We start from the raw sequence: 576,716 nt of genomic DNA on the forward strand, positions 1-576,716 counted from the left end.
ACAGATATAGGCATGGCATGCCCTTCTAAAGTCATGTAAAACACCGCAAGGTGACTCCAAGTGGAGTCTCCCTTTTTTTTCCAAAAATTGTGCCCCACACACACCCACCCATTCAGTGGCAGCACTTGTGCCCTAGTTGTACACTTCACAGCTAGATTTGCATCAAGCACATTCAAAAATACGCCATAATTAACCGTCCCCAGGATGACACCAGGGTAGGTAGCAAAGTCTTTCCTGATCCCAGCTCTGTTCATCTTGGCTTCTTTTAAAAACACAGCAAGCAAGGGTTACTCCAAACGGAGTCTCCCTTTTTTCCAAAAATTGGGCCACACAGACACCCACCCCATCAGTGGCAGCACTTGGGCCCTAGTTGCAAACAGGATGTTTAGATTTGCATCAAGCACATTCAAAAATACGCCATAATTAACCGTCCCCAGCATGACACCGGGGTAGGTAGATAAAGTCTTTGCTGAACCATGACTTGTTCATCTTGGCTTCTTTTAAAAACAATGTAAGCAAGGGTTACTCCAAGCGGAGTCTCCCTTTTTTTCCAAAAATTGTGCCCCACACACACCCACCCATTCAGTGGCAGCACTTGTGCCCTAGTTGTACACTTCACAGCTAGATTTGCATCAAGCACATTCAAAAATACGCCATAATTAACCGTCCCCAGGATGACACCAGGGTAGGTAGCAAAGTCTTTCCTGATCCCAGCTCTGTTCATCTTGGCTTCTTTTAAAAACACAGCAAGCAAGGGTTACTCCAAGCGGAGTCTCCCTTTTTTCCAAAAATTGGGCCACACAGACACCCACCCCATCAGTGGCAGCACTTGGGCCCTAGTTGCAAACAGGATGTTTAGATTTGCATCAAGCACATTCAAAAATACGCCATAATTAACCGTCCCCAGCATGACACCGGGGTAGGTAGATAAAGTCTTTGCTGAACCATGACTTGTTCATCTTGGCTTCTTTTAAAAACAATGTAAGCAAGGGTTACTCCAAGCGGAGTCTCCCTTTTTTTCCAAAAATTGTGCCCCACACACACCCACCCATTCAGTGGCAGCACTTGTGCCCTAGTTGTACACTTCACAGCTAGATTTGCATCAAGCACATTCAAAAATACGCCATAATTAACCATCCCCAGGATGACACCAGGGTAGGTAGCAAAGTCTTTCCTGATCCCAGCTCTGTTCATCTTGGCTTCTTTTAAAAACACAACAAGCAAGGGTTACTCCAAGCGGAGTCTCCCTTTTTTCCAAAAATTGGGCCACACAGACACCCACCCCATCAGTGGCAGCACTTGGGCCCTAGTTGCAAACAGGATGTTTAGATTTGCATCAAGCACATTCAAAAATACGCCATAATTAACCGTCCCCAGCATGACACCGGGGTAGGTAGATAAAGTCTTTCCTGAACCATGACTTGTCCATCTTGGCTTCTTTTAAAAACAATGTAAGCAAGGGTTACTCCAAGCGGAGTCTCCCTTTTTTTCCAAAAATTGTGCCCCACACACACCCACCCATTCAGTGGCAGCACTTGTGCCCTAGTTGTACACTTCACAGCTAGATTTGCATCAAGCACATTCCAAATCCACAAGCATTTACTCTCCCCAGGATGACACAGGGGTAGTAAATTCCTGGTGGATCCATGACTTATTCATTTTGATGAACGTCAGTCTGTCCACATTGTCACTGGACAGACGCGTGCGCTTATCTGTCAACACACACCCAGCAGCACTGAAGACACGTTCAGAGACAACGCTGGCAGCTGGACACGACAAAATCTCCAAGGCGTAAGTTGAGAGCTCTGGCCATTTTTCGAGGTTTGAAGCCCAAAAGGAGCAAGGCTCCATTTGCAAAGTCATGGCATCGATGTTCATTTGGAGATACTCCTGTATCATCCTCTCCAGCCGTTGACTATGTGTCAGACTTGTTGTCTCTGGTGGCCTTGCAAAGGAGGGTCTAAAAAAATTATGAAAAGATTCCATAAAATTGCTGTTACCAGCACCAGATACGGTCCTACTGGTACGTGTAGACTGTTGAAGATGACGAGACCGTCCCATGTTTGTCAAGTTACAACTGGGAGATTCACTCCCTGCACCTGCACGGTTGTTTGGTGGAAAAGCGGATCTAAGATCGAGTAACAGCTTCTGCTGATACTCTTGCATACGTGCGTCCCTTTCTATGGCTGGAATTATGTCACAAAATTTGGACTTGTACCGGGGATCTAATAGTGTGGCAAGCCAGTAGTCATCATCACTTCTAATTTTGACAATACGAGGGTCATGTTGGAGGTAGTGCAACAAGAAGGCACTCATGTGTCTTGCGCAGCCATGCGGACCAAGTCCACGCTGTGTTTGTGGCATAGAGGTGCTAACCGTTCTTTCTTCCTCTGACATCTCCCCCCACCTCTTTCAACTGAAATTTGACCAAGGTCTCCCTCATCTGCTGAGTCTTCCATGTCCATGGACAGTTCGTCCTCCATTTCTTCATGTCCTCCTGCACCTTCCTCAACATCTCGCCTGCTACCATGCGCCCTTGTTGATCCCTGTCCCCCATGCTGCCATGCCTGGCGCCTTGGTGATGATGAACGTCTGGACCTTGGTGATGTTGTTGTGTCTTGCGCATATGAATCCTCCTGTAGTTCATCCTCTTCCTGTTGTCCCACCCCCTGACTCCGAATAGTGTTTAGCGTGTGTTCCAGCATGTAAATGACTGGAATCGTCATGCTGATAATGGCATTGTCAGCGCTAAACATATTCGTCGCAATGTCGAAACTGTGCAGAAGGGTGCATAGGTCCTTGATCTGAGACCACTCCATCAGGGTGATCTGCCCCACCTCTGCATCTCGTTGGCCCAGGCTATACGTCATGACGTATTGCACCAGGGCACGGCGGTGCTGCCACAGTCGCTGTAACATGTGGAGAGTTGAATTCCAGCGTGTCGCCACATCGCATTTCAGGCGATGAACCGGCAGGCCGAAAGACTTCTGGAGCGATGCAAGTCGCTCAGCTGCGGCGCTTGAACGGCGGAAGTGAGCAGACAGTTTTCGTGCCCTGTTCAGAAGGCCATCTAGGCCGGGATACTGTGTTAAAAATTGCTGCACGACAAGGTTCAACACGTGAGCCATACAAGGTACGTGTGTCACCTTGCCCAGGCGAAGGGCCGCACCCAGGTTTGCAGCATTGTCGCACACAGCCTTACCAGGCTGCAGGTTGAGTGGAGACAACCATTTATTAAACTCAGACCGCAGAGCTGACCACAACTCCTCAGCTGTGTGACTCTTATTCCCAAGACATGTCAAGCTAAAGACCGCCTGATGCCGTTGCGCTCTGCTGCCAGCATAGTAATGAGGAGTGCGTGATTCCTTCTGCGCAGTGAGAACGCTGGTGGCCTGACCATGCAGGCTTGGGGCGGAGGTGGAGGACCCAGATGAGGTGGAGGATGCTGAAGCAGTGGCGGAACTTGGACAGACAGAGGATTGACACACAAGTCGTGGGGACGGCAAGACTTGTGCAGCAGACCCTTCACCATCTATCACCATAGTTACCCAGTGCCCAGTGAGCGACATGTAACGTCCCTGTCCATGCTTACTGGTCCAAGTATCGGTGGTGAAATGCACCCGTTCACACACAGAGTTTCTCAATGAAGCGGTGATGTTGTGTGCGACATGCTGGTGTAGCGCGGGCACACCTTTCTTAGAAAAGTAGTGGCGACTAGGCATCTGGTACTGGGGCACAGCGACAGACATAAGGTCTCTAAAATGCTGTGTGTCCACTAGGCGGAAAGGCAGCATTTCTGTAGCCAACAGCTTACAGAGGGATAGAGTCAACCTCTTAGCTTTGTCATGGGTCGCAGGAAATGGCCTTTTATTTGTCCACATCTGAGGGACAGAGATCTGGCTGCTGTGTGTAGACGGTGTTGAGTAGGGTGTCCCTGGAAAAATGCAGGTTTGTGAGGAAAGTGCAGGCGGAGACATGATGTTGCCTTCATCCAAAGTTGGTGCTATCGATGTCTGAGAGAGCTGTACACACTGACTTGTTTCCCCTTCCAAAACAACTGACGACCTACCAAGCAAACTGCCTGTTGCGGTTACAGTGGTGGAAGTTGTGGGTTGAAAAACAGGTGTGACAGCTGTCCCCACAGTCCTAGAAGATGAAGAGCGCGCGGATGCACTGGAAGGGGCAGGCGGTGGATGGTTCGCTCCGCTAGGCCGCATTGCAGCACGGTGAGCTTCCCACCGGGACCTATGATATTTATTCATGTGACGATTCATGGAAGAAGTTGTCAAACTGCTGAGGTTTTGACCTCTACTAAGAGAATCATGACAAAGTTTACAGATCACATAATTTGGGCGATCTTTTTCTATGTCAAAAAAGGACCAGGCTAGGCAAGGCTTAGAGGCCATGCGACCTGTTGATCCACCCCGAATAATGCTCATAGGCAGAGTGGTGGCTGAGGATGCAGTTGTAGACGTGCTACCAGTGCTCCGACTCTGTCCAGGAAGGCGCAAGGTAACTTCGTCGTCGGTTGCATCCTCCTCCACCGCCTCTGTTGACCTCCTCGAGTGCCTGACTGGGGGTTGACAGTAGGTGGGATCTAGAACTTCATCATCAATTGTTGTGTTTGCACTCCCCTCCCCCTCAGACCGAGCCTCTTCTTGCCCTGACCGAATATTTAAGTTGTCATCCCAATCGGGTATCTGCGTCTCATCTTCATCAGTATGTTCCTCATTGTCTATAACCACAGGTGTTACAGTTTGTGACAAAGGGTCAACATTATGCTCAGAAACTTGGTCCTCACGGCCTGAATCAGAGTCACAAAGGTTCTGGGCATCACTGCAGACCATTTCCTGTTCTGTACTCACTGTAGCTTGGGAGCAGACCTCTGATTCCCAGGCTATAGTGTGACTGAACAGCTCTGCAGACTCAGCCATCTCAGTTCCACCATACTGTGCAGGGCTGATGGAGACTTCAGAGCTGGGAGAAAGCAAGTTTGATTGGGATGACAACTCAGAGGACTGGTGTTTTTTTGGATGCGGTACTTGAAGTGGCTGAGAGGGCACTTGTTGGACCACTTGAGATCCATTCAAGCATTTTCCTTTTTTGCCCATCATCTACCTTTGTTCCTGTTGTTCGTGTCCGTAAAAAAGGGAGCACATCGGATTGTCCACGGTAAGTAGTAGACATCTTACTTTTGCTGGTAGATGGTCTATCTTCAGCAGATGATAATGGAGCTTTGCCACCTTCCCCACGGACAAAACCTTTTTTGCCTTTTCCACCACGCCTCTTCCCCTTTCCACCAGCATCTGTCATTTTGCCACTCATGTTGATTGCGACAAGATTGTGGACTGAAAATGTGGTAGTAAAAATTGAGAGGTGGTGTAGATTGCAGTGGTGGTCTAGCTTTATTAACAGCAGAATAATAAAGAATAAATATCCCTGACAATGCAACTACGGCCCTTAAACTGGCAGCAAAAATTGCTAGTATAATGGCTTAGTTATAATGAGTTGGAGTGTGCAATGCAGGTAGAGGTGCTGCAAATGTCTTTGCACTAGTGTGACTATAGCAAAGTCCAATAGCCACGTATAGGATGCCACTAGGTACACTGAGTGTTTGCTAGTATAATGGCTTAGTTATAATGAGTTGGAGTGTGCAATGCAGGTAGAGGTGCTGCAAATGTCTTTGCACTAGTGGGACTATAGCAAAGTCCAATAGCCACGTATAGGATGCCACTAGGTACACTGAGTGTTTGCTAGTATAATGGCTTAGTTATAATGAGTTGGAGTGTGCAATGCAGGCAGACGCGCTCTGCAAATGTCTTTGCACTAGTGTGACTATAGCAAAGTCCAATAGCCACGTATAGGATGCCACTAGGTACACTGAGTGTTTGCTAGTATAATGGCTTAGTTATAATGAGTTGGAGTGTGCAATGCAGGCAGACGCGCTCTGCAAATGTCTTTGCACTAGTGTGACTATAGCAAAGTCCAATAGCCACGTATAGGATGCCACTAGGTACACTGAGTGTTTGCTAGTATAATGGCTTAGTTATAATGAGTTGGAGTGTGCAATGCAGGCAGACGCGCTCTGCAAATGTCTTTGCACTAGTGTGACTATAGCAAAGTCCAATAGCCACGTATAGGATGCCACTAGGTACACTGAGTGTTTGCTAGTATAATGGCTTAGTTATAATGAGTTGGAGTGTGCAATGCAGGCATAGGTGCTGCAAATGTCTTTGCACTAGTGGGACTATAGCAAAGTCCAATAGCCACGTATAGGATGCCACTAGGTACACTGAGTGTTTGCTAGTATAATGGCTTAGTTATAATGAGTTGGAGTGTGCAATGCAGGCAGACGCGCTCTGCAAATGTCTTTGCACTAGTGTGACTATAGCAAAGTCCAATAGCCACGTATAGGATGCCACTAGGTACACTGAGTGTTTGCTAGTATAATGGCTTAGTTATAATGAGTTGGAGTGTGCAATGCAGGTAGAGGTGCTGCAAATGTCTTTGCACTAGTGGGACTATAGCAAAGTCCAATAGCCACGTATAGGATGCCACTAGGTACACTGAGTGTTTGCTAGTATAATGGCTTAGTTATAATGAGTTGGAGTGTGCAATGCAGGCAGACGCGCTCTGCAAATGTCTTTGCACTAGTGTGACTATAGCAAAGTCCAATAGCCACGTATAGGATGCCACTAGGTACACTGAGTGTTTGCTAGTATAATGGCTTAGTTATAATGAGTTGGAGTGTGCAATGCAGGCAGACGCGCTCTGCAAATGTCTTTGCACTAGTGTGACTATAGCAAAGTCCAATAGCCACGTATAGGATGCCACTAGGTACACTGAGTGTTTGCTAGTATAATGGCTTAGTTATAATGAGTTGGAGTGTGCAATGCAGGCAGACGCGCTCTGCAAATGTCTTTGCACTAGTGTGACTATAGCAAAGTCCAATAGCCACGTATAGGATGCCACTAGGTACACTGAGTGTTTGCTAGTATAATGGCTTAGTTATAATGAGTTGGAGTGTGCAATGCAGGCAGACGCGCTCTGCAAATGTCTTTGCACTAGTGTGACTATAGCAAAGTCCAATAGCCACGTATAGGATGCCACTAGGTACACTGAGTGTTTGCTAGTATAATGGCTTAGTTATAATGAGTTGGAGTGTGCAATGCAGGTAGAGGTGCTGCAAATGTCTTTGCACTAGTGGGACTATAGCAAAGTCCAATAGCCACGTATAGGATGCCACTAGGTACACTGAGTGTTTGCTAGTATAATGGCTTAGTTATAATGAGTTGGAGTGTGCAATGCAGGCAGACGCGCTCTGCAAATGTCTTTGCACTAGTGTGACTATAGCAAAGTCCAATAGCCACGTTTAGGATGCCACTAGGTACACTGAGTGTTTGCTAGTATAATGGCTTAGTTATAATGAGTTGGAGTGTGCAATGCAGGTAGAGGTGCTGCAAATGTCTTTGCACTAGTGGGACTATAGCAAAGTCCAATAGCCACGTATAGGATGCCACTAGGTACACTGAGTGTTTGCTAGTATAATGGCTTAGTTATAATGAGTTGGAGTGTGCAATGCAGGCAGACGCGCTCTGCAAATGTCTTTGCACTAGTGTGACTATAGCAAAGTCCAATAGCCACGTATAGGATGCCACTAGGTACACTGAGTGTTTGCTAGTATAATGGCTTAGTTATAATGAGTTGGAGTGTGCAATGCAGGCAGACGCGCTCTGCAAATGTCTTTGCACTAGTGTGACTATAGCAAAGTCCAATAGCCACGTATAGGATGCCACTAGGTACACTGAGTGTTTGCTAGTATAATGGCTTAGTTATAATGAGTTGGAGTGTGCAATGCAGGCAGACGCGCTCTGCAAATGTCTTTGCACTAGTGTGACTATAGCAAAGTCCAATAGCCACGTATAGGATGCCACTAGGTACACTGAGTGTTTGCTAGTATAATGGCTTAGTTATAATGAGTTGGAGTGTGCAATGCAGGTAGAGGTGCTGCAAATGTCTTTGCACTAGTGGGACTATAGCAAAGTCCAATAGCCACGTATAGGATGCCACTAGGTACACTGAGTGTTTGCTAGTATAATGGCTTAGTTATAATGAGTTGGAGTGTGCAATGCAGGCAGACGCGCTCTGCAAATGTCTTTGCACTAGTGTGACTATAGCAAAGTCCAATAGCCACGTCTAGGATGCCACTAGGTACACTGAGTGTTTGCTAGTATAATGGCTTAGTTATAATGAGTTGGAGTGTGCAGAGGACAGGAGGGTACAGTGCCAGGATTGTGGGGTCTGGGTAGAGGAATGGAAGCCTGCCTTTCTATTCCCTCCTAATAGGGAAATGCAGGGAGGAAATCCCTGACCTTGGCTACACAGACGCTGTCGCTGTTTTCAGGACCTGTCACCTTAACTCTGACCCTGCCGGTTTGAGCCCTTAAAAGGACTGCTAGAAAGTGCTCTCCCTAAGCTGTCCAGCGCTGTGTATGGAGCGCATACAGCTGTATCAGCGATAGGACAAAGGACGGAGCTGCGACAGTGATGTCTGACACCAAAGACGCAGAAGAGATAATGGCGTCCTGGAGGAAAATGTCCGGTTTTATAATGCAGGGACATGTGACATGGACATCCTATCACACATGCCGTTGCTTCTCTGGCTAAAAGTCCACTTAGCTGTGTGTGTGTCTGGGATTGGCTGACATGCTGGCCCGCCCCACTACACGCGCGCGCTTAGGGAAGGAAGACAAGGAAAAAAAAAAAAAAATATATAGAAACAGCAGTGATCTGAAGGCGCTGTTCACGCACACTATACACTGAAATGTCATAATAGTGTGATTCACAGAGTGACTTACACTATTACAGCGGAAACCAAGCTAGGATTTAGCTGTTTTTTTGCTGCTAGAACCGTTCTCGAACGTTTCTAGAACTATCGAGCTTTTGTAAAAAGCTCGAGTTCTAGTTCGATCTAGAACAGCCCCCAAAATCACTCGAGCCCCGAACTGGAGAACCGCGAACCGCGCTCAACTCTAGTTAATAGCACTTCTCCGCTGCATCTAGGGGACATCATCGGGGCTGTCGGCAAGCTGTATCTGTGCTGGAGGCTGAGATCGGGTCAAAGGTTGTAGTGCAGCAAGGATCTTGGCGAGGTCTCCGTCCATGCGACGGACCTGGGCTGCCAGTTCTTCCACTGTGCTGCTTGGGGCTGCAGGTATTGGAGAGGTTGGTGGGGCAGGGGCCACCACAACGGGGGCCGTCTCGACGGGCCACGGGGCTGGCTCCAGGACTTCGGAAGCTGGGGGCTGTAGTGCTTTAATGGCCCGTTCCTTTAACACAGCAAAGTCCACATCGGGGTGTTCTAGGGCCCACAGCCGGAGTTGTTTGCGGTCCTCAGGGGATCTCATCCCCTGCACAAATTGCTCTACTAACATCTTATTGCTATCCGCTTCATTGATAGGGTTCACCCGCTTTAGCGTGCGGAGGGCGATCTGCAGACGTAGAGCATAGTCCCGAATGCTATCCACAGCCCGTTGCCGGCACTGGTAAAACTGCATCCTCAGCTCAGCTTCAGTCCGGGTCTCAAAGGCAGTCTGTAGCTTCTCAAAGATGGTGACTACCGAGAGCCGGTCCCCCTCGGCCCAGGTCTCCGCCTCCTGCTCAGCCGCGCCGGTTAACTGGCCCAGCACTACCGCCGCACGTTGCTTATCGGTCAGGGGGTACAATTCTAGCAACGGGTTAAGTTTTTTCCGGAAGACCTGTAAAGCATCAGGTTTCCCGTCATACTGCGGTAGCCAGGTAGCTCCGGGCGCATAGGGCAAGGAGAACGGCATCACCTGAGCGAGCGCGGGGGCCGCGGCACCTCCCGCCAGCGCGACCGGGGCTTGGGCAGGCCCATTCCCATCCGCGGGTGCCACTGCGGCTGCGACCACCGCTCCTCCAGCGGCTCCGTCGGGCGCAGACATCTTGTTTCCATCCCCCTTAGCTTCTCTTTAGCCACTCCTCTATCGGGGCGGGGTTTTGGCCTTCGCGCCTCTGCTACTCGAGAAGACGCTCGAGAGGGGACTTTTCGCGCCAAAGATGGCGGCTTCTGAAATTTTTCTGCCGGACACCTCCGGCGGTAACAAGGCGCACCTCTACCCAACGGCAGAGCGGTAAGATCCTGTTCGTGACGCCAAGTTGTCGCGGGTGGGGAGGAGGGTGTCAGCACTGCGCTCACCCCTCTGCTCGGGTCCGGCTGCTGCTGCTCAGTGGTGGCTCGAGCTGTGGGCCGGATCCCGGGGGCTCTCGAGCGGCGCTCCTCGCCCGTGAGTGAAAGGGGATTGGGTTTTTGGATATAGTCTATTGTCCGTGACGCCACCCACGGTTGTGGTGATTTGTGGACACCACCGCTGCTCTGTATGGGGATCCCGGGAGTGATGGTGTGGAGAAGCAAGTTGTTGTGTTGCCCCTCCATGGGTAGGGGTTGGTGATCCCGGGGCCCAGTGATGAGGTGGGAGATGCAGGGCCTGGTGGGCGCAGGGACGCGGGGGCAGCGCAGTGCCTTGCGGCACTGTGGTACTCACTCAGCCTGAGATGGTGACACAGTTCTCGGTAAACCACACGGCTGGAAAGACGGTTCCCACGGACGGCTGCACTTGCTCTCCCCAGAAGGTGACGGTGATGGTCCCTCTGTCCTGCACCTATGTTGTTGTTGGTTGCGATGGGTTCCCACCGGTAACCCGCTCCCCGCCTTCAAGCTGGACCGGCGGAGCTCTACTCTTTGCCCGCAGGCGCTGGCCCTCAGAAACTGATGCCCTGGCGGTGGCGGTGTCTCTGCTTTAATGGTTGGGCTGTTGCCTTCAATCGGGACTTGGTTGTTTGGAGACAGTCGTCCCCTTCACTGACGGATTTGGCAAATTATGGCGACTCCTAGCCTTGCCGGGATCCGAAAGGCCCCTGCCCTGGTGCTGACTGTTCCTTGTACACTGCTCCAAACCGCCGGGTTACCACCCGTCCGCGGTCCTTCCAGTGACCTCCGAGCAGTCACCCCTGCGGACTATCACCGCCGTCTGCTGACCTTGCTGTCACAGTCCGGGGTACACACCCGGACTCCCTTCAGGCTTTACAAACTGTTTCTTTTCTGCCACACTCTTACTGTCCTCCTTTACCACTTCACTGTTTACTCAAGCTCTCCCTGAGCTAGACTTCACTTCACTACTTGTTTACTCCTTCACCTCCTGAACTGAACTGCCTGATTTTCCCGCCTCCAGAGCTGTGAACTCCTCGGTGGGCGGAGCCAACCACCTGGCCCACCCCCTGGTGTGAACATCAGCCTCTGGAGGAAGGCAACAAGGATTTTTGGGGTTAGCTGATGTGCCTAACTGGAGTGTAGGGTGTGGTGGTGTAATGACCTGTGACCCCTGGCTTGCCCAGGGCGTCACAATGTTGCCTCTTGCAAATCATGTTATCACGCCCACAGGGGTGTGATAACATGCGGTGAGGGGAATCAAATGCCCCATTGACTAGTCAAAAGCCTAATTACCATAAGAATAACAGAGCTTTTATGTATGTTTTTAAACATGTATTTACAGTAAGTGACATTATACAGGGCTGGTTAGGCAGGGAATTTAGCAATACATATACGAATGCTGCTAATTTTGAGGAGAGGGAAGACATAACACTTTCTCCTTAATAAAGAATATTCTTGTACTGTAAATATATTTCAAATAGGGGTCTTCTTTTATTGGGTCTCATATTTTTATATGTCTGTTAAGCCCACTTCACATGTCCGTGAAAAACACACTGGTTTTGCACAGACCGTGTTGAAGGTGCATATGGCCATCCGTCTGCCATGATTGTGGCACACTTGTGTTCTCCGTGTGCTATCTGTGATAGCACACGGAGAGCAGGTACGTTTTACTCACCTGTCCACGGCGCTGTTACTTCCTGGTCCGCGGTGCAGTGAATATTTATGAGCATCATGAGCGGGCCCAGAAGCAAGTGACAGCAGCGCCGAAGACAGCATGACTGGAGCCAGGCGAGTATAGAAAATAATTTTATTTCAAAGACACGTGTTTTCTCCGGTACGTGTCACACTGATGTCACACGGATCACATCAGTGTGTGATCCATGTGACATCAGTGCTGCTGGAGAAAAACGGACTTGTCTCCTTGCGGAACACACTTACACGTGTGAAAAAACGGGATGTGTGCGCAAACCTATTGATTTTAATGGGTCTGTGTATGTCCATGTTTCCGGTGCGTATTAAAACAGACGTCATGCATACCGGAATCACTGACGTGTGAAGGGGGCCTTTGTAGAGATGGGGAGAATCAAGTGTCCAGAGAGAATGCGTCTCAATTGCTGCTAATGTTGAATGTGCAGTTTTGATCCTCCCATCCTTAATATATACAGATGTCTCATCATTCTATGTTCTACATGATTGGATGAAAAAGTTCTTGGATTTGTTTCCTCTCCGCTCTTAGTACGATATCTACTTACCTGTTTAGAATTCACAGCGTCGCTGCCATCTCGCTTGCTGGCAGGAGTTTTCCGCACTGGTTTCTGCTGCGGTTGATCTACTTGACTTTTTAATTCGGTGATTTCTGTGAGAGCTGCTTTATGTGCACTTGAGATGCTCTTCATCTGTTCTGTCAAAACAAAGCAATGCATTATTGATTTACCACATCGCGGACAGAACAAGATACCGAGCTCAGCACGAAGGGTTAACGTGTACTACCTGTCTGCTTCTGGATCTCGTTCTCCTGCTGTAATAATCTCTGTTTTGCGACTGAAAGCTCCTCCGTTGCGTTTCTCTGGACGCTTCTAGACTCGGCTAGCTCCTCTTCTGTATCTCTCAGCTGGACTTCCAAATCCTAGGGGGAAAAAATGTTTTTTTTTTTATTATTTCAATTTAAAGGGAACCTGTCATTGTCGTGCGGTGTTTTACGTTGCACTCGTTGAGTGTCATGGCAGCGCGGACTCTGTTCACACTGCAGAGTACGACTAACTGCATGGGATTCTTTAGTTGCACGTGCGTTGGCTAGTTCTGGTTTCTCTGCTTTCCAGCACAGCGGGAGTTAATTTCTGCTGGCCTGTGATTAGCTGTTGGGAGCTCAGGCTGCTGATCACCATCTCCAGCATTTATGAGGTTGAGATTCTGGGGCTGTTTGCCGGATATAGCTTATGCTTCCTGGTTCCTGTCACTATCTAATTGTATAGTGATCTACAAGTTGTGGTTCTGTGTGGTATGTGAGTTCTCCAGTTGTGAAGTTATTTCCTACCCCTTTAGCGCTACTCCCCAGTTCACATACTGTCCTGCCTTTGTGTTTCAGTACAGTGTGCATGAGTTTTCGTTTACCCCTGTCTGTGATTATTTGTGGGGTTTTGGTTACTGGGTTTCCAGCCTGCTCCCTGGGTGGGAGGAAGAAGTATCAGGGCATGGAAACACAGCTCTGGTGTATAGTAGAACTATAAATACTAGTATACTATAGTCTTTGGCTGTGTACACAGGAAGCATTTTTGCTGGTTTTTTTTTTTAATGCAAATTAAAAGTTGCTTTATACAGCAACAGCAAAAGCTATAAAACTTCAGAAATCTCACATACACTTGATTTTTCTTTTTCCTGACTGAATTTTAGACTAGCAGCATTTTTAAAATTTGTATTATTTCAACTCTCTGTGCTTTTGCAGCATTTTTCATCCATAGAAAGCAATATGAAAGTGAAAAAATACTACAAAAAACACAAGAAATGTTTTTCATGGCTTTTTTAAGCATTTTGGGGATTAAAACTAACTTTATTATTAAACATGTAATGTAAACAAAGCACACATGTAATCCGTACCCCAAAAACACTGAGAAAAGTGTCAAAAACGCCAAGATCCGCCACCAAAACAGAAGTTTTGAATGTAGCGTTTTTACTGCCAAAAGAGCAAGTTTTGGCTGCAGAAAAAAACAAAAACACAACAAAAACTCTGCATGTAATTATAGCCTTATTTTTCCAGGAGCCACCGGCTTTCAGTCATAGACGCTTCAACAGAGAAAATTCAGTCACCGTTCACAGCATCGCTCACTATATTGAGAGCTGCAGAGTAAGCTGCCAATCAAAATATCACTGTGTTCTTACCATTGTCACTCACTGTGTGTTGAATGGTGACTTACAGTCATGGCCGAAAGTTTTGACACCTTTGAAATTGTTCCAGAAAATGAAGTATTTTTCCAAGAAAATCACAGCAATTACACATGTTTTTTATACATATGTTAAGTTCCTCTCTCTGTTCTCTATGGTAAGTATTATAGAAACAATTCACTTTGTTGAAGGACCTGTGTGAGGACCCATTTGACCTGGTATCCAGCTTTGTTGGCTGAGGCCCCGCCCCTCCTGGTCACATGGTATGACCTCACACAGGTCCTTCAACAAAGTGAATTGTTTGTATAATAGTTTCCATAGGAAACAGAGAGAGGGAGGAACAACAGACAGGGGGCGGGAATCCATATGAATACCCACCCATATATTATCTGTTGTGTTGCAAATGCCAATCAAGTAGCTGATGATTTTTTAAAGTTTACTTTCTTGGATTTGAAAACCTAAACATCCGAGCTGACCACTAATGGTATGTAGAGGATCAGCCTGATAGTGCCAGTATAGCATTGGCTTTGGCTTATATATGAAAATCCTGGTGATTGGTTCCTTTTAAGTTGTGGGTGCCAACAATTTTGTTCGGCCCATTTTGGGAGTTTTGAGTGAAACTATGTTCAATTTGCCTTTTTTTTCTCTTTTGTGTTGTTTCAATACATACAAAATAAATACATATGTGTATGACAAAACGTGTAATTGCAATAATATCTCGGGAGAAAGACTTCATTTTCTGGAGCAATTTCAATGGTGCCAATACTTTCGCACAGGACTGTAGCTGCTTCATGCATGGCTATATGATTGAAAGTTGGCGGCTCCTGTGAGGAATACATTTTAATTTTCTCCTGGTAGCCGCACTTTCAATAAAATGGCCAGGAGGCGTAGATTAAGCCCATATATGCATGTCAATAGTGTTTGGGGATATGGCGGGTTGTCTTCCAATAGGTTTTCTTGGATTCATTATAAATTTCAGCAGATTGTCAAATCCTGATGGTGTGCGGAAGCAGGGAGCTGGATGTCAGACACAGTCAGACTCCCAACAAAGGCAGACATGATTATTTGTCATAGCTGTCTTCCTGATTGCTGTGTTCATAAAGCTAAACAATCATTGTGTATGCAGATTAGGAAGTACATTCCTCCTCTGACTACAGTGATCAGGAGATTGCTGAGTGTAAGGAGAGTGCAGCAACTGCGGGGTTCCTAGGGGACCCACTCAGCTCTGTTATTCAGCCAGAAGGCTGAAATCAGGAATTAAAATAATGTATTAATATGTTCAAGTACACTGAAATGCCTTTTAAGACTTTAGGGGAGTGCAGGGAGTCACTGTTTGAAATAAATGAAAAAAAAAAAGAAAGAGGAAAAAAAATACTGTAATTTGAAATCCAGTGGAAAAAAAAAAGTCCATTATATAGAAAGGATTTCTATGGAAATGGGATCACAATTTAAAATTATTATTAGTCATTATTAGTCATCCTCTGTGATTGTGAAGAATACAAACAAATGTGAGTAGACACTTATTTGCTATTTTCTATCATTAAAGAAGTGGTCCATTTACCAAAACTGATTTTTTTTTCTTCTATATCTTGCAATTATGGGCCTCTCCACACATCTATTATGTTATTTTAGCAATATTACCTTTTATCATGCCACAGCAGCACATTCTCATTGCTGGCTGGGGTTAATCTCTCTCCTGACTTCCTGGGTTCAGTTCCTACAACTTCCATGATCCTTTGCAGAGGCCTGTATCTCACACCCAAGCTCCAAGCTCTGCACTATACACAAACACACACTGTGCTCTGAACTTTACACACACACTGTGCTCTACACTCTACACACACACACACTTTGCTCTACACACGCTGTGCTCTGCTCTCACACACTGTGCACACATTTAGCTCTGCTCATCCTCTCACCCTCGTGCGATAACATACTCACCCAACATGACTCCTCCTCTCCCTCTCCTCTTTATCCTGGTGCCGACTCGCACACAGCTACAGGATGGGTAAGTAAACCCTCCTTTCCTTCTCATGCTGGGCTGTGACGTGCGGTGATCACCGTCCACAGCCCAGTCACTCAGGATCAGAGGCAGCTGCAGCTGCTGATGTAACGTCAACTTTCATAGCCTGGGAGTTGACGTGACATCAGCGGATGCCAGAGGCCGCAGCACCCGGGGGTCATGTCATCGGCACTGAGCAAGCAGAATAGCGCCACTCAGTGCCAGAACTGGAAATAGAAGGTAATGGAAAAGAGATTTAAAATAGGGATTTAAATTGATAGTGAAAAATTAAAAAATGGGTGAACCACCCCTTTAAAATCATCAAGAAAAGGAATATAAAATCAAGCTGCAGATATCGCAAAAAAAACCCCCACTAAAATTATTTGAATACCCAAACGAGAAATTTTTGGCAGCTGTGAAATGAACATGTATAAATAATATGCCTGGTCAGGAAGGGTAAAAGTGTAATGAGGCGAGCAGCTCTGACTGTTTTTTGACTGAAAAGGACATGGAGACTGACATTACACAGGATGGTGCTGCCACCTCGTGGACAAGTGCTGAAATTGCTCGAGGGGCGGACACTGTAAAATCTGATCCCCTCCCACAGACACTGTTTGTACAGGAAAAAAGTGCGGGGAAAAAGGACACTGAGCCACTGGAGCTGTATCAGAGCAGACCTGCCTCGGACTGTCATCATCGCTGAAGTGTGAGGGATTGCCAGAACTGCTGCAGATGTGATACTGGATTCAAGGGATCTCCGGACCGTCTCCTTCCTCCATACCAAGAGACTATATGCTAGTCCTCTGTTGAGAGGGCTGAAGATCTTCCCATCTCTATCCCTTGGAGTCGCCGCTGTTTACCCGGAGTCCAGGCCTGCTACGTGGGAGCCCTCCCTCCTTGTGTTTTGGACTGGTAATGTAACCCATAGGGCAAGTCAGGGACAAAATTCTTGTTTACCATTGCTGTTTTTGTGTGTTCTGTGCCGTGTGTCCGAAGTTAGAGACCCGGATAGCAAACTCTGATTATGTGTGCTGCTAAGCCAGCTGCGTGTGTCATTAAAATGTTTACCAGTAAAGAAATGTACCCTTGCATAAAATCTGAGCGTGGGGATTTTGTTGGCGCAGATTATGGGAACTCATCCGCGGTCAGACCTGCGGCCACTTCATCTGGCGCAGTCGGCAGGATCTGTGACCAGCAAAATCCCCTCCCGGTGGTAGCTTATAGTCAGACAGCTCCTCCGGCGTCTATTGTAAATCAAGTGAGAAAGTTTAATGGACGGAATTACCCTGTACCTGAATGGGCGGAACAACTTAGGATAGTGGGGGAAATGTATAATGTTGATCCTAAGACCTTAGCAGAAATGGCTATGCTGACGCTGGAGGGGGAGGCATGGACGACGGTCAGACTGGAGACGGTTAGGGGCTAGCGTACATTAGATGACTTGGTGCGGGTGCTAGAGAACACCTATGGGCCGACCAGATACCTGGGAACACTGCGCTACATGTTCTTCCAGCGTATACAGCTCGAGTGGGAGGACATTCCCCGATATGCGAACGCCCTCCAAGTACTGCTGGAACAAGCCTGCAAAAATGGAGAAAATCTAGCTGGTACATCCTCCCGCGACCTGGTGCTGAGGGACCAATTCGTAATAGGACTGAGAGATCCATATCTCAACCACTCATTACAAAAGCTGAAGGGAAAAGCGCAATAGGACATATAAGAGTAATAAGGGAAGAAGTTCCACATCTACTTTGTTCCTGATCTGGTCAGGAAGGGGGAGCGGGAATGGCCTGGACATGAACTGGTAAGTTCTAGCGTCAGCAAGGAGGAATGGTTGGACAGTGCTAGTAATGTCTCCATTTTTTACCTGCACCATGTCTTTCATTTTATGAGAAAGCTGTTTGGCTTCCAGTATTTCCAACTCCTTAGCCTCCAGATCGTCCTTCAGCTGTTGGAGTTCCTGTAGTGCGGCGGCCTCCTTCGCCTGACTACCCTTCCTCTGCTCCTGCTCCTTCTGCTGAAGCTGTTTTATCATTTCTGTCACAGACTGCTGCAGAGCTTTTCTCAAGTTTTCCTTCTCTTTGACGTAGCTGGTGTGCAGTTTGCTTGTCTTCACTGTATAGTCTTCTGTTAATTTGCGGTTCTGCGTCTTTAGATTCTCTATTTCTTTGCTTAGCACCTGGATTTCCTTTTTTAGCTTCTCGTTCAGTTTTTCCGCAGACTTCTCTTGGTCATTGGAGGCACGTTCCTTTCTCAGAGCATCGGCCTCCTCTGTGAGCTGCTGCAGATGGTGTTCATAATCAGTCTTCATGGAGAGCATTTCCTTGGACAAGGCGGCCATCCTTTCAGCTTGCTCACACTGGGTCTTCAGCTCCCTTTCTTCTGACTGCTTTTTGTAGATCACAAGATCGGCTAAGCTTTGTTCTTTCATCACATTATTTTTCTCCAGAGCCTCCTCAAGGTTTTGTATCTGTAGTCTGAGGATCCTTTCCTCCTCTACCAGTTTCTCATATTGGAGAAGTTTTTCTTTTTTATCGCTCGAAATGAGGTCAATCTCATGCTGATGGGCTTCTTTTAGAGTGAGAATATTCACTTCATATTCATCAATCTTGAGATTCAAAGAATAAATGACCTAAAGAAAGAGAACAGAGGACAAAGACTGAATTAATTTATTATTAAGATAACTTAGGCACAACTACATCCTTCTGCTGTCAGTATAACATGCAAAATCCAATACCTCTTCTTATCGACTCATTGTTCCTACATGTAGATTGCCCTCTGTCAGCCCAGCCCAGCATTGTTACTAACAAGTGCATCTCAATAAATTAGAATATACTCAAAAAGTTAATTTTTTTCAGTAATTCAATACAAAAAGGGAAACGCATATATTATATAGAGTCATTACACACAGAGAGATCTACAGGGTGGGCTGTAAGTATGGCTACACCCTGATAAAAACGGTAAGGTGATATCAGCAACCACTTACATTTTATCAGGGTGTATCCATACTAATGGTCCACCCAGGGTTTATCCATACTAATAGCCCACCCAGGTTGTATCCATACTTATGGCCCACCTAGGGTGTATCCATACTTATGGCCCACCCTGCATTTCAAGTGTTTATTATGGCTTATAGCCAATAAAAACCCAAAAGTCATTATCTCAGAAAAGTAGAATAATTACCACAAAACACCTGCAAAGGCTTGCTAAGCAATTATAATGGTCCCCTAGTCTTTTTCAGTTGACTACACAATCATGGTGAAGATTGCTGACTTGATAGATGTCCAGAAGGCAGTAGTGATGAGCGAGCATGCTTGTCACTACTCGGTACTCGCACGAGTATCGCTGTACTCGGGCTGCTCGGCGGGGACCGAGTAATCTCGCGATACTCGTGCTTTACTCGTGGTCTTCATTTCTGCATGTTGGCGCTCTTTTGAGAGCCAGCCCTCATGCAGGGATTGGCTGGCAGACCACTGCAATGCCACAGCCCTGTTAGTTGTGGAATTGCAGTGATTGGCCGGCCTGCACAGCGTGACCGAGCCTTTATATCGGCCGGCGCGCTGTGCTCTGCTCACAACTATCCAGACAGTCAGTGCAGGGAGAGTGTCGCTGATTCAGGGAAAGCTTTGCGGCCCTTTATAGTTAGTTCCGGAGCAGGGCTGCAAACAGTGTGACCAGAAGTCCTTCTCAGGACTATTCTAGTTGTATACAGGCAGGCAGGGTATAGCCAGGTCGGAGTACAGTAGCAGAGTCCTTCTCAGGACTATTGTTGCTATATACAGGCAGGGTATAGCCAGGTCGGAATACAGGCTAGTGACCAAAAGAGTCCTTGTCAGGACTATTGTAGCAGTATACAGGCAGGCAGGCAGGGTAGTGGTGACCGTATACCAGCCTTCATCATATCTGGGGCTGGTGTACACAGTGTAAAACAGTCCAGATAGTGTCAGACTTCTCAGTAATTGTCGCTCCTAAAAACCAGTTAGGTTCTTATTGCGTCCGTGCTTGCATTTAAAAACAGCACGTGTGTGGCAGTCGGTGGCAGCGTACAGGTGCGCGTTTTGCACAAACTATTATATAACGCACAAGTCTAGTGTATAATACACGTCAGTCAGCAGTGTCTGATAGTGTCAGACTTCTCAGTAATTGTCGCTCCTAAAAACCAGTTAGGTTCTTATTGCGTCCGTGCTTGCATTTAAAAACAGCACGTGTGTGGCAGTCGGTGGCAGGGTACAGGTGCGCGTTTTGCACAAACTATTATATAACGCACAAGTCTAGTGTATAATACACGTCAGTCAGCAGTGTCTGATAGTGTCAGACTTCTCAGTAATTGTCGCTCCTAAAAACCAGTTAGGTTCTTATTGCGTCCGTGCTTGCATTTAAAAACAGCACGTGTGTGGCAGTCGGTGGCAGCGTACAGGTGCGCGTTTTGCACAAACTATTATATAACGCACAAGTCTAGTGTATAATACACGTCAGTCAGCAGTGTCTGATAGTGTCAGACTTCTCAGTAATTGTCGCTCCTAAAAACCAGTTAGGTTCTTTTTGCGTCCGTGCTTGCATTTAAAAACAGCACGTGTGTGGCAGTCGGTGGCAGGGTACAGGTGCGCGTTTTGCACAAACTATTATATAACGCACAAGTCTAGTGTATAATACACGTCAGTCAGCAGTGTCTGATAGTGTCAGACTTCTCAGTAATTGTCGCTCCTAAAAACCAGTTAGGTTCTTATTGCGTCCGTGCTTGCATTTAAAAACAGCACGTGTGTGGCAGTCGGTGGCAGGGTACAGGTGCGCGTTTTGCACAAACTATTATATAACGCACAAGTCTAGTGTATAATACACGTCAGTCAGCAGTGTCTGATAGTGTCAGACTTCTCAGTAATTGTCGCTCCTAAAAACCAGTTAGGTTCTTATTGCGTCCGTGCTTGCATTTAAAAACAGCACGTGTGTGGCAGTCGGTGGCAGCGTACAGGTGCGCGTTTTGCACAAACTATTATATAACGCACAAGTCTAGTGTATAATACACGTCAGTCAGCAGTGTCTGATAGTGTCAGACTTCTCAGTAATTGTCGCTCCTAAAAACCAGTTAGGTTCTTATTGCGTCCGTGCTTGCATTTAAAAACAGCACGTGTGTGGCAGTCGGTGGCAGCGTACAGGTGCGCGTTTTGCACAAACTATTATATAACGCACAAGTCTAGTGTATAATACACGTCAGTCAGCAGTGTCTGATAGTGTCAGACTTCTCAGTAATTGTCGCTCCTAAAAACCAGTTAGGTTCTTATTGCGTCCGTGCTTGCATTTAAAAACAGCACGTGTGTGGCAGTCGGTGGCAGCGTACAGGTGCGCGTTTTGCACAAACTATTATATAACGCACAAGTCTAGTGTATAATACACGTCAGTCAGCAGTGTCTGATAGTGTCAGACTTCTCAGTAATTGTCGCTCCTAAAAACCAGTTAGGTTCTTATTGCGTCCGTGCTTGCATTTAAAAACAGCACGTGTGTGGCAGTCGGTGGCAGGGTACAGGTGCGCGTTTTGCACAAACTATTATATAACGCACAAGTCTAGTGTATAATACACGTCAGTCAGCAGTGTCTGATAGTGTCAGACTTCTCAGTAATTGTCGCTCCTAAAAACCAGTTAGGTTCTTATTGCGTCCGTGCTTGCATTTAAAAACAGCACGTGTGTGGCAGTCGGTGGCAGGGTACAGGTGCGCGTTTTGCACAAACTATTATATAACGCACAAGTCTAGTGTATAATACACGTCAGTCAGCAGTGTCTGATAGTGTCAGACTTCTCAGTAATTGTCGCTCCTAAAAACCAGTTAGGTTCTTATTGCGTCCGTGCTTGCATTTAAAAACAGCATGTGTGTGGCAGTCGGTGGCAGCGTCAGGCTCCATATTGTCCCTGGATAGAGACATGCATGATGGCCTGTAAACATGAAGTGCCCATTGTAAGTAAGTGGGTCTATTGTAGTATAGCCCTTAGGCAGGGCAGCCAAAAATTGGGAGGCTCCACGTTGTCCCTGGATAGAGACGTGCATGAGGGCCTGTAAACCTGAAGTGCCCATTGGAAGGAAGTGGGTCTATTGTAGTATAGCCCTTAGGCAGGGCAGCCAAAAATTGGGAGGCTCCACGTTGTCCCTGGGTAGAGACGTGCATGAGGGCCTCAAAACATTGTTCCCATTGCAAAGGAGCGGGTCTCCTGTCGTTGTAATGTCCATTCTGCAAAGAATGGGCGAAAAAATTTACCACTGGGGGTATACCTGAAACAAAGGCCTAAGTATTGCAATTTGTAACGGTCATCATCATGGTGGCGCATGAGGAGAAGGAGGAGCAGTCCAGCGATTATCCAAAGTCCAGAAGTGTGTACCCATGGGTGAGTGGAGGTACATGGCAAACTTTAAATTCCGCTCTCATTTGCTGGTGGTGTGGTGAAGTCTGGCCCAATCCAACCCTTGTTCATCTTGATCAGAGTCAGCCTGTCAGCATTTTCAGTTGACAGGCGGGTGCGTTTATCTGTAATGATTCCACCTGCGGCACTAAAAACACGCTCTGACAAAACGCTAGCAGCAGGGCAGGCCAGGCCTTCCAAGGCGTAGAGAGCCAATTCATGCCACGTGTCCAGCTTGGATACCCAATAATTGTAAGGCACAGAGGAATGTCGGAGTACAGTTGTTCGATCTGCAAGGTACTCCTTCAGCATCTGGGCAAACTTAGGATTTCTTGTGGCACTACCCCGCACCTCAGGGGCTGTGGTACGTGAGGGGCTGAGAAAACTGTCCCACATCTTAAAGACTGTTCCCCTACCTCTGGCGGATTGGACTTGTGCCTCTCTCGGCTGTACGCCTCGGTTGTCCACTGATTCATGACCTATGCCGCTAGCGTTTTGTGAGGGGAATGCTTTGCCTACTTCCGTGACTATGGCCTTCTGGAACTGCTGCATTTTGCCTGACCTCTCCGCCTCGGGAATAAGAGACATAAAGTTCTCCTTTTAGCGTGGGTCTAACAGTGTTACCAACCAGTAATGATTGTCGGCCAAGATGTTCTTAACGCGAGGGTCACGAGACAGGCAGCTTACCATAAAGTCAGCCATGTGTGCCAGACTCTTAACAGCCATCACTTCAGTATCCTGACCAACACGATGACTGAACATGCTGTCCTCCTCCTCCTCCTCCTCATCATCTACCCTGTCCTCTGGCCAGCCACGCTGAACCGAGGATATGACTGCATGTCATATCCTCAATTTGGCCAGAGAGTTGCTCCATGTCTTCATCCTCCTCCTCGTCATAGTCCTCCACTGCACGTTGTGATGAGACGAGGCTGGGCTGTGTGTTATCATCACCCACACCCACTACTGTTTCTTGCTCAAACTCATCGCGCTCCGCCTGCAATGCATCATGATTGTTTTTTGAGCAGAGACCATTTTAGAAGGCAGAGAAGCGGTATGGTGACGCTAATAATGTCGTCATCGCCGCTCACCATCTTGGTGGAGTCCTCAAAGTTTTGGCGGATGGTGCATAGGTCGGACATCCATCTCCACTCCTCAGGTGTTATGTGTGGAGTTTGACCCATTTCCCGACGGCTTAGGTGATGCAGGTACTCAACAACTGCCCTCTTCTGCTCACATATCCTGACCAACTTGTGCAGAGTTGAATTCCAACGCGTGGGGACATCACACACCAGTCTGTGTGCCGGAAGATGCAAACGGCGTCTTAAGCCGGCAAGGCCGGCTGAAGCAGTAGGTGACTTTCGAAAATGTGCAGACAGGCGGCGAACTTGTACCAGCAGATCAGACAGCTCTGAGTATGACTTTAGAAACCGCTGAACCACGAGGTTGAGCACATGGGCCACGCATGGAACATGTGTCAGCTGGCCTCGCCTCAAAGCCGCCACCAGGTTCCGGCCATTGTCACACACGACCTTTCCTGGCTTTAGGTTCAGAGTTGTGAGCCAGTGATCTGCCTGCTGTTTCAGAGCTGTCCACACCTCTTCTGCATTGTGGGGTTTGTCACCTATGCAGATTAGCTTCAGCACTGCCTGTTGCCGCTTCGCCGAGGCAGTGCTGCAGTGCTTCTGTGTCGCCCTGGACAAGCCAGGGGCCACAGAGCACAACACTTAAACACCCCACACTCCCTGCAGGCATATCATAGTCAAAACACAAAATCCTTGTTGCCTTCCCCAGGGGCTGTTGTCCACACCAGGGTGTGGAGCCAGGCGGTTGGTCTCCACCCACCGAGGAGGAGGGAAAACACAGGCAGTGAGAGTTAAGCTAAGGAAGTGGAAGGAGGAAAGTAGTAGAGAGGAGAAAAGTGACAGCAAAGAGCCTGAAGTTGGTCCGGGTGTGTGGCCTGGACAGGACAGCAAGGTTGGCAGGATGTGGTGACCGTCTGCAGTGGAGGCCGATTGGAGTCTGCCGTAAGGACCGTGGACGGGTGGTGACCCGGCCGTACCGGACCGGTATACAAAGAGAAGCCAGCACCATTGGCAGAGGACTTTCGGATCCCGGCAAGGCTTGGTGTCGCCGTGAATTTGCCAAATCCGTTAGTGAAGGGGACCTCAGGGTTTCTAAACAGCCAAGTCCAGATAGAAGGCAACCGTACAACCGTGAAGGGGAGACACAGCCACCGCCAAGGGCAACCGTCTCCCAGTGCCATCGCCTGTGGGCAAAAGGGGCTCCTCCGGCCCATATCCAGGTCAGGGAGCGGGTTACCGTTGGGAAACCATCACTACCAACACTTAACTTAGGTGCAGGGAGAGACAGTCATCACTAACCTGCAGGGAGGAACAACCGCAGCCGTCCGAGTGACCCGTCCATCCAGCCACTTGTTTTACCGTGAACTGTGTCATCATCATTGGGCTGAGTGAGTACCTCCGTGCCGTGCGGCACAGCGCTGCCCCTGCGACCCTGCACTTCATCAGGCCCCGCAACCCGCCTGTCATCCATCTCTACCCCATCACCAGGCCCCGGGACAACCAACCCCCCTACCCACGGAGGGGAGAAATAACAACAAAGCTGCTCCCTGTCACAGGCTCCCGGGATCCCCGTCCAGAGCAGCGGTGGTGTGCACACAATCACCACAACCGTGGGTGGCGTCACGGACAATATCCCCAAAACCCAAACCACCCCTTTTCACTCACGGGCGAGTAGCGCCGCTCGAGTCCCCGGGATCCGGCCATCGCTCGAGCCAACGAGCAGCAGCAGCCGTAGAGCTGCGTCAGCCGGACCCGAGCAGTGGGAGAGCGCACCGTCCCCTCCTCCGCCCGCGACACTTCCAGCTTGGGACTGGTGTGGAGGGTAAAGTGGATCAGGATGCGCAGGAGGAGGAGGAGGCTGAGGAGCATGACATTCCGGAGCTGTAGAGTGTGTGTGAAACCCTGACTGAGGTAGGGCCTGCAAAACTTGGTGTGTGAAGGACGTGTTCCGTCCCTCGCTCAGACTGGGTCCCAGCTTGCACAATATTAACCCAGTGTGACGTCAACGAGATGTAGCGGCCTTGCCCACATGCACTTGTCCACGTGTCTGTGGTTAGGTGGACTTTGGCTGAAACAGCGTTGTTCAGGGCACGTGTGATGTTTTGTGACACGTGGTTAGTTATGCAATGCGGGGACGGCACACCGGGAGAAATAGTGGCGGCTGTGGACCGAGTAACGTGGGACAGCTGCCACCATCAGGTCGCGGAATGCTTCTGTCTCAACCAGCCTAAAAGGCAACATTTCCAGCGCAAGCAGTCGCGAAATGTTAGCATTTAGAACTGTGGCATGTGGGGTGTTGGCAGTGTATTTGCGCCTGCGTTCAAAGGTTTGCTGAATGGATAACTGAACGTTGCGCTGGGACAAGGACGTGCTTGATGATGGTGTTCTTTCTGCGTAGGCAACTGCAGGTGCAGGAGTGGAGGAGGCTTGTTCGCAGGCAGCATGGACAGGGGATTGGCTCGCATGCACAACCAGCGAAGACGTAGCAGTGACATCAGCAAGCACTGCTCCTCGACTCTGTTGTACTTCCCACAAAGTCGGGTGCTTGGCTGACATGTGCCTGATCATGCTGGTGGTGGTCAGGCTGCTAGTTTTGGTACCCCTGCTGATGCTGGCATGGCAGGTGTTGCAAATGGCCTTTTTAGAATCATCTGGAGCCAACTTAAAAAACTGCCAGTGTCAGAGTTCCGGGTTTTCCAGTTTTCTTTTGAAAGAGCTTGCCCTTTGTTAACATGGAGTTTTCTGTTCTGTTGCCCTACTTCCTGTCCATCTGTTTAAAAGCCGCCCCTAAAGCTTAGTCCAGTGCCTGAGTATACTGCTTCCTGTGTGCTCCTGCCCTGCTGCTTTTGGTTCCTGATTGTTATTCGGATCCTCTTGGAAAACAACCGACACCGACTCTGGACTTCATCTGGTATCATCTAGCTGTGCCTGGACTCCGTTTGCCGTCTTTGGTCGGCACTTCTGCCCGGTTCCTTCCGTTTAATACCACTCTGGACTCAAATCACGTACGGACATTTTTGGACTTACCTATTGCCCTTTTGTGTCCCGGCTGCTGCGCATTTAGGGCTTCTGGGGTGATTGCCAGACAGTCCCTGTATAGGGGTTCGCTCTTGGTGGTCTCCCTGGGGGAGTCCGGTGCGCGGTCCCGGGAATTCCCTTTCGCTCAGTCCCTGGAAGGTATTTCCTGTATTTATGTTCTACTGTGTTTTTGTTCCGTTTATGTACATATTTGCTGGTTGCATATTATAAACGTCTTGCACCAAGAACTCGTCTCTGGTTGTCATTGCCCTAACGCAATCGAAATCCTCAATACATACAATAGTATTACAGCCAGACTCGGGAAGACCTAACATTTGTACAGGCACCTTGTGTCGTGTTGTTCCGGGGAACAGTTGCCTGACGTCTGCCTGGGGCCACCACTCTGCTTCTTACTGCCTGTTGTGATGCTACGCCTCCCTCCCCCTGTGCACTGCTGTCCTCGCTCTGCATATCCTCCTGCCAGGTTGGGTCAGTTACTGGATCATCCACCACGTCGTCTTCCTCTTCCGCACCCTGCTCCTCCTCCTGACTTCCTGACAATTGTGTCTCATCATCGTCCACCCCTTGTTGAGACACGTTGCCAACTTCGTGAGAACGTGGCTGCTCAAATATTTGGGCATCTGTACATACAATCTCGTCATGGCCCACTTCAACAGGAGCTGGCGAGAGGCCAGAATTTGTGAATGGAAACGTGAACGAACAGCTCTTCCGAGTGTCCAAGTGTGGGATCAGTAATGTCCGTGGACGTGTACTCGGCCTGGTGGTAGGAAGGAGGATCAGGTTCTGAAATGTGCGGTGCAGTATCACGGCTACTGACACTTGACCGTGTGGAAGACAGAGTGTTTGTGGTGGTGCCAATCTGACTGGAAGCATTATCCGCTATCCAACTAACAACCTGTTGACACTGGTCTTGGTTCAAGAGCGGTGTACTGCTGCGGTCCCCAAGAATTTGGGACAGGACGTGCGAGCGACTAGATGTGGCCCTTTGTTGTGGCGAAATTAGAGCTTGCACACAACCTCGGTCTCTGCCTGCACCACCATCACGTCCACTTCCTTGTTCGTTGACAACGCCCTTGCGCATTTTGCAATGCTGTGCTGATGTGTATTCACTAGACTTGTGCGTTATATCCAAGTTTTTGCAAAACTCACACAAATGCAGCGGAAAGCTGCCACCAACAGGCACACACGTGCGGTTTTTAAATGCAAGCACGGAGGCACTAAGAACCTAACAGGTCTCTATCCAGGGACAACGTGGAGCCTCCCAATTTTTGGCTGCCCTGCCTAAGGGCTATACTACAATAGACCCACTTCCTTACAATGGGCACTTCAGGTTTACAGGCCCTCATGCACGTCTCTATCCAGGGACAACGTGGAGCCTCCCAATTTTTGGCTGCCCTGCCTAAGGGCTATACTACAATAGACCCACTTCCTTACAATGGGCACTTCAGGTTTACAGGCCATCATGCACGTCTCTATCCAGGGACAACGTGGAGCCTCCCAATTTTTGGCTGCCCTGCCTAAGGGCTATACTACAATAGACCCACTTCCTTACAATGGGCACTTCAGGTTTACAGGCCCTCATGCACGTCTCTATCCAGGGACAACGTGGAGCCTCCCAATTTTTGGCTGCCCTGCCTAAGGGCTATACTACAATAGACCCACTTCCTTACAATGGGCACTTCAGGTTTACAGGCCATCATGCACGTCTGTATGCAGGGGCATTGGTGAACCTCACAATTTTGGACTGCCCTGGCAAAGGAAAATACTACAAAGACTCACTTCCTCAAAATGGGCACATTAGACTCAAGAGGCCTTCATGTACGTCTCTTCTCAGGGACATCGGAGTGCCACACAATGTTTTCACGTAAAATCTTTCATGTATTAATCTCAAAAAGTAACATACACCAGCTCTATCTCACTATTGGGTATGTGCCCTTAACATTTCCGCCATGAAAAATCATTTTGGGGTCATTTTGGAAGGTTTTCTGGTGAGTCCGTAAAAATGGCGTAAAACGCGGACAAAATTGTTCACAGCTGTGACTTTTGAGTGATAAATGCTTCAAGGGGTCTTCCCCATGCTGTTGCCATGTCATTTGAGCACTCTTCTGAGACTTTTGTGCCATTTTTAGGGTTTCTCCATGCTGCCGGGGGGTCATTTCACAAAAATACTCGGGTCTCCCATAGGATAACATTGGGCTCGTTGCTCGGGCCGAGTACACGAGTATCTTGGGAGGCTCGGCCCGAGCTTCGAGCACCCGAGCTTTTTAGTACTCGCTCATCACTAGAAGGCAGTCATTGACACACTCTACAGGGAGGGTAACCTACAAAAGGTCATTGCTAAAGATGCTGGCTGTTCAAAGAGTGCTGTATCCAAGCATGTTAATGGAGAGTGGAGTGGAAGGAAAAACTGTGGTAGAAAAAGGTGCACAACCAACTGGCGTAACCATATCCTTGATAGGATTGTTAAGAAAAGGCCATTCAAAAGTTTAGGGAAGATTCACAAGGCGTAGACTGCTGCTGGAGTCAGCACTTCAAGAGCCACCACACACAGACATATCCAGGACATGGGCTACAACTGTCGCATTCCTTGTGTCAAGCTACTCATGACCCGAAGACAACTCCAGAAGTGCCTTACGTGGGCCAAGGAGGAAAAGAACTGGACTATTGCTCAGTTGTCCAAGGTGTTGTTTTTAGATGAAAGTTAATTTTGCATTTCATTTGGAAATCGCGGTCCCAGAGTCTGGAGGAAGAGTGGAGAGTTGACAATCCAAGCTGCTTGAGGTCTAGTGTGACATTTCCACAATCAGTGATGGTTTGGACAGCCATGTCATCTGCTGGTGTAGGTCCACTGTGTTTTAGCAAGACCAAAGTCAGCGCAGCCGTCTACCAGGAAATTTTAGAGCACTTCTTGCTTCCCTCTTCCAACAAGCTTTTTGGTGATCAAGAAGATTTTATTTTCCAGCAGGACTTGGCACCTGTCTACACTCTCAAAAGTACCAATACCTGGTTTAATAACCACAGTATCACTGTGCTTGATTGGCCAGCAAACTCGCCTGACCTAAACCCCATAGAGAATCTATGGGGTATTGTCAAGAGGAAGATGAGAGACACCAGAGCCAACAATGCAGACGAGCTGAAGGCTGCTATCAAAGCAACCTGGGCTTCCACAACACCTGAGCAGTGCCACAGGCTGATCCCCTCTATGTCAAGCCGCATTGATGCAGTAATTCATGCAAAAGGAGCCCGACCAAGTATTGAGGCATTTACTGTACAGACCATTCAGTAGGCGCCAACATTTCTGAGTTCAAAATATTTTTTTCAGTTGGTCTTATATAATATTCTAATTTTCTGAGATAATGACTGTTGGGTTTTCATTGGCTGTAAGCCATAATCATCAACATTAACAGAAATGAACACTTGAAATAGATCCCTCTGGGTGTAATGAAGCTATATAATATATAGGAATGGATCACTCTGTGTGTAATTACTCTATATAATATGTGTTTCCCTTTTTGTATTGAATTACTGAAATAAAACTTTTTGATGATAGTCTAATTTATTAAGATGAACTTGTACTTGTAGACCAAATTGTCCATTTGCACTTTTAATAAATGGCCCCAATTTATCCAAAATAATGCACTCTGTACCAACTCTATCTCCAAAACTCAATATTTGTCAAATGCACCTTGCTGATAAATTTGGGGGAAATTTAAATGAACACTTTAACACTTTAAATGAAATGTATAATCCACATTTTTTTAACTATATATATATATATATATATATAGTTAAAATATATATATATATATATATATATATATATATATATATATATATATATATATATATATATATGCTATATATAGCAGCAATGGACTGACTAAGATCAGGCCTTTTATATTGAGGCATGTAATGAGCATGTGCAAAGGTCAGAAGAAGGGAGGGAGAGTTGTGAAATCCTCCTAAAATAGCCCTATTGGCCAGTGGAAAATTACAAGATTACAAATTTTGCTTTGTGTTAATACAGATCATAATATACAGCGTGTCCACCCATATCCGGTCCACCGCCATTAACTTGAGAACAGCGGCAGCTATAGGCATAGAAGTGGTGTCTAGGTATAGAAAAGAAGCCATGCGCTACGCAATGAAACCACTTATAGCACCATCTGGTGGAAAACAACGGAGTTAGTATTTTTATCTCAAAAACGGAATGAGATAGAGAAAAAAAGTGAATTACAAAATTGTAGGGCATCATCAATTCAATACGAATCGACACCTTGCATACAGAAATGCTGTGATATGAAACCAATGACCCCCTCCCCCCAAAACATTGAATGCTGGTCACGTATATGGTGCTCATTTAACTTTGATGCTCAAAGTGGCCACCATTGCTGCAATGTACATCTGGGCTCTGGACAGCATACTGTATCTTGCTGCATGTTGTGCAATATGGTAGGTGACACGTTTTCACAAGCATCTGTGATACGTCGTCGTAGGTTCTGCAATGTTGGTGGAGGGGTCGCATACACCTGCTGTTTGATGTGACCTCACAGAAAGAAGTCCAATGGGGTCAGGTCAGGTGAGTGTGGAGGCCACCCCACCCAGCCACCATACCCAATAACTTATAGGAAGGTCTCCATGAGGTATCGCTTCACGTCCGCAGCCTTGTGAGTTTTACACGTTCTAATCATAGCATTTCTGTATGCAAGGTGTCGATTCGTATTGAATTGATGATGCCCTACAACTTTGTAATCACATTTTTTCTCTATCTCGTTTCGTTTTTAAATAAAAGGCTAACTCCTTTGTTTTCCACCAGGTGGTGCTATGGGTGGTTTCATTGCGTAGCGCATGGCTACTTTACTATACCTAGGCACCACTTCTATGCCTATAGCTGCCGCCGTTCTCAACTTAATGGTGGTGGACAGGATATGGGTGAACACACTGTATATACAGTATATATAAAGCCAAATATCAGTAATCTGTAGCTGCTGGATAAGAGCAATGAGCACCGCCTCCTTCCCCCAGGCATCCTTGGCTCTTCTTATGATTAGCCAGCCTGGCATGACATCACATATGCGTCATGCCGTAAAGATGACTTTGTGCCAGGCTGGGATGGCAGGACTAGGAGGCAGTTCTAATGGCTCCATCCTACGACTACAGATCTGGCCACCGGACCAGGTCCTGTGAATCAATGTGCACCAATTCTATTCTTATCCAATGCCGTAATATGCTTGGATCAATCCTTGACTATGAAAGAAGTATCCAGACTTAGTAATTTCTATCTCTGTGCCCTAGCACTGGCAGTTTAGAGTTGGCTTTGTACCAGGCAGCATCTCGCCAGTTTATGTACGTCTCTTTTTAGCATACGTCTAGCCATGTATTTAGTACGAGCTATGTTTATGGAGTGTTAGATGTTTACAATTCAGAGTTGTAATCAGTCTTTATAATAAATATCTATCTACAGTGGGGAAAATAAGTATTTGATACACTGCCGATATTGCAAGTTTTCCCACCTACAGAGAATGGAGAGGTCTGTAATTTTTATTGTAGGTACACTGCAACTGTGTCGGATAGAAAAAAGTAATCCAGGAAATAATATTATATTATTTTTAAATAATTAATTTGCATTTTATTGCATGAAATAACTATTTGATCACCTACTAACCAGCAAGAATTCTGGCTCTCGCAGACTTGTTATTTTTTCTTTAAGAAGCTCCTACTCTGCACTCATTACCTGTATTAATTGCACCTGTTTGAACTTGTTACCTGTATGAAAGACACCTGTCCACACACTCAATCACACTCCAACCTCTCCGCCATGGCCAAGATCAAAAAGCTGTCTAACAACACCAGGGACAAAATTGTAGACCTGCACAAGGCTGGAATTGGCTACAGGACAATAGGCAAGCAGCTTGGCGTGAAGGCAACAACTGTTGTCACAAATAATACAAAATGTAAGAAACACAAGATAACTGTCAATCGGTCTACGGTTCCATGCAAGATCTCAACTCATGGGCTAAGGAGGATTCTGAGAAAGGTCAGGAATCAGCCCAGAACTGCACGGGAGGACCTGTTCAATGATCTGAAGAGAGCTGGGACCACAGTCTCAGAGATTACAGTTAAGGTCCAGTCACACTAGGCAACTTACCAGCGATCCCAACAACGATAGGGATCGCTGGTAAGTTGCTAGGAGGTTGCTGGTGAGATGTCACACTGCGACGCTCCAGCGATCCCACCAGCAACCTGACCTGGCAGGGATCGCTGGAGCGTCGCTACACGAGTTGCTGGTGAGCTCACCAGCAACCAGTGACCAGCCCCCAGCGCCGCGTGGAAGATGCTGCGCTTGGTAACTAAGGTAAATATCGGGTAACCAACCCGATATTTACCTTGGTTACCAGTGCACGCAGCTACACGTGCAGAGAGCAGGGAGCAGCGCACACTGAGCGCTGGCTCCCTGCTCTCCTAGTTACAGCACACATCGGGTTAATTACCCGATGTGTGCTGCAGCTAAATGTGCACAGAGCAGGGAGCAGCGCACACTGAGCGCTGGCTCCTTGCTCTCCTAGTTACAGCACACATTGGGTTAATTACCCGATGTGTGCTGCAGCTAAATGTGCACAGAGCAGGGAGCAGCGCACAATGCTTAGCGCTGGCTCCCTGCTCTCCTAGTTACAGCACACATCGGGTTAATTAACCCGATGTGTCCTGCAGCTACATGTGCACAGAGCAGGAGCCGGCAGCACAGGCAGTAAGAGCGGCGGAGGCTGGTAACAAAGGTAAATATCGGGTAACCAAGGACAGGGCTTCTTGGTTACCCGATGTTTACATTGGTTACCAGCCTCCGCAGAAGCCGGCTCCTGCTGCCTGCACATTTAGTTGTTGCTGTCTTGCTGTCACACACAGCGATCTGTGCTTCACAGCGGGACAGCAACAACTAAAAAATGGCCCAGGACATTCAGCAACAACCAACGACCTCACAGCAGGGGCCAGGTTGTTGCTGGATGTCACACTCAGCAACATCGCTAGCAACGTCACAAAAGTTGTTCGTTAGTAGCGATGTTGCTAGCGATGTTGCTTAGTGTGACGGGGCCTTTAGGAACATACTACACCGTCATGGATTAAAAGCCTGCAGGCCACACAAGGTCCCACTGCTCATGCCAGCACAAGTCCAGGCCCATTAGTTAATCAATGACTATCTTAATGATCCAGAGGCAGCATGGGAGAAGGTCATGTGGTCAGATGAGAACAAAATAGAACTTTTTAGTATCAAGTCCACTCGCCGTGTATGGAGGAAGTAGAAGGAGGAGCACAACCTCAAAATACTGTCCAAACTGTGAAACATGGGGGTGGAAACATGATACTTTCTGGGTGCTTTTCTGCAAAGAGGACAGGACGACTGCACCATATTGAAGAGAGGATGGTCGGGTTGATGGATCTCAAGAATTTGGCCAACAACCTCCTTCCCTCAGTAAGAACATTGGAGATGGGTCGAGGCTGGGTCTTCCAGCATGATAATGACCCGAAACACACAGCCAGAGCAACAAATGGCTCCATAAGAAACATTTCAAGGTCCTGCAGTGGCCCAGCCAGTCTCCAGACCTGAACTCAATAGAAAATCTTTGGAGGGAGCTGAAACTCAATGTTGACAGTCCCGAAACCTGAAAAATCTGGAGAAGATCTGTATGGAGGAGTGGGCCAAAATCCCTGCTGCAGTGTTTGTAAACCTAGCCAAGAACTACATGAAATGTTTGACCTCTGTAATCGCAAACAAAGGATTCTATACCAAATATTAAGTTCTGTTTTTCTATTGTATCAAATAATTATTTCATTATTTCATACAATAAAATGCAAATTAATTATTTAACAATCATACAGTGTGATTTTCTGGGTTTTTTATATTCTGTCTGTCACAGTTGAAGTTACCTACAATAAAAATTACAGACCTGTCCATTCTTTGTAGATAGGAAAACTTGAATCGGCAGAGTATCAAATACTTATTTTCCCCACTGTATATTTAACACACATCACATTGGATGCTTCACAGTGTGCACATGATTTATATATACCGTATAACCATGAAGACACATATATCTGTGGCAGCTATGGGGGGTACTTTCAATCAAGGAAATTTGTAGTTTTTTTATTTTATCTGCACTAACACAATAAAGTAAAGAAAAATATGTCGCACATAGCAAATATTATTTAACCCCTTCCTATGTGCCTGACCAGTTTTTTTGTTTAATATATAAACAACTGATGTCAATGATGATGATGTCTTGTCATTCCCTATGGCAGATGAAATGCTGAGAAATCATGATCTGTGTTTACATTTTATATTTCTTAACCGAGATCCCCGGGCAGTTATCATGGACATGAATGCAGAGACATACAGAGAGCATAGATGGCAACACATGGTCTTGTCAGTAGTGTAAAAAGCAAAAATAAATAAATGCATAATAGAATGTACAAAATATAACTAAATAATGAAATAAATGAGTAGATAATATAAATAAAAATGGAAAAAAATTGCATAATAGAATTTAAAAATATAAATAAATACTGAAATATAGTAGACAATATTTATTATATTTATATTTATTATATTTATTTCTGCACACGTAACCAACGTAAACATCGGGTAACTAAGAGAAGCGCTTTCCTTGGTTACCCGATATTTATCTTGGTTACGAGTGTCTGGAGCTCTCAGGCGGGGGAGACAGAGGAGAGGGAGGGGAGAGAGGGAGGGGGAGAGAGAGACTGATCACGCGAGGCTAGTTTCTGGGCATGCTCAGTAGAGCAAGCAGGATCCTGTCAGCATGCCAGCGTTCACATGCGTTTGCGTGCTGTTTAGTCAGGATCCAGCAATTTGCAGTATTTGGACGCAGCTCAAAAATGCTACAAGTAGCGTTTTTGAAAAATGTTAAAAAACTGCAAGTCGCTGGATCCTCACTATAACGCACACAAACGCATGTGAACGCATGTTGACGCGAATCCATTGCAAATGCATTGAAATGAAAACGCATTTGCACTGGATCCGCTTCTGCGTTAAAAAAACGTTCATGACGGATGTTAAAAAAACGTAGTGTGAAAGCAGCCTTATATTCCTCCTTTCATATGCAGGTGGTCAAATCTTTGTGTCAGAGAGTCTCTTCTGGAGCAGATAGTATGGAGGCAGACAGAGGAACAGAAAATATCAGAAATAGCATACAGATCTGTAAGGTGAATATAACTTTTAAGTTATTTCCGGAAAAAAACCCATCATGTTTAGACAACCCCTTTAAGATACATTTTTAGACATGCAGACGAGGAGAATTCTTTACAGCGGGGAGACGCTCGAGTACTTGTCGTGGACATGTCATAACTAAATAACTAGTTATTGTTTACAGGATAATATTTCAGTGAGTTATATACTGAGCCGTGTGTTTTGGCTGCTGAATGCCGGTAACAGCTGCTCTCCTAATACAACATGGAGCGTTTAAATAGAACTTGGCTCGGAATGTTGACTCTTGCAAGTTTAGATATTGAGGAAGGAACTCCTCATACCTAGGGGAAGTTCACAAAGAAATCTACTACTTAAGTACATAGGAGGGTGACCCGCCACAGCTGATATTAGGTTCTCAGTGTAATGCAGTCACTACTTACGGGTTGTACAAACAGAAGAGTAGTCAGGAAAGCCATGGTCTGGTAATAGGAGGACACGTATGGATAAAAAGAGTACATAGAGGTGTAGTCACATCACAATTCAGGGGTCAGAATTCCAGGAAGGCCAGTAATACATTCAGGGAGTGAACTGAAATGTGGGCAGGTAACGGTCTAAGGTCTAAAGCCAGGAGGTCGCAGAGAGGGTCAAACAACAGTCCGGGGTCAAAAAACAAAGATCAGAACACATGTAGAAACACAGGCCAACAGCACAACTACAGAACCAGAAAGTCCAACTAGCAAGTTTCTGGGAGAGCAGTCTCAGTAAAGAAGCAGATCAATTACCAGAAAGATGAAACACCTGAGCAACTAATATTCCTGCCAACTCAGTGGCCCAGGAAAACACATCAGAGCATCTCCTAGTGTGAAAGATGCTCTGCACAGAGGAATCATGACACTGCCAGCTCAGTAGTCCAGAAAAACACAGTAGCGCATCTCCTAGTGTACAAGATGATTTGCACAAAGGAACGTGACACTAAGATAGTGTTACCCCACCCTTGAACTTATGGGGTCCAAAGGTCTTTCACTAATAGGGTCTCACATCACAGTCAGTAAAAATAAGGACAAATTGTAGGCATTATAACATTTCTGGATTGTGTTCTGGCTTTATATCTGCTCTTTATTACATAAAACATATCTGCAGAGTACAAAAGTTACAAATTCAGCCATACAAACAAGCCCTTTATATCTGTGTGTTTCCGCTGAGAACATAAAAACTACATAAAACAAAAAAAATTACAGAGTTGTAATAAAATTGGCTTTGTTAGGGTTCAAAACTTCTTCACAATATGAATATAAAATTTGGAATATTAGTCATAGTCATGCAGTAGTCATCAGATATCATTTATAGTTTAAAATACCCATAATTCATTGAGAAGATACCAAGAGGGAGTAAAGATGACATCAATGTAAAATAGGGGTGCTGTGTGAAATCTAAGGGTTAACACATTTTCGTTTGCTTCACATGTGTTTCTTCTATATGTGTGCTACTTTATGCTTTTGCTGCCTAAAGTCTGAATCTAAAATGTGCACATCACAATAAGAACAAGGAAAAGAAATGCATGAACATGTGTGTCCAAATTTTCGACTAGTACTGTCTCATAGTATACGTATATGTATACACTATATGGACAGTAGTACTGGGGCATTATGCATCACACTTAGGAACTTTTATGACATCAAAATATAAACAGTAGACATTAATATGGGGCTGCTTGACCCTTTCTAGCTTCCACTCTTCTGGGAAGGATTTCTGCAAGAATTTTGGTGGCTGTGGGAATTTTTTCCAATTCATCAAAAAGAGCATTTGTGAGGTCAGGCACTGATGTTGGAGGAGAGAGCCGGGCACACAAATTTGGTTTTAGTTCATCCCACAGGTATTGGATGAGGACTAAGGGCAGTCAAAATCTTCCACAGTACACTCACCCAACAATATGCTCAACCTCTGCATACGCCTTACCACAAATCCTACTCCATTCCCTGCTGGAGCAAAATTTGTGCTGTCACTCATCCTAAATTTGACGAGCAGCGGTCGCTATGCCCCATCTCACCCTACCTTCACCCACTTTGTCGGAGCATGTCAAAAATGGCCTGAGAACGCCAAAAGTTACATGAAGCTTTGAGTTATGCCAAAATGATTTGACCTTTTTAGAGCTTTTCATGCCAGAATACTGGCATAAAAGCTTCAATGACATAACAACTATGCCCACACACTCACATAGATTACATACAAAACAGGAGAAACACAACATCTTGCACAACAGGTCCCTGTTCAGATCCAGAATTGCCCTTGCCTTACCATGGGGGTTGGCACCCTAAGAATATGAAATGGCTCCCCAACTCAATGTTCACTAACCCTGAGTGTCCTTAACTGGACCCTAAGTCTAGTCAATGTGCAACACAAAAACAGGGATAAAAGAAAAATGAAATACACTAGAGGATGAGGGACAAGCCTAGGAATGTGTTCACATTGTAACCCAGGACAGACAGAAGAAAATAAGAACACAGAAACAAAGTGAATATGGGAAATTTCCAAAACACTCAAACTAAGAGAAAAAGAAAGGAATGCCGGTAACGGAATCACTCACAGATCTTCTGCAGGGAAAACTGTGATTTAACATTTCAGGATAAACCCCTAGCTGAAGAGCTGGAAGTGCAACCACCTATCTACCTGAAAATATAGCCAGCAAAGAAAGCTGGTGCAAGGTGAGTATAAATAGCCCTACCCAAGATGCCATAGTACAGAACCAAATAGGGAAAAGGAGATACCTTAAGTAGAAGCCTACTCAAGAAAGGAAAGAAAAGACAAAAGAACCATCAACAATTGGGCAGAGACCAAAATAGACTGTGGCTCAGCAGGGAGGGAACCCAACTATGCAGCAAGAGGTCACTGGATTGATTCCCAAAACTGAGACATGACAAATTAATTGGGCCCACTGTCTTTATGGAGCTTGCTTTGTGCACTGTGGCGCAGTCAGAAGGACCTTCCCCAAACTGATCTCTGAAAGTTGGAAGTCTACAACTGTCCAAAATGTCTTACTATGCTGAAGCATCGAACTATTCTCTACATTAAGGGGCCAACACCTAAAGAACAAGGACAAAGCATTACTGAACATCTCCTCAACTAAACTTTACAGTTGGCACAATGAAGTCAGGCAGATACCAGATGTTCTCCTGGCAGACTTATCTTAAAAGATGTCCTCATATGTTTTTCTATATGGTGAAAATTCAGACCCTGTGCTTCACTCCCATGGTGCTCTAATCCTGACAAGGAAATAGAGCACCAATGCCTGGGATATCTTAACAAATTAACTATTTTATAGCATTCAATGAGGTCCAGTGGATGGACTGGATCTTCATTGGCACCTAATGTAATCCTTAGATTCCATTCCCATTGTAGATGATCAATGTGGATACGGGGAGTCATTCATATCTATCAGAGACAATGGGCTACATTCGCTTGATTCTGAAACTTGGATTATGTGTCAAGGGCCGTGCTATCCCACCAATCAGACTATGCGGCATTCAACTGCACTTGGTGAGGAAGCTATTTAACGTTAGAAGAAAGTGATGGAAGCAGTTTAGCAAATAGAAATCTGATAAAAGTTTCGCTTCTAACATAGTAATCATCTGCATTGTTCCCAGGAACGAGCCATACCCCACAAAGAGCTGTCGGCACTCGGCACTCGGCACCTGCATATCCTGCTCTAAATGATGTTTTAGTATAAAGAAATACAGAGGCATAGTAATACATAAAGTCTTCTTTTATATGGCATTTTTATATTTCCCCATAATACACATCTATGAATAAAATAAAACAAATGCAGAGAACTTTGTATTTTGTAACTGCTTTATAAAAGGTTTCTTTCTGACATATGAAGTGTATTCCTGAGCTTTATTCATATATTAGAAATACCAGTGCTCCGTTATTTACCCACCTACATATGAAATAGCTTAGAAAAAAAAGGTAAAAGATCAAAGGAATTTTACATTTCTTTGTACTCACAGATCGAAATAAATCAACAGAAATACATATTTAAAATATATTGCGCATTCTGAAAACCAAGAGGACATTTTGCTTCAACCACAACTATCATTATAACATACTTCGCATTTTTTCATAAAAAAGTGTTTTCAACATCTATCCAATGTCATGTACTACACGGTCAGCATGGTTATAGAGATAGAAAATGTAACAATAAAGCACAAGTAATATTTATATTAACGTACATTTATGCTATTGACTACACTGCCAATCTCAATAATGTTTTGTATATACAGCTCCAATGCAGACTTAGGTTAGTTAGGTCCATATGTATTTGGACAGAGACATTTTTCGCATTTTTGTTCTGTACATTGCCACAATAGATTTGGAACAAAACAATTCAGATGCAGGTGAAGTTCAGACTTTCAGCTTTAATTCTGTGTTGAACAAAATGATTGTATAAAAATGTGAGGAGCTAAAGAATTTTTTCAACTCGATCCCTTCATTTCTGGGGCTCGAACATAATTGGACAAATTAAATGTTTGGAAATAAAATGTTACTTTCTAATACTTGGTTGAAAACCCTTTGTTGGCAATGACTGCCTGAAGTCTTGAGCTCACGGACATCACCAGACATTGTGTTTCCTCCTTGTTAAAGCTCTGTCGGCCTTTACCGCAGCAGTTTTCAGTTGCTGTTTGTTTGTGGACCTTTCCGTCTGAAGTTTAGTCCTTAACACGTGAAATGCGTCTCTATCGGGCTGAGATCAGGTGATGACTTGGCCATTCAAGAATATTCCACTTCTTTGCTTTAATGAACTCCTGGGTTGCTATGGCTATATGTTTTGGATTATTGTCCATATGTATGATGAGACGCCAACCAATCAGTTTGGCTGTATTTGAGCACACATTGTGTCTCTGAAAACCCCAAAATTCTTCTGGCTGCTTCTGTCCTGTGTCATATCATCAATATACACTATAGACCCAGTGCCACTGTCAGCCATGCATGCTCGGCCATCACACTGTATCGCCGTGTATTACAGATGTTGTGGTATGCTTTGGATCATGAGCTGTACCATGACTTTGCCATACTTTTTTCTTTCCATCATTCTGGTAGAGGTTGATCTTTATTTCATCTGTCCAAGAATGTTCTTCCAGAACTCTGCTAATTTTTAAGATATTTTTTTTAGCAAAGTCCAATCTAGCCTTCTTATTCTTGAGACTTATTAGGGGCTTGAACCGTGTAGTGAACCCTCTGTATTCTTTATGGTAGATTTCGATATTGATACGCCTACATCCTGGAGAGTGTTGTTCACTTCGTTGGATGTTATGAAGGGGTTTCTCTTCACCATTTATTCTGCAATAATTCATCACTGTTGTCTTCCATGGGTGTCCAGGTCGTTTTGCATTGTTGAGGTCACCAGTGCTTCCTTTCTTTCTCAGGATTAACCAAACTGTAGATTTAGCCACTCTTGATAATGTAGCAATTTCTCTGATCTTTTTTTTCTGTTTTCACAGATGAAGGATAGTTTGTTTCATCTGCATGGAGAACCCCTTTGACCGCATGTTTACTTCTCAGCAAAAACTTCAAAATGCAAGCACCACACCTCAAATCAAGTCCAGGTGTTTTATGTGCTTAATTGAGAATGAAATAATAAATTAATTGCCCACACCTGCCAATGAAACAACCTTTGAGTCAATTGTCCAATTACTTTAGGACCGTTTAAAACCAGGCTGGCATATGTAAAGGAACTGAAACTCTTAAACCCTTCTTCAAATTTTAATGTGAATACCCTCAAATGGAAACTAAAAGTCAGGACTTTATGGCCATGCCCATTATATAACTATAGCTTGAATATGTTTCAGTAAACAGGTAAAAAAAACAAAATTTGCGTCAGTGTCCAAATTGTCATGACCCAGGTCTGCATCAGCCGCTGTGGTTTGATTATTTCACCCAGTTCCGGCCTGGTCATTTCAGGGGTTAACTCCTCCCTGCCTCACCCCAGTTCAGTGCCAGTGATCATTTATGCTCTGCAGCGTGTGTTACTGGCTCTGGTGAGTTACCTGATCTGTCCTGCCTCCCAGATACCTTGTTCTGTCCCGTACTCTCCTTTTTCACCGGTCTGTCCTGGTCCCTGACTACCCGCTCCTGTCTATTTTGTACCCTTCTCTGTCTGTCTTATCCCGATCCCGACCTGTTTGTCCTCCTCACTTGTTTAAACTTGGATTTCCTAAAATCTGACCTGTATCGTCGTTCCTAACTTCGGCTCCATCTCTCCCCTCTGTTGCATATGTGACTTCCCGCCTTCCAACCCTCAGCTATCACCTGACCACGATTTGATTATCCCTGTGCTGTTGACGAGACCTCCTGTTGCTGACCTGGTTTACTGACTACTCTTCTGACCTCTGGTGGTTTGCCTGCTAACTGCACTCTGAAGCTTACACTGCTTGTAGCTTCAGCGTCTGCCTTAGTACAGTTTTACACAAATATATATGGACCTAACCGTATATGTTATCCTGGCACCAGACTACAAACAACCATGGAGTAGTGTCATTCTTCAATCCTTTCTTCCATAGGTCTGCTATTTGTTACTAGCATACATTCGGTATGTAGGTGAGTAGGCAGGCAAGATAGAAGAGGACAGATGGAACAGAGTGTGAATACAGAGCCAGACTACACAGGAATTGTTTGTAGTCTGTCACTATAGAAACACATGAGCTGTACACAAAGCATTAAAATATTAAAGATGTTAAGAATATTTCTAGAGTTGCTTCTTCTTTAGTCTCATGAAAAATAAAATTTTTAATTGATGTACATAGTCTTTAAAGAGAACATCTACCACTCCTGTCCTGTCTTATTAAATACATAAAATAAAAATTTGCAAGAAATGTTTCGAACAGCTATGTGTTGTTCCTCTTGAAAATATACAACTATTCATTTTGATAAAAGAAACACCAGTACTTACAGCTTTGAATGAGACTGTTTAGAGATGCAAATAACATCTTCAGAGAGGAAGAGAATAGAAACGTAAGTACCACTTTTTGAAAAAGTCAATTCTAAGAATCAATATCAACTGTTTAAAGAGCCTTGCCACATTACATTTGAGTAGAAACCAAACCAGAAGCTCCTTTTTCAGACATGTAGGCTTTTTTTTTTCATGGTTGTCTCAGTGTAAAGTAGACAAGTTGGATTGGCTGGGGGAGGGTTCTGCTGTTTTGGCATGTCAGGAGCTCTTCAAATGTGATATGGCATCTATTGTAGACAAGATTGCGCTCCTTCCCTTCTGAGTCTTGTCATGTGCCCAAACAGTAGCTTTCCACCACTTATGGGTTATTGGCATACTCAAGGGGAATTGTAAAACAAATTGAACATCCATTTCCCCCCATTACCTTTGCAAAAATAAAAAATTGGTATTTAAAGCAACATTTTTATGGAAAAAATGTGATTTTTGTTTTTATTTTCACGGCTCAACCTTCTACAATTCGGTGAAGTACCTGGGGGTTTATGGTGCTCACCACACATCTAGATAAATTCCTTGAGAGATGTAATTTCCAAAAGGGTTTCTCTTGGAGGCTCACAATCTAAGGTGCCTATCTGTATGTTTTTGTAGTGTGGGAGGAAATCGGAGAACCCGCAGGAAACCCACGCAAACAAGGGGAGAACGTACAAACTCCATTCATATGTTGTCCTTGATGGGATTTAAATCCAGGACCCCAGTGCTGCAAGACTGCAGTGCTAACCACTGAGCCACCGTGCTACCCATTAGGGGCTTTGCAAACATGAAATGGTATACAAAACACCAACAATCAGCCTAGGTAAGATATGAATAAACTGGGAATTATACGTAATAAGGTGGTCTCCAAACATAGGGAAAAGGTACCACCACCCACTTTTTCATAAATAAAGATGGATATTCTGATCTATATCAGTATAAACAACCAACTCACAAAAAGATCAGATAGCGAGATTAATGTAAAAAAATCTTTATTTATCAATGAATATAAAAGAACAAGAAGGGGTGCAATAACAGAGAGGATACACAAGGTGGCATACCAGAGCAGCTGGGAGCAGACGGGTGTGCAAAGTCAATTGAAAACCACGGAATAGCCTTACTGAAGAGTGAGGGGGACGCCAGCCAGTGTCATTGAATGTATTCAGGCACGATCCCAAATTAGGAAAAGTATAAGAGGCATCAACCAGTGGCAATCAGTTATTTATCAATAAGCACACATACTTACAGCTGGTAATGGCGCCAAGTCCCATCCGACGCGCGTTTCAGCGTCAGCCTTCGTCAGGGAGGGGGGGGCGTCTTCCCTGACGAAGGCTGACGCTGAAACGCGCGTCGGATGGGACTTGGCGCCATTACCAGCTGTAAGTATGTGTGCTTATTGATAAATAACTGATTGCCACTGGTTGATGCCTCTTATACTTTTCCTAATTTGGGATCGTGCCTGAATACATTCAATGACACTGGCTGGCGTCCCCCTCACTCTTCAGTAAGGCTATTCCGTGGTTTTCAATTGACATTGCACACCCGTCTGCTCCCAGCTGCTCTGGTATGCCACCTTGTGTATCCTCTCTGTTATTGCACCCCTTCTTGTTCTTTTATATTCATTGATAAATAAAGATTTTTTTACATTAATCTCGCTATCTGATCTTTTTGTGAGTTGGTTGTTTAAACATGAAATGGTGTCTACTATAGATTACGGCCAATTTTGTATTCCAGTTGGTGTTCCTTCCATTCCGAGCCCTACTGTGCGCCCAAACATCAAAATAGGAGGACAAGAAGTAATAGTACCATAACACGTGTCCCTAGCTCATAATACTATGGTATGGCCTTAACTTCTTCGTGCTTAATATGTGTGCCCAAACAGTAGTTTTCCACCACATATAGCGTATCAGTGTACTCAGAAGAAATTGCACAACAAATTATATGGTGCATTTGACCTGTTACCCTTGTAAAAATAATTTGGGGCTAAAGAAACATTTTTGTGGGGAAAATATGATTTTTTTTACTTTCATGCCTCAACATTCTAAAATTCTATCTAGCCATTTTTTAGTTCAAAAGTCAAATGGCGCTCGTTCCCTTCCGAGCCCAAACAATAGTTTTCAGCCACATATGGGATATCGGTGTACTCAGGAGAAATTGCACGACAAAATGTACATTGCAATTTCTCCTGTTACCCTTGTGAAAATGCTAAATTTGGGACAAAAGTAACATATTTTGTGGGACAAAAAGCTAAGTTTTCATTTTTTTCCTTTCATATTGATTTGGTTCCTGTGAAGCACCTGAAGGGTTAATAAATTTCTTGGATGTGGTTTTGAGCAGTATGAAAGGCGCAGTTTTTGGAATGATGTTGCTGTGGGTTATTTTCTGTCACCTAGGCCTTTTATGGTTCATTGTTCTCACTGAGAGCAATCAACCAATTTTTAACTGGCTAAGGCCCGTTTCACACGTCAATGAAAAACACAGACGTTCTTCACTGACGTGTAAAACACGCACATGTCCCTCCATGTGCCGTGATTCACGGCACACGTGGGTTGTCTAAGTGCAATCCGGGCTCCGTTCTCCGTGGTCCGTGATTGCACATAGAGATTAACTCAACTGTGCCCGCTCCCGCTCTCCATGGTGCTGAACGCTCCCGCGGTGCAGCATCCGGCCGGCGCTGACCCCCGCAGCAGCTGCTTCCGGGTTGGCTGTGTCGTGCATTCATGAATATGCACGACAGTAATGAGCCGGCTCAGAAGCAGCAGGCAGAACAGGCTGCACAGAGTAAAAATGATCTTTATTTTATATGCACGTTTTTTCTGGCATGTGTTTCACGGATCACACCACTGCGTGGTCCGTGGAACATCAGTGATGCCAGAAAAAAATGGACATGTCTCCGTGCGGCAATCACGGACACGCGGGTACGACGCACGGAGACACGGTCAGTGAAAAATCACTGATGTGTGAGCAGACCCATTCATTATAATGGTTCTGTGTATGTCAGTGATTCTGGTACGTAGAAAAAACAAGCACAAACGTACCAGAATCACTGACGTGTGAAACGGGCCTAACACAGTACCAAAACTTTATTCTTTTAACTAAGCCTCTCAAAATGAAGTGTCAAATGTAATGTGGTCCCTAAAAATATGGTTTTGTAAATTTTGTTGGAAAAATTAGAAATTTCTGATTAACTTTGAACCCTTCTCACTTCATAACAAAAAAATAGGATTCCAGTATGGTGCTAATGTAAAGTAGACATGTGGGAAATGTTATTTATTAAATATTTTATGTGACATAACGCTGTGATTTAAGGGCATAAAAATTCAAAGTTTGAAAATTGCAAAATTTTTGCCAAGTTTCCAACATTTTACCTAATAAATGCAAAAAATATCATTCTAAATTTACCACTATTATGAAGTATAAAATGGAATGAAAATAAATCTCAGAATCAATTGACGCGTTCCAGAGTTGTGACACTGGTCAGAACTGAAAAAAATTGGCCCGGTCAGATTGGAAGGTGAAAACAGGCTCAGGGGTGAAGGGGTTAATGCTTATAAAACTCTCCACAGATTTCAATGGGCAGTTTGTGATTTCAAGTTGGATAAGAGTAGCGTGCGCTGATGTATTAATATATGTGCATATTTCATAAGGCTCCATAATGCAGACAGTATAAATATGGATGTGGGCAGTAAAAGATCCATTTTATTCACATGATACTAAGCCGTGTAAAGTAAAACTAAAGAGGACAATATTGTGGTGCAAATAGTTTAATGATGAGAATGATAATGCACATGGGAAGGAAAACACAGACTGCATGCGAAATAGCAAACACTTGGTAAAACTGAGATGGAAAGGGACTTAAAGGGTTTGTGTGATACCGATAACACCCTGTATAAATATCTATTTTTAAAGGGGTATTTCCATCTCCAAGATCCTATCCCAATATATAGCAGGTATAATAATAATAATAACAATAATAATATTAGCTAATACCTCCAATTAGAAATGAAGTATGGTTCTTCTGATTCACTATGTCGCTTTCCTTAATGTTTAGGGCACAGCAGGACCTTAGGTATCCATGGTTACGACCACACATAAAGTCACAGTTTATAGTTATTTAGCTGCTAGTGGTTAATATAACCATGGATATCCAAGGTCCTGCAATGCCCTGTACATGAGGTAAGTGACATGGTAAATCAAGAGAACTATTCTACATTTCTAGGTGGAGGTATTTGCTAATATTATTATTATTATTATTATTACACCTACTACATACTGGGATATTATATTTTAGATGGGAATACCCCTTTAAGCCCTAACCACTTTTGTAATTTTCTTTATTATAAAATTGTTTTTCCTTTCCTTACTTCCTGTTATGTTTCATTTTGTTGGGGGGATGGGTCTCAAATAGGATATCATTGGAGGATACCCCTGTAGTCACTTCTTTACAACTTCTACCACCCGTTAACAGGACATCATCAGGGGCAGCACTGCGGTCACTTACCATATGTTCTGTTAGCACCATCTAGAGATGAGTGAGTACCAAACTATTTGTACTCACTATACTCATAACGAGTACTGTCTAATACTCGCGTATTCATTCTGAATCGCGTGTGCAATGCAAGTCAATGGGGAAAAACTTGCAACGTAACGAGTAACCGGAATGCCGTACTATTTGTGTGAGTAGCGAATAATTCGGAATTCAGGTTACTCGTTACATTGCGAGTTTGTCCTCATTGACTTCCATTGCACATGCTATTCGGAACGAATATGCAAGTATTAGACAGTATTCATTATGAGTATAGTGAGTACAAATAGTTAGGTACTTGCTCAACTCTAGCGCCATCCCTAATGAGATCCTTATGAGGTAGTGCTGATGGACAAGTGACTATAGCTCCAGTGGCAGCCTCCGCTTGCATTTTCAGTTGCCTTCTGACACCACCTCTTTTCTTAAAATGATACGTCATCAGGGAGCAGTGACAGAAGCAGGGTAAGTAACATGAGCACCGCCTCACAGCATCTGCACCACCCTCAAACAAAGCATCATCAGGCAGCCGTGATAGAAGCAAGAAGACTGATACTACTCCTGTGCCCTGATGACTCTTTGTTTGAGGGTCGTGACAGAAGCTGTGAGGCTGCACTAGTGTCACTCACTGCTTCTATCATCAGCGCCTGATGACGTCTCATTTCAGGGAAAGAGAGGAACAAGGTTTATGGCATAATATGGGTACTCAGGGAGGATTCCAACCCGTCATTAGATACAAGACATACAAAAAAACACAATAAACAAAGACAAAATGAAATGAGTATATGTTCTCTCCCATGGAATTGCACATTAAAGAAAAACACAATATACTCAAATAAACAATTCTCACAGTGACAGTGGTTCCGCCGTGTACTATCAATATTATTTAAACTGGAATGGTCTCACCAAATCCGCATGAGTCAGGGTATAGACAGTCTCTGCCAGTGCCACGGTCCAGGGTCCCTAAAAAACTGACGCCCAAAGACTCCCATCCTTACAAGGATGGTCCATAGCTTAATGAACTCGACTGAACCCCTATTGTGACGCTATTGGTGTCCCGACATGTTTCGTCCAACAGGACTCTTCAGGGGACATGACACCAAGTGAGGGGTAAGGTATTGGACGACCCTTTAAGAATTCAATTTACGATACCTTTATCTGTAACACCTAATGTCAGGCAGCTGCTGCCAAGGCAAAAAAAGAATATGGGATGTATTAAAAGAGACATAGAGGCGCAATGCTTTAGGCATCAATGTATAAGAAAGACATAAAGCTGTAGGAGAAGGCAGCTAATGTAAGACATGGTATAGGTGAACTAGAGTACTCAGAAATGGGCACCAAAATTAGGAATAAGTATACAAAAAATATCTGAAACGGGACCTAATATTATGCATGATGCAAATACTTGTTTGAAATAGAATACGGCTGTATATTGTCACGGGTGTGTCACGGGTGACAGACAGTCATGTGGTTCCTGGCAGTAGAAAGTTACAGCGTTTGGCTGTGCAATATGCTCCCTGACTTTTTATTGTTTCTGCTATTAGTATTAATTGTACTAGGCACCTTTCCTGCTGGATTTTCATCTGATCCCCTTTAGGACCCAAGGGAGTTAAACATCTGTCCCGCTGCTGATTATCAGTATTCCCCTTGTGTTTAAATACTCCCTTCTTCTCTGAGTGATAGTATTCAGTTCATTTAGCTCTGGTTGCAAGCAGGTGGCTTGTACTCATCTGTAGTATCATTGCTGAAGCTTTGCTGAATTCCTGCCTCAGTCATCTGAGGATAAGTAGTTCATGCACTTTTCCCCTTTGTGTCCTCCTTTTTGTCTCATCCCTTAGCATTCAGTAGGGTTGATGAAGAGCTCATCCCACCCGTTCCCTATTTAAGGTCCAGCACTAGGGATACCTAGGGTCAGGTATTCGGCTTGGCACATAGATGCAGAACCTACGTAGGGTGGTGAGGGACCCCAGGGACTAACAGTAGGTTTTATCAGGGGTCACCATCACCCCCTTCCCTACACGCAGGGGTCCCCTTTCCTTACCGCTCGCTTGGTACTTCCCTGTACCTAGCGTGACAATTGTGTATATTATAAATATTATAATCATTTATTTGTGAACCAACTCCATTTTCCAAACACATTTCGTACCATCTGCATCTAGGACAAGTTACATGAATCATATTGTAGTCAATGAGAGGAGTAATATAATACACATATTTACATAGTTATACAAAGCTGCCTTCCAGCCATGACGTCTTCTAGGCTCATTTCTGAAACCGAGATCTCATGCAGATACACTGACACATATTTATTGTAACTGGTAATGAACACTCCAGGGCTGAATAAAACTGCAGATAAGTCGATGTTTGTCAGGAGCATTGTAAAAGATAAATCATGGAGGGCAACCTACTATGTCCCAGCGAGCGAACAGAGAATTAATTACAGGATAATATAACATTCTTTATTAATCCCCTGTAAATCAGTATTTATGAAAATTCATGATCACACAATGGAAATCGCTAGGACTCTGTTCACAATAGTGTCACAGCTTCTAATGGATCCTTTTGGTCCGCCTTTATCAATAGTTGCTCTCTGGCACTGGGAGGGTCAGTTCTGATATAGTCCTGGTATGTGTAGAGCTTGCTCCAAATGCTGGGACCTGGGCTGGCCTCTATCCACAATTGCCTCTTTTGCAACATAGAAGCGGTTATATATACAGGTTACAGGTATGTGTGCTCCATTATGGTTCTGCTTTTAACTTTATCTAGGAGGCCGCATGGCACATGAAATACAGAATATAGAGTAGGACCCCCCTATTGAGATTTGCCGTGACGTTGGCAGGGGTGGCTCAAAGAATTGATCAATTATTTGCTAAAAATCTCATTTATATTACAGTACAGTTGGAATAAATCTGTGAATTTGCACTTTTTATATGATGCATGCCATTTTCAGATCGTGCTGGCTCCCCTCTTTCTCTGTTTGGTCGTAGTTATGCTACAAATTCTGGTGGCCGGTCACCACCATGCTATGCACGCCTGATCTTGGTTTGCAATGTATTCCTCCTGTTGGTAGCTGTACACATTCAGTTGCCTCACCCTTTCCACAGGCATTGCTAATTAAGCACCATACTTGGATCTGGTCCGCCTTTATCAATGGTTGCTGTTTGGCACTGGGAGGATCAGTTCTGATATAGTCCTGGTATGTGTAGAGCTTGCTCCACATGCTGGGACCTGGGCTGGCCTCTATCCACAATTGCCTCTTTTGCAACATAGAAGCGGCTATATACAGGTTACAGGTATGTGTGCTCCATTATGGTTCTGCTTTTAACTTTATCTAGGAGGCCGCATGGCACATGAAATACATAATATAGAGTAGGACCCCCCTATTGAGATTTGCCGTGACGTTGGCATGGGTGGCTCAAAGAATTGATCAATTATTTGCTAAAAATCTCATTTATATTACAGTACAGTTGGAATAAATCTGTGAATTTGCACTTTTTATATGATGCATGCCATTTTCAGATCGTGCTGGCTCCCCTCTCTCTAATGGATCCTTTTGCAAGGACACATAGACGAATTCTCATGGACCACAATGAATTAAATGGAAGCTATCGTCAGAAAATGTTGTATTGTTCAGATTTTGTATTACATGGATTGCCTTATTAAATACAGACTTGGCAATCTTGACATTTTCACAGTGGCCACCGGTATTTAAGGAAGAGTTTTCAGTAAGGCTTCTTATCATCAGAGGCAGGATTACAATAACAGGTACCCCACGTCTATACACAGGATCCCATTCACAATAGCTGACCCTGTCTTAAAGGGGACCTGTTACCTGATAAAATCTGGCCAGTTTTTGCTCTTACTTTATTCCTGCTGCTCCCCTCAGTTTGCTGGATTTTTTTTTAAATCTTTTTGTTATTTTTTTAAATCTGCTATACGGTTACATAGATAGGGCTTTTTATTTGGTTCTAATTTTTACAGCCTTTACCAAGGTGGTGTGGCTCTTAGGGTAATAATAGACAGCTGCCTAAAGACACGCCCTAGAGGATCTTGTCAGCACCGCCTCCTTGGAAAATAACATAAAAATTAGCATTAAATATAAAAGGGACCATATGGGAAATAACAAAATTAAAAAGAATACTCAGGGGAACAGGAGGAATAAAATAAAAGCAAAGACCGGATCATTTTTGATGTGGTGACAGGTCATCTATAGCAATGACCTTTAGATGCTTTAAGACAAAAAATTGGGTTGGAATTAGGCATGAGCGAATGTATTCGCCACTATTCGGTATCCGACGGATAACAGGCTACTCGAGACATTTGGTATCCGACGAATAAAACAACATCCGCTCCGATACTTTCATTTTCATTTCTCACTTCCTGGCGCCTGTTTTCCAGCCAATGAACACATCTGACGTTGCTTGCCTTCACAGTAACGCCGCAGCCTTCTTTGTTGTGGTGTTTCTGCGATTGGCTTGGCCGCACAGCGTCATAGGGGCTATATATGTCAGCGGACATTTTGTGAACACGCAGTCATTAGGGAGCTGGCGGGAGCTGTCAGTGTAGATAGACTGTCCGTTGTTCTCTCTCTGTCTATCTGTCTCTCCCTCTCACCCCTCTCTCATACTCATCGATCACTGACCGATCACCGGCGCGGCGCTGCACAGCTGTCACACTGCTCCGGCGGCTTCTGCTTCTGAAAATGCTGGCCGCTCATTATTCCATCTCGTATTCACTGCTTCCCCCGCCCACCGGTGCCTATGCTTGGTTGCATTCAGACGAGCCCCCACACTGAGTGACAGCTGTCTCACTGCAACCAATCATAGCCGCCAGTGAGCGAGTCTATGTAGTGCAGTAAAATAAATAATTAAAAAAAAACGGCGTGCGGTCCCCTCCAATTTTGATACCAGCCAAGATAAAGCCACACGGCTGAAGGCTGGTATTCTCAGGATGGGGAACCTCACATTATAGGGAGCCTATCAGCCTAAATATATCAGCCAGCAGCTGCCCGTAATTGCCGCATCCATTAGATGCGACAGTCCCGGGACTCTGCCCGGCTCATCCCGAATTGCCCTGGTGCGGTGGTAATCGGGGTAATGAAGAGTTAATGACAGCCCATAGCTGCCACTAAGTCCTAGGTAAATCATGGCAGGCGTCTGAGACACCCCCTATGATTGACCTGTAAGTTTAAGAAAATAAACACATACACCCGAAATAATAAATAAAAAATAATAAAAGATAAAAAAACACCCTCTTTCACCACTTTATTAATTCCCAAATACCCCTCTAGGTCCGACGTAATCCACACGAGGTCCTGTGATGCTTGCAGCTCTGCTACATGGAGCTGACGGGAGTGGCTGTGGAACACCGTCGCTCTCTGTCAGCTCCACGCAGCAACTGAAGTGAGCAGCGCGATCAGGGATGACGTCACTCAGGTTACCCACGGGTAACCTGAGTGATGGCACCGTTGATCGCGCGGCTCACTTCAGTCACTCAGGGGATTTGTGGTTACTGGTGAGTCCTTCACTTGTGATCGCAAATCAGGTTGCACCACAGACAAAGCCGCGCGATGACAATGAAGTCGGGGGAAGTTCATCCAAGTTCATTCTGATCGCGGAGCTCTGTCTCACAGCCATTCTCTATGGGGATGTAGCAGAGCCGAGTGGGACCGCATTCAAAATGCATCCAAAACACAGCATTTTGGATGCTTTTTGAAACGCACATGCAGTGTAAAGCATGAGGAAGGGAATGTGAATGAGCAGAGCTGAAGTGTAAAGCATGACAAAAGGGAACATGAATGAGCAGAGCTGCATTGCAAAGCATTACAAAAGGGAACGTGAATGAGCAGAGCTGCAGTGTAAATCATGGGAAAGGAAACATGAATGAGCAGAGCTGCAGTGTAAATCATGTGAAAGGAAACATGAATGAGCAGAGCTGCAGTGTAAAGCATGGTACAGGAAACGTCAACGAGCAGAGCTGCAGTGTAAAGCACTGGAAAGGAAACGTGAATGAGCAGAGCTGCAGTGTAAAGCATGGGAAAGGAAACGTGAATGAGCAGAGCTGCAGTGTAAAGCATGGCAAAAGGGAATGTGAATGAGCAGAGCTGCAGTGTAAAGCACGGGAAGCGACATGTGAATGAGCACACCTGCAGTGTAAAGCATGGGAAAGGAAACGTGAATGAGCAGAGCTGCAGTGTAAAGCATGGGAAAAGAAATGTGAATGAGCAGAGCTGCAGTGTAAAGCATGGTAAAGGAAACGTGAATGAGCAGAGCTGCAGTGTAAAGCATGGGAAAGTAAACGTCAACGAGCAGCACTGCAGTGTAAAGCATGGAAAAGGAAACGTGAATGAGCAGAGCTGCAGTGTAAAGCATGGAAAAGGAAACGTGAATGAGCAGAGCTGCAGTGTAAAGCATGGAAAAGGAAACGTGAATGAGCAGAGCTGCAGTGTAAAGCATGGGAAAAGAAACGTGAATGAGCAGAGCTGCAGTGTAAAGCACAGGAAAAGAAACGTGAATGAGCTCACCTGCAGTGTAAGGCATGGGAAAGGAAACGTCAATGAGCAGAGCTACAGTGTAAAGCATGGGAAAGGAAACGTCAATGAGCAGAGCTGCAGTGTAAAGCATGGGAAAGGAAATGTCAATGAGCAGAGCTGCAGTGTAAAGCATTGGAAAGGAAACGTGACTGAGCAGAGCTGCAGTGTAAAGCATGACAAAAGGGAATGTGAATGAGCAGAGCTGCAGTGTAAAGCATGACAAAATGGAACGTGAATGAGCAGAGCTGCAGTGTAAAGCGTGACAAAAAGGGAACGTGAATGAGGAGAGAGAGAGAGACCAGGCATGACTCCAGATGATTTCCAACCTTCTACAGGCTGTGCCCTTACTGTTTCTTCTCAATTTCCCCTCTTTTCCTATATTTTTGGTTCCCAGCCGGGTACAAATAGGCAGCTGGAGGTTGCGGGCAGCCTGTGCCTGCCTGCTGTACCTGGCTAGCATACAAAAATATGGCGAAGCCCATGTCATTTTTTTTTTCTTCGTTTTTTGGAAAAAAAAACTTTAAAAAAGGGCTTCCCTGGTTTTTCCATTGCCAGTGAAGGTAACACTGAGTAGTAGGGGTTAGCAGCCAGTAGCTGCTTGGGTTTAGCAATAGAAAGCGCTGCGGGAGCCCACACACTTTTTTTTCTTTACCCCTAACCCTTGGGTTAGGAATTTTTTTTATTTTGTAATGATTTTAAAAAAAATTGACATGGGCTTTGCCATATTTTGTATGCTAGCCAGGTACAGCAGGCAGGTACGGCTGCCCCCAACCCCCAGCTGCCTATTCGTACCCAGCTGGGAACCAAACATATAGAGAAGCCCTTTTTTTAATTATTTCCTGAATTTCATAAAATAATTTTAAACAAAAACAACGCGGGCTTCGCCCAATTTTTTTGTCCAGCCAGGAACAACTAGGCAGCTGGGGACTGGAATTCGCAGTACAGGGTGGCCCAAGCTTTCTGAGCCTCCCACTGCGAATTGCAGTCTGCAGCCGCCCCAGAAAATGGCGTGCTCATAGAAGCGCCATCTTCTGGTGTTGTATCCAACTCTTCCAGTTGCCCTGGTGCCGGGTGGCTCGCTGGGTAGTAATGGGGTTAGGGCTAGCTGTGTATTATCAGCTGGCCCTAAGCCCGAAATTCATGGTGTCATGCCAGTACTAGACATGGCCACCATGAATTTCTAGTAAAGATAAAAAAAAACACAAGACGGAGAAAAATATTTTTATTAGAAATAAAACACAAAACAATTAGTGACTCCATCTTCATTGAAATAAAGAACCCCCTCCTCCGCCGTAGTCCTGGGTCAAGGGTCCCACGATGTCCAATCTGGATTCAATATCATCTGATCAGTTTGCTGGAAGGCAAATCGATCAGATGATGTGTCAGGTTCAAGGATGTGAATCACATGACACATCAGCTGATTGTGTAAAAACCGATTATACAATCAGCTGATGCATCAGGAGAGAAAACAAACTGCACACTGTTGTGTAGACTCCCGTCACATCGCTCCAGGAGCTGCCGGTAATCAGCTAATGCTGTCACCTGATAATCAGGTGATGCCATCAGGTGACCGCATCAGCTGATCACCGGCAGGTCCTGCAGCGATCAGACGTCTCCCGGGAGTCTGCACAGAAATGAGTATGCTATTTTTTTTTGTTTTTTTTTTCACTTTTGATTTTGCTTTGCAGTGAATGTACAGGCAGAGAGAAGCTACCGCACATACGCTGCACAGTGAAAGTGCATGTCTCCCGTCCCATCACTCCAGGAGACACCGGTAATCAGCTGATGCGGTCACCTGGTGATCAGGTGATGCAGTCAGGTGATCGCATCAGCTGATCAGCGTCAGGTCCTGGAGTGTTTTGACGTCTCCCGTGAGTCTGCACAAAAGTGAGGATGCATATATTTGTTTTCTCTCTCTCGCTCGCCCCTGCTCTCGCCCCTGCTCTCACCCCCACTCTCTCTCCCGCTCTCGCCCCTGCCTCGCCCCCGCTCTCTCTCCCGCTCTCGCCCCTGCTCTCTCTCCCGCTCTCACCTCTGCTCTCACTCCCGCTCTCTCTCCTGCTCCCATTCTTTCTCCCGCTTCCGTTCTCTCTCTTGCTCCCGCTCCTGCTTGGTACAACGTGAAATTATTCGGGTTTCCCATAGAATTACATTGGGGGTCGAATATTCGCGAATAGTCGAATAGCGGCGGTATTCTGAAGAGTCCTGCTGTATTCTTTAACTTTTTTAGCTGCTTGGACACTTCCTTATGAGCTTATTTTTGGAGTATGTCATATTTTAAGCATACTCAAATAAGCCCCAAAATCCTACTAGGGCTTACTTACGGGGTATGTCTTATTTTCTGGGAAACAGGGTATGTATTTATTCATTCATTCATTCATTCATTCAAGTATTAGCACTTTAGTATGCATGTTTATACATTAATATTTATTCACGTGGATAAATGTTTTTCTTGTATGTATTTTGTTATCCAATCATGTTTTTGTCTTTCTCATCATATTTTCTTGTGCATAATTTTTTTTAGAATGTCTTTATTCTTGATGAATCTGTGTTCATTCTAATAAAATTTCATATTTTATTGTCACCATTGTAGGTTATGTAGGTTATAGATATCTATCACCCTTTTGACAAAATGGTTTTCATATAAGTATACATGCATTTATTATCCAAATTGGCGCCTCTTCCCTATTTCTTGGGTTTTGTTGGTGTGGTGAACATTATTGTAGACTTAAATTTATATATATATTAAACACAAAAACTTAATTTCAATGATAGTTCATTTTCTCATGACATATTTCATGGGTGTGTCACGAGTGAGAGACAGTCATGTGGTTTTTGGCTATAGAAGATCACAGCATTTTGCTGCGCAAAATGCTCCCTGACTTTCCATTGTTCCTGCTGTCAGTATACATTGGTATAGGTAGCTTTCCTGCTAGAATAATCTCTCCCCCTTTTGAACCCAGCAGGAGCTCGCCTTCCACCCAGCTGTAGATCATCAGTATTCTCTTGATGCTTAAGTACGGTACTCCCTTCTTCCCTGGAATGGTGCTGGTGATATTATTCAGTTCATTCTAGCTCTGATTGCAAGCAGGTGGCTTGTACTCCTTCATTGTATCGTTACTGAAGCTTGCTGAACTCCTGCCTGTGTCATCTGTGATAAATAGTTCATGCTTTTCCCTGTTATGTCCCCCTTGTGTCTCCCTTTAGTGATAACTGGGGTTGGTGAAGATCTCATCCCACCCATTCCCTATCTAGGGCCCAGCACTAGGGATACCTAAGGTCAGGTAGCCAGCTCAGTGCATAGGTACAGAACCTATCTAGGGTGGTGAGGGACCCGAAGGACCAGCAGTAGGTTTTGTCAGGGGTCACCATTTCCCCCTTCCCTAGACACGGGGTTTCCCTTACCTTACCTTTTGCCACTTGCTTGGTACTTCCCCGTACCTAGAGTGACACATGTTCACTTTGACGTGAAGTGGGTCCATCAAGGACATAATAGGACAGAATACTCACCACAAAGCAGTATAAATAGACTATTCAAAAATAATGCCTTGGTAAAAGCATATTAGGGTCCTTATATTATTATTATTATTATTAATTATTATTATTATATAGCACCTGTACTAATATTCTGCGTTAAATACTACAGAACTACTAAGAATTGGGTTCATCGCTCTGTATACTGCCTGGTCCACAACTCAAAGCTAATCTCCATGTGCAGTCCCTCGAGCAATGTACCAGGCATTTCCCCGGGGTAAGGGCATGATATTATAGCTGCTCTGAATAGCATTGACCATTATGATCCATCATCCTTATTAGTTGCACACACTCTGTATACATAAGTCAAAAACAGCATTAATTCTGAGCACCATTTCCATTACAAATGACACAGAAAAATTCTCAATAAGCACTTTAGCTTCAAAGGTCATAAAAGGTCAGACTACCTCTGCTTAATGTCAGCGTATAAGGAATTTCTGATTTACAATGCAGAAGAGTCAGCGCTCCTTTCTTCTGCACTGATATCGGTGTGGGATGGGTCGGCCTTCAGCGGTTTTATAACATATCAAACTTCAAAAGAGACTTCTCTCCTCTTCAGATCTGCAATGTTACAAAACTGCCCAAACCCAAGGACGCCGTATATTATACTGTCGTTACTTTAAAGATACATTATTTGTGCTCTGAATGAAAATCAATATGTGATCCTGTGCCTGAAAGCTTTCAAGAGGTAATTGTGTCTTATATTAAGGAAGTATTTTATGATTATGCTTTGTACAGGCACAGTGTCCTTCCTGTGTCTTTGTCTATCTGCAGAACTTCGCATTTCGAAATGGAAATAAAATCGGCTAAAGCGGGGGCACTAAATCTACAATGTAGAGCACGGAGAGTAATTTGGTGCAGCGCTACTAAAGGAAACCGTGAGCACGTTTTTACATATGGAAGTGTAATGCCGTTACCGGTGTCACTGTCCTGCACCCCTCTCTTGGCAGGGATGCCGGCACACTCACCCGCCCAGACGCTTAGTGGTGGCTTCTGTGCGCTCAGTCCCTGTTGCACAGGTCCCCTGGGAGCACCCTTAGGGCATGCGCACCTATTCTTAATGAGCCAGCGCGCCCTAACCCAGAAGTGCCTCTCAGCCTATGGCTGAGAGGCACTAGGTATTTAAGGCATCTCCCCCCTATGGGAGGTGCCTGGGCAACGTGATCTAATCTTAGAGATGCGTTATGTGTTGTAAGGTCCCTTACCCCTGTGCAGTTGCTGTATTACTGTATCGCTAATAACTGTCTTTATTCCAGTACCTGCCATACCCGCTACTGCACTGTTCCACACTAGCCGCTGTACCAAGCGTTCTTCCTTACCTGCTGCACTTGCTGTTCCTTTCGTGGCTGCTGTACCAGCCCTACCTGCTGCACCTGTCAGTACCTGCCATCCCGGCTACGTCTGCAGTATCAGCCGAATTTTCCATAGTTGCTGGTTCCTGCCATCCAGGTTGCATCAGTGGTTCCAGCTGCACCTGACCATCAGAGATTATGCGTATCCCTACCCTGACACCTAGAGCTAGCTGTCGCAGTACTGTGTCTCCATGAGTAACACCTGGTGGCTATCAACAGCCCAGTCCATCCTCACCATTAGAAGCTGTCGTGAAAACATAGTGTGCACCTAGTGTCGCCCCTCAACTGAACCGGTTCTGCAGCCCAGTGGGTTCACTCCCACTCACACCCGCAAGTATACCGCCCCGGGGCTCAGCCAGCTGCCGAGCCGCTCGGATCTGTGCTCGTCGGTGGGTAGCTCAAGCTCCTCACAGACCCGGGGGTCACGTCGCTCTGAAAGGGGGGGTTTGGTGCTACACGTAGGGAATTCGGTAGAGAGGTCCACGGCCAGGGCCGCGGTTGTTTGTAGGGGTTTTGAGTTCGTGACACCACCCACGGATAGTGGTGAATGGATGGACACCACCGCTGCCGTTGACTAGGCTCCCGGGGACGGTGTTGCACAGCTTGGTGTTGACCCCCTGCATGGGTAGGGGGGGATGATGGTCCCGGGGGCCCGAGGGAGGTGCTGATGCGGGGGAATGGATGCATGCTGGGGTGTCAGTGCGGTGCACGGCCCGAAGGCACTGTTGTACTCACTATTACAAACACGCTGGAGTCTCTGGTAAACCAAACGAGATGGTGAACGGTGCCCGCAGCTGGCTGCAGTTTTCCCCTTATTAAGTTGGTGGTTTCCGCCTTTCTCCTGCACCTTACTTATGTAGAAAACGTTGACTCTGATGCCTAAGCAACGGTAGTCTGCTACCCGGCTTGGTATGTGCCGGGCAAGCCATTTTTGCCTGCAGACGCTGGCCCCTCGGGTCTCTATGCCTGGGCGGTGGCTTTACCCTAATGGTTGTGTGGCGCCCTGTGTAAGCCAGGACGTCACAAGCACTATACCAACACACCCAACACTCCCGGTCAGGCACACCGAAGTCAGACAAAAACCCTTGTTGCCTTCCTCCAGGGGCTGATGTCCACACCAGGGGGTGGGGCAGGCAGTTGGTCCCGCCCACCGAGGAGTTCACAGTCCTGGAGGCGGGAAAAGCAGGCAGTTTAAGTTTGGAAGTGAAAGTGGAAGGAGGATAGTAGCAGTTGAGTAGCCAAAAGTTGGTCCGGGTGTGTGGCCCGGACGGATCAGCAAGGTTGGCAGACGGTGGTGACCGTCTGCAGGAGAGGCCTATTGGAGCTAGCCGTAAGGACCGTGGACGGGCGGTGGCCCGGTGGTACCGGACCGGTACGCAAAGAGAAGCCAGCACCATCCGGCAGGAGCTTACGGAACCCAGCAAGGCTAGGAGTCGCTGTGAATTTGTCAAATCCGTTAGCGAAGGGAACCTCCTGGGTTTCCCAGCAGCCAAGTCCCGTCAGAAGGAAACAGTCCAACCGAGAGAGGGAAACACAGTCACCGCCAAGGCTAAAGTTCCCAGGGCCAGAGCCTGCGGGCAAAAAGGGCTCCTTCAGCAACCTTCAAGCTGGGGAGTGGGTTACCGGTGGGAACCTATTGGAACCGTTACACTACACAGGTGCAGGGAAAGGCAGTCACCATCAACCTGCCAGGAGGAGAAACACCGCAGCTGTCTGTGGGACCCGTCCATCCAGCCGTTTGTTTTACCGGAGACTCTGTGTACATCATTGGCTGAGTGAGTACCACCGTGCCGTGCGGCACAGCGCTGCCCCCGCGACCCTGCACCTCACCAGGCCCCGTAACCCACCTGCAATCCATCCCTACCCCATCTCTGGGCCCCGGGACAACCAACCCCCTACCCACGGAGGGGAGAACCAACATCCAAGCTGTTCCCTGTCATCGCTCCCGGGATCCCCATCCAGAGCAGCGGTGGTGTCACCAATCTCACCACAACCGTGGGTGGCGTCACGGACAATATCAAATCCCCACAATCAATTCCACCTTTTCACTCACGGGCGAGGAACGCCGCTCGAGTCCCCGGGATCTGGCCCACCGCTCGAGCCACCACCGAGCAGCAGCAGCAGCCGGACCCGAGCAGTGGGAGAGCGCAGCGTCCCCTCCTCCGCCCGCGACAACTTGGCATCACGAACAGGATCTTACCGCTCTGCCGTCTGGTAGAGGTGCGCCTTGTGACCGCCGGAGTTGTCCGGCCGAAAATTTGGAGAAGCCGCCATCTTGGGCGCGAAAAATTCCCACTCGAGCGTCTCCTCGAGCAGTGGAGGCGCGAAGGCTAAAACCCTGCCCCTGTAGAGGAGGAGCCGGAAAGAGACTAAGGGGGACTGATGGCATCTGGCCGCATGTAGCGCACGGCTGTAAAGGCAGGGACGCCAGGACTCTGCAGCGATACTGGGTTCCTGGAAAGCCTTATTGCCGAGATGCATAGTCCAACACCCAACGAGGAAGCCCCCGCGCCCGGCACGGCGGCGTGGCTGAGGGACCGGACCACCCCGCTGAGTGACCGTCTGCAGACCCACATGCAGCTCCTCCTGGAGGAGTGGGAGACCGACATGGCGGACGTGGTGGCTGCTATGCGGAGACGGGAGGTGGAGGAGGATTTGGAGGAACGGGTAAGAGACCCACGCCCCTGTATTCCTGAGGGATCGGCCACTGCGGCTGAGGGACCCGGCCTGCACCCGCTCACCCTTCCTTCTCCCCCGCTACCCGTGTTAGCTACTGCTGCTCCGCCACTAGGCCTGCTACCCGTCCAACCGGTAGCGACACCCTGCCAATCCGTCCCGGCGGACCAACAGGCTGCAGACGCTCAGGGCTGCCCTGAGCCGCTCCTGTGGGAGCCGCCGAGACCGCGGCCCCTTAATGAAGATGTATCGGAGGCCCCGGCCAGGATGGCACCAGGCGCTGTGCCCGAGCCTGGGACTGTAATGTGGATGAAGGCCAGAATAATTGAGTTCAACCAACGCCAGCAGAACCAGATATGCCTTATGATGGAGCAGTGGACCAATGAGGTGGAGATGCTGATTGCGACTGCCCCAATGTACGGGATGGGAACAGATGTGATGGAGCCGATAGGTGACCCACGTCACTATGTCCTACCAGGACCGGCTACTGCGGCTGAGGGGCCCGGCCCAATCTTGACCCACGCAAGGACTGAACCCGCTCGGGTAACTTGTGCTGGACTGGGGTCAATGGGTGCTGCCTGTTTGCTTAGGGGCAGCATCAGGGCCAGGTTGCTTGGGTGGGAGAGAGCGGAAGCCGAAACCGTTTAGTAACGTTTAAGAATATGCCTCCCGATGTGGGAAGAAGTTAATATAATTGTAACCTGTTTAACTGTTTATCTTTTTCAGTTGTGAAAATAAAACCGGTGATGGATGGGCAGCCCGCGGACGGTCTGCATTTTACTAAGGGGGAATGTGGCGCCCTGGGCAAGCCAGGACGTCACAAGCACTACACCAACACACCCCACACTCCCGGTCAGGCACACCGAAGTCAGACAAAAACCCTTGTTGCCTTCCTTCAGGGGCTGATGTCCACACCAGGGGGTGGGGCAGGCGGTTGGTCCCGCCCACCAAGGAGTTCACAGTCCTGGAGGCGGGAAAAGCAGGCAGTTGAAGTTTGGAAGTGAAAGTGGAAGGAGGGAAGTAGCAGTTGAGTAGCCAAAAGTTGGTCCGGGTGTGTGGCCCGGACGGAGCAGCAAGGTTGGCAGACGGTGGTGACCATCTCCAGGAGAGGCCTATTGGAGCTAGCCGTAAGGACCGTGGACGGGCGGTGGCCCGGCGGTACCGGACCAGTACGCAAAGAGAAGCCAGCACCATCCGGCAGGGGCTTACGGACCCCGGCAAGGCTAGGAGTCGCTGTGAATTTGTCAAATCCGTTAGCGAAGGGAACCTCCTGGGTTTCCCAGCAGCCAAGTCCCGTCAGAAGGTAACAGTCCAACCGAGAGAGGGAAACACAGTCACCGCCAAGGCTAAAGTTCCCAGGGCCAGAGCCTGCGGGCAAAAAGGGCTCCTTCAGCAACCTTCAAGCTGGGGAGCGGGTTACCGGTGGTAACCCATTGGAACCGTTACACTACACAGGTGCAGGGAAAGGCAGTCACCATCAACCTACCGGGAGGAGAAACACCGCAGCCGTCTGTGGGACCCGTGCATCCAGCCGTTTGTTTTACCGGAGACCCTGTGTACATCATTGGCTGAGTGTGTACCACCGTGCTGTGCGGCACAGCGCTGCCCCCGCGACCCTGCACCTCACCAGGCCCCGTAACCCACCTGCAATCCATCCCTACCCCATCACCGGGCCCCGGGACAACCAACCCCCCTACCCACGGAGGGGAGAACTAACATCCAAGCTGCTCCCTGTCATCGCTCCCGGGATCCCCGTCCAGAGCAGCGGTGGTGTCACCAATCTCACCACAACCGTGGGTGGCGTCACGGACAATCTCAAATCCCCACAATCAATCCCCACCCTTTTCACTCACGGGCGAGGAACGCCGCTCGAGTCCCCGGGATCCGGCCCACCGCTCGAGGCACCACCAAGCAGCAGCCGCAGTAGCAGCGGCCGGACCCGAGCAGTGGGAGAGCGCAGCGTCCCCTCCACCGCCCGCGACAGTTGGGCTGTTGTCTTCAATTGGCTCTTAGGTGGGACAGGTCCTTAAGTCCAGTCCTCAATCAGTTGATTTGACTCAGCCCGGTTGTTTCTGGGCCTCGTACTGGGTCTGAGTACCCCTCATGGTGCTCCAGTTTCCAATCGGTTCCACCGCCCGTCCCTGGTCCCACCGGCTGTAATCCCAGCTCCTGCAGGCGGCCACCACCATCTGCCTCCTTGCCAAAGGTGATTGGGCTCCAACCTAGACACCTGGTATAGACTATGGCAGACCTAGGCACAGGTCTACCCTTGAACTTCACTCCACTCCACTTCACTGTCAAGACTAGACTTCACACTGTTTTTTCCCGCCTCAGGGCCTGTGAACTCCTCGGTGGGCGGAGCCAACCACCCGTCTCCATCCACCTGGTGTGAACATCAAACCCGGAGGGTGGTGACAAGGTTTTGTAGTTTGGCTGCTGTCACCTTTTTAAGGGGGGGCGTGTGTGTGTATGGGACTACCCGTGACAACCTGGCAAGTCCAGGGCGTCACACAAGCATTACAGGAAGCAGTGGTATGGAAGTGTAGAGTAGAGTAGGGATAAAGGTTTGTAGGTCTGGACCTGGTCCAAAGGCCATTTGCAGGCCAGGGCCATGCAAACCTCATCCTACCTTCCATTAGCCCCAGTAATTCTGCTGATTAGCAGACACACTGTGACATCCTTGATGTGTCATGCTGCAATGATGAAGCCATGTCAAATCTACTAATCGGAAGAGGTGCCAAGGCTGCCCGTAGGTAGATGAATGTTCACAGGTCTCTGGTCTGATGGCTTCTGGACCTGGGTCCTGCAAATCGTTTAGCTCAAATTTCCTTTTTTCAGAGATTTGATGTGCCAGTTGTGGGAAAATTGTACAAGCCATAAGGAAATCAGGCTGGATATGCACAGGGGGTGGTCTAGGCACTTAGACCACTTCTTCCTACTATAATGATATGCCCCCGATGCACTACCAGCCTGATTTGCATTTGATTTCTCCTGACTAGTACATTTCTACAAAAAGGTATTATTTTTACCTGGGGGACAAGAGCCTTTACAGCTATATCACTACTTCCATATGTAAAACATGCTGACAGGTCCCTATAATGCAGACAACATTGTGGCAGATTTTTTAATTCTATAAGTTCACCTCCTGGGCTACGATACTTCCAGAATACATAGCGTTAACTTCAATGGTATATATGTTCTTTGATCAGAAGGAAAACAAGTCAACATAACTGGGGCAGCCTGGAATAGAGAGAACTGGAAGCACAGAAATCACAAATCTGTATTACGTACGGCATACATCGAGTTCTTGACAAGAATGAATACTGAGGTTATAATCATGTCATACATAGAAATCATTATGTTTGTGGGGGCGAAAACCAGAACCAAAGGGTTGCAGAGGATAAAATCCCATTCAGCCCTCAATACCTGATTCTGCCGGCTCCCCTGCTGCAAACGTGAGCAGCCAGGAAAGTGACTGACAGGGGCTTATTACACAATAATCCAGATATAACCATCTCACAAAACACACAAATTGCTCCTATTATGAGAAATCTATAAAGTGCAATATAGGCCTATTTTGTAGACTGAAAACGGGCAAATAAGCATTTATAAAAACGCTTATTCCCAATCATCAGCTTATGTAAAACGATCAGCCAACGAACAAGTAAAAAGCTCCTTCCCCAACTGATTGGTTCATTTATGTGGGCCATTAAAATAACCGTTGTCCCCTTTTTTATGGGCAATGTGCTTCTGACAGCGATGATCCAATGTCAGCTATAATAATTCACATAGACCATAAAATTATCATTGCTGATAGTGTGGCGCCCTGGCCTAGCCAGGTCGTCACAGGTAACACACAAACACCCCCACCCCCACTAGACAGTAACATTAGCCAAACACAAAACCCTTGTTGCCTCCCTCCAGGGTTTGATGTCCACACCAGGTGGGGGCGGAGGCAAGTGGTTGGCCCCACCCACCGAGGAGTTCACAGGCCTGGAGGCGGGAAAAGTGACAGAACAGTTGAGGAGGTTGAAGTGTGAGGAGTAAACACTTGGGTGTCTGGGTTTGTGGCCCAGGCACTGACAACAAGGTTGGCAGACGGTGGTGGCCGTCTGCAGGAGAGGTGAATCGACGCGGAACCGTAGGACCGTGGTCGGGCGTTGGCCCACCGGTACCGACCGGGGAGCTAAGTGAAGCCAGCACACACAGGCAGGGCCATTGGAACCCGACCAGGCTTGGAGCCGCCGACAACAGTCAAATCCGAGTGTGACAGGAACCCCAGGGGTTCCCTAACAGCCAAAGACCCGATTGAAGGCAACCGCCCATACCGTGAGGGTATACAGCTACCGCCTAAGGCTAGAGACCCAAGGGCCTGCGCCTGCGGGCAAACGGGCTCCTCCGGCATCCATACACCGGCTAGCGGACTACCGTTGGGAATCCATCGTAGTCAAACAAGTACACAAAGGTGCAGGGAAAGACAGCCGCCATCACCTGTCCGGGGAGAGAGACACTGCAGCCGGCTGCAGGACCCGTCCATCCAGCCATTTGGTTTACCGAGGACTGTGTGCATCTCTTGCTGAGTGAGTACACCCGTGCCATCCGGCACCGTGCCGTGCGGTCCCTACAACCCTGCACCTCACCAACCCTGCCTCCCCGTCTCACCACCGGGCCCCTGGACCACCGACCCCTAACCACAGAGGTGGGAAACAACATCCTAGCTGCTCCCTGCCATCGCTCCCGGGATCCCCGTCACCAGCAGCGGTGGTGCCTATCTTCACCACAAACCGTGGGTGGCGTCACGGACTAAATCCCCCAAACCAACCACCCTTTTCGCTCACAAGCGAGGAGCGCCGCTCGAGTCCCCGGATCCGGCCCACCGCTCGAGCCACCGAGCAGCAGCAGCCGCAGCAGCGCCAGACCCGAGTGTTAGCGAGCGCAGCGCAGTATTGTCCTCCTCCGCCCGCGACAATAGCACATCGCCCAGTGTACACGGGATGTGCTGCCAACAATATGCATGATATATGGGGACAGAATGACAGTATGAAAGAGTTATCAGGTATTTTGGTTTTATTTTGGCTATGGTGCTAAGACGTTAACCAGCAGGTAATTAGTTGACGACTATGTGGCGCCCCTGAGTGTCAGGTGCCACAAGGTGCTACAACTAACCCCGGATTCCTGGAAGACCAGTGCTGGTAAACACCACAACACACACACAAACCACGCCCTTTTCACCAGAGTGGATGACAAGCTAGAGATGGAACTGATGGATGGCCACCTATTGGTCGGCACTCATCCAATCCACTAGTCAGAAACCTGGGAGGAGGAGGGGCTAGTCAGTGGAGTGGACGGACGACGGACATCTTGTCAGATGGATAGGGAAAAGTCAGACAGCCAGTCAGAAGTTAACGTGCTGACAGGAAGTGTGAAGTGACTACTGAGTAAAAGGGAGTACAGTTGCTAGGGAGATTATGGAGCAAGTACTCACTGGACCGCGCATTGACGGGGTACAGAGCCCTAGTTCAGGAAGACGCTTCAGGCTCACCTGATAACAATCTGTCCGATGAGGGGACCATCAAGGACCTTACTGACGTTAGTGCCTGGGGCACAGCAGCAGAGAGGGAACCCGGGAACGGGAAAAGAGGTCCGACCCAAGAGAGATTCAAGCTGTCTGCCATATGGGCCAGGACGGAGACAACCGGAAGGGGACCCGAAAATGCTCCAAGCCACGGGGACCCACCAACTACTACAGGGTGCATGGAAGTAAAGCTCACCAGTTTACTACATCGGCACTGGAACAAAGGGAATACCGGATTGGTAAAGACCAGCACAAACTGGGTAGCAGCAACTCCAAACCTGTGAGTAAAGCACAAGTTAAAATGCAGCCCCTGTGTTGTCGGAATTCTTCCTACACCTTTGCACCTATAGACTACAACCACCATCATCCTCCACTGGGACCTAGCTGTACTTGAGAGCCATTACACCTAAGCTGCTTAATACCACCAGCCCAGCAGTGAGAGACTTTGCAGCGGCGGCTTTCCCCATATAGCCGCATACCGCAAATGGCGTCACGAAAAAATATTTTATTTTTATTTTTCCCTTGTACAAATACCCTTTTAAGCGGCCCCCAGGGTCACGGAACCGGGCAACGGCCACCCAGTGAACTATCCTAGTAATATACAGCCCGGGACCGAGTACCCCAAAACCCTGGGGTGCGTCAACTACCTGACTGTTCTGCCCTGCAACAATGTATTCCATCTAGGCGATATATCGGCAATGACACCAAGTTGACAAAGGAAAGCAGAAAATAGGAAATTGCTATGTTGATGTGTCGTCACCAGAAGCAGGAGAATCCCCATCAAGAATGGTCCATAACTTCTCGGAGCTGGAACAAATTGTCGCTGGGCAGAACAGGCAGGTAGTTATTAGCTGCTCATAATTCCTTAGCCCCATAACCAAAAATAAATAAATTCCGTAAAACCCCTTTAACAATCATCCTTTATAGAGATGGGGTATCATGTATACACTTCTCAGCACGTGACATGGGTTGAGAAGGGCTGATTTATCTCCTTCCACTCAATCCAGCACTCATTCTCTGTTATAGGCTATAAAGTGAGCATAAGTCACATCCCCAACATAGAACATGCTGCCACCACTCATCAAACACTCATGATGAATGTCTGACAATCAAAAGGGTCACATACTCCCTCTGTAAGATTATGGATTCTTTAGCGCATACAAGGATCAAACCTATTAAAGTTTTAAGCTTTAGTATAAAAAATACAGTGCTTGCAATAAAAAGATATAAAAGATAAAGATATTAATGACACTATACAAATATGCAGAACAGTTATAAAATAAAAAGGGAGAAATAACAGAAATACCTAAACATTCCTTTCTAAATTATTTTCTGTTTCCTAGAGGGATTGAGAAATTAATTATGGAACACAATATTCAAAAATATTACAAAATAACAGTTGCACTCAAGTAAAGGGAAGGAGAAAAACAAGAATGTAGATGGTGAATATTGGAATATGAATACGCATTACTGCTAAGAAAACATGAAAAAAAATGTGACATTTTTTTGGAAAAAATATGAGTTACTTAGCAAATTAAGGTGGCCAAATTCATGGAACACAATCAGCATCGGCCGACCCCCACATGTGAACAACTTCCTATTGTGTCACCCAACGTTTTATATGCCTGGTCCTAGGCTCATGTTTCCAGGACTGGCTAGATTTAATATTGCAATTGCTAGTTTGTGTAGTTTGTGACTGGACAGTGGGCTAATCTAAACTAATCTAGGGACAATCACCTTGTATTTAAATATTTTTGTGCCTCCAAACACCTTCCTCCACATAGTAACTAGGGAATCCAGTCTGGCTTCGCTGACCAGCTGCCCACACTGAAGATTAGACTCACCAGGCCAAGGTGTCACAATTGACACCAAATCCCTCCTATGGGTTTGAGTTTCTATAAAAAGAGTAATTAGGCGTTATGTCCTTTGGGCAGAGATGGTTTTGTAGATGCAAACAAACTAGTTATTTTACTAATGATACAGTTTCCCTTACAGTGAGGAACTGATTCGCAGGACTCTAGTCTATCAACCAGGTGAGCAATCTTGACCACTGGATGGAAGCTTTGTGAATCTCCTTACTTTCCGGCATTTCCAGCTCTTATCTCAGTAGCCTGGCTGGCAGAACTTGTGTGTATATGACTCCGCAATGATGATGTCGTGCCAAAACAAGAAAAAACAGAAATATCAGGAGTTAAAGGGGTGGTTCACCCATTATTTTTATTTTCTGTCGAAGTTCTACTTACAATTCTAGGTATTTTCTCCATTGGCTTGTATTTCCATTTCTGGCACTGAGCGGCGCTATGCTGCACGCTCAGTGCCTGTCACATGACCCCCTGGTGCTGTGGCCGCCGGCATCCTCTGACGTACCGGCATTTCCGGGCTCTCAAACAAGACGGTACGTCACAGGATGCCGGCGCCACTCAGATTGAGTGACAGGGCTGTGGGCGGTGACTACCGCACGTCACAGCTCAGCATCGAGGGGAGGATCCGGAGGACGTCAGTGTGGAGCCGGAAGCGTCCTGCAGATGGTGAGGCACGGGGCGCCAGTGTGCAGTACAGGGGGGGGTTCTTCAGCTGAATCCCCCCTGCACGTAAGTATGTGATCACACTGTCCACCCGCCCGCTCTGCTGCGATGTCAGGAGAGCGGCCGGTGTCGGGCAGTGTGATCTTCTGCTCCTCCCAGCAGCAAGACACTGACAGGCATGTCACCGCTGTGCTCTGCCATCTGTCCTGCTGCATGGGACCAACTGTCTGCACTCTGTCACCTGCACCACAAGTCACAGAGTGGAGACAGTTGGTGACAGAGCACCTCTGCCCCCCCCTCTTCTTTCCCCACTCTCTTCTCCCCCCTCTCTCTCTCTTCTCCCCCCTCTCTCTCTCTTCCCCCCCTCCCTCTCTTCTCCCCCTCCTCTCTCTCTTCCCCCCCCTCTCTCTTCTCCCCCCTCTCTTCTCCCCCCCTCTCTCTTCTCCCCCCACTCTCTCTTCTCCCCCCCTCTCTCTCTCTTCTCCCCCCCTCGCTCTCTTCTCCCCCCCTCTCTCTTCTCCCCCCCTCTCTCTCTTCTCCCCCCCTCGCTCTCTTCTCCCCCCCTCGCTCTCTTCTCCCCCTCTCTCTCTCTTCTCCCCCCCTCTCTCTCTTCTCCCCCCCTCTCTCTCTTCTCCCCCCCCCTCTCTCTCTTCTCCCCCCTCTCTCTCTTCTCCCCCCTCTCTCTCTTCTCCCCCCTCTCTCTCTTCTCCCCCCCTCTCTCTCTTCACCCCCCTCTCTCTCTTCTCCCCCCCTCTCTCTCTTCTCTCCCCCCTCTCTCTTCTCCCCCCTCTCTCTTCTCCCCCCTCTCTCTCTTCTCCCCCCCTCTCTCTCTTCTCCCCCTCTCTCTCTTCTCCCCCCTCTCTCTCTTCTCCCCCCTCTCTCTCTTCTCCCCCCTCTCTCTCTTCTCCCCCCTCTCTCTCTTCTCCCCCCTCTCTCTCTTCTCCCCCCCTCGCTCTCTTCTCCCCCCCTCGCTCTCTTCTCCCCCCTCTCTCTTCTCACCACCTCTCTCTCTCTTCTCACCCCCTCTCTCTCTCTTCTCCCCCCCTCTCTCTCTTCCCCCCCTCTCTCTCTTCTCCCCCCCCTCTCTCTCTTCTCCCCCCCTCTCTTCTCCCCCCCGCTCGCTCTCTTCTCCCCCCCGCTCGCTCTCTTCTCCCCCCCCCCGCTCGCTCTCTTTCCCTCGCTCTCTCCCGGCATGGTCAGTACAGAAATCTCTCCATCGTGGAGGGGTGAGAGGGAGTAATAAACATGGAGTCCCTACTGTGTCTGTGTATTTATTTCTAATAAAGTATTTTTCTCTGTGTGATGTCTTTTTATTTTTTTAAAACCCTTTGTTGGAGATTCTTAATGGCCAGGTTAAACTTGGCCTGACATTAAGAATCTCGGGCTTTATACCAGCTGGTAAAACATAGCTGGTATTAACCCCTTATTACCCAACGTGCCACCTGCCACCAGGGCCACTGGAAGAGTTGGATACAGCGCCTGAAGATGGCGCTTCTATGAAAGCGCCATTTTCTGGGGCAGCTGTGGACTGCAATTCGCAGTGGGGGGCCCAGAAAGTTTGGGCACCCTGCACTGTGGATTCCAATCCCCAGCTGCCTAGTTGTACCTGGCTGGACGCAAAAATTTGGTGAAGCCCACATCATTTTTTTATTTTTTTTTAATTATTTCATGAAATTCATGAAAAAAAAAGGGCATCTCTATATTTTTGGTTCCCAGCCGGGTACAACTAGGCAGCTGGGGGTTGGGGGCAGCCCGTAGCTGCCTGCTGTACCTGGCTAGCATACAAAAATATGGCGAAGCCCACGTCATTTTCTTAAAAACGTTTAAAAAAAAAATGCTTCCCTGCATTTCTATTGCCAGTGAAAGTAACACCAAGCAGTGGGGGCTAGCAGCCAGTAGCTGCTTTGGTTACCCTTAGCAATAGAAAATGCAGCGGGAGCCCACAAACAATGTGATTTTTTTGTTTTTTTATTTTTAATGAATTATTTTTAAAAAAAATCGGCATGGGCTTCGCCCATCGAGCACCAGAGCATTTTACTGCTCATTCATCCCAAGTAATCAGATGACTCCAGTGTCGGCCGATTACTTGTTCTGTGTCCCCCTGCATCCATCGCAGCGTGTACGGGCTGTGAGGTCAGCGGAGTGGAGACAGTGACATGCTCTGCTCTGACACATAGTGTGCTGCATGTCACTATCTTTCTCCACTCTGGGACTTGTTGTGCAGGTGACCGGATGCTACATGTCACTAACTGTCTCCACTATGGGACTTGTTGTGCAGGTGAGAGTGTATACAGTTGGTACTATGCAGCAGAAATCACAGAGTGGGGCAGTTAGTGACATGTATCATCCGGTCACCTGCACAACAAGTCCCAGAGTGGATACAGTGACATGCAGCACACTATGTGTCAGAGCAGAGCATGTCACCAACTTGCTCTGCTCTGTCACCTGCGGTGCTGCATGTCACGTTTTTGCCGCGATTTGGTGCCTTTTTTGCTGCGTTTTTGCTCACTGCGTTTTTAATCAGTGCACAATGCCATTAAAGATTGTTGATGAAAAAAAAAAAAAAGGTCTGATGTCATTTCCTTATTCAAAATGTTCATTGTATGCAGGAGAGCAGACAGCAGCTGCAGAACTACAAGGCTCAGCATCCTCCATTCACTAGTGTATGCAGGAGAGCAGACAGCAGCTGCAGAACTACAAGGCTCAGCATCCTCCATCCAGGACTGTATGCAGTTTTTTACCCAAAAAGAAAAAAAAAATGAAGTGGGCTTCGCCATATTTTTGTATGCTAGCCGGGTACAGCAGGCAGGTACGGGCTGCCCCCAACCCCCAGCTGCCTAATTGTACCCGGCTGGGAACCAAAAATATAAAGAAGCCCTTTTTTTTTAAATTATTTCATGAATTTCATGAAATAATTTTAAAAAAAAATGACGTGAGCTTCGCCTAATTTTAGTGTCCAGCCGGGTACAACTAGGCAGCTGGGGATTGGAATCCACAGTGAAGGGTGCCCAAGCTTTCTGGGCACCCCCACTGCGAATTGCAGTCCGCAGCCACCCCAGAAAATGGCGCTTTCATAGAAGCGCCATCTTCTGGAGCTGTATCCAACTCTTCCAGCTGCCCTGATGCCGGGTGGCTAGCTGGGTAATAATGGAGTTAGGGCTAGCTGTATATTATCAGCTAGCCCTAAGCCCGAAATTCATGGTGTCACGCCAATATTAGACATGGCCACCATGAATTTCTAGTAATGATAAAAAAAAAACACAACACACAGAAAAATATTTTTATTAGAAATAAAACACAACATAATTAGTGACTCCATCTTTATTGAAATAAACCCCCCTCCGCAGTAATCCTGGGTTAGGGTCCCGCGCCGTCCAATCAGGATCCAATATCATCTGATCGGTTTGCTGGAAGGCAAAGCGATCAGATGATGTGTCAGGTTAAACTACGTGAATCACATCACACATCAGCTGATTGTATAAAAGCCGATTATACAATCAGCTGAAGCATCAGTGCAAAAAAAATAAATAAATAAATACTCACGTCTGTGCTGATTACCGGTAGCTCCTGCAGCGGAGTCTGATCCTGGCCCATCACTGCAGGAGCTGCCGGTAATCAGCTGATGAAGTCCCCTGACGGCAGGATCAGCTGATAGGCGGCCGGGCGCGAAAAAGCCGGCGAGACTACGATCAGCTGATGCGTCAGGTGACTGCATCAGGTGATCCACCGCCAGGTCCTGCAAGCTTCGTACGTGCCCCGGGGAGACTGCACACAGCCAAAGCGGCGGGACCGAGACAGGGGCTGGAAGCAGGCATGGCACCCGGACCCTGCAGACAGGTGAGTATGACATACACACACACACATACACACTGTATATATACACACACACACTGTATATACACACATACACTGTATATTCACACACACACACATACACACTGTATATATACACACACACTGTATATATGCACACACACTGTATATACACACATACACTGTATATACACACACACACATACACACTGTATATATACACACACACACTGTATATACGCACACACACTGTATATACACATACACTGTATATACGCGCACACACTTTCTTCCCCTGGCTGTGTAGAGCTGCTGCTGTCTCTGTATGATTGATCTCAGTGCATCCACAGGGAAGAGGCAGGGAGGAGGGTTTGGGTGGGAGCAGAGTGGGTGTATTAGACACAATGGGTGTGTTAGATAAGCCAGACACCGCCCTAGAGCCACAAAGAATTCTGGGACTTGTAGGAACTGAACACAGGAAGTCAGAGGAGAGATTAACCCCATCAGAGCTGGAGCCAGCAATGACCGTGTGCTGCTAGTGCACAATAAAAGGTAATTTTGCTGAAAAAACATAATAGATGTGTTGAGGGGCACATATTAGCAAGATTTATCAGAAAAAAAAAATCAGTTTTGGTAACTGGACAACTTCTTTAAGAGTAGATTAATTTTCCCCCCATCCAGCGGTCACAGATTATTGACCTGGCTGATGGACTGGAGTCCTGTGAATCGATTCTCCTATCTGTAGTCTTGTCCCCATGCAGTTGGTATTGGTCCTTGTAGATGGACCATAAACAAGCACCGGCCAAACTTTATATAGTTTATAGTTTGTATATAGTTTATCAGGAGATATTTCAGTTTCTAAATGTAATTTATGACTTCATAAGTGGTTCATGACAGCAATATATCTTGTGCTTTATGACAGCCTTAGTATATTAAAGTATACGGAGTGCTTTGTCTCTCGGTCTCTATTTATGTTCTTATTTATGTTTCTATTGACTTTTACAGCTACAAATATAGAAATCAATGGGACTTCCCAAGTGTATTACTGCATTGAATAACATCAGTCCCATAATAAGGAAATTCCTAGCAGGCAACAAATATGGATAATTAATTTTAAAAAATGTGACTAAGGACTTAAGGGAAAATTATATGGAGGATTGCAGCTATAGAAGTGCAGGAAGGTAGAGTTGAAGCCAAGCACTTAGATATGAATGCATTGAATCACAGGACCCTGGTCCAGCGCCCATGTTAGTAGTCTGTGGCCTCCGGATGGGAGCCCCGTGAACCACTCCCTATTTCCTCAAATCCCTGACATCTCTTTTGATTAGGAGGCATGACATCATGCATGCTTCTGTAGCGCCCCTGAAGCCATCAGGAGCTACAAGGTATTGCATCCTGTTCAGGATGCAGGGCCTACCCCCAGGTACCCAGAAGACCAGTGCAGCAAAACACATTTTAATCCCTATTTTTCCCCCATTCCCAAAGACTGGTGACAGACTAGGGTTGGACCCAATGGATGGCCACCTAGAGATGGAGACGATCCAGTCCACTAGACGACAACCAGGTGGGAGGGGTAAGACAGTCAGTCAGTTAGAGTAAGTAAGTCGAAGAGAGAGGAGTTGGACGTGAGCACTGACAGAAGCGTGTAACGGTGACCTTAGGGCCCAAAGGTGTGGTTGACAGTGGAGTACGATGGAGTACTCCTGAAACCATAGCACCGACAGGGTACAGAATCCTAGGTCAGGCAAACGCTCCAGGCAGACCTGATAACATCTGCTAAGTGAGGGGACCATCTAGCATCTCACTGACCCTAAAGTTTGGGACACAGTAGCAACGGGAGAAATGGGGAACAGTATCCGAGAAACCGACCCCACAGGGTTCAAGCTAGCTGTTATATGGAATGAGACTGAGAGACTTCCAGGAGGGGACCCCCAGACGCTTCAAGCCACGGAGACCCACCAACTAGAGACAGGTGCAGGGGAAAGAAGTCACCAGGTCACCACACCGGCACTGGGACTAATGGGACCAGTGGTCAGGACCAGCCTTCCTTTTGTAACCAGCATTGCAACCCCTTGTGTGGCCTACCTTCTTTCCGCGCCCAACATCATCATGTATCCCCTGGGGTCTGGCCCTACTTGCGGAGGGTCCAACATCCAGGCTGCCACTAACACCAGCCCCAGTAGTGAGAACTGTGCAGCGGCGGCTCCACTAAATAGCGGCAACCCGCAAGTGGCTCATGACAAAAACTTTTATTTCAAATCCTCTGTAAATATTCCCCCTTTAAAAAGCGACGGCAGGGTCACGGAACCGGGCAACGGCCACCCAGTGACATCTCCCCAGCAATACATCGCCTGGGACCGAGTACCCCATAGCCCTGGGGCGACACACTTCACACCGCAACAATGATGTCGGATAAGGACTACAAATATAAAAATGCGCTGGGGATTCCACAGGTAGGAGGAAGGTCACAGGGCTCCTATCTGGCCACTAACATGGCCATTAAACCAGGGTCTTACAATTCAATTCGCTCATCTCTACAAGTCCTTTTTTTTTACTTTTTTGGGCCTTTCGCTGCATGACAACCCACGGGCACCCTATGATTATACTGTAAGGAACACCAAAAAGAAACAGAGTAGCTTTTTTGTCTACCAACTTAAATACTGCAGTGATTATTGCCCTCAGAATCTAAGCAGCTAATTTCTGAAACTACGATGGTGGCAGTCAATCAGCACCACCTCCACTACTTGTGATCACACATGATTGCAGTGCTAGCTGCTGATTTAGGGTATCCTCACACTTGTGTATATTGCAATCACATGCTATCAAAAGTTTTATTGCATAGCTCTCGGTCCATTGTTATACAATACAAAAGAAAGAAAAGAAAAGAACCAGTTCACCAATATCAGGTATTTGGAGGAACCACTGTGTCTGCATGGAAAAAGCTCAGCCAAAGCCAACAAAATCCAGAAATAAGAAAATATATCCATCGGACAGACCAGGTAAAAGAAACTTCTTTATTTGAAATTCTTTAAAAATTCAATAAGCAGTAATGGCAGACTTGGCACCGACAGATAATAAAGAGTAGCAATCCAACACGTTTCGGCAATGGATTATGTCTTAGTCATGGTGTCTATGACTAAGACATCCATTGTCAAAATCGGTTGGATTGCTGATCATTATTATCTGTCGGTGCCATGTCTGCCATTGTTGCTTATTGATTTTTTAAAGAATTTGAAATAAAGAAGTTTGTTTTACCTGGTCTGTCCGCTAGATATATTTCTACTTTTTGAATGATATACAATGGTGCAGTGTCGACTAACGCATTTTTTCTGATGCAAAGTTGACATGATAAACAATTGCTGCATGATGCAATTGGCAACTTATCTCAGATGCACCCATACAAGTCTATGGGTGCCTACAAATCATCAGACTGTACACGGATGTCTTCTGATGTATGCCAAAGCAAGCTAAGGTGAAAATAAAAGTACAATAGGATGATATGTGATAAAAGAGGGGTGAGGTGATTGAATAAATCTCCTCATCTGGGGTGGTCGTGTGAGACACAACCCCTATGTAGGCATAAAGGCTGCTGCAGATCCACGGGTGTAGAGAACCAAGCCGGAATATAAAGAGGTAGAAAGTGGTTCCTCAGCACTGTTATGTAACCAAGTGATAGGTTAGATGAAGTTAACAGGTTTGTTTATCTACGCGTTTCGAGGCAATCTGTTGTTATGGTTTTATCCTGAAGAAGAAGCCAGATCACCTCGAAACGCATAGATAAATAAACCTGCTAATTTCGTCCGACTAATCGCTTGGTTACATGGCAGCGCAGAGGAACCACTTTCTACATCATTGTAATCTGATATACGACACACAATGGAGAACATGCAGAAATAAATTCTCCATATTCTCCTCACCTGTGCTCTGATTCTCCCATGTGAGAGGATCGAATCACAGGAAAATGATACTCAGCTCATGCTCCCCGCAGGTGTTGAGCTTAGTATGATTTGCGTAATGCATCCGATTCTTTCACATGAGAGAATGATTGCCAGTGTGACAGAACCCTTACATTGGATGCCGCCAAGGAGTTAGTGACACTTTATGTTACGAACCGGCGCCGCCATAGCCGTAAGCAGCCTGCTGCGGTTCCTGTTGCGCCCAGGCGCCGGCTTCCATTCTTGGCCGTGCCTCGGGTCGTCCAGTTGGCTGCTTCTTCCACCACGTCTAAGTGTGGAGAGGCGGCTAGTGCACATGCGTGCGCTGATTTGCCCCAGCCAGAGTCTAAGTCCTCAGTTCAGGCTACTGAGCATGCTCCCACAATTAATCCTAACAGCCTCTTTGCACAGGTACTTGGACTTCGTGCTGTGTCTAAGTTCTGGGATGTGCCTACTGAGCATGCTCAGGCTGATAGTCTGATTTCTGAGTCTGTTGTTCAGGCTACTGAGCATGCTCAGGCACTTAGTGCATTAGAGGCTAGGTCCGGTAAGGACCTCATTGAGCATGTCCGTGAAGTGGCAGACCCTGATAGGACAGAGGGTGTGAGGTGTCCTGATGACGTGGCCACTCCGGACTGGCTTGCAGAGGCCCGCCCCTATGATTTGGCACCTCACGATTGGTCATCAGACGATGACTGGTGAAGTGTTTGGGGCGTGGCTGCCATGAGGTCATCTATGACGTGGCAATTCCGGATAGGCCACTGGTGACGTTGCTGATGGCATGGCGCTCTGATATTAGACCTTGGTGGTTCCACCCCGGGTTTGGGGAGGACCCAGGTTATAAAAGGGGCTGGAGACAACATGGAGGTGCGCAGTCTTCACTCATATTCATTTAGAGGTCATGGTGGCATAAGCCTTGTTGGAAGCGGTAGGTAGGGCTAGGCGAACGGTGCCTGTCATGCCAAGATTTGTGGCTCAGCCCATGAGGGTCAGGCGCCGTGCTTCCTTGCTACCGTTTCTTTTGTGCTATAGCAGTCCAGTGGCGTTAACTGGGCTGCGGCTGCTGCGTCACCTGTCCGGTTGTGCCTCCTACGCACACGGACAGCATACCTGCTGCGTCACCTGTCTGAAGAGTGCTCTCTACGCACACGGACAACACACCTGTTGTGCCACCTATCCGGTTGTGCCTCCTCCGCGCACGGACAGCATACCCAGGACCCCTGTGGAGTTAACAGGGTGTTCCAGGATTGGGTGTGTGAACCTATTATCTTCCTTGCCTTCCCAGTCAACGCTACTGGTATGATCCCTTGGCTTGACGTGTCCTATACACACGTGGCCATTCGCGTAGTGACCAGAAACACTAATCGAAGGACCGCTTGGCCTGTTGTGTCTGACACACGTGGCCGACAGGGCGCTGTCGCAGCGGTCTTCTCGGTCAACGCTACCTGGTCATCATCCGGCCTGACGTGTTCCCTGCACACGTGGTCGGGGTTGCGCTAATTCCACCGAAACGCTAACTGGGTTGTCGTCCGGTCTGACGTGTCACTGCACACGTGACCGGTTCCCTGGGTTATCTCAGAGCCATCCAGCTCTATAGTCTCCGCCTAACCCACAAGGTGCCAGCAGCTCCATTACCATCTGGATCACGGTGGGCCCCGACTGGCGATTGGGATATATACCCCCTGGTCCTAATCTGCCGGTCCCCCCGTAACACTTTATAATGATTGTCATTCTTAGCTGATTGGATTCTTGCATTCATCCTGACTGCAAGATCCGGATTATCCTGGATTCTAAAGAACTAAACAGCTAAGAATTGCCTGGTCTGGAAGCTCACATTTTATTACTTATTTAGATAGGTTCTAAGGGGAAAACTTTTCTCCTTGCGGAGACTGACACACCAATCTGGCTGCAAGTGAGGAGACTTATAGCTGCAATGCTCCTCTGGGAAATATGCAAATTGTCTCTTCAGGGTGGAAGTAGACAAACTCTAGTGCCATCTATTGGAGGGAGCAACCCTAAAAGTCAAAAGTGGATCTTTAACGAGCCTTGTCATATGACTTATGCCAGATCAGAACCTCACTATGGAGACATGGGCAATCACCCAGAAACACTGTGTATGGAAATTGAGGTTCTGATGGCATAAATCCTGTCATATGACAAGGCTCATTAAATGGTCACTTTTGACTTTTAGGATTGCTACCTCCAATAGGTGGTACTAGAGATTGTCTACTTCCTCCCTGAAGAGACAATTTGCATTACTTTATTAGAGAATTTTGAGTTTATAAAGGGAACTTTTCAAATTAGTTATAGTAGATAGCAGCTAGTGTCTGTCACTCTGGAGGACCAAGCATATTGGAATGTTACAAACCATTGATTTCATTGTGCCCCATGTAATGCTTCATTTTACCACTCTGGAGGACCTGGCATATCCAAATGCTACAAACCATTGATTTCTTTGGGCCCCATGTAATACTTCATTTTACCACTAAGGAGGACCTGGTATATCCAAATGCTACAAATCATTGATTTCATTAGGCCCCATGTAGTGCTTTTACCACTTTGGAGGGCCTGGCATATCCGAATGTTACAAACCATTGATTTCATTGGGCCTCATGTAATGCTTCATTTTACCACTCTGAAGGACCTGGCATATCTGAATGTTACAAACCATTGATTTCATTGGGCCCCATGTAATGCTTCATTTTACCAGTGGTGGCGCTGCAGGAGAATGTGACACACTTGTTTGTAGTGCAACATAAGCTGATCTCTGGAGATGACTGCACCAGAACACCGTGCGATTGGTTCTTCTAATGAAAGGATTGTCTAAAGGCCGCGTCACACGCAGCGATATCGCTAGCAAGCGCACCCGCCCCCGTCGTTTGTGTGTCACAGGCAAATTGCTGCCTGTGGCACACAATATCGTTCGGAGCCGTCACACGGACTTACCTGCCTAGCGACGTCGCTGTGGCCGGCGAACCACCTCATTTCTAAGGGGCGGTTCGTGCGGCGTCACAGCGGCGTCACTAAGCGGCCGCCCAATAGAAGCGGAGGGGCGGAGATGAGCGGCTGTAACATCCCACCCACCTCTTTCCTTCCTGATTGCCGGCGGCCGCAGGTAAACTGTAGTTCATCATTCCCGGGGAAACACAAGTAGCGATGTGTGCTGCCTCGGGAACGACAAACAACCTGCGTCCTCAACAATCAACAATTTTTTGAAAATGAACAATGTGTCAACGATGGACGATTTGGTGAGTATTTTCCATCGTTAATGGTCATTCCTTGCTGTCACACGCAACGATGTCGCTAACGATGTCGGATGTGCGTCACGAAATCCGTGACCCCGGCGATATATCATTAGATACGTCGTTGCGTGTGACGGGGCCTTAAGAGTTATTTATGTTCACATGACATCTCTCACATGTGGATGAAACCACCGAGCTTTGCAAGAGGAAGATGCTTCAGGACATGATAATATTATATTCCTGAAGCATCTCTTTGGGGCATTTTTTAAATTTTATTTTTTTGCGGCATTTTTTCAATTGCCTTTTGCACGGGCGTTTTCCAATCTTTTTTCGCTCTATTCAACAATGAAGAAACTGCTATTAAAAATAGTGGAAAGGCGCTCAAAAGACACCCGCATGTTTTCTGACCCTTCCATTGACTTGCATTATATAGACCATTCTTTCAGTGGTTGAGTCTTGAAGTGGTCAGATTACTTCTTTTCGCCATTTTTGAAACCTGAAGGGGTTAAAAGATGCTCAAAAGCCTGAACATATGCACATCAAGTCGTTGTTCCTTAGACATACATATGCTTATTCTGCTAAGTGTTTTCGCAGTGCTTTTTTTGCCAAGTTTCAGTGTGTACCCGCCTGAAAAAGACATTGTGTGCACACACCCTAATGCAGCCAACCCATGCAAATCATTGTAGCGTTCTATGAACATTTTTGCTATGTTCGCTAGAATCAGACGCTCCGTCCTCTATTTAAATTCATATTTGGAAAAACAAATCTACATATTATACCTCATCCAGCAGTAATTTGGAATATAAAAAATACATGAAGGGGCTCTGTCCACCGAGGAGGAATAATAGGATAATTGCTCATTGTGACTCAGCTGTTTGTCATTCTGTGCACTTCTATCTTCAGAGATAAATTTATAGTTCTGTCAAAACAGTGTTTTACAATCAAGTTCATTTTCAATACAATGACAAGTAACATTTTCGCATTAGTATTCTATATATATCACACACAGATAAATTGGGAATTTGTCTGCATTTTGCAGATCTTTTCCAAGGAATGCACAGGTGACCGTGAAAAGTCCTGCGCTAGAAACAACTAGGGAGGGAGGATTGGATCATGGCAAAGAGAATAAATTGTTAAAGAGCATCTGTCAGGGCAAACTGACGTCCCATCCTAAACATATCACCTGCCCTAACAATACGGATATGTACACATGGTGCGTATTTACAGCAGATTTTTCTGCACCAAAATTAGTATTAGAAGGAAAAACGCTGTGTAAAATAAGTTTTTCATGCATTTTATGCCTTTTTACTTGTTTTTTTTACCCATTCATTTGAATGGGTGAAAAATGAGGCAAAGACAGGAAAATATTTGACATGCTGCAATTGATGGAGCTCGGTAGGTGTAGAGCCAGCGTCCCTGAAGAGACACCAACTAAGCGCATCGGCCGGGTCACGTCCTCACCCACACCCTCCCAGCCGTCCATGTGTGCTGCTGCCTCCTTCTCCCCCAGTGGACTGTGCATGCTGCACAGGCTCCCCGGGAATGTGCTTAGGTTGTGCGTGCTTAGGGCATGACATTTCCCTAAAATATGTATTTAAGGCACCCTCCCATTAGAGGAGGTGCCTACGCAACACCTTCAGCAAGTCAGTGTCTCATTTGTCTAGCTAGTTGTCAGGTTCCGTTGTCTCTGTTTCCGTCATCTGTACCTGACTCTGCCTTCCCATACCTATCTGTCCCTGCCATGCCCACCATTCCTGTTCGTACCTGCCTGCCTATTTACCTCAGCCTTTTTGCCTGTACCTGCCTGCTGTTGCGTCATTACTTGAGTCCGTCTCCTGCCTTAGGATTCAGCTGCCACAGTCCTAGTCACAGCCCTGGGAGTGGTACCTAGCATCTGCCTTGCTGTGGGCGCTTAGTTAAGCCCCTTCCTCTATTATTATAAAGGGTAAGCCCAGGTCCCCCTGTGGCCCAGTGGGTCCACTTATTCTGCTCACTACCCTTACACCGGCTACAAGAATTACAGCAGGCCAAATGACCACAGGTGCACTGGGAGCATAGTTTGCAATCCCCATAAAAGTTTTTTTTCTAGACATAAAACCAATGGATTTTTGGAAAAATGGTACCATCATTCTTCAACAAGATGTCCTACATGTGCTTGGTTGAGTCTGTCATTTATTCCTGTCAGACTCTAATGAAATGGCAGAATCTGCTGTCACGTTTATTAAAGCACCACTCCAATGTTTTGGGTTTTTTTAGCACTGGAGATATTCACCCTTCATAATTTTTCGGCTTTGCTCCGGTCCAACAGCGCCATCTTGTGCCTGTAACTTCTGACTGTCCATAAGTTAAAAGTTATGTCACAAGCTCTCTCTTCCAAAACAAGTCTATGAGAGTTAGAACAAGACTCTCATAGAGTTGTATTGAGTTATGATCTCCGGCACGCTACATGAAACACTAGAGCTGCTGGCTGGTCACAAATCACCGGAGATGGACTGGAGAGCTGGCAACATGTGAGTATAAGACAGGGGACTTAGATTAAAAGTACCACTCCAGCGCTAAAAAAACTGAAGAGTTGGAGTGATGCTTTAAGATGATGCATCACAGCTGCACCTTGGCTGAATGATACGTGAGCATTGCATAAATTCTTCAAAAAGAGAGGATAATGTCACATTCAACCATGATTTCCTAATAATTCATACATTGTTAGATATCTCTTAGACCTAATAATGCTGATGTAGTTACTTTGAAAATGCTTTTTGAAAGTTTTCCCAACAAATATTGATTTTTTTGTTTTTTCCTAACACAAGAAATGTTTTGATTTTTTTGTGACTTGTACGTTGCATTTGTGGAAATTTCCAATTTCTAAGGCAGACAAAATATGCTGCAAATATAGCAATGTCATAGTGCAATGTGTCACGTGTGGTAGGGAAAAAGTTGGCGTATAGCCATAGCCTAAGAATCCATGCAGACAGCAAAGCCAAGCATGTACCCTACACAGCGCCAGTCATGGAGTCTGTATAATCCTATATTACAATCTCGTATAATGCCACTATGCCATGCTAAGGTGATTCTGTGAATAACTATACCCTCCATTGCAGTAGAACTGCATATTTGGCGCCCCTGAGGTGTCAGTCGCCAGAGGGTACTGTGGCTCAATTAAGCTGCAGTATTCATCTCGGATAGTGAGGGGGTCAATCACCGGTGTTTCCACATTTACACTTTAAATACAGTTTAGGTGCCTTTTCACTGGGGACTGGACTAGGGTAGATAAGGGGGTGGCCATCACGAAGCATGGGATTTTCCCGGTCACTATGACAACTACCTGGGGGGCGGGTACCACTTTGGGTAGAAGTAGGAGCAACCTTCACACAATAGTCAGTTAAGTCAAGCCGGGACTTCATTTCTGGCGACACAACACCACTCTTCTTCTTTTCTTCTTTCACGGGGCCTGAGGCTTGGAGTGGGATGTTCAGCCTGGGTTCCTCACTCCTGAAGTGGCAACTCTTAGAAAGGACACTTTCAATATACCGGTGGCCACCTCTGACTTAACCGGAGTTGGCTGGAGCCCAACACAGCGGTGACCGATACCTCTCGGCAAGCTAAAGAACTGAGTAAACCACCTGGAACTGCAGAGACTGTGTCAGCCTTTTGATTGCCAGCGCCGCCGCCCCGCGCTTCGGCGCCGACGGCCATTACACTACCTCATCCTCCTCCCCGGGGCCCGCTCCACCTGTGGGGAGCAGAAACTAGTCTGATCTTGGTCTGATTTATATGGTTGTCTGAATGCACCCTAAGAGAAATAGTAACAGCAGTAACTTCTGGCCAATCAGAGCTGTGGTCAAGAGATGGTGGAGACGGACCAAAGCAGCATCGGGAACAATAGAAGATGGCCACCTTAAGTATTTTACTACACACAGGGAACATGCGTTATTGATACTTGTCCAATGATGAAATTAAAACAAAAACTTGAAAGTTTTAAATTCAACCAACCCTTGCAATGTAATGTTAAAGGGGTTATCCAGTTCTTTCAAAACTAATAGCCTATCCTAAGATTGGATGTGCTGGCACCCCCAATGATTAGCCTTCTGAAGGGGCCACAATGCTTAGTTATACTTATACAGAAAGGCACAGCACAGCACTGTACTCCTACTTTAGCGACTGCGCTAACTATGGCAATTTGTGTCCCATTCACTTGATGAGAGCAAAATGCCACTGGGGTACATTTTGGGGAAATGATTTGGGTTCTCTTTGTAAAAAAGTAATACATTTTTGTCACGGGTGACTAGGGGACACAGGGGGACCTATGCTGGCCCTAAGACTGGGGCCCCTGCGCTCACCCTCACCCCTGAGGTACCTTTACTGGTAGGGAGGTCTGGGCCCCTTACCTAGCCCTGTCTGCTATCCAGCCCTGACTCGCGTACCCCCAACCCAGGGGTGGGCTGGACAAAAAGTAATAAACTTCCCACAAGACAAAGACAAGGGGGTAAAACTAAAACTCATGCACACTGCAAATTTTCCACAGAGGGGAAACAAAAAGACACCAGAGGGGATAAACCAAAGGGAAAGGAGAAAGTCACACCAGGGAAGTTTCATACACCACAGACAACAAATCACTGGTCACCAAATGGAAAATCGCCACAGAGGCCGGGATATTGCAACAGCAAAGCAGATGCTATCTTCGGCAATAATTCTGAAAACTCCCCGGACATAAGTAGGAGACCAGCTGAAGGTGGTGATTAGCAACCTGATTATCTGAGAAGCCACACACTGCTCCAAGAGGCATTAACTCCTAAAGTGCCTTAAGAAGAGGTGATAAAACAACTGACGCCCCGCAGAACAGAGCTCAACAATAGAAGCCAGGTTGCTTGTTGGATTCTGAAGTGTGTACCGAGTCCAACCTGGTAGTAGTAAACTGCGGGTGCTGATCCAGTTGGCGCATGATAGGTTGTCTGTCGGACTCAGTGGTGTGGACACAGTCTTACATGGTAGTAGTGACCGTGCATGACTGTTTTAATTAATATCTACCAGGAGCACTCTAACTACGTATTACCAGCCGGCTAAAACAGGTTTGATGATAAGTCCAAAATGACACTCTATTTGTAGATGTGGTGTGAATATCAGGAGCTTTCCTGGTGTATATGACAAACCTAGCTCTGAAGGTGATTATTATTATTATTATTATTATTATAATTATAATGGGCTGTTTCCGCTTGTATGTGTGCAGGGTGACCAGTGACCACCATCCATACCTTCCATAATGGTTGTCTGCAGTTAGAAGACAGAAGACAAACTCCAGAGATCAAACTATAGATCTATAAAAAAAAAAATTCTTAGCATGTTCAGAAAAGAGCGTGGAACGTGTACATTTTATGTTTTTCGTAGAAATGTGATCTAAGATGTTTCTGATGACCGGCATGGTGTTTTAACTATTATTATTATTATTATTATTATTATCGTTTCGACCTAAACCTCCGGAGTATTTGGTGATTCCAGATTAAAAATAAGGCTGGGGTCAACAACCATATATTATCTCATGCGAGAGAATTGGTCCAATTATGCTAATGACACTCGGCTCAAACTCTGAGTGTAATTTACTGTTTTTCTCAGATGAAAGAATTAGAGAACAGCTAACGAGAAGATGAGAAATGTTATTTCTCCATCTTCTCCGTTGCCTGTGTCAGTGTATATCAGATGCCATATGAGTACAGGCCAATGTTTTGCACGCACCCATAGACTTATCTGGGAGCGTGCCTTTAGATTTGCGCTGCCACTCCCAGCGTGCTTGTCAGGTTCAGGAAAGTAAAAAGCGAATGGAAAGGGGAGGGAAACCCTATGTCTAGGGAAAAGGAAGATAGTGATCCGTGTCCGAACCTACAGCTCGTCCCTGGGGTCCCTCACCATCCTAGATAGGTTCCGCACCTATGTGCCAAGCGACATACCTGACACTAGGTATCCCTAGTGCTGGATCCTAAATAGGGAATGGATGGGATGAGCTCTTCATCAACCCCACTAAACACTAGAGAAGATACAAGAAGGACACACGGGGGAAAATGCATGAACTACTTATCTATAGATGACTCAGGTAGAAGTTCAGCAACGCAACAGCAACGATACAATAGATGAGTACAAGCCACCTGCTTGGAACCAGAGCTTGAACGAACAGAATAATATCACCAGCACAAGTCCAGGGAAGATGGGAATTCTGATAATCAGCTGGAAAGAAGGAGATCTACGCTGGGTCCTAAAGGGGAACAGATGAAAATCCAGCAGGAAAGCTACCTAGTACAATGAATACTAACAGCAGGAACAATGGAAAGTTAGGGAGCATTTTGCCCAGTCAAACGCTGTGACCTTCTATTGCCACAAACCACATGATTGTCTGTCACCTATGACACACCCGTGACAATGCTGTGATTTTTCTTTCATGCTGCATCGGCACTAGAAAACAAATCACTCATGTATACAGTCATGGCCGAAAGTGTTGGCATCCTTGAAATTGTTCCAGAAAATGAGGTATTTCACGTAGAAAATTATTGTAATTACACGTTGTGTTATACACATGTTTATTTCCTTTCTGTTGAAACCAATACAAAAAAAAAAAGCAAATTGGACATAATTTTACAAAAAAAACTCCTAAAATGGGCCAGACAAAATTGTTGGCACCCTTAACTTAATATTTGGTTGTACTCCCTTTGGAATAAATATCTGCAATCAATCACTTCCTATAACCATCAACAAGCTTCTTACACCTCTCAACTGGAATTTTGGACTCTTCTTTTGCAAACTGCTCCAGGTCTCTCATATTTGAAGGCGCCTTCTTCCAACAGCAATTTTAAGATCTCTCCACAGGTGTCAATGGGATTTAGATCTGATCTCATTGCTGCCACTTCAAATCTCTCCAGCGCTTTATTTCCACCCATTTCCGGGGGCTTCTTGAAGTATGTTTGGGGTCATTGTCCTGCTGGTAGACCCATGACATAGGACACAAACCCAACTTCCTGATACTGGGCACTATATTTTGACCAAAAATCCTTTGGAAATCTTCAGATTTCATGATGGCTTGCACACAATCAAGGCACCCAGTGCCAGAGGAAGCAAAACAAATCCAAAACATCTTTGAGCCTCCACCATATTTGACTGTAGGTACTGTGTTCTTTTCTTTGTAGGCCCCATTCCATTTTTGGTAAACTAATGAATGATGTGATTTATCAAAAAGCTCTATCTTCGTGTCATTTGTCCATGAGATGCCTTCCCAGAAGGATTTTGGCTTACTCACGCACATTTTGGCAAACTGCAGTCTAGCTTTTTCATGTCTCTCTGTCAGCAATGAGGTCCTCCTGGGTCTCCTGGTATAATGTTTCATTTCATTCAAATGTTGACGTATATTTTGTGCTGACATTTATGTCCCCTGATCCTACAGAACAGCTTGAATTTCTTTGGAACTTGATTGGGGCTGCTTATCCACCATCCGGACTATCCTGTCTTGCAAACTTTCATCAATTTTTCTCTGCCATCCACGTCCAGGGAGATTAGCAACAGGACCATGGGTTGTTAAGTTCATGTTTATGTTGCACATTGTGGACAAAGGAACATTAACTTCTCTCAAGATGGACTTGTAACCTTGAAATTATTGATATTTTTCATCAATTTTCGTTCTCAAGTTTTCAGACAGTTCTCTTCTCCTCTTTCTGTGCTCCATGCTTAGTGTGGCACACACAGAGACATAATGCTAAGATTAAGCCAACTTCTCCCCTTTTTATCAGGTTTAAGGTGTGATTTTCATATTGCCCACACCTGTTACTTGAATATGAAAGAGCATCATGCTTGAAACGAAACAAGGTTGTTTACCCACAATTTTGGAAAGGTGGCAACAATTTTGTCCAGGCCATTTCTAGGGTTTTGTGTGAAATTATGTCCAATTTGCCTTTTTTTTTTGTCTTTTTTGTGTTGTTCTAATACACACAAAGGAAATAAACATCTGTATAGCAAAACGTGTAATTTCAATAATTTTCTGCGAGAAATATTACATTTTCTGGAACTATTTCAAGGGTGTCAACACTTTCGGCCATGACTGTATACGTCAATGTGATTGAGAGACCCTCAACTCTATATGAAATGCAAAACATTATGAAATCCATCAATCTTCTTGCAGATATTGAATCGGTTGACGTATGACCGGAGATGTTCAGCCCTCGGATTTATTGTACCAGCCCGATTAATATTCAGCGAAACGTAGACTTAAAGTCCATTAAAAAATATTAAAGTGTTTTGATACAAATTTTTCTGTTTATATTGAATCATTTTCTTGAATCTCATATCTGTACAGTGACATTTCTATATCAGCACACGTCTATTTAATCCATTCTTCGATCATGTAAATTAAATATAATGACTTTGGCAGGCTATTATTTTATCGCCTACGGTATATTCTACTGCACTGCCACTGCACCATTTTAAATACGGATAATACATTTGCACCAAGTATTTTTACCCCCCGAAAATTCACATTAAAGACATTTACACCCTTGAGAATCTAATAAAGGACAAATTACAAGACGAAAACAAGTTTCATGGGCAATGTACCTCTTGGTAAATTACCTATATGATATGAATTACTATTCTGGAAAACGAGAGACGTAGACGTCTTCAAGGACGTTAAATGAAGTATTCATGCGTCTTCGAGTGTATTCAATAAGCATACTAAGTAACGATAATCACAAAATACAAGTGGATGGAGAAGGGGTTTGACATACGAGCGTGGCGGCATATCGTACCCCCGTCTGATGTCTTTCTAATGGAGGTGGTATGACGGATGGGATGCTTTGGTGTCTTACCTTAGTTAGTTGAGCAATTTTCTTACACATCTTAACATGCAGTTCTTGAGTGTATTCCGGCGATAGCAGAGGGCTCGGTTTGGATCCATTATACATGCCATGCTGATTTTTTCCCGAGGCCATTCTTCTGTTCTTGCCTCTTTTTAACACAAATCAGCAAGTGGATTTCGGACTACGCACACATTGACGAGGGGTTTTGTATACAGTAATAGTGGCTGCAGAGGAGAGGCAGCCAAGGCCCCCCTTGCACACGCGTCTCCTGTAACTGCAGATGTCCTGATCCTTCAGAAAGCAGCCAGGCTGGAGAAGCTGCAGCATGTGCTGTATATCTGAGGCTTCCTTATTGGACTAAAAGCTGACAGGGAGATGCCGGGAATTCTTTTTAGCATGCATTTCAGGAGACTGGCAGACAGAAGCGTGAACAGAGCTGGAGACAGGAATATCCTCACCCAAAACACATCGAATATTCACCGCACATCCAGCGTCGGAGACTCTTTCCCATAATGGATCATTGACACCGTACCAGGAAAATTTTAAAGCACGATTTTCTCAAATTTGTATAAATATTTTTTTAGCATTGAATAGATTTTATTTTATTAAGCTTTGTGATTTGATATACAGAACGGCTCCAAACCATTTTCATTTTTATTGCATACTAATTTAATTGCTACCTTCGCGATGTGACGACACATTTTTTTTCCATTCTGCAAAGATATATTTAGAACTGCGGGTTTCAATTAAATTTCTTTTTCTTGTGTCTACCATAGGCAACAAATAACTTGCTTAAATATTTTCTCAAAGTAGGATTATTACCATAATCCCTAGTGAAGGGTGAGTTTATTCAAGTGGAATTGAATTTTAATTCTTATTTTTTGTGATTCTCTTAATAGGCCGCCATTTTGCTTAAAGTGAACCTGTCAGGTGCAATATGCACCCAGAACCAGGAGCAGTTATGGGTGCATATTGCTAATCCCTGCCTAACCGTCACTGTATACACTAGCATAGATAAAGGGATCACTATATAAAGTATTTCTAAAGATCCCATATGATATGCTAATGAGGCCAGCAACTAGTCACTAGGGCGTTAATTCCCTTGGCTAGTCGGCCCCCTTAGGGTGGGTTCACACATAGCGACAGCGACAACGACGTCGCTGTTATGTCACTATTTTCTGTGACGTAACAGCGACCTAGTAAGTCGCTGTTATGATCGCTGCTTAGCTGTCAAACACAGCGACGCAGCAGCGATCACAATGTCGCTACATGTGCAGAGAGCAGGGAGCCGACACTAGCAGCGTGAGAGCGGCGGAGGCTGGTAACGAAGGTAAATATTGGGTAACCACATTGCTTACCCGATGTTTCCCCTGGTTACAGCTTACCACAGCTGCCAGATGCCGGCTCCTGCTCTCTGCTCGTTTCATTTAGTCGCTCTCTCGCTGTCACACACAGCGATGTGTGCTTATCAGCGGGAGAGCAACAATAAAAAAACGAACCAGCACTGTGAGTAACGAGCAGCAATCTCACAGCAGGGGCCAGATCACTGCTCAGTGTCACACACAGCGAGATCGGTAATGAGGTCACTGGTGCGTCACTAAAACCGTGACTCAGCAGCGATCTCAGCAGCGATCTCGCTGTATGTGAAGCACCCCTTAGCATCTAAGCACACCCCTGTGGATATACTAACATGCTAATGAATGTGCAGTGTCAGAGGATGGTCGGGCTCACCTCTCTGCTTCCATCTCATCCAATTCCTGGATTTTGTCTCAGTGCGCATGATCCCGAATTTTCGGTCATGTGTACTATGAAGCCAGGTGTACGTATGCATCCTGGCTTCAAAATCATGTAGTGCGCATGACCGAAAGTCTGGGATCATGTGCACTGAGCCGAAATCCAGGAGTCGGAAGTGATGACAGCAGAGAGGTGAGAGCGACCATCCTCTGATGCTACACATTTATTAGCATGTTAGTACGCCCACTGGGGGCGTGTTTACATGCTAAGGGGCCGACTAGCCAAGGGAACTAACACCCTTGCAACTAGTCACTGGCCTTATTAGCATATCATATAGAATCTTTAGAAATCCTTTTTCTAAAGATCCCTTTATTAATGCTACTATATACTGGGACAGTTAGGCAGGGATTAGCAATATGCACGCAGAACTGCTCGTGGTTCTGGGTGCATATTGCACCTGATTGGTTCCCTTTAACTATAGTTAAACCTGGCAAAATGTTTTGAAAAACAGAAAACAAAAAAAAACTAAATACTCACCTCACAGTTGTCTCTCCAGTCATCCAGTCTTCAGTGCCTCTTAATTCTGCTCCCAGGTGTTGAGACCCTAAGTTACTTCATGGTAGGCTGGGACTTTCAGCCATGTCCAGTCCCTGCGCATGTGTGTTGCAAGGTCACGATAACATGCCACTTGACCTGTACTTCCAGCCATGATCAGGCCGAAGATGACCCTGCGTATATGTGTTGCAAGGCAGCCACATGGACACGCGGTCTGTGTGAAAACATGGACGTGTGCACAAACCCATTGAATTTAATGGGTCTATGTGTGTCCGTGTGTCTGGTACGTGTGGAAATGGACACCACATGTATCAGAAACACGGATGTGTGAAGGAGGCCTATAGCAGGTTCCTACTCGTCCATGCAAATGGAGGTTTTTAAACCCAGAGAGGGGTTTCAGTTCAGAGTAGGTTCCCAGAATTATTAGATATGACTTGACGTGGCTACTGGGCAGATATAGAAATGGCCATTTTTGTATGCTAATTATCTCAATTTTTTCTTAAATTTCCTTTAGCAGTAATGCATGTCTATATTCTTACAGTAATGGTTTACATGCTTTAGCTCTTCAGAGGGCAACTGTCTTTTTTTGTTATTATATGTCATGTTATGAACCTACATGTTAGGGAGTGCTTTCAGTCTTTTTGACTCCACAAACAGGCTTTTAAATAAACGTCAATCAGTATTTACCAATTGACAGTCGTTTACTGCCACCAGATGGGTCCTCTAAAAGGACTCTTAGTTTGAGCTGGTATCAGGTGTTTTTATTGCAGTCTCTTGGGGCTACTTGTGTCTGAATATGCTAGTCTAGGTTCACATAGTGTTTTCCACGATGATCAGTAGCTTCATTGCAGCATACGTCAGATGGCCTAAATCCCATTTTGTGGGGGTTTGGACGTAAGCCTTGAGAAAGCCACTGAACCTAGGGGCAAATGCTATATAAACCCAGCCTTGGATAGCTGGCAGATAAATGGTTTTCAGCTCATAGTCATCCTTCTAGACTCAGTTGAGCATTGATATGTGATGACAGCGGTTTTCTGCCAGGAGATGCAGGTGAGTTCACTGACTTTACTGAGGTCACCTGAGGTCTGGTTGCCTGAGATTACAGGTGGAGGACCATGAGAACCTCCAGCAATGACAAATAACCCAAGTGACATAACCACTGATTGCGTGGCACAGCCACTGCCTGAAGCTCACCGTGGTGCTGTTGTGTTCTATGGCCGCACGTTGTGCATTCAGATGTAGCAGAGCTAGAATCATTGTGGGATCTGTTGTGGATTATGTCGGCCTTGGGTGTTTTGGGCGTTAATAAATTGGGTGTTATTAAATTGGTGAGAGGGTTGTTTTTGTATTTATTTATAAAAAAAAAAAGGATTTTTTGGGTGTTTGTGTTTATTTCTTTTCACTTACAGAATAGTAATGGGGAGGGGGTTTCAGAGACGCATCCCATTACTAATCTAGGGCTTAGCGGAAGCTGTGAGCTGCCGTTAACCCCTTATTATCTTGATTGCCACCGTACCAGGGCAATCGGGAAGAGTCAGGTAAAGTTCTGGGATTGTCATATCTAATGGATGTGGCAATCCTGGGTGGCTGCAAACTGCTATTTTTAGGATGAGGGAGCCAATAAGCATGGGTCTCCCCAGCCTAAGAATACCAGCCCCCAGCTGTTGAGCTTGATCATGGCTATAAAATTTCAAGTTTTATTACCAGATAGTTTTGCCGAATAACTACTCTACAACTTTCTCCTTGGATTGCTGTGTCCACCTGATGGTTGCAGTTTCCTCTGCTAAGTCATACGGCTATTCTGCTCTAACTGTTTTTCAATTTTCTTTTTCTTATAACTCAATAGGACCAATGGAGAGAAACATACCTCATTTATTATTCTTTTTTTTATAGTATTAGACACTTTACAGACGGCGGCAGGGACAACAAGCACAGATAAATCTGGTTAAACAAAACAAAACTGAGGATATAATAATCGTACAATGTGTGTACAATAAAGACACAATTAAACAAAATTACCTTTTAGGAAATATAAAAGTATCAATCTGTACAATACCCAAATTCATGTATTAATTGCATTTATAGAGGATCGTAGTCAGAAAGGAGGTTGGATCCAGCATCAAAATCCATGGTTAAAAAATTCAAGTTTATTTAGAAAATATGTATAAAAAATACATGCAGAAGGATGGAGCAAAGTGCATGAAACACCTTACGCATTTCTGACGTGGAATATTAAAAGCAGTCCTTAGTCATAGGTGTTTATGCAGAGAGAGAAAGCATGTTATATACTAAAGGAAGGGATTCATAGTGAGGTTGGGGAACGCCTTTCGAACTACGGCATCTAGAGGGAGGGGAGAACATCACAGCTGACAAGATTAGTAAGCTTGTGCAGGTAACATATAATAAGACAACAAGAGTTTCATATAAAAAAAATCTATATAAAAATATACATATTCCCATGCAAGATAGACAAGTTTATTTGATAGAAAAGCTAGATAGGCTTATAAGAGATACGGTAGTATGTTATCGCATATATTGGAAAAATATGTATATATTAAGGTACTAGTGTTTTAAATATCGTCATTATATATGGTGAATAAATATATGCATATATATATATGTAGTCACATCATGCATAATCGTGTGTTAGACGTGTTGAGAGTGTGTGTATATATATATATATATATATATATATATATATACTACAAATGTGATAATAATTATCATGCACTATAAATATATGTCTGCACTGTATGATACATGGTCATGTTTATATATATAATGTTTGTTACTATATGTGATGATTGGGGTTATCTAATAAGTTTATCTATTTATTTATTATTTTATATTATTTTATAGGATGTATCTTAAGTCTGAACGGTAGTTTAAGCCATTGGGGAAGTGTACATTTAATTTTAAGATCCATTTCGCTTCCGTATATAAAGGTTTCTGAAACCAGTCTCCGCCTCGATGAGAACGGTTGACCCTTTCAATGTCGATGATCTCAAGACATGTAAAATCTCCATTGTGTGCTTCATAGAAATGTCGGGTGAGACCTGACATGGCTCTAGGTTTAGTAATTTGACCTGAGGTTGTATTGGTTGAAATATATTTTTTATATGAAACTCTTGTTGTCTTATTATATGTTACCTGCACAAGCTTAGTAATCTTGTCAGCTGTGATGTTCTCCCCTCCCTCTAGATGCCGTAGTTCGAAAGGCATTCCCCAACCTCACTATGAATCCTATCCTTTAGTATATAACATGCATAAACACCTATGACTAAGAACTGCTTTTAATATTCCCCGTCCGAAACGCGTAAGGTGTTTCATGCACTTTGCCCCATCCTTCTGCATATATTTTTTATACATATTTTCTAAATAAACTTGAATTTTTTAACCATGGATTTTGATGCTGGATCCAACCTCCTTTCTGACTATGATTGACTACAGCTTGGCCTAACTGATGGATCACGAGCACACCTAGTCCTGTTGCACAGAGCTATATGGTAAGCTGGAGTTTCTTTACATTTATATTTATAGAGGATGCAGTGAAAGGGCTGATTGATCACCTGCGACTGTCTAATGAAGTCAGCTATTAGATTTCCATTCTGACTCGTCAAGTGGAAACCCATGTAAAGGACTACCCCTCTAGGATGCTCATATTTCATTATAAAGCATAAGGAAAGAGGTGGTCGAAATGAGACAATGCCTTTAAATCCAGCAGGTAGCACTTGAGCCTGAGTTTCGTATGTGGTCATTAATATATTTTGTACTGTGATGTGTTTTGCATTAAAATATCAATAGCTATCAATAGTTGGTAATAGGTAAAAGAAACTCAAGGATCATCCATTAGTCTAAATCTGCAGACTGTCAACAATACCGCCCATTCATTCTGCTAAATCCCCTGTGTCACCATGCAGTAGATACTGGCATTTTGCCAGTTCAGAGGAAATCTGTCAATGCTGGGCAGAACTCTGCCAACTAAGTAATTTGGAGTTTCAGAAAAAAAAGCACTTAAGACTATTACTATTCGTATACATTTATTTTTTTTTACTTCATTTTATTGAATTTTAATAATTGGACATGACACACACTGCATTAATCTACTTGGCCATAGGATGGCGTTTCACTTTTTTAAGTGAAAAAAAAGTTTTTTACTTTGGATTCCCAGGTTTTGCCCAAATTTGTTTGTGTGCACACATTTCAGAGATCATGACTCTGACTCATCAAGACCAGCCTTGACAAATAGGTTCGCCTAATGGAAACATGGCATCTAACAGGCGGATCCTTTTCAGCCCCGTGCTGACTGGGTGGGCTGCTGAAGTCCCATTGGCACAGTACAAGAGGACCTTTCTATCACTCGTTCTAATACCTGCACGGATCTGTTTACAGGACACTAGAAACTATAAGGTGGCCTGGAATTAGTGAATTTTCACGGTGTGGTAACATCCCCTGATGAACCCCAGACAAAGTGGGGGAAACGCGTCGGGACTCTTCTGGGAGTTCACTCTCCAGCAAGATAAGTTTACCCTAACTGGGACTTAATCAATTACGGGCCCACAATTAATCTGTTGGTTGGTTGTACTAACCAGAAGTCTTAAATAACTATTCTAGACCCCTTTTTTTCATTTATCCCTAAATGGGAGTCTGTGTATAAGTTGTCCCGATTGGGAACCGTTTACATGACCAACAACAATACCTTTAGTAATCACTCTTGTACTGACTACGCACAATTTGTGACTGAACTACTCTGACTTCAGCACTACCTGCACCCCTTTGGGCTATGGGTCATTTATTGGCACACAGTCAAGTATAGGGGTCATTAGGGATAGCCGACGCTGAGCGGGGGCGCCCAAATCATTATGGTGTATTAACCTCCGCGGCTAGGAAGGAGTGAGATTAGGGATTTGCAGCCTAGCCCCTTGCCTAATACCTTATTGATATCCCTAAATCAATGAACAAACCTACACCGGGCTATACCTCACACTAGACTAATAACCCTTTCAGAGTGTATTTACCTCTGCACGACTTTGGTGTGTGCTCACTGACCGATATAGCTATATATGATACTATGAAATATGGCTTGATTAAACTATTTTAACTTTGGTAAATAAAAATTGTTTTTTAGAGAAGTAATTTTTCGGTCTATTAGCAGATTTTTTTCTCTATTTGGTTTATTATTTATGGTGTTGATTCAAGTTCTTCCTCTTTTATTGCCCCTCATAGCCCATGATGGATAACGCTGGCATCACAATCAGCCATAGCATCGTCCTATCTGTTCTCCCTTGCACAAGAATCCTCGCCCATGCCGTAACTCTTTGCATGCACTGGAATTGTCAGAAATAAAACATTTTCTTGTGAGGGGCGGTGACATTTCTGGTGATGTTGTGACCATTCAGCGCACAGAAAGACAAACAGCTCCCTTATCAGCAAGCATGTTACCAAATCCTCCAGAATCTGGAATGAGGATGATCAAATGATGAAATATGCTAAATATATTGCATAGTGAACACAATGATGCACACATCCCATTTAAAGAGAACCTGTAAGGTAAAAAGTACAGATGAGCGATGTTCGAATTGAACCGTTCGCCAATTTCAAATTCGAGTTGTTTTGGGTGGTGTTCGAGTCATTCGACTCCTACATACAGTCCTGGATGGAGTATGCTGAGCCTTGTAGTTCTGCAGCTGCTGTAGGCTGTCTGTCTGTATGGAGGAGAGCAGACAGCAGCTGCAGAATTACAAGGCTCAGCATCCTCCATCCAGGACTGTATGCTGGAGGGAGAGACGGGGGAGCAGTACTACAAGGCTCAGCATGCTCCATTCACTAGTGTATGCAGGAGAGCAGACAGCAGCTGCAGAACTACAAGGCTCGGCATACTCTATCCAGGACTGTATGCAGGAGTTTTTTGCCCACCAAAAAAATGACGTGGGCTTCTCCATATTTTTGTATGCTAGCCAGGTACAGCAGGCAGCTAAGGCTGCCCCCAACCCCCAGCTGCCTATTTGTACCCGGCTGGGAACTAAAAATATAGGAAAGCTCTTTTTTTAATTATTTCATGAATTTCATGAAATAATTAAAAAAAAACGACATGGGCTTCGCCCCATTTTTGTGTCCAGCCAGGTACAACTAGGCAGCTGGAGATTGGACTCCTCAGCACAGGTTGGCCCAAGCTTTCTGGGCCCCTCTGCTGAAAATTGCAGTCTGCAGTCGCCCCAGAAAATGGCGCTTTCATAGAAGCGCCATCATCTGGCACTGTATCCAACTCTTCCAGAGCCCCTGATGCCGGGTGGCTTGCTGGGTAATAAAGGGTTAATACTAGCTTTTTTTACTAGCTAGTATTAAGCCAGATATTCTTAATTTCAGGCAAGTTTGACCCGGCCATTAAGAATCTCCAATAAAGGGTTAAAAAAAAGACACCACACAGGAAAAAAATACTTTATTAGAAATAAATGCACAGACACACTTAGAGACTACATGTTTATTACTCCCTCTCACCCCTCCACGATCCTGGTCTTCTGTCTTCTTTCTCCTTCAACCCATGCAGCTTTGCTACATCAGACAGCACTGCATGGGAGGAAGACGCTTCTGCTCCCGTGCAGTCTAATCACTCAGTGAGTGAGCAGATGCTGCAGGTTGTAAGCGGTGACGTCACCGCTGCCACCGTTGCAATAGTAATCTGACAGGCGGGTTACTATAGCAACGGTGATCTCCGATCACCTGATTCCCGGCGCCGCTATTCACCGGTTGTGGCATCCAGTCCCTATATGTGGGCTGACTCTGTAAAGAGCGCCGACATGCAGGAACGGGGAGCCAAGCATGTGCCCAAGCATCTCGCCGTTACACGGAGATGCTCAAACGAGCACCGCGTACCAGAGAGATGCACTGACAGGACCTAGCATGACGTCTAGCCATGTGACCAGTCTGTAGCAAATGAGATAATACACACATGACTGGTCACATGCTATGACGTCACGGAAGGTCCTATCATCAGTGCTGGTTACCAGGAGGGCACAGCGATGATCGTAAGGAGAAGCGGCGGGAGACAGAGTGCAGGATGCGTCGCGGAGACCTGTAAGTATAATGGCAATGTTTATTAGCTGTATATGTATATGTATAATGTGTTTGTATGTGTTTGTGTTTTCCTGCCATTGTTTTCAATGAGGTTCAAAGGTGTTCGTCGAACATTCGACGAACACACCCGCCGTTCGACGAACCGAACCAAACTCGAACACTAGGGGGGTGGCTCATCACTAGTAGAAAGCCTTAATAACATGCTGATATGGGGGCCAATCTGTAGGTTAATGGTGTTCTGAAGCTGTCCGGCGCTGACATCGAGAGCACCGCTGCCAGGAAGAAATTAACTTTATTCCTCCGGGCAAGTTAGCAGCGGAGAGACCTCAGTCATTATTTTGTGCATATTGAGCGGCGGCTTTAATTGCACCCCTGACATTGACATCTGACTCTTATGCTATCCGGCTGTCAGTCGGTGCCAGAGGCGCGGACAGTCACCGTTCACTATACAAAGAGCGGTGACTGAAGCCACACCAGCACCATTCCTTACGACTGAAAGCCTGAGGTTGCCAGGAGAAATAAAGTTAATTTACTACTGACAGCGGGGCTCTCGATGCTGGCACCGGGCAGCTTCAGAATGCTACTAACCTGCAAATTAACCACATATTTGCAGGTTAACAGCATTTTGTTACCTGACAGGTTCCCTTTAACATGTCTCTGAGCCCAACATATCCCAGGGTGTCAAGCATACCTCAAAAAATGTTCATCTTATGTTTGGCTTTGCCATTCATCACTCTTAGGCACCAATGTTAAAAAAAGGATTTACGTTTTTACTGGATAACTATGATAGATAACTCTAATGGATGACATAAATCCAGCTGTCACTGATAGGCTCCTATATTAAAAAAAGTACATGTTTAACATATCCAACTAGATGGCACATAATTATATTTAATCAGTATAATGAAAAATCGTAAACATTCAAACCATTAACAGTTTTGCATTGATTATTGCTTTGTGCAGTGTAAATAATTGGCCTTGCTAGCTGACCTGCAAAAACTGACAAAACCCTATCAGAGCACTGTTCCTACCTATACCGGTTCCTTCTGTTCTCCTCTTTCTTTCTCTCAGTTTTCTGGAAGCAATTGTACACAGTGGATCAGAGTGTGGAGAGAGGGGGAAAGCGTCTACATTCCGGGGAGGGCAGAGAAAACCGGATGTAGATAGGAAGGAAAGTATATAAAAGGGAAATCCCTCTAGAAGTTAATCAAGAAAAGCTTGCAATTTTCATATCGCTGTTCTGAAAATGAATGAAGGAAAGAATATAGCAGCCTAAAATTTCATACAGGTTTTTTAACAACAGATGACCACTAACATATGTAATCATCATTTTTTCCATGTCAAAGATGTTTGGATTTTGATATTAAACTGCCCCAATGTGTTTAAAATGATGCATGGTTTTAAAAAAAAATCCATGTATTTATCTTAAAAAATACTTTCTATGCTTAGGTGAAGGCAGAAAATACTTTAGGTTTCAGTCATAGGGGCGGCACTTTTGCTGGGATCAGTCACTGTCACTCAAATTCAGAAATGATTCTTTTTTTTAACTTAGTTACGCCTCCAATATTGTAATTGATTACACCATAGCTCCTTCACCATCACTTCTCTGCTGAGCTCCGCCCATTACGGTCACATGATCGTGATATGAGCTCAAGTCTTTCACCACCATTTCTTCAATGCTGAGCTCCAGAGCTCAACAGTGGAGAAGAGGTGGTTAAGGACCTGTGCTGATTTGGGATCAGGAGATCTCAATGCTTGATTGACTGCAGGTCCTCTGTGGTGCCCACGCGACTGTTATCTTGTATTGAAGTGGATTTACTTTCATTTTATGCAGAAGGGGTTAAGGATTTTTTCCCTTCTGGATGAGATTACTTATAGCCTTAATTGCAGTTGTAAATTCTTATCATCACCTTCTGCTATATTTACCCACTCCTGGTTTCAATACATGCCAGTTATAGATCTTCTATATTGTCCACTTTGAAGTAGCCTGTCTCTGGAGAAGCTGAGGTGTTCGTTACAGGTGCAGCTGTTAAGTTTCCTGCTAGAGAAGCCATGGAGTCCTATTTGTTGCATGTTTCCCCACCCATTTGTCTTACCTTCCTTGTGTTATTTTATTTCAGTAGCACTGGCCTACACACTAGTCAGGGTGAGTTCAGGACCAGCGAAAGCGTAGGCACGTGACAGGACATGGGTGGAACGACCTGTCTAGGGATGTTAGAGAGTGCAGAGATAAGACTCAGGTGAATGTTAAGGTACTGTCACACTAAGCGACGCTCCAGCGATCCCACCAGCGATCTGACCTGGCAGGGATCGCTGGAGCGTCGCTACATAGTCGCTGGTGAGCTGTCAAACAGGCAGATCTCCACAGAAATCAGAGATCAGGCACCAGCGACCTGTGTAACGACGCTGTGCTTTGTAACTATGGTACACATCGGGTTACTAAGCAAAGCGCTTTGCTTATAGTTACTCGATGTGTACCTTGGGTACGTGTGCAGGGAGCAGAGAGCTGGCTTCTAAAAGCTGCGGACGCTGGTAACCAAGGTAAATATCGGGTAACCAAGCAGAGCGTTTTGCTTGGTTACCCGATATTTACCTTGGTTACCAGCGTCCGCAGAAGCCGGCTCCCTGCTCCCTGCACATTCAGATCATTGCTCTCTCGCTGTCACACACAGCGATGTGTGCATCACAGCGGGAGAGCAACAACCAAAAAATGGTCCAGGACATTCAGCAACGACCAGCGACCTCACAGCAGGGGCTGTATGTCACACACAGTGACATCGCTAGCAAGATCGCTGTTGCGTCACAAAAAATGTGACTCGGCAGCGATGTTGCTAGCGATGTCGCTTAGTGAGACGCGGCCTTTAGAAGGTGACCCTTGCTTCCCTCTCCCTATCACCAAGGCCTTCCGTTGTACTCCATGCCTGGTTTTCGTATTGCGTTTAGCCTCATGCCGGGTGTTCTCTCACACCCAGCATGACACCTGTGAGATGAATCACATACCTTGACAAATGGGAGTAAACAAAGGTTTGAAGAAGTCCTCTGCCTTCACTTCTTGATGAAAAAAGCTCAACATTGGAGAAGTGGTTGTGCAGGACCTGTGCTGATGTCATTATCAAGTGACCTTAATGGGAGGAGCTCAGCAGAGAAGTGACGGTGAAGGACCTGTGGTGTAATCGATTACAATGCGGCGGGCGTGACTAAGTTAAAAAATGAATCCTGCCTGAACCTGAGTAACAGTGACTGATCCCAGGAAAAGCACCGCCCCTATGACTGAAACCTAAGGTATTTACTGCATTCACCTAAGCATATAAAGTATTTTTTTAAGACAAGTACATGGATTATTATTTTTTTTTTTTTTAAAACCATGTTAGTGATGCACATTGCACCATTTAAAACACTTTGGAGGAAGTTTCATATTAAAAGAAATGATATGGCTGATTCCCTCTAATACAATTCAAGAAAGGTAACAGTTAACACATCTGTATATACTCTATGCTACATTATGTATTGCTGAAAGCTTCTTTTTAATGAAAAATAGAGAGCAGCATTACAGTTTTTCTCTAGCTAATTGAAGGTTTTGTAACTTGTTCTGACTTCTCTCTCATTTTTCCAGTCATTTTTGAACTGAGATGATTGGATAGCGGTACGTTTTGATGCTGCTGGATCTGAGGAAGTGATGATAATTTTGAAGGAATGATATATTCTAAATTAGGTTATTGAAAATGAAGGGACAGTACTTCTAAGAAATGTTTCTGGCTGTTAAAAGAAGGCAAAAAATGAGAGCAGAAATCTTTTTATTTTTCTGTAATTCTTACTGGATTGTATTATTCACCTTGAGTCAGTTAGCCCTTTTAAAAGCGCGATTGATTATTACTTAAAAAAAAAATGTTTCTACAGTGTTTTTTGACTGTTTTTACCTATTTTATTTGGTACACGGTTATTGTCATGTTCACCAGCCATTTTTATTACTATAGTTAGATAGCTGTAACTTTCTTAAACAATATACAGTGGGTATGGAAAATATTCTGACCCCTTTACATTTTTCACTCTTTGTTTCATTGCAAACATTTGGTAAATTCAAAAAAGTTCATTTTTTTTCTCATTAATGTACACTCTGCACCCCATCTTGACAGAAAAAAGAGAAATGTAGAAATTTTTGCAAATTTATTAAACAAGAAAAACTGAAATATCACATGGTCATAAGTATTCAGACCTTTTGCTCAGTATTGAGTAGAAGCACCTTTTGCGCTAGTACAGCCATGAGTCTTCTTGGGAATGATGCAACAAGGTTTTCACACCTGGATTTGGGGATCCTCTGCCATTTTTCCTTGCAGATCCTCTCCAGTTCCGTCAGGTTGGATGATGAACTTTGTGGATGCCATTTTCAGGGCTCTCCAGAGATGCTCAATTGGGTTTAGGTCAAGGCTCTGGCTGGGCCAGTCAAGAATGATCACAGAGTTGTTCTGAAGCTACTCCTTTGTTATTTTAGCTGTGTGCTTAGGGTCATTGTCTTGTTGAAAGGTGAGCTCTGGCCCAAGTCTGAGGTCCAGAGCACTCTGGAAGAGGTTTTCTTCCAGGATATCTCTGTACTTGGCCGCATTCATCTTTCCTTCAAATAAAACCAGTCGTCCTGTCCCTGCAGCTGAAAAACACCCCCATAGCATGATGCTGCCACCACCATATTTCACTGTTGGGATTGTATTGGACAGATGATGAGCAGTGCCTAGTTTTCTCTACACATACCGCTTAGAATTATCCCCAAAAACCAAAAAAGTTCTATCTTCCTGTTATCAGACCAGAGAATCTTATTTTTTATAGTCTGGGAGTCCTTCATGATTTTTTTTACAAACTTTATGCAGGCTTTCATTTGTTTTTCACTGAGGAGAAGCTTCTGTCAGGCCACTCTGCCATAATGGCCTGACTGGTGGAGGCTGCAGTGATAGATGACTTTGTGGAACTTTCTCTCATCTCCCTACTGCATCTCTGGAGCTCAGCCACAGTGATCTTGGGGTTCTTCTTTACCTCTCTCACCAAGGCTCTTCTCCCACATTTGCTCAGTTTGGCTGGATGGCCAGATCTAGGACGAGTTCTGGTGGTCCCAAACCTCTTCCATTTAAGGATTATGGAGGCCATTGTGCTCTTAGGAACCTTGAGTACTGCAGAAATTCTTATGTAACCTTGACCAGATCTGTGCCTTGCCACAATTTTGTCTCTGAGCTCCTTGGGTAGTTCCTTTGACCTCATGATTTTCATTTGGTCTGACGTGCACTGTGAGATGTGAGGTCTTATATAGACAGGTGTGCGCCTTTACAAATCAAATCCTTTTAGTTTAATTAAACCAGCTGACTCCATTGAAGGATTAGAACCATCTCAAGGAGGATCACGAGGAAAAGTACAGCATGTGACTTAAATATGAGTGTCTGAGCAAAGAGTTTTTCTTGTTCAATAAATTTGCAAACATTTCTACATTTTATTTTTTTTTCTGGCAAGATGGGGTGCAGAGTTAATGGGGTGCAGAGTTAGTGCAGAATCAATGAGAAAAAATAGCTTTTTTGAATTTACCAAATGGCTGCAGTGAAGCAAAGTGAAAAATTTAAAGGGGTCTGAATACTTTTCGTAGCCACTGTGTATATATATATATATATATATATATATATATATGTGTCACTATAGCTGTAACTTTCATATTCTTGTATACAGCGCATTGTAAAAATATGTGAATAAGCCTGACGTACACCGATTTAGTCAATAACTCCAACTGGGGGGTGCTCAAAAATCCCTGCGGAAAAAACAGCATCTTGTTCCTTATAGGATGGTTTTGCCAATTAAATCAGTAGAAAGCTTATTCAAAGAGTATTTGAAGCAGTTTTTGAAACAGAATCCGATCCAAAAGCTATAAAATTAAATCCAGTACTGCTATGTGCACACTGACTGTTTTTGCTGAGATTTTCAGAGCAGAAACTGAGCATTAATACAAAGAATTTACAAAATTTTGAGATTTGAAATATGATTTGGATGGTTTCTGCTCAGTTTACTCTCATTTTCTGTGACAAAATCTCTTGAAAACTTCAGTGTGCACATACCCTAAGAACATAATTCAAGGATTTTCTCATTCTTTTGCTCCAGTGTGTTTTCTGCAATTCATCTCATAAGGATGGTTTTATGTAGTGTACCTGCTCAGACAGCACATCCTGCTGTCAGAAGTGTGTCGCGTACGCATGTTACCTCTGGGGGATCTGGGATCAGGAGATCACAATGCTTGATTGACCGCAGGTCTTCTGTGGAGCCCACTTGACTGTTATCTTGTATTGAAGTGGATTTACTTTTATGTGATGCAGAAGGGGTTAAGGATTCTTCCCTTCTGGATGAAATTACTCATAGTCTTAAGCTGGTGTCACACTAAACGACAGCGACAACGACGTCGCTGTTACGTCACCATTTTCGGTGACGTAACAGCGACCTTGTAAGTCGCTGTTATGATCGCTGCTTAGCTGTCAAACACAGCAGAAGCAGCGATCATAAGGTCGCTGTGCTACATGTTCAGAGAGCAGGGAGCCGCGCTTAGCGCTGGCTCCTTGCTCTCCTGCAGCACACATCGGGTTAATTAACCCGATGTGTGCTGCAGCTACATGTCACAGTTCAGAGAGCAGGGAGCCGCGCTTAGCGCTGGCTCCTTGCTCTCCTGCAGCACACATCGGGTTAATTAACCCGATGTGTGCTGCAGCTACATGTCACAATGCAGAGAGCAGGGAGCCGCGCGCACTGCTTAGCGCTGGCTCCTTGCTCTCCTTGCTACAGTATGCATCGGGTTAATTACCCGATGCATACTGCAGCCACATGTCACAGTGCAGGAGCCGGCGCTGGCAGCAAGAGCGGAGGCTGGTAACCAGCGTAAACATCGGGTAACCAGGGAAAGGTCTTCCTTTGGTTACCCGATGTTTACGCTGGTTACAGCTTACCGCAGCTGCCAGTGCCGGCTCCTGATCGCTTCATTTCGTCGCTCTCTCGCTGTCACACACAGCGATGTGTGTGTCACAGCGGGAGAGTGACGACCAAAAAATGAAGCTGGACATTCAGCAACGACCGGCGACCTCACAGCAGGGGCCAGGTCGTTGCTGGATGTCACACACAGCGACAGAAAATGCGACAGAAAATGGTGACGTAGCAGCGACGTCGTTGTCGTCGTCGTTATGTGTGACACCAGCTTTAATTACAGCTGCTTATCATCACTCCGTTCTGCTATATTTACCCACTCCTGGTTTTACTTCACGCCAGTTACAGATCTTTTATACTGTCCACTTTGAAGGAGCCTGTCTCTGGAGAAACTGAGGTGTACATTTTAGTTGCAGCTGTTGAGTTTTCTGCTCGAGAAGCTATGGTGTGCTATTTGTTATGTTTTTCCCAACCCATTGGTCTTACTTTTCTCATGTAATTTTATTGCAGTAGTGAGACAAGCATCTTGCTGGCCAACACACTTGTCAGGGTGAGGTCAGGGCCAGCAAGAGCCTAGGCACCGAACGGTGCACGTGTGGAAGGATCCATCTAAGGATGTTAAGGAGTGCAGGGATAAGACTCTGGTGAGAGTTAGAAGGTGACATCTGCTTCCCTCTTTCTATCACTAGGACCTTCCTTTGTACTTCGTCCTTATTTTTCCCTTTGTGTTGAGCCTCTTGCTGGGTGCCCTCTTGCACACAGTGTGACACCTGTAAGGTGAATCATATACCTTGACAAATGGGAGAAAATGAAGGTTTGAAGAAGTCCTCCGCCATCATTGCTTGATGAGAAAAAGAAGGATAAAGGGATGATGTGGGCAGACAACTGTATCTAATGGCCAATGGGACCTTTTTTTATTGCTTAAAGGGAACCAATCAATAGGATTTTCGTATATAGCCTAAAGCCAGTGCTATACTGGCACTATCAGGCTGATTCTCTACACACCTTTAGTGGTCAACTCGGATGTATAGGTTTGGAAATCCAAGAAAGTAAAGTTTATAAAATCATCAGCTTCTTGAGTGACAGCAGTTGAGGATCAGATAATGTCTTGGGGGGTTTTCATAGTTAACCCCTTCCTCTGTTAGAATTAGCAAAACTAGCAGGACCTGTGATGAGGTCATAACCATGTGACCAGAAGGGGTGGGACCTCAGCCAACAAAGCTGATATCAGTAAGCAACATTTTTCTGTTGGCTGAGGCCCTGCCCCTTCTGGTCACATGGGTATGACCTCACCACAGGTCCTGCTAGGTGGAATGTATAATACGTATGTTAATTCGAACAGAGGGAGGGAATAACTATTAACTATGCATACCCCCAGATATCTGATCCGCAGCTGCTGTCACTCACGAAGCTGATGATTTTATAAACTTTATTTTCTTGGATTTCAAAACCTATACATCCGAGCTTACCACTAAAGGTATGTATAGAATCAGCCTGATAGTGCCAGTATAGCACTGGCTTTAGGTTATATAGGAAAATCCTGGTGATTGGTTCCCTTTAAGACAAGTGAGTGTGCATTTTCTGCTGGGCGGTAGGATGTAGTGAGTACTGGGAGGGGCAGAGTGACTGCTGATAAATGAGGAGATGAATAAATAAGTGGTGGAGGTTCATTGGAATAGTGAAGTTTTTACTTGCACCAATCTCATACTTCCATCCATTTATTGTGCTTTTAAAATGCCCATAGAAAAAAAGATCATATTTTTCCCCATAAAATCTAATTGCAGTCTCACTCAGCCTACTGCAAACCTATGTCTGAAAGAATTATATAGAAGCACTGGCCTAATTAAAATATTAAAAATGAGACATTTTCAGAACAGAGGTACTATAAGCAATCACTGTGCAAGTGCAATGATATATTGTGCTAATTGCATCATTATGTAAGAACTCCAGACACAGAGTATGTAACATTTCCCATAAATTATCCAATACAATCGGACAGCACGTACTGTGGCTAATCAAGTCATCAGCAGTTAATTGGTATGAACAGAAGTATCAGACTAAACCAACTTTGCCAACTTTTGGTAAAAAATAAAATACCGTACATGATTTAGCTACGGTACTTTTAAGGTGTCACTTGTACACTATAGCCTCAATGAGGATATTAGGCTAGGTGCACATACAGCGGGGGTTTTTTTGTATTTTTTTCATGCATTTTTCCTTGCAGATTTTAATCAATACTGCTGGAAAAAAAAAACATTCCAGCAATGTCCATGAGAATCGTGACTTGATGTGCACTTGCTGCTTCTTTTTTCCTTGTAGATTTTATTGCCGAAAAAAGAAGCAGCATGTCAATTGTTTCAGCGCTTTTTTCTGTGTTTCTATAATCCCCTGCAATGCTTTATCACTATAGTGGATTATATTGCATCACTTTGCCTCACACACCGTGCATACAGCATAGTGTGTGAGGCTCTCCATAGCTCAGTAACCTGGGGTCTTCATGGTGATGACCCAGGGTTGCTATAGCAGCAATTTGGTCCCTGTGATTGCATTACAGGGACCCATTCGCCAGGGAAAGGTAAGCGATCCCTCTCCGTAGCTCCTGAATGCTGCGATCGCAGTATTGAGGGGGTTAAACTTCCGGGAGCAGCGCAGGGACAGCTCTGAGCAGTGAGAGCCAGGACTCAGCTGTAACGTCAACCGGCAGCGATCGTACGGTCACAGCTTTTGAACCCATGCCCGTCACATGAGGTAAGAGACATATATCAGGAGAACTATACTACATTTCTAATTGGAGGTATTTGATAATATTATTATTAGAGCTGCTTGGACTGGTAAAAAAACGGGACCAGCGGATCACTGCTCAATTAAAAAAAAACCCGATCTGCTCCGGAATCCTGTGCCCATATCCGGGACCAGAATCTGGAGATTAAAAACGTTTGTGGAAGGTATAGGGAGGCAGGAGTATGCGCGATATACTCACCTAGGCTTTGTCATGGCGGCAAACTCCTTCCGGGTCACGCTTTTCCGTTCCGGAGCCGACAATTCAATATTCACTGTGTTGCCCACCCACCGGCGTGTGTAGTTGGTTAGACGCGCCCCCACCCTGAGTGGCAACGTGTCAGCTGGCTGCAACCAATCACAGGCACCAGGACAGCTGGTGGACGGGGAAAGCAGTGCAAGTGTCTGCGGGTCAGTATGGTGAGCATGCATGTAGACAGAAACACATGCGGCCTTCTCCTGTCAGAAAGGTGTGAGGCTGTACCGGTGATGCAATGTCAGACTCGTACAAGTCTAGCATGACATCACCAGGCATGGCCTGCCACTCTCTGAACATGAGCATGCATGTACCTAGAAACACATGCACGCTCCTGTCAGAGTGTGCAGCTGTGCCGGTGATGCGATGTCAGACTCATGCGAATCCCTCACAAGTGTGACTCCGGCCTAAGAGAAACTACATGCGGCTTTTTATTTAAATAAATAATTGAAAAAACAAAAATGATGGGCGGTCACCCCTAATTTTGATACCCAGCCAAGATAAAGCCAGCTGAAGGCTGGTATTCTCAGGCCGCCACTACGCGGATCGGGACTTTTACAGTCCGGGTTCGCTCAGCCCTAATTATTATTATTATTACACCTACTACATATTGGGATAGGATCTTGGAGATGGGAATACCCCTTTAATTTCCTTTTCAGTAGTTTGTTTCTTAAATGCCTGTCATACCGATCCAACATCGCAAACTAATAACATGATGTGCATAGGAATATTTCAAGTTACAATAATGGTCATCCCCAAGACAGGGCCGGTGCCACTGAGCTCTCATTGTAGTATTGATGCCCGATTTATTGTAACTGTGATGAGCCAATAGCAGGTAAAATACTCTTATGGGACTAATAAAAAAAAAAATAAAAAATGTTTCTTTTCTTTTTAAAGGGAACCTGTAAGGTGCAATATGCACCCAGAACCACAAACAGTTCTGGGTGCATATTTCTAATCCCTACCTAACTGTCCCTGTATCTAGTAGCATAGATAAAGAGATATTTAGAAAAAGTATTTCTAAAGATCCTTTATGATATGCTAATGAGCGTTCATTAGCATATCATAAAGGATCTTTAGAAATACTTTTTCTAAAGATCTCTTTATCTATGCTACTACAGTCATATGAAAAAGTTTGGGCACCCCTATTAATGTTAACCTTTTTTCTTAATAACAATTTGGGTTTTTGCAACAGCTATTTCAGTTTCATATATCTAATAACTGATGGACTGAATAATATTTCTGGATTGAAATGAGGTTTATTGTACTAACAGAAAATGTGCAATCCGCATTTAAACAAAATTTGACCGGTGCAAAAGTATGGGCACCCTTATCAATTTCTTGATTTGAACACTCCTAACTACTTTTTACTGACTTACTAAAGCACTAAATTGGTTTTGTAACCTCATTGAGCTTTGAACTTCATACGCAGGTGTATCCAATCATGAGAAAAGGTATTTAAGGTGGCCACTTGCAAGTTGTTCTCCTATTTGAATCTCCTATGAAGAGTGACATCATGGGCTCCTCAAAACAACTCTCAAATGATCTGAAAACAAATATTATTCAACATAGTTGTTCAGGGGAAGGATACAAAAAGTTGTCTCAGAGATTTAAACTGTCAGTTTCCACTGTGAGGAACATAGTAAGGAAATGGAAGAACACAGGTACAGTTCTTGTTAAGCCCAGAAGTGGCAGGCCAAGAAAAATATCAGAAAGGCAGAGAAGAAGAATGGTGAGAACAGTCAAGGACAATCCACAGACCACTTCCAAAGACCTGCAGCATCATCTTGCTGCAGATGGTGTCAATGTGCATCAGTCAACAATACAGCGCACGTTGCACAAGGAGAAGCTGTATGGGAGAGTGATGCGAAAGAAGCCGTTTCTGCAAGCACGCCACAAACCGAGTCGCCTGAGGTATGCAAAAGCACATTTGGACAAGCCAGTTACATTTTGGAAGAAGGTCCTGTGGACTGATGAAAGAAAGATTGAGTTGTTTTGTCATACAAAAAGGCGTTATGCATGGAGGCAAAAAACATGGCATTCCAAGAAAAGCACTTGCTACCCACAGTAAAATTTGGTGGAGGTTCCATCATGCTTTGGGGCTCTTTGGCTAATGCCGGCACCGGGAATCTTGTTAAAGTTGAGGGTCGCATGGATTCAACTCAGTATCGGCAGAGTCTTTCAATAATGTGCAAGAATCAGTGACGAAGTTGAAGTTACACAGGAGATGGATATTTCAGCAAGACAATGATTCAAAACACCGCTCCAAATGTACTCAGGCATTCATGCAGAGGAACAAATACAATGTTCTGGAATGGCCATCCCAGTCCCCAGACCTGAATATCATTGAAAATCTGTGGGATGATTTGAAGCGTGCTGTCCATGCTCGGCGACAATCAAACTTAACTGAACTCGAATTGTTTTGTAAACAGGAATGGTCAAATATACCTTCATCCAGGATCCAGGAACTCATTAAAAGCTACAGGAAGCAACTAGGGGCTGTAAATGATAGAGGATCTACAAAATATTAATGTCACTTTTATGTTGAGGTGCCCATACTTTTGCACCGGTCAAATTTTGTTTAAATGCGGATTGCACATTTTCTGTTAGTACAATAAACCTCATTTCAATCCAGAAATATTACTCAGTCCATCAGTTATTAGATATATGAAACTGAAATAGCTGTTGCAAAAACCCAAATTGTTATAAAGAAAAAAGGTTAACATTAATAGGGGTGCCCAAACTTTTTCATATGACTGTAAATACGGGGACGGTTAGGCAGGGATTAGCAATATACACTCACAACTGCTTGTGGTTCTGGGTGCATATAGCACCTAACAGGTTCCCTTTAAATATGAAAACAAAAAACATAAGTGCAAAACAGTTGCCTTTCATAGCTTATCAAATACAAAAAAACATAATTTAGAAATATAATTGGTATTACCTTCTCCATGAAAATTGAATTATTTAGTTTAATTACCCTGCATGATTAACAGCATGAAGATAAAAAAGGTAAAATGCCAGAATTGCTATTTCTGATCACTTTGCGTCCCCAAATATGGAATAAAAAGTTATCAAAAATATCATAAGTAATAAAAAATGATACCAATAAAATCTACAGTTAGCTCTTCAAAGAAAAATAACTTCTCACGCTGTTCGATCGACAGAAAAATAAAAAGGTAATGAGTATGGAGATGCAAACTAAATCTTTATTTTCTTTCATTTTTGTTAATAAAACATAAAATAACAATATAACTGGCATTGACACAATTGTGCTAGCTGAAGAATAAAAATGTAATTTTTACTACACAGCGAATGCAGTAAAAAAAAACCAGAAACACTAAAAAGATGGAATTGTTTTTGAATAAATGTCCATGTTATACATAGACTTACTGGATCCGACAGAGCATCTCATTATGACAGATGTTGGAAGGCTCCCAATTGGGGGATCCCCTGCTGACGACCATAGGCATATGGACAGTGGTTCTGCGGTCAGACAACCCATTTAATTTTTCTGCTACTTCTTTTTTACTCCTCTCGTTTTTTCTTCATATTTATATACAGTGTTAAACATAAATGAGTACACCTTAACAAAGGTGTCAGAAAGCCTAGTTTCCTTTCAGAAAGAACACTTTCTATGAGATACCATACCACAAAATACTCCCACAAATGTGAGCCGTTGATTGGAAACAATATTTGTTATTTCCACACCCAAAAAAGTAATTTTCCTAAGATATTTCTTCAAAATCATGTGGCAAAAATGAGTACACCTCAATGAAAGTCCTAGGAGCAAAGCTAAACTTTAGAGTATAAAATCCTAAGTAGGAGGAATTCAGCCACAAGTAAGTTTAATTATTCATTAATCAGGAGACCAACAACAGTTGACAATAGGAGGGCATTATTTGACAAAGAAAATCCTTTCTATTTCATGATGTTAGTAATGGCACCACATGGAAGAGAACTGTCACAAGATCTGAGAAAGAGAATAAAATATGTACAAAAGAAAAATGAAGGCTACAAGAAGATCAGCAAAACTTTAGTCATGATCAATCAGAATTCTGTAACAAAATTGATTCCAAAATGTACAAAGCTCGAACTGCAACTCTCTCACAAAGACATCCATGCTGAGTACGGGAGTTAGCACTCAAACAGAAACGTGTTTTGATGAAGATGGTTGAAAAAAACCAACATGCAAGATCACTGCAGTTATCTAAAGAAGTAAAAACCCAAACCAGGGCGAGTTTTTCCTGTTACACAATATGGCATAAACTGCAGAGGAATAACATGCATGGGTGTAGTCTACAAAGAAAACCTATCCTAAAGCTCAGGCACACGAAAAAAAAAAACGCCTACGATTGTAAGGGCCCATGCTTAAAAATATGAAGATTACTGGGACTCTGAACTCTGGAGTGATGAGACCAAGATAAATGTTTTTGGAACTGATGGTTTCAAAACTGTATAGCATTGCAAAGGTGAGGAGTACAAACAAAAATGCATGGTGCCTACAGTGACACTTGGTGGTGGCAGGGTCCTTATGTGGGACTGTATGAGTGCTCCTGGTGTCGGGCAGCTAAATTTCACTGATGTCATAAAATCACAGATGTCCTGCACTATAATGAAAAAGACGATGCTCCCATCACTCCGTGCCCATGGTAGACGTGCACTTTTCCAACATGCTAGTGATCCAAAATTCACATTTTGTTGCATTTTTTTTTACAAAAAAACAGGGTGAAAGTGATTCATTCGCCAAGTATGTCTCCTGATCTGATCCCATGGAACAACTTATGGTGAATTTTGAAGAGACAAGTTGTCTTCACTCTCCATCCAGCATCCAGACTCTAAAAGAGGTTATTCTTGAAGAACGGAAAAAGATAGATATTATAATATATTTTTGATGTGGGGTGTATTAATTTTTGCATCAACTAATTTGAGTAAAACTTGAGATTTTGTGATGAAAGTTATATTACTATCCTTACTTTCATGCTATGGGTTCAAAAATCTTCTATGGAACTCAATCTTGTCAAAATGTTTGAAATTGTTCTTGTATTCAGTGAGATATTAATTCAAATCTTACTTTTCAAAGGAGGTGTACTCATTTATGCAGAGCATTTATTTATATATATATATATATATATATATATATATACATATATATATATATATATATATATAAGTCAAGTCATACTGATGTCGATATGAATATGCTGCCCAGATCACAACATATTGGTCACTAATTGAAAAAGCTTGTAAATGAAACGTATGTCACAGTCCTGGGGTCTTGACCTATATGTTCTCCACTTGATATGCTGTATGTAGTGTACTTAGGTACATAGTTACATAGGTGGAAAAAAGCCCTCGGTCCATCTACTTCAACCTTCCTCCACCAATTATACATTTTGTGATTAAGTAATTTATAACCAACAAAGTTGTGTGCACTGTGGAAATCATCCAGCCCTATTTTAAAACCTGTTATAGTATCTGCCATTACTACCTCTTGTGGTCGGCATTCCACAATCTGGCTGCTCTAACTGTAAAGAACCCTTTCCTATTTAGCTGCCATAACCTATTTTCTCGCAGGGAATGCCCCTGGTCCATAGTATTGTCTTTGGAAGAAATAAGTCATGTGCCAGTCCTTTATATTGAAAAAAGGTCAGTGGAGCCTCTGTTAGGAGTCTCAACACAGAAAATAGCCAGATATCCCTCCGGGAAGGACCTAGCCAAGGAGTGGCTCTTTTTAGGAGACCACCATAACCACCATATTAAGTGGCCCTTTTAGTCAATATCCAACTCTTTGACGAGTTTAAAGATATGACAAGGGAAATACCAAGGCCAGGTATCCATACACAGACAGCTGTTTCGGGATATTGCCCCTCATCAGTGTGGAGTAGGATTCTGGCTAGGTGGGAGCAATGCCTAGTGGACCAACAAGACAAAACAATCACTGATCTCGGGGAGACCAGCCAGAGAAAACACTACCGGCAGCCAGCAAAAGCGCTCAACACAGTGAAATCCTAGGTGCATTGCCCCCTGGGAAGTATGCAAATCAAAAAAGGTCCGTGGAGCCTCTGTTAGGAGTCTCAACACAGAAATTAGCCAGATATCCCTCCGGGAAGGACCTAGCTAAAGAGTGGCTCTTGATTTGCATACTTCCCAGGGGGCAATGCACCTATTATTTCACTGTGTTGCGCACCTTTGCTGGCTGCCGGTAGTGTTTTCTCTGGCTGGTCTCCCCGAGATCAGTGATTGTTTTGTCTAGTTGGTCTACTAGGCATTGCTCCCACCTAGCCAGAATCCTACTCCACACTGATGAGGGGCAATACCCCGAAACAGCTGTCTGTGTATGGATACCTGGCCTTGGTATTTCCCTTGTCATATCTTTAAACTCGTGAAAGAGTTGGATATTGACTAAAAGGGCCACTTAATATAGTGGTTATGGTGGTCTCCTAAAAAGAGCCACTCCTTGGCTAGGTCCTTCCTGGAGGGATATCTGGCTATTTTCTGTGTTGAGACTCCTAACAGTGGCTCCACTGACCTTTTTTGATTTGCATACTTCTCAGCAGGGGGCAATGCACCTAGGATTTCACTGTGTTGAGGGCCTTTGCTGGCTGCTGGTAGTGTTTTCTCTGGCTGGTCTCCCCGAGATCAGTGATTGTTTTGTCTTGTTAGTCCTTTATATTTACCACACATGTATTTATACATATAAATGAGATCTCCTCTGAGATTTGTTTAGCTTAGAAAAAAGATGTCTAACTTTTTCAACCTGTCATCATATGCGAGGCCTTCCATTCCTTGTAGTAGTCTAGTTAACCACCTTTAAACTGACTGTAACTTCTGAATATCCTTTTTAAAATGTGGAGCCCAAAACTGGATCCCATATTCTAGATGTGGCCTTGCAAGTGATTTATAGAGGGGTAACAATACATTGGGATCACGGGATCTAATCTCTATTTTTATATGCCCTAAAATCTTGTTTGCTTTTACAGTTGCTGCCTGACATTGAGTGCTGCTGCTCAGCTTATTTGTAATGAGAATACCCAAGTCCTTCTCCTGTTCTGTAGTCCCGAGTTTACTTCCACTTAATGTATACACAACCGTAGGAATACTCCGTCCTAGGTGCATTACTTTACATTTATCAACATTAAATCTCTTTTGCCAAGTGCCTGCCCATTCTGACACCTTATCCAGATCTTTTTGTAATATTGTACTATCAAGGTCAGTTTTAAATAATCCTACATAGTTTGGTGTCATCAGCAAAGACTGACACTTTACTATCAACCCCATCCACAAGGTCATTAATGAATCAGTCCTAGCATAGATCCCTGCGGTCCCCACTGCTGACTATAGCCCATTTAGAAAAATGTACCATTTATGACAACACTTTGTTTCCTATCTTTTAGCCATTTCCTTATCCAGTTGCATATAGTTTCCCCTAGTCCCTGCCTCTGGAGCTTCAGTATAAGGCTATTATGTGGTACAGTATCAAATGCCTTTGCACAGTCCAAATAAATCATATCAGCGGCATTAACAATATCCAGATTTGCATTTACCTCCTCATAGAACGCCAACAGGTTGGTTTTACATGAGTTATCTTTCATGAATCCATGCTGTCTGTCAGTTATTATATTATTTTCTGCAATATATTTTTGCATGTCATCCCTTAAAGGCGACTATAAGCTGCGGCTACCACCAGGGGACTCTTATATACAGTATTGAAACATGAGCCCAGACCGCTGTGCAGAACATAAAAATCACTTTATAATACTCACCTAAACGGGCGGTGCAGTGCAGACCGGATGGATGGGTGTCTTCCACCATCTCCTCAACGCCGGCCTGTGTGCATGATGTATGACGAGTCAAGCACCCAGGATTAAGAAGAAGGATGACAAAGATGGCTGAAAGAGGAGACACTGGACCCAGAGAACGGAGACACCCATCCGACCGGTCTGCATCGCACCGCCCATTTAGGTGAGTATTATAAAGTGATTTTTACGTTCTACACAGCGGCCGGGGGTCTTATATACAACATGTTAGAATGGTGGTGGCCGCAGTTTATAGTTGCCAAATCTCGTAACAGGTTCCCTTTAAAATGCCGTTAAAAACTTTGCATACTACTGATGTCAGACTTACTGGACAGTAGTTGCCTGTATCCACTTTCTTACCTCTCTTAAATATCGGTACCACATCAGCAATCCACCAATCCTGAGGCACCAACCCTGTTACAAGTAAGTCTAAGAAGATGAGATACAGCAGTCTGTCAATTACTGAGCTCGTTTCCCTCAATATTCGTGGATGAATGCCATCTGGCCCTGGGGATTTGTCAATGTTTAATTTATTCAGATGCAGGCATACTTCTTATGTTAAATTAATTAAATCAGGTGGTGAACTTTGATTTTTGACTGATCCCTGGAACACTTGGTGAACACTGATGGGAAGTGCCTGTTTAATATCTCAGTCTTTTTTGTGCTCTATAATTAACTTATTATATTTTAAGGGGCTGATACTATCCTTTGTTTATGGGATATATGTTAATGTTCTTGGCGATTTTTGTTTCAGTAGCTAATTTTGCTTCCTTGATTTCTTTTTTACATTTCCTATTGATATCTTTATACTACTTAAATGCTATTTCTAAAAACAAAAAAGTGAGCCGGAGTATGAGATGGTATACATGGAACTTGTGAGACCATGTTCACACTGGCCATGAGACTAAGAGAAACCAAGGAAAAAAATTGTGAAAACATACCCTGCTGTAACTAAATAAAAGCATAGTGCATATAAACATAGGGTACTTAGTAAACACTGTTTTTGATCAAAAAAAGCATAAAGCTATCCCACCAAACATCAAGGTGTACCCAGTTGGGATAGTACCTACACTCTCTAATATTAAAACCTTACCATGGGTCTAAAATAGGCCTCAATGTGGCTAAGGGCTGAGAGCGACCGGGTCCCAACAGGACACACACAGTCAGGGGGATTCACAGAATGAAATGTCCAGCTCGCTGAGAAGGGGGCCACTCCCTGTTTGTACTGAATACAAAAAAACTACATAAAAACAAAACTTACTTAAATGCTATTTCTGTAGTCTCAGCCTTAAAGATTTTAAATGCCCTTTGTTTTATTATACTTTGAACTGTTTTATTTATCCATAGCAGTTTCTTTTTATTCCTGAAAATTTTATTACCAGGAGGGTATACCTTCTTTACAGAACTCTAGTAGTATATCCTTAAACTTACCCCATTTATGTTCAGTATCCCCAGTTACCATGACATTGTCCCAATCTCCACAATTAAGATTTTCCCTTAATTTGCTGAAATCAGCTTTCCTAAAATTCCAGGTTTTAGCATTCCCCCTTTCAAATATACTATTGAATATTACTTTGAAGCCTACCATATTATGATCGCTGGTGCCCAAATGCTCTCGGATCTGTAGATCTGAAATTGTATCCGGTCTATTTGACAGGACCAGATCTAGCGAACCCTGGTCGGTTCATCTATCATCTCAGAGAAGTCATTGTCTTGTATTGTAGATAAGAACTTACAGCTCTTAGCACAACCAGAAGACTCTATGTCCCACTGACTGTCTAGATCAGGGGTCTCAAACTCGGCTGGGTTTATGGGCCGCACAGAGGAAAAAAATAATTTGGGGGGCCGCATTCTTTGCAGGACAAAGTGACATTTTTATTGGTACCATATATATTTTTTTACTCACCTTTGGATCACTGATTTTGAACATTTTTCACTTGTTTATCATAATAAATGTGCACATTCTTTGTTTAAATATAAAAAAAAAATTTGATGGTAAAAAAAAATGTCATGCCTTTTTTTTTTTTAAATTTTATCCCTTTCTTGTAACTAATAGTGTTACAATTATCACTATATAGAAATTTTGGCCAACATCTTTTAGTAATGTTCCCCATCTTGCTGTAATGTGCCCATGCTTGCTCCCTTGTAGTATTGTGCCCCATCCTAGTCCCCATCCTACAGTAATGTGCTCATCCTTGTCCCCATCCTATAATAATGTCCCCAGCCTTGTCCCCATCTTATCGTAATGTGCACATCCTGTGGTAATGTGTCTAGCCTTGTCCCCATCTTATAGTAATGTTCCCGATCTTTGTCCCCTTGTAGCAATCTCCCTATCCTGTAGTACTGTCCCCACCATATAGTTGTCCCATTCTATAGTAATGTGTCCATCCTACAGTAATGTCCCTATCCTATAGTAATGTGCCAACCTTGTCCCCATCCTATAGTACTGTCCCCATCTTATCATAATGTGCCCATCCTATAGTAATGTGTCCATTCTTGTCCCCATCCTATAGTAATGTCCCCAGCCTTATCCCTATCCTATAGTAATGTTTCTCATCCTTGTGCCCTTGTAGTAATGTCCCTATCCTGTAGTACTGTGCCCATCCTAGTCCCCATCCTATAGTAATGTCCCCATCCAATAGTATTATGCCAATCTTTGTAATGTCCCCATCCTTTAGTAATGTGCCCACCTTGTCCCCATCCTGTAGTCATGTGCCCACCTTGAACCTATTCTATAATCATGTGCCCACCTTGTCCCTATTCTATAGTAAGGTCCCCATCCTGTAGTAATGGGTGGGGGGGGCAGTGGCGGCGGCTGAAAGGGGGCAGGGGCGCTATAACTTACCGATCGCTTCCCTCACCTTCCACAGACGCCGGAGTGAAGCTGAGGGGGCGGTCTCCAGCCTCAGATCCACAGTGATTGGAGAGATCGGTCACAAAGCCGGTCTCTCCAATCAGAGCTGGGGGCGGGTGAAACTGAGGTCACCCAGCTCCAGCCAATGATCGGTGCTACAGCTGCACTGATATGGCTGGATTTCAATGTTTTATGTTTTAGCCATTTTCAATGGTTGAAACATTACAGTGGCTGTGATTGGCTGACGAATGCCACTCAGCCAATCACAGCCTCCGTAGGTCCGGGCAGGAGAAACCACCCCTCCTGAAGTCCCCTCCTCCCCGAATCTAAGGTATTTGCAATGCAAAGCGATCGCAGCCACCGGGGCCGCGATCTCACCATGACATACTGGGTACGTCATGGGTCCTTAAGTACCAGGGAGCCATGACTTAGCCAGTAAGTCATAGGTCGCTAAGGGGTTAATGTGCCATCCTTCACACACACACACACACACACACGTATATACACACACGTATATACACACACATACGTATATACATACACACACACATACGTATATACATACACACACACACACACACACACACAAAACACCATTCTTCTCACCTGTCCCGCGCTCCCTCAGCTACCTCATCTCCGCTTCGTGCGGCCCCCAGCCCGTGCCCCTGTTCACTATCGCGGCTAGTGCAGGGGCCGCACCCACTGTCAGTGATTTATGTCAGATGATTGTTTTGCCAGTGCTGCGTGTGCAGAGCCCTTGACTCAGAGTGCACACCGGCAAAACATTAATCTAACAAAGTGCAGACAGTGACTGCGGCCCCTGCACCGCCCGCGATAGTGAACAGGGGCACAGGCTGGGGGCCGCATGAAGCAGCCTGAGTGGCCGCATGCGGCCCGCGGGCCGCGTGTTTGAGACCCCTGGTCTAGATAGTTAAAATCCCCCATAACAAGGACCCAATTATTATCATTATTATTATTATCATTATTATTATTATTATTATTATTATTATTATTAACTGCCATTTCAATTTGTTGCAGCATTTCACCCTCTGTCTGTTCAGGTATATATGGAGGCTTATAGCAAACTCCAATTAGCAGCTTCTATTATTCCCCTCCTCATGTTTATTTACCCATACTGACTTTATATTGTTGCAGTTCTCCCCAATGTCATCATTCAACACAAACTTTAGGTTAGATTTGATAAATATACACACCCCACCACCTTTTGTCTTTCCTGTCCTTTCTGAATGGAGTATGACCCTCCACATTTGTCACTCAGTCATGGCTCTCATCCAGCCAGGTTTCTGTAATGCCCAATTCATTCATTTTGTTTGCAAGTCTTCTTGCATTTGCCAGTAAACATTTAATACTATTAACACATTCTATACTCCTTGCCTCCTTACTTTCCTTGCATATCCCAGCCCCCCCCCCTAAACCTCTATTGACCCCTACTGTCTCACTGTCTCTATCTGCTCTATCTATCCCCTTATTTGCACTACTACCCTTCCTCCCCAAATCCTAGTTTAAAAGCTCCTCCATCCATCTGACCATTTCCTCCCCCAGCACAGCTACACCCTCCCCATTCAGGTACAGCATGTCTCTTCCGTACATCCTGTAGCCAACTGAGAAGTCGGCCCAGTTCTCCATGAACCCAAACACTTCCTTCCTGCAACAATTTCTAAGCCACGTATTTATCTCCCTAAGCTCCCTCTATCTTTCTAGTGACGTTCGTGGCACCGGTAGTATTTCTGAAAACACCACCTTGGAGGTCCTGGACTTCAGCTTCTCTCCTAGTTCCCTGTAATCATTTTAAAGAACCTGCCTCTAACTTTGTCATTAATACCAATATGCACCATGACCGCTGGGTTTTCCCCAGCCTCACCAAGCAATCTGTCTATCCGATCCGCAATATGCCGAATCCGAGCACCCGGCAGACAACACACTATTCAGCATTCACAGTCTCAGCGACAGATGACCCTGTCTGTCCGCCTAATTATAGAGTCCCCTACCACCAACATCTGTCTGGCCTTTACTGTACTCCTATTTCCCTCCTTCTTATGTGACGCCCTGGGCAAGCCAGGGGTCACAGGTCATCACACCACCACACCCTACATCCCAGTTAGGAACACCAAAGCTACTAAAATCCTTGTTGCCTTCCTCCAGGGGTTGATGTTCACACCAGGGGGTGGGCCAGGCGGTTGGCTCCGCCCACCGAGGAGTTCACAGCCCTGGAGGTGGGAGAAACCAGGCAGAACAGTGAGGGAAGTGGAGGAGTAAACAGTGGAGTGGTAGAGGAGCTAAGTGAAGTGAAAGTGAAGTAGTAGTGGAGCAAAGAAGAAAAGAGTAAAAGTGAGAGTAGAAAAGCCTGAAGTTGGTCCAGCTGTGTGCAGGACAGAGTCAGCAAGGTCAGCAACGGCGGTGACAGTCTGGAGGGGGACTGCTCGGAGGTTGCTGGAAGGACCGCGGACGGGTAGTGGCCCGGCGGTCTGGAGCAGTATACGAAGAACAGTCAGCACCAGGGCAGGGGCCTCTTGGACCCCGGCAAGGCTACGAGTCGCCGTAAATTTGCCAAATCCGTCAGTGAAGGGGACGTCTGTCTCCAAACAACCAAGTCCCGATTGAAGGCAACAGTCCGACCGTTACAGAGAGACACCGCCACCTCCAGGGCACCAGTTTCTCAGGGCCAGCGCCTGCGGGCAAAGTAGGGCTCCTCCGGCCCATATCCAAGCCGGGGAGCGGGTTACCGGTGGGAACCCATCGCTACCAACACAGAAACATTAGGTGCAGGACAAAGGGACATCACCGTCACCTACTGGGAGAGCAAGTGCAGCCGTCCGTGGGAACCGTCTTTCCAGCCGTGTGGTTTACCGAAAAACTGTATCAACGTCTCAGGCTGAGTGAGTACCACAGTGCCGCAAGGCACAGCGCTGCCCCCGCGTCCCTGCACCCCACCAAGCCCTGCATCACCCACCTCATCACTGGGCCCCGGGATCACCAACCCCTGCCCACGGAGGGGCGACACAACAACTGGCTGCTCCTTACCATCCTTCCCGGGATCCCCATACAGAGCAGCGGTGGTGTCAACAAATCACCACAACCGTGGGTGGCGTCACGGACAATAACCAACCCCTATACCCAAAACCCCCCTTTCACTCACGGGCGAGGAGCGCCGCTAGAGTCCCCGGGATCCGGCCCATCGCTCGAGCCACCGAGCAGCAGCAGGCCGCAGCAGCCGCGGCAGCCGGACCCGAGCAGCAGTGGGAGAGCGCGGCGTCCCGTCCTCCGCCCGCGACAACTTGGCGTCACGAACAGGATCTTACCGCTCTGCCGTTGGGTAGAGGTGCGCCTTGTAACTGCCGGAGGTATCCGGCTGAAAAATTTCGGAAGTCGCCATCTTTGGCGCGAAAAGTTCCCGCTCGAGCGTCTTCTCGAGTAGCAGAGGCGCGAAGGCCAAAACTCCGCCCCAATAGAGGAGTGGCCGGAAAGAAGCTAAGGGGGACGCGATGGCGGCTGGCTGCATGTGAGAGCAGCTATAAAAGCAGGGACGTCAGGACTCTGCGGACATCTTGTTCCTGGGAGAAGCCGCCAGCAGCATGTGGATGCCGTCCCGCAACACCGTAGCCCCCGCGCCTGGAACCGCGGCGTGGGTGGAGATCCGGACCGCGCAGCTGTACCAACGGCTGCAGGTTAAGATGCAGCTCCTCATGGAGGAGTGGGAGACAGACATGGTGGACGTTATAGCAGCCGTGCGGAGACGCGAGGAGGAAGGGAGGGTGAGTGACCCACGCCCCGTTGCCCTGGAAGGGCCGGTCATCGCGGCTGCGGGACCCGGTCCAAGCCCTCTCCCCCCGCTGCCTCCCTCGCCACCCGTCTCGGAGGCCGTGACCCCGCCACTAGGCCTGCTACCACCGCAACCGGTAGCATTACCCAGCATGCCCGCCCAGGTGAGCCGACCTGCAGCCGGAGCTCGTAGTCGACCGGAGATGCTGCCTTGGAAGGCTCCGAAAACCGCACCGGAGTCGTCTCCGGAGCAAGTCCCCGAGCCGGAGCCGATGACCCGCTCCAAGCCGGAGGCCCAGCTGCGGAAAGCCTCTGTGCCCATCCCCCACACCTCGGCTGAGGTAGCGCCGGGTTGTCGCTGCAAGGTGGCGCCCAAGGCCAAGACACCGCGGGACTTGTCGCCCAGATCCCTGACAGTGGGCAACGTCCAGAATGTCCCGCGGGGCCCGACCCGTGCGCCGGAGCTCGCAGCAGCACCGTATTGGGACAGGGAGCCGGTACCGCTGGGCCTGGAGATCGGTGAGAGAGAGAGGAAAAAGGTGAAGCTGGTGGCCCGAGCAATTAGAGAAAAGGAGAACCTCCGGCAAGCAACATTCCGTGTCCGGGGACCGCTGTATGAAGGACAGGTGAGGCGGTTTGATGTCCGCCGGGGCTATGGGTTTATATACGAACCGGGCCTTGAGGCCGAAGTGTTTATAGCCCGGTGGGATGTGAATGCCCACCTGCCCGAGGAGCACCCCAGCCGTAACCTGATGCCGGGTGACATAGTGCAGTATACCCGGCACTGTGGAGAGAGGGGGTGGTTCGCCCTAGATGCCAAACTGCAGGGCAGTCAGGAGAGCCGACTGAGTCCTGCACCCTCTCCCTCAGATGAAGCTGAAAGTCCGGAGTAGGACAGAGGATGCCCGCTGCAGCAGTCCCCGTTGGGACCACCTGTTTGTATGTTTGAAAAAGAATGATAAGCAAAAATGATTACCGAAGTTTCATCAGATTGTCTACAACCGTGATTGAGAGAAAACCGGCCGTTGCCGGCACCGTTGTCCCCGTGGGGACCGTTTGAAAGTTTTGCATGGAGAACTTTCCATGGACAAGCCCATGAACTTGCAGGGCAACCACAAACGTTAGTGGCTTGTAAATAAGTTGTTTACCGTTACCGTTTCCGCAGTTGCCGCCTCCGGAGAGGCAGGTTGGAGGGAGGGCCCTCAGCAGAGCAGGCTGGGGCCCAGCCACCACAGGAACCGGTGGCTACCCTCTGGAGGGGAAGGACAGATCCCGCTCGGGTGACTTGTGCTGGACTTGGGACAAGGGGTGCTGCCTGGGTTCTAGGGGCAGCATCAGGGCCAGGTTGCTTGGGTGGGAGAGAGCGGAAACCGTAACCGTGAACCGTTTTGCAACGTTTAAGTAAAAGTGCCTCCCGTTATGGGAAGAAGTAATAAAAATGTATATATGTTACCGTTTTACTTTTATATATTTGCAGAAAATAAAACCGGTGTTGGACGGGCAGCCCGCGGACGGTCTGCATTTTGCTAAGGGGGAATGTGACGCCCTGGGCAAGCCAGGGGTCACAGGTCATCACACCACCACACCCTACATCCCAGTTAGGACCACCAAAGCTACTAAAATCCTTGTTGCCTTCCTCCAGGGGCTGATGTTCACACCAGGGGGTGGGCCAGGCAGTTGGCTCCGCCCACCAAGGAGTTCACAGCCCTGGAGGCGGGAGAAACCAGGCAGAACAGTGAGGGAAGTGGAGGAGTAAACAGTGGAGTGGTAAAGGAGCTAAGTGAAATGAAAGTGAAGTAGTAGTGGAGCAAAGAAGAAAAGAGTAAAAGTGAGAGTAGAAAAGCCTGAAGTTGGTCCAGCTGTGTGCAGGACAGAGTCAGCAAGGTCAGCAACGGCGGTGACAGTCTGGAGGGGGACTGCTCGGAGGTTGCTGGAAGGACCGCGGACGGGTAGTGGCCCGGCGGTCTGGAGCAGTATACAAAGAACAGTCAGCACCAGGGCAGGGGCCTCTCGGACCCCGGCAAGGCTACGAGTCGCCGTAAATTTGCCAAATCCGTCAGTGAAGGGGACATCTGTCTCCAAACAACCAAGTCCCGATTGAAGGCAACAGTCCGAACGTTACAGAGAGACACCGCCACCGCCAGGGCACCAGTTTCTCAGGGCCAGCGCCTGCGGGAAAAGTAGGGCTCCTCCGGCCCATATCCAAGCCGGGGAGCGGGTTACCGGTGGGAACCCATCGCTACCAACACAGAAACAATAGGTGCAGGACAAAGGGACATCACCGTCACCTACTGGGAGAGCAAGTGTAGCCGTCCGTGGGAACCGTCTTTCCAGCCGTGTGGTTTACCGAAAAACTGTGTCAACGTCTCAGGCTGAGTGAGTACCACAGTGCCGCAAGGCACAGCGCTGCCCCCGCGTCCCTGCACCCCACCAAGCCCTGCATCACCCACCTCATCACTGGGCCCCGGGATCACCAACCCCTTCCCACGGAGGGGCGACACAACAACTGGCTGCTCCTTACCATCCTTCCCGGGATCCCCATACAGAGCAGCGGTGGTGTCAACAAATCACCACAACCGTGGGTGGCGTCACGGACAATAACCAACCCCTATACCCAAAACCCCCCTTTCACTCACGGGCGAGGAGCGCCGCTAGAGTCCCCGGGATCCGGCCCATCGCTCGAGCCACCGAGTAGCAGCAGGCCGCAGCAGCCGCGGCAGCCGGACCCGAGCAGCAGTGGGAGAGCGCGGCGTCCCCTCCTCCGCCCGCGCCACCTACAACAGTCGTTTTCCTGATTGCTAGAAGCCATGTCCTGCTGTAGTGATCCTAGTCCTGGACCTTCATTCCTAATATCATCCAAACAGGCATATTTACTAGGTTGTGCCAGATCAGGACTAGGCTCCTTGACACTTTTCCCCCTACCCCTTCTTCTAAGGGGCACTTTGCACTACGACATCGCAAGTGCGATGTCGGTGGGGTCAAATTGAAAGTGACGCACATCCGGCGTCACAGGCGATATCGTAGTGTGTAAAGCCTTTTTGATATGATTAACGAGCGCAAAATCGTCGTAATCGTATCATCGGTGTAGCCTCGGTCATTTCCATAATTTGGAAAGGACCGATGTTACGATGTTGTTCCTCGTTCCTGCGGCAGCACACATCGCTGTGTGTGAAGCCGCAGGAGCGAGGAACATCTCCTACCTGCGTCCTGCGGCTCACGCCAGCTATGCGGATGGAAAGAGGTGGGCGGGATGTTTATGTCCCGCTCATCTCCGCCCCTCCGCTTCTATAGGCCGCCTGCCGTGTGACGTCGCTATGACGCCACAAGACCCGCCCCCTTAATAAGGAGGCGGGTTGCCGCCCAGAGCGACGTCGCAGGGCAGGTGAGTGCATGTGAAGCTGGCGTAGCGATAATGTTTGCTACGCCAGCTATCACCATATCGCAGCTGCGACGGGGGGCGGGGACTATCGCGCTCGGCATCGCAAGCATCGGCTTGCAATGTTGTAGTGTGCAAAGTGCCCCTAACTGTTACCCAGCTACCTACCTCTGGGTCCTGACCTTCCCCACCTCCACCCTCCTCCATAGCACTGGCCCCAGCCAGATCATGCTCAGTGAGCTCTAAACTACTCTCCAGATTTGCAATGCTCCTGAGTCTTGCAAGCTGCATATTTAGATTAGTTACCTGGGCTTCCAAATATGTAACATGCTGGCATCCAGTGCAGACATATTCACCCTTGAACAGCTGTTCAAGGCATGCATACATCTCAAAAGATACACACTTGGTAGCATTGTCCATGGAGCACCTATAAAATAGGGATAAACAGTACAGATAAAAGTAGAAAAACAATGGAAAACTTGCAAGGATAACTCCAAAGTATGTTCTTGTGTCAAACTATGATATTGTGTTTAAACTATGGACTTACCTGCACCCTCGGACTTCACTGTACCATCACAAGCTCAGTAAACCAAGCTTGCTGGCTGGGATATGTAGTTCCATAACAATCAAGAAATAGGTTTGACTACTACTAACAATTAAGTCACAAGACACTTTTTTTTTCTCTTTCACAGTATCACAGACAAACAGACGCACAATACCCTAAGGAAATGAAACAATTACACAGTTATCACAACTATGATATTGTGTTTAAACTATGGACTTACGTGCTCCCTCGGACTTCACTGCACCCTCATAAGCTCAGTAACCCTCACTTGCTGGCTGGGATATGTAGTTCCAGAACAATCTAGAAACAGGTGTGGCTACTACTAGGAATTAAGCAACAAGACATAGATCACAAGACACACTTTTTTTCTCTTTCACAGTATCACAGACAGAAACTCAATACTCTAAGGAAATTAAACAATTGCACAGTTATCCCTATTATGATATTGTGTTTAAACTATGGACTTACCTGCTCCTTTGGACTTCCCTGCACCCTCACAAGCTCAGTAACCCTCACTTGTTGGCTGGGATATGTAGTTCCGGAACAATCTAGAAACAGGTGTGCTACTACTAGGAATTAAGTCACCAGACACAGATCACAACATACTTTTTTTTTCCTCTTTCACAGTATCACTGACAAACAGACGCCCAACATCCTAAGGAAATAAACAATTACACAATTATCACAACTACGATATTGTGTTTATACTATGGACTTACCTGCTCCATCGGACTTCACTGCACCCTCGCAAGCTTAGTAACCCTTGTTTGCTGGCTTGTATATGTAGTTCCTCAACAATATAGAAACAGGTTTTGCTACTATTATCAATTAAGTCACAAGACACAAATCACAAGACACACTTTATTTTCTCTTTCATAGTATCACAGACAGACACACAATACCTTAAGGAAATTAAACAATTACACAGTTATCACAACTATGATATGGTGTTTAAACTATGGACTTTCCTTCCCCTTTCGGACTTCACTGCACCCTCGCAAGCTCAGTAACCCTCACTTGCTGGCTGAGATATGTAGTTTCAGAACAGTCTAGCTACTGTACTTTACTGTATATTTATATAATTATTTATTACATTTTATTCTTATTATTGTTTGAATATATTTTATATTTATATATTCTTTATTATTTACTGTATATACTCATATACAAGCTGACTTTTTCAGCACTTTTTTTATGCTGAAAAAGCCCCCTCAGCTTATATTCGAATGAGGGTCCCACTTATCTGTTCTCTGGTGCAGTACGGGTGTTCTCCGGTCTCTCCCGCTCATCTGCTGGGGCATTCAGCCTCTGTGGATGGTCTAATGACTGCTGATATCACCACTCATGGCCTGCCTTACCTATGTGCGACTGGTGCAGTAGCATAGGGCACCAGCTGGCAGACAGCAGAGGGGGCACCACAGGGAGACTCCTGCTTCTGCTCTGCACAGGCTCCAGCAGGAGGTGCTCTCCCCTCCACTGTGCTCTGTGTTCTGTCTTCTCCCATCTTCACCAGAGAGATGGGGAGGGGAGCCTGCAGCCCAGGAAGAAAAAAGTCTTCTATGTCTGTGGGTATAACGTGCTTTCTATATATGTTATGTATAGTATAAGATGTGTGTGTCCTGTATAGTGTGCAATATTTAGCCGTCTGACTGTTTGTCTAGCCATCCATCTTATCTGTCGTTCATTCTGTCTGTCTATTTATCTCCTATCATCTACCTATCTATCTATCTATCCTAGGCTTATACTCGAGTCAATAAGTTTTACCAGTTTTTTATGGTAAAATTAGGTCGGATTATACTCACGTATATACGGTAATTTTTTATGCCATCAATATATGTACTTATACCCTTATCTGACATTTTTTTTGTGAACTTTCATCTAGATTTTTTTATTGTACTGTAGATCAATAAAACTACCGTATATTTTTTTTATATGTGCGGTTATTCACAGTTTTGTGGTGTAGATTTGTAGTCTTCATGTAAATATCCCTCCAATGATGATATATATATATATATATATATATATATATATATATATATATATATATATATATACACATATATACATTTCTATAGATCAACAAAACACAATAACATGAGTAAAGTGTCACCTGTGAGGCAAACCCTGGGATATGAAGATGAATTATGACTTCCAGTCATAATCGCTCTCATCACTCCATGGCAGTGCCCCCTCCCTTCTTGTTCTCAATGTCCACCATCTGGGAAGGTGTCACATCCCACTTACACCTCCAACAGCCATCTCCTGTGATATGGAAATGAGATGATGTGGGAACAATGGACACAGGATGACTCCCTGCCGTGACCCTGTAGTAGGGGCTGCTATCTAATTAGCAAGGCTATGGAAGTATCCAGACAGAACGACTCCAGTAAAAAATGGTTCATATCTCGCAAGCCATATTTCCGATAAATATGGCAACCATAAAAATGGTGTCTCCGCATGCGGACGATGCTGGCACACCCTTTTTATGGGAGCAGGACCTGGGGAAATACCCCAGGCGTGATATCAGCCAATGGGGAACTAGTAGACAAGTCATGAGTCCTCTCGTTCTGTAGCTAAATTCATAGCTGTCACAATGAGAGCGTCGGCGTCCGCCTACGACGCTCCCAGGCCAAGTTATGGCCATATTCCATGTTGTGGATTTTGTCCATAACTCCAGCCAGGGGTGGAGCAGTGCTCCCTCTGAGGTCACTAAGGTAGGAGGGGACCTGGATTTGCCCAGGTTGATAACCCTACTTCGGCCATTTTCCAGGGTTCTTTCGCTGGGGGTCACGTGTAGGAAACATCTGTGGGAAGGATCCTAGAAACCTGGCCTACAGCGCCCCCCTGTGGCCAGACGCACAAGGTAACTGCTGGAACTGTGTATGCCTGTTTGTAACCCATGCTTTGCTTGTAACTGTACTCTGACATAACTGTATATTCTGTAGATTCCCTATTGTATATATTGTAGTTTCTAGTGTGCTTTAGGCTGATTAAATTATATAATTAATCTTGGGCTGTTCTGTTATCTCGATCTTGAATCCCACGTCTGTGTGTTCGGCTAATAGTTACCGTGAAGCGGTTGGTGGCAGCGAGTTTGTGCCAAGGATTATTGTGGGGAGGCCAGTGAGATTCGGGGAGGTTTTATATATTCCGCCCGCGGAGGTCGGGGGGAATATATACCCTACTCTCACCGGGGACCCTTCAATAATTGGCATAAGTAGTATAGCGGCCTCCTTGCTTATCGTCGGGCAATTCCATAATTGGCCTGACTATAAGAGGGGCGCTAGAGAGCGCATCACGTGCTCTGTCTGTCGGTCGGGAGGTATAAAGGAGGGGTGACCCCCCACTTGTTACACCCCGATTGTGACGTACTGGTAGCCAGCGCGGGGGATTTCTGAGTGACCCCCCCGGTGGTTCGTGACATATTGGTGGCATAGCGGTGGGATCGAGATAATAGTGTGTGTGAGTGTGAGACCCATACTCCCAGACACTAAAGACTGCCTGCAGCAGCTGTGGCTGCTGGGGTCTTCAGACTAGCTCAACACTAGAGTGTCAGAGTGCAGATACTGTAAGGTGTGTGGAGGCATCAGGTGTCAGTTCTGTGTCAGTGACCAAAGTCTGCAACAATGGCTGATGGCACCAGGAGCAAAGCCAAAGGAATGGCCGATGCTCAGGCCAGAGACGATGAGGAGGTTGTCCACGAGCCCTCCAAGAGCCCGATGCCAGACAACAGCTCTGCAGAGGACATTGCACAACCTGGCAATTATGGACAAGATGAGGAGCAGCTCACCCAAGGGTCCTCCACGAGCCAGATGCCAGCCCTCCGCTCTGCAATGGACAGTGAAGCACCAGGCTCCGCAGCGGGCCGCAGATCACCACGTGCCATTCCACCGAGCCTGGGAGGCTCGGATAGCCTTCTTCAAATGGCTATGGCCCTTCTCCAGGCTGGAGACCGGGATACCTACGAGATACTCATGGCCGAGCGTGAGCGACAGGCAGCGCGTGACGCTGAGGCTGCGGAGCGGCAAGCAGTGCGTGAGGCTGCGGAGCGGCAAGCAGCACGTGAAGAGCGCCAGGCAGAGCGTGACTACCAGCTGCAGCTAGCTCAGCTCCGGCCCTCATCAGCCACACGTGACCTTCAAGACACCAAACTTCCAAAGGTCCGTGTTGAGGACTTCCCAGTGCTGGAGAAGGATGGAGACTTGGACTCTTTCTTGACTGCTTTTGAACGGACTTGCCTGCAGCACCATCTGGACAAGGACCAGTGGGCCAAATACCTGACCCCCCGTTTAAGGGGTAAGGCCCTGGATATCCTTGGGGACTTGCCTGCTGAGGCAGATCAGGGCTACGACACCATCAAGCGGGCCCTGATCCAACAGTACAACCTCACTCCAGAGTCCTACCGCAAGAAGTTCCGGAGCCTACAGAAGGGACCAAAGGACTCCTGGGCTGACCACCGGCGGGCACTTGCCCGAGCTGCCGACCACTGGACCCAAGGCCTGCAGCTTTCCACCGGACCGGAGATCCTGGACTTGTTCATCACGGAGCAACTCTTGTGGAACTGCCCTGAGGATCTCCGCCAGTTCATCCGAGACCAGAAGCCAAAGGGGTCCACGGCTACAGCTGCCCTGGCCGATGACTACACCAACAATCGGGCTCCTGAGGCCAGGAGAGCAGCCACCAGCAGCACCTGGAGAGGGGGTAAGTTGAACTCTGCGACTGCCCCACCTGCCCCTAGACTGCAGGGGGTGTCCCCCTCAACTCCCCTCTCCAGGCCCGTGGCAGAACCAAGACGGTGCCACCAGTGCAACCTACCTGGACACTTCAAGGCCATGTGCCCTCAGCGTCCCAAGGCCCCGGCTCCGTCCCCGTCCCAAGGGCCGCCCAAGGTGTATTGTGTGGGTGGGGGTGGTGGTAGGTCCCTGGACAGCTTCCAACCTGTCACCGTCGGCCGGTCTGTGACCATGGGACTGCGAGACAGCGCCTCGGAGGTGACTCTGGTGCGGCCTGAGATGGTGTCCCCCCAAGACTTGATCCCTGGAAAAACCCTCGCTGTCTCCGGGATTGGAGGCATTGACCCGGCGCTGCCTGTTGCTGACATTTATGTGGACTGGGGCGCAGGGCGAGGGGTGAGGGAGGTGGGGGTAACTGATCGGATCCCCGCAAACGTGCTACTTGGGACAGATTTGGGGCAGATAACCTCCCAGTTTGGGCCCCAACCAAGGGCTGAACCTTCAGCCAGTACTGACATGCCTCCGGACAATGTTAATGTGTTATCTATGAATGATGTAAGGGAGGAGGGAGTGAACTCTGATATTTCTGCTTGCATAGACACCATAGACACACACACAGCTGCAGCTGTGACAGGGGAGGGGGTCAGAGAAAGGTGTGACAATGCCTCTACAAGTAATCAGCCTGTGAGCTGGGATCTGTTGCCCTCTGCAGGGATAAGCAGAGAGCAGGGTGCTGCAGGGGGAGGACCAGTGTGTGGGGTGGGGGCTACCACAGCAAATGTGGGGTCCCCAGAGATTTCACAGCGGGGTTCTGTTGCTGCAGGAGGGGAACAGGCAGGTGAGATTGGGGCCGGTCCAGGAGCGGAAGTGCTCCCAGGTAAGATCTCGGTGCATGGTTCCCCCACAACCGGGGTGTCAGGAAGCCAGGTAGGTCTGCCTGAACCGGCGACTTGGTCAGGAACGGAGGAGGAGCAGGCACGACCCACGGTCGCAGCGGCTGTGGCCGCTGTCACCCGCAGTGGGAGTGCTGGAAGCCAAGGGGCCTCCCGGAGGTCCGATAGCTCTTCCCCTTCTGACCAAGTGGCAGCCGAGTCAGGTGGAGGCCAGGACACAGGTCCCGGGGTACTGACTGAAGATGTGACAGTCTCGTCGATTCTGGCCACATCTAGTCAGGGGTTTCAGGCAGTGTTAGAAGCTGACGACAGCCTGAAAGCTCTTAAGGAGCAGGCGGCACAGCCTCCCTCGGACTCGGACCCGGAGCGAGTGGTCTGGGACCAAGGACGGCTGTACCGGGCCACGGTCCAGCAGGGTTCACCGGAGGCGTGGCCCAGGGACCGACAGTTGGTGGTACCCTATCCGTTCCGGACGGAGTTGTTGCGGATCGCACATGAGATTCCGATGGCCGGACACCAAGGGATCGCTAAGACCAAGGCCAGGTTAAACCAGCATTTCTACTGGCCAAAAATGGGGGCCGATGTGGCTGCCTACTGCCGTTCGTGTGAAACCTGTCAGAGAGTGGGGAAGGCGGGGCCACACCCCAAAGCCCCACTAGTATCTCTGCCAATCATCGATGAGCCTTTCAGGAGGGTGGCTGTGGATCTGGTCGGCCCGCTGGCCATCCCCAGCAGCTCCGGGAAACGCTTCATACTGACGGTAGTGGACTATGCCACCCGGTACCCAGAAGCAGTGGCCTTGTCGTCCATTCGGGCTGACAAGGTGGCCACCGCATTGCTGGAGATTTTCTCCCGAGTGGGTTTTCCCCAGGAAATGCTCACTGACCGGGGGACCCAATTCATGTCCCAGCTGATGGAGGCCCTCTGTAAGCAAGTCCAGGTGCGACATCTGGTGGCCAGCCCGTACCATCCACAGACTAATGGCCTGTGCGAGCGGTTCAATGGCACCTTAAAGCAGATGCTTAAGATGTTGGTCGACTCCCATGGGCGTGACTGGGAGCGGTATCTCCCACACCTGTTATTTGCTTACCGGGAGGTTCCACAGGCCTCAACAGGATTCTCACCGTTTGAGCTCCTGTACGGGCGACGTGTGCGGGGCCCCCTGGCTCTGGTGAAAGAGGCTTGGGAAGGGGATTTGGCCACCCCTGGAGTGTCGGTTATCGAGTATGTCATGCGCTTCCGGGACAAAATGCAGGCCTTGACGCAACTGGTACACGACAATATGGCTCAAGCCCAGGCCGATCAGAAGCGTTGGTACGACCAGAACGCTTGTGAGAGGACCTACCAAGTGGGTCAAAAGGTGTGGGTACTGGTCCCCGTACCACAGGACAAGCTTCAGGCAGCCTGGGAAGGCCCATACCTCGTGTACCAGCAGCTCAACCCTGTGACGTACCTGGTCACCCTGGACCCTGCCCGTGGAAGGCGGAAGCCCTTCCATGTGAACATGACGAAGGCACATCATGAGCGGGAGGCATGTGCGCTCCCCGTGTGCAACCTGCCCGAGGAGGGAGAAGCGGAAACCCTCTTGGATATGCTAGCCCAGGTTAGGGCAGGCGGATCCATTGAGGATGTGGAGGTTGGCCACCAGCTCTTGGAGGACCAACGGTCCCAGCTGTGGGCCACCCTACACCCCTTCCGGGGGTTGTTTACCAACCAGCCCGGAAGGACTAACTTGGCTGTCCATCACGTGGACACTGGGGATCATCCCCCGATCCGGCGTTCAGCATATCGGGTCTCCCTGGAGGTGCAGCAACACATGCGCCAGGAGATTGACGAGATGCTGAAGCTGGGGGTGATCCAGGCATCCAACAGCGCTTGGGCCTCGCCTGTAGTCCTCGTCCCTAAGAAGGACCGAACCACTCGGTTCTGCGTGGACTACAGGGGGCTCAATGCTGTCACGGTCGCCGATGCGTACCCAATGCCACGCATCGATGACCTGCTCGATCAGTTGGCCGGGGCTCAGTACCTGACCATCATGGATCTGAGCCGGGGATATTGGCAGATCCCCCTGACTCGCAAGGCCAGGGAACGCTCTGCCTTTATTACCCCATTTGGACTGTACGAGTCCACGGTGATGCCATTCGGGATGAGGAATGCCCCTGCCACTTTCCAGCGGATGGTCAACACCCTGCTCAAGGGACTTGAAGGGTACGCGGCCGCGTACCTGGATGACATTGCCGTCTTCAGTCCCACCTGGGAAGATCACCTACAGCATCTAGCACAGGTGCTCAGGCGGATCCACCAGGCAGGTTTGACCATCAAGCCGGGAAAGTGTCAGCTGGCCATGAGCGAGGTCCAGTACCTCGGTCACCGGGTAGGCGGGAGAACACTGAAGCCCGAGCCTGAGAAAGTGGAAGCCATCGCATCCTGGCCCACCCCCAGGACCAAGAAGCAGGTGATGTCCTTCTTGGGGACCGCTGGGTACTATAGGAGGTTTGTTCCATGCTATAGTAGCCTGGCAAAGCCCTTGACGGACCTCACCAAGAAGAAGCTGCCCTCTGCAGTCGATTGGACAATGGACTGCGAGACAGCCTTCCGGGCCCTAAAGGACGCCCTGTCCAGCCCGCCCGTGCTACAGGCAGCCGACTTCACGCGGCCGTTTGTAGTACAGACCGACGCCAGTGACTTCGGCCTCGGTGCGGTGCTCAGCCAGGTGGACTCTGCGAGCCAAGAGCACCCAGTCTTGTACCTGAGCAGGAAGCTGTTACCACGGGAAGTGGCCTATTCCACGATGGAAAAGGAGTGCCTGGCCATAGTGTGGGCCCTGCAGCGTCTGCAACCCTATCTATACGGGCGCCACTTCATCGTGGAGACGGACCACAATCCCCTCAGCTGGTTGCACACCGTCTCTGGGACGAATGGGCGATTGTTGCGATGGAGCCTTGCGCTCCAGCAATACAGCTTCACCATTCGCCACAAAAGGGGCCGGGACCACGGTAACGCAGACGGGCTGTCCCGACAAGGAGAGGTCGCGGACGGGCGCACGGGGGAACACCGGAGTGTGCTGCCCCCTAGCGCCCTCAAAAGGGGGGAGGTGTGAGGCAAACCCTGGGATATGAAGATGAATTATGACTTCCAGTCATAATCGCTCTCATCACTCCATGGCAGTGCCCCCTCCCTTCTTGTTCTCAATGTCCACCATCTGGGAAGGTGTCACATCCCACTTACACCTCCAACAGCCATCTCCTGTGATATGGAAATGAGATGATGTGGGAACAATGGACACAGGATGACTCCCTGCCGTGACCCTGTAGTAGGGGCTGCTATCTAATTAGCAAGGCTATGGAAGTATCCAGACAGAACGACTCCAGTAAAAAATGGTTCATATCTCGCAAGCCATATTTCCGATAAATATGGCAACCATAAAAATGGTGTCTCCGCATGCGGACGATGCTGGCACACCCTTTTTATGGGAGCAGGACCTGGGGAAATACCCCAGGCGTGATATCAGCCAATGGGGAACTAGTAGACAAGTCATGAGTCCTCTCGTTCTGTAGCTAAATTCATAGCTGTCACAATGAGATCGTCGGCGTCCGCCTACGACGCTCCCAGGCCAAGTTATGGCCATATTCCATGTTGTGGATTTTGTCCATAACTCCAGCCAGGGGTGGAGCAGTGCTCCCTCTGAGGTCACTAAGGTAGGAGGGGACCTGGATTTGCCCAGGTTGATAACCCTACTTCGGCCATTTTCCAGGGTTCTTTCGCTGGGGGTCACGTGTAGGAAACATCTGTGGGAAGGATCCTAGAAACCTGGCCTACAGCGCCCCCCTGTGGCCAGACGCACAAGGTAACTGCTGGAACTGTGTATGCCTGTTTGTAACCCATGCTTTGCTTGTAACTGTACTCTGACATAACTGTATATTCTGTAGATTCCCTATTGTATATATTGTAGTTTCTAGTGTGCTTTAGGCTGATTAAATTATATAATTAATCTTGGGCTGTTCTGTTATCTCGATCTTGAATCCCACGTCTGTGTGTTCGGCTAATAGTTACCGTGAAGCGGTTGGTGGCAGCGAGTTTGTGCCAAGGATTATTGTGGGGAGGCCAGTGAGATTCGGGGAGGTTTTATATATTCCGCCCGCGGAGGTCGGGGGGAATATATACCCTACTCTCACCGGGGACCCTTCAATAATCGGCATAAGTAGTATAGCGGCCTCCTTGCTTATCGTCGGGCAATTCCATAATTGGCCTGACTATAAGAGGGGCGCTAGAGAGCGCATCACGTGCTCTGTCTGTCGGTCGGGAGGTATAAAGGAGGGGTGACCCCCCACTTGTTACACCCCGATTGTGACGTACTGGTAGCCAGCGCGGGGGATTTCTGAGTGACCCCCCCGGTGGTTTGTGACATATATATATATATATATATATATACACATATATACATTTCTATAGATCAACAAAACACAATAACATGAGTAAAGTGTCACCAGAAGAGAGGAGCTCTATTTTTTCCTTAAAAAATTATCAGGACATAATTATTTTTTCTGCAGACAAAGGGGATCTAGGGTTATTCTTAGTACTTCACTATGTTTCAAAGTAAATCTATTCTGAAAGTTTGCATTACATATGGAATATTGCCTATGGATTGCACTCTTGTCTTTTACGACAAATTAAAATAAAAACTCTTTTGAATGAAGATTTGTCTGTCTCAGTTATAAACAAAAAACATTTTGAATACATCTCTGTTGATAAGCCAGTTATGCCAATTTTTAATTTTCTCCCCAACGTCATAAGGACCGATTCCCACCAACTATGAGACCAATTGTGGCTGAATTCGGTTCTTTGAATGAAAATTTATGCCAATGGGTGGACTCTCTCTTTCAACCTTTGATATCCTTTGTCTGAGTTTGACGCAGGATACCAAAAAAATCAAACAATCATGGAGCAAATCCCATGGAAAACATAATATATTCTTGGCTTACTTCTGATATTGAATCTTTATATTCCTGTATACCACATTCCATAGTAGATCAATAAAGTGTATCGTATCGTATCGTATCTCATGGTCCTATAGGGAATGTTTATAGGGAATCTGTCACTAGATTTTTGCTACTTCATCTGAGAGAAGCATGATGTAGGTTAGAAGATTCTGAATTCAATGATCTATCACTTAGATTACTAGCTGCAACTGTTCTGACACAATGTGCATTTATAGCTTTAGTCATGTAGCAGAGCTGCCCCCGCCCACACCAGGCTCTCCATAGAGATTGTACATTGACCGTGAGATGTCAATCAGAGGAGGGAGTGTGCTGGACAACATGGCATGAGCCAGCTAGCCACAGCAATGATAAGGATCCGGCTGCTAAAACAAACAGCAAATAAACCAAAGGTCAGACTATGACAACACAAGTATGCCTGAACTTTCTGTGTTAACCCTTACAGCAAGCTGGTTTCAGCTTATATAGCAAAAACAGGCTGGCAGATTTATTTAAAGCTGTATTTTTAATTTTGGATCCATATACTCTATACACATCTGATCTAAAAGGGTTTATTTTTTTTATTATGGCTTTGGAATATTTGCTAACTCATAATTATTTTTTGTTTGAGTGAATATTTACAGCTATTTGCTGCATCCATGGGTGCAAAACATTCAAATTATTTTGCAAATATTTTTGTTGCTGTTTGGGAAGAGGAATATAATTTTTCTGAGAATCCATTTTTCCAGAATGTGGTGTGTTACTACCGCTATATAGATGATTATTTGGTTTGGGAATGAGACAGCCATGCCCCACTTCATTGATTACATAAACAATAATTTCTACAATTCATATTTACTCAAAATTGGCCTGAAAATACTATCCTTTTTATGATTTACTATTATCTTCCAATATTATTAATAATAAAATTGATACATGTACTTATAAATTAATTGTGGCAATGTGAAGCCCACCAACAGTAGTCGCCCCAGTGACATCACTCCACCTTCAGGGACGCCACAGGGTCTTCTTTTGGGTATATATGGCAACAGGTATATATGGCAACAGGTATGTCGGTTTTGTATATATATGAGTCGTGACGCCACTCACGGTTTGTGGTCAGGGATAAGGGTGACCGTCACTGCAAATTTAACGAGCGTCTGGGGCTGATAGAGTCTGCAGTCGGATGATATGGCCTCCCGTGAGTGAGGCTGGCCCCAGGGGCTCGGATGTGTAGAACAACAGGTTCCAGAATAAATCAGGCTCAGTCCTGAAAGTCTTTCAACTTGTTTTTACTCACTTTTGCTGTTATCGTGAGGTAACCCGGGCGATGCTGAGACAAACCAGGTGGAACCAGGAACTCCTTCAGGCCGATCTGAGGGTAACCATTAACTCGCCTTCCTAGCACTTCTTTGTTCGGATAAACCCTGACTTGAAGTACCGTGGGGTCTATTCAGGGAGTTGCTACTGCCTTTTCTCCCTTTTTGGCCCATTTGCCGGCAGTGTGGACCAGGTGAGATGGCTTCAAGCTCTGTCTCCTCATGGGTCCCCGCGTTGCTGCTGTAGCTCGGACTCTGTATGGTTGGTGAGGTACCTCTAGTCCCCTCATCGGCAGGTTTAGCAGATCAATAAATGGACATCTACTCTAGGGACCTGTTACCCGTGCGTACCTAGTCACCAGCAGTCCCCGTACTCGACTGCCTCTCTTCAGGTGTCTTTCTGACTGACTCACTGGTAACCATTCTCCCCCCCCCCTAACGGCTATTTCACGTGCAGGGGCTGACTAGCATGTGCGTGCACCTGCGTCTCCTAGCAACCACGCTCACTGCTATCAGACTGGCTCTCCTCCTACTTTCCTGACAGCCGCTGCAACCATAGCTCCCAGCCCCTCCACTACACCCCTTGATGAGATGTGGAGGCAAGCCCTCTCTTGGGTCTGCCCAAGGGTCCCCTCTCAAGGTGTGGGAGACCTGGTTGCTATGTGTCTGTGCGTACACACCCTTTTCCAGCCTTTAGGATTACCTGGAAGTACTGCTCCCGCATGGGTGCAGTACTCAGTGGTGCCTGACCAGGTCAGGGGCACCACAGCAACACTATTCTTAATGCCAAGAATATCATTAAAGGCATTCCCATTTGAGAATTAGCTTGGGCTCGTAGGAATGGCACTAATGAAGATTCATATAAACTGGTGAAAAAGATAATGTTCAAGATTAAGGGACAAAAAATATCCGTAATAATAATAATAATCTTTATTTCTATAGTACCAACATATTCTGCAGTGCTTTACAATTCAGGAGGAACATATACAAACAAGTAACAGTTATAGAAAATACAACTGTTAGAGGGAAAAAAAGACAACCCTGTTCCGGAGAGCTTACAATCTACAATGAGATGGGGGGGCAAGGTACAGGTGCTTATTTACAATGACTATCCTGCCATCTCAAAGAAATGGGGGATAGATAAGGGCTGCCTGGACCAGTTGGCCAGAACCTTGAGATGCATTTGGGTGCCATGGAGTTTGACGTAGGGTAATGTTCTGAGAAGGCGTGGAGGGACTATGTGATTTAGTTTGGCTAGGGAGTGTGAAAGGCCGCCCTAAAAAGATGCATTTTTAGGGTGCGTCTGAAGCTGAGTAAATTGTGATTCATCCTAGATTCTTGGGGTAGAGCGTTTCAGAGGATTGGTGCAGCTCGGAAGAAGTCTTGGATGCGGGAGTGGGAGGTTCGAATTAGTGGGGATGTTAGTCGAAAGTCATTTGCAGAGCATAGAGAACCGGTGGGATGATAGACAGAGATGAGGGTGGAGATGTAGGGGGGTGCCGCACTGTGGAGAGCTTTGTGGGGGAGAACAAGCAGTTTGAATTGGATCCTGTGATATATGGGCAGCCAGTGCAATGACTGGCACAGAGCAGAGGCATCCGAGTAGCGGTTAGCCAGATAGGTGACCCTGGCTGCTGCATTAAGGATGAACTGTAGAGGAGTGGACATTAATGCAAGGCAAAAATGCTGTTAACAATAGAAACAGACAACATTTATAATAACTGTAAACAGTGTCCCCTGTGTATTCTAAAATAAACCTGTTTTTCAGTAAGGAATTTTCACAAATCAAAAACAATGTACAAAATTATCTTCCCATTCTTTCACAGGATGAGAAACTGCATCCGATCATTCGTGAGGGATATGTTTTCCTGTCAGCAGGGCCTCTACATTGGGCAATATTTTGTTTCCTAGTTTAATAAAAAACAAAACTAATTATAACATGCTGTAAAAATGCAGTAAAAACCATGGAAATCCAAACTTGTACTCACAATTGCACTGTCAACAAATTAAAACAGTTTGTCACTTGTAATTCCACCTATGTGGCATACTGTGCGCACTGTGGTCTGTGCCCTTTATTTTATATTGGATGTGCTACATGAAAACTCAAAGAATGAAGAACAATATCAGAGAAACCGGTGATTTAAACACGTCCAAACCATTAAATGTTTCTAAACATTTTAATAGAATTCACTCAGGCGATCTTACTCATTTTTCTTTCTGTGCTATTGAAAGGGTTATCAGATCAACTCGAGGAGGAGACTGGAGGCGAGCACTGTTGCACAGGGAGACATATTGTATCCTGATGCCTAATACTTCTCACCCCATGGGTTTAAATTAGAGATTGAATTAATATTTTATCCACATTTTGGGGTTTTTGAAGATATATCTATATGGTTTATTTTATGTGTATTTAACACAAGTTTTTTTCTGTGTCCATATTTACTTAGTTTTATGCTCTTCTTGCGCTCACCTGGATATGGTTTTAATTAAATCATATCCTCTCCTGCTCATCTCTATTCTTCTGACTGTAAAAAGGACCATGCAGGACTGAAACTATTTGCCATGGTGCGCAGTGGATATTTCTTTCTTGCCTTTTTAAATTTTTCAAATTTTTTTGGGTGTTTTTATATATTTCTGGATCAATAAAGTATTTATTTTAAGATGTCTGTCTTTTGGACTGATGCCACCCAACAGTTTCCATGTGTGGAAAACCTTCATGCAATGTTCTATGGCAGCACAACATTTTGTAAAAGTAAATTATGAAAATGTATGTTTGTGGCTAAAAGTCTGAAACAGAAGTCAGTGGTGGGGATGGGTGGACTCGCAGATACCAGGGATCGGTGGATCCAACCAGGTTTTACAGAGAATTAGCCGCGATCAGCGGTGGTGACGTCACTCAGGTTAGTTTCGGTCATAGCTGAAGGAGTACCGTAGGAACCTTTCTGCTGTGACCGCGGCTAACCTGAAGGACGTCACCGCTGATCACGGTTCATTGTCTGCCAGGAGCTCACAGCAAGCAGTCTTGTTCCATGATCGCGCGCTGTGACTCAGATGTAGCAGACCTGAATCATCGTGGGACCTCGTGTGGATTACGTCGGACCTGCAGGGGTGTTTTAGGGGTTAATAAAGTGGTGAAAGAGGGGTTTTTTTGTATTTTATTCCAAATAAAGGATTTTTTTCGGTGGTTGTGTTTATTTACAGTCACTTACAGATTAATGATGGGGGTCTCAAAGACTCTCCCATTACTGATCTAGAGCTTAGTGGCAACTGTTGGGCTGTTATTAACCCCTGCTATTACCCCGATTGCCACCAAACTATGGCAATCTGGAAGAGCCAAGTAAAGTGCAGGGCTTGTCACATCTAACGGATGCAGCAATCCTGGGCAGCTGCAGGCTCCTATTTTTAGGCTGGGGTTGGCCTAATAACCATAGGTCTCCCCAGTCTGAGAATACCAGACCCCAGCTGTTGGGCTTTATCTTGATTGGGTATCAAAATTGGGGGGACTGCACATTTGTTTGTTTTAATTATTTATTTAAATATTTTATAAAAAAAAAGAAAAGCTGCAGGTGGTTCTTCTTATTTTGATACACAGCCAAGATGGGTGCATGGATGGGGGTTGTAGCTGTATGCTTTATTTGTGCTGGGTATCATAATATGGGGGGACCCTACGCCAATTTTTTTAAATAAGACTGATGAGGCAACACCCCTCCTTATCTGAGATGCAGAGAAAGCCTTTCACTGGCTGGGGTGGCCAATCATGTTTGAGACCTTGACACAATTTGGACACTCAGGTCATTCATGTGACTCGCCCACCCCAGGGCTTTGGGACACCCGGTGTCGGGCCGGACTAGTCCGGGGGTAGTCAGCGGTGGCGGGGCCCGACTCCGTGACCCTGGCGGGGTCAACTAATATGGCAGTTGTGGGGATGGTGATGATAATAAAGTTTATGGGGAATATATTTGTGACGCCACCTGTGGATTGCGGCTATGGAGCTGCCGCTGCTGGATAGGGCCTCCGGGGCTGATGTAATAGCAGCTGGGATGGTTCTGCTCCCCACAGGTGGAGCGGTACCCCTGGGCAACCGTTGGTGGTTATAAAAGTCTATGCAATGGTGGGGGCGGTCCAGGGCCAACCAGGTAGTGGAAAGAACCGACACAAACAACAGTCTCTTTACCTTCTTTTCTTTTACTCTGTAACAGTTCAGTCCTGGGAGACCGTCACAGGTGGTGAAGGGGATCCGGTCGGCCTGGAAGTACCTGGGGTGATCTCTTTGGCCAGTTGAGTAATGAGGCCTACTCCCTGCTCTTTCTCTGCTTCTACAGAACCCTGCAATCTTGGTTTAGCAGTGGCCCTCTTGCTGCTGGGACTTGTGGTACGTCCCTTTCCCGTGTGGTAGGCTGCGTAGGCCCTCTCTGGTGCTTCTCTGCTGGAGTCCACACTGGGCCCCTGTGATGCAGCTGGACCTTCGGGTTCTTTATTGGGGCCAGGAGACCTGCAGTCCTCGTGCCCTTCGGATTCGGCTACCAGGGAAGGGTTTTACACCCTGGCAACCACAGACTCCGACGTCAGAGGTGTTGTTGCATTCTCTTCTGAGGCGAACAGGTTCTGACCCATCCTCCTCTAGAATCTTCTCTCTGTGCCTCTCTACAGATCCTGCTTTTCTGGGCTGAGCTATCTTAGCCCCAGGCCCCAGCTCGCAGGACTCCGCTACTCAGCTCCTCTCTCCTTGAACTTCCCTCACAGACACTTGACCTTCCTACATCTGCTCTACCCTCTGTCGGCTACTCCCACCCACCCTGTTGCTAGGTCCCACCCTATGGGAGAAGGGATGGGTCTTACGGCCCCCCCAGCATGCAGCATCGGGGGTAGCTGCCACTATCCCCAGTCCCAAAATATGCCTAACAATGGGTATAGTGTGAATTTGCCTGTGAACCGGCGTTTACTCCTTTCCTTACCCAGAATGGGACATCACACCTCTGGCTGAGGTGCAATGTCTGTGTGGCGACGGAAGCCTCAGGGGCGCCACACATGCCTTGAGGCATCTTTACTCTCACCTTTCAGCTTTGGTCAAACTTCCCTACGCATCATTCTAGCCTTTTCAAATCCATAATGGCACACGCCGGGTTGCCCTTTGCCCCCTCTCTTTTTGTCTTATGTATAAAACCGTTGGCCGCAGCTATCTTGACTCAAATATCCATGGAGTGATGGTAAGGAATAAAGAATATCTCTATTTACAGACCATGTTCTATTGATATTGTCACAACTACACATTATTGTCCCTAATTTAGGCGCCCTACTGAACCGGTTTGGTTATAGGGTTAACCATAATAAAACCGAAGCACTTCCTCTTAATGTCCCAATTAGCCCATTAGACCCGTTAGAAGGAAATTATAACTATAGGTGGAAAGATTCCTTTCTGATATATTTGGGGATACGGTTGACATCTAATTATAAATCATTATACCTACATAACTATCCCCACGTACTTACTGCACTAAAAAGACTACAAAGGTGAATGGCCTTTTGCTGTCCTTTTTGGAAAAATCTTGGCGATCAAAATGACCATTCTTCCGAAACTTTTTTATCTGTTTGAGACCCTTCCGGTGTGTCCCGTATAGATAACTACGTAATGTGCAATCAATCATACTTCAATATATTTAGGTCTACAAAAGATATAGGAATAAAAAACAGGTTCTCCTTGCAGCAAACTGAGAGGTGGAGATATTACTGGGCAGCTCATCTGCTCTTATATACCGGCATGGTCCAATTCCAGAATTTTTTCAAGATGGATGGAAGCGGAGAGGCTGTGGCTAGCCTCAATACATTCTAATTGTTACCTCTGGGGGACCTCTCCCTACAGGATGGATGCACTTTTACTGGGTCTAATAGTCTTTACTAAGAAATTATGGGACTTTTGCTCTAAAAAATTTCTGCTTAGCTCCAAACACTCCCCCTTGACCGCATTTATCACCTATAGTCTAATTGATATTTGAAATCTGACTAAATTGTAGTCAATATTATTATTTCACGGACATAGTGGATACCCATTCTAGGACTCTATTACCTTTTGATGTAATGTCCAATGCTTTTCTTTACCTACCACTGGAGTAACAACTAAAGAGGATAATATCAAAGTACAGGTTCACATAAAAGTATTATGTGAATGTGCAATATGGACAAATGTCCTGGTCCGACCGTAACACAAACCCACAGCATCATAGATGTCTAGCTTGCTGTGAAACTGTACTTTGATATTATCCTCCTTAATTATTGCTCCATTGGTAATGGAAGGTCTAGAAAAGCATCAAAAAGTGGAAATGTAAATCTAGCCTTAAGGCTACTTTACACACTGCAATATCGGTCCCGATATCGCTAGTGTGGGTACCCGCCCCCATCTGTTGCGCGACACGGGCAAATCGCTGCCCGTGCCGCACAACATCGCCCAGACCCGTCACACATACTTACCTGCCCGGCGACGTCGCTGTGACCGGCGAACCGCCTCCTTTCTAAGGGGGCGGTCTGTGCAACGTCACTGAGCGGCCGCCCAATAGCAGCGGAGGGGCGGAGCTGAGCGGGACGTAACATCCCGCCCACCTCCTTCCTTCCGCATAGCGGCCGGGAGGCAGGTAAGGAGAGCTTCCTCGATCCTGCGGTGTCACACATAGCGATGTGTGCTGCCGCAGGAGAGAGGAACTACATCGTTACTGCTGCAGTAACGATAATCGAGAATGGACCCCCATGTCACCGATGAGCGATTTTGCATGTTTTTGCAACGATGCAAAATCGCTCATTGGTGTCACACGCAGCAACATCGCTAATGCGGCCGGATGTGCGTCACAAATTCCGTGACCCCAACGACTCCGCATTAGCGATGTCGCAGCGTGTAAAGCCCCCTTTACAGTATATCTGGTTTTGTTATATAATTCTTGTTACAATAGTTCCTCGCCGTCACTAAATTTACAATGGTTTAAGTGTAATGTATTATCTTTGCTTCTGTTTCTGAAACAAATAGTTTTCAATTTATTCAAAGTGTTACAGAAAACATCATAGCGGAACAATCCTGTGAATTACCTACGAAAAAGGGAAAAAGCTCTGCCAATTTAAACATGCCTGGCTGAAAGAGTACCCATTTATAAATAAATCATGGCGAGGAGGTTTATATGCTTTCCGTGAATGTTGTGCAGCTGATTTTGCAGTGAGCCATGCTGGTTATAATGATGTAACCAGGCATATTAGCACTGATAAGTATGTAGGCTCTGTCAAGGCTGTTGTACAGTCAAAACCAGTGTCCACCTCCTTCCTGCTTTCGATTTAAAATTAGCAGAAAACGTCATCAAAGCAGAAGTCTTATTTACTCTCTTTCTGGTTAAACATAACATCTCAATAGCTATGACTGCCAGGACCCAACTACCACCATTTTCCCCCCTAGAAAGACACGACACCGTTCTCCTATAAATTAAAAATACTTTTATTTGAATTTTCCATTTTTTGGAGAGAGGCATGGGGAAAAACCACTCTCATCTTTTGGCATAAAATTTGGTCGCAGCTTTTAACCAGGCATTAACTTGCCAACATCACGGGGTTCAGGTAATTGTACCGCCTTCCGGCCGTCCGGCGCGGGTAATTCACCACCACTTTTCCTACCCCTTCCGCTGCTGCAACTTAAACACCGTAAACTCAATCAAAATTGGAAAACAAAAAGGGAGGGAGGGTGGGAAACAGGTCCGGGTCCTGCAGCAGAGAGGCCGGAAGCTGGGCAGCACAGTGATATGTATCCAGGAGGCGGGGCTTAGGCCAGTCACACCACAGAAGGCGGGGGCGGCAGGTCAGTGTCTTTCCAGGGGGAGACCTCTATTTGAACATGCATAGGGGCCAGCAGTCAGGGGGCAGCATCTCAAGTTTCTGGCTGCAGTGCCCCTCAAAATGATCATGCATGGCCTGTAGTCAAGAGGATGTTTCCAGACTCAAAGATTGCTGATAGATTTGCATATGCAGCAACTAAGACCACACATATTATTTAGGGTGCTATAGCTTCAGAGGAATTCCTTAATGTTCAAGATACGTATCCTCCAAGGCCAGAAATAATATTTTGGAATCTCACAAGACGCCAGGTTTGATGAATTTGAATATTACTTCCCTGTACTCATCACAATTGGTCATAGGGGAACAGAGTTAATTGTGATGGAATTTTTAGACCTGGTATCTTGCCCATCTGACGTCAAAGAAAACAGAACGCAGACTGGAATCGTATTCAGCTGATAATGCAGCTAATATGCAGTGAAAACATAAAGGTGTGCTGTCAAGCATTAAACATATTGTTATTAATAATAATAATAATAATAATATTTTTTATTTCTATAGCGCCAACATATTCCACAGCACTTTACAATTCAGATGGGACATGCACAGACAACATGAGACAATACAAAATAACAAAATTCAGATACCAAGAGGAGCGAGGGTCCTGATTGTAATCTTACAGTCTACGAGGAAATAGGGGAGGCACAGAAAGTGAATGGGGGGAGAGAAAACTTGTCATATATGGTCCAGCCATCAGTTTAATAGGGGATTAAAAACCAGCTGCGTGGATCGGTCGCCAGCCAGAATTTATATATACAAAGTGTAAAAAAGTAGATGAAGAGGAAGGAACCAGAAGGACATGGGGACAAGAATTGGAAGTAAATTTTATGAAGGGCAGAAAGGGGCTAGATTTGATAAGGGAGGTGAGGTGATAGGCTAGTCTAAAGCCTGCTTTACACCTTACAATTAAGCATACGATATCGTATGCGATGTGACACGCCCCCATCGTATGTGCGGCACGTTCAATTTGTTGACCGTGTCGCACAAACGATTAATTGCCGTCACACGTACTTACCTACCATACGACCTTGATGTGGGCGGCGAACATCCACTTCCTGGAGTGGGAGGGACGTTCGGCGTCACAGCGACGTCACACGGCAGCCAGCCAATAGAAGCGGAGGGGCGGAGATGAGCGGGACGTAAACATCCCGCCCACCTTCTTCCTTCCGCATAGCCGGTGGACGCAGGTAAGGAGATGTACCTCGCTCCTGCGGTGTCACACACATGTGTGCTGCCTCGGGAACATTGAACAACCCGACGTTCAATTTTTAGGTTTTGAACGACATGTATACGATCAACGTTTATTCGTTCAATCGCAATCGCACGTACGGTAGGTTTCACACACTACAATATCACTAACGATGCCGGATGTGCATCACTTACGACGTGACCCCGCCGACACATCGTTAGATATATTGTAGCGTGTAAAGCCCACTTAAAGAAATGCATTTTTTAGGGTCCACTTAAAGGTGTGGATGTTGGGAATTAAATTGTTCTTGGTAGTGTGTTCCAGAGCATAGGCGCAGCTCGTGAAAAATCTTGAAGACGGGAGTGGGAGGTTCGAATTGTATTACAGTGCTGGCCAAAAGTATTGGCACCCCTGCAATTCTGTCAGATAATACTCAGTTTCTTCTTGAAAATGATTGCAATCACAAATTCTTTGGTATTATTATCGTCATTTAATTTGTCTTCAATGAAAAAAAAAAAAAATGTCATAAAGCCAAATTGGATATAATTGAACACCAAACATAAAAAAAGGGGGTGGACATAAGTATTGGTACTATTTGAAAAATCATGTGATGCTTCTCTAATTTGTATAATTAACAGCACCTGTAACTTACCTGTGGCACCTAACAGGTGTTGGCAATAACTAAATCACACTTGCAGCCAGTTGACATGGATTAAAGTTGACTCAACCTCTGTCCTGTGTCCTTGTGTGTACCACACTGAGCATGGAGAAAAGAAAGAAGACCAAAGAACTGTCTGAGGACTTGAGAATCCAAATTGTGAGGAAGCATGAGCAATCTCAAGGCTACAAGTCATTCTCCAAAGACCTGAAAGTTCCTGTGTCTACGGTGCGCAGTGTCATCAAGAAGTTTAAAGCCCATGGCACTGTGGCTAACCTCCCTAGATGTGGAAGGAAAAGAAAAATTGACGAGAGATTTCAATGCAAGATTGTGCGGATGGTGGATAAAGAACCTCGACTAACATCCAACAAGTTCAAGCTGCCCTGCAGTCTGAGGGCACAACAGTATCAACCCGTACTATCCGTCGGCGTCTGAATGAAAAGGGACTGTATGGTAGGATACCCAGGAAGAACCCACTTCTTACCCCGAGACATAAAAAAGCCAGGCTGGAGTTTGCCAAAACTTACCTGAGAAATCCTAAAACATTTTGGAAGAATGTTCTCTGGTCGGATGAGACAAAAGTAGAGCTTTTTGGGAACAGCCATCAACATAGAGTACACAGGAAAAAAAAAAGAGGCATTCAAAGAAAAGAACACAGTCCCTACAGTCAACCATGGCGGAGGTTCCCTGATTTTTTGGGGTTGCTTTGCTGCCTCTGGCACTGGACTGCTTGACCATGTGCATAGCATTATGAAGTCTGAAGACTACCAACAAATTTTGCAGCATAACGTCCCTACATTATGAGAAAACTGGGTCTTCCTCATAGGTCATGGGTCTTCCAGCAGGACAATGACCCAAAACACACTTCAAAAAGCACTAGAAAATGGTTTGAAAGAAAGCACTGGAGACTACTAAAGTGGCCAGCAATGAGTCCAGACCTGAACCCCATAGATCACCTGTGGAAAGATCTCAAAATGGCAGTTTGGAGAAGGCACCCTTCAAATCTCAGGGACCTGGAGCAGTTTGCCAAAGAAGAATGATCTAAAATTCCAGCAGAGCATTGTAAGAAACTCATTGATGGTTAACGGAAGTGGTTGTTCGCAGTTATTTTGGCTAAAGGTTGTGCAACCAAGTATTAGGCTAAGGGTGCCAATACTTTTGTCTGGCCCATTTTTGGAGTTTTGTGTGAAATGATCAATGATTTGATTATTGTTTCATTCTCTTTTGTGTTCTTTCATTGCAAGCAAAATAAATGAAGATGATAATACCAAAGAATTTGTGATTGCAATCACTTTCAAGAAGAAACGAAGTATTATCTGACAGAATTGCAGGGGTGCCAATACTTTTGGCCAGCACTGTATACTATATATATATATATATATATATATATATATATATATATATATAATATATTATACATAATTCTCCTGTATGGTAATCAGTTTCTTAACTGCCCTTTGCAGAGAATTTCTTAAAATACTCTTTGTGGGCCACCTTCCCAGAAGAAACTGGAAACTCTCAGCTTAACTAAAGATTGGGGGCTTAGTGTACCGCCCCACGCTCGGCTGCAGCCGTGCCGCTCGGATCCGGGCTCGCTAGTGGGTGGCTTGAGCGTCTCCGGACCCGGGGGGGCCCTGTGGTCACTTCGATCTGAAAGGGGCTGGCGGTTTAGGCGACGTAGGTGTACGGCCGGAGCCGTGGTTAAGTTCGTGACGCCACCCACGGGATGTGGTGAAGGTGGACACCACCGCTGAGGTTACGGGACACCACCGCTGCGGTTACGGGGCACCCGGGGGAGATGTTATGCAGCAAGTTGTTAACCCCTCCGTGGGCAGGGATGGTGGCCCCGGGACCCGTTGGTGACGTAGTAGTTGGGCGGTGCAGGGAGATGGGCGGCCGGAGGGCACTGATGTACTCACGATTAGTAACACACTCAAGTCTCTGGTAAACCAAGTTGATCGTGGTTGGTGCCCACAGCCGCCTGCGTCTGGTCCCCCACCCGGTTGGTGGTCTCTGCCTTTCTCCTGCACCGTGTTGTGTATTTGTGGACTACCTGCGCTTCAGCGTCAGAAGTCCGCTCCCCGGCTTTGTGGATGTCGGGAGAGCCCTATTGCCTACAGACGCTGGCCCGTGGGATCTCTCTGCCTGTGCGGTGGCTTTCTATCCCCCTCGTTGGGCTGTTTTCTTCAGTTGGGACTTAGGGTGGGAAAGGACCTATAGTCCAGACTGCAATCAGTTAATTAACTCAGTCCAGTGGCTTCTGGACCTCGTTTCAGGGTCTGAGTACCCCCCTTTGTGCTCCGGTTTCCGAGTCGGTTCCCTGGGTCGGCACCGGCGGGCCACTACCCTGTCCCGGTCCACCACGGTTCTACTGAGCCGTCTTCCCGGCTCCTGCAGGCTGAGGCCACCGTATGCCTCCTAGCCAAAGGTGCCCGGGCTCCAACCCTGGCACCTGTAAGTTACTTGCAGACCTGACACACAGGCCTGCTTCCACTTTACTTCACCTCCACTAACAGACTCTCAGACTAAACAAACTAAAACTGACTGCGTTTCCTGCCTCAGGCTCTCTGAACTCCTTGGTCGGTGTGGCCAACCGCCTGGCTCCACCCCCTGGTGTGTCCATCCAGCACTGAGGGAGGTGACTAGGTTTTAATGGTTGGCTGATGACACCTTTTTAGGGGACAGGTGTTGTGCGGGGCTCTAACTGTAACTACCTGGCTAGTTCAGGGCATCACACTAGCGCTCATATTAATTTTATTATTTAGCGGGACAGTAGTTTATCTGCCTCTAAATGAAATCCAGCAATATGATTTGAGAATAAAGTAATAGATACTGAGTAGAGATGAGCAAACCCGCGTTTCGGTGTTCATACCAAAACCAGAGTTTGGGTTTGTAGTTCCAATAATGTACATATGAACACCACTCGTGTGAGCATCGCTGTGCTCGGGTACACTCGACACTCGGCCCAGTGCGAGCTGCTTGCAGTGTTTGATTGGCTCACACTGGGGGTAACAACAACGTTATCTGATGTAGTGTGCAGATAAAAAAATGGAAAAACGCCACCCGCCCGCTCCTGGAAGTGATTTGTTCATGTCTGGCTGCATGTGAGCAGAAACCCAAACTACCCAATTAGTGACTTCCATTAGGTTTCAGTTCAATTTTGGGTCCCAAACTGATCTTAATTTAATGTTCGTCTGATCTGAACCCGGCAAACTAAACTTCCACAGGTCCTCTAATCTCTAGTCTCAACTGCATCTGATATTCTTGGACAACTGTTTGTCATATAGTGAGTGTGGAGTGCTGTTTTCCATCTTAACCCTGTTAAGAAATCACACAAAATAACACCAGTGGTGATGAAATATACCAGGGATTGAATTCTGGAGATCACGCAGGATCTTCTTTCTATCCGAAACTGTAAGTCAGAAGGACGTAATGGATGAATATGCAGCACCTTTGTGCTAAAGTGTGGAAAACTTTATTGTTGACATTCAATTACATTTTCAAAAAACGTCAAAAAGTTTAAATATCTTACAGGATTACAAGGGGCTTTAGTAATGCTGGGGTCATTGAGCTAGAAATATGTGAAGAACCATGGGCTACCAATTGAGAAGTCTACTGAAAGCACATAGTAATTGCGATGTTCTTGGGTTATTCTTTTGGAACATTTGAGGGGATCAGTGGTTCACTATGCTCTATGGAAAGATCATTCTTGCTAGTATCCAAAATCCTATGATAAAAATGGACTTTCTATTTTCGCATGCTGTTCTTCTTGTATTCAATTTCTTAAGTTTGCATCTGCAATCCTTAACTTCTATACAGTACATCACTTGCAACCAGTAGTGTAACATTTCTACAGTGATCTTCTGGTCGGATTTGTCCAGCAAATTGTCAGTGCTAGTGCTGGAAACATTTTGGATACTGAGTATCCTGATCCATCTGTGCATCTGTCCCAAAGGAGACACTATCATTTGAAATGCAAAGTTATTCTAGGTGAGACAGAGAGCCTGATGAATACATCAATGCTCCATCAGTTTGCCAGGGAGACTGTTGACTTTTATTACTAAGAACTGGACTAAACGGAAATATCAATGCCTCTTAGGGACCCAGTCCTTAGACGTTTTTCTTTCATAAATCAAGATGTGCAGTTGTCATTAAGTATTGGGAGCATACAGACTGTAGTTAACAGTTTCCCAAATGTAAATGGAGCTCAAGAAATGTGAAAAACTGTTAGCAGTGATATTTCATTAAAGGGAAGCATGAGAATTGATGAGTTGTCTCAAATCAAAGATCATGTAACTGGGAATTATTGATACAGTATGTAAGTGAAGAGATAAGGACCTCTGTCGGCGCGCTCAATAACTCCAAGGAGGATGATGTAAAACAACATAAAAAAACTTGTATATTTGGTGATTGCGCACTAGAGGGTTAAGGCCGCTTTACACACAACGATATCTCTAGCGATCTCTTTAGCGATGTGACACGTCCAGATCGTTGTTACGATTTGCCGAGATCGCTCATAGGTCATCTCACAAACGACGCTATTGTTCAGTGATATATTGTTCGACCAAGGCGGTCGTGTGGATGTTGTTCGTCGTTGGCAGGGTGTCAAACGTAGCAATATTATTATGGGGAGATAAGGTATGCACACCAGTGACTATGGAAGGGGAATACATGTAATAGCAGAAACTGCTGTGTGAATACTGACATGAAAAATTCAATAGCTATATGGAAGAATGAAATGTGAAAAAAGGAACCTGCATAACTGCCATGAATATATGAATAAAGAGAAATTTAGCTACTGAATTGATCAATGCAATAGAGCCCCAACACTACGCCAAAGTATTTCTCTACGTAGAGAAATACTTTGGCGTAGTGTTGGGGCTCTATTGCATTGATCAATTCAGTAGCTAAATTTCTCTTTATTCATATATTCATGGCAGTAATGCAGGTTCCTTTTTTCACATTTCATTCTTCCATATAGCTATTGAATTTTTCATGTCAGTATTCACACAGCAGTTTCTGCTATTACATGTATTCCCCTTCCATAGTCACTGGTGTGCATACCTTATCTCCCCATAGTGATGTTTTTTAGGTTTTTTGCACCCAGTTCAGACATAGAATGGAGTTCCAAACGTTATTCCTTAATAAACGTAGCAATATGTCTGCTGCGTTCCAAACGACGAACAATATTTTGAAACTGAACGACGTGTCAACGATCAACGAATTTCAACCTATTTGTGATCGTTCGGAGTCGCATGTAGGTGTCCCACGCAACGACGTCGCTAACGATGACGGAAGTGCATCACGAAAACCGTGACCCCGACGACATATCGTCAGATAAATCGTAGAGTGTAAAGCGGCCTATACCCCCGATAGCATAAAATGCATAGAACGTGTTTTGAATTAGTTGTAAAGTCTTCTACAGGTATGATTAAAAAAATATTTAAAAAATATGTAGTCCAGTACAGAGATGTGCTTGTAGGACCTAAACACACTAAATGTGTTTTCAGGACTTATTAATTAGCTTTTAGCTAAGAATGCGTACGCTTATAGGATTAGTTCTGATCTGTTGCACCCTTAATCAATTCCTATCCCTTACTTTAATTTAACCCCTTCACGACCAAAGACAAAACTGTACGAGCCCGTGGTAGTCCGCACACATCCCTACTGATCTGATCAGCAGAGATGTGTGGCTAACAGGCACAGCAAGCCCCTGCCCTCGCCATACCCTGCATAGAGACACTGGGCCCCGGGCCAACCATCCCTACCCACGAAGGGGTTAACATCTGGCTGCCATTAAATCTCTCCCGGGTATCCCACAACAGCAGCGGTGGTGTCCCACTTCACCACACACTGTGGGTGGCGTCACGAACCAAATACGATCAAGGCCATACAACTACGTCCCCCTTTTCATTCGGCGTGTCCGCGTGACCCCCAGGTCCGGAGGATCCTTCGAGCCACGCAGCTGGTCCGGGTCCGAGCAGCGCCGGCTGCTGGCACGGGGGCGGCACATGTGTTTTTATTGTTTTGTTTTATTTTCAATGTGGCAAAAGGGTGGTGATTTGAACTCATGGCTTTTTATTTTTTAACAATTTTTCTTGTTTTCCCAGTCCCCTTAGAGAACTTGAAGCTGATAGAGTCCAATCGCTTCTGCTGTTCAGAGTGATGCTTCAGCATTAGCATCAGCACCGCTCTGTACAGCAGAAATGGTGATCTCCTGTAAACGCCGGCGCTCACAGCAACTGCCCCATGACAGTGGCAAGGGTCATCAGCTGCTCCCTTGCTGTCGTACCAACCCGACACCCCATGATCACGTCAACCGCCGCAGATGGGGTGAGTAATGGCACGCTTCCCATCGGCATGCGTTAAATCCCGCTGTCAGAGATTGACAGCGGGATTTAACTGGCTAACAAGTGTAGGTGGATCGCCAATATAAGCGCTGCTGTTAGAGACACGCCAGCTGATCTGATCAAGCCATGTGCAGGGAAATATGTGGGCTCGGAGTGCAAGCCCGCATTAAAGGGACAGACATGACCTATAACGTACTGGAATGTCATAGGTCATGAAGGATTAATAATCCTTAGGGGACTTGAACCTGTTATAATTCAATCATTTGTACTATATACAGTGATAGCAGAGCACTACTGTATATAGCAGAAATCACGGTCTCCTATGAACGCCGGCCACGTATTGGTTTTTATACGATCACTGTGATGACAGAACACAACTATAAACAAATTACAAATAGGGATCGAAATAGAGTTATACAAAAAAAAAAAAAGAAAACCCACAGAAACAATTACTTTATTAATGTCAATAAAATCACAGAGAATCAATATAAATATGAGTGCCCTATAGTAGTATTCTATAATGGGTGCCCCCGCTTAGGTGGTAGCACTAACTCCAACTTTGGACCACTCTCTGAGAAATCCCCTGATGAACCCCCAGTAATCAGTTTGGGGGCTAAATGCATTGGAATTAGTATGAGGGGCATGTCAATAAGATAAAGAGCTCTCTACACCTGTATTATATATGAAGCATTGTCTTTTGCAAGGTGTTTTTGTCCTGAAGTTGTTTTTGTCAGTGGTATCTTACCTACCGTACATACCATGCTTCCCTACACTGTCTTCAATTATTTTTGGCCCTGAAATATGCGCTTGGGCTTATTTATGGGGTAGGGCTTATTCTCAGGTAAACACGGATTTACCCCCCCCCCTTCCCAGGAGAATCATACTTACCAGACCCTGGGCGTCTTCTTCACTCCCAGGTCCTCCTCCAATCTCCAGCGGGCGCTCCCAGCAGGTATGATCCACGGTATTCCTCCTTGCTTGCAGCCAGTACTCATACATATCAGATCGCACCCAGACACACACACCACCTCCGATGATAGCTATCGCTTCCGGTCGGCAGCGGAACCTGGGACACAGTGCAGTGGAGCGCAAGGACCTGCGGTAGAATGCATCGATGTGCTCCACAGCAGGTCATCGCGCTCCACTGTACTGCGTCCCAGGTTCCCCTGCTGGCCGGAAGCCATAGCTATCACCGGAGGTGGTGTGTGTGTCTGGGTGCAATCTGATGTATGTGGGTGTGCGTTCCACCCCAGGTCCTTGATGCGTTCCACTGCTCCCGTTCGGCGTCTGGTGAATATGATTGCAGGGTCTTCTTTCTTCTCTCCTTTGGGGGTGTCTGCTTTCTATAATGAAGTGTCCTGCAGTATTCTTTAACTTTTATAGCTGCATGGACATTTCATTATTGAACTGCGGCTAGGGCTTATAGTTAATCCTTACGCCGAAAAGGGTGAAAATTCCTGCTAGAAGTTATTTTTGCGGTAGGGGTTATTTTTGGGGAAACATGGTATGTCTGCAACTAATTACATTTAGCAGAATTTTGGTGAGTGACACATGTATATCATTGTGGGCCATTTAGTGCCCATGGTTTATAGGGAGACTAGGTATATGTTATCAATTTGCATATAAAGACATATAACGCATATAATGCAGTGAACCTATTACTAGTTGAGCGAGTACCTAACTATTCGTACTCATAACGAGTACTGTCTAATACTCGCGTATTCATTCCGAATAGCGTGTGCAATGCAAGGAGTAAAGGGCACTTTACACGCTGCGATATCGGTCCCGATATCGCTAGCGAGCGTACCCGCCCCTGTCGGTTGTGCGTCACGGGCAAATCGCTGCCCGTGGCGCACAACATCGCTAACACCCGTCACACGGACTTACCTTCCCTGCGACGTCGCTGTTGCCGGCGAACCGCCTCCTTTCTAAGGGGGGCGGTCCGTGCGGCGTCACAGCGACGTCACACGGCAGCCATCCAATAGAAGCGGAGGGGCGGAGATGAGCGGCTGGAACATGCTGCCCACCTCCTTCCTTCCTTCATTGCCGGTGGACGCAGGTAAGGAGATGTTCGTCGCTCCTGCGGTGTCACACATAACGATGTGTGCTGCTGGAAGAGCGACGAACAACAACACTATTGTCCAGACAACGATATTTGGTGTTGGAACGACCTCTTATATACCAACGATTTTTGTCTTTTTTGCAATCGTTTTAGGTCGCTCCAGCCTGTCACACGCTGCGATGTCGCTAATGACGTCGGGTGTGCGTCACAAACACAGTGACCCCGACGATATATCATTAGCGATGTCGAAGCGTGTAAAGCACCCTTTACCCAAAACTGTACTATGCGCTACTCAATAATTTGCGAGCTTTTCCCCATTGACTTGCATTGCACGCGCTATTCAGAATGAATACGCAAGTATTAGACATTACTCGTTATGAGTATAGCGAGTACAAATAGTTAGGTACTCACTCAACTCTACCTATTACCCATTGTATTATTTGAGACTATTTTGCACATTACATTTTAGGGTGTTGGCTATTCTGAAGAATTTTGTGAGGGTGCATGTTGGGTCAGCCGATGTGGAGTAGGCGTACCAAACACCTTAAGGGGCTAACATCCGCTGCCAGGCAGGAATTTTTTGTGAGGGGAAGCATCATCTCCTTTATGGGCCTTCTCCCTCTTCTGTGGCCCCTGCCATCGTGATTGGCAGATTGCACATACTCTATAATATACCCTTTATAGAATACTGCTATAGGGCACTCATTGTTTATCTGTGATTTTAATGACAATAACAAATTAAATGTTTTTACATGTTTTGTTTTTTGATTCTAATACTGTGAAGACAGACACAGGGGTCTTCAGTAGACCCCCTGGCTACATCATTTGATCACGGGAGCACCTACGAGGGGTTAGAACAGCACTCTCCCCTACTGGCGCACATTAAAGAGACTCTGTCACCAGGTTTCTGCGCCCCCATCTGAAAGCAGCATAATGTAGAGTCAGAGACCCTGATTCCAGCGATGTGTCACTTACTGAGCTGTGTGCTGTCATTCTGATAAAATCAATGTTTTCTCTGCTGCAGATCTAGCAGTTATACAGAGCTCACGAATATGCTGGACTACCTGCAGCACGCCAAGTAGTCCTGTAATGATAATCTCCAGCTGATTAATCAGTGATTCTATCAAAATTACACTAAGCATCCCAGTAAGTGACACACCACTGGAATCAGGATCTCTGCCCCTACGTCATGCTGCTCTCAGATTAGGTTGCAAAAACCTGGTGACAGACTCCCTTTAAGCGACCATGGGTGAATAATTCAGCCATGATCTGCCGGAAAAGATGTGGGCTCAGTGTGTGAGTTTCCATCAAAGGCAGATGGGCGATGTATGATGGACATAGTAGTAGTACATCACTAGGGATGATTCAATACCTCAAATATTCGGCTTCGCGAATATCCAACGAATAGGTCGCTGCTATGTGAATATTCGATGCGCAATGTAAGTCTATGGGAAGCCCGAATAGTTCCGAATAGTTGTTAGTCGGGTTTACCTTAGACATTGCACATCGAATATTCGCGAATAGTCAAATAGCGGTGACCTATTCGGCAAATATTTGCAAAAGCAGAATATTTGAGGTATTCGTTCATCCTATACATCACACGGCAAAGGTAAGGGGTTAAACGGCAAAAAAAGAGAAAACCGAAAAGCCAAACTTACGATTTTCTCAGTTTCCGTGCAAAAAAATATAGTAAAAACGCAATTGGAAAGTTAAATGTACTCTGAAATGGTACCAATATGCTCAGGGTGGAAAAAAACGGCTAAATTAATGGAAAAATCATTACATTATGGGTCTCAGAACATGATATTTTTATAAAGCACTAAAATATATACAAACCTTATACTTTAGCAGTCGCTCTAATCGCGGTGACCTGGAGAATCAGGTTTCTGGGTTATTTTTATCGTGCGATGAGCGCTGTAAACACGAAATAGAAAAAGTATGGAGGAATCGCAGGTGTTGTGGGTTTTTTTTTATGTTTTTTACCTTTTTAATCGCATTTAGTTGGTTTCTTTTTTGCTTTTTTTTAGCACATTATTTATTATTGAAAATCATTCAAAACTAAAACTTGTTTCCTGCAGAAAAAGAAGCCGTGATACGTGGATGGAAAAAGGAGAGGAAAAAAAACAAACAAAAAAAGCAAAAATTAAAAAGTGTCAAGTCCCTAAAGAGTTAATAGCTGTCAATCACTTTCCTTCTAGCTCTCCAGGACACACTGCGGCTCACTCTATGGAGATAATACGGCTACACCTAAGTTCCCTCTGACAGACATTCTTAACAGTCTGAAAACACAAAAACAGCCGCCATTATTAGAGGTCCCAAATATCTATACAAAGGTCCCGGTGACGGCCGCAAAGCAAGTTCCCGGCTGCCACAGAAACGTCGCGCAACAGGATAAGATCAGCAACAGTAACAGCGGCCGGCTGCGCATGCGTATTTTTTCCTACTATTGTCGAGAACGCGCCTGAAGAGCGATCACGTGACTTACCGTTCCACAGTGCGCACTGCGCAGACGCAGATTTTGAAAGCTGGCGGGCTCCCGTGTAACGGAGGGACGTGACGTTGTGTCTTGTGATAACCGGAGAGGGGAAGGCTCCGATACACTGATAGCAAACATGACGGTGCAGAAGAAAGGGATCCGGATAAAAGACGCACTCGACCTGGCGCAGAAGCCGCATCAGAATATTGCCAAGCTGGTGTCCGGTCTGAGAGCCACTTATGACCAGGTGGGTGCGGGTACAACGTGACATATAGTGACTGATGGAATTACAGGGCTCGTCACCTCACAGCCTACATTCCCTGTCAGTCTGTTCACACAAATGGGGAATGTATAGAGAGTGTGCAGAGACGGGGGTTGAATAGAGAGCGCGCGGAGGGAACGTATGGAGAGTGCGCGGAGGGAACGCATGGAGAGCGCGCGGAGGGAACGCATGGAGAGCGCGCGGAGGGAACGTATGGAGAGCGCGCGGAGGGAACGTATGGAGAGCGCGCGGAGGGAACGTATGGAGAGCGCGCGGAGGGAACGTATGGAGAGCGCGCGGAGGGAACGTATGGAGAGCGCGCGGAGGGAACGTATGGAGAGCGCGCGAAGGGAACGTATGGAGAGCGCGCGGAGGGAACGTATGGAGAGCGCGCGGAGGGAACGTTTGGAGAGCGCGCGGAGGGAACGTATGGAGAGCGCGCGGAGGGAACGTATGGAGAGCGCGCGGAGGGAACGTATGGAGAGCGCGCGGAGGGAACGTTTGGAGAGCGCGCGGAGGGAACGTTTGGAGAGCGCGCGGAGGGAACGTATGGAGAGCGCGCGGAGGGAACGTATGGAGAGCGCGCGGAGGGAACGTATGGAGAGCGCGCGGAGGGAACGTATGGAGAGCGCGCGGAGGGAACGTATGGAGAGCGCGCGGAGGGAACGTATGGAGAGCGCGCGGAGGGAACGTATGGAGAGCGCGCGGAGGGAACGTATGGAGAGCGCGCGGAGGGAACGTATGGAGAGCGCGCGGAGGGAACGTATGGAGAGCGCGCGGAGGGAAGGTATGGAGAGCGCGCGGAGGGAAGGTATGGAGAGCGCGCGGAGGGAAGGTATGGAGAGCGCGCGGAGGGACGGTATGGAGAGCGCGCGGAGGGACGGTATGGAGAGCGCGCGGAGGGACGGTATGGAGAGCGCGCGGAGGGACGGTATGGAGAGCGCGCGGAGGGACGGTATGGAGAGCGCGCTGAGGGAAGGTATGGAGAGCGCGCTGAGGGAAGGTATGGAGAGCGCGCTGAGGGACGGTATGGAGAGCGCGCTGAGGGACGGTATGGAGAGCGCGCTGAGGGACGGTATGGAGAGCGCGCTGAGGGACGGTATGGAGAGCGCGCTGAGGGACGGTATGGAGAGCGCGCTGAGGGACGGTATGGAGAGCGCGCTGAGGGACGGTATGGAGAGCGCGCTGAGGGACGGTATGGAGAGCGCGCTGAGGGACGGTATGGAGAGCGCGCTGAGGGACGGTATGGAGAGCGCGCTGAGGGACGGTATGGAGAGCGCGCTGAGGGAAGGTATGGAGAGCGCGCTGAGGGAAGGTATGGAGAGCGCGGGGAAGGGGTGCATGGAGAGCATGCTGCAACCAGCTTCGCTTTACTGCAGAGCGTTATCAATGGCAGCCGCCGGCCAACGAGAAGGTGACATCATACAATGACGTCACTTGCTGGTCTCTGGCCGGCGGCCACCTTTGGTGAAGCGCTGCAGAAAGTTCCTGTGAGCAGCGGCGGAAATCATCTGAAGTAAAGCGCAGATGGCTGCATAGGGCAGCGATCCTCTGTGGGCATGCGGGCCTGAAGAAGGTGTCCCAAGGGCCACATGTTTGAGACCCCTAGGTTTTGAGAGAAGTATGTTACGTACTGCCTGGTAGGTAAACACGCAGCCTGCCTCAGGACCTTGATTAAGGCTATGTGCGCACGTTGCGTTTTTTCCTGCGGAAACGCTGCGTTATGAACTGCAGCGTAACTGCATGCGTTCTGCTTCCCCAGCAAAGTCTATGAGAAAGCCGAAAAACCAATGCACACGCTGCGTTTGTAAACGCAGCGTTTTGGATGCCCAAAATCGCTGCGGAAAAAAAAAGCAGCATGTCTCTTCTTTTGTGCAATGTAGCTGCGTTCTCCACCCATTGAAATCAATGATTTGGGTCAGAACGCAACCAAAATGCACTTGGACTGCATTTTTGTTGCATTCTGCATGCTTTTTTGACAAGCAAAACGCAAGTCTTTTCAGTCTCTGTGATGTCGGTCAATTTCTGTCTGTGGATGTCGGTGAATCTACCTCTGTCTGTTGGTCGGTCTGTCCCTTTCTCTGTCCGTCGGTCAGTCCCCAGATACCTTCCATAATTAACCTGTAAGTGAAAGTAAATAAACACATACACCCGAAAAAATCATATATTTGGAATAAAAGACAAAAAACACCCTCTTTCACCACTTTATTAAAATCCCCAAATACCTCTCCAGGTCCGGCGTAATCCAGAGGTCCCGCGACGCATCCAGCTCTGCTACATGAAGCTGACAGAAGCGGCAGTAGAACACCGCCGCTCGCTGTGAGCTCCACGCAGCAACTGAAGTGAATCGCGCTGTCAGCGGTGACGTCACTGAGGTAATGCCGGTGTGTGTGCGGTGATGATGAGGGCTGTAGTGTCGGGATGTGTGCGGGGATGTCGGCGGTAATGTCGGGATGTGTGCGGGGATGTCGGCGGTAATGTCAGGATGTGTGTGGGAATGTCGGGTTGTATACGGGGATGTGTGCGGGAATGTTGGGATGTGTGCGGGAATGTTGGGATGTGTGCGGGAATGTCGGGATGTGTGCGGGAATGTCGGGATGTGTGCGGGAATGTCGGGATGTGTGCGGGAATGTCGGGTTGTATACGGGGATGTGTGCGGGAATGTCGGGATGTGTGCGGGAATGTCGGGATGTGTGCGGGAATGTCGGGATGTGTGCGGGAATGTCGGCGGTAATGTCGGGTTGTATACGGGGATGTGTGCGGGAATGTCGGGATGTGTGCGGGAATGTCGGCGGTAATGTCGGGTTGTATACGGGGATGTGTGCGGGAATGTCGGGATGTGTGCGGGAATGTCGGGATGTGTGCGGGGATGTCGGGATGTGTGCGGGGATGTCGGCGGTAATGTCGGGTTGTATACGGGGATGTGTGCGGGAATGTCGGGATGTGTGCGGGAATGTCGGGATGTGTGCGGGAATGTCGGGATCTGCGGTGAAGATGATAATCGGAACGCCACACACAGACAGAGCTGCGGTATGACAATGAAGTCTGGTGCAGTAAACCAGAGGTCATTCTCATTGCACGACTCTGTCTGTGTCTGCTGTCAGCCGGCATGTAGCAGAGCTGAATTGCCGGGGGAACGCACTGTCAAAAAATGCATCCAAAACCCATGCAAAAACGCATGGAAAAAGCATCCAAAATGCATGCGTTGTGGATGGATTTTATTTTATAAGCGCAGTGTCCAGTCTGCCAGAGGGTGCGTTCTTTTCCGCACAGAACGCAACGTGCGCACATAGCCTTAAGGTACAGAACTCAGATCACCTGTGGCCACATTCCATCCTGTGGCTGGTCATTTCAGAACAGTTTAGCCCCTCATGCAGTTCTAGTTTAATCACATGTGGCCGCGGCTTGTCTTAGGATCCTTTCACATCGCATTTTTACTTACGTTCAGTGATCCCGTCGGGGCATCCGTCCGAACCTCCCCTTCCCCGCAAAACGTGTTTCGGACAGGGCTATTGACTATACTGGAGCAGACATCGTTAGCGTGCCATTTTCAGGCATATACGTTTTCTGCAGGCGGACACCCGAACGTAGTAGACTGTGTAAGGATGTTTTTTAAATTGTTTGTCTGAAACACGTCAGTGTTTCTATGCCTGCAGTTTTTTATTATGTAGTGCCTTTTTTGATTTCCTTTTAACAATAATGGAATAAAATTTTGTTTATTTTCTATATACAGTGCCTACAAGTAGTATTCAACCCCCTGCAGATTTAGCAGGTTTGATAAGATGCAAATAAGTTAGAGCCTGCAAACTTCAAAAAAGAGCAGGATTTATTACCAGATGCATAAATCTTACAAACCAACAAGTTATGTTGCTTAGTTAAATTTTAATAAATTTTCAACATAAAAGTGTGGGTCAATTATTATTAAACCCCTAGGTTTAATATTTTGTGGAATAACCCTTGTTTGCAATTACAGCTAATAATCGTCTTTTATAGGACCTGATCAGGCCGGCACAGGTCTCTGGCGTTATCTTGGCCCACTCCTCCATGCAGATCTTCTCCAAGTTATCTAGGTTCTTTGGGTGTCTCATGTGGACTTTAATCTTGAGCTCCTTCCACAAGTTTTCAATTGGGTTAAGGTCAGGAGACTGACTAGGCCACTGCAACACCTTGATTTTTTCCCTCTTGAACCAAGCCATGGTTTTCTTGGCTGTGTGCTTTTGTCGTTGTCTTGTTGGAAGATGAAATGACGACCCATCTTAAGATACTTGATGGAGGAGCGGAGGTTCTTGGCCAAAATCTCCAGGTAGGCCGTGCTATCCATCTTCCCATGGATGCGGACCAGATGGCCAGGCCCCTTGGCTGAGAAACAGCACCACAGCATGATGCTACCACCACAATGCTTGACTGTAGGGATGGTATTCTTGGGGTCGTATGCAGTGCCATTCAGTCTCCAAACGTCACGTGTGTGGTTGGCACCAAAGATCTCGATCTTGGTCTCATCAGACCAGAGAACCTTGAACCAGTCTGTCTCAGAGTCCTCCAAGTGATCATGAGCAAACTGTAGACGAGCCTTGACATGACGCTTTGAAAGTAAAGGTACCTTACGGGCTCGTCTGGAACGGAGACCATTGCGGTGGAGTACGTTACTTATGGTATTGACTGAAACCAATGTCCCCACTGCCATGAGATCTTCCCGGAGCTCCTTCCTTGTTGTCCTTGGGTTAGCCTTGACTCTTCGGACAAGCCTGGCCTCGGCACGGGTGGAAACTTTCAAAGGCTGTCCAGGCCGTGGAAGGCTAACAGTAGTTCCATAAGCCTTCCACTTCCGGATGATGCTCCCAACAGTGGAGACAGGTAGGCCCAACTCCTTGGAAAGGGTTTTGTACCCCTTGCCAGCCTTGTGACCCTCCACGATCTTGTCTCTGATGGCCTTGGAATGCACCTTTGTCTTTCCCATGTTGACCAAGTATGAGTGCTGTTCACAAGTTTGGGGAGGGTCTTAATTAGTCAGAAAAGGCTGGAAAAAGAGATAATTAATCCAAACATGTGAAGCTCATTGTTCTTTGTGCCTGAAATACTTCTTAATACTTTAGGGGAACCAAACAGAATTCTTGTGGTTTGAGGGGTTGAATAATAAATGACCCTCTGAATAAACGTTTCACAATTTAAAAAAAAAATAAAAAAAGAAATAACATTCTTTTTTGCTGCAGTGCATTTCACACTTCCAGGCTGATCTACAGTCCAAATGTCACAATGCCAAGTTAATTCCGAATGTGTAAACCTGCTAAATCTGCAGGGGGTTGAATACTACTTGTAGGCACTGTACATTTTGGTGCTGGATCTACTCCTTTTCCTCTCATCTGCCCAGCACTGCTTAGCAGCTTTTTGTCAATATTGAGTGCACACAGAAAGTTGCTAATCAGTGGTGCGGGCAGGTTAGACACAGCTCAGCATTCAGTGCTCTGCTAGATCTTCAGTAGAGAAAACTGATTATCACAACTGCTGCACCCAGTAAACTGATACCTCGCTGGAATCGGGGTCTCTGTCCCTACATCATGCTGCTGTCACATATCAACAACCTGCTGATAGATTCCTTTTAAAGGGATTGTTACATATCCAAGTCTGTAGTGTTTTTCCCTGTAAATTATCTGCACCTGTTTTTTATTTTTAAACGTGATATTTAATCTAGTTTTTATGTTACAGATTGAAGATAAATCGATTTTCCTGGAGGAATTCACCCATTACTTGAAGTATCCTTTAATAGTGTACAGGAGGGAACCTACCGTGGAAAGAGTGATGGATTTTGTGGCCAAGTTCGTAACGTCGTTCCACAACTGCGACAGCGAGGAAGAGGATGAAATAGATGAGGAGAACTCCCCTGTGAATTACCTCTTCAACTTCCTCCTCCAGGTTGGTGTGGACACTGCTGAGCTTTGCTTTATGGCGAGCTGTAAATGACCGCACTACACAGCGGTACGCAGGGGCTGATGCAGAGCAATGTAGGGGCCTCTATGAATGCGTAGCATCGTGTATGGAGCCTGCGCTGATCACTTACATTCTGGCACTGTGCAGCAACCTGATGCAGACAAACTGCCCACCTCAATGTACAAGGTCAGCTGTCAGGGCATTTCCACTATTTAAAGTGGTTGTCGAGTACAGCTCTGGATAGTGAATGGGGTTCAGTTGCGACTCACAAATTGCAATTTCCTGACGGCTCAGATACAACCACGCTACATTACTGCAAGACCAAATTTACTATCATTAGTTGCAACTATTAGTATGCCAATCATAGTGCTGCCCATGCCCTGTACTGCCCTGATCCTGAATTAGGCTGCATTCACCAGTGCATGTAACCCGTGCCCTATACTGCCCTGATCCTGAATTAGGCTGCATTCCCCTGTGCATGTATCCCGTGCCCTATACTGCCCTGATCCTGAATTAGGCTGCATTCACCAGTGCATGTATCCCGTGCCCTATACTGCCCTGATCCTGAATTAGGCTGCATTCACCAGTGCATGTATCCCGTGCCCTATACTGCCCTGATCCTGAATTAGGCTGCATTCCCCTGTGCATGTATCCCGTGCCCTATACTGCCCTGATCCTGAATTAGGCTGCATTCACCTGTGCATGTATCCCGTGCCCTATACTGCCCTGATCCTGAATTAGGCTGCATTCACCAGTGCATGTAACCCGTGCCCTATACTGCCCTGATCCTGAATTAGACTGCATTCCCCTGTGCATGTATCCCGTGCCCTATACTGCCCTGATCCTGAATTAGGCTGCATTCCCCTGTGCATGTATCCCGTGCCCTATACTGCCCTGATCCTGAATTAGGCTGCATTCCCCTGTGCATGTATCCCATGTCCTATACTGCCCTGATCCTGAATAAGACTGCATTCCCCTGTGCATGTATCCCATGTCCTATACTGCCCTGATCCTGAATAAGACTGCATTCCCCTGTGCATGTATCCCATGTCCTATACTGCCCTGATCCTGAATTAGGCTGCATTCCCCTGTGCATGTATCCCGTGCCCTATACTGCCCTGATCCTGAATAAGACTGCATTCACCTGTGCATGTATCCTGTGCCCTATACTGCCCTGATCCTGAATAAGACTGCATTCCCCTGTGCATGTATCCCGTGCCCTATACTGCCCTGATCCTGAATTAGGCTGCATTCCCCTGTGCATGTATCCCGTGCCCTATACTGCCCTGATCCTGAATTAGGCTGCATTCCCCTGTGCATGTATCCTGTGCCCTATACTGCCCTGATCCTGAATTAGGCTGCATTCCCCTGTGCATGTATCCTGTGCCCTATACTGCCCTGATCCTGAATTAGGCTGCATTCACCGGTGCATGTATCCCGTACCCTATACTGCCCTGATCCTGAATTAGGCTGCATTCACCGGTGCATGTATCCCGTGCCCTATACTGCAGATCCTGAATTAGGCTGCATTCACCTGTGCATGTATCCCGTACCCTATACTGCCCTGATCCTGAATTAGGCTGCATTCACCGGTGCATGTATCCCGTGCCCTATACTGCAGATCCTGAATTAGGCTGCATTCCCCTGTGCATGTATCCCATGTCCTATACTGCCCTGATCCTGAATTAGGCTGCATTCACCTGTGCATGTATCCCGTGCCCTATACTGCCCTGATCCTGAATTAGGCTGCATTCACCGGTGCATGTATCCCGTGCCCTATACTGCCCTGATCCTGAATTAGGCTGCATTCCCCTGTGCATGTATCCTGTGCCCTATACTGCCCTGATCCTGAATTAGGCTGCATTCCCCTGTGCATGTATCCTGTGCCCTATACTGCCCTGATCCTGAATTAGGCTGCATTCACCGGTGCATGTATCGCGTGCCCTATACTGCCCTGATCCTGAATTAGGCTGCATTCCCCTGTGCATGTATCCCGTGCCCTATACTGCCCTGATCCTGAATTAGGCTGCATTCCCCTGTGCATGTATCCCGTGCCCTATACTGCCCTGATCCTGAATTAGGCTGCATTCCCCTGTGCATGTATCCTGTGCCCTATACTGCCCTGATCCTGAATTAGGCTGCATTCACCTGTGCATGTATCCCGTGCCCTATACTACCCTGATCCTGAATTAGACTGCATTCACCTGTGCATGTATCCCGTGCCCTATACTGCCCTGATCCTGAATTAGGCTGCATTCCCCTGTGCATGTATCCCGTGCCCTATACTGCCCTGATCCTGAATTAGACTGCATTCCCCTGTGCATGTATCCCGTGCCCTATACTGCCCTGATCCTGAATTAGGCTGCATTCCCCTGTGCATGTATCCCGTGCCCTATACTGCCCTGATCCTGAATTAGGCTGCATTCACCTGTGCATGTATCCTGTGCCCTATACTGCCCTGATCCTGAATTAGGCTGCATTCCCCTGTGCATGTATCCTGTGCCCTATACTGCCCTGATCCTGAATTAGGCTGCATTCACCTGTGCATGTATCCCGTGCCCTATACTGCCCTGATCCTGAATTAGACTGCATTCACCTGTGCATGTATCCCGTGCCCTATACTGCCCTGATCCTGAATTAGGCTGCATTCCCCTGTGCATGTATCCCGTGCCCTATACTGCCCTGATCCTGAATTAGGCTGCATTCACCTGTGCATGTATCCTGTGCCCTATACTGCCTTGATCCTGAATTAGGCTGCATTCCCCTGTGCATGTATCCTGTGCCCTATACTGCCCTGATCCTGAATTAGGCTGCATTCACCTGTGCATGTATCCCGTGCCCTATACTGCCCTGATCCTGAATTAGACTGAATTCACCTGTGCATGTATCCCGTGCCCTATACTGCCCTGATCCTGAATTAGGCTGCATTCACCTGTGCATGTATCCCGTGCCCTATACTGCCCTGATCCTGAATTAGGCTGCATTCACCTGTGCATGTATCCCGTGCCCTATACTGCCCTGATCCTGAATTAGGCTGCATTCACCTGTGCATGTATCCCGTACCCTATACTGCCCTGATCCTGAATTAGGCTGCATTCCCCTGTGCATGTATCCCGTGCCCTATACTGCCCTGATCCTGAATTAGGCTGCATTCACCTGTGCATGTATCCCGTGCCCTATACTGCCCTGATCCTGAATTAGGCTGCATTCACCTGTGCATGTATCCCGTGCCCTATACTGCCCTGATCCTGAATTAGGCTGCATTCACCTGTGCATGTATCCTGTGCCCTATACTGCCCTGATCCTGAATTAGGCTGCATTCACCTGTGCATGTATCCTGTGCCCTATACTGCCCTGATCCTGAATTAGGCTGCATTCCCCTGTGCATGTATCCTGTGCTCTATACTGCCCTGATCCTGAATTAGGCTGCATTCACCTGTGCATGTATCCTGTGCCCTATACTGCAGATCCTGAATTAGGCTGCATTCCCCTGTGCATGTAACCCGTGCCCTATACTGCAGATCCTGAATTAGGCTGCATTCCCCTGTGCATGTATCCCATGCCCTATACTGCCCTGATCCTGAATTAGGCTGCATTCCCCTGTGCATGTATCCCGTGCCCTATACTGCCCTGATCCTGAATTAGGCTGCATTCACCGGTGCATGTATCCCATGCCCTATACTGCCCTGATCCTGAATTAGGCTGCATTCACCTGTGCATGTATCCCGTGCCCTATACTGCCCTGATCCTGAATTAGGCTGCATTCACCTGTGTATGTATCCCGTGCCCTATACTGCAGATCCTGAATTAGGCTGCATTCCCCTGTGCATGTAACCCGTGCCCTATACTGCAGATCCTGAATTAGGCTGCATTCCCCTGTGCATGTATCCCGTGCCCTATACTGCCCTGATCCTGAATTAGGCTGCATTCCCCTGTGCATGTATCCTGTGCCCTATACTGCCCTGATCCTGAATTAGGCTGCATTCCCCTGTGCATGTATCCCGTGCCCTATACTGCCCTGATCCTGAATTAGGCTGCATTCACCTGTGCATGTATCCCGTGCCCTATACTGCCCTGATCCTGAATTAGGCTGCATTCACCTGTGCATGTATCCCGTGCCCTATACTACCCTGATCCTGAATTAGGCTGCATTCACCTGTGCATGTATCCCGTGCCCTATACTACCCTGATCCTGAATTAGGCTGCATTCACCTGTGCATGTATCCCGTGCCCTATACTGCCCTGATCCTGAATTAGGCTGCATTCACCTGTGCATGTATCCTGTGCCCTATACTGCAGATCCTGAATTAGGCTGCATTCCCCTGTGCATGTATCCTGTGCCCTATACTGCCCTGATCCTGAATTAGGCTGCATTCACCTGTGCATGTATCCTGTGCCCTATACTGCCCTGATCCTGAATTAGGCTGCATTCCCCTGTGCATGTATCCTGTGCTCTATACTGCCCTGATCCTGAATTAGGCTGCATTCACCTGTGCATGTATCCTGTGCCCTATACTGCAGATCCTGAATTAGGCTGCATTCCCCTGTGCATGTAACCCGTGCCCTATACTGCAGATCCTGAATTAGGCTGCATTCCCCTGTGCATGTATCCCATGCCCTATACTGCCCTGATCCTGAATTAGGCTGCATTCCCCTGTGCATGTATCCCGTGCCCTATACTGCCCTGATCCTGAATTAGGCTGCATTCACCGGTGCATGTATCCCATGCCCTATACTGCCCTGATCCTGAATTAGGCTGCATTCACCTGTGCATGTATCCCGTGCCCTATACTGCCCTGATCCTGAATTAGGCTGCATTCACCTGTGTATGTATCCCGTGCCCTATACTGCAGATCCTGAATTAGGCTGCATTCCCCTGTGCATGTAACCCGTGCCCTATACTGCAGATCCTGAATTAGGCTGCATTCCCCTGTGCATGTATCCCGTGCCCTATACTGCCCTGATCCTGAATTAGGCTGCATTCCCCTGTGCATGTATCCTGTGCCCTATACTGCCCTGATCCTGAATTAGGCTGCATTCCCCTGTGCATGTATCCCGTGCCCTATACTGCCCTGATCCTGAATTAGGCTGCATTCACCTGTGCATGTATCCCGTGCCCTATACTGCCCTGATCCTGAATTAGGCTGCATTCACCTGTGCATGTATCCCGTGCCCTATACTACCCTGATCCTGAATTAGGCTGCATTCACCTGTGCATGTATCCCGTGCCCTATACTACCCTGATCCTGAATTAGGCTGCATTCACCTGTGCATGTATCCCGTGCCCTATACTGCCCTGATCCTGAATTAGGCTGCATTCACCTGTGCATGTATCCTGTGCCCTATACTGCAGATCCTGAATTAGGCTGCATTCCCCTGTGCATGTATCCTGTGCCCTATACTGCCCTGATCCTGAATTAGGCTGCATTCACCTGTGCATGTATCCTGTGCCCTATACTGCCCTGATCCTGAATTAGGCTGCATTCCCCTGTGCATGTATCCTGTGCCCTATACTGCCCTGATCCTGAATTAGGCTGCATTCACCTGTGCATGTATCCTGTGCCCTATACTGCAGATCCTGAATTAGGCTGCATTCCCCTGTGCATGTAACCCGTGCCCTATACTGCAGATCCTGAATTAGGCTGCATTCCCCTGTGCATGTATCCCATGCCCTATACTGCCCTGATCCTGAATTAGGCTGCATTCCCCTGTGCATGTATCCCGTGCCCTATACTGCCCTGATCCTGAATTAGGCTGCATTCACCGGTGCATGTATCCCATGCCCTATACTGCCCTGATCCTGAATTAGGCTGCATTCACCTGTGCATGTATCCCGTGCCCTATACTGCCCTGATCCTGAATTAGGCTGCATTCACCTGTGCATGTATCCCGTGCCCTATACTGCAGATCCTGAATTAGGCTGCATTCCCCTGTGCATGTAACCCGTGCCCTATACTGCAGATCCTGAATTAGGCTGCATTCCCCTGTGCATGTATCCCGTGCCCTATACTGCCCTGATCCTGAATTAGGCTGCATTCCCCTGTGCATGTATCCCGTGCCCTATACTGCCCTGATCCTGAATTAGGCTGCATTCACCTGTGCATGTATCCCGTGCCCTATACTGCCCTGATCCTGAATTAGGCTGCATTCCCCTGTGCATGTATCCTGTGCCCTATACTGCAGATCCTGAATTAGGCTGCATTCCCCTGTGCATGTATCCTGTGCCCTATACTGCCCTGATCCTGAATTAGGCTGCATTCCCCTGTGCATGTATCCCGTGCCCTATACTGCCCTGATCCTGAATTAGGCTGCATTCCCCTGTGCATGTATCCTGTGCCCTATACTGCCCTGATCCTGAATTAGGCTGCATTCCCCTGTGCATGTATCCCATGTCCTATACTGCCCTGATCCTGAATTAGGCTGCATTCCCCTGTGCATGTATCCCGTGCCCTATACTGCCCTGATCCTGAATTAGGCTGCATTCCCCTGTGCATGTATCCTGTGCCCTATACTGCAGATCCTGAATTAGGCTGCATTATAGACTAGAGCTGCAGTCACATGTCTGCTGGTTAAAGGAATTGTCCATTAGAGGCGAAGCCTTATTAAATGTCCCCAATATACCTCATAAGAGGAGAGGGTGGTGGGCGAGAAGCATACCTCCTGGACAACCGCTGCTCTGCATGATGGACATTTATTTTATGTGAGCACTGCAGCCAGTCAGCAGCCACTGATCTGCTGCAGCCTTCACTGATCCGCCAGATAGGACATTTGCCTCAACAGAAGTATGAAGACCACGGCCGGTCAGTCCTGCTATCTGTTGTGTGGGAACTGCAGCGTACCAGCCATATGCTTTTTAACTTTGCACATCTGAGACATGGAAAATACGTTATCGAATAGCGGACAAGCCCTTTAACCAGTATAATTGTTGTAGCTCTAGCGTATAATGCAGACTTATTCAGGATTATTCAGAATTGTAAAACCATATAAATGTTCACAGTAAGTACACTAGCCTCATCAGGCCCTAAGATATCTAATAATGTGTGTTATTTGTATTCTGAAATCTGCTGATTGATTCTCTTTTAATAATAAAGATTTATCCCCATCTTGGTTCTACCTAAACAACACTGAAATAACTGCGGCCAGTCTCTGACCACCGGAAAGGGGGCTACAGGGCCCAATGGTCAGGGCTGAGCCCCACTTTCTGTATTACCCATGGAGGGAATAACCATTTAATGCAAATCTCAGGATTGTGTCAGCGTCCACTCTCCAGGCCTATGTACCGTACCTGACTGCAAATACTTTCTATGATCCTACATTCGCACTCCTTTGCATTGGTCACACAAGTCTTACTGACGTATATTGATGTGTTAGCAAGAAAAATGGATAGTGATAAGAGTGCAGGATCAGACTACAGGTCTATGGATGGGACAGGTGCACAGTAGGTATCAGTAGTGTGATGTCCTCTCCCTGGTCACCTATCAATTTAACTCTTTGGTGTCTCAGAAAGAAAATCTTTCCTGAATTTTAACCTGTCCAGCTCAGAAAATAATCTCCTATTTTGTAATGACACCATATAAACACTAGATGGCGCTGGTGATCTGAGAAAGACAAACAGAACTATGGTGGCCAATCTTATGTCCATAGACTTACACTATATTCAGATGTAATACTTCTGTGTTCTATCTTAGTAATATGATTTTATTTATTTTTTATTATTATTTATTATTAGATATATTTTTTTTTATTATTCTTTCAGTCTCACACCGCCAACAGCATGGCTGTGAGGTTCAGAGTTTGCCAGCTGATCTATAAGCTGTTGGTAAACCTGCCAGAAAATGCTCTGATCGACGACGATTTGTTTGATAAGATCCACGATGCCATGCTCATCCGCGTAACAGACAGGGTGCCCAATGTTCGGATACAGGCAGTGTTGGCCCTGGCCAGGCTCCAGGACCCAAGTGATGTGAACTGCCCAGTTATCAATGGTAAGAAGTGACTGACTCTGCTCTACGTGAGAATACATAAAGGGAATCTGTAAGCATGTTTTCACTATGTAATCTGAGAGAAACATGATTTAGGGACAGAGAGCCTGATTCCAGTGATGTCACTTCCTCAGCTGCTTGGTGCCCTTTTGCTGTAGATGTAGCAGTTCTCAGAATGCTGAGTTGTGTATAACCTAACCCACAACAGTGATTGGCAGCTTCCTGTGTACACTGTCTGCAAGCTGCCAATCAGTAGTGGGGGCGGGGTTACCTGGACTGCCTGGCACACAACACTTAGTCCTGCAATGATAATCTTCTGCTGATAAAACACTTATTTCTTCGGCGCTCCATTGGGAGACCCAGACGATTGGGTGTATAGCTACTGCCTCCGGAGGCCACACAAAGCATTACACTAAAAAGTGTAAGGCCCCTCCCCTTCTGGCTATACACCCCCAGTGGGATCACTGGCTCACCAGTTTTCTGCTTTGTGCGAAGGAGGTCAGACATCCACGCATAGCTCCACTGTTTAGTCAGCAGTAGCTGCTGACTATATCAGATGGAAGAAAAGAGGGCCCATGCTAAAGGGCCCCCAGCATGCTCCCTTCTCACCCCACTTGTGGTTTGTAAGGTTGAGGTACCTATTGCTGGTACGGCGGCTGGAGCCCACATGCTGTTTTCCTTCCACATCCCCCTGAGGGGCTCTGAGGAAGTGGGATCTTACCGGCCCCAAAGCCCTGAGGCCGGGCTCCATCCACAGACCCATTGAACCTGCTGGATACGGAGCTGGGTACCGTTCAGGGACATGGCCCTGCACCATTCAGGTACTCTGTGTCCCCGTACACACAGGCACAGCACACTCCAGACTTGCTGGGTGTGCTAGTGCGCCGGGGACAGTAAAGGGTTACAGTCACTGCAGCCTAGCTGAGTGACTTTATGTATGGGGAACTACCGCGCCGGACGCTCCGGGAGCGGCGGCGCGGCTGGGACTTGTAGTGCGCCGGGGACTTAGCGCCGACCGCGCTTTTACGGCGGCGGCGCTTATAAATCCAGTCCCCGGCTTTTGCGGCCTAGCTCCGCTTCGTTCCCGCCCCCACCCTGTCAATCAGGGTAGGGGAGAGACGCTGTACAATCAGCAGCGCCGAGGGCTGGAGCCTTATTTACATGCTCCAGCCCTCTCACTGGACACTGTGGGACGCCGGTTTCCCGCTCTGACTTGGGGGCACGCCCACGGCCCGCCCCTACTCACACGAGCTGGAGAAGGACGCCGGCAGCCATTCCTGCAGTCCGAGCTGAGAGATCGGACTCTGGGCAACCAGGCACAGGACTAGGGCGACCACACACCCGCTTATAGGCGGGCGGTAAGCGGCACCTGAAGTGCTGACCCCACTAAATACCGCAGTTGTCCATTTGTATTTTTATGCTTACACTGCATAGGTCGCTATTTTTGGCTATATGCCCTCTTAGATGGCGACACATCAGCAGCAGGAAAGCAGGGGTGCTAAGGCACAGGCTTTCTATGCTGCTTGTATTGCATGTACTGAAGTGTTCATGTGTATTTATGCTTGTATGCTATACACTACACTGTACGGTCGCTAGTCTGGGCTATTTTCGCCTAGAATGACTAGACTACAGCAGCAGAAAAGCAGGGGTGCTGAGGCACAGGTTTTTTCTATGCTGCTTGTATTGCAGGGGTTGCAGTGTTCATTTGTACTTATGCTTGTATGCTATACATTGCACTGTATGGTCGATATTCTGGGCTATATTCCCCTAGATGGCTAGTCTATAGCAGCAGAAAAGCAGGGGTGCCAAGGCACAGGCTTTCTATGCTGCTTGTATTGCATGTGCTGCAGTGTTCATTTGTACTTTATGCTTGTATGCTATACATTGCATTGTACGGTCGCCATTCTTGGCTCTATGTCCTAGATGGCTAGTCGGCAGCAGCATATAAGCAACACAGGCTTTCGATGCTGTTTTTACTGCATGTGATACTGTTCCACGGCACTGAACCCCATTGTGTGCAATGCTCCCCTGGAGCACTTGGTCAGCCGGGGTCTCTACTAGACGTGACCAAAGGAACCACCTGTCAACCCTGTCCAAGGACAGGGATGGAGTTGCAATGGGATAGAGACTTGCAGTCCGGACAGGCCATGGGCAATCTGGATCATTGCTCCCTGGCCACCCTCATTGGGAGTAAAATCGGTGCTCCGGGGGGGGTCCCAGGAGGCTCTCTGTATGATGAGGCAGACGTAGCTCATCAGGACTTTGATCCTGACAACGCTCTCAATCCGGATACACCGGATGGTGACGCCATGAGGAATGATCCTATAGCGTCCATCAATGGAATGTTGGATCTTTCTCCCTCAGCTCCCCCAGCGGAGGAGTCGGCTTCACAGCAGGAGAAGTCCCATTTCAGTAGCTCAAACGTATATTGAGTATTTTTCTGGCCACGCTGACTTCAGAGAAGCAGTCCAGGAACACCACGCTTACCAGATAAGCGTTTTCTCCAAACGTATTAAGGATACATGTTATCCTTTTCCCCCTGACGTGGTCAAGCGCGGGACACAGGGTCCAAAGGTGGATTCTCCAATCTCCAGGCTTGCGGCTAGAGCTATAGTTGCAGTGGAGATGGGACTTCACTTAAAGATGCCAGACAGATGGACTCTGGTTGAAATCTGTCTATGAGGCTATCGGCGTGTCGGTTGCTCCGGCATTTACAGCCGTATGGGCACCCTAAGCTTTTCAGCTGTTCTTGCACAGCTGGTCTTGAGCATATGTACATTTGTGCCGCAGGGGCGTCCGTAACCTCGCAATGTCTGCATTGCGACTTACCCTATTAATGCTGTCCTGGAAGGACAGTCGAGGTTTCGGTCCTTCCCAAGCTCGGGCAGGTCCCAATTGTCCTCGTCCAAAAGAGCTGAAAAGCCTCAGAGGGGCTCAGTTTCCGGGGGCTCAATCACGCCCAAGGAAGGCAGCCGGAGGAACCGCTACCAAGGCGGTCTCCTCATGACTCTCAGCTCTCTCATCTCTCCGCATCCGCGGTTGATGGCAGACTCGCTCGCCTTTGGCGACATTTAGCTGCCACAGGTCACAGACCGGTGGGTGAGGGACATTGTGCCCACGTGCACAGGACAGAGTTCTGTTCTCGTCCTCCGACTCGATTCTTCAGAACGTCCCCACCTCCCCACCGAGCCGATGCTCTTCTGCAGGCAGAAGGAGTGGTAATCCCTGTTCCTCTTCAGGAACAAGACACGGTTTTCCTCCAATCTGGTTGTGGTGCCAAAAAAGGATGGCTCTTTCCGTTCCGTTCTGGACCTAAAACTGCTCAACAAGCACGTGGAGGCCAGGCGGTTCCGGATGAAACCCTCCGCTCCGTCATTGCCTCAATGTCTCAAGGATATTTCCTAGCATCAATAGACATCAAAGATGCTTATCTCCACGTGCCGATTGCTACAGAGCACCAATGTTTTCTACGTTTCGTGATGGGAGACGACCATCTTCAGTTCGTAGCTCTGCCATTCGGTCTGGCGACAGCCCCACGGGTGTTCACCAAGGTCATGGCGGCAGTGGTAGCAGTCTTGCACTCACAGGGACACTCTGTGATCCCTTACTTGGACGATCTACTTGTCAAGGCACCCTCTCAAGAGGCATGCCAACTCAGCCTGAATGTTGCGCTGGAGACTCTCCAGACGTTCGGGTGGATCATCGACTTCTCAAAGTCAAACCTGTCACCGACCCAATCACTAACGTATCTTGGCATGGAGTTTCATACCCTCTCAGCGCTAGTGAAGCTTCCGCTGGACAAGCAGCGGTCACTACAGACTGGGGTGCAGACTCTCCGTCAAGGTCAGTCGCACTCCTTAAGACGCCTCATGCACTTCCTCGGGAAGATGGTGGCGGCAATGGAGGCGGTTCCGTTTGCGCAGTTTCATCTGCGTCCTCTTTATTGGGACATTCTCCGCCAATGGGACGGGAAGTCAACATCCCTGAACAGGAAAGTATCCTTTTCACAGAAGGACTCTCTGCAATGGTGGCTTCTTCCCACCTCATTATCACAGGGAAGATCCTTCCTACCACCGTCTTGGGCGGTAGTCACGACAGACGCGAGTCGGTCAGGGTGGGGAGCAGTTTTTCTCCACCACAGGGCTCAGGGTACGTGGACTCAGCAGGAGTCCACCCTTCAGATCCATGTTCTGGAAATCAGAGCAGTGTATCTTGCCCTACTAGCCTTCCAGCAGTGGCTGGAAGGAAAGCAGATCCGAATTCAGTCGGACAACTCCACAGCGGTGGCATACATCAATCACCAAGGAGGGACACGCAGTCGGCAAGCCTTCCAGGAAGTCCGGCGGATTCTGATGTGGGTGGAAGCCACGGCCTCCACCGTATCCGCAGTTCACATCCCCGGCGTAGAAAACTGGGAAGCAGACTTCCTCAGCCGCCAGGGCATGGACGCAGGGGAATGGTCCCTTCACCCGGACGTGTTTCAGGAAATCTGTAGCCGCTGGGGAAGGCCGGACGTCGACCTAATGGCGTCCAGGCACAACAACAAGGTCCCAACCTTCATAGCACGGTCTCGCGATCACAGAGCTCTGGCGGCAGACGCCTTAGTGCAAGAGTGGTCGCAGTTCCGGCTCCCTTATGTGTTTCCACCTCTGGCACTCTTGCCCAGAGTGCTACGCAAGATCAGATCCGACTCCAGCCGCGTCATACTCGTCGCCCCAGACTGGCCAAGGAGGGCGTGGTATCCGGATCTGTGGCATCTCACGGTCGGCCAACCGTCGGCACTACCAGACCGACCAGACTTACTGTCCCAAGGGCCGTTTTTCCATCGGAATTCTGCGGCCCTGAACCTGACTGTGTGGCCATTGAGTCCTGGATCCTAGGGTCTTCAGGATTATCCCAAGGGGTCGTTGCCACCATGAGACAGGCTAGGAAGCCCACGTCCGCTAAGATCTACCACAGAACGTGGAGGATATTCTTATCCTGGTGCTCTGCTCAGGGAGTGTCTCCCTGGCCTTTTGCATTGCCTACCTTTCTTTCTTTCCTGCAATCTGGGTTAGAAAAAGGTTTGTCGCTCGGCTCCCTTAAAGGGCAAGTCTCGGCGCTATCCGTCTTTTTTCAAAAGCGTCTAGCACGACTTCCTAAGGTGCGCACGTTCCTGCAGGGGGTTTGTCATATTGTACCCCCGTACAAGCGGCCGTTAGATCCATGGGATCTGAACAGGGTACTAGTTGCCCTCCAGAAGCCGCCCTTCGAGCCTCTGAGGGAGGTTTCACTTTCTAGACTATCACAGAAAGTGGCTTTTCTGGTAGCGATCACATCTCTTCGGAGAGTGTCTGAGCTAGCAGCGCTGTCATCCAAGGCTCCTTTCCTGGTCTTCCACCAGGACAAGGTAGTGCTGCGCCCCATTCAGGAGTTTCTCCCGAAGGTGGTATCCTCTTTTCATCTTAATCAGGATATCTCTTTGCCTTCTTTTTGTCCTCATGCAGTTCATCGGTATGAGAAGAATTTACATTTGTTAGATCTGGTGAGAGCACTCAGAATCTACATTTCCCACACGGCGCCCCTGCGCCGCTCCGATGCACTCTTTGTCCTTGTCGCTGGTAAGCGCAAAGGGTCGCAGGCTTCCAAAGCCACCCTGGCTCGATGGATCAAAGAACCAATTCTTGAAGCCTGCCGTTCTGCTGGGCTTCCGGTTCCATCAGGGCTGAAGGCCCATTCTACCAGAGCCGTGGGTGCGTCCTGGGCATTGCGACACCAGGCTACGGCTCAACAGGTGTGCCAGGCAGCTACCTGGTCGAGTCTGCACACTTTCACCAAACATTATCAGGTGCATACCTATGCTTCGGCGGGCGCCAGCCTAGGTAGAAGAGTCCTGCAGGCGGCAGTTGCCTCCCCGTAGGGGAGGGCTGTCTTCGCAGCTCTAACATAAGGTATTTCTTTACCCACCCAGGGACAGCTTTTGGACGTCCCAATCGTCTGGGTCTCCCAATGGAGCGCCGAAGAAGAAGGGAATTTTGTTACTTACCGTAAATTCCTTTTCTTCTAGCTCCTATTGGGAGACCCAGCACCCGCCCTGTTGTCCTTCGGGATTTTTGGGTTTTTTTCGGGTACACATGTTGTTCATGTTGAACGGTTTTTCAGTTCTCCGATGTTACTCGGAGTGAATTTGTTTAACCAAGTTATTGGCTTTCCTCCTTCTTGCTTTTGCACTAAAACTGGTGAGCCAGTGATCCCACTGGGGGTGTATAGCCAGAAGGGGAGGGGCCTTACACTTTTTAGTGTAATGCTTTGTGTGGCCTCCGGAGGCAGTAGCTATACACCCAATCGTCTGGGTCTCCCAATAGGAGCTAGAAGAAAAGGAATTTACGGTAAGTAACAAAATTCCCTTCTTTATTAAAACTATTAATAAGTGACACATCCCACGTCCTTGGAATCAGGCTATCTGCCCCCACATTTTGCTGCTTTTAGGTCAAAGAAACAAAAAATGAGCTGGAGCATGAGTTGGTATACATGCATATAAGCACATGTTCACACTGGCCATAAGACAAAGAAAAACCAAAGATGAAAATAATATGGACGTATTCCCTAAATAAAAGCATAGTGCATATGAATAAACATAGGGTACTTAGTAAACATGGCTGTGTGTCCATTGTCGGGATCCAGTCACTCTGCCCTTATTCAGATTGAGGTCTGTTTTGACACATGGGTAGGTTTAATACTAGAGAGTGTTGAGTAGCCGATTTGGCCACACCTTGTCGTTGGTGGGATGGCTTTATGCTTTTTTGATTAAAAATAGTGTTTAGTAAGTACCCTATGTTTATAAGCACTATGCCTTCATTTAGTTACAGCAGGGTGTATGTCCATATTATTTTCATCTTTTGTTTTTCTTTGCTTTTAGATTAAATTGCAAAATCCTGCTTGGCCTTGTCTCACCAGATGCATATATGGAGTATCGATGGGATGTACAGTGGAACCTCGCTTAACGAGTAACCCACTTAGCGAGTATTCCGCTTAACGAGCAAAGCTTGCTGTAAATTTGTATCTCAGTTTACGAGCAAGCTTTGCTGAATGAGCAAATACTCACCGCATACACTTCCGGTTCCGTACATCCACCGCGCTCTAACCCGCTCTTGCAGTCCACAAACACGCACGTACAAACACGCACGCACACATACAGTATTATGCTCAGCTTACCTTCCGTTCCATCGCCAGCCTCATGGTTCTTGTAGTTCGCCGCTACAGGATGTGTATCGGGTAACCATCGTGACGAGGGAGGAATGTCCTCTGTCAGCCGCTACTCAAAGGCAGCGCGCGGGCCAATCAGAGGCAAGCGGCTCATGCCTTTGATGTCAGCTCTCTGGTAGCGGAAGTTCCTACCTCGTCGCGATGGTTACCTTATACACATCCTGTACCAGCGAACTACAAGATCCAGGAGGCCGGCGATGGAACGGAAGCTAAGGTGAGCATAATACATATATGTTTGTGAGTGTTTGTACGTGTGAAGAATGACACAATAGGGGACCAGGATGGGACATTTAACAAGTTGTGGAATTAATTGTCTGCATTGCAATGATTTCCTATGGGAAATTTTGCTTTGCTAAACAAGTAACTTGGTTTACAAGCACACTCCCAGAACGGATTGTTCTCGTTAACCAAGGTTCCACTATATTATAAATATCTGCTAGGTGCTGATCCCACCTCTAGGACACGCACCTATCTTGGTAATGGTAGTCTCCTGATCCCCCATTCCTCCTGGTGCCCCCCTTCATACATCAGTTTTTTGCCAGCAGTCTCAATCCGTTTTCTCGACGGCTCCGTCGCAGATTGTTGCTAAACTGATGCAATGGATCCGAACAGCTGGGGGCTAAATAATAAATTGGAGCATGCTCAGTTAAAAAAAACGGAATCAGTCGCCAGATTCCGTCATTTGATGGTTTACTCCTACACCCATAGGCTTCCATTCTACTAAACGACGGACGTCGACTGATCTGTCGCTGTTTGTTTGTTCGACGTACACACAAAAAACGTTAACGTGGCGTCGTCTCCATCCAACGGACAAACAATTTTTGACCGATCCGTCGAATAACGGATGAAACGTGAGGCCATCTGTTGCTAATACAAGTCAATGAGAAAAAATGGATCCAGTGGCATCAGTCGCCGGATCCGTTTTTTTCAAAATCCGACGGATTGTGACTGATGGCAAAAAACTGATGTGTGATAGGGGCGTAAGAGGCGAGCAGACCACATGTGCAGCTTAGTCATTGCTATCTTTGTTCCTGATACAGCCAAGACTATTTGCTCGCTTGTATTTGAAGCTCCCAGTAGCAGTGGAAGGAGAGAGCCGACGTGTGCGCCACCTCCGCTTCACTCACCGGCGGTCAGACACCGGCAAGAACCAAGGATCTGGAGATACCTGCTGCTCACACAACTGTGAGACATTTATAACATCTCATTGATGTGCCATAGTTGTCTTTCAAACGTCTGCATAGAATGAAAGGAATGGTCTGTGGTAGGTCTCTCATTTGGACCCTACATCATTTTAAAAGGCCATAGACCCTCAGAATTGTCCACGATTATGGCCGGAGTGGTCTAGAAACGTACTGATCCCCGCATCTCCTCTGGTGCCGCTGCCCAGGTCTCCTACTTGGCTTCTCACTTTCTCTTCCACCGACTGCTTCAGACCCACCGGATTTTCCGCTTTGTCTGATAGTGGCTAGTTTCACCTCATCCCTGGTGGTCGTAGGACGCATTCTCCACGCAGAGGTGAAAGCCGCACGTGTCAGATATTCGTGGCATATCTTGCAGAGATACCATACACATCCTTTTTTTTTTTTTTTAATCATGGATTGGACTTTCTTTGGCTTCAGATCAGTTCTCTTAGGAACATGAATGGATGGGTTGTTCTTTTGAGTAGTGATTGTCCATAATGTCTCTCCTCACTTGGATATCGATTCCTTTGCTTCTAGTGTACATGCATCTATTGGAAAATGACCTGAACCCGGAAGTTCGGCGAGCCGTGTTGTCTTGCATTGCCCCATCTGCCAGGACTTTGCCAAAGATTGTTGGCCGGACCAAGGATGTGAAGGAGCTTGTGAGGAAGCTAGCGTACCAGGTAATGGCGGCGTTACCGATTCTTCAGCATTTAGGCTAATCTATTGCGCAGAATTAATTTGCCATGTAACCCGTATCTTCCTGATCTTGGTTACACAGGTTTTGGCAGAAAAGGTGCACATAAGGGCACTAAGCATCGCCCAGAGAGTGAAACTCCTGCAGCTGGGGCTGAACGACCGCTCTGGTAAGTGATGAATGTTGTGCAAGTCGTCCCGTCGCTATATGGAGAGTACAGTAACGGATCTTGTTTCACAGCTGCAGTGAAAGATATTATGCAGAAGAAACTATTGCAGTCCTGGCTGAAGTACACGGATGGGAACGTCCTAGAGCTTCTCCACCGTCTGGACGTGGAAAATTCTCCAGAAGTTGCCGTTTCTGCCCTGAATGCAATGTTCGCTCTTTCCTCTGTCAGTGAACTTGTGGAGAAGTGTAAAAATATTGATGAAAGGTAAAAATGGCTGACTTTTTTTTTTTTTTTCTTTTTTTTTTGTCGGAGAATGACAGGGCCATGTAAGTGATCTTACAACAGCAATCAGAGCTTGCTCCTATTGCTGCTTAAGCCATTGCTGCCTTTTATGGTGTGGGCTCAGTGTTTTGGGTTTGTACACTATTTTTATTCCTATTTGCATGGGTGGGATTTCTGATTGCATTTACTTGTCTTATAGGAAACTGATCCCTTTGAACACTTTGAGCCCAGAAAATGTCTTGTACTGGAAAGCCCTTTGTGAATACTTCAAGTCCAAAGCTGATGAGGGGGAGGCTGCGCTGGAACAGATTTTACCCGAGCCCGCAGTGTATGTGGAGTATTTACTGAGGTAAGGTTCATTTTGTCTTTCTTTTTTTAACCTCTTCCCAACATCCATGTTACATGTACGGTGCAAGTCAGTAGCGATGTAAGGAGCGGGCTCGGTTGATCCCACCACATACCCAGCTGATAGTGGTTGTGACACACATCCAGGACCTGGCTCTAATAGCCACTAGAGCAACTCTGAAATGCCACTGTCTCAATTTGACGCAATCGTGGGCTGCCGATTCAAAGGAGACAAGTGATCCTTACTATATGCAGCAATACTATGGTGTAGCTAAATCAAAGAAATGAGCCAGAGCATATGTTGGTATACATGCAAAGTGTAGGAGCTTGTTCACACTGTGGCCACAGACAAAACCCAAAATAGATGCAAAAAGCAATACCGCAGTACATGTAACTAACATAGTACCTAGCTGATTTCCAAGAAGTAGAAATCTGCGGCAGACACCATCCAGTATTCCAAAGTGCTTTATTCCATCATAAAGTGCAGGTAAAAGTATCGGGGAGAGAGCCAGGTGCAGGCCCCTTATGGACGATGGCCGTTTCACACTTCCTTGTGCTTCAACGGATCATAGTACCTAGTAAACACTGATTTCTTTGTCGCTCCATTGGGAGACCCAGACAATTGGGTGTATAGCTTCTGCCTCCGGAGGCCACACAAAGTTATTACACTTTAAAAAGTGTAACCCCTCCCCTCTGCCTATACACCCCCCCCCCGTGCATCACGGGCCCATCAGTTTTATGCTTTGTGTTGAAGGAGGCACACATTCACGCAAGCTCCACATTTTAGTCAGCAGCAGCTGCTGACTTTATCGGATGGAAGAAAAGAGGGCCCCTCACAGGGCCCCCGGCATGCTCCTTTCTCACCCCACTTTGGTCGGCGGTGCTGTTAAGGTTGAGGTACCCATTGCGGGTACAAAGGCTGGAGCCACATGCCGTTTTCCTTCCCCATCCCTTAGGGGCTCTGGGAGACGTGGGATCCTAGCCGGTCACCAGGCACTGGGACCGGGCTCCCTCCGCAGCCCCTGTGGGAACCTGACGGACAGGAGACTGGATGTCATCAGGGACAGGCCCTGCTTCTCTGAGGTACTCTGTGTCCCCTTGGGGACGGCGCATAGAGCGCCTGTGGATCGGACACTGCAGCAGCTGCGCTGTGTTTGGGGCCGCCGGGACTACCGCGCTGACCGTGCCTGTTTGCCGGCCGCGCTTATAACTCGAGTCCCCGGCTTTTGCGGCCTAGTACCGCATATTCCCGCCCCCGGGCCTGCCAGTCAGGGGCAAGGGCGGGACGCTAGACTGAACGTCAGCGGTGAGGGCTGGAGCATACTTAGTATCCTCCTCCCCCCTCACTGAGCACCGTGGGGCACCAGATTCCCGCACTTTCTAAGGCACGCCCACGGCTCCCTCCTCCTCACAGAACGCTGGCAGCCATTATTATCATCGCTGCTGCCGGAGGAAAACTTCAGATAGAGCTCATAACTCTGGGAGGCCCAGGCAGGGAATCTGGTGGACACACAACCGCTGGCGCGGTCGGTAAGCCGCACCTGTTACAGGTGCTGGCCCCCCTGGGTGCCGCAGTGTGTATATATATATATATATATATATATATATATATATATATATATATATATATCCATATTGGGTATACATTTGCTCTGCTCGGCTGCAGTATTTGCTTGGCTATATACCCTCACTGTTTGCTAAGAGGAGATAACAGCATGTCGTCTGCAAAAAGCAAGGGTGCCAAGGCACAGGCTTATTTTGCAACTTGTACCTCTTGTGCGGCTATGTTACCTGCAGGTTCCACCTACCCTCATTGTGTGCAATGCTCGGCCTCTGTGACACTCACTCAGCCGGAGCCTCAGGCACTGGGGGGACCCTCGGCTCAGGTAGAACCACTGGCTTCCACTGTCCAGGTGGCAGGGACAGAGTTTGCAGTGTTGGCTGAGAAACTCTGCGTCCCTTTCACAATCCATGGCTCAGTCTATGGACAAATGGTCTGCTAAGATACTTGAAGCTTTGCAGTCCAGACCGGTAACACAGGCCCCGGGCACTGTTGAATCATTGACCCCAGGCCCCCCTCGGTTAGAGCAGCAAACTGCTCCTGAGGTGACACATAGGTCCCACGGGGAGGACTCCGACTCGGACGGTAGTCACAGACCGTCTAAGCGGGCTCGCTGGGGACCTTCATCCACTTCATCACGCTGCTCAGGAGGGTCTCAGCATGAGGACTCTCTGGAGGATGAGGTGGACGTTGCAGCTCAGGGCTCTGATCCGGACGGTGCTCTCAATCTTGATACACCTGAAGGAGACGCCATTGTAAATGACCTTATAGCGTCCATTAACCAGGTGCTAGAACTTCCTCCTCCAACTCCACCTGTTGAGGAGTCAGCTTCACAACAGGAGAAGCACCAGTTTAGGTTTCCCAAACGTACAAGGAGTGCTTTTTTCGATCACTCTAACTTCAGGGATGCTGTCCGGAAGCACAGAGCATATCCGGACAAGCGCTTTACTAAGCGCCTTAATGACACACGTTACCCCTTCCCACCTGATGTAGTTAAGGGTTGGGCTCAGTGTCCCAAGGTGGATCCTCCAGTCTCTAGGCTGGCGGCTAGATCCGTGGTATCAGTGGCAGATGGCTCATCGCTCATAGATGCCACTGACAGGCAAATAGAGCTCCTGATGAAATCCATCTATGAAGCCATAGGTGCGTCTTTTGCTCCAGCATTTGCAGTCGTGTGGGCGCTCCAAGCTATCTCAGCTTGTCTGTCTGAGATTAAGGCGGTCACACGCACCGCTACTCCGCAGGTCGTGTCTTTGACTTCTCAGGCGTCGGCTTTTTCGTCCTACGCCATGAACGCGGTCCTCGACTCGGTGAGCCGTACAGCGGTAGCATCCGCCAATTCGGTGGCAGTCCGCAGGGCCATGTGGCTACGCGAATGGAAGGCAGACTCTGCTTCCAAGAAGTTCTTAACCGGTTTGCCATTTTCCGGCGACCGCTTGTTTGGCGAGCAATTGGACGAAATTATCAAGCAATCCAAGGGAAAGGACTCGTCCTTACCCCAGTCTAAACCGAACAGACCTCAGCAGCGAAAGATTCAACAGAGGTTTCAGTCCTTTCGGCCCTCAGCCAGGTCCCGTTCCTCCACGTCCAACAGGTCACAGAAGGGGCAGAGCAACTCTTCTGCATGGCGGTCTAAGTCACGTCCTAAAAAGACCGCCGGAGGAGCCGCCCCCAAGGCGGCCTCCTCATGACTTTCGGTCTCCACAAACCGCATCCTCGGTCGGTGGCAGGCTCTTCCGCTTTTGCGACGCCTGGTGGCCACATGTCCAAGACCGATGGGTGAGAGACATTCTGTCTCACGGTTACAGGATAGAGTTCAGCTCTCGTCCTCCGACTCGTTTCTTCAGAACATCTCCGCCCCCCCGAGCGAGCCGATGCACTTTTTCAGGCGGTAAACACTCTGAAGGCAGAAGGAGTGGTGATTCCCGTTCCACCTCAGGAACATGGTCACGGATTCTACTCCAACTTGTTCGTGGTGCCAAAAAAGGACGGATCATTCCGTCCCGTTCTAGACCTCAAGCTGCTCACCAAGCATGTGAGCACCAGAAGGTTTCGGATGGAATCTCTCCGCTCAGTCATCGCCTCGATGTCACAAGGAGACTTCCTAGCATCAGTCGACATCAAAGATGCTTATCTCCATGTGCCAATCGCTCCCGAGCATCACCGCTTCCTGCGTTTCGCCATCGGGGACGAACACCTTCAGTTCGTGGCACTGCCTTTCGGCCTGGCGACAGCCCCACGGGTCTTCACCAAGGTCATGGCAGCAGTGGTGGCGGTCCTACACTCTCAGGGCCACTCGGTGATCCCTTACTTAGACGATCTTCTAGTCAAGGCACCCTCCAGGGTGGCATGCCAACACAGCCTGACCGTCACTCTGGAGACTCTCCAGAGGTTCGGGTGGATCATCAATTTCCCAAAGTCAAATTTGACACCGACCCAATCGCTGACTTACCTCGGGATGGAGTTTCATACCCTTTCAGCGATAGTGAAGCCCCCGCTGGACAAACAGCGTTCACTACAGACAGGGGTACAATCTCTTCTTCGGGGTCAGTCACACCCCTTGAGGCGCCTCATGCACTTCCTAGGGAAGATGGTGGCAGCAATGCAGGCAGTTCCTTTTGCGCAGTTTCATCTGCGTCCACTTCAATGGGATATCCTCCGCAAATGGGACAAGAAGCCGACGTCCCTAGACAGGAACGTTTCGCTGTCACGGACAGCCAAGACCTCTCTTCAGTGGTGGCTTCTTCCCACTTCCTTGTCAAAAGGAAAATCCTTCTTGCCCCCATCCTGGGCTGTGGTCACGACGGACGCGAGTCTGTCAGGGTGGGGAGCGGTCTTCCTCCACCACAGGGCTCAGGGAACCTGGACTCCGACAGAGTCCTCCCTTCAGATCAACGTTCTGGAGATAAGGGCAGTGTATCTGGCCCTAAAGGCGTTCCAGCGGTGGCTGGAGGGACGGCAGATCCGAATACAGTCGGACAACGCCACGGCGGTTGCGTACATCAACCACCAGGGCGGCACTCGCAGTCTTCAAGCCTTCCGAGAAGTTCAGCGGATTCTGCTGTGGGCGGAAGCCACAGCCTCCACCATCTCCGCAGTTCACATCCCGGGCGTAGAAAACAAGAAGCAGATTTTCTCAGTCACCAGGGCATGGATGCAGGGGAATGGTCTCTTCACCCGGACATGTTTCGGGAGATCTGTTGCCGCTGGGGAACGCCGGACGTCGATCTAATGGCGTCTCGGCACAGCAACAAAATCCCGGCATTCATGGCTCGGTCCAAGGATCACAGAGCTCTGGCGGCAGACGCGTTAGTTCAGGACTGGTCGCAGTTTCGACTGCCTTATGTATTTCCTCCTCTGGCACTGCTGCCCAGAGTATTACGCAAGATCAGGTCCGACTGCAGTCGCGCCATCCTCGTCGCTCCAGACTGGCCGAGGAGATCGTGGTACCCGGATCTGTGGCACCTCACGGTGGGTCAACCGTGGGCACTTCCAGACCGACCAGACTTGCTGTCTCAAGGGCCATTTTTCCATCTGAATTCCGCGGCCCTCAACCTGACTGTGTGGCCATTGAGTCCTGGCTCCTAGCGTCATCAGGGTTATCTCAAGATGTCATTGCCACCATGAGACAGGCCAGGAAACCAACGTCCGCCAAGATCTACCACAGGACTTGGAGGATCTTCTTATCCTGGTGCTCTGATCAGGGTTTCACTCCCTGGCCGTTTGCCTTGCCCACTTTTCTTTCTTTCCTTCAATCCGGAATGGACAAGGGCTTGTCTCTCGGCTCTCTCAAGGGACAAGTATCGGCGCTTTCCGTGTTTTTTCAAAAGCGTCTAGCCAGGCTTCCGCAGGTCCGTACGTTCCTGCAGGGAGTTTGCCACATAGTCCCACCTTACAAGCGTCCGCTAGAACCCTGGGATCTTAACAGAGTGCTGACGGCTCTCCAGAAGCCACCTTTCGAGCCGATGCGGGATGTCCCTCTATCTCGCCTTTCGCAGAAGGTGGCCTTCCTAGTGGCAGTCACATCACTTCGGAGAGTGTCTGAGCTAGCAGCGCTGTCATGCAAAGCCCCCTTCCTGGTGTTTCACCAGGATAAGGTGGTTCTGCGTCCGGTCCCGGAATTTCTCCCTAAGGTGGTATCCCCGTTTCATCTCAATCAGGATATCGCCTTACCTTCTTTTTGCCCTCATCCAGTTGACCAATGTGAAAAGGATTTGCACTTGTTAGATCTTGTGAGAGCACTCAGGCTCTACATTTCACGCACGGCGCCACTGCGCCGTTCTGATGCACTCTTTGTCCTTGTCGCTGGACAGCGTAAAGGGTCGCAAGCTTCCAAGTCAACCTTGGCTAGGTGGATCAAGGAACCGATTCTTGAAGCCTACCGTTCGTCTGGGCTTCCGCTTCCTTTGGGGCTGAAAGCCCATTCTACCAGAGCCGTGGGTGCGTCCTGGGCATTGCGGCACCAGGCTACGGCTCAGCAGGTGTGTCAGGCAGCTACCTGGTCTAGTCTGCACACTTTTACAAAACACTATCAGGTGCATGCCTATGCTTCGGCAGACGCCAGCCTAGGTAGGCGAGTCCTTCAGGCGGCAGTGGCCCACCTGTAAGAAGGGACCGTTGTTTCGGCTCTTTTTTATCGAGGTATTCTTTTACCCACCCAGGGATTGCTTTTGGACATCCCAATTGTCTGGGTCTCCCAATGGAGCGACAAAGAAGAAGGGAATTTTGTTTACTTACCGTAAATTCCTTTTCTTCTAGCTCCTATTGGGAGACCCAGCTCCCGCCCCTGTTCCCTTCGGGCTGTTGTTCTTTTGTGTACACATGTTGTTCATGTTCAATTGTTCTTTGGTTCATGGTTTCAGTTCTCCGAACATCCTTCGGATTGAATTTACCTTAGACCAATTTATAAGTTTCCTCCTTCCTGCTTTGGCACCAAAACTGATGGGCCCGTGATGCACGGGGGGGTGTATAGGCAGAGGGGAGGGGTTACACTTTTTAAAGTGTAATAACTTTGTGTGGCCTCCGGAGGCAGAAGCTATACACCCAATTGTCTGGGTCTCCCAATAGGAGCTAGAAGAAAAGGAATTTACGGTAAGTAAACAAAATTCCCTTCTTTGCTAAAAAAAAAAGTAAGTAAAAGCCATCCCACCGCGACAAGGCATACTCCAATCAGGACGATCCTATCCTCTATTTTCTTGACCCGACTGTGCGGACACCTGCCCATGGGAAGCTATATAATAGAAATACTTAGGTTAGACAATCTCAGGTTCTAGTCCCTTGAGGAGACTAATAAATACATAAAGAAGTGTTAAAAAATATAAAACAAAAGTTCATCTCGCCAAATATGAAACAAAAGTTCATATTGCCCACCATTTCCCCTAAGAAAAATAAAAAAAATTAACATTTATTTGCCGCATATATAAAACTGCAATCAAAATATAAAATTAGAAAACAGAAAAAAAGCCAAATGGGAAAATTATGTTTTTGGGGTTTTTTTTGTCTTTTTAATCACTGCAATACCACAAAAAATGCTGTAGGAAGCGATCAAAATGTCTATCCATCGACCGAAAAATCAAATAAACCTTTTTTTTTTCAAATTTGTGTTGTTTTTTTTTTTTGCACCACTCAAATAATAAAAAAAAACTGGACAAGTTTGGTATCGACGTAATCGTACTGATAAGAATCAATCATATTGCAAGATGATTTTTCACCACACCGTGTGTGCCATAAATACAATTCCCCCAAAAAGTCAGTTTTATTTGTCACTTGAACTTTTTCCCCTTTTTCCTGTGTACTGTGGTACAAAAATGAATGGTGTCACTTAAAACTGTAATATCTCCCATTTAAAAAAAAAGCTGACATACACCTGTGTAAAGAGTAAAAATAACCTATATGCAATATGATTCTCCTGGTCAGTACGATTACAGCAATACCAAACGTGTGTGTGTATATGTGATTGTGGCTTTACCAAATATGTGTTGTTTTAGTTTGTATTTTTTTCCTTAACCTGCTGGACACCAGGGAGGGGACAGGTATTTGTGTTGCTCACCTCTTTGTACAGGGATCTAAGCAGAGCAGTCATATCATTGTTGGCTGCAGCCCTCAGATCACAGTAATTACCGTTGAATCCTTATGGCGTCCGGATACCAGTGCTGCGGCTGTCTGCTATGGCCTGTAGCTGACATATTTGCTGTGTGCAAGTTCCGCTTTCAGACCAACAAATAAAAATGTCAAAGTATTGATGACTTTCTAACATTGACTAGTGTTGTGTGTGTGTGTGTTTTTTGTTTTTCTTTGTCGCTCCATTGGGAGACCCAGACAATTGGGTGTATAGCTTCTGCCTCCGGAGGCCACACAAAGTATTACACTTTAAAAAGTGTAACCCCTCCCCTCTGCCTATACACCCTCCCGTGCATCACGGGCTCCTCAGTTTTATGCTTTGTGTGGAAGGAGGCACACATCCACTCATGCATTCTCATATTAGTTATATCGGTTGGAAGAAAAGTGGGCCCCCACGGGGCCCCCGGCATGTTCCCTTCTCACCCCACTACGTCGGCGGTGCTGTTAAGGTTGAGGTACCCATTGCGGGTACAAAGGCTGGAGCCTCATGCCGTTTTTTCCTTCACCATCCCTTAGCGGCTCTGGGAGAAGTGGGATCCTGACCGGTCATCCATTTACTGGGACCGTGCTCCCTCCGCAGCCCCTGTGGGAATCTGCCGGACAGGAGTCTATTCATCCTCAGGGACCGGGCCCTGCATCTCTAAGGTACTCTGTGTCCCCATGGGGGCTGTGCATGGAGCGCCTTCATCCCTGACGCTGCAGCAGCTGCTGTTTTGTGAAGACCGGTGGAATTCCGCGCCGACCGTGCCTGCTTGTCGGCCGCGGTCTTAAATTTAGTCCCCGGCTTCATTGCGGCCTAGTAGCAAAACTCCCGCCCCCGGGCCTGTCTGTCAGGGGTAAGGGCGGGACTGCCGACCTGACGTCGGATGTGAGGGCTGGAGCATCCTGTATGTTTCCTCCCCCCTCACTGATCACTGTGGGGACCCCAGATTCCCGCACTTTTCTAGCGCCGCCCACGGCTTCACTCCTCCCCAGAGAGCTCCGGCAGCCATTTTTTTGGCATTCTGCCGGTGGAGGATTTCCAGGAAAGAGCTCTGCAACTCTGGGAGACCTAAGGCAGGGAATCTGGAGGACACACACTCCGCTTTTTAGCGGTCGGTAAGCCTCACCGGTCACCCGGTGCTGGTCCCCTTAGGGTGCCGGAATAGATATAGATATAGATATAGATACATACATACATACATACATACATACATACATACATACATACATACATACATACATACATACATACATACATACATACATACATACATTACACATATATATATATATATATATATATATACACATATATATATATATATATATTTCTATTTCTGTTCGGTCGGGCTATATACCTTTGCCCATATATCCTCAGTGATCACTCTCCTAGGAGACAACAGCATGTCGTCCACAAGGAGCAAGGGTGCCAAGGCACAGGGTTATTTTGCGACCTGTACCTCTTGTGCGGCTATGTTACCTGCGGGTTCCACCTACCCTCACTGTGAGCAATGCTCGACCCCTGTTTTGCTTGCTCAGCCGGAGCCTCGGTCACTAGTGGGCCCCTCGGCTCAGGTAGACCCCCCTGCTCCCCCTGTCCAGGCGGTTGGGACAGAGTTTGCCGTTTTTGCTGAGAAACTCTGAGTCCCTTTCACAATCCATGGCTCCGTCTATGGACAAATGGTCTGCCAAGCTGCTTGAAGCTTTGCAGTCCAGACCGGTCCTTACACAGGCCCCGGGCCCTGTTGGATCGTCCCCTCCAGGCCCCTCTCTGTCCGCGCCGCAGCGCGCTCCCAGGGGGGGCCCTAGGTCTCTCGTGGAGGACTCCTGCCCGGACCACAGTCCCAGACCGGCTAAGCGGGCTCGCTGGGAATCTTCCCCGACTTCTTCACGCTGCTCGGGTTCCCAGCTTGAGGACTCTCTGGAGGACGAGGCGGACGTCGCAGCTCAGGGCTCTGACCCTGACGTTGCTCTCAATCTTGATACACCTGAAGGGGACGCCATAGTAAATGACCTTATCTTGTCCATCAACCAGGTGTTGGATCTCTCTCCCCCGCCGCCACCTGTAGAGGAGTCGACTTCTCAGCAGGAGAAACACCAGTTTCGGTTCCCTAAACGTACACGGAGTGCGTTTTTCGATCACTCTAACTTCAGAGATGCTGTCCAGAAGCCCAGAGCGGTTCCGGACAAGCGCTTTACTAAGCGCCTTACTGACACACGTTACCCCTTCCCCTCTGACGTTGTTAAGGGTTGGGCTCAATGTCCCAAGGTGGATCCTCCAGTCTCTAGATTGGCGGCTAGATCTGTGGTATCGGTTGCAGATGGCTCATCGCTAAAAGATGCCACTGACAGGCAGAGCTCCTGGTGAAATCCATCTATGAAGCCACGGGCGCGTCTTTTGCCCCGGCTTTTGCAGCCGTGTGGGCACTCCAAGCTATCTCAGCTTGTCTGGCTGAGATTAATGCGGTCACACGTAATTCTGCTCCGCAGGTTGCGTCTTTGACTTCTCAGGCGTCAGCTTTTTCTTCCTACGCCATGAACGCAGTTCTAGACTCTGCTAGCCGTACAGCGGTGGCATCCGCTAATTCTGTGGCAGTCCGCAGGGCAATGTGGCTGCGCGAATGGAAGGCAGACTCTGCTTCCAAGAGGTTCTTAACCGGTTTGCCGTTTTCTGGCGACCGATTGTTTGGCGAACGATTGGATGAGATTATTAAGGAATCCAAGGGAAAGGACTCCTCCTTACCCCAGTCCAAACCGAAGAGACCTCAGCAACGGAAAATACAATCGAGGTTTCGGTCCTTTCGTCCCTCCGCCAAGCCCCAATCCTCTTCGTCCAGCAGGCCGGAGAAAGGCCAGAGGAACTCCTATGCGTGGCGGGCTAAGCCACGCCCCCAAAAACCTGCCGGAGGCAATGCCTCCAAGGCGGCCTCTTCATGACTCTCGGCATCCCCGAACAGCATCCTCAGTCGGTGGCAGGCTCTCCCGCTTTTGCGACGCCTGGTGGCCACATGTTCAAGACCGATGGGTGAGAGACATTCTGTCTCACGGTTACAGGATAGAGTTCAGCTCTCGTCCCCCGACTCGTTTCTTCAGAACCTCTCCGCCCCCCGCGCGGGCCGATGCACTTTTTCAGGCGGTGGACGCTCTGAAGACAGAAGGAGTTGTGATCCCTGTTCCCCCCCCAGGAACATGGTCGCGGCTTTTACTCCAACTTGTTCGTGGTGCCAAAGAAGGACGGTTCGTTCCGTCCCGTTCTGGACCTCAAACTACTCAACAGACATGTGAGCATCAGACTGTTTCGGATGGAATCTCTCCGCTCGGTCATCGCATCGATGTCACAAGGAGACTTCCTAGCATCGATCGACATCAAGGATGCTTATCTCCATGTGCCGATCGCACCCGAACATCAACGTTTTTTGCGTTTCGCCATCGGGGACGAACACCTTCAGTTCGTGGCATTGCCTTTCGGCCTGGCGACAGCCCCACGGGTGTTCACCAAGGTCATGGCATCTGTTGTGGCGGTCCTACACTCTCAGGGCCACTCGGTGATTCCCTACTTAGACGATCTTCTGGTCAGGGCACCCTCTCAGATGGCGTGTCAAAACAGCCTTACCGTCGCTCTGGTGACTCTCCAGCAGTTCGGGTGGATCATCAACTTCACAAAATCCAAGTTGACACCGACCCAATCACTGACTTACCTCGGGATGGAGTTTCATACTCAGTCAGCGGTAGTCATGCTACCGCTGGACAAACAGCTTTCTCTGCAGGCAGGGGTGCAATCTCTTCTTCGGGGTCAGTCACACCCCTTGAGGCGTCTCATGCACTTCCTGGGGAAGATGGAGGCAGTGCCCTTCGCGCAATTCCATCTGCGGCCACTCCAGTGGGACATTCTCCGCAAATGGGACAGGAGGTCGACTTCCCTCGACAGGAACGTCTCTCTTTCCCTTGCAACCAAGACGTCACTTCAGTGGTGGCTCCTTCCCAACTCTCTGTCGCAGGGAAAATCCTTCCTACCCCCAACCTGGGCTGTGGTCACCACGGACGCGAGCCTGTCAGGGTGGGGGGCGGTTTTTCTCCACCACAGGGCTCAGGGAACCTGGACTCCGATAGTCATCCCTTCAGATCAATGTTCTGGAGATAAGGGCAGTGTATCTAGCCCTATTGGCTTTTCATCGGTGGCTGGAGGGCAGGCAGATCCGTATCCAGTCGGACAACGCCACTGCCGTCGCATACATCAACCACTAAGGCGGCACTCGCAGTCGTCAAGCCTTCCAGGAAGTCCGACGGATTCTGCAGTGGGTGGAAGCCACAGCTTCCACCATCTCCGCAGTTCACATCCCGGGCGTAGAAAACTGGGAAGCAGATTTTCTCAGTCGTCAGGGCATGGACGCGGGGGAATGGTCTCTTCACCCAGAAGTGTTTCGAGAGATCTGTCGCCGCTGGGGAACGCCGGACGTCGATCTCATGGCGTCACGGCACAACAACAAAGTCCCGGCATTCATGGCCCGGTCTCAAGATCACAGAGTTCTGGCGGCGGACGCATTAGTTCAGGATTGGTCGCAGTTTCGACTGCCTTATGTATTTCCTCCTCTGGCGATGCTGCCCAGAGTGCTGCGCAAAATCAGGTCCGACTGTCGTCACGCCAATCTCGTCGCCCCAGATTGGCCGAGGCGGTCGTGGTACCCGGATCTGTGGCATCTCACGGTGGGTCAACCGTGGGCGCTCCCAGACCGCCCAGACTTGCTGTCACAAGGGCCGTTTTTCCATCTGAATTCTGCGGCCCTCAACCTGACTGTGTGGCCATTGAGTCCTGGCTCCTAGCGTCTTCAGGGTTATCTCAAGATGTCATTGCCACCATGAGACAGGCCAGGAAACCAACGTCCGCCAAGATCTATTACAGGTCTTGGAGGATCTTCTTATCCTGGTGTTCTGATAATGGTTTTACTCCCTGGCCTTTTGCCTTACCCACTTTTCTTTCATTCCTTCAATCCGGAATGGACAAGGGTTTGTCACTCTGCTCTCTCAAGGGACAAGTATCGGCGCTATCCGTATTTTTTCAAAAGCGTCTGGCCAGGCTTCCGCAGGTCTGCACGTTCCTGCAGGGAGTTTGCCACATAGTCCCACCTTACAAGCGTCCGCTGGAACCCTGGGACCTTAACAGGGTGCTAACGGCTCTTCAGAAACCACCTTTCGAGCCGCTGCGGGATGTCTCTTTATCACGTCTTTCGCAGAAGGTGGCATTTCTAGTGGCAGTTACATCACTCCGTAGAGTGTCGGAGCTGGCAGCTCTGTCATGCAAAGCCCCCTTCCTGGTTTTTCACCAGGATAAGGTGGTTCTGCGTCCTGTTCCGGAATTTCTCCCTAAGGTGGTATCTCTTTTTCATCTCAATCAGGATATCTCCTTACCTTCATTTTGCCCTAATCCAATTCACCAATGTGAAAAGGATTTGCACTCATTAGATCTGGTGAGAGCACTCCGGCTCTACGTGTCTCGCACGGCGCCCCTGCGCCGTTCAGATGCGCTCTTTGTCCTTGTCGCTGGCCAGCGTAAGGGTTCGCAGGCTTCCAAGTCAACCTTGGCTCGGTGGATCAAGGAACCGATTCTTGAAGCCTACCGTTCTTCTGGGCTTCCGCTTCCTTTGGGGCTGAAAGCCCATTCTACCAGAGCCGTGGGTGCGTCCTGGGCATTGCGGCATCGGGCTACGGCTCAACAGGTGTGTCAGGCAGCTACCTGGTCTAGTCTGCACACTTTCACGAAACACTATCAGGTGCATACCTATGCTTCGGCAGACGCCAGTCTAGGTAGGCGAGTCCTTCAGGCGGCGGTTGCCCACCTGTAAGAGGGGGCCGTTGCGGCTCTTTTTATTGAGGTATTCTTTTACCCACCCAGGGACTGCTTTTGGACGTCCCAATTGTCTGGGTCTCCCAATGGAGCGACAAAGAAGAAGGGAATTTCTTCGGCGCTCTATTGGGAGACCCAGACGATTGGGTGTATAGCTACTGCCTCCGGAGGCCACACAAAGCATTACACTAAAAAGTGTAAGGCCCCTCCCCTTCTGGCTATACACCCCCAGTGGGATCACTGGCTCACCAGTTTTCTGCTTTGTGCGAAGGAGGTCAGACATCCACGCATAGCTCCACTGTTTAGTCAGCAGTAGCTGCTGACTATATCGGATGGAAGAAAAGAGGGCCCATATAGGGCCCCCAGCATGCTCCTTTCTCACCCCGCTTGTGGTTTGTAAGGTTGAGGTACCTATTGCTGGTACGGCGGCTGGAGCCCACATGCTGTTTTCCTTCCACATCCCCCTGAGGGGCTCTGAGGAAGTGGGATCTTACCGGCCCCAAAGCCCTGAGGCCGGGCTCCATCCACAGACCCATAGAACCTGCTGGATGTGGAGCGGGAGTGCCGTTCAGGGACAAGGCCCTGCAACTTTCAGGTACTCTGTGTCCCCGTACACACAGGCACAGCACACTCCAGACTTGCTGGGTGTGCTAGTGCGCCGGGGACAGTAAAGGGTTACAGTCACTGCAGCCTAGCTGAGTGACTTTATGTATGGGGAACTACCGCGCCGGACGCTCCGGGAGCGGCGGCGCGGCTGGGACTTGTAGTGCGCCGGGGACTTAGCGCCGACCGCGCTTTTACGGCGGCGGCGCTTATAAATCCAGTCCCCGGCTTTTGCGGCCTAGCTCCGCTTCGTTCCCGCCCCCACCCTGTCAATCAGGGTAGGGGAGAGACGCTGTACAATCAGCAGCGCCGAGGGCTGGAGCCTTATTTACATGCTCCAGCCCTCTCACTGGACACTGTGGGACTCCGGTTTCCCGCTCTGACTCGGGGGCACGCCCACGGCCCGCCCCTACTCACACGAGCTGGAGAAGACGCCGGCAGCCATTCCTGCAGTCCGAGCTGAGAGATCGGACTCTGGGCAACCAGGCACAGGACTAGGGCGACCACACACCCGCTTATAGGCGGGCGGTAAGCGGCACCTGAAGTGCTGACCCCACTAAATACCGCAGTTGTCCATTTGTATTTTTATGCTTACACTGCATAGGTCGCTATTTTTGGCTATATGCCCTCTTAGATGGCGACACATCAGCAGCAGGAAAGCAGGGGTGCTAAGGCACAGGCTTTCTATGCTGCTTGTATTGCATGTACTGAAGTGTTCATGTGTATTTATGCTTGTATGCTATACACTGCACTGTACGGTCGCTAGTCTGGGCTATTTTCGCCTAGAATGACTAGACTACAGCAGCAGAAAAGCAGGGGTGCTGAGGCACAGGTTTTTTCTATGCTGCTTGTATTGCAGGGGTTGCAGTGTTCGTTTGTACTTATGCTTGTATGCTATACATTGCACTGTATGGTCGATATTCTGGGCTATATTCCCCTAGATGGCTAGTCTACAGCAGCAGAAAAGCAGGGGTGCCAAGGCACAGGCTTTCTATGCTGCTTGTATTGCATGTGCTGCAGTGTTTATTGTACTTTATGCTTGTATGCTATACATTGCATTGTACGGTCGCCATTCTTGGCTCTATGTCCTAGATGGCTAGTCGGCAGCAGCATATAAGCAACACAGGCTTTCGATGCTGTTTTTACTGCATGTGATACTGTTCCACGGCACTGAACCCCATTGTGTGCAATGCTCCCCTGGAGCACTTGGTCAGCCGGGGCCTCTACTAGACGTGGCCAAAGGAACCACCTGTCAACCCTGTCCAAGGACAGGGATGGAGTTGAATTGGGATAGAGACTTGCAGTCCGGACAGGCCATGGGCAAATCATTGCTCCCTGGCCACCCTCATTGGGAATAAAATCGGTTCCCCGGGGGGGGTCCCAGGAGGCTCTCTGTATGATGACGCAGACGTAGCTCATCAGGACTTTGATCCTGACAACGCTCTCAATCCGGATACACCGGATGGTGACGCCATGAGGAATGATCCTATAGCGTCCATCAATGGAATGTTGGATGTTTCTCCCTCAGCTCCCCCAAAGCACGTGGAGGCCAGGCGGTTCCGGATGAAACCCTCCGCTCCGTCATTGCCTCAATGTCTCAAGGATATTTCCTAGCATCAATAGACATCAAAGATGCTTATCTCCACGTGCCGATTGCTACAGAGCACCAATGTTTTCTACGTTTCGTGATGGGAGACGACCATCTTCAGTTCGTAGCTCTGCCATTCGGTCTGGCGACAACCCCACGGGTGTTCACCAAGGTCATGGCGGCAGTGGTAGCAGTCTTGCACTCACAGGGACACTCTGTGATCCCTTACTTGGACGATCTACTTGTCAAGGCACCCTCTCAAGAGGCATGCCAATTCAGCCTGACTGTTGCGCTGGAGACTCTCCAGACGTTCGGGTGGATCATCGACTTCTCAAAGTCAAACCTGTCACCGACCCAATCACTAACGTATCTTGGTATGGAGTTTCATACTCTCTCAGCGATAGTGAAGCTTCCGCTGGACAAGCAGCGGTCACTACAGACTGGGGTGCAGACTCTCCGTCAAGGTCACTCGCACTCCTTAAGACGCCTCATGCACTTCCTCGGGAAGATGGTGGCGGCAATGGAGGCGGTTCCGTTTGCGCAGTTTCATCTGCGTCCTCTTATTGGGACATTCTCCGCCAATGGGACGGGAAGTCAACATCCCTGAACAGGAAAGTCTCCTTTTCACAGAAGGACTCTCTGCAATGGTGGCTTCTTCCCACCTCATTATCACAGGGAAGATCCTTCCTACCACCGTCTTGGGCGGTAGTCACGACAGACGCGAGTCTGTCAGGGTGGGGAGCAGTTTTTTCTCCACCACAGGGCTCAGGGTACGTGGACTCAGCAGGAGTCCACCCTTCAGATCCATGTTCTGGAAATCAGAGCAGTGTATCTTGCCCTACTAGCCTTCCAGCAGTGGCTGGAAGGAAAGCAGATCCGAATTCAGTCGGACAACTCCACAGCGGTGGCATACATCAATCACCAAGGAGGGACACGCAGTCGGCAAGCCTTCCAGGAAGTCCGGCGGATTCTGACGTGGGTGGAAGCCACGGCCTCCACCGTATCCGCAGTTCACATCCCCGGCGTAGAAAACTGGGAAGCAGACTTCCTCAGCCGCCAGGGCATGGACGCAGGGGAATGGTCCTTTCGCCCGGACGTGTTTCAGGAAATCTGTAGCCGCTGGGGAAGGCCGGACGTCGACCTAATGGCGTCCAGGCACAACAACAAGGTCCCAACCTTCATAGCACGGTCTCGCGATCACAGAACTCTGGCGGCAGACGCCTTAGTGCAAGATTGGTCGCAGTTCCGGCTCCCTTATGTGTTTCCACCTCTGGCACTCTTGCCCAGAGTGCTACGCAAGATCAGATCCGACTGCAGCCGCGTCATACTCGTCGCCCCAGACTGGCCAAGGAGGGCGTGGTATCCGGATCTGTGGCATCTCACGGTCGGCCAACCGTCGGCACTACCAGACCGACCAGACTTACTGTCCCAAGGGCCGTTTTTCCATCGGAATTCTGCGGCCCTGAACCTGACTGTGTGGCCATTGAGTCCTGGATCCTAGGGTCTTCAGGATTATCCCAAGGGGTCGTTGCCACCATGAGACAGGCTAGGAAGCCCACGTCCGCTAAGATCTACCACAGAACGTGGAGGATATTCTTATCCTGGTGCTCTGCTCAGGGAGTGTCTCCCTGGCCTTTTGCATTGCCTACCCTTCTTTCTTTCCTGCAATCTGGGTTAGAAAAAGGTTTGTCGCTCGGCTCCCTTAAAGGGCAAGTCTCGGCGCTATCCGTCTTTTTTTTTTTTCAAAAGCGTCTAGCACGACTTCCTAAGGTGCGCACGTTCCTGCAGGGGGTTTGTCATATTGTACCCCCGTACAAGCGGCCGTTAGATCCATGGGATCTGAACAGGGTACTAGTTGCCCTCCAGAAGCCGCCCTTCGGGCCTCTGAGGGAGGTTTCACTTTCTAGACTATCACAGAAAGTGGCTTTTCTGGTAGCGATCACCTCTCTTCGGAGAGTGTCTGAGCTAGCAGCGCTGTCATCCAAGGCTCCTTTCCTGGTCTTCCACCAGGACAAGGTAGTGCTGCGCCCCATTCAGGAGTTTCTCCCGAAGGTGGTATCCTCTTTTCATCTTAATCAGGATATCTCTTTGCCTTCGTTTTGTCCTCATGCAGTTCATCGGTATGAGAAGGATTTACATTTGTTAGATCTGGTGAGAGCACTCAGAATCTACATTTCCCGCACGGCGCCCTTGCGCCGTTCGGATGCACTCTTTGTCCTTGTCGCTGGTAAGCGCAAAGGGTCGCAGGCTTCTAAGGCCACCCTGGCTTGATGGATCAAAGAACCAATTCTTGAAGCCTACCGTTCTGCTGGGCTTCCGGTTCCATCAGGGCTGAAGGCCCATTCTACCAGAGCCGTGGGTGCATCCTGGGCATTACGACACCAGGCTACGGCTCAACAGGTGTGCCAGGCAGCTACCTGGTCGAGTCTGCACACTTTCACCAAACATTATCAGGTGCATACCTATGCTTCGGCGGACGCCAGCCTAGGTAGAAGAGTCCTGCAGGCGGCAGTTGCCTCCCCGTAGGGGAGGGCTGTCTTGCAGCTCTAACATGAGGTATTTCTTTACCCACCCAGGGACAGCTTTTGGACGTCCCAATCGTCTGGGTCTCCCAATAGAGCGCCGAAGAAGAAGGGAATTTTGTTACTTACCGTAAATTCCTTTTCTTCTAGCTCTTATTGGGAGACCCAGCACCCGCCCTGTTGTCCTTCGGGATTTTTGGGGTTTTTTCGGGTACACATGTTGTTCATGTTGAACGGTTTTTCAGTTCTCCGATGTTACTCGGAGTGAATTTGTTTAACCAAGTTATTGGCTTTCCTCCTTCTTGCTTTTGCACTAAAACTGGTGAGCCAGTGATCCCACTGGGGGTGTATAGCCAGAAGGGGAGGGGCCTTACACTTTTTAGTGTAATGCTTTGTGTGGCCTCCGGAGGCAGTAGCTATACACCCAATCGTCTGGGTCTCCCAATAAGAGCTAGAAGAAAAGGAATTTACGGTAAGTAACAAAATTCCCTTCTTTGTTTACTTACCGTAAATTCCTTTTCTTCTAGCTCCTATTGGGAGACCCAGCACCCGCCCCTGTTCCCTTCGGGCTAGTTGTTCTTTTGTGTACACATGTTGTTCATGTTGAATTGTTTTCAGTTCTCCGAACATCCTTCGGATTGAATTTACCTTAGACCAATTTATAAGTTTCCTCCTTCCTGCTTTTGCACCAAAACTGAGGAGCCCGTGATGCACGGGAGGGGTTACACTTTTTAAAGTGTAATACTTTGTGTGGCCTCCGGAGGCAGAAGCTATACACCCAATTGTCTGGGTCTCCCAATAGGAGCTCGAAGAAAAGGAATTTACGGTAAGTAAACAAAATTCCCTTCTTTTCATGAGTTTTCTTAAAATATAAAATTGTACATTTCATTTACCAGGCATTTTAGTGTTTAAATGTAAAAAGAAAAAAAACAAACACATGGCATCTTCTTCTCCGCAGTTATCTCCGCTCACTCCCTGTTCTCATTGAGGAGGAGAAGGCCGATATGACTAGAATAGAAGACCTGATGACTAAATCCTTCATAGGCCAGCAGCTGATCCACATCATAGGCTGCCTGGATACCAGCGAGGAGGGAGGCCGGTAGGTCACAATTCTCCTGACTGCTGTCACTTTACCTTTGCTGTAGAAACCTCCCCGCCTGTTCGTTATGTCCTCCTGTTACTTCTGACTCTGACACAAATGTGCTAATTCTACAGAAATCTCTCATTCGCTTTTCTGCCAGTTGTGTGATGTCTGAATGAAAATTTCTGGCAAACAATGAAGCTTTCTATCCAAAAGGCATCTTTTATATACCAGATTTTTTATATTCTAGGACGCCTCTTGGCATAAGACGCACCCTAGATTTAGACAGCAGAAAATAGGAAAAATATTTTTCCCATTTTTTTTTAAAAACTTTCTTGTTGGTGTAAAGTGGAGGGACCATTAGCACTAATTTTAATGTCATGGGGTAGAATAGCAAAGTAAGCCATTGTTGCTGTTTCTCTGCAGTGTGTGTGTGTATTACACACAGAGCTCTGCTACATGCACAGTTACACTTACAGACACAGCTCTGCTATATGCACAGCTACACTTACATATACAGCTCTGCTACATGCACAGTTACACTTACATATACAGCTGTGCTACATGCACAGCTACACTTACACAACTTTCTTTATCGTTCCTTTGGGAGACCCAGACCATGGGTGTTTAGCTTCTGCCTCCGGAGGACACACAAAGTACTACACTTAAAAGTGTAGCTCCTCCCTCTGAGCTTATACACCCCCTGGTAGCCAGTCCTAGCCAGTTTATTGCTTTGTGTCAGGAGGTATACATCCACACATGCATTCTCATCTGATTTGTTTGACTTTTGGAAAGAGTTTGAAGAAAAGCGGGTCCATGTCTGGACTCCCGGCATGTCCCTTCTCACCCCACTGTGTCGGCGGTGTTGTTAAGGTTGATTTACAAGGCTGCAGCCTTACATGCCGTGCTCCTTCACCATCCCTTCTGGGCTCTGGCTTGAAGTGTGAGCCAGCACGGTCTCCATGCCTGGCAGGAGTCCGGTCTCCATCCACAGCCCCTTGGGGATTCTGTTGGACCGGAGCACTCATCGCCAGGGACATGGCCCTGCGTCTCAGCAGCTAAGTACCTGAGACGTTTATGTTGGGGGTCCCGGTTCTTTATTGTAAGGGGAGAGTATGCTGTATGTGATTGTTTTAACTTTTCCGGCGGGTTCTCTAGCTTTTGCCTGAGAACCGCGCCGATGGTGCCTGCTTGTCGGCCTCGCCGCTTAAATTTAGGCCCCGGCTTCGCCGGAGGCCTAGTTTCATTTTCCTGCCCTCGCATGTCACTCATGCAGAGGGACAGGTTCGGCTCCTCCCGGCGGCCGTTCTACACAGGGGAGGGACACTCCCCACTGCTGGGGCGTCCCTTCTTCCCTGCAGGTCTCTATAGCCCTCCAGTTCCTGCTCTTTTATAGGAACGCCCTCTTCTCAGGCAGAGTTCACTCTGCTCTGGGACATCCTGCATTCTGCATCTCTGCTGAGGTGCTGCGACTGGGGGACCGGGCTTCGGGATCTGGAGGGCACACAACACCGCACTCAGCGGTCTGGTAAGCCACAGCCGGTCTCCGGTTGTGGACCTCTGTATATTCTCCCTGGGGTTCATTCTCTGCAAAGCCCCCACTCCAGCAGCATGTCTCAGACAAGGAGTAAGGCTCCAAAGCTTTATTCTGCATGCACTGCATGTAAGCTCCTGCTGCCTGAGCCGAGCACCTATCCACATTGTGATGTCTGCTCTAACTTGGCGGTGCCACAGCCTGGAGTCTCACCCCCAGTGGTCTCTCAGGCTGCTGCTGCACCTGTGATTGAACCCCCGGCCTGGGTAGAGTCCTTTTCTAGGTCCATATCCCAGTCATTTGCTGAGTCCATGGGGCTTTTGTCCAGGACTTTGATGAATATGCATCAGCCCCCCTCACAGGGTGCCTCTAATACTCTTGACAGAGGACTCCTATCCTCTGACCTCCGTCCATCAGAGCTCACGGAGGATTCATCATCTGATCCCAGACCCCGTCCTTCTAAGAGAAGGCGCAGGGTTTCCTCCCCCTCCCCATCCCACGGCTCTGTCTCAAGAGCTGACTCTCAAGATGAGGAGGATGCCCTCACTGGGGGCTCGGAGGCTATGTATCCCATCGATTTCTCTGAGGGTGACTCAGATCTTTAGTGATTTGATTGCTTCTATTAATTCTGTGCTGGATCTCAATCTGCCAGTGTCAGAGGAGCAACTCTCTTTAGCAGAAAGACATCAGTTTACCTCGCCTAAGAGAGTGAAGAGTGTGTTCTTTAACCACTCCAGTTTTCAGACCGCTGTGACCAAACCCAGGGCCTGCCCTGACAAACGCTTTCCAAAGCGTGGTTCTGATGACCGGTTTCCATTTCCGCCTGAGGTGGTCAAGGAGTGGTCTCACTCCCCAAAGGTAGACCCTCCGGTGTCTAGGCTATCAGCCCGGACCGTTGTGTCGGTGGCTGACGGCACCTCACTTAAGGATTCCACTGACCGTCAGATTGACCTTCTGGCCAAATCTGTGTATGAAGCTGCGGGGGCCGCGTTTTCCCCGACTTTTGCAGCAGTGTGGGCTCTCAAAGCCATCTCTGCTTCTCTAGAGGAGATGCATTCCCTCACCAAGGAATCTATGCCTGAGATGGTTACTTTAACTGCTCAGGCTTCAGTTTTCTTTGTCGCTCCATTGGGAGACCCAGACAATTGGGTGTATAGCTATTGCCTCTGGAGGCCACACAAAGTATTACACTTAAAAGTGTAAGGCCCCTCCCCTTCTGGCTATACACCCCCAGTGGGATCACTGGCTCACCAGTTTTGTGCTTTGTGCGAAGGAGGCAACACATCCACGCATAGCTCCACTTTTTAGTCAGCAGCAGCTGCTGACTATGTCGGATGGAAGAAAAGAGGACACATATAGTGTCCCCAGCATGCTCCCTTCTCACCCCACTGTGTCGGAGGTGTTTGTAAGGTTGAGGTACCCATTGCGGGTACGGCGGCAGGAGCCCACATGCTGATTCCTTCCCCATCCCTTTTTACAGGGCTCTGGGTGAAGTGGGATTTACCGGTCTCCAGGCACTGAGACCGTGCTCCATCTACAGCCCCTGGAGAAGATGCTGGATGGAGCGGAGTACATCAGGGACATGGCCCTGCTTCCTCAAGGTACTCTGTGTCCCCGTGCATTTGGCGCTCACACCGCAGCATGCTGGGTGTTGTAGTGCGCCGGGGGACATCAGCGCTGCGGCGCCTGTGCCATAGCCTCATTCAGCTTAGCTGAAGCAGGCACACTTATGGGACTCGGCCGCGCCGGCCGCTGGGACTGCGGCACGGCTGGCACTTGTAGTGCGCCGGGGACTTCAGCGCGGCCTGCGCTTTTACGGCGGCCGCGCTGATAACTACAGTCCCCGGCTTTTGCGGCCTGCTTCCGTTCGTTCCCGCCCCCAGACCTGCCAGTCAGGAGAGGGGCGGGACGCTGCCCACGTCTAGGACTCGGGCGCGCCGGCCGCTGGAACAGCGGCGCGGCTGGCACTTGTAGTGCGCCGGGGACTTCAGCGCGGCCCGCGCTTTTACGGCGGCCGCGCTGATAACTCGAGTCCCCGGCTTTTGCGGCCTGCTTTAGTTCGTTCCCGCCCCCAGACCTGCCAGTCAGGAGAGGGGCGGGACGCTGGCCACTTCTAGGGCGGTCGCGCCGGCCGCTGGGACTGCGGCGCGGCTGGCACTTGTGGTGCGCCGGGGACTTCAGCGCGGCCCGCGCTTTTACGGCGGCCGCGCTGTTAACTCGAGTCCCCGGCTTCTGGGCCTAGTCTCCCTTCGTTACCGCCCACAGCCCTGACAGTCAGGGTAGGGGCGTGACGCTGCATAGAGCAGAGCTGAGAGCTGGAGTATGTTTTGCATACTCCACCCCTCTCACTGTGTGCACTGTGAATCCGGATTCCCGCACTTTCTCAGGCACGCCCACGGCTTCCTTCTCTACAAGGACACCGGCAGCCATTAGTGTCAGTTTCTGTACGATACAGAGACAAGTGTGGAAGACCCTGGCATTCTGATAGTCACACAATCGCTGTAACAGGCGTTAAGCAGCACCTGTGGTGCTAACCCCACTAGTGCAGAATTGCACTTATAGATATGCTTGTACTATATACATTGCACTGTTTGGTCGCACGTTGTATATACCCTCCTGGATTATGCGGAGGAGTTATCAGCATATTCTCTGTGTAAAACAAAGGTGCAGAACCACATGTTTTTCTATACAGCTGGTACAGCATGTACGGCTATACGGCCGGCAGGTACATAGACTCCCATTGTATGCACTAATGGCCAGGGGATGAGGACGGTGTCTGCAGTATTTACTGACAGTTTTTCTGAGACTATGGCTATGATACTAGAAGCCTAGCAGTCCGGACATGTCTCTCACAATATGGGCACTGTTGAATCATTGATCCATGGCCCCCCTCAGTGTGAATAACTAACAGCTCCGGGAATGTCACACGCATCCCAGAGTCACGGCTCTGCACGGACGTCAGTCCCAGACAGCCTAAGTGGGCTCGCTATGAGCGGCCTCGGTTTCATCTCTGGTCGAAAGCCATCTATGAGGCTGTCGGCGCACCGTTGGCTCCGGCATTCTCTCCCTTGGGGCACTCCAAGCTATTTCAGCTTGTCTTACACAGATTGACACGGTTACACGTACATCTGTGCCGCAGGTGGCATCCTTAACCTCTCAAATGTCTGCATTTGTTTCTTACGCGATTCAGGTTGTCCTGGACTCTGCGAACCGTGCGGCGGTAGCCTCCGCTACTCCGTGTTTTTAAGCAGAGCCTGGTCTGCTCGTTAAGTGAATGGAAGGCAGATTCTGCTTCCAAAAAAGGTTGCCTAACCAGTTGCCTTTTTCTGCTGACCGACTGTTTGGTGAGCGTTGGATGTAACCATCAAATAGTCCAGGGGTAAGGATTCATCCTTTCCTCAGCCCGGACACAACAAACCCCAACAGAGCAAGAGGCAGTCGGGGTTTTCGGCCTTTTCGAGGCTCGGGCAGGTCCCTTTTTTCCTCGTCCAAGGTGGACTCAAGAGGATCAGAGGTGCTAAGATTCTTAGCGGGCTCAGTCTCGCCCAAAAAAGCGACAGTCGGAAAACCCGCTTCCAAGGCGGCTTCCTCATGACTTGCGGCCTCGGTCGGTAGCAGGCTCTCCCGCCCTGGCGATATTTAGCTGCTATAGGTCAATGACCATTGAGTGTGAGACATTCTGTCTCACGGGTACAGGATAGAGCTCACTTCTCGTCCTCCAACTCGATTCTTCAGAATTTCTCCACCTCCCGGCCGGGCCGCTGCTCTTCTGCAAACAGGGTGCACTCTATAGGCAGAAAGAGTGATGACCCCCGTTCCTCTTCAGGAACAAGGTCACGGTTTTTACCCCAAATTCTTTGCGGTACCTATAACAACGGGCCGTTCCGTCCCGTTCTGGATCTAAAAATGCTCAGCAAGCTCGTGGACACCAGGCGGTTCCGGATGGAATCCCTCCGCCATGTCATCGCCTCAAGGTCCCAACGATATTTCCTAGCATCATTAGGCATCAAGGATGCTTATCCACACGTGCCGATTGATCCAGAGCACTAGCGTTTCTACGCTTCGTTATAGGAGACGAACACCCTCTGTTCGTAGCTCTACCTTCCGGCTAGCGACAGTCCAACTGGTCTTCGCCAAGGTCAGGGCAGCAGTAGTCACAGTCCTGCACTCTCAGGGTCACTCTGTGGTCCCGTATTTAGACGATCTACTTGTCAAGGCACTCTCTTAGGAAACATGCCAACACTGCCCGAACGTTGCGCTGGAGACTCTCTAGAGTTTTGGGTGGATCATCAACTTTTTAAAGTCAGATCCGACCCCGACCCTATCGATAACATATCTAGGCATAGAGTTTCTTACTCTCTCAGCGATAGTGAAGCTGCCGCTAGACAAACAGCATTCACTACGGGCTGCAAGCTCTTCTTTAAGAACCAGTCGCACACATTGACACGCCTCATGCACTTCCTACGTAAGATGGTAGCAATGGAGGCAGTTCCTTTCGCGCAGTTTTACTGCGTCCACTACAATGGGACATTCTCCGCCAATGGGACGAGGAGTCGACGTCCCTCAACAGAGTCGTCGTTCTTCTCAGGCGGCCAAGGAATCTCTACGGTGGTGGCTTCTTCTCACCTCTTGGTCAAAAAGAAGGTCCTTCCTATCCCCGTCCTGGGCGATAGTTACGACAGACGCGAGTCTATCAGGGTGGGGAGCAGTTTTTCTCCACTACAGCGCTCAGGGTACGTGGACTCAGCAAGAGTCCACTCTTCAGATCAATGTTCTTGAACACAGAGCAGTGTATCTTGCCCTACAATCCTTCCAACAGCGGCTGGAAAGCAAGCATATCCGACTTCAGTCGGACAGCTCCACAGCGGTGGCATACATCAACCACCAAGGAAGAACGCGCAACCGGCAAGCCTTCCAGGAAGTCCGGCAGGTTTGATGTGGGTGGATGACACGGCATCCACCATATCCACAATTCACATCCCAAGTGTGGAAACTAGGAAGCTGACTTTCTAAGTCGCTGAGGGGTGGCCGAAAGAGTATGGTCTCCTCACCCGGACGGGTTTCAGGAGATCTGGCGCCGCTGACAGAGGCCGGACGTCGATCTAATGGCGTCACGGCACAACAACAATGTGCCAGCTTCATGGCACGGTTTCACAATCATCGAGCTCTGGCGGCAAACGCCTTAGTTCAGCATTGGTCGCAGTTCCAGCTCCCTTAGGTGCCATCTCTGGCATTGTTGCCCAGAGTACTGCGCTAGATCAAGACCGACTGCGGCCGCGCCATCCTCGTCGCTACAAATTGGCCGAGGATGTTGTGGTACTCGGTTCTGTGGTGCCTCACGGTAGGCTAACCGGGGGCACTACCAGACCAATCAGACTGGCTGTCTCAAGGGCCATTCTTCCATTTGAATTCTACGGCTCTCAACCGGATGGTGTGGCATTGAGTCCTGGAACCTAGTGTCGTTAGGATTACCTCTGGACGTGGTTGCCACCATGAGACAGGCTAGCATACCAACGTCCGCCAAGATTGACCACAGGACGTGGAAGATGTTCTTATCTCGGTGCTCGGCGCAGGGTGTTTCTCCCTGGCCGGTTGCATCGTCTATGTTTCCTTCCTTCCTGCAATCTAGGTAGGAAAATGGGTTGTCGCTCAGTTCCCTTTAGGGACAAGTCTCAGCGCTATCTGTATTTTTTTCAGAAACGACGACTTCCTCAGGTACGCACGTTCCTACGGGGAGTTTGTCTTCTCAGCACTCCGTACAAGCGGCTGTTTGAGCCCTGAGATCTGAACAAGGTTCTAATTGCTCTCCAGATGCCGCCTTTCGAGCCTTTGAAGGATGTCTCCCTTCCCGTTTTTCACGGGAAGTGGCCTTCTACTAACGTTCTCGTCTCTTAGGAGAGTTTCCGAGCTAGCAACGCTCTTATACAAACTCTCTTCCTGGTCCTTCACCAGGACAGGGTAGTTCTGCGTCCGGTTCCGGAATTTCTCCCTAAGGTGGTATCCCATTTTCATATCAATCAGGATATCACCTCACCTTCTTTGTGTCCTCGTCCAGTCCATCAATTTCAGAAAGATTTGCATCTGTTGGTTCTGGTGAGAGCACTCAGGTTCTACTTCCCGCATGGCGCTCCTGCGCCACCCGGATGCACTCTTTGTCCTTGTCGCTGGTCGGCGTAAACAGTCGCAAGCTTCCAGATCCACCCTTGCTCGGGGGATCGAGGAACCAATTCTTGAAACCTACAGTTCTACTGGGCTTCGGGTTCTCTCAAGGCCGAAGGCCCATTCTACCAGAGCCGTGGGTGCATCCTGGGCATTACGGCACCAGGCTGCGGCTCAGCAGGTGTGTCAGGCACCCACCTGGTCGAGTCTACTTACTTTTACCAAGCATTATCAGATGCATACCTACGCTTCGGCAGACGCCAGCCTAGGTAGATAAGTCATTCAGGCGGCGGTTGGCCACCTGTAGGAGAGGGCCGTTTGACGGCCCTATCATGAGGTATTCTTTTACCCACCCAGGGATTGCTTTTGGACATCCCAATTGTCTGGGTCTCCCAATGGAGCGACAAAGAAGAAGGGAATTTTGTTTACTTACCGTAAATTCCTTTTCTTCTAGCTCCAATTGGGAGACCCAGCACCCGCCCTGTTTTCTCGGGGTTTTTCTGTTTTTTCGGGTACACATGTTGTTCATGTGGTATGGTTCAGTTCTCCGATGTTTCCTCGGATTGAATTGGTCTTTAAACCAGTTATTGGCTTTCCTCCTTCTTGCTTTGGCACTAAAACTGGTGAGCCAGTGATCCCACTGGGGGTGTATAGCCAGAAGGGGAGGGGCCTTACACTTTTAAGTGTAATACTTTGTGTGGCCTCCAGAGGCAATAGCTATACACCCAATTGTCTGGGTCTCCCAATTGGAGCTAGAAGAAAAGGAATTTACGGTAAGTAAACAAAATTCCCTTCTTTTCATCTTATGCCATGTCTGCCATGCTAGAGGCTGCTCACCGCACTGCGGTTGCTTCAGCTAATTCTCTTGTTATCCGCAGGATTTTGTGGCTTCGAGAGTGGAAGGCAGATGCTTCTTCCAAGAAGTTTCTTGCTGGGCTCCCTTTTGCTGATTCACGGCTGTTTGGTGAACAGCTGGATGAAATCATTAAAGAAGCTATTGGCGGGAAGAGTACTTCCATGCCACAAACCAAGACCAGGAAACCCGCCCAGGGTAGGAATCAATCAAGGTTTCGTTCCTTTCGTTCCTCCAACTGGTCATCCTCTAAGCCTTCCGCCTCGTCCGCTAACTCAGCCAAGGATCAGAAATCCAACTGGCGCCCAAAAGCGCGTCCGCAGAAGACCGCAGGAGGGTCTGCCACTAAGGCAGCTTCCTCATGACTCTCTGCCCGCTCCAGCCACGTCCTTAGTCGGTGGCAGGCTCTCCCACTTTGGCGACGCTTGGTTAAAGCAAGTCTCCGATCAGTGGGTGAGAGACATCATATCTCACGGCTGCAGGATAGAATTCTCTTCCAGCCCTCCAAACAGATTTTTTTCTCTCAACTCCCCCCTGCTCCAAGGCCGCCGCCTTCTCGCAGGCTGTGGCGTCCTTGCAGGCAAACGGAATGATTGTCCCAGTTCCCGCTCAGGAACGGTTCAGAGGTTTTTACTCAAATCTCTTCCTAGTTCCAAAAAAGGACGGTACCTTCCGGCCCATCCTGGATCTCAAGCTTCTCAACAAGCATGTCCGGGTGCGGCATTTTCGCATGGAGTCTCTGCGATCAGTCATTGCCTCTATGACCCAAGGGTAGTTCCTGGCGTCCATCGACATCAGAGATGCCTATCTACATGTGCCAATCGCAGTGTCACATCAGCGTTGGTTAAGTTTTGCGATAGGAGAGGATCATTTCCAATTCGTGGCTCTCCCCTTCGGGTTAGCCACGGCCCCTCGGGTATTCACCAAGGTCATGGCGGCACCTCCAGGGGTTAGCAGTGCTTCCTTATCTGGACGACCTTCTGGTCAAGGGTACATCCAGCGCAGACTGTCAGCGGAGTGTTTCGCTCACTCTCGCCACCCTAGCCCAATTCGGGTGGATTGTCAATCTTCCCAAATCCACTCTGACTCCGACCCAGAGTCTCACATACCTAGGGATGCAGTTCGAGACTTTGCCGGCACTTGTGAAGTTGCCCTTAGACAAACAGCTGTCACTCCGGTTGACGGTGCGCTCTCTCCTGAGGCCCCGCCGTTATACCCTCAGGCGTCTGATGCAGGTGCTGGGTCAAATGGTGGCCTCCATGGAGGCGGTTCCCTTTGCCCAGTTCCATCTGCGTCCTCTGCAGCTGGACATTCTCCGCTGGTGGGACAAGCGGCCTTCCTCCTTACAGAGGTTAGTGGCTCTGTCGCCACGGACCAGGAGCTCTCTTCAGTGGTGGCCTCTCCCTGTCCCAAGGGCGCTCCTTCCTGGCTCCGTCCTGGGTGATTCTCACCACGGATGCCAGCCTATCCGGCTGGGGAGCGGTACATCTCCACCACAGAGCACAGGGCACTTGGACTCCGTCCGAGTCAGCCCTTTCAATCAATGTGCTGGAAACCAGAGCTGTGCTTCTAGCTCTCCTAGCTTTTCACCACCTGTTGGCGGGCAGGCACATTCGAGTCCAGTCAGACAACGCGACAACGGTTGCCTACATCAATCACCAAGGCGGGACACGCAGCCGCCTGGCAATGTTGGAGGTCCAACGCATTCTTCAATGGGCGGAGGACTCCAAGTCCACCATATCCGCAGTCCACATCCCTGGCGTAGAAAACTGGGAGGCAGATTATCTCAGCCGTCAATCCGTGGACGGTGGCGAGTGGTCCCTGCACCCGGCAGTGTTTCAGTCAATCTGCCGCAAGTGGGGCACTCCGGACGTGGACCTAATGGCATCCCGTCACAACAACAAGTTTCCGGTTTACGTGGCTCGCTCCCACGATCCTCAGGCCTTCGCCGCGGACGCTCTGGTTCAAGACTGGTCCCAGTTTCGTCTGTCCTACGTGTTTCCCCCTCTAGCTCTCTTGCCCAGAGTCCTGCGCAAGATCAGAATGGAGGGCCGTTGAGTCATCCTCATTGCACCGGACTGGCCCAGGCGAGCTTGGTATCCGGACCTGCTCCAACTGTCCGTGGAGATGCCGTGGCATCTTCCGGACCGTCCAGACCTGCTCTCGCAAGGTCCGTTTTTCCGCCCGAATTCTGCGGCACTCAAATTGACGGCGTGGCTCTTGAGTCCTGGATTTTGACGGCTTCTGGTATTCTTCCTGAAGTCATCTCCACTATGACTCGGGCCCGTAAGTCTTCCTCCGTCAAGATCTATCACAGGACTTGGAAAATTTTTCTGTCCTGCTGTCGCTCTTCCGGCCATTCTCCTTGGCCATTCTCGTTGCCGACCCTTCTGTCTTTTTTTACAGTCCGGTCTGCAGCTAGGACTGTCCCTCAACTCTCTCAAGGGACAAGTCTCAGCTCTGTCAGTGCTGTTCTAGCGGCGTCTCGCCCGGCTGGCTCAGGTCCGCACCTTCATGCAAGGTGCGTCTCACATCATTCCGCCTTATCGGCGGCCCTTGGATCCCTGGGACCTTAACTTGGTCCTCACGGTATTGCAGAAACCCCCTTTCGAGCCCCTTAGGGAGGTTTCTTTGTCTCGTTTTTCTCAAAAGGTGGCCTTTCTAGTTGCCATAACTTTTCTCAGGAGAGTCTCTGATTTGGCTGCGCTCTCCTCGGAGTCACCTTTTTTGGTTTTTCACCAAGACAAGGTAGTTCTCCGTCCGACCCCGGACTTTCTTCCTAAGGTGGTCTCTCCCTTCCACCTTAACCAGGATATTTCATTGCCTTCCTTCTGTCCGGCCCCTGTTCATCGCTTTGAGAAAGCGCTGCATACTCTAGATCTGGTGCGTGCTCTCCGGATCTTTGTGTCTCGCACCGCTGCGCTTAGGCGGTGCACCTCTCTTTTAGTGCTAACCACAGGGCGGCGCAAGGGTCTCTCTGCTTCTAAGCCGACCTTGGCCCGTTGGATTTGATCGACCATTTCGGATGCCTACCAGAGTACTCAGGTGCCTCCCCCGCCGGGGATCAAAGCACACTCGACCAGAGCTGTCGGTGCCTCTTGGGCTTTTAGGCACCAGGCTACGACTCAGCAGGTCTGTCAGGCTGCCACTTGGACTAGCCTGCATACCTTTTCGAAGCACTACCAAGTGCATGCTCATGCTTCGGCAGATGTGAGCTTGGGCAGACGCATCCTTCAGGCGGCTGTCGCCCACTTGTGAAGTTAGGCTCCGCCTACTTCTTAGTTTTTTCTGTTTATTCCCACCCAGGGACAGCTTTGGAACGTCCCATGGTCTGGGTCTCCCAAAGGAACGATAAAGAAAAAAGAGAATTTTGTTACTTACCGTAAATTCTTTTCCTTATAGTTCCGTATTGGGAGACCCAGCTCCCTCCCTGTTGCCAATTTTCTTGTTCCGTGTGTTATCACCGGCTGTTGTCGTGGACAGAGTCTCCGGTTGTTCCGGTTCTTACTCGGTTCTACTTGTGGGTGGCTATTCTCCTTCAGCTTTTGCACTAAACTGGCTAGGACTGGCTACCAGGGGGTGTATAAGCTCAGAGGGAGGAGCTACACTTTTAAGTGTAGTACTTTGTGTGTCCTCCGGAGGCAGAAGCTAAACACCCATGGTCTGGGTCTCCCAATACGGAACGATAAGAAAATGAATTTACGGTAAGTAACAAAATTCTCTTTTTTCTACATGCAGTTACACGTATATATACATCTCTGCTACATGCACATTTACTTACACACACACACACACACACACACACACACACACCAAATTTCCACAACTTGTAGTTCCTGATTGGAACCTGAATGGAGGCTTCAGAAGGTAAGAAGCTGAAGGACCTTCTACTCAGTTAACAGAAGGACCTTTTTAGATGATGTGATCAGTCACATGTTCTAGAATACTCTTGTGACAGGTCCTGAACCGTCCGTGCATTCAGCTCCCGTTAGATTCCTCTCCTGCTCTTCACGGATCACATAGCTCAGTGTGCGGCAGGAGGAGAGAGGGCAGCTCTTTGATCGGGGAGGATGCCGTGTCTGCGTTCTCCTCCATCACAGGAAGCTGGCTCCAAGCTACAAGACGCCCACAGTTTTTAGTAAGAGTTATCCTTGTTAAAAATGTGTGTCCTGTAGCCCCAAAAATAGTTAGTAGCCGCAATTGCAGAAATGTTTTGACATCAGAAGACGTCTGTCTCCAGTGGATGGTCTGTGATTGTGATTGTGACTGAGCACTCCCGATACTTTACAGATCAGCCCTGGAGGTTTCAGTGATCATTACTTCTCACTTGTCAGAGGTTTCCTGAAAATGCTGCTATCTATTCATCCAAGCGGGTATATGGGGAAACTACAGGAGATTCCTAAAGTTTGCAGTCTGGCTTCCACTTGTATTTTGTAGAGGACTGATAACAGCTAAAATCGGACTAGTTAATAGAAGAAGCTCCAAGTTTACCCCCTCCTAAAAGTTATGGGACCTGTCACCATCAACATACAGTGTAATCTGCAGACCCCATGTTATAGAGCGGATTCAGTATAACCTGGGATTTAGTAATTTAATCCTCTGCTCGTTCTGTAATTTTTGGACCGGTGGCTGACAGCAATGTCTGTGTGCACATCGATATGAAGAAAGTTGTCAGTCACTGATGGTTCCCAATGTAAGAATTGGTGGAAGAAGTGGGCAAAACAAGTGGATACCTTACACATAATTTTAATAGTCTTGTGTTCAATTTCTTTCCAAAGGACAACTCCTTTTATCACCTTTCCAAAGGATAAATGGGCAAGATCTTACCGGTCAGTGGGGTCTGACCCAGACCGATAAGCAGAACGGAACTGGATCCCTGTGGGAATGGATCAGCAGTGCGCGTGGCGGACCACCTTTTCATTTATTCCCCACGGGGCTGTGGTATTCTGTGCTCAGCGGTTACCAGCAGTCCCGTATGGAATTAATGGGTCGATGGTTCGGCATGTGCACTGCCATTCCTAACCGGGATAACATTTGCGCTGTCCTATTAATCAGTGGGGGTCACAGTGATCAACCCTCACCAGTCTAAGCCCTTTTCACGGGAGTACCACTGCCGGCTCAGTTCAATGTAAAGGAAAAAACTAACTTCCCTTGCCTTCCCCGGTCCAGCCGTGTCTCCAGCTCCTTAGTGATTGTGTGTGTGTATAGGCTGCAGCGGTGACTGTATATGTGAACAGCGATGCAGCCAATCACTGAGCTCAGCGGGTGTCCTGATGAAGACAGCATGGGCTGAATAGTGATTGGCTGCAGCACTGTTGAAGTAACAAAATCACTGGAGCCCAAAAAAAAAAAGAGGCCGGGGCAGTGCCTGAGACACAGCGCTGGACCTGGGGAGGGCAAGCAATGCTCAGGTCTTCCTTTCAATTGGCCTAATGGCAACAGTTTTCAGAAAGGGGATCAATGCCTTTTCGGAACAGTCCCAAGACCTTGAATGTCAATTAAGTTTAGATTAGTCAATCGGGAGATTTCTGACAAAAGAACATGATTAACAATGAGCAGTAATAATGCCCATTCTCTCTGAGCAGACACCATGTTGTGTATTATTTTTTTTTTTAAAGAGCCTTTCCCACCTTTCTTGACAAATGTCAACGTAATCTATTTATTCTCTGTAGGAAGCGTCTTCTCACTGTCCTGCAGGAGATACTAATTATGCCCAATGTACCGACGTCCTTTATATCTCCTCTTGTGGCAGTCTTGCTGGATATTCTCAAAGATGACGACCGCAGAATCCTAACCGTACGTAACCCGCGGCTTACTGTAGCCTGGACTGTCTGTTTTGTACATTTTTACCTTGTATTTGTTCACTTTTTCACCACCAAGAATATTTTACATTCTTTAACCATAATACGGCCTTTCTGAAATAAAATTCACATAATGTTCTATCACCACATCCGTAATGACCCAAAAAAGCTAAACCATGTCAGTTTGGCTGTCTTTCGGCCCTTGAAAGTTGTATGTACGCTCTGCCACTGGACCCTGTTGACTATAATTTCTTTGTCGCTCTATTGGGAGACCCAGACAATTGGGTGTATAGCTACTGCCTCCGGAGGCCACACAAAGTATTACACTTAAAAGTGTAAGGCCCCTCCCCTACTGCCTATACACCCCCCGTGGGATCACGGGCTCCTCAGTTTTCATGCTTTGTGCGAAGTAGGCACACATGCACGCATAGCTCCACTGTTTAGTCAGCAGCAGCTGCTGACTTTGTCGGATGGAAGAAAAGAGGGCCCATACTAGGGCCCCCAGCATGCTCCCTTCTCACCCCACTTTTGTTGGCGGTGTTTGTTAAGGTTGAGGTACCCATTGCGGGTACGGAGGCTGGAGCCGACATGCTGCTTTCCTTCCCCATCCCCTTAGGGCTCTGGGTGAAGTGGGATCCTATCGGTCTCCAAGCACAGGAGACCGTGCTCAGTCCACAGCCCCTGGGAATCTGCTGGACATGGAGCTGAGTATCGTCAGGGACAGGGCCCTGCTACATTAAGGTACTCTGGGTCCCCGTACAGATCGCGCACACACACCAGCATTGCTGGGTGTGTTAGTGCGCCGGGGACAGCAGCGCGGCGCGCTGGTGCTTTACTCACTGCAGCTTTGCTGAGTGAGTTTCTGTATTAGGAACTGCCGCGCCGGCCGCGGCTGGCGGTTTTTTACACTGCGGCGCGGCTGGGACGTGTGGTTCGCTGGGGAACTTCCGCGCTGGCCGTGCTTATACGACGGCCGCGCTTATAAATCGAGTCCCCGGCTTTTGCGGCCTAGTTCCGTTTCGTTGCCGCCCCCAGGCCTGCCAGTCAGGGGAAGGGCGGGACGCTGGTCAGAACGTCAGCGCTGAGGGCTGGAGTCTGCTTAGCATACTCCAACCCCCCTCACTAGGCACAGTGGGACGCTAGTTTCCCGCACTTTGTCTGGGGCACGCCCACGGCCCGCCCCTCTTCACAGGACGCCGGCAGCCATTCCTGTTTGCAGTCTGAGTGGAGAAGGGACACGAGCTCTGGGAGACCCAGGCACAGGATTTTGGCGGTCACACACCCGCTCTTCAGCGGGCGGTAAGCAGCCCTCGAGGGCTCACCCCACTAGTGCCGCAGTGTTCATTTGTACTTTATGCTTGTATGCTATACATTGCATTGTACGGTCGCTATTCTTGGCTATATACCCTCCTAGATTGCTAGACAACAGCATGTCGTCCGCAAAAAGCAAAGGGGCCAAGACACAGGCTTTCTATGCTACTTGTACCGCATGTAAGGCTGTTCTACCGGCAGGTGCCACTGACCCCCATTGTGTGCAATGTTCGGCCCCTGTAGCACTTGCTCAGTCGGGGCCTCTGCTAGAGGTGGCCCAAGGAGAACCACCTGTGAACACTGTCCAGGTGACAGGGACGGAGTTTGCAGTTTTTGCTGATAAACTGTCGGTGACTATGTCTAAAATCCTTGAGACTTTGCAGTCCAGACCGGTAACTCAGACCATGGGCACTGTTGATTCAAGGCTCCCTGGTTCCCCTCTTTTGGAACACATCCGTGCTCCGGGGGGGTCCCATGCATCCCGGGGTGATGGCTCTGACACGGACGACAGTCCCAGACAGCCTAAGCGAGCTCGCTATGAGCGACCCTCGACTTCATCACACTGGTCAGGGTCCCAGCAGGAAGGCTCTCTGTTTGATGAGACAGAGGTTGCTGATCAGGATTCTGATCCTGAGACCGCTCTCAATCTGGATACACCTGATGGGGACGCAATGGTGAATGATCTCATAGCGTCCATCAATAAAATGTTGGATATTTCTCCCACAGCTCCTCCAGTGGAGGAGTCAGCTTCACAGCAGGAGAAATTCCATTTCAGGTATCCTAAGCGTAAATTGAGTACTTTTCTGGATCACTCTGACTTTAGAGAGTCAGTCCAGAAACACCACGCTTATCCAGATAAGCGTTTCTCCAAACGTCTTAAGGATACACGTTATCCCTTTCCCCCTGACGTGGTCAAAGGCTGGACCCAGTGTCCAAAGGTGGATCCCCCAATCTCCAGGCTTGCGGCTAGATCCATAGTTGCAGAGTGGAAGATGGGGCTTCACTTAAAGATGCCACTGACAGACAGATGGAGCTCTGGTTGAAATCCATCTATGAAGCTATCGGCGCGTCGTTTGCTCCAGCATTCGCAGCCGTATGGGCACTCCAAGCTATTTCAGCTGGTTTGGCGCAGATTGACACTGTCACACGTACATCTGTTCCGCAAGTAGCGTCCTTAACCTCTCAAATGTCTGCATTTGCGTCTTACGCTATTAATGCTGTCCTGGACTCTACAAGCCGTACGGCAGTGGCGTCCGCCAACTTCGTGGTTTTACGCAGAGCATTGTGGTTAAGGGAATGGAAGGCAGATTCTGCTTCCAAGAAGTGCTTAACCAGTTTGCCTTTTTCTGGTGACAGACTGTTTGGTGAGAGATTGGATGAAATCATTAAACAGTCCAAGGGTAAGGATTCATCCTTACCTCAGCCCAGACCAAATAAACCCCAACAGAGGAAGGGACAGTCGAGATTTCGGTCCTTTCGAGGCTCGGGCAGGTCCCAATTCTCCTCGTCCAAAAGGACTCAAAAGGAGCAGAGGAGCTCAGATTCTTGGCGGGCCCAGTCACGCCCAAAGAAAGCAGCCGGAGGAACCGCTACCAAAGCGGCTTCCTCATGACTTTCGGCCTCCTCTCTCCGCATCCTCGGTCGGTGGCAGGCTCTCCCGCTTTGGCGACATTTGGCTGCCACATGTCAAGGACCGTTGGGTGAGAGACATTCTGTCTCACGGGTACAGGATAGAGTTCAGTTCTCGTCCTCCAACTCGATTCCTCAGAACTTCTCCGCCTCCCGGCCGAGCCAATGCTCTTCTGCAGGCGGTGTGCTCTTTAAAGGCAGAAGGAGTGGTAATCCCTGTTCCTCTTCAGGAGCAAGGTCACGGTTTTTACTCCAACTTGTTTGTGGTGCCAAAAAAGGACGGGTCTTTCTGTCCTGTTCTGGACCTAAAACTGCTCAACAAGCATGTGAAAACCAGGCGGTTCCGGATGGAATCCCTCCGCTCCGTCATCGCCTCAATGTCTCAAGGAGATTTCCTAGCATCAATAGACATCAAAGATGCTTATCTCCACGTGCCGATTGCTCCAGAACACCAGCGTTTTCTACGCTTCGTTATAGGAGACGAACACCTTCAGTTCGTAGCCCTGCCTTTCGGTCTGGCGACAGCCCCAAGGGTCTTCACCAAGGTCATGGCAGCAGTAGTAGCAGTCCTGCACTCTCAGGGTCACTCTGTGATCCCTTACCTGGATGATCTACTTGTCAAGGCACCCTCTCAAGAGGCATGCCAACACAGCCTGAACGTTGCGCTGGAGACTCTCCAGAGTTTCGGGTAGATCATCAACTTTTCAAAGTCAAATCTGACCCCAACCCAATCGATAACATACCTTGGCATGGAGTTTCATACTTTATCAGCGATAGTGATGCTTCCGCTGGACAAACAGCGTTCACTACAGACAGGGGTGCAATCTCTCCTTCAGGGCCAGTCGCATCCCTTGAGACGCCTCATGCACTTCCTGGGGAAGATGGTAGCAGCAATGGAGGCAGTCCCTTTCGCGCAGTTTCATCTGCGTCCATTACAATGGGACATTCTCCGCCAATGGGACGGGAAGTCGAAGTCCCTGGACAGGAACGTCTCCCTTTCTCAGGCGGCCAAGGATTCTCTTCAGTGGTGGCTTCTTCCCACCTCATTGTCAATAGGAAAGTCTTTCCTACCCCCATCCTGGGCGGTGGTCACAACAGACGCGAGTCTATCAGGGTGGGGAGCAGTTTTTCTCCACCACAGGGCTCAAGGTACGTGGACTCAGCAAGAGTCCACCCTTCAGATCAATGTTCTGGAAATCAGAGCAGTGTATCTTGCCCTACAAGCCTTCCAGCAGTGGCTAGAAGGCAAGCAGATCCGAGTTCAGTCGGACAACTCCACAGCGGTGGCATACATCAACCACCAAGGAGGGACACGCAGTCGGCAAGCCTTCCAGGAAGTCCGGCGGATTCTGACGTGGGTGGAAGACACGGCATCCACCATATCCGCAGTCCACATCCCGGGCGTAGAAAACTGGGAAGCGGACTTCCTCAGTCGCCAGGGTATGGACGCAGGGGAATGGTCTCTTCACCCGGACGTGTTTCAGGAAATTTGTCGCCGCTGGGGGAGGCCGGACGTCGACCTAATGGCGTCCCGGCACAACAACAAGGTCCCGGCCTTCATGGCACGGGCTCACGATCTCAGAGCTCTGGCGGCAGACGCCTTAGTTCAAGATTGGTCGCAGTTTCAACTGCCTTATGTGTTCCCACCTCTGGCACTGTTGCCCAGAGTGATACGCAAGATCAGGTCCGACTGCCGCCGCGCCATCCTGGTCGCTCCAGACTGGCCAAGGAGGTCGTGGTACCCAGATCTGTGGCATCTCACGGTAGGACAACCGTGGGCAATACCAGATCGGCCAGACTTACTGTCTCAAGGGCCGTTTTTCCATCAGAATTCTGCGGCCCTTAGCCTGACTGTGTGGCCATTGAGTCCTGGATCCTAGCGTCTTCAGGACTATCTCAAGAGGTCATTGCCACCATGAGACAGGCTAGGAAACTATCCTCTGCCAAGATCTACCACAGGACGTGGAAGATATTCTTAACTTGGTGCTCTGTTCAGGAAGTTTCTCCCTGGCCATTTGCTTTGCCTACCTTTCTTTCCTTCCTGCAATCCGGGTTGGAAAAAGGTCTGTCGCTCGGCTCCCTTAAGGGACAAGTCTCTGCGCTATCTGTATTTTTTCAGAAGCGACTAGCACGACTTCCTCAGGTACGCACGTTCCTGCAAGGGGTCTGTCATATCGTCCCTCCTTACAAGCGGCCGTTAGAGCCCTGGGATCTGAACAGGGTTCTAATTGCTCTCCAGAAGCCGCCTTTCGAGCCTTTGAGGGATGTTTCCCTGTCTCGCCTTTCACAGAAAGTGGCCTTTCTAGTAGCGGTCACGTCTCTTCGGAGAGTGTCTGAGCTAGCAGCGCTGTCATGCAAATCTCCCTTCCTGGTGTTTCACCAGGACAAGGTGGTTCTGCGCCCGATTCCGGAGTTTCTCCCTAAGGTGGTATCCCCCTTTCATCTCAATCAGGATATCTCCTTACCTTCTTTGTGTCCTCGTCCAGTCCATCAATGTGAAAAGGATTTGCATTTGTTGGATCTGGTGAGAGCACTCAGAATCTACATTTCCCGCACGGCACCTCTGCGCCGCTCGGATGCACTCTTTGTCCTTGTCGCCGGCCAGCGTAAAGGGTTGCAGGCTTCCAAATCCACCCTGGCTCGGTGGATCAAGGAACCAATTCTTGAAAGCTACCGTTCTGCGGGGCTTCCGGTTCCATCAGGGCTGAAGGCCCATTCTACCAGAGCCGTGGGTGCGTCCTGGGCATTACGGCACCAGGCTACGGCTCAGCAAGTGTGCCAGGCGGCTACCTGGTCGAGTCTGCACACTTTTACCAAGCATTATCAGGTGCATACCTATGCTTCGGCGGACGCCAACCTAGGTAGACAAGTCCTTCAGGCGGCGATTGCTCACCTGTAGGAAAGGGCCGTTTTTATGGCCCTATCACGAGGTATTATTTTACCCACCCAGGGATTGCTTTTGGACATCCCAATTGTCTGGGTCTCCCAATAGAGCGACAAAGAAGGGAATTTTGTTTACTTACCGTAAATTCCTTTTCTTCTAGCTCTAATTGGGAGACCCAGCACCCGCCCCTGTTTTTTTGTATACACATGTTGTTCATGTTGAATGGTTTCAGTTCTCCGATATTCCTTCGGATTGAATGTGCTTAAACCAGTTTATTGGCTTTCCTCCTTCTTGCTTTTGCACTAAAACTGAGGAGCCCGTGATCCCACGGGGGGTGTATAGGCAGTAGGGGAGGGGCCTTACACTTTTAAGTGTAATACTTTGTGTGGCCTCCGGAGGCAGTAGCTATACACCCAATTGTCTGGGTCTCCCAATTAGAGCTAGAAGAAAAGGAATTTACGGTAAGTAAACAAAATTCCCTTCTTTTGATGCCGAAATGTTTGGCGTAAATGCTGAACGTGTGCACATGCCCTAAGGATTGTTTAAGAAGTTGCCCACTACTCGGACAACCCTTTCTCAGTCGCCTATATTTCCCACCGCATAAAATAACAGCCTGTACTCCCTTCCGGTGTGGCACGTTTCAGTGCTGTCTGCACGAGGCTTACGTTATGTTCTTATGCTACACGACCCCTGTAGCAGCAGCTCTCCATATTTCCGGGTTTAAGTGTCGTCCCAGCTAAGTGAGAGTGAAGCCACCGCTGATTAGCTGCAGGGCTCACATGGAACAAGAACGTCACCGGAGAGCCAGTGCCGACATCGGTGGAACGGTGCTCAGCACCGGAGGTGACCTAGGATGATTTTATTGTATACAGGCTAATATTGTAATTGAGAATGGGTCGTCTAAGAAATGGATAACCCTTTTAAGGCATTCATAAACCCTCGATATTGCCACTGATTATTTATTTATTTTTTTTAAAGGATTAATTATTTTTTTTATCTTTATATGACCACAAAAGCAGCTCCATAATTTTATAGATGTTGTATAGATCTGTAATACATCTCACATTTCTTGTTTCATGACATGCTCAATTAGAGGTGTTATTCCCCTAGAAGGACAGAATGCAATGAATGGTCTGACGTGGTTAAAGGGAATCTGTCACCAGGTTTTTGCTACCTCATTTAAAGGGAATCTGTCAGTAGGTTTTTGATACCTCATCTCAGAACAGCATGGTATAGGCAAAGAGGCCCTGAGTTCAATGATGTATCACTTAGCTTAGCTGCTGCAGCTGTTCTGACACAGTGAAAGATTTTGAGATTTTGTATGTACAGAGCTCTGGAAGCTGCCTCCTTCGCACACACCCCACTTTAAAGTGTACAATTCCATAGACAGAAGCTGCTAACCACAGGGGGGCGGAGTCGGACTATAGCTCAAATGCTGCTGAGACCCACTAATGATGAAGATAAGTGGCTTAAGCTAAGATTGCAGGTTCACAAAAAAATACTGTGAGATAGCAGATGCAGGGCTGAAACATCTGTTTTAACATTTGCAGCATGCTGTTTTCAGGTTACATTGAAGAAACCTGCTGACGGAGTCCCTTTAAGAGCAGTATAATGTAGGGAAAGACCCTAAATCCAGCAAAGTATCACTTAATTTACTGGGTGCAGTAGTTGTGACTTAGACGTAGCAGAGCACAGAAGGCTAACCCCACCCACACCAGATTCTGTGTACAGTGTATATTGACAATGAGCTGCTTACCATTCTTGGATTTGTCTCTATGTATTAGCTTCTATGTTTTCTCTATCGTTTCATTGGGGAACACAGGACCATGGGTTATGCTGCTGTCACTAGGAGGCTGACACTAAGTAAACATAAAAAAGTTAGCTCCTCCCTAGCAGTATACACCCCGAGCCGGAGGCGGGCTCAGATCAGTTTTTAGCTTAGTGTCGTAGGAGGCTGATGTGGGCCGTCTCGGCCCCCCTCAGCCATGTATGTTTTTTGCGCTTTTTTCTTTTATTTCGGCGCCGCTCATCACTCTCATACCTGTCGTCTTTGTCTCTGCAGGTATTCGCTTCACTCATCCTCCGCAGCCCTGTGGGTACCACTCCCCAGGGTCGCAGGGGCTCGAGACTTCGGGCCCTCTCCCCCGTCCGTCCCCGTGGTACCACTCCCGGGGGTGCGCGTGTGGGCAGGTTGTTTGTGGGCACCCCTGATTCGCCCTGCGGTATCACCCCAAAGGGCGTACAGGGGAGTACAGCAGGGATGGAACCTCCGCAGCGTGTGTAATAGATGGGGCCCTGTCACGCTGCCTTCTCCTGAAAGGGGGCTGCTACCCCCATCATGATGTCCACTACCCTGCCTCAGCACGCTCTCCCCCGGAGCCTTCCTGGATGAGCAGCGCTGTACACAGGCAGGGCCAGGGAGCCCTGCCTGCACCGCATCCATCGCTGGGCCGGCGCCGCCGATTGCAGGTAGGACCGACCTTTCCTGCACTTTCCCCCCGCCCTCTCCATAAATTTAGTCCCCGGTCTCGGCCTAGTCGCTCCTGCGTCCTAGCCACGCCCCCGCTGCAGCGCTATTGGCCGCCGGTCGTCTCCCTCTGTATCCTCCCACTGCTCTGCCTCCTGGCTGATGGTGGGGGCTGTGAATCCTCCGGGTTTTCGCGCCGGAATCCTGCTCCTCCCCCAGCCTCCTCCAGCGTCCCCTCGCCATTTTAGCCTGCCTCTGGTCCCCTGAGGCTGCAGCGCGCCGGCGTTCTGACTCTTCTGGCCAGCTTTCCTGGACTTCCCCTTCTGGACTGGTGGGCAGCACGCAGGACCTGGGTAAGTTCTGCTCCTAAGGAGTAGCCCTCACTAGGCAGCATTCTCTGAGTTTAGGGACGAGTTAACCCTCTCCTGTCTCCTTCCTAGCAGCCACCAGGGAGAGTACCTGTTTTCACCATGCCTAAGGCTAAGCCCACCCAATCCAAGCAGGCCCCCTTTGCACTATTTTTTGCATGCTCCTCCTGCAATTCCAAGTTTTCCCAGGGTCAGGACGCCCCACTATGCTCCATCTGTTCTACAGACGCGCAGCCTCCGCAGGACTCCGCGGCCGACGCTTCTGATATCGCAGACGCCACAGCGCCATATGCTGCAGGGCCCTGCGTCCCGCCCCCCCCCCCCGACTGGCTAGCGTCCCTGTCCCAGTCCGTAGATTCCCTCTCTGAGGCTTCTCGGACCATCGCGCAAGCTCTGCGCCTGCTGCCGTCGCTCGCCCAGATTCCCGCAGACCCGGCGCAATCGCCTCCGGAGCAGGTTAGCCCCGTTGCAGGGTCCTCCTCTGCTGCTCAAAAACGGACCCGCCAGGTCTCGTCCTCAGACTCTTCCCAGGTTTCACCTTCATCCCCAGGTCCAGACAGTCAGTCCTCCAGGGAGGTTTCTGACTGCTCCGATGATGATTCCGATGCGGCACCCCTGCAGGACTCAGAGCAGGCGGCTGATATTCGGCGCATGGTGAATAGCCTGATAGAAGCAGTGAACCAGACCTTGAAGGTACAGGCGGACCCCGTCTCCTCCCAGAGCACCCAGGTCTCGTTTAAGCGGGTGAAGCGGGCCCAGAACACATTCAGCGGACATCCAGAATTCGCTGAGTTACTGCGCAGCCACAGGCAACAGCCGGACAGGGTATTTACCAGCGGTAAGTCCATCGATTTGCATTATCCTTTTCCTGAGGGTCTTCGAAAGGATTGGACAGGCTCCCCTGTGGTAGACCCCCCCCAATCTCCCGCCTGTCTTCTCACACAGTCCTTCCACTCACTAACGGTACGTCTCTCAAGGACCCTACGGGCCGTACTATTGACAAGTTAGCCCGTTCCGCCTTCGAGGCAGCGGGCACATCCCTCTCTCCGGCCTTTGCCTCGGTTTGGGTTGCGAAGGCAATGATGTCCTGGGCGGACACGCTACGCTGCGGTCTCCGCGCCATTCCTGCCAATCCGGACCTGGTTCCCATTGCCTCACAGATTTCTCTCGCGGGTGAGTACTTGCTCAATGCAGCCCTGGCGTCTGCAAGTTGCGCGACCCAGGCCGCCAGCAACAATGTGGCCATCCGTCGAGCCCTTTGGCTCCGGTCCTGGAACGCGGATGCGGCCTCTAAGTCCCTAACTTCCCTGCCCTTCCTAGGGGAGCGTCTCTTCAGAGATAGGCTGGACCAGTTGATCTCCGATGCTACGGGAGGAAAGAGTACATCTCTCCCCCAATTGCGCCCCAAGCGCTTCCAGAATCGGCGCCCCACCGCTCGTTTCCGGCCCTTTCGCAGCTTCAACTCCAATCCCCAGCCGCGGAAAAGCCGCTCTCCTCCGAGAGACAGGAAGACCCCGTCATTCAAGACCAATCCCGCCTGGCGTTCACGCCCCCGCCAGTCCACGAGATCCTCTTCTGGTTACCGCCGACGTTCCTCCAAGTGACTCGCGGTCGGTGCGCAACAGCGCCAGACTTGTGGGAGGGCGTCTGTCTCGTTTTCAGCACGTGTGGATCCCCCTGACCGCCGATGCCTGGGTCAGAGAGATCATCACATCAGGCTACAAAATAGAATTCGAAGCAAAGCCACCGAGACGTTTTTTCCTATCTCGCCCTCCCGAGTCTCCCGCGCGGGCTCGCGCGTTCTTTCACTCCATAGACTCCCTCCTCCGAGCCGGAGTCGTGGTACCAGTCCCTCCCGCAGAGCGTTTCAAGGGGTTCTATTCCAACCTTTTCGTGGTCCCCAAAAAGGACGGCTCTGTCCGTCCCGTCCTCGACCTAAAGCTTCTAAACAGGTCTGTGAGGCCTCGGCCGTTTCGCATGGAGTCACTCCGGTCCGTCATCGCGTCCATGGAGGTAGGCGAATTCCTGGCATCGCTGGATATTCAAGACGCCTATCGTCACGTCCCGATAGCCACCTCTCACCAACAGTTCCTCCGCTTTGCGATAGCGGAAGATCACTTCCAGTTCACGGCTCTTCCCTTCGGCCTCGCATCCGCACCCAGGGTCTTTACGAAGATCTGCATCCAATCTGCATTCCAGGGGTGTCATGGTCATCCCGTACTTGGACGATATGTTGATAAAGGGCTCTTCCTTCGAGGACTGTCGTCTTGGGGTTCAGGTCACGATCGACACCCTTTCACGGTTAGGGTGGCTGATAAATCGGAAGAAGTCCTCTCTGACCCCGGCCCGTCGGATCACCTTTTTAGGCATGGTATTCCATACCATCCAAGGGCGAGTTTTCCTCACACAGGAGAAGATGTCCTCCCTACAACGAGGCCTCCGCGCTCTCCGGCGTCAGTGCCAAGTTTCCATCAGGTTCGGCATGCGAGTCCTCGGTCGTATGGTGGCGGCGATGGAAGCGGTACCCTTTGCACAGTTCCATCTCCGGCCCCTCCAGCTGGCCTTGCTGAAGAAGTGGGACAGATCTCCCTTTTCTCTGGACCGCAGGTTTCATCTCTCGCCGGAGACCCGCCACTCCCTCCGTTGGTGGCTCAATCAACGCAACCTCGCATCAGGAAGGTCTTTCCTCCCGCTCCACTGGAAGATAGTGACCACCGACGCCAGTCTCCAGGGCTGGGGAGCAGTGTTTCGGCATCACACAGCGCAGGGCCGATGGTCACCGAGGGAGAGTTGTCTCCAGATCAACATTTTGGAGATAAGAGCCATCCGGCTAGCCTTGCAGCAGTTTCGGCACCTAGTACAGGGTTGCCCGGTCAGGATCCAGTCAGACAATGCGACGGCGGTGGCGTACATCAACCACCAAGGCGGCACAAGTAGTGTCGGGGCGATGCGAGAAGTCAAGAAGATTTTGCACTGGGCCGAGCGTCATCACTCCCTGATCTCAGCGGTACACATCCCAGGCGTGGACAATTGGGCGGCGGACTTCCTCAGCAGGGAAGGTCTCGCCTCCGGAGAATGGTCCCTCAACCGGGAAGTCTTCAACCAGATCTGCGACAGATGGGGAGTTCCGGACGTGGACCTAATGGCCTCCCGGTTCAACCGTCAGGTTCCGAAATTTGTAGTGCGGTGCCGCGACCGCTTGGCTTTAGGAGTCGATGCCCTCACCCTGTCATGGAGCCAGTTCAGTCTCCCGTACATCTTCCCTCCGCTCCCTCTAATTCCGAGGGTCCTCAAGAAGATCAAGGCGGAAGGAATACCGGTCATCCTAGTGGCTCCGGACTGGCCCAGGCGAGCATGGTTCGCGGAACTAACTCAGCTCCTCGCAGACGTTCCGTGGCGCCTTCCAGACCGTCCAGATCTCCTGCAGCAGGGACCTCTTTTCCATCAGAACTCACAGGTCCTAAATTTGACGGCCTGGCCATTGAATCCTGGGTTCTAGCTAAGGCTGGTTTTTCCTCAAGAGTGATTCAGACAATGATTAGGGCCAGGAAGCCATCTTCATCAAAAATTTACTACCGCACGTGGAAGGTTTTCTTCAGGTGGTGTGAAGAACATAATATTTCTTCTCCTCTCGCCTTCTCCCTTCCTTCCCTATTGGCATTCTTGCAGTCAGGCCTAGATGCGGGTCTCTCGCTCGCAACACTAAAGGGCCAGATATCGGCGTTATCAATCCTGTTTCAGAGGCCACTGGCCGCTCGTTCACAGGTTAAGACCTTCATCCAGGGAGTGGCCCACCTGGCACCGCCGTACCGTCGGCCTCTAGAGCCGTGGGACCTTAATCTAGTCCTAGGGTCACTTCAGGGCCCCCCATTCGAGCCCTTGCGAGAATCTTCCCTTTCTCACCTGTCTTGGAAGGTGGTGTTTCTCGTTGCCATCACTTCTATTCGCAGGACGTCAGAGCTGGCAGCTCTCTCTTGTCGTTCCCCCTTTTTGATTTTTCACCAGGACAAAGCGGTTCTCCGACCAGATTCCGCTTTTCTCCCAAAGGTGGTCTCCCCGTTCCATCTTAACGAAGAAATCGTTCTTCCGTCCTTCTGTCCTGGCCCCTCTCACAGCTTGGAGAGGTCCTTGCACACCCTGGACCTAGTGCGTGCACTTAGAATTTATGTCTCCAGAACCGCGCCGTTCCGTAAGTCAGATGGTCTGTTTGTCCTTCCTTCTGGTCCCAAGAGGGGTGAATTCGGCATCCAAGGCCACAATTGCCAGATGGATCCGTTCCGCCATATCAGAGGCCTATCGGATTCGGGACAAGTCTCCGCCGCGGGGGGTAAGGGCGCACTCTACCCGTGCAGTGGGAGCCTCTTGGGCGATTAGGCATCATGCGTCGGCCGACCAGGTCTGCAAGGCCGCCACCTGGTCTAGCCTGCACACCTTTACTAGGTTCTACCAGGTTCACACCCAAGCATCGGCAGATGCTAGTTTTGGGAGAATGGTCTTGCAGGCAGCAGTTGCACACCTGTAATAGGGTGGCAGCATTCAGTTATAGTGCAAGCCCGCCGAGGGAGGTTGTTGTTTTCTTCCTATCCGCGGGTTTTCGGTATTCCCACCCAGGGACTGCTTTTGGACGTCCCATGGTCCTGTGTCCCCCAATGAAACGATAGAGAAAGTAGGATTTTTGTGTACTCACCGTAAAATCTCTTTCTCTGAGTCTTCATTGGGGGACACAGCACCCACCCTGCTTGGTTTTTTGGTTGTTCAATTGCATTTGCCTGCTATTTTTCAGCGGTCTTATGTTCATAGACCTCTTGTTTGCACGGCTGCATTGTTTTAGTTACAACTTGTTTTTATGTATGGTGATTCTGGTACTCCTCCTACTGCTTGTGCACCAACTGATCTGAGCCCGCCTCCGGCTCGGGGTGTATACTGCTAGGGAGGAGCTAACTTTTTTATGTTTACTTAGTGTCAGCCTCCCAGTGACAGCAGCATAACCCATGGTCCTGTGTCCCCCAATGAAGACTCAGAGAAAGAGATTTTACGGTGAGTACACAAAAATCCTACTTTCTTCGGCGCTCTATTGGGAGACCCAGACGATTGGGTGTATAGCACTGCCTCCGGAGGCCACACAAAGCAATTACACTAAAAAGTGTAAGGCCCCTCCCCTTCTGGCTATACACCCCCAGTGGGATCACTGGCTCACCAGTTTTCTGCTTTGTGCGAAGGAGGTCAGACATCCACGCATAGCTCCACTGTTTAGTCAGCAGTAGCTGCTGACTATATCGGATGGAAGAAAAGAGGGCCCATATAGGGCCCCCAGCATGCTCCCTTCTTACCCCACTTGTGGTTTGTAAGGTTGAGGTACCCATTGCGGGTACGGAGGCTGGAGCCCACATGCTGTTTTCCTTCCCCATCCCCCTGAGGGGCTCTGAGGAAGTGGGATCTTACCGGCCACCAAGCCCTGAGGCCGGGCTCCATCCACAGACCCATAGAACCTGCTGGATGTGGAGCGGGAGTACCGTTCAGGGACAAGGCCCTGCAACTTTCAGGTACTCTGTGTCCCCGTATGGCAGGCCACGCGCACCCCAGGCTTGCTGGGTGTGCTAGTGCGCCGGGGACTGTAGCGCTGTGCGCTGGGCTTATAGTCCCCGCAGATTTCTGGGGGACTTTGTGTGTGGATCGCCGCGCCGACCGCCCCTGGAGCGACGGCGCAGCTGCGACTTGTAGTGCGCCGGGGTCGCGCCGACCGCGCTTTTACGGCGGCGGCGCTTCTAACTTTAGTCCCCGGCTTTCTGCGGCCTAGCTCCGCTTCGTTAACGCCCCCCACCCTGTCAATCAGGGTAGGGGAGAGACGTTATTCAATCGGCAGCGCCGAGGGCTGGAGCACGATTTACATGCTCCAGCCCTCTCATTGAGCACAGTAGGACACAGGCTTCGCGCTTTTTCTCTGTGCACGCCCTAGGCCCGCCCCCAGGCTTGCAGCTCCCCAGGACGCCGGCAGCCATTATACACATGCAGTCTGGCTGGAGAACGCACGCAGGCTCTGGGGGACCCAGGCTACGGGTTTCTGGCGACCACACACCCGCGCTCAGCGGGCGGTAAGCAGCACATACGTGCAGCCCCACTAGTGCCACAGTGTTATATTTTTCGCTGTACATAGGCACTGCTGTGTCTAGATATATTTAATTCTGCACTGTAAGGTCGCTTTTGGCTGTACACCCTATATTGCTTTGAGGAGACAACAGCATGTCATCCGCAAAACGCAAGGGTGCCAAGGCACGGGCTGTATACACTACTTGTACAGCATGTGGGGCTAATCTACCAGCAGGCTCCAACGACTCTCATTGTGTGCAATGTTCAGTCCCAGTGGCACTTCGTCAGCCAGAGCCTACTGTGGTGGTAGCCCAGGCAGAGACGCCTGTGAACCCTGCCCCGGTGACGGGGACAGAATTTGCAGTCTTTGCTGATAAAATGTCTGTGACTATGACAAAAATCCTGGAAACCTTGCAGTCCAGGCCAGTTGCTCAGACCATAGACACTGCTGTGTCTATGTTCCCCGGTCCCCCTCAGTTGGAACTAATCTGTACTTCAAGGGGGTCCCAGGCATCACAGGCTGAGGGCTCTGACTCCGATGACAGTCCCAGTCCGCCTAAGCGAGCTCGCTGGGAGAGACCCTCCACGTCATCACGTGGATCAGGGTCTCAGCGAGAAGGGTCCCTATATGAGGGTTCAGAGGTGGGTGATCATGAGTCTTGTCCTGACGCCGCACTCAATTTGGATACGCCAGATGGTGACGCCATGGTAAATGACCTTATAGCGGCCATCAATAGGCTGTTGAATATTTCTCCCCCAGCCCCTTCTGCAGAGGAGGCAGCTGCACAGCAGGAGAAATTCCATTTCCTGTATCCCAAGCGTAAATTGAGTACTTTTCTGGACCACTCTGACTTCAGAGAATCCATCCAGAAACATAATACTTATCCGGACAAGCGTTTTTCTAAACGCCTTAAGGATACACGGTATCCTTTTCCCCCTGACGTGGTCAAACGCTGGACCCAGTGTCCAAAAGTGGACCCTCCAATATCCAGGCTTGCAGCTAGATCCATAGTTGCAGTGGAGGATGGGGCTTCACTTAAAGATGCCAATGACAGACAGATGGACCTTTGGTTGAAATCTGTCTATGAAGCTATCGGCGCGTCGTTTGCTCCAGCATTCGCGGCCGTGTGGGCGCTCCAAGCTATTTCAGCTGGTCTGGCACAGGTGGACTCTCTCATACGTCCAGCAGTGCCGCAAGTGGCGTCCCTAACTACGCAAATGTCTGCGTTTGCGACCTACGCTATCAATGCGGTACTGGACTCTACGAGCCGTACCTCAATGGCATCTGCCAACTCTGTAGTTTTGCGCAGAGCCTTGTGGTTAAAGGAATGGAAAGCAGATTCTGCTTCTAAAAAATGTTTAACCAGCTTGCCATTATCTGGAGACAGACTGTTTGGTGAGCAATTGGCGGAAATCATCAAACAGTCCAAAGGTAAGGACTCCTCCTTACCCCAGCCCAGATCAAGCAAACCTCCACAGAGGAAGTGGCAGTCAAAGTTTCGGTCCTTTCGAGGCTCGGGCAAGCCCCAATTCTCCTCGTCCAAAGGGACTCAGAAAGAGCAAAGGAGCTCTGATTCCTGGCGGGCTCACTCACGCCCCAAGAAATCAACCGGAGGTACCGCTTCCAAGGCGGCTGCCTCATGACTTTCGGCCGCCTCCCTCCGCATCCTCGGTCGGTGGCAGGCTCTCCCGCTTTTGCGACATTTGGCTGCCACAGGTCAAAGACCGGTGGGTAACAGACATTTTGTCTCACGGGTACAGGATATAGTTCAGTTCTCGTCCTCCGCCTCGGTTCTTCAGAACTTCCCCACATCCCGACCGAGCAGATGCCCTTCTGCAGGCGGTGAATTCTCTAAGAGCAGAAGGAGTGGTGGTCCCTGTTCCTCTTCAGGAACGAGGTCAAGGTTTTTACTCCAATCTCTTTGTGGTGCCAAAAAAGGACGGCTCATTCCGTCCTGTTCTGGACCTAAAACTGCTCAACAAGCATGTGAACGCCAGGCGGTTCCGGATGGAATCCCTCCGCTCAGTCATTGCCTCAATGTCTCAAGGAGATTTCCTAGCATCAATAGACATCAAGGATGCTTATCTCCACGTGCCGATTGCTACAGAGCACCAACGCTTTCTACGCTTCGTGGTAGGAGACGACCATCTTCAGTTCGTAGCTCTGCCATTTGGTCTAGCGACAGCCCCACGGGTGTTCACCAAGATCATGGCGGCAGTGGTAGCAGTCTTGCACTCTCAGGGACACTCTGTGATCCCTTACTTGGACGATCTACTGGTCAAGGCACCCTCTCAAGAGGCATGCCAACTCAGCTTGACTGTTGCACTGGAGACTCTCCAGACGTTCGGGTGGTTCATCAACTTCTCAAAGTCAAATCTGTCACCGACCCAATCACTAACGTATCTTGGCATGGAGTTTCATACTCTCTCAGCGATAGTGAAGCTTCCGCTGGACAAGCAGAGGTCACTACAGACTGGGGTGCAGGCTCTCCTTCAAAGTCAGTCGCACTCCTTAAGACGCCTCATGCACTTCCTCGGGAAGATGGTGGCGGCAATGGAAGCGGTTCCGTTTGCGCAGTTTCATCTGCGCCCACTTCAATGGGACATTCTCCGCCAATGGGACGGGAAGTCAACATCCCTGGACAGGAAAGTCTCCCTTTCCCAGACGGCCAAGGACTCTCTGCAGTGGTGGCTTCTTCCCACCTCATTATCACAGGGAAGATCCTTCCTACCCCCATCCTGGGCGGTGGTCACGACAGACGCGAGTCTGTCAGGGTGGGGAGCAGTTTTTCTCCACCACAGGGCTCAGGGTATGTGGACCCAGCAGGAGTCCACCCTTCAGATCAATGTTCTGGAAATCAGAGCAGTGTATCTTGCCCTACTAGCCTTCCAGCAGTGGCTGGAAGGAAGGCAGATCCGAATTCAGTCGGACAACTCCACAGCGGTGGCATACATCAACCACCAAGGGGGGACACGCAGTCGGCAAGCCTTCCAGGAAGTCCGGCGGATTCTGATGTGGGTGGAAGCCACAGCCTCCACCATATCCGCAGTTCACATCCCCGGCGTAGAAAACTGGGAAGCAGACTTCCTCAGTCGCCAGGGCATGGACGCAGGGGAATGGTCCCTTCACCCAGACGTGTTTCAGGAAATCTGTCACCGCTGGGGGGTGCCGGACGTCGACCTAATGGCGCCACGGCACAACAACAAGGTCCCAACCTTCATGGCACGGTCTCGCGATCAAAGAGCGCTGGCGGCAGACGCCCTAGTGCAAGATTGGTCGCAGTTCCGGCTCCCTTATGTGTTTCCACCTCTGGCACTCTTGCCCAGAGTGCTACGCAAGATCAGATCCGATTGCAGCCGCGTCATACTTGTCGCCCCAGACTGGCCGAGGAGGGCGTGGTACCCGGATCTGTGGCAGCTCACGGTCGGCCAACCGTGGGCACTACCAGACCGACCAGACTTACTGTCCCAAGGGCCGTTTTTCCATCGGAATTCTGCGGCCCTGAACCTGACTGTGTGGCCATTGAGTCCTGGATCCTAGCGTCTTCAGGATTGTCCCAAGGGGTCGTTGCCACCATGAGACAGGCTAGGAAGCCCACGTCCGCTAAGATCTACCACAGAACGTGGAGGATATTCTTATCCTGGTGCTCTGCTCAGGGAGTGTCTCCCTGGCCATTTGCATTGCCTACCTTTCTTTCTTTCCTGCAATCTGGGTTAGAAAAAGGTTTGTCGCTCGGCTCCCTTAAAGGTCAGGTCTCGGCGCTATCCGTCTTTTTTCAGAGGCGTTTGGCACGCCTTCCTAAGGTGCGCACGTTCCTACAGGGGGTTTGCCATATCGTACCCCCGTACAAGCGGCCGTTAGATCCATGGGATCTGAACAGGGTACTAGTTGCCCTCCAGAAGCCGCCCTTCGAGCCTCTGAGGGAGGTTTCACTTTCTAGACTATCACAGAAAGTGGCTTTTCTGGTAGCGATCACATCTCTTCGGAGAGTGTCTGAGCTGGCAGCACTATCATCCAAGGCTCCCTTCCTGGTCTTCCACCAGGACAAGGTAGTGCTGCGCCCCATTCAGGAGTTTCTCCCGAAGGTGGTATCCTCTTTTCATCTTAATCAGGATATCTCTTTGCCTTCGTTTTGTCCTCATGCAGTTCATCGGTATGAGAAGGATTTACATTTGTTAGATCTGGTGAGAGCACTCAGAATCTACATTTCCCGCACGGCGCCCTTGCGCCGTTCGGATGCACTCTTTGTCCTTGTCGCTGGTAAGCGCAAAGGGTCGCAGGCTTCTAAGGCCACCCTGGCTCGATGGATCAAAGAACCAATTCTTGAAGCCTACTGTTCTGCTGGGCTTCCGGTTCCATCAGGGCTGAAGGCCCATTCTACCAGAGCCGTGGGTGCATCCTGGGCATTACGACACCAGGCTACGGCTCAGCAGGTGTGCCAGGCAGCTACCTGGTCGAGTCTGCACACTTTCACCAAACATTATCAGGTGCATACCTATGCTTCGGCGGACGCCAGCCTAGGTAGAAGAGTCCTGCAGGCGGCAGTTGCCTCCCCGTAGGGGAGGGCTGTCTTGCAGCTCTAACATGAGGTATTTCTTTACCCACCCAGGGACAGCTTTTGGACGTCCCAATCGTCTGGGTCTCCCAATAGAGCGCCGAAGAAGAAGGGAATTTTGTTACTTACCGTAAATTCCTTTTCTTCTAGCTCCTATTGGAAGACCCAGCACCCGCCCTGTTGTCCTTCGGGATTTTTGGTTTGTTTGCGGGTACACATGTTGTTCATGTTGAACGGTTTTCAGTTCTCCGATGTTACTCGGAGTGAATTTGTTTAAACCAGTTATTGGCTTTCCTCCTTCTTGCTTTTGCACTAAAACTGGTGAGCCAGTGATCCCACTGGGGGTGTATAGCCAGAAGGGGAGGGGCCTTACACTTTTTAGTGTAATTGCTTTGTGTGGCCTCCGGAGGCAGTGCTATACACCCAATCGTCTGGGTCTCCCAATAAGAGCTAGAAGAAAAGGAATTTACGGTAAGTAACAAAATTCCCTTCTTTTGGACTTATATCTATGAAGTATTTGCTGTCTGAATTATTTGTGGGGGCGTTTACAGTGTCTACAGTGTGTGAGGATGGATAATCTTAGTGCAGCTTTCTCATTTTTTTCTAATATCAAACACTGAATCAACGGTGTTTCTCTTGTGATAAAGTGACCTGTATGACTTTTTTTTTTTTTTTTTTCTTGTAGGTGTTAAAAGGGGCTGTGATTAAACCTTGTGTGTCATTTACAGGTAGCAGAAATAATTTCTGAGCTGCGAGAACCAATTGTCACTGTGGACAACCCACCGGATGCTGCCGAATCTAGAAAACTGCAAGTAAATGTAAGTCGGGCCAGGGAGATTTAAACAAAATTCACTTGCAGGGTCCTGGGGGTAAGGTATCACATGGGCAGGAACCCTGTTTTGGGAGTAAAGGAGGGGAAGCCCCATTTCAGGGAGCAAAGGAGGGTGCGGGAGCCTTGTCTTGGAAGTAAAAGAAGGTTGAGCTCTGTCTTGGGTGGCCTTCTTTGGGGTCTTATTATTCTGATGGTATACCATGGGCAGGAGACAGAGGAAAATGTAAGTCCCTTTTGTTGCAATCTGTTGCAGTTCTAGCAGTGGGACCCACATGGGTCTGACAATTATCCACTTGGATATGCCATTATGACATGTATTTTTATATTTGGGGTCCACGAAAGACCCCCCACCATATCTCACATACAGTAGAGTGCTACTTGGGCTCATGGACTCCAAAGAAAGCCTGCAGCCTATACATCTCTTACCTCTCAGAGGCAGAAACAGATCTCCTGTGCCAAAGGGACTAAACTTCTCTCTGCCTTTTTTTTTTGGGGGGGGGGGGGGGTCATGCCTTCCAGGACCTGCACTATCTTCTTATCTTTCTTTATCGTTCCTTTGGGAGACCCAGACCATGGGTGTTTAGCTTCTGCCTCCGGAGGACACACAAAGTACTACACTTAAAAGTGTAGCTCCTCCCTCTGAGCTTATACACCCCCTGGTAGCCAGTCCTAGCCAGTTTATCGCTTTGTGTTCAGGAGGTCATACATCCACACATGCATTCTCATCTGATTGTTTGACTTTTGGAAAGAGTTTGAAGAAAAGCGGGTCCATGTCTGGACTCCCGGCATGTCCCTTCTCACCCCACTGTGTCGGCGGTGTTGTTAAGGTTGATTTACAAGGCTGCAGCCTTACATGCCGCGCTCCTTCACCATCCCTTCTGGGCTCTGGCTTGAAGTGGGAGCCAGCACGGTCTCCATGCCTGGCAGGAGTCCGGTCTCCATCCACAGCCCCTTGGGGATTCTGTTGGACCGGAGCACTCATCGCCAGGGACATGGCCCTGCGTCTCAGCAGCTAAGTACCTGAGACGTTTATGTTGGGGGTCCCGGTTCTTTATTGTAAGGGGAGAGTATGCTGTATGTGATTGTTTTAACTTTTCCGGCGGGTTCTCTAGCTTTTGCCTGAGAACCGCGCCGATGGTGCCTGCTTGTCGGCCTCGCTGCTTAAATTTAGGCCCCGGCTTCGCCGGAGGCCTAGTTTCGTTTTCCTGCCCTCGCATGTCACTCATGCAGAGGGACAGGTTCGGCTCCTCCCGGCGGCCGTTCTACACAGGGGAGGGACACTCCCCACTGCTGGGGCGTCCCTCCTTCCCGGCAGGTCTCTATAGCCCTCCAGTTCCCGCTCTTTTATAGGAACGCCCCTAGTCCCGCCCCCTCTCTTCGCTCCGGCGGCCATTTCTCAGGCAGAGTTCACTCTGCTCTGGGACATCCTGCATTCTGCATCTCTGATGAGGTGCTGCGCTCTGGGGGACCGGGCTTCGGGATCTGGAGGGCACACAACACCGCGCTCAGCGGTCTGGTAAGCCACAGCCGGTCTCCGGTTGTGGACCTCTGTATATTCTCCCTGGGGTTCATTCTCTGCAAAGCCCCCACTCCAGCAGCATGTCTCACACAAGGAGCAAGGCTCCAAAGCTTTATTCTGCATGCACTGCATGTAAGCTCCTGCTGCCTGAGCCGAGCATTTATCCACACTGTGATGGTTGCTCTAACTTGGTGCCACAGCCTGGAGTCTCGCCCCCAGTGGTCTCTCAGGCTGCTGCTGCACCTGTAATTGAACCCCCGGCCTGGGTAGAGTCCTTTTCTAGGTCCATATCCCAGTCATTTGCTGAGTCCATGGGTCTTTTGTCCAGGACTTTGATGAATATGCATCAGCCCCCCTCACAGGGTGCCTCTAATACTCTTGACAGAGGACTCCTATCCTCTGACCTCCGTCCATCGGAGCTCACGGAGGATTCATCATCTGATCCCAGACCCCGTCCTTCTAAGAGAAGGCGCAGGGTTTCCTCCCCCTCCCCATCCCACGGCTCTGTCTCAAGAGCTGACTCTCAAGATGAGGAGGATGCCCTCACTGGGGGCTCGGAGGCTATGTATCCCATCGATTTCTCTGAGGGTGACTCAGATCTTAGTGATTTGATTGCTTCTATTAATTCTGTGCTGGATCTCAATCCGCCAGTGTCAGAGGAGCAACTCTCTTTGGCAGAAAAACATCAGTTTACCTCGCCTAAGAGAGTGAAGAGTGTGTTCTTTAACCACTCCAGTTTTCAGACCGCTGTGACCAAACCCAGGGCCTGCCCTGACAAACGCTTTCCAAAGCGTGGTTCTGATGACCGGTTTCCATTTCCACCTGAGGTGGTCAAGGAGTGGTCTCACTCCCCAAAGGTAGACCCTCCGGTGTCTAGGCTATCAGCCCGGACCGTTGTGTCGGTGGCTGACGGCACCTCACTTAAGGATTCCACTGACCGTCAGATTGACCTTCTGGCCAAATCTGTGTATGAAGCTGCGGGGGCCGCGTTTTCCCCGACTTTTGCAGCAGTGTGGGCTCTCAAAGCCATCTCTGCTTCTCTAGAGGAGATGCATTCCCTCACCAAGGAATCTATGCCTGAGATGGTTACCTTAACTGCTCAGGCTTCAGCTTTTTCATCCTATGCCATGTCTGCCATGCTAGAGGCTGCTCACCGCACTGCGGTTGCTTCAGCTAATTCTCTTGTTATCCGCAGGATTTTGTGGCTTCGAGAGTGGAAGGCAGATGCTTCTTCCAAGAAGTTTCTTGCTGGGCTCCCTTTTGCTAGTTCACGGCTGTTTGGTGAACAGCTGGATGAAATCATTAAAGAAGCTACTGGCGGGAAGAGTACTTCCATGCCACAAACCAAGACCAGGAAACCCGCCCAGGGTAGGAATCAATCGAGGTTTCGTTCCTTTCGTTCCTCCAACTGGTCATCCTCTAAGCCTTCCGCCTCGTCCGTTAACTCAGCCAAGGATCAGAAATCCAACTGGCGCCCAAAAGCGCGTCCGCAGAAGACCGCAGGAGGTTCTGCCACTAAGGCAGCTTCCTCATGACTCTCTGCCCGCTCCAGCCACGTCCTTAGTCGGTGGCAGGCTCTCCCACTTTGGCGACGCTTGGATAAAGCAAGTCTCCGATCAGTGGGTAAGAGACATCATATCTCACGGGTACAGGATAGAATTCTCTTCCAGCCCTCCAAACAGATTTTTCTTTGTCGCTCTATTGGGAGACCCAGACAATTGGGTGTATAGCTACTGCCTCCGGAGGCCACACAAAGTATTACACTTAAAAGTGTAAGGCCCCTCCCCTACTGCCTATACACCCCCCGTGGGATCACGGGCTCCTCAGTTTTCATGCTTTGTGCGAAGGAGGCACACATGCACGCATAGCTCCACTGTTTAGTCAGCAGCAGCTGCTGACTTTGTCGGATGGAAGAAAAGAGGGCCCATACTAGGGCCCCCAGCATGCTCCCTTCTCACCCCACTTTTGTCGGCGGTGTTTGTTAAGGTTGAGGTACCCATTGCGGGTACGGAGGCTGGAGCCCACATGCTGCTTTCCTTCCCCATCCCCTTAGGGCTCTGGGTGAAGTGGGATCCTATCGGTCTCCAAGCACAGGAGACCGTGCTCCGTCCACAGCCCCTGGGAATCTGCTGGACATGGAGCTGAGTATCGTCAGGGACAGGGCCCTGCTACATTAAGGTACTCTGGGTCCCCGTACGGATCGCGCACACACACCAGCATTGCTGGGTGTGTTAGTGCGCCGGGGACAGCAGCGCGGCGCGCTGGTGCTTTACTCACTGCAGCTTTGCTGAGTGAGTTTCTGTATTAGGAACTGCCGCGCCGGCCGCGGCTGGCGGTTTTTTACACTGCGGCGCGGATGGGACGTGTGGTGCGCCGGGGAACTTCCGCGCTGGCCGTGCTTATACGACGGCCGCGCTTATAAATCGAGTCCCCGGCTTTTGCGGCCTAGTTCCGTTTCGTTCCCGCCCCCAGGCCTGCCAGTCAGGGGAAGGGCGGGACGCTGGTCAGAACGTCAGCGCTGAGGGCTGGAGTCTGCTTAGCATACTCCAACCCCCCTCACTAGGCACAGTGGGACGCTAGTTTCCCGCACTTTGTCTGGGGCACGCCCACGGCCCGCCCCTCTTCACAGGACGCCGGCAGCCATTCCTGTTTGCAGTCTGAGTGGAGAAGGGACACGAGCTCTGGGAGACCCAGGCACGGGATTCTGGCGGTCACACACCCGCTTTTCAGCGGGCGGTAAGCAGCCCTCGAGGGCTCACCCCACTAGTGCCGCAGTGTTCATTTGTACTTTATGCTTGTATGCTATACATTGCATTGTACGGTCGCTATTCTTGGCTATATACCCTCCTAGATTGCTAGACAACAGCATGTCGTCCGCAAAAAGCAAAGGGGCCAAGACACAGGCTTTCTATGCTACTTGTACCGCATGTAAGGCTGTTCTACCGGCAGGTGCCACTGACCCCCATTGTGTGCAATGTTCGGCCCCTGTAGCACTTGCTCAGTCGGGGCCTCTGCTAGAGGTGGCCCAAGGAGAACCACCTGTGAACACTGTCCAGGTGACAGGGACGGAGTTTGCAGTTTTTGCTGATAAACTGTCGGTGACTATGTCTAAAATCCTTGAGACTTTGCAGTCCAGACCGGTAACTCAGACCATGGGCACTGTTGATTCAAGGCTCCCTGGTTCCCCTCTTTTGGAACACATCCGTGCTCCGGGGGGGTCCCATGCATCCCGGGGTGATGGCTCTGACACGGACGACAGTCCCAGACAGCCTTAGCGAGCTCGCTATGAGCGACCCTCGACTTCATCACACTGGTCAGGGTCCCAGCAGGAAGGCTCTCTGTTTGATGAGACAGAGGTTGCTGATCAGGATTCTGATCCTGAGACCGCTCTCAATCTGGATACACCTGATGGGGACGCAATGGTGAATGATCTCATAGCGTCCATCAATAAAATGTTGGATATTTCTCCCACAGCTCCTCCAGTGGAGGAGTCAGCTTCACAGCAGGAGAAATTCCATTTCAGGTATCCTAAGCGTAAATTGAGTACTTTTCTGGATCACTCTGACTTTAGAGAGTCAGTCCAGAAACACCACGCTTATCCAGATAAGCGTTTCTCCAAACGTCTTAAGGATACACGTTATCCCTTTCCCCCTGACGTGGTCAAAGGCTGGACCCAGTGTCCAAAGGTGGATCCCCCAATCTCCAGGCTTGCGGCTAGATCCATAGTTGCAGAGTGGAAGATGGGGCTTCACTTAAAGATGCCACTGACAGACAGATGGAGCTCTGGTTGAAATCCATCTATGAAGCTATCGGCTCGTCGTTTGCTCCAGCATTCGCAGCCGTATGGGCACTCCAAGCTATTTCAGCTGGTTTGGCGCAGATTGACACTGTCACACGTACATCTGTTCCGCAAGTAGCGTCCTTAACCTCTCAAATGTCTGCATTTGCGTCTTACGCTATTAATGCTGTCCTGGACTCTACAAGCCGTACGGCAGTGGCGTCCGCCAACTCCGTGGTTTTACGCAGAGCATTGTGGTTAAGGGAATGGAAGGCAGATTCTGCTTCCAAGAAGTGCTTAACCAGTTTGCCTTTTTCTGGTGACAGACTGTTTGGTGAGAGATTGGATGAAATCATTAAACAGTCCAAGGGTAAGGATTCATCCTTACCTCAGCCCAGACCAAATAAACCCCAACAGAGGAAGGGACAGTCGAGATTTCGGTCCTTTCGAGGCTCGGGCAGGTCCCAATTCTCCTCGTCCAAAAGGACTCAAAAGGAGCAGAGGAGCTCAGATTCTTGGCGGTCCCAGGCACGCCCAAAGAAAGCAGCCGGAGGAACCGCTACCAAAGCGGCTTCCTCATGGCTTTCGGCCTCCTCTCTCCGCATCCTCGGTCGGTGGCAGGCTCTCCCGCTTTGGCGACATTTGGCTGCCACATGTCAAGGACCGTTGGGTGAGAGACATTCTGTCTCACGGGTACAGGATAGAGTTCAGTTCTCGTCCTCCAACTCGATTCTTCAGAACTTCTCCGCCTCCCGGCCGAGCCAATGCTCTTCTGCAGGCGGTGTGCTCTTTAAAGGCAGAAGGAGTGGTGATCCCTGTTCCTCTTCAGGAGCAAGGTCACGGTTTTTACTCCAACTTGTTTGTGGTGCCAAAAAAGGACGGATCTTTCCGTCCTGTTCTGGACCTAAAACTGCTCAACAAGCATGTGAAAACCAGGCGGTTTCGGATGGAATCCCTCCGCTCCGTCATCGCCTCAATGTCTCAAGGAGATTTCCTAGCATCAATAGACATCAAAGATGCTTATCTCCACGTGCCGATTGCTCCAGAACACCAGCGTTTTCTACGCTTCGTTATAGGAGACGAACACCTTCAGTTCGTAGCCCTGCCTTTCGGTCTGGCGACAGCCCCAAGGGTCTTCACCAAGGTCATGGCAGCAGTAGTAGCAGTCCTGCACTCTCAGGGTCACTCTGTGATCCCTTACCTGGACGATCTACTTGTCAAGGCACCCTCTCAAGAGGCATGCCAACACAGCCTGAACGTTGCGCTGGAGACTCTCCAGAGTTTCGGGTGGATCATCAACTTTTCAAAGTCAAATCTGACCCCAACCCAATCGATAACATACCTTGGCATGGAGTTTCATACTTTATCAGCGATAGTGATGCTTCCGCTGGACAAACAGCGTTCACTACAGACAGGGGTGCAATCTCTCCTTCAGGGCCAGTCGCATCCCTTGAGACGCCTCATGCACTTCCTGGGGAAGATGGTAGCAGCAATGGAGGCAGTCCCTTTCGCGCAGTTTCATCTGCGTCCATTACAATGGGACATTCTCCGCCAATGGGACGGGAAGTCGAAGTCCCTGGACAGGAACGTCTCCCTTTCTCAGGCGGCCAAGGATTCTCTTCAGTGGTGGCTTCTTCCCACCTCATTGTCAATAGGAAAGTCTTTCCTACCCCCATCCTGGGCGGTGGTCACAACAGACGCGAGTCTATCAGGGTGGGGAGCAGTTTTTCTCCACCACAGGGCTCAAGGTACGTGGACTCAGCAAGAGTCCACCCTTCAGATCAATGTTCTGGAAATCAGAGCAGTGTATCTTGCCCTACAAGCCTTCCAGCAGTGGCTAGAAGGCAAGCAGATCCGAGTTCAGTCGGACAACTCCACAGCGGTGGCATACATCAACCACCAAGGAGGGACACGCAGTCGGCAAGCCTTCCAGGAAGTCCGGCGGATTCTGACGTGGGTGGAAGACACGGCATCCACCATATCCGCAGTCCACATCCCGGGCGTAGAAAACTGGGAAGCGGACTTCCTCAGTCGCCAGGGTATGGACGCAGGGGAATGGTCTCTTCACCCGGACGTGTTTCAGGAAATTTGTCGCCGCTGGGGGATGCCGGACGTCGACCTAATGGCGTCCCGGCACAACAACAAGGTCCCGGCCTTCATGGCACGGTCTCACGATCTCAGAGCTCTGGCGGCGGACGCCTTAGTTCAAGATTGGTCGCAGTTCCGGCTGCCTTATGTGTTCCCACCTCTGGCGCTGTTGCCCAGAGTGCTACGCAAGATCAGGTCCGACTGCCGCCGCGCCATCCTCGTCGCTCCAGACTGGCCAAGGAGGTCGTGGTACCCAGATCTGTGGCATCTCACGGTAGGACAACCGTGGGCAATGCCAGATCGGCCAGACTTGCTGTCCCAAGGGCCGTTTTTCCATCAGAATTCTGCGGCCCTGAGCCTGACTGTGTGGCCATTGAGTCCTGGATCCTAGCGTCTTCAGGACTATCTCAAGAGGTCATTGCCACCATGAGACAGGCTAGGAAACTATCCTCTGCCAAGATCTACCACAGGACGTGGAAGATATTCTTAACTTGGTGCTCTGCTCAAGAAGTTTCTCCCTGGCCATTTGCTTTGCCTACCTTTTCTTTCCTTCCTGCAATCCGGGTTGGAAAAAGGTCTGTCGCTCGGCTCCCTTAAGGGACAAGTCTCTGCGCTATCTGTATTTTTTCAGAAGCGCCTAGCACGACTTCCTCAGGTACGCACGTTCCTGCAAGGGGTTTGTCATATCGTCCCTCCTTACAAGCGGCCGTTAGAGCCCTGGGATCTGAACAGGGTTCTAATTGCTCTCCAGAAGCCGCCTTTCGAGCCTTTGAGGGATGTTTCACTGTCTCGCCTTTCACAGAAAGTGGCCTTTCTAGTAGCGGTCACGTCTCTTCGGAGAGTGTCCGAGCTAGCTGCGCTGTCATGCAAATCTCCCTTCCTGGTGTTTCACCAGGACAAGGTGGTTCTGCGCCCGATTCCGGAGTTTCTCCCTAAGGTGGTATCCCCCTTTCATCTCAATCAGGATATCTCCTTACCTTCTTTGTGTCCTCGTCCAGTTCATCAATGTGAAAAGGATTTGCATTTGTTGGATCTGGTGAGAGCACTCAGAATCTACATTTCCCGCACGGCACCTCTGCGCCGCTCGGATGCACTCTTTGTCCTTGTCGCCGGCCAGCGTAAAGGGTTGCAGGCTTCCAAATCCACCCTGGCTCGGTGGATCAAGGAACCAATTCTTGAAAGCTACCGTTCTGCGGGGCTTCCGGTTCCATCAGGGCTGAAGGCCCATTCTACCAGAGCCGTGGGTGCGTCCTGGGCATTGCGGCACCAGGCTACGGCTCAGCAAGTGTGCCAGGCGGCTACCTGGTCAAGTCTGCACACTTTTACCAAGCATTATCAGGTGCATACCTATGCTTCGGCGGACGCCAGCCTAGGTAGACAAGTCCTTCAGGCGGCGATTGCTCACCTGTAGGAAAGGGCCGTTTTTTATGGCCCTATCACGAGGTATTATTTTACCCACCCAGGGATTGCTTTTGGACATCCCAATTGTCTGGGTCTCCCAATAGAGCGACAAAGAAGAAGGGAATTTTGTTTACTTACCGTAAATTCCTTTTCTTCTAGCTCTAATTGGGAGACCCAGCACCCGCCCCTGTTTTTTTGTATACACATGTTGTTCATGTTGAATGGTTTCAGTTCTCCGATATTCCTTCGGATTGAATGTGCTTAAACCAGTTTATTGGCTTTCCTCCTTCTTGCTTTTGCACTAAAACTGAGGAGCCCGTGATCCCAAGGGGGGGTGTATAGGCAGTAGGGGAGGGGCCTTACACTTTTAAGTGTAATACTTTGTGTGGCCTCCGGAGGCAGTAGCTATACACCCAATTGTCTGGGTCTCCCAATTAGAGCTAGAAGAAAAGGAATTTACGGTAAGTAAACAAAATTCCCTTCTTTTCTCTCAACTCCCCCCTGCTCCAAGGCCGCCGCCTTCTCACAGGCCGTGGCGTCCTTGCAGGCAAACGGAGTGATTGTTCCAGTTCCCGCTCAGGAACGGTTCAGAGGTTTTTACTCAAATCTCTTCCTAGTTCCAAAAAAGGACGGTACCTTCCGGCCCATCCTGGATCTCAAGCTTCTCAACAAGCATGTCCGGGTGCGGCATTTTCGCATGGAGTCTCTGCGATCAGTCATTGCCTCTATGACCCAAGGGGAGTTCCTGGCGTCCATCGACATCAGAGATGCCTATCTACATGTGCCAATCGCAGTGTCACATCAGCGTTGGTTACGTTTTGCGATAGGAGAGGATCATTTCCAATTCGTGGCTCTCCCCTTCGGGTTAGCCACGGCCCCTCGGGTATTCACCAAGGTCATGGCGGCAGTGATTGCGGTCCTGCACCTCCAGGGGTTAGCAGTGCTTCCCTATCTGGACGACCTTCTGGTCAAGGGTCCATCCAGCGCAGACTGTCAGCGGAGTGTTTCGCTCACTCTCGCCACCCTAGCCCAATTCGGGTGGATTGTCAATCTTCCCAAATCTACTCTGACTCCGACCCAGAGTCTCACGTACCTAGGGATGCAGTTCGAGACGTTGCCGGCACTTGTGAAGTTGCCCTTAATCAAACAGCAGTCTCTCCGGCTAGCGGTGCGCTCTCTCCTGAGGCCCCGCCGTTATTCCCTCAGGCGCCTGATGCAGGTGCTGGGTCAAATGGTGGCTTCCATGGAGGCGGTTCCCTTTGCCTAGTTCCATCTGCGTCCTCTGCAGCTGGACATTCTCCGCTGGTGGGACAAGCGGCCTTCCTCCTTACAGAGGTTAGTGGCTCTGTCGCCACGGACCAGGAGCTCTCTTCAGTGGTGGCTTCGACCCCTCTCCCTGTCCCAAGGGCGCTCCTTCCTGGCTCCGTCCTGGGTGATTCTCACCACCGATGCCAGCCTATCCAGCTGGGGAGCGGTACATCTCCACCACAGAGCTCAGGGCACTTGGACTCCGTCCGAGTCAGCCCTTTCAATCAATGTGCTGGAAACCAGAGCTGTGCTTCTAGCTCTCCTAGCTTTTCACCACCTGTTGGCGGGCAGGCACATTCGAGTCCAGTCAGACAACGCGACAACGGTTGCCTACATCAATCACCAAGGCGGGACACGCAGCCGCCTGGCAATTTTGGAGGTCCAACGCATTCTTCAATGGGCGGAGGACTCCAAGTCCACCATATCCGCAGTCCACATCCCTGGCGTAGAAAACTGGGAGGCAGATTATCTCAGCCGTCAATCCGTGGACTGTGGCGAGTGGTCCCTGCACCCGGCAGTGTTTGTCAATCTGCCGCAAGTGGGGCACTCCGGACGTGGACCTAATGGCATCCCGTCACAACAACAAGGTTCCGGTTTACGTGGCTCACTCCCACGATCCTCAGGCCTTCGCCGCGGACGCTCTGGTTCAAGACTGGTCCCAGTTTCGTCTGTCCTACGTGTTTCCCCCTCTAGCTCTCTTGCCCAGAGTCCTGCGCAAGATCAGAATGGAGGGCCGTCGAGTCATCCTCATTGCACCGGACTGGCCCAGGCAAGCTTGGTATCCGGACCTGCTCCAACTGTCCGTGGAGATGCCGTGGCATCTTCCGGACCGTCCAGACCTGCTCTCGCAAGGTCCGTGTTTCCGCCCGAATTCTGCGGCACTCAAATTGACGGCGTAGCTCATGAGTCCTGGATTTTGACGGCTTCTGGTATTCCTCCTGAAGTCATCTCCACTATGACTCGGGCCCGTAAGTCTTCCTCCGTCAAGATCTATCACAGAAAAAATGGAAAATGTTCCTGTCCTGGTGTCGCTCTTCCGGCCATTCTCGTTGCCGACCCTTCTGTCTTTTTTACAGTCCGGTCTGCAGCTAGGACTGTCCCTCAACTCTCTCAAGGGACAAGTCTCAGCTCTATCAGTGCTGTTCCAGCGGCGTCTCGCCCGGCTAGCTCAGATACGCACCTTCATGCAAGGTGCGTCTCACATCATTCCGCCTTATCGGCGGCCCTTGGATCCCTGGGACCTTAACTTGGTCCTCACGGTATTGCAGAAACCCCCCTTTGAGCCTCTTAGGGAGGTTTCTTTGTATCGTCTTTCTCAAAAGGTGGCCTTTCTAGTTGCCATAACTTCTCTCAGGAGAGTCTCTGATTTGGCTGCGCTCTCCTCGGAGTCACCTTTTTTGTTTTTTCACCAAGACAAGGTAGTTCTCCGTCCGACCCCGGACTTTCTTCCTAAGGTGGTCTCTCCCTTCCACCTTAACCAGGATATTTCCTTGCCTTCCTTCTGTCCGGCCCCTGTTCATCGCTTTGAGAAAGCGCTGCATACTCTAGATCTGGTGCGTGCTTTCCGGATTTATGTGGCTCGCACCGCTGCGCTTAGGCGGTGCACCTCTCTTTTTGTGCTAACCACAGGGCGGCGCAAGGGTCTCTCTGCTTCTAAGCCGACCTTGGCCCGTTGGATTAGATCGACCATTTCGGACGCCTACCAGAGTACTCAGGTGCCTCCCCCGCCGGGGATCAAAGCACACTCGACCAGAGCTGTCTGTGCCTCTTGGGCTTTTAGGCACCAGGCTACGGCTCAACAAGTCTGTCAGGCTGCCACTTGGACTAGCCTGCATACGTTTTCGAAGCACTACCAAGTGCATGCTCATGCTTCGGCAGATGCGAGCTTGGGCAGACGCATCCTTCAGGCGGCTGTCGCCCACTTGTGAAGTTAGGCTCCGCCTACTTCTTAGTTTTTTTCTGTTTATTCCCACCCAGGGACAGCTTTGGAACGTCCCATGGTCTGGGTCTCCCAAAGGAACGATAAAGAAAAAGAGAATTTTGTTACTTACCGTAAATTCTTTTTCTTATAGTTCCGTATTGGGAGACCCAGCTCCCTCCCTGTTGCCTGTTGGCAATTTTCTTGTTCCGTGTGTTATCACCGGCTGTTGTCGTGGACAGAGTCTCCGGTTGTTCCGGTTCTTACTCGGTTCTACTTGTGGGTGGCTATTCTCCTTCAGCTTTTGCACTAAACTGGCTAGGACTGGCTACCAGGGGGTGTATAAGCTCAGAGGGAGGAGCTACACTTTTAAGTGTAGTACTTTGTGTGTCCTCCGGAGGCAGAAGCTAAACACCCATGGTCTGGGTCTCCCAATACGGAACTATAAGAAAAAGAATTTACGGTAAGTAACAAAATTCTCTTTATTTTGCGCATTGCACTTAAGAAGTCTTAATTCCAAGGTAGCCTTTATATTATCCACCCTCCAACGAGCCAGGCTGGAGAACAAAGATCCCAAATAACATATGTTAGTCTACCACTCGCTCTGCAGCGTGGGATGACCTGTTTGCTTGTGGCAAAATTATCACTTAAGAAAAATATGCTCAGAAGGAGACTATGAAGATCCTGACAATCTACTGAGATGCAACATTGAGGCTATGTGCCAATGGGACTCTGTACACGCAGGTATGTCCGCAGGTTTCCTGCAGCTGCTCCCCGGAAACCGCAGCTATCTATTGTTGCGGGATTTCAGCGAACTATCTGCGGTAAACCTGCGGACATTCGTGCTACTTAACTGCGGAAGTCCCGGCCTCTTATCTCCATAGTGGAGAGACAAGACATCCGCAAATATTTCTGCAGGAATAATTGACATGCAGTTACGTGCGGCTGCAGGACATCCTCAGCATATTCCGCAGCCGCACATACCGCAGCATGGACACAGCACTCCCCATGTCCCATAGGATAACATGGGGAGTGTCTGTACTTGCTAAAACCTGCAGGTTTTCCGCGGCAAAATCCGCGGGTACATTGTCCCGTGGGCACATAGCCTGATAGTGTATGCATAGGACATCAGTGTGTGATGCCTCCAAGAATCGGTTAATGCAAATTATTGTGCTGCCCCTTTTACAGCAATACCCAGCACAGCCGTGCTCTCGCCCACACATCTGTGTCTGGTATCTGACCTGGTCCTGTGAATGGCACTGAATCGCCTCTGCCGGCTCTGCTTCCTAAACACTGACACCACTGTGCTGACGTCTATATTGAGGGGCCACAATCCTCAATCAGTGGGTGCAGCCCTTGCACCTGCAGATCATGGGCCTTATAAAGGACAGACCCCCACGTGTAGAAAATCAGCCTTAGGCCCTGTGCGCACTAGAAAAAGGATTTTTCTCAAGAAATTTCGAGAGTCTGAAAGATTAGCGCACTTGTGTTAAAAAAACACGCATGCGTTTTTACCGCGCTTTTGATGCGTTTTTTTCTGCGGGTTGTTCCCTGCGTTTTTTTACCATTATCTAGGGCAATAAACGCAGGTACCTGCAAAAAAGAAGTGACATGCACATTCTTTTTCTCAAGAAATTCTGCAGAAAGAATGTTCTTGAGAAAAAAACGCAGTGTGCGCACAGATTTTTTTTTTTCCCCATTGGTTTTGCTGTGGAATGTCTGCAGAAAGGTTACAACCATTTTCTCAAGAAATTTCTGCAGCAAAAATGCAAAAAAATTGCAGTGTGTGTGCACAGGGCCTTATGTATACTGGGATAATATTGGGTTAATGCTGGGGATTACGTTTCCTACGTGTGTTCCATAACTCAGATCGCGGAGGTAAAAGTGCAGCTCAACGAGGCTAAGCAAGCATTAGAAGATGCCATAAGTTCCCAAGACTTCAGCCAGGCCTCCGAACTTAAGGAGAAAGTGGCAGAGCTGGAGAAATTAAAGACCCAGCTGATTAAGGAGGCAGAAGAGCCAGTACTCAAAGAGGTCCGAGTGGAAAAGGTTTGTTTTTTGGTTTGTTTTTTTTCTTTTCTTGCTAGTAGCTCTACAGTGTTGCTAAACCTGTAATTTGTCTTCTTACAGAACGACCCTGAAACTCTTCTGAAGTGCCTGATCATGTGCAATGAGCTGCTGAAGCAGATCTCCCTCTCTAAAGGACTCGGAGGAACATTGAATGAGATTATTCAGTCACTGGTGAGTGTTTGCGCTGACGGAGCCATTGTCTTAGATAAATCCTTCTGCGATGATGGTAAAATGTTTCCGATATCACGGCTGTTCACAAGCAGGCATACGTCTTACTGGTAATGGAGAATGATGCCTGATTGACAGCACAATAAAGAATGGCTTAATTGCTTAGCATGGTTTTGATAAGTAAAAGTGTTTTGTGTTTTTGTTCCTGAATCTGTGAATAAACTTTCTATACTAAAACCAGATTATCCCTGTTAATTATAGTTAAGAAGCGCTCCCCTTAACCTTTTTTGGGGGGCTAAAGCTGTGTATATGTTTTATGTAATGTAGTGTAGGTGCATTAATTTACTCACTGATCGCTGTCTTTCCGGCTTCCATCCTCTTTTTGCTCAATCGACTCGCCGGCTCACACTGGGCCCTATGGAAGCCAAAAGTGACTTTTACAATGTAAGTGTTGTACATAAACCTCCTCCCCCCCACACTGCCGTGTGTGATTTCGAGAGTCGAAATACTTGTCACATCACTCGGAAGGGAACCGGCTCTGAAGACCGGAGAAGACTGTGATTGCGAAGTATAATAATCTACCTCCACTCTACTAGATATACATTTACACCACTTTAGTCTCCCCAAAAAAATAATGGGAGGACTTCTTTAAAAGGGATGGTCTACCTTTGCACAGTTGCTTTATTTTACACATTTGTGCAAAAAAAGGTGGGTGTAAACAGAAATGTCGCCTTCAGTTTTGTGGCAGCAGCTCTTAAAGGGGCTGTCCACTACTAGGACAATCTCTTCTGATTCCACATTTTTGCCCCGGGCGCTTCCAATCATCGCCGGCTTTTCTCTCCCCACCTTTGGACCAAACAAACAATCAACAGGAAGTGAGCGCTGCATTTTCTGTTCACTTCCCGTTGATTGCTCGTTTGATCCGAAGGCGGGGAGAGAGGGAAGCCAATACTGATTGGACACGGGGTTCCCGTAACGTCACATGAGCTCCAGGAACGCAAGCCGAGGCATCGCTGGCACGGGAGGTGAGCATAGGCTTTATTATTTTACCTGTGGAAACATGTGGAATCAGAAGGGGTTGTCCTAGTAGTGGACAACCCATGTAAGCCGGTTTCACACATTCACATTTCTTCAGCGCTCTATTGGGAGACCCAGACGATTGGGTATAGCTACTGCCCTCCGGAGGCCACACAAAGCACTACACTAAAAAGTGCAAGGCCCCTCCCCTTCTGGCTATACCCCCCCGTGGTATCACGGGTTCTCCAGTTTTCAAGCTTTGTGCGAAGGAGGTCAGACATCCACGCATAGCTCCACAGATTTTAGTCAGCAGTAGCTGCTGACTATTTCGGATGGAAGAAAAGAGGGCCCATATAGGGCCCCCAGCATGCTCCCTTCTCACCCGTGGATGGTGTTGCAAGGTTGAGGTACCTATTGCTGGTACAGGGGCTGGAGCCCCACATGCTGTTTTTCCTTCCACATCCCCTTGTAGGGCTCTGTGGAAGTGGGATCCTGCCGGCCTCTAAGCTCTGACGCCGGGCTCCATCCACAGACCCAGTTGAACCTGATGGATACGGAGCAGGAGTACAATCAGGGACATGGCCCTGCATCATACAGGTACTCTGTGTCCCCGGCAGGCACAGACACACTCCGGGCTGGCTGGGTGTTGTAGTGCGCCGGGGACCGTAACGTTGGAGTTAGTGTTCCTACAGTTTACTGGGGGACTTGGTGTTGTGGGAACGCAGCGCCGACCCCCACTGGACCGGGCGGCGCTGCTGTGACTTGTGGTGCGCCGGGGACACGCCGACCGCGCTTTTACGGCGGCGGCGTTTATAAATCCAGTCCCCGGCTTTTGCGGCCTAGCTCCGCTTCGTTCCCGCCCCCACCCTGTCAATCAGGGTAGGGGAGAGACGCTGTTTCGCAGCAGCGACGAGGGCTGGAGCCTGATTTACATGCTCCAGCCCTCTCACTAGGCACAGAGGGAAGCAGGCTTCCCGCTCTTAGTCAGGAACGCCCAGGGCCCGCCCCCCCTCCTCTCCCAGGACGCCGGCAGCCATTACATGCAGTCTGGCTGGAGGAGGGACGCAAGGCTCTGGGAGACCTGGACTAGGGGGCTTTTGGAGAACACACACCCGCTCTTAAGCGGGCGGTAAGCGGCTTTTCAGCTGGCCCCTCTAGTGCCTCAGTGTGTATTGGTGTACTGTGTCACCAGATATATATATATATTTAGTTATTTCTTGCACTGTGAGGTCGCTTCCTGGCTAGACCCCAGATCGCTCTGAGGAGGCAGCAACATGTCATCCACAAAACGCAAGGCTGCCAAGGCTAGGGCTGTGTACACTGTGTGTGCTGCATGTGGGGCTGCTCTACCAGCAGGTTCCAAAGACCCCCATTGTGTGCAATGCTCCGATCCGGTGCTGCTTCGCCAGCCGGAGTCCGGAGGGGTAGTGACCCAGGCTGAGACGCTTGTAAGTCCTGCCCCGGTGTCAGGGACAGACTTTGCAGTTTTTGCTGATGGAATGTCTGTGACTATGGCAAAGATCCTTGAAACTTTGCAATCCATGTCTGGGGCTCAGTCTATGGACACGGCGAGGTCTCTGTCCTCTAATCCCCCTCAGTTGGAATTAGTCCAGACTGCAAGGGGGTCCCCGGCTTCCCAGGCTGAGTATTATGACTCAGATGATAGCCCCAGCCACCCTAAGCGAGCTCGCTGGGAAAGACCCTCAACGTCATCACACTGCTCAGGGTCTCAGCGCAATCAGTCGCCCTGTGATGCGTCTGAAGAGAGTGATCAGGAGTCTTATCCTGGAACCCCTCTCAATCTGGATACCCCGGATGGGGACGCCATGGTAAACGATCTTATCTCAGCCATCAATAGGCTGTTGGATATTTCTCCCCCAGCTCCTTCTGCAGAGGAGGCAGCTGCAGAGCAGGAGAAGTTTCGTTTCCTCTATCCCAAGCGTAAATTGAGTGCCTTCTTGGATCACTCTGACTTCAGAGAATCAATCCAGAAACACGACGCTCATCCTGAAAGGCGTTTCTCTAAACGTTCTAAGGATACACGTTTTCCTTTCCCCCCTGATGTGGTCAAGCGCTGGACCCAGTGTCCAAAAGTAGACCCCCCGATTTCCAAACTTGCAGCTAGATCCATAGTTGCAGTGGAGGATGGCGCTTCACTTAAGGATGCCAATGACAGACAGATGGACCTTTGGTTAAAATCTGTCTATGAAGCTATCGGCGCGTCGTTTGCTCCAGCATTCGCAGCCGTATGGGCACTCCAAGCTATTTCAGCTGGTTTAGCAAAAGTGGATGCTATCATACATCCAGCGGCGCCGCAAGTGGCGTCCCTTACCTCGCAGATGTCTGCGTTTGCGTCTTACGCTATCAATGCGGTCCTAGAATCTACCAGCCGCACCTCAATGGCGTCCGCCAATTCGGTAGTTTTGCGCAGAGCCTTGTGGTTAAAGGACTGGAAAGCAGATGCTGGTTCCAAAAAATGTTTAACCAGCTTGCCTTTATCTAGAGATAGACTGTTTGGCGAGCCATTGGCTGACATCATTAAACAGTCCAAGGGTAAAGACTCTTCCTTACCTCAGCCCAGATCAAGCAAACCTCAGCAGAAAAAATGGCAGCAGAGGTTTCAGTCCTTTCGAGGTTCGGGCAAGACACAATTCTCCTCGTCCAAAGGGACGCAGAGGACGCAAAGAGTCTCAGATTCCTGGCGGGCTCACGCACGCCCCAAGAAAGCAAATGGAGGAACCGCTTCCAAAGCGGCTACCTCATGACTTCCAGCCCCCCCCCTCCGCATCTCCGGTTGGGGGCAGGCTCTCCCGCTTTTCCGACATTTGGACGTCACAGGTCAAAGACCGGTGGGTGACAAACATTTTGTCTCGCGGGTACAGAATCGAGTTCAGTTCTCGTCCTCCAGCTCGGTTCTTCAGAACCTCCCCACATCCAGACCGAGCAGATGCCCTGCTGCAGGCGGTGGACTCCCTAAGAGCGGAAGGAGTAGTGGTTCCTGTACCGCCTCAGGAACAAGGGCGAGGGTTTTACTCCAATCTCTTTGTGGTTCCAAAAAAGGACGGCTCGTTCCGTCCTGTTCTGGATCTAAAGCTGCTCAACAAACATGTGCACGCCAGACGGTTCCGGATGGAAACCCTCCGCTCTGTCGTTGCCTCAATGTCTCAAGGAGACTTCCTTGCCTCAATAGACATCAAAGATGCTTATCTCCACGTGCCAATTGCTACAGAACATCAACGTTTTCTACGTTTTGTGATAGGAAATGACCATCTTCAGTTCGTAGCTCTGCCATTCGGTCTGGCGACAGCCCCCCGGGTCTTCACCAAGGTCATGGCGGCGGTGGTAGCAGTCTTGCACTCTCAGGGACACTCGGTGATCCCTTACCTAGACGATCTATTTGTCAAGGCACCCTCTCAAGAGGCATGCCAACTCAGTCTACATGCTACGCTGGAGACTCTACAGACGTTCGGATGGATCATCAACTTTCCAAAGTCGAATCTGTCACCGTCACAGTCGCTAACGTATCTTGGCATGGAGTTTCATACTCGAGCAGCGAGAGTGAAGCTTCCGCTGAACAAGCAGCGGTCCCTACAGACAGGGGTGCAATCCCTCCTTCAAGGCCAGTCGCACCCCTTACGGCGCCTCATGCACTTCCTCGGGAAGATGGTGGCAGCCATGGAAGCAGTTCCCTTTGCGCAGTTTCATCTGCGCCCACTTCAATGGGACATTCTCCGCCAATGGGACGGGAAGTCAACGTCCCTGGACAGGAAAGTCTCTCTCTCCCAGACGGCCAAGGACTCTCTACAATGGTGGCTCCTTCCCACCTCATTGTCTCAGGGAAGATTCTTCCTGCCCCCATCCTGGGCAGTGGTCACGACAGATGCGAGTCTGTCAGGGTGGGGAGCAGTGTTTCTCCACCACAGGGCCCAGGGGACGTGGACTCCGCAGGAGTCCACCCTTCAGACCAATGTTCTGGAAATCAGGGCAGTGTATCTTGCCCTACTGGCCTTCCAACAGTAGCTGGAAGGAAAGCAGATCCGAATCCAGTTGGACAACTCCACAGCGGTGGCATACATCAATCACCAAGGAGGGACGCGCAGTCGGCAAGCATTCCAAGAAGTCCGGCGCATTCTAATGTGGGTGGAGGACACAGCCTCCACCATATCCGCGGTTCACATCCCAGGCGTAGAAAATTGGGAAGCAGACTTCCTCAGTCGCCAGGGCATGGACGCAGGGGAGTGGTCCCTTCACCCGGACGTGTTTCAGGAAATCTGTCGCCGATGGGGAGTGCCGGACGTCGACCTAATGGCGTCCCGGCACAACAACAAGGTCCCGGCATTCATGGCGAGGTCGCGCGATCAAAGAGCTCTGGCGGCAGACGCATTAGTTCAAGATTGGTCGCAGTTTCGGCTCCCATACGTCTTCCCACCTCTGGCACTCTTGCCCAGAGTGTTACGCAAGATCAGATCCGATTGCAGCCGCGTCATACTCGTCGCCCCAGACTGGCCGAGGAGATCGTGGTATCCGGATCTGTGGCATCTCACGGTCGGTCGACCGTGGTCACTGCCAGACCGACCAGACTTACTGTCCCAAGGGCCGTTTTTCCATCAGAATTCTGCGGCCCTGAACCTGACTGTGTGGCCATTGAGTCCTGGATCCTAGCGTCCGCAGGATTATCTCAAGGAGTCGTAGCCACAATGAGACAAGCTAGGAAGTCAACGTCTGCTAAGATCTACCACAGAACGTGGAAGATTTTCTTATCCTGGTGCTCTGCACAGAGAGTATCCCCTTGGCCATTTGCATTGCCTACCTTTCTTTCCTTCCTGCAATCGGGGTTGGAAAAGGGCTTGTCGCTCAGCTCCCTTAAAGGGCAAGTCTCGGCACTATCCGTGTTTTTTCAGAAGCGTCTAGCACGTCTTCCTAAGGTGCGCACGTTCCTGCAGGGGGTCTGTCATATTGTGCCCCCGTACAGGCGGCCGTTAGATCCATGGGATCTGAACAGGGTACTAGTTGCTCTCCAGAAGCCGCCTTTCGAGCCTCTGAAGGAAGTTTCCTTTTCTCGCCTGTCACAGAAAGTGGCGTTTCTTGTTGCGATCACATCGCTTCGGCGAGTGTCGGAGCTGGCAGCTCTGTCATCCAAGGCTCCCTTCCTGGTGTTCCACCAGGACAAGGTAGTGCTGCGCCCCATTCCGGAGTTTCTCCCTAAGGTCGTATCCTCGTTTCATCTTAATCAGGATATATCCTTGCCTTCCTTATGTCCTCATCCGGTTCACCGGTATGAAAAGGACTTACGTTTGCTAGATCTGGTGAGAGCACTCAATCTACATTTCTCGCACGGCGCCCATGCGCCGTTCCGATGCACTTTTTGTCCTTGTCGCCGGTCCGCGCAAGGGGTTGCAGGCTTCTAAAGCCACCCTGGCTCGATGGATCAAAGAACCAATTCTAGAGGCTTACCGTTCTGCGGGGCTTCCGGTTCCTTCAGGGCTAAAAGCCCACTCAACCAGAGCCGTGGGTGCGTCCTGGGCATTACGACACCAGGCTTCGGCTCAACAAGTGTGCCAGGCAGCTACCTGGTCGAGTCTGCACACTTTCACCAAGCATTATCAGGTGCATACCTATGCTTCGGCGGATGCCAGCTTAGGTAGAAGAGTCCTGCAGGCGGCAGTGACATCCCCGTAGGGGAGGGCTGTTTTGCAGCTCTAACATGAGGTATCTCTTTACCCACCCAGGGACAGCTTTTGGACGTCCCAATCGTCTGGGTCTCCCAATAGAGCGCTGAAGAAGAAGGGAATTTTGTTACTTACCGTAAATTCCTTTTCTTCTAGCTCTTATTGGGAGACCCAGCACCCGCCCTGTTGTCCTTCGGGATTTTTTTGTTGTTTGCGGGTACACATGTTGTTCATGTTGAACGGTTTTTCAGTTCTCCGACGTTATTCGGAGTTAATTTGTTTAAACCAGTTATTGGCTTCCTCCTTCTTGCTTTGGCACTAAAACTGGAGAACCCGTGATACCACGGGGGGGTATAGCCAGAAGGGGAGGGGCCTTGCACTTTTTAGTGTAGTGCTTTGTGTGGCCTCCGGAGGGCAGTAGCTATACCCAATCGTCTGGGTCTCCCAATAAGAGCTAGAAGAAAAGGAATTTACGGTAAGTAACAAAATTCCCTTCTTTGAGGTCAGAGTGCAGACACAATGTACAGACTGGCCACAGGTCTCCTGACCCGAGCTCATCAGTATTTACAAGGCTGCCTTGCTTGGGTCAGGAGACCTGCGGGCAGTCAGTACAGAGTGGTCTGTACATGGACCACGGATGTATGAAACTGGACTTCTACAAACCCATGTGTGTCTATGGTAACCCACTAGTAAAAAGGATTAGCAGCCTAATAATGCAGTAATTATACCATTCACCTACCTCTGTGCTACTTTAAGATAATACAGCATACCAAGAAATAAGACACAAGCTTTGAGGATAATTGCCTTTTCCAGCCATAATTGGACAATTGAATGTATGTCCCTTTTTTTTTTTTTAAATCTGTGGAGTGGAAATAAAAATCTCCTTTTTATCCATTTCTGCTGTTTCTTCTCAATTTAATTGCTTTTTTTGCTCCATTGTGACAGATCCTACCAGGCATAACCAATGTTCAACCCTCTGTGAGGAACATGGCCGTCTTATGTATTGGATGTTGTGCGTTGCAAAACAAAGATTTTGCCCAGCGGCACCTGACCCTGCTGTTACAGGTGAGACGCCTACGAAGTGCCGGGGTGTACGGTGACAGAAGCTTTGTAACACCTTAGTTTTTAAGTTAACCAATTATGTATTTAGAGCCTATTGCATGTCTCTTAAAGGGGGTTTCCACAACTAGATAAAACCTGTGCAGCCAGTGATTTGGCTTAAGCAGTCATGTGACAGAATAATGTCATGTGACTATGGGAGAAACTGCACTAGTCTGGGAGGCAAGTATGAAGCTTATTTAATTTAAGGCTGCACCGTCGAGCTATTCATAAGGGGTAGGCCACTAGTGGACAGCCCCTTTAAGTCAACATTTTTGAATTATTGATGTTTTGTGCTTGTTTGTCAGTCACAGCAGTTTACAGTGTGCAACGCTGCACTCTGGTTCTTACCCTTCACATCATTCCCTATACCTAGTGAAATTCACAATATTTTATTTTAAAGGTTAGTCCCAGAATCGCACACTTTTTCACCTGAGCTCCGGAGATCAGCCTAGCCTGAACTAAACTGCAATTACCGGGGAATCAATAACTCGGCGTTCGCAGTTTAGTCTACGCTGCACTCTGGAGCTCAGTTGGGAGCTCCGGAGTTCAGTGCAGGGAACCGCGGCCAGGCCTGGTATTACTGGAGATTCCTCCAGTAGCCAGTCCCGCAGCTACCTGCAGAAAAGTGTCATGCAATTGTTTTTGCTGTGGGAATGCCGCAGCAAAACATGCAGCTGTCAAAATCTGCCTAGTGCGCACAGCTTTTTTTTCTTCATCGTTCCTTATGGGAGACCCAGACCATGGGTGTATAGCTTCTGCCTCCGGAGGACACACAAAGTACTACACTAAAAAGTGTAGCTCCTCCCTCCTAGCATATACACCCCCTGGTAGCCAGTCCTAGCCAGTTCAATGCTTTGTGTTCAGGAGGTCACACATCCACACATGCATCCTCATCTGATTTTTCATTTTAAAGAGTTGGAAGAAAAGCGGGTCCAAGCTGGACCCCCGGCATGTCCCTTCTCACCCCACTGTGTCGGCGGTGTTGTTAAGGTTGATTTCAAGGCTGGAGCCTTACATGCCGCGCTCCTTCACCATCCCTCGGGCTCTGGCTTGAAGTGGGAGCCAGCACGGTTCTCCCTGCCTGGCAGGAGACCGGTCTCCATCCGCAGCCCTTTCAGGACCCTGCTGGACGGAGCACTCATCCCTCAGGGACATGGCCCTGCGTCTCACAAGCTAAGTATCTGAGACGTTATTTTCAGGGGGTCCCTTGTACTTTAATGTGGGGGAGAGTGTGCTGTGTATGTATTCTGACATTCCCGGCCGGTTCTCTGGTTTTCACCCGAGAACCGCGCCGATGGTGCCTGTTTGCCGGCCGCATTGTTAAATCTAGGCCCCGGCTTCGCCTGAGGCCTAGTTTTGATTTCACTGCCCCTGCATGTCAGTCATGCAGAGGGACAGTGCGGCTCTGCCCAGCGGCTTTTGGCACAGGGGAGAGACACTCCTCTCTGAGGAAAGATTCCCTCCCCTGTATATCTCCTTGGCCCTCCGGATCCCGCTCTTAGAGTAGGCCCCGCCCCCTCTCCTCGCTCCGGCGCCATTTTCTTCGGCGCTCCATTGGGAGACCCAGACGATTGGGTGTATAGCACTGCCTCCGGAGGCCACACAAAGCATTACACTAAAAAGTGTAAGGCCCCTCCCCTTCTGGCTATACACCCCCAGTGGGATCACTGGCTCACCAGTTTTCTGCTTTGTGCGAAGGAGGTCAGACATCCACGCATGGCTCCACTGTTTAGTCAGCAGCAGCTGCTGACTATGTCGGATGGAAGAAAAGAGGGCCCATATGGGGCCCCCAGCATGCTCCCTTCTCACCCCACTTGCGGTTTGTAAGGTTGAGGTACCCATTGCGGGTACGGAGGCGGGAGCCCACATGCTGTTTTCCTTCCCCATCCCCCTGAGGGGCTCTGAGGAAGTGGGATCTTACCGGCCTCCAAGCCCTGAGGCCGGGCTCCGTCCACAGACCCATTGAACCTGCTGGATAAGGAGCCGGGGTACCGTTCAGGGACAAGGCCCTGCAACATTCAGGTACTCTGTGTCCCCCTATGGACTGGCCGCGCACACTCCAGACTTGCTGGGTGTGCTAGTGCGCCGGGGACAGTAGCGCTGCGCGCTGGGGTTTGAGTCACTGCAGCTTGGCTGAGTGACTTTATGTGTTGGGAACTACCGCGCCGGCCGCTCCGGGAGCGGCGGCGCGGCTGAGACTTGTAGTGCGCCGGGGACTTAGCGCCGACCGTGCTTTTACGACGGCGGCGCTTATAAATCTAGTCCCCGGCTTTTGCGGCCTAGCTCCGCTTCGTTCCCGCCTCCTCCCTGTCAATCAGGGAAGGGGACAGGCGTTGTGCAATCGTCAGCGCCGAGGGCTGGAGCCTTATTTACATGCTCCAGCCCTCTCACTGGGCACAGTGGGACGCAGGTTTCCCGCTTTTTGTCTGAACACACCCAGGGCCCGCCCCCCCTCCACAGAGACGCCGGCAGCCATTCCTGCATGCAGTCTGGCTGGGGAACGGACACAGGCTCTGGGAGACCCAGACAAGGGATTTCTGGCGACCACACACCCGCGTTAAGCGGGCGGTAAGCAGCACATTCGTGCTGGCCCCACTAGTGCCACAGTGTTATTTGGTGTACTTTTTCCTGTACCAGATATATCTATATATATTGCACTGTAAGGTCGCTTCTTGGCTGTATACCCCTATTGCTCTGAGGAGACGACAACATGTCATCTGCAAAACGCAAGGGTGCCAAGACACAGGCTGTGAACGCTGCTTGTGCCGCTTGTGGGGCTGATCTACCGGCAGGTTACAATGACCCCCATTGTGTGCAATGTTCGGTCCCTGTGCCGCTTCGTCAGCCGGAGCCTATGGTGGTAGTGGCCCAGGCAGAGTCGCCGGTGAACCCTGTCCCGGTGACGGGGACAGAGTTTGCTGTTTTCGCTGACAGGATGTCTGTCACTATGACAAAAATCCTAGAGACCTTGCAGGCCAGGCCAGTTACTCAGTCCATGAACACTGCTGCGGCACTGTTCCCCGGTCCCCCTCAGTTGGAGTTAATCAGTGCTTCAAGGGGGTCCCAGGCATCTCAGCCTGACGGCTCTGATTCAGATGACAATCCCAGGCAGCCTAAGCGTGCTCGCTGGGAGAGACCCCCCACGTCATCACGCGGATCAGGGTCTCAGCGAGAAGAGTCTCTACATGATGAGACAGAGGAGGGTGATCAGGAGTCTAATCCTGAAACCGCTCTCAATCTGGATACTCCTGATGGTGACGCCATGGTAAATGACCTTATAGCGGCCATCAATAGTCTATTGGAAATTTCTCCCCCAGCCCCTTCTGCAGAGGAGGCAGCTGCACAGCAGGAGAAGTTCCATTTCAGGTATCCCAAGCCTAAACTGAGTACTTTTCTGGACCACGCTGACTTCAGAGAATCAGTCCAGAAACACCATGCCTACCCAGATAAGCGTTTCTCCAAACGTCTTAAGGATACACGTTATCCCTTTCCCCCTGACGTGGTCAAACGCTGGACCCAGTGTCCAAAGGTGGATCCCCCAATCTCCAGGCTTGCAGCTAGATCCATAGTTGCAGTTGAAGATGGGGCTGCACTTAAAGATGCCAATGACAGACAGATGGACCTTTGGTTAAAGTCTGTCTATGAAGCTATTGGCGCGTCGTTTGCTCCAGCATTCGCGGCCGTGTGGGCACTCCAAGCTATTTCAGCTGGCCTGGCACAGGTGGACTCTATCATACGTCCAGCAGTGCCGCGAGTAGCGTCCCTAACCTCGCAAATGTCTGCGTTTGCGACTTATGCTATCAACGCTGTCCTGGACTCTACAAGCCGTACCTCAATTGCGTCTGCCAACTCTGTTGTCTTGCGCAGAGCCTTGTGGTTAAAGGAATGGAAAGCGGATTCTGCTTCCAAAAAATGTTTAACCAGCTTGCCACTATCTGTAGATAGACTGTTTGGTGAACAATTGGCTGAAATCATTAAGCAATCCAAGGGTAAGGACTCCTCCTTACCCCAGCCCAGATCAAGCAAACCTCAACAGAGGAAGTGGCAGTCGAGGTTTCGGTCCTTTCGAGGCTCCAGCAAGACCCATTTCTCCTCGTCCAAAGGGACTCAGAAGGAGCAAAGGAGCTCAGATTCCTGGCGGGCTCAGTCACGCCCCAAGAAAGCAACCGGAGGAACCGCTTCCAAGGCGGCTGCCTCATGACTTTCGGCCTCAGCCCTCCGCATCCTCGGTCGGTGGCAGGCTCTCCCGCTTTTGCGACATTTGGCTGCCACAGGTCAAAGACCGGTGGGTAGCAGACATTTTGTCTCACGGGTACAGGATAGAATTCAGTTCTCGTCCTCCGCCTCGGTTCTTCAGAACCTCCCCACATCCCGACCGAGCAGATGCCCTTCTGCAGGCGGTGTGCTCACTAAAAGCAGAAGGAGTGGTGATCCCTGTTCCTCTGCAGGAACAAGGGCAAGGTTTTTACTCCAATCTCTTCGTGGTTCCAAAAAAGGACGGCTCGTTCCGTCCTGTTCTGGACCTAAAGCTGCTCAACAAGCATGTGAACGCCAGGCGGTTCCGGATGGAATCCCTCCGCTCTGTCATTGCCTCAATGTCTCAAGGAGATTTCCTTGCATCAATAGACATCAAAGATGCTTATCTCCACGTGCCGATTGCTACAGAGCACCAACGTTTCCTACGTTTCGTGATAGGAGACGACCATCTCCAGTTCGTAGCTCTGCCATTTGGTCTGGCGACAGCCCCACGGGTTTTCACCAAGGTCATGGCGGCAGTGGTAGCAGTCTTGCATTCTCAGGGTCATTCGGTGATCCCTTACTTAGACGATCTACTTGTCAAAGCACCCTCTCAAGAGGCATGCCAACACAGCCTGAATGTTGCGCTGGAGACTCTCCAGACTTTCGGGTGGATCATCAACTTTTCAAAGCAAACCTGGCACCGACTCAATCACTAACGTATCTTGGCATGGAGTTTCATACTCTCTCAGCGATAGTGAAGCTTCCGCTGGACAAGCAGCGGTCTCTACGGACAGGGGTGCAGTCTCTCCTTCAGGGTCAGTCGCACCCCTTAAGGCGCCTCATGCACTTCCTAGGGAAGATGGTGGCAGCAATGGAGGCAGTCCCGTTCGCGCAGTTTCATCTGCGTCCACTTCAATGGGACATTCTCCGCCAGTGGGACGGGAAGACAACTTCCCTAGACAGGAAAGTCTCCCTGTCTCAGACGGCCAAGGATTCTCTGCTATGGTGGCTCCTTCCCACCTCATTAACGCAGGGAAGATCATTCCTGCCCCCATCCTGGGCAGTGGTCACGACAGACGCGAGTCTGTCAGGGTGGGGAGCAGTTTTTCTCCACCACAGGGCTCAAGGGACGTGGACTCAGCAGGAGTCCACCCTTCAGATCAATGTTCTGGAAATCAGGGCAGTGTATCTTGCCCTATTAGCCTTCCAGCAGTGGCTGGAAGGAAAGCAGATCCGAATTCAGTCGGACAACTCCACAGCGGTGGCATACATCAACCACCAAGGAGGGACACGCAGTCGGCAAGCCTTCCAGGAAGTCAGGCGAATTCTCATGTGGGTAGAGGAAAGAGCTTCCACCATATCAGCTGTTCACATCCCGGGCGTAGAAAACTGGGAAGCAGACTTCCTCAGTCGCCAGGGCATGGACGCAGGGGAATGGTCCCTTCACCTGGACGTGTTTCAGGAAATCTGCCGCCGCTGGGGGGTGCCGGACGTCGACCTAATGGCGTCTCGGCACAACAACAAGGTCCCGACCTTCATAGCGCGGTCTCGCGATCAAAGAGCTCTGGCGGCAGACGCCTTAGTGCAAGATTGGTCGCAGTTCCGGCTCCCTTATGTGTTTCCACCTCTGGCACTCTTGCCCAGAGTGTTACGCAAGATCAGATCCGATTGCGGCCGCGTCATACTAGTCGCCCCAGACTGGCCGAGGAGGTCGTGGTACCCGGATCTGTGGCATCTCACGGTCGGCCAACCGTGGGCACTACCAGACCGTCCAGACTTACTGTCCCAAGGGCCGTTTTTCCATCGGAATTCTGCGGCCCTGAACCTGACTGTGTGGCCATTGAGTCCTGGATCCTAGCGTCTTCAGGATTATCCCAAGGGGTCGTTGCCACCATGAGACAGGCTAGGAAGTCCACTTCTGCTAAGATCTACCACAGAACGTGGAAGATTTTCTTATCCTGGTGCTCTGCACAAGGAGTATCTCCCTGGCCATTCGCGTTACCTGTCTTTCTTTCCTTCCTACAATCTGGGTTGGAAAAGGGCTTGTCGCTCGGCTCCCTTAAAGGGCAAGTCTCGGCACTATCCGTGTTTTTTCAGAAGCGTCTAGCACGACTTTCTCAGGTGCGCACGTTCCTGCAGGGGGTTTGTCATATCGTACCTCCGTACAGGCGGCCGTTAGATCCGTGGGATCTAAACAAGGTCCTTGTTACTCTCCAGAAGCCGCCCTTCGAGCCTCTGAGGGATGTGTCACTTTCTCGACTCTCACAGAAAGTGGCCTTTCTGGTAGCGGTCACGTCTCTTCGGAGAGTGTCTGAACTAGCAGCGCTGTCATCCAAAGCTCCTTTCCTGGTGTTCCACCAGGACAAGGTAGGGCTGCGTCCCATTCAGGAGTTTCTCCCTAAAGTGGTATCCTCTTTTCATCTTAATCAGGATATCTCCTTGCCTTCCTTTTATCCGCATGCAGTTCATCGGTATGAAAAGGATTTACATTTGTTGGATCTGGTGAGAGCACTCAGAATCTACATTTCCCGCACGGCGCCTCTGCGCCGCTCGGATGCACTCTTTGTCCTTGTCGCTGGTAAGCGCAAAGGGTCGCAGGCTTCCAAAGCCACCCTGGCTCGATGGATCAAAGAACCAATTCTTGAAGCCTACCGTTCTGCTGGGCTTACGGTTCCATCAGGGCTGAAGGCCCATTCTACCAGAGCCGTGGGTGCGTCCTGGGCATTACGACACCAGGCTACGGCTCAACAGGTGTGCCAGGCAGCTACCTGGTCGAGTCTGCACACTTTCACCAAACATTATCAGGTGCATACCTATGCTTCGGCGGACGCCAGCCTAGGTAGAAGAGTCCTGCAGGCGGCAGTTGCCTCCCCGGAGGGGAGGGCTGTCTTTGCAGCTCTAACATGAGGTATTTCTTTACCCACCCAGGGACAGCTTTTGGACGTCCCAATCGTCTGGGTCTCCCAATGGAGCGCCGAAGAAGAAGGGAATTTTGTTACTTACCGTAAATTCCTTTTCTTCTAGCTCCTATTGGGAGACCCAGCACCCGCCCTGTTGTCCTTCGGGATTGTTGGTTTTTTTCGGGTACACATGTTGTTCATGTTGAATGGTTTTCAGTTCTCCGATGTTACTTCGGAGTGAATTTGTTTAAACCAGTTCTTGGCTTTCCTCCTTCTTGCTTTTGCACTAAAACTGGTGAGCCAGTGATCCCACTGGGGGTGTATAGCCAGAAGGGGAGGGGCCTTACACTTTTTAGTGTAATGCTTTGTGTGGCCTCCGGAGGCAGTGCTATACACCCAATCGTCTGGGTCTCCCAATAGGAGCTAGAAGAAAAGGAATTTACGGTAAGTAACAAAATTCCCTTCTTTTCAGCGTTCTTATGCCATGTCTGCACAGCGATCGGCGCTAACTGCAGCATCTCTCTGGGGGTCCGGGCTGTGGGATCTGGAGGGCACAGAGACAATGTCAAACGGTCTGGCAAGCCACAACCTCCGGTTGTGGACCTGCTTATATACTGCTGATATACTGCTTATATACTCTGCTGGAGGTCATTCTGGCTCAGAGCCCCCACTTCAGCAGCATGTCTCACACGAGAAGTAAGGCTGCAAGGCTGCACAATATGCGCTGCATGTAGGTTCGTACTGCCTGTACCGAGCACATAACCACATTGTGATTCCTGCTTTAACATGGTGGTGCCTCAGCCTGGAGTCCCATCCCCAGTGGTCCCTCCGGCTGCTCCGGCTCCGGTGGCTGAACCCCCGGCTTGGGTAGAATCCTTCTCTCTATGGGACAGCTGTCCCGGACTCTGCTGAGCATGCATTAGCCCCCTTCTCAGGGCGCCTCTGCTGCTACGGCTCGCTCAGCAAGGCCCACAGAGGATTCTTCTTCTGGTCTCAGACCCAGTCCTCCTCACAGGAGACGCAGGGTCCCCTCTCCTTCCTCGTCCCGCGGCTCTGATTCACGAGCTGACTCGCAGGACGAGGAGGATCCCTTTACTGGGGACTTGGACGCTTCCATGTCCCCCATTGATCTGTCCGAGGGTGACGGAGATATTAGTGTTTCGATTGCGTACATTAATTCTGCACTGGACCTCAATCCGCCAGTATCAGAGGAGCAACCCTCTCTGGCAAAAGAGCATACCTTGCCTAAGAGAACAAGGAGTGTGTTCCTTAACCACTCCAGTTTTCAGGTCACTGTGACCAAGCCCAGGGTCTGCCCTGACAAACGCTTCCCAAAGCGTGGTTCTGATGACCGTTTTCCCTTTCCACCAGAAGTGGTCAAGGAGTGGGCTCATTCACCAAAGGTGGACCCTCCGGTGTCTAGACTCTCAGCCCGGACAGTTGTATCTGTGGCTGATGGCACCTCTCTCAAGGATTCCACTGACCGTCAGATTGACCTTTTGGCCAAATCTGTATGTGAAGCGGCAGGGGCCTCGTTCTCCCCATCTTTCTTTGTCGCTCCATTGGGAGACCCAGACAATTGGGTGTATAGCTTATGCCTCCGGAGGTCACACAAAGCATTACACTTAAAAGTGTAAACCCCTCCCCTCTGCCTATACACCCGCCCGTGCATCACGGGCTCCTCAGTTTTTATTGCTTTGTGGAAGGAGGCACACATCCACGCAAGCTCCACATTTTAGTCAGCAGCAGCTGCTGACTATATCGGATGGAAGAAAAGTGGGCCCATACAGGGCCCCCAGCATGCTCCCTTCTCACCCCACTCGGGTCGGCGGTGCTGTTAAGATTGAGGTACCCATTGTGGGTACATAGGCAGGAGCCACATGCTGTTTTCCTTCCCCATCCCTTAGGGGCTCTGGGTGAAGTGGGATTCTGACCGGTCACCAGGCGCTGGGACCGCGCTCCCTCCGCAGCCACTGGGGGAATCTGCTGGACAGGAGCCGGGTATCATCAGGGACAAGGCCCTGCGACTCTGAGGTACTCTGTGTCCCCTTGGGGACGGCGCATAGTGCGCCTGGGTAATGGACACTGCAGCAGCTGCTGGGTGTGTTAGTGCGCCGGGACTACCGCGCTGGCCGCGCTTGTTTGCCGGCCGCGCTTATAACTTTAGTCCCCGGCTTTTGCGGCCTAGTGCCTGCCAGTCAGGGGTAAGGGCGGGACGCTGCACTGGACGTCAGCGCTGAGGGCAGGAGCATACTTTGTATCCTCCTCCCCCCTCACTGAGCACCGTGGGGCACCAGATTCCCGCACTTTTACAGGCACGCCCACGGCCCCCCTCCTCCTCTCTGAACGCCGGCAGCCATTGCTACAAGACGCTGGAGAACTTCAGAGGGGAGACAACTGAGCTCCACAGCTCTGGGAGGCCCAGGCAGGGATCTGGTGGTCACACAACCGCTGGGAGCGGTCGGTAAGCCGCACCTGTTACTAGGTGCTGGTCCCCCTAGGTGCCGAATTGTATATTTATATGCTTATAGTGTATACATTTACTCTGTACGGCCTCACTGTTAGCGTTTGGCTATATACCCTCACTGATTATTCTAAGAGGAGAAACAGCATGTCGTCTGCAAAAAGCAAGGGTACCAAAGCACAGGCTTACTTTGCAACCTGTACCTCATGTGCGGCAATGCTTCCTGCAGGTTCCACCTACCTTCATTGTGTGCAATGCTCGGCCCCTGTGACACTCACTCAGCTGGAGTCTCAGCCACTGGTGGGACCCCCGGCCCAGGTGGAACCACCGGCCCCCACTGTCCAGGTGACAGGGACAGAGTTTGCAGTATTTGCTGACAAACTTTCTGAGTCTATGGATAGATGGTCTGCTAAGATACTGGAAGCTTTGCAGTCCAGACCTGTAACATAGGCCCCGGGCACTGTTGATTCATTGCCCCCATGCCCCCCTCGGTCGGAGCAGCAAAGAGCTCCTGGGTCAACTCATAGGTCCCAAGGGGAGGACTCCGACACGGACCGCAGTCCCAGACCGACGAAGCGGGCTCGCTGGGAGCGTCCCTCGACTTCATCACACTGTTCAGGGTCTCAGCATGAGGACTCTCTGGAGGATGAAGCAGATGCGGCAGATCAGGACTCTGATCCTGACGCCGCGCTCAACCTTGATACGCCTGAAGGGGACGCCATAGTAAACGACCTTATAGCGTCAATCAATCAGGTGTTAGATCTTTCTCCTCCACCCCTTCCGATTGAGGAGTCAGCTTCTCAACAGGAGAAATTTCATTTTAGGTTTCCCAAACGTACACGGAGTGCGTTTCTTGATCACTCCGACTTCAAAGACGCAGTCCAGTAGCACCGAGCTTTTCCGGATAAGCGCTTTACTAAGCGACTTCATGACACACGTTATCCCTTCCCCCCTGACGTAGTCAAGGGTTGGGCCCAGTGTCCCAAGGTGGATCCTCCAGTCTCTAGACTGGCGGCCAGATCCATAGTTGCAGTGGCAGATGGTGCATCACTAAAGGATGCCACTGACAGGCAGATAGAGCTCCTGATGAAATCCATCTATGAGGCTATCGGCGCGTCCTTTGCTCCGGCATTTGCTGCCGTATGGGCACTACAAGCTATCTCAGCTTGTCAGTCTGAGATTAATGCACTCACACGAGCCGCGACTCCGCAGGTTGTGTCATTAACCTCTCAGGCGTCGGCGTTTGCGTCCTACGCCATGAATGCGGTACTAGACTCTGCGAGCCGTACAGCGGTAGCATCCGCCAATTCAGTGGCAGTCCGCAGGGCCATGTGGCTACGTGAATGGAAGGCAGACTCTGCTTCCAAGAAATTTTTAACCGGTTTGCCGTTTTCTGGCGACCGCCTGTTTGGCGAGCAATTGGATGAAATCATTAAACAATCCAAGGGTAAGGACTCGTCCTTACCCCAGTCCAAACCTAACAGACCTCAACAACGGAAGGTACAATCGAGGTTTCGGTCCTTTCGGCCCTCAGGCAGGTCTCAATTCTCCTCGTCCAACAGGCCTCAAAAGGATCAGAGGAACTCTGATTCATGGCGGTCTAAGGCACGTCCTAAAAAGACCGCCGGAGGAACCGCTCCCAAAGCGGCCTCCTCATGACTTGCGGACTCCCCAAACCGCATCCTCGGTCGGTGGCAGGCTCTCCCGCTTTTGCGACGCCTGGTTCCCACATGTCCAAGACCGATGGGTGAGAGACATTCTGTCTCACGGTTACAGGATAGAGTTCAATTCTCGTCCTCTGATTCGTTTCTTCAGAACATCTCCGCCCCCCGAGCGAGCCGATGCTCTTCTGCAGGCGGTGAACTCTCTGAAGGCAGAAGGAGTAGTTATCCCCGTTCCCCTTCAGCAATGGGGTCACGGTTTTTACTCCAACTTGTTTGTCGTACCAAAAAAGGACGGATCTTTCCGTCCCGTCCTGGACCTCAAACTGCTCAACAAACACGTGAAAACCAGACGATTCCGGATGGAATCTCTCCGCTCCGTCATCGCCTCGATGTCCCAGGGAGACTTCCTAGCATCAATAGACATCAGGGATGCTTATCTCCACGTGCCGATTGCACCAGAGCATCAGCGCTTCCTGCGTTTCGCCATCGGGGACGAACACCTTCAGTTCGTGGCATTGCCTTTTGGCCTGGCAACAGCCCCACGGGTCTTCACCAAGGTCATGGCAACAGTGGTTGCAGTCCTACACTCTCAGGGACACTCAGTGATCCCTTACTTGGACGGTCTTCTTGTCAAGGCCCCCTCTCGGGTGGCATGCCAACACAGCCTGAACATTGCTCTGGAGACACTCCAGAGGTTCGGGTGGATCATCAATTTCCCAAAGTCAAAACTGACACCGACACAATCGCTGACATATCTCGGGATGGAGTTTCACACTCTCCCAGCGATAGTGAAACTTCCGCTGGACAAACAACGATCACTACAGACAGGGGTGCGATCTCTCCTCCGAGCCCAGTCGCACCCCTTGAGACGCCTCATGCACTTCCTAGGGAAGATGGTGGCAGCAATGGAGGCAGTTCCATTTGCACAGTTTCATCTGCGTCCTCTTCAATGGGACATTCTCCGCAAATGGGACAGGAAATCGACGTCCCTCGACAGGAACGTCTCCCTTTTTCGGGCAGCCAAGGCATCCCTTCAGTGGTGGCTTCTTCCCACTTCTTTGTCGAAGGGGAAATCCTTCCTGCCCCCATCCTGGGCTGTGGTCACGACGGACGCGAGTCTGTCAGGGTGGGGAGCGGTCTTCCTCCACCACAGGGCTCAGGGTACCTGGACTCAGCCAGAGTCCTCCCTTCAGATCAATGTTCTGGAGATAAGGGCAGTGTATCTAGCCCTGAAGGCGTTCCAGCCGTGGCTGGAAAGCAGGCAGATCCGAATTCAGTCGGACAACGCCACGGCGGTGGCATACATCAACCACCAAGGCGGCACGCGCAGTCGGCAAGCCTTCCAGGAAGTTCGGCGGATTCTGCTGTGGGTGGAAGCCACAGCCTCCACCATCTCCGCAGTACACATCCCGGGCGTGGAAAACTGGGAAGCGGACTTTCTCAGTCGCCAGGGCATGGACGCAGGGGAATGGTCTCTTCACCCGGACGTGTTTCAAGAGATCTGTTGCCGCTGGGGGAAGCCGGACGTCGACCTAATGGCGTCCCGGCACAACAACAAGGTCCCGGCATTCATGGCACGGTCTCAAGATCACAGAGCTCTGGCGGCAGACGCCTTAGTTCAGGATTGGTCGCAGTTTCAACTGCCTTATGTCTTTTTTCCTCTGGCACTGCTGCCCAGAGTGTTACGCAAGATCAGGTCCGACTGCCGCCGCGCCCTCCTCGTCGCCCCAGACTGGCCAAGGAGGTCGTGGTACCCGGATCTGTGGCATCTCACGGTGGGTCAACCGTGGGCACTACCAGACCGACCAGACTTGCTGTCTCAAGGGCCATTTTTCCATCTGAATTCTGCGGCCCTCAACCTGACTGTGTGGCCATTGAGTCCTGGATCCTAGCGTCTTCAGGGTTATCTCAAGAGGTCATTGCCACTATGAGACAGGCCAGGAAACCAACGTCAGCCAAGATCTACCACAGGACGTGGAGGATCTTCTTATCCTGGTGCTCTGATCAGGGTTTTATTCCATGGCCATTTGCCTTGCCCACTTTTCTGTCTTTCCTTCAATCCGGAATGGAAAAGGGGCTGTCTCTCGGCTCTCTTAAGGGACAAGTCTCGGCGCTCTCTGTATTTTTTCAAAAGCGTCTAGCAAGGCTTCCGCAAGTACGCACGTTCCTGCAGGGGGTTTGCCACATAGTCCCCCCTTAGAAGCGCCCGCTAGAACCCTGGGATCTGAACAGGGTGCTAATGGCTCTTCAGAAACCACCTTTCGAGCCAATGAGAGATATTTCTTTCTCGCCTCTCGCAGAAGGTGGTCTTCCTAGTGGCAGTCACATCACTTCGCAGAGTGTCTGAGCTAGCTGCACTGTCATGCAAAGCTCCCTTCCTCGTGTTTCACCAGGACAAGGTGGTTCTGCGTCCGGTTCCGGAATTTCTCCCGAAGGTGGTATCCCCTTTTCATCTCAATCAGGATATCTCCTTACCTTCTTTTCTTCAGCGCTCTATTGGGAGACCCAGACGATTGGGGTATAGCTACTGCCCTCTGGAGGCCACACAAAGCACTACATTAAAAGTGCAAGGCCCCTCCCCCTCTGGCTATACCCCCCCGTGTATCACGGGTTCTCCAGTTTTAGCTTTGTGTGCGAAGGAGGTCAGACATTCCATGCATAGCTCCACAGATTTTAGTCAGCAGTAGCTGCTGACTGTTTCGGATGGAAGAAAAGAGGACACATATAGTGTCCCCAGCATGCTCCCTTCTCACCCCTGGATGGTGTTGTAAGGTTGAGGTACCTATTGCTGGTACAGGGCTGGAGCCTGACATGCTGTTTTCCTTCCACATCCCCTTGTAGGGCTCTGTGGAAGTGGGATCCTGCCGGCCTCTCAGCTCTGATGCCGGGCTCCATCCACAGACCCATTAGAACCTGATGGATTCGGAGCAGGAGTACGATCAGGGACAGGGCCCTGCATCTTACAGGTACTCTGTGTCCCCGGCAGGCACAGACACACTCCGGGCTGGCTGGGTGTTATAGTGCGCCGGGGACCGCAACGTGGAGTTGGTGTCCCTACAGATTACTGGGGGATTGTTTGTGTTTGGGAACGCAGCGCCGACCCCCTCTGGACCGGGCGGCGCTGCTGCGACTTGTGGTGCGCCGGGGATCCGCCGTCCGCGCTTTTACGGCGGCGGCGGTTATAAATTGAGTCCCCGGCTTTTTGGGCCTAGGACGCCGGCAGCTCCGTTTCGTTCCCGCCCCCTCCCTGTCACTCAGGGAAGGGGAGAGACGCTGTTCGCAAGCAGCGACGAGGGCTGGAGCCTGATTTACATGCTCCAGCCCTCTCACTATGCACAGAGGGAAGCAGGCTTCCCGCTCTTGGCCAGGAACGCCCAGGGCCCGCCCCCCTTCCTCTCTCGAGACGCCGGCAGCCATTACATGCATGCCTGGCTGGAGGAAGGACGCAAGGCTCTGGGAGACCTGGACTAGGGGCTATCTGGCGACCACACACCCGCTTTTTAAGCGGGCGGTAAGCGATTTTTCTGTGCTGGTCCCTCTAGTGCCTCACGGTGTATCGGTGTACTGGGTACAGATATATAAATATTGTATTTCTTGCACTGTGAGGTCGCTTCTGGCTGCATATCCCAGATCGCTCTGTGGAAGCAGCAACATGTCATCCTCAAAACGCAAGGCGGCCAAGGCAAAAAGGGCTGTGTATACTGCGTGTGCTGCATGTGGGGCTAATCTACCAGCAGGCTCTGATGACCCCCATTGTGTGCAATGCTCCGACCCGGTGCTGCTTCGCCAGCCGGAGTCAGGAGAGGTAGCGACCCAGGCTGAGACGCTTGTAAGTTCTGCCCCGGTGACAGGGACGGACTTTGCAGTTTTTGCAGATAATATGTCTGTATCTATGGCAAAAATCCTTGAGACCTTGCAATCTATGCATGGGGCTCAGTCTCTGGGCACGGCGAGGCCTCTGTCCTCAGGTCCCCCTTACTTGGAATGTATCCAGCCCACAGGGGGGTCCCCGGCTTCACAGGCCGAGGATTATGACTCAGATGATGGCCCCAGCCACCCTAAGCGAGCTCGCTGGGAAAGACCCTCGACGTCTTCACACTGCTCAGGGTCTCAGCGCAATCAGTCTCCCTGTGATGTGTCTGATGAGAGTGATCAGGAATCCACTCCTGGAACCCCTCTCAACCTGGATACCCCGGATGGGGATGCCATGGTAGACGACCTTATCTCAGCCATCAATAGGCTGTTGGATATTTCTCCCCCAGCCCCTTCAGCAGAAGAGGCGGCTGCGGAGCAGGAAAAGTTTCGTTTCCTTTATCCCAAGCGTAAATTGAGTGCTTTGTTAGATCACTCTGACTTCAGAGAATCAATCCAGAAGCACGACGCTCACCCAGAAAGGCGTTTCTCTAAACGATCTAAAGATACGCGTTTCCCTTTCCCCCCTGAGGTGGTCAAGCGCTGGACACAGTGTCCAAAGGTAGACCCCCCGATTTCCAAACTTGCAGCTAGATCCATAGTTGCAGTGGAGGATGGCGCTTCACTTAAAGATGCCAATAACAGACAGATGGACCTTTGGTTAAAATCTGTCTATGAAGCTATAGGCGCGTCGTTTGCTCCGGCATTCGCAGCCGTATGGGCACTCCAGGCTATTTCAGCTGGCTTAGCAAAAGTGGATGCTATCATGCATCCAGCAGTGCCGCAAGTGGCGCACCTTACCACGCAGATGTCGGCGTTTGCGTCTTACGCTATCAATGCGGTCCTAGAATCTACCAGTCGCACCTCAATGGCGTCCGCCAATTCGGTAGTTTTGCGCAGAGCCTTGTGGTTAAAGGACTGGAAAGCAGATGCTGGTTCCAAAAAATGTTTAACCAGTTTGCCTTTGTCTAGAGATAGACTGTTTGGCGAGCCATTGGCTGACATCATTAAGCAGTCCAAGGGTAAAGACTCCTCTTTACCACAACCCAGAACACCCAAACCTCAGCAGAAAAAGTGGCAGCAGAGGTTTCAGTCCTTTCGAGGTTCGGGCAAGACACCATTTACCTCGTCCAAAGGGACTCAGAGGACGCAAAGAAACTCAGATTCGTGGCGGACTCACACACGCCCCAAGAAAGCAAATGGAGGTACCGCTTCCAAAGCGGCTACCTCATGACTTCCAGCCCCCCCCCTCCGCATCGCCGGTCGGGGGCAGGCTCTCCCGCTTTTCCGGCATTTGGATGTCACAGGTCAAAGACCGGTGGGTGACGGACATTTTGTCTCGCGGGTACAGAATCGAGTTCAATTCTCGTCCTCCAGCTCGGTTCTTCAGAACCTCCCCACGTCCAGACCGAGCAGATGCTCTGCTGCAGGCGGTGGATTCCCTAAAAGCGGAAGGAGTGGTTACCCCAGTCCCTCCTCAGGAACAAGGGCAAGGGTTTTACTCCAATCTCTTTGTGGTTCCAAAAAAGGACGGCTCGTTCCGTCCTGTTCTGGACCTAAAACGGCTCAACAAACATGTGCACGCCAGGAGGTTCCGGATGGAAACCCTCCGCTCTGTCATTGCCTCAATGTCCAGAGGAGACTTCCTTGCCTCAATAGACATCAAAGATGCTTATCTCCACGTGCCAATTGCTACAGAACATCAACGTTTTCTACGTTTTGTGATAGGAGACGACCATTTTCAGTTCGTAGCTCTTCCATTTGGTCTGGCGACAGCCCCACGGGTCTTCACCAAGGTCATGGCGGCGGTGGTAGCAGTCTTGCACTCTCAGGGACACTCGGTGATTCCTTACCTAGACGACTTATTGGTCAAAGCTCCCTCTCGGGAGGCATGCCAACTCAGCCTGAATGCTACGCTGGAGACTCTACAGTCTTTCGGATGGATCATCAACTTTCCAAAGTCGATCCTATCACCGACTCAGTCACTAACGTATCTTGGCATGGAGTTTCATACTCTAGCAGCGATAGTGAAGCTTCCGCTGGACAAGCAGCGGTCACTACAGACAGGGGTGCAATCTCTCCTGCAGGGCCAGTTGCATCCCTTGCGGCGCCTCATGCATTTCCTAGGGAAGATGGTGGCAGCCATGGAAGCAGTTCCCTTTGCGCAGTTTCATCTGCGCCCACTTCAATGGGACATTCTCCGCCAATGGGACGGGAAGTCAACGTCCCTGGACAGGAAAGTCTCGCTTTCCCAGACGGCCAAAGACTCTCTACAATGGTGGCTCCTTCCCACATCATTGTCTCAGGGAAGATCCTTCCTGCCCCCATCCTGGGCAGTAGTCACGACAGATGCGAGTCTGTCAGGGTGGGGAGCAGTATTTCTCCACCACAGGGCTCAGGGGACGTGGACTCCGCAGGAGTCCACCCTTCAGATCAATGTTCTGGAGATCAGAGCAGTGTATCTTGCTCTACTGGCCTTCCAACAGTGGCTGGAAGGAAAGCAGATCCGAATCCAATCGGACAACTCCACAGCGGTGGCATACATCAACCACCAAGGAGGGACGCGCAGTCGGCAAGCCTTCCAAGAAGTCCGGCGCATTCTAATGTGGGTGGAGGACAGAGCATCCACCATATCCGCGGTTCACATCCCAGGCGTAGAAAACTGGGAAGCAGACTTCCTCAGTCGCCAGGGCATGGACGCAGGGGAATGGTCCCTTCACCCGGACGTGTTTCAGGAAATCTGTCGCCGCTGGGGAGTGCCGGACGTCGACCTAATGGCATCCCGGCACAACAACAAGGTCCCGGCATTCATGGCGAGGTCGCGCGATCAAAGAGCTCTGGCGGCAGACGCCTTGGTTCAAGATTGGTCGCAGTTTCAGCTCCCATACGTGTTTCCGCCTCTGGCGCTCTTGCCCAGAGTGCTACGCAAGATCAGATCCGAGTGCAGCCGCGTCATACTCGTCGCTCCAGACTGGCCGAGGAGGTCGTGGTATCCGGATCTGTGGCATCTCACGATCGGTCGACCGTGGTCACTGCCAGACCGACCAGACTTACTGTCCCAAGGGCCGTTTTTCCATCAGAATTCTGCGGCCCTGAACCTGACTGTGTGGCCATTGAGTCCTGGATCCTAGCATCTGCTGGATTATCTCAGGGAGTCATTGCCACAATGAGACAAGCTAGAAAGTCGAATTCGGCTAAGATCTACCACAGAACGTGGAAGATTTTCTTGTCCTGGTGCTCTGCTCAGGGAGTGTCTCCTTGGCCATTTGCATTGCCCAAGTTTCTTTCCTTCCTGCAATCGGGGTTAGAAAAGGGCTTGTCGCTCAGCTCCCTTAAAGGGCAAGTTTCGGCACTATCCGTGTTTTTTCAGAAGCGTCTAGCACGTCTTCCTAAGGTGCGCACGTTCCTGCAGGGGGTCTGTCATATTGTGCCCCCGTACAAGCGACCGTTAGATCCATGGGATCTGAACAGGGTACTAGTTGCTCTCCAGAAGCCGCCCTTCGAGCCTCTGAAGGAAGTTTCCTTTTCTCGGCTGTCGCAGAAAGTGGCGTTTCTTGTTGCAATCACATCGCTTCGGCGAGTGTCTGAGCTGGCAGCTCTGTCATCCAAGGCTCCCTTCCTGGTGTTCCACCAGGACAAGGTTGTGCTGCGCCCCATTCCGGAGTTTCTCCCTAAGGTCGTATCCTCTTTTCATCTTAATCAGGATATTTCCTTGCCTTCTTTTTGCCCTCATCCGGTTCACCGGTATGAAAAGGCCTTACGTTTGCTAGATCTGGTGAGAGCACTCAGAATCTACATTTCACGCACGGCGCCCATACGCCGTGCCGATGCACTTTTCGTCCTTGTCGCTGGTCCGCGCAAGGGGTTGCAGGCTTCTAAAGCCACCCTGGCTCGATGGATCAAAGAACCAATTCTAGAGGCCTACCGTTCTGCGGGGCTTCCGGTTCCTTCAGGGCTAAAAGCCCACTCCACCAGAGCCGTGGGTGCGTCCTGGGCATTACGTCACCAGGCTTCGGCTCAACAGGTGTGCCAGGCAGCTACCTGGTCCAGTCTGCACACTTTCACCAAGCATTATCAGGTGCATACCTATGCTTCGGCGGATGCCAGCTTAGGTAGAAGAGTCCTGCAGGCGGCAGTGACACCCCCATAGGGGAGGGCTGTTTTGCAGCTCTAACATGAGGTATTTATTTACCCACCCAGGGACAGCTTTTGGACGTCCCAATCGTCTGGGTCTCCCAATAGAGCGCTGAAGAAGAAGGGAATTTTGTTACTTACCGTAAATTCCTTTTCTTCTAGCTCTTATTGGGAGACCCAGCACCCGCCCTGTTGTCCTTTGGGATGTTTTTTTGTTGTTTGCGGGTACACATGTTGTTCATGTTGAACGGTTTTTCAGTTCTCCGATGTTATTCGGAGTTAATTTGTTTAAACCAGTTATTGGCTTCCTCCTTCTTGCTTTGGCACTAAAACTGGAGAACCCGTGATACACGGGGGGGTATAGCCAGAGGGGGAGGGGCCTTGCACTTTTAATGTAGTGCTTTGTGTGGCCTCCAGAGGGCAGTAGCTATACCCCAATCGTCTGGGTCTCCCAATAAGAGCTAGAAGAAAAGGAATTTACGGTAAGTAACAAAATTCCCTTCTTTGTCCTCATCCAGTTCACCAATGTGAAAAGGATTTGCACTTGTTAGATCTTGTGAGAGCACTCCGGCTCTACATTTCTCGTACGGCGCCCCTGCGCCGCTCGGATGCGCTCTTTGTCCTTGTCGCTGGCCAGCGTAAAGGGTCGCAGGCTTCCAAGTCTACCTTGGCTCGGTGGATCAAGGAACCAATTCTTGAAGCCTACCGTTCTTCTGGCCTTCCGGTTCCTTCAGGACTGAAAGCCCATTCTACCAGAGCCGTGGGTGCGTCCTGGGCATTGCGGCACCAGGCTACGGCTCAGCAGGTGTGTCAGGCGGCTACCTGGTCGAGTCTGCACACTTTCACGAAGCACTATCAGGTGCATACCTACGCTTCGGCAGATGCCAGCTTAGGTAGGCGAGTCCTCCAGGCGGCGGTTGCCCACCTGTAGGAAGGGGCCGTCTTTCGGCTCTATTACCGGGGTATTCTTTACCCACCCAGGGACTGCTTTTGGACGTCCCAATTGTCTGGGTCTCCCAATGGAGCGACAAAGAAGAAGGGAATTTTGTTTACTTACCGTAAATTCCTTTTCTTCTAGCTCCAATTGGGAGACCCAGCACCCGCCCCTGTTCCCTTCGGGCTGTTGTTCTTTTGTGTACACATGATGTTCATGTTGAATTGTTTTCAGTTCTCCGAACATCCTTCGGATTGAATTTACCTTAGACCAATTTATAAGTTTCCTCCTTCCTGCTTTTGCACCAAAACTGAGGAGCCCGTGATGCACGGGCGGGTGTATAGGCAGAGGGGAGGGGTTTACACTTTTAAGTGTAATGCTTTGTGTGACCTCCGGAGGCATAAGCTATACACCCAATTGTCTGGGTCTCCCAATTGGAGCTAGAAGAAAAGGAATTTACGGTAAGTAAACAAAATTCCCTTCTTTGCAGCAGTGCGGGCTCTCTAAGCCATCTCTGCTTCTCTAGAGGAGATGCATTCCCTCACCAGGGACTCTATGCCCGAAATGGTTGCCTTAACTTCCAGGCTTCAGTCTTTTCATCCTATGCCATGTCTGCCATGCTGGAGACTCTCACCGCACTGCGGTGGCCCCGGCTAATTCCCTCGCTATCCGCAGGCTCCTGTGGCTTCGAGAGTGGAAGGCAGATGCTTCTAAAGAAGTACCTTGCTGGGCTCCCTTTTGCTGGGACCAGACTATTCGGTGGACAACTGGATGAAATTATTAAGGAAGCTTTTGACAGGAAGAGTATTTCCATGCCACAAACCAGGAAACCTGTCCAGGGCAGGAACCAGTCGAGGTTTCGTTCCTTTCGTTCCTCCAACTGGTCGTCCTCTAAGCCCTCGGCCTCGTCCACTAACTCTGCCAAGGACCAAAAATGGTCCCAGCTTCGTCTGTCTTACGTGTTTCACCCTCTAGCTCTTGCCCAGAGTCCTGCGCAAGATCAGAATGGAGGGCCGTCGGGTCATTCTCATTGCTCCAGACTGACCCAGGCGAGCTCGGTACCCTGACCTGCTCCATCTGTCCGTAGAGGTGCCATGGCATCTCCCGGACTGTCCGGACCTTCTCTCACAAGGTCCATCTTTCCGCCAGAATCCTGCGGCTCTCAGATTGATGGCGTGGCTTTTGAGTCCTGGATCTTGACGACTTCTGGTATCCCTCCTGAAGTCATCTCCACTATGACTCGGGCTCGGAAGTAGCCTTTGGCCTTTTTGCTTTGCCGATCCTCCTGTCCTTTCTACAGTCCGGTCTGCAGCTAGGACTATCCCTCAATTCCCTCAAGGGACAGGTCTCTGTTCTGTCAGTGTTGTTCCAACGGCGTATCGCCTGGCTGGCTCAGGTGCGCTCCTTCATGCAGGGCGCATCTCACATCATTCCGCCTTACCGGCGGCCTTTGGAGCCCTGGGACCTTGATCCGGTCCTCACGGCTTCCGGAAACCCCACTTTGAGCCTCTTAGGGAGGTTTCTTTGTCTCGTCTTTCACAGAAAGTGGTCTTTCTAGTGGCCATAACTTCCCTAAAGAGAGTCTCTGATTTGGCTGCACTCTCTTCGGAGTCACCCTTTTTTGGTTTTTCATCAAGACAAGGTGGTTCTCCGTCCGACTCCGGACTTTCTCCCTAAGGTGGTTTCTGCTTCCACCTTAACCGGGACATTTCCCTGCCTTCCTTTTGTCCGGCTCGTGTTCATCGCTTTGAAAAGGCGTTGCATACTCTGGATCTGGTGCGGGCGCTCCGGATCTATGTGTCTCGCACCGCTCTTCTTAGGCGGTGCACCTCTCTTTTTGTGCTGACCACTGGTCAGCGTAAGGGCCTCTCGGCATCCAAGCCGACCCTAGCTCGTTGGATTAGGTCGGCCATTTCCGATACCTATCAGTGTACTCAAGTGCCTCTCCCGCCGGGGATCAAGGCACACGTGACCAGAGCGGTCGGTGCCTCTTAGGCTTTCAGGCACCAGGCTACGGCTCAGCAGGTCTGTCAGACTGCCACTTGGATTAGTCTGCATACCTTTTCGAAGCACTACCAAGTGCATGCTCATGCTTCGGCAGATGCGAGCTTGGGCAGACGCATCCTTCAGGCGGCTGTCGCCCATTTGTGAAGTGAGGTTTCGCCTACTTCTCAAGTTTTCTGTTTATTCCCACCCATGGACTGCTTTGGGACGTCCCATGGTCTGGGTCTCCCATAAGGAACGATGAAGAAAAAGAGAATTTCTTTGTCGCTCCTAATTGGGAGACCCAGACAATTGGGTCTATAGCTACTGCCTCCGGAGGCCACACAAAGTATTACACTTAAAAGTGTAAGGCCCCTCCCCTTCTGGCTATACACCCTCCCGTGGGATCACGGGCTCCTCAGTTTTCATGCTTTGTGCGAAGGAGGCACACATACACGCATAGCTCCACTGTTTAGTCAGCAGCAGCTGCTGACTATGTCGGATGGAAGAAAAGAGGGCCCATATGGGGCCCCCAGCATGCTCCCTTCTCACCCCACTTTTTTCGGCGGTGTTTAAGGTTGAGGTACCCATTGCGGGTACAGAGGCTGGAGCCCACATGCTGCATCCTTCCCCATCCCCCTTAGGGCTCTGGGTGAAGTGGGATTTTCCGGTCTCCAGGCACAGAGACCGTGCTCCGTCCACAGCCCCTGGGGAATCTGCTGGATATGGAGCGGAGTATCGTCAGGGACAGGGCCCTGCTACGCCAAGGTACTCTGTGTCCCTGTACAGTCCGCACGCACACTGCAGCATTGCTGGGTGTGTTAGTGCGCCGGGGACAACAGCGCTGCGCGCTGGTGCCATTCCTATCTACAGCTTTGCTGAGAGGGGACATGTATTTGAAACTGCCGCGCGGCCACTGTTGTCAGTTTTTTCGCTGCGGCGCGGCTGGGACTTGTGGTGCGCCGGGGACTTCTGCGCTGGCCGTGCATATATCACGGCCGCGCTTATTACTCGAGTCCCCGGCTTTCTGCGGCCTAGTTTCGTTTCGTTCCCGCCCCCAGGCCTGCCAGTCAGGGGAAGGGCGGGACGCTGTATAGAACGTCAGCGCAGAGAGCTGGAGTCTGCTTTGCATACTCCAGCCCTCACACTGGGCACAGTGGGACGCCAGTTTCCCGCACTTTGTTTGAGGCACGCCCACGATCCCTCTCTTCACAGGACGCCGGCAGCCATTCCTGTGTGCAGTCTGAGCTGGAGAGAGGAGACTGGGAGACCCAGGCACGGGATTCTGGTGCCCACACACCCGCTTTTCAGCGGGCGGTAAGCTGCCCTCAAGGGCTGACCCCACTGGTGCCGAAGTGTATATTGTATTTTATGCTTGCAGCTTTACATTGCACTGTACGGTCGCTGGGGATCCTCTGCTATATACCCTCCTAGATATTCTCAGAGGACACAACAGCATGTCGACCGCAAAAAGCAAAGGTGCCAAGGCACAGGCTTTCTATGCTGCTTGTACCGCTTGTGGGGCTGTTCTACCGGCAGGTTCCACTGACCCCCACTGTGTGCAGTGCTCGGCCCCTATGGCACTTGCTCGGCCGGGGCCTCTGCTGGAGGTGACCCAGGCAGAACCTCCTGTAAATACTGTCCAGGTGACAGGGACGGAGTTTGCAGTCTTTGCTGACAGATTGTCTGTGACTATGACTAAAATTCTTGAAACATTGCAGTCTAGACCAGTACCTCAGGCCATGGACACTGTTAACTCATTGCTCCCTGGTCCCCCTCAGTCGGAACAGCTCCGGGATCCGGGGGTGTCTCTTGCATCCCAGGGTGATGGCTCTGACACGGACGACAGTCCCAGACAGCCTAAACGAGCTCGCTATGAGCGGCCCTCGACTTCATCACACTGGTCAGGGTCCCAGCAGGAGGACTCTCTGTATGATGAGGCGGAGATAGCTGATCAGGATTCTGATCCTGAGACCGCTCTCAATTTGGATACACCAGATGGTGACGCCATAGTGAATGATCTTATAGCGTCCATCAATAAAATGTTGGACATTTCTCCCCCTGCTCCTCCTGTGGAGGAGACAGCTTCACAGCAGGAGAAATTCCATTTCAGGTATCCCAAGCGTAAATTAAGTGTATTTCTGGACCACTCTGACTTTAGAGAGGCAATCCAGAAACACCACGCTTATCCGGATAAGCGTTTTTCCAAGCGGCTTAAGGATACACGTTATCCTTTCTTCGGCGCTCCATTGGGAGACCCAGACGATTGGGTGTATAGCTACTGCCTCCGGAGGCCACACAAAGCATAAGGCTATGTGCGCACTAGGCGTTTTTGCCGCGTTTTTAGCGGCGTTTTTTACCGCGTTTTTGTGCTGAAAACGCAGTGACATTGCTTCCCCAGCAATGTCAATGGGTTTTCATAAGTGCTGTCCCCACACAGCGTTTTTTTTTAGCTGCGTTTTTGTGGTGACCACAAAAACGCAGCATGTCAATTATTTCTGCGTTTTTCACTGCGTTTTTCACTCATTGAATTCAATGAGATGTTAAAAACGCAATGAAAAACGCATATAGCCGCGTTTCTATGACTAAAAACGCAGCTATACACGCAAGGGGTGGGCACTACAGTGACGTGTACAGGAAGAGGATTCCTTCTGTTGGTAAACACAGAAGCATGAATCCTCCCGGTACCGTCACCGCTGCTTCCACCTCCCGTCCTGTGCATGTCAGCTCCGTGCGGCCCATGTCTGGGCGGGAGGTGGAGGCAGCGGCGAAAACCAAAGTGAACAGTAGAAAAATAAAAAAATGTCATTCATACTCACCTGTCTGCAGGGTCCGGTGCCATGCCCGCTCCCAGCTCCTCCCGGTACCGCCGCTCTGGCTGTGTGCAGTCTCCCCGGGGCAGGACCTTGCTTGCAGGACCTGGCGATGGATCACCTGATGCAGTCACCTGACGCATCAGCTGATCGTAGTCTCGCCGGCTTTTTCCTGCCCGGCCGGCTATCAGCTGATCCTGCCGTCAGGGGACTTCATCAGCTGGATCAGCTGATTACCGGCAGCTGCTGCAGCGATCGGACGGGATCAGACTCCTGTCCAATCGATCGCTCCAGGAGCTGCCGGTCATCAGCAGAGCACATAAGTGAGTATTATTTTTTTTTTTTCTACGGATGCATCAGCTGATTGTATAATCGGCTTTTATACAATCAGCTGATGTGTGATGGGATTCAGGCACTTGATCCTGACACATCATCTGATCGCTTTGCCTTCCAGCAAACCGATCAGATGATATTGGATCCGGATTGGACGGCGCGGGACCCTGACCCAGGATTACTGCGGAGGGGGGTGCTTTATTTCAATAAAGATGGAGTCACTAATTGTGTTGTGTTTTATTTCTAATAAAAATATTTTTCTGTGTGTTGTTTTTTTTTTTATCATTACTAGAAATTCATGGTGGCCATGTCTAATATTGGCGTGACACCATGAATTTCGGGCTTAGGGCTAGCTGATAATATACAGCTAGCCCTAACTCCATTATTACCTAGCTAGCCACCCGGCATCAGGGCAGCTAGAAGAGTTGGATACAGCGCCAGAAGATGGCGCTTCTATGAAAGCGCCATTTTCTGGGGTGGCTGCGGACTGCAATTCGCAGTGGGGGTGCCCAGAAAGCATGGGCACCCTGCACTGTGGATTCCAATCCCCAGCTGCCTAGTTGTACCCGGCTGGACTCAAAAATTAGGCGAAGCCCACGTCATTTTTTTTTTTTAATTATTTCATGAAATAATTAAAAAAAAAAGGGCTTCTCTATATTTTTGGTTCCCAGCCGGGTACAAATAGGCAGCTGGGGGTTGGGGGCAGCCCGTACCTGCCTGCTGTACCCGGCTAGCATAGAAAAATATGGCGAAGCCCATGTCATTTTTTTTTCTTTTTGGGCAAAAAACTGCATACAGTCCTGGATGGAGGCTGCTGAGCCTTGTAGTTCTGCAGCTGCTGTCTGCTCTCCTGCATACACTAGTGAATGGAGGATGCTGAGACTTGTAGTTCTGCAGCTGCTGTCTGCTCTCCTGCATACACTAGTGAATGGAGGATGCTGAGACTTGTAGTCCTGCAGCTGCTGTCTGCTCTCCTGCATTCACTAGTGAATGGAGGATGCTGAGACTTGTAGTTCTGCAGCTGCTGTCTGCTCTCCTGCATACACTAGTGAATGGAGGATGCTGAGACTTGTAGTCCTGCAGCTGCTGTCTGCTCTCCTGCATACACTAGTGAATGGAGGATGCTGAGACTTGTAGTCCTGCAGCTGCTGTCTGCTCTCCTGCATACACTAGTGAATGGAGGATTCTGAGACTTGTAGTCCTGCAGCTGCTGTCTGCTCTCCTGCATACACTAGTGAATGGAGGATGCTGAGACTTGTAGTCCTGCAGCTGCTGTCTGCTCTCCTGCATACACTAGTGAATGGAGGATGCTGAGACTTGTAGTCCTGCAGCTGCTGTCTGCTCTCCTGCATACACTAGTGAATGGAGGATGCTGAGACTTGTAGTTCTGCAGCTGCTGTCTGCTCTCCTGCATACACTAGTTCTGCAGCTGTCTGCTCTCCTGCATACAATGAACATTTTGAAGAAGGAAATGACATCAGACCTTTTTTTTTTTTTTTTTTCATCAACAATCTTTAATGGCATTGTGCACTGATTAAAAACGCAGTGAGCAAAAACGCAGCAAAAAACGCACCAAATCGCGGCAAAAACGCATGCGTTTTTGCCGCGTTTTTTTAGCCGCGGGTGCGTTTTTTAGACAAAAACGCACATAAAAACGCAGCATGAAAAAAACGCCTAGTGCGCACATAGCCTTACACTAAAAAGTGTAAGGCCCCTCCCCTTCTGGCTATACACCCCCAGTGGGATCACTGGCTCACCAGTTTTCTGCTTTGTGCGAAGGAGGTCAGACATCCACACATAGCTCCACTGTTTAGTCAGCAGCAGCTGCTGACTATGTCGGATGGAAGAAAAGTGGGCCCATATGGGGTCCCCAGCATGCTCCCTTCTCACCCCACTTGCGGTTTGTAAGGTTGAGGTACCCATTGCGGGTACGGAGGCTGGAGCCCACATGCTGTTTTCCTTCCCCATCCCCCCTCAGGGCTCTGGGTGAAGTGGGATCTTACAGGTCTCCAGGCACTGAGACCGGGCTCCATCCACAGACCCAGAGAACCTGCTGGATATGGAGCTGAGTATCGTCAGGGACAGGCCCTGCTACATTAAGGTACTCTGTGTCCCCGGGCAAGCGCGCACACACACACCAGCATTGCTGGGAGTGTTAGTGCGCCGGGGGCAACAGCGCAGAGCGCTCGTGCTATTAGTCACTACAGCTTTGCTGAGTGACTTTATGTATTGGGAACTGCCGCGCCGGCCGTTGCTGGGTGTTTTTTACACTGTGGCGCGGCTGGGACTTGTGGTGCGCCGGGGACTTCCGCGCTGGCCGTGCACATGGACGGCCGCGCTTATTACTCGAGTCCCCGGCTTTGCGGCCTAGTTTTCGTTTCGTTCCCGCCTCCAGCCCTGCCAGTCAGGGGAGAGGCGGGACGCTGTACAGACAGTCAGCGCCGAGGGCTGGAGTCTGCTTTGCATTCTCCAGCCCCCTTCACTGGACACAGTGGGACGCCAGTTTCCCGCTCTTGTCTGGGGCACGCCCACGGCCCGCCCCTCGTCACACGAGCTGGAGAAGGACGCCGGCAGCCATTCCTGCACGCCGTCCGAGCTGGGGAACGGAGACATGCTCTGGGCAACCAACACAGGGCTCTGGCGACCACACACCCGCGTTATAGGCGGGCGGTAAGCAGCACCTGAAGTGCTGACCCCACTAAATACCGAAGTGTCCATTTGTATTTTATGCTTGTATGCTATACACTGCACTGTAGGTCGCTATCTTTGGCTATATACCCTTCTAGATGGCGAGATAACAGCAGCAAAAACGCAAGGTTGCTAAGGCACAGGTTTTCTAGGCTGCTTGTATTGCATGGCTGAAGTGTTCATTTGTACTTATGCTTGTATGCTATACATTGCACTGTACGGTCGCTACTCTTGGCTATATTTTCCTAGAGGGCTGGACAACTGCAGCACAAAAGCATGGGCGCCAAGGCACAGGCTTTATAGGCTGCTTGTACTGCATGTGCTGAAGTGTTCATTTGTACTTATGCTTGTATGCTATACATTGCACTGTACGGTCGCTACTCTGGGCTATATTCTCCTAGATGGCTGGACAACAGCAGCAAAAAAGCAAGGGTGCCAAGGCACAGGCTTTCTATGCTGCTTGTATTGCATGTGCTGAAGTGTTTATGCTTGTATGTTGTACATTGCATAGATGACTAGAATACAGCAGCAAAAAAGCAACACAGGCTTTCTATGCTGCTTTTCCTGCAGATACTGTTCCACCGGCAGGTTTCACTGACCCCCATTGTGGGCAATGCTCCCCTGTAGCACTTGGTCAGCCGGGGTCTCTACTAGAAGTGGCCAAAGAAACCACCTGTGAACCCTGTCCAGGGACAGGGACGGAGATTGTCATGGGATGGAGACTTTGCACTCCAGACAGGCCATGGGCAATCTTGATTAATGCTCCCTGGCCACCCTCATTTGGAACGTACTCAGTACTCCGGGGGGGTCCCAGGCATTCCAGGGTGAAGGCTCTGACACGGACGGCAGTCCCAGACAGCCTAAGCTAGCTCGCTGGGTACGACACTCGGCTTCATCACTGGTCAAGTCCCAGCAGGACGACTCTCTGTATGATGAGGCAGACGTAGCTGATCAGGGCTTTGGTCCTGACACCGCTCTCAATCCGGATACACCGGATGGGGACGCCATAGTGAATGATCTTATAGCGTCCATCAATGGAATGTTGCATATTTCTCCCTCAGCTCCCCCAGTGGAGGAGTCAGCTTCACAGCAGGAGAAATCCTTTTTCAGTACTCATGCGTAGATTGAGTACTTTTTCTGACCACGCTGACTTCAGAGACGCAGTTCAGAAACACCACGCTTACCAGATAAACGTTTTCTCCAAACGTATTAAGGATGCACGTTATTCCTTTACCCTGATGTGGTACAGCCCTGGACCCAGGGTCCAAAGGTGGATCCCCCAATCTCCAGGCTTGCGGCTAGATCCATAGTTGCAGGGGAGATGGGAATTCACTTAAAGATGCCATTGACAGACAGATAGACCTCTGGTTGAAATCTGTCTGTGAAGCTATCAGCGTGTCGGTTGCTCCGGCATTCGCAGCCGTATGGGCACCCTAACCTATTTCAGCTGGTCTTGCGCAGCTGGTCTTGAGCACATGTACATCTGTGCCGCAGGTGGTGTCCTTAACCTCGCAATGTCTGCATTGCGACTTACCCTAGTAATGCTGTCCTGGGGGGACAGTCGAGGTTGGTCCTTCCCAGGCTCGGGCAAGTCCCAATTGTACTCGTCTAAAAGGGCTCAAAAGGCTCAGGGGGGCTCAGATTCCGGCCGGGCTCATTCACGCCCAAGGAAGGCAGCAGGGGGAACCGCTGCCAAGGCGATCTCCTCATGTATTTCAGCTCTCTCTCCCCGCATCCGCGGTTGGTGGCAGAACCTCCCGCTTCTGGGTACATTTAGCTGCCACAGGTCACAGACCGGTGGGTGAGAGACATTGTGTCTCACGTGTACAGGATAGAGCTCTGTTCTCGTCCTCCGGCTCGATTCTTCAGAACTTCCCACCCCCCCCCACCGAGCCGATGCTCTTCTGCAGGCAGAAGGAGTGTTAATCCCTGTTCCTCTTCAGGAACAAGACACGGTTTTTTCCTCCAATCTTATTGGGGTGCCAAAAAAGGGTGGCTTTTTCCGTTCCGTTCTGGACCTAAAACTGCTCACCAAGCACGTGAAGGCCAGGCGGTCCCGGATGTAACCCTCCTCTCCGTCATTGCCTCAATGTCTCAAGGAGATTTTCCTAGCATCAATAGACATCAGGATGCTTATCTCCTCGTGCCGATTGCTCCAGAGCACCAGCGTTTGCTACGTTTCGTTATTGAAGATGAGCATCTTCAGTGCGTAGCCCTGCCCTTCGGTCTGGCGACAGCCCTACGGGTTTTCACCAAGTTCAGGGCAGCAGTGGGAGCAGTCCTGCACTCTCAGGGTCACTCTGTGGTCCTTACTGGACGATCCACTTGTCAAGGCACCCTCTCAAGAGGCATGCCGACACAGCCTGAACGTGGCGCTGGAGAGACTCCAGAGTTTCGGGTGGATCATCAACTTTTCAAGGTTACATCGGGCACCGACCCAATCGCTGACATATCTGGGCATGGAGTTTCACACTCCCTCAGCGATAGTGAAGCTTCCGCTGGACAAGCAGCGTTCACTACAGACGGGGGTGCAGTCTCTCCTTCAAGGCCAGTCACACCCCTTAAGACGCCTCATGCAGAGGCAGTCACTTTCGCGCAGTTTCACTGCGTCCACTTCAATGGGACATGCTTTGCCAATGGGTTGGGGAGTCGACGTCCCTAGAAAGGAACGTTTCCCTTCTCAGACGGTCAAGGACTCTCTCCAGAGGAGTCCATCCTTCAGATCAATGTTCTGGAAATCTGGGCAGTGCATCTTGCCCTGCAAGCCTTCCAGCAGTGGCTGGAAGGAAAACAGATCCGAATTCAGTCGGACAATTCCACAGCGGTGGCAGACATCGCCCACCAAGGCGGAACACGCATCGCCAAGCCTACCAGGCAATCCGGCGGATTCTGATGTGGGTGGGGGACAGAGCATCCACCATATCCGCAGTTCACATCCCGGGCGTAGAAAATTGGGAAGCAGACTCCCTCAGTCGCCTGGGCATGGACGCAGGGGAATGGCCTCTGCACCCACTATGGTGTCAGGAAATCTGTAGCCGCTGGAGGATGCCGGACGTCGACCTAATGGCGTCTCGGCACAACAACAAGGTCCCGATTTTCATGGCGCGGTCTCACGAGCAAAGAGCTCTGGCGGCAGGCGCCCTAGTTCAGGATTGGTCGCAGTTCCAGCTACGCTATGTGTTTCCTACTCTGGCACTGTTGCCCAGAGTGCTACGCAAGCTCAGCTCCGCTTGCCGCCGCACCATCCTCGTCGTCCCAGACTGACCGAGGAGGTCGTGGTCCCGGATCTGTGGCATCTCACGGTCGGCCAACCGTGGGCACTCTCAGACCGGCCAGACTTACTGTCCCAAGGGCCGTTCTTTCCACTGAATTCTACGGCCCTGATCCGGACTGTGTGGCCATCGAGTCCGAGATCCTAGCGTCTTCAGGATTATCTCAAGACGTCATTGCCACCATGAGACGGGCTAGGAAGCCGACGTCTGTCAAAATCTCCCACAAGACGTGGAAGTTATTGTTATCTTGGTGCTCTGCTTAGGGAGTGTCTCCCTGGCCATTTGCATTGTCTCCTTTTTCCCCCCTTCCTGCATCTGGATTGGGAAAAGGTTTGTCGCTCGGCTCCCTTAAAGGACAAGTCGCAGCGCTGTCGGTATTCTTTCAGAAGCGCCTAGTACGACTTCCTCAGGTACGCACGTTCCTGCAGGGGGATTATCACATTGTCCCTCCGTACAAGAGGCCGTCAGACCCATGGGATCTGCACAGGGTATTAATTGCTCTCTAGGAGCCGCCCTTCGAGCCTCTGAGGGTTGTTTTCACTTTCTCGACTTTCACAGAAAGTGGCCTTTCTGGTAGCGGTCACGTCTCTTCGGAGAGTGTCAGAACTAGCAGCGCGGTCATCCAGAGCTCCCTTCCTGGTGTTCACCAAGATAAGGTAGTGCTGCGTCCGATCCCAGAGTTTCTCCCTAAGGTGGTATCCCCTTTTTATCACAATCAGGATATCTCCTTACCTTCCTTTTCTCCATTTCATCGATATGTAATGGCTTTGCATTGTTGGATCTGGTGTAGAGCACCCAGAATCTACATTCCCGCACGGCGCTCCTGCGCCGCTCGGATGCACTCTTTGTCCTTGTCACTGGTCAGCGCAAGGGATCGCAGGCTGCAACATCCACCCTGGCTCAATGGATCAAGGAACCAATCCTTGAAGCCTACCGTTCTACTGGGCTTCCGGTTTCATCAGGGCTGAAGGCCCATTCTACCAGAGCCGTGGGTGCATCCTGGGCATTACGGCACCAGGCTACGGCTCAACAGGTGTGCCAGGCAGCTACCTGGTCGAGTCTGCACACTTTCACCAAACATTATCAGGTGCATACCTAGGCTTCGGCGGACGCCAGCCTAGGTAGAAGAGTCCTGCAGGCGGCAGTTGCCTCCCCGTAGGGGAAGGCTGTCTTGCAGCTCTAACATGAGGTATTTCTTTACCCACCCAGGGACAGCTTTTGGACGTCCCAATCGTCTGGGTCTCCCAATGGAGCGCCGAAGAAGAAGGGAATTTTGTTACTTACCGTAAATTCCTTTTCTTCTAGCTCCTATTGGGAGACCCAGCACCCGCCCTGTTGTCCTTCGGGATTTTTGGTTGTTTTCGGGTACACATGTTGTTCATGTTGAATGGTTTTCAGTTCTCCGATGTTACTTCGGAGTGAATTTGTTTAAACCAGTTATTGGCTTTCCTCCTTCTTGCTTTTGCACTAAAACTGGTGAGCCAGTGATCCCACTGGGGGTGTATAGCCAGAAGGGGAGGGCCCTTACACTTTTTAGTGTAATGCTTTGTGTGGCCTCCGGAGGCAGTAGCTATACACCCAATCGTCTGGGTCTCCCAATAGGAGCTAGAAGAAAAGGAATTTACGGTAAGTAACAAAATTCCCTTCTTTCCCCCAGACGTGGTCAAGGGCTGGACCCAGTGTCCCAAGGTGGATCCTCCGATCTCCAGGCTTGCAGCTAGATCCTTAGTTGCAGTGGAAGATGGGGCGGCACTTAAAGATGCCACTGACAGGCAGATGGAGCTCTGGTTGAAATCCATCTATGAAGCTATCGGCGCGTCGTTTGCTCCAGCATTCACAGCCGTATGGGCACTCCAAGCTATTTCAGCTGGTCTTACACAGATGGACACGGTCACACGTACATCTGCTCCGCAGGTGGCACCCTTAACCTCTCAAATGTCTGCATTTGCGTCTTACGCGATCAATGCTGTCCTAGACTCTACGAGCCGTACGGCAGTGGCGTCCTCCAACTCCGTAGTTTTACGCAGAGCCTTGTGGTTAAGAGAATGGAAGGCAGATTCTGCTTCCAAAAAGTGTTTAACCAGTTTGCCATTTTCTCGTGACCGACTGTTTGGGGAGCGCTTAGATGAAATCATTAAACACTCCAAGGGTAAAGATTCATCTTTACCTCAGCCCAGACAAAATAAACCCCAACAGAGGAGGAAAGTCGGGGTTTCGGTCCTTTCGAGGCTCAGGCAGGTCCCAATTCTCCTCGTCCAAAAGGACTCAAAAGGATCAGAGGAGCTCAGATTCTTGGCGAACTCAGTCACGCCCAAAAAAGACAGCCGGAAGACCCGCTACCAAGGCGGCTTCCTCATGACTTTCGGCCTCCTCTCTCCGCATCCTCGGTCGGTGGCAGGCTCTCCCGCTTTGGCGACATTTGGCTGCCACAGGTCACAGACCGTTGGGTGAGAGACATTCTGTCTCACGGGTACAGGATAGAGTTCAGCTCTCGTCCTCCAACTCGCTTCTTCAGAACTTCTCCACCTCCCGACCGAGCCGATGCTCTGCGGCTAGCGGTGTCCACTCTAAAAGCGGAAGGAGTGGTGACCCCCGTTCCTCTTCTGGAACAAGGTCACGGTTTTTACTCCAATTTGTTTGTGGTGCCAAAAAAGGACGGGTCTTTCCGTCCTGTTCTGGACCTAAAACTGCTCAACAAGCATGTGAAAACCAGGCGGTTCCGGATGGAATCCCTCCGTTCCGTCATCGCCTCAATGTCTCAAGGAGATTTCCTAGCATCAATAGACATCAAAGATGCTTATCTCCACGTGCCGATTGCTCCAGAGCACCAGCGTTTTCTACGCTTCGTTATAGGAGACGAACACCTTCAGTTCGTAGCCCTGCCTTTCGGTTTGGCGACAGCTCCAAGGGTCTTCACCAAGGTCATGGCAGCAGTAGTAGCAGTCCTGCACTCTCAGGGTCACTCTGTGATCCCTTACTTGGACGATCTACTTGTCAAGGCACCCTCTCAAGAGGCATGCCAAAACAGCCTGAACGTTGCGCTGGAGACTCTCCAGAGTTTCGGGTGGATCATCAACTTTTCAAAGTCAAATCTCACCCCGACCCAATCGATAACATACCTTGGCATGGAGTTTCATACTCTCTCAGCGATAGTGATGCTTCCGCTGGACAAACAGCGTTCACTACAGACAGGGGTGCAATCTCTCCTTCAGGGCCAGTCACACCCCTTGAGACGCCTCATGCACTTCCTAGGGAAGATGGTAGCAGCAATGGAGGCAGTCCCTTTCGCGCAGTTTCATCTGCGTCCACTACAATGGGACATTCTCCGTCAATGGGACGGGAAGTCGACGTCCCTCGACAGGAACGTCTCCCTTTCTCAGGCGGCCAAGGAATCTCTTCAGTGGTGGCTTCTTCCCACCTCATTGTCAAAGGGAAAGTCCTTCCTACCCCCATCCTGGGCGGTAGCCTGGTCAGGGTGGGGAGCGGTTTTTCTCCACCACAGGGCTCAGGGTACGTGGACTCAGCAAGAGTCCACCCTTCAGATCAATGTTCTAGAAATCAGAGCAGTGTATCTTGCCCTACAAGCCTTCCAGCAGTGGCTGGAAGGCAAGCAGATCCGAATTCAGTCGGACAACTCCACAGCGGTAGCATACATCAACCACCAAGGTGGCACACGCAGTCGGCAAGCCTTCCAGGAAGTCCGACGGATTCTAACGTGGATGGAAGACACGGCTTCCACCATTTCCGCAGTTCACATCCCAGGCGTGGAAAACTGGGAAGCAGACTTCCTCAGTCGCCAGGGTATGGACGCGGGGGAATGGTCCCTTCACCCGGACGTGTTTCAGGAGATCTGTCGCCGCTGGGGGATGCCGGACGTCGACCTGATGGCGTCACGGTACAACAACAAGGTCCCGGCTTTCATGGCACGGTCTCACGATCACCGAGCTCTGGCGGCAGACGCCTTAGTTCAAGATTGGTCGCAATTCCGGCTACCTTATGTGTTCCCACCTCTGGCATTGTTACCCAGAGTGCTGCGCAAGATCAGGGCCGACTGCCGTCGCGCCATCCTCGTCGCTCCAGACTGGCCGAGGAGGTCGTGGTACCCGGATCTGTGGCACCTCACGGTAGGCCAACCATGGGCACTACCAGAACGACCAGACTTGCTATCTCAAGGGCCGTTTTTCCACCTGAACCTGACTGTGTGGCCATTGAGTCCTGGATCCTAGCGTCTTCAGGATTATCTAGAAATGTTATTACCACCATGAGACAGGCTAGAAAACCATCCTCCGCCAAGATCTACCACAGGACGTGGAAGATATTCTTATCTTGGTGCGCGGCTCAGGGAGTTCCTCCCTGGCCTTTTGCATTGCCTACTTTTCTTTCCTTCCTGCAATCCGGGTTGGAAAAAGGTTTGTCGCTCAGCTCCCTTAAAGGACAAGTCTCAGCGCTATCTGTATTTTTTCAGAAACGCCTAGCACGACTTACTCAGGTGCGCACGTTCCTGCAAGGAGTTGGTCATATCGTCCCTCCTTACAAGCGGCCGTTAGAGCCCTGGGATCTGAACAAGGTTCTAATTGCTCTCCAGAAGCCGCCTATCGAGCCTATGAAGGATGTTTCCCTTTCTCGTCTTTCACAGAAAGTGGCTTTTCTAGTAGCGGTCACGTCTCTTCGGAGAGTGTCCGAGCTAGCGGCGCTCTCATGCAAATCTCCCTTCCTGGTGTTTCACCAGGACAAGGTGGTTCTACGTCCGGTTCTTGAGTTTCTCCCTAAGGTGGTATCCCCCTTTCATCTCAATCAGGATGTCACATTACCTTCCTTGTGTCCTCATCCAGTTCATCAATTTGAGAAAGGTTTGCATTTGTTGGATCTGGTCAGAGCACTCAGGATCTACATTTCCCGCACGACGCCCTTACGCCGCTCTGATGCACTCTTTGTCCTTGTCGCTGGTCAGCGTAAAGGGTCGCAAGCTTCCAAATCCACCCTGGCTCGGTGGATCAAGGAACCAATTCTTGAAACCTACCGTTCTGCGGGGCTTCCGGTTCCTTCAGGGCTGAAGGCCCATTCTACCAGAGCCGTGGGTGCGTCCTGGGCTTTACGGCACCAGGCTACGGCTCAGCAGGTGTGCCTGGCGGCTACCTGGTCGAGTCTGCACACCTTTACCAAGCATTATCAGGTGCATACCTACGCTTCGGCGGACGCCAGCCTAGGTAGACAAGTCCTTCAGGCGGCGGTTGCCCACCTGTAGGACAGGGCTGTTTGACGGCCCTATCACGAGGTATTCTTTTACCCACCCAGGGACTGCTTTTGGACGTCCCAATTGTCTGGGTCTCCCAATTAGGAGCGACAAAGAAGGGAATTTTGTTTACTTACCGTAAATTCCTTTTCTTCTAGCTCCAATTGGGAGACCCAGCACCCGCCCTGTTTTCTTAGGGATTTTTGGTTTTTTCGAGTACACATGTTGTTCATGTTGCATGGTTTCAGTTCTCCGATGTTTCTTCGGATTGAATTTGTCTTTAAACCTGTTATTGGCTTTCCTCCTTCTTGCTTTTGCACTAAAACTGAGGAGCCCGTGATCCCACGGGAGGGTGTATAGCCAGAAGGGGAGGGGCCTTACACTTTTAAGTGTAATACTTTGTGTGGCCTCCGGAGGCAGTAGCTATACACCCAATTGTCTGGGTCTCCCAATTGGAGCTAGAAGAAAAGGAATTTACGGTAAGTAAACAAAATTCCCTTCTTTGTTTACTTACCGTAAATTCTTTTTCTTCTAGTTCCGACATGGGAGACCCAGCACCCTCCCTGTTGCCTGTTGGCAGTTTTCTTGTTCCGTGTTTTTTCACCGGCTGTTGTTGTAGACAGAGGCTCCGGTTGTTCCGGGTTTTGCTCTATCTCTACTTGTGGGTGGATGTCCTCCTTCAGCTTTTGCACTAAACTGGCTAGGACTGGCTACCAGGGGGTGTATATGCTAGGAGGGAGGAGCTACACTTTTTAGTGTAGTACTTTGTGTGTCCTCCGGAGGCAGAAGCTATACACCCATGGTCTGGGTCTCCCATGTCGGAACTATAAGAAAAAGAATTTACGGTAAGTAAACAAAATTCTCTTTTTTTCCCCCCCATAGGATTTGCTGGGGAATCACTGCAGAGATGTTATGAACATTTTCTGCAGCGAAACATGCAGCAAATCCGTGGGTAATCCGCCTAGTGCGCACAAGGCCTTAATCTGTGTAGAATTCATCTACCTCTTCTGTGGACTCTGCTCCTGAACAGTACCCCACCTGACCGATTTTTATCTTCTGCTATTTACATTAGTATGGCTGCAGTGTGGTTTTACATCGCTAGCTGGTTATAGCAGAGCTCCGCTCTAGTGCTCTGTTCTGTCTGCAAAATGGACCTTGTAATTACTAGGCAGGGCAGAGCTGAGCAGTGTTTGTTGCCTGCAGCAGACAGCTCACTTATGTAAAACTGTAAAGGGTGCTCTTTTGATGCATATGACAGAAGATAATCCTTTGCTTCCCTTAATCACTAAAGCGGGCTTTACACGCTACGATATCATTGCCGATATCGCTAGCGTGTGTACCCGCCCTCATCTTTTGTGCGACTCGGGCATATCGCTGCCCGTCGCGCACAAAAGATCCGCCTCCTTTCTAAGGGGGCGGGTCGTGCGGTGTCACAGCGATGTCACACGGCAGGCATCCAATAGAAGCGGAGGGGCGGAGATGAGCGGGACGCAACATCCCGCCCACCTTTTTCCTTCCGCATAGCCGTTGGAGGCAGGTAAGGAGATGTTCCTCACTCCTGCAGTGTCACACACAGCGATGTGCGCTACCGCAGGATTGAGGAACAACATTGCTAATGAGCGTTAAACGATTTTTGGTTTTAGGACGACCTCTCCGCGGCAAACGCTTTTGGCCGCTTTTGCGATCGTTTTAGGTCGCACAAAAGTGTCACACGCTGCGATATCGTTAATGACGACGGATGTGCGTCACTAACGGTGTGACCCCGACTATAAAACATTAACTATATCGTAGCGTGTAAGGCCCCCTTAGGCCTCTTCTCCACTAGCGTTTTTTTTGTCCAAATTCCATCGCATTGAGAAACGGATTGCAATCTTGCAAATGGTTTCTAATGATGCTGTCTCCATTTCCCTGTTTTTCTCAGACGATACACGGGCTCTCCTTGAAATCGCAGCATGCTGCGATTTGATGCGATTCTCAGCTCTCACCCCCATGCAAGTCAGAATCCGGGTGGCATGCGCATGTCACACGGATCCTGACACTTGCATACCGCGTCAGACTGGCTACCGTAGGAATCTCCTGTAAAACCAGTCCTGGCCGCGGTTACATGAACTTAACCCCGGAGCTGTCACCTGAGCTCCAGAGTGCAGCCTGAACAGTGAGCACCGAGTGATTGATTCCCCGGAGATTGCTGTTCAGGTCAGCACAGCTGCAAACAGATCAGGCAGAACGCTGGAGCTCAGGTTACTGCTCTGGAGCTGAGTGCAGGTAACCCCGGCCAGGACTGGTTCTACAGGAGATTTCTCCCGACGCCAGCCCTACACTACTTACCTAAAAACTCACATAGCACTTGCATGATACTCACATGTCCTTACGGATGCTATATGAGGAAAAAAACACAAACTGTACGCATATCACACGCAGATCACACGCAGGATACTCGACTCACATTTTGAGCCGAGTATCGCTTTGATTTATAAAACGCTAGTGGATAAGAGGCCTTAAGAGTGCTCTCATGTAATGGTCATACAGATCTGTGCAGCTGCACAGTTCTCTTTCACAACTCTGCATTTCTGTCTGGTCTGTACATTGGGGACAGGGGAAGCTGAAACACGTTTTCAGTCTCCATGTACAAAGTCTGGAGAAGTAAGCAAGCACTGGATCTTAGATATTGGAGAGTGGGGCTCAAGTATCCCATAAAGTTCAACATCCTGGGTTGCGAGCTGGCAGATACCTGTAGTAGTAAAACCCCCCTTGCCCCGTTCACCACTCAATGTGGAAGTGATCAGGGCCAGATTAACTCTTCAACATTATTGACTGCCCTGACTACCAGCTGATAGTTGCTATCACTGCTCAAGAATATTATCTGTAAGAAATTAAACCACCACCACCACCATTCGAGACCACTAGGTAAAGAAACATTTAATCCCTTCACGACCGGCCGATTTTTCGCTTTCCGTTTTTTTTTTTTCGCCATTCTTTTTCTGAGAGACGTAACTTTTTTTTCAGTCAATATGGTCATGTGAGGGCTCATTGTTTGCGGAACGAGCTGTACTTTTAAATGAAACCATCAGTTTTACCATATAGTGTACTGGAAAACGGCAAAAAAATTCCAAATGCAGAAAAATTGCAAAAAAAGTGCGATAGCACTATTGTTTCTTTATCGTTCCTTATGGGAGACCCAAACCATGGGTGTATAGCTACTGCCTCCGGAGGACACACAAAGTACTACACTCAAACGTGTAGCTCCTCCCTCCGGCTATATACACCCCCTGGATGACAATCTACCCAGTTCATTGCTTTGTGTTTCAGGAGGTCACACACACTTGCATTCTCTGATATTTTTCATTTTTATTTTTAAAGATTTGGAAGAAAAGCGGGTCCAATCTGGACTCCCGGCATGTCCCTTCACGCCCCACTCTGCGGGGTGCTGTTAAGGTTGACTTTAATAAGGCTGGAGCCTTCACATGCCCAGCTCCTTCGCATCCTCTGTCGAGGCTCTGTTTGAAGTGGGAGCCTCCACGGTCCTCTCTGCTTGCAGGAGGCCGGCTCCATCCGCAGCCCTGTCTGGTCCCTGCTGGAAGGAGCGTTTACCCCCCTCTCCAGGGACATGGCCCTGCGTCTCAAGAGCTAAGTATTGAGACGTTTTTCAGGGGTCCCGGGTACTTTTATTTGGGGGACAGTATGTGTTGTAACTTTACTGTGAATTTCGGCCGGTTCTGGGAGTTTCCTCTGAGAACCGCGCCGAAGGTGCCTGCTGCTCGGCCGCGTTTTGAAATCTAGGCCCCGGCTTCAGTTTGGGCCTAGTTTCGTTTTCGGCTCCCTGCATGTTTTGCATACGGCGCCGCCCACCGCCCGGCCAGCAGAGGGGAGGACTCTCCTCTCTGGAGAGATGTGCCCTCCCCTGTACCTCGTCCTGTATCTCTCTGCCCTCCGTTTTTCCCGCTCCTGGGCTTATACACGCCCCCCCTCCTCCTCCCAGCGCCATTTTCTCAGCGTTCTTACACTGGACGGCGCTGGGAGCTGCAGCTGTTGCTGTTTTGGGAAAGCTGTCGCTTCACTGGGACTTGGAGCTGTGGAATCCGGAGGGCACACAGAGAGTGGTGTGGTAAGCCACAACCTCTGGTTGTGGGCTTTTTATATACACTTTCAGGCATTCTACAGGAGTGTTTATTGCTGCAGAGTCCCCCCATCAGCAGCATGTCTGTCACCCGGAGCATGGCTGCAAACATGTATGCTTTTTGCACTGCATGTAAGCGCATTCTGCCAGAGCCGAGCACATTCCCACATTGTGATGCCTGTGCTAATATGGTTGTGTCTCAGCCTAGAGCCTCCTCAGGGGCCCCCTCGGCTGCTCCGGCCCTGGTAGCTGAACCCCCGGCTTGGGTAGCATCTTTTTCACAAGCTATTTCCCAGTCTTTTGCCGACTCCATGGGGCAGCTGTCCCGGACACTGCTGTCTATGCATCAGCCCCCCCCTCAGAGTGTCTCTGCTGCTCAGAGCTCTGCGGAGCCCTCAGAGCATGTTCTAGGTCCCAGTCCCCCTAAACGGAGACGTAGGGACCCTTCTCCTCCCACGGCTCTGATTCACGTGCCGACGTGCAGGGCGAGGGGGATTCGTTTACTGTGGGCTCAGACGCTACTTCTATGTACCCCATTGATTTGTCTGAGGGTGATGCGGATGTTAGTGACTTGATTGCGTCCATTAACTCCGTTCTGAACCTCAACCCACCAGAGTCAGACGAACAAACCTCTCTGGTAGAGGTACACCAGTTTACCTCACCTAAGAAAGCTTAAAGTATGTTTTTTAACCACTCCAGCTTTCAGACCACTGTTAACAAGCCCAGGGCCTGTCCTGACAAACGCTTTCTGAAGCGTAGTTCAGATGACCGTTTTCCTTTTCCACCAGAGGTGGTTAAGGAATGGGCCCAGTCCCCAAAGGTAGACCCTCCGGTGTCCAGAATCTCAGCCCGCACAGTCGTAGCTGTGGCTGATGGCACTTCTCTTAAAAATCCCACTGACCGCCAGGTTGACCTTCTGGCCAAGTCTGTATATGAGGCGGCAGGAGCCTCGTTCTCCCCGTCTTTTGCGGCAGTATGGGCTCTTAAGGCAGTCTCTGCCTCTCTGGCGGAGATGCATTCACTCACCAGAGACTCTATTCCTGAGATGGATGCCTTAACTTCTCAAGCTTCGGCTTTTGCATCCTACGCCATGTCTGCCATCCTGGAGGCTTCTCACCGCACGGCGGTGGCCTCCGCTAACTCCCTCGCGATCCGCAGGATCTTGTGGCTTCGAGAGTGGAAAGCAGACGCTTCCTCTAAGAAGTACCTTGCGAGTCTCCCTTTTGCTGGGTCCCGGCTGTTTGGAGAACAGCTGGATGACATAATTAAGGAAGCTACTGGCGGAAAGAGTACTTCCTTGCCGCAAACTAAGGCCAGGAAACCGGTCCAGAGCAGGAACCAATCGAATTTTCGTTCCTTTCGTTCCTCTAACTGGTCAGCCTCTAAGCCCTCGACCTCGTCCACTACCGCAGCCAAGGATCGTAAACCCAACTGGCGCGCAAAGCCGCGTCCTCAAAAGGCCGGAGGAGCCGCTGCCACTAAGGCAGCCTCCTCTTGACTATCTGGCTACGCCAGCAACGTCCTTGGTCGGTGGCAGGCTCTCCCACTTTGGCGACGTGTGGTTTCAACACGTCTCCGATCAGTGGGTGCGGGATATCATCTCCCACGGCTACAGGATAGAATTTTCTTCCAGCCCGCCAAACAGATTTTTTCTGTCCACCCCCCCTGCTCCAAAGCCGCCGCCTTCTCTCAGGCCGTGGCATCCCTGCAGGCCAACGGTGTAATTGTTCCGGTTCCCGCCCGGGAACGGTTCAGCGGTTTCTACTCAAACCTCTCTAGTCCCCAAAAAGGACGGTTCCTTCCGGCCCATCCTGGATCTCAAGCTTCTCAACAAGCACGTTCAGGTGCGGCACTTTCGCATGGAATCTCTGAGATCGGTCATTGCCTCAATGACCCAAGGAGATTTTCTAGCATCCATCGACATCAGAGATGCCTATCTGCATGTTCCTATTGCGGTTTCGCACCAGCGTTGGCTACGCTTTGCAATAGGAGAGGAACATTTCCAATTCGTGGCTCTCCCCTTCGGCCTAGCCACGGCCCCTCGAGTATTCACCAAGGTCATGGCAGCAGTGGTTGCGGTCCTGCACCTCCAGGGGTTGGCAGTGATTCCTTACCTGGACGACCTTCTAGTCAAGGCCTCATCCAGTGCAGACTGCCAGCGGAGTGTCTCGCTCACTCTCGCCACTCTAGTCCAGTTCGGGTGGCTTGTCAATTTGCCCAAGTCCACTCTGATTCCAACCCAGAAACTCGAGTACCTAGGGATGCAATTCGAGACTCTGCCGGCACTTGTAAAGCTGCCCTTAGTCAAACAGCAGTCTCTTCGTCTGGCGGTACGCTCTCTGCTGAGGCACCGCCGTCATTCCATCAGACACCTCATGCGGGTGCTGGGTCAGATGGTGGCGTCAATGGAAGCGGTTCCCTTTGCCCAGTTCCATCTGCGTCCCCTGCAGCTGGACATCCTCCGCTGTTGGGACAAGCGGATCTCTTCCTTGCACAGGCTGGTGGCTCTGTCGCCACAAACCAGGAGCTCTCTTCAGTGGTGGCTTCGGCCCCTCTCTCTGTCACAGGGACGCTCCTTCCTGACTCCGTCCTGGGTAATCCTCACCACGGATGCCAGTCTCTCCGGTTGGGGAGCAGTATTTCTCCATCACCGAGCACAGGGCACTTGGACTTCGTCCGAATCAGCCCTCTCAATCAATGTGCTGGAGATCAGAGCTGTGTTTCTAGCTCTCCTAGCCTTTCACCACCTGTTGGTGGGCAAGCACATCCGAGTCCAGTCAGACAACGCGACAGCGGTTGCCTACATCAATCACCAGGGCGGGACTCACAGCCGTCTGGCGATGCTGGAGGTTCAACGAATCCTCCAGTGGACGGAGGACTCGAAGTCCACCATATCTGCAGTCCACATCCCAGGCGTAGAAAACTGGGAGGCCGATTATCTCAGCCGTCAAACCGTAGACGGCGGCGAGTGGGCTCTGCATCCGGCAGTGTTCAAATCACTCTGCCGCAAGTGGGGCACTCCAGAGGTAGATCTAATGGCATCCCGGCACAACAACAAGGTTCCGGTTTACGTGGCTCGCTCCCACGATCCTCAAGCCTTCGCAGCAGACGCACTGGTTCAAGATTGGTCTCAGTTCCGTCTGGCCTATGTGTTTCCCCCTCTAGCGCTCTTGCCCAGGGTTCTGCGCAAGATCAGAATGGAGGGCCGTCGAGTCATGCTCATTGCTCCGGACTGGCCCAGGCGAGCGTGGTACCCAGACCTGCTCCGTCTGTCCGTAGAGGTGCCGTGGCGTCTCCCGGACCGCCCAGACCTTCTCTCTCAAGGTCCGTTCTTCCGCCAGAATTCTGCGGCTCTCAGATTGACGGCGTGGCTCTTGAGTCCTGGATCCTGACGGCTTCAGGCATTCCCTCTGAGGTCATCTCCACCATGACTCAGGCTCGGAAGTCTTCCTCGGCCAAGATTTACCACAGGACTTGGAAAATTTTCCTGTCCTGGTGTCGTTCGTCCGGCCATGCCCCTTGGCCGTTCTCCTTGCCGACCATCCTGTCTTTTCTACAGTCCGGTCTACAGCTAGGACTGTCCCTCAATTCCCTTAAGGGACAGGTGTCGGCTCTGTCGGTATTGTTCCAGCGGCGTATAGCCCGACTGGCTCAGGTGCGCACCTTCATGCAGGGCGCATCTCACATCATTTCTCCTTACCGGCGGCCCTTGGATCCCTGGGACCTTAATCTGGTCCTCACGGCCTTACAGAAACCCCCCTTTGAGCCTCTCAGGGAAGTTCCCTTGTCTAGACTTTCACAGAAAGTTGTTTTTCTAGTAGCCATAACTTCTCTCAGGAGAGTTTCGGATTTGGCTGCGCTCTCTTCAGAATCCCCCTTTTTGGTGTTTCACCAAGACAAGGTGGTTCTTCGTCCGACTCCGGACTTTCTCCCTAAGGTGGTGTCTCCTTTCCACCTTAACCAGGACATTTCATTACCTTCTCTTTGTCCGGCCCCGGTGCATCGCTTTGAGAAGGCGTTGCACTCCTTGGATTTGGTGCGGGCGCTCCGAATCTATGTGTCACGCACCGCTGTTTTTAGGCGGTGCACATCTCTTTTTGTGCTAACCACTGGTCAGCGCAAGGTTCTCGCTGCTTCTAAACCGACTCTAGCTCGTTGGATCAGGTCGGCTATCTCCGATGCCTACCAGTGTTCTCAGGTGCCTCCCCCGCCGGGGATTAAGGCGCACTCGACCAGAGCTGTCGGTGCCTCCTGGGCTTTCAGGCACCAGGCTACGGCTCAGCAGGTTTGTCAGGCTGCCACATGGTCCAGTCTGCACACTTTTTCGAAGCACTACCAGGTGCATGCTCATGCTTCGGCAGATGCGAGCTTGGGCAGATGCATTCTTCAGGCGGCTGTCGCCCATTTGTGAAGTTAGGTTTTCCTACTTCTCAGTTTGGTTTATTTCCCGCCCATGGACTGCTTTGGAACGTCCCATGGTTTGGGTCTCCCATAAGGAACGATAAAGAAAAAGAGAATTTTGTTTACTTACCGTAAATTCTTTTTCTTATAGTTCCGACATGGGAGACCCAGCACCCTCCCTGTTGCCTGTTGGCAGTTTTTTGTTCCGTGTGTTTCACCGGCTGTTGTTAGTAGACAGAGTTCTGGTCTTTCCGAGTTTACTCTTTCTCTACTTGTGGGTGGATTTCCTCCTTCAGCTTTTGCACTGAACTGGGTAGATTGTCATCCAGGGGGTGTATATAGCCGGAGGGAGGAGCTACACGTTTGAGTGTAGTACTTTGTGTGTCCTCCGGAGGCAGTAGCTATACACCCATGGTTTGGGTCTCCCATGTCGGAACTATAAGAAAAAGAATTTACGGTAAGTAAACAAAATTCTCTTTTTTTGAGATATTTTATTCACTGTGTTCACTATATGGTAAAACTGATGTGTGGGTGTGATGGCTCAGGTCAGTGCGAGTTCGTAGACACCAAACATGTATAGGTTTACTTTTATATAAGGGGTTAAAAAAAAAAATCGGAAGTTTGTCCGAAAAAAGTGGTGCACGTTTTACGCCATATTCCGTGACCTGTAGCGTTCTCATTTTTCAGGATCTATGGCTCAGTGACGGCTTATTTTTTGCGTCTCGAGCTGATGTTTTTTACGGTAACGTTTTTGCGCAGATGCTACGTTTTGATCGCCTCTTATTGCATTTTGTGCAAAAGTTGTGGCGACAAAAAAGTCGTTTTGGCGTTTGGAATTTTTTTGCCGCTACGCTGTATACTGATCAGATTAATTGATTTTATATTTTGATAGATTGGGCGTTTCTGAACGCGGCGATACCAAATGTGTGTGTTTTTTTTTAACCCTTTAATTTTCAATGGGGCGAATGGGGGGTGATTGGAACTTTTAGGTTTTGTTTTTTGTTTTTTTTTTAATTTTTTAAAACTTTTTTTCTTCGGCGCTCCATTGGGAGACCCAGACGATTGGGTGTATAGCACTGCCTCCGGAGGCCACACAAAGCATTACACTAAAAAGTGTAAGGCCCCTCCCCTTCTGGCTATACACCCCCAGTGGGATCACTGGCTCACCAGTTTTCTGCTTTGTGCGAAGGAGGTCAGACATCCACGCATAGCTCCACTGTTTAGTCAGCAGTAGCTGCTGACTCTATCGGATGGAAGAAAAGAGGGCCCAGATAGGGCCCCCAGCATGCTCCCTTCTCACCCCACTTGCGGTTTGTAAGGTTGAGGTACCCATTGCGGGTACGGAGGCTGGAGCCCACATGCTGCTTTCCTTCCCCATCCCCCTGAGGGGCTCTGTGGAAGTGGGATCTTACCGGCCCCCAAACCCTGAGGCCGAGCTCCATCCACAGACCCAGAGACCCTGCTGGAGGAGCTGAGTACAGTCAGGGACAAGGCCCTGCAACGTTCAGGTACTCTGTGTCCCCGCACAGACAGGCCACGCACACTCCAGGCTTGCTGGGTGTGCTAGTGCGCCGGGGGCACTAGCGCTGCGCGCTCGGGTTAGAGTCACTGCAGCTTAGCTGAGTGATTTTATGTCTTGGGAACTACCGCGCCGGCCGCTCCGGGAGCGGCGGCGCCGCTGGGACTTGTAGTGTGCCGGGGACTCGCGCTGCCCGCGCTTTTACGGCGGCAGCGCTCATAAATCTAGTCCCCGGCTTTTGCGGCCTAGCTCTGCTTCGTTCCCGCCCCCACCCTGTCAATCAGGGAAAGGGAGAGACGCTGTTCTATAGCCAGCGCCGAGGGCTGGAGCCTTATTTACATGCTCCAGCCCTCTCACTGGGCACAGTGGGGACGCAAGTTTCCCGCTCTTGGTCTCAACACGCCCAGGGCCCGCCCCTCTCCACAGGACGCCGGCAGCCATTCCTGCATGCAGTCTGGCTGGAGAACGGACACAGGCTCTGGGGGACTCAGACAAGGGACTCTGGCGACCACACACCCGCGTTTATGCGGGCGGTAAGCTGCACATAAGTGCTGGCCCCACTAGTGCCACAGTGTTATTTGGTGCATTTTTTCCCTGTACCATATATATTTATATTGCACTGTACAGTCGCTTCTTGGCTTATACCCTACATTGCTCTGAGGAGACAACAACATGTCATCCGCAAAACGCAAGGGTGCCAAGGCACAGGCGGTATGCACTGCTTGTGCCGCATGTGGGGCTAATCTACCGGCAGGTTCCAATGACCCCCATTGTGTGCAATGTTCAATCCCTGTGCCACTTCGGCAGCCAGAGTCTATGGTAGTAGTGGCCCAGGCAGAGACGCCTGTGAACCCTGCCCCGGTGACGGGGACAGAATTTGCAGTTTTTGCTGATAAGATGTCTGCGACTATGACAAAAATCCTGGAAACCTTGCAGTCCAGGCCAGTTTCTCAGACCATGGACACTGCTGTGTCTATGCTCCCCGGTCCCCCTCAGTTGGAACTAATCCGTACTTCAAGGGGGTCCCAGGCATCACAGGCTGAAGACTCTGACTCGGATGACAGTCCCAGGCAGCCTAAGCGGGCTCGCTGGGAAAGACCCTCGCCGTCATCACACTGGTCAGGGTCTCAGCGAGACGAGGCTCTGTATGAGGAGACAGAGGTGGGTGATCAGGAATCTAATCCTGACACCGCTCTCAATCTAGATACCCCTGATGGTGACGCTATGGTAAATGACCTTATAGCGGCCATCAATAGACTGTTGGATATTTCTCCCCCAGCCCCTTCAGCAGAGGAGGCAGCTGCACAGCAGGAGAAGTTCCATTTCCGGTATCCTAAGCGTAAATTGAGTACTTTCCTGGACCACTCTGACTTCAGAGAATCAGTCCAGAAACATCATGCTTATCCAGATAAGCGTTTCTCCAAACGTCTTAAGGATACACGTTATCCCTTTCCCCCTGACGTGGTCAAACGCTGGACCCAGTGTCCAAAGGTGGACCCCCCAATCTCCAGGCTTGCGGCTAGATCCATAGTTGCAGTGGAAGATGGGGCTTCACTTAAAGATGCCAATGACAGACAGATGGACCTTTGGTTAAAGTCTGTCTATGAAGCTATCGGCGCGTCGTTTGCTCCAGCATTCGCGGCCGTGTGGGCACTCCAAGCTATTTCAGCTGGCCTGGCACAGGTGGACTCTATCATACGTCCAGCAGTGCCGCGAGTAGCGTCCCTAACCTCGCAAATGTCTGCGTTTGCGACTTATGCTATCAACGCTGTCCTAGACTCTACGAGCCGTACCTCAATGGCGTCTGCCAACTCTGTCGTTTTGCGCAGAGCCTTGTGGTTAAAGGAATGGAAAGCAGATTCTGCTTCCAAGAAATGTTTAACCAGCTTGCCACTATCTGGAGACAGACTGTTTGGTGAGCAATTGGCTGAGATCATTAAACAGTCCAAGGGTAAGGACTCCTCCTTACCCCAGCCCAGATCGAGCAAACCTCAACAGAGGAAGTGGCAGTCGAGGTTTCGGTCCTTTCGCGGCTCCAGCAAGACCCAATTCTCCTCGTCCAAAGGGACTCAGAAGGAGCAAAGGAGCTCAGATTCCTGGCGGGCTCATTCACGCCCCAAGAAAGCAACCGGAGGAACCGCTTCCAAGGCGGCTGCCTCATGACTTTCGGCCTCATCCCTCCGCATCCTCGGTCGGTGGCAGGCTCTCCCGCTTTTGCGACATTTGGCTGCCACAGGTCAAAGACCGGTGGGTAGCAGACATTGTGTCTCACGGGTACAGGATAGAATTCAGTTCTCATCCTCCGCCCCGGTTCTTCAGAACCTCCCCACATCCCGACCGAGCAAATGCCCTTCTGCAGGCGGTGTGCTCACTAAGAGCAGAAGGAGTGGTGATCCCTGTTCCTCTGCAGGAACAAGGACAAGGTTTTTACTCCAATCTCTTCGTGGTTCCAAAAAAGGACGGCTCGTTCCGTCCTGTTCTGGACCTAAAGCTGCTCAACAAGCATGTGAACGCCAGGCGGTTCCGGATGGAATCCCTCCGCTCCGTCATTGCCTCAATGTCTCAAGGAGATTTCCTTGCATCAATAGACATCAAAGATGCTTATCTCCACGTGCCGATTGCTACAGAGCACCAACGTTTTTTACGTTTCGTGATAGGAGACGACCATCTCCAGTTCGTAGCTCTGCCATTTGGTCTGGCGACAGCCCCACGGGTTTTCACCAAGGTCATGGCGGCAGTGGTAGCAGTCTTGCATTCTCAGGGACATTCGGTGATTCCTTACTTAGACGATCTACTTGTCAAAGCACCCTCTCAAGAGGCATGCCAACACAGCCTGAATGTTGCGCTGGAGACTCTCCAGACTTTCGGGTGGATCATCAACTTTTCAAAGTCAAACCTGGCACCGACTCAATCACTAACGTATCTTGGCATGGAGTTTCATACTCTCTCAGCGATAGTGAAGCTTCCGCTGGACAAGCAGCGGTCACTACAGACAGGGGTGCAGTCTCTCCTTCAGGGTCAGTCGCACCCCTTAAGGCGCCTCATGCACTTCCTAGGGAAGATGGTGGCAGCAATGGAGGCAGTCCCGTTCGCGCAGTTTCATCTGCGTCCACTTCAATGGGACATTCTCCGCCAGTGGGACGGGAAGACAACTTCCCTAGACAGGACAGTCTCCCTTTCTCAGATGACCAAGGACTCTCTGCAATGGTGGCTTCTTCCCACCTCATTATCACAGGGAAGATCATTCCTGCCCCCATCCTGGGCAGTGGTCACGACAGACGCGAGTCTGTCAGGGTGGGGAGCAGTTTTTCTCCACCACAGGGCTCAAGGGACGTGGACTCAGCAGGAGTCCACCCTTCAGATCAATGTTCTGGAAATCAGGGCAGTGTATCTTGCCCTATTAGCCTTCCAGCAGTGGCTGGAAGGAAAGCAGATCCGAATTCAGTCGGACAACTCCACAGCGGTGGCATACATCAACCACCAAGGAGGGACACGCAGTCGGCAAGCCTTCCAGGAAGTCAGGCAGATTCTGATGTGGGTGGAGGAAAGAGCATCCACCATATCCGCAGTTCACATCCCGGGCGTAGAAAACTGGGAAGCAGACTTCCTCAGTCGCCAGGGCATGGACGCAGGGGAATGGTCCCTTCACCCGGACGTGTTTCAGGAAATCTGCCGCCGCTGGGGGGTGCCGGACGTCGACCTAATGGCGTCTCGGCACAACAACAAGGCCCCGACCTTCATAGCGCGGTCTCGCGATCAAAGAGCTCTAGCGGCAGACGCCTTAGTGCAAGATTGGTCGCAGTTCCGGCTCCCTTATGTGTTTCCACCTCTGGCACTCTTGCCCAGAGTGTTACGCAAGATCAGATCCGATTGCGGCCGCGTCATACTCGTCGCCCCAGACTGGCCGAGGAGGTCGTGGTACCCGGATCTGTGGCGTCTCACGGTCGGCCAACCGTGGGCACTACCAGACCGACCAGACTTACTGTCCCAAGGGCCGTTTTTCCATCGGAATTCTGCGGCCCTGAACCTGACTGTGTGGCCATTGAGTCCTGGATCCTAGCGTCTTCAGGATTATCCCAAGGGGTCGTTGCCACCATGAGACAGGCTAGGAAGCCCACGTCTGCTAAGATCTACCACAGAACGTGGAAGATATTCTTATCCTGGTGCTCTGCACAAGGAGTATCCCCCTGGCCATTCACGTTACCTGTCTTTCTTTCCTTCCTGCAATCTGGGTTGGAAAAGGGCTTGTCGCTCGGCTCCCTTAAAGGGCAAGTCTCGGCACTATCCGTGTTTTTTCAGAAGCGTCTAGCGCGACTGTCTAAGGTGCGCACGTTCCTGCAGGGGGTGTGTCATATCGTACCTCCGTACAGGAGGCCGTTAGATCCGTGGGATCTAAACAAGGTCCTTGTTGCTCTCCAGAAGCCGCCTTTCGAGCCCCTGAGGGATGTGTCACTTTCTCGACTCTCACAGAAAGTGGCATTTCTGGTAGCGGTCACGTCTCTTCGGAGAGTGTCTGAACTAGCAGCGCTGTCATCCAAAGCTCCCTTCCTGGTGTTCCACCAGGACAAGGTAGTGCTGCGCCCCATTCAGGAGTTTCTCCCTAAGGTGGTATCCTCTTTTCACCTTAATCAGGATATCTCCTTGCCTTCCTTTTATCCGCATGCAGTTCATCGGTATGAAAAGGATCTACATTTGTTGGATCTGGTGAGAGCACTCAGAATCTACATTTCCCGCACGGCGCCCCTGCGCCGCTCGGATGCACTCTTTGTCCTTGTCGCTGGTAAGCGCAAAGGGTCGCAGGCTTCAAAAGCCACCCTGGCTCGATGGATCAAAGAACCAATTCTTGAAGCCTACCGTTCTGCTGGGCTTCCGGTTCCATCAGGGCTGAAGGCCCCATTCTGCCAGAGCCGTGGGTGCGTCCTGGGCATTACGACACCAGGCTACGGCTCAACAGGTGTGCCAGGCAGCTACCTGGTCGAGTCTGCACACTTTCACCAAACATTATCAGGTGCATACCTATGCTTCGGCGGACGCCAGCCTAGGTAGAAGAGTCCTGCAGGCGGCAGTTGCCTCCCCGTAGGGGAGGGCTGTCTTTGCAGCTCTAACATGAGGTATTTCTTTACCCACCCAGGGACAGCTTTTGGACGTCCCAATCGTCTGGGTCTCCCAATGGAGCGCCGAAGAAGAAGGGAATTTTGTTACTTACCGTAAATTCCTTTTCTTCTAGCTCCTATTGGGAGACCCAGCACCCGCCCTGTTGTCCTTCGGGATTTTTGGTTGTTTTTCGGGTACACATGTTGTTCATGTTAAACGGTTTTCAGTTCTCCGACGTTGCTTCGGAGTGAATTTGTTTAAACCAGTTATTGGCTTTCCTCCTTCTTGCTTTTGCACTAAAACTGGTGAGCCAGTGATCCCACTGGGGGTGTATAGCCAGAAGGGGAGGGGCCTTACACTTTTTAGTGTAATGCTTTGTGTGGCCTCCGGAGGCAGTGCTATACACCCAATCGTCTGGGTCTCCCAATAGGAGCTAGAAGAAAAGGAATTTACGGTAAGTAACAAAATTCCCTTCTTTTTAACTTTTTTTTTTTTATTTTACTAGTCCCCCTAGGGGGCTATTGCGATCAGCAGTCTGATCGCTCTGCACGATCTGCTGATCACAGCTACATAGCTGTAAACAGCAGATACGCTCACTTTCTTTTTCACTGTGCCGCGGGCACAGCGAAAGTGAAAGCAATTCATGTGTGCTACCATGACAACTACCTGAAGTCACGTGATCGCGTCACGTGACTTCCGGTATCGGGCGGTAAGTAAAAGTTTACCGCGATCGCGCTATAACGATTCTGCTCGTGCCTAGCAGGCACACATCTCAGCTGTGAAAATCAGCTGAGATGTGTGCCGATCGCAGCATGCTGCCGCCGGCAGACCACGGGCAGTAACGTTATGACCGCTAGGACGTAATTTTACAGCCCGCGGTCGTTAAGGGGTTAAAGTATATTTTACATTGACAACACAAAAAAATGATAAAGGCTTATATACATATTACTGTTTTCAATTGCCTTCTTTGCTTTTATCAGAGCTTTAATGCGATGTACTGACATGAGTCTCTGCTCTCCAGCCTACACCTATACAGCTTGTGTGACATATCAAGGAGCGTGGAGTGAGAACTAGGCAAGCAAGGGTATACAGCTCCCTCAAGCAACAATCGATACCCTAAGAAATAAATACCCCTTTAAGTGGCCCCCCAAGTTAATTACCTACCTGGGAATAAAGATATGCTCACATTGGCCTTCTTTAGTCTCTTTAAACTTTTTCCCGTTGTTTAAATCTTCGTTAAAAGTAATAGCCTCATGGTCAGCCCCATTTGTCTCATGGATGGGACGTAAAAACCTATTAAAATGCTTTGTGTTACCAAAATTTAGTTATGTATCACAGATGTTACCAATTCAGGTACCACAGACCTTTTTCCATAAAGCTAGAACCCTTTTCATCAACTATATTTGGAAGGGTAGGCACCAGAGGTTGAATTATAATACCCTAGCACTACCTAGGTCCAAAGGAGGAATGGGGACACCAGACCCACACAAATATCATACAGCAGCAATACTATCAATGATAATAGATTGGACTTGCAAATCTCCAAACAAACTTTGGACCTTGATCGCAGACTCCATCAGTCCGAAGAACTTCAGACCCATCCTTCACGCGGCAAAACATTTTCTTCGAGACCTGACGACGGGTAATTTAATCTTTCTCTATCGTTTCATTGGGGGACACAGGACCATGGGTTATGCTGCTGTCACTAGGAGGCTGACACTAAGTAAACATAAAAAAGTTAGCTCCTCCCTAGCAGCATACACCCCGAGCCGGAGGCGGGCTCAGATCAGTTTTTAGCTTAGTGTCGTAGGAGGCTGATGTGGGCCGTCTCGGCCCCCCCTCAGCCATGTATGTTTTTTTGCACTTTTTTCTTTTATTTCGGCGCCGCTCATCACTCTCATACCTGTCGTCTTTTTCTCTGCAGGTATTCGCTTCACTCATCCTCCGCAGCCCTGTGGGTACCACTCCCCAGGGTCGCAGGGGGCTTGAGACTTCGGGCCCTCTCCCCCGCCCGTCCCCGTGGTACCACTCCCGGGGGTGCACGTGTGGGCAGGTTGTTTTGTGGGCACCCCTGATTCGCCCTGCGGTATCACCCCAAAGGGCGTACAGGGGAGTACAGCAGGGATGGAACCTCCGCAGCGTGTGTAATAGATGGGGCCCTGTCACGCTGCCTTCTCCTGATAGGGGGATGATCTACCCCCATCATGATGTCCACTACCCTGCCTCAGCACGCTGTCCCCTGGAGCCTTCCTGGACGAGCAGCGCTGTACACAGGCAGGGCCAGGGAGCCCTGCCTGCACCGCATCCATCGCTGGGCCGGCGCCGCCGATTGCAGGTAGGACCAACCTTTCCTGCACTTTCCCCCTGCCCTCTCCATAAATTTAGTCCCCGGTCTCGGCCTAGTCGCTCCTGCGTCCTAGCCACGCCCCCGCTGCAGCGCTATTGGCCGCCGGTCGTCTCCCTCTGTATCCTCCCACTGCTCTGCCTCCTGGCTGATGGTGGGGGCTGTGAATCCTCCTGGTTTTCGTGCCGGAATCCTTCTCCTCCCCCAGCCTCCTCCAGCGTCCCCTCGCCATTTTAGCCTGCCTCTGGTCCCCTGAGGCTGCAGCGCGCCGGCGTTCTGACTCTTCTGGCCAGCTCACTCCTGGACTCCTCTTCTGGACTGGTGGGCAGCACGCAGGACCTGGGTAAGCTCTGCTCCTAAGGAGTAGCCCTCACTAGGCAGCATTCTCTGAGTTTAGGGACGAGTTAACCCTCTCCTGTCTCCTTCCTAGCAGCCACCAGGGAGAGTGCCTGTCTTCACCATGCCTAAGGCTAAGCCCACCCAATCCAAGCAGGCCCCCTTTGCACTATTTTTTGCATGCTCCTCCTGCAAGTCCAAGTTTTCCCAGGGTCAGGACGCCCCACTATGCTCCGTCTGTTCTACAGACGCACAGCCTCCGCAGGACTCCGCGGCCGACGCTTCTGATACCGCAGATGCCACAGCGCCATATGCTGCAGGGCCCTGCGTCCCGCCCCCCCCCTCGACTGGCTAGCGTCCCTGTCCCAGTCCGTAGATTCCCTCTCTGAGGCTTCTCGGACCATCGCGCAAGCTCTGCGCCTGCTGCCGTCGCTCGCCCAGATTCCCACAGACCCGGCGCAATCGCCTCCGGAGCAGGTGAGCCCCGTTGCAGGGTCCTCCTCTGCTGCTCAAAAACGGACCCGCCAGGTCTCGTCCTCAGACTCTTCCCAGGTTTCACCTTCATCCCCAGGTCCAGACCGTCAGTCCTCCAGGGAGGCTTCTGACTGCTCCGATGATGATTCCGATGCGGCACCCCTGCAGGACTCAGAGCAGGCGGCTGATATTCGGCGCATGGTGAATAGCCTGATAGAAGCAGTAAACCAGACCTTGAAGGTACAGGTGGACCCCGTCTCCTCCCAGAGCACCCAGGTCTCGTTTAAGCGGGTGAAGCGGGCCCGGAACACATTCAGCGGACATCCAGAATTCGCTGAGTTACTGCGCAGCCACAGGCAACAGCCGGACAGGGTATTTACCAGCGGTAAGTCCATCGATTTGCATTATCCCTTTCCTGAGGGTCTTCGAAAGGATTGGGCAGGCTCCCCTGTGGTCGACCCCCCAATCTCCCGCCTGTCCTCTCACACAGTCCTTCCACTCACTAACGGTACGTCTCTCAAGGACCCTACGGACCGTACTATTGACAGGTTGGCCCGTTCCGCCTTCGAGGCAGCGGGCACATCCCTCTCTCCGGCCTTTGCCTCGGTTTGGGTTGCGAAGGCCCTGATGTCCTGGGCGGACACGCTACGTTGCGGTCTCCGCGCCATTCCTGCCAATCCGGACCTGGTTCCCATCGCCTCGCAGATTGCCCTCGCGGGTGAGTACTTGCTCAATGCAGCCCTGGCGTCTGCAAGTTGCGCGACCCAGGCCGCCAGCAACAATGTGGCCATCCGTCGAGCCCTCTGGCTCCGGTCCTGGAACGCGGATGCGGCCTCTAAGAAGTCACTAACTTCCCTGCCCTTCCTAGGGGAGCGTCTCTTCGGAGGTAGGCTGGACCAGCTGATCTCCGATGCAACGGGAGGAAAGAGTACATCTCTCCCCCAATTGCGCCCTAAGCGCTTCCAGAATCTGCTCCCCACCGCTCGTTTCCGGCCCTTTCGCAGCTTCAACTCCAATCCCCAGCCGCGGAAAAGCCGCTCTCCTCCGAGAGACAGGAAGACCCCGTCATTCAAGACCAATCCCGCCTGGCGTTCACGCCCCCGCCAGCCCACGAGATCCTCTTCTGGTTACCGCCGACGTTCCTCCAAGTGACTCGCGGTCGGCGCGCAACAGCGCCAGACTTGTGGGAGGGCGTCTGTCTCGTTTTCAGCATGTGTGGATCCCCCTGACCGCCGATGCCTGGGTCAGAGAGATCATCACATCAGGCTACAAAATAGAATTCGAAGCAAAGCCACCGAGACGTTTTTTCCTATCTCGCCCTCCCGAGTCTCCCGCGCGGGCTCGCGCGTTCTTTCACTCCATAGACTCCCTCCTCCGAGCCGGAGTCGTGGTACCAGTCCCTCCCGCAGAGCGTTTCAAGGGGTTCTATTCCAACCTTTTCGTGGTCCCCAAAAAGGACGGCTCTGTCCGTCCCGTCCTCGACCTAAAGCTTCTAAACAGGTCGGTGAGGCCTCGGCCGTTTCGAATGGAGTCACTCCGGTCCGTCATCGCGTCCATGGAGGTAGGCGAATTCCTGGCATCGCTGGATATTCAAGACGCCTATCTTCACGTCCCGATAGCCACCTCTCACCAACAGTTCCTCCGCTTTGCGATAGCGGAAGATCACTTCCAGTTCACGGCTCTCCCCTTCGGCCTCGCATCCGCACCCAGGGTCTTTACGAAGATCATGGCTGCTGCCATGTCCGTCCTGCATTCCAGGGGTGTCATGGTCATCCCGTACTTGGACGATATGTTGATAAAGGGCTCTTCCTTCGAGGACTGTCGTCTTGGGGTTCAAGTCACGATCGACACCCTTTCACGGTTAGGGTGGCTAATAAATCGGAAGAAGTCCTCTCTGACCCCGGCCCGTCGGATCACCTTTTTAGGCATGGTATTCGATACCATCCAAGGGCGAGTTTTCCTCACACAGGAGAAGATGTCCTCCCTACAACGAGGCCTCCGCGCTCTCCGGCGTCAGCGCCAAGTTTCCATCAGGTTCGGCATGCGGGTCCTCGGTCGTATGGTGGCGGCGATGGAAGCGGTACCCTTTGCACAGTTCCATCTCCGGCCCCTCCAGCTGGCCTTGCTGAAGAAGTGGGACAGATCTCCCTTTTCTCTGGACCGCAGGTTTCATCTTTCGCCGGAGACCCGCCATTCCCTCCGTTGGTGGCTCAATCAACGCAACCTCGCATCAGGATGGTCTTTCCTCCTGCTCCACTGGAAGATAGTAACCACCGACGCCAGTCTCCAGGGCTGGGGAGCAGTGTTTCGGCATCACACAGCGCAGGGCCGATGGTCACCGAGGGAGAGTTGTCTCCAGATCAACATTTTGGAGATAAGAGCCATCCGACTAGCCTTGCAGCAGTTTCGGCACCTAGTACAGGGTTGCCCGGTCAGGATCCAGTCGGACAATGCGACGGCGGTGGCATACATCAACCACCAAGGCGGCACAAGAAGTGTCGGGGCAATGCGAGAGGTCAAGAAGATTTTGCACTGGGCCGAATGTCATCACTCCCTGATCTCAGCGGTACACATCCCAGGCGTGGACAATTGGGCGGCGGACTTCCTCAGCAGGGAAGGCCTCGCCTCCGGAGAATGGTCCCTCAACCGGGAAGTCTTCAACCAGATCTGCGACAGATGGGGAGTTCCGGACGTGGACCTAATGGCCTCCCGGTTCAACCGTCAGGTTCCGCAGTTTGTAGCGCGGTGCCGCGACCGCTTGGCTTTTGGAGTCGACGCCCTCACCCTGTCATGGAGCCAGTTCAGTCTCCCGTAAATCTTCCCTCCGCTCCCTCTAATTCCGAGGGTCCTCAAGAAGATCAAGGCGGAAGGCATTCCGGTCATCCTAGTGGCTCCGGACTGGCCCAGGCGAGCATGGTTCGCGGAACTAACTCAGCTCCTCGCAGACGCTCCGTGGCGCCTTCCAGACCGTCCAGATCTCCTGCAGCAGGGACCTCTTTTCCATCAGAACTCACAGGTCCTAAATTTGACGGCCTGGCCATTGAATCCTGGGTTCTAGCTAAGGCAGGTTTTTCCTCAAGAGTGATTCAGACAATGATTAGGGCCAGGAAGCCATCTTCATCAAAAATTTACTACCGCACGTGGAAGGTTTTCTTCAGATGGTGTGAAGAACATAATATTTCTTCTCCACTCGCCTTCTCCCTTCCTTCCCTATTGGCATTCTTGCAGTCAGGCCTAGATGCGGGTCTCTCGCTCGCAACACTAAAGGGCCAGATATCGGCGTTATCAATCCTGTTTCAGAAGCCACTGGCCGCTCGTTCACAGGTTAAGACCTTCATCCAGGGAGTGGCCCACCTGGCACCGCCGTACCGTCGGCCTCTAGAGCCGTGGGACCTTAATCTAGTCCTAGGGTCACTTCAGGGCCCCCCATTCGAGCCCTTGCGAGAATCTTCCCTTTCTCACCTGTCTTGGAAGGTGGTGTTTCTCGTTGCCATCACTTCTATTCGCAGGACGTCAGAGCTGGCAGCTCTCTCTTGTCGTTCCCCCTTTTTGATTTTTCACCAGGACAAAGCGGTTCTCCGGCCAGATCCTGCTTTTCTCCCAAAGGTGGTCTCCCCTTTCCATCTTAACGAAGAAATCGTTCTTCCGTCCTGTCCTGGCCCCTCTCACAGCTTGGAGAGGTCCTTGCACACCCTGGACCTAGTGCGTGCACTTAGAATTTATGTCTCCAGAACCGCGCCGTTCCGTAAGTCAGATGGTCTGTTTGTCCTCCCTTCTGGTCCCAAGAGGGGTGAATTCGGCATCCAAGGCCACAATTGCCAGATGGATCCGTTCCGCCATATCAGAGGCCTATCGGATTCGGGACAAGTCTCCGCCGCGGGGGGTAAGAGCGCACTCTACCCATGCAGTGGGAGCCTCTTGGGCGATTAGGCATCAGGCGTCGGCCGACCAGGTCTGCAAGGCCGCCACCTGGTCTAGCCTGCACACCTTTACTAGGTTCTACCAGGTTCACACCCAAGCATCGGCAGATGCTAGTTTTGGGAGAATGGTCTTGCAGGCAGCAGTTGCACACCTGTAATAGGGTGGCAGCATTCAATTATAGTGCAAGCCCGTCGAGGGAGGTTGTTGTTTTCTTCCTATCTGCGGGTTTTTCGGTATTCCCACCCAGGGACTGCTTTTGGACGTCCCATGGTCCTGTGTCCCCCAATGAAACGATAGAGAAAGTAGGATTTTTGTGTACTCACCGTAAAATCTTTCTCTGAGTCTTCATTGGGGGACACAGCACCCACCCTGCTTGGTTTTTTCGTTGTTCAATTGCATTTGCCTGCTATTTTTCAGCGGTCTTATGTTCATAGACCTCTTGTTTGCACGGCTGCATTGTTTTAGTTACAACTTGTTTTTATGTATGGTGATTCTGGTACTCCTCCTACTGCTTGTGCACCAACTGATCTGAGCCCGCCTCCGGCTCGGGGTGTATGCTGTTAGGGAGGAGCTAACTTTTTTATGTTTACTTAGTGTCAGCCTCCTAGTGACAGCAGCATAACCCATGGTCCTGTGTCCCCCAATGAAGACTCAGAGAAAGAGATTTTACGGTGAGTACACAAAAATCCTACTTTAAGAACGCGCTTCAAACTTGGAAAAACATGCAGATTATCTTATTCCCCCACCTTCCCCGATAATCCGAATAATGGATTTGCCGGTGCGGGACTCAGATTGCACACAATCACGCACTCCTGATCAGCTTCATACACTCACTACGCCAGTGGAACTAGTGTTAGAGGATGAGACATTAACCCCTTCACGACCGCGGGCTGTAAAATTACGTCCTATTTCTTCAGCGCTCTATTGGGAGACCCAGACGATTGGGGTATAGCTACTGCCCTCCGGAGGCCACACAAAGCACTACACTAAAAAGTGCAAGGCCCCTCCCCTTCTGGCTATACCCCCCGTGGTATCACGGGTTCTCCAGTTTTCAAGCTTTGTGCGAAGGAGGACAAACATCCACGCATGGCTCCACAGATTTTAGTCAGCAGTAGCTGCTGACTATTTCGGATGGAAGAAAAGAGGGCCCATATAGGGCCCCCAGCATGCTCCCTTCTCACCCGTGGATGGTGTTGTAAGGTTGAGGTACCTATTGCTGGTACAGGGGCTGGAGCCCCACATGCTGTTTTCCTTCCACATCCCCTTGTAGGGCTCTGTGGAAGTGGGATCCTGCCGGCCTCTAAGCTCTGACGCCGGGCTCCATCCACAGACCCATAGCACCTGATGGATACGGAGCAGGAGTACAATCAGGGACATGGCCCTGCATCATACAGGTACTCTGTGTCCCCGGCAGGCACAGACACACTCCGGGCTGGCTGGGTGTTGTAGTGCGCCGGGGACCGTAACGCTGGAGTTAGTGTTCCTACAGTTTACTGGGGGACTTTGTGTTGTGGGAACGCAGCGCCGACCCCCACTGGACCGGCGGCGCTGCTGTGACTTGTGGTGCGCCGGGGACACGCCGACCGCGCTTTTACGGCGGCGGCGTTTATAACTTTAGTCCCCGGCTTTTTGCGGCCTAGCTCCGCTTCGTTCCCGCCCCCACCCTGTCAATCAGGGTAGGGGAGAGACGCTGTTTCGCAGCAGCGACGAGGGCTGGAGCCTGATTTACATGCTCCAGCCCTCTCACTAGGCACAGAGGGAAGCAGGCTTCCCGCTCTTAGCCAGGAACGCCCAGGGCCCGCCCCCCCTCCTCTCCCAGGACGCCGGCAGCCATTACATGCAGTCTGGCTGGAGGAGGGACGCAAGGCTCTGGGAGACCTGGACTAGGGGGCTTTTGGCGAACACACACCCGCTCTTAAGCGGGCGGTAAGCGGCATTTCAGTGCTGGCCCCTCTAGTGCCTCACTGTGTATTGGTGTACTGTCTACCAGATATATAGGTATATTTATTTTTTGCACTGTGAGGTCGCTTCCTGGCTGGATACCCCAGATCGCTCTGAGGAGGCAGCAACATGTCATCCACAAAACGCAAGGCTGCCAAGGCTAGGGCTGTGTACACTGCGTGTGCTGCATGTGGGGCTGCTCTACCAGCAGGTTCCAAAGACCCCCATTGTGTGCAATGCTCCGATCCGGTGCTGCTTCGCCAGCCGGAGTCCGGAGGGGTAGTGACCCAGGCTGAGACGCTTGTAAGTCCTGCCCCGGTGTCAGGGACAGACTTTGCAGTTTTTGCTGATGGAATGTCTGTGACTATGGCAAAAATCCTTGAAACTTTGCAATCCATGACTGGGGCTCAGTCTATGGACACGGCGAGGTCTCTGTCCTCTAATCCCCCTCAGTTGGAATTAATCCAGACTGCAAGGGGGTCCCCGGCTTCCCAGGCTGAGTATTATGACTCAGATGATAGCCCCAGCCACCCTAAGCGAGCTCGCTGGGAAAGACCCTCAACGTCATCACACTGCTCAGGGTCTCAGCGCAATCAGTCGCCCTGTGATGCGTCTGAAGAGAGTGATCAGGAGTCTTATCCTGGAACCCCTCTCAATCTGGATACCCCGGATGGGGACGCCATGGTAAACGAGCTTATCTCAGCCATCAATAGGCTGTTGGATATTTCTCCCCCAGCTCCTTCTGCAGAGGAGGCAGCTGCGGAGCAGGAGAAGTTTCGTTTCCTCTATCCCAAGCGTAAATTGAGTGCTTTCTTGGATCACTCTGACTTCAGAGAGTCAATCCAGAAACACGACGCTCATCCAGAAAGGCGTTTCTCTAAACGTTCTAAGGATACACGTTTTCCTTTCCCCCCTGATGTGGTCAAGCGCTGGACCCAGTGTCCAAAAGTAGACCCCCCGATTTCCAAACTTGCAGCTAGATCCATAGTTGCAGTGGAGGATGGCGCTTCACTTAAGGATGCCAATGACAGACAGATGGACCTTTGGTTAAAATCTGTCTATGAAGCTATCGGCGCGTCGTTTGCTCCAGCATTCGCAGCCGTATGGGCGCTCCAAGCTATTTCAGCTGGTTTAGCAAAAGTGGATGCTATCATACATCCAGCGGTGCCGCAAGTGGCGTCCCTTACCTCGCAGATGTCTGCGTTTGCGTCTTACGCTATCAATGCGGTCCTAGAATCTACCAGCCGCACCTCAATGGCGTCCGCCAATTCGGTAGTTTTGCGCAGAGCCTTGTGGTTAAAGGACTGGAAAGCAGATGCTGGTTCCAAAAAATGTTTAACCAGCTTGCCTCTATCTAGAGATAGACTGTTTGGCGAGCCATTGGCTGACATCATTAAGCAGTCCAAGGGTAAAGACTCTTCCTTACCCCAGCCCAGATCAAGCAAACCTCAGCAGAAAAAATGGCAGCAGAGGTTTCAGTCCTTTCGAGGTTCGGGCAAGACACAATTCTCCTCGTCCAAAGGGACGCAGAGGACGCAAAGAGTCTCAGATTCCTGGCGGGCTCACGCACGTCCCAAGAAAGCAAATGGAGGAACCGCTTCCAAAGCGGCTACCTCATGACTTCCAGCTCCCCCCCTCCGCATCTCCGGTCGGGGGCAGGCTCTCCCGCTTTTCCGACATTTGGATGTCACAGGTCAAAGGCCGGTGGGTGACAAACATTTTGTCTCGCGGGTACAGAATCGAGTTCAGTTCTCGTCCTCCAGCTCGGTTCTTCAGAACCTCCCCACATCCAGACCGAGCAGATGCCCTGCTGCAGGCGGTGGACTCCCTAAGAGCGGAAGGAGTAGTGGTTCCTGTACCGCCTCAGGAACAAGGGCGAGGGTTTTACTCCAATCTCTTTGTGGTTCCAAAAAAGGACGGCTCGTTCCGTCCTGTTCTGGATCTAAAGCTGCTCAACAAACATGTGCACGCCAGACGGTTCCGGATGGAAACCCTCCGCTCTGTCGTTGCCTCAATGTCTCAAGGAGACTTCCTTGCCTCAATAGACATCAAAGATGCTTATCTCCACGTGCCAATTGCTACAGAACATCAACGTTTTCTACGTTTTGTGATAGGAAACGACCATCTTCAGTTCGTAGCTCTGCCATTCGGTCTGGCGACAGCCCCCCGGGTCTTCACCAAGGTCATGGCGGCGGTGGTAGCAGTCTTGCACTCTCAGGGACACTCGGTGATCCCTTACCTAGACGATCTACTTGTCAAGGCACCCTCTCAAGAGGCATGCCAACTCAGTCTACATGCTACGCTGGAGACTCTACAGACGTTCGGATGGATCATCAACTTTCCAAAGTCGAATCTGTCACCGTCACAGTCGCTAACGTATCTTGGCATGGAGTTTCATACTCGAGCAGCGAGAGTGAAGCTTCCGCTGAACAAGCAGCGGTCCCTACAGACAGGGGTGCAATCCCTCCTTCAAGGCCAGTCGCACCCCTTACGGCGCCTCATGCACTTCCTCGGGAAGATGGTGGCAGCCATGGAAGCAGTTCCCTTTGCGCAGTTTCATCTGCGCCCACTTCAATGGGACATTCTCCGCCAATGGGACGGGAAGTCAACGTCCCTGGACAGGAAAGTCTCTCTTTCCCAGACGGCCAAGGATTCTCTACAATGGTGGCTCCTTCCCACCTCATTGTCTCAGGGAAGATCCTTCCTGCCCCCATCCTGGGCAGTGGTCACGACAGATGCGAGTCTGTCAGGGTGGGGAGCAGTGTTTCTCCACCACAGGGCCCAGGGGACGTGGACTCCGCAGGAGTCCACCCTTCAGATCAATGTTCTGGAAATCAGGGCAGTGTATCTTACCCTACTGGCCTTCCAACAGTGGCTGGAAGGAAAGCAGATCCGAATCCAGTCGGACAACTCCACAGCGGTGGCATACATCAACCACCAAGGAGGGACGCGCAGTCGGCAAGCGTTCCAAGAAGTCCGGCGCATTCTAATGTGGGTGGAGGACACAGCATCCACCATATCCGCGGTTCACATCCCAGGCGTAGAAAATTGGGAAGCAGACTTCCTCAGTCGCCAGGGCATGGACGCAGGGGAGTGGTCCCTTCACCCGGACGTGTTTCAGGAAATCTGTCGCCGATGGGGAGTGCCGGACGTCGACCTAATGGCGTCCCGGCACAACAACAAGGTCCCGGCATTCATGGCGAGGTCGCGCGATCAAAGAGCTCTGGCGGCAGACGCATTAGTTCAAGATTGGTCGCAGTTCCGGCTCCCATACGTCTTCCCACCTCTGGCACTCTTGCCCAGAGTGTTACGCAAGATCAGATCCGATTGCAGCCGCGTCATACTCGTCGCCCCAGACTGGCCGAGGAGATCGTGGTATCCGGATCTGTGGCATCTCACGGTCGGTCGACCGTGGTCACTGCCAGACCGACCAGACTTACTGTCCCAAGGGCTGTTTTTCCATCAGAATTCTGCGGCCCTGAACCTGACTGTGTGGCCATTGAGTCCTGGATCCTAGCGTCCGCAGGATTATCTCAAGGAGTCGTAGCCACAATGAGACAAGCTAGGAAGTCTACGTCTGCTAAGATCTACCACAGAACGTGGAAGATTTTCTTATCCTGGTGCTCTGCACAGAGAGTATCCCCTTGGCCATTTGCATTGCCCACCTTTCTTTCCTTCCTGCAATCGGGGTTGGAAAAGGGCTTGTCGCTCAGCTCCCTTAAAGGGCAAGTCTCGGCACTATCCGTGTTTTTTCAGAAGCGTCTAGCACGTCTTCCTAAGGTGCGCACGTTCCTGCAGGGGGTCTGTCATATTGTGCCCCCGTACAGGCGACCGTTAGATCCATGGGATCTGAACAGGGTACTAGTTGCTCTCCAGAAGCCGCCTTTCGAGCCTCTGAAGGAAGTTTCCTTTTCTCGCCTGTCACAGAAAGTGGCGTTTCTTGTTGCGATCACATCGCTTCGGCGAGTGTCGGAGCTGGCAGCTCTGTCATCCAAGGCTCCCTTCCTGGTGTTCCACCAGGACAAGGTAGTGCTGCGCCCCATTCCGGAGTTTCTCCCTAAGGTCGTATCCTCGTTTCATCTTAATCAGGATATATCCTTGCCTTCCTTTTGTCCGCATCCGGTTCACCGGTATGAAAAGGACTTACGTTTGCTAGATCTGGTGAGAGCACTCAGAATCTACATTTCCCGCACGGCGCCCATGCGCCGTTCCGATGCACTTTTTGTCCTTGTCGCTGGTCCGCGCAAGGGGTTGCAGGCTTCTAAAGCCACCCTGGCTCGATGGATCAAAGAACCAATTCTAGAGGCCTACCGTTCTGCGGGGCTTCCGGTTCCTTCAGGGCTAAAAGCCCACTCAACCAGAGCCGTGGGTGCGTCCTGGGCATTACGACACCAGGCTTCGGCTCAACAGGTGTGCCAGGCAGCTACCTGGTCGAGTCTGCACACTTTCACCAAACATTATCAGGTGCATACCTATGCTTCGGCGGATGCCAGCTTAGGTAGAAGAGTCCTGCAGGCGGCAGTGACATCCCCGTAGGGGAGGGCTGTTTTTGCAGCTCTAACATGAGGTATCTCTTTACCCACCCAGGGACAGCTTTTGGACGTCCCAATCGTCTGGGTCTCCCAATAGAGCGCTGAAGAAGAAGGGAATTTTGTTACTTACCGTAATTTCCTTTTCTTCTAGCTCTTATTGGGAGACCCAGCACCCGCCCTGTTGTCCTTCGGGATTTTTTTGTTGTTTGCGGGTACACATGTTGTTCATGTTGAACGGTTTTTCAGTTCTCCGACGTTATTCGGAGTTAATTTGTTTAAACCAGTTATTGGCTTCCTCCTTCTTGCTTTGGCACTAAAACTGGAGAACCCGTGATACCACGGGGGGGTATAGCCAGAAGGGGAGGGGCCTTGCACTTTTTAGTGTAGTGCTTTGTGTGGCCTCCGGAGGGCAGTAGCTATACCCCAATCGTCTGGGTCTCCCAATAAGAGCTAGAAGAAAAGGAATTTACGGTAAGTAACAAAATTCCCTTCCTTAACGTGACTTAACGACCAGGGACGTAATTTTACTGCCTAAACTTCATTTGATTGCCGTGGCCATAGCAACGGCTTTCAAATGATGTCCCCTGCTGTTTCTTACAGCAGGGGACCTTTGCTTGACCCCAGGGGGGGGGGCGGCATCGCCACCCCCTATCGACGATCGATGTGATTGGCTGTTCAAATCTGAACTGCCAACCACATCGTTCGCACTAATTTCGGCAAAAATAATGCCGGAAATAGTGCGATACAGTGAGATCCAGCTATGAGATGCCGCAGCTGCTGCAGCATATCATAGGTGGACCTCAAACATGTCGCCCCCAGCCCCTGCAGCACTGATTGGAGCGATCGTGCTATGACGCGCAATCGCTCCAATCAGTGTGCAGTGGGGCGGTCTGATCTGCCGGTGGCCGCCCTCCCCAGGCCTGTGCTGGCCTGCGAGCCCTCCCCCAACATGTCTGCAGCGTGCAGTGGCTGGTACTTGTGGTACCACGCTACCGCTGCTGCTGCCGCCGTAGCTGAGGTCACCGCTCCTGCTGCACGTGAGTACTGTGCTCACCTTGCAGCCCGTGCGCGCTCCCGTGTTAGCCCATGCCCGTGCCCCCCTGTGATCTGCCCCCCCGACATCCCGATCTGCTCCCCCCCCATTCCCCCCCGACATCCCGATCTGCTCCCCCCGCGATCTGACTGCCTCCCCCATTATCTTCTGCAGCTCCTTCTCCGCTCCCCCCCCCCCTCTGCTCTCCTCCTCCCCCCCCCTAGCTCTTCCTCCCCCCCCCCTTCTCCCCCTCTGCTCTCCCCCGACGTCCTCTTATCTGTCTCCACCGGCCCGATCACATCTGCCTCCATCGCTGGGTCCTTCCTGGGCATTCTGCTGATCTGCCTGCTGCTCCTGTAAAGCGGTCCATCTCTCTGCCATCTGTTACTCTGCAGCTCTTCTGGTCAGTGATCCTCTGGGTACTGTGAGCAGGGCCGGCTCCAGGTTTTTGTGGGCCCCGGGCGGAAGAGTCCCAGTGGGCCCCATCCACACACAGACACCGATACGAACACGTACATATACATATTTAAAGACAAACTCACAAAAATACATATAAACAGACAAATCTATACAGTCATATACACTTACAGACAGACAGACAGACAGACAGGCAGGCACGCACACACACACACACACACAAGTCTGCTGCATACAGACAGACACACACACGCACACACAAGTCTGCTACATACAGACAGACAAACACACAAAACTCTGCTACATACAAACACACACAACTCTGCTACATACAAACACACACAACTCTGCTACATAGAGACAGACAAACACACACAACTCTGCTACATACAAACACACACAACTCTGCTACATACAAACACACACAACTCTGCTACATACAGACAAACACACAACTCTGCTACATACAAACACACACAACTCTGCTACATACAAACACACACAACTCTGCTACATAGAGACAGACAAACATACACAACTCTGCTACACAGACAAACACACACAAATCTGCTACAAACAGACAAACACACACAACTCTACTACATACAAACACACACAACTCTGCTACATACAAACACACACAACTCTACTACATACAAACACACACAACTCTGCTACATACAGACAGACAAACACAACTCTGCTACATACAAACACATACAACTCTGCTACATACAGACAGACACACACAACTCTGCTGCTCTGTGGGGCCCGCACCCGCGGCTCGGCGGGGCCCGCACCCGCGGCTCGGCGGGGCCCGCACCCGCGGCTCGGCGGGGACAGCACCCGCGGCTCGGCGGGGACAGCACCCGCGGCTCGGCGGGGACAGCACCCGCGGCTCGGCGGGGACAGCACCCGCGGCATCGGCGGGGACAGCACCCGCGGCATCGGCGGGGACAGCACCCGCGGCATCGGCAGGGACGGGGGGATTGGCAGGGCATACATCTGGGGGGTTAGAAGCAGCTCACCGGGGCCCATAATTGGGAGGCGGGGAGGGCACTTACCCGATTAGGTCACGGTGGAGAGGGGGCCCACACAGTGCCGGACAGAAGCTCGCCTCCATCTGTGGGACTGAGAAGGCGGTAGCTCCGCCCACAGATGAAATTCAAACCAGGATGTCTGCGCGCCTTAAAGTGACGGCGCCGCAGATTGCTGCCGAGGACTGCGGTCTCCGGAACTCGGCCGGGGGCAGCAGAACTGTAAAGGCGAGTGGGCCCTGGCCAAGAGACAGGAGAACTGACGAGGCCGAGTGGGCCCCCCCGGCTCTCCAGGGCCCCGGCATTTGCCCGGGTTTGCCGGGTGCTGACGCCGACCCTGACTGTGAGTATAACTTTTTCTTTGTCGCTCCATTCGGAGACCCAGACAATTGGGGTGTATAGCTTCTGCCTCCGGAGGCCACACAAAGTATTACACTTTAAAAAGTGTAACCCCTCCCCTCTGCTATACACCCTCCCGTGCATCACGGGCTCCTCAGTTTTTTGCTTTGTGTGGAAGGAGGCACACATTCACGCAAGCTCCACGTTTTAGTCAGCAGCAGCTGCTGACTCTATCGGATGGAAGAAAAGAGGGCCCATAACAGGGCCCCCAGCATGCTCCCTTCTCACCCCACTGAGTCGGCGGTGCTGTTAAGGTTGAGGTACCCATTGCGGGTACAAAGGCTGGAGCCACATGCTGTTTTCCTTCCCCATCCCTTAGGGGCTCTGGGGAAGTGGGATCCTATCCGGTCATCCAGACACTGGGACCGGTCTCCCTCCGCAGCCCCTGGGGGAATCTGCTGGACAGGAGACGGAGTATCGTCAGGGACATGGCCCTGCATCCACAGGTACTCTGTGTCCCCGTTGGGACGGCGCATAAAGCACCTTGGGCCCAGACGCTGCAGCGACTGCGGCGTGGGTATGGGTCCGGGACTACCGCGCCGACCGTGCACTGCCGGCCGGCCGCGGTTTTAACTTTAGTCCCCGGCTTTTGCGGCCTAGTATGGGATTCTCCCGCCCCCAGGCCTGCCAGTCAGGGAAAAGGGCGGGACGGTCGGTATGACGCCGACAGTGAGGGCTGGAGTACACTGAGCTGTCCTCCGCCCCCCTCACTACTCATGCTGGGGCACCAGATTCCCGCACTTTTTGTGACTACGCCCACGCCTCCCTCCTCCTCAGAGAACGCCGTCAGCCATGTTTTCAGCAACTTCTGGCTGCAGCTGAGGGAGACCCGGGGCAGGGAATCTGGTGGCCACAAGCCACATCCGCAGCCCCTGGGGGAATCTGCCGGACAGGAGACTGAGTATCGTCAGGGACATGGCCCTGCATCTACAGGTACTCTGTGTCCCCGTTGGGACGGTGCATGAAGCACCTTGGCCTCAGACGCAGCTGCGACTGCGGTGTGGATTTTTTGTCTGGGACTACCGCGCCGACCGTGCCTGTTTGCCGGCCGCGGTTTTTACTTTAGTCCCCGGCTTTTGCGGCCTAGTGTGTTAAACTCCCGCCCCTGAGCCTGCCAGTCAGGGAGAAAGGCGGGACGGTCGGTATGATGCCGACAGTGAGGGCTGGAGCGCACCTCGCTGTCCTCCGCCCCCCCCTCACTGATCACTATAGGCCACCAGATTCCCGCACTTTTGTGACTACAGGGACAGAGCCCTGCATCATAAGGTACTCTGTGTCCCCTAAGGGACGGTGCATGCAGCATCTGTGTTACAAACGCCGCAGCGGTTGCTGACTGGTTTGGGAGACTGGGACTACCGCGCCGACCGCGCCATGTTTGCCGGCCGCGTTTTTAAATTTAGTCCCCGGCTCTTACGGCCTAGTGCCATATACTCCCGTTCTCGGGCCTGCCAGTCAGGAGTAACGACGGGACGGCCGACTGGACGTCGGCAGGGAGGGCAGGAGCAAACGTTGGTATCCTCCTTCCCCCTCACTGAGCACTGGGGGGCACCAGTTTTTCAGGTGCTGTCCCCCCCTTGGTGCCGCAGTGTGTGTGTGTGTGTAATATATATATATATATGTATGTATGTATGTATGTATGTATGTATGTATGTATGTATGTATGTATGTATGTATGTGTATGTATATGTATATGTATGTATGTTTATTTATATGGTATATGATCTCACTGTTCGGCAGCATTATTTGCTTTTGGCTGTATACCCTCACTGATTACTCTGCGGACGACATGCTGTTGTCTGCTCTTAAAGAGTAAGGGTGCCAAGGCACTGGCTTATTTTACAACCGGTACCTCTTGTGCGGCTATATTACAGGCACTGCACAGATGACAGCGACAGAGTTTGCATGATGGAATCAACAAATCTCTAAATAGCTTTCACATTCCAGGACTCAGTCTATGGACAGAGGGTCTGCTAAGATACTGGAAGCCTTGCAGTCCAGACCGATAACACAGGGCCAGGGAGCTGTGAGTTCATCGCTCCCGGGTCCCTCTGGGTCGGCACAACATCCTGGGGTAACACCCAGATCCCACGGTGAGAACTCCGTCACGGAACGCGGCCTATGATAGGCTAAGCGGGCCCGCTGGGAACCTTCCCCGACTTCATCAGGAGTGCGTGTTTTCGATCACTCTAACTCCAGAGGGGCCGTCCAGTAGCACAGAACTTGACGGACAAGCGCTTACTAAGCGCCTTATTGACACGCGTTACCCTTTTCCCCCCTGAAGTGCTTAAGGGTTGGGCTCAGTGTCACAGGGTGGATCCTCCAGTCTCTAGGCTGGCGGCTAGATCCGTAGTATTAGGGGCAGATGTCCATCTCTCACGAATGCCACTGACAGGCAAATAACGCTTATGATGAAATCCATCTATGAAGCCATAGTCGCATCTTTTGCTCCAGCCTTCGCAGCCGTGAGGGCACTCCAAGCTATCTCAGCTTCTCTGGCTGAGATTATTGCGGTTGCACATACCTCTGCCACGCAGGTTGTGTCCTTCACTTCTCAGGCGTAGGTTTTTTCGTTCTACGCTATGAACGCCGTTCCTGGACTCTGCGAGCCGTACAGCGGTAGCATCCACCAATTCAGTGGCAGTCTGCAGGGCCATGTGGCTACGTGAATGGAAGGCAGGCTCTGCTTCCAAGAAGTTCTTAACCGGTTTGCCATTTTCTGGCGACCGTTTGTTTGGCGAGCAATTGGATGAAGTTACTAGACAGTCTCGTCCTTGCCCCAGTCCAAGACCGATGGGTGAGAGACATTCTGTCTCACGGTTACAGGATACAGCTCTGCTCTCGTCCTCAGACTCGTTTCTTCAGAACATCTCCGCCCCCCGAGTGAGCCGATGCACTTTTTCAGGCGGTGAACACTCTGAAGCCTCGATGTCACAAGGAGACTTCCTAGCATCAATTGACATCAAGGATGCTTATCTCCATGTGCCGATCGCACCCGAGTTTCAACGCTTTCTGCGTTTCGCCATCAGGGATGAACACCTTCGGTTCGTGGCACTGCCATTCGGCCTGGCGACAGCCCCACGGGTCTTCACTAAGGTCATGGCAGCAGTGGTGGCGGTCCTACAGGGCCACTCGGTGATCACTTACCTAGACGATCCTCTAGTCAAGACACCCTCCTGGGTGGCATGTCAACACAACCTGACCATTGCTCTGGAGACTCTCCCGGGGTTCGGGTGGATCATCAAAATTCCAAGGTCAAAACTGACACCGACCCAATCACTGACTTATCTCGGGATGGAGTTTTATACTCTCTCAGTGATAGTGAAGCTTCCGCTGCATAGTCAGCGTTCACTACAGACAGGGGTGCAATCTCTCCTTCGGGCCCAGTCACCCCTTGAGGCGCCTCATGCACTGTCCCAGGAAGATGGTGGCAGCAAGGGAGGCAGTTCCCTTGCGCAGTTTCGTCTGCGTCCGATTCTATCGGACACCGCAAATGGGACAGGAGGTCGACGTCCCTAGACAAGAACGTCTCTTTCCCTTGCAGCAAAACCTCTCTTCAGTGGTGTCTTCTTTCCACTTCCTGGGCGAAGGAAAAATCCTTCCGGCCCCCAGCCGGGGCTGGGGTCACGACGGACGCGAGTCTGTCAGGGTGGGGAGCGGTCTTCCTCCACCACTCGGCTTAGGGAAACTGGACTCCGACAGAGTCCTCCCCTCGGTTCAATGTTCTGGAGATAAGGGCAGTGGATCTAGCCCTAAAGGTGTTCCAGCGGTAGCTGGACGGCAGGCAGATCCGAATTCAGTCGGACAACGCCAAGGCAGTTGCGTACATCAACCACCAGGGCGGCACACGCAGTCATCAAGCCTTCCGAGCAGTTCGGCGGATTCTGCTGTGGGCGTAAGCCACAGCCTCCAACATCTCCGCAGTTCACATCCCGGGCGTAGAAAACTGGGAAGCAGATTTTTCTCAGTCGCCAGTGCATGGACGCAGGGGAATGGTCTTCACCCGCACGTGTTTCTAGAGATCTGTTGCCGTTGGGGAACGCCGGACGTCGGTCTAATGGCGTCTCAGCACTGCAACAAAGTCCCGGCATTCATGGCTCGGTCCAAGGATCACAGAGCTCTGGCGGCAGACGCGCTAGTTCACGACTGGTCGCAGTTTCGACTGCCTTATGTATTTCCTCCTCTGGCACTACTGCCCAGAGTGTTACGCAAGATCAGGTCAGACTGTCGCCGCGCCATCCTCGTTGCTCCAGACTGGCCGAGGTGATCGTGGTACCCGGATCTGTGGCACCTCACGGTGGGTCAACCGTGGACTCTCCCAGACTGACCAGACTTGCTGCCTTAAGGGCCATATTTCCTTCTGAATTCTACGGCTCTAATACTCACTGTGTGGTGGCTCCTAGCGTCATCAGGGATATCTCCAGATGTCATTGCCACCATGAGACAGGCCAGGAAACCAACGTCCGCCAAGATCTATCACAGGACTTGGAGGATCTTCTTATCCTGGTGCTCTGATCAGGGTTTTACTCCCTGGCCGTTTGCCTTGCCCACTTTCTTTCGCAAAGGGTGGCCTTCCTAGTGGCAGTCACATCACTTAGAAGAGTATCTCAGCTGGCAGCGCTGTCATGCAAAGCCCCCTTCCTGGTGTTTCACCAAGATAGGGTGGTTCTACGTCCGGTTCCGGACTTTCTCCCTAAGGTATCCCCGTTTCGTCTTACCCTCTTTGGGTCCGCATCCAGTTCACCTATGTGAAAAGGATTTGCATTTATTAGATCTGGTGAGAGCACTCCGGCTCTACATTTCTCGCACGGCGCCCCTGCGCCGGGCTGATGCGCTGTTGTCCTTATCGCGGACCAGAGTAAGGGATTTCAGGTTTTCAAGTCAACCTTGGCTCGGTGAATCAAGGAACCGATTCTTGAAGCCTACCGTTCTTTTGGGCTTCCGATTCCTGCAGGGCTGAAGGCCCATTCTACCAGAGCCGTCGGTGTCCTGGGCATTGCGACACCAGGCTACGGCTCGGCAGGTGTCAGGCGGCCACCTGGTCGAGTCTGCACACTTTCACGAAACACTATCAGGTGCATGCCGATGATTCGGCAGATGCCAGCCTAGGTAGGCGAGTCCTTCAGGCGGCAGTTGCCCACCTGTAAGAGGGGGCCGTTTTTCGGCTCTTTTTATCGAGGTATTCTTTTACCCACCCAGGGATTGCTTTTGGACATCCCAATTGTCTGGGTCTCCCAATGGAGCGACAAAGAAGGGAATTTTGTTTACTTACCGTAAATTCCTTTTCTTCTAGCTCCTATTGGGAGACCCAGCACCCGCCCCTGTTCCCTTCGGGCTGTTGTTCTTTTGTGTACACATGTTGTTCATGTTGAATTGTTCTTTTGGTTCATGGTTTCAGTTCTCCGAACATCCTTCGGATTGAATTTACCTTAGACCAATTTAAAAGTTTCCTCCTTCCTGTTTTTGCACCAAAACTGAGGAGCCCGTGATGCACGGGAGGGTGTATAGCAGAGGGGAGGGGTTACACTTTTTAAAGTGTAATACTTTGTGTGGCCTCCGGAGGCAGAAGCTATACACCCCAATTGTCTGGGTCTCCCAATAGGAGCTAGAAGAAAAGGAATTTACGGTAAGTAAACAAAATTCCCTTCTTTTTTTTTTTTTTTCTGTATCCCCTATCCATTTTTACACCTCATCTGTCCGTGCGTCCCGCTGAGCGCTGATCAGGGATGCAGATAACGGATCTGCATCCATGGTCAATTTTTGGCGGGACTTTTTTTTCCGTATCCCCGACGCTTTTTGTATGGCATCCGTCCGTGCGTCCCGCCAAGCGCTGATCAGGGATGCAGATAACGGATCTGCATCCATGGTCAATTTTTGGCGTGACTTTTTTCCGTATCTGCGACGCTTTTTGTATCGCATCCGTCCATGCGTCCCGCCAAGCGCTCATCAGGGATGCACATGCATCCATGGTCAATTTTTGGTGGGACTTTTTTTTTTTACGTATCCCCGACGCTTTTTGTATCGCATCCGACCGTGCGTCCTGCAGCGGCCGATCAGTGCACTGCGTCTGTGCTTTTGAAAAGTCAAATGGCGCTCCTTCTCTTCTGAGCCCAGCCATGCGCCCAAACAATTACTTTCCACCACATATGAGGTATCTGCGTACTCAGGAGAAAATGCACAATACATTTTATGGTGCATTTTTTCCTGATAGCCTTGTGAAAAACTACCTAGTTGAAGCAACCGTTTTGTGGTAAAAAACAATTTTTTCTTTTCACGGCTCAACGTTATAAACTTCTGTGAAGCCCCCAGGTGTTCAAAGTGCTCACCAAACATCTAGAAAAATTATTTGAGGGCTCTAGTTTCCAAAATGGGGTCACTTGTGGGGGAGCTCCATTGTTTAGGCACCTCAGGGGGTCTTCAAACCCGACATGGCGTCCGCTAATGAGTGCAGCTAATTTTGCGTTCAAAAATTCAAATGTAGCTCCTTCCCTTCCGAGCTCTGCCGTGCGCCCAAACAATTGATTTTTACCACATATGGGGTATCAGCGTACTCAGGAGAACATGCACACTAAATTGTATTGTGCACTTTCTCTTTTCTCCCTTGTAAAAATGAAAATTTTATGGCTAAAGTAACATTTTTGTGTTTAAAAAGTAAACTTTTCATTTTTTTCCTTCCACATTGCTTTGGTTCTTGTGAAACACCTAAAGGGTTAATAAACTTATTGGATGTGGTTTTGAGCAGTGTGTGGGGTGCAGTTTTTAGAATGGGGTCACTTTTGGGTATTTTCTGTCACCTCGGCCTCTCAAAGTCACTTCAAATGTGACGTGATGTCACTAAAAAAATTATTTTGTAAATTTTGTTGGAAAAATGAGAAATTGCTGATGACCTTTGACCCGTTCTAACTTCCTAACGAAAAAAAAATTTGTTTCGAAAATTGCGCTGTTGTAAAGTAGACAAGTGGGAAATGTTATTTAGTAACTATTTTGTGTGACATATCTCTCAGATTTCTGGGCATAAATTTTCAAAGTTTGAAAATTGCGAAATTTTCGCAAAATTTCCTAAATTTTCACAAACGCAAAAAATATCGGCCTAAATTTACCACTGACATGAAGTACAATATGTCACGAAAAAACAATCTCAGAATCACCAGGATCCGTTGAAGCGTTCCAGAGTTATAACCTGTCAAAGTGACACTGGTCAGAATTGCAAAAAATGGCACGGTCATTAGGGTGTTTTAGTGACCGGGGGTGAAGGGGTTAACACCCCTGACTCAGCTTAATAAGATCATAGCCCCAAACTCACTCAACTTCCTTCAATATGAAAGACTAAAGTTAGCGGTACGGGATCACTTACCAAAATGGGCTGCCCCGAAGGGACCTTTCCACTTTTGAATCTATGATTACGCAAACAAAATGCCCTCAGAAAGTCCTGTCTAAATTATATCAAATATTGGTCTTAAATAAGCTCCCGCAGAAACGGGCATTCATATCATTATGGGAAAAATATCTAGGCAGGAATTTTACAGAAGGAGATTTGATCCAAATTTATAAGATATCCTTTGGCCCATCACATTGTGTGAAGGTACAGGAAAACTCAAACAAATTAGTTACCAGATGGTATGTATCACCTTCTCCAAACTAGGACATGGTTCCCTTCCTCTTCAGCGTCATGTTGGAGGTGCAATAGAGAGCGAGGTACATACTTCCACATTTGGTGGCAGTGCGACCAGTTGCAGCCCTTCTGGGAAAATGTGATTACCTACACCAAGCGGATCTGTAAACTGTCCTTTTAACCCCCAACCCAGCCTAATCTTCCTGAACTTGGTCAGCAACCCTCAAAACACTCCGAACAAAACTCTCCTATTTCTACTAGCGCCGGCAAAACTGCTCATCCCCCCCTTTGGCGCTCGACAAGTATACCTACTATCCAAACTTGGATGCTCAAAATCGACCGGTTATATCATATTGAAGAGCTGGCAGCTTTAGCTTATCACTTTCAAGATACATTTAGACCCATCCGAGAATCCTCCGAGTACTTTGAATTGGTGGCGTCTTGACCTGCTCCCACCCCCCTCCCCCGAGCCAGCCATGATATATTTCTTATCTAGATTAAACCCTACTCCTTCCTCCTGTCTCTCAATATCCTCTTGAAACCATCTTTACCTTTCTTTACACCCCCCATCCTACTATTGACATGTTTTACATATGTTCATTTCACTAATGTTGATTATTCACAAAAGTTTATTGTTGATTTCACATGGACTGCAATGGTTAACACACCTAACTGATGTACTTCCGACAAGGGAAGAAAGATTATCCAGAACTGTGGACCGAACTTTGAATCTAATTCCTTCCCTCCAGGATTCGAGTGCCTTATATTTTCTCACATTTATTCATTGTTTTATGTTACGTTATATCGATTTTTTGCTCTGAACAATACTTTGAAGGTGTGCATTGTGTTTCATATGCTATTTTTCACTATAATAAAAAGAATATTGAAAAGAAAAAAGAACTAGGCAAGCAAGTAGAGAACCATGACCCGTCACATACAAGCTGTGAAGGTGCAGTCTGGGAGGGCATGTCAGTATATGATGTTTACAGGCATGATTTATTCTGTGCTCCAAGCCTGCACATCCACAGCTTGTATGGGGCAAGTCAAGAAGCATCAAGGAATATATATGAAGGTCACATGCAGGCAGTGAGAACAGGGGGAGTAAGGGAAACGGATCATAATATGAGCTATGACAGTCCAAACTGGCACACACTAGACTTTGGGCTTGGCCAAGGGGTTAGATTATACTGTATATCTAGTAAGCCCTTACCCCAATTTCTGACCGCTGGAAAGGAGAGGTTGTCAGTGGGCTGATTTTAGATGTGAAAAAAGGAAGCAACTTATGGCCCCTGATCTGTGGTACAGCATCTGAAAACTGAAGGTGCATATAGAAGCAATATCTGACAGTGAGTAGTTCTCAAAAGCACATAAAGTGTTGATAAAAAAAGTACTATATATGTGCACTAGACCTGGATGACCTTAATTACTACATCCCTGGATGCAAATCTGCATTGTAGCTGATTAGTATGTGATATGTGATGCAGTTCTATGTGCCCGTCTTAGCGGAAACGCGCCCAGGCCTCTAACCGCACCGCTCATTAGCTACAAAGGCTGAGAGCATGGCCAGGGACTCCTATGAGGTGGTGACATATGACCAGCATATCCACTAATGTGTTCTGATTTTTTGCAGATTTCACAGCTTGATGAGGTGAAGGTCAGGACCAGTGCCCTGAACGCGGTCATTGATCTCCTCCTTCTCTTTGGACTTGAAATTTTTTCAAAATCGGGGTCAGATGACGCTGAAAATCCCCCAAATAATGCTGAGGAGATAAGTGACCCTGCTGAGACCGAAGACACAGACTCTAATACACCCGAAGAGGAAAATGCAGAAAAAGAGGGGTCGACAGTGAACGCCATTTTAACACTGTTCTCTGACTTTCTGGACAGTGAGGTACGTAGAGACCCTTAACTACTGATCCAGTCAAATCACCATAATTATGTATGCCACTTCTATCCCTGAAATCTGAGTATCTGTGCTGTCACACAGGAAAGCTGCTGGTGTATTGTCTAGTAGAGCATCGTCACTTATCACATTTATCAGACTATATGGATCATTTTGGTGAACGCACAAAGACCGGGAATTTGGTTATTGGCCATTTACACTACAAAAATATTATACCTGATCCTTTCATAGGAGTGTCTAGAATGTATGGAGATTCCTGGCTCTACAGAAAAACATTTTTCTTAAAGGAGACATTTTAGTCATAGAAGGGGTTGGCTTGGCAATCTTCTTCCTCGTCCTCTTCACCCCCCCCCCCCCATGAGGGAGGCTCCTGCTACAGCCATTTGTTTTAGAGCCAAACCCAGGACAGTGAGGAGGAGGTGGGATGTATGTGTTTTAACTGTAATATTAAGGGGTTATCCACGACTTACTAGATGTCGTTTGTTCTTATTTTCCCTTTTGGGGCAGTTGCTGACTGCCCACCTGTTCTGCTCTGTGATGATCACTCCTAAAAAAAAAAAAAAAAAAAAACTTTATTTTTATATAGCGCGAACATATTCCGCAGCGCCTTACATACATCAGGAACACTGTCCCCATTGGGGCTCACAATCTAAATTCCCTAACTGTATGTTTTTTTGGAGTGTGGGAGGAAACCCACGCAAACACGGGGAGAACATACCAACTCCTTGCAGATGGTGTCCTTGGTGGGATTCGAACCCCAGCGCTGCAAGGCTGCAGTGCTAACCACTGAGCCACCGTGACTCCTGGCTTTGACAGTGGTTTTCCTGCTTTCGGTGCCATAATGTAAACAGAGCATCTCATTCTTTCCCATTCTGCTCCGTCAAAGGGGCATCACTGCCAATGAGACGCTGACTTACACCATCATGCTGTCAATCGGCATGATGTTTGCACTGATGTCCTGTAGACTGAGCGGGTGCTGCTCTGTCAACACTCTATCACAGGAACCAGAATCACCAGCTATGGCCGCTCTGATGCAGGAGAGATCGCCGCAGGACATAACAGGCTTGTTGTTAGTAAATACCTGCTTCTAAGTTCTTAGCCCCAGAGGAAAAGTACTGGATAAGATCCTTTCACCACTGATGACACAGGGCAATGGGCATCCCTGTGGGCGTGCTATTGTGCTAAGAGGGCGGAATGAGTGCAGGAACTAACGCCCTTGTGACTAATCCCTGCGATCATTAGCATATCATAAAGGATCTGTAGAAATACTTTTTCTCTTTATCTATGCTACTAGATACAGGGACAGTTAGGCAGAGATTAGAAATATGCACCCTGAATTGCTCGTGGGTCTGGGTGCATATTGCCCATGACAGGTTCCCTTTAACCCCTTCACGACCGGCCGATTTTTATTTTTTTTTTGCCTTCTGTTTTTTTTGCCATTCTTCTTCTGAGACACGTAACGTTTTTATTTTTCAGTCAATATGGTCATGTGAGGGCTCATTGTTTGCAGGACGAGCTGTACTTTTAAATGGAACCATAGGTTTTACCATATAGTGTACTGGAAAACGGCAAAAAAAATCCAAATGCGGAAAAATTGCAAAAACAGTGCGATAGAACTATTGTTTTTGAGATATTTTAGTCACTGTTCACTATATGGTAAAACTGATGTGTGGGTGTGATGTCTGAGGTCGGTGCAGAGTTCGTAGACCCCAATCGTTTAGGTTTACTTTTATCTAAGGGGTTAAAAAAATCAGAAATTTGTCTGAAAAAAGTGGCGCACGTTTTACGCCATATTCCGTGACCCGTATCGTTCTCATTTGACGTTTTTAATTATACCTTTTTCTTTATCGTTCCTTTGGGAGACCCAGACCATGGGTGTTTAGCTTCTGCCTCCGGAGGACACACAAAGTACTACACTTAAAAGTGTAGCTCCTCCCTCTGAGCCTATACACCCACTGGTGAGCCAGTCCCAGCCAGTTTATCGCTTTGTGTTCAGGAGGCATACATCCACACATGCATTCTCATCTGATTTGTTTGATTTTTGGAAAGAGTTTGAAGAAAAGCGGGTCCACGTCTGGACTCCCGGCATGTCCCTTCTCACCCCACTGTGTCGGCGGTGTTGTAAGGTTGATTTCCAAGGCTGAAGCCTTACATGCCGCGCTCCTTCACCATCCCTCCTGGGCTCTGGCTTGAAGTGGGAGCCAGCACGGTCTCCATGCCTGGCAGGAGACCGGTCTCCATCCACAGCCCCTTGAGGATTCTGTTGGACCGGAGCACTCATCCCCAGGGACCTGACCCTGCGTCTCAGCAGCTAAGTACCTGAGACGTTGATGTGTTGGGGGTCCCGGTTCTTTATTGTATGGGGAGAGTATGCTGAATGTGCTTATTTTGACATTTCCGGCGGGTTCTCTAGCTTTTGCCCGAGACCGCGCCGATGGTGCCTGCGCGTCGGCCTCGCCGCTTAAATTTAGGCCCCGGCTTCGCCGGAGGCCTAGTTTCATTTTCCTGCCCTCGCATGTCACTCATGTAGAGGGACAGGCACGGCTCCTCCCGGCGGCCGTTCTGCACAGGGGAGGGACACTCCCCACTGCTGGGGCGTCCCTCCTCCCCTGCAGGTCTCTCTAGCCCTCCAGTTCCCGCTCTCCTATAGGAACGCCCCCTAGTCCCGCCCCCTCTCTTCGCTCCGGCGGCCATTTCTCAGGCAGAGTTCACTCTGCGCTGGGACATCCTGCACTCTACATCTCTGCTGAGGTGCTGTGCATTGGGGGACCGGGCTTCGGGATCTGGAGGGCACACAACACCGCGCCCAGCGGTCTGGTAAGCTACAGCCGGTCTCCGGTTGTGGACCTCTGTATATTCTCCCTGGGGTTCATTCTCTGCAAAGCCCCCACTCCAGCAGCATGTCTCACACAAGGAGCAAGGCTCCAAAGCTTTATTCTGTATGCTCTGCATGTAAGCTCCTGCTGCCTGAGCCGAGCACCTGTCCACATTGTGATGGTTGCTCTAACTTGGCGGTGCCACAGCCTGGAGTCTCACCCCCAGTGGTCTCTCAGGCTGCTGCTGCACCTGTGGCTGAACCCCCGGCCTGGGTAGAGTCCTTTTCTAGGTCCATATCCCAGTCATTAGCTGAGTCCATGGGACTTTTGTCCAGGACTTTGATGAATATGCATCAGCCCTCCTCACAGGGTGCCTCTAATACTCTTGACAGAGGATTCCTATCCTCTGACCTCCGTCCATCGGAGCTCACAGAGGATTCATCATCTGGTCCCAGACCCCGTCCTTCTAAGAGAAGGCGCAGGGTTTCCTCCCCTTCCTCATCCCGCGGCTCTGTCTCAAGAGCTGACTCGCAAGATGAGGAGGATGCCCTCACGGGGGGCTCGGAGGCTATGTACCCCATCGATTTCTCTGAGGGTGACTCAGATCTTAGTGACTTGATTGCTTCTATTAATTCTGTACTGGATCTCAATCCGCCAGTCTCAGAGGAGCAACCCTCTCTGGCAGAAAAACATCAGTTTACCTCGCCTAAGAGAGTGAAGAGTGTCTTCTTTAACCACTCCAGTTTTCAGACCGCTGTGACCAAACCCAGGGCCTGTCCTGACAAACGCTTTCCAAAGCGTGGTTCTGATGACAGGTTTCCATTTCCACCTGAGGTGGTCAAGGAGTGGTCTCACTCCCCAAAGGTAGACCCTCCGGTGTCTAGGCTCTCAGCCCGGACCGTTGTGTCGGTGGCTGACGGCACCTCACTTAAGGATTCCACTGACCGTCAGATTGACCTTCTGGACAAATCTGTGTATGAAGCTGCGGGGGCCGCGTTTTCCCCGACTTTTGCAGCAGTGTGGGCTCTCAAAGCCATCTCTGCTTCTCTAGAGGAGATGCATTCCCTCACCAAGGAATCTATGCCTGAGATGGTTACCTTAACTTCTCAGGCTTCAGCTTTTTCATCTTATGCCATGTCTGCCATGCTAGAGGCTGCTCACCGCACTGCGGTGGCTTCAGCTAATTCTCTTGTTATCCGCAGGATCTTGTGGCTTCGAGAGTGGAAGGCAGATGCTTCTTCCAAGAAGTTTCTTGCTGGGCTCCCTTTTGCTGGTTCCCGGCTGTTCGGTGAACAGCTGGATGAAATTATTAAGGAAGCTACTGGCGGGAAGAGTACTTCCATGCCACAAACCAAGACCAGGAAACCCGCCCAGGGTAGGAATCAATCGAGGTTTCGTTCCTTTCGTTCCTCCAACTGGTCATCCTCTAAGCCTTCCGCCTCGTCCGCTAACTCAGCTAAGGATCAGAAATCCAACTGGCGCCCAAAAGCGCGTCCGCAGAAGACCGCAGGAGGTTCTGCCACTAAGGCAGCCTCCTCATGACTCTCTGCCCGCTCCAGCCACGTCCTTAGTCGGTGGAAGGCTCTCCCACTTTGGCGACGCTTGGTTAAAGCAAGTCTCCGATCAGTGGGTGAGAGATATCATATCTCACGGCTACAGGATAGAATTCTCTTCCAGCCCGCCAAACAGATTTTTTCTCTCAACTCCTCCCTGCTCCAAGGCCGCCGCCTTTTCACAGGCCGTGGCATCCTTGCAGGCAAACGGAGTGATTGTACCAGTTCCCGCTCGGGAACGGTTCAGAGGTTTTTACTCAAACCTCTTCCTAGTTCCCAAAAAGGACGGTACCTTCCGGCCCATCCTGGATCTCAAGCTTCTCGACAAGCATGTTCGGGTGCGGCATTTTCGCATGGAGTCTCTGCGATCAGTCATTGCCTCTATGACCCAAGGGGATTTCCTGGCGTCCATCGACATCAGAGATGCCTATCTACATGTGCCAATCGCAGTTTCACACCAGCGTTGGTTACGTTTTGCAATAGGAGAGGATCATTTCCAATTCGTGGCTCTCCCCTTCGGGTTAGCCACGGCCCCGCGGGTATTCACCAAGGTCATGGCAGCAGTGATTGCGGTCCTGCACCTCCAGGGGTTGGCAGTGCTTCCTTATCTGGACGACCTTCTAGTCAAGGCTCCATCCAGCGCAGACTGTCAGCGGAGTATCTCGCTCACTCTCGCCACTCTAGCCCAATTCGGGTGGCTTGTCAATCTTCCCAAATCCACTCTGACTCCGACCCAGAGTCTCACGTACCTAGGGATGCAGTTTGAGACTTTGCCGGCACTTGTGAAGTTGCCCTTAATCAAACAGCAGTCTCTCCAGCTAGTGGTGCGCTCTCTCCTGAGGCCCCGCCGTTATTCCCTCAGGCGCCTGATGCAGGTGCTGGGTCAAATGGTGGCGTCCATGGAGGCTGTTCCCTTTGCCCAGTTCCATCTGCGCCCTCTGCAGCTGGACATTCTCCGCTGTTGGGACAAGCGGCCTTCCTCCTTACAGAGGTTAGTGGCTCTGTCGCCACGGACCAGGAGCTCTCTTCAGTGGTGGCTTCGGCCCCTCTCCCTGTCCCAAGGGCGCTCCTTCCTGACCCCGTCCTGGGTGATTCTCACCACGGATGCCAGCCTATCCGGCTGGGGAGCGGTATATCTCCACCACAGAGCACAGGGCACTTGGACTCCGTCCGAGTCAGCCCTTTCAATCAATGTGCTGGAAACCAGAGCTGTGCTTCTAGCTTTCCTAGGTTTTCACTACCTGTTGGCGGGCAGGCACAATCGAGTCCAGTCAGACAACGCGACAGCGGTTGCCTACATTAATCACCAAGGCGGGACACGCAGCCGCCTGGCAATGATGGAGGTACAACGCATCCTTCAATGGGCGGAGGACTCCAAGTCCACCATATCCGCAGTTCACATCCTAGGCGTGGAAAACTGGGAGGCAGATTATCTCAGCCTTCAATCCGTGGACGGTGGCGAGTGGTCCCTGCACCCGGCAGTATTTCAGTCAATCTGCCGCAAATGGGGCACTCCGGACGTGGACCTAATGGCATCCCGTCACAACAACAAGGTTCCGGTTTACGTGGCTCGCTCCCACGATCCTCAGGCCTTCACCGCGGACGCTCTGGTTCAAGACTGGTCCCAGTTTCGTCTGTCCTACGTGTTTCCCCCTCTAGCTCTCTTGCCCAGAGTCCTGCGCAAGATCAGAATGGAGGGCCGTCGAGTCATCCTCATTGCACTAGACTGGCCCAGGCGAGCTTGGTATCCGGACCTGCTCCAACTGTCCGTAGAGATGCCGTGGCATCTTCCGGACCGTCCAGACCTTCTCTCACAAGGTCCGTCTTTCCGCCAGAATCCTGCGGCTCTCAGATTGACGGCGTGGCTTTTGAGTCCTGGATCTTGACGACTTCTGGTATTCCTCCTGAAGTCATCTCCACTATGACTCGGGCCCGTAAGTCTTCCTCCGCTAAGATCTATCACAGGACTTGGAAAATTTTCCTGTCCTGGTGTCGCTCTTCCGGCCATCCTCCTTGGCCATTCTCCTTGCCGACCCTTCTGTCTTTTTTACAGTCCGGTCTGCAGCTAGGACTGTCCCTCAACTCTCTCAAGGGACAGGTCTCAGCTCTATCAGTGCTGTTCCAGCGGCGTCTCGCCCGGCTGGCTCAGGTCCGCACCTTCATGCAAGGCGCGTCTCACATCATTCCGGCTTATCGGCGGCCCTTGGATCCCTGGGACCTTAACTTGGTCCTCACGGTATTGCAGAAACCCCCTTTTGAGCCCCTTAGGGAGGTTTCTTTGTATCGTCTTTCTCAAAAAGTGGCCTTTCTAGTTGCCATAACTTCTCTCAGGAGAGTCTCTGATTTGGCTGCGCTCTCCTCGGAGTCACCTTTTTTGGTTTTTCACCAGGACAAGGTGGTTCTCCGTCCGACTCCGGACTTTCTTCCTAAGGTGGTCTCTCCTTTCCACCTTAACCAGGACATTTCCTTGCCTTCCTTCTGTCCGGCCCCTGTTCATCGCTTTGAAGAAGCGCTGCATACTCTAGATCTGGTGCGGGCTCTCCGGATTTATGTGTCTCACACCGCTGCGCTTAGGCGGTGCACCTCTCTTTTTGTGCTAACCACAGGGCGGCGCAAGGGTCTCCCTGCTTCTAAGCCGACCTTGGCCCGTTGGATTAAATCGACCATTTCGGACGCCTCGCAGAGTACTCAGGTGCCTCCCCCGCCGGGGATCAAAGCACACTCGACCAGAGCCGTCGGTGCCTCTTGGGCTTTTAGGCACCAGGCTACGGCTCAACAAGTCTGTCAGGCTGCCACTTGGACTAGCCTGCATACCTTTTCGAAGCACTACCAAGTGCATGCTCATGCTTCGGCAGATGCGAGCTTGGGGAGATGCATCCTTCAGGCGGCTGTCGCCCACTTGTGAAGTTAGGTTCCGTTTACTTCTTAGTTTTTCTGTTTATTCCCACCCAGGGACTGCTTTGGACCCAGCTCCCTCCCTGTTGCCTGTTGGCAATTTTCTTGTTCCGTGTGTTATCACCGGCTGTTGTCGTGGACAGAGTCTCCGGTTGTTCCGGTTCTTGCTCGGTTCTACTTGTGGGTGGCTATTCTCCTTCAGCTTTTGCACTAAACTGGCTGGGACTGGCTCACCAGGGGGTGTATAGGCTCAGAGGGAGGAGCTACACTTTTGAGTGTAGTACTTTGTGTGTCCTCCGGAGGCAGAAGCTAAACACCCATGGTCTGGGTCTCCCAATACGGAACTATAAGAAAAAGAATTTACGGTAAGTAAACAAAATTCTTTTTTTTGCGCAGATGCTACATTTTGATCGCCTGTTATTGCATTTAGCGCAGAATTTGTGGTGACCAAAAAACGTAATTTTGGCGATTTGGATTATTTTTTTGCCGCTAAGTGTTTACTGATCAAATTAATTTATATTTTGATCGGACATTTCTGAATGCAGCGATACCAAATGTGTATATTTTTAATTTTTTTAACTTTAATTTTCAATGGGGCGAAAGGGGGGTGATTTGAATTTTTAGGTTTTTTATTTTTTTTTTACATTTTTGTAAAACTTTTTTTTTTTTACCTTTTTTTTTTTTTTTTTATTTATCCCCCTAGTGGGCTAGTTGGATCAGCAGTGCGATCAGACTGCCCTATCACAGCTGTGAATAGCAGATATGCTCATTTCATGTCTCACCCAGCTCCGGGGCGGGTGAAACAAAGTGAATCATGTGAGCTACAGGAGTCATCACATGACCCTAAACTACCATGACAACCACCGCAAGTTACGTGATCACGTCACGTGACTTTCGTTATCGGCCGGTTAGTAAATCTTTACCGCCGATTCTATTATAATGGAGCTGTCACATATTGACAGCTCCATTTAAGGGGTTAAACGGCACGGGCAGATAACGATTCTGCTCCTGCCTGGCAGGCACATGTGTCAGCTGTGAAAATCAGCTGAGATGTGCGCTGATCGCTGCAAGCTGCCGGCAGCAGGCCGCGGGCAGTAACACTATGACCCCTAGGACGTAATATTACTGCTCGCAGTTGTTAAGGGGTTAAGTGGAAAGCACTTGACTGTACAGAGCCTATCTGGGGGATGTATCCATAGAAGCCAATGCCTAATCTTTCATTATATCCCATTGTTTTTACCCTTAGGTCTGAAATTATGGTGACTGAAGTTGGGTCATGTCTGGGTTCACATCTCTTAATTTTTATTTGATTGCAACTCTCTATTCCATTCTTATTTTCTAATATTAGATTCCAGAAATAAGGACAGAAACTGCTGAAGGCTTGGCAAAGCTTATGTTCTCCGGACGACTGATCAGCTCCAAGCTCTTATCTCGCTTAGTTTTGCTGTGGTACAATCCAGTGACAGAAGAGGATACGAAGCTGCGCCACTGTCTGGGCGTCTTCTTTCCCATATTTGCTTATTCTTGTCGGTAAGTCGTTTTTGATTTTTTGTTTGTTTTTCCTTCACTGACCAATTATCTGCTAAAAAAATAAGGCGCCTCTTTGTTTACATATGAGTTGTTGGGTACAATTTGCACATTTTCACCCATTTTTTTATTCCTAACTTTCTTCCATGAGGTATAATTTATTTGATTTAATTCAGTCACAAAAACAGCACCTAAATTATACAATGAACAGTGCACCTGCAGTCTATACCCAACATCAGTGTAGGTCACGAAGTAAATAATCCATTTCAGTATGCTACCCCGGACATAAAATACCCAACATCTTTTTCAGCAACCATATATGTTCCGGATGTTCCATATATGTTGCATATTTCCACCCCGTTCCTGTAAATTACCCAGTTATGAGATGAAGGACCTGGTCTCCCATATTGTCTTACAGCAGTGCTGAGTAGGGAAGGCCCAGAGTATCCAGATCTTATAGAATTTTTTCTGCAGTGCATTTCTTTTGAGGTATACCCACCTCTCCAACCGAAGTATAGCGTTAACTCTCTCCCTAAGCTCCTCGATGGCCGGAGGAGCCGGATCCAGCCAGTGGTAGGCCAACAGTTTCCTGGCCCGATATAAGAGTTGTGTGATAACGACTGTCACCAGCGAACTCCAATCAGACTCGTCATCCAGGAGACCCAGGATGCATGTGACAGGTCTTGGCTGTAGTCGTATGTTAAAAACTTGCCCAATCAGTTCTAATACTGCCCTCCAGTATTCTTCTATATTCCCACAGGACCCACATCATATGCAATGGAATAGCATTCTCCCGCCCACACCTAGGACAAAGGTCATCTGTCCGGATCCCCATCTTATGTAATAGACTAGGGGTCCTGTATACACTATATGCAACAAGTATAACTGCGACAGTCGTTGACTGTCAGTAACCGCTAAGCTTGGAGTCTGAGACAGGACCTCATCCCACTGCTCCTCTGTCGACCTAAGTCACTCTCCCACTTCTCTCTAGTTTGCAGAGGGAATTTAAGATTACTAGGTAGCATCGCTGTATATAATCTAGAGCTAACACCGTAGGAGCGGTCCTAGGTCAGCGAGGGTGTGATTTCGCTCTACACTAATACCCACATGACGTGTCTGTCTCGTAGGCCTGCCGGAGTTGTAAGTACTGCACATTTTCTTCTATCAATATCTGAAACTAAGCCTGAAGCCGGTCAAATCCTTTAAGTGTGCTATTCTGAAGTATCTGAAACCAGATGCACCCCCCCTCACCCACCCACCCACATTCTCCTGCCCGGGAGTTTCTGCAGCTCTAATAGTCCGTGATTATGCCATAAGGACCAGTACTCTGTCACTTCTGATATTCCCAGCAACTCCCTCCCTCTATCCCACACCTTGTATAGCATTGCCAATGTTGGGTGTGATGGTCTGTTTTTGGAAGAGTATCTTGCATCGAAAAAGGCCATCGGGTGTCTTCATTTTGTAAGGCCCTTCACCAATTTGCCCCCAACGTCATATGCCTCGTTTTTTCCCCATTTCCTAAAATGCTGCATCTGCGCCGCAATATAGTAAATCCATGGGTTGGGGACTGCCAGACCCCCCTCCTCCCCCCTCTGCAGGGTCTCAAGACAAATTCTGGCTTGTTGCTTTTTCCACAAGAGTTCACGTAACAAAGTGTTGATTTTATGAAAGATTTTCCAATGGATCCATATCGGAGCGTTGTCGAGAAGATATGAAAGTTTAGGCAACAGCACCATTTTTAGTAGGTTAGTTCGGCCAATAAGGGACAGTGCGAGTCTGAAGTAGCACAGGCTCCAGATTTTGAGCATAGTAATCGCACGGTCGGGCACTGAACACTATCCCCCGGTATTTACGGAATTGGCAGCCCCAGAGTAGCGAAACTAGGTGGGAGTGGATCTATAGGAAGCAGAGCCAACTTCTCCCAGTTTATTAGGAGCCCTGAGCGCCTTCGAAATTCATTAATACTACTAATAGCTGGACCCACTGATGTCCGCACTTCCCTAAGATACAATAATAGATCATCCGCATAGAGGAATACCTTTTGCTCCAGACCTCCGATCTCAAACCCTTTTACACTAATGGAGGCGCGAAGCATAATCGCCAATGGTTCAATTGCCACCGCAAACCATAATGGGGAGAGAAGACGGCCCTGTCTTGTGCCCCTGGCCAGACTAAGAGATGATGAAGTACAGACATTGGCCCGCGTAGAGGCAAATAGTAATTTAACCCGTCCTATAAACCTAGAACCCAGACCCAATTTCCCCAAAACTGCCCATAGGAAATTCCATTCTATGGCACAAACTGTTTTAATGATACTGTTTTTGGGGGTTTAGTTAGTGAAACACTGCAATTTTGGCGATTTTGAATTTTTTTTTTTTAAACTTTGGATTAGCTGGACTTTTTTGGAAGCGGGGATAGGAAGTCTTTAGGTTTGTTTTTGTGTTTGGTTTTTTGTAACAGAAGGGTAATTTCATATTTTTGTGTTTGTTTTTTTTTGCTTTTTTTTTTTTTTTTTATTTTTTAATCCTTTTTTTTCCCTTATTTTTAATTAGCTCTCTACATAAGTATTCACTACATAGTGTAAATAACTATCTCCTTTGAAGCTCTTCCTCAAGCTGTGACTTTATCACAATCTTGTCGCATGACACTTGTGTGCACTAGAATCAGCAGCATGGCTGTTGTCCCAGAAGGAAGCCTCTTCTAAAGATGATGCATAAGAAAGACCACAGTGTACTGAACACAAACTTGCCAGTGGTTTAGACATTAATGGCTGTGTGTTGAGTTATTTAGAGGGCACCAAATTTACACTTTCACAAGCTGTACACTGATTACTTAACATTGTATCAATGTATCAGATCTTCAGTGTTGTCCCATGAAAAGACATAAAATATAAACATAAATGTGAGGAGTGTACTCATTGTTGTGAAATACTCTAAGTTCTGCTTGTCTCTCCAGTAAAGGAGACAAACTCTAGCACAGCGCCACCTATTGGAAGTAGCGATCCTAAAAGTCACAAGTGGATTTTTGACAATCCTTTGCAATATGACTCAGGATATATAAGCCAGATCAGAATCCCAATTTGCAGACACGGTGTTTCGGGGTGCTTGCCCCTCGTCAGTGCAAAGTATGGGGGTGTCTGATCTGGCTCATGAGAAAGCTATGTGGGGACCACGGGGGAACACTATTCTCCTTAAGGAGACTTTGCAAGCCAGTCTGGCTGCCAGGTAAGGGGACTTATAGCTGCAATGCCCCTAAAATTCCACGGGGGAACACTATTCTCCTTAAGGAGACTTTGCAAGCCAGTCTGGCTGCCAGGTAAGGGGACTTATAGCTGCAATGCCCCTCTGGGAAATATTCAAATTGTCTCTCCAGTAAAGGAGACAAACTCTAGCACAGCGCCACCTATTGGAAGTAGCGATCCTAAAAGTCACAAGTGGATTTTTGACAATCCTTTGCAATATGACTCAGGATATATAAGCCAGATCAGAATCCCAATTTGCAGACACGGTGTTTCGGGGTGCTTGCCCCTCGTCAGTGCAAAGTATGGGGGTGTCTGATCTGGCTCATGAGAAAGCTATGTGGGGACCACGGGGGAACACTATTCTCCTTAAGGAGACTTTGCAAGCCAGTCTGGCTGCCAGGTAAGGGGACTTATAGCTGCAATGCCCCTAAAATTCCACGGGGGAACACTATTCTCCTTAAGGAGACTTTGCAAGCCAGTCTGGCTGCCAGGTAAGGGGACTTATAGCTGCAATGCCCCTCTGGGAAATATTCAAATTGTCTCTCCAGTAAAGGAGACAAACTCTAGCACAGCGCCACCTATTGGAAGTAGCGATCCTAAAAGTCACAAGTGGATTTTTGACAATCCTTTGCAATATGACTCAGGATATATAAGCCAGATCAGAATCCCAATTTGCAGACACGGTGTTTCGGGGTGCTTGCCCCTCGTCAGTGCAAAGTATGGGGGTGTCTGATCTGGCTCATGAGAAAGCTATGTGGGGACCACGGGGGAACACTATTCTCCTTAAGGAGACTTTGCAAGCCAGTCTGGCTGCCAGGTAAGGGGACTTATAGCTGCAATGCCCCTAAAATTCCACGGGGGAACACTATTCTCCTTAAGGAGACTTTGCAAGCCAGTCTGGCTGCCAGGTAAGGGGACTTATAGCTGCAATGCCCCTCTGGGAAATATTCAAATTGTCTCTCCAGTAAAGGAGACAAACTCTAGCACAGCGCCACCTATTGGAAGTAGCGATCCTAAAAGTCACAAGTGGATTTTTGACAATCCTTTGCAATATGACTCAGGATATATAAGCCAGATCAGAATCCCAATTTGCAGACACGGTGTTTCGGGGTGCTTGCCCCTCGTCAGTGCAAAGTATGGGGGTGTCTGATCTGGCTCATGAGAAAGCTATGTGGGGACCACGGGGGAACACTATTCTCCTTAAGGAGACTTTGCAAGCCAGTCTGGCTGCCAGGTAAGGGGACTTATAGCTGCAATGCCCCTAAAATTCCACGGGGGAACACTATTCTCCTTAAGGAGACTTTGCAAGCCAGTCTGGCTGCCAGGTAAGGGGACTTATAGCTGCAATGCCCCTCTGGGAAATATTCAAATTGTCTCTCCAGTAAAGGAGACAAACTCTAGCACAGCGCCACCTATTGGAAGTAGCGATCCTAAAAGTCACAAGTGGATTTTTGACAATCCTTTGCAATATGACTCAGGATATATAAGCCAGATCAGAATCCCAATTTGCAGACACGGTGTTTCGGGGTGCTTGCCCCTCGTCAGTGCAAAGTATGGGGGTGTCTGATCTGGCTCATGAGAAAGCTATGTGGGGACCACGGGGGAACACTATTCTCCTTAAGGAGACTTTGCAAGCCAGTCTGGCTGCCAGGTAAGGGGACTTATAGCTGCAATGCCCCTAAAATTCCACGGGGGAACACTATTCTCCTTAAGGAGACTTTGCAAGCCAGTCTGGCTGCCAGGTAAGGGGACTTATAGCTGCAATGCCCCTCTGGGAAATATTCAAATTGTCTCTCCAGTAAAGGAGACAAACTCTAGCACAGCGCCACCTATTGGAAGTAGCGATCCTAAAAGTCACAAGTGGATTTTTGACAATCCTTTGCAATATGACTCAGGATATATAAGCCAGATCAGAATCCCAATTTGCAGACACGGTGTTTCGGGGTGCTTGCCCCTCGTCAGTGCAAAGTATGGGGGTGTCTGATCTGGCTCATGAGAAAGCTATGTGGGGACCACGGGGGAACACTATTCTCCTTAAGGAGACTTTGCAAGCCAGTCTGGCTGCCAGGTAAGGGGACTTATAGCTGCAATGCCCCTAAAATTCCACGGGGGAACACTATTCTCCTTAAGGAGACTTTGCAAGCCAGTCTGGCTGCCAGGTAAGGGGACTTATAGCTGCAATGCCCCTCTGGGAAATATTCAAATTGTCTCTCCAGTAAAGGAGACAAACTCTAGCACAGCGCCACCTATTGGAAGTAGCGATCCTAAAAGTCACAAGTGGATTTTTGACAATCCTTTGCAATATGACTCAGGATATATAAGCCAGATCAGAATCCCAATTTGCAGACACGGTGTTTCGGGGTGCTTGCCCCTCGTCAGTGCAAAGTATGGGGGTGTCTGATCTGGCTCATGAGAAAGCTATGTGGGGACCACGGGGGAACACTATTCTCCTTAAGGAGACTTTGCAAGCCAGTCTGGCTGCCAGGTAAGGGGACTTATAGCTGCAATGCCCCTAAAATTCCACGGGGGAACACTATTCTCCTTAAGGAGACTTTGCAAGCCAGTCTGGCTGCCAGGTAAGGGGACTTATAGCTGCAATGCCCCTCTGGGAAATATTCAAATTGTCTCTCCAGTAAAGGAGACAAACTCTAGCACAGCGCCACCTATTGGAAGTAGCGATCCTAAAAGTCACAAGTGGATTTTTGACAATCCTTTGCAATATGACTCAGGATATATAAGCCAGATCAGAATCCCAATTTGCAGACACGGTGTTTCGGGGTGCTTGCCCCTCGTCAGTGCAAAGTATGGGGGTGTCTGATCTGGCTCATGAGAAAGCTATGTGGGGACCACGGGGGAACACTATTCTCCTTAAGGAGACTTTGCAAGCCAGTCTGGCTGCCAGGTAAGGGGACTTATAGCTGCAATGCCCCTAAAATTCCACGGGGGAACACTATTCTCCTTAAGGAGACTTTGCAAGCCAGTCTGGCTGCCAGGTAAGGGGACTTATAGCTGCAATGCCCCTCTGGGAAATATTCAAATTGTCTCTCCAGTAAAGGAGACAAACTCTAGCACAGCGCCACCTATTGGAAGTAGCGATCCTAAAAGTCACAAGTGGATTTTTGACAATCCTTTGCAATATGACTCAGGATATATAAGCCAGATCAGAATCCCAATTTGCAGACACGGTGTTTCGGGGTGCTTGCCCCTCGTCAGTGCAAAGTATGGGGGTGTCTGATCTGGCTCATGAGAAAGCTATGTGGGGACCACGGGGGAACACTATTCTCCTTAAGGAGACTTTGCAAGCCAGTCTGGCTGCCAGGTAAGGGGACTTATAGCTGCAATGCCCCTAAAATTCCACGGGGGAACACTATTCTCCTTAAGGAGACTTTGCAAGCCAGTCTGGCTGCCAGGTAAGGGGACTTATAGCTGCAATGCCCCTCTGGGAAATATTCAAATTGTCTCTCCAGTAAAGGAGACAAACTCTAGCACAGCGCCACCTATTGGAAGTAGCGATCCTAAAAGTCACAAGTGGATTTTTGACAATCCTTTGCAATATGACTCAGGATATATAAGCCAGATCAGAATCCCAATTTGCAGACACGGTGTTTCGGGGTGCTTGCCCCTCGTCAGTGCAAAGTATGGGGGTGTCTGATCTGGCTCATGAGAAAGCTATGTGGGGACCACGGGGGAACACTATTCTCCTTAAGGAGACTTTGCAAGCCAGTCTGGCTGCCAGGTAAGGGGACTTATAGCTGCAATGCCCCTAAAATTCCACGGGGGAACACTATTCTCCTTAAGGAGACTTTGCAAGCCAGTCTGGCTGCCAGGTAAGGGGACTTATAGCTGCAATGCCCCTCTGGGAAATATTCAAATTGTCTCTCCAGTAAAGGAGACAAACTCTAGCACAGCGCCACCTATTGGAAGTAGCGATCCTAAAAGTCACAAGTGGATTTTTGACAATCCTTTGCAATATGACTCAGGATATATAAGCCAGATCAGAATCCCAATTTGCAGACACGGTGTTTCGGGGTGCTTGCCCCTCGTCAGTGCAAAGTATGGGGGTGTCTGATCTGGCTCATGAGAAAGCTATGTGGGGACCACGGGGGAACACTATTCTCCTTAAGGAGACTTTGCAAGCCAGTCTGGCTGCCAGGTAAGGGGACTTATAGCTGCAATGCCCCTAAAATTCCACGGGGGAACACTATTCTCCTTAAGGAGACTTTGCAAGCCAGTCTGGCTGCCAGGTAAGGGGACTTATAGCTGCAATGCCCCTCTGGGAAATATTCAAATTGTCTCTCCAGTAAAGGAGACAAACTCTAGCACAGCGCCACCTATTGGAAGTAGCGATCCTAAAAGTCACAAGTGGATTTTTGACAATCCTTTGCAATATGACTCAGGATATATAAGCCAGATCAGAATCCCAATTTGCAGACACGGTGTTTCGGGGTGCTTGCCCCTCGTCAGTGCAAAGTATGGGGGTGTCTGATCTGGCTCATGAGAAAGCTATGTGGGGACCACGGGGGAACACTATTCTCCTTAAGGAGACTTTGCAAGCCAGTCTGGCTGCCAGGTAAGGGGACTTATAGCTGCAATGCCCCTAAAATTCCACGGGGGAACACTATTCTCCTTAAGGAGACTTTGCAAGCCAGTCTGGCTGCCAGGTAAGGGGACTTATAGCTGCAATGCCCCTCTGGGAAATATTCAAATTGTCTCTCCAGTAAAGGAGACAAACTCTAGCACAGCGCCACCTATTGGAAGTAGCGATCCTAAAAGTCACAAGTGGATTTTTGACAATCCTTTGCAATATGACTCAGGATATATAAGCCAGATCAGAATCCCAATTTGCAGACACGGTGTTTCGGGGTGCTTGCCCCTCGTCAGTGCAAAGTATGGGGGTGTCTGATCTGGCTCATGAGAAAGCTATGTGGGGACCACGGGGGAACACTATTCTCCTTAAGGAGACTTTGCAAGCCAGTCTGGCTGCCAGGTAAGGGGACTTATAGCTGCAATGCCCCTAAAATTCCACGGGGGAACACTATTCTCCTTAAGGAGACTTTGCAAGCCAGTCTGGCTGCCAGGTAAGGGGACTTATAGCTGCAATGCCCCTCTGGGAAATATTCAAATTGTCTCTCCAGTAAAGGAGACAAACTCTAGCACAGCGCCACCTATTGGAAGTAGCGATCCTAAAAGTCACAAGTGGATTTTTGACAATCCTTTGCAATATGACTCAGGATATATAAGCCAGATCAGAATCCCAATTTGCAGACACGGTGTTTCGGGGTGCTTGCCCCTCGTCAGTGCAAAGTATGGGGGTGTCTGATCTGGCTCATGAGAAAGCTATGTGGGGACCACGGGGGAACACTATTCTCCTTAAGGAGACTTTGCAAGCCAGTCTGGCTGCCAGGTAAGGGGACTTATAGCTGCAATGCCCCTAAAATTCCACGGGGGAACACTATTCTCCTTAAGGAGACTTTGCAAGCCAGTCTGGCTGCCAGGTAAGGGGACTTATAGCTGCAATGCCCCTCTGGGAAATATTCAAATTGTCTCTCCAGTAAAGGAGACAAACTCTAGCACAGCGCCACCTATTGGAAGTAGCGATCCTAAAAGTCACAAGTGGATTTTTGACAATCCTTTGCAATATGACTCAGGATATATAAGCCAGATCAGAATCCCAATTTGCAGACACGGTGTTTCGGGGTGCTTGCCCCTCGTCAGTGCAAAGTATGGGGGTGTCTGATCTGGCTCATGAGAAAGCTATGTGGGGACCACGGGGGAACACTATTCTCTAAGTTCTGCTGTCAGCTGATGACCTTAGCATCTAATATGTGAAAAGTAATAAACTTGAGGGTTTTTTTCTGGCTGCTGCTGTTACAAGCAGAAGCCACATATGATGCATGCTCAGATCCTGTGACCTCTCCATACCCCACACACCAACCTGTGTTAAGCAATTAAATAACAATAGTGAAATTTATTAATTTTTCTTATATAAAATACCCTTACCATAAAAACCTATCTAATCTATTTTATTTTGTCATTATACGGTTTACATGCTGTATGTATTGTGTGTAAGATAGATATATATATATATATATATATATATATATATATATATATATATATATATCTATTATTACTATTTATTTATTTATTTTGTATATAATGTCCATTTTGATTACATGTTCTCCGTTCTTCCATAGAACAAATCAGGATTGCTTCGCAGAGTCTTTCCTCCCGACCCTACAAACACTGTTTAATGCTCCGGCCTCATCCCCTCTGGCTGACGTGGATGTTTCCAATGTTGCTGAGCTCCTAGTGGATCTTACAAGACCCAGCGGCCTAAAGCAGCAAGCGACAAATCCTCCGGACTACCAGGTTAGTGTGATCTTGGCTCTCTGTGATCTATTGATTCTGGATTTGACTTTCCTGGTAAGATCGCCCTCAACCTGTCTTTCAGATCTCCACCGTTCATGACAACCTGGCTCTTAAAATTTGCAATGAAATAATGAAAGATCACACTTCTCCAGATGTTCGCATCTATGCAAAATCATTGTGTTCTCTCGAGCTATCGAAGGAGTTTGCAAAAGATCTGCTTCCTGTACTGGATGCTGCTATGGAGGTGCGTGTGTACCCCTGTCTATACAGTGTGTCCTCCCATATCCTGTCCACCGCCATTAACTTGAGAACGGCGGCAGCTATAGGCATAGAAGTGGTGTCTAGGTATAGTAAAGTAGCTATGTGCTACGCAATGAAACCACCTATAGTGCCACCTGGTGGAAAATAACAGCATTTCTTCAGCGCTCTATTGGGAGACCCAGACGATTGGGGTATAGCTACTGCCCTCTGGAGGCCACACAAAGCACTACATTAAAAGTGCAAGGCCCCTCCCCCTCTGGCTATACCCCCCCGTGGTATCACGGGTACTCCAGTTTTAGCTTTGTGTGCGAAGGAGGTCAGACATTCCATGCATAGCTCCACAGATTTTAGTCAGCAGTAGCTGCTGACTGTTTCGGATGGAAGAAAAGAGGACACATATAGTGTCCCCAGCATGCTCCCTTCTCACCCCTGGATGGTGTTGTAAGGTTGAGGTACCTATTGCTGGTACAGGGCTGGAGCCTGACATGCTGTTTTCCTTCCACATCCCCTTGTAGGGCTCTGTGGAAGTGGGATCCTGCCGGCCTCTCAGCTCTGATGCCGGGCTCCATCCACAGACCCATTAGAACCTGATGGAGACGGAGCAGGAGTACGATCAGGGACAGGCCCTGCATCATACAGGTACTCTGTGTCCCCGGCAGGCACAGACACACTCCGGGCTGGCTGGGTGTTGTAGTGCGCCGGGGACCGCAACGTGGAGTTAGTGTCCCTACAGATTACTGGGGGACTTTTTTGTGTATGGGAACGCAGCGCCGACCCCCTCTGGACCGGGCGGCGCTGCTGTGACTTGTGGTGCGCCGGGGATCCGCCGTCCGCGCTTTTACGGCGGCGGCGGTTATAAATTTAGTCCCCGGCTTTTTGGGCCTAGGACGCCGGCAGCTCCGTTTCGTTCCCGCCCCCACCCTGTCATTCAGGGTAGGGGAGAGACGCTGTTCGCTAGCAGCGACGAGGGCTGGAGCCTGTTTTACATGCTCCAGCCCTCTCACTTGGCACAGAGGGAAGCAGGCTTCCCGCTCTTGGCCAGGAACGCCCAGGGCCCGCCCCCCTTCCTCTCTCGAGACGCCGGCAGCCATTACATGCATGCCTGGCTGGAGGAAGGACGCAAGGCTCTGGGAGACCTGGACTAGGGGCTATCTGGCGACCACACACCCGCTTTTTAAGCGGGCGGTAAGCGATTTTTCTGTGCTGGTCCCTCTAGTGCCTCACTGTGTATCAGTGTACTGGGTACAGATATATAGATATTGTATTTCTTGCACTGTGAGGTGCGCTTCTGGCTGCATATCCCAGATCGCTCTGTGGAAGCAGCAACATGTCATCCTCAAAACGCAAGGCGGCCAAGGCAAAAAGGGCTGTGTATACTGCGTGTGCTGCATGTGGGGCTAATCTACCAGCAGGCTCCGATGACCCCCATTGTGTGCAATGCTCCGACCCGGTGCTGCTTCGCCAGCCGGAGTCAGGAGAGGTAGCGACCCAGGCTGAGACGCTTGTAAGTTCTGCCCCGGTGACAGGGACGGACTTTGCAGTTTTTGCAGATAATATGTCTGTGTCTATGGCAAGAATCCTTGAAACCTTGCAATCTATGCATGGGACGCAGTCTCTGGGCACGGCGAGGCCTCTGTCCTCAGGTCCCCCTTACTTGGAATGTATCCAGCCCACAGGGGGGTCCCCGGCTTCACAGGCCGAGGATTATGACTCAGATGATGGCCCCAGCCACCCTAAGCGAGCTCGCTGGGAAAGACCCTCGACGTCTTCACACTGCTCAGGGTCTCAGCGCAATCAGTCTCCCTGTGATGTGTCTGATGAGAGTGATCAGGAATCCACTCCTGGAACCCCTCTCAACCTGGATACCCCGGATGGGGATGCCATGGTAAACGACCTTATCTCAGCCATCAATAGGCTGTTGGATATTTCTCCCCCAGCCCCTTCAGCAGAAGAGGCGGCTGCGGAGCAGGAAAAGTTTTGTTTCCTTTATCCCAAGCGTAAATTGAGTGCTTTGTTAGATCACTCTGACTTCAGAGAATCAATCCAGAAGCACGACGCTCACCCAGAAAGGCGTTTCTCTAAACGATCTAAAGATACGCGTTTCCCTTTCCCCCCTGAGGTGGTCAAGCGCTGGACACAGTGTCCAAAGGTAGACCCCCCGATTTCCAAACTTGCAGCTAGATCCATAGTTGCAGTGGAGGATGGCGCTTCACTTAAAGATGCCAATGACAGACAGATGGACCTTTGGTTAAAATCTGTCTATGAAGCTATCGGCGCGTCGTTTGCTCCGGCATTCGCAGCCGTATGGGCACTCCAGGCTATTTCAGCTGGCTTAGCAAAAGTGGATGCTATCATGCATCCAGCAGTGCCGCAAGTGGCGCACCTTACCACGCAGATGTCGGCGTTTGCGTCTTACGCTATCAATGCGGTCCTAGAATCTACCAGTCGCACCTCAATGGCGTCCGCCAATTCGGTAGTTTTGCGCAGAGCCTTGTGGTTAAAGGACTGGAAAGCAGATGCTGGTTCCAAAAAATGTTTAACCAGTTTGCCTTTATCTAGAGATAGACTGTTTGGCGAGCCATTGGCTGACATCATTAAGCAGTCCAAGGGTAAAGACTCCTCTTTACCACAACCCAGAACATCCAAACCTCAGCAGAAAAAGTGGCAGCAGAGGTTTCAGTCCTTTCGAGGTTCGGGCAAGACACCATTTACCTCGTCCAAGGGGACTCAGAGGACGCAAAGAAACTCAGATTCGTGGCGGACTCACACACGCCCCAAGAAAGCAAATGGAGGTACCGCTTCCAAAGCGGCTACCTCATGACTTCCAGCCCCCCCCCTCCGCATCGCCGGTCGGGGGCAGGCTCTCCCGCTTTTCCGGCATTTGGATGTCACAGGTCAAAGACCGGTGGGTGACGGACATTTTGTCTCGCGGGTACAGAATCGAGTTCAATTCTCGTCCTCCAGCTCGGTTCTTCAGAACCTCCCCACGTCCAGACCGAGCAGATGCTCTGCTGCAGGCGGTGGATTCCCTAAAAGCGGAAGGAGTGGTTATCCCAGTCCCTTCTCAGGAACAAGGGCACGGGTTTTACTCCAATCTCTTTGTGGTTCCAAAAAAGGACGGCTCGTTCCGTCCTGTTCTGGACCTAAAACGGCTCAACAAACATGTGCACGCCAGGAGGTTCCGGATGGAAACCCTCCGCTCTGTCATTGCCTCAATGTCCAGAGGAGACTTCCTTGCCTCAATAGACATCAAAGATGCTTATCTCCACGTGCCAATTGCTACAGAACATCAACGTTTTCTACGTTTTGTGATAGGAGACGACCATTTTCAGTTCGTAGCTCTTCCATTTGGTCTGGCGACAGCCCCACGGGTCTTCACCAAGGTCATGGCGGCGGTGGTAGCAGTCTTGCACTCTCAGGGACACTCGGTGATCCCTTACCTAGACGACTTATTGGTCAAAGCTCCCTCTCAGGAGGCATGTCAGCACAGCCTGAATGCTACGCTGGAGACTCTACAGTCTTTCGGATGGATCATCAACTTTCCAAAGTCGATCCTATCACCGACTCAGTCACTAACGTATCTTGGCATGGAGTTTCATACTCTAGCAGCGATAGTGAAGCTTCCGCTGGACAAGCAGCGGTCACTACAGACAGGGGTGCAATCTCTTCTGCAGGGCCAGTTGCATCCCTTGCGGCGCCTCATGCATTTCCTAGGGAAGATGGTGGCAGCCATGGAAGCAGTTCCCTTTGCGCAGTTTCATCTGCGCCCACTTCAATGGGACATTCTCCGCCAATGGGACGGGAAGTCAACGTCCCTGGACAGGAAAGTCTCGCTTTCCCAGACGGCCAAAGACTCTCTACAATGGTGGCTCCTTCCCACCTCATTGTCTCAGGGAAGATCCTTCCTGCCCCCATCCTGGGCAGTAGTCACGACAGATGCGAGTCTGTCAGGGTGGGGAGCAGTATTTCTCCACCACAGGGCTCAGGGGACGTGGACTCCGCAGGAGTCCACCCTTCAGATCAATGTTCTGGAGATCAGAGCAGTGTATCTTGCTCTACTGGCCTTCCAACAGTGGCTGGAAGGAAAACAGATCCGAATTCAATCGGACAACTCCACAGCGGTGGCATACATCAACCACCAAGGAGGGACGCGCAGTCGGCAAGCCTTCCAAGAAGTCCGGCGCATTCTAATGTGGGTGGAGGACAGAGCATCCACCATATCCGCGGTTCACATCCCAGGCGTAGAAAACTGGGAAGCAGACTTCCTCAGTCGCCAGGGCATGGACGCAGGGGAATGGTCCCTTCACCCGGACGTGTTTCAGGAAATCTGTCGACGCTGGGGAGTGCCGGACGTCGACCTAATGGCATCCCGGCACAACAACAAGGTCCCGGCATTCATGGCGAGGTCGCGCGATCAAAGAGCTCTGGCGGCAGACGCCTTGGTTCAAGATTGGTCGCAGTTTCAGCTCCCATACGTGTTTCCGCCTCTGGCGCTCTTGCCCAGAGTGCTACGCAAGATCAGATCCGAGTGCAGCCGCGTCATACTCGTCGCTCCAGACTGGCCGAGGAGGTCGTGGTATCCGGATCTGTGGCATCTCACGATCGGTCGACCGTGGTCACTGCCAGACCGACCAGACTTACTGTCCCAAGGGCCGTTTTTCCATCAGAATTCTGCGGCCCTGAACCTGACTGTGTGGCCATTGAGTCCTGGATCCTAGCATCTGCTGGATTATCTCAGGGAGTCGTTGCCACAATGAGACAAGCTAGAAAGTCGAATTCGGCTAAGATCTACCACAGAACGTGGAAGATTTTCTTGTCCTGGTGCTCTGCTCAGGGAGGGTCTCCCTGGCCATTTGCATTGCCCAAGTTTCTTTCCTTCCTGCAATCGGGGTTAGAAAAGGGCTTGTCGCTCAGCTCCCTTAAAGGGCAAGTTTCGGCACTATCCGTGTTTTTTCAGAAGCGTCTAGCACGTCTTCCTAAGGTGCGCACGTTCCTGCAGGGGGTCTGTCATATTGTGCCCCCGTACAAGCGACCGTTAGATCCATGGGATCTGAACAGGGTACTAGTTGCTCTCCAGAAGCCGCCCTTCGAGCCTCTGAAGGAAGTTTCCTTTTCTCGGCTGTCGCAGAAAGTGGCGTTTCTTGTTGCGATCACATCGCTTCGGCGAGTGTCTGAGCTGGCAGCTCTGTCATCTAAGGCTCCCTTCCTGGTGTTCCACCAGGACAAGGTTGTGCTGCGCCCCATTCCGGAGTTTCTTCCTAAGGTCGTATCCTCTTTTCATCTTAATCAGGATATATCCTTGCCTTCTTTTTGCCCTCATCCGGTTCACCGGTATGAAAAGGCCTTACGTTTGCTAGATCTGGTGAGAGCACTCAGAATCTACATTTCCCGCACGGCGCCCATACGCCGGGCCGATGCACTTTTCGTCCTTGTCGCTGGTCCGCGCAAGGGGTTGCAGGCTTCTAAAGCCACCCTGGCTCGATGGATCAAAGAACCAATTCTAGAGGCCTACCGTTCTGCGGGGCTTCCGGTTCCTTCAGGGCTAAAAGCCCACTCCACCAGGGCCGTGGGTGCGTCCTGGGCATTACGTCACCAGGCTTCGGCTCAACAGGTGTGCCAGGCAGCTACCTGGTCCAGTCTGCACACTTTCACCAAGCATTATCAGGTGCATACCTATGCTTCGGCGGATGCCAGCTTAGGTAGAAGAGTCCTGCAGGCGGCAGTGACACCCCCGTAGGGGAGGGCTGTTTTGCAGCTCTAACATGAGGTATTTATTTACCCACCCAGGGACAGCTTTTGGACGTCCCAATCGTCTGGGTCTCCCAATAGAGCGCTGAAGAAGAAGGGAATTTTGTTACTTACCGTAAATTCCTTTTCTTCTAGCTCTTATTGGGAGACCCAGCACCCGCCCTGTTGTCCTTCGGGATGTTTTTTTGTTGTTTGCGGGTACACATGTTGTTCATGTTGAACGGTTTTTCAGTTCTCCGATGTTATTCGGAGTTAATTTGTTTAAACCAGTTATTGGCTTCCTCCTTCTTGCTTTGGCACTAAAACTGGAGTACCCGTGATACCACGGGGGGGTATAGCCAGAGGGGGAGGGGCCTTGCACTTTTAATGTAGTGCTTTGTGTGGCCTCCAGAGGGCAGTAGCTATACCCCAATCGTCTGGGTCTCCCAATAAGAGCTAGAAGAAAAGGAATTTACGGTAAGTAACAAAATTCCCTTCTTTTATCTCAAAAACAGAACGAGATGGAGAAAAAAAGTGAATTACAAAGTTGTAGGGCATCAATACAATGCGAATCGACACCTTGCATACAGAAATGCTATGATTAGAACGTGTAAAACTCACAAGGCTGCGGACGTGAAGCGATACCTCATGGAGACCTTCCTACAAGTCATTGGGTATGGTGGCTGCGTGCAGTGGCCTCCATGCTCACCTGACCTGACCCCATTGGACTTCTTTCTGTGAGGTCACATCAAACAGCAGGTGTATGCGACCCCTCCACCACCATTGCAGGACCTACGACGACGTATCACAGATGCTTGTGCAAACGTGTCACCTAACATATTGCACAACGTGCAGCAAGATACAGTATGCTGTCCAGAGTCCAGATGTGCATTGCAGCTGACGGTGGCCACTTTGAGCATCAAAGTTAAATGAGCGCCATATGCGTGACCCTCATTCAATGTTTTGGGGGGGTCATGGGTTTCATATAGCATTTCTGTATGCAAGGTGTTGATTCATATTAAATTGATGATGCCCTGCAATTTTGTAATTCACTTTTCTTTGTCGCTCCATTGGGAGACCCAGACAATTGGGTGTATAGCTTCTGCCTCCGGAGGCCACACAAAGTTATTACACTTTAAAAAGTGTAACCCCTCCCCTCTGCTATACACCCTCCCGTGCATCACGGGCCCATCAGTTTTATGCTTTGTGTTGAAGGAGGCACACATTCACGCAAGCTCCACATTTTAGTCAGCAGCAGCTGCTGACTTTATCGGATGGAAGAAAAGAGGGCCCCTCACAGGGCCCCCGGCATGCTCCCTTCTCACCCCACTTTGGTCGGCGGTGCTGTTAAGGTTGAGGTACCCATTGCGGGTACACAGGCTGGAGCCACATGCCGTTTTCCTTCCCCATCCCTTAGGGGCTCTGGGAGAAGTGGGATCCTAGCCGGTCACCAGGCACTGGGACCGGGCTCCCTCCGCAGCCCCTGTGGGATCCTGACGGACAGGAGTCTGGATGTCATCAGGGACAGGCCCTGCTTCTTTGAGGTACTCTGTGTCCCCTTGGGGACGGCGCATAGAGCGCCTGTGGATCGGACACTGCAGCAGCTGCGCTGTGTTTGGGGCCGCCGGGACTACCGCGCCGACCGTGCCTGTTTGCCGGCCGCGCTTATAACTCGAGTCCCCGGCTTTTGCGGCCTAGTACCGCATATTCCCGCCCCCGGGCCTGCCAGTCAGGGGCAAGGGCGGGACGCTAGACTTAACGTCAGCGGTGAGGGCTGGAGCATACTTAGTATCCTCCTCCCCCCCTCACTGAGCACCGTGGGGCACCAGATTCCCGCACTTTTTAAGGCACGCCCACGGCTCCCTCCTCCTCACAGAACGCTGGCAGCCATTATTACATCGCTGCTGCTGGAGGAGAACTTCTGAAAGAGCTCATAACGCTGGGAGGCCCAGGCAGGGAATCTGGTGGACACACAACCGCTGTGCGCGGTCGGTAAGCCGCACCTGTTACAGGTGCTGGCCCCCCTGGGTGCCACAGTGTGTATATATATATATATATCCATATTGGGTATACATTTGCTCTGCTCGGCTGCAGTATTTGCTTAGCTATATACCCTCACTGTTTGCTAAGAGGAGATAACAGCATGTCGTCTGCAAAAAGCAAGGGTGCCAAGGCACAGGCTTATTTTGCAACTTGTACCTCTTGTGCGGCCATGTTACCTGCTGGTTCCACCTACCCTCATTGTGTGCAATGCTCGGCCTCTGTGACACTCACTCAGCCGGAGCCTCAGGCACTGGTGGGACCCTCGGCTCAGGTAGAACCACCGGCAGTTACTGTCCAGGTGGCAGGGACAGAGTTTGCAGTGTTGGCTGAGAAACTTTCTGACTCCCTTTCACAATCCATGGCTCAGTCTATGGACAAATGGTCTGCTAAGATACTTGAAGCTTTGCAGTCCAGGCCGGTAACACAGGCCCCGGGCACTGTTGAATCATTGACCCCAGGCCCCCCTCGGTTAGAGCAGCAAACTGCTCCTGAGGTGACACATAGGTCCCACGGGGAGGACTCCGACTCGGACTGTAGTCACAGACCGTCTAAGCGGGCTCGCTGGGTACCTTCATCCACTTCATCACGCTGCTCAGGGTCTCAGCATGAGGACTCTCTGGAGGATGAGGCGGACGTTGCAGCTCAGGGCTCTGATCCTGACGGTGCTCTCAATCTTGATACACCTGAAGGAGACGCCATTGTAAATGACCTTATAGCGTCCATTAACCAGGTGCTAGAACTTCCTCCTCCAACTCTACCTGTTGAGGAGTCAGCTTCACAACAGGAGAAACACCAGTTTAGGTTTCCCAAACGTACAAGGAGTGCTTTTTTCGATCACTCTAACTTCAGGGATGCTGTCCGGAAGCACAGAGCATATCCGGACAAGCGCTTTACTAAGCGCCTTAATGACACACGTTACCCCTTCCCACCTGATGTAGTTAAGGGTTGGGCTCAGTGTCCCAAGGTGGATCCTCCAGTCTCTAGGCTGGCGGCTAGATCCATGGTATCAGTGGCAGATGGCTCATCGCTCAAAGATGCCACTGACAGGCAAATAGAGCTCCTGATGAAATCCATCTATGAAGCCATAGGTGCGTCTTTTGCTCCAGCATTTGCAGCCGTGTGGGTGCTCCAAGCTATCTCAGCTTGTTTGACTGAGATTAAGGCGGTCACAGGCACCGCTACTCCGCAGGTCGTGTCTTTGACTTCTCAGGCGTCGGCTTTTTCGTCCTACGCCATGAACGCGGTCCTCGACTCGGTGAGCCGTACAGCGGTAGCATCCGCCAATTCGGTGGCAGTCCGCAGGGCCATGTGGCTACGCGAATGGAAGGCAGACTCTGCTTCCAAGAAGTTCTTAACCGGTTTGCCATTTTCCGGCGACCGCTTGTTTGACGAGCAATTGGACGAAATTATCAAGCAATCCAAGGGAAAGGACTCGTCCTTACCCCAGTCTAAACCGAACAGACCTCAGCAGCGAAAGATTCAATCGAGGTTTCGGTCCTTTCGGCCCTCAGCCAGGTCCCAATCCTCCACGTCCAACAGGTCACAGAAGGGCCAGAGCAACTCTTCGGCATGGCGGTCTAAGTCACGTCCTAAAAAGACCGCCGGAGGAACCGCCCCCAAGGCGGCCTCCTCATGACTTTCGGTCTCCACAAACCGCATCCTCGGTCGGTGGCAGGCTCTTCCGCTTTTGCGACGCCTGGTGGCCACATGTCCAAGACCGATGGGTGAGAGACATTCTGTCTCACGGTTACAGGATAGAGCTCAGTTCTCGTCCTCCGACTCGTTTCTTCAGAACATCTCCGCCCCCCGAGCGAGCCGATGCACTTTTTCAGGCGGTAAACACTCTGAAGGCAGAAGGAGTGGTGATTCCCGTTCCACCTCAGGAACATGGTCACGGATTCTACTCCAACTTGTTCGTGGTGCCAAAAAAGGACGGATCATTCCGTCCCGTTCTAGACCTCAAGCTGCTCAACAAGCATGTGAGCACCAGAAGGTTTCGGATGGAATCTCTCCGCTCTGTCATCGCCTCGATGTCACAAGGAGACTTCCTAGCATCAGTCGACATCAAAGATGCTTATCTCCATGTGCCAATCGCTCCCGAGCATCACCGCTTCCTGCGTTTCGCCATCGGGGACGAACACCTTCAGTTCGTGGCACTGCCTTTCGGCCTGGCGACAGCCCCACGGGTCTTCACCAAGGTCATGGCAGCAGTGGTGGCGGTCTTACACTCTCAGGGCCACTCGGTGATCCCTTACTTAGACGATCTTCTAGTCAAGGCACCCTCCAGGGTGGCATGCCAACACAGCCTGACCGTCACTCTGGAGACTCTCCAGAGGTTCGGGTGGATCATCAATTTCCCAAAGTCAAATTTGACACCGACCCAATCGCTGACTTACCTCGGGATGGAGTTTCATACCCTTTCAGCGATAGTGAAGCTCCCGCTGGACAAACAGCGTTCACTACAGACAGGGGTACAATCTCTTCTTCGGGGTCAGTCACACCCCTTGAGGCGCCTCATGCACTTCTTAGGGATGATGGTGGCAGCAATGGAGGCAGTTCCCTTTGCGCAGTTTCATCTGCGTCCACTTCAATGGGATATCCTCCGCAAATGGGACAAGAAGCCGACGTCCCTAGACAGGAACGTTTCGCTGTCACGGACAGCCAAGACCTCTCTTCAGTGGTGGCTTCTTCCCACTTCCTTGTCAAAAGGAAAATCCTTCTTGCCCCCATCCTGGGCTGTGGTCACGACGGACGCGAGTCTGTCAGGGTGGGGAGCGGTCTTCCTCCACCACAGGGCTCAGGGAACCTGGACTCCGACAGAGTCCTCCCTTCAGATCAACGTTCTGGAGATAAGGGCAGTGTATCTGGCCCTAAAGGCGTTCCAGCGGTGGCTGGAGGGACGGCAGATCCGAATACAGTCGGACAACGCCACGGCGGTTGCGTACATCAACCACCAGGGCGGCACTCGCAGTCTTCAAGCCTTCCGAGAAGTTCAGCGGATTCTGCTGTGGGCGGAAGCCACAGCCTCCACCATCTCCGCAGTTCACATCCCGGGCGTAGAAAACTGGGAAGCAGATTTTCTCAGTCGCCAGGGCATGGATGCAGGGGAATGGTCTCTTCACCCGGACGTGTTTCGGGAGATCTGTTGCCGCTGGGGAACGCCGGACGTCGATCTAATGGCGTCTCGGCACAACAACAAAATCCCGGCATTCATGGCTCGGTCCAAGGATCACAGAGCTCTGGCGGCAGACGCGTTAGTTCAGGACTGGTCGCAGTTTCGACTGCCTTATGTATTTCCTCCTCTGGCACTGCTGCCCAGAGTATTACGCAAGATCAGGTCCGACTGCAGTCGCGCCATCCTCGTCGCTCCAGACTGGCCGAGGAGATCGTGGTACCCGGATCTGTGGCACCTCACGGTGGGTCAACCGTGGGCACTCCCAGACCGACCAGACTTGCTGTCTCAAGGGCCATTTTTCCATCTGAATTCCGCGGCCCTCAACCTGACTGTGTGGCCATTGAGTCCTGGCTCCTAGCGTCATCAGGGTTATCTCAAGATGTCATTGCCACCATGAGACAGGCCAGGAAACCAACGTCCGCCAAGATCTACCACAGGACTTGGAGGATCTTCTTATCCTGGTGCTCTGATCAGGGTTTCACTCCCTGGCCGTTTGCCTTGCCCACTTTTCTTTCTTTCCTTCAATCCGGATTGGACAAGGGCTTGTCTCTCGGCTCTCTCAAGGGACAAGTATCGGCGCTTTCCGTGTTTTTTCAAAAGCGTCTAGCCAGGCTTCCGCAGGTCCGTACGTTCCTGCAGGGAGTTTGCCACATAGTCCCACCTTACAAGCGTCCGCTAGAACCCTGGGATCTTAACAGAGTGCTGACGGCTCTCCAAAAGCCACCTTTCGAGCCGATGCGGGATGTCTCTTTATCTCGCCTTTCGCAGAAGGTGGCCTTCCTAGTGGCAGTCACATCACTTCGGAGAGTGTCTGAGCTAGCAGCGCTGTCATGCAAAGCCCCCTTCCTGGTGTTTCACCAGGATAAGGTGGTTCTGCGTCCGGTCCCGGAATTTCTCCCTAAGGTGGTATCCCCTTTTCATCTCAATCAGGATATCTCCTTACCTTCTTTTTGCCCTCATCCAGTTCACCAATGTGAAAAGGATTTGCACTTGTTAGATCTTGTGAGAGCACTCAGGCTCTACATTTCACGCACGGCGCCCTTGCGCCGTTCTGATGCGCTCTTTGTCCTTGTCGCGGGACAGCGTAAGGGGTCGCAAGCTTCCAAGTCAACCTTGGCTAGGTGGATCAAGGAACCGATTCTTGAAGCCTACCGTTCGTCTGGGCTTCCGATTCCTTCAGGGCTGAAAGCCCATTCTACCAGAGCTGTAGGTGCGTCCTGGGCATTGCGGCACCAGGCTACGGCTCAGCAGGTGTGTCAGGCAGCTACCTGGTCGAGTCTGCACACTTTTACAAAACACTATCAGGTGCATACCTATGCTTCGGCAGACGCCAGCCTAGGTAGGCAAGTCCTTCAGGCGGCAGTGGCCCACCTGTAAGAAGGGACCGTTGTTTCGGCTATTTTTTATCGAGGTATTCTTTTACCCACCCAGGGATTGCTTTTGGACATCCCAATTGTCTGGGTCTCCCAATGGAGCGACAAAGAAGAAGGGAATTTCTTTGTCGCTCCATTGGGAGACCCAGACAATTGGGTGTATAGCTTCTGCCTCCGGAGGCCACACAAAGTATTACACTTAAAAGTGTAAAGCCCCTCCCCTTCTGCCTATACACCCCCCGTGCCTCACGGGCTCCTCAGTTTTTATGCTTTGTGCGAAGGAGGCTGACATCCACGCATAGCTCCACATCTTAGTCAGCAGCAGCTGCTGACTATGTCGGATGGAAGAAAAGAGGGCCCATAACAGGGCCCCCAGCATGCTCCCTTCTCACCCCACTCTGGTCGGCGGTGCTGTTAAGGTTGAGGTGCCCATTGCGGGTACATAGGCAGGAGCCACATGCTGTTTTCCTTCCCCATCCCTTAATGGGCTCTGGGTGAAGTGGGATCCTAATCGGTCTCCAGGCACTGGGACCGTGCTCCCTCCGCAGCCCCTGGGGAATCTGCTGGACAGGAGCCGGGTATCGTCAGGGACAAGGCCCTGCTACTGTGAGGTACTCTGTGTCCCCCTGGGGGACCGCGCATGGAGCGCTTGTGCCATACACACTGCAGCACTGCTGGGTGTGTTAGTGCGCCGGGGACTACCGCGCCGGCCGCGCTTATTTGCCGGCCGCGCTTATAACTTTAGTCCCCGGCTTTTGCGGCCTAGTATCGCATATTCCCGCCCCCAGGCCTGCCAGTCAGGGGAAGGGCGGGACGCTGCACAGGACGTCAGCGCTGAGGGCTGGAGCATACTTTGTATCCTCCTCCCCTTTCAGTCAGCACAGTGGGGCATCAGATTCCCGCACTTTCTGGGGCACGCCCACGGCCCCCTCCTCCCCACAGAACGCCGGCAGCCATTCCTGTCAGCACTTCTGACGCTGGAGAGGAGAGACAACACGGCTCTGGGAGGCCCAGGCAGGGAATCTGGTGATCACACAACCGCTTTGAGCGGTCGGTAAGCAGCACCTGGGTGCTGGCCCCACTGAGTGCCGAAGTGTACATATATATATATGCTTATATGCTATACATTTACACTGTACGGTCGCACTGTTGATTTTTGGCTATATACCCTCCTGGATTGTACTCAGAGGAGACAACAGCATGTCGTCCGCAAAAAGCAAGGGTGCCAAAGCACAGGCTTACTTTGCAACCTGTACCTCATGTGCGGCTATACTACCGGCAGGTTCCACCGATCCTCATTGTGTGCAATGCTCGGCCCCTGTGGCACTTACTCAGCCGGAGCCTCTGCTACTGGTGGCCCAGGTGGAACCACCTGCTACCACTCTCCAGGTGACAGGGACGGAGTTTGCAGTATTTGCTGACAAACTGTCTGAGAGTATGGATAAATGGTCTGCTAAGATACTAGAAGCCTTACAGTCCAGACCGGTGACTCAGGCCACGGGCACTGTTGAATCATTGACCCCAGGCCCCCCTCAGTTGGAGCAGCAAAGTGCTCCTGGGGTGACCCATAGGTCCCAGGGTGAGGTCTCTGACACGGACCGCAGTCCCAGGCCGCCTAAGCGGGCTCGCTGGGAAATTCTCTCGACTTCATCACACTGTTCGGGGTCTCAGCAGGAGGACTCTCTGGATGATGAAGCGGAGGTAGCAGATCAGGATTCTGATCCTGAGGCCGCTCTCAACCTAGATACACCTGAAGGTGACGCCATAGTGAATGACCTTATAGCGACCATCAATCAGGTGTTGGATATTTCTCCCCCAGCTCCTCCAATTGAGGAGTCAGCTTCTCAGCAGGAGAAATTCCGTTTCAGGTTTCCCAAGCGTACATTGAGTACGTTTCTGGATCACTCTGACTTCAGAGAGGCAGTCCAGAAACACCGAGCTTGTCCAGATAAGCGTTTTTCCAAGCGCCTTAAGGATACACGTTATCCCTTCCCCCCTGACGTTGTCAAGGGCTGGGCTCAGTGTCCCAAGGTGGATCCTCCAGTCTCCAGACTGGCGGCTAGATCCATAGTTGCAGTGGAAGATGGGGCTTCACTCAAAGATGCCACTGACAGACAGATGGAGCTCTGGTTGAAATCCATCTATGAAGCTATCGGCGCGTCTTTTGCTCCAGCATTCGCAGCCGTATGGGCACTCCAAGCTATCTCAGCTTGTCATGCGCAAATTAATGCAGTCACACGTACGTCTGCTCCGCAAGTGGTGTCCTTAACCTCTCAGGCGTCGGCGTTTGCGTCCTACGCCATTAATGCTGTCCTGGACTCTGCGAGCCGTACGGCGGTAGCATCCGCCAATTCGGTGGCAGTCCGCAGGGCCATGTGGCTACGTGAATGGAAGGCAGACTCTGCTTCCAAAAAGTTCTTAACCGGTTTGCCATTTTCTGGCGACCGTCTGTTTGGTGAGCGATTGGATGAAATCATTAAACAATCCAAGGGAAAGGACTCATCCTTACCCCAGTCCAAACCAAACAGACCTCAACCACGGAAGGTACAATCGAGGTTTCGGTCCTTTCGGTCCGCGGGCAGGTCTCAATTCTCCTCGTCCAAAAGGCCTCAGAAGGATCAGAGGAACTCCGATTCATGGCGGTCTAAGTCACGTCCTAAAAAGACCGCCGGGGGAACCGCTCCCAAAGCGGCCTCCTCATGACTTTCGGCCTCCTCACACCGCATCCTCGGTCGGTGGCAGGCTTTCCCGCTTTTGCGACGCCTGGCTGCCACAGGTAAAAGACCGTTGGGTGAGAGACATTCTGTCTCACGGTTACAGGATAGAGTTCAACTCTCGTCCTCCGACTCGGTTCTTCAGAACATCTCCGCCCCCCGAGCGAGCCGATGCTCTTCTTCAGGCGGTGTGCACTCTGAAGGCAGAAGGAGTGGTGATCCCTGTTCCTTTTCAGCAACAGGGTCACGGTTTTTACTCCAACTTGTTCGTGGTGCCGAAAAAGGACGGATCCTTCCGTCCTGTTCTGGACCTAAAACTGCTCAACAAACATGTAAAAACCAGGCGGTTCCGGATGGAATCGCTCCGCTCCGTCATCGCTTCAATGTCCCAAGGAGATTTCCTAGCATCAATCGACATCAAAGATGCTTATCTCCACGTACCGATTGCTCAAGAGCATCAGCGCTTCCTGCGTTTCGCCATAGGGGACGAACACCTTCAGTTCGTGGCACTGCCTTTCGGCTTGGCGACAGCCCCACGGGTCTTCACCAAGGTCATGGCAACAGTAGTAGCAGTTCTGCACTCTCAGGGACACTCGGTGATCCCTTACTTAGACGATCTGCTTGTCAAGGCACCCTCTCAAGTGGCATGCCAACACAGCCTGAGCATTGCTCTAGAGACTCTCCAGAGTTTCGGGTGGATCATCAATTTTCCAAAGTCAAATCTGACACCGGCCCAATCACTGACATATCTTGGCATGGAGTTTCATACTCTCTCAGCGATAGTGAAGCTTCCGCTGGACAAACAGCGTTCACTACAGACAGGGGTGCAATCTCTCCTTCAAGGCCAGTCACACCCCTTGCGGCGCCTCATGCACTTCCTAGGGAAGATGGTAGCAGCAATGGAGGCAGTTCCTTTTGCGCAGTTTCATCTGCGTCCACTTCAATGGGACATTCTCCGCAAGTGGGACAGGAAGTCGACGTCCCTCGACAGGAACGTCTCCCTTACTCGGGCAGCCAAGGCTTCCCTTCAGTGGTGGCTTCTTCCCACTTCTCTGTCGAAGGGGAAATCCTTCCTGCCCCCATCCTGGGCTGTGGTCACGACGGACGCGAGCCTGTCAGGGTGGGGAGCGGTCTTTCTCCACCACAGGGCTCAGGGTACTTGGACTCAGCCAGAGTCCTCCCTTCAGATCAATGTTCTGGAGATAAGGGCAGTGTATCTTGCCCTAAAGGCGTTCCAGCCGTGGCTGGAAGGCAAGCAGATCCGAATTCAGTCGGACAACTCCACAGCGGTGGCATACATCAACCACCAAGGCGGAACACGCAGTCGGCAAGCCTTCCAGGAAGTCCGGCGGATTCTGCTATGGGTGGAAGCCACAGCCTCCACCATATCCGCAGTTCACATCCTGGGCTCTCAAAGCCATCTCTGCTTCTCTAGAGGAGATGCATTCCCTCAACAAGGAATCTATGCCTGAGATGGTTACCTTAACTGCTCAGGCTTCAGTTTTTTCATCCTATGCCATGTCTGCCATGCTAGAGGCTGCTCACCGCACTGCGGTGGCTTCAGCTAATTCTCTTGTTATCCGCAGGATTTTGTGGCTTCAAGAGTGGAAGGCAGATGCTTCTTCCAAGAAGTTTCTGGCTGGGCTCCCTTTTGCTGGTTCACGGCTGTTTGGTGAACAGCTGGATGAAATCATTAAAGAAGCTACTGGCGGGAAGAGTACTTCCATGCCACAAATCAAGACCAGGAAACCCGCCCAGGGTAGGAATCAATCGAGGTTTCGTTCCTCCAACTGGTCATCCTCTAAGCCTTCCGCCTCGTCCGCTAACTCAGCCAAGGATCAGAAATCCAACTGGCGCCCAAAAGCGTGTCCGCAGAAGACCGCAGAAGGTTCTGCCACTAAGACAGCTTCCTCATGACTCTCGGCCCGCTCCAGCCACGTCCTTAGTCGGTGGCAGGCTCTCCCACTTTGGCGACGCTTGGTTAAAGCAAGTCTCCGATCAGTGGGTGAGAGACCTCATATCTCACGGCTACAGGATAGAATTCTCTTCCAGCCCTCCAAACAGATTTTTTCTCTCAACTCCCCCCTGCTCCAAGGCCGCCGCCTTCTCGCAGGCCGTGGCGTCCTTGCAGGCCAACGGAGTAATTGTACCAGTTCCAGCTCAGGAACGGTTCAGAGGTTTTTACTCAAATCTCTTCCTAGTTCCAAAAAAGGACGGTACTTTCCGGCCCATCCTGGATCTGAAGCTTCTCAACAAGCATGTCCGGGTGCGGCATTTTCGCATGGAGTATCTGCGATCAGTCATTGCCTCTATGACCCAAGGGGAGTTCCTGGCGTCCATCGACATCAGAGATGCCTATCTACATGTGCCAATCGCAGTGTCACATCAGCGTTGGTTACGTTTTGCGATAGGAGAGGATCATTTCCAATTCGTGGCTCTCCCCTTCGGGTTAGCCACGGCCCCTCGGGTATTCACCAAGGTCATGGCGGCAGTGATTGCGGTCCTGCACCTCCAGGGGTTAGCAGTGCTTCCCTATCTGGACGACCTTCTGGTCAAGGGTCCATCCAGCGCAGACTGTCAGCGGAGTGTTTCGCTCACTCTCGCCACCCTAGCCCAATTCGGGTGGATTGTCAATCTTCCCAAATCCACTCTGACTCCGACCCAGAGTCTCACGTACCTAGGGATGCAGTTCGAGACTTTGCCGGCACTTGTGAAGTTGCCCTTAATCAAACAGCAGTCTCTCCGGCTAGCGGTGCGCTCTCTCCTGAGGCCCCGCCGTTATTCCCTCAGGCGCCTGATGCAGGTGCTGGGTCAAATGGTGGCTTCCATGGAGGCGGTTCCCTTTGCCTAGTTCCATCTGCATCCTCTGCAGCTGGACATTCTCCGCTGTTGGGACAAGCGGCCTTCCTCCTTACAGAGGTTAGTGGCTCTGTCGCCACGGACCAGGAGCTCTCTTCAGTGGTGGCTTCGACCCCTCTCCCTGTCCCAAGGGCGCTCCTTCCTGACTCCGTCCTGGGTGATTCTCACCACGGATGCCAGCCTATCCGGCTGGGGAGCGGTACATCTTCACCACAGAGCGCAGGGCACTTGGACTCCGTACGAGTCAGCCCTTTCAATCAATGTGCTGGAAACCAGAGCTGTGCTTCTAGCTCTCCTAGCTTTTCACCACCTGTTGGCGGGCAGGCACATTCGAGTCCAGTCAGACAACGCGACAGCGGTTGCCTACATCAATCACCAAGGCGGGACACGCAGCCGCCTGGCAATGTTGGAGGTCCAACGCATTCTTCAATGGGCGGAGGACTCCAAGTCCACCATATCCGCAGTCCACATCCCTGGCGTAGAAAACTGGGAGGCAGATTATCTCAGCCGTCAATCCGTGGACGGTGGCGAGTGGTCCCTGCACCCGGCAGTGTTTCAGTCAATCTGCCGCAAGTGGGGCACTCCGGACGTGGACCTAATGGCATCCCGTCACAACAACAAGGTTCCGGTTTACGTGGCTCGCTCCCACGATCCTCAGGCCTTCGCCGCGGATGCTCTGGTTCAAGACTGGTCCCAGTTTCGTCTGTCCTACGTGTTTCCCCCTCTAGCTCTCTTGCCCAGAGTCCTGCGCAAGATCAGAATGGAGGGCCGTCGAGTCATCCTCATTGCACCGGACTGGCCCAGGCGAGCTTGGTATCCGGACCTGCTCCAACTGTCCGTGGAGATGCCGTGGCATCTTCCGGACCGTCCAGAACTGCTCTCGCAAGGTCCGTTTTTCCGCCCGAATTCTGCGGCACTCAAATTGACGGCGTGGCTCTTGAGTCCTGGATTTTGACAGCTTCTGGTATTCCTCCTGAAGTCATCTCCACTATGACTCGGGCCCGTAAGTCTTCCTCCGTCAAGATCTATCACAGGACTTGGAAAATTTTCCTGTCCTGGTGTCGCTCTTCCGGCCATTCTCCTTGGCCATTCTCGTTGCCGACCCTTCTGTCTTTTTTACAGTCCGGTCTGCAGCTAGGACTGTCCCTCAACTCTCTCAAGGGACAACTCTCAGCTCTATCAGTGCTGTTCCAGCGGCGTCTCGCCCGGCTGGCTCAGATCCACACCTTCATGCAAGGTGCGTCTCACATCATTCCGCCTTATCGGCGGCCCTTGGATCCCTGGGACCTTAACTTGGTCCTCACAGTATTGCAGAAACCCCCCTTTGAGCCTCTTAGGGAGGTTTCGTTGTATCGTCTTTCTCAAAAGGTGGCCTTTCTAGTTGCCATAACTTCTCTCAGGAGAGTCTCTGATTTGGCTGCGCTCTCCTCGGAGTCACCTTTTTTGGTTTTTCACAAAGACAATGTAGTTCTCCGTCCGACCCCGGACTTTCTTCCTAAGGTGGTCTCTCCCTTCCACCTTAACCAGGATATTTCCTTGCCTTCCTTCTGTCCGGCCCCTGTTCATCGCTTTGAGAAAGCGCTGCATACTCTAGATCTGGTGCGTGCTCTCCGGATCTATGTGTCTCGCACCGCTGCGCTTAGGCGTGCACCTCTCTTTTTGTGCTAACCACAGGGCGGCGCAAGGGTCTCTCTGCTTCTAAGCCGACCTTGGCCCGTTGGATTAGATCGACCATTTCGGACGCCTACCAGAGTACTCAGGTGCCTCCCCCGCCGGGGATCAAAGCACACTCGACCAGAGCTGTCGGTGCCTCTTGGGCTTTTAGGCACCAGGCTACGGCTCAACAAGTCTGTCAGGCTGCCACTTGGACTAGCCTGCATACCTTTTTGAAGCACTACCAAGTGCATGCTCATGCTTCGGCAGATGCGAGCTTGGGCAGACGCATCCTTCAGGCGGCTGTCGCCCACTTGTGAAGTTAGGCTCCACCTACTTCTTAGTTTTTTTCTGTTTATTCCCACCCAGGGACAGCTTTGGAACGTCCCATGGTCTGGGTCTCCCAAAGGAACGATAAAGAAAAAGAGAATTTTGTTACTTACCGTAAATTCTTTTTCTTATAGTTCCGTATTGGGAGACCCAGCTCCCTCCCTGTTGCCTGTTGGCAATTTTCTTGTTCCGTGTGTTATCACCGGCTGTTGTCGTGGACAGAGTCTCCGGTTGTTCCGGTTCTTACTCGGTTCTACTCGTGGGTGGCTATTCTCCTTCAGCTTTTGCACTAAACTGGCTAGGACTGGCTACCAGGGGGTGTATAAGCTCAGAGGGAGGAGCTACACTTTTAAGTGTAGTACTTTGTGTGTCCTCCGGAGGCAGAAGCTAAACACCCATGGTCTGGGTCTCCCAATACGGAACTATAAGAACAAGAATTTACGGTAAGTAACAAAATTCTCTTTTTCGTGTTATCTTGGTCTAATATTATTTACATTTGTTTGGTGATCTTTAACACTTAAGTGTGACAAACATGCAAAAGAATAAGAAATCCGGAAGGGGGCAAACAGTTTTTACACCACTGTATATAATCTAATCACCTGAAGAAGACTTCTAAGAACCAGGGCACCCGACGTCCTCCTTTTGGTAACTTTATTACTGCAGAAATATCACAAGATTTCTGGCTCGCAGGGCATTTATCAAGCCAGATCAAGCATATCTCTATTTTTCATAAAGGTGCTGGTCAGCGTAAACCTTGGAATTTGTCATAAAGTTTCCAAAAGGATGACATCTGGTTCCCGGATGGCTCTCTATTGCTACAGCCTTGTGGGGGATTGCACCAAGTGTGCACGGTCAACAGAGCGATGCCTGGGCTCTTTCAAGGCTTCACTTGTTTGTCGGCTGGTGACCTGTATCTTTATATATGCCAATAATGAGTTATTCTAAACCCTCATTTTGCCGATTTATTGGCTATGAATATATAAACATAGTATTAACATGAATTAAGTTACCGTTCCTGCAGAACATTAAGGAGGATTCACTCATTACTTCATTGTTGTCCATTTGAAACATCAGGCGACACAGACATTACCTTTCATGTGGGTGATGGCACCATCCATGCCCACGATGGACATGAATCACCTTGAATTTCTTACCTTGTATACCTTGTATTATTTTTTTTAGGATATCACTGATAAAATTTGTTTAAGAGCAATGGAAAAGGTGAAGATGCAGCTGTGTAACAAGGATCCCAAGGAGCGGAGTGCGACATCTCAGGAAGTCACTGCAACTAATGATCACGAGAGCAGAGAAGGTAAAGTACTGGCCGAAATGTGAGGACTCGTCCTATAAGTAATGCATCAAATGTAGTTTAGATATACATTGAAAACTATTTTTGTTGGCTTCTTAAAGGGAACCGATCACCATGTCATCCATTTGGTTTCCCAATATAGTTCGTTGCCAACACTACTTAAAGGGAACCTGTCAGCAGATTTGGGGCCTATAAGCTGTGTCCACCACCAGTGGGCCCTTATATACAGTATTCTAAGATGCAGTATATAAGAGCTCAGGCCGCTGTGTAGAGCGTAAAAATCACTTTATAATGCTTACCTAAATGGTCGCTGTGGTGGAGTTGGGCCATATGGGCGTCTCCGGTGCCAGCACCTCCTCTTTCAGCCATGTTCATCCTCCTTCTGAAGCCTGTGTGCATGACGCATCCTACATCATACACACTCGTCGGTCCCACGCAGGCGCACTATAATACTTTGATTTGCCCTGCTCAGGGCAGATCAAAGTGCGCCTGCGCAGGACCTCAATGCCGGCGAGTGTGACGTAGGACGCGTCATGTACCCGGGCTTCAGAGGAAGGACGACAAAGGTGACCGAAAGAGGAGTCACCGGAGAACGAAGACGCCCATATGACCCAACTCCACCACAGCAACCGTTTAGGTGAGTATTATAAAGTGATTTTTATGTTCTACACAGCGGCCTGGGCTCTTATATACAGCATGTTAGAATGCTGTGTATAAGAGCCCACTGGTGGTGGCCGCAGCTTATAGGCCCCAAATCTGGTGAAAAGTTCCCTTTTAACCCTTTGTAGCAACATCTCTTCGCTTTTTTTTTTTTTTATAAACCCATTGGCCCAAGAAACCTCATAAAATGTTTTAGAATTGTCCCCCATTTTATCCTATCTAAGGCCGAGGGGCAGCAATTGCAGACACGGGACAGATCAGCAGAACCCTTCAGACCGCTTGGTGCCACCTCTGTGCCTGCAGTCACCCTCCTCTAGCTTTGACATAGGAATAGTCATTCACGTGGCTCACACAAAGCACACAGCAGATGTGATTTAGCCCAGGAACCATTTTCTGTGCCTCGGGACAACTAGGGGTGTTGCTACCTACAGTTCCTAAAGGTACAGATTATATGGGGAAAAGCCTATCTCAAAGCCATCATGCCAGAGAGGATGCTTGTCTATTGTAACAAAGCACATGTTACTTTTTGGCCATCCAAGTCCATTATGTCATCACACATACTATTTGTCCTTTTTACAAACAAGGTTCTTAGCTTCAGCAGGTATCAATAATTCTTTAGCTCACATAAAGTACAGGCGCTCTGTCCATCATGGCGGGACCAGTCATTTAAATTCACCTTCCCACCTGATGGTTTTCAATCTGTCTTCTTCCTTTTCTGACTCTATGGGTGGTGTCACACACAGCGACGACAACGACGTCGCTGCTACGTCACCATTTTCTTCAGCGCTCTATTGGGAGACCCAGACGATTGGGGGTATAGCTACTGCCTCCGGAGGCCACACAAAGCACTACACCAAAAAGTGCAAGGCCCCTCCCCTTCTGGCTATACCCCCCCGTGGTATCACGGGTTCTCCAGTTTTCAAGCTTTGTGCGAAGGAGGTCAGACATCCATACATAGCTCCACAGATTTTAGTCAGCAGTAGCTGCTGACTATTTCGGATGGAAGAAAAGAGGGCCCATATAGGGCCCCCAGCATGCTCCCGTCTCACCCGTGGATGGTGTTGTACGGTTGAGGTACCTATTGCTGGTACAGAGGCTGGAGCCCCACATGCTGCTTTCCTTCCACATCCCCTTGTAGGGCTCTGTGGAAGTGGGATCCTGCCGGCTTCTAAGCTCTGACGCCGGGCTCCATCCACAGACCCAGTTGAACCTGATGGATATGGAGCAGGAGTACAATCAGGGACAAGGCCCTGCATCATACAGGTACTCTGTGTCCCCGGCAGGCACAGACACACTCCGGGCTGGCTGGGTGTTGTAGTGCGCCGGGGACCGTAACGTTGGAGTTAGTGTTCCTACAGTTTACTGGGGGACTTTGTGTTGTGGGAACGCAGCGCCGACCCCCACTGGATCGGGCGGCGCTGCTGTGACTTGTGGTGCGCCGGGGACACGCCGACCGCGCTTTTACGGCGGCGGCGTTTATAACTTTAGTCCCCGGCTTTTTGCGGCCTAGCTCCGCTTCGTTCCCGCCCCCACCCTGTCAATCAGGGTAGGGGAGAGACGCTGTTTCGCAGCAGCGACGAGGGCTGGAGCCTGATTTACAAGCTCCAGCCCTCTCACTAGGCACAGAGGGAAGCAGGCTTCCCGCTCTTAGCCAGGAACGCCCAGGGCCCGCCCCCCCTCCTCTCCCAGGACGCCGGCAGCCATTACATGCAGTCTGGCTGGAGGAAGGACGCAAGGCTCTGGGAGACCTGGACTAGGGGGCTTTTGGCGACCACACACCCGCTCTTAAGCGGGCGGTAAGCGGCATTTCAGCTGGCCCCTCTAGTGCCTCAGTGTGTATTGGTGTACTGTGTCACCAGATATATATATTTATTTATTTCTTGCACTGTGAGGTCGCTTCCTGGCTGGATACCCAGATCGCTCTGAGGAAGCAGCAACATGTCATCCACAAAACGCAAGGCTGCCAAGGCTAGGGCTGTGTACACTGCGTGTGCTGCATGTGGGGCTGCTCTACCAGCAGGCTCCGATGACCCCCATTGTGTGCAATGCTCCGATCCGGTGCTGCTTCGCCAGCCGGAGTCCGGAGAGGTAGTGACCCAGGCTGAGACGCTTGTAAGTTCTGCCCCGGCGCCAGGGACAGACTTTGCAGTTTTTGCTGATAGAATGTCTGTGACTATGACAAAAATCCTTGAAACTTTGCAATCCATGTCTGGGGCTCAGTCTTTGGACTCGGCGAGGTCTCTGTCCTCTGGCCCCCCTCAGCTGGATCCAATCCAGACTACAAGGGGGTCCCCGGCTTCACAAGCTGAGGATTATGACTCAGATGATAGCCCCAGCCACCCTAAGCGAGCTCGCTGGGAAAGACCCTCAACGTCATCACACTGCTCAGGGTCTCAGCGCAATCAGTCTCCCTGTGAGGTGTCTGAAGAGAGTGATCAGGAATCCACTCCTGGAACCCCTCTCAACCTGGATACCCCTGATGGGGACGCCATGGTAAACGACCTCATCTCAGCCATCAATAGGCTGTTAGATATTTCTCCCCCAGCCCCTTCAGCAGAAGAGGCAGCTGCAGAGCAGGAGAAGTTTCGTTTCCTCTATCCCAAGCGTAAATTGAGTGCTTTGTTGGATCACTCTGACTTCAGAGAATCAATCCAGAAACACGACGCTCACCCAGAAAGACGTTTCTCTAAACGTTCTAGGGATACACGTTATCCTTTCCCCCCTGATGTGGTCAAGCGCTGGACCCAGTGTCCAAAGGTAGACCTCCCGATTTCCAAACTTGCAGCTAGATCCATAGTTGCAGTGGAGGATGGCGCTTCACTTAAAGATGCCAATGACAGACAGATGGACCTTTGGTTAAAATCTGTCTATGAAGCTATCGGCGCGTCGTTTGCTCCGGCATTCGCAGCCGTATGGGCTCTCCAGGCTATTTCAGCTGGTTTAGCAAAAGTGGATACTATCATACATCCAGCAGTGCCACAAGTGGCGTCCCTTACCTCGCAGATGTCTGCGTTTGCGTCTTACGCTATCAATGCGGTCCTAGAATCTACCAGCCGCACCTCAATGGCGTCCGCCAATTCGGTAGTTTTGCGCAGAGCCTTGTGGTTAAGGGACTGGAAGGCAGATGCTGGTTCCAAAAAATGTTTAACCAGCTTGCCTTTATCTAGAGATAGACTGTTTGGCGAGCCATTGGCTGACATCATTAAGCAGTCCAAGGGTAAAGACTCTTCTTTACCCCAGCCCAGAACAAGCAAACCTCAGCAGAAAAAGTGGCAGCAGAGGTTTCAGTCCTTTCGAGGTTCGGGCAAGACACCATTTACCTCGTCCAAAGGGTCTGAGGACGCAAAGAAACTCAGATTCCTGGCGGGCTCACGCACGCCCCAAGAAAGCAAATGGAGGAACCGCTTCCAAAGCGGCTACCTCATGACTTCCAGCCCCCTCCCGCCGAATCTCCGGTCGGGGGCAGGCTCTCCCGCTTTTGCGACATTTGGCTGTCACAGGTCAAGGACCGGTGGGTGACAGACATTTTGTCTCGCGGGTACAGAATCGAGTTCAGTTCTCGTCCTCCAGCCCGATTCTTCAGAACCTCCCCACATCCAGACCGAGCAGATGCTCTGCGGCAGGCGGTGGACTCCCTAAGAGCGGAAGGAGTAGTGATCCCTGTCCCTCCTCAGGAACAGGGTCGAGGGTTTTACTCCAATCTCTTTGTGGTTCCAAAAAAGGACGGCTCATTCCGTCCTGTTCTGGACCTAAAACTGCTCAACAAACATGTGCACGCCAGGCGGTTCCGGATGGAAACCCTACGATCTGTCATTGCCTCAATGTCTCGAGGAGACTTCCTTGCCTCAATAGACATCAAAGATGCTTATCTCCACGTGCCAATTGCTACAGAACATCAACGTTTTCTACGTTTTGTGATAGGAGACGACCATCTTCAGTTCGTAGCTCTGCCATTCGGTCTGGCGACAGCCCCACGGGTCTTCACCAAGGTCATGGCGGCAGTGGTAGCAGTCTTGCACTCTCAGGGACACTCGGTGATCCCTTACCTAGACGATCTACTGGTCAAGGCACCCTCTCAAGAGACATGCCAACTCAGCCTGAATGCTACGCTGGAGACTCTACAGTCTTTCGGATGGATCATCAACTTTCCAAAGTCGATCCTGTCACCGACCCAATCACTCATGTATCTTGGCATGGAGTTCCATACTCTAGCAGCGATAGTGAAGCTTCCGCTGAACAAACAGCGATCACTACAAACAGGGGTGCAATCTCTCCTTCAAGGTCAGTCGCACCCCTTGCGGCGCCTCATGCACTTCCTAGGGAAGATGGTGGCAGCCATGGAAGCAGTTCCATTTGCGCAGTTTCATCTGCGCCCACTTCAATGGGACATTCTCCGCCAATGGGACGGAAAGTCAACGTCACTAGACAGGAAAGTCTCCCTTTCCCAGACGGCCAAGGACTCTCTACAATGGTGGCTCCTTCCCACCTCATTGTCTCAGGGAAGATCCTTCCTGCCCCCATCCTGGGCAGTGGTCACGACAGATGCGAGTCTGTCAGGGTGGGGAGCAGTTTTTCTCCACCACAGGACTCAGGGAACGTGGACTCCGCAGGAGTCCACCCTTCAGATCAATGTTCTGGAAATCAGGGCAGTGTATCTTGCCCTACTAGCCTTCCAACAGTGGCTGGAAGGAAAGCAGATCCGAATCCAGTCGGACAACTCCACAGCGGTGGCATACATCAACCACCAAGGAGGGACGCGCAGTCGGCAAGCCTTCCAAGAAGTCCGGCGCATTCTAATGTGGGTGGAAGACACAGCATCCACCATATCCGCGGTTCACATCCCAGGCGTCGAAAACTGGGAAGCAGACTTCCTCAGTCGCCAGGGCATGGACGCAGGGGAATGGTCCCTTCACCCGGACGCGTTTCAGGAAATCTGTCGCCGCTGGGGAGTGCCGGACGTCGACCTAATGGCGTCCCGGCACAACAACAAGGTCCCGGCATTTATGGCGAGGTCGCGCGATCAAAGAGCTCTGGCGGCAGACGCCTTAGTACAAGATTGGTCGCAGTTCCGGCTCCCATACGTATTCCCGCCTCTGGCACTCTTGCCCAGAGTCTTACGCAAGATCAGATCCGATTGCAGCCGCGTCATACTCGTCGCCCCAGACTGGCCGAGGAGATCGTGGTATCCGGATCTGTGGCATCTCACGGTCGGCCGACCGTGGTCACTTCCAGACAGACCAGACTTACTGTCCCAAGGGCCGTTTTTCCATCAGAATTCTGCGGCCCTGAACCTGACTGTGTGGCCATTGAGTCCTGGATCCTAGCGTCTGCAGGATTATCCCAAGGAGTTGTAGCCACAATGAGACAGGCTAGAAAGTCGACTTCTGCTAAGATCTACCACAGAACGTGGAAGATTTTCTTATCCTGGTGTTCCGCTCAGGGAGTGTCTCCCTGGCCATTTGCATTGCCCACTTTTCTTTCTTTCCTGCAATCGGGGTTAGAAAAGGGCTTGTCGCTCAGCTCCCTTAAAGGGCAAGTATCGGCAATATCCGTGTTTTTTCAGAAGCGTCTAGCACGTCTTCCTAAGGTGCGCACGTTCCTGCAGGGGGTCTGTCATATTGTGCCCCCGTACAGGCGGCCGTTAGATCCATGGGATCTGAACAGGGTACTAGTTGCTCTCCAGAAGCCGCCTTTCGAGCCTCTGAAGGAAGTTTCCTTTTCTCGCCTGTCACAGAAAGTGGCGTTTCTTGTTGCGATCACATCGCTTCGGCGAGTGTCGGAGCTGGCAGCTCTGTCATCCAAGGCTCCCTTCCTGGTGTTCCACCAGGACAAGGTAGTGCTGCGCCCCATTCCGGAGTTTCTCCCTAAGGTCGTCTCCTCGTTTCATCTTAATCAGGATATATCCTTGCCTTCCTTTTGTCCTCATCCGGTTCACCGGTATGAAAAGGACTTACGTTTGCTGGATCTGGTGAGAGCACTCAGAATCTACATTTCCCGCACGGCGCCCATGCGCCGTTCCGATGCACTTTTTGTCCTTGTCGCTGGTCCGCGCAAGGGGTTGCAGGCTTCTAAAGCCACCCTGGCTCGATGGATCAAAGAACCAATTCTAGAGGCCTACCGTTCTGCGGGGCTTCCGGTTCCTTCAGGGCTAAAAGCCCACTCAACCAGAGCCGTGGGTGCGTCCTGGGCATTACGACACCAGGCTTCGGCTCAACAAGTGTGCCAGGCAGCTACCTGGTCGAGTCTGCACACTTTCACCAAGCATTATCAGGTGCATACCTATGCTTCGGCGGATGCCAGCTTAGGTAGAAGAGTCCTGCAGGCGGCAGTGACACCCCCGTAGGGGAGGGCTGTTTTGCAGCTCTAACATGAGGTATTTCTTTACCCACCCAGGGACAGCTTTTGGACGTCCCAATCGTCTGGGTCTCCCAATAGAGCGCTGAAGAAGAAGGGAATTTTGTTACTTACCGTAAATTCCTTTTCTTCTAGCTCTTATTGGGAGACCCAGCACCCGCCCTGTTGTCCTTCGGGATTTTTTTGTGGTTTGCGGGTACACATGTTGTTCATGTTGAACGGTTTTTCAGTTCTCCGATGTTACTCGGAGTTAATTTGTTTAAACCAGTTATTGGCTTTCCTCCTTCTTGCTTTGGCACTAAAACTGGAGAACCCGTGATACCACGGGGGGGTATAGCCAGAAGGGGAGGGGCCTTGCACTTTTTGGTGTAGTGCTTTGTGTGGCCTCCGGAGGCAGTAGCTATACCCCCAATCGTCTGGGTCTCCCAATAAGAGCTAGAAGAAAAGGAATTTACGGTAAGTAACAAAATTCCCTTCTTCTGTGACGTTGCAGCGATGTCCCGTCGCTGTCGCTGTGTGTGACATCCAGCAACGACCAACGACCTGGCCCCTGCTGTGAGGTCGCCGGTTGTTGCTGAATGTCCAGCTTCATTTTTTGGTTGTCGCTCTCCCGCTGTGACGCACACATCGCTGTGTGTGACGGCGAGAGAGCAACGAAATGAAGCGAGCAGGGAGCAGGAGCCGGCTTCTGGCAGCTGCGGTAAGCTGTAACCACGGTAAACATCGGGTAACCAAGGGAAGACCTTTCCCTGGTTACCCGATATTTACCTTTGTTACCAGCGTCTGCCCTCGCTGCCAGTGCCTGCTCTCTGCACATGTAGCTGCAGTACACATTGGGTAATTAACCCGATGTGTACTGTAGCTAGGAGTGCAGGGAGCCAGCGCTAAGCAGTGTGCGCGGCTCCCTGCTCTCTGCACATGTAGCACAGAGACGCGTGCCATTATGATCGCTGCTGCGTCTGCTGTGTTTGACAGTTGAGCAGCGATCATAACAGCGACTTACAAGGTCGCTGTTGCGTCACAGAAAATGGTGACGTAACCGCGACGTTGCTGTCGCTATGTGTGAACCCAGCTTATGAAGCCAGAGCTGTCAATCAAAGAGGAGATGATAGGGATAGATGGAAAACAAGCAGGGGGGAAGGTGCATTTAAATGATTAGCCCCACCATGATTGTCGGAGCGCCTGTACTTGGTTTGCACACTCATGCTGTGCTGACAGTCTCTTAAATTGGAATCCCTAACCAAAAGGTTTAAAATTTAAAGGAGTTGTCCGACATTAGCTTAACAAAAATTTTTGAGTTTCTGTGCTGTATTGTCATATAAATCACACCTACATTGTTATTTTTTGTTTTCTAACTTTTGTTCCTCTTGAATTATCCCTTTATTCTCTGCAGCTTCTTGTTTACATTCAGATCCAGCAAACATGACCACTTCCTGTGCAAAACCTCAGTCAGAGCTGTCACCACCCACCCCAGTGTCCAGCCCCACCCCAGTGTCCAGCCTCACCCTCTGCCCGCCCCCTGCACACACATTCCCTGTCAGTATATTCTGCCCCAGCACCTGACCTGTTATCACTACAGCATTGCAAATAACAGCCCCACATCGGGCTCTGCACCGCACACGCACACATATGGCTCTGCACCGCACACATATGGCTCTGTACCGCACACATATAGCTCTGTACCGCACACGCACACATATGGCTCTGCACCGCACACATATGGCTCTGCACCGCACACATATGGCTCTGTACCGCACACATAGCTCTGTACCGCACACGCACACATATGGCTCTGTACCGCACACGCACACATATGGCTCTGTACCGCACACGCACACATATGGCTCTGTACCGCACACGCACACATATGGCTCTGCACCGCACACACATGGCTCTGTACCGCACACATATGGCTCTGCACAAGCACACATATGGCTCTGCACACGAACACATATGGCTCTGCACACGAACACATATGGCTCTGCACACGAACACATATGGCTCTGCACACGCACACATATGGCTCTGCACACGCACACATATGGCTCTGCACAAGCACACATATGGCTCTGCACACGCACACATATGGCTCTGCACACGCACACATATGGCTCTGCACACGCACACATATGGCTCTGCACCCCCCCCATAGGGAACACATGTAGGGAGTACATACTCACCCGTCCTCGGTCCCTGCCGCTCCTGCACGTTCGCCAGCTGTCTGTGCTCTGGACATATCAGCACAGTAGTGACGTCACCGCTGTGCTGAAGAGAGCACAGACAGCCGGAGGGACAGTGATGAGAAGCAGCGCTGCGCTGCTTCTCATCAGCACTTTCAAATGTACCGGCATCTGTGATCTGTGACGCCGGTACATTTGAATGTGTGATCCTGAGCAGGGGGCCCGGTGCTGGCGCTGACACCACGTCAGCCGCCGCCAGGCCCCGCCCCCAGGTCACGGACCCCACAGCAGTGCAGGGGGAGGTTACTGGAGAGTAAAAGAGGTGCGGGGGAATGTGTGGGAGGGGGAAGGGGGCAGGGGGCGGGGACTCACGCACTGTACCCGCCCAGCAGGGAGGCGACATGCTGTTCCACATTTGCATGTCAACATGGCCCTGCCCATGTTGACATGAAATGACCGGAAGCAGCAAAATCGCGGCAGGAGCGGTCACATGACCACTCTGAGCCGGGGGAGAAAGGCTGACAGCAGAGCAGGTAAGTGGTCTCTATCTACTTACCTGCCCCAATGTAGCCCAATAGGGAAATAAAAAAAAAAGGTCAAAGAAGCCGGATAACCCCTTTTAAGTTTTATTGGAGGTTTGCATTTTACAAGAAGAGGACTCTGGGTACCTGCTGCATCGCAGAGATACTCCACTGTACAGTACTTGCACATCACACGTCAACTGCTGCTGCTTAGAGGACAGTGTATCTTGAAGTAGCGAGAATCATATTTTACTTTGGCTGAAGTTAAAAGCAGAAAGCTGCCCCTCTCTGTCCTTTAAAGGTGTTGTCCACCAGTCGGCCGATCCCTTCTCATTCTCCATGTTTGCCCCCATTAAAATAAAAAAAGCTTATACTCCCATCCCATGCCAGCACTGTTCCAGTGGTGTTGGAGCTCACATTCCTGGGGCTCACCTGAGGCATGCAAGCCTGCCCCCAAACAACCTCGGGTGAGCTCCAGGAATATGAGCTCCACACCACTGGAACGGCGCTGGCACGGGATGGGAATATAAGTTTGTGGGGTTTTCGGGGGTTTTATTTATTTATTTTTTTAACCCCTTACCAACCCATGACGTACCGGGTACGTCATGGATCGTGTAAGGTTAATTCCCGCCCCCTGCCGTGGGCAGGCCGCGGTGATCCACACACATATCAGCTGATTTCAACAGCTGACGTGTGCCTGCTAGTCACCAGTGGAATCACGTTACACCCGCAACTATTAATCCCTTACATCTCGCTGCCAAAATCTGGCAGTGAGATGTTTATGTACGCCACCATTATGATTACTTACCCTGCCCGCATCGGACGTCTTGTGACATGATCACGTGACTTCCGGTGGTTGCCATGGTAGCACAGGGTCATGTGATGACGCCTGTAGCTAACATGAGTCACTTTCTTTCAATGCCGCCATAGTGCCGGCATTGAAAGTAAAGCACCATATCTGCAGATCTAAGCTCTGTAGCTGTGATCTGGAGATATGGAAGAGCGATCCGACTGCTGATCCATATAGCCCCCTAAGGGACCTAGTAAAATAATTAAAAAAAAAAAAAATTTTTAAAAATTAAAAAAAAAAACAAAACCTAAAAGTTTAAATCACCCCCCTTTCGCCTCATTGAACATTAAAGGGTTAAATATATATAAAATATTTGGTATCACCGCGTTCAGAAATGCCTGATCTATCAAAGTATAGAATCAATTAATCTGAGTGTTAAATGGCATAGCGGCAAAAAATTCCAAACGCCAAAATTACGTTTTATGGTTGCCGCAAATTTTGTGCAAAGTGCAATAACAGGCGATCAAAATGTAGCATCTGCGCAAAAATGGTACTGTTAAAAACCTCAGCTCGAGACGCAAAGAATAGTAAGTCACTGAGCCATAGATCCCGAAAAATGACAACGCTACGGGTTTCGGAAAATGGCGCAATTCGTGTGCCACTTTTTTTTTGGAGAAGCTTGTGAATTTTTTTTAACCCCTTAGATACAAGTAAACCTATTCATGTTTGGTGTCTCCAAACTCGCACCAACCTCAGGCATCACAGCGACAGATATCCCAAAAACCTTTGTGCAATCACACTTTTTTTTGCAGTTTTTGCACACTTGAAATTTTTTTGCTGTTTTCCAGTACACTATATGGTAAAACTTATAGTTTCATTTAAAACTACAACTCCTCCCGCAAAAAAAAACCAAGCCCTCGTATGACAAGATTGACGGAAAAATAAAGTTACGGCGCTCTGAAGAAAGAGAGTAAAAAAAAACAAAACAAAACTGAAAATGCCCGGGGGCTGAAGGGGTTAATGCCTACAAACATGGGGAATAATAATGGGCTGTCTGACTATTTATTGAAGAAAGTGAGAACATGCAGTGTGATCACCACTACAGCTTCTCAGAGTCTGATCATTTTCCTCCTGGCCTCATTTATGGAGGCCTCATTTAGAAAATCTGTCCATATCTGTTAAAGAGTAACCGTCATTTTAATTTTTATTTCATAAACTAATAGCACGTTAAAATAAAATATATTACAAAGTTGATTGTTTGAGAACTCTGTTTCTGTCTTCTCCTGGATTGACACCAGGCTTGGTCTCAGGAATACCTTGCATAACCAGCAAGGAGCCAGTCACACCCCCTGATCTGTGACTGTGGGAAAGATGTTTAATTATGGAGTTGGAGTTGGCTGGTATTAGAAGCCAAAAGCAAACCGCGCCCCCTGACCTGTGACTTAGAAAGGAGGCTTTATAAGGGGCTGGCTTATATTAAAGGGAATCGTTCAGCAGGTTTCTGCTGTGTAATCTGAAGACTGCATGCTGCAGGGGTTAACACAAAGGTTTCAGCTCTGTGTCTCTTATCACAGTGTGTATTTGTTTACCTGCAATGTTAGTTTAGGCTTCAGTAGCTTAATGATTAGTGGTACTGAAGAGCATGTGAGCTCTAGTCCGAATCCACTCCCCTCTGTGATTAGCAGCTTCTGCCTATAGAAATGTACACTGAGAGCCTTGTGTGGGCGGGGGTTAGCTGTTTAAGCTATGCTGCTTTGCTAAAAGTATAAAATCTTTGTGTGAGAATAGCTGCACCCAGTAATTTAAGTGATACATCATTGGATTCAGGGCCTCTTTGACTACATCATGCTGCTTTCAGATGAGTATCCAAACAAGGAGCCTCATGGTTAAACCTTAGGCCTCAAAAGGGTCATACTGGTTAGGCTGCTTTCACACTACGTTTTTTTTAACATGCGTCCTGAACGTTTTTTGTAATGCAAAAACGGATCCAGTGCAAATGCGTTTTCATTTCAATGCATTTGCAATGGACTCGCGTCCACATGCGTTCACCTGCGTTTGCGTGCGTTATAGTGAGGATCCAGCGACTTGCAGTTTTTTAACTTTTTTCAAAAACGCTACTTCTAGCGTTTTTGAGCTGCGTCCAAATACTGCAAATTTCTGGATCCTGACTATACTGCACGCAAACGTATGTGAATGCTGGCATGCTGATACACAGGATCCTGCTTGCTCTACTGAGCATGCCCAGAAACTAGCCTCGCGTGATCAGTCTCTCTCTCCCCCTCTCTCTCCCCCGCCTGAGAGCTGCGGACACTCGTAACCAAGGTAAATATCTGGTAACCAAACAAGTTACCCGATGTTTACCTTGGTTTCGGGAGCAGGGATCCCGGCTACTAACAGCTGCGGATGCTCGTAACCAAGGTAAATATCGGGTATCCAAGCAAGTTACCCGATGTTTACCTTGGTTACGAGCCTCCGCAGCTGTCGGATGCCAGCTCCCAGTCTGTCACGTTCAGTTCCCCTCACTCCCGATCACATGACTCCAATGCCCGCCCCTAAACATCCAGTGACAGGATCCTGCAAAATAACACATGCGTTTGCATGCGGTTTTCTTTGTAAAAGCAGGATCCATTTTTACAGCAAAAAAACGTTCATGACGCATGATAAAAAAACGTAGTGTGAAAGCAGCCTAAGGGGTATGATTTAACCCACCAGAATGTCCCAGACAGCACACTCCAAAAGACCGATATATAAACACAGAAAAGGGAGTATTTACGTGCAGTTAAATGATAATTTTATTATAAATAGTTCCAAATACATTAAAAGGACAAAAAGAAGCATGGATCAAGGAAAAATACGCACATAAAGTCCCTGAAAAACGCCCCAACCGCTAGTAAAAAAAAAATTTCATCAAAAAAGAATAACCGTATATAACAATGGTGTCGCAAAATACTGTGGCTATGTAAAGTGCAGTGCAGAAGGGGCTATATCCATAGAATTCATAAATGAATATGTTATGTTATGATAGCCAGCAGAGTTTGCTTACCAGCGGGTGAGTGATTGAAGGGGACCAGCCAGAGGGGACCAGCTCAACCACTCACCCGCTGGTAAGCAAACTCTGCTGGCTTTTTCCGCCCTGGTTCATATGTATGGGGTAACTTTTCCATCTCCCTTATACCTTCTTTAACGTGGCTCTGTATACAGTATCTTCCTCTGGCGGTTTTTGTTAGAAGTGGCTATCGTAACATATTCATTTATGAATTCTATAGATATAGCCCCTCCTTCTGCACTGCAGCCGCAGTATTTTGCGACACCACTGTTATATACGGTTATTCTTTTTTGATAATTTTTATACTAGTGGTTGGGGTGTTTTTCGGGGACCTTATGTATGTATTTTTCCTTGATCCATGCTTCTTTTTGTCCTTTTAATGTATTTGGAACTATTTATAATTTTATTATCATTTAATTGCACGTAAATACTCCCTTTTCTGTGTTTATATATCATGCTTTCAGATGAGGTAGCAAAAACCTGCTGACAGATTCTCTTTTAAAGAACCAAAAGTAAGCCACAGCCCCTGATATGGAAAGGAGGCTCTATAATGTACCGTCCCAGAAGGAAGGGGGAGCACTCAGGAGCTGCATCTCCGTCAAATTTAGTAGTTCTAAACAGTACGTACCGGTACTATATCCATTGAAAAAAAAAAAAATGGATATGAGCTTTTAGTGTTTAGAAGTTAGCCTGTTCTCAGTGTATATTTGCTTTTTCTTTTTGTTGTCCCTTTAGGTAATCAGAATGATGACAACAATGAAGTGTTTGATGAACCAAAGTCTGTGAAAAGCAAATCAACCAGAGGGGGTATGTGTAACGTATAGCACCCAAGTCCTTGATGAAGTGTCTCCGAGCGTGCAGGTTACATCCTAATGTTACTGTTACATTCTGCAGGTCGTAAAAAAGCTGCTTCTACAAGTACAAGGAAGAAGAGCAGCAGATCTGCAGATCCTGCGACTGAAGGGTATGTGAGGCAGATGTCGCATGCTCCGTCTGGTTTACCAATCATCCCTCAAATCAAGGATTCCGTTTATTCCACTTATATTTCTTTCAGTAGTAATGTTTTAAATGAAGTTTTAAAGGGAACCTGTCACCAAAATGTGTCATTCTCAACTAAAACTAGCGCCTGTGCTGCATTCTATAAAGGTGCATGTTACCCCCCCCCCCCCCCCCTGTAGACCCCACAAATGCCTCAAAATCTCGCACCTGCACAGACAACTAGCTGGTTTGTGCAGGGAATATGGAGATTTTGCCCACCTACGTGGATGGCGTTCTAGGCGCCATCCACATCAATCAGCGCAGGAGGATTGAGGCGCCATCCACATCAATCAGCGCAGGACGACGGCGAAAGGAGAGACAGGCGCAGATAAGGACACCCATCGGACTGGATAATTTACAAACAGGGCAGGAGATGTTATAAAGGTATTTGTGGGGTCTACAGGGGGGTAGGGGGTAACATGCACCTTTATAGAACGCAGCACAGGCGCTGCTTAAGGTGCTACTTTTAGTTTAGAAGGACAAAATTTGGTGACAAGTTCCCTTCAAGAAAGATGAGGAAATTGATTCTGGCATATTGTATCTATGCAAGTTGCATATTTAATTTCGAAGGGGAGTATTGCATGGGCCAATACCAGCTCTTCCCCAGAGGAAGAAACATTACTTCTTAAAACTCCTTTCTCTGACGCCTCATTGGGGGACACAGGACCATGGGTGTTATGCTGCCTATCCATAGGAGGACACTAAGTAGATGCAAGAGCATAGCTCCTCTGCAGTATACACCCTTTGGCCGGGCCAGGCAACCTCAGTTTTAGCTTAGTGTCTGTAGGAGGCACTTCATTTCAAGGTTTGTTATTTTCTTCAGCGCTCTATTGGGAGACCCAGACGATTGGGGTATAGCTACTGCCCTCCGGAGGCCACACAAAGCACTACACTAAAAAGTGCAAGGCCCCTCCCCTTCTGGCTATACCCCCCCGTGGTATCACGGGTTCTCCAGTTTTCAAGCTTTGTGCGAAGGAGGTCAGACATCCACGCATGGCTCCACAGATTTTAGTCAGCAGTAGCTGCTGACTATTTCGGATGGAAGAAAAGAGGGCCCATATAGGGCCCCCAGCATGCTCCCTTCTCACCCGTGGATGGTGTTGTAAGGTTGAGGTACCTATTTCTGGTACAGGGGCTGGAGCCCCACATGCTGTTTTCCTTCCACATCCCCTTGTAGGGCTCTGTGGAAGTGGGATCCTGCCGGCCTCTAAGCTCTGACGCCGGGCTCCATCCACAGACCCATAGCACCTGATGGATACGGAGCAGGAGTACAATCAGGGACATGGCCCTGCATCATACAGGTACTCTGTGTCCCCGGCAGGCACAGACACACTCCGGGCTGGCTGGGTGTTGTAGTGCGCCGGGGACCGTAACGTTGGAGTTAGTGTTCCTACAGTTTACTGGGGGACTTTGTGTTGTGGGAACGCAGCGCCGACCCCCACTGGATCGGGCGGCGCTGCTGTGACTTGTGGTGCGCCGGGGACACGCCGACCGCGCTTTTACGGCGGCGGCGTTTATAACTTTAGTCCCCGGCTTTTTGCGGCCTAGCTCCGCTTCGTTCCCGCCCCCACCCTGTCAATCAGGGTAGGGGAGAGACGCTGTTTCGCAGCAGCGACGAGGGCTGGAGCCTGATTTACATGCTCCAGCCCTCTCACTAGGCACAGAGGGAAGCAGGCTTCCCGCTCTTAGTCAGGAACGCCCAGGGCCCGCCCCCCCTCCTCTCTCAGGACGCCGGCAGCCATTACATGCAGTCTGGCTGGAGGAAGGACGCAAGGCTCTGGGAGACCTGGACTAGGGGGCTTTTGGCGACCACACACCCGCTCTTAAGCGGGCGGTAAGCGGCATTTCAGTGCTGGCCCCTCTAGTGCCTCACTGTGTATTGGTGTACTGTCTACCAGATATATAGATATATTTATTTCTTGCACTGTGAGGTCGCTTCCTGGCTGGATACCCCAGATCGCTCTGAGGAGGCAGCAACATGTCATCCACAAAACGCAAGGCTGCCAAGGCTAGGGCTGTGTACACTGCGTGTGCTGCATGTGGGGCTGCTCTACCAGCAGGTTCCAAAGACCCCCATTGTGTGCAATGCTCAGATCCGGTGCTGCTTCGCCAGCCGGAATCCGGAGGGGTAGTGACCCAGGCTGAGACGCTTGTAAGTCCTGCCCCGGTGTCAGGGACAGACTTTGCAGTTTTTGCTGATGGAATGTCTGTGACTATGGCAAAAATCCTTGAAACTTTGCAATCCATGACTGGGGCTCAGTCTATGGACACGGCGAGGTCTCTGTCCTCTAATCCCCCTCAGTTGGAATTAATCCAGACTGCAAGGGGGTCCCCGGCTTCCCAGGCTGAGTATTATGACTCAGATGATAGCCCCAGCCACCCTAAGCGAGCTCGCTGGGAAAGACCCTCAACGTCATCACACTGCTCAGGGTCTCAGCGCAATCAGTCGCCCTGTGATGCGTCTGAAGAGAGTGATCAGGAGTCTTATCCTGGAACCCCTCTCAATCTGGATACCCCTGATGGGGACGCCATGGTAAACGAGCTTATCTCAGCCATCAATAGTCTGTTGGATATTTCTCCCCCAGCTCCTTCTGCAGAGGAGGCAGCTGCAGAGCAGGAGAAGTTTCGTTTCCTCTATCCCAAGCGTAAATTGAGTGCTTTCTTGGATCACTCTGACTTCAGAGAGTCAATCCAGAAACACGACGCTCATCCAGAAAGGCGTTTCTCTAAACGTTCTAAGGATACACGTTTTCCTTTCCCCCCTGATGTGGTCAAGCGCTGGACCCAGTGTCCAAAAGTAGACCCCCCGATTTCCAAACTTGCAGCTAGATCCATAGTTGCAGTGGAGGATGGCGCTTCACTTAAGGATGCCAATGACAGACAGATGGACCTTTGGTTAAAATCTGTCTATGAAGCTATCGGCGCGTCGTTTGCTCCAGCATTCGCAGCCGTATGGGCGCTCCAAGCTATTTCAGCTGGTTTAGCAAAAGTGGATGCTATCATACATCCAGCGGTGCCGCAAGTGGCGTCCCTTACCTCGCAGATGTCTGCGTTTGCGTCTTACGCTATCAATGCGGTCCTAGAATCTACCAGCCGCACCTCAATGGCGTCCGCCAATTCGGTAGTTTTGCGCAGAGCCTTGTGGTTAAAGGACTGGAAAGCAGATGCTGGTTCCAAAAAATGTTTAACCAGCTTGCCTCTATCTAGAGATAGACTGTTTGGCGAGCCATTGGCTGACATCATTAAACAGTCCAAGGGTAAAGACTCTTCCTTACCCCAGCCCAGATCAAGCAAACCTCAGCAGAAAAAATGGCAGCAGAGGTTTCAGTCCTTTCGAGGTTCGGGCAAGACACAATTCTCCTCGTCCAAAGGGACGCAGAGGACGCAAAGAGTCTCAGATTCCTGGCGGGCTCACGCACGCCCCAAGAAAGCAAATGGAGGAACCGCTTCCAAAGCGGCTACCTCATGACTTCCAGCCCCCCCCCTCCGCATCTCCGGTCGGGGGCAGGCTCTCCCGCTTTTCCGACATTTGGATGTCACAGGTCAAAGACCGGTGGGTGACAAACATTTTGTCTCGCGGGTACAGAATCGAGTTCAGGTCTCGTCCTCCAGCTCGGTTCTTCAGAACCTCCCCACATCCAGACCGAGCAGATGCCCTGCTGCAGGCGGTGGACTCCCTAAAAGCGGAAGGAGTAGTGGTTCCTGTACCGCCTCAGGAACAAGGGCGAGGGTTTTACTCCAATCTCTTTGTGGTTCCAAAAAAGGACGGCTCGTTCCGTCCTGTTCTGGATCTAAAGCTGCTCAACAAACATGTGCACGCCAGACGGTTCCGGATGGAAACCCTCCGCTCTGTCGTTGCCTCAATGTCTCAAGGAGACTTCCTTGCCTCAATAGACATCAAAGATGCTTATCTCCACGTGCCAATTGCTACAGAACATCAACGTTTTCTACGTTTTGTGATAGGAAACGACCATCTTCAGTTCGTAGCTCTGCCATTCGGTCTGGCGACAGCCCCCCGGGTCTTCACCAAGGTCATGGCGGCGGTGGTAGCAGTCTTGCACTCTCAGGGACACTCGGTGATCCCTTACCTAGACGATCTACTTGTCAAGGCACCCTCTCAAGAGGCATGCCAACTCAGTCTACATGCTACGCTGGAGACTCTACAGACGTTCGGATGGATCATCAACTTTCCAAAGTCGAATCTGTCACCGTCACAGTCGCTAACGTATCTTGGCATGGAGTTTCATACTCGAGCAGCGAGAGTGAAGCTTCCGCTGAACAAGCAGCGGTCCCTACAGACAGGGGTGCAATCCCTCCTTCAAGGCCAGTCGCACCCCTTACGGCGCCTCATGCACTTCCTCGGGAAGATGGTGGCAGCCATGGAAGCAGTTCCCTTTGCGCAGTTTCATCTGCGCCCACTTCAATGGGACATTCTCCGCCAATGGGACGGGAAGTCAACGTCCCTGGACAGGAAAGTCTCTCTTTCCCAGACGGCCAAGGACTCTCTACAATGGTGGCTCCTTCCCACCTCATTGTCTCAGGGAAGATCCTTCCTGCCCCCAGCCTGGGCAGTGGTCACGACAGATGCGAGTCTGTCAGGGTGGGGAGCAGTGTTTCTCCACCACAGGGCCCAGGGGACGTGGACTCCGCAGGAGTCCACCCTTCAGATCAATGTTCTGGAAATCAGGGCAGTGTATCTTGCCCTACTGGCCTTCCAACAGTGGCTGGAAGGAAAGCAGATCCGAATCCAGTCGGACAACTCCACAGCGGTGGCATACATCAACCACCAAGGAGGGACGCGCAGTCGGCAAGCGTTCCAAGAAGTCCGGCGCATTCTAATGTGGGTGGAGGACACAGCATCCACCATATCCGCGGTTCACATCCCAGGCGTAGAAAATTGGGAAGCAGACTTCCTCAGTCGCCAGGGCATGGACGCAGGGGAGTGGTCCCTTCACCCGGACGTGTTTCAGGAAATCTGTCGCCGATGGGGAGTGCCGGACGTCGACCTAATGGCGTCCCGGCACAACAACAAGGTCCCGGCATTCATGGCGAGGTCGCGCGATCAAAGAGCTCTGGCGGCAGACGCATTAGTTCAAGATTGGTCGCAGTTCCGGCTCCCATACGTCTTCCCACCTCTGGCACTCTTGCCCAGAGTGTTACGCAAGATCAGATCCGATTGCAGCCGCGTCATACTCGTCGCCCCAGACTGGCCGAGGAGATCGTGGTATCCGGATCTGTGGCATCTCACGGTCGGTCGACCGTGGTCACTGCCAGACCGACCAGACTTACTGTCCCAAGGGCCGTTTTTCCATCAGAATTCTGCGGCCCTGAACCTGACTGTGTGGCCATTGAGTCCTGGATCCTAGCGTCCGCAGGATTATCTCAAGGAGTCGTAGCCACAATGAGACAAGCTAGGAAGTCTACGTCGGCTAAGATCTACCACAGAACGTGGAAGATTTTCTTATCCTGGTGCTCTGCACAGAGAGTATCCCCTTGGCCATTTGCATTGCCCACCTTTCTTTCCTTCCTGCAATCGGGGTTGGAAAAGGGCTTGTCGCTCAGCTCCCTTAAAGGGCAAGTCTCGGCACTATCCGTGTTTTTTCAGAAGCGTCTAGCACGTCTTCCTAAGGTGCGCACGTTCCTGCAGGGGGTCTGTCATATTGTGCCCCCGTACAGGCGGCCGTTAGATCCATGGGATCTGAACAGGGTACTAGTTGCTCTCCAGAAGCCGCCTTTCGAGCCTCTGAAGGAAGTTTCCTTTTCTCGCCTGTCACAGAAAGTGGCGTTTCTTGTTGCGATCACATCGCTTCGGCGAGTGTCGGAGCTGGCAGCTCTGTCATCCAAGGCTCCCTTCCTGGTGTTCCACCAGGACAAGGTAGTGCTGCGCCCCATTCCGGAGTTTCTCCCTAAGGTCGTATCCTCGTTTCATCTTAATCAGGATATATCCTTGCCTTCCTTTTGTCCTCATCCGGTTCACCGGTATGAAAAGGACTTACGTTTGCTAGATCTGGTGAGAGCACTCAGAATCTACATTTCCCGCACGGCGCCCATGCGCCGTTCCGATGCACTTTTTGTCCTTGTCGCTGGTCCGCGCAAGGGGTTGCAGGCTTCTAAAGCCACCCTGGCTCGATGGATCAAAGAACCAATTCTAGAGGCCTACCGTTCTGCGGGGCTTCCGGTTCCTTCAGGGCTAAAAGCCCACTCAACCAGAGCCGTGGGTGCGTCCTGGGCATTACGACACCAGGCTTCGGCTCAACAAGTGTGCCAGGCAGCTACCTGGTCGAGTCTGCACACTTTCACCAAGCATTATCAGGTGCATACCTATGCTTCGGCGGATGCCAGCTTAGGTAGAAGAGTCCTGCAGGCGGCAGTGACACCCCCGTAGGGGAGGGCTGTTTTGCAGCTCTAACATGAGGTATCTCTTTACCCACCCAGGGACAGCTTTTGGACGTCCCAATCGTCTGGGTCTCCCAATAGAGCGCTGAAGAAGAAGGGAATTTTGTTACTTATTGTAAATTCCTTTTCTTCTAGCTCTTATTGGGAGACCCAGCACCCGCCCTGTTGTCCTTCGGGATTTTTTTGTTGTTTGCGGGTACACATGTTGTTCATGTTGAACGGTTTTTCAGTTCTCCGACGTTATTCGGAGTTAATTTGTTTAAACCAGTTATTGGCTTCCTCCTTCTTGCTTTGGCACTAAAACTGGAGAACCCGTGATACCACGGGGGGGTATAGCCAGAAGGGGAGGGGCCTTGCACTTTTTAGTGTAGTGCTTTGTGTGGCCTCCGGAGGGCAGTAGCTATACCCCAATCGTCTGGGTCTCCCAATAAGAGCTAGAAGAAAAGGAATTTACGGTAAGTAACAAAATTCCCTTCTTTTGAGGGCGACAGTTTCCTTTTGGGACCGATCTCCCACTACCATCAACGGGTGGGAGCGTAGAGTGTCGCCTCCACGTACCCCCTCCTGCAACGCTGGATCCTGGGCTGGACGACGGGTTCCACAGACACCGATTTTCCAAAGCCCAGGGTAGAGGCCTGTGCCCCTATAGCCCAATTCCTCAGCCCCTCTTTGCAGGCTCTGAGTTGAATATGGCACCGGTGTGACCGGACACAGCAAGCTGACTCTGCTATTTTCACTACCTGGACTGAAGCAGTGTTTTAAGGTGAGATCCCCCCTGACTGGTTTCCCAGACAAAGAGAGAAAAGACGCTGCAGGGAAGGCTCCCAGGACATTTACAGTATTTATTATGAGAAAGTCCCTTGCTGAGTGCAAGGAAGAGAGCCCCAAGGATCCTGCACACACAGTGTTAACTTTTCTCTAGCTTGCTGGCTGGAGGAGGGAGGAAGTCCTGTATTACCCACAGCGGGGGGGGGGGGGGGTGGGCGGCACACTGACTTAATCTTCGCGCTCTCTTTAGCGCTAAGCCCCGCGGCCGCGCTAAGCCCCGCCCCCCAGGAAAGCGTGCGAAGATCTCCATAGAGCTTAATCCTTCCTGAGGACAGGGCCATCGGCTGATTCTGGTGAGGTGCTTGCTTCACTTGTAGCTCTGCTGAGCATTGATCCCCCTCCTGGCATACTCCTATTAGGAACATGCAAAATTCTAAGGGCACTAAGAGTGCTAAGGCCCACATAGTCTATTATTCAGCCTGCACTGCCTGCCACACTGAGCTACCACGTAAACACACCTCTTCTCTCTGTGAGTCCTGTGCCCCTATAGCCCCCCAAGACCCCCCTGCCACCACCGCCGCAACAGTCAGCCCAGAGCCTAGGGCTCCCAGCCAACCGGAATGGGCACAGTTTCTGTCCCAATCCATGGAAAAACTGTCACAGAACCTGGTGCTGGCTATGCAATGTCGTCCTCCACACCCTTCTGGGTCCCTGGACGGAACGCAGCCTGAGGATACCCCTATGGAGGATCCTTCTGAGGTAATCCGGGCACATGCTTCACTGGTTGCAGGGATCAGGAAAAGAGCACACGGCTGGGTGTCTCCAGAGGCCTCTCCCTCGGGAGCACACAGGGCAGGCTCTCCCACACGCTCCACGGCTTCTGAAGAGCTGGAGGAGGGAGAATGCTGTTTATACCAAGAGGATTCCTTGGTTTCGGCCTCCCCAGATGATCAAACTGCAATCAGACTCCCTTATAGCAGCAATCAACCAAACTCTGCATGTGGAGGATCCCCCATCCACTACCACTGACCATGCGGTCTCCTTTAAGATGGCAAGGAAACCCCAAAAGGTTTTCGCTGATCACCCAGAGTTTCAGGATATCCTCACAAAGCAAAGGGAGAAGCCTGACAGGCGCTTCGGTAACCGAAAACTCATGAAGTCCCGGTACCCTTTTGCCTCACCTGCCCCTAAGAGCTGGGCCGATCCACCCTCGGTCGACCCCCCCCTTCCCCGGTCTCCCGCCTTACCACAAAGACGCTCCTGTCTTTACCCGATGGTTCCTCCATCAAGGACCCGACAGACAGACAGGTGGAGCACCTCGCCTGCTCTGCTTTTGAGGCTGCGGGTTCCACCCTCTCGCCCTCCTTTGCCGCTGTGTGGGTCGCAAAGGCGATCTCGGTCTGGGCAGAATCCCTTAACACTTCGCTTGAGGAATCCCAGTTCACTCATACCTTCACAGAGGTAACAGCTCAAATTGCCGCTGCGGCGGAGTACCTCATGCAGGCCTCCATGGACGCTGCTACCTGCGCAGCGTTTGCCGCCTCAAATACCATAGCCATCCGTAGAGCTCTCTGGCTCCAACAATGGCGAGCGGACTCTGCCTCCAAGAAGTGTCTCACGGGCCTTCCCTTTTTTCCAGACCGATTGTTTGGCGAACGTCTGGACAAGCTCATTTCTGACGCCACGGGAGGAAAGAGTACCTCCCTCCCCCAGCTGAAGTCCAGGACGTCCTTCACCAGACGTCCACAGTCCTCGTTCCGCTCCTTTCGGAACTCATTTGGTTGGTCGACATCCCGTGCTGTCCCTGCCACCAGCCGCGGACAATGCAGGGACCGACCTTCTCAGCTCTCCCCGAAACCCACTTCGTCATGGCAGCCTAGACCGAAACAGTCCAGGACTAGGGAGACTCGGCCACGACGTTTTCCCCCCTCATGACTCCTTCGGCGCCCCGGAAGACACACTCATTGTAGGAGGTCGACAGCAGGAGTGATAATACCTGTCCCAGACGACGAGAAGTTCGGGGGGTTTTATTCCAACCTCTTTGTGGTCCCCAAAAAGGATGGGTCAGTTCGACCCATCCTGGACCTCAAACACCTAAACAAACATGTGCACGTACGGAGATTCAGAATGGAGTCCCTAAGGTCCATTATTGCATCCATGGTCGAAGGGGAATTCCTCGCCTCCATAGCAATCAAGGATGTGTACCTGCACATACCCATCGCCCCAGATCACCAAAAGTTCCTCCGCTTCGCAATTCAGGACTCTCACTTTCAATTCGTACCTCTACCCTTTGGCCTTGCCACCGCACCAAGGGTCTTCACCAAAGTCATGGCGGCCGCCATGAGCGTCCTTCACGCCAGGAAAGTAGTCGTTCTCCCTTACTTGGACGACCTCCTCATCAAGGCCCCCCTCCTTCCGCGACTGCTCAACCAGCGTACAGATCACTGTGGACACCCTATCCCGCTTAGGGTGGCTAGTGAATCTGGACAAATCATCCCCGATCCCATCACGAACCATCACCTTCCTGGGCATGTCCCTGGACACCCGTCGGGGCTTGATCCTTCACCCTCAGGACAAGGTGATCGCTCTTCAACGAGTGGTACGCTGCCTTCTACCTCCTCCATCTCGCTCCATTTGATTCAGCATGAAAGTGCTTGGCAGGATGGTGGCAGCTATGGAAGCAGTACCCTTTGCTCAACTACACCTCCGCCCCCTGCAGCTAGCCCTTCTAGCGGCCTGGGACAAGAGCCCCTTCTCCCTGGACAGACATCTTCACCTGACGCCTTCAGTCAGGTACGCACTCCGCTGGGGGCTTCGGTCATCATCCGTATCGAAGGGGAGATCTTTTCTCCCAGTGAACTGGCTGGTCCTGACCACGGACGCCAGCCTCCTAGGCTGGGGAGCAGTGTACCGGCACCACACTGCTCAAGGACGTTGGACGCCCCAGGAGTCTTTCCTACCCATAAACATCCTGGAACTCCACGCGATCTTCCTCGCGCTCAGAACGTTCTGCCCTCTGCTAGCAGGTCGTCCGATTCGAGTCCAATCGGACAATGCGACAGCTGTAGCCTATATCAATCGGCAGGGGGGCACCCGCAGCAAAGCGGCTTATCTCGAGGCCCACAAGATCCTCAGCTGGGCCGAATCGTCGGGATCAGTGATATCAGCGGTACACATACCGTGGGTAGAGAACTGGGCAGCAGACTTTCTAAGTCGCCAAGGCCTGGCCGCCGGAGAATGGTCTCTCCACCCAGATGTGTTTCTACACATCTGCACTTGCTGGGGCACACCAGACGTGGACCTAATGTCCTCAAGGTTGAATGCAAAGGTACCTGCGTTCATAGCCAGGTCACGAGACCCGCAGTCCATCGGCGCGGATGCTCTAGTCTGCTCCTGGCACCAATTCCGCCTGCCTTACATATTTCCACCTCTACCCCTGCTGCCGCGGGTAATCAGGAAGATCAAGGCAGAGGGAGTCCCGGTGATACTGATAGCACCGGACTGGCCCAGGTGCGCCTGGTACGCCGAATTAGTACAAATGCTCACAGACGCACCGTGGCGCCTTCCAGACATCCCAGACTTGCTGACCCAAGGGCCCATTTCCCATCAGAACTCCAGAGCCCTGAAGCTGATGGCATGGCCATTGAGACCTGGGTATTAACAAGAGCGGGATTCTCCCCCGCGGTTATTTCCACCATGATCAGCTCTTGAAAGCCTGCTTCATCCCGCATTTACCACCGTACGTGGAAAATCTTCCTTTCCTGGTGCAGGGAAACTAACGTCCAGCCTATGCCTCTGGCCATCCCCAGAATTCTCGACTTTCTACAGTCTGGCTTGCAAGCGGGGTTGGCTCTCTGTTCCCTTTAAAGGGCAGGTCTCAGCGCTCTCAATCTTCTACCAATGCCGCCTGGCTCAAAAACCGCAAGTCAAGACCTTCCTCCAGGGCGTTTCCCATCTAGTTCCCCCGTACAAACGGCCGCTGGAACCATGGGACCTCAACCTCGTTCTGGACGGTCTCCAGAGGTCTCCCTTTGAACCCCTCAAGGAATCCTCCCTTGCTCTTCTGTCCTGGAAGGTAACATTCCTGGTGGCAATTACGTCCATCAGACGGGTTTCGAAGCTAGCAGCACTCTCTTGCCGCAAGCCTTTTCTGATCTTTCACCAGGACAAGGTGGTTCTGCGCCCCCTTCCGGATTTCCTTCCAAAAGTTCTTACCCCGTTTCATTTGAATGAGGACATTGTTTTGCCTTCCTTTTATCCACACCCGGTTCATAGGGTGGAAAGGTCTCTGCATTCGTTAGACCTAGTCAGAGCTCTCAGATATTACATATCCAGGACAGCCCCCTTTAGGAAATCGGACTCTTTGTTCGTCATTCCTTAGGGGCCTAAGAAGGGACAGGCAGCTTCAAAGGCGACTCTGGCTCGCTGGATTCGCTCTGCGATCCAGGAAGTCTACCGCTTGCAACTCAAGCCCATTCCTAGTGGGCTGCGGGCTCATTCCATGCGAGCAGTTGGCGCTTCGTGGGCCATTCGGCATCAGGCTTCAGTGGAACAGGTGTGTAAGGCTGCGACCTGGTCTAGCCTACATACATTTTCAAAGCATTACAGAGTCCATACCCAGGTTTCAACTGAGGCAAATCTGGGTAGGAAAATTCTGCAAACGGCAGTAGAACACCTCTCTCAGTAGGCGCTCCTGGCTGTCTGGGACTGGTTCCTAGTCCTTCGGTTGTGTTGTCTTCTTTTATGTTTCCCACCCATGGACTGCTTTAGGACGTCCCATGGTCCTGTGTCCCCCAATGAGGCGTCAGAGAAACGGATTTTTGTGTACTCACCGTAAAATCGTTTTCTATTGGCCATCATTGGGGGACACAGCACCCAACCTGTTGCCCTGTTGAGCCTTGGTTCTCTCAGTACCTTATTTGGTTATGACTCTTCTTTTCTCATGTTCCTCTGTTGAGAAGTTTTTACTGGTTTTTCTCCTACTGCTTGTGTACTAAAACTGAGGCTGCCTGGCCCGGCCAGGGGGTGTATACTGCAGAGGAGGAGCTATGCTTTTGCATCTCCTTAGTGTCCTCCTATGGATAGGCAGCATAACACCCATGGTCCTGTGTCCCCCAGTGATGGCTAAGAGAAAACGGTTTTACGGTGAGTACACAAAAATCCGTTTGTCAAAGGCCTTTCACCGAGCTAACCTGTTTTGCTTTGCACTAATGAGGGGCAACAACCCTGAAACACTTGTCTGCACATAGTTCATTCTTATCCTAAGTCACATGGGAAGGCTTTTTAAAAATTGACTTACTGGATTGTTACTTGTAAAAGTAGGCTATAGAGACCCAGCTATTGTCTAGAGCATCTATGACAAAAGCTGGAATAAGGCCTTTAGTATCAATTTCACAATTTAGAATAAAAATATCATTTCATGTACAATTTAATAACGTATAGAAGTATTAGACGGGGTTCAGGGACACAATAAAAAAAAAAAGCTTATGATTTATGTTTTGTTTTTTTTTTGTGTCCTTGTGCGCTCAGCGTGCATTCGCCCCAGTCTATTCCATATCATATAATTCGGAGCCATGGGAGGTATTTATCAAGATTAGTATTTTATACACTAGCCATGAAAAGTCCTCGGGTGTATCTTCTCCATGCAGCAGAATAAACACATCTGCTCCAGCCATGAGCTAAAGATGATTTCTGCTAAAATTTAAAGGGAACCTGTCACCAGGATTTTCGCTATTAAACTAAAAGAATCCCCTTCTGCAGCTCCTGGGCTACATTCTAGAAAGGTTCATCTTGCTACTGGCCCCCCTTTCAGACCTAAATAAACACTTTATAAAATATTACCTTTTGCTATGGTAATGAGGTTTGCTGGCCCCGTGGGCGGGGCTGTATTTCGTCTGTTATCTCCCCTCCTGTCGCTGTTCGCTGTCCACCAGTGTTCATTTCCATAGATGAGGCCGCCGTCCTCCTCTTCTGCAGTGCTCCGGGAGTCTCGCGCATGCGCAGTGGCACTATCGCGGGTCTGAGCACTGTTTTCAAAACGTGAGCGCCGGTGATGTAGTGCAGGCGTGAGATTATGGGCGGGTACTTGGATGACGCTGGTAATGACATTCACAGCGCCGCCCATAATCTCGCGCCTGCGCAATAACATCACCGGCGCTCACGATTTGAAAGCAGTGCTCAGTCGCGTGATAGTGCCACTGCGCATGCGCGAGACTCCCGGAGCACTGCGGAAGATGAGGACGGAGGCCTCATCTATGTAAATGACCACTGGGGATTGGCGAACAGCGGCAGGAGGGGGGATAACAGACAAAATACAGCCCGCCCCCGGGGCCAGCAAACCTCATTACCATAGCAAAAGGTAATAGTTTATAAAGTTGTTAGGTCTGAAAGGGGGGCCAGTAGCAAGATGAACCTTCTAGAATGCAGCCCAGGAGCTGCAGAAGGGGAGTCTTTTAGTTTAATAGCGAAAATTCTGGTGACAGGTTCCCTTTAAGCCACGTTGTAAATGATAGTGAAAATTGCAAGGCCCGATTGGCCATGGAGCCCGGCGGACAAACATCTACATTTTTTATTTATTTATATATTTTTGCAACTATGCATTGGACAACAATTAGCAATTACAGGCGCGCATCGATAGCTTGTGGCTGCTAGCTATGACTTCAGGTCAGTCAGTATGGGAACGGAACGGTGCCAGAAATGGCAGAAGGCGGTGGGTGGTAAGTATAGTATCAGAGCAGGGAACAGACATTAGTGAAACCTTTTTTAGTAGTGAAAAAAAATGCTTGAGTGGTGCTTTAAATAGAAGCCATATTATGGCTCCATACAAAAGTATCACATTGATGGAGCCACGTTCTTGAGGCCACGGGTCATAAAGGTGTCGCTCACGCTTCCCGCTGTCTATAATTCTCCCATAGAAAATGCCACCACAGTATCCTGATGTAACTCGTCTGTGTAAATGTTTTGCAGGGAGGATAAAGAGGCAGAGCCTGTTACTGTTTCTACAAGGCCATCACGAAGAGCTAAAAGCATAGCCATGGAGAAAACGAAAATGAACCTCTCCAAGCTTCTCAACGAAGAGGCAAAATGATCCGTGTAATATTTCTGTAGACATAGAAGAAACATTTTGTATCCAGAGACCTATATATGTATTCACAATGTAACTATTGTACCACAATAAAACAGTCCGTCTGCTTTAGATTTTTCTTAGATATATCATAAGACATTACTAACAGTTGACGTTTTAATCTTTCAAGAATTCTGCCAAGGCTGAATGTTCACACCCCCACGCTTCACAGTCAGTGCGGACCCCAATGTTTCCAGTTCCAAACTTTACATCGTCAGAAATGCTTATAATCTAGAAACACTCATCTGAATTCCTGGCATTCATTACATATGTGCTGCAGATATTTCTGCACCAAATCATCTTTCCCAGGAAGAATGCTGCATAAAAAAACAGGCTTTTTTTGCCGTATTTTTTTACTTGCATTTTTTTCCCATGCAGTAGAATGGGTTAAAAACGGTGAAAAAAATTGACATACAAGCATGAGAGCTCAGGAATTTCATTCACATTCACAAAAAATACAGGACAAAAGTGCAACATATGCTTAATGTGCGCATATACCTAGAAGTGATTTTAACTCCACCACCACCGAGCGTTTTTTTTTTTTTTTCCGCCTCTTCGTCCAAGAGCCTTAACTTTTTATCGCTCTGTCAAATTAGCCATATGAGGACTTGTTTTTTGTGGGGAGAGTTGCGCTTTTGAATGAAACAATTAATTTTTTCATGTATTGTACTGTAAAACGGGAAAAAAAAAGTATGGAGAAATTACAACAAAAAGTGCAATTCCACAATTTTTTTTTTGTTTTTTTTTGTTTACCATGTTCACTATATGTAAAATTGACCTGGCAGTATGATTCCACAGGTCAGAAAGAGTACGTAGATACCAAATATTTAGGTTGTGAACATGTTGAGTATTTTGTTATATCTGCCAAGAGATGAAGAAATTGTGCATAAATTTCTGCAACCAAAGTCCCCTTAGGGCTTTTGAAGCTGCAATCATGCTATTGCTTATGCTGTAAAGAGCGGTGCATTAGCAGTGCTCTGTATATCGATGACTTCCTATGAATGCCGGCTCACCGTACATTCACTGTATACACTGTAATTTTAATCAGACTGTTACGAACATAGAGGTACCACATATATGGAAAAGAAGGTTGCTTCAAACGTCTGTATGATTTTTATTTTTTTTTAGATTTGTTTAAACACTTTTTTTTTTTTTTTTCTGTATTTTAGTTCCTTTAGGGGGCTTGAACCTGCGTTCATCTAATCACTTCTGCTGTATACAGCAATACCACAGTATTGTATGAACCCTAACAGACTGACATTCACAGGATTACTGTCATGACTGGCATCTCCAGCACACCTGGACCCCCCTGAATTACACTGATGGTTGGTTAGAACAGAACGCCCCCAGGACTTGAGCCATAAATACTGCTGTCACAGATTAACTGCAGTAGTTAAGAGTAGTGATGGATGGACTCTCAGATAACCGGGACGGACAGGTCTACCTAGGGTTAAAAAAAACCCAAAAAACTGGTTACGACCAGGATTGATCCCAATTATCTGGTCGGATGCCTTTGACAATACAAGTCTATGGAGATAAAAATCTGGCGATTTTAAAAATGGTGGTAGAAGGAATAGAAGCAAGCGCTTTATACTTACCGAGGCTCCGGTGCAGCTATAACTGCTCCCACGGCCGCTCATTTACTTTCATACATATGCTCTGCTTTCCCCGCCCACCGGCATCTGTGATTGGGGGCAGTCAGACGCGCCTCCACCCTGAGTGTCAGCCGACTGCTTCCAATCACAGACGCTATGTGCGTCTATCGAATAGTAAAAGTAAATTTAAAAAAAAATCTTGGCTGTGAATCAAAATAAGAGGAACCACATGTGGCTTTTTTTATAAATTAAATAAATAATTTAAAAAGAACTGCGGGCGGTCCCCCCAATTTAATATCCAGCCATCATAAAGCCCTACTGCTGGGGACTGGTATTCTCAGACTGGGGAGGCCTATAGTTATTAGGCAGCCCCCCAGCCTAAAAATAGCAGCCTGCAGCCTCCCAGGATTGTCCCATCATAAGATGCAACAAGCCTGGCGCTTTAATCGGCTCTTCCCACTTGTCCAGGTGCAGTGGCAATCGGGGTAATAAGGGGTTAATGGCATCTCACAGCTGCCACTAACCCCTAGATTAGTAATTCAAGGTGTCTAAGATCCCCCCCCCCATTACTAATCTGTAAGTGAAAGTAAATAAACAGCGATTTTTTATTTTTTTTTGTTTTTTTGCACACTACATCCGATCATGCTGTTACCCCCAGTGCGAGCTGTTCAAACATTGCAAACGGCTCACATTGAGCGGAGCACTGAGTGTACCCAAGCACAGCGAGTGGTTTTCATATGTAAAGCACTTGAACTCCAACTGTAGGTTTTTTTTTGTGAAGTCTGTGGTACGAAAACCAAACCTTTGGCTCTCTCATCTAGCCAAACATAAAAAAACTATATAAATCTGCTATAACTGCAATTGAGCAGAAGACTAAGGCTATGTGCGCACGTTGTGTTGTGTCCATACTGCAAATTCTGCAGCAATTTGGCATTGCATGTGCGCTTCAAATCGCTGCAGAAACACTGCGTAATGCAGTGTGTCTGCAGAATAGATGCCGATTTCATGCGATCAGGATGCTGTCTCTCCCATAGACAGAGTGGGAGCAGCATCCAAAGCGCACGAAAGAAGTAACATTCTGCATTTTTGAACGCAGAGATTTTGTCACATTTTTAACTCTGAAAACGCTGCGTTCAAAAAAGCATTGTGCGCAGGGATGCACAATCTTCATAGATTGTGCAGGGGACTCATTTACGCTACAGTGCTAGACGCAGCGCACATAGCCTTAAGCTGCCTTATCACTTAGAACACATGGTAAACTGCATAATAAAAGAAACTCATGACCTGTTTATTTTTTTTTATTCTGCCTCCCAAAGATAAGTGAGGCTGTGTCCACGATGCGTCGAGCTAGGTGCAGTTCTAAACGCATCCTCTGGCAGTAATTGATTTTGCCAAAGTTGCTTTCTTTTTCGCTCCATTGGGAGACCCAGACAATTGGGTGTATAGCTTCTGCCTCCGGAGGCCACACAAAGTATTACACTTAAAAGTGTAAAGCCCCTCCCCTTCTGCCTATACACCCCACCGTGCATCACGGGCTCCTCAGTTTTTATGCTTTGTGCGAAGGAGGCACACATGCACGCATAGCTCCACAATTTAGTCAGCAGCAGCTGCTGACTATATCGGATGGAAGAAAAGTGGGCCCATATAGGGCCCCCGGCATGCTCCCTTCTCACCCCACTCTGGTCGGCGGTGCGGTTAAGGTTGAGGTACCCATTGCGGGTACATAGGCAGGAGCCAACATGCTGTTTTCCTTCCCCATCCCTGCAGGGCTCTGGGTGAAGTGGGATCCTAATCGGTCTCCAGGCACTGGGACCGTGCTCCCTCCGCAGCCCCTGGGGAATCTGCTGGACAGGAGCTGGGTATCGTCAGGGACAAGGCCCTGCTACTGTGAGGTACTCTGTGTCCCCTTGGGGACGGCGCATGGAGCGCTTGTGTCATACACGCTGCAGCACTGCTGGGTGTGTTAGTGCGCCGGGACTACCGCGCTGACTGCGCTTGTTTGCCGGCCGCGCTTATAACTCTAGTCCCCGGCTTCTGCAGCCTAGTACCGCATATTCCCGCCCCCGGGCCTGCCAGTCAGGGGAAGGGAGGGACGCTGCACTGGACGTCAGCGCTGAGGGCTGGAGCATACTTTGTATCCTCCTCCCCCCTCACTGAGCACCGTGGGGCACCAGATTCCCGCACTTTCTTGGGCACGCCCACGGACCCCTCCTCCTCACAGAACGCCGGCAGCCATTCCTGTCAGCACTTCTGAAGCTGGAGAGGAGAGACAAACTGCTCTGGGAGATCCAGGCAGGGAATCTGGTGGTCACACAACCGCTTTGGGCGGTCGGTAAGCCTCACCTGTTTCTAGGTGCTGGCCCCCCTGGGTGCCGAAGTGTGTATATATATAGGTTTATATGCTATACATTTACTCTGTCCGGTCGCACTGTTGGTTTTTGGCTATATACCCTCCCGGATTGTACTCAGAGGAGACAACAGCATGTCGTCCGCAAATAGCAAGGGTGCCAAAGCACAGGCTTACTTTGCAACCTGTACCTCATGTGTGGCTATGCTACCTGCAGGTTCCACCTACCCTCATTGTGTGCAATGCTCGGCACCTGTGGCACTTACTCAGCCGGAGCCTCAGCCACTAGTGGGACCCTCGGCCCAGGTAGAAACACCGGCTGCCACTGTCCAGGTGACAGGGACGGAGTTTGCAGTATTCGCTGACAAACTTTCTGAGACTATGGATAAATGGTCTGCTAAGATCCTAGAAGCCTTGCAGTCCAGGCCGGTAACACAGGCCCCGGGCACTGTTGAATCTTTGACCCCAGGCCCCCCTCGGTTGGAGCAGCAAAGTGCTCCTGGGGTGACTCATAGGTCCCAAGGTGAGGTCTCTGACACGGACCGCAGTCCCAGACCGCCTAAGCGGGCTCGCTGGGAGCTTCCCTCGACTTCATCACACTGCTCAGGGTCTCAGCAGGAGGACTCTCTAGAGGATGAAGCGGAGGTGGCAGATCAGGACTCTGACCCTGAAGCCGCTCTCAACCTAGATACACCAGAAGGGGACGCCATAGTGAACGACCTTATAGCGTCCATCAATCAGGTGTTGGATCTTTCTCCCCCAGCTCCTCCAATTGAGGAGTCAGCTTCTCAGCAGGAGAAATTCCGTTTTAGGTTTCCCAAGCGTACAATGAGTACGTTTCTGGATCACTCCGACTTTAGAGAGGCAGTCCAGAAACACCGAGCTTGTCCAGATAAGCGTTTTTCTAAGCGCCTTAAGGACACACGTTACCCCTTCCCCCCTGACGTTGTCAAGGGTTGGGCTCAGTGTCCCAAGGTGGATCCTCCAGTCTCCAGACTGGCGGCTAGATCCATAGTTGCAGTGGAAGATGGGGCTTCACTCAAAGATGCCACTGACAGACAGATAGAGCTCTTGTTGAAATCCATCTGAGGCTATCGGCGCGTCCTTTGCTCCGGCATTCGCAGCCGTATGGGCGCTCCAAGCTATCTCAGCTTGTCACTCGCAGATTAATGCAGTCACACGTGCCTCTGCTCCGCAGGTGGTGTCATTAACCTCTCAGGCGTCGGCGTTTGCGTCCTACGCCATTAATGCTGTCCTGGACTCTACGAGCCGTACGGCGGTAGCTTCCGCCAATTCGGTGGCAGTCCGCAGGGCCATGTGGCTACGTGAATGGAAGGCAGACTCTGCTTCCAAAAAGTTCTTAACCGGGTTGCCATTTTCTGGCGACCGCCTGTTTGGTGAGCGATTGGATGAAATCATTAAACAATCCAAGGGAAAGGACTCATCCTTACCCCAGCCCAAACCAAAGAGACCTCAACAACGGAAGGTACAATCGAGGTTTCGGTCCTTTCGGCCCGCGGGCAGGTCTCAATTCTCCTCGTCCAACAGGCCACAGAAGGGTCAGACGAACTCCGATTCATGGCGGTCTAAGTCACGTCCTAAAAAGACCGCCGGAGGAACCGCTCCCAAAGCGGCCTCCTCATGACTTTCGGCCTCTTAACACCGCATCCTCGGTCGGTGGCAGGCTCTGCCGCTTTTGCGACACCTGGCTGCCACAGGTACAAGACCGTTGGGTGAGAGACATTCTGTCTCACGGTTACAGGATAGAGCTCAGCTCTCGTCCTCCGACTCGTTTCTTCAGAACATCTCCGCCTCCCGAGCGAGCCGATGCTCTTCTTCAGGCAGTGTGCACTCTGAAGGCAGAAGGAGTGGTGATCCCTGTTCCTCTTCAGCAACAGGGTCACGGTTTTTACTCCAACTTGTTTGTGGTGCCAAAAAAGGACGGATCTTTCCATCCCGTTCTGGACCTAAAACTGCTCAACAAACACGTAAAAACCAGGCGGTTCCGGATGGAATCGCTCCGCTCCGTCATCGCCTCAATGTCCCAAGGAGATTTCCTAGCATCAATCGACATTAAAGATGCTTATCTCCACGTACCGATTGCACCAGAGCATCAGCGCTTCCTGCGTTTCGCCATAGGGGACGAACACCTTCAGTTCGTGGCACTGCCTTTCGGCCTGGCGACAGCACCACGGGTCTTCACCAAGGTCATGGCAGCAGTGGTAGCAGTCCTACACTCTCAGGGACACTCGGTGATCCCTTACTTAGACGATCTGCTTGTCAAGGCACCCTCTCGAGTGGCATGCCAACACAGCCTGGACATTGCTCTGGAGACACTCCAGAGATTCGGGTGGATCATCAATTTCACAAAGTCAAATCTGACACCGGCCCAATCACTGACATATCTCGGCATGGAGTTTCATACTCTTTCAGCGATAGTGAAGCTTCCGCTGGACAAACAGCGTTCACTACAGACAGGGGTGCAATCTCTCCTTCAAGGCCAGTCACACCCCTTGAGGCGCCTCATGCACTTCCTAGGGAAGATGGTGGCAGCAATGGAGGCAGTTCCTTTTGCGCAGTTTCATCTGCGTCCACTTCAATGGGACATTCTCCGCAAGTGGGACAGGAAGTCGACGTCCCTCGACAGGAACATCTCCCTTTCTCAGGCAGCCAAAGCCTCTCTTCGGTGGTGGCTTCTTCCCACTTCATTGTCAAAGGGGAAATCCTTCCTACCACCATCCTGGGCGGTGGTCACGACGGACGCGAGTCTGTCAGGGTGGGGAGCGGTCTTTCTCCACCACAGGGCCCAGGGTACCTGGACTCAGCCAGAGTCCTCCCTGCAGATCAATGTTCTGGAGATAAGGGCAGTGTATCTTGCCCTAAAGGCGTTCCAGCCATGGCTGGAAGGCAAACCGATCCGAATTCAGTCGGACAACTCCACAGCGGTGGCATACATCAACCACCAAGGCGGAACACGCAGTCGGCAAGCCTTCCAGGAAGTCCGGCGGATTCTGCTGTGGGTGGAAGCCACAGCATCCACCATATCCGCAGTTCACATCCCGGGCGTAGAAAACTGGGAAGCAGACTTTCTCAGTCGCCAGGGCATGGCCGCAGGGGAATGGTCCCTTCACCCGGACGTATTTTAAGAGATCTGTTGCCGCTGGGGGATGCCGGACGTCGACCTAATGGCGTCCCGGCACAACAACAAGGTCCCGGCATTCATGGCACGGTCTCAAGATCACAGAGCTCTGGCGGCAGACGCATTAGTTCAGGATTGGTCGCAGTTTCAACTGCCTTATGTGTTTCCTCCTCTGGCACTGTTGCCCAGAGTGTTACGCAAGATCAGGTCCGACTGCCGCCGCGCCATCCTCGTCGCTCCAGACTGGCCGAGGAGGTCGTGGTACCCGGATCTGTGGCATCTCACGGTGGGTCAACCGTGGGCACTACCAGACCGACCAGACTTGCTGTCTCAAGGGCCGTTTTTCCATCTGAATTCTGCGGCCCTCAACCTGACTGTGTGGCCATTGAGTCCTGGATCCTAGCGTCTTCAGGGTTATCTCAAGAGGTCATTGCCACTATGAGACCGGCCAGGAAACCAACGTCCGCCAAGATCTACCACAGGACGTGGAGAATATTCTTATCCTGGTGCTCTGATCAGGGTTTTACTCCCTGGCCATTTGCCTTGCCCACTTTTCTTTCCTTCCTTCAATCCGGATTGGAAAAGGGTTTGTCGCTCGGCTCCCTTAAGGGACAAGTCTCAGCGCTCTCTGTGTTTTTCCAGAAGCGCCTAGCCAGACTTCCACAGGTACGCACGTTCCTGCAGGGGGTTTGTCACATAGTCCCTCCTTACAAGCGTCCGTTAGAACCCTGGGATCTGAACAGGGTGCTGATGGCTCTTCAGAAACCACCCTTTGAGCCAATGAAAGATATTTCTCTTTCACGCCTTTCGCAGAAAGTGGTCTTCCTAGTAGCAGTCACATCACTTCGGAGAGTGTCTGAGCTAGCAGCGCTGTCATGCAAAGCTCCTTTCCTGGTGTTTCACCAGGACAAGGTGGTTCTGCGTCCGGTTCCGGAATTTCTCCCTAAGGTGGTATCCCCCTTTCATCTCAATCAGGATATCTCCTTACCTTCTCTTTGTCCACATCCAGTTCACCAATGTGAAAAGGATTTGCACTTGTTGGATCTGGTGAGAGCACTCAGACTCTACATTTCTCGTACGGCGCCCATGCGCCGCTCGGATGCCCTCTTTATCCTTGTCGCTGGCCAGCGTAAAGGGTCACAGGCTTCCAAATCAACCCTGGCTCGGTGGATCAAGGAACCAATTCTCGAAGCCTACCGTTCTTCTGGGCTTCCGGTTCCCTCAGGGCTGAAGGCCCATTCTACCAGAGCCGTGGGTGCCTCCTGGGCTTTGCGGCACCAGGCTACGGCTCAGCAGGTGTGTCAGGCGGCTACCTGGTCGAGCCTGCACACTTTCACGAAACACTATCAGGTGCATACCTATGCTTCGGCAGATGCCAGCCTAGGTAGGCAAGTCCTTCAGGCGGCGGTTGCCCACCTGTAGGAAGAGGCCGTTTTACGGCTCTATTACGAGGTATTATTTTACCCACCCAGGGACTGCTTTTGGACGTCCCAATTGTCTGGGTCTCCCAATGGAGCGACAAAGAAGGGAATTTTGTTTACTTACCGTAAATTCCTTTTCTTCTAGCTCCAATTGGGAGACCCAGCACCCGCCCCTGTTCCCTTCGGGCTGTTGTTCTTTGTGTACACATGTTGTTCATGTTGAATGGTTTTTAGTTTTCCGAACTACCTTCGGATTGAATTACTTTAGACCAATTTATAAGTTTCCTCCTTCCTGCTTTTGCACCAAAACTGAGGAGCCCGTGATGCACGGGGGGGTGTATAGGCAGAAGGGGAGGGGCTTTACACTTTTAAGTGTAATACTTTGTGTGGCCTCCGGAGGCAGAAGCTATACACCCAATTGTCTGGGTCTCACAATTGGAGCTAGAAGAAAAGGAATTTACGGTAAGTAAACAAAATTCCCTTCTTTTACCATAAAATAGCGCTAAAAACGCATGCGTATTTACCGCGTTTTAGGTGTGTTTTTAGCGCTTTTTACATGCTTTTCAATAGCGTTTTAACAGATGCGTTTTGAACATAAAGACACTGCTAAATAAAGATTAAACAGTCAAACATTGAAAAAAGAGAAAAAAAGGACGACATAATAGATATGAAATTGATATTTCTTTATCGTTCCTTTGGGAGACCCAGACCATGGGTGTTTAGCTTCTGCCTCCGGAGGACACACAAAGTACTACACTTAATTGTGTAGCTCCTCCCTCTGAGCTTATACACCCCCTGGAGAACCAGATCTACCCAGTTTATCGCTTTGTGTTCAGGAGGCATACATCCACGCATGCATTCTCATCTGATTTTTGATTTTTGGAAAGAGTTTGAAGAAAAGCGGGTCCACGTCTGGACTCCCGGCATGTCCCTTCTCACCCCACTGTGTCGGCGGTGTTGTAAGGTTGATTCCTAGGCTGGAGCCTTACATGCCGTGCTCCTTCACCATCCCTCCTGGGCTCTGGCTTGAAGTGGGAGCCAGCACGGTCTCCATGCTTGGCAGGAGACCGGTCTCCATCCGCAGCCCTTCAGGACCCTGCTGGACCGGAGCACTCATCTCCAGGGACTTGGAACCCTGCGTCTCAGCAAGCTAAGTTCCTGAGACGTTTATATTTTGGGGGTCTCTGTACTTTATTGTTGTGGGAGAGTGTGCTGAGTGTGTTTTATGACATTTCCGGTGGGTTCTCTGGCTGTCGCCTGAGAACCGCGCCGATGGTGCCTGCGCGCCGGCCGTGCCGCTCAAATTTAGGCCCCGGCTTCGCCGGAGGCCTAGTTTCGGTTTCACTGCCCTCACATGTCACTCATGCAGAGGGACAGGCTCGGCTCCGCCCGGCGGCCGTTCTGCACAGGGGAGAGGACACTCCCCACTGCAGAGGCGTCCCTCCTCCCCTGCAGGTCTCCATAGCCCTCCAGTTCCTGCTCCTCAAAGCAAGTCCCGCCCCCTCTCTTCGCTCCGGCGGCCATTTTCTCAGTGTTCTCTCTGTAGGCGCTGGTCTGCAGCATCTCTGTTGAGTTGCTGTGCTTGGGGGTCCGGGCTTCGGGATCTGGAGGGCACACAACACCGCTCCAGCGGTCTGGTAAGCCACAACCGGTCTCCGGTTGTGGACCTCTGATTATACTCTGGGGTTCATTCTCTGGCAGAGCCCCCACTCCAGCAGCATGTCTCACACGAGGAGCAAGGCTCCAAAGCTGTATTCAGTATGCACTGCATGTAAGCTCCTGCTGCCTGAACCGAGCATATTCCCACATTGTGATGCCTGCTCTAACCTGGCGGTGCATCAGCCTGGAGTCTCACCCCCAGTGGTCTCTCAGGCTGCTCCTGCTCCTGTGGCTGAACCCCCGGCTTGGGTAGAATCCTTTTCTAGGTCTATCTCCCAGTCTTTTGCTGACTCCATGGGACTTCTGTCCAGGACTTTGCTGAACATGCATCAGTCCCTTTCACAGGGTGCCTCTGCTGCTAGGGGTCTCTCAGGACCGGAGCTCGCAGAGGATTCATCATCTGGTCCCAGACCCCGTCCTTCTAAGAAGAGACGCAGGGTTCCCTCTCCTTCCTCGTCCCGCGGCTCTGATGCAGGAGCTGACTCGCAGGACGAGGAGGATGCCTTTACAGGGGGCTCGGAGGCTAACTCCATGTACCCCATCGATCTCGAGGGTGACTCAGATCTTAGTGACTTGATTGCTTCTATTAATTCTGTACTGGATCTCAATCCGCCAGTATCAGAGGAGCAACCCTCTCTGGCAGAAAAGCACAAGTTTACCTCGCCTAAGAGAGTAAAGAGTGTGTTCTTTAACCACTCCAGTTTTCAGGCCGCTGTGACTAAGCCCAGGGCCTGTCCTGACAAACGCTTCCCAAAGCGTGGTTCTGATGACCGCTTTCCCTTTCCACCTGAGGTGGTCAAGGAGTGGGCCATGCTGGAAGCTTCTCACCGCACTGCGGTGGCTTCGGCTAATTCCCTCGCTATCCGCAGGATCTTGTGGCTTCGAGAGTGGAAGGCAGATGCTTCTTCAAAGAAGTACCTTGCTGGACTCCCTTTTGCTGGGTCCCGGCTGTTCGGTGAACAGCTGGATGAAATTATCAAGGAAGCTACTGGCGGGAAGAGTACTTCCATGCCACAAACCAAAACCAGGAAACCTGTCCAGGGCAGGAATCAGTCGAGGTTTCGTTCCTTTCGTTCCTCCAACTGGTCCTCCTCTAAGCCCTCGGCCTCGTCCACTAACTCAGCCAAGGACCAGAAATCCAACTGGCGCCCAAAAGCGCGTCCACAAAAGACCGCAGGAGGTGCTGCCACCAAAGCAGCCTCCTCGTGACTATCTGTCCGCGCCAGCAACGTCCTTAGTCGGTGGCAGGCTCTCCCACTTTGGCGACGCGTGGTTTCAACACGTCTCCGATCAGTGGGTAAGGGATATCATCTCCCACGGCTACAGGATAGAATTCTCTTCCAGCCTGCCAAACAGATTTTTTTCTCTCAACTCCCCCCTGCTCCAAGGCCGCCGCCTTCTCACAGGCCGTGGCATCCTTGCAGGCCAACGGAGTAATTGTACCGGTTCCCGCCCGGGAACGGTTCAGAGGTTTCTACTCAAATCTCTTCCTAGTCCCCAAAAAGGACGGTTCCTTCCGGCCCATCCTGGATCTCAAGCTTCTCAACAAGCATGTTCAGGTGCGGCATTTTCGCATGGAGTCTCAGCGATCAGTCATTGCCTCAATGACCCAAGGGGATTTCCTGGCATCCATCGACATCAGAGTTGCCTATCTACATGTGCCAATTGCAGTTTCACACCAGCGTTGGCTACGTTTTGCAATTGGAGGGGAACATTTCCAATTCGTGGCTCTCCCCTTCGGGTTGGCCACAGCTCCTCGGGTATTCACCAAGGTCATGGCAGCAGTGATTGCGGTCCTGCACCTACAGGGGTTGGCAGTGATCCCTTACCTGGACGACCTTCTGGTAAAGGCTTCATCCAGCGTGGACTGTCAGCGGAGTGTCTCGCTCACTCTCGCCACTCTAGCCCAATTCGGGTGGCTTGTCAATCTTCCCAAGTCCACTCTGACTCCGACCCAGAGTCTCACGTACCTAGGGATGCAGTTCGAGACTTTGCCGGCACTTGTGAAGTTGCCCTTAGTCAAACAGCAGTCCCTCCAACTGGCGGTGCGCTCTCTGCTGAGGCCCCGCCGTTATTCCCTCAGGCGCCTGATGCAGGTGCTGGGTCAAATGGTGGTGTCAATGGAGGCTGTTCCCTTTGCCCAGTTCCATCTGCGTCCCCTGCAGCTGGACATTCTCCGCTGCTGGGACAAGCGGCCTTCTTCCTTGCACAGGTTAGTGGCTCTGTTACCACAGACCAGGAGCTCTCTTCAGTGGTGGCTTCGGCCCCTCTCTCTGTCCCAGGGGCGCTCCTTTCTGGCCCCGTCCTAGGTGATCCTCACCACGGATGCCAGTCTATCCGGCTGGGGAGCGGTATGTCTCCACCACCGAGCGCAGGGCACTTGGACTCCGTCCGAGTCAGCCCTTTCAATCAATGTGCTGGAAACCAGAGCCGTGCTTCTGGCTCTCCTAGCTTTTCACCATCTTCTGGCGGGCAGGCACATCAGAGTCCAGTCGGACAACGCGACAGCGGTTGCCTACATCAATCAACCAAGGCGGGACACGCAGCCGCCTGGCAATGTTGGAGGTACAACGCATCCTTCAATGGGTGGAGGACTCCAAGTCCACCATATCCGCAGTCCACATCCCAGGCGTGGAAAACCGGGAGGCAGATTATCTCAGCCGTCAAACCGTGGACAGTGGCGAGTGGTCCCTGCACCCGGCAGTTTTTCAGTCAATCTGCCGCAAATGGGGCACTCCGGACATGGACCTAATGGCATCCCGTCACAACAACAAAGTTCCCGTTTACGTGGCTCGCTCCCACGATCCTCAGGCATTCGCCGCGGACGCTCTGGTCCAAGACTGGTCCCAGTTTCGTCTGTCCTACGTGTTTCCCCCTCTAGCTCTCTTGCCCAGAGTCCTGCGCAAGATCAGAATGGAGGGCCGTCTAGTCATTCTCATTGCTCCGGACTGGCCCAGGCGAGCTTGGTACCCAGACCTGCTCCTCCTGTCCGTAGAGGTGCCGTGGCATCTTCCGGACCGTCCAGACCTTCTCTCACAAGGTCCGTTTTTCCGCCCGAATTCTGCGGCTCTCAAATTGACGGCGTGGCTCTTGAGTCCTGGATCTTGACGGCTTCTGGTATCCCTCCTGAAGTCATCTCCACTATGACTCGGGCCCGTAAGTCTTCCTCCGCCAAGATCTATCACAGGACTTGGAAAATTTTCCTGTCCTGGTGTCGCTCTTCCGGCCATCCTCCTTGGCCATTTTCCTTCCGACCCTTCTGTCCTTTCTACAGTCTGGTCTGCAGCTAGGACTGTCCCTCAACTCTCTCAAGGGACAAGTCTCAGCTCTGTCAGTGCTGTTCCAGCGGCGTCTTGCTCGGCTGGCTCAGGTCCGCACCTTCATGCAGGGCGTGTATCACATCATTCCGCCTTACCGGCGGCCCTTGGATCCCTGGGACCTCAATTTGGTTCTCACGGTTTTGCAGAAACCCCCCTTTGAGCCTCTTAGGGAGGTTTCCTTGTTTCGGCTTTCACAGAAAGTGGTCTTTCTAGTGGCCATAACTTCCCTCAGGAGAGTCTCCGACTTGGTTGCGCTCTCTTCGGAGTCACCTTTTTTGGTTTTTCATCAAGACAAGGTGGTTCTCCGTCCGACTCCGGACTTTCTTCCTAAGGTGGTCTCTCCTTTCCACCTTAACCAGGACATTACCCTACCTTCCTTTTGTTCGGCTCCTGTTCATCGCTTTGAAAAAGCGCTGCATACTCTGGATCTGGTGCGTGCTCTCCGGATCTATCTGTCTCGCACCGCTGCTCTTAGGCAGTGCACTTCTCTTTTTGTGCTAACCACAGGTCGGCGCAAGGGCCTCTCTGCTTCTAAGCCGACCTTAGCCCGTTGGATTAGGTCGACCATTTCGGACGCCTACCAGTGTTCTCAGGTGCCTCCCCCGCCGGGGATCAAGGCACACTCGACCAGAGCTTTCTGTGCCTCTTGGGCTTTCAGGCACCAGGCTACAGCTCAACAAGTCTGTCAGGCTGCCACTTGGACTAGCCTGCATACCTTTTCGAAGCACTACCAAGTGCATACTCATACTTCGGCAGATGCGAGCTTGGGCAGACGCATCCTTCAGGCGGCTGTCGCCCATTTGTGAAGTTAGGTTCTGCCTACTTCTTAGTTTTTCTGTTTATTTCCCACCCATGGACTGCTTTGAGACGTCCCATGGTCTGGGTCTCCCAAAGGAACGATAAAGAGAAAGAGAATTTTGTTTACTTACCGTAAATTCTTTTTCTTATAGTTCCGTATTGGGATACCCAGCTCCCTCCCTGTTGCCTGTTGGCAATTTCTTGTTCTGCGTGTTTTTACCGGCTGTTGTTGTTGACAGAGTCTCCGGTTGTTCCGGTTTTTGCTCTGTTTTTACTTGTGGGTGGCTATTCTCCTTCAGCTTTTGCACTAAACTGGCTAGATCTGGTTCTCCAGGGGGTGTATAAGCTCAGAGGGAGGAGCTACACTTTTAAGTGTAGTACTTTGTGTGTCCTCCGGAGGCAGAAGCTAAACACCCATGGTCTGGGTCTCCCAACACTGAACTATAAGAAAAAGAATTTACGGTAAGTAAACAAAATTCTCTTTTTTTCATTACCGTAGTGTGTGTGTGTGTGTGTGTGTGTGTGTAAAGGGACATATCAAAACTTTATTTTGTTAGTCCAAAACGCATGTTTTCTGCACCTAAAAAGCAAGAATTTTGATGTTGCTTGCTTTTTGCAACTTCATTGACTTCAATGTTATCAAAACGCAGCCCAAATGGCAAAAACAATTACATGCTGCTTCTTTAAACGCTGAGTTTTTGCCCACAATTATACAAATTAAACGCAGCGTTTTGAACTGCATGGTGGGCACAAGAAATCCTTATTTCTCTGACGCCTCATTGGGGGACACAGGACCATGGGTGTTATGCTGCCTATCCATAGGAGGACACTAAGTAGATGCAAAAGCATAGCTCCTCCGCTGCAGTATACACCCCCTGGCCGGGCCAGGCAACCTCAGTTTTAGCTTAGTGTCTGTAGGAAGCACTTCCTTTCAAGGTTTATTTTTTGAGGGTGACGGTTTCCTTTTGGGACCGATCTCCCACTACCATCAACAGGCGGGAACGTGGAGTGTCGCCTCCACGTACCCCATCCTGCGACGCTGGATCCTGGGCTGGACGACGGGTTCCACAGACACCGATTTTCCAGAGCCCAGGGCAGAGGCACAATTCCTCAGCACCTCTTTGCAGGCTCTGAGTTGAACATGGCACCTGTGTGACCGGACACAGCAAGCTGACTCTGCTATTTCCACTGCCTGGACTGAAGCAGTGTTTAAGGTGAGATCCCCCCCTGACTGGTTTCCCAGACAAAGGGAGAAAAGACGGTGCAGGGAAGGCTCTCAGGACTGCTGAATTTACAATATTTATTATGAGAAAGTCCCTTGATGATTGCAAGGAGGAGAGCCCCAGGGATCCTGTACACACAGTGTTAACTTTTCTCTAGCTTGCTGGCTGGAGGAGGGGGAAGTCCCTCGCTGTTTGCAGTAAGTCCTGCACAGATAATTTACAGGTGGCAGGGGGAGGGCCCAGAGCTCAGGAACTCACGTTGTTTTTTTGCTCTGTTTATTTGCTCTAGCAGAAAAGTTGGCAGACATAACCACCAGTGACAAGCTGTGTGCTGACTGGAGGGAGAGGGAGGAAAACTGTCAGAAGCTCCCTTCCTGCCGTTTTTTTTTACTACCCACAGCAGGGGGGGCACACTAATTCGCGCTCTTTTAGCGCTAAGCCCCCCCCCTTCCAGGAAAGCGTGCGAAGATCTCCACAGAGCTTACTCCTTCCTGAGGACAGGGCCATCGGCTGATTCTGGTGAGGTGCTTGCTTCACTTGTAGCTCTGCTGAGTATTGCTCCCCCTCCTGGCATACTCCTATTAGGAACATGCAGAATTCTAAGGGCACTAAGAGTGCTAAGGCCCACATAGTCTATTATTCAGCCTGCACTGCCTGCCACACTGAGCTACCACGTAAACACACCTCTTCTCTCTGTGAGTCCTGTGCCCCTATAGCCCCCCAAGACACCCCTGCCACCACCGCCGCAACCGTCAGCCCAGAGCCTAGGGCTCCCAGCCCACCGGAATGGGCACAGTTTCTGTCCCAATCCATGGAAAAACTGTCACAGAACCTGATTCTGGCTATGCAATGTCGTCCTCCACACCCTTCTGGGCCCCTGGACGGAACGCAGCCTAAGGATATACCTATGGCAGATCCTTCTGAGGTAATCCGGGCACATGCTTCACCGGTTGCAGGGATCAGGAAAAGAGCACACGGCCAGGTGTCGCCAGCACTTTCTCATGGCCCCCATGACTCTCCCTCGGGAGCACACTGGGCAGGCTCTCCCACACGCTCCACGGCTTCTGAAGAGCTGGAGGAGGGAGAATGCTGTTTGTACCAGGAGGATTCCTTGGTTTCATCCTCCCCAGATGATCAAACTGCAATAGACTCCCTTATAGCAGCAATCAACCAAACTCTGCATGTGGAGGATCCCCCATCCACTACCACTGACCATGCGGTCTCCTTTAAGATGGCAAGGAAACCCCAAAAGGTTTTCGCTGATCACCCAGAGTTTCAGGATATCCTCACAAAGCAAAGGGAGAAGCCTGACAGGCGCTTCGGTAACCGAAAACTCATGGAGTCCCGGTACCCTTTTGCCTCACCTGCCCCTAAGGGCTGGGCCGATCCGCCCTCGGTCGACCCCCCGGTCTCCCGCCTTATCACAAAGACGCTCCTGTCTTTACCCTCCATCAAGGACCCGACAGACAGGTGGAGCACCTCGCCCGCTCTGTTTTTGAGGCTGCGGGTTCCTCCCTCTCGCCCTCCTTTGCCTCTGTGTGGGTTGCAAAGGCGATCTCGGTATGGGCAGAATCCCTTAACACTTCGCTTGAGGAATCCCAGTTCACTCATACCTTCACAGAGGTAACAGCTCAAATTGCCGCTGCGGCGGAGTACCTCATGCAGGCCTCCATGGACGCTGCTACCTGCGCAGCGTTTGCCGCCTCAAATACCATAGCCATCTGTAGAGCTCTCTGGATCCGACAATGGCGAGTGGACTCTGCCTCCAAGAAGTGTCTCACGGGCCTTCCATTTTTTCCAGACCGATTGTTTGGCGAATGTCTGGACAAGCTCATTTCTGACGCCACGAGAGGAAAGAGTACCTCCCTCCCCCAGCTGAAGTCCAGGACGTCCTTCACCAGACGTCCACAGTCCTCGTTCCGCTCCTTTCGGAACTCATTTGGTTGGTCGACATCCTGTGCTGTCCCCGCCACCAGCCGCGGACTACACAGGGACCGACCTTCTCAGCTCTCCTCGAAACCCACTTCGTCATGGCAGCCTAGACCGAAACAGTCCAGGACTAGGGAGACTCGGCCACGACGTTTTCCCCCTTCATGACTCCTTCGGCGCCCCGGAAGACACACTGATTGTAGGAGGTCGACTGCGGCTCTTTCAACACATCTGGGCTGCCGCCTCAGACGACAAATGGGTGCGAGACCTTGTGTCTTCCAGTTACCACATAAAATTTCAGACCCGACCCCCGAGTCGGTTCTTTCTCTCAAACCCCCCAAAGACTCGAAAACGACGCAAAGCTTTGTTTCTCAGCAATCCACTCTCTCCAAACAGCAGGAGTGATAATACCTGTCCCAGACGACGAGAAGTTCGGGGGTTTTTATTCCAACCTCTTTGTGGTCCCCAAAAAAGAGGGGTCAGTTCGACCCCTCCTGGACCTCAAACACCTAAACAAACGTGCACGTTCGGAGATTCAGAATGGAGTCCCTAAGGTCCATTATTGTATCCATGGTCGAAGGGGAATTCCTCGCCTCCATAGACAACAAGGACGCGTACCTGCACATACCCATCGCCCCACATCACCAAAAGTTCCTCCGCTTCGCAGTTCAGGATTTCCACTTTCAATTCGTAGCTCTACCCTTCGGCCTTGCCACCGCACCAAGGGTCTTCACTAAAGTCATGGCGGCCGCCATGAGCGTCCTTCACGCCAGGGGAGTAGTCGTTCTCCCTTACTTGGACGACCTCCTCATCAAGGTCCCCTCCTTCCGCGACTGCTTAATCAGTGTACAGATCACTGTGGACACCCTATCCCGCTTAGGGTGGCTAGTGAATCTAGACAAATCATCCCCGATCCCATCACGATCTATCACCTTCATGGGCATGTCCCTGGACACCCGTCGGAGCTTGATCTTTCTCCCTCAGGACAAGGCGATCGCTCTTCAACGAGCGGTACGCTGCCTTCTACGTCCTCCGTCTCGCTCCATTCGATTCAGCATGAAAGTGCTCTGCAGGATGGTGGCGGCTATGGAAGCTTTGCTCAACTGCACCTCCGCCCACTGCAGCTAGCCTTTCTAGCGGCCTGGGACAAGAGCCCCTTCTCCCTGGACAGACATCTTCACCTGAAGCCTTCAGTCAGGTCCTCATCCCTATCGAAGGGATCTTTTCTCCAATTGAACTGGCTGGTCCTGACCACGGACGCCAGCCTCCTAGGCTGGGGAGCAGTGTACCGGCACCACACTGCTCAAGGACGTTGGACGCCCCACTAATCTTCCCTACCCATAAACTTCCTGGAACTCCGCGCGATCTTCCTCGCGCTCAGAGCGTTCTGCCCTCTGCTAGCGGGTCGTCAGATTCGAGTCCAATCGACAATGTGACAGCTGTAGCCTATATCAATCGGCAGGGGGGCACCCGTAGCAAAGCGGCTTATCTCGAGGCCCACAAGATCCTCAGCTGGGCCGAATCGACGGGATCAGTGATATCAGCGGTACACATACCGGGGGTAGAGAACTGGGCAGCAGACTTTCTAAGTCGCCAAGGCCTGGCCGCCGGAGAATGGTCTCTCCACCCAGATGTGTTTCTATACATCTGTACTCGCTGGGGCACACCAGACGTGAACCTAATGGCCTCAAGGTTGAATGCAAAGGTACCCGCGTTCATAGCCAGGTCACGCGACCCGCAGTCAATCGACGCGGATGCTCTAGTCTGCTCCTGGCACCACTTCCGCCTGCCTTACATATTTCCACCTCTACCCCTGCTGCCGCGGGTAATCAGGAAAATCATGGCAGAGGGAGTCCCGGTGATACTGATAGCACCGGACTGGCCCAGGCGCGCCTGGTACGCCGACTTAGTACAAATGCTCACAGACGCACCGTGGCGCCTTCCAGACATCCCAGACTTGCTGACCCAAGGGCCCATTTCCCATCAGAACTCCAAAGCCCTGAAGCTGACGGCATGGCCATTGGGTATTAACAAGAGCGGGATTCTCCCCCGCGGTTATTTCCACCATGATCAGCGCCCGAAAGCCTGCTTCATTCCGCATTTACCACCGTACGTGGAAAATCTTCCTTTCCTGGTGCAGGGAAACTAACGTCCAGCCTATGCCTCTGGCTATCCCCAGAATTCTCGACTTTCTACAGTCTGGCTTGCAAGTGGGGTTGGCTCTCAGTTCCCTTAAAGGGCAGGTCTCGGCGCTCTCAATCTTCTACCAATGCCGCCTGGCTCAAAAACCGCAAGTCAAGACATTCCTCCAGGGCGTTTCCCATCTAGTTCCCCCGTACAAACGGCCGCTGGAACCATGGGACCTCAACCTCGTTCTGGACGGTCTCCAGAGGTCTCCCTTTGAACCCCTCAAGGAATTCTCCCTTGCTCTTCTGTCCTGGAAGGTAACATTCCTGGTGGCAATTACGTCCATCTGACGGGTTTCGGAGCTAGCAGCACTCTCTTGCCGCGAGCCTTTTCTGATCTTTCACCAGGACAAGGTGGTTCGGCGCCCCCTTCCGGATTTCCTTCCAAAGGTTCTTACCCCGTTTCATTTGAACGAGGACATTGTTCTGCCTTCCTTTTGTCCACACCCAGTTCATAGGGTGGAAAGGTCTCTGCATTCGTTAGACCTCGTCAGAGCTTGTGGGTCCTCCTTTTTCGCTTCAGCACTACATCTCCAGGCTGGAAAGGACCAGCAGACGCCTTCTGGTTGAAGCGCTGCTCCTGTTGCTCCCGACTCCGACTCAAATTCTTCTCGGCATACTCCTGAATTTGTCGGTACTGCACCCTCCGCCGAGTGTCCCATTCAGCTGTCGAAGGGAGTGCTTCTGGAGCTTCCAATCCCATGTCCAGATCCACCGGTAGCCGGCCGGGGCGAGCCCTCATCAGGTATGCTGGGGTGCACTTCGTTGAGCTGGAAGGGATATTGTTGTACATGTCGACTAAGTCAGGTAGCTTTTCCGGCCACAGGTTCCGTTCTTCTAGCGGCAACGTCTTGAGGAGGCCCAGGACCAGGTGGTTCATCTTTTCACACATGCCGTTGGTTTGGGCATGGTAAGGCGTGGTCCGGATCTTCTTGCAGCTGTACAACTGACAAAATTCATGGAACACCTCCGCTTCAAAGGCCGGGCCTTGGTCAGTAAGCACCTTCTCAGGGTATCCATGTGGTCGGCAGAAATAAGCCTGGAACGCTCTAGCGGCGGTACGGCCAGTTAGGTCTTTGACTGGGACAACCACCATGAACCTTGAATAGTGGTCTACAATGGTTAGAACGTAGGTGTACCCACTTCGGCGGGGGGTGAGCTTTACATGGTCCAGGGCAACCAGCTCCAGCGGTTGATGTGTAACGATCGGGTGTAGGGGCGCCTTCTGGCTGGCCTCGTCCTTCCTTCTCAGCGTGCAAGGGCCACACTCTCGGGACCAGACCTCTACAGATTCCCGCATTCCACTCCAATAGAACCGCTCTCTCAACAGCATCTCTAGTTTCTTCCATCAGAAGTGTCCAGCACCATCATGGTATGCTTGCAGTACGGTGGGCACGTTAGCTTGGGGAATCACCAACTGGAGGATATTCTCATGGGTCTTCGGGTTAATCAGCTCACGGTACAGCTTCCCCTGGTGTAAATACAGCCGGGTCCGTTCCCGCCACAGGCGTTGGGCTTCAGCTGGGGCGGCAGGGTCTATTCCAGCAGCGCCTTGTTCCACCAAGATCTTGACTAAAGCGGACAGCGGGTGCCTGGTCCTGAGCTTCTTGCCACTCCTGGCTGGGCAGCGGGTAAAGGTTTACCCGTTGTTGATAGACATGCACCTTCTCAGTCGGTGGCTGATGAAATGCGGGCAGCTCAATCTCTTCGAGGTCGTCATCCTCAGGCCCTTTTTCCGACAAGTGGGGCATCCGAGAGAGTGCATCGGCATTAACGTTGGCACGGCTGGCCCTGTACTTGATGGTGAAATCGTAGTTGGCTAGCCTAGCCACCCACCGCTGTTCCAACGCGCCCAGCTTGGCGGTGTCCAGGTGGGTCGGCGGGTTATTATCCGTGAAAGCAGTAAACTTAGCCGCTGCCAGGTAATGGCGGAACCGCTCGGTGATAGCCCACACCAGTGCCAGGAGTTCAAGCTTGAAAGAGCTGTAGTTCTCGGGGTTCCTCTCAGTCGGTCGAAGCCTTCGGTTAGCATAAGCAATCATTTTCTCTTTAGCGTCTTGGACCTGGGATAGGACTGCCCCTAAGCCTACATTGCTGGCATCGGTGTAAAGGATGAAGGGGTGGTTGTAGTCAGGGTATGCTAGGATTTCTTCTCCGGTCAGGACCGCTCTCAGCTGACGGAAGGATTCCTCATGCCTTTCTTCCCACACCAATGGGGCTCCTAGGGGTCTACCACCTTTGGTCTGTCCCACGAGGAGGTCTTGCATGGGCGCAGCCATCTTCGTGTACCCCTTGATGAAGCGACGGTAATACCCCACCAGGCCCAGGAACTGCCTCACCTCCTTCACCATGGTCGGCCTCGGCCAGTCCTGAATGGCGGTGATTTTATCAGGGTCAGGGGCAACACCCTCTGCACCGACCACATGCCTTAGGTACTGCACTTTGGGTTTCAGCAGATGACACTTTGAGGGCTTCAACTTCATCCCATATTTGGCAAGGGACGCGAACATCTCGGCTAGGTGCTCCAGGTGGGCTTCATATGTCTGGGAGTACACAATCACATCATCCAGGTACAGCAGGACGGTCTCAAAGTTTAGATGCCCCAGACAGCATTCCATCAGCCGTTGGAAGGTTCCAGGGGCATTACACAGCCCGAACGGCATGCTGTTAAACTCACAGAGTCCCATAGGGGTAGCAAATGCAGTCTTCTCTCAGTCTTCTGGTGCCACAGCCACCTGCCAGTACCCACTGGTGAGGTCAAGGGTGGAAAAGTAATTAGCGGTTCTCAGCGCAGCCAGAGATTCCTCAATGCGGGGCAGAGGGTAAGCGTCCTTATGTGTTATCTGGTTAATTTTTCGGTAATCCACACACATCCGCATGGTGCCATCCTTCTTCTTAACCAGTACCAACGGGGCGGCCCAGGGACTACAGCTGTCCCTAATAACCCCTGCCTCCTTCATGTTCCTCAACATGTCCTTGGCACATTGGTAGTGTGCAGGGGGAATAGGCCTGTACCTCTCTTTGATAGGGGGATGCTCACCGGTGGGGATATGGTGTTGGACCCCTTTAATTTGCCTAAAGTCTAGGGGATGTTTGCTAAAAACCCGCTCATACTCCCGTACCACCCGGTATACCCCTTCTTTGTGATGTGTAGGGGTATCGTCAGTGCCTACGTGTAGTTGTCGACACCACTCGTCTAACTCTCCTTGGGATGGGTGAGTGCTGGCAGTAGGTGGTGAGGTTGGGGGAATGGCCTCGTGGATGGTGTGGGGATCCAAGGTGAACAACTTGGCAAGGGTGGCGTACCGGGGAAGCCTGACTTCTTCCTCCCCGCAGTTCAGCACCCTCACGGGCACTCTCCCCTTTTTTTACATCTACCACCCCTCGGGCGGCCATTACTGTGGGCCAGTGTTCAGAGGGCATGGGCTCTATCATGGCGGGGTAGTCACGCCCCTGGGGCCCTACCGCTGCCCTACACCAAATCATCATCTCGCTCCTGGGAGGCAGAATCAAAGGGGCAACATCCATCACTCTCACCCCACCAATCTCTCCTCCTGTCGAGTTCACATGTTGGCGGTACATCAAGGCTCGGATCTCACGCTGCACAGCTCTCTGTCGGCTCCCCGCCGCCGTGGCGGCCAGCTGCTGCAGTAGGGTCAGCACGTCACTCATACAGTGCTTCATCACATTGGTCCCTAGCACTACCTTCGGGTTATGATCACTGGGTTCATTCATTATCACAATCATACCCTGGTGTTGCAGTTCAGCTCGCCCCACAGTCATGGCCACTTGTTTGTATCCCACTTGGGTCAATGGGAGTCCATCAGCAGCAATCAATGTTATACTGGCATCTGGGGGAGCCAGCTCGTCTTTTCCCCAATACCGTTGATACAGTGTGTATGGTATGGTGGTTACCTGTGATCTCAGTGTCCAGGAGAGCCATCACCGGTATGCCGTCCACAGCCACGGGGATGATGGGCCGGGCCCCGATGTACCGGTCCCGCCAGTCTGGGGGGCCATGGGGTTCTACTCCTGAGGATTGGCCCGTGGCCCCAGGGGTTGCTCGTTTAACGGACACCGTCGGGAGTAGTGGCCGGGTTTGCTGCACCTATAATAGATTGGGGGTCCATTCCGTGAGTCATTGGCCCGTCTCCGCTGCATCCAGGGGACGTCCTCAGGGCTGTCGGCGAGCTGCATCTTCACCGGGGCCTGGGATCTGGTCGGTAGCTGGAGTGCGGCGAGGATCTTAGCGAGGTCCCCATCCATGCGGCAAACTTGAGCAGCGAGCTCTTCCATCGTTCCGCTTGGGGCTGCAGGCACTGGAGGTGCTGATGGGGTAGGAGCCACCACGACGGGAGCAGTCTCAACCGGCCACGGGGCTGGCTCAGGAGCTTCAAATGCGGGGGTTGCAGAGCTTTGATGGCCCGTTCCTTTAATACGGCAAAGTCCACATCAGGGTGTTCTAGGGCCCACAGCCGAAGCTGTTTGCGGTCCTCTGAGGATCTCATCCCCTGCACAAACTGCTCACTTAACATTTTGTTACTGTCCACACTGTTGATGGTGTCCACCCGCTTCAGTGTGCGGAGTGCAGTTTGCAGGCGCAGGGCATAGTCCCGAATGCTATCTGCGGGCCGTTGCCGGCATTGATAGAACTGCATCCGCAACTCGGCCTCGGTACGGGTCTCAAATGCAGTCTGCAGCTTTTCAAATATGGTGGCTACAGAGGACCGGTCCCCCTCGGCCCAGGTCTCTGCCTCTTGCTCAGCCGCGCCGGTTAGCTGCCCCAGCACTAGCGCTGCACGTTGCTTATCAGTCAGGGGGTACAGTTCTAGTAGCGGACTAAGTTTTTTCGAAAAACCTGCAAGGCATCAGGTTTCCCATCGTACTGCGATAGCCAGGCAGCTCCGGGCAAATAGGGCAAAGAAAACGGCATCACCTGAGCGAGAGCTGGGGCCGCGGCGCCCCCCGCCAGCGCTGCCGGGACCTGGGCAGGACCATTCCCATCTACGGGTGCTCCCGCGGCTGCGTCTGCCGCTCTTCCAGCGGCTCCGTCGGGCGCAGACATCTTGTTTCCGTCCCCCTTAGTCTCTTTCCGGCTCCTCCTCTACAGGGGCGGGGTTTTGGCCTTCGCGCCTCCACTACTCGAGGAGATGCTCGAGCGGGAATTCTTCGCACCCAAGATGGCGGCTTCACAAATTTTTCGGCCGGACATCTCCGGCGGTTACACAAGGCGCACTTCCACCAGTTGGTAGAACGGTAGGATCCTATTCGTGACGCCAAGTTGTCGCGGATGGAGGAGGGGACGCTGCGTTCTCCCACTGCTTGGGTCCGGCCGCTGCTGCTGCGGCTGCTCGGTGGTGGCTCGAGTTGTGGGCCGGATCCTGGGGACTCGAGCGGCGTTCCTCGCCCGTGAGTGAAAAGGGTATTTGATTGTGGGGATTTGGTTATTGTCCGTGACGCCACCCACGGTTGTGGTGAAGTTGGTGACACCACCGCTGCTCTGGACGGGGATCCCGAGAGCGGTGACAGGGAGCAGCTTTGATGTTAGTTCTCCCCTCCGTGGGTAGGGGGTTGGTTGTCCCGGGGCCCGGTGATGGGGTACGGATGGATGGCAGGCGGGTTACGGGGCCTGGTGAGGTGCAGGGTCGCGGGGGCAGCGCTGTGCCGCATGGCACGGTGGTACTCACTCAGCCAATGATGAGGACACAGTTCTCGGTAAAACACACGGCTGGATGGACGGGTCCCACAGACGGCTGCGGTGTTGTTTCTCCCGGCAGGTTGATGGTGACTCCCTTTCCCTGCACCTGTGTACTGTAAACGGTTCCGATGGGTTCCCACCGGTAACCCGCTCCTCAGCTTGGATATGGGCTGGAGGAGCCCCTTTTGCCCGCAGGCTCTGGCCCTGGGAACTTTAGCCTTGGCGGTGACTGTGTTTCCCTCTCTCGGTTGGACGGTTGCCTTCTGTCGGGACTTGGCTGCTGGGAAACCCAGGAGGTTCCCTTCGCTAACGGATTTGGCAAATTCACGGCAACTCCTAGCCTTGCCGGGGTCCGTAAGCCCCTGCCAGATGGTGCTGACTTCTCTTTGTGTACCGGTCCGGTACCGCCGGGCCACCGCCCGTCCACGGTCCTTACGGTAAACTCCGATAGGCCACTCCTGCAGACGGTCACCACCGTCTGCCAACCTTGCTGTACCGCCGGGCTACACACCCGGACGCTGTCAGTTAGTTGCTCCACCACCACTTTCCTTCCTTCCACTTCCACTTTCACCTCCAAAACTAATCTGTTTACTTTTCCCGCCTCCAGGACTGTGAACTCCTCGGTGGGCGGGGCCAACCGCATGGCCCACCCCCTGGTGTGGACATCAGCCCCTGGAGGGAGGCAACAAGGGTTTGTGTCTGACTTCGGTGTGCCTGACCGGGAGTGTGTGGTGTGTGGGTGTTGTTCTCGGTGGCCCCTGGCTTGTCCAGGGCGCCACATTGGGTATTGTCACATTCACAAGAAATTGTGTAATAATTACAAGGTGATTTTAATCTATTTCCCCTTGTGACAATGTAAAATCTAGGGCTAAAACAACATTTTAGTGGTAAAAATGTAATTATTTTATCTTCACAGCCCAGTAATATAACATTTTGTAACACACCTGTGATATGTGAGATGAATTCATTGAAGGGTACAGTTTGTAAAATGGGGTCACTTGTCGGGGATGTCTGCCGTTCTGGTTCCTCAAGGGCTCTGCCAATCTGACATGGCACCCACAAACCATTCCAACTAAATCTGCACTCCAATATGGCATTCCTTCCTTTCTGACCATTACATGTGCCTGAAAGTAGTTTCTGATCACATATGGGGGTATCGCTATACTCAGGAGAAATTGCGTAACACATGTTTGTGGTCCATTTTCCCCTGTTACCCATATAAAATGTAAATATTTGTGTGCCTTCAGCATAATCTTTGTTGAAAAAAGTAACCTTTCATTTTCACGGCCCAATATTGTAAAATTCTGTGAAACACCGCTGAGTTCAAGATGCTTCCCATACACCTAGAAACATTTCTTGAGGGGTGTAGTTTCCAAAATGGTGTCACTTTGGGGAGTTTCTGCTGTTTTGGGACCTTGGCGGCTCTGCAATCGCGACATGGCGTCCATAATTCATTCCAAATAATTTTGCACTCCAAACATCAAGTGGTGCTCCTTCCTTGCTGAGTCCTGCTGTACGGCTAAAAAATAGTTTTTCATCACATATGGGACATTGGTGCACTCAGGAGAAATTGCACAACAAAGTTTATGATGCAATTTCTCCTGTAAGCTTGAGAAAATGCAAAATTTGGAGCAAAAACATTTTTATTGGGATTTTTTTTTTATTTTCATAGCTCAACGTTATAAAAGTTTATGAAGCACCTGGGAATTCAAGGTGCTCACCACACATCTAGATAAATTCCTTGAGGAGTCTAGTTTTCCAAAATGGGGTCACTTGGGGAGGGAGGTTTACCACTGTTTAAGCACATCAGGGAATCTCCAAATGTGACATGGTGTTCACTAACGATTTCAACCAATTTTGCATTCCAAAAGTCTAATGACGATCCTACCCTTTGGAGCCCTGCTTGGCACCAAAATAGCAGTTTTCCACCAGACGTGGGGTATGGCGTATTTAGAAATTACACAACAAATTTTATGGTGCATTTTCTCCTGTTATCCTTGTGAAATTGCTAAATTTAGAGTTAAAACAAATTTTTTACGGGATTTTTTATTTTTTTTTTTTTTTTTACATTTTCACAACTTAACGTTATAAAATTCTGTGACGCACCTTGGGTGGAGGTTCAAGCAGCTCACCAGAAACCTATATAGATTCCTTGAGGGGTATAGCTTCCAAAATTGTTGTCACTTGTGGGTTGTTTTCACAGTTTAGGTATTTCGGGGGCTCTCCAAACACAACATGGTGTCCGCTATCGATTTTTAGCATATTTTACAATCGAAAAGTCAAATGGTGCTCTTTTCCTTCCGAGCCTGGTCGTGCGCACAAACTGTAGATTTCCACCACATGTGGGGTATTGCTGTGCTCAAGAGAAATTGCACAATAATTTGCATGGTGCATTTTTTTTCCTGTTACTCTTGGGAAAATGCTAAATTTGGGGCTGAATTGACTTTTTTTGTGGGAAAAAGTAAAATTTAAATTTTTTCCTTCTACATTGCTTTAGTTGCTGTGAGGCAACCCTAAAGGGTTATTAAACTTCTTGGCTGAGGTTTTCAGCAGTTTGAGGGGTGTGGTTTTCAGAATGGTGTCACTTTTGGGTATTTTCTGTCACCTTTGCCCCTGAGTCACTTCAAATGAGATACCTAAAAATATTTTTTTGTAAATTTTGTTGGAAAAATTAGAAATTGCTGATAAACTTTTAATCCTTCTAACTTGCTAACAAGAAATGTTTTTAAAAAATGATAATCATGTAAAGTAGACATGTGGGAAATGTTATTTATTAACTATTTTGTGTAGGACAACTCTCTGAGTTAAGGCCAGAAAATTTCAGTTTGAAAATGGTGACATTTCTAAAAAAAAATTTGCCAAATTTTTTATATTTTCATAAACATAAGTAATATCGACTAATATTTACTACTATCCTGAAGTACAACATGTCAAGAAAAAAAAAACATCTCCGAATCACTGGGATCCGTTGAAATGTTCCAGATTTATAACCTCATAAAGTGACACTGGTCAGATAAAAAAAAAAAAAAAAATTAGGCTTGGCCATTAATGTACAAAGTGGTTCGGTAAGGCTGGGGCCACACGGGCACTACTGCGATCCACTTGCATGAGACTCGGCTCGTGCTGGCAGTACAGCAGAGCCGAGTGTCATGCCTGTGTCCTTGCAACTGAGGTCCGTTCGTGCGAGCAGACCTCAGCTGCGGGGGGCGGGCCGGCACTCAGGAGAGGAGGGAGGGATTTCTCTCCCTCTCTACTGTGTAGCCGGCTATTGCCATTCTCGCACTGCACTAGCAGTACACCGATGTACCGCGAGTGCAGTGCGATTTTTCTCTCGCCCCATTCACTTGAATGGGTGCGAGAGAAAGAGACTCAGCTTACAATCGCAGCATGCTGCGATTGTTTTCTCAGTCCGATTAGGGCTGAGAAAATAATCGCCCATGTGTGCTGACACACAGGCTAGAATTGGTCCGAGGGGAATGCGATGTTTTATCGCACTCCACTCGCACCGATTTTCTCGCCGTGTGGCTTAGCCCTAATAGAAAAAAAAATCTCTATCTATACATACAGAGATTGGAGGGCTTCTTTATAATGGAAATTTTGATGATAAAGGAAACACTCTTTTCACTTAAAGTATAGACTGTTTTCTAGAAATAATTTAGCGCCCCCTGGTTCTTGATGATTGTAACAGCGTGTCCCTCCCCCACCTGTGCTCATGGTATAATAGTCTGTCCCTCCTTTGTACTGCTTCTGCTGGGAGATTGTTTGTTCTTCTCAGCATGAGACTTCTCTAATCCACAACTTGGTAAACAGAACAGAGCCAGGAGTCTAAAGTCCATTCATGTATCAGATGTCTAGGGGGAGGTGTGCCCACCTAAGGGGCTGATCCCAAGAGAGAAGAACAATGAGACCCATGTTAGGTTAGTTGGATCTCGGCTGGAGAAGCACTAGGATCTATAGGTGAGGCTGGACCCTAGGGCCTGTCTAGTGGACTCAAGGAACTCATATAAGGACCATTGGCCCTATTTTCCCTGGCATTGATGCCCCTGGATCTTTTGTTTTGTTGTGGACTTCTTGCAGACTTTAAGGATTTATATTTGTTTGGTGCTTTATCTTTGTGGTTCCAATAAAGCCCTTTGGATTGTTCCTTGGCCTGGCGTCCCTCACTGCTCTGTCGCATACCCCGTCACAATACTATCATTTAATTATCTATTAATGTACCCTCCCAAATCATGAGTATGGCGTATGCTCCCTCCTTGGCTATAAATGGCAATTTGTATTTGATCTAATTACACACACAAAATGTTAGCTACACAATGGAGATCACTCGTATGCAACGAGACGCTATAAAGCCACTATCTGGAGAATTGAATCTGGAATAGCAACAAAGGCATCTTAAAACTATATTTTCTGATTAAAATTTCCATTCTATGTGGTAATCAAAATAAATAATCCATTAAGCGGTCTTATTAGGGTCTGTGCGCACTGGAAAAATATATTTCTTATGCAAAATCCACACCCTCTGGCAGAATTCCGCACCTGCGGCAAAAAAACACACCATAATCCGCATGCGGTTTTACCGTGGTTTTGGTGCAGACTTTCCGCGATTTTGTCCCTGCGGTTTTTTTAACCATTTATCAATGGCAAAACCACATGTACCTGCGAAAAAGAAGTGACCTGGTACTTGTTTTTCCTGCAGATATTCTGCAGCAAAACCTGTAGGGAAAAAAAATGCAGTGCGCACAGCATTTTAGATTTCTCAGATTTTGCTGGGGAAGGACTGCATGAACGCTATGAACAAAAAACGCACCTTTTCTGCAGCAAAAACCGAGGCAAATCCACGTCAAAAAACGCAGTGTGCGCATAGGGCCTTATTCCACAGCACCATTTTTTCACAGTGCTGATGAATAAGTGAATAGTGCTCCTCTCTTCTGCAGACAAAAATCCCATGGGTGTCATCTGTATATGACAGCTTAAACCTTGCAGCATTGGGCCGATAATCCTCTTAAATGCCACTGTCAATTGCAACAGTGGCTTCTAAGTGGTTAAAAGAGGGAGAGACCTCCTTTCACACCATTAACTCTCCACGGGTGCTCAAAGTTGCCATTAGAGTTGAGCAAATAACTATTTGTACTCGCTATGCTCATAACGAGCAATGTCTAATACGTATTTGTTCCAAATAACCTGTGTAATGCAAATCAATGGGGAAAAACTCGTAATGTAATCAGTAACCCGAACTCCGCATTATTCGCTACTCGTACGAATAGTACGGCATTCAGGTTACTCGTTACTTTGCAATGTTTTCCCCCAATGACTTGCATTGCACACGCGATTCGGAACGAATATGCGAGTATTAGTACTCATTATGAGTATAGCGAGTACAAATCGTTAGGTGCTTGCTCAACTCTAGTTGGCATCACACCTCAAGGTCATCTGATAACCTCAGGAAGTGGTGGTTTGTTGGATCTAGCTAGAATGAGGGTCTAAGGCTGTGTCCACACTTTGCTTTTTTACCTGCTTTTTTGCTGCTTTTTCAACTGCGTTTTAATGCCAAAATGCAAGCGTTCTGCTTTTCAATCAAAGTCTAGGGGAATTTGGGTTTCTTGTCCGCACTATGCTGTTCAAAACGCTGTGTTTTTGTGGCAGAAATTTGGGCAAAAACTCTGCTTTAGGCTATGTGCGCACTTTGCGTCGAGGTACTTGCAGTTCAAAACGCAAATGGCAAAAACAATTGACATGTTGCTTCTTTAAAAAGCAGAGTTTTTGCCCAAATTTCTGCCACAAAAATGCAGCGTTTTGAACAGCATAGTGTGCACAAGAAACCCAAATTCCCATAGACTATGCTTGAAAACAGAACACATGCATTTTGGTATTTAAACGCTGCAGTTGAAAAAGCAGCGAAAAAGCAGGTAAAAAAGCAAAGTGCGGACACAGCCTAAAAGTCTTGTCAGAGCAAACCTACATATGGAGCAAACACTGGGGAAAAAAGGCACAAATAGTTTTGAATCTGATGATGTACCGAGAGATTGTGCTCACCTGCTGTAGGTGTGTGACACACAACAATACATGAGTGAAGGATATGTAGCTACTCAGATCCATGTGTCTACACTCAGTACAGGCAATAGAGGAAGGGAAAAAATGTGTTGTTTTTATGCGCTGCTGTTGAAGACTTCAAGATGGAAGAGTCCAGGAAAAATCAACAGATGAAATGTGTTTATTCTTCATGTATGAAGGCTATCCAGCTTCTGAATCCTAGGGAGGAAGCGCTTTTTGCTTTCCATGTTTTGCCATGTGCCTAAACATTAGTTTTTGACCACATATGCGGTATTGCTATTTATTATAAGCATTTCATTGGACACATAACATCAGTCAAATCAACGATAGGATAATGTTAGTGATGAGCGAGTATGCTCACCACTGCTCGATACTCATCAAGCATCAAGGTGCTCAGGTACGCTCGTTACTCGTCGAGCATTGCGGATGCTCGAATGCCCGCCCAGAATATTTTGCTCCTTTTAGACAGCCAATCAACATGCGGGAATTGCCTGCCATACATGATAATGCCGTAGCCACGTTGGATACCGGCATTACTGTGATTGGCCAGCCGCATCGTGTCATCAGGTCTCAGACCTGTTGACTAGTGATGAGCAAGCGTACTTGCCACTGTTCCATAGTCGATCTAGCATCGGGGTGCTCGGTTATGCTTGTTACTCGATCAAGCATCGCAGGTGCTTGAGTTCCCACCCATCATGTTTTACAGCTTTTAGACAGCCAGTCAACTTGCTTGGATTGCTGGGCATAAACGATAATGCTGTAGACAGGTTGGCTACTGGCATTTCTGTGATTGGCCGGCTGCATTGCATCATTGGATGTATTATATAAGCCCTGGTGACTCTATGCTCGGCACACTGTCCTCTGTAACCAGTTTAGGGAGAGTTGATGTAGGAGGGAGAGCTGACAGGTATAAAAACAGTGTTTAATGGGAACTCCTTCACAAGTTCTGACTCCCGACAATGTTTCACGATTAAACACCGGATCTCTTGCAGCACTGAAAATGTTATTTATCATGCTACCTGTAGCTGCCCTTATATTTATGTCGGATTAACATCAAGGGAGTTAGGTATACGAGTGAGGGAGCACGTGAGGGACATTGGCGCGGCCAAGACAGTAGATGATTTTTTCCAATTAAAAACTTTACCCCGCCACTTCAAAAAATATCATAGTTGTGACCCCAGAACTCTTAAAGTTTGTTGGATTGATGTGGTCCACTGCGGTATACGGGGTGGCAATATCAAAAAGATGTTGTCCCAAAGGGAAACTAAATGGATTGTGGCTCTGGACACTGTCACACTTAAGTGTTTGAATGAGGCCCTGAGCTTTGCCTCATTTCTCTAGTTTTGCTCCACCATTCTAAGTAATGGAATTTTTCTCTGGCCTTACAGTATATTGTAGTTGGTGTTTCATGCCAGACACGCATATTATGTGTGTTACGCAGAATTCCCTATGTGGAGCTCTATGGCAGTACACCTATTACAATCCAATTCTGGGTTTTAGTGGTCTATTTTAATTTGTTTTTTACTCATGTTTGTATTTTTTTTTCTTTCTAGTCTTTCACCTTTATGTTGCACAATACATCTTCCCTGACCTTAATCTATATGGACTGGATCTGACAAATCGTGAATCCTTGACACATGCCATGGATGTGATCTTCATTAATATTATCTATGGCTGCATCTGTTTGTAATTTTCATTTATAATTATGTCATCTTTAGTCAATTTGGCTTATTAGTAATTTTTGCTATTTATATTTCATGTACTGCGATGTATGTCTATGCATACTCTTCCCATTTTTAAAGATCATATCCCAAATCACTGTACTCACGTATCTCCAGTTCATTCTTGTGTCCGGAGTCTTTTGCGCCTGTTCGCGCCCGTCTCTTGTGTCCTGGCCGCGCTCCGGCGTCTCCATGGTGTCCGCGCGTGCGCGGTGGCCGGGACATTTTGCCCGGGCCTCCACGCATGCGCCTGACACCTTGACTGCCAGGGTTACGCTACGGTTGGCGTTTTTACGGGCCCGCGCATGCTCCACTCCGACTCCGGACACCTGAATTCCATTCGCGGTGGTTATCTCACCACCGCGGATGTATTTATAGGCCACACCACAGGATGTGTGCATCACCCTCTAGGTTCCCCCATGATGAAGCGGCCAGCGACCTGTTAGATGCCGCGATACGTATGTCGGGCTCCCCCCGCCACCGGACTTAGGTAATGCTATCTGCACTGGTCATTTTTTGCCACACTCCTGCCAGTCATCCAATTTAATCCCAGGTATTTTCACTTGATCCCTTTCAGCATGCCATACGGTGTATATCTCTATAGGGCAAACTTTTGCCAACAGCATACTAATTCTGTTTTGGGATTTTTTAGTGTCTTAACTGGCAATTTTCATAATCATTGATAGGCATTATGTGAGCACTCCTTACAACAGCATTTTCCTCTGTCTATACCCGGCAATTGACTTTATCATGTCCCCTGTCTTCCTTCCATACCATTATATGTTTTCAATCATGTGTTATTTTTTGCACTATGCACCTTAAGATTTTCTCAATAAATATTGATTAGCATCTTGCTCAAGTTTCTCTTCTTTTATATCATGCATTTATGAGTTGCTGCCAACCAGGTGTGGGTCCTCCATACTGTTTTTTTGTTTGTCTCTCTAATGGAATTTAAAATTCTCATAAACGATAATGCTGTAGACAGGTTGGCTATTGGAAATACTGTGATTGGCTGGCTGCATTGCGTCATCGGGTGTTTTATATAAACCCTGGTGACTCGATGCTCTGCACACTGTCCTCTGTAATCAGTTTAGGGAGAGTTGATGTAGGAGGGAGAGCTGACAGGTATAAAAAGTGCTTAAAGGGAACCTGTCAGGTGCAATATGAACCCAAAATCATGAGTAATTCTGGGTGTATATTGCTAATCCCTGCCTAACCGTCCCTGTATACACTTGTATAGGTAAAGGGATCTGTAGAAAAAGTATTTTTAAAGTTTTTTTTATCTCATGCTAATGAGCGAGGGGACTAGTCCCAAGGGTGTTATATCCCCCGACTAGTCCGCCCTCTTAGCATGGCAGCATGGCCACAGGGGTGTACTAACATGTTATTCAATGCAGCGTCACCAGCAGTGCAGTGCGTACCTGTGTTTGCTGTGACCACGCTTCTGAATGCCGGGCACTTACAGTCTTGCGCGGTAGACCTCTCTGAATCCGGGATGCATACACCCAGCTTCACACTGTGTATGACCAGAAGTGCCTGGCCTTCAGAAGCGCGGTCACCGCGAACACAGGTATGCACGGCACCGCTGGTGATGCTGAATTGAATAGTATGGTAGTACGCCCCTGTGGGCGTACTAACATGCTAAGAAGGCGGACTAGTCGGGGGATATAACTCCCTTGGGGCTAGTCCCAGAGCTCATTAGCATGAGATAAAAGATCTTTAGAAATACTTTTTCTATAGATCCCTTTATCTATGCTAGTGTATACAAGGACGGTTAGGCAGGGATTAGCAATATGCACCCAGAACTGCTCGTGGTCCTGGGTGTATATTGCATCTGACAGGTTCACTTTGAATGGTATTTCTGTAATTGTATACTGTTGCTGTGTTATTAAAACAAAAATGCTTTTCAGGGCTACGTACTGGCCTTTCTTTAGTAAAACTGCTATTACCTACATTAAGTGGATAAACATATAGCTGGGATGATTTAGGAAAGCCTGAACTCTCAGGGGGTTGGACCCGATGCACTTGAGGTCCTTTCCAACTCTTTCATTCTGATTCTATGAAGTGTAGCTATAGCAGGTGGAGGAGGGATAGTTTTGGATTTGAGGCACGGAGGCAGGGTTTATTGCATTGTGAAGGTCCAGGCCATGAATCAATTGTCCATATAATAAGATCATCTGTGTTTGTATGATTATTGTTCAGATGCTGATGTGCATACCAGGATGCGCCTTTGGAATGTGTTATTGAAACAAATTATACTAGGCTGAACACTGATTGTATTCATAACATGTTGGTTGTCACCAGCTGTGATGTGAACTTGGGGCTTTATTTCTACCAAAAAGTACAATGAACAAAGAAGTATTCAGTAGCTGGTTCAAACTGGAATTAGGAAGCCAGTAGCAGGCTGATGACGTACTATATAGACTTTGCCGGTTATCTCTAACCAATCAGGGACAATGTTGAACTGAATAACTGTGTGTATTTTATAATATACGGGTTAGAAGACCATTGAGCTTCTCCCGGATAAAGACACGTCTCTGTGTGGTCATTTTTCCTCATACATACATCTGCGCAGATTTGATTTGGACTCCGTTTCTGTGACCCTGAAGACCCCTTATCGGTCTCCCCCAACAGCCTTACTGTCCTTCTAATCTTATACTGGTGCAACTTAAAATTAAGTCCTTTTCAGGGCTACATGTGTTCACTTCCCTATTAACACCAGAACGTTTGCAGGAATATATAGTATCTGCCTAATTTAAAATGCACAAGGCGTGCGGTAAGAGACAGGGAAGTGGACATGTTGCTGATGGCGCACTCAGAGGCTGAGGGCCAGGTGAAACTGTGTTTGCTGCGAGAGCAAAACAAACACACAAATCCCAGCTTCCTGTCTCATTTTGCAGGAGGGTGGAAGACTCCACTCTTGAAGCCAGAACAGTGTGAACAGGTGGTCGGTTGGATGACAAATAGTACTTCCAGTAGCAGAACTACCCTGTCATCCAAACTTTACAGTCTCACTAGCCAAGAGTCTGTACCACTTAATCCTCACCCTGATCTTCCTTAATCCCACCCAGGAGGAGTCCCAGGAAACAAGTGATCCCATATTTGGACTCTCTTTATATTTCCATTTACTGATTCTGACCTCTTGCGCTGCACGTTTTAAGAGGGAAATGAAGAGATAGTGTGTAGTGTTGTCCAAATATTTGAGCAGCCACAAGCAGAAGACGAAGAAAGTTGGGAACAGTAATTAGTGTCTCAAAAGATAGATGAAGATGAGACAGTTGCCAACACGTGCTTTTGTTAATTTAACAAGTCACGAGGGCCAGGAGTGCGCAAGTGGAAGACGAGGTGGTGAACGAATATGTCACTGACCCAACCTGAGAAGATGCCATGCAGAGCAAGGAGAGCAGTGCAGAGGGGGAAAGGTCCGTAGTACTGCAACAGGAAGGAAGAGGCAGTGAGGTGGCCAGAGGGAGAAGGCGGGTATTTGTTTCACATAGCAACCACACACAGAAAGTTCCCATGCCAAGAGTTAGGTCTTCCTCAGTCTGGCGATTTTTTTCAAGACAGTGGGAATGATAAAAGGATGGTCATTTGAACATGTGAAGAATCAAGATCAGTAGGGGCCTGACCACTACCAGCCTCACCCCCACCATCATTCTCAGGCATGTCATCAAGCACCGAACTAGGTTGGCAGAACACCTTGGTCCACAATTAGTGTCTACAGGTGACCCCACTGCCTCTTTCCCTGTGCTACATACTTGCCAATCAAAGACGCAGGCGCGGATTCCTCCCTCCCTGTACCGGTCGTCGCACATTTGCAAGCACCATCAGCTACCATGTCCGGTTCTTTGTCCCAGCACAGCGTTCAACTGTCTCTACTCAAAGCCTTGGAACGCAAACGTAAATATCCAGCCACAGGCCAAAACACTAAATGGGACCATTTCCAGAGTGTTTTCCCTGGAAATGTTGCCGTTTAGGCTTGTGGACAGTGAGGTTTTCTGTAACCTAATGGTGGTTGCTGTCCCTTGGTAGTCGCCACTATTTTTCCCGGAGTGCCATCCCTGCCTTACACAAGCACGTGCCCCATAACATCAATCGTGCCATGACCAATGCAGTTACTACAGATGTTCAGTTAATGAGATAAGTGGACAAAGTGCTTGTGGCCAGGGACGATACAGGTGCCTGACGGCACACTGGGTGAACCTTGAAGAGGCGGGACGGAGTCAGACCCTGAGATGGCACACATGCTATAGACAGCAAGGATTGCAGTCCCTAGTTCCATCATGATTTCCTCCACCTTCTACACCAGTTCTTACACCGCCCTCTTCCTCCATCTATGAATTGTCATCTCAGAGCATGTCATCCATATCAAGTCGCAAGCTGGAAGCACTACAGCACTCCATCGGTGAAGCAGCAAGAGGCACTGATGAAACTAATTTCTTTAAATGACAAACAGCACACCGCCGCAGTTCTTGAAAGCTATAATAGACCAGAAAGATCTGTAGCTCTCTTTGCTGAACCTAGCACCAGGCATAGTCATGTTTAATAATCAATTGTGTGAATCAGCTCACCATGCAGAGGCTCAATCCCGATTCCGTCCTGGAGCGCGGACAGGCACTGCCACGGCCCGGTATAATATGAGAAGAAAGGATGTCCAGCTCTTTCAGGCAAAGAATCACGTCTTTATTTCATCATGCAGACACAGGGAATAACATGACCAGCACTACGCGTTTCAGGTGAAAACACTCACCCTTAATCATGATCATGGTGAGTGTTTCTCATGTTTAATAATGGCCATAACCTAGTGACAGCTCTAAAGCTTGGAAAGCTCACACATGTACTAGGCCTGCCCTCAACTTAGTAATTCAATGGTTTCTGAAAACCTATCCAGATTAACTGCACTACTTCTGAAGGTATGCCACGTGTGCACCCATATCCGCAAGTCTGCCACACCTGCCGCTGGTCTAGCAGTGCTGCAGGAGCAATTGGAAGTGCCACCTCACCAACTGGTGTGCGACGTGCCCACGCGCTGCAACTCCACACTATACATATTGGCAAAGCTTTGTGAGCAGCAGAGGGCAGTAGTTGAATATATAACATGCCCGTCGGTATTCCGGACAGCCTTCACACAACAACAAACAAGTGGCCATGAATGTCTGACATTTGTGAGGTGCTACAAAACTTTGAGAAATCAACCACTCGCTGCTCACAATTAAAGAGGATGCTATGCATTAGGACCAGGTGAGATGGAGGAAGAATGTACACAGGGTGATATGACCCATCCCAGCATCATCTAATCTTCTCAGCATGAATCTGGTAATAATGAGGAGACTGAGGTAGAACAGGAGATGGTTGTCTGTGCTACAGAGGGTACTACCCACACCAGTTTCATCCTATCTGTTCAGCATGGATGGGGTGAAGAGGAGTATGAGAGAAGGAGAGGAAGGAGGAGATGGAGAGTTGTCCTCCAGGTGGGGATAAGGAAATCTTGCCTGTTGGCAGTCAGGAACACATGGTTGACTATGTCCTGCTACTTTTCCAGTGATCCTATGCATTTTGGCCAACAATAATTACTGGTTATTCACCCTTCTTGACCTACATTCTAAGGAGACCTTTCCATCTCTACTTCCTGGGACAGAGAGGGCTAGTAAAATGGTACAAATCAAGATGCCCTAGTCGAACAATTCGTAAAAATAATTCCCATTTGACAATGCTGGCAGCAGAAGTCAGTACCAACTAAGCAGGAGAGACGAGGGAGACACACACTCGGGCCAACAGTGGCAGGGGAACACTATCAATAGGCGTGGAACAGTTTTATGAGGCACTCCCAGCGCCCAGGCCCTGAGACGCAGGGTAGTCTGACAAGGAGGGAAAAGTTTTTGAAAATGATGTACAATTACCTAGCCGACCATACCAGCATCCTCAGTAATCCCCCTTTGTCATACAACTATTGGGTATCCTCCAAGCTGGACACGTGACATGAATTGTCCCTCTATGCCTTGGAGGTGCTGGCCTGCCCTGCTGCTAGCATTTTGTCAGAGTGGGTTTTTAGTGCTATCGGGAGCATAATAACTGATTGACGCCTCCGCCTGTTAACTAAAATTGCTGACAGGCTGACTCTTATCAAAATGAACAAGGCCTGGATTAGTCCAGGTTTCTCAACCCCATCAAATGACACCAAAGGGCCTAGTTAATTCAAATTTTCTTTTTTTTTCTGGTGTATTTTTTATGCATCCCTTCTACTAAAAAAAGAGTAAACAGTTCATGGTTTCTTTTTCTTGTCCTCCTCCTCCACCATAAATCAACAAGGTCATCAGGCGGACCTTGCTCAAAATCTTTTGAGGGTCATCAGGCAGCCTTGCTCCAAATTCTAAGAGAGTAAACAGGCTGCCCTCAATCAATTTTTAAAGGGTTATCATGCTACCCTCGCTCTTAATTTTTACAGGGTGTGTATAATGCCCTCCTTCATAATTTTTTCAGGATGTGTATGAGGCCTACCTTGACAATTCTCTTACATATATAGATGTATACCACCCAGGAGTAAATGTTTTTCAGCTCTTGCACTTAGTAGGCTTTAATAGTCTGAGTCCAACGCCTTAAAAATGGTGAAAAACGTTTTCTGAGGCCCTTCTTTATGGGTCTTCCAGGGAGTATTGCACTCCCTCCTATTTTTTTGGCAGGCCTTGCACCTATTGCACAGGCTTATTGAGTCTAGGAGCTCCACTCCATAATTTGTATTAGGCCCTTCTTTGTATGAGGCCCTGTCTAATACAGGATGTATCGGAGTCCCACTTCTAATTTTTGACAGTTCTTGCATTGACTGCAAAGGCTTTGTGAGGTTCAGAGCCCCTTTTTCATAAATTAAACAGGATGGGTCTGACCATGCCACACACAACTCATGCCCAGATAAAGTAGTAAATTGCTAAAATTACATTTAATGTCCTCTACTATGTTATCAACTGTAGTCATAGGTGATCGGCAAATATGGTGAGAAATGTCCCCACTATTGAGGGGCGGAGGAGACATTTTTTTCCCTTTTTAGTTTTGTTTAATATGAGTCATTATACAGGAATGAATGTTTTCTAACATTTTTTCCTTTAAAATCCATTTTATTTTTGGTTTTGTATGTTTTTTTGTCAGTCAGAAGATGTGGAGTAATACTCTGGCAACATTGTTCCTAGAAGCGACCTGTGCTCGTTCATCACTAATTAGCACCTATTTGGTTAAGCCCATGTACATCTCTGAATTAAGTGCAGCGGAATATGTAGGCAGTTACAGAAATTAAATTATTATTAGATCCTGAATCGAATGATGTATCACTTAGATTACTGGATGCTGCGGTTTTGACACAATGAACATTTGTACATTTAGCAATGCAGAAAAGCTGAAAAAGCTGCCCCTACCCACACCAGGCTTTCAATGTACAATGCTTTAGACACCAAGGTGCTAATCACAAGACAGGGCGGAGTCAGACAACATGGCAGGAGCCAGCTAGTCACAGCAATGAAAATGTCATATTGATAAAACACTCAGTTTAACTAAACAGCACAGAAGGTGACACATAACTGAATTCTGTGTTTTAACTGCTACAGCATTGCCCTGAGATTACATGGCAAAAACCTGCTGCCTGTTCCCTTAAAGAGGGGAATTATCATGACCCGTTTTTATAGCATTGCTGGTTCACAAAGGATCAGAGGGAACAAGTAATGCTAATTCACTATCCCACAATTTCACAAAATTGCCAGGTTCTATCTGTTACAAATAACTGTAAAATTATACAATCTCACAGTAGAATAGGGTTCAGTACAGTCAAGAAAGGAACAAATTACGTTATTATGCCTTACACTAGTGTTTTGAGGGTTCTCGCCAGCATGTTGGGATACCAGCCATCCAGACCAGTACTCAGTAAGACCTAGATGGGAATTTTCTCAAACACCACTTCTTTTACTCCCCTCCTTGCACCCTGGACAAGGTAAACCTGTGCCATCGACAACACAGGGTTGACTCCTCTGATCCCGGTGATTATGCGGAATTTTTATGGGATGATAACCTTAGAGGAAATAAGTTCCAGACAGACCAGCCATCTCTGCCCTGGTGTCTCTCAGTCCCAAAGTGACTATAAGTTGTCACGGTTTTCACTCTAGCCCACCCACAAACAAAACAGCTGGAGAGAGGACAGGTGGCATGGGTCGGGGGAGGCTCTCCCCTTTTGTCAGGGAAAGTAGTGCTGATATGGCCCACTTTGTTGCACACAAAACATCTGTGAGAATCAAAGGCAGGCTGTGTGGTGGAAGATGGGGCTCGACCCCCAGAGTCAGTAAAAAGAACAAAGGGTGCTGGTCATATGCTTAGCCCCTCTCCAGCTGGCAACTGCAGACTTTCATCACTGTGGTGTATTAAAGGCCACATAGGAATCTGCAATCCATGCTGCCTGGTCTGCATCCTTTGGCTCTCTGTCCATCACTTGCATTGAGTAAAGGTGCAAAAATTGGACTCAAGTCTTTCAAGACCTCCAAAGCAGTAATAGAAGTTGGTTCTCAGCCCATCCTCCACATCATTGTAGCTGTATAGGTTAGTTGATACTTCCTTACCATGGCCTGTTTGATGGCCCCATAGTTTCCAACTTTGTCTCAAGGGATAGATGTAAACACATCCAGGGCTTTGCTTTGTAGTTCTGGTGTTAAGTATCTAGCCCACTGCTCACTTGTATTGTCTACAGGCATTTTCAAACACCATTAAAACTGTGTCCACATCCCCATCCTTTTACATAACCACCTTTCTTCTGGCGTTTAGTTTTTGTTATCCTTGCTTTAGTTTCTGTTCGGGTAACAGGTGTATTAATTTACTCGCTTGTCTGCCCAATCACATTTTGGGTGCAGCTTTAAATACTTTCCCCCTGCTAGTGATATTCTTATTTTGATATCCAGCCATATTACTGTTTGTTTATGCCAGTCAGTGGAAGATCAGCTAGGATACTTCTCTTTGCTAATTGTGTTCTTTACTCTGCAACTATCTTCTTATTGTTGTAAGTAGGCAGCATATTCTTTAGCAATATACACCCTCTATTGCAATTTTGTTGTTTGACTCACTCTGGGATCACATTCTACTTTAGCACATCTTCTCTTCTTTAGGTAATTTGCACTCAGCACTGCCCTCCGTTTCTTTTGGAGGAATGTGAAGCACTCGATGGCCAACCAGACAGAATAGGTCCGAGTTGCCATCTCACTCACTAACCACTAAAGACTGTGGGATTGGGAACTCTAGTTTGTACAGAAAGTGGCAGGGTCAGTTGCAGTTTTAAGTGTGTCCCTTACATACCTTGTGAGTTCCTACATGACCATAACAGTCACATTCTCCATTTTGCTGCAGAATATGTGGCAAGAGTCCAATCCACTCTGTGAGCTACTTTTGCTACTGGCCCCCTTTTGGGTCAGACAATTGTGGAACTAGATCCCTAACTGGGTAATCCTGGTTCAACATTGGTCCTCTGCTCTGGTTTCACATTGTGTTTGTGCCTGGCATTATCTTCAAACAAGACATCTTGTTGGTTTTATCTGTCCCATTAAGACCTTTGCACACAGACTGATCAGCATAGCTTTCTTGTGATGCGTTTAAGCAGTCAGTCACCAAAAAACAATGTATAAAAGATAAACAAGAAGGGGGGTCTGTTTGCCGGTGTCTTAGTAAACAGACTTAAGCACAGAGTCTGCACTTGTAGACTAGGTGCTCCTCTCAAGGAATCCACCAGTTTCTAAGTGCATGGGTTAGACAAATAATCCAGGCACTTACTGCTCTAATAAAAAATAATCCCCCCACTGCCACCAATTTGTCATGAATACCCCATCCACTGCTGGTAATTTGTCATAAGAATCCCTACCAATGCCACCAATTTGTCAAGAATGCCACTACCAATTCATCACAAACACCACACTTGTCTTGGATGCTATGGTAAAGGTGAACTCCACTTCCCACGCTCACTCATCTACACACCAATTGGAATAGGCCAACAATGAGCTACCCCACAACCAGTTCTCACATCTACCCCACGCTTTTAGCGGCCATCACTCGCCGTTTTGATAGGCCAATGAGACGCCTGCATTGAGTCACATACTAGCACACACAGACCACAGAGCTTTCCAGAGCACTGGATAGGTACTATTCTTGTACTCTGGCATACACAGGACAACTCATCCAAGCTATTCTTGCCCTCTTTAGGATTTGAGGGTACGTTAGAACAGCAAGGAACATATAAAATTTTAGATTTAATATACAAAAAAGTAGTAGTGTGCTTAAAAAGGTTACAAAAGATGAAGTAATGAAGACATAAATAAAGGCATATAAAGTATAAAATATAGATACATCTTAGGAACTGCATCTGTGACAGCTTCTGGCGGAGGAGAATGCTGCAGGAAATATGAAATAAAAAGAGCCTGTAGAAAAAAGGGCACAATAGGGTCTTACCAGGAAGACAGGGGGAAAGAGAAGGTGAAGAATGTAATCCCCTATAGGGGTTGTGAAAAGGTCACAACACCTAGAAGATCATTTAATGGTGGAGATAGTTGCAGCACTGGAGATCAGGCAGATAGGAACATCAAAGCTTTTTCACCACTCAGAAGACGAAAATTAAATTTTCTGGGGTCACAGCCCGCTTCTTCAGGATAAAACAGCAAGGACACGGATAGTCAGCTATCTAGATCTGAATACTCGTTACTTCTCCTTGGCCTAACCAGGATACTCCGTAGACGTTATAAAGTGTCTACTAGACCCCTTACTCCTCTTTCAGCTGAGGAAAGAAGGGATAAGATAGTTGGATCCTAATCTAATACAGTTTTAGCCTTCATTTCTGCTTTGGGTTATTTTACCCCAGAAACCTCCTCGAGAAACATTATGGTCAACTTACTGAACATTCTACAAGCATTCTATACATACCACACATGAATAGGATATACAGTTAGGTCCATAAATATTTGGACAGTGACACAAGTTTTGTTATTTTAGCTGTTTACAAAAACATGTTCAGAAATACAATTATATATATAATATGGGCTGAAAGTGCACACTCCCAGCTGCAATATGAGAGTTTTCACATCCAAATCGGAGAAAGGGTTTAGGAATCATAGCTCTGTAATGCATAGCCTCCTCTTTTTCAAGGGACCAAAAGTAATTGGACAAGGGACTCTAAGGGCTGCAATTAACTCTGAAGGCGTCTCCCTCGTTAACCTGTAATCAATGAAGTAGTTAAAAGGTCTGGGGTTGATTACAGGTGTGTGGTTTTGCATTTGGAAGTTGTTGCTGTGACCAGACAACATGCGGTCTAAGGAACTCTCAATTGAGGTGAAGCAGAACATCCTGAGGCTGAAAAAAAGAAAAAATCCATCAGAGAGATAGCAGACATGCTTGGAGTAGCAAAATCAACAGTCGGGTACATTCTGAGAAAAAAGGAATTGACTGGTGAGCTTGGGAACTCAAAAAGGCCTGGGCGTCCACGGATGACAACAGTGGTGGATGATCGCCGCATACTTTCTTTGGTGAAGAAGAACCCGTTCACAACATCAACTGAAGTCCAGAACACTCTCAGTGAAGTAGGTGTATCTGTCTCTAAGTCAACAGTAAAGAGAAGACTCCATGAAAGTAAATACAAAGGGTTCACATCTAGATGCAAACCATTCATCAATTCCAAAAATAGACAGGCCAGAGTTAAATTTGCTGAAAAACACCTCATGAAGCCAGCTCAGTTCTGGAAAAGTATTCTATGGACAGATGAGACAAAGATCAACCTGTACCAGAATGATGGGAAGAAAAAAGTTTGGAGAAGAAAGGGAACGGCACATGATCCAAGGCACACCACATCCTCTGTAAAACATGGTGGAGGCAACGTGATGGCATGGCTTTCAATGGCACTGGGTCACTTGTGTTTATTGATGACATAACAGCAGACAAGAGTAGCCGGATGAATTCTGAAGTGTACCGGGATATACTTTCAGCCCAGATTCAGCCAAATGTCGCAAAGTTGATCGGACGGCGCTTCATAGTACAGATGGACAATGACCCCAAGCATACAGCCAAAGCTACCCAGGAGTTCATGAGTGCAAATAAGTGGAACATTCTGCAATGGCCAAGTCAATCACCAGATCTTTACCCAATTGAGCATGCATTTCACTTGCTCAAATCCAGACTTAAGACGGAAAGACCCACAAACAAGCAAGACCTGAAGGCTGCGGCTGTAAAGGCCTGGCAAAGCATTAAGAAGGAGGAAACCCAGCATTTGGTGATGTCCATGGGTTCCAGACTTAAGGCAGTGATTGCCTCCAAAGGATTCGCAACAAAATATTGAAAATAAAAATATTTTGTTTGGGTTTGGTTTATTTGTCCAATTACTTTTGACCTCCTAAAATGTGGAGTGTTTGTAAAGAAATGTGTACAATTCCTACAATTTCTATCAGATATTTTTGTTCAAACCTTCAAATTAAATGTTACAATCTGCACTTGAATTCTGTTGTAGAGGTTTCATTTCAAATCCAATGTGGTGGCATGCAGAGCCCAACTCGCGAAAATTGTGTCACTGTCCAAATATTTCTGGACCTAACTGTATCCATAATTCAGGGAGATATTACATTCCTGTGGGTTGCCAGCCACCAAATCGTTTGCAATTTTACCCACAGATGGATATAAGCTACCCGATCAAGCATAGAACAATGGATTGTGTCAAACTTGGATTTTATAGATATGGCATGGAAAATATCTGACAGCAGCATAATGTAGGAAAATAGACCCTAATTCCAATGATGTATCACTTAGCAGCATAATGTAGGGAAAGAAAACCTGATTCCAGCAATGTAAAACTTACCGTATTTTTCGGACTATAAGCCGTACTGGACCATAAGACGCACTCAGGTTTTAGAAGTGTAAAATAGGGGAAAAAAATGTAAGCAAAAAGCAGACCTCTCCTTCCCAGGATCGCCATACTTACCAGCTCCAGGCGTCTGTGTGGCTCCCAGATCTCCGTGTGATCTCTGGCATGCGCTCCATGGAGGTGTGCTGCACGCCATCCTACACACACACACACATCAGAATTCACACACACATCAGAACACACACCTCAGAGCACACACACACACACACACACACACACACACAAAAACACACACAGATTCCACATCATTCCTCCCTGTGATCTCTGTGCTGCACGCCGTGCTCCCCTGCGTTTGGCCGACTCACACATCAGAACACACTCGAACATCAGAACAAACACACACATCCAATTGCATACGATCCCACTCTCAAAATCGCACATACTGGTACAATCGCGCGCACACTCATCACATCCAGTGATAACACGTGCTTCCGGCAATGTGATGCAGGACAGGTCCTGGAAGCTCAATGTAGTGCTCAGCGCTGAAAGTCCTTACGCCGCCGGTAGGCAAGCGATATCGCTGGATGTGGCGAGTGTGTGGAGGCGATCTGTAATGCGATGGTGTGTGGGCTCTCGTGTGTGTTCTCATGTGTGTGCGCGCGCGCGCGCACACACAACCCAAACAGGTGAGCAGCCTTAGGCTCACTAATTTCTCCACCACCAGACTATACCACGCACCCCCTACTTTCCTCCAAAATTTGGAGGAAAAAAAGTGCATCTTAAAAGCCGAAAAATACGGTAGCTTATTAGGTGTGGCAGGTGTGACATTGATTTTTTTAGATGTAGCATAGCTCAGAAAGCTAACCTCGCACACACCACAGCTTTCTGTGTACATTGTCTATTGACAGTGAGCTACTTATCAGAGGAGGGAGCATAGTAGGTCTAGCAGGCACAGGAAACAGTCTGGCAGTGATGATCTGGTGATCAATTATTTAAGTAAACAACAACACACAGCCTAATAAGTGACACATTCTTGAAATCTATTACTCAGCCTTTATCTCCTGCTGTTCTGAGATTACATTGCAAAAACCAGCTGACAGATCCCATTTAAGTCTGTGAATATTGCCTGTAGTCAGAAATGTACACATAAAAGACAAAAGTCATAGGCATATTGAAGTTTATTTTATAAAGTTGCATCATATTTCAACTGATGTCCAGTATGCAATATTACAAAGATGTAAAGATACCTGCAGTAACTGTAATATTACGACAAGATTGAACTTTCTTGGGCACAGAATAACTTTTCAGAAGAATCAGGACTTACAAAAGAGAGCCCTACAAAGCAACTTATAAAATTTTAATGCATCAAACTAACAATTTTTTTCTTGTCTGTAACATACAACATTAACAAAATGAAAACAAAAAAAAAAAACAAGATTTTGGCCATATTGCCTGTATATTGGTTCAATCCCATCACCTTTATCTTACCCCCATCTAAAGCGTTAACATCACCGTTCTATACACAGAAATGCAAAATCTGATTATGAGAAACAAACTAAAATATATACAATAGTGCAATGTGTATTGTGCGGCACCATCCAACGGCTGAAGTTTCTTCAGAGCACCATAATGGACAGAATGAATTAAGAAGGCACATTGGTTTTCATTCTCCAGTGCACTAATGATTAAGCATGGACCACTACTGAAAACGAGAACTATGTGGTCTTTTATTGTGAAACTCGATACAAGCTGGCAGGTAGAAAGTTTTCTGTATTCTCAATGTAATCTGAAAATAAATAAAAAGAATTGTAGCATGTTAGAAGCACTATCAAGATCGATAAACACAGAAATACTCAAAGACCTGCTAAAAGCATATTCAATGGTAACCAGTTTTTTTTATTTCATAAATCAATAGTACACATGAAAATAAGAAGCGTTGTAATATATCTTAGAGAAATCTGCTTCTTTCTCCTTCTAGGCTCAACTTTCATTCTCAAAAATTCTCAATGCTCGGGTAAAAGCTGTATTCAGTGAACACAGAATTCCCCATTAAAAGGATAGAAGATGACAGTTGGTGCTCATAAGCATTTACGAAAAATAATATTTCAGGAGAAAGGCCAGAAAAATGTCTGTCTCTAGCTCCTCCCTCCTCCACGGAACTTTATAAGCACCATCTGTCATCTCTCTCAGTAATGGGAAAATCTGTCTTCACTGAATACAGATTTCACCTGAGTGAAAAATTTATCTGATAATTTTATTGCTTATTTTCACGTGTACTAGTGATTTATTAAACAAATGAAGCCAATTTTGATCTTAATCCTTCACGACCAAGGATATACCGATACATCCTTGGCCATGTCTGTCCCGTTACTGCGGGCTTGCACATGTCTGCTGATCTGATCAGCAGACATGTGAGGCTAACAGGCACGTGTAGATCGGAGACTATTTTGTAACTTCCACACAAGAGATTTTTTTTTCTAGAGAATTACAAACCTGCCAACCCAGTGCCCATACATTGTGCCCAGCTTTTGCTTCTGGCGACATGAACCCTTTAAATTAAGTGCGCTCTCCCCACTACAATAATGAGAAACATGTGGCCGCTTACTGTGATTTAGGCTCAGAAGGAAAGGGGCATTTGGATATAGGAGAACGGACTTCAATGGATTTTATTTCAAAGGTGAGAGTCGTCGCTTTTCCAGACTTTGTTCTAGCAGAAACATGTGAACCCCTTATATTTCCAGTGACAAATGATGGACCAGAGTGGGGGCTCATTTTGTGCAGGATAAGACACGGTTTTTATTGGTAACATTTTGGCATACATACCATTTTTTGATCACTTTCAGTATATGGCCAGGATCACATTCTTGTGAGCATTTACAAAGGGCATTCCATGTAAATCCCACAAAAATGTGATTCAGATAAAACTCCTGACAGAACCACTCACTATAATAAGGCAGATAAAAACACTTTGGACTCTGTTTGGTTTATATTCCAGTGGTATCTATCTTTTTAAGTGCGTACAGAATTCTGGTTATCCACACATGTACGCCAAAACATATCCTAAAACGATGGAACCCTGCCGAGATCAGACTGAGTCCAAAGTGGATCCAGCTGCCTCATTAAAGTGGTGCTTCCGTTGGGATTTTTCGGATTCGTGGTTTTTTGGATTTACTTAAAAACTCTGATGCAAGTGCTCAGAGGTGAGTGGAGTGAAGCGAGGCTTATTCCATTTTTTTTTTGGGAGGTAGAATGAATAGACAACAGTACAAGAATAGTTCCTATTCTTAGATTTGTGCGGTTCATCGTGCGGTATTATGCTTTGGGTCTGTGTGATTACAGATATACCAGATGTAAAGTTTTTTTTGGGGGGGGGGGTTGTTTACTACTATCAAAAAGTAAAAATACTTTTGTTTTTTAATAAAAAAATTGGGAGTTCTTTTTGGCCACATTCTGAGAGCTATAAATTTTATTTTTTGGCAAACAGTATGAGGGCTAATTTATTGTCTGACTCGAATCCTTCACCAATTTCAAGAAAAGATAAAGGGCTTACACTCGAAAGATCACTGGACATTATAGGCCAATGAGCCATAGCTGCTTTATTAAAAGATTCTGGTGACAATATGGCCTTTTGATTTACATAAGATGCAAATGTCGTCATAGTGATCTTACGTGAATTCAAATTAATAAGTCAAACTATATCTACCTACTAACTGGTATCAAGGTGTGTGTATATGGAGTCATTGGTTTAAGTGATGATTCTCATACTGTAATCATGATATCCTAGTAAAGAAGTTTCCCAGTTTAAATGTATACTAAAGGAGTAAATCTGTCTGGTCATGTGTCGGACACTTGCTTATCGCCTCAATGTAGCGCCCCTGAGCCACTCAGGGCACTACTAGGTACTGCATCCTCACCAGGATGCAGTGCCTACCCTCAGGGACCTGGAACACCAGTGCCAGCAACACCTAGATACATAAAAATCCTAGTTTCCACTCCACACCAGGGGTAATTGGCTAGTTGGACACAATGGGATAGCCACCTAGAGGGCAGAGCCAGACCAGGTGACTAGAGAGCCTGGTGGGAGGGGACAGTAATTAGTAGAGAGTGAAAGTGGAGAGACGTGCCTAGAGCTGGGTCGTGTAACAGTGACTGCTGGGACCAGAGCACAGATGGGGCACAGGGCCCTAGGTCAGGCGTCAGTTTCATACGGTCTGGCAAATACCTGCACAGTGAGGGGACCTTCACGGACCTCACTGACCCACAGATCCGGGGGCACCATCAGTAAAGCAAGGATCAAGGTTCGGGACACAGACCATCCCTACAGGCTCCATACTGCCCGCGGTACGGATAAGGAGACTGTCACAAAAAGGGACAGTCGGGCCCTTTACTGTTCCAAGCTACAGGGACCCAACCACACTGAGGGTGTCTAAGACACAGCAACCGAGTCATCAAACTGGCACTGGAACTACAAGGACCTGAACCCGCCGTCCGAGGGTCAAGAGGGAGTAGAGACTTAACCACAACCGACGGTGTGGCCTCCCTTATTAACGGCGAAAGTCTCCATCATACAACTCCCCGGGCTCAGCCCTGCCTGCGGAGGGTCTACCACCATAGCTGAGATTACCACCAGCGGCGGTTCCCCCATATTAACCGCAAACCGCAGGTGGCGTCACACCAATGACTTTCATCTCCCCTGTAAATACTCCCCATTAAAAAGCACCCAGGGCATAGGACCGGGCAATGGCCACCAAAGTGACATTCCCCATTTATACACCGCCTGGGACAGAGTTCCCCATTCCCCATCAACAGTACAATTTTAGAGCTGCGACTATCCATCACATGGACAGGGTTTAAAGGGTACTTTACACGCTGCGATATTGGTACCAATATCGCTAGAGAGCGTACCTGCCCCCGTCGGTTGTGCATCACGGGCAAATCGCTGTGTATGGTGCACAACATCGCTAACACCCGTCACACGGATTTACCTTGCCTGCGACGTCACTCTGGCCGGCGATCCACCTCCTTTCTCAGGTGGTGGTTCGTGCGGCGTCACAGCGACGTCACACGGCAGCTGTCCAATAGAAGCGGAGGGGCAGAGATGAGCAGCCATTACATGCCGCCCACCTCCTTCCTTCCTTATTGCCGGTGGAGGCAGGTAAGGAGATGTTCGTCGTTCCTGCGGTGTCACACATAGAGATGTGTGCTGCCGCAGGAACGACGAACAACATCGTACCTGCAGCAGCAACAATATTCAGGAAATGAACGACGTGTCAACGAGCAACGATTTTTCACGTTTTTGCGCTCGTTGATTGTTGCTCATTGGTGTCACACGCTGCAATGTCGCTAACGGCGCCGGATGTGTGTCACTAACGACGTGACCCCGACGATATATCTTTAGCAATGTCGCAGCGTGTAAAGCATCCTTTAGTTACACAAATTCCTTTGAAATAATAGTAAGCAAAGATATTTAAAACTATGAGAAATTGATACGGAACATACAATAGTATAACTCTGCAGTACCGTACATCGGCCACTAAACCTTATCCAGAGCTGCGCTTTTCCACTCTGTAAATTCGGCTGCTGCTGGAGGCAATAACTGCTGACCGGTGGGAGATCTGGGTGTCACACCGCCACTTATTTGATATTAAGGACCTATTCTACGAATTGGTCAATATCCTAGAAGTAGTGGACAACCTTTTTATCGTACAGCAGGCTTGTTGAGTATTATTAAAATAATTGGCTACTTCATACACAAGATGGGTTTCCAAGTGATTTTTTTTTTTTTTTTTAACAGCCCCCAGCAATGTGCTACGTACACATGCAAACCTTACTTTGGATTGAAATATTCACAGACTTGTCATAATACAAAACCTAGAAAAATAAAAAATACATTTTCTTACCATAATAACAGTCATTATACATAAACGGTCCCGTTACTGAAGGGGAATACGAATTGGGGTCAGAGAGTAAGTGCCACCTCTACTTGAAAGCCCTTTAATAGCTGGGATTCCAATGGGCTTAATAGGACCTGAAAATCATGGGGGAAAAACAGCATATGTTATAAAAGTCACTTGTTCTATAATTACTACATGGCTCCTACATATAGACAAAAAATATCGTTCCATAACCAGTACCTAGCCCTATATGTGGAATAATTTCTTGGTATTCTTAATTTCCAAATGAGTTAGAATTCATAATTGTATTTCAGAGAAGCAATTACTGACTCTTTATAGCACTATAGTCTCTCCTAGAAGTAATGCGGTTATAATAAATCATGTTGGAGGATCTTTCACAATATTTTCTAAACTGTATATGATAAAAAAAGTTAGCGAGGCAGATTAATAATTTTATTTTTGTAGCACCAACATATTCTGCGGGACTTTACAATTCAGGGGGCATATGGACAAGCAATAATGAAAACTTTTTTTTCCTCGACTTCACTGTAAATATATGGGCTTTTGAAGTTTAACACTAGAACTACTGGACTCGTGACACCTATATAGAAATACATAGTGCAAAGTAGTCAAAATGACTACCTCAGTAGTTCTAGTGTTAAGGTGCACAATATGCAAATTTCCCAATCAAATCGGTGGGGCGTTTAAGTTCACCTCTATGATGCTTATAAGAGCGCGAGAGCGGAGTTTGTCACATAATGCTCAGAATTTACTGTAGATGTTGTGGGACAGGAGAGTTTATCATATATAGCAGCTGAAATAAATATTGAACACATCACCAATTTCCTAAGTAAATAAATATAAATGTGTGTGTGATATTGACATTTATTTCTCTCCAGATGTCAGTAACGACCCATCCAATCCACACAAACAAATCAAAAGCATACACATGACCATAAATTAGATTGTGTGTAATAATGAGAAATAACACTAGGAAAAAAGTATTGAACATACAGTTAGGTCCAGAAATATTTGGACAGTGACACAAGTTTTGTTATTTTAGCTGTTTACAAAAACATGTTCAGAAATACAATTATATATATATATAATATGGGCTGAAAGTGCACACTCCCAGCTGCAATATGAGAGTTTTCACATCCAAATCGGAGAAAGGGTTTAGGAATCATAGCTCTGTAATGCATAGCCTCCTCTTTTGCAAGGGACCAAAAGTAATTGGACAAGGGACTCTAAGGGCTGCAATTAACTCTGAAGGCGTCTCCCTTGTTAACCTGTAATCAATGAAGTAGTTAAAAGGTCTGGGGTTGATTACAGGTGTGTGGTTTTGCATTTGGAAGCTGTTGCTGTGACCAGACAACATGCGGTCTAAGGAACTCTCAATTGAGGTGAAGCAGAACATCCTGAGGCTGAAAAAAAAGAAAAAATCCATCAGAGAGATAGCAGACATGCTTGGAGTAGCAAAATCAACAGTCGGGTACATTCTGAGAAAAAAGGAATTAACTGGTGAGCTTGGGAACTCAAAAAGGCCTGGGCGTCCACGGATGACAACAGTGGTGGATGATCGCCGCATACTTTCTTTGGTGAAGAAGAACCCGTTCACAACATCAACTGAAGTCCAGAACACTCTCAGTGAAGTAGGTGTATCTGTCTGTAAGTCAACAGTAAAGAGAAGACTCCATGAAAGTAAATACAAAGGGTTCACTTCTAGATGCAAACCATTCATCAATTCCAAAAATAGAGCCAGCTAAGTTCTGGAAAAGTATTCTATGGACAGATGAGACAAAGATCAACCTGTACCAGAATGATGGGAAGAAAAAAAGTTTGGAGAAGAAAGCGAACGGCACATGATCCAAGGCACACCACATCCTCTGTAAAACATGGTGGAGGTAACGTGATGGCATGGGCATGCATGGCTTTCAATGGCACTGGGTCACTTGTGTTTATTGATGACATAACAGCAGACAAGAGTAGCCGGATGAATTCTGAAGTGTACCGGGATATACTTTGAGCCCAGATTCAGCCAAATGCCGCAAAGTTGATCGGACGGCGCTTCATAGTACAGATGGACAATGACCCCAAGCATACAGCCAAAGCTACCCAGGAGTTCATGAGTGCAAAAAAGTGGAACATTCTGCAATGGCCAAGTCAATCACCAGATCTTAACCCAATTGAGCATGCATTTCACTTGCTCAAATCCAGACTTAAGACGGAAAGACCCACAAACAAGCAAGACCTGAAGGCTGCGGCTGTAAAGTCCTGGCAAAGCATTAAGAAGGAGGAAACCCAGCGTTTGGTGATGTCCATGGGTTCCAGACTTAAGGCAGTGATTGCCTCCAAAGGATTCGCAACAAAATATTGAAAATAAAAATATTTTGTTTGAGTTTGGTTTATTTGTCCAATTACTTTTGACCTCCTAAAATGTGGAGTGTTTGTAAAGAAATGTGTACAATTCCTACAATTTCTATCAGATATTTTTGTTCAAACCTTCAAATTAAACGTTACAATCTGCACATGAATTCTGTTGTAGAGGTTTCATTTCAAATCCAATGTGGTGGCATGCAGAGCCCAACTCGCGAAAATTGTGTCACTGTCCAAATATTTCTGGACCTAACTGTATTTACTAGAATGTAATACTTTGTAAAAAAAAAAAAAAAAAAAAGATTAAAGATGCCTTCTGTATGGAGAAATTAGTCGCATGCATTTCTTAGGTGTGATTTTGGCCCATTCTCCCACACAAACACTCTTCAAATCCAGAAGGTTCTGTGGGCTCCTTCTTTGAACTCAGAGCTTTAGTGCCTTCCGTAAATTATATGTTGGATTCAAGTCAGGTGATTGGCTGGGCCATTTTCTTTATCTAAAATCAATTGAGAGTTTCTTTGGCTGTGTTAGAGATCATTGTTTTACTGAAATGTCCACCCTTATTTTATCTTCATAATCCTGGTAGGTGGCAACAGATTTTTATTACCAATGTCTCAGTACCCTTTGTCCATTCATCCTTCCTTCACTTATATGAAGATTGCTAGTGCCATAAGCTGAAAAACATACCCATATGATGTTCCCATCTCCAAACTTCACTGTTGGTATGGTGTTATTGGGAAGATATGTAGTGTTGCCTTTTTGGCCTCCAAGCATGATATGTATTATAGCATACGGAGTTCAATTTTGGTCTCATCTAACCAGACTATATTCTCCCAGTATTTCACAGGCTTGTCTAAATGTTGTTATGCAAGCTTTAGGCTATGTCCGCACTTTGCGTCGAGGTAGTTGCAGTTCAACATGCAGTTCAAAACGCATGTTTTGGCACAAATTGCTTTTGCCAAAGTTGCTTTTGACCATCAAAACGCGGTAAATACGCGTGCGTATTTACCGCGTTCTTAGCGCTTTATATATGCTTTTCCATTGCTTAAACTTAGATGCGCTTTGATTACAAAGACACTACTAAAGTTTTAACATACAAACACTATGAAAGAAGGGGGAAAAAAAAATACACACAATTTATTAAATCATAACGAAAAGAGCGATATTTAATATAATTATAGCTGTTTTATACTAAATATGGATAAAATATTAATAGATTTATATTTTTCATTAATTTAATTGTCGGACTGTGTGTGTGTGTAAATGGACATATTCCATTATTTTGATGTCAGAAATGCATGCGTTTATGTAGTCCAAAACGCATTGTTTCTGCAGCTAAAAAGCAGGTAAAACGCTGGAATTTTGATGTTGTTTGCATTTTGCTACTTCTCGTTGAGTTCAATGTTAGCAAAACGCAGCCCAAATAGCAAAAACAATTGACATGCTGCTTCTTTGAACGCAGAGTTTTTGACCAAAATTATGCAAATTAAACGCTGTGTTTGGAAACGCAAAGTGCGGACTAGAAATCTACATTTTCCATAGACTTTGCTGGAAAATCAAAGCGCATGCACTTTGGCATGAAAACGCTGCTGCTCAAAACGGACCTAAAAAGCAGCTGAAACGCAAAGTGCGGACATAGCCTTAAACTCACTTGAAAATGCTTTTTGTTCAGCAATGGAGTCTTGCGTGTGGAGCATGCATACAGGCCACGAAGGCTGAGTGTATTACTTATTGTTTTCTTTGAAATAATTGAACCTGCTGATTCCCGGTCTTTCTGTAGCCAGCTTGATGATGAAATTCTGTTCTTTCCACTTCTGGATTATGGACTCACTAGTGCTCACTGGAACAGTTAGTAGTTTAAAAATTCTTCTGTAAGTGATCTGATACTATCAGTATATTTTGCAATAATAAAGTTGCAAAGGTCTTGAGACAGCTCACTGGTTTTACCCATCAAGAGAAGTTTCTTGTGTGGCACCTTGATAATGAGACACACATATATATATATATTATATATATATATATATATATATATATATATATATATATATATATATATATATATATATATATATATGCACATATACATACACCATCGGTTGAGCCAGCTGATAATTTTCACTAAAAGGCAGGATTGCTTTCTAATTACTGATAGATTTCAGATTTCAGCTGTTATGACTTTCCATGAATTTTGCACCTCTCTTTCTTCTTGCGTTAAGTACTTGTTCCCTGTGTTATTTCTCATTATTACACAACTTAATTTATAGACATCTATTGTTGCATCTCTTTGCCTGTGTTGATTGGACGGGTTATCAAAACCGGTTATGAAATTCTTGTCAATAGCTTTAGAAATATATTTACGGGTGACATGTTAAATATTCATTTTGCCCACTGTACATAGATACACTACTTGTTGTAGTAGATCCACGATAAGCGATGCAACCACAATGATCTTCCCTGCTCTGATGCGACTATGATGCAGCTCTCCTGCTCTCCAGATGCTGTAAGGACCGGAAGTGACGGGAGTGAAGAGTTATTAGCGTAATCAAGTGCGGCTTCAGGTCTCACTGGATCAAGCGGAAAAATCTGATCTCTGTGGGCTTTTGCTCTCTCTTCTACCATGCATGACACTTGCTTTATATGATTGGGCAGCAGCAAACGAGAAAAATGTAACACTCCAATCAAGTGAGCAGTAACAGACTTTTATGGAAGGGAAAATATGCACATTGAGCACACTAAACTTCAAAAGCCCATGTCTCTTAACGGAGGAAAGAAATGTTTTAATTGGCCTTTATTCCGCTTTTTAGTGACATATACAGAGTAAAGAAAATATTGATAAAGGTCTTCAAATTTGCTACAATATTTCTGACATTCCATATGAATCTGAAGAAAAATATCTTCACCCCTATGTGCACGAAGGGGAGTATACAGTTGCGTTCATACAAATCTATGGGTGGATATTAACCATCTATACCACAACGATTACCGATACTCCCAAAAATTATTGCAAGATCTGTTTTTTGAGTATCCAAGGAGAAATCTGTATGCAGCTTCTAGTCAAATTGCCAACACAAAATTGAAATTTTCTGAACAGAATTTAAAAAATATTCACTGTTACGCTAATGGACTGATTAATAGATGATTTTGTCTATAAGGGGGTTTCAGATATGATTTGAGTAGTAAAGCGTCCTATGTATATATTACATGGCTGATTGCTGTGGGCTCTACCAATCACTATAAAGGGAGTCAAAAGCCCCCTTGTTCAGAGTTCTGCACAATTTAAGACACATTGTTAGATCAGCTATTTACTGAAAAGTGAAAAAACAAAAACAAAAAAAAAACGTGAACCCAACATCTCAAGGGGTATAACGTTATTCAAATTATTTCTAAACCAATTATGCCACTTGGGCAACATGATGCACCTATTTTCCAAGTATCATCATGTACAACAAAATAAATGTGCATAGCAAGGATGGCACAGACATGGGAAGTGTGCACGAACCATCTACCCTGGGTGGCAGATGCAACTCAAGCTAGCTCCAATCTTAGTAGTTTAATGTTTTAGATACTGCTATCATTGCAACCAGAAGATTACATACACTATCAAAAAAGAGACTCATGTTTTTTTCCACTATCTGACATGAAATCAGAATAACTTTTCCGTTTTAGGTCAATTAGGAACCAAAATTATTTGTTTGCCAAATGAATTTTTAAGGCATTATTACTTTCTGCAAAGTCAAAGGTTTACATACACTAAGAGTACTATGCCTTTAAACATTATAAGACAGCCCATATGATTATGTCATGTCTTTGGAAGCATCTGATAGGTTTATTGGCAACATCTGAGTTAGAGACACACCTGTGTATGTATTTTAATGCACACCTGAAACACACTGCTTCTTTGTGTAGCATCATGGGAAAGTCAAAAGAAATCAGCCAAGATCTCAGAAAGAGAATTGTGGACTTGCACAAGTCTGGTTCATCCGTGGGTGCAATTTCCAGATACCTGAAGGTGCCTCGTTCATCTGGACAAAGAATTATATGCAAGTACAAACAATATGGGAAGGTGCAGCCATCATATAGCTCAAGAAGGAGATGGGTTTTGTGTGCCAGAGATGAACATGCTTTGGTCAGACATGTGCATATCAACCCAAGAACAAAAGCAAAAGACCTTGTGAAGATACTGGCGGAAGCTGGAAAGATTGTGTCATTCAGTGGAACAAGTAGTATATCAATATGGGCTGAGTGGCCACTGCCAGTAAGAAGCCATTACTCCAAAAGAAACAAAAAAGCCAGGTTAATGTTTTCAAATGCACATAGGAACAAATACCTTAATTTTTGGAAACCTGTCCTGTGGTCTGACGAAACTAAAATTGAACAGTTTGGCCATAAGAACAATTGTTGTGTTTGGAGGAAAAATGGGAAACATTTGAAGCCTAAGAACACCATCCCAACTGTGAAACATGGGGGTGGCAACATGGCTCAGTTACACCAGTTCTGTCAGGAGGAATGGACCCACATTCCTACCAATTATTGTGAGAAGCATATACAAAACATTTGACCCAAGTCATACAGTTTAAGGGCTTTTGACTTTGCAGAAAGTAATAAAAATGCCTTAAAACATTCTCGCTCTCTCATTATTCTGGAATTTGGCAAATATAAATAATTTTGGTTCCTAATTGACCTAAAAGGGGAAAGGTTTATTCTGATTTCATGTCAGATAGTGAGAAAAACATGCATGTGTCTTTTTAGATAGCATATGTAAACTTCTAATTTCAACTATACCTAAGCTAGGAAAACCTTAAAGTGTGCTGCTTGGCTGGCCCTCATCAATTATAGTGGTTGTGATCGTCCACCCTATTTGGCTACGCCAAACCATGGGATATAAATCACCAACAAAAAAGGAGCAAAGTTTAATAAAATTTAACTTTTATTACTTGAAAAAATAAAATCATGAACAAGATGTCTTCAGGAAACACAAGTCCCATTAAAGGGTTAAAAAAATTTTTGTAACTCACAAAATCATAATTGGGAACACCAACACTCAAATCAAATGGCAATGAAATAACATTCAGTATACCTACGGGATCTTACATGAACGTGAATGATGTCCCACACCGTCTCCGACGCACGTTTCGCGCTGTATAGCGCTTTATCCTGGATGTGGTGTTCCCAATTATGATTGTGAGTTACAAAAATTTTTTTAACCCTTTAATGGGACTTGTGTTTCCTGAAGACATCTTGTTCATAATTTTATTTTTTCAATTAATAAAAGTTAAATTTGATTAAACTTTGCTCCTTTTTTGTTGGGGATTTATATTTCCCCTGTGGATGTTTTCTCATACATTTATATATTCTTTGGTGTTGATGCAAACCATGGGATAGCTTTAAGGCATTTTGGGGAAGCCTGCATGGCTGCGCCTGATGTCATGATTCTACTCTCTGGCTGCTGTAATATTCAGCACGGTGTGAAATGGTGCAGAGCATTTATATTTTTTGCGAACCTCTAAATAAAAGTTGATTGAATTTGCTGGGACCCAAGAATTTGGGTAAATTTGAGTTAAAGTTGATCCGTAGTGGCCTGATCTGATCATCAGTAAGGGTGGCTTTACATGCTGCGATATCCGTCCCGATATCGCTAGCATGAGATCCGCCCCATCGTTTCTGCGCGACGGGCATATCGCTGCCCGTCGCGCACAAAATCGTGCACCCCCGTCACACGTACTTATCTGCCCTGCGACGTCGCTGTGACCGGCGAACCGCCTCCTTTCTAAGGGGGCGGTCCGTTCGGCGTCACAGCGACGTCACTAAGCGGCCGCCCAATGAAAGCGGAGGGGCGGAGATGAGCGGGACGTAACATCCCGCCCAGCTCCTTCCTTCCGCATTGTGGCTGGAGGCAGGTAAGGAGAAGTTCCTCGTTCCTGCGGCGTCACACGTAGCGATGCGTGCTGCCGCAGGGACGAGGATCAACTTCGCGACAGCAGCAATAACTGGCAGCGGACCCCCATGTCAATGAGGAGCGATTTTGGACGTTTTTGCAACAATCCAAAATCACTCCTAGGAGTCACACGCTACGAGATCGCTACAGCGGCCGGATGTGCGTCACAAAATCCGTGACCCCAACGAGATCGCTTTAGCAAAATCGTAGCGTGTAAAGCCCACTTAAGACATGGCCTAAATAAAACCCATACAGTTAAAGAAGTGTGTTAACCAAAAAGCTAAATCTGGGTAATAAAAGGTTGTCCAGCCTTAAAAAAAAAAAAGAAAAAAAGAGCCCTTATATATCAATACACAAAAAATAAAGAGCCACATGGCTTTTGGAATGTTTCGAAGAAAAAAAAAAAAAAAGGTTTGCCTGGAAGGCGCTAAATAGTTGTACTAAAGCAGTTATGAATGTACTGAATTTAGGATAAAATTTGAATTAAGTTCTCTATTTCAGTCATTTCCTGAAGTCAGCTAAGATTCATTTTATTGTTGCACATTACTCCTTTGGCTTATATGCAGAATTCTCCCAGCTCAGAACCATTCTTGCTTCATTTTGAATGCACAGCATATCTGAGACCTAGCTTTACATTTTCATTGATATTCAAATTTGCTGACCGTGGAGGTCATTCCAAAACCTTAATCATGTTTCTTCAATTGGTTCAAGATTCATTTTTGAAGTCCAGTATATTTTGGATATTATAGCTTACATACCTTTCAGCGTAATATTATATAAGCACTAACTGCCTAAAATTACAGGCTTTCTTAACAAAAGGTACAGATGACATAATAAAAAAACAAAGATGGTTTAAATAAAAAAAGTCTTTATACTGATCACTCACCTTTGCAAAGGGGAATATCCTAAAAACATCTCATTTGTGCTGCAAAAAAATTAGGCTATCTATACCCGGCTCTGTTCAAGATGTGTCAGTGGGCATGCAAGAAGCGAACATACAAGTCCCATCAGCCAGTAAAAACATTGAAATTTTCATAGCCCTCAAAACATGAAATACCTACCCTAAAAATGTATGTTGGCAGTCATTAATGGCTTATATTCTACAATATGCAATGCATGAAACTTACCGTATTGCAATAATGTGATACTAAATGTGTTTTTTTGTGAAATGCAAAAGTGGATATATTTGAATCAAAAGGTTATAAGATGAAGAATCATAACTGCAATAGATTACATTTTTACTGGTTGATAAATTACAATAATTCATTTATCTTACCTAAGTGGAACTTTTGGCAATCACTTGGTAGCTTTCCAATTTTAGGAATCGGTGGTTTAGATCTCATTCTCCTGGTCTCCACAAATAAAGTCATTTTAGACAGAGGTTCCGGTCTTTCAAGTATCAATGATTTGGAATGGCTGTTATAAGGTGCACTTGGTCTTTTGGATTTCCGTAGGCACATTTCAAATTTCCATTTTTTACTGGTAGAATTTTCAATTCTACGCAAAGCACGTGAAGAGCTAGCAACAGACTTGTTCTTTCGAAGACAATACTTTGGGGTGAACCCTCTTTTTAGTCTCCATCCTGGTTTTAAATTGGATTTGTTCTCAGCAACAGTATGTCTAGAGGGGGACTTTCTATAGGAGGAGGGCATTTTAGTTTCATTAAGTTTTGTCAGATAAACTTTACATTCTTGAATGTTTTGCTTACTGCTAGAACGCGTATTTAAAATGCTTGGCTTGGATTTGCACTTATTTTGCACTAACATATTTACTTTTTTAGAAGAGCCCAATGATCCAATATCCAATATGGAATTGCGTATAGTTGCAGCTCCTTGGCAAGTACCACTTCTTTCAATGTTGGCGGATTGGGCAATCCGTTTGGCTGATACCCTGATGCTGGTAGATGCTTTTTCTGCATACACTTCCGGCACATGTGTATGTTTTTTGGGGCATGCAGATTTAACGCAGACATCATTATTCTGATCGGTCATGTTATTTAAATTATTAAAATTCTGGACAACTTTATGGTTTCCTTTACGGATTTTTGAATCGTTGAAGAGCTTTGTTAAGGTTTCTGATTGAGTTGGCGATCCACAATTTTTAAAGTGTTTTTTAGTACTGCATGAATTAATTCTTGGTTCATTTGCCTTTGTTATACGACTTTTCCTGTTACGTTTATGATGAGGGCTTCCAGCATTAGCTTTTCTCACTATTGAAAGAGACTGAGTTTCTGTTGTTTGCATAAACCAGCCAGCAAGGTCACCTAGGTCACATTTTTTCTGAAACAGCAGCTGAACAGGTGACCTCTTTTCTGAGCTGCAAACTTTCAAGGTTGACGAGGATTGCGCTACATTATTTTCTTCCCTATTGTTCTTGGAGAGCCATGTATTTGCCATTTGTTCATATTTATTCTCTAAATCTTTTAACAAAGATTCTTTAGAAGTAGATGCAGACCACCAATTAAGAACAGTATTGTGCTGTAGACTAATATTTGCAGTGCGATTTTCCTCTTCGTTGCTGGAGCATTTTGTATCTACTAAAGGTATATTACATTGCCGTTTATAATGTCTTAATTTTCTTCTGTAAATCATAGATTTCTTAAGAAGCACGTTTTTTGATTCATGACCTAATGTGCGCCTAACAGAAAACGTAGAGGGTGGAACAGACGCAAAAGATGTTGACAAATGCTTTTTAGATCTGGTTTCATAATTTGAACGTCTCAATTTTCTAATCACTAAAGAGTCCAATTTTTGCTTTGTGACGGTCTTTTGGTCTTGGTCTTCTTCTGTATCACTTTTTTCTCTTTCAGTGTATTTTGTGAAAGCTTCCTGAAAAGGTACGAAAAGTGATTTCCCTCCTTTATGTGAAATCGAGTCGTTGCTTGTACACAATCCAGAGATATTCGAAAGCCTTCTCAATTTAAGTCGTTCAGAAACTCTTTGAAAACTCAGAGCTTTAGATTCACACTTTTGTACAATTCTTTCAGAAGATCTTAGAATTCTTTTCACTTTTTTAAGTCTCATTCTTGTGCCCGAGCCTTTATTTTGGATAACGTAAGTTTCAGCAATTCTTGACTTCCCTAATTTAGAAGTGTGTTTTTTGCCTTTAGTTTTTTGAGTCGGAGAGAAGGCACTGTCACTTCCAGGTTCATTGGAGATCTTCTGTGAACACCTTTTGTGTTGGCTTTCAACCTGAGAGGTATGGGTTTTTCGGCTTGAGGTTTTTCTTTCAAAATGACTTTGATCAGCATAAAAGAAAAGTTTTTCAGGACTAGTTTGATCACTAGCTTTATTTTCAGGTGAACTTGGGGGTGTCTTTATCACATGGTCAGAAAGCTTGTCATCTACTAGATTATTCATTGGAGGATATTCAGAGCTTAATGTGTAAACTCCGTCTTCATTTTCAAATTTAGAGACAAACATTAGCTTTATTGGGCTAAAGTATGAATTATCAGATGATGTGGATTGTGCTGATGACTTCGTTACGGATATGTGAGTTTCTTCAACACCTGCACAGGTGTTTTTTGTTACCATTCTTTTATTGAGAAGATTTCTTTGTTCCACATTGTTTTGGGTTTTCCATGGCATATTTAACGCACCGGATTCAACTTTACTTAAGCATAGGTTTGAGTTTTTTAATTTAGATACACCTTTACAGTTTATTCTACTGGTAGCTGAAAGTTTGGAATCATCTAGACGCTCTACCACTACTCTTAAATGAGCATTTCGCTTTTTTTCAGTAGTATTATTTTTAAACTTCATCCCTTCAGTTTTAAAATTCTTTAGCATTCCTGAGTTTTTTTGAATTGTACATTTGCAAAATAAATTGTTTTGATAAGAACACAGTCCATGGGACATATCACACATTTTACATATGCCTTGTAGGTTTCTGGCATATCGTTTGGGCGGAATAGTACTTTCAAGACAGCCATCTCTATTGATCTGCCGCTTATTTGCCTTCGGTTTTATTTTTACAATCCTTCGTGGTGCAGAACGATTAAAGTTGACAGGTAAACAAAACTGACATTTCTTGATACAGTTCACATTTGTAGAAGTTCTCTTCAGTGCATTTTGAGGTAGATTGGTTATTTTCTCCTGAACGTCACTCTCCATTTCATTGCTTTCACAATCCTTGACACGTAAAACGTTATGAGCATGTTCCCTTACAGAAACAGCAGCTCTAGCCTCTCTAGTAGCTGGTGAATTCCTCATAAAATATTTTTTTTCCTTAGGAAAAGTATCTGTGAGGTTATTAAGTTCCCTGGCAAAGTCAACAGTCTGACTGTCAGATAAAGAGCTATTGAATATTGACTTTTTTTCATTATTTCTGTTATGGACATTTTTTTCAGAATATTTTTCTTTTTGATTAAGCAGCTCAGCAAAACCATGTGTTTCAGAATTAAGAAAACGCTTTATCAGGCTTCCTAAATTGACACAGTTAGTTGTTGAGGAGGCAGAGCTTTTTCGCCTTTGCCTTCTATTTTGTTTTATTTCATTTTGTTTTTCATTAGCACAACTTGTATCTTTAAAGGTCACATTTTTTATTACGGCCACATACTTTTCGTCTGATGGATCACATTTTTTAAGGCAACTTTTGGTTGTCATTTCTAGTCGACTCCTTGGCTGTGTATATCCGTACTGTAAGCCATTTTGAACTGTGGCGCCTTTCAATTCAGTTACAGTTCTTGGTAATTTTAATTTGGACAAATCTGAAGAAAAAAGTAATCTTTGCCCTGTGGAATTGTGGGAACGAAAACAGTCATAATATACAGATTTTTTCTTTCTTGAACGTGTTTTTATACAGTGCAAAAGTTGATCACTTAAAAGATTGTGGTCCTTTTTATTTTGGGTTAGTTTAACAGTCCCTAAATTCATGTTAGGCCACGTAAATCGTAAATCCTTTAGACAAACACTAAGGTGCGGGAGATTCACTTGATCTATTTTTTTATTTATCTTGATGCTCTTAGTCAACTTTGGGTTTGTGCATGTGTGACAAGTAGCAAGTGAAGTTTCTGGTCTTTGGGATACCTGTTCCACTGACCTTCTTTGTGCATTGCTATGACACATTTGTGAACAGGATTCTTGTTCTTCTTTTAAAAATTTCAGCATACCAATGAATTGCTGTTGGTGGTATAAGCACCATGACGCTAAGACTTTAAATAAAACGGTGTTTTCCTTATGTAGCCTTGAGGATTTTTTCATCTTTCTTAAAAAGTAACCCTTCAAAACGCTGAAAAAAAAAAAGAATAGTAAAAAAAAAAAAAAAAAAATCTCTTAGTATTTAGTGCTGCAATTTTATTGTAATACTGCTGCTAAGGAACATAGTAATTCATCCTTTACTTCTGTAGAACCAAAGATTCTTAATGCTTTAGTTTATGTTACTAATGCTTTACAATTTAAGCAAGAAAACCAAGTGATAACTCAAATTATTCCACTAGTATCAATTTCTGGATTTCATGCTTGGGTTTAAAATAAAAATATAAATTGTATATTATATATACAGTGGCTACGGAAAGTATTCAGACCCCTTTACATTTTTCACTTTGTTTCATTGCAGCCATTTGGTAAATTAAAAAAAGTTCATTTTTTTCTCATTAATGTACACTCTGCACCCCATCTTGTCAGAAAAAAACCCAAATGTAGACATTTTTGCAAATTTATTAAACAAGAAAAACTGAAATATCACATGGTCATAATTATTAGACCCTTTGCTCAGACACTCACATGTAAGTCACATGCTGTCCATTTCCTTGATGATCCTCCTTGAGATGGTTCTACTCCTTCATTGGAGTCCAGCTGTGTTTAATTAAACTGATAGGACTTGATTTGGAAAGGCACACACCTGTCTATATAACACCTCACAGCTCACAGTGCATGCCAGACCAAAATGAGAATCATGAGGTCAAAAAGGAACTGACCAAGGAGCTCAGAGACAGAATTGTGGCAAGGCACAGATCTGGCCAAGGTTACAAAAAAATTTCTACAGTACTCAAGGTTAGGGCTCTTTTCCACTTGCGATTTTCATGTGTGAGTGCGATCCAATAAAACAATGGATCACACTCGCACTAGTGTTAATCAATGAGGCAATGTCCTCTTTTCTTTTATTTCTCGACACGAGCTCTCGGTGCAATCGCAGCATGCTGCATTTTGCAGCGAATCTCAGCTCACGCACACCAATACAATCCTATGGGGGGGGTGTGAAACATCGCACTGCACTCGCATGTTATTTGACTGAAGTGCGATATACGCAGAGACAGACAGCGGAGAAGGGAAAAAGTGCTCCCTCCCTCTTCACCAAGGCTGTGATACAATCGCAAGATTGCATCACAGTCGTATGACCTTCGGCTGATGCTCGCAGCTTTCGATGCGAGAGCATTGGAAGAGGTACGCAAGTGGATAGGAGCCCTTAAGAGCACAGTAGCCTCCATAATCCTTAAATTGAAGACGTTTGGGACCACCAGAACTCTTCCTAGAGCTGGCTCTTCTTGACTGGCCCAGCCAGGGCCCTGACGTAAACCCAATTGAGTATCTCTGGAGAGACCTGAAAATGGCTGTCCACCAACGTTCACCATCCAACCTGACGGAACTGGAGAGGATCTGCAAGGAAGAATGGCAGAGGATCCCCAAATCCGGGTGTGAAAAACTTGTTGCATCATTCTCAAGAAGATTCCTGGCTGTACTAGCTCAAAAAGGTGCTCAATACTGAGCAAAGGGTCTGAATACTTATGACCATGTGATATTTCAGTTTTTCTTGCTTAATAAATTTGCAAAAACATTTTTACATTTCTGGGGGGGGGGGGGGGTTCTGTCAAGATTGGGTGCAGAGTGTACATTAATGAGAAAAAAAATGAACCTTTTTTGAATTTACCAAATAGCAGCAATAAAACAGTGAAAAGGGATCTGAATACTTTCCGTCCCCACTGTGTGTGTGTGTGTGTGTGTATTATAATATATTACAAGGATGTAACTACCTTAGTAGGGTCAAACGATTAATAGAAAAAATGATTTGTTGAGGGTGAGATTACAATATTATACGTATTGTTTTTCTTTAAAACTATCATTGTCAATCAGGTTAATTTAATTAGAGAAATCCAAAACACTGCAAATCAAATTCACAAAATAAAACAAGATCGAAAAGCGCACAAACAAAACCCAAAAATTGTCAACATTGAAATAGAAAACCTTGGCAAAACTTTAGGGCTGGGTTTAACAGTTGTATAAATGGGGAGGATTTTTTGCACCTATTTATGCATTTTTTAGGTACATGTTACCGTATGTTGCTGACAGGTTGTGGGGGACGCCGTGATTTTATTATATATTGCAATACTACTGATTACAGTATAAAAGGACAGATAGAAGATCACATAGATAAGAGGCCCTAAAGGAAATTAAAAAGAAAAAATTTAGAAGAAATAAAAAAACAAAAAAAAAAAACCCAAAACACAAACACTTACCTGCATATAAAATACTGCAAAGCAAAATTATTATATATTATATATACGCAGCAGATTTAGATTTGCTTTTGTCAACCATGTTTTTTTTATTTTACTATATTTCCACCATCTGATTAAAATTTAATAAATTCCCATTGTAAACAGTGTGACTCCTAGCATTTACTAGGTAAAGAATAGTTACATGTAGATACACAATACAGCAACGTTCAGAAGGCTGTGACTTACAAATTTAATCTGCTCATATAAAATTTTAATAGAAAACCCTCTAATAAAGGATTTCTGCTTTAAGTTAAGGCTGTGTCTTTGTTCTTAGCACAATATACACAGCTCCCATGCAGAGTAAGTGTCTGAAGATTTTCTTTTTAAAAATGAAGTTTTCTAACCCAAAATGTTGCTGGTTAAGGCTTACATGAGGTTTAGATGTTTAACATTGGTAATTTTCTCAAGAAGTTTAATTTCCATTTTTATTCTTTTTTTTAAAAAAAAATTGAGGTAGATCCTTTGAAATAATTGTGTTTTAGATGTGAGAAATTCAAATATGCAAGATTCACCAAATTTTCCAAGAAAAATCAATCTGCTGTTAAACTACTCAACTCCAATAGTCATGAAAAAAACATTTATGACACAACATACTAATCTTCACTGCTGTGCTGTCACACATATGTAGTTTCTTCAGTTTGTTGCTTTCTCTATTGCAGTAGGGTCCTCTTATCCAGATTTCTACACAAAATGGTTGTTGGGTTTCCTGCTTCAGCTTTTATACTGGCTACATTTCCTCCTGATTAGTTGTGAAAGACGGTCACCACAAAGACGGAGACAAAAAAAAGCTGCAACATGCAAACAGAAAAACTGAAATCTCAGACTTTGCCGGGGAAGGAAATGCATGCAGTTTTGGGATCAAAATTGGACCCAAAAAATGTGCAAAAATGCGGCAAACGCAGTGTGCACACAAGGCCTAAGTCATCTGATCTTCCTGTGGCTCTTGCATTCTTTTGCAATGAGTAAAACGTGCAAATCATTAAAAATGTAATTCGCCAGAGGGAATGGCAGATTATTTGAATTCATCAGGTTCAGCAAATTCCTTAAAATTCAACACAAATACACTTCCCCTTTGATACTAAAAATTGCATAAAGCATTGAGAACCGGTAACTACCAGTACTGCAAAAAACAAACTGTTTCTGTGGACTGAACTTTGTTTAGTATGTAACACTATCAGACATGTATTATTTAAAGGGAATAAGAGCATTCAGTATACAGATTGAAGGTTTTGGTAGATTATGTGATCACCATAAATTGATCAGGGAATGTACTTGCTCTTTTGTCAGTGAAGCATTGTGAAGCTACAAAACATATAAAAATATAATCAATATTAAAATTCAAAAAAAGAAAGTCACAAAACCAGAAAATTTGTTGTACCCCTCCCATTGTCAATTTCATAAAAAAAAAAAAAGCGTTAAAAGCAAAAACTTTAAAGAAAAATTGTTATGTGGTGTCTGATTTGCCTTCAATATTCTGTATAAATCAAAAAATGCAGAAAAAAACCAAAATACTGCAAAAACTTTAAAATCAAATTGTGTCTCATTTGTTATGGTCAAAACATTGCAGCTACTGAATGATCTGCATATCTTCAGAAATGTTGGTTGCGTCTATTCTTGACCTACAACCATTGATTCCACATGAATGATTTCTTCTGGTAAGATTGCTGCGAGTCCTCAAGACTGATTTTCCTACAGTTATTCATAAAATCTAATCGTTACAGAAGAATTGTGATATTATATCCCAGACATTGTTTTTCTTTACAACCCTTCAGACAGGCTTAAAACATTTAAAATGGTTTTAAGAGTATTGTGAAAGGGTACCAAGTTAAATTTAAGCAAATTATAACTACGTTACCTTATAACATATCCAAGTTGATGAGCCACAATTGCTATTCTAAATATGGTTGGATTATAAAATCTATTAACCCCTTCACCCGCGGCCACTAAAACACCCTAATGACCGGGCCATTTTTTGCAATTCTGACCAGTGTCACTTTGACAGGTTATAACTCTGGAACGCTTCAACGGATCCTGGCGATTCTGAGATTGTTTTTTCGTGACATATTGTACTTCATGTCAGTGGTAAATTTAGGCCGATATTTTTTGCGTTTATTTGTGAAAATTTAGGAAATTTTGCGAATTATGAAAATTTTGCAATTTTCAAACTTTGAAAATGTATACCCAGAAATCAGAGATATGTCACACAAAATAGTTAATAAATAAACTTTCCCACTTGTCTACTTTCCATCAGCGCAATTTTCGAAACAAAATTTCTTTTCATTAGGAAGTTAGAAGGGGTCAAAGGTCATCAGCAATTTCTCATTTTTCCAACAAAATTTACAAAAGAAATTTTTTTAGGGACCACATCACATTTCAAGTGACTTTGAGAGGCCGAGGTGACAGAAAATACCCAAAAGTGACCCCATTCTAAAATCTGCACCCCTCACTCTGCTCAAAACCACATCCAAGAAGTTTATTAACCCTTTAGGTGCTTCACAGGAACTAAAGCAATGTGGAAGGAAAAAATGAAAATTTTACTTTTTAACACAAAAATGTTACTTTAGCCATAAAATTTTCATTTTTACAAGGGAGAAAAGAGAAAGTGCACCCTACAATTTACTGTGCATTTTCTCCTGAGTCCGCTGATACCCCATATGTGGTAAAAATCAATTGTTTGTGCGCATGGCAGAGGTCGAAAGGGAAGGAGCGCCATTTGAATTTTTGAACGCAAAATTAGCTGCACTCATTAGTGGACGCCATGTCGGGTTTGAAGACCCCCTGAGTTACCTAAACAATGGAGCTCCCCCACAAGTAACCCCATTTTGGAAACTAGAGCCCTCAAATAATTTTTCTAGATGTTTGGTGAGCACTTTGAACACCTGGGGGCTTCACAGAACTTTATATCGTTGAGCCGTGAAAAGAAAAAACATTTTTTTTTTACCACAAAATGGTTGCTTCAACTAGGTAGCTTTTTTTTCACAAGGGTATCAGGAAAAAATTCACCATGAAATTTATAGTGCATTTTTTCCTGAGTACGGCGATACCTCATATGTGGTGGAAAGCAATTGTTTGGGTGCATGGCGGGGCTCAGAAGAGAAGGAACGCCATTTGACAGCAAAATTGGTTGGAATCATTAGCGGACGCCATGTCACGTTTGGAGACCCCCTATGGTGCCTAAACAGTGGAGCTCCCCCACAAGTGACCCCATTTTGGAAACTAGACCCCTCAAGGAGTTTATCTAGATGTTTAGCGAGCCCCAAGGGGCTCCACAGAAGTTGATAATGTTGAGCCAGGAATACAATTTTTTTTTTCACCACAAAACTGTCACTCGAACCAGGTAGCTTTTTTTCCCACAAGGGTATCAGGAAAAAATGCACCATAAAACGTATTGTGCAATTTCTCCTGAGTACGCAGATACCTCATATGTGGTGGAAAGTAATTGTTCGGGCGCATGGCGGGGCTCCGAAGACAAGGAACGCCATTTAACAGCAAAATTGGTTGGAATCATTAGTGGACGCCATGTCACGTTTGGAGACCCCCTATGGTGCCTAAACAGTGGAGCTCCCCCACAAATTACCCCAATTTTGGAACTAGACCCCCTCAAGGAATTTATCTAGATATTTGGTGAGCCCCTTGTACCCCCAGGGGCTCCACAGAAGTTGATAACGTTGAACCGTGAAAATTATTATTTTTTTTTTTTACCACAATTTTTTTGCATCAATCAGGTAGCTTTTTTTTTTTTTTACAACGGTATCAGGAAAAACTGCGCCATAGAACGTATTGTGCAATTTTTCCTGAGTACGTAGATACCTCATATGTGGTGGAAGGTAATTGTTTGGGCGCATGGCAGGGCTCAGAAGAGAAGGAACGCCATTTGACTTTTCAAACGCACAGACGCGGTGCACTAATCGGCCGCTGCAGGACGCACGGTCGGATGCGATACAAAAAGCGTCAGGGATACGGCAAAAAAAAAAGTCATGCCAAAAATTGACCATGGATGCAGATACGTTATGTGCATCCCTGATCAGCACTTGGCGGGACGCACGGACGGATGCGATACAAAAAGCGTCACAGATACGGAAAAAAAGTCATGCCAAAAATTGAGCAGGGATGCCGATCCGTTATGTGCATCCCTGATCAGCGCTCGGCGGGACGCACGGACGGATGCGATACAAAAAGCGTCAGGGATACGGCAAAAAGTCACGCCAAAAATTGAGCAGGGATGCCGATCCGTCATGTGCATCCCTGATCAGCGCTCGGCGGGACGCACAGACTGATGCGATACAAAAAGCGTCGGGGATACGGCAGAAAGTCACGCCAAAAATTGAGCAGGGATGCCGATCTGTTATGTGCATCCCTGATCAGCGCTTGGCGGGACGCACGGACGGATGCGATACAAAAAGCGTCGGGGATACGGAAAAAAAAAAAGTCACGCCAAAAATTGAGCCGCGCTCGGCGGGACGCACGGACAGATGAGGTGTAAAAATGGACAGGATACAGGAAAAAAAAAAAAAAAGTTATACTCACAGGAACCCAGAGGATTAGCAGGAGGATCTCTGACCAGAAGAGCTGCAGAGGAACAGCTTTACAGGAACAGAAGGCAGGACGTTGGGCAGATAAGCAGAATGCCCAGGAAGGACCCAGCGATGGAGGCAGAGGTGATCGGGCCAGTTAAGATCTCGGACGAGCCGGTGAAGACAGGTAAGAGGACGTCGGGGGGAGAGCAGAGGGGTAGGGGGAGAGCAGAGGGGGAGAGGGGGGGGAGAGCAGAGGGGGAGGGGGGGGGAGAGCAGAGGGGGAGACCGGAGAGGGAGCTGCAGAAGCAGAATAGAGATAATGGGGGAGGAAGTCAGATCGCGGGGGGGAGCAGATCGGGATGTCGGGGGGGGAAGATCGCAGGGGGGCCCGGGCAGGGGCCAACACGGGAGAGCGCACGGGCTGCAAGGTGAGCACAGTACTCACGTGCAGCAGGAGCGGTGACCTCAGCTACGGCGGCGGCAGCAGCGGTGGCGTGGTACCACAAGTACCAGCCACTGCACGCTGCAGACATGTTGGTGGGAGGGCTCGCAGGCCAGCACAGGCCTGGGGAGGGCGGCCACCGGCAGATCAGAGCGCCCCATTGCACACTGATTGGAGTGATCGTGCTATGACGCGCAATCGCTCCAATCAGTGCTGCAGGGGCTGGGGGCGACATTTTAGAGCTCCGGCTATGATTTGTTGAAGCTGCTAGAGCAGATCATAGCCGGATCTCACAGTATCGCAGTAATTCTGGCATTATTTTTGCCAAAATTAGTGCGAACGATGTGGTTGGCGGTTCAGATTTGAACAGCCAATCACATCGATCGTCGATAGGGGGTGGCGATGCCACCCCCCCTGGGGTCAAGCAAAGGTCCCCTGCTGTAAGAAACAGCAGGGGACATCATTTGAAAGCCGTTGCTATGGCCACAGCAATCAAATGAAGTTTAGGCCGTAAAATTACGTCCCTGGTCGTTAAGTCACGTTAAAATAGGACGTAATTTTACTGCCCGCGGTCGTGAAGGGGTTAAATACTTGAATGCAGACCTCGTTATTAAATATATAGGACTTATAAATGAATTAAAGTAGAAAATAAACCTCTAATAGGTGCAGTGGCTGACCTTGTCCAAAGAGGACATTCCTAATATTCATTCCTTGTGTTCTATACATTATGCAAATGGCCTCCATGTGTACATTTAAACACTTTCTAACAATTAAAAACTCTGTTCTTAAAAGATTGTAACATCAAAGACTTGGATTCAGTTTGTATAGGGGACAGCCTCCAAAAAATGTGGCTGGCTAAGGCTGACGTAAGGATAGGCCATCAATGTTAAAGTAGTGGACAACCTCTAAGTTACAAAATCTCTCCCAGTCATACTTGCTGGAGATGTGTAAAGTACCGTATTTTTCAGATTATAAAATGCACTTTTACTACCAAAAATTTGGAAGGAAAAAGGGGTGTGTGTGTCTTCTAAGCCAAATGTAGCTTACCGGGGGATGGTGGAGAGGGGGGGGGGTCACAGGAGGCAGGGGCGGGGCTGTGGGCAGTGCACTGTTCTGTGGGCGCTGCTGAAACTGATGTGCTCGCTGTGGGGGGTGAGGCAGGGGCCCATCCTGAAAATGTTGGTGGTGCGGACCTCAAATAATGGCGCCTGGAGTCGATGCATACGGAGATTGAGCTCTTGGCTTAAGATCTCATCTGCTCATGCAGCGCCTCCGGTCGATTGATCTCTTAGCAGCGGACTTAAAAGGAAAATGGCGGCCGGAAGTGGTGCATGCGCAGATGGCTCGTCGTTGAGCTGAAAGCTCAATCTTCGCAGCCACCGTCTCCAGGCACTAGCTTGCACAGTCAATAGTTTCTAGATGCTCCTGCCTCACAACGCCAGTAGCGAGTATCTGGGACACTCGCCATATCGCCTGCAGCATCGCCCTACTCCAGGCACCCCTCTTACCTCTTGTAACTTTGCTCCACCACTGCTGCTGCCCTCCTTCCCCCCATATAAGACACCTCTGGATTATTAAACAGATCCCATGGGGTTTTTTTTCACTTTTTTTTCCTGTAAATTTGGGGTACGTATTATAATCCGCTGCATCTTATAAAACGAAAAACACGGTATTTACAATCCATCTCCATATTTCGTGGGCATGCCTGAAAATTTACATTTTATAAGAAAGTAACTGACAATAAGTGGGCTATTGCAGTTTGCCGCTCAAACCGTCAAAAAGCTTTAAAAAGAAAAATTACATTTTGTGGTACAGCTTTTGGCTGCAGCAAACTATGCAAATTAATGTTAGCCAAATCTATTATCTGGAAGAACTCACCATTTGGGCACAGAATAGATATGCCTCTAACTCCTTCACCCTCAGGCAATTTTCCATTTTTTCCTCTCTTTCTTCCAAGAGCCATAACTTTGTTATTATTCTGTCAATATAACCATATTAGGCTTGTTTTTTTGCGGGACGAGTTGTAATTTTGAACTACACCATTCATTCTGCCCCATGTTGTACTTAAAAATGGGCAAAAAAATTCCAAGTGTGGTGAAATTGCAAAAAAAAAAAAAAAAAAGTGCAATTGCACAATTTTTTTCCAGGTTTTTAATTTAACATGTTTACTATATGGTAATACTGACCTGGCATTATGATTCCCAGGTCAGTGTGAGTTCGTAGATCCCTAACATGTATAGTTTTAAGTTTAGCTAAGTGGTGAGAAAAAAACCCCAAAAAAAGAATTGCGCTTTTGTCGCCATTTTCCAAGACCGTTAATGTTCTCATTCTTCAGGATCTGGGGCTCAGTGATGGCTTATTTTGTGTGTCTTGAGCTGGCAATTTTAATTATATCATTAGTGCTTTGATGTGATGTTTTGATCGCCTGTTATTGCATTTTAATGCAATGTTGCAGCAACCAAATTGGAGTTTGGAATTTTTTCAGGTTAAATGATTTTATGTTTGTTTAGATAGGGCATTTCTGAACTCTGCAATATCAAATGTATATTTTTTTTAATTTTATTTTGTTCTCAATGGGGCAAAGGGGGTGGTTTGAACTTTTTATATATTCTTAATTCATTTTACTAGTTTAGAACTTTATGACTGCAGTGTCCGATCACTTCTCCTGATCAGAGCAATGCTTCAGCATCAGTCTGATCAGGAAAAATGCTGTGTTAATAAGTGCCAGCACTCTGAAATACGTCATGGTAGCGACAGGGGTCATCATCTGATCAAGTCACGGGGCCGCTGATGGTGGCTTTAACAGCGTGCTGAAGCGCGTTAGTTCACACTGTCAGAGTTTGACAGGGCAATCTAAGGGGATAACAGGCGCAGGTGGATCTCCAATCCAAACACAAAAACCCCTCAAGAATCACCCACCCAACCAAATTAGATGTCTGGTTGATTTCCTTCATGCACAAAAGGAGCACTGGTTGACTAAGGTGCGCACTTAAGTTCAGAAATATTTTGCCAGTGAAACAAGTTTTGGCATTCTAGCTGTTTACCACAGCTTATTCAAGATTCAGTTATATAATCAATATGGGCTTAAAGTGCAGACTATCGGCTTTCATTTGAGGGTATTAATGTCCTAATTGGAGTAAGGCTTTAGGGACTACACGTCTTTAACCTTTTAAGGACCTAGGACGTATATATAAAAGTGTACGGTCGCCTCCCTCTCTTTCATGTGGGCACACGCGGTCAGCCCACGTTTCCCCGCAAATACAGCTAACAGGCCCGGGAGAATCTCCGATCGGAGATCCACCCATGCCTGTTAACCCCTTAGATCAGCGTTTGACAGTGCAATCTGACGCACTCCGGCAGGGATTGTGCTGTTTGCCGCCATCAGCATCTCCATGATGGGTTGTCAAGACAGGGCAGAGTCAGCTGATCACCCTTGTCGCTGTTATGACTCCCTTCCTGTGAATGCCAGCAAAGCGCCAGAATATGGGGCCCAATGAATTGGACAATTATGTCAAAAGCAATTTCATAGGCTGCATGTGCTATTCCCTCGGCAATCTATCAATTAAGCAGGTAAAAGGTCTGGAGCTGATTCAAAGTGTGGAATTTGCATTTGAAAGCTGTTACGAACCCACAACCTGCAGTCAAAGGCGCTTTCAATGAAATAAAAAAACAAAAACAAACATCTGAGGTAGCAAAAATTATAGTGGCCAAACTGTTCAATACATTCTGCCAAACAGAAAAAAAAAAACAAACACTGGTGAACTTGGGAACTTAAAAGGCCTGGAAATCCCCTGAAGGCAACAATGGTGGATGTTCACAGGAAGTACGTGTTTCTGTAACATGAAGTGAAGACTTCATGAGAGCAAATACAGAAAGGTCCCCACAAATTGAACACCATTAATCAGTCTTAAAAATTAGAAACGCCAGACTTGACTTTGCTGGAAAACATTTAAAAAAGCCAGCCCTATTTTGAAAATGCATTCTTTGGACAGAATAAATGAGAAGTGTGGAGAAGTCTTAGAATGGCTCAATCTAAAGCACACCACATCCTCTGTAACACATGATGAAGGCGGTGTGATGGCCGGGCATGCATGGTTTCCTATGGCCCTCGGTCATTAGTGTTTATTGATAATGTGACTGAAGACAGAAGCAGCCGGATGAATTCTGAAGTTTACAGGGCTGTAATTTTTGCTCAGATTCTACCAAATGCAACAAAGGTTGATTGAATGGCACTTCACAGATGGATAGTGACCCAAAACATACTTCAAAAGCAACCCAGGGTTCTGTTGTTTTTTTTTTTTAAAAGTCGAAGTGGAATAATCTGCTATAGTCGAGTCAATGGCCAGATCTCAACAAAATTGAGCTTCATTTCACATTTAACACAAAACTTAAGACAAAAAGATCCACAAACAAGCAACAACTGAAGTCAGCTAAGGCCGACAAAGCATCACGTAAGAGGAAACCCAGTGTTTGGTGACCTCTATGGCTTCCTAACTTCAGGCAGTTATTGCCTCCAAAAGATTCTCTACAAAGTATTAAACATATTTACAGTAAAGTAAGTTTGTCCTGTTACTTGAGGCCCAGAAATAAGGAGGTTTTGTAGAAATATGGTTGCAACTCCAAACCGTTTCACATAATTTTTTTTTTGTTCAGTCCTTATTACTTAAACCTAAAAATCTACACTTCAATTTTATCTCAGTTGTTCCACAAAGATTCAGCCACTGTCCAAATATTTCTGGACCCATCTGCTGTGGCTCACTTTAATTAAAGGACATCATGCAGTTTTATGTTTTTTTTTTTAAAGGCAGACAAACTTTTGCTTTTCATAGTATCATAGTTTTTAAGGTTGAAGGGAGACTCTAAGTCCATCTAGTTCAACCCATAGCCTAACATGTTGATCCAGAGGAAGGCAAAAAACCCCAATGTGGCAAACAAGTTCCAATGGGGAAAAAATTTCCTTCCTGACTCCACATCCGGCAATCAGACTAGTTCCCTGGATCAATACCCTGTCATAAAATCTAATATACATAACTGGTTATATTAAATTTTTCAAGAAAGGCATCCAGGCTCTGCTTAAATGTTAGTAGTGAATCACTCATTACAACATCATTCGGCAGAGAGTTCCATAGTCTCACTGCTCGTACAGTAAAGAATCCTCGTCTGTGATTATGATTAAACCTTCTTTCCTCAAGACGTAGCGGATGCCCCCGTGTTCCAGTCGCAGGCCTAGGTGTAAATAGATCTTTGGAAAGGTACTGTCCCCTCATATATTTATACATTGTGATTAGATCTCCCCTAAGCCTTCGTTTTTCCAGACTAAATAACCCCAAGTTTAATAACCTGTCTTCGTATTGCAGCCCCCCCATTCCTCTAATAATCTTGGTCGCTCTTCTTTGCACCCTCTCCAGTTCAGCTATGTCCTTCTTATATATCGGTGACCAGAATTGTACACAGTATTCTAAGTGCGGTCGCACTAGTGACTTGTACAGAGGTAGAACTATATTTTTTTCATGAACACTTATACCTCTTTTAATACATCCCATTATTTTATTAGCCCTGGCCGCAGCTGCCTGACACTGTCCACTAAAGTGAAGTTTACCATCCACCCATACACCCAAGTCTTTTTCTGTGTCTGTTTTACCCAGTGTTCTACAATTAAGTACATAATCATAAATGTTATTTCCTCTACCCAAGTGCATGACCTTACATTTATCTACATTAAACTTCAATTGCCACTTCTCAGCCCAATCCTCCAATTTACATAAATCTCCCTGTAATATAAAATTATCCTCCTCTGTATTGATTACCCTGCAGAGTTTAGTATCATCTGCAAATATTGAAATTCTACTCCGCATGCCCCCAACAAGGTCATTTATAAATATGTTGAAAAGAAGCGGGCCCAATACTGACCCCTGTGGTACCCCACTATGAACTGAGACCCAGTCCGAGTACGTACCATTAATAACCACCCTTTGTTTCCTATCACTGAGCCAGTTTTTAACCCAGTTACACATATTTTCCCCTATCCCCATTATTCTCATTTTATGTACCAACCTTTTGTGTGGCACCGTATCAAAAGCTTTTGAAAAGTCCATATACACAACATCCACTGCATTTCCCTGGTCCAGGCTTGAACTTACCTCTTCATAGAAGCTGATCAAATTAGTTTGACAGGATCGATCCCTCATAAACCCATGTTGATACTCTGTCATAAGGTTATTTTTCTTGAGATACTCCAGTATAGCATCTCTCAAGAATTCTCAAGGATTTTACCAACCGTAGAGGTTAAACTTACCGGCCTATAATTTCCCGGCTCAGTTTTTGTCCCCTTTTTGAATATTGGCACCACATTTGCTATGCGCCAGTCCTGCGGTACCGACCCTGTTATTAAGGAATCTGAGAAGATTAAAAATAATGGTCTATCTATCACAGAACTCAATTCCTGTAGTACTCTGGGGTGTATGCCATCCGGGCCCGGAGATTTGTCAACCTTAGTGTTTTCGAGGCGGCGGCGTACTTCCTGCTGGGTTAAGCAGGTAATATTCAAGGGTGAATTTATGGCATCACTGGTCATGTCATCTGCCATGGCATTTTCTTGTATAAAAACCGTAGAAAAAAAAAGTCATTCAGCAGGTTTGCTTTACCCTCATCCCCTTCCACCATTTCACCAAGACTATTTTTAAGGGGGCCAACACTATCGCTTTTCAGTTTTTTACTGTTTATGTAGTTAAAGAATATTTTAGGATATTTTATTTGTACCATTTGTGCCGTAATTTTTTTTTCTCTGTTAATCTAGCCATATTAGGGCTTGTTTTTTGCGAGCTGAGTTGTATTTTAAATAAAACCATAAGTTTTCCCAAATAGTCTACTGGAAACTGGAAAAACAATTCCAAGTGCAGAAAAATTGCAAAAAAGTGCGATTGCATGATAGTTTTGGGGATTTTGTATTCACAGAGATGACTATATGGTAAAACTGATGTGTGGGTGTGATGCTTCAGTTCGGTACAAGTTCATAGACACCAAACATGGATAGGTTTACTTTTATCTAAGGGGTTAAAAATCAGATATTTGTCCCAAAAATGTGGCAAACTTTTGCCACCATTTTCCCCTACCCGAAGCGTTCTCATTTTTCGCGATACGGGGGCTCAGTGACTGCTTGTGTCGCAAGATGACATTTTTAATGGCACCATTTTTGCAATGTTATTGCATTTTACACAAAATTTGTGGTGTCCAAAAAACAATTTTGCATTTTAATTTTTTTGCAGTTATGCCTTTTACCAATCTGATTGATTGATTTTATATTGTGATAGATCGGGCATTTCTGAACGCAGCAATACCAAATGTGTGTAACTTTCTTATTTTTTTAACCCTTTAAATTTTCAATTGGGCGAATAGAAGGGGATTTGAACTTCGGGGGGGTGGGGGTTATATTTTTTTTATTTTACTAGTCCCCCTAGGTGACTATATGAATCAGGAGTCTGATCACTCCTTCATTTCTGTTGATCACAGCTACACAGCTCAGATCACCAGAAATTCTCATCTCCTGTAACAGCGGCTACTCTGCCGGATGTTCCAGGAAGTGAGTCATGATAGCTACAGGAGTCATTACATGACCCTGTGCTACCATCAGCTCCCTGTAATCACGTCACAGGGCTTCCGATGGCGGCGCGTAAGTGCACATTACCATTTGTGGGCATTTAAATAGTGTCACATTTTAACAGCGCGATTACAATTGTTAACAGGCATGGGTGGATTGCGGATCCACCTGCGTGGCACACGTCAGCTGTTGAAATCAGCTAACATGTGCAAGAATCACAACAGCAGCCAGAGGTGATTACCCCTTGATGATTTAGGATGTACAAGTACATCATCCGTTGTTAAGGGGTTAAAGAAAAATGGGGGCATTTGTTCCATTGGATGAATGAATATGCTATATTAGGTGGGACAATTATGCATGTGGCCATACTAAAAATGGGTCACGTGTTTAACGTTTAGATTTTTTTTTTTTTTTTTTAAATAACATCTGCAAAAGGTAAAATTGTTTGAAAAGGTGATTTTATATACTTTTGATTGCTTAACTCCGTAAAAAAAAAAAAAAACCAACTCAATCACGTACAGTTTTTCACAAGTACTGACTCCGTAGGCTTCCCAAAGAATAGAATTCAATAGGATTTCAAAAGGAATTACTTCCATACTTTTCTCAAGAATGTACTCTATTGTGTTGCAATGATGTTCCTGGGCTGACGGAAAATTTTAAAATCAAGTACAACGTGAGAGAGAGGAGACTATTTATTCATCCCCCCAAAAAAGTCCGAAACCTGTGCTAGTGCACAATGGCAACAAGTCTGCTTCACTGCCTGTAGGGTGTTCAGTGCACTTAAAAGGAAAGCTATGAGAATTTAGACTTTAGTCTAAAGAAACAACTACAAGGATCAAGAACGGTCAATATGTGGTGATGAAAAGGGTCTCTCCTTGCTCCTTGGGCAGCAAGAATGGGAGAATACACTAAGTACCCATGATTTTTGTGTGAATGGAAAAGCCACAATAGAACTCATCACTAGATGAAAAGAAGTTGGCCAACGAGAACATCTTTACCACCTGGATTCAAGAACATAGTTGCGGAAAGTTCATCCCACTAAAGTTCTCCTGACACCACTCTACATTGGACTGATGAAGCAGAGTGAAAGCTCTACCGAAAGACTTAAGTACCCGTATACCAAATTTCTGGGACTGTCCGAAGTAAAACTGAGGGAAGGCATTTCTGTGGGTCCTGATATTCGTAAACTCATGAAAGACGACTTGTTTGAAACAAAAATGACTTGAGAAAATGGCTTGGGATTCCTTTAGAGAAGTCATGAAGAAATTTCAAGGTAACAACAAAGATCCAAAAGTTAAGTCCATCGTGGAGAACACGCTGAAACGTTTCAAAGTCTTGGGTTATCTCATGAATTTGAAGTTACATTTTTTACATTCCTATTTGGATGACTTTCTTGAAACATTTAGTGTGGTTAGCGAAGCGCAAGGAGAAAGATTTCATCAGGATATCAAGGAGATGGAATGACGATAAGGTAGATGGAACGTGAACATGATGAGGGACGACTGCTGGATGCGTCACAGAAAAGACATGCAGGCCTTCGATAACAGAAAAGAGAGCAAGAAAACAAGCTTTGAAGAGAAAAGGAAAAAGGAACAAGAATATTCAAGTGGTAGAATTAATGTTCAATAAATTTATATATATTATTGTGTACATTTTTTGCTACAATAAAGATTTGTCTTGTTCATCTCACTTGTAAGCAATTTTACACAGTTCTGGCATCAGAACACAAGAGGACGCCACACATCTGGGGAGCGAAGGAAAGGAGAGTAGAATGGAGTAGGGAACACTCAAATAACACATCCTAGAACTGAATGAATGAAACATTTTCATTGAATACTTTGTTCTGTACAAAGTTGAAAGTGCTGACAACAAAATCACACAAAAATCATCAATGGAAATCAAATGTTTTAACCAATGGAGGCATGTATTTGAAGACACACAATGAAAATGGAAACAAGTCAAAATGAAAATCAAAACAAGACTAAATTAAAGTGGAAACAAGTCAAAATGAGGCTCATTATTGTGTGTGGCCTCCACGTGCCTGTATGACCTCCCTACAACGCCTGGGCATGCTCCTGAGGAGGTTGCGGATGGTCTCCCGAGGGCTCTCCTCCCAGACCTGGACTAAAACATCCGTCAACTCCTGGACAGTCTGTGGTGCAACTTGACATTGGTGGATGGAGCGAGACATGATGTCCCAGATGTGCTCAAATCGGATTCAGATCTGGAGAACGGGCAGACCAGTCCATAGCTTCAATGCCTTCATCTTGCAGGAACTGCTGACACACTACAGCCACATGAGATCTGGCATTGTCCAGCATTAGGAGGAACCCAGGGCCAACTGCACCAGCATATGGTCTCACAAGGGGTCGGAGGAACTTATCTCGGTATCTAATGGCAGTCAAACTACCTCTGGCGAGCACATGGAGGGCTGTGAGGCCCTCTACAGAAATGCCAACTCACACCATTACTAACCCACTGTTAAACTGGTCATGCTGAAGGATGTTGCAGGAAGCAAATCGCTCTCCACGGCGTCTCCAGACTCCTGTAACATCTGCTCTGTGTGAACCTGCTTTCATCTGTGAAGAGCACAAGGCGCCAGTGGCGAATTTGTCAATCCTGGTGTTCTGTGGCAAATGCCAAGCGTCCTGCACAGTGTTGGGCAGTGAGCACAATCCCCATCTGTGGACGTCAGGCCCTCATGCCATCCTCATGGAGTCTGTTTCTAACCGCTTGTGCAGACACATGCATACTTGTGGCCTGCTGGAGGTAATTTTGCAGGGCTCTGGCAGTGCTCCTCCTATTCCTCCTTGCACAAAGGCAGAGGTAGCAGTCCTGCTGGGTTGTTGCCCTCCTACAGCCCCCTCCACGTCTCCTGGCCTCCTCCATCCTCTGGACACTACACTGACAGACACAGCAAACCTTCTTGCCACAGCTCGCCTTGACGTGCCATCCTGGATGAGCTGCACTACCTGTGCCACTTGGGTGCGTTGTAGAGTCCATCTCATACTACCACAAGTGTGAGAGTACAACCAACATTCAAAAGTGATCAAAACATCAGCCAGAAAGCATTGGTACTGAGATGTGGTCTGTGGTCCCAACCTGCAGAAACACTCATTTATTGAGTGTGTCTTGATAATTGCCAATAATTTCCATCTGATGTCTATTCCATTTACACAACAGGCAACAGCACGTGAAATTGATAGTCAGTGTTTCTGGCTAAGTGGACATTTTAATTTCACAGAAGTTTGATCAACTTGGACTTATATTCGGATTGGTTAAGTGTTCCCTTTAATTTTTTTGAGCAGTGTACATCAGGATGGGCTCATGATGGGGAAATTTGAGGGACATACACTGAAAAGCAAGAAAAAGTGCAAGAATGTTTTGAAGTTTGACCTTCAGACTCCATATCTTATTATAGACTACATATCTGAATGCGAGACTTTCACTTTATATAAAATCACCTTGGCTAGCTCAACAGAAATTGGATTTGTAACTATTTAGCATTGGGTCTGAATCCCACTAATATAATTTTTCACTTTTTTTTTTTAAAAAAAAAAAAATCACATTCGTTACTTGGGGCTCTTCCAGGTTGCTCACAATATTTCTCTTAATAATCTAGTTTTTTTTTTTTTTAAACATACACATTCGGTTTTGGTTTTTAGGTCTTAGCTAGGTTTCCGCTATATGTTTCCTGAACTGACCAGTTGGCACCTGCCTTTTTTTTTTTTTTTTTTAAATAAAAAAAAAAAAAATAACCTGCAGAAATTGTAAATCTGACATCACTTTGTAACTTGGTAGTTCTGCTTAAGAAGTGAGACCACTTTGAAACTTCTTGGGGAAATTAAACACCCTTCATTTGCACAAAATGCATTCATCTGTTGCTTCCAAGCAACTCAGTCCTCATCTTGACGGTTTCTGGTTGTCCTGCATCGCTTCAAGTCTTAGGCGGGCTTTGCACGCTGCGACATCGGTAACAATGTGTTACCGATGCTGCAGCGATAGTCCCGCCCCCGTCGCACGTGCAATATCTAGTGAAAGCTGCTGTAGTGATTATTATCGCTACGGCAGTTTCACACGCACATACCTGCCGTGCGACGTCCCTCTGGCCAGCGACCCGCCTCCTTCCTAAGGGGGCAGGTCGTGCGGAGTCACAGCGACGTCACGGCAGGCGGCCAATTGAAGTGGAGGGGCGGAGATGAGCAGGATGTAAACATCCCGCCCACCTCAGTCCTTCTCATTGCAGCCTGGAGGCAGGTAAGGTGATATTCCTCGCTCCTGCGGCTTCACACACAGCGATGTGTGCTGCCGCAGGAGTGAGGAACAACATCGCACCTGTCACTGCACCGGCATTATGGAAATGTCGGAGGCTGCAGCGATGATACGATAACGACGCTTTTGCGCTCGTTCATCGTATCAAAAAGGATTTACACGTTGCGATATCGACTGCGACGCTGGATGTGCGTCACTTTCGATTTGACCCCATCGACATCGCACGTGCAATGTCGCAACGTGCAAAGCCGCCCTTAGGCTTCTGGTTCGTGTGGCAGCTGGTCACAGGCTCAGATTTTGTTATGTTTTACACAACTCAGCAAGGTGAGCACATGTTATGCAATCTCCAATACTAGTCCATTGGATAAAACCCTATTTCTGCTGTTTTATCTTACAGTTTCTCATTTGTAATAAATAGATCAGACATCCATGAGATACCTGTTACATAAGTCTGGAACGGTGGACTGAAAGAAGGTGAAAATGCCTCAAATTCAATATAATCATAAGCGATGACTCGAGTTTGCAAAAAAGTATGAAAAGTAGACACTAGCAGATTGGAAATTGGCGATTTGGAGCAATGAGACAAAAGTCAGTAGACTAGGTTCTGTTAGGTGCAAATAAGTCTAACACAAACAAGGGGCTAACTGATACAGGAACTGAGGGAATTGTCAAGTTCGGTGCAAGACGCTGGATACTTGAGGTTTGATGGTAGTCTCAATGCTGAGCTATAAGAGTATCCTAGAAGACGTACAGCACACACTTGAATACTATGGGTATAAAGAGGACAACAGTGTTCCAGCAGTACAACGACCAGAACCATATGTCAAAACTGGGGAAGAAATGGTTCAATGATCATGAAGTAGAGGTACTGGATTTGTCCCCAGTCTTCAGACCTCAACCAAATCAAACACTTGGGGGTAGAGGTGAAGGAAAAGCTGTAGACATACCCAAGTGAGTTGACCAGTATGCATCAACATTGAGAACGTGTAGAAGAGACCTATGATCAGATTTCATACATATATACCAGGAATGGGCCCAAATTGGGGATATTACCCCAATAAATGTCAGCAGCAGATACCCCATCTGTGTTACAACCACTTTTTTTGCTTTCCAATTTTCTCTCTCTAAAACCTAGTTGTCTTGTAGTCCAAAAAAATGGTAGAAACCTGCGATTGCTCATACAATATTGTGATCTAGTATAAAATTAAATTAATCTCTTAAGAAGCCAGCTGATTGTAGTCGATACACTTGGATGCAGGTTTTAGAACCCAGCCTTCACCCACTGTATAGAGTTGGTTCAGATCCTATGCCTGCTCCATACATACAAGAGCTTTAGGCTTTGTACGTGAGCACGCTGCATCTTTTTTTGATCACAAAGATGCAGCATTTTTATCTTGTGGTGACCACAGAGAGCAGCGTTTTTAGCCTAAAAAAAAAAAACCACAGGAGTCCTCCACCTGTCAAGCCTCTACTGAAGTGAGCCGCGGGATTAGCGCTCACGTCACTCAGGTGATGTGCAGTGACAGCTGGAGTCCTCCCAGTCACCGCTGATCTCGCGGCTCACTTCAGCCACGGCCTGATATGCAGTCACAAGTGGAGGACTCCAGCTGACACCACACATCACCTGAATGAAGTCACCGCTGATCTTGTGCAGCTCACTTCAGCCGTGGCCTGATTTGCGGTAACAGGTGGAGGACTCCTGTCAGGTGATGTGCGGTGATAAGTGGAGTCCTCCACCTGTTACCGCAAATCCGGATGAGACTAAAGTGAGCGTGAGATCAGTGGTGATTTAAGTCAGGTGATGTGCAGTGACAGCTGGAGTCACCGCTGATCCCGCGCGCCTCACGTGTGGCTTGACCCTCACAGCGAGCAGTCATGTTGTATGGCCACACGATGTGATTGTCAAATGTATTAGAGCTGGATGTGTCATGGGACCTCGTGTGGATTACATCGGACCTGGAGGGGTGTTTTAGGGGTAAAAGGGGTCTGTGTTTTATTTCAAGTAAAGGATTTTTTGGGCGATAAGACTCTGGACAGCATACTGTATCTTGCTACACGTTGTGCAATATGGTAGGTGACACGTTTGCACAAGCATCTGATACGTCGTCGTAGGTCCTGCAATATTGGTGGAGGGGTCGCATACACCTGCTGTTTGATGTGACCTCACAGAAAGAAGTCCAATGGGGTCAGGTCAGGTGAGCGTGGAGGCTACTCCACGCAGCCACCATACCCAATGGCTTGTAGGAAGGTCTCCATGAGGTATCGCTTCACGTCTGCAGCCTTGTGAGTTTTATATGTTCTAATCATAGCATTTCTGTATGCAAGGTGTCGATTTGTATTGAATTGATGATACCCTACAACTTGTAATTCACTTTAGCTCGTTCTGTTTGAGATAAAAATGCTAACTCTGTTGTTTTCTGCCAAGTGGCACTATAGGTGGTTTCATTGCATAGCGCATGGCTACTTTACTATACCTAGACACCACTTCCATGCCTATAGCTGCCGCCGTTCTCATGTTAATGGCAGTGGACAGGATATGGGTGGACACACTGTATAAGTGGATTTTATCTATTTAATAATTTATACTTAATTTACAAGGCATCAAACCATTTATATTGCAGCAGTTTCTGCCTCTAAAAGAACCATAAAAAAAAAAAAGCTAGTATAATATTAAAAGATCATTTAACTCAATGGATGGAAGTCAGTCCCACTCATGGGATGGACACATGCAATGAGTTCAGGACAGTTATCAGCGTTGTGAGATCACAGAGTGAGCCAGGAGCATTGTGGGCTTCTAATGTTTGCCAAAGAGACCTTGCAAACCTTTAAGAATTAAAACATTTGCAAAAAAAAAATTATACAAAATAATCCTTTAATGTCTTTCCAGTATATACAAATAGTGAAAAAAATGTAAGCTTCATGAATGGAGTTTAACGTAAAAAAACCCCCAAAAAAAACAAAAACCCCCTCAAAACAAAAACACAACAGATTTTTATCAAAGGCACACAAGCTGTTGCAACGTTCGAAATATGGTCAAAGCTCCAGATACCGCCAAATCAGGGTTACCAACTGGCTAAAAATTCCTGGGCATTCTGTAACAGTAGGACACTTTAATTCTGTCTGTAAAACAAATCTAAGGCAAACGATTTTGTTAAAGCTGAAGAAAATTATACTAGAATGACTGATCATTCTACAGTGAAAAACTTCATATCAGAATTATAGGCGGTAGGCATGCATGACTTATTCAATATGTCCATAAAAAAAAAAAATATCGTATGGCCACGATATCCTGTTTAGATATAAAATATTGTGGGAAAAAAAATAACTTTCTGGAATAGATGCTGTGTGTAGATGATGACAAACCATTTCTGCAATTACCTATACCTTCCTTGTTTTACCTTCACAGGCTTCAGTTTGTTTTACCGGTTTCTTGACCAGCAACTTCCTTTTCCCACTTTCATAAGCCTCATAAGTAGCAGTTGTAATTTCATCCCTCATTGAATAGTAAAAAGATTTGAGCAGTTTTTGAGAATGAAAGATCAGGGCATGATAAAAGTAACAAAGAACAAAACAAAAACATGGCGTGTTGCTTTTATTCTCTGGAGTGGTATCACTAATGCATGTTCCCATCCCCTAATAATATACTTACCATCCTCCATATCTGCTGTTCCAGATTCCACTATAATCAAATTTTGCCAACTTTTGACAGTAGCTTCTGACAGGATGCCGAAGCTAACCATCAAGATCTCAGTGTAGAATAGAATAGAGAATCTGGCACTCAGACTTAACTTTGAGAAGTGACTTCCAGTCTGCCCAGCAAACACTGGAGCGATCCGGAAGGTCACAACCAGCAAAACAGGACTGTAGTGACACAGCGAATAGAAAACGGCAGCTGGTAAGTAGATTACTTGGGGAAGAGAACCTACATGTGTGACACCATTCTGGGAGTTAAAAAAAAAAAAAAAAAAAATGCTGACATGTAAAATGGCATTTTTATAGTAGTATTAAAGTTTCTGATCTTCACTAGTACTGTGAAAGGGAACCAGTCATTAGATCAACCTCCATGACGTTTTCCGTCCCCATAGCAGGTATGACGGTTTGTTCTTTGCGGCACGAATTTTACCTGGGAGATATTAACTTTATCTCGTGATGCACTGTACAGTGGGGGATAAAAAAAAAAAAAAAAAATATTCCGAGTGTGTGGAAATTGTAAAAAAAAAAAAAATAAAAAATAATGCAATTACACTTTGATTTTTTTTTTTTTACCATGTTCACTATATGGTAAAACTGACCTGGCAATATTATTTCCTAGGGACGTAAAAGTACATGGATACCAAACAGTTATTTCTCTTTATTTAACTCTGGTAAAAACAAAATGAAAGTTTGCAAGAAAAAAAAAAACATTTCTTGCCTTCACTGCACTGCTATTATCTGTGACCCGTAGTTTTTTTTTTTGGGGGGGGGGGGGGGGGGATCTAGAGCTGTATGAGAGTTTATTTTTTTTGTGCCCTGAACTGACATTTTTATTGATACCATTTTGGTGTAGTTATGATGATTTTGTCTTATTGCAATGTTGCAGCAGCCAACAACGTAATTCTGGCAGTTTCATTTTTCTTCTCGTTACGACATTTACCAATTGGAAAAATTCACTTTATATTTTGATAGACCCTATGTGATTTTTTTTTTTAATTATTGAAAATAAATACCCCCAATTTTGATACCCAGCCATGAAAAAGCCAAGAGCTGGAAGCTGGTATTTTCAGGCTGTAGAGGCCCATGGTTAATGGCCAAAACAACCCCCTCCAGCTAAAAATATCGGCCCACAGCCACCCACATAAATTAGATGTGACAATTCTGGTACTTTACCTGGCTCATCCAGGCAACCCTGGTGCGGTGGTAATTGGGGTAACATAAGTGGTTAATGACAGCTCACAACTGACACTAAGCCCTAGATTAGTCATGGGTAGAGGTCTATGAGTCACCCCATTATTTTTCACTTGCGTGAGTAGTAAAACAGGGAAAAACGTTATTTGAAAATCCACCAAAAAAACCACACACACACAAATGTATTAGCCTTACATACACCCAGGTCCTACGTAATTCACACTAGCTCCAACAACAATCCCGGCTCTACTACTCACTGAAGTTGCAGGGCACAGGCACATTAGAGAACATGACCACCCTCTTTGGCTTCAGGAAGACACTGAGCCGCAATTATGATGTAACCAAGAGGTTAGCTGTGGTCATAGCTGGGGGTTCCCACGATACCCCACCTATGACCGCAGGTAAACTCTCCTCAGGTGAACTCATTGAGTTCAGACCTGCATCTGACAGAAAAACGCATTTTTTTGTTTGCCAAGAGATGCAGAATTTATAAACGAAATCTGCATCTTCTGGTAAAACAAATTTAATCTAAATCGCAATGTGGTTTTACCCAGGAGATGCAGATTTCATGCTGAAATTTTATGTATAAAATTCCAGCACCAAATCTGCATCTCCTAGCAAGAAAAAGCAGGAGAAGCAAATCTGGTGCTAGAAATTATACACCAAAATTCCTGTACCAAACCTGCATCGCCGGGCAAAAATCCACCTCAACACTGCATTGTTATGCTCACAGCTATGGCTCAGTGTCTGCCTGAAGACGTAGCAGGCGGTCATGTTCTCTAATGTGCACGCGCGCTGCTACTTCAGTATGTAGAAGAGCCGGGATAGTTGTGGGCCATTGCATGGATTACGTCAGACCTGTGTGGTGTTTGTTGGAGATTTTTTGGATTTTATTTCAAATAAAAGGATTTTTTTTGGAGTTTTGATTTCTTTTCACTTACAGTATTAGTAATGGAGGGAGGTCTACTCATTACCTGTGATGAGCGATCTCCCCCCTGATGGTCGGGTTCGGGGAGACTCTCCCAATTAATTTTTAAAGTTCGGGATAACACGATCTTGTGTCCGATCACCGATCTTGGGCTTTATAGTTATGGGACGGGGCGGGGGGGGGGGATGCTGTAAAACAAATATAGTCAACATTGTCATACTTACAGGTCTCGCGACATCCTGCAGACTCTCTCCCGTTGCTTCTGCTTCCGAGTCCGATCATCGCTGTGCCGCCCGGTAACCAGCACTGCCTAAAAGGACCTTCTGTGACGTGATAGCCATGTGACCAGTCAGATGTGAATTTTGTATTACCTCGTTGGTTATGGACTGTCACATTGCTATGACATCATGCAAGGTCCTGTAGTGTCAGTGGATGGGCGAGCATGCTCGCTGGTAGATTGCACGAGCATCTCAGTACTCGGCGAGCGCAGAGTATCTGTGAGATGCTCAACTCCCCCTACCTGCATGTTTGCTCTCTCTCTCTCAGCAGAGCTTCAGCTGCATGGAAACTCAGCTGACCCGCTGCTGTTGGGAGATTGTCACTGTGCAAGTGTCGCATCACGGCGCACCGCACAATCAAAGTTCAGTTACCAGGATGTTTGATGACACGTCATAGTCATGTGACCAGTCTGTAACCAATGAGGTAGTACAACATTCACACCCGACTAGTCACATGGCTATGAAGTCATGGAAGGTCCTTTTAGTCAGAGGTGATTACCAGGGGCACAGCAATGGTCGATCGGATGTGGAAGCAGAAGCGCCGGGAGACACAGTCAGCAGGACGCTCGTGGGACCTGTAAGTATGATCATAATGTTTTTTAATAATGTGGGGTTTTTTTATACAGTCAGTGGACCAGATCTGTAACATGAGCTTCCCAGGAAAGCTCCTGATCGGGTAAACGATCACTATGTGATCGGTACGATCCCCGATCTTTACAGATTGGATCACCCATCACTACCAATCTAGGGCTTAATGGCATCTATGAGTTGTCATTAGGTTCAAATTACCTCAATTTTCACCGCACCAGGGCAAATCGGGATGAGCCGGGTAACGTGCTGGAATGGGCGGCTATGGACTTCTATTTCAAGCCTGGGGGGCCCCCAATAACCATGGCCCTCCCCAGACGGAAAATACCAGCCCCAGATGTTAGCCATCATCGCTGGGATTCAAAAATGGGGGCAGTTGAGAAGAGGGGGTGCCAAACACAGTTTTGCAAATTTCTTTAAAATTTGAAAAAAGAAAAGCCACATAGGGTCCATCTTATTTTGATACGATACACAGCCCAGATAAGCACACAACTGGGGGCTGTAGCCGTATGCTTTAACTGCGCTGGGTATCAAAATATGAGCGGACCCTTCGCTGTTTTTTTTTTAAAATTTATTTTGACACCACAATAGGGACGTAGACTGTAATTTCAACCAATCACAGATGCTCTTCCACAGTGAGGGGACACGCTCTGACTGAAACCAGTCACAGATGCCGGCACCGACTTTGGGCGGGAGAAGCAATGAATAAGTATGAGAGGTAATGAGCAGACCCAGAATCCCCCAAGCCCTTTCTACCACCATTTTACACCACGTTCGGGTCCCCATAGACTTATTGGGTGTTCAGCATCTGGGAAGATGTTCAGGTTCAAGTCCGGTCCCAAACCAGATTTTTTTTTTATACATTTTTTTTTGTAAGTGCGGCCGGACCCAAACATCTGCGAGTTCGCCCATCTTGAATTGCAACTCAATATATTGCTTTAGTCTGTAGGTGTAACTTGATATTGGAATTGAATCAGAGCCACAAATAGTCTGTCAAGTCCTATTCTTAATCACTCTACATTCCAGTTTTCTTGTAGCCAGGAGGCCCCTCTGTAACAGGACAGGAGTAAAGCCGTTGGATCAGTTATCAGAATTTGACGCATTGACACTTTCAATAGCAAAGCCATCTCTTACATTTTGCTTTTCACATAGTACTCACTTGTTGAATAACGGATACACAAACATACATTAGCAGCATGGAATTTTAATCAAATTTATTTTCTGTAAAAACATGACTTGGGATGATTTGTAGTTACTGTTTTTCTTTAGTTTTTTTTTTTTTTTTTTAAACAAAGCATACATCTCAACACAGAAAAAAAAAATTGGACTTCAACTGCAAATATGTAAATGAAAAAACATTTAATATACTGTACAATGCTGAGGTCAGAGGAGAAAGTACCCAGAAGGGAGTACAGTGCTGTGTTATTGGTCAAGAGAGAGCTTTAACAACGATGCTCCGCACCTTGTACCTGTCCACGGTGCGCAACCGGAACATGGATCAAGATGGGAAATGTCAGCTGTATAAAATTTATCTTGGCAATATCAGATATATTATAATAATAATAAAAAAAAAAAAGTATAAATGTATTTTTTATGCAGTAAAGTATAATTAGATGTTTATTCTTTAGATCAATAATTGTTTTTTTTAAATTATGTGGAAAGCGGTGAAGCGCTTACTATAAATTATAATTTAAGAATACATTAACCAAAACAAATAATGCCAATCAGATTTAGCTTTATAAACACACAAAGAAAAAAAAAAGAAAAAAAAACAGAATTACAGTACATTTACATCACATAAGATACAGGAAATTAGAAAATATCGTAATAAATAATTCATGAATTATAGTGCAATTGATTTATGCATAAATATAACTCACTGCCTAAAAAAAAAATGGTTTCAATTAATCAAAATATTTTGCAAATCAAGGCAGCCACATACTGTAGGTATACCAAATTACCGTGAAATGGAAGTGACAATGGGAATGCTGAAAGTTAAAAGATAATATACACCAAACCGGTATATTACTGTAAACAACTAATCTTTTTCAGTAGTTTAATATACAACGTTATATAAAATGGTCAGAAACTACAAGAAATTGTTTAACAACTTGACCGATCAGTAGTCTTAAAAACAGAGGCACAGTTTTTTTTTGTTTGTTTTTTTTCTATTAACCTCCCCCCACCCCATTAAAAAATATTCAGAAACATTCAAATAAGCAAATAATTGAAGGGCTTATTTTTACCTTCATGGTCCTTTAAGTAGTGAATAGCAAATATCATTTGATTGTTTTACTGAAAGGCATTGGTTAAATATAAAAAAAAAATTATATAGATATATAGCCGTATGTGAACGACTGAACAAACCCATTTACAATTGTGTGAAGTTTTTATAACTGGACTTGAAAATAGATAAAATATCCCCAGAGGATTAAAAAACAAATACTACAAACTGTAAGCATACAAAAAAGTTGTGAAGGCTGTTACTAACACACTGTCCCTGATAGGAGGTCACCGTCAAGAATGAATAGTTGCCCTTATTTTTCCCCATAATGGCAGATAATTCACAGCAAAATGAGGTTGATATGGCCTGAACTAAACGTGTTTTAGTGGTATAAATAAAAGGGCTTATGCAGAACCTTGGTTACTTTATCACATGGGGATAAGAACTTACAGGCACGTAGTTCCTTACTACCAGCCTGTTATGCCCGGCGATTATCCCTCCAGCCTCAGGTGAGTCTCTTGCTTCATTTAATCAGGATGGCACCAGCAGTGGCACTCCAGCCCGAGAAACTCCAGCCCGAGAAACTCCAGCCCGAGAAACTCCAGCCCGAGAAACTCCAGCCCGAGAAACTCCAGCCCGAGAAACTCCAGCCCGAGAAACTCCAGCCCGAGAAACTCCAGCCCGAGAAACTCCAGCCCGAGAAACTCCAGCCCGAGAAACTCCAGCCCGAGAAACTCCAGCCCGAGAAACTCCAGCCCGAGAAACTCCAGCCCGAGAAACTCCAGCCCGAGAAACTCCAGCCCGAGAAACTCCAGCCCGAGAAACTCCAGCCCGAGAAACTCCAGCCCGAGAAACTCCAGCCCGAGAAACTCCAGCCCGAGAAACTCCAGCCCGAGAAACTCCAGCCCCACTCTGAGCTGGAACAGATTATTACCGAGTAAACAGGCAGGTAGTTAGCTACTACCTGCCCATAAGTTCTTAGTCCCACACCAAAAAAAAAAAAATAAAAATAACCAAAGTCCTGGATAACCCCTTTAGCTGAAAGTCAAACATAGTGTGAAGGACAACATCTCACATGGAGAAGAGGGGGAGGGGGGAAACAACCACTAGCAGTAGAAATTAAAGTATACATATAAAACTCAATGCACGTTATAACATACAAAAAGTAAATTCAAGTGCATATGTGCAAAGTAATGTGGTCTGTTAAAATTACTTTCGATTTAAAGAGCCACTGGAATAAAAATTTGATGTACGAAAATAGTATTTTAAAATTTAAGAGGTAAGGGAAAAACTAGTTTAACGCCTGACAACCACCAAAATGGAGCATTTAGAGCAAGGTAAATTTTACAAATTATAAAAAAAAAACCAAATAAATAAAAAGTGGTGCTACTATTAAAAAGTAAAGCGTAAGCAAGGGCTGAAAAGAAAAAACAAAAAAAAAAAAAAAACAACTTGAGCAGTTTAAAACCCTGAACACATTGCAAGTTTGGTTATTAGCCCAACAAAAAATAAAAATAAATATAAAGTTGGTCAGTGTAAATGAACCAATAACCATCCATAAGTGGTTTCTGAAATGCGGCAGCAGCAAATACAGTTACATTGAGGTCCATCAATAGCAGGAGTGTGACAACCCTTGGAAAAATATATATATCAAAAAGGTAAAATTCGTCAAACCAGAACAATGAACCCAAGTCTTAAGCTTATCTTGTGCACTTCATGAACATGCTTTAACCTGCATTCCAAGATTCTCATCTTAGTGTAAAAGTTCATTTTTTTCTCAAAAGTGGTTTATAATAAATAAATCTTCATAAAGTTACATTTTATACTTATATTTAAGTCAATATTTGAGACTTTCTACCACTACAAGAATGGGAAATGGCATTTCGTAAGTGTCAGTCCACCGAAATGCTAGAGTTAAAACCCAATTTTTTTTACAATTTTTTTGTATTATACACATAAATTTATTTTTTTTGTTTAAAATCTCAACTTTGTTGAGTATGCATGGATGCAGAGGAATGCAAAGTAATACTGCATGCATCCACAATTTCTTTTTTTTCCCTCATGATTTGTGTGATCTGAAAGATCGTCCACAAGGTTATCCAAACCATGAGTAGAGAAGAGAAAATAAAAAAAAAAAAAAAAAAAAGAAAAAGACTCCTGTGGAGGTACGAGATAGAACCCAAGTGTCAAACTGTAAGGACTGGAAGGTATGAAGTGGAACATCTGTACTATAGTGAGGAGTGTTAGTCATAGTCTATGTAATCAACTATGAGCCAGAAACCCTGAATCGTGTCTAAACAACATGTATGTTCAGTACATATCCGAAGTCTGCAACAAAATAAATCTGTCCACAGTGAAAACCCTGAAGAATCTATTATAAAAAGGCATGTAAGTGGTAAGAACTGTATCGTTTCATCAGAGTACGTCATACCCAACTGAGCGTAGAAGTGCGTAGAAATCTACGCACACAGTAGGAAATTCACAATGCATCTACATAGACTTGCTACTATTTCTGGAGATATCGGTCCCTGAATTAACAACATTGTATAAATGAGCGTCTGCCAGGCGAAGCTTTTTTTTCGGAGGGTTCTTCAACGTTCCAGATCTTTCTTTAACTTTGTATTCTAAAGTGCTGTGAGGTACGCCGTAGATGCCTTGTGCTTTGGAAACGCTCATTTTCCCGCTCAATACCATACCTATAGCTTCTTCCATAATTTCGTGATCATATTGTCTGTAGCGTCCACGTTTTTTCCTTGGCTGTTTATCCTTCCGGTCGTCATCTAGGGTGTCCGAGGAGGCGTCGCCGCCGCCACCTCCATTCTTTGCATTAAGACACAAAGGAGAAAGGTCCCCGTGAAGAACGTGAGAATCGACGACTGAGCGAGTTATACTTCCGGAACATTCAACTTTGCTTTGCTGAGGAAGTATGTTTTTTAGTTTCTGAAGAGAAGAGTTTTCGATGACTGTCGAGGTTTTGGTAACCTGGTACATAACATCCAGAAGACCAGAGGAATCGGGCTGTTTCGTCACAGAGCTCACTCGTACCTGAGGAATTTTCAACTGTACAATGGGAACTGAAGATTCACAATGCAAACCTTCCTTTTTTTCTTTGAACTGCGCAACCATTCTCTGTAGAGTTAACTGGTGGAGGTAACTGGAAGCTGTTGGGAGTTTCAGTTCCGAGGTTTCAAGTAGACAGAGTTTGTTTTTTTCGGTATGCTCTGCTTGAGCCCTTGCCCACAGGGCCACTTTCTGTAGAACAGTACTTGTCTCTGTACTGTCTTTGTATAAATACCCATCGATACAATTTTGAGCTGTGTTCTTAAGATGTGCAGGCTTGCCTGCCGATAAGGCTTTTAAGTGAAGAAGCAAAGTTTTCTGAGGTATGCCATAAAGGACGGCCGCTTTGTTAACATCCAGTGTTCCCAAATGAATATCTTTCAATGCTTTCGAAAGCAAACCGTTTGCAAATTCGGGACTCCGGTCCAAATAGTCTTCTCGGTCTCTCTGATGTCTCCTGGATGGATGGAATGAAACGATGGTCAACGGATGTATGAGACGTGCACACAGGTATGGAAGGGGATGGTCCACTCCTTTATTATACTCCTTGCTTAGGTAACATCACCGATTCTCACAAAGTTTATTTTTTATTTCACAGGTGGAATTTAGAAGTTCTAGAAATACTTTACAGTTCTGCTTGGACACTGTCAATCATACGATGGCTTTTATAGCAACCCAGTCAAGATTTCAAAAGCATTTGGCAAATATTTGCTCATTTTCTAAGAATTTCTTTAGCACGTGCTACTCCATCTGGCAGTTGCTTGCAGAGCCAAACTTAACTATTTTTTTTACTTAAGCAATTAGTAAACCCTTAAGATCTAACTTTTGTTAGTAGAAACGTGACGTTACCGCTAAACAAGTAATAAAAGAGTAAATCCCCTTTAAAAGATTTTCATAGACATAAGCTCACATATGGCACAAATTAGGTTAAGCTGGCAAACACACACACGAATGGAGACATTTACATCCATAACACAACGAAAGGTAAAAAACACAAATAGTACAATAACTACAATGGTTATCATTATGGAATAGCTGGTGTAAAGTACAAAGTATTTCCTCACTCTACATCATTAAGGCGACCCTCTAGGTTCCCCATTACTATGATTTAGTATATGTGCAGCAGTGATCTCAACAGTGGTGGTTTAGTAACCTGTAGTTTAATGCCTTTGCACTTAAAAAAAAAAAAAAAAATAAACTAACAAAAAACCCAAAGAACTTTCTAAGCACTGACTTTCTGAGAAGCATATATGAACACAAGACTGGCACAAACAAAAAACGCGTTTTTGGCTAGACCTTTAGCCTGTCAAGGTCTCGCCAAAAACGCATTCTTTGTTTGTACTGTGCTTCTAACAAAAAGAATGCGACAAAGGCTAAAGGTCTAGCCGAAAAGTGTTTTGTTAGAAGCACAGTACAAACAAAAAACGCATTTTTTGGCTAGACCTTTAGCCTTTGTCAAGGTCTAGCCAAAAACGCGCTTTGTTTGTACTGTGCTTCTATGTATTAAATTCTAAAGATTACTGCAAGTTTGGAGTGCCGGTCTTATGTTCATAAATTATTTGGGTGTGTCATCCCTTGACCGAGCACCTGCAATTTTGAGTGCCACTTGGATATCACTTCTAATTTCTGAGAAGCATGTGATTGGCTGTGTTGCATAAACCCAAGCCTATCAGAGGAGGTGGAGCTGCTTAGGGGAGGAGAGCTGCAAGCTGAACCAATGACAAGAGAGGAGGTGTGTCTCAGACCACCTCAGACACTCTGAACACACTGTAGGCAGATTACAGCTGTGCCTTAATGGAGCAGAGGTAAAAACCGGATAGGCAACAAAAGATCTGAAGAAATTGTATACCTCCTACCGGTATCGACATAAAAGTATATAGAATTATAAGTTGCTTTGAAGCATAAAGAATTGCTGAATAGGTCCTGGGGGTTGGGGGGGGGGGGTATTTTTTTGCAAAATATACATTTTAGGAAATTGAGAGGACTTTTATACAAATTATTGAACAGTCCACTTTCAATTACTACATCTAGAAATTTGCACAATATAGACTGATGTTTTAATATTTTATACTACATGCAATATTGAAAATTTAAGATGGGGAGCACAAATAGATCTACATATTCACAAGAAACTGAATTAAAGCTTTAAGGCCTAATACTTTAAGAAACAAACAAAATAAAAATGTGTTATGGAGCTATTAACATTTCCCTTATAGCTATATTAAACAATTATGTACTCTAACAGTTCTATATTAATTCAGTAAAATATCCTACAAAAAAAAACAAAAACCTAAACAAAAACGAGCAGCTAAAATATAATTAACCAAATGACTAATAATATAGCAAGAGACCAAAATGCGCTGTATCACATTTGACTCACCCATTTTTTGCATTTCTTGTCTTGGAGTTCTCATCAAATGCACACCCATTTCTTTTAATAGAGAGATCCAAGACTCCTACAACAAAAATGTTAAGAGCAATAGCAATTAATATAGTATTATTATTAACATGTTAGAGGGGAGAGGAGAGAAATAAGATGGCATCTTCAATAAAAATCTTATTAAAGTACATTGGTTTGCAATGACGACTGGTACAACTCAAGGCTGCTCTATAATTTAGCAATTTTTGTCATTCTCATGCCATCTGTGACAAAGTGGGTAGGGTTAGAGAAGACTGGTGCGGAAACCAGCTCTGGTCAAATTCATCATGAACGGTGAGGTTTGCTAACCCACAAAATCTTACTTCAAGCAAGGAGGATTTGTGGGGAGGCGCATATACCACTCGTCCAGTAACATTCTGACTAGACATATCAGTCTTCACTCAATTCACTTGGGACCGCACACATCTAGTCAGCATGTGACCACATGTATGCAAATTGCTCACTTGCGGTCACGTGGCCACCAGCTCCCTCAGATCCTGACATAGCGCCCACTGAGTGCTGTGAGCGTTCACAAGTCTGCAGTCACCTACAGTGACTTGGTAACTATCCCCAAGGCTGGATAAACCCTTTACATTAGAGAGTAAAGGGCGCATTACACACAGCGACATCGCTAGCGATGTCGCTCGTGAAAGCACCCGCCCCCGTCGTTTGTGCGTCACGGGCAAATCGCTGCCCTTGGCGCACAATATCGCTAGGACCCGTCACACGTAATTACCTTCCTAACGACGTCTCTGTGGCCGACGAACAGCCTCTTTTCTAAGGGTAGGTTCGTGCGGCGTCACACGGCAGGCGTCCAATAGAAGCGGAGGGGCGGATAGCAACCGCATGAAAGACACGCCCACCTTGTTGCCGGAGGACGCAGGTATGGTGTTGTTCGTCGTTCCTGGGGTGTCACACGTAGCGATGTGTGCTGCCTCAGGGACGACTAACAACCTGCGTCCAAAAGCAGCAACAATATTTTGGAAATGGACGACGTGTCAACAATCAACGATTTGGTAAGTATTTTGCCTCGTTAGCGGTCGCTCATACGTGTCACACGTAACGACGACGCTAACTAGGCCGGATGTGCGTCACGAATTCAGTGATCCCAACGTCATCTCATTAGCGATGTTGTTGCGTGCAACGGGGCCTTAATACAAATCCCCATCAAATAGATCCCTGTATAAGTGTCTACTGTGTTGTGGTGCTTCCAATCCTTCATTCCTGGACAGTGATCAATCAGTTGAAGAACCCTCCATATGCTGCCCCATTTTATAAAGAATGCTTACATTATTGGCAGGTATGTTATCTTTGGCACAAAGCCTGGAAATCTGAAGAAAATATATTTTATAAGTATTTTAATATTCCTAAACTTCTTACCATCCTGAAAAGTTTGTTCTTGAATCCTGGTAACAGTGAGATCAAGAGGACCGTCCTGCTCATCAAAAAGTAAGCTATCGGTATGGTCTTTTTGGATGCCATTGCGACCATGAGGATCATCTGCTATTGTTCCGTTACTATCGTGATACATTTTTCGGCTTCTTGAAATATATTCAATTGCAAACTGACGGATCATTTTCTTCATTAATTCCTGAGCTACAAGTGGAATGTTGGGATCACAGTTCTGAGGAAGATCTGCCAAAAAATACAAACCGATGCACTTTAATAGGTAGTCTCTGGTTTAGAAAAGAAAAAAAACAAAAAAAATCCCAAGCATGCAAGAAATCTAAAACTCTTCAAAAATATAAAGGCGCATTTCAAGTCAAAAACCACATTTGCTATTGGATTTGATTTCTGCTTTAGTACAAAAAGGTTACACACGTGACTGATGGGGAATAAAAATTTAAAATGCTTATGCAGACAAAAAAAAAAAAAAAAAATGCCAGGTGATGTTAAAAAATACTCCACACATGCTCTGCAAACAAAGGAAGATGTGCTGCTTCATTGCAGCTGGCCGTGAATGGCCATTGCAGTCACTTAAAAGGGAACCTGTCACCATGATTTTGCCTTAAAATAGGCAGCCAGCACCAGTAAGTCCTTCTATACAGTATTGTAGATGCTGTATATAAGAGCCCAGGCCGCTCTGCATAACGTAAAAAAAAGAGGTTTTATTATACTCCCCAGCTGGGTGGGGAGGTCCAATGGGTGTCGCTGGCCTCAGTCCGGCGCCTTCTCGCCTCCTTCCATCGCCGCCGTCCTTCCCTGCTCCATGTGGATGACACATCCTACATCATCCACACAGAGGCCTATCGTGCTTCTGTGCACTTTGATCTGCCCTGCTGAAGGCAGAGCAAGGTACTATAATGCGCAGGGAAACGTCAAAGACCGCCAGCACATGCGCACTACAATACTTTGATCTGCCCTTAGCACGGCAGAGAGAAATAAGTGTGCAGGAGAGCAATGGCGGCCTGTGTAAATGACATAGTGCGCGTAATTCACATGGAGCTGGGAAGGAGGACAGCGACTGCACAGGATAGAGGAGGCGCCGGACCAGAGGGGCCCATCGAACTCGACCACCCCCCTAGGTGAGCATAATAAAGGTCTTTTTTACATTATGCAGAGCAGACTGGGTTCTTATATACAGTATTCTAGAATGCTGTATATAGGGGCTTACTGGAGGTGGCCGCAACTAAGGGCTGTTTCACACATCCGGCTTGTCGCCGGATTCGGCGCACAGAACAATGGCAGCGCGACAAGCTGATGTGACCCGGAAGTTGTCACACTGCCATTGTACTGTATCACACTGTACTGGAGTGCGCCTGATGTGTGAAACGGCTCTTATAGGGGAAAATCCTGGTTCCATTTAACCATCCCCAATAGGTAAAATGGTCCATGCAAGGTGCTCTGTCAGTGGTATATTGGAAAAGTAAACCGATTATGTTTTTGTTTTATGCACGTATTTTATGCTGCCAGATCTCTATTGGGTCAAGAAAAGGGATTTCCTGGCCAAAAGTGAAATATATGAGGTCTTAAAGCTGGGACTACATTCCAGAGTTATGGGACTAACTGAAAAAAAAATACATCAAGTGCCATGCGCCCCCTCAATGATGCCATTTAAAAGTTGTAAGGGATAAGAATGAAAAGTTTTGTTTTTTCTCCTCCCCACACAAACCGCACTACTTTTTCCATAGATTGGCAGCTAAGCACTAGTCAGCGGAACGTGCAACCCTGATAAAGAGCAATACCCACCTCAAAATAGATTTAAGCAAAAACAAACAAAACCATATTTTAGGTGAATGACAAGTTTTCCGGATCATACATACCTTTCTTTTGAAAGAGTGCATTTAAATAATTTTCAGCATGGCATTCAGTTTTCTCTGCGTAGAACTGGCCCTGAGATATCAGTTCCCCTGTAGGTGTGGATTGTGCAGAACCACCTGATGGCGTGTAATCCTGGGAAGGAAATACAGTAAAGCATCATCTTACTCTGTCGGCAATGACTGTATTAGGCTACTTTCACACATTGGTTTTTTGCCATCAGGCACAATCCGTCAGAAACATGAAAAAAACGCGGCCCCCCCCCCCCCCCCATAGACTTCTATTAGCGCCGGATGGTCTTGCATTCCATCCGGCTTTCGCCAGATCCGGCAAAATTTGCTTGTCCGGCGGCCGGATGGAACGTTGAGTTGAACTTTTTTGTCTCCGGTGAAAAACCGTATTGCGCCGGATCCAGCGCCGCACAGCGTGTTTTATAATGGAAGCCTATGGACGCTAGATCCAGCGTAATATGGCAAAAAAAACGGATTACAGCCGCCGGATCTGTTATTTTTGAACTGAGCATGCTCAGTATCAAAATGGATCCGTCAAAATACGGATGGAAAAAAAACCTGATGCGACGGATCAGTTTTTTCGCCGGATACATCGCACCACTTTTTTCGCCGGATCATGCCTGATGGCAAAAAACTGATGTGTGAAAGCAGCCTAAGGGACCAGGGGAGAACACAATGTGATAGGTACTTACATTAGTATCCTTGCGGAGGTTACATAGTGAGCATTTATCATCCACACACCAATCAACCAGTTCTTGTGGTTCACAGTCTAAAAGATGGGGGTAAAAAAAAAAAAAAAAAAAGTAAATTATTTTTCCAATTTTAGGCTGGGTCTTGGCCTGTAGATTTAAAGGTTGCAGCGGGATTGACAGGTCTTTCCATCTTAAAAAAGTAATGCCATATCATTAGAGTAGAGCGGTTTAACCTCTGGGACTGACAGATGCTAAAAATGTAGGGACTAGACAGATCTAGTGCGATTTTCCCTGCACAATAGACAGATTCAGGTAAAATCAGTGCAGCTTCTTAGTCTTAGGATCCAGCGTCTCAGGTCATAGTTTATGAAGCTAAAAGCAAGAAGTGGATTGTAGAGAAAAAGAAAAAAAGAAAAAAAATAAAATAAAAGGAAAAGTTATAACAAAAGAAAAAACAAAAAACATGAGTCAAAAGGAGTAGAGGGACACGTGTAAGCTCTGCACCATTCACTGCATAGGAGCAGAGCTGGGCCCTCTGCTTTCTCCAGGCGACCCATAGACAAATAAGGGGAGATTGCTTGTGTGAAGAAACTCTGCTCTAATCAAGATGGCAGAGCCCCATTCTCGTGGATCTAAATCCTTGTTCTCGGAATAGAGAGAAACCTGCAACTCTGGAAATAACCCTCCTAAGAGTCATCACATTTATAAAATTAGCACATTCCTCTTGTTATACTTTGGAGAAGACTTTTTTAGCTAAACAGTCAGGTGAAACGGCCAAAAGGGAAGCCGTCACCACCAAACTCAGTGACAGGAACCTTTTTATTTTTGGGACGCTAAACTTTTCCTTCCGAAATTCATAGCTTTATTTGACCATCCACATATCCCTAAGGCTGTGCGCCAACAGGACACTGTATCCGCGGAAAACCTGCGGATGTATCTGGATTTTCTAGATAAAGCCACAGGTTATAGCAAGTACAGACACTCCCAATGTTATCCTATGGAACATGGGGAGTGCTGTGTCCATGCTGCGGTATGTGCGGCTGTGGAATATGCTGCGGATTTCCCGCAGCCGCACATAACTGCATGTCAATTATTCATGCGGAAATACCTGCGGAAATCCCGGCCCTCCACTATAGAGATAGAAGCCGGGACCTCCGAAGGTAAGCCGCACGAATGTCCGCAGGATTACCGCAGCTATTTCACTGGAATCCCGCTGCAATGTATAGCTGTGGATTCAGGGGGGGATCAGCTGCGTGAAACCAGCGGATATATCCGCAGGTACATAGCCTCGTGGGCACATAGCCTAAGAGGGCCTGATATGTGGCACGAGTTGAAGTTTCAAATGACACCATTCCCTTTACCATATAATGTACTTGAGAAATGAGAAATTCCAATTGTGATAAAATGGTGGAAAAAAAAAAAGGTACAATTTTTTTTTTTTTTTTTTTTTAACTTATATGTCATTCATTAGGTGTAAAAGAAGGGAATTTTGTTTACTTACCGTAAATTCCTTTTCTTCTAGCTCTAATTGGGAGACCCAGACAATTGGGGTGTATAGGCTATGCCTCCGGAGGCCGCACAAAGTACTACACTTAAAAGTGTTAGGCCCCTCCCCTTCTGCCAATACACCCCCCCGTGCTCCCACGGGCTGCTCAGTTTTGGTGCAAAAGCAAGAAGGAGGAAAAAATAATTATAAACTGGTTTAACTTCAATCCGAAGGAAACTCTGAGAACTGAAACCATTCAACATGAACAACATGTGTACACAAAAAAACAGGGGCGGGTGCTGGGTCTCCCAATTAGAGCTAGAAGAAAAGGAATTTACGGTAAGTAAACAAAATTCCCTTCTTTTTCGCTCTATTGGGAGACCCAGACAATTGGGACGTCCAAAAGCAGTCCCTGGGTGGGTAAAATAATACCTCGTAAGAGAGCCGTAAAACGGCCGTTTCCTACAGGTGGGCAACCGCCGCCTGAAGGACTCGTCCACCTAGGCTGGCATCCGCCGCAGCATAGGTATGCACCTGATAGTGCTTCGTGAAAGTGTGCAGGCTCGACCAGGTAGCCGCCTGACACACCTGTTGAGCCGCAGCCTGGTGCCTCAAAGCCCAGGACGCTCCCACGGCTCTGGTAGAATGGGCCTTCAGCCCTGAGGGAACCGGAAGCCCAGCCGAACGGTAAGCTTCGATAATTGGCTCCTTGATCCACCGAGCCAGGGTTGATTTGGAAGCCTGTGACCCTTTACGCTGGCCAGCGACAAGGACAAAGAGTGCATCCGAGCGGCGCAGGGGCGCCGTACGAGAAATGTAGAGTCTGAGTGCTCTCACCAGATCTAACAAATGCAAATCCTTTTCACCTTGGTGAACTGGATGAGGATAAATAGAGGGTAAGGAAATATCCTGATTGAGCTGAAAGGGGGATACCACCTTAGGGAGAAACTCCGGAACCGGACGTAGAACCACCTTGTCCTGGTGAAAAACCAGAAAAGGGGCTTTGCACGACAACGCTGCTAGCTCAGACACTCTCCGAAGTGAAGTGACTGCTACTAGAAAAACCACTTTCTGCGAAAGGCGTGAGAGAGAAATATCTCTCATTGGCTCGAATGGTGGTTTCTGAAGAACCATCAGCACCCTGTTTAGATCCCAGGGTTCTAACGGCCGCTTGTAAGGTGGAACGATGTGACAAACACCCTGCAGGAACGTGCGTACCTGTGGAAGTCTAGCTAGGCGCTTCTGGAAAAACACAGAGAGCGCTGAAACTTGTCCCTTAAGGGAACCGAGCGACAAACCCTTTTCCCGTCCAGATTGAAGGAAGGACAGAAAAGTAGGTAATGCAAATGGCCAGGGAGAAAAACCCTGAGCAGAGCACCACGACAGGAATATTTTCCAAGTCCTGTGGTAGATCTTGGCGGACGTTGGTTTCCTAGCCTGTCTCATAGTGGTAATGACTTCTTGAGATAACCCTGAAGACGCTAGGATCCAGCACTCAATGGCCACACAGTCAGGTTGAGGGCCGCAGAATTCAGATGGAAAAACGGCCCTTGAGACAGCAAGTCTGGTCGGTCTGGTAGTGCCCACGGTTGGCCGACCGTGAGATGCCACAGATCCGGGTACCACGACCTCCTCGGCCAGTCTGGAGCGACGAGGATGGCGCGGCGGCAGTCGGCCCTGATCTTGCGTAACACTCTGGGCAACAGTGCCAGCGGAGGAAACACATAAGGGAGCTGAAACTGCGACCAATCCTGAACTAAGGCGTCTGCCGCCAGAGCTCTGGGATCTTGAGACCGTGCCATGAACGTTGGTACCTTGTTGTTGTGCCGGGACGCCATGAGGTCGACGTCCGGCACCCCCCAGCGGCAACAGATCTCCTGAAACACGTCCGGGTGAAGGGACCATTCCCCTGCGTCCATGCCCTGGCGACTGAGATAATCTGCTTCCCAGTTTTCCACGCCTGGGATGTGAACTGCGGATATGGTGGAGGCCGTGGCTTCCACCCACATCAAAATCCGCCGTCCTTCCTGGAAGGCTTGTCGACTGCGTGTGCCGCCTTGGTGGTTGATGTATGCCACCGCTGTAGAATTGTCCGACTGAATTCGGATCTGCTTGCCTTCCAGCCACTGCTGGAACGCTTTCAAGGTAAGATACACTGCCCGAATTTCCAGAACATTGATCTGAAGCGAGGACTCTTGCCGGGTCCACGTACCCCGAGTCCTGTGGTGGAGAAAAAACCGCTCCCCACCCTGACAGACTTGCGTCCGTCGTGACTACTTCCCAGGATGGGGGTAGGAAGGATTTCCCCTTCGACAATGAAGTGGGAAGAAGCCACCACCGAAGGGAAGCTTTGGTCGCCTGAGAGAGGGAGACGGTCCTGTCGAGGGACGTCGGCTTCCTGTCCCATTTGCGTAGGATGTCCCATTGAAGAGGACGCAGGTGAAACTGCGCGAAAGGGACTGCTTCCATTGCTGCCACCATCTTCCCCAGGAAGTGCATGAGGCGCCTCAAGGGGTGTGACTGGCCTTGAAGGAGAGATTGTACCCCTGTCTGTAGTGACCGCTGCTTGATCAGCGGAAGCTTCACTATCGCTGAGAGGGTATGAAACTCCATGCCAAGGTATGTGAGCGATTGGGCCGGTGTCAGATTTGACTTTGGAAAATTGATGATCCACCCGAAACTCTGGAGAGTCTCCAGGGTAGCGTCGAGGCTGTGTTGGCATGCCTCTAGAGAGGGTGCCTTGATCAACAGATCGTCCAAGTACGGGATCACCGAGTGACCCTGAGAATGGAGGACCGCTACTACAGTAGCCATACCCTTGGTGAAAACCCGTGGGGCTGTTGCCAGGCCGAATGGCAGTGCCACGAACTGCAGGTGTTCGTTTCCTATGGCGAAGCGCAAGAAGCGCTGGTGCTCTGGGGCAATCGGAACGTGGAGATAAGCATCTTTGAAATCGATCGATGCAAGAAAATCTCCTTGGGACATTGAGGCGATGACGGAGCGAAGGGATTCCATCCGGAACCGCCTGGTCTTTACGTGTTTGTTGAGAAGTTTCAGGTCTAGGACAGGACGGAAAGACCCGTCCTTCTTTGGGACCACAAACAAGTTGGAGTAAAAACCGTGGCCCTGTTGATGAAGAGGAACAGGGACCACCACTCCTTCTGCCTTCAGAGTGCCCAGCGCCTGCAGAAGAGCCTCGGCTCTCTCGGGAGGCGGAGAAGACCTGAAGAATCGAGTCGGGGGACGAGAGATGAACTCTATCTTGTAACCGTGAGACAGAATGTCTCTCACCCAGCGGTCTTTTATTTGTGGCAGCCAGGTGTCGCAAAAGCGGGAGAGCCTGCCACCGACCGAGGATGCTACTAGAGGAGGTAGAAGTCATGAGGCAGCCGCTTTGTTAGCGGTGCTCCCAATGGCCTTTTTAGGACGTGACTTAGACCGCCATGCATCAGAGTTCCTTTGTTCTTTCTGAGACCTTTTGGACGATGAGAATTGGGACCTGCCCGCGCCCCGAAAGGACCGAAACCTCGACTGCCCTCTCCTCTGTTGGGAGAGGTTCTGCTTGGGCTGGGGTAAGGATGTATCCTTTCCCTTGGATTGTTTGATGATTTCATCCAGGCGCTCGCCAAAGAGCCTGTCGCCAGAAATTGGCAAACCGGTTAAACGCTTTTTTGGAAGCGGAATCTGCCTTCCACTCCCGTAGCCACAAGGCCCTGCGGACTACTACCGAATTGGCGGTCGCAACTGCCGTACGGCTCACAGAGTCCAGGACAGCATTCATAGCGTAAGACGCAATTGCCGAGGTCTGGGAGGTAATGGAAGCCACTTGTGGCGCGGCCGCTTCAATTTTCGCTTGACCTGCTGATATAGCTTGTAGCGCCCATACGGCTGCGAATGCTGGGGCAAAAGAAGCTCCGATAGCTTCATAGATGGATTTCATCCAGAGCTCCATCTGCCTGTCAGTGGCATCTTTAAGCGAGGCCCCATCTTCCACTGCAAGAATGGATCTAGCCGCCAGTCTGGAGATTGGAGGATCCACTTTGGGACATTGAATCCAACCTTTAACCACTTCCGGGGGAAAAGGATAACGTGTATCCTTAAGGCGCTTAGAGAAACGCTTATCCGGACAAGCATGGCGATTCTGGATTGCCTCTCTGAAATCAGAGTGGTCTAGAAACATACTCTGTGTACGCTTGGGGAACCTGAAGCGAAATTTCTCCTGCTGAGAATCAGACTCCTCCGCCGGAGGGGCTGAGGGAAGAATATCCAGCAACTGATGAATGGATGCAATAAGATCATTCACTATGGCGTCCCCGTCTGGAGAATTAAGATTGAGAGCGCTCCCAGGATCAGAATCCTGATCAGCTGTTTCCGCATCATCAACCAGAGAATCCCCCCGCTGAGACCCTAAACAATATGATGTCGAGGGAAATTCTAAGCGGGCTCGCTTAGACGATCTGGGGCTAGGTTCTAAGTCCGAACCCTCCGTCTGGGATGTATGAGATACCCCGTGAGGACATTGTTGGTCCAACTGAGGGGGGTCAGGGAACAATGATTCAACAGAGTCCCTTTGCTGAGATACCGGTCTGGACTGCAAGGCTTCTAGTATCTTAGCCATAGTCTCAGAGAGTTGATCCTTAAAGGCTGCAAACTCAGTCCCCGTCACCTGGACAGTGTCAACAGGTGGCTCCCCCTGGGCCCCTCTTAGCAGAGGATCCGGCTGAGGAAGTGTCACAGGGGTCGAACACTGTACACAATGAGGGTCAGTGGAACCTGCCTGTAGCTGGGTCTTACATGCGGCGCAGGCAACATAATAAGCCTGTGTTTTGGCACCCCTGCCTTTTATGGGCGCCATGCTATAGTTTTCCCTGAGTAACACAATAGGGTATATAGCCAGAAAGAACTGTGCTCATACAGTGTAAATTATATACAGTACACAAACAATGTACCCATACAATACAGCACCATGGGGCTAGCACCACATGTGCTGTTTACCAGCCGCCTAAGCGGTTGTGAGGCCACCAGAGACCGTGTCTGGGTCTCCCATGAATATGTCCCTCTCTGCAGCGTCGGTGGAGCTGACAGGAATGGCTGCGGCGTCCTGACGAGCTGAGGAAGCTGTGGGCGTGGCCTAGAAAGAGCGCGAAACGGGCGCTCATACTGTGTACAGTGAGGGGAGTGGAGCATGTAAATCATACTCCAGCCCTCATTGCTGCTCGCTCCGTGCAGCGTCCCGCCCTTCCCCTGCCTGTCAGGGCTGAGGGCGGGAGAAAAAAAGGGAAACTAGGCCGCAATGAAGCCGGGGACTGTAGTAATAAACGCGGCCGCCGTAAAAGCGCGGTCGCGTGAAAGTCCCCGGCGAACTACAAGTCCCAGCCGCGCCGCAGTGTTCCGTGGCAACGGCGGTCAGTGCGGTAGCCCTTACATATAAACACACTCAGCGACGCTGAGTGTGTAATGGCACATATAGACCCGGTCAGCGCCGCGGTCCCCGGTGCACTAGCACACCCAGCAAAGCTGAGGTGATGCCGTGCGCGGTCCCCATAGGGATACAGAGTACCTTTAAGATGCAGGGCCATGTCCCTGAACGGTATCGGCTCCTATCCATCAGGCTCCACAGGAGTTGTGGATGAAGCCCGGTCTCAGTGCCTGGAGACCGATAAGATCCCACTTCACCCAGAGCCCTAAGGGGGATGGGGAAGGAAAAACAGCATGTGGGCTCCAGCCGCCGTACCCGCAATGGATACCTCAACCTTAACAACACCGCCGACAAAAGTGGGGTGAGAAGGGAGCATGCTGGGGGCCCTATATGGGCCCACTTTTCTTCCATCCGACCTAGTCAGCAGCTGCTGCTGACTAATCTGTGGAGCTGTGCTGTGCGTGTCTGACCTCCTTCGCACAAAGCAAAAATACTGAGCAGCCCGTGGGAGCACGGGGGGTGTATTGGCAGAAGGGGAGGGGCCTAACACTTTTAAGTGTAGTACTTTGTGCGGCCTCCGGAGGCATAGCCTATACACCCCAATTGTCTGGGTCTCCCAATAGAGCGAAAAAGAAATAAGCTGGCAGCACGATTCTTCGGGACAGTATAAGTACGGCAATACCAAACCTAATGGGAACCTTTTACATGAAAAAATGCTATTAACCTGCAGATTAATAGCGTTCTGAACTTTCCCTGTAGCGGGACAGTTAGGTTCTGTGCTCACTGGGACATTTGCTTTTCTTAAGAAAAATACGCACCCTCTGGCAGAATTCCGCACCAAAAAACGCACCCAAATCTGCATGCGGTTTTGCCGTGGTTTGTTGCGTTTTTGCTGCAGTTTTGGTCCCTGCGGTTTTTTACCATTATCTATGGCAAAAAAGTAGGTACTTGCGGAAAAGTAGTGACATGCTACTTCTATTTTTGCTGCAGAAATTCTGAAGCAAAACTTGTAGGGAAAAAACGCAGTACGCGCACAGCATTTTGGATTTCCCAGAGATTTTGCTGGGGAAGAACTGCAGAAAAGTTAGCAGCAAAAACCACACCTTTTCTGCAGCAAAACCCATGGCAAAACCGCAGCAAAAAAATGCAGTGTGCACACAAGGCCTCAGAGCCCTGCTACTGGGAAGAAATTAACTTTACTCCCGCAGCAGGATCCAGCTTACAGTTGTGGGGGCGGCGCTGGTTCAGTGAGCGCTCAGTGTATAGTGAGTGGCGGCTGTAACCATGTCCCTTGCACTGACAGCCAGCGCCAATGCAGAGCGCTGCCGGGAGAAACATTTTCTCCAGGCAGCGGGGCTCTAAGTGACAACACCGGGAAGGTTCAGGACGCCATCTGTAGGTTAATGTTTTCTCACATGACACGTTTCCTTTAAAAGGTTTTTTATTTTAGTGGTTAAAAAGTTTGTGACAGCATTTTCTGAGACCTGTAACTATTCCTCCGTCAGAGCTCTACGAGGACTTGCTTTTTGCATTGCTGAGCTGATATTTTTATTGATCAAAAGTAAGACCCCCGTTGCTCACTTTCTGTGATTTGTCCCATAACGCTGCAAAAAGTTCTCACATGTGGCTATGTAAGATTAGTGAGACCAATGAATAACACGCCGTTCTGTTTGAAGCATAAAGTTAGCGCTGGGAGCCTTTGGTTGCAAACTAGGAGGGTCTTCAGCAGGTCCCACCCAACTCAACAGTTCTCCTCAACATTTAAATACAATAAGTGGTTAAACAGCAGCGATCTGAGCTCGCTCCAGCCACTGCAGTCACAGACAGATGCTCCCTGTGTAACACAGTCTGCATCTGGTGATATGGGGCAGCTTCAGTTAAGCCTGCTTTACACCATACAATCCAGCATACGATATCGTATGCAATCTTATCTGCCCCCATCGTATGTGCGGCACGTTCAATTTGTTGCCCATGTCGCACAAACGAATAACCCCCCCATCACACGTACTTACCCGTCCATACGACCTTGATGTGGGCGGCGAACGTCCACTTCCTGGAGTGGGAGGGACGATCGGCGTCACAGTGACGTCACGAGGCAGCTGGCCAATAGAAGCAGAAGGGCGGAGATGAGCGGGACATAAACATCCCGCCCACCTCCTTCCTTCTGCATTGCCGGCGGGAGCTGCAGGACATAGGTAAGATCTGTTCATCGTTCCCGGGGTGTCACACACTGCGATGTGTGCTAACCCGGGTACGATGAACAACCTGCCGTTCAATTTTTAGGAAATGAACGACGTGCATGCGATCAACGTTTTACCGTTCAATCGCAATCGCACGTACCTGTCACACACTGCAATGTACCTTACGATGCCGGATGTGCGTCACTTACGACATGACCCCGCCGACACATCGTTAGATATATTGTGGCGTGTAAAGCGCCCTTTACTCAGGATGTTTTTTCCAACCACATATCGTAAATGAATGACCAAAGTGTAATCAGAGACTATGCATATCATTTTTAAAGGGGGTTTAAACCCCTGATTAGTTAACTGAGGACGCGTAAGATCCCTTTAAAAGATACATTCTGCTTCCAGGACAAAAAAAGACAAAAATAGGTGAACCCAGCAGCAGCTGTAATCCTCCCACCCTTAAAGGGGTTGTCCACTATTAGAAAAAGATGCCTGCTTACTTTAAGACCACCGCGGCCCCTCAGCAGCCTGTGTGGGGTCCGGCAGCTCACCGCCACTGAAGTAATGGTTGGAAGCTGCAATAATACACAAACTTTACACGGGTTGGTGCTGCTTTTTGCAATAAGGCAGACACTTATTTTGGACAATCTCTTCAAAATGCTTCTGTGGTCACTGCCTTTAATGCCTGTGTTGGGTATGCCATGTCCCTGCGTTAACCTATAGGCAGTGCAGCCTAACCTAAATGGCTGCCTTACGTCGTGCTAGATGCAGTTCCTGGGATCATCGTAGCAATAGGATTTTCAAGGTTACTTAAATATTTCAGTAAAATCAAATGTGATTGTTTCAGTTTGTTCTGCCGACGGCATTTATCTATTTAGCTTTAGTTCCCCAGGGAACTGGCCATTGGTCCTGTTATGTCCTTATGGATATCACTATACAGGTTACATATCACCACGTCTATTGTGCGCTACATCCTGTGCTAGACGCTGTATTTAGTTTTTGTGCATGCGGCATCTGCTCTTAGCTGAGTGTATACTGCAGGAATAGACCAACAAAGCGGATTTTACCACTGCGTGCGGCCAGCATGGTGCCTGCATACCACTTAGGCTACTTTCACACAGTTTTTTCCCCCATCAGGCACAATCCGGAAAAAACCTGATAAAACTGATCCGGCACCGGATACGTTTTATCCCCATTGATTTGTATTAGTGCCAGATTGTGCCCGATGGCCTTGCGTTGCATCCGGCTTTTGCCGGATCCGTCGTAATTTGCTAATGCAGTGGCCAGATGGAACGTCTCTTGTAACGTTGTCTTTGAAAAAAAGAAAAAAAAAAAAACACATCGCGGCGGATCCGGCGTGATTTACAATGGCTTCTATGGACACCGGATCCAGCACAATGCGGCAAAAAACGGATGCGGCCGCCGGATCAGTTTTTTAAACAGAGCACGCTCCAATGTATAGTAAAAAAACGGACGAAACTGATGCAAAAACTGATGCGGCGGATCAGTTTGACGGACCAGGTATACTGGATCCATAAAAAAAAAAAAAAAAATAATAAGGATCAGCGCATCCGTTTTTTTGCACATTCTGCACCGGATCCGTTGCATCAGGCACACGCCAGATTGTACCCGATGCCAAAAAACTGATGTGTGAAAGTAGCCTTATTGAACCGTTGGGAAGTGCAGCTGACTGCGCTTTCCTATACAGAGGGCACCATTACAAAGGGTAATATGTGACCTAGGGTTTGTTTTTTACCTGGTGTAATGTATGTAGGCCAATGTCTGACGAATATCTGGTTTAAACTGTATGTTGCCCTCAAAGATGATCACAACCCCAAGGCTTCTTCAACCTCATCTAAGAATGCAATGGTAGCAATAATGCATCTATTGGCTACTAACTGGTGCCATGTATGTTGGCTGCATTGTACTATACAAGGATTGTACCATGAAGATAATCCCAGTTCATAATGCCTTACTGGTACAGTCATTGGAGGGGTGAAAGGGTGGTGGAAGACGTCATTTTAATGGCCATCATGTAAGATAACATTTACTTAAGCTAAAAAGGAGTGCTCTGGCCAGAAAGGTCTTCCCATGGGAAATCAATCATTTGTTGGGGTGCCAGGAGCTAAAATGTGCGATTGCACTATTGTTTGAGATATTTTATTCACAGTGTTCACTATATGGTAAAACTGATGTGTGGGTGTGATGTCTCAGGTCACTGCAAGTTCTTTTACACCAAACATGAATAGGTTTACTTTTATCTGAGGGGTTAAAAACAAAATCAGAAGTTTGTCCAAAAAAAAAAAAAAAGTGGCATACGTTTTGCACCATTTTCTGTGAACCGCAGCGTTCATTTTTCGGGATCTATGGCTCAGTGATGGCTTATTTTTTGTGTCTCAGGCTGATGTTTTTAACCATACCATTTTTGTGCAGATGCTACGTTTGATTGCCTGTTATTGCATTTTGAGCAAAATTTGTGGTGACCAAAAACTGCAATTTTTGCGTTTGGCTTTTTTTTTTTGAGTCTACGTTGTTTACCGATCAGATTAATTGATTTTATATTTTGATAGATCGGGCGCTTCTGAATGCGGCGATATAAAATTTGTGTATATTAATTTTTAGAACCCTTAAATTTTCAATGGGGCGAAGGGAGGGGGGGTGATTTGAATTTTTTTTTTTTATTTTACTAGGTTCCCTAGGGGACTATAATAATCAGCAGTCTGATCGCTAATTCATTTCTCATCAGAGCTGCATCTAAATTTAACTTTTTACCATTTACAAAAATTGATACACATGTCATTGTGAATTATATTGCTAGGTCAGTTTTACCATATAGATAGCAGGATAAATGGGGGGGGGGGGGGGAGGAACAAAAAAAAAACAAAAAAAAAAAACAAGTGAACGACAAGACTCAAAACTACAACTAAAAAATAAAAATAATCCTCATGACATTATGTGGATAGAAATATAAAGTTCTTGTAAAATGGAAAATAGCTCAGTCGTGAAGGGTTAAGTGAATGCAAACCGTAAAAAAAAAAAAAAAAAAAAAAAAAAAATCTGTTAAAGAATCTTACTGTATATCTGGTTTCTCTCTTATTTCAAAAGATAGAAAATGAGCATCTTACCATCAAATAAACTGAGGTCTTTACGTAATCCTGGTCCATACAGCCCTTCTAGAATGCTCTCGAAGCCTGGAAAAGAAAAATTGGGATTATAATTTTCCTGATTAATTACCTGTCAAAACAGTCCAAGGCAGGAGTTAAGAGATTTTCAAACAAGAGTTCGGGAAAGATCTGTAAGGGACTGGGCCGCAAATAAAGTGGGGGAAAAAAAAAATGGATCACTCCTGTTTTTTTTGTTTTTTACTTACTGGAAAATCTTTTTCATGGTAATAAATGTAGATTGTTTTCTGACTCCCAGAGTCAAGGCCCTGAATCTCTCTCCTGATGGGTGAACATCATTATCAGAGGTCTTGGTTGTGCTGGTCCTCGGGGGAGACCATCATCCTTGTGATAAAGCTATAGGCTGGCTAAGTCATGAAGAGTGTGTAAAGACACAACGCTGATGATAAAAACACCCAAAATAAGGGGAACAGCACAGCGCACAATTCTAAGCTAAGGTATTCCATGCTTGTCTTACAGATAAATGTACACATTTACTGAAAAGGCCAGGTCAACCGAGCCTCAGGTAGACCCAACGTTATGGGATGCTTGAATTTATAAGCTGGCAAAAATGTTTTGTGCATGTGCTGGAAACCCACCGGCAGGGCTGATCTGCTTTCCCGTGCAGAGATCCAGCAATCACAGGATGGACAGGCCCTAAGGGTAAGTTCACAAAGTGCGTTTTTCGCAGTTTTCGGGTGCGTTTTTGCTCAGAAAACTGCATGACTTTGCTTCCCCAGCAAAGTCTATGAGTTTTCATTTTTTTGCTGTTTGCACACAGCGTTTTTTTTCAGCTGCGTTTTTGTGGTGCCACAAAGACGCAGCATGTCAATTATTCCCGCGTTTTTCCCTGCGCTTTTCATCCATTGAGTGCAATGGGATGTTGAAAGACGCAATGAGAAACGCAAATAGCTGCGTTTTGGTGCGTTTCTAAGACCAAAAACGCAGCTATAAACGCAGGAGGTGGGTAGTAAAGTGACATGTACAGGAAGAGGATTCCTTCTGTCAGTAAACACAGAAGCGTGAATCCTCCCGGTACCGTCACCGCCGCGTCCACCTCCCGTCCTGTGCATGTATGCTGCCGTGCGGCGCCATGTCTGGGCGGGAGGTGGAAGCGGCTGCGAAAACAAAAGTGAACAGTAGAAAGAAAAAAAATAATTCATACTCACCTGTCTGCAGCCTCCCGGTGCCATGCTCCTCTCACGGTATCCCCGCTCCGGCTGTGTGCAGACGGCTGGGACACCTCCGATAGATGCAGGACCTGGCGATGGATCACCTGATGCAGTCACCTGACGCATCAGGTGATCGTAAGTATCGCGGTGACGCGGGCGCCCGGCCGGTTTAAGCTATCAGCGGATGCGTCAGGAGACTTCATCCCTGATTACAGGCAGCTGCTGCAGCGATCGGACAGGATCAGACTCCTCCAATCGCTCCAGGAGCTGCCGGTAATCAGCACATGAGTTTTTTTTTTTTTTTTTTGCACCGATGCATCTGCTGATTGTATAAACGGCTTCTATACAATCAGCTGATGTGTGATGTGCTTCAGCCCCTAGAACCTGATACATCTGATCGCTTTGCCTTCCAGCAAACCGATCAGATGATATTGTATCCAAATTGGACGGCGCAGGACCCTTGACCCAGGATTACTGCGGAGGGGGGTTCTTTATTTCAATAAAGATGGAGTCACTAATTGTGTTGTGTTTTATTTCTAATAAAAATATTTTTCTGTGTGTTGTGTTTTTTTTTTTTTCATCTTTACTAGAAATTCATGGTGGCCATGTCTAATATTGGCGTGACACCATGAATTTCAGGCTTAGGGCCAGCTATACAGCTAGCCCTAACCCCATTATTACCCAGCGAGCCACCCGGCATCAGGGCAGCTGGAAGAGTTGGATACAGCGCCAGAAGATGGCGCTCCTATGAAAGCGCCATTTTCTGGGGTGGCTGCGGGACTGCAATTTACAGCGGGGGTGCCCAGAAAGCATGGGCACCCTGCACTGTGGATTCCAATCCCCAGCTGCCTAGTTGTACCCGGCTGGACTCAAAAATTGGGCAAGCTCACGTCTTTTTTTTTAAAATTATTTCATGAAATTCATGAAATAATTAAAAAACAAAGGGCTTCCCTATATTTTTGGTTCCCAGCCGGGTACAAATAGGCAGCTGGGGGTTGGGGGCAGCCCGTACCTGCCTGCTGTACCCGGCTAGCATACAAAAATATGGCGAAGCCCACGTCATTTTTTTTTGGTTGGGGGGGGGGGGGGGGGGGGCAAAGAAATCCTGCATACAGTCCTGGAAGGAGGATGCTGAGCCTTGTAGTTCGACAGCTGCTGTCTGCTCTCCTGCATACACTATTGGAGTATGCTGAGCCTTGTAGTTCTGCAGCTGTCTGCTCTTCTGCATACACTAGTGGAGAATGAAGAACACATTGAAGAAGGAAATGACATCAGACCTTTTTTTGTTCACTGATAAAAAACGCATAAAGACGCAGTGAGCAAAAACGCAGCAAAAAACCGCACCAAATCGCGTGCGGTTTTTGCCGCTTTTTTTGCCGCGGGTGCGGTTTTTGCCGCAAAAAAACGCAGCGTCAAAAAAACGCAGTGTGTGAACCTAGCCTTAAGATGAATTATCAGTGCCGATGCTGCGGTACACTACATAGGGTCATTATGTGCGGTGCAGCTGGCAAATAAAGATGCAGAAGTGATAAACCCTTCTCCCCGGGGTCCACATCTGTATCGGACAGTGGGGGCAGGAACCAGACTGCTCCAGAGACTGCAGGAGCTAATAGTACAATACATTACCAGCGGTGCAGAGAGAGCCCATAACCAAACATGGGAAACTGCAGCTTGGTTATCAGGTAAGAGGGGTCTTATAAAGTGATGGCATAACGCAGCAATATGCTATCGCTTTTTGAATGGTGAGGGTCAGAGCTAGGACCTCAATCGATTCCAAGAGTAAAAAGGACCACCCAGCTGTGCAAGTAACTGACCATAGTGGTGGGGTCACTTACATGGAGATCTATGCACAGGAGAGTCCCAGAGGCTGGGCCACCAACCATCGTGATGGCAAGTCCTAGCCAAAGGCCTTCACTTTAGGACAAAGGAAAGCCACTTCAATACACAACGTTTACAAGGAGCTGCTACAATCTCTCAGGTGCTTTTCAATGTTATCGGAGGTAAAAATGCATGAAAATCTGCGGTCAGTGGGAATTAGTCACTTCACATGGGATGATTTGCACATGTAAGATAAGATACAACTATTTCGAAACACGTAAAAAAGCAACGATTTATCAAAATGTTCCTACTTTTATGAGCCATCACTAGCATTCATAACCACTTAAAAGCGTATTTCAGTTTCCAAAAAAATATTACCCAGTTAGGCTACTTTCACACATCAGTTTATTTTCCCCATCAGGCACAATCCGGGAAAAAAAAAAAAACAAAAAAAAAAACAAAAACTGATAAAATCTGATCCGGCACCGGATCAGTTTTATCCGCATTGATTTGTATTAGCCCCGGATTGTGCCTGATTGCCTTGCATTGCATCCAGTTTTTGCCGGATCTGGTGTAATTGGCTAATGCGGCGGCTGGATGGAACGTCTCTTGTAACGTTTTTTTGTCTCTGACAAAAAAACGCATTGCGCCAGATCCAGCCTGATTTACAGTGGAAGCCTATGGACGCCGGATACGGCATAATGCGGCAAAAACCGGATGCGGCCGTCGGATACGTTTTTGTTTTTTTTTTTTTTAAACTGAGCATGCTCCAATTATTGTAAAAAAATGGATCCGGCAAAAAAAGACGAAAATGATGCAAAAACGGATGAGCCGGATCAGTTTGACGGATCCGGTATACCAGATCTGTATATGAAAAAAAAAAAAAAAAAAAAAAAGATACGGCGCATCTTGCATATTCTGCGCTGGATCCGTTGCATCAGGCACACGTTGGATTGTGCCTGATGCCAAAAAAAAAGGTTGTGTGAAAGTAGCCTTAGGCTGCTTTCACACATCCGGCTTGAGCTCTGCGGCTCAATCCGGCTGTGCAAGCTATGCAACGGATGCGGTGAAAACACCGCATCCTTTGCATAAGTTTTTTCTTTGCGGCCCGTCCGGTTTTTGCCGCTTGCGGCATGCTACTGAGCATGCGCAGTGGCAAAAACCGTATGCGGCAGCCGGATGCGGTTTTTGCCGCATCGCGCCGCATCCGGCCGCCATAGGCATGCATTGAAAAATGCGCCGCATCGGCCGAATGCAGCGCGATGCGGGTTTTTTTGCCGCACGAAAAAACGTGCTAGCCAACGTTCCATCCGGCCTCCGCATCGGCTAAATCTGCCACATGCGGCAAAAACCGGATGGAACGCAAGGCCATGCGGCACAATGCGGCACTGATTAAAGTCTATGCAGACAAAACGCAACCGGCAGCAAAAAAAAAACGGTTGCGATTTTTCTGCAAAGTGCCGGAGTGTGCCGCATTGCAGAAACCGGAGGTGTGAAAGCAGCCTTACTGGATCAGTGATGGTTAGATTGCTGTGGGCAGCAACGCTAAGAGCCCCACAAATCACAGGAACCAGGCACTTATGTCCCCGACCTGCCCGAGCCACAAGACCATGGCCAAGAGTTGTTGAATGGTGCCTGCCTATTCCACTGTCTATGGACGGGGAAGAAAGCGCAGAGCGGCGCTGCCCATCATCACTAACATAGCGGCAGGACACATTCATACCGCTCCCATGGCTGGGGGAGAACAGAGGACAAAAGTCTCCTGTACTGGGGCACAGTGGGGTTTTAGAACTTGGATAGACCTTTATTTTTTTTCCTTTATCTGCATAGGAATAAAACTGATAACAACCAAACTAAAAAGATACTAAAAAGAACCAACTAACAACTACTGCCACACAATAGACGGACTATAAAGGCAACGCTCGCACAGTGACAGATGCCGACAATCTAATTTATGGAGGATAAAGAGCGTTACCTGGTCTCTCCGATACAGATTTCATTTTATGTACTGCTCTATTAAACTTGTAAGCAACTGACCACTTATCACTTGGGGTTTCCATAGGAACTGATGAATAATGTATATGACACAAATACCGTTTCCATGGAATCAGAAAATTTCTTAATACCTCTATACATTCAGCAGGTTAAAATTATCTCATGTCAATTTGTGAAATGAAATACAAGGGAATAACAGATGCATGAAAAGATTTCTGAGATTTGCCTTAGTATCTACAGGGGGGTACCAGACTCCACACAAAAAAAAAAAATACACATTAATTAGTTTTAGACCTGAAGAGGCCCGTGTACTGATTATGAAAATCAGTACCAAAATGGCTGTATAAACCCAGTTTTAATTTGAGCCTGTACTCAAAACTGTTTCACTATTAGGCAGATAACAGATTATACAGACTCTCTGACATGGACTGTCAAAGTACACCAGCCTCCCCTGAGGTGTCAGCGGAGGGGGTACACCGGACAACATGGTAGGAGCCAGATAACGACATTAAAACGACAAAAAAAAAAAAAGACAGTGAGAACACAGGCATGCATGAACTGTATGTGTTAACCCTTACAGCATGATTGATTTAGCTTCCATAGCAAAAACCTGCTGACAGATTCCCTTTAAATTATTTTAAACTCCGTTGCCACCCTTGTGAATAGTCAGTTAAAAGTTTTCCGGATTTGCATGCAAAGCAAAAGGAAATTGAATTCTGGCAAAACCAAATTTGTGAGATTAAAGGCAAATATGAATACTACTGGGCCGCGTTTTTGGGTGTGTTTTTGTTCTAAAAACTGCATGAATTTCCTTCCCCAGCAAAGTCTAGGAGATTTCATTTTTGCTGTCCGCACAGTGCAGTTTTTTTAGCTGCATTTTTGTAGTGACTACAAATATGCAGCATGTAAATTCTTTTTGCGTTTTGTCCCTGCGGTTTGGGAGGGCTGGTATTTGGCCAGATGCTGCTCCCCTTATAAAGGCTATGGGGACCAGAATCGAGCACAAAGAGATTGGAGCAAGCGCTACATACTCACCGATGACCGGGCGGCTGTCACACTGCTCCCGTGGCAGTTCTTTCATCTTCCAGAGCCAGCTGCTCATTAAGCTCATAACATATTCACTCCTTCCCTGATCACAGGTGGCTGTAATTGGTTGCAGACAGACCTGCCCCCACGCTGAGTGACAGCTGTCTGACTACAGCCAATCACAGACGTCGATGGGCGTCTATCGTACAATAAATTAAATAATTTAAAAAAAATGACGTGCAGTCCCCCCCCCCCCCCCCTTCAATTTTGATAACCAGCCAAGATAAAGTCTCACAGCTGGGGGCTGGTATTTTCAGGCTGGGGAGGCCCACGTTATTGGGAGCCCCCCCACCCCCTCCCCCAAGCCTAAAAATATCAGCCTGCAGCCACCCAGAATTGACGCATCCATAAGATGCAACAGTCCTGGGACTTTCTTCTGGCTCATCCCGATGCCCTGATGCGGTGGTAATCAGGATAATAAGGAGTTAATGGTAACCCAGAAGTCCTAGCTTAGACCGGTTTCACACATCCGGTTTGCTGGATCCGGCGCTCTCCCATACAGTGACTACAGTACAGTGACAGCGCAACAAGCGCCGGTCACATGCTGTCATGTGACCCGGAAGTTACAGCGCTGTCACTGTACTGTATTGTCTGTACGGGAGAGCGCCGGATCCAGCAAACCGGCGAAAAGCCGGATGTGTGAAACCGGCCTAAGTGATGGCATGCGTCTATGAGACACCCCCTCATCACTAAGCTATAAGTGAAAGTAAATAAACACAATCACCCAAAAAAATCCTTTTATTTGAAACAAAAAAGCCCTCTTTCACCACTTTTTCAACCCCTAAAAACACCCCTCCAGGTCCGACGTAATCCACACGAGGTCCCACGACGCATCCAGCTCTGCTACATCTGACAATCACAGAGCGGCTATAGAGCACGACTGCGCTCTGTGAGGGTAAAGCCGCAAGTGAAGTGAGCCGCGTGGGATCAGCGGTGACTTCAGCTGTCATTGCACATCACCTGACTGAAGTCACCACTGATCTCGCGCTCACTTCAGTTGTGGCCGGATTTGCGGTCACAAGTGGAGGACTTTCATCGCACATCAGCTGACTGAAGTCTTCCACTTGTGACCGCATGTCAGGCCGTGGCTGAAGTGAGCGCGAGATCAGCTGTGATTTCAGTCAGGTGATGTGCAGTGACACCGCACATCACCTGAGTCACGTCACCGCTAATCCCGTGGCTCACTTCAGTAGAGGTCTGACAAATGGAGGATTCCTGCGTTTTTTTAAGCCAAAAACACTGCTCAAAGTAGTCACCACAAAGAAAAACGCATCTGTGCTTAAAAAAAAAAAAAACCCCAAACAAACGCAGCGTGCGCACATAGCCTAAGTAAGCTAAACACTGGACTGCAGGAGACATTGTAGCGGCTGCGGGGGGTTTGCTCACAGAACATTGTCTGAATGTCGCCAACCCATATCAGCTGTGCTGAACACTCCTTTTACTATGTAATTTTTTTCCAATGTCCCTTCCAAACAGTCAATGACTGAGGAATTTAAAAAAAAAAAATTTGATTTTTTTTTTAGTGGCCAAAAGCAACAAAAAAACTGATGTACCAAGAATAATTCAGCCATTGCACATGCGTATCAATGGTTTATATACAGAAAATATACAGTGATGACATGGAATACATTTTGCTTGAATTCAGCAGATTTTGATTGAAAGCCACAATTTGGTCTTAAACCGAAATAGTTCCAAGTATGCTCTCTAAATATTTCCAGATTCATATAGAACACCAATTAAGACACTTTATAGTGTGTAATAATTAACTGTAAAGCACAATTAATGGCATACTGGGAAGGAGAGAAAAAAACAAAACAACCAAGAAAACCCTTTCCCTATGAATTCCCCCATTACTGGCGAGTGAAGTGTTGGATTGTGTGACAGCGAGATATCGGAGGAGTCCCCGGGCTCTGCCTTCAATATATATTACAGCAGACGGTCTGTACCTGTGGTATCCCAGGCACATTACATCACACAAATGAAAGGGAATCTGTCACCACTTTGACATTTTTACACTGTTAATATGGGCATACCGGTTATAGACTGCTGAAAAATCCATACCTGTATGTCTCATCAGATGGCTTGTTGTGGAAATACTATATCACTTTACATAAATGAGCACTTCCAGGCTATGGGGCGGATGTTGCCTGGAAGATAACTCCGCCTCAAGAAAATATTTTAAATAAATGGGGTATTACCAGTGTGATACATAACTGACACAGAACAGGAGAAATTACATTTGTCGTCTTTCAAACATTTGTGCAGCTCTCTGAGCTCTGCTTCATTGCAACACTGCCTGCAAGCTGAAGGCTGAACAGGCACCTGCAGAAGTGTCAGTTAGGCCCAGGACAGACTGCTAGTTAAAGGGAACCAAACATCAGGATTTTCGTGTATAAGGTGCAGCCAGTGCAGTGCTGGCACTATCATGCACAGGCTGTGCATACCATTAGTGGGCAGCTCTGATTTAGGCTGCGAAATCCAACTTTATAAAGTTTGAAAATTCATCATGTTTTGAATTGACACCACCCCCCCCCCCCCCGCCCCCGCTTCCTGTTCCTCCCTCTGGCTGTATGCAAATTTCTAATCTTCTGTTACACGGCGTCGGAGTTAGCGCCTGCGCATAGCGCTCCTCTCCAGCGCCGTGTTTCTGAAGCCCACAGCATTATAGTGCATGAGAGGGCGGCGCATGTGCCCTCGCTTCTTCAGATCTGTTGTGACCGCGGGAGCGCGCACGGTGTCACAACAGGACTGGAGAACAGCTGATCTTACCCCGATTAGCTGCAGCAGGCTTCTGCTATGATATCGTCTGCTGCAGCTAATCGGTAAGATCAGCTATTCTCCAGTCCTGTTGTGACACCGTGCGCGCTCCCGCGGTCAGAACAGAGGGAGGGAGGAACAGGTGGCGGGTGTTGGAGGGGGGGAGAGGGGAGAGGAATCCACGTGCATAACCCGCACAGACATTAGCAGCAGAGGTGCACACGTCAATTCAAAAACATGATGAATTTTCAAACTTTATAAACTTGGTTTTTACAGCCTAAACATCCGAGCTGCCCACTAATGGTATGTACACAATGTGCCCGATAGTGCCAGCACTGCTGCACCTTATACACGAAAATCCTGATGTTTGGTTCCCTTTAAACGGTCCGAGTGAAATGAGATTTAAAAATCGCATTCCACTCTGACCAATGTTACTCTATGGGGCAGCACCCATGTGCCATTTTTTTCTCAGCCCTGATCAGAGCAAGAAAACCATCACTACATGCTGCAGGTAGAATCCAATCCATTTTCATTCGCAGCCATACAAATCTGTGGGTGCGAGTGAAACATCGCATTGCACTCAGATGACACCAGAGTGCAGTGTGATAGTCTCATCAGCTGATTATGGAGGAGATTAATCCCTCCCTTTCCTCAGCAGCTCTGATTCGATCGCAAGATCAGATCAGAGTCGCATGGCTCTCAGCTCATGCTCGCCGCAGAGTGGGGGCTCGGGGGGTGATTAGCATAACGCATCCGATGCGCTCACGTCAGATGCTAAATGCTTGTGTGGCCTTAGCCTTAAAAATCACATACAGCTCTGCAGTGAGAGCAGACAGCGGACATCACACTGGTAACTCCCTATTTAAAATAAGCACTGGTGGCGGCATTATCTTCCAGGCAGCATCTGCCTCATAGCCTGGAAAAGCTCATTTACATAGTGACAAAAGATATTTAACAAGGTATCTTATATGACACAAAAGGTATGGGTTTTTTTTTTTAGCATTTATAACCAGTATGTCCACATAAAAAGGTAAAAGTGGTGACAGATTTCCTTGAAGCCTCATACTCTTAATTTAGCGGAGGAAAGCTCATAAAAAAGGATAGAGGGGCTGTGTCACACGACTAACCATGGAGTAGATATTCCTTAAAATACAAACAGCACCACACACAGGTAAGAAATCTCACGAGAGACTGTCCGATGCTTGATGGTTCCTAACTGTTTACTGTCTCTGATAAATCCCTTGGAAATAGGCAGACCAAGCCACTACACCGTATATCCTCCACTGTTCCTATTATAGCATAGTCCAGTATTTGAGAAGTCACTCTTGATGACCAGGCGTGCTGGAGTCAGATGCTCCCGATTCCCTGACATGTGCACGCCTCTTATGAATCAGAAACGTCGGACTATCAGCATTCGCCTCTATGCTGCACCACAAATCCTCCCTCCTCCCGTAAGATTTGTGGCGTAAGGAAAGAACACCACTGCTCATCGTGAATTTGATCAGCAGGGGTCACCATGCCCCTCATCCTGCCCCAAGTCCACCTTAGGCTTAGTTCACATTTCCGTTAAAATGTATCAGTCACAATCCGCGGCTCTGGTAAACAACGGCATCCGTTTAGCGGATTCCGTTGTGTCCCATAGACTTTTATTAGTGGCGGATTGCAACTGATGACCTTGCGTTGAATCCGCTGCACCGCAGTCAGTCGTTTTTTGACTGACAGTCGGGTGGGAGCAACGCAGAATGTAACGTTTCTCTGGCCATCAAAATTAACGTGCCGCGCAGGAATCTGTCGCCATCCGTCACGCTTGTAATGGATGTCTATGGTGCTGGATTCTGTCGTAATCGTCTCAACAGAATTCAGCGCTGGATTCCGTCATGCTCTACTGAGCATGCCCAGCATGTTTGGCACACCCACTGGGCTGTCCCAAACACAAACGGATCATGACTGATCCGTCAAAAAAAACTGAGACGAATAGCGCATGTAATGGACGCGACGGATCAGTTTTTTCACAGGATTCCTGTGAAAAAACACATCCATTGCGTCAGTTGACATCTAAAAAACAACTGATTCGGTGCGGACGGACCTGACGGATTTAAAACAACGGAAATGTGAACCTAGCCTTAGAGATGAAATTTTACAATGCTTTTCTGGCATAACAGCTTTGATGAGTAAAGCTTGTGATGCCCTCTTCCGGGCTCCGTGCGCTCCTCATACAGGCTGTAAAGTATCAAGCACAGGAATTTTAAATCATTACAATTTATGATAATCTTAAATCCAAGAACTAAATGGAGTCAGGTCTTTAGTGTTTTATGTCGTTTTTCGGTACTTGTGAGAATCCTGCCTGCGGAGATTTCCCCGAGGTCGTGAGTCACATTTATTATTCTGCATTCCTTCTTTCCTTGCCTTATCCACCGAGCAGCTTCTAATATTGGATATTTACTGAAGGTTCTGAGCATTGATTTACAGAACTCACTATAGTGCAGCTAACGTCTAAAATATAAGATCGCATAGCTTGTAAATTAATAAAATAGGTTAAAAGGTTAGTCGAGACTTATTATTTTTGCTCAAGGTGCTAATTGCCAACTACCTGCGTGTTCTGGATGGTGCCGCTCCCTGCCGGCTCAGAGCGGCCGCAGATCGCTCCCACAGCTTCCTCAGACGTCACGCTGAGAGCACAATGACTGCTCTTCTGCTGTCGATGACATACCGATTGACAGATGTCTCCCCGCTGCATGAGACGAGGCGGTAGTCAATCAGCATGACATCTGCAGTGACACCCATTCTACTTGGAAGGGGTCGAGTAGCTTTTGTAGAGGGGGCAAATGAAATAGGGCAAATGATGACTGAGCCCGCAGAGTTTGTCCCCATACAGAATAGGCAGGCAGTTACATCCCTGGCTATTTGTTTTTAGCTCCATACACAAAAATAATAAAGTCATGGATAACCCCTTTAAAAGGGGTTGACCACTACTGGGCCACAAACATGCTGATTGAGTAGGGGGGTTTAGCCAAGTTGTGGACATGTCTCGTGCCAGGAACAAGCTTACAGCAGCAGAAACCTCCTTCCCCACACTTGTGTCTATAAAAGGGAAAATGGGTAGATTAAAGATCAATATGTCACAGATCTAAATGGACAATTTAAAACTAACAGACCTTTGCTAAAATGTTTAGGATGCATTTCTTTGAAGAGAAAAAGCAAAATGAGTAAATAAATGACAAATACCTCAAGAGTGTCATGGTGACTAACCAAATAGAAAGGAAAGCCGGATGAACACTCGTTACCAACAGCAAGCTCTTCACACGCGCATCCTCAGCTTAGCCATTGGGAAAACGCAGCTGCCAAACAGCGGATTATCTCCATGCACAACAAAGGTTTGGGCACACTGCAATCCCATATGCATTATCAGAGAGGAGCACAATACACAAGCTTTACCCACAGTACTGCAACAAAGTGAAAGGTTAAATCATTAAAGGGGTTATCCGGCTTAATTTGCTTTTTTTTTTATTATTTCCCTATTGGGCTACATTGGGGCAGGTAAGTAGATAGAGACCACTTACCTGCCCTGCTGTCAGCCCCTGTTCCCCGGCTCAGAGCGGTCATGTGACCGCTCCTGCCGCGATTTTGCTGCTTCCGGTCATTTCATGTCAACATGGGCAGGGCCATGTTGACATGCAAATGTGGAAACAGCATGTCGCCTCCCTGCTAGGCTGTATAGTGCGAGGAGTCACCGCCCCCGTCCCTGCACCCTCCCACACATTCCCCCGCACCTCTTTTACTCTCCAGTAACCTCCCCCTGCACTGCTGTGGGGTCCGTGACCTGGGGGCAGGGCCTGGCGGCGGCTGCCGTGGTGTCAGCGCCAGCACCGGCCCCCTGCTCAGGATCACACATTCAAATGTACCGCATCACAGATCACCGATGCCGGTATATTTGAAAGCGCTGATGAGAAGGAGCGTTGCGCTGCTTCTCATCACTGCACACTGTCTGTGCGCTCTTCAGCACAGTGGTGACGTCACTACTGTGCTGATATGTCCAGAGCACAGACAGCGCGCGAACGTGCAGGAGCGGCGGGGACCGAGGAAGGGTGAGTGAGTACGTACGTACGTGCGTGCGTGTGTTGCACAGCCCGATGTGTGTGTGGTGCAGAGCCTGATGTGGGGCTGTTATTTGCAATGCTGTAGTGTGCTGCCCTGCCGCGTGCTGCCCTGCCGCGTGCTGCCCTGTAGTTTTAACAGGTCAGGTGATGGGGCAGAATATACTGACAGGGAATGTGTGTGCAGGGGGCGGGCAAAGGGTGGGGCTGGACACTGAGGCCGGGCGGTGCCAGCTCTGACTGAGGTTTAGCACAGGAAGTGGTCAGTTTGCTGGAGCTGAATGTAAACAAGAAGCTGCAGAGAATAAAAGGGTGAATTCAAGAGGAACAAAAGTTAGAAAACAAAAAATAACAACGTAGGGATGATTAATATGACAATACAGCACAGATTAGCTTAAACTCAAACATTTTTGTTATGTCGGACAACCCCTTTAATGCTTGCTTAAAAAGGAACCTGTCACCAGAGATTTGGGGCCTATAAACTGCGGCCACCACCACTGGGCTCTTATATACAGCATTCTAACATGATGTATATAAGAGCCCAGGCCGCTGTGTAGAACGTAAAAAATCACTTTACAATACTCAACTAAGGGGTGGTGCGGTGCAGACTGGTGGGATGGGCGTCTCCGTTCTCTGGTACAGGCGCCTCCTCTTTCAGCCATCTTTGTCATGAAGCACCCTACATCGTCCACGCTAGCTGGCATTGAAGTCCCGCGCAATCTGCTCATGGCAGATCAAAGTGCGCCTGGGCGGGACCTCGACTTGGAAGGGGTAGATCCGTTTTTACATTTTCCAAACGGGTCCAAAAACGGAATGATTACAGGACATGGATCCAAAGCCTTACAGTGCTTTTATGGCCATACCTTTACTTTAACTGGTTAGATTGTGATAACAGGTTCTCTAATCTCCTTGGCAACAAGCTGCAAACAATGTAAAACAAAAGCTCTCATACCAGCAAAAATAGAGAAGATAGAAAAAGAAAGTCAATTGCAAACTTGCTAATTTTTACACAAACTACACCAATTTTGTAACATTAGAACAACAACAGGCAGAACTACATGCAGCCGACCCATTCCTGTGAGGAGAGTGTGCGGTCATGCCGGGTGATGCGATGCGAGACTCGTGCAAGTCCCTCGCAAGTGTGACTCCGGTTAAGAGGAACCACATGCGGCTTTGTTATTTAAATTTAAATAAAAAAAAAAAAAATAAAGACGCGTGGTCCCCTCTTTTTGATACCCAGTGAAGAAAGCACGACAGCTTAGATCCATTAGATGCGACAATCCCGGGGCTTTACGTGGCTCTTCCTGATTGCCTTGGTGCGCTGGCAATCGGGTTATAAAGGAGTTAATGGCAGCCCAAAGCAGCCACTAAGTCCTGGATTAGTAATGGCAGAGTCTATGACACCCTGTTACTAATCTGTAAGTGAAAGTAAATAAGCAGACACCGATAAAATCCTTTAATTTGGAATAAAATACAAAAACCTACCCTCTTTCACCACTTTATTAACCTCAACAATCCCCTGCAGGTCCAACATAATCCACACAAGGCCCTACGACGATTCCAGCTCTGCTACATCTGTTACAGCGAGCGGCCATGGAGCATGACTGCTTGCTGTGCGCTCCAGAGAATGAACGAGAGATGACTGATTTAAGTCGGACAAGGTCACACAGGCTGGGGGCACGTCTGCCTGCAACCAATCACAGAGGCCAGGCCGGCCTGTGGGCTAAGAAAGCAGTGCTGAGTGCATATGGACGGGCAATGCTGAGGCCACAGGAGCTGCGTATAGCTGCGCGGGAGAAGTGTACAGCTGCAACGGAGCCTAGGTAAGTATTTTCATTTTTTTTTTTTTTTTTTAACTTCGAGTGCCGGATCCAAACAGCCAGAATCCCAGGCCCGGGAAACCGCGTGGATCCGGACTTTTAGGCTATGTGCCCACGCTGCGTATTTACCGCGGATTTTGCCGCGGATTTGCCGAAAATCTGCAGCAGCGGCACTTCCAAGCCATTTCAATGGCATTTTGGAAATGCTGTGCCCATGCTGCGGATTTTTCCGCGGCGGATTTGCCGCGGATTTTGATCCGGAAAAATCTGCAGCATGTCAATTATTGTTGCGGATTTTGTTGCGGATTTTTCCCATGCAAGTCAATGCAAGGTGTAAAATCCGCAAGAAATCCGCAGGTCTGTTCCCACAGGCTCTTTTTCCTGCGGATTTGGTGCGGATTTCGCAAACAAATCCGCAGGAAGTGATGTAGGATAGTTCAGGAAGAGGAAGTTTCACCATTTTGTAGTGTAGAGTAGTGGCAGTGTAGTCGTGTTGTGTCCGGACTCTGGATTGCCAGCTAAAAGCAGCTAGTTACAGGCTGCTTGCTTTTAGCTGGCAAAACAGGATCCCAGGTCTTTTTTCACAATTCTTTTAAAAAAATAAAAAAATGTGCTCCGCTGTATTTTCACTGTCCAGCCCGATGCAAGCAAGCAACTGAGGGCTGTGCTTCTCAGCGGGATAAGGCTGAAGCATTCTCTGCCCCTCCCGCTGAGAAAAACAGTCCTCAGCTGCCCCTGAAAATGGCGGCTCCGTTGTGAAGCGCCATTCACAGGTGCTGTACCGAGGCTCATCCAGCTGCCCTGATGCATTTGGCTGGCTGGGTAATATGGGGTTAATGCCAGTTTTCTGCAAACTGGCACTAAGCCCGAGGTTCATAATGTCATGCCTGTGTAGACACGGCCATTATGAACCTCCGTTTGGTACTAAAGAAAAGAAAACACTTTTTTTAAAATTTTTATTTGAAAGAAAAACACACAAACATCCCTGATTGCCATCTTTATTACTCCCCGAATCCCCCGACGATAATCCATGACAGCTCCGATGTGCACCCGGCTGACCCGGGCACTGACGTCAGCCGGTGACAGCAGCCGTCAGTGTATTATTAAATGCTGCACAGCTCTTTTCCGGCAGCTGGGAACGTCTGATATCAGAGCCCTGGTCAGCTGACTTAATTCGCGAGCGCAGGCGGGTCAGCTGACTGCACACCGACAGCTGACGATGTGCAGTCATGTGACCCGGGCACGGACGTCAGCCGGTCCCAGCAGCCGTCAGTGTACGAGATGCTGCAAAGCTCTCTTCCGTCTGCTGGGACCGGCTGACGTCCGTGCCCGGGTCACATGAGTGCACATCGGCCGACTATTCAGCTGTCGATGAGCACTCAGCTGACCCGCCCGCGCTCGCGAATTAAGTCAGCTGACCAGGGCTCTGAAGTCAGACGTTCCCAGCTGCCGGAAGAGCGCTGTGCAGCATTTAATACACTGACGGCTGCTGTGACCGGCTGACTTCTGTGCCCGGGTCAGCTGATGCTGTGAAGTCAGCTGACCCGAGCTCAGCTATGAACTGAGCTGACCCGGCCAGTGAGTTCTGCCGCTCCCAGCAGCCGGCAGAGAGCTTTCCTGTGATATTGTCCTGGATTAACCTCTGAGGCTTGGGAGTAATAAAGATGCCAATCAGGGATGTATGTGTGTTTTTCTTTCAATTAAAATTTTTAATAAAGGTGTTGTTTTCTTTTTTCCCAAATGGAGGTTCATAATGGCCATGTCTACACAGCCATGACATTATGAACCTCGGGCTTAGTGCCAGTTTGCAGAAAACTGGCATTAACCCCGTATTACCCAGCCAGCCAATGCATCAGGGCAGCTGGATGAGCCTCGGTACAGCACCTGAGAATGGCGCTTCACAACGGAGCCGCCATTTTCAGGGGCAGCTGAGGACTGTTTTTCTCAGCAGGAGGGGCAGAGAATGCTTCAGCCTTATCCCGCTGAGAAGCACAGCCCTCAGTTGCTTGCTTGCATCGGGCTGGACAGTGAAAATACAGCGGAGCACATTTTTTTTTTTTTTAAATAACAGTGAAAGGGAACATGGGACCACATTTTTTGGCTATAAGCTGCGGCCACCACCACTGGGTTATTATATACAGCCTGTTAGAATGTAAGAGTCCAGTGGTGTTGGCAGAGCCCAGTGGTGTTGGCCGCAGCGTTTCTGTATAAGCATACTGTGAGACTGCTAACAAAATGGATAATGGAGAAGAAAGGAGGGTTGGGACAGGAAATGACATAAAGAGACTTTTTTGCCTTCAAAACAGTCAAAGCTTTATTCAGAAACACAGAGTACAATGGACAAAATCCGCATCGAAATCCGCGTCAAATCCGCAGCTATGCTAAGGTGCGGATTCTGGGGGAAAGCTGCGGATTTTGAGGCAGAAAAATCCGCAGCAACATTCTCTCGTGGACACAGCCTTACAGTCCGGGTCCGCCCAGCTCTGTGACCTGTGCAGAGGTCATTGTGCAGGGAGGGGTAGGAACAGAGATGTAATCTTCTAGTATTGTGACTGGTGTATCCAACGCTAATGTGAAAAAATATATGGCAACCTGAGGACAGGTAACTCATCACAAGCTCAGAAAATCCCTTTATTATAAGTTCTTATTGTCTGTTAAATAGCCTTACCAACAGACAACTGCAAAACAGAACAAAAAAAAAAAAAAAAAAAACAACCCACAGGAAACATCTGGTATGGCTTTGTTTAGAAGCCTTCGATAATAAAGACAAAGGCATACAAGTAGCCTAAAAGTCAGCCAAATACTTCTAATTCTGAAACGTGTCAGTCCGTCCTATTACAATTCATTGATATTTTACATATTTTGAAGGACCGCAACAAAATATAAGAACAGCAATAGTCACTAATACAAAGTAATTTCTCCTCATTAACTGAATGTCCCCGGTCACATGCACAGTGGTCATAAATATTCACGAATGGGACAGGAAATGAGCTGTAGGTATACTTTACACTTGCTGTTATATAAGATACTGTCACTGGCCGCAAAGCAGATGCATCGCTGATAGAAGCCAACCAAATAAGAAAAATGCAACCTGAGGCCACGTGCACATGTTAAGTACATTTTTCAGATTGTAAAAGCACTTTTCTTCCCAAAAATTTGTGAGGAAAATGAGGGCTGCGCCTTAGAATTCGAATGCAGCTAACCGGGGGGTGGTGTAGAATGGTGACAAGAGGCAGTGGCGGTCGGAAACATCCAGGAATGTAGCTTACCGGGGGGGTTGTGTAGAATGGTGACAGGAGGCAGTGGCGGTCGGAAACATCCAGGAATGTAGCTTACCGGGGGGTGGTGTAGAATGGTGACAAGAGGCAGTGGCGGTCGGAAACATCCAGGAATGTAGCTTACCGGGGGGGTTGTGTAGAATGGTGACAGGAGGCAGTGGCGGTCGGAAACATCCAGGAATGTAGCTTACCGGGGGGGTGGTGTAGAATGGTGACAGGCAGCAGGGGCGAAGCGGAAAAAACATCCAGGGATGTAGCTTACCAGGGGTAAGAATGGTGACAGGGTGACAGGAGTGATGCTGTTGGCTGTGCGCTGTGGGCAGTAGGGCAGGGGACATCCTGTGAAGACATTGGCGGTGCAGTCTTCAAATAATGGCACCTGGAGTCAGGGCGTGCACAAATGGAGCTCTCGGCTCAAGATCTCATCCGCCCCTGTCTCCTGTGACCCCCCCGCTCCACCCATCCTGTGACCCCCGCTCCACCCACTGCTGCCGTCCCCCACCGGTAACACACCGCCAGATTAGATATTTGGGGAGTCAAAAAAAAAAAAAACCACACACTACTACTTTTTCCAAACCCTAGCATACCATACGCCTTTTATATCTGATATTCCAGCAACCTGGAATGTGTGTCCAAATTAAAAAAAATTTTTTATAGGGTTTGTCCATGACAGACATGACCTGTCTATTGTATAGCTCATTAAAGGGGATCTGAGAAATTTAATTACATATATTTCAATAATAAATTTCTAAACACCTATATTTTGCAAACATAGGTATGCTTAATCTAATCCACAGTCAGGATTTTTAAAAGATGGCAAGTGCCAACTATCACAACTCTATATGTCTAACTCTTCTGAAATCTGCAGCTGTACATTTCAGAACAGTAGAAGTACGGCCTGTGTGAAGAACAAAACATATGCCCTAACACTGTCAGGCTGACTGAGAATATGCCAAGTCTCAATCAGCTAAAGAAAGGTGCTCATCTGCTCCTTTACCTCACTCCGCCCAGTGTCCTGTCAGGGTGACTGACCAGAAGAAGGAGTTCACGATGCCGGACCGGACACACCTCCGAACAAACGTCGTTCCCGAGGAGATTATGTTCGTTTTACTGCACATCCCCCGAAATCTAGGATGGGTTGTGACTGATGAGAGTTGCCATCTTGAAAGTGAACCTGTCAGGTGCAATATGCACACAGGACTACAAGTAATTCTGGGTGCATATTATTAATCCCTGCATCTAGTAGCATACATAGAGATCTTTAGAAAAAGTATTTCTAAAGAGGTTTTTTAATATGCTAATGAGCACAGGGATAGGTCACAAAGGCGTTAGTTCCTGCGCTCATTCCGCCTTCTTAGCGTGTTAGGACAGGGACATGCTAACACGCTATTCAAAGCCCATGGCCCGGCGTCATGTTCAGCAGTGACGCGTGTACCTGTGTGTTGCACCGCCTCAAGACGCCAGGTTAGGGTCCGTGCTCATGGATCAGAAGTCACCGCACTTCGTCATGCGCAGTAGACCTCTGTGAAACCGGGACGCATACACCAGGTTTCATAGTGCACATGACCGGAAGTGCTGGGACTTCTGATCATGCACACTGACCCTACGCTCAGTGTCTGAGGAGATACAACGGTTCTGGGTGCAATTAAGGTTCCCTTAAGAACACTACATAAAGAATACTTTTTTGCTACATAAACCTTCAGTATTTAATTTCTTTTTATATCAGATTGATGATAAATTAGACATCATCCCCCCCCCCCCCCCCACGTGAGCATTTGTCAGTTCCAGTGGTGCCCATATGTAACGAGTGTACGGAGCAGTACACCGCAGCTCCGTTACATTCGTGACTGTTCCCATGTACTACAGTTCAGATTTTATACATGTGAATAGGAGATGTGGGGATGAAGGGTCAGGCTCTGGGCAAAGTTTAAAATAGGGCAGCCACCAGAGCTGGCAACGACTGATACGTGGGGGAGCTGGATGTCGGACACCTACCCATCTGATATTAAATAACCTGTCCAATAAATACAGCAACATGTGATCCCTGGACCTCTAACCATGTCTAGAATGCGGTGATTTCAAATAAAACATTTTTTATTGAATTTACCAATTCCTAGGGTTAAGTAACAAAACAAAATTAACGTAATGCCTAAACAGAACGCCCCCAAAACAAAATGCATGAATCCTCAAATTACACAAGAGTGGCTTATAGAGATTATTCTTTAATTTTCAGTTGAAAACATTGTTTCATTTTGTTCAACTTGCGCAACCATACAATAGATTGGTTAATGTGTTACTTAAGAGTAATTTCTGACACTTGAGCCAAATAACGACAGCTTGGCCAAAGCCCATGTTTACTTGCAGGGTAATTAAAAGAATTGAGTCCACAGTTAATAAGCTTGTATTGTCCATTCAGAGAATATGGTGTCAAACCAAATCTTGGGGGGGGGGGGGTTGGGGAATTAATGAGCTTCCAAATAGGAAAGGGAGGAGAGCGAATTTACCATGGAATACAAAGACCCAAGGACACATCGGAGGCCGAGGGAAAAAAAAAAAAAAAGCTAAGTTAATGAGCATAAACAAAATACTGTAGGAAGAGGTGAACTCCAGTGCAGTTCAACATCCAACCAGGTGACTATGGCTATGTTCACAGTTTAAATTGAAAAATCAACATTAAAAAAAATGTATATTTTTTTAAAAACAAACTTTTTTTTATGCTTTTGTTTTGTTGTAGTATACTACGAAATATGGGGTTTTGTTTCGGTATCACTGTCAGAAGGTAATGTAATGAGAGGATAAGTCTAGTAAAACATGGCTCCATCATAATTTGGAAATGAACCAAGAGCTTGAAATTTAATGCTACATCTGACTGGTGTATTGAAGTAGGAACTCCTGGTGTTGGCAGGCAACTGAACCGACTAAGGTTCCCCTCCTTGAAAAAGCAACAATACCTCTGTGAAACATGCGTTGGTGGTGATCCTGTGGTTCTATATGGGGACTGGACCTTTGCTACCCTCATTGTACTTGCACTTTAGGGAAGGCCTCTGCCACACTCACGTTGAAATCACGCACGTGCCGCGAGACACGTATTTTCCCTGCATGTTGCGTGTGGTAAGTACGTGTCTCCGGTATGTGCGGGCCACGTGTGTTCTCCGTGTGCTATCCGCAATAACACACGGAGAACCGGTAATTTGCATACTCACGTGGTCCTTGCTGCTGTCCTGGGTTCTGATCTTCGGCTCCAGCCCAGCCCACTAACTGCTGATGCTGCTTCCTGCCCAGCAGAGGGGCGGAGATTGGAGCCCGTGACAGCACGCCCACCTCCATAACACGCTCATAACAAGCGGCGGCCGGCAGCAACTGTTTGGAGCAGAAGAATCTGCAGGGGTTATGGAGGAGAGCATGTGTTTTTTTTTAAAATAATGACACATTTCTCCGGCGCGTCACATGGGACCGCATCCACACTACATCCGTGTGGTACGGGTGTGGGCCGTGTGACACCCGTGCTGCCGGAGAACACGTGGACATGTCAGCGTGTGAAACACACGGACACGCGCAAGTACGGAACAGACACACGTTCCGTTCCAAAATACTTACGTGTGTCCAAACAATTATGAAATGATATGTCCACGTGTGTACGTGACTCCGGTACGTTAAAAAAAAAAAAAAACAAAAAAAAAAACAAAAACTGTCAAACACGTACCGGAGGCACGAACGTCTGACACAGGCCTAAGAAGCATGGCCCTTTTCTTTTATGGTTGCCTTGTTAAGTCCATTGTTTGACTACTTGAGTTTGGAAGACTTAAGCTGGGTTTACACACTGCAACATCGCAAAGGACATCGCTGTAACGTCACCGGTTTTGTGACGTAACAGCAACCTCCCCAAGTCTCTGCTAAGTCGCTGGTGAGCAGTCAAACAGGCAAACCTGGCCAACAACGCAACAGCGATCCGGACCTGCAGAGCGACCTAGCTGGTTGTTGGGGACGTTGATAAGCCGCCTTTTGAAAGGGAAGTTGCTAACAAAGTCGCTGCAAAGTCTTTCACACACTGAAACTTTCCAGCGATGCTTACTGCACAGCGGGAAACAAAGGACCTAGGAATGGTCCTGAACGATTTGTAACGATTACAACTTCACAGCAGGGGCCGGGTCGCTGATAGGTTTCACACACTGCAACATCGCAAACAACATCGCTATTGCGTCACAAAACCGGTGACGTTACAGCGATGTCGTTTGAGATGTTGCAGTGTGTAAACCCAGCTTAAAGGCCCTGTCTCACACAGATAAATCTGCGGCAGATCTGTGGTTGCAGTGAAATTGTGGACAATCAGTGGCAGGTTTTTGGCTGTGTACAAATGGAACAATATGTCCATGATTTCACTGCAACCACCGATTTGCTAACGATTTATCATCTCGGGCCTTTACTCTGATATATATCCAATTTGTACCTGTTTTGGCAATCTATCCTTTGTTGAAGTCCATAATCCAGTGATCATCATGACCCCTCCTTACCTTTGGTCGGAGAGGTCATGGTGATTCAGGGCTTTGGTCCAGCCCCCTGCACTTGCACTTTATAGTCCTTATGGGTTCATTTGATCCAATATTGTATATTCTTCCCTCCTTCAGTACCTACTCCCTGACGTGAATTAACCTATGCGTCATCTTCTTGTAGGTCTAGGAGGGTTAACTGTATGTTGAAGTTTCATGACCCATAAACTGCTATGTCCCCATCTTTTATGGTAGAATTTTATCCTTGATATCTGGTCTTGTGTGTGATATTGAATAAAGATTTTCACTTTTTTGCACACATCCTCTTGTCCTCCTGTGTTGATGTCTGCTATGAGCAGTGCTGGCACTGAATCAGTCTTATCAGGGCTGATTCTGTGTCTTATATGATGGTGCTGTTCGTGAGAACTGTTTCTCTTCAGGTAATTGAGCTGGTACATCTGACGGATAGCCTGGATTGTGTGTATACGGAGCTTGAGAAGCGACACTGTCACCTGGAATCAGCTCTACTAAACTTCAAAAGCCTGACAGTAGCTGGAGTGGAGCCAGAACAAAGTTATGAATGTTTGGGTTTTTGTGGAAAGTGTACATCCCACAATTGTCGGAGACATTTTCTGCATCGTGATTCCAAGGAGAATAACCTGCATGTTATTACATAATTGCGAAGCCTGCCTACTAGCTCCAAATTAAAATGTTACGATGGATGAGGCAATTTATGCCATGTTTCATAAGTATAGAAAGGTAAAATCGTTATAGGAAACATGATCACTATATTTCCCACCTGGGATCTCCAAAGGCAAAGATATCCTGAAAGTTAGGGGAGTCTCACTTTCTAGAGACTAGAACCACACCCCATGACCAGATGCATCGAAGATCACCAAGGGGTAGGTATGTGAGTGACTGTTCTTTAATAGAGGGGCATGGCAACTATAAGTCCCCTTACTGGCAGCCAGACTGGCTTGCAAAGTCTCCTTAAGGAGAATAGTGTTCCCCCATGGTCCCCACAAAGCTTCTTATGAGCCAGATCAGACACCCCATACTTTGCACTGACGAGGGGCAAGCACCCCGAAACACTGTCTGCAAATTGGGATTCTAATCTGGCATATATATCCTAAGTCATATGCAAAGGATTGTTAAAAATCCACATTTGACTTTTAGGATCGCTACTTCCAATAGGTGGCGCTGCGCTAGAGTTTGTCTCCTGTCCTGGAGAGACAATTTGTTCTTTAATACAGAAGTTTAAAGCGGACACCTTCATTCTATGCTGGAAGACGCACTTCCATGAAGGATTGTTCAAATATTTTCTAATAGGAGTTCTTATCTCAACTAAAGTCGGAGCCATTTCTGGAACACAGGTCTAGTACTTTTCTTTTGTTATCAGTTTTATTTCGTTTTGCAATTGTATACACTAATGTTTTTTTGTTCCTCCTTTGTATTTTTTTTTTTTTTTTTTAAGAAACCCTGCCTACTTTTCACAATATATAAAATGTAATAGCTTTGTTCCTCTTGCTCTACAAAGCGCATCCCCTGAAACCATATGCTACCTGTAACAAGTGTCCAACTGGCCTGTGAAACGATTGGTGGCGGCAGCTACTAGTTTTTCACTCTATTTGAAGCGATGGAATCGGTTGTGTATATGCTCTATGTGCGTTCAATAATTGGCCTAGTAGCAAAAGCAGCCATCATCTCGTCCATCAATTGCATAATTTTCCTGATAATTGGACACAGCATGGTGCTTTTGGCGGCAAACTGAATTCCCGTGTTGCTCCATGACTGCCACTATTTTAAAGGATACCTGCTGCCCAGGAACCAATCCACTTAAATGCCACCATCAGCAATCGACCGCGCCATCCAATCTGTTAAACAATTGGATCCTGCTCCTGATAGTGCGGTTAGCAGCAGGTGCAGGCTGTGTAACAGCTCCATACACTCACGCTTAAATGTTTTACAGCCCTATAACACCCTATGTCACAAAGGAGTTAAAAGGGACTGTCAGCAAAGAATGACTGTTCAAAACCAAGTCTATACTTGCATTGAAGTGCACCTTCTCATCCTGCACTTACAAAATATAAGGCTGCTTTCACACCTCCGGTTTCTGCAATGCGGCACACTCCGGCACTTTGCAGGAAAATCGCAACCGTTTTTTTTTTTGTTGCCGGTTGCGTTTTTTCTGCATAGACTTTAATTAGTGCCGCAAGGCCTTGCGTTCCATCCGTTTTTTGCCGCATGCGGCAGATTTAGCCGATGCGGCGGCCGGAGGGAACGTTGCCTAGCACGTTTTTTCGTGCGGCAAAAAAAACCGCATCGCGCCGCATTCGGCGCATTTTTTCAATGCATGCCTATGGTGGCCGGGTGCGGCAAAAACCGCATCCGGACGCCGCATGCGGTTTTTGCCACTGCGCATGCTCAGTAGCATGCCGCAAGCGGCAAAAACGGGACGGGCCGCATGGGAAAAAACTTATGCAAAAGGATGCGGTGTTTTCACCGCATCCGTTGCATAGCTTGCACAGCCGGATTGAGCCGCAGAGCTCAAGCCGGATGTGTGAAAGCAGCCTAAGCGGCTGCGCTTTTGTAGCCCTCCAATGCCTACATTAATACAGATGAACCTACACTCATCCAGCAAAAAACTACATTAGGACGTAACCAGTGGCAACTCTGCACAAACACCGGTAGCATGTGGTAAGAGAGTTTTATTACAAACTGTGCCAATCAGAACATTGATGTCAATCACATATATTCTGTTTTTTAGCTATGTATTAACACATTATGTGCATTGTGGGACTCAATCAAAAAGGAGTTTTTGTTTCCTCAGAGCACATCCCAAAACTTTTTTCCTCAACGAGTTGAACAAACCAATTTAAGCAGATCATCAACCAGCTCCTACAACAGAAACTGCATACAATATGAAAGATCTTAGACCGGATGAGGCCGATTTATTATAAATCTATTTCAGAATGGCTGTAAAATCCTGAAAGATGGGCATCTAAAGAAAGAAGTCAAAAGTATACCCTGAACGCTGAAGCTTGTACAGAGTAGTGTTAGATTGCAGCAGCAGGGAGGTGGCCCTCTGAGGAACTGTCAATCAGGTTAGATAGGTGAAAATTGCACTTAACCTTAGGTCTGGGCCACACGGGGACTAATGCGATCCTCGCATGACACTGCGCACGCTGGCAGCACAGCAGGAGCAGAGTGTCATGCGAGTGTCACTGCGACAGAGGTCCAATCATGTGATCGGACCTCAGCTGCAGGTCGAGCCCTGAGGGGGGTCTGGAGGGGGAGGAGGGGTGGGGGGGTAAGGAGAGGGCCAAGCTCTGGGGGTGGGCGGAGGAGAGGGCCGGGCCCTGATATGGGGCCGAGAAAATTGCTCATGGGTGCTGGCACATAGAGTAATATTGATCCGAGTGGAATGCGATGTTTTATCGCATTCCACTCGCTCCGATTGTCATGCCGTGTGTCTTAGGTCTTATATCCATTCTAACTGGATCAAAATAACTCCAGCAGCCTCTTCAGGTCTAAATGCATTTAAAAAAGGTGTTGTGGACCATATAAAACCCCTTTTTATATAATAGCTCCAATCTGCTGCATAAAATACTTACCTCTTTGACTGGTGGCACCATGATTGAATAAAAAAAAAAAAAAAATGCTGCAGCCAATCAGTGGGAAATCAGAGGAGCTGCAGCGGTCACATTTTATTTTGTGCAGCAGAACAGTCATGTTAGGGGCTGTGAATCTGCTCTCTGAAGTGTTAGGCAGAATCCCCTTTAATTGTTCATTACCCTGTTCGGCCTTTGAAAATACCACAATGGTTAGTGCTGTATCCAAAACCACAAAGCTGGAGGTCTCACCAAGACAGTAACTGCTGCAGCGCATAGAACGGGAGAGGGACGCAGCAAGGACAAACTTTTCTTTTTACTACATAATCACGACTTCGCTGCATGTAAAGACCCGGCACACAGATAATGAACATACGCTGTAATGGGTCAACAACAAAATCTAAACGTTTAGGATAATACATAGTCGTGAGGCAAGGACAAAGGCTGAGCTACAGAAGTGTAATGTTCCTGTGTTCCAGGAACTTTTTATTTTTTTTTCCTTCTTGAAAAGGTCTAACCTTCACTGTGCAGTAAATGATGCTGTTAGCAGCATGTTTTATACATTCCTCTGAAGGAGCCATTAAGGCTTTCAACTTTTTAACCCATTTGCCAAGGAAAGCTAGATATAGACGGCCATGCCTTTTGAAGTGGAAATGCAGTATTACATGATGCCAGGTGCTTTGGGAACTGTACAAAACTTTGTATAAACCAATAGTACATGCACATATAAGAACCTGCGTCATACAATTTCCCCCTGAAAATCCTCTCTGGGTATAAGGGAGGGGGAGACTGGACAGGCAGTACAGCGAGGTGCCATATTAGGCTATGTGCGCATGTAGCGTTCTGCCCTGCAAAAATTTCTGCAGCGATTTGAACAGCACACGTGCACTTCAAAATCGCTGCACAAAGAGTCCGTAATGAAAAAAAAAAAAAAAAAGCTGATTTCATGCGCTCTGGGTGCAGCTCCTCCCATAGACAAAGCGGGGGCTGCATGCAGAGCGCAGGAAAGAAATGACATGTCACTTCATAGAACGCGCGCTTCGGGCAGCAGCCGGAGCGCTGCGCTCTAATACGCCACGTGTGCACGTCTCCTGCATAATCTTCATAGATTATGCTGGGGACGCAGGACGCATGCAGTTTCGCTGCGGTGCAGATCGCAGCATAACTGCATGCAAATATGCAACGTGCGCACATGAGCCTGTGTTAGGCTCAGGGACAAAGAAAGATTGGTATCCGCTCACCTGTAGCCAAAAGGAGGGGGTCACCGTATCCAGGACTCGTGCAAGGGAAAGGGTATACTGGCAATCCAGATTGTAGACAGAGGGTAATCCAGCAACAAAGTCCAAGGGATATTAAAATCCAAAAATTTTAATAAATCAAATTAAAATCCATATAAAAAAAAAGGTCCAAACAGGGTATAAACAACTGTCAGAGAGGATGCATTTAGAACCCAATGGCTCTTAGTCAGTCTCCAGAGACTGACTAAGCCATTGGGTTCGAAATGCATCCTGACAGTTGTTTATACCCTGTTTGGACCTTTTTTTTTATATGGATTTTAAATTAAAAATTTATGCCATATTAGTTTTCGGCCAAAAAGATGGATGTCCTTTGTCCACTCAAACTTATCAAAACCAGTCCGAGGAACAAAGGAAAGACCTTTGTGCAGTAAGGACCTCATATCCGAGGTAAGGGAAACCGAGGAAAGATTAATAATCTGACCTGACGTTTGATTACCGCTTATGTATTGTACTGTATTTCTCAGACCATAACGGTTGGAGGCCTCCCTTTCTAAAAAAAAAAAAAAAAAAAAAAAAAAAAAAAAAAGAGGCAGAAGGAGGAACCAAAGATGAGGAAGCAAGAGCAGATGAATCAGAGTTGCCAGGGACTGAAGTATTGGAAACTAAGGTTCCAGATGCCATCTGTCCTCCTATGTTTTGGGGATATTGGCGGTTTCCCCACCAATTCGTCCATCTTCCCCTGTTATTCCGTCTACCTCTATTGCCCCTCCCTCCTACGTTTCCACCCCTTGACTCAGATCTTTCAGAGTCTGAGGTTTCCTGGTCTGAGGAAGATATATCTGTGTATATCGGTGCTGTATAACAAAGTTGTACGCCCTCTTCTCTTTGAAATCACCCAGATCTCTCAAAAACTGTTTTTGTTTACGCTTTTTAAGGGTAATCTGGTGTTTTTCAACGTTGTTCTGAAGGGTGGCTTCTTTCCTAGTAAACTCTGTTTCAGATTTATGTTCCAGAGCTTTTTTCCTAAGATTATCCAACCTCAAACTTGAATCCGACAAATTTTTCTTTTCTTTATCCAATACAATAGTCATAAATCTAGTTGACGATGCGATAGATTCTTGCTCCCACAAAGCCAAAAAATCAGGGTCCCTCAGTCTAGAGGCAGGAGAGATATTAATGCGCAGACCTCTAGGCACTATATTGTTCTTAATGTAACTCTCAATTGTCTTCACCTCCCACCAAGATCGTAGGTTCTCAAAATATTCCTCCTGTAGTTCCCTAAAAATGGTTTTGAGGGATATCGCCCCTTGTTCTAATGTTGAAACACCATCCACTGAAAAGACCTCCTCCGCATCCTCCAGCCAATTAGCAGCGTCCAAAGTCCCTGAGAGGAAGCCCGCCATGAAACCAAAGGCTAACAATCAAAATAATTCCAGGATAGTCACAAGGTACATATATAGTGAAAAAAAACAATCCCTTTAAAATTTCTTATTTTATTAAATATGTCTTAAAATTTCCCAAGTGATTCACCTATATAGAAATTATCAAGGGTAGTATAAATATACACCAGGGTAGCCACCCCTATACAGAGGAAATACAATCAAAGGCAGAAAAACGGGAGTATGGGATCCCAAATGGGATTAATCTGGCCCTATTATGGACCTACCACCTCACACCTTCCTACCGACGGAGGTAAATCACCTTAACGTAGCTGGGCGCCCCCATTCCTCGGTGGCTATCCCTCACTTACCCTAATAAATTCCCTACCATATGAGGAGAAATGCCTGAGCAAGTTACCACTAATTATTGGTTGGACTATTTTACCCCACAAAAGACTTTATAGAGAGAGCAATTATAGCTCCATCTTATTACTCATAACAATATTCAACAATAGTGGGACACGATAAAACCCTGTTTAATATGCTCAAATTCAGCTGGTCATTAGATCACATACAGGGATAATAGATACCGTAACATCCTGTCCAGTTAATATGCTCAAATTCAACTGGTCATTAATTCATATATTGAGATAACAAACGCCACAAAACCCTGTTATTTATGATCAGTCATTATGCTCCAACTCAACCGGTCATCAATTCATATACAGCGATAACAAATACCATATATCCAGTTGATATACTCGAATTCAACTGGTCATCCGTTAATATACGGGGACAACAGGTACCATAGCACCCCACTATCTAAATCAGGTTGATATGCGCCAATTCAACCAGAATAAATTCATATACAAGGGCAAAAAGTCCAAATACCAAACTGTCCTAATAAAGAAAAACACATGTAACTTGCTTTCAGCAAATCCCAACCTCTGGAACAATGCCAGTATGTACACTCATTATGCATGAATGGATATCATTTTAAAGCTGATAAGTTAACTTCCCTTTATCAAGTGCATCCGCACTGCCTCGACGCGTTTCTCCGCCCTCTAATCCGGTTCATCAGGAGGCAGTGTGGAATAGTACGTCAGGTTATGACGTGCCTGCTGGGTTGCTAGGGCAGCGCGCCCAGGTTGGGGGCGTGTGGGCGTGTCTGTCCGCATCAATAGCAATGAGTCATGAATTAATGAGGTATGGCCTCGGAGCATGCGCAATGCCTACTTCGCATGCTCAAGTGGTAGAATGGGAATGGACATGCGCACTATACCCATGTGAGACAGAAGTCCACTAACGTACACCTGGGACATTACTGCTCATTTGTTTGATGTGGTCTATTTAAGTTGCCGGCATAATGGCGGCAGCTGCTGCCATATGAAGACATGCATCATTACTGAATAGTTCCCTGTCTCCCTGGGCCTCCTGATGAACCGGCTTAGAGGGCGGAGAAACGCGTCGAGGCAGTGCGGATGCACTTGATAAAGGGAAGTTAACTTATCAGCTTTAAAATGATATCCATTCATGCATAATGAGTGTACATACTGGCATTGTTCCAGAGGTTAGGATTTGCTGAAAGCAAGTTACATGTGTTTTTCTTTATTAGGACAGTTTGGTATTTGGACTTTTTGCCCTTGTATATGAATTTATTCTGGTTGAATTGGCGCATATCAACCTGATTTAGATAGTGGGGTGCTATGGTACCTGTTGTCCCCGTATATTAACGGATGACCAGTTGAATTCGAGTATATCAACTGGATATATGGTATTTGTTATCGCTGTATATGAATTGATGACCGGTTGAGTTGGAGCATAATGACTGATCATAAATAACAGGGTTTTGTGGCGTTTGTTATCTCAATATATGAATTAATGACCAGTTGAATTTGAGCATATTAAACGGGGTTTTATCGTGTCCCACTATTGTTGAATATTGTTATGAGTAATAAGATGGAGCTATAATTGCTCTCTCTATAAAGTCTTTTGTGGGGTAAAATAGTCCAACCAATAATTAGTGGTAACTTGCTCAGGCATTTCTCCTCATATGGTAGGGAATTTATTAGGGTAAGTGAGGGATAGCCACCGAGGAACGGGGGCGCCCAGCTACGTTAAGGTGATTTACCTCCGTCGGTAGGAAGGTATGAGGTGGTAGGTCCATAATAGGGCCAGATTAATCCCATTTGGGATCCCATACTCCCGTTTTTCTGCCTTTGATTGCATTTCCTCTGTATAGGGGTGGCTACCCTGGTGTATATTTATACTACCCTTGATAATTTCTAGATAGGTGAATCACTTGGGAAATTTTAAGACATTTAATAAAAGAAATTTTAAAAAGGGATTGTTTTTTTTCACTATATATGGATTACCCTCTGCCTAACACAGACTCAGTCATAGGACTAAGGCTATGCGCGCACGTTGCGTAAGGTCACTGCAGAAATTTCTGTAGCGATCTGAACAGCACATGTGCGCTTCCAATTGCTGCATAAAATGTCCGTAGTGGAAAAAAAAAAAAAGCAGATTTCATGCGCTCTGCCTGCAGCTCCTGCCATAGACAGAGCAGGGGCTGCAGTCAAAGCGCAGGAAAGAATGACATGTCACTTCTTAGAATGCGCGCTTCAGGCAGCAGCCGAAGCGCTGCGCTCTAAGACGCCACATGCGCACGGCTCCTGCACAATCTCCATAGATTATGCAGGGGACGCAGGATGCATGCAGTTACGCTGCGCTACAAAGCGCAGCATAACTGCATGTAATTACGCAACGTGCGCACATAGCCTTAGGCCAGATGTTAGTATATAGCACAATGCTGGTTTGTGAGACAATCATTTTTTTAATACAAGTGCATCTCAAATTAGAATATCAAAAAGTTAATTTCAGTAATTCAATACAAAAAGGCAAACATTATATAGTGTCATTCCACACAGAGGGATCTATTCCTATATATTATATAGAGTCATTCCACACAGAGGGATCTATTCCTATATATTATAAAGAGTCATTACACACAGAGGGATCTATTCCTATATATTATATAGAGTCATTCCACACAGAGGGATCTATTCCTATATATTATATAGAGTCATTACACACAGAGGGATCTATTCCAAGTGTTTATTTTTGTTAATGTTGATGATTATGGCTTACAGTCAATGAAAACCCAAAAGTCATTATCTCAGAAAATTAGATTATATAAGACCAACTGAAAAAATGAATTTAGACTCAGAAATGTTGGTCCCTACTGAAAAGTCTGTACAGTAAATGCCTCAATACTTGGTCAGGGCTCATTTTGCATGAATAACTGCATCAATGCGGCGTGGAATGGAGGTGATCAGCCTGTGGCACTGTTGAGATGTTATGGAAGCCCAGGTTGCTTTGATAGCAGCCTTCCGCTCGTCTGCATTGTTGGGTCTGGTGTCTCATCTTCCTCTTGACAATACCCTATAGATTCTCTATGGGGTTTAGGTCAGGCGAGTTTGCTGGCCAATCAAGCACAGCGATACTGTGGTTATTAAACCAGAACCTACACCAGAAGATGACATGGCTCCCCAAACCATCACTGATTGTGAAAACTTCACACTAGACCTCAAGCAGCTTGGATTGTGGCCTCCACTCTTCCTCCAGACTCTGGGACCGCGATTTCCAATTGAAATGCAAAATTTACTTTCATCTGTAAACAACACCTTGGACCACTGAGCAACAGTCCAGTTCTTTTCCTCCTTGGCTCAGGTAAGACGCTTCAGGTGTTGTCTATTGGTCATGAGTGGCTTAACACAAGGAATGTGACAGTTGTAGGCCATGTCCTGGATACGTCTGTGTGTGGTGGCTCTTGAAGCACTGACTCCAGCAGCGTCCACGCCTTGTGAATCTCCCCCAAATTTTAGAATGGCCTTTTCTTAACAATCCCATCAAAGATGTGGTTATCCCGGTTGTTTGTGCATTTTTTTTTTCTACCACACTTTCCTTCCACTTAACTTTCCATTAATGTGCTTGGATACAGCACTCCGTGAACAGCCAGCTTCTTTAGCAATGACCTTTTGTGGCTTACCCTCCTTGTGAAGTGTCAATGACTGCCTTCTGGGCATCTATAAAGTCAGCAGTCTTCCCCATGACAGTGTAGCCTACTGAACCAGTCTAAGGGACCATTTTAAACACTTAGGAAGCCTTTACAGGTGTTTTCTTGTAATTTTAATTTTCTGAGATAATTACTTGGGATTTCATTGGCTGTAAGCCATAATCATCAACATTAACAGAGCTAAACACGTGAAATACATCACTGTAATATATGTTTCAATTTTTGTATTGAATAACTGAAAAACTTTGAGATTCAAAAAAAAAAAAAAAGCCATCAGAGGGGGCCTTTCCCTTTCTATCATTTATATATCCATACAGACACATATACAGACAAGCATAGGTGAGCTGAAACACCTCGGGGACCCAGGATGCAGGAATCTGCGGCTAGATACAGTCAGATGAGTGGAGACCTGCTGCAGCCTGGCACTATGGTCGGCCAGGCACAGTTATACAGGGAAAATAGCCAAGAAGAGTGATGCAGCCTCTCGGTTTTGAAGTTGTGTGTGCATAACAGATTGGACTAAACTATTTTACAAACAATTTGAGACATTACCTAAAATTATGTTACATACATGGCAGATGTTTGGAATGGGTTACAGAGGACCCATCAGCAAGTGGAAGGGACAAACTGCAGTACTATGCACAGAACAGTAAACAGTATAGGGAGCTGTAATGCTCCCCTCCAGATATTGCTTATATTCGGCCACTGCTGAAACCAATATTGTCTGAGCTTGGGGGTTGCAAGTGTTGGACCCTCCCCGGACAACCCCTGTAAGCAGGTTGAGAGGCAATCATTCTCCACCAGGATGCTAGAAGCACAGTACAAGCCCCAGCATACAGATGACTACAGCATAGATTCATATGGTTACATATTAGGACCCCCTTAGCACTTACATTTCCACTTACAACCTCACACAGGTAACCGTGATTGTTTGAAAAATCTAAAACAATAAAAAGGCATCCATAATAAAAGCCTCCCACGAATATACATTTTTCATTAAATCTGTGTATATGTGCGTGGAACGCAACGTGATCGTGTTAAAGAGAATCTGTTACCACTTTTTATCTTTTTACACTGTTAATACATACAGGTTATAGAATGCTGAAAAGCACCATAACTCATCAGATGCCTTGTGGATAAATCCTTTTTTTATCACTTTATGTAACTGAGCTGTTCCAGGCTATGGGGCGGATGCTGCCTGGAAGATAAAATAATCTCTGGAGGCGGAGTTAACTAAAAGGGGCGTTACCAGTGTGAGACAAGTGACTGCCAAGAAACAGGAGAAGTGAAATTTAACTTCTTTCAAACATTTTTTTGCAGCTCCCTGAGCTCTGTTTCATTGCAACACAGCCTACAAGCGGAGGCTGGAGCAGAGAGGTATCTGCAGAAGTGTCCGTTAGGTTGGGGACACACTAGTATTGGATGCGTTATGCTAATGACCTCTGGCTCCTGCTCTGCTGCGAGCGTGAACCAAGTGTCATACTGTGATCCGATCCTGCTATCACATCACAGCTGCAGGGGAGGGGGCGGGACTCATCTTCCCATCTCCTCCATTATATCAGCTTATGTTACTGCACACAGTCGTCATCAGAGTGCAGTGCAATGTTTCACTCGCACCCATAGACTTGTATGGGTGCGAGTGTATACAGATTGTTTTCTCAGTCCGATCAGGGCTGAGAAAAAAAAACCCAAAATTATATAAATATACACACACACACACACGGGTTGGTCAAAATAATGGAAACGCCTAACGTTTTGGCATCGTAATCTTCGAACATGTAAACCGTATATGTTAATGTTTTGTAGTTGATTATTTGTGATATGTGCATGTAAATTAACTGCTTGTTTTGCAGAATTGTAAGAAGATTGATTAGAACCTAATACAATGGCAGACCTCTCGGATTTTCAAAGAGGCCAAATTGTTGGTGCTCGTATGGCAGGCGCAAGTGTAACAAAGTGCCGGAATGCTTGGTGTGTCAAGAGGTACTGTCTCCAAAGTAATGACTGCGCTTGAAAGAGAAGGAAAAACGCCCGCAGCAAAGCACAGGTCCAGCCAAAAGTCGACGTTGGCTGAGAGACCGTCTGACTCTAAAGCGAATTGTGAAAGAGCATCGCAAGACCACGGCTCCGAAAAGCACTTCTGAGCTCAATGAACACCTACAGAACCCAGTTTCCACGAAAACGGTTCGTCGGGAGCTACACAAATCTGGATTCCACGGAAGAGCTGCAATTAGAAAACCCCTGCTCTCAATGACAAATATGTCCAAGCGTTTAGAGTGGTGTAGAAACCTCCAGAATTGGTCCCTCGAGCAGTGGAAACATGTGATATTCTCAGACGAATCATCGTTTACCCTATTTACGACCTCCGGCCGAGTGTACGTTTGGAGACAGCCGAAAGAAGAATTCCATCCAGACTGCCTTCTCCCAACTGTAAAACATGGCGGAGGGTCTGTGATGATCTGGGGTGCTATTTCGTGGAGATCCGCCGGGCCAATGATATCCCGTCATGGAAGAATTAACAGCCAAGATTATTTAGGCATTTTGGGCAACCAAGTGCATCCCATGGTTCAAGCATTGTTCCCGGAGGGGAACGCGATCTTTCAGGATGATAATGCACCAATTCATAACGATTCTAGCGGTAAAGCATGGCACAAGGAACATTATAATGAAGTGGAGCATCACATCTGCCCCCACAATCCCCACACCTCAACATTGAGCATTTATGGTCGATTTTAGAGAGTCAAGTTAGACGCCGATTTCAGCCACCATCGTCGCTCAAAGAACCGGAGGGTGTTTTAACTGCAGAATGTGCTAAAATTCCTTTGGAAACAATTCACACCTTGTATGAATCCATACCTCGAAGAATTGAGGCTGTAATCGCTGCAAAAAGTGGACCTACAACATATTACACTAACTGTTGTTGAGGTTTCCATTATTTTGTCCGACGTACAAACATATATACACACACACACACACACACACACACACATAGAGTAAAATTGGTCTGAGTGGAATGCGATTCTTTATTGCATCCCACTTGGCCCATTTTACTCGCCCTGTCTCAATCGCAGCATGCTGCGATGGTTTTCTCGATCAGATTAGGGCTAGTTTCAGACGTCCATGTTAAATCAGGTACAAGTCACACGCATGGTTAGTCATACGTGTGTCACGCATGTGACATCTGTGTTTGCATATGTTTGACAGGTACTGGAGAAAACACGGGTTTGTGAAATAAAAAGATTTTCCATATTTACCTGCTTTCTTCAGCTCTGCTGCCTCCTGCTCCTGACCGCCGCTCATTATATTCATGGATTATTCACCGCACTCAGGACCTGGAAGCCGGAGCATCGCTGAGGACAACACCGCCGGGGACAGGTGAGTATTCTGCAAGCACAGTGACATCCAGGTGGTCATCGGAGTCCCCAATGAACTCTGATGACACCTGTATTACAGCTTCATGGGTTCATCAGAGATCATTGGGAAGTGTGACGAGTCCCCGCTGCTGTCCCTGCGATGCTCCGGCTTCCAGGTTCTCAACACACACACACACACACACACACACACACACACACACACACACACCCCAGCGGTGCGGTCGCCGGAACTGAAGTCCCCCAGCGCTGCTGCTTCCAGCGCCACAGGGCACCGGATATTCAGAGAGTATAATGAGCGGGGGTCAGAAGCGGGAGGCAGCAGAGCCGGAGACAGCACCGCTGGATACAGGTAAATATAGAAAATCTTTTTATTAAAAAGACCCAAAAACGCGGACGTGTGCGTAACAGCAAATTAGTACGTGTGGCATCCATGTTAAAAACGCATGTCACATGTACCTGAAACACGGACGTCTCAAACCAGCCTAGGGCTGAGAAAAAAAAAAAAAAACGCAGATCAAAACGGCCCCATAGAGTAACATTAGTCCAAATAGAATGATTTTTTTTAAATCGCACTCCAATCATCCAATATTACTCGCCGTGTGTCCCAGCCCTTTTTTCACCAAAATCTCATCCACATGAGAAAAACTGTTCACATCAGATTAAACTGGTGGTCTAATGAAGAAGAAAAAAAAATAATTTCTCCCTTAAATAGGATTCATAACTTATTGATCGGCGATGATCTGCATTGTAATGATAAAACATCATGCAAATTTTCAGTCCTTTTTTCGATTCTCTTAATCACTAAGCTAAAAGTAAAAAAAAAAAAGTGACCCAATCATTTTTCAGGCTGTTTATATTAGTCGATCATTAGTGTATATACACACACAGGGTTATTTATTTATTTTTAAAGGACGGCAGTGGGAAAGCTGCCACACAAAGTAACAAAGGATGCTAAAGCCATTGCTTCAGAAAAGTCATCACAAGCGTTTGAGTCTTTGGCTTTAAAAACTCATGTATGCAGCAGGAGGCTCAGGATGAGCGCTGTGTCCTCCTCTGCTTATCCTGAGCCTTCTGCTTCATGAATCATAATTCTGACCCGCAGACAGCGCCTATCATTGGCTGTAACAGGCTGGGGAAAGTCTAACTGCAACCAATCATAGACGTCAGAATGGCCGGTGGACAGGGAAAGCAGCGCATATGGGTGAGCAATGAGCGGCACAAGGAGGCCACAGGAGCAGCGTACAGCCGCACAGGGCAGTTTACAGCTGTATCGGAGCCTCGGTAAGTATGAAGCACTCGCTTCATTCTTTTTTTTTTTGTTAATTTCTTGAGTACCAGATCCAGATCAAAAACCCCGAATTCCGAGCCCAGGTCTGGCACCTGGGCACCTTTGAAGCCACGAAGATCCGGACTTTTACAGTCCGGGTCCACCCATCATTGGTTACCATTTATCCTATGGATAGCCTCAAATGGGTTGTCTAATTCAGGTTATGTGCCCACGTAGCGTATTTTCATGCGGTTACGCTGCGTTCTGCACTGCAGCCTAACTGAATGCGTCCTGCGTCCCCAGCACAATCTATGAAGATTGTGCCTAATCCATGCCCACGTGGTGTATTAGAGCGCAGCGCTTCGGCTGCTGCCCGAAGCGCTGCGTTCTAACAAGCAACATGTCACTTCTTTCATGCGCTCTGCATGCAGCCCCCGCTCTGTCTATGGGACGGGCTGCATCCAAAGCGCATGAAATCAGCTTTTCATTACGGACTGTTTCTGCAGCGATTTGAAGCGCATGTGTGCTGTTCAAATCGCTGCTGACATTTCTGCAGGGACAAAACGCAACGTGGGCATGTAGCCTATGTCTTCAGCTTCATGTATATGCCCTCAAATATTTACACCTCCAACGTACACATTACAAAGTACTCCGCCAACATAACTCGTTGCATAGGAATCAAGTGGATCATATTGTGCAGAGTCTCACTGAAATAAAATGTAAAGCACACTGTACAGTTTATTAGATGTAGTCTTAACACGTACATACAAACGCATGTGTGACGTGAAATCTAAGGCTATGTGCACACGTTAAAGGGTTTACCACAAATAAAGTTCATTAATCAATAGATCTTGGAACAATAATTTTCACAATTGGATTTGTTTAAAAAAAAAAAACGTCCCTGTGCTGAGATAATGTTATACATGTGTCCCTGCTGTGTACTGTGTAATGGCCGTGTCTGACCGTACAGGGACATGGTCTGATCATACCACAGTTCCTGGGAAGGGGAGGATGCATAAGATTATAGAATCAGCGGTGATCCCATGCAGTGCTTTCTGTGAGGTAAAGCATTTCCCTACCAGTTTTATCTCAAAGACAGATTCAGCTGTGATCACGTGATGTCCTGTTTGTATACTCTTTTGAGTCCTCCCCAGCCCAGGAGATGTGGTATGATCAGACCATGTCCCTGTACGGTCAGACACGGCCATTACACAGTACATAGCAGGGACACATATAAAGTTCTCAGCACAGAAAAATGTCCTTTTTAAAACACATCCAATTGTAGAAATGATTATTACAAGATCCATTGATTAAAATCAACTTTGTGGGAAAACGTCTAAGTATTTACAACAGATTTTTCACAGCAAAAATGTATGTTTTGAGGGGTGTTTTTTTGTTTTTTTTTTTACTATTCATTTTAAGGGGTGGAAAATACGCTACAGATTTAAGAAAAAAAAAAACAAAAAAAAAAAAAAAAGAAAAAAAAAAACCCAAACGTTTGATGGTTCAAATCTACAAGAAAAAAAAAACAAACAAAAAACAAAAAAAAAAAAAACAAACCCAAAACACCTGCAGGTTTCAGAAATCACATTCACTTCGCCGGTACTGTAAAACGCTGGGGTTTTTTCCCCCTGTAGGGAAATATGGACAAAAATAAAGCTTGTGAACAAGCCCTAAGCAGTAGGGATGACCACATTATCCGTATATTACAGTGAAGGGGTTGACTCTCCAGTGGCAGCTTCTCCCACTAACAGCCGATATTGCCGGAGCTGCTGCTGCCAGACGGGCAATTCCCCTGCAGTTGCCAGTCACGTAAGTAGCCCCCCACAAAAGGAATACAATGTGTACCAGAACAAAATCTACTACAGAGAAGTCCCAAGAGGAGGTCCCGGAGCAGGACCCCCCACCTCTCACATGGCAGCCATATACAATAATAGAACAAACTGATTAGGTGCTCCTGTGTGTATATGCTATGGGTTTTCCTCTGAATATTTAAAATGTCAAAGAGAAAAAAAAACCAAAACACAGCAAAGTGGATTTTCTCTCATACTGCGGTGGAAATGGACCTGTGATGTAATCTTGAAATCTGCAGCATAATTTCTACTGGGGAAAATATGAATTTCATTTTCTGATTTTTTTCCATAAACTTAACTGCATGGAAATTCTGCAGATATAAACAACATTTACGCTTTTATTGCATTTGTGCTGTGGAAGCAAAGACTGCATGAACAAAAAAAAAAAAAAAAAAAAAAAAAAAAAGGTACAGGTCTAACAAATTACATTTTAGCAAATTAACCAAACAGGAAATTCACACAAAAAAAACCAAAAACAAAGTGGGTTTATTTGTGCAGTATCACTGCTAACCATGATCAGCATCAATTTGCTGTTCCAAATCTGCACTGCGGGAACACAGGTTAAGATTTCAAAAAATAATCTTCAATCATAGTGAAGGAAAAAAAAAAAAAAAAAAAAAAAAAAAAAAAAAAAAAAAAAAAAAATCAAAAATTTTTTTTTCCCCAGAAACCATGCTGTATGCAAACGTGGCGGGTGTGACACTGACCCAAGTACTTCTACAGCAGGATCCACCACGTTCTGTAGTTAGGAATAGATTGAAACAAAAAAAAAAAACAAAAAAAAAAACTTTCTATAACTTCTTTTTAGTTACTCAGCACATTATAGGGCCAAGCGTAGGCGTCCGTGACACTGTACAGACCGGCCGTGGGCCTCATTACCTGCACTTGCAGCTGGTCACGTTCGGGTCAGACCTGCGGCCAGTCCGTACATCTGAATTTGGCTTTAGCTTAACCTCAAAACGCAGTCAAATTTACTTTAAGGTAGTCCTATCCTGGTCGCCACCTCTCATCTATAATAATCCCACTGCAATGAGTAGATAAGGAAATGTCTGAAGATCATCAATCATGCTCCACGCAAGATATGGCAACGTTCCCATCTCTGCCATTTCCACCAACACCCGGTAGCAGAGCATTGCCTCCTTGTACCCGCCACTTTCTTGCCCGGTACAAGTTGTGATCCTCTCCCGTGCACAGGGAGAAGACATCGCGCAGACTACTTGTGTAACATTTCGGCTAAAGAGGACTATTTTAGTCCATTAAGAGATGATTAGTGTCCTTATAAAGTCATTTCAGGACTCAATTGTCGTTATCCATGAACTGTTAACCCTTTTACGCACAAGAGCTTCAGCACTCTCCATGGCTACTCACACGAATGCAGGCTTCTGAGCCCTCCGCAGATTATCAGTTCGTCCTTTTAGGAACACACGTACTTGCATTAAAAACTATGCGCACATTAATATCTAACTTAAATTATCACCTAACAGGAAAACTAATCCTGGCAAACTAAAAGTAGCTTTATTTTTAACACCCTACGTTATATGATCTACTCTGCAGAATGTCGATATTATAGTCGACGACATCAATCGGCTCTTCACCTTTTGTCAATCATTATCTGTTCACACTGGCATAAACATGATGAAACAATAAGGTTTCCCCTCCCCCCTCCCAAAAAAAACAAAAAAAAAACCTAAATGGAGTCTCTGATGTTTAATTATCTTATAGCCATGAGCCTGCGAGGGATTCGCTCAGCAGTCCCAAGGTATGAAGATTAACAAAGGGAAGAGGAAGCTGCCCGTCCACTAAGCAGAGTCTACAGAGGGATAGAAATGTTAGTGCGAGGCTCCTTACTCACATGTGAGGCGATGATCGGAGAGTGGTTAAATGCCCCCTTCTTCTCCGAAGGTGCGCGGTATTGCTTTAAAGGAGAGGGGTGTGATGGCACTGGAGTGGCATACAAGGGGTTAAGCACAGTTCAGCAGCCAGAGGGGGTCCCTGACCTATACCCCCTCCTGCTGCAGATGCAATGGAGAGCTGTAGCTAGTAAGTGGAGCTGCAGCACAGGAAGGCTTAGCAGGGGGAGGTGTGCCTTCCCTAGACTTAAAGTCCATCTCGGCTAGTGAAGAAGAAGCAGAAGACTCCAGATGATGCAACCGAGCACATTCACAGCAATTAAGAATTTAACAATATCCCCAATCCCCTGGGGTCAAAAAGCCTATACACAGCGGAGCGGCGTGCCCAATGAGTGAGCGCGGGCGCAGAGCCAAGGAGCGGGCTTCAAAATCAACACGTCCTACGACTTCCAAGCGGATTCCTCTGCCTCCCAGCTATTATTATATTGGGTGGGGTTAGAATATTTGCAGATCCGGGGCACAGGTCGCCTCTTACAGACCGGGATTAGATAAAAATAACATCACAGACCAACACAATTACAAAAGGCCGCATGTGGGCTATAATCTGCACCACCCAAATAAATCCAATGATCCACAAGACGGGGATTGTGCTTAGCAGATGGATGCAAAATGGGACTGCGAACAATCCTCTACAGAAAGAGTAGGGGCCATCCCAAAAAGGTTTTACGTAGGCGAAAAATTACAACCATACGCATTAACGGGCCAAAAAAGTATCAAGGGTCCATGTGTGGGGGAAGGGGGACTTAATCCCTTTAAGCAGAGGGGATCCTCTATAAGGCTGCTTTCACACATCAGTTTTTTGTCATCAGGCACGATCCGGCGAAAAAAAAACCGGATCAGTTGCATCAGTTTTTTCCATCAGTTCCTTCAGTTTGACGGATCTGTTGTGATACTGTGCATGCTCAGATACTCGGTTCAAAAAAATAGATTCGGCGGCCCTATCCGGTTTTTTCGCCGCATTACGCTGGATCCGGGCTCCATAGGCTTACATTATAAAACACGCTGTACGGCGCCGGATCAGTTTTTCCGCTGAGAGAAAAAAAAAAAAAAGTTCCCCTCAGCGTTCCATCCGGCCGCCGGACAAACAAATTTTGCCGAATCAGGGAAAGCCGGATGGAACGCAAGGCCATCCGCCACAATCCGGCGCTAATAGATGCCTATGGGTGGAAAAAAAAAAAAAAAAAAACAAACAAAAAACAGATCCGGCGGCAACAGACGCCGGATCCGTTTTTTTTGCCGGATTGTGCCTGATAGCAAAAAACTAATGTGTGAAAGCAGCCTAAGAGTGGCACATACCACCTAGTCATGAAGGCTACCACTTACATGGCCAGTCGGACGAGGAACACCACACGTCAGGGAGTGACACCAACTACGGTAAATGTAGTAACACACATTTCAATATTTTTTTTTGATACAGAGGGCAGTAAATAGGTGTATCAAATAACAATTACCCTTAAAAATCAATTTTTATTAGATTAATATTAAAATCCCAACCAGGTGTGTAGCTCAGTGAAAATTTCAAAAAAAAAAAAAAAAAAAAGGTTTTCCTCAAAGTGCACAGTAAAGGGGGAAGATAATACTGACCCTGCTCGAATCACCTCCTGTGCCCTACCTGTCAGTGGAGGTCGGCACCCTATATTACGCAATGGCACCCCCACTCACCGTAGACTTAACATACCTATCCCTGCCGAAGAAAGGGCAGTGTCTAATAAAGTGCCATAGTGATACAATAAAGTGCACAGTGCTGATGTCAATAGACAGCCAATTCGGCAGATACAGGGTAGGAAAAATTTAGAGGGTGCTTATCACTTCCCAAATGGATGATATAGATGAAATGCAAGTCTGGAGCCTCTCGTGGACAAAAACACCTCAATGTGTTCCCCCTTTCTGGTTCATCAGGAGGTGGTATCACCTCTATCTGATGTGCGGCCATTGTGCTAAGAGCTGGATTGCTGGTCACCATGCTGGTAGACTGCTCTTTTAATTTTGATTAGCCCATAGAATACAGCACTCTCATAAACCTCCTGATGAACCAAAAAGAAGGGGAAACGCGTTGGTGTTTTCGTCCATGACAGGCTCCAAACTTGCATTTCATCTATATCATCCATTTGTGAAGGGATTTTAAATGGTAAGATATATACACACACGGCAAACCATGAGTGTTATAAGGAGCGAAGGGACACCCCGAGGTAGACATCGAGCAGGTATTTTGGAATAGACGGAGCGCAGGATAGTCCGAGGTTACAGAACAGACATTACACTTTCTACCAAGAACCCTGAAATTGGAGCCACAAAGTCAGAGCTCAGCTGACAAGTGTCACACAAGGGCGCTGTGCCCGCTGCTTTACCCCACTTTATTGAAGCTGAAGACAGTTATCTTATATTGGACAAGTAAAAGTATCTAGGGCAGACGTGACGTCCGGGAGTATCTGCTCATCACTAAGAAGGGGAGAAATTATATATTACAACTCCTACTAATAACGTGACAGATCACTTCTGCTTGTTTTATTACAAAGTTTGTCATCCGTCTTCTCTGCTTGTCAGTATTGTACACCAGACCTCCTGCACCGCCAGTGAGAAATATTACTACAAGGGTGAGGTGCAATACAAGGTGGGGCATCAGGTGTATCAAACAGTACCAAGGGCAGGGGGTGGGGGTGACTGAGTGCGGTGCCCCATGAAAAAGGCGCCTCAGCAATACACAGGACCTCGCACACACACGCGCGCACAGGACCTCGCACGCGCGCACAGGACCTCGCACGCGCGCACAGGACCTCGCACACACACACACACACAGGACCTCGCACACACACACACACACAGGACCTCGCACACACACACACACACAGGACCTCGCACACACACACACACACAGGACCTCGCACACACACACACACACAGGACCTCGCACACACACACACACACACACACACACACAGGACCTCGCACACACACACACACACAGGACCTCGCACACACACACACACACAGGACCTCGCACACACACACACAGGACCTCGCACACACACACACACACAGGACCTCGCACACACACACACACACAGGACCTCGCACACACACACACACACAGGACCTCGCACACACACACACACACAGGACCTCGCACACACACACACACACAGGACCTCGCACACACACAGGACCTCGCACACACACACACACACACAGGACCTCGCACACACACACACACACACAGGACCTCGCACACACACACACACACAGGACCTCGCGCACACACACACACACACACAGGACCTCGCACACACACACACACACAGGACCTCGCACACACACACACACACAGGACCTCGCACACACACACACACACACAGGACCTCGCACACACACACACACACACAGGACCTCGCACACACACACACACACAGGACCTCGCACACACACACACACACACAGGACCTCGCACACACACACACACAGGACCTCGCACACACACACACACAGGACCTCGCACACACACACACACAGGACCTCGCACACACACACACACAGGACCTCGCACACACACACACACAGGACCTCGCACACACACACACACAGGACCTCGCACACACACACACAGGACCTCGCACACACACACACAGGACCTCGCACACACACACACAGGACCTCGCACACACACACACAGGACCTCGCACACACACACACAGGACCTCGCACACACACACACAGGACCTCGCACACACACACACAGGACCTCGCACACACACACACAGGACCTCGCACACACACACACAGGACCTCGCACACACACACAGGACCTCGCACACACACACAGGACCTCGCACACACACACAGGACCTCGCACACACACACAGGACCTCGCACACACACACAGGACCTCGCACACACACACAGGACCTCGCACACACACAGGACCTCGCACACACACAGGACCTCGCACACACACAGGACCTCGCACACACACAGGACCTCGTACACACACAGGACCTCGTACACACACAGGACCTCGTACACACACACACAGGACCTCGTACACACACACACAGGACCTCGCACACACACAGGACCTCGCACACACACAGGACCTCGCACACACACAGGACCTCGCACACACACAGGACCTCGCACACACACAGGACCTCGTACACACACAGGACCTCGTACACACACGCAGGACCTCGCGCACACACACACAGGACCTCGTACACACACAGGACCTCGTACACACACAGGACCTCGTACACACACAGGACCTCGTACACACACAGGACCTCGTACACACACAGGACCTCGTACACACACAGGACCTCGTACACACACAGGACCTCGTACACACACAGGACCTCGTACACACACAGGACCTCGTACACACACAGGACCTCGTACACACACAGGACCTCGTACACACACAGGACCTCGTACACACACAGGACCTCGTACACACACACACACACACACACACACAGGACCTCGTACACACACACAGGACCTCGTACACACAGGACCTCGTGCTCCCTTCCGCAGACACATGAGGGGAAGTTGCACTGCGGCTCGCAGTGCGGAACTTACACCCGGAACCCTCGCCTGACTGGACCGTGCCACCCTCGTGGTGAGGGGTGGGGGTTGGGGGAGTTTGGAGCTGCCGCTCTCTTCCGGTCTAACGCTCGGAGTGTGACCGGACAGTGCCACTCCGCGGGGGGTAACGGCCGCGCTCCCGCACGCAGTGGTGTCGTCCAGGAGTATAAGTTACGCACTATGGACTGTAACGGTCTGAGCGGACCGTCCCACGTCCCCCGGGGGGAGCACGGCCGCCCGTGCACTTGCAGTGAGATTACCCACGGAGCTGTCACACGGCGGTGGTGGCCGCTCTCCAGACACGGCCCGCAGGTGATTTGGTCCCAGGCCACAACTCTCGGGTTTGTTTTGCTTCCTTGCTGTCAGTTGTGTCACTCCGGAGCGGCGCGCCCCTCCTCCTGTCAAGCACACAATACGCCCGGCCACACGCACTCCTATCCACTCACCTACACAGTGGATGAGCCGGTGCCGCCAGGAGTCGAGTTCCCGCCGGAATCCCTTCCTCTCCGCCGTGCACCGAGGGCTCCGGCACTGGGCAGCCATTCTGTCGGTTCCCTTTTTCCATCTGCGTCTGACGTCACCGCTCGTCACTTACCCATTCACTCCTCGCACACGCGAGGGGGCGGGGCTTGCGGCGTTTGATTGACAGGAGCGTCTTCCTGGGTGGGCGGGCTTACGTGTGATTGGCAGCGCGCCCCGTCACCAGCAGTGGTCGGAGGGAAAGGAGTGTGTGAGCACGTGACGCCAACTTTGTGGCCACGGCCCTTGTACTGCCCTAGTGGGGTCAGAGAGGGGAGTTAACAAGTCCAGATACGTTGGGGAACTCCGAATCAGGCCACCTGGATAATTAAAGAAAAAAAAGAAGGGAAAAAGAAAATAAGAATTAAGCAGGAGCGTTATAGCACTACTTCCGGGGCCGCTCATTACCCTCATGCATATTCACAGCTTCCCCCTCCCACTAGAAGTCCTGGGTATGTGATTGGTTGCAGTCAGGTGCGCCCCCAGCCTGTGTGACAGCATGTCTGACTGCTTGCAATCACAGACACTGTGCATCTCTATCGTGGTGTAAAAGAAATAAATTAAAAAATAGGTGTAGGGTCCCCCAATATTGTGATACCCAGCGCAGATAAAGCATACAGCTACAGGCTGTAGCCCCCAGCCATGTGCTTTTCTTGGCTGTGTATCAAACTAAGAGCTTTTTTAAAACATTATTTAAATAATTTTTAAAACCAGTATGCGGTCTCTCCCAATTTTGATACCTTACCAAGATAAAGCCCCCCAGCTGGGGGCTGTTATTCTCAGACTGGGGAGGCCCATGGTTATTAGCCCCTCCCCAGCCTAAAAATAGCAGCCTGCAGCTGCTCAAAATTGTCGCATCCATTAGATGTGACAGTCACAGAACTTTACCCAACTGTTCCCGATTGCCCTGGTGTGGTGGCAATATGGATAATAAGGGGTAATGATAGCTCATAGCTGCCTCTAAGGCCTAGCTTGGTATTGGGAGGCATCTATCAGATCCCCATTACTAATCTGTAAGTGAAAGGAAATAAACCCAAACACCGAAAAAGTCCTTTATTTGAAATAAAATACAAAAAAACAACCTCTTTCACCCCTTCATTAATTCTAAACACCTAGGTCCAACATAATCCACACAAGGTTTCACGACAACTCCAGCTCTGCTGCATACTGAAGTCACAGCACGTGGGCACAGAACATATCCACACGCTGTGGCTTCAGGCAGAGACTGAACCACTGCGATGAGTGGTGACTTCACTCAGTTTATTTGCGGTCACAGCTGGAGGTTACCATGGTTCCACAGCTTTGACTGCAGGTAAACTGACCTCAGGTGACCTCATTAAACTCAGCGACCTCACCTGAGGTGAGGTCACTGAGTTCACAGACCTGCATCTCTTGGCATAAAACCGTGTTTTTTTTGCCAAGTGATGCAGATTTGGTGCTGAAATTATACACCATATTCCTGCAGCAAATTTGCATCTTCTGGCAATAAAAAATACTTTAAAACATGATGTGCTTTTGATGCGGTAGTGATGCGATTTTTTTTGGCAAGAGATGCAGATTTGGTGCATGAATATGGTGTATAAATTTCAGCGCCAAATCTGCATCTCTTGGCAAAGAAAGCACGGTTTGTGAACGGTCTGTGAACTCAGTGACCTCACCTGAGGTGAGGACACTGAGTTTAATGAGGTCAGGTGGAGTACCATAGTAACCTCCAGCTGTGACCGCAAATAAATTGAGTGACGTCACTGCTCATCGCTGAGGCTCAGTGTCTGCCTGAAGCCACAGCATGTGGTCATGATCTGTGGCCGCACACAGTGCCTTCAGTATGTATGTAGCAAAGCCAGAATCGTCATGGGACCTTGTGTGGATTACGTCAGAACTGGGTGTTGGGGTTAATAAAGGGGTGAAAGAGGGTGGGGTTTTTGTATTTTATTCCAAATAAAAAAAAATTCCGGTGTTTTTGTTTATTTCTTTTCACTTACAGAACAGATTAGCAATGGGGGTCTCATAGACCCTCCCATTACTAATCTAGGGATTAGTGGCAGCTGTGAACTGTCATTAACCCCTTATTACCCCGATTGCCACTGCACCAGGGCAATGGAGAGGAGCCACGTAAAGTACCAGGATTGTAGCATCTAATGGATGCAACAATTCTGTGCCTTGCAGGTTGCTTCTTTTAGACTAGGGGGCCCAATACCCATCGGCCTATTCAGATAGAGAATACCAGCACCCAGCTTTCGGCTTTATCTTGGCTGGGGATGGAAATTGGGGGGGACTGCATGTTGTTTTTTAAAATTATTGAAATAATAAAAAAAGCTGCATGGGGTATCTCTTATTTTGGTACAGCGAAGATAAGCACACAGCTAGGGGCTACAACCTGTAGCCTTATGCAGTCAGATATGCTGTCACACAAGGTGGGTGTGTGGTCTGACTTCAACCAATTACAGATGCCAAGGTTGCTGGTTGGTGGGGGAAGCAGTGAATATGCATGAGGATAATGAGCGGCCCTGGAAGTAGTGTTACAGCCACACGGCAGACTGGTAAGATTAACACGCCTGGTTAATCCCCACCATTTTAAAGTACACGATTTGCATCCGAAAAGGAAATAATGTTACCTCTGTGCCTCTAAAAAAAAATAGTGCCACCTCTGTGCCTCCAAAAAGAAATAGTACCAACTCAGTGCATCCAAAAAGGAAATAAAAAGGAAATTGTGCTACCTCTGTGCCTACCAAAAATGAACAGTGCCGCCCCTGTGTCTCCAAAAAAGAAATAGTGCCAACTCTGTGCCTCAAAAAAAAGAAATAGTGCCAACTCTGTGCCTCAAAAAAAAGAAATAGTGCCAACTCTGTGCCTCCAAAAACAAAATAGTGCCACCCACCTCAGCCTCTCCAAAGAGGAATGATGCCATCTCTATGCTTCCAAAAAAGGAATAGTGCCACCTCTGTGCCTCCAAAAAAAAGAAATAGTACCACCATAATGCCCCCAAAAGGTAAAATATGCCACCACTCTGCTTCCAAAATAGGAACAGTGCAACCTCTGTGCCTCCAAAAAAAATAAGAAATGGTGCCACCTCTATGCCGCCAAAAAAATAGTGCCACCTCTTTGCCTCCGTAGAAAGAAGAGTGCCACCTTTGTGCCTCCAAAAAAAAAAATCGTGCCAACTCTGTGCCTCCAAAAATGAAAACGTGTCACCTCATTGCCTCAAAAAAAGAAATAGTACCAGCACAGTGCCTCCAAAAGGTAAACATGCCACCACTCTGCTTCCGAAAAAGGAATAGTGCCACATCAGTACCTCCAAAAAGGCAATACTGCCATCATAAAATGAATAACATTCTCTTTGTGTCCTCACAAAGTAATAGTGTTCCCACAAAGTAAAAGTTCCACCTCTGTCCCTGCAAAGTAATAATGACTCATCTGTGCCCCCATAAAGTGGTAGCACCCCTCCACATAATAATAGTGCCCCACAATAACAGTTTCTCTCATTTACTCAAAGTACCAAATATTTGCCCCTACAAAGTCATAGTACCACCCACTGCCTAAATAAAGTAATAGTGCCCGCTCTATGTCCAATAGTAAAAGTTTCTTTCTTTTTCGCATACAAACAGTAATTTCCACTTTCCTCCTTTTTATTACACTCACTGTATGCTGCTCATAGTATTAATCCTCCTATGTTCCCCCCAAAAATAATAGTGTCAGTCTGTGTCTTCCCAAATAGAACTACTGCCACCTCTGTGCCCCCAAAAAAGGAATAGCGCCACCTCTGTGCCCCCCAAATAGAACTACTGCGACCTCTGTGCCCCCAAAAAAGGAATAGTGCCACCTCTGTGCTCCCCAAATAGAACTGCTGACACCTCTGTGCCCCCAAAAAAGGAATAGTGCCACCTCTGTGCTCCCAAAAATAATAGTGCCACCTGTCTGCCCCAGGAAAATAAGGATAGTGCAACCTAAATTAATACCAATGTCTTTGAGCCCTCATAAATCAATAAGGCCCCAAGTAAAAATACCACCATCGTGCCCATAAATAGTAATAATGCCTCCTCTGTGCCCTTGCAAAGCTAAAATACCCCTCAGTGCCTCCACATAGTAATAGTGCCCCCTAATTCCCCTCTTAAAATAAAAGTGTCACCATTATTCTTCCCACAACATCCAGCTGTCCTTGACCATAATTCCACGTGCACATGTTGAGTATTTGGTGAGTTTTTTACCTCAGTATTTGTAGCCAAAACCAGGAGTGGTACAATCAGAGGAAAAGTATAATAGAAACACGGCACCACTTCTGTATTTATCACCCATTCCTGGTTTTAGCTACGAATACGGAGGTAAAAACCTCAGCGTGTGCACGTGGCCTTACTGAACAGCTTCATATTTGCCTTTGAGGCTGTTGCATTCAGATCTAGAGGCCTACAACCAGTCCATACCTCATGGTCCTTACTCAGATCGTGATACACAGATGTGTGCAACCGGCCTTAGGGGTTTTATCTGTCCCATGTAGTTATATTCTCCCAAGCCCATATCAGAGTAGGCTCATTAATAGTAGTCTTCAAACTTTTCTACAAAGTCTAAGCACTTCTTAGCATACAGTCTGTTCTTATCTGTGACTACTTACCCATTTCCCAGCTGTTGTATCTATCCCTTATGTTTTATAGATTGTTCCTGTTAGGGCAGGGTTTCCTGAATGCTTTTACTTGTGATGTCTTAATAACCTAAATGGATTTTCTGTGTGTGCTCTTTCAGCAGACTATCACTTTTTTGTTTTCTATTCTCAAATCTTTATTTTTGAACCACTCATATGATTGACATCTATGGCAGTAAAGTGGTTATTAAAATGATCTTTAGTGGTCCATGGCACTGCAGAGGTTGCTTTCTGAAAGGGGTTGTCTATGATAGAAGCAGCATAGACTGGTCTGCCAATGAACGTGAATATATCACCAGAATCACCATCAGTACACGAATATATCACCAGAATCACCATCAGTACATGAATAAATCACCACAGGCATAATCAGAATATAAATACTTTGCCAGAACCACCATGAGTACATGAATACACCACTAGAACCAATCATCAGTATATGAATACAGCACTAAGCTTAGTACAGTGATCATTTGCAATGTTAGGTCAGCCCATTATACAATTGTATTGCATGAATCTATAACTTGTAGTCTTTAACAATTATAACAAGTTGTTAACACCCATTATCTGACTGCAGACCATGCATGACCACAGTATTAATAAGACATATAATCACACATAAGCATTAACATCTAGGTTTCTTATGGGTGACACCTTATCTGATTGGAGTTGTTTTCTTTCTTTTCCTCTCTATCTTGTTCTGACGCCATGGTGATGACTTTTCACATCCACAACTCGTCTTTGCAGACTTCCATCTTCTTCGGTCTTCTGCATCACATCCCAACGGTGCCATTACAAATAACACATGCCTTGTAGGAAAATCATCCCAAAATTTTCATTCTGGCTCAGTACAAAAATGCCATTACTAAGATCACAATGATTTCTCATAGAAAAATGATCAAATGAGAACTACTGATTAAATGTCGGCTCCTGCATCTGAATTTAATGCACACAACTCATTAGACCTATGCCTCTGGTAAGCTTTTCTCTACATGTAGAATGCAAATCTGGAATTGCTTGAGTACTGTTCGATGATTTTAGATAGAAAATAGACATCTGTTACTTTGTACATCTTAACTCCTTCCCAAGAGGGCGATTTTCAGTTTTTGCATTTTTATTTTTTTCCTCTTCAAGAGCCATAACGTATTTATTTTTCCGTGGACATAACCATATGAGGGCTTGTTTTTTTGCGGGGTGAGTTGTGTTTCTGAATGATCAAAATTCATTTTGTCATGTGATTTACTGGAAACCAGGATAAATCCACATGTCAAAAATTACAAAAAAGGACAATTTTTTTTACCATATTCACTATACAGTAAAAATAACATGGTAATATGATTTTCCAGTTCAGTTTAACTAATGATATATCAAGCATGTATAGTTTAGGTTTTTTACTTTTACCTAAGTGACAAAAAAAATTAAACATTTCAGTTATAAAAAAAATTTTGTAAAAAAATGTTTTGCTTGTGTTTACATTTTCTGAGAGCGATAACATTTTCAATTTCCAGGTAACAGAGATTTGTTAGGGCTTTATTTTTGCACCCTAAGCCGATGTTTTCTAAAATACCATTGTGCGGTTGATACGATGTTTTGATCGCGTTTTTTTTTTTCAGTGTTCCAGCAGCCAACCCCCCCCCCCATAATTATGGCATTTAGATTTTATTTTCTGCTGTTTACCGATCCGGTTACTTAATTTTATATTTTGAAATAGCCAGACTTTTACGGATGTAGTGATGCCAAATCTATATGCAGTGGAACCTTGATTTACGAGAACAATCCGTTCTGGAACTGTGCTTGTAAACCAAGTTACTCGTCTAGCAAAGCAAAATTTCCCATGGGAAATAATGCAAGCTCAGAGAATTCGTTCCACAACTTGTTAAATGTCCCATCCTGGTCCCCTATTGTGCCATTCCACACATGCACAAACACGCACAAACACGCACAAACACACACAAACACACATATTATGCTCACCTTACCTTCCGTTCACTCGCCGGCCTCCTGGTTTTTTTAGTCCGCCGGTACAGGATGTGTATCGGGTAACCATCGCAACCGATGCCGGAGCTTCCGCTGCCTTTGAGAAGTGGCTGACAGCAGAAGTTCCTACATCGTTGCGATGGGTACCCAATACACATCCTGTACCAGCGAACTACAAGAACCAGGAGGCCGGCGAGGGAACGGAAGGTATGGTGAGCATAATGTGTGTGTGTGCACGCATGTGTGTTTGTGTGTGTTTGTGTGTGTTTGTGTGTGTTTGTGTGTGTTTGTGTGTGTTTGTGCGGACTGCCAGAGCGGGTCAGAGCGCGGTGAAAGTACGGAAGCGGAAGTTTGTGCAGTGAGTATTTGCTCGTACAGCAAAGATTGCTCGTAAACTGAGTTACAAATTTACAGCAAGCTTTGCCCGTATAGCGAAATACTCGCACACCAAGTTACTCGCAAACCGAGGTTCCACTGTATATATATTTTATTTTATTTTTTTATTCACATATTTTTAATAGGGGGGGAAAGTGGAGTGATTTGAACTTTTATATTTTTTTTAATTTACATTTTTTTAAAACCTGTTTTTGCACTTTTTGCTGTATTTGCTACTCACCGTAGAGGACTTGAACCTGCAATCATCCTCAGTATTGCTCTATATAGTGATTTTACGGTCTCCTATGAACACCAACCAGAAGCTGGCATTCACAGTAGCACCCATTATGACATGCACGAGGGTCTTCAGCAGAACAGCCTGATGGCAACCCATTGGTACCCTGTGATTGTGTCGTTTTAGTTTTGAATGACACCATTAATTTTACCATGTAATGTAGTGAAAAAGCAGGAAAAAATTCCATGTGTGGTTAAATTGCAGGAAAAACGTCAATTCCACTGTTGTTTTTATGGCATTCACAGTGTGGTAAAAATGACCTGGCAATATGATTGTACAAGTCAGTATAATTCCGATGAAATCAAACTTGTATAGTGGGTGAATTTTTTTTTCGATTAGGCCCCCTTCACACATCCATGATAAAAACGCACATTTTTACTGTCCGTTTTGTACATTCATGTGACCATCTGTGTGTCCATGTCCATTAACTCCTTATTACCCCGATTGCCACCGCACCAGGGCAATTCGGGAAGAGCCGGATAGAGTCCCGGGACTGTCACATCTAATGGATGCTGTCATTTGTGTGCTGTCCATGTGTCTATTTTTTACGTCCATGTGATATCTGTGTGATCGGTGTAAAAAAAAAAAACAAAAACGGATGATGTTGTAATTAATGGTTTTTATGTTGAAAATGTGTGTCAAATTAGGAATTAGTGTTTAAAGACCTGTGTCCACACGGCGACCCATTCTTTCCAGAAAAATCCGCACACATACAAACACCTTCTCTACCAAACTCCACCACTCCACAAAGTGCGCACCAGAATGTAATCAAGGTTAAAAAACTGGGCTGAACAAAGTTATTCTTAGTACAAAAAAACAACAAAGAAATGCACACAGACAATACACGGATGGCATCCGTGTGCCATCCATGATATTCATGGACCCATTGATTTATATTGACTAAGGCCTCTTTCACATGTTCATGTGACGTCCGCTTTCACAGGTACCAGAGACATGGACACATGTAGATTCATTAAAATCATGGGTTGCGCACATGTCCGTGTTTTGACATGGCTCGTGTGTCCGTGTGGAGCAGATGCATGTCTGTGTGCTCCACATGGTGACATGTCCATTTTTGTCCAGTAGCACGGGTGTCACCTAGACCGCACACTGATATGATCCATGTGACATCGGTGTGATACGTACTGGAGAAAACACATGTCTCTGAAATAAAAATGATTTTTCATACTCACCTGTCTTCAGCCCTGCTGTCTTTGGTACTACTGTCATTTGCTTCCAGACCCCGCTCATTATTCTCATGCATATTCTCTGCACCATGGACCCGGAAGCAGCAGCACCGGGACAGGTGTGTAAAAAGTTCCTGCTCTCCGTGTGCTATCATCTATAGCACACGGAGAACACACGAGTGCCAAGATCATGGCACACAGATGGCCATATACACCTTCAACATGGTCCGTGCAAAACGTGTGTTTTGCACGGACGTGTGAAAGAGGCCTAAACATCTGTGCTGCTGGTCAAAAACGGAGAAAACACAGATGTGAGCGCAGATGCATTGATTTTAATGGGTCTGCATATGTCGGTATCTCCGGTACATATGAAAACGGACGTCATACGTACCAGAATCACGGACGTGTGAATGAGGTCGTACAGCTATACCAAACTCTCACATTTACATATTTTCTATTTAAGTTGTGAAACAAATCTGAAATTTGTAAAAAAAAAAATTGTAGGAGCACCATGACACCCCCAAACTGCCATATCTTTTGCCCCATCTATCAATCTTTAGAAGCGCACCTCACCTGGGCAAGCAGGAAGCTGGAAGGCAAGGGAGCTGTGCGCTCCTGAAGATAGGATCATGAAAACAAACCTTAAGCGAGAATATCTGCAAAATAGTGGAAATGACATATATTTTTAACATCCGCATAATGTCCACTTTCTTTTACTTTTTTAGACTTAATATGGGGAGTAAATTGAGCCAAGTGATATTATTCACATAGTGGCTAACAAATTACCCTTCTCGTAAATTGACCCTACTCCCAAAGCTTGACTACCACAATAAAAATTACAGTTTCTTTTACTAGCCGCTTTCGATACCGGGAGTCACAGGTCACTGACATAGTACCATGGATTTGCTATTGTAAAAAATAGCAATACTTGAGAATAAAATTCATCAACCTGTCAACTGTCAATGATTCTTCATTTTGATAGATCTTCGTAATGAAAACCTCCCACCCTAATATTGATTATAACATTCACTTGTAAAGAGGAATCTAAGCA

The 576,716-nt window shown here is 48.3% G+C and overlaps 3 protein-coding genes across 7 annotated transcripts in view; 1 reads left to right on the top strand and 2 right to left on the bottom strand.

Annotated features, from left to right (window-relative positions):
* The window catches only part of FAM184B (family with sequence similarity 184 member B), a 163,945-nt gene extending 74,229 nt beyond the window's left edge, over window positions 1–89,716 (bottom strand). The window contains exons 1-4 of one of the 2 annotated variants that reach the window (XM_075333617.1): window positions 89,334–89,716; window positions 17,980–18,744; window positions 12,722–12,857; window positions 12,484–12,632 (exon numbers count right to left, since the gene is read on the bottom strand). In XM_075333617.1, the coding sequence (XP_075189732.1) occupies window positions 12,484–12,632; window positions 12,722–12,857; window positions 17,980–18,744; window positions 89,334–89,456 (1,173 nt within the window). In that variant the 5' untranslated portion in view covers window positions 89,457–89,716. The remainder of the gene's footprint in view (window positions 1–12,483; window positions 12,633–12,721; window positions 12,858–17,979; window positions 18,745–89,333) is intronic. The other variant, XM_075333610.1, reaches the window with a different exon arrangement.
* A 69,853-nt stretch (window positions 89,717–159,569) lies between these two features.
* Window positions 159,570–405,894, top strand: NCAPG (non-SMC condensin I complex subunit G). The gene is made up of 21 exons (XM_075333625.1): window positions 159,570–159,791; window positions 165,510–165,716; window positions 173,488–173,716; window positions 182,680–182,825; window positions 182,924–183,008; window positions 183,080–183,272; window positions 183,490–183,639; window positions 202,812–202,952; window positions 217,153–217,276; window positions 237,312–237,401; window positions 251,297–251,476; window positions 251,558–251,668; window positions 259,297–259,416; window positions 336,826–337,086; window positions 345,711–345,892; window positions 355,328–355,502; window positions 355,585–355,746; window positions 376,820–376,949; window positions 391,233–391,304; window positions 391,392–391,461; window positions 405,666–405,894. Exons 1-21 carry the CDS (start codon window positions 159,681–159,683, stop codon window positions 405,784–405,786), a joined length of 3,060 nt encoding a protein of 1,019 aa, XP_075189740.1. The 5' UTR covers window positions 159,570–159,680; the 3' UTR covers window positions 405,787–405,894.
* A 47,038-nt stretch (window positions 405,895–452,932) lies between these two features.
* LCORL (ligand dependent nuclear receptor corepressor like) lies at window positions 452,933–567,277 on the bottom strand. Of its 4 annotated transcripts, XM_075346914.1 has the most exons (9): window positions 567,126–567,277; window positions 520,849–520,914; window positions 508,630–508,706; window positions 507,932–508,061; window positions 506,049–506,303; window positions 504,630–504,705; window positions 467,244–471,196; window positions 457,663–457,790; window positions 452,933–453,548 (listed from the first exon to the last, which is right to left on the bottom strand). In XM_075346914.1, the coding sequence occupies exons 1-8, from the start codon at window positions 567,220–567,222 to the stop codon at window positions 457,696–457,698; spliced, it is 4,749 nt and encodes a 1,582-aa protein (XP_075203029.1). In that variant the 5' UTR covers window positions 567,223–567,277; the 3' UTR covers window positions 452,933–453,548; window positions 457,663–457,695. The 4 variants fall into 4 exon arrangements, with proteins under 4 accessions (XP_075203029.1, XP_075203031.1, XP_075203030.1 ...); XM_075346916.1 differs by lacking the exons at window positions 452,933–453,548; window positions 457,663–457,790; window positions 467,244–471,196 and adding an exon at window positions 493,339–493,407; XM_075346915.1 differs by lacking the exons at window positions 452,933–453,548; window positions 457,663–457,790; window positions 467,244–471,196 and adding an exon at window positions 499,965–502,706.
* Between the last annotated feature and the right edge of the window lie 9,439 nt (window positions 567,278–576,716).

The sequence above is a fragment of the Anomaloglossus baeobatrachus genome, chromosome 1 (genome assembly GCF_048569485.1).
Source record: "Anomaloglossus baeobatrachus isolate aAnoBae1 chromosome 1, aAnoBae1.hap1, whole genome shotgun sequence".
In the NCBI taxonomy this organism is placed as follows: domain Eukaryota; kingdom Metazoa; phylum Chordata; class Amphibia; order Anura; family Aromobatidae; genus Anomaloglossus; species Anomaloglossus baeobatrachus.

Excerpts from the sequence above, each read along its gene's own strand:
- NCAPG (XM_075333625.1), top strand. The coding sequence starts at position 159,681 with ATGACGGTGCAGAAGAAAGGGATCCGGATAAAAGACGCACTCGACCTG. Across the intron at positions 165,717-173,487 it reads TCTTCAACTTCCTCCTCCAG|TCTCACACCGCCAACAGCAT; the intron begins GTTGGTGTGGAC and ends TTATTCTTTCAG. Across the intron at positions 183,640-202,811 it reads TATGTGGAGTATTTACTGAG|TTATCTCCGCTCACTCCCTG; the intron begins GTAAGGTTCATT and ends TCTTCTCCGCAG.
- LCORL (XM_075346914.1), bottom strand. The coding sequence starts at position 567,222 with ATGGCTGCCCAGTGCCGGAGCCCTCGGTGCACGGCGGAGAGGAAGGGA. Across the intron at positions 508,707-520,848 it reads AGACCTCAGTTTATTTGATG|ACTGTGAACCACAAGAACTG; the intron begins GTAAGATGCTCA and ends CCCATCTTTTAG. Across the intron at positions 471,197-504,629 it reads ACAAGAAATGCAAAAAATGG|CGTTTTGAAGGGTTACTTTT; the intron begins GTGAGTCAAATG and ends TTTTTTTTTCAG.